General features: G+C 33.1%; 20 protein-coding genes, 1 long non-coding RNA gene and 2 other non-coding genes across 39 annotated transcripts; 13 read left to right on the top strand and 10 right to left on the bottom strand.

The window, feature by feature from the left end:
• Positions 1-22818: 22818 nt before the first annotated feature.
• Positions 22819-128240, top strand: LOC130451491 (neuronal growth regulator 1-like). Of its 2 annotated transcripts, none has more exons than XM_056790533.1 (7): positions 22819-23301; positions 48547-48628; positions 77890-78101; positions 81513-81677; positions 100464-100604; positions 114020-114233; positions 120868-128240. In XM_056790533.1, exons 2-7 carry the CDS (start codon positions 48556-48558, stop codon positions 120969-120971), a joined length of 909 nt encoding a protein of 302 aa, XP_056646511.1. In that variant the 5' UTR covers positions 22819-23301; positions 48547-48555; the 3' UTR covers positions 120972-128240. The 2 variants fall into 2 exon arrangements, with proteins under 2 accessions (XP_056646511.1, XP_056646510.1); XM_056790532.1 differs by having other exon boundaries at positions 22835-23301; positions 100509-100604.
• An 8912-nt stretch (positions 128241-137152) lies between these two features.
• On the top strand, positions 137153-145211 carry LOC130450782 (uncharacterized). The gene is made up of 4 exons (XM_056789408.1): positions 137153-137439; positions 137523-137815; positions 142378-142631; positions 144686-145211. Exons 1-4 carry the CDS (start codon positions 137189-137191, stop codon positions 145121-145123), a joined length of 1236 nt encoding a protein of 411 aa, XP_056645386.1. The 5' UTR covers positions 137153-137188; the 3' UTR covers positions 145124-145211.
• A 1954-nt stretch (positions 145212-147165) lies between these two features.
• LOC130450781 (adipokinetic hormone/corazonin-related peptide receptor variant I-like) lies at positions 147166-227180 on the top strand. Of its 2 annotated transcripts, none has more exons than XM_056789407.1 (8): positions 147166-147382; positions 180981-181274; positions 193859-194007; positions 195938-196037; positions 199594-199801; positions 201693-201819; positions 217391-217529; positions 222431-227180. In XM_056789407.1, the coding sequence occupies exons 2-8, from the start codon at positions 180981-180983 to the stop codon at positions 222590-222592; spliced, it is 1179 nt and encodes a 392-aa protein (XP_056645385.1). In that variant the 5' UTR covers positions 147166-147382; the 3' UTR covers positions 222593-227180. The 2 variants fall into 2 exon arrangements, with proteins under 2 accessions (XP_056645385.1, XP_056645384.1); XM_056789406.1 differs by lacking the exon at positions 147166-147382 and adding an exon at positions 164663-164724.
• Positions 161077-162117, bottom strand: LOC130450586 (craniofacial development protein 2-like). Its single transcript, XM_056789049.1, has one exon. It carries the CDS (start codon positions 162115-162117, stop codon positions 161077-161079), a length of 1041 nt encoding a protein of 346 aa, XP_056645027.1.
• Positions 227181-227287: 107 nt separating the features above from the next.
• On the bottom strand, positions 227288-233512 carry LOC130450780 (vacuolar protein sorting-associated protein 35). Its single transcript, XM_056789405.1, has 10 exons — positions 233424-233512; positions 233171-233372; positions 232853-233118; positions 232515-232796; positions 232247-232457; positions 232001-232191; positions 230518-230928; positions 230064-230461; positions 228959-229220; positions 227288-227791 (listed from the first exon to the last, which is right to left on the bottom strand). Exons 1-10 carry the CDS (start codon positions 233424-233426, stop codon positions 227570-227572), a joined length of 2448 nt encoding a protein of 815 aa, XP_056645383.1. The 5' UTR covers positions 233427-233512; the 3' UTR covers positions 227288-227569.
• A 5273-nt stretch (positions 233513-238785) lies between these two features.
• On the top strand, positions 238786-244942 carry LOC130450579 (dual specificity protein phosphatase CDC14C-like). The gene is made up of 5 exons (XM_056789038.1): positions 238786-239177; positions 241348-241656; positions 243257-243386; positions 243445-243623; positions 244426-244942. Exons 1-5 carry the CDS (start codon positions 238786-238788, stop codon positions 244940-244942), a joined length of 1527 nt encoding a protein of 508 aa, XP_056645016.1.
• Positions 244943-254611: 9669 nt separating this feature from the next.
• On the bottom strand, positions 254612-267821 carry LOC130451207 (uncharacterized). The gene is made up of 4 exons (XM_056790072.1): positions 267738-267821; positions 258241-258611; positions 256468-256688; positions 254612-254790 (listed from the first exon to the last, which is right to left on the bottom strand). Exons 1-3 carry the CDS (start codon positions 267749-267751, stop codon positions 256468-256470), a joined length of 606 nt encoding a protein of 201 aa, XP_056646050.1. The 5' UTR covers positions 267752-267821; the 3' UTR covers positions 254612-254790.
• LOC130451205 (glutamate decarboxylase) lies at positions 263071-318239 on the top strand. The gene is made up of 11 exons (XM_056790071.1): positions 263071-263096; positions 273356-273788; positions 285863-286099; positions 301322-301525; positions 301588-301706; positions 301768-302019; positions 302162-302229; positions 312123-312201; positions 312877-313026; positions 313587-313781; positions 313956-318239. Exons 2-11 carry the CDS (start codon positions 273731-273733, stop codon positions 314127-314129), a joined length of 1536 nt encoding a protein of 511 aa, XP_056646049.1. The 5' UTR covers positions 263071-263096; positions 273356-273730; the 3' UTR covers positions 314130-318239.
• On the bottom strand, positions 280774-280845 carry Trnah-gug (transfer RNA histidin (anticodon GUG)). Its single transcript has one exon. It is a non-coding gene; the product is annotated as a tRNA-His (tRNA).
• Positions 305875-306523, bottom strand: LOC130451208 (uncharacterized). The gene is made up of 2 exons (XM_056790073.1): positions 306364-306523; positions 305875-306275 (listed from the first exon to the last, which is right to left on the bottom strand). The coding sequence occupies exons 1-2, from the start codon at positions 306480-306482 to the stop codon at positions 305906-305908; spliced, it is 489 nt and encodes a 162-aa protein (XP_056646051.1). The 5' UTR covers positions 306483-306523; the 3' UTR covers positions 305875-305905.
• On the bottom strand, positions 313298-313389 carry Trnai-uau (transfer RNA isoleucine (anticodon UAU)). The gene is given in 2 exon segments: positions 313298-313333; positions 313352-313389. It is a non-coding gene; the product is annotated as a tRNA-Ile (tRNA).
• Positions 318240-320414: 2175 nt separating the features above from the next.
• LOC130450866 (fumarylacetoacetase-like) lies at positions 320415-326497 on the top strand. The gene is made up of 9 exons (XM_056789543.1): positions 320415-320527; positions 321759-321869; positions 321951-322072; positions 323474-323614; positions 323672-323769; positions 325396-325548; positions 325601-325807; positions 325938-326086; positions 326267-326497. Exons 1-9 carry the CDS (start codon positions 320444-320446, stop codon positions 326459-326461), a joined length of 1260 nt encoding a protein of 419 aa, XP_056645521.1. The 5' UTR covers positions 320415-320443; the 3' UTR covers positions 326462-326497.
• A 1962-nt stretch (positions 326498-328459) lies between these two features.
• LOC130450739 (fumarylacetoacetase-like) lies at positions 328460-331582 on the top strand. The gene is made up of 9 exons (XM_056789340.1): positions 328460-328688; positions 328861-328962; positions 329165-329286; positions 329648-329788; positions 329945-330042; positions 330096-330248; positions 330302-330508; positions 330912-331060; positions 331145-331582. The coding sequence occupies exons 1-9, from the start codon at positions 328527-328529 to the stop codon at positions 331340-331342; spliced, it is 1332 nt and encodes a 443-aa protein (XP_056645318.1). The 5' UTR covers positions 328460-328526; the 3' UTR covers positions 331343-331582.
• Positions 331583-331612: 30 nt separating this feature from the next.
• LOC130450738 (fumarylacetoacetase-like) lies at positions 331613-335919 on the top strand. Its single transcript, XM_056789339.1, has 9 exons — positions 331613-331816; positions 332841-332951; positions 333019-333140; positions 333202-333342; positions 333394-333491; positions 333546-333698; positions 333752-333958; positions 334089-334237; positions 335667-335919. The coding sequence occupies exons 1-9, from the start codon at positions 331733-331735 to the stop codon at positions 335859-335861; spliced, it is 1260 nt and encodes a 419-aa protein (XP_056645317.1). The 5' UTR covers positions 331613-331732; the 3' UTR covers positions 335862-335919.
• A 113-nt stretch (positions 335920-336032) lies between these two features.
• Positions 336033-340563, top strand: LOC130451106 (fas apoptotic inhibitory molecule 1). 4 transcript variants are annotated; one of them, XM_056789911.1, is made up of 4 exons: positions 336033-336164; positions 337549-337719; positions 337773-338001; positions 340020-340563. In XM_056789911.1, exons 2-4 carry the CDS (start codon positions 337564-337566, stop codon positions 340217-340219), a joined length of 585 nt encoding a protein of 194 aa, XP_056645889.1. In that variant the 5' UTR covers positions 336033-336164; positions 337549-337563; the 3' UTR covers positions 340220-340563. The 4 variants fall into 4 exon arrangements, with proteins under 4 accessions (XP_056645889.1, XP_056645891.1, XP_056645890.1 ...); XM_056789913.1 differs by having other exon boundaries at positions 337773-338083; XM_056789912.1 differs by lacking the exon at positions 336033-336164 and having other exon boundaries at positions 337398-337719.
• Positions 340564-341126: 563 nt separating this feature from the next.
• Positions 341127-363920, top strand: LOC130450677 (cuticlin-4). Its single transcript, XM_056789201.1, has 8 exons — positions 341127-341448; positions 343552-343614; positions 349213-349258; positions 355572-355783; positions 358912-359054; positions 359227-359617; positions 361544-361711; positions 361763-363920. Exons 2-8 carry the CDS (start codon positions 343552-343554, stop codon positions 361955-361957), a joined length of 1218 nt encoding a protein of 405 aa, XP_056645179.1. The 5' UTR covers positions 341127-341448; the 3' UTR covers positions 361958-363920.
• Positions 363915-375283, bottom strand: LOC130450678 (uncharacterized). 2 transcript variants are annotated; one of them, XR_008910606.1, is made up of 4 exons: positions 374560-375283; positions 372111-372224; positions 364887-365279; positions 363915-364590 (listed from the first exon to the last, which is right to left on the bottom strand). It is a non-coding gene; the product is annotated as an uncharacterized LOC130450678 (long non-coding RNA). The 2 variants fall into 2 exon arrangements; XR_008910607.1 differs by having other exon boundaries at positions 372182-372224; positions 374560-375280.
• A 3321-nt stretch (positions 375284-378604) lies between these two features.
• On the bottom strand, positions 378605-379723 carry LOC130450889 (60S ribosomal protein L23). The gene is made up of 3 exons (XM_056789592.1): positions 379656-379723; positions 379385-379468; positions 378605-378970 (listed from the first exon to the last, which is right to left on the bottom strand). The coding sequence occupies exons 1-3, from the start codon at positions 379666-379668 to the stop codon at positions 378645-378647; spliced, it is 423 nt and encodes a 140-aa protein (XP_056645570.1). The 5' UTR covers positions 379669-379723; the 3' UTR covers positions 378605-378644.
• A 346-nt stretch (positions 379724-380069) lies between these two features.
• LOC130450884 (metaxin-2-like) lies at positions 380070-381159 on the top strand. The gene is made up of 4 exons (XM_056789588.1): positions 380070-380199; positions 380253-380590; positions 380642-380883; positions 380945-381159. The coding sequence occupies exons 1-4, from the start codon at positions 380163-380165 to the stop codon at positions 381105-381107; spliced, it is 780 nt and encodes a 259-aa protein (XP_056645566.1). The 5' UTR covers positions 380070-380162; the 3' UTR covers positions 381108-381159.
• Positions 381160-383946: 2787 nt separating this feature from the next.
• LOC130450683 (endochitinase) lies at positions 383947-390317 on the bottom strand. The gene is made up of 11 exons (XM_056789209.1): positions 390234-390317; positions 389735-389787; positions 389050-389219; positions 388703-388868; positions 388426-388648; positions 387424-387547; positions 387169-387366; positions 387032-387113; positions 385775-385986; positions 385443-385649; positions 383947-384114 (listed from the first exon to the last, which is right to left on the bottom strand). The coding sequence occupies exons 2-11, from the start codon at positions 389784-389786 to the stop codon at positions 383992-383994; spliced, it is 1557 nt and encodes a 518-aa protein (XP_056645187.1). The 5' UTR covers position 389787; positions 390234-390317; the 3' UTR covers positions 383947-383991.
• Positions 390318-402079: 11762 nt separating this feature from the next.
• Positions 402080-473405, top strand: LOC130451816 (sodium channel protein 60E). Of its 3 annotated transcripts, none has more exons than XM_056791090.1 (31): positions 402080-402521; positions 441388-441596; positions 441795-442015; positions 446115-446298; positions 447766-447988; positions 450161-450295; positions 452473-452744; positions 454298-454467; positions 454545-454714; positions 456314-456452; positions 456511-456728; positions 456795-456965; positions 459272-459465; positions 459629-459734; positions 459894-460019; positions 460432-460591; positions 460852-460973; positions 461071-461233; positions 461295-461577; positions 461683-461998; positions 462221-462496; positions 463465-463569; positions 463700-463891; positions 463946-464234; positions 465049-465242; positions 466538-466757; positions 467091-467346; positions 467399-467758; positions 467820-468118; positions 469062-469356; positions 469809-473405. In XM_056791090.1, the coding sequence occupies exons 1-31, from the start codon at positions 402138-402140 to the stop codon at positions 470050-470052; spliced, it is 6696 nt and encodes a 2231-aa protein (XP_056647068.1). In that variant the 5' UTR covers positions 402080-402137; the 3' UTR covers positions 470053-473405. The 3 variants fall into 3 exon arrangements, with proteins under 3 accessions (XP_056647068.1, XP_056647070.1, XP_056647069.1); XM_056791092.1 differs by lacking the exon at positions 402080-402521 and adding an exon at positions 439586-440681; XM_056791091.1 differs by lacking the exon at positions 402080-402521 and adding an exon at positions 439969-440122.
• Positions 473406-473888: 483 nt separating this feature from the next.
• On the bottom strand, positions 473889-497179 carry LOC130451817 (phosphatidylinositol 4-phosphate 5-kinase type-1 alpha). Of its 9 annotated transcripts, none has more exons than XM_056791093.1 (17): positions 496878-497179; positions 493657-493697; positions 491866-492007; positions 489606-489817; positions 489348-489489; positions 485933-486108; positions 485654-485869; positions 485354-485604; positions 483982-484114; positions 483836-483923; positions 479456-479533; positions 479353-479394; positions 477778-478050; positions 476122-476323; positions 475689-475891; positions 474949-475049; positions 473889-474303 (listed from the first exon to the last, which is right to left on the bottom strand). In XM_056791093.1, the coding sequence occupies exons 1-17, from the start codon at positions 496984-496986 to the stop codon at positions 474259-474261; spliced, it is 2454 nt and encodes an 817-aa protein (XP_056647071.1). In that variant the 5' UTR covers positions 496987-497179; the 3' UTR covers positions 473889-474258. The 9 variants fall into 9 exon arrangements, with proteins under 9 accessions (XP_056647071.1, XP_056647073.1, XP_056647074.1 ...); XM_056791095.1 differs by having other exon boundaries at positions 475731-475891; positions 496878-497161; XM_056791096.1 differs by having other exon boundaries at positions 477850-478050; positions 496878-497161.
• A 50291-nt stretch (positions 497180-547470) lies between these two features.
• Positions 547471-556093, top strand: LOC130450887 (homeobox protein engrailed-1a-like). Its single transcript, XM_056789589.1, has 2 exons — positions 547471-548053; positions 555771-556093. The coding sequence occupies exons 1-2, from the start codon at positions 547471-547473 to the stop codon at positions 556091-556093; spliced, it is 906 nt and encodes a 301-aa protein (XP_056645567.1).
• Positions 556094-576716: the final 20623 nt, after the last annotated feature.

Here is a 576716-nt window from a genome sequence, read left to right as displayed (position 1 = left end):
TTAACACTTTTGTTATCTTTCATTTTATCAATATTGTTATTGTTCGGAACATCAACAACAGAAACCTATGTCGAAATTTGTTTGGAGGATTTTTGATGTAGTTTGAGGACCTCGGTGTGAAGCTAAGATGCAGGAAAATCGATTATATAGAAGCGAATCCAAAACTCTTTAATTAGATGTATTATCTAGTATTCGTCTTGATACTTAGCCATCGAATAACGATATTCAAAGTAGGAGAGAATTAAGAAAAAAATTGAACAAGGAGTTTGCTGGAAATTTTGTATTTCCAATGGAATCGTTGGAAGTGTTACAAAAATGTTTTTGGGACTCTACTTTATCCCGAAAGCAAATATTCCAAGGGCACGAAAAGTTCAGAGAAGGTCGTGAAGTCGTCAAAAACAGAGTATCACACCTTTCCATTTAAAATCTAAATGAAAAAAAGTTAACAAATGGTTAAATGATCAAATAAGTTTATGGTGTTTTTGAATATTCAGAGGATGAATTTCCAACTTATATAATATTGCTTTGCATAGCTTAATTATTAACGTAAAGAGAAAAGCGTATCAAATATAGAATACATCATTTATTTAAACTTGATTAATTAATAGCAAATTCGATCCCTTTAATACCATGTATTAAGGTTTCTATGGAATTCCACCCTTTGAAGTAGAAATTATTATTTCACATAAATCGATCACAGTTTTTGATAGGCATCGGAAATTATTATACTTTATTTGTCTATTGTTAATGGATTCTTTGTTTATTATAAATTGAGCCAGAATTTATGACTAATCATGAATAATTGAATCGCAAATAGAATAAGTTGTTGTTCAATAATTAGGGATGAAAAAAACTTCATACCATTCCACCATTTTGCAGCACTCTACCCTTCAACGTAGGTTTGTGGAGATTTAATCGCTTATAAAAGACTCTATGAAGTCAACGTCCTGAAATCATCCAATAATCCTATTTCAGTGAATAAGTACTCAAACGAGATGATCTCCTCCATCTTTTCGTTTCCCATAAATCATCAACTTTATCCCCTAAATATACGACGCTTCAAAAACCAGAGCACAAATATGTGGAAGATACATAAAGGCATGTAGCATTTATATAAAGTTAAACCATGAATTATTTCCCCTTTTACTCGATCTAATTCCTCCAGATTTATAGGAATCGAAAATCCTAGTCCCCGCGAGACGTTACTACGGATTTTTTCATCCCGAACACCGTCTGAGGTATTTCCAGCAAATGTAGATAGGTAATTTGCATACATTTCTTAAATAGAGCATTTTGGGTATCTGGTTGCTATAATATTTCAGCTCTCTCGCTTCCCTTTGGAGATAAATGACCTCTCGGGAAGGATAGGGAGATTATTTCCGAGCTTTTTGTCTTCCTGGTAGGTACCATTTCTGTAAAATATTTTTTAATGTCGAATACGTAGCTTTCACAACCGATAGGAGCCTAATTTCATCTTTCATCATGATTTTCCATATATTTTTAATTAATATGTCTATTTGTCTATGGAACTCATTGATTCAATAGCGAAGCTACCATATTAACCTTCCTTTAGCCCCACATTATTCATTTTTATGACATCTTGGAGTTATCTGTTTACAAATATTTTTCTAAATCCTTACTTTGTAATTCTAACCGTTTCCGCCAGAGATACTTTTATTACAAAACTCAACGTTTTACTAGCGATTAATATAATATTGTTACAGAGTAGTTTTCTCGATAAGAGGATTCACTGAACTGAGTTCTAGATATAGAGATAATTTTATTGTTGGCGCTGCAGTTAGTCTCAGTTCCAGGTGGTACATTGGAGGATGACGTTTAATGCCGTTCATCAAATAGCTGAAACGTTATAACTTTGTCAATTCATAATCGGCTTATAAACGTAGATTATAGTTATACTACAAGCGAAGATAATTTCAGTAAAATTAAATATAAAGATAAATCTGTTTTTTCAAAGTTTTATTTGTAACTTAAAAACTAGAGTGAAAGTTGCATACCACTTTTCAAAGAAAGCTAAAAATCATCAGTAGAAAAAGCCTTTTTTGTATTTTTTTTTTTTAGTTTTTGTTGCCATAATATGGAAAACGAATCATGTGACTAAGAGAAATATATTTTTGTCAGAAATCGATTTTATTCATCAATTTAGTCTTCTATAAGTGATACAATCCTTCTAACGCTTCTCTAGTTTTTTTATGTCTTGTTTGTAGAAAGATTTGTCTTCTGGGTCAAAATGAGCTTCAGTTTCAGTAATTGCTTCTTCATTTGCGCTCAATTTCTTACCAGCGAGAATTTTTTCGATAATAGTAGACACTGGGGAGCAAATCTGGACTATACGTTCAATTTAACCATCGTTGTCATCGACTTGTGAATCGGTGCATTGTCTTGTTGAAACAATGGTTTTTTCTTTGCTATGTGATGTAATTTTTCCTTCATTTACAAGGATTAAACCAAACCAACAACTGTGTGTAGTATTCAGTATTGATTGTCTCTTCCTTTTGGAGATATTCGATGAACAATATTCTTAAAATACTGAAACCATAACCTTCTCAGTTGACTGTTGTGCATTTGGACGCTTCGGACGTCGTTCATCGATTACAGTCCAGTAAAGTGATGATCGGTTTGATTCCAGAGTGAAGTGATGGATCCATTGTCACATATCGACGCAAAAAACTGATTTATTAAGTCTAAATATGGCCAAACACTGCTCTGAATCATCGAAACGTTGTTGGTTTTGATAGACTGTGAGTAGACAGGGCACCCATTTTGAAAAAAGCTTGGTCAAATGTTCATGAATAATTGTGAACACGCTTCTTTCTGATATCTTTAGGGCCTCAGCTATCTCACGCAATTTCAATTTATGATTAGATATAACCAATTTGTGCAGTTTTTTGATATTTTCTGGAGTATCCACCTATAGAACGTTCATCATCATCGGTGTCTATACTACCACGTTTAAATCCAAGCAAAGAAACAACAAATGGCTCTTTTCGATGGATCATAGTTTGGATAATACTTTTGAAAGCATTGCTGAGCTTGTACAGTAGCAATGACCAATTGACACACGAAATAGTTTTGAATTAAATGGCTGTCACTTCTTTCAGACTAATCGAAATGTCATGACATTTCACACATAGAATTTTGAAAGCTGATACTTGATCTGTGTGTTAGTTACATGACTCAATGTATTAGAATACAGTGAATATTTTTTATCATTAAAATCATACTAGACAAAAACTTCTTTAACTCCATAGGTATAACAATTTCCTGGAAAACTCCAAAGTTTTCCTCAGTGGTTTTCATTTATAATACAATTACACTGTTTGCTTGTAGTGCTGTTACGTTTTTTCTTCAAATCAAGCACTCGAAGAGGGTTTCAATATCCTGGTGGTAATATAAAGAGCTATCCTTAACTTAATAATAATGCATCATTCACCCAAAATCACGCCTCACCTCTGGAATGGGGTGCTTCCGTTTTATATTTCTAATTATATTATATCATATTATATTATATTACATATTCGTTTCTCCACTTTATCAAACAACTTATTTCCATCAGTGTTCACATATCTAAAACCATCTTCCTACCGAACAAACCTCAATAATATGTTCATTAATTAATTCTTCAAAAATACCTTTGAAGATTTGGCCTTATGTTTGATACGAACATACTATAGATTGTTTCGCATATTTGAGCTAACTTAATTTTAGAAAAATTTGCCCAAATATACCTGTTTTGACTCATTGTCACACCTTGAGTGTAGTCTGAGAAGTATTTGTTAAAAACATTGATTCCTGGATCTCTTCTGGACATTCCTCGACTTCAAAGTCGATTTAAAAAGTCAAAATCACTTTTTGAGCATCTGTTGATAGATGTTTTTATGGGTACAAAAACTGCGCAGAAGCCTGATCATAATTAAAAAAATTGTATCAAAAATAAAAAAATTAGAACGTATCTTTCATTTCTTAATTTTTTGTTTACCATTGGTCATGGGTCACATGTGAGCTAAAAATATTCGAAATTTTTGATATACATTTAGTACGGTTATCAAATCTTTGATATCTGATTTTTTAGTTGTTAAATTGTCCTTTTACTCCCGTTTATTCTAGTTTATGTGAATTTTTCGAATAATTTGGACAAAGCCAACAACAGAAAAGTAAAAAATGTTGTTGATGATAAACTACTACAAACAATCTTTATCAGCTTGTATCCCACGAACTTAGAAAGTTAAAAAAAAGATTGTCACTTATTTATCTCAATTTTCACTATCAGTATAAATTATTTATTTAGTTTAGGTCTATGATTTGATATTTTGTACGCCAATGCAATCAGATAGCTGAATATATAAAGCTTTTCCACATCAGCTCTGAAAGCTTTCTGACCGGAAGCACAACAACTGAAAGCGTAGTCTCTTCCTTTTTCTGACCCACGGAAAACAAAATATGAAATTTTAAATTACCAGAACGTTACTTCACACCGACAAACGGCTTTGCTTCAAGCGGTTTTTTCCAGTTTTTTTTTTTTTGAATACCTGAATTATTTTAAATATTGTTGTGTTTTATTATGAATGAAACAAGTTTAACAATAAAAGGATTTTCATCAAAACTTATCAGTATTATGAATAAGTATGATGTTATTATAATAATATATACAGGGTGTTACAGAAAAAGGTGATCCCGTCTATAGGATAGATAGGACAATGGAATAGAAAAATATTTGGGGTTTACTCTTTAAAAAAAAAATTTACGATTTTGCCACAACTACTGGAAACATTGCAATGAATTTTTATACAAATATGTTTTGGAAGCTGATACATCCAATGAATTTGTTTTTATGTCTGACTCTCATAGAGGGCGCTAGTAATTTCAACCCTCAAATTTGTTATTTACCATTCAGCTGCGTCACTACTTCTTTTGTGAAATCTAACAAAATAAACTGATATCGTGGGTGAAACCTTTGTTTCACCCACTGTCCTAAATTACGGGAATTACAGCTAAAAAAAAGATATAAAATGACATAACGACGTCTCCAAGTAACACAGAAAACTATTTAGTATAAAAATGTAGATTGTCGTGGTGGATGTTCGTGTTAAGCATTTTTTATATCTTAGTTTTCATATGAAATTTATGATTCGGAAATTAAATGTGCAAAAAATGGAAATTGATTGAAATAAGAATGTATATAAATGATAATTAGTGATTATGTAGTGACATTATCGAGAAAAAAAACACAAAACAAAGACGACGAGAATCCTTGATAAATTATTTAAAAAAAAATAAGGTATATGGTATATCAAACATATATCATATCAACATATCAAACAAAATTGTCGGCAAGAGCTTCTATACAAGTTTTTATAATCTGCAATTGATATTGGAAGAACTTCCTTCTAATAGACAATCAATTCAAAACTTTCATCTTCAATAGAATTCAAGTTCAGTATCTTTTAGATCTTACTATTTTTTGATATTCATCTTACGTAAAACCAAATTAAACAGCATCTAAAACGAACTAATACTAATAAAATTGATTACATGAAGCTTGCAATGAAACTAATAATTTCCATCAGTTATTTAAATTTTTTTAATTGAACTTTACAACATCATAATGAATTATTCATTGCAAATTTAATTAAATGTAAACCGAAGCTTCGTGTTGTATCGAAATATTTTTATCGGGTTTAATGAGATTAACTAGATTTATCGGATTATAGAAAATCATTTCATGGATTTCGAACGTATATATTTCCATGTGAACGTTCTACAAAGAATAATTTGTATCGGGATTACAATAAAAATAACTTTGCTTATTCAAAAATCAGGAACTTGTTTTATAACAAAAAAATCACATTTTTTTATTATTTTTATTCATAAATTCATCACATTACCTACCACTTTCTTTCATTGATTTTTGAATGGTATTTGACTTTCTATACCCCAAAGCAGTAAAGAAAACTTATAAATAGAAAGTGAAGATACCATAATCAGAAGTGAATTATGATCAAATTTGGATGGAAAGATATGAAGGAGGGATCTGCGAGGAGGCCACACCGTAACTAACAGTTGAACCTAGCTGAGTTTCATGATGATGACATTTCTTTTGGCAACAAAGACCGTAGAAATTTTTGATCATCTTATTAGAACAAAAATTATACAGAAAACATATTACGAGAGCTTGTGCTTGTGCTCTTCGTCTATATAACTTAAAATATTATGATTATGTACGGTCCAATGGATGATGTATCATAAAGTAACACCAAGATTCTGATATAGGCTATACACGTCATCTCAGTTCCTAGACTAAATAACTTGGTAGGTGATAACTTCCTAAAAAAGTGGTTAAATACTTTCTCATCCATTTCGCATCTCTAACACAGTGATAGTCATCCCTGAATGGGGTAGGAGCTCAATACTACCAAGTTCTTCGAATTTATTGTCTCAACCATTAACTAAACCCGAATATTTCTCTGTTAAAACCTCAAGCAAACGTATTATCTGCCCACTCCGTATTGGTAACTTGGTGACGGGCTCTGGTGATTGTCCTTTGTCCAATCACTGATTTCTCATGTTTGGGACATCTATTTGTCATATTATCTGCAGAGCAAGGATCTGTTTACAAAACATTGGTCTTATGCTGGAATTCGTATGGTACTACGTGGTTTTTTCACTGATTCCCTTATAACCTCAATATCCCAAGTAGGTGAACGACTTGAGCGCGTGCGATCTACAAACGCCAACTTGCTAGAATTGAAACATGTTTTTTCCTCATATTACGTTTTGACTTATTTTTGAGTAACTGCTTGTGTGCTCTCATCACTACTTTGTGAATTGACTGGATAAGCTTGGTCATCATGGTCCTCAACACGATGGTTTTGAGCTGCTGCGGTAACATCGGTATAATTATAAGCACCAGGAGGTCCTGTATAGTAAGCCCGGTCATTAATATCTTCAATACGATGTACTTGGGCTTCTATAATTACTTAGGCATCATTGGGAGCATCAGGAGCTTGTTGAACTTGAATTATTTGGTTCTCTGAAGATTGGGTATTCCTGTCTATCTCAACACGGTGCAAGGGACATATTCCTGAAACTCTAAATCCACTTGCAGCTTTTTCAAGGTTACTGCAAAGAGTTGGTGAACAAATGAGATGTCGTATTGTGTAAAAGGCTGTCCAAATAGTGACACTCACATTCTTGATTGTATGCTGTCTTTTTAGGGTCAAGGGATGGATTACCCTCTTGGTAATCTAAAATAAGCAAAAAGGGGCTTTCCTTCGAAGGTTTTGGAATAAAGTGATGTAGCAAATTCATAAATAGGCTTTCGTTTATCCATCCATAGTCTGAGACAGCACCAACTATATTAAGTTTATTACCTTTTAGTAATAGTAGATTCATAACTCTGTTTGAAGTATAAAAAATGGAGGAATGTATGGTCAGCTGTGCTAAAAGTTCAAACAAATGTTGTTGACCTTCCAGCACTCTGACCTTTTATTGCTACTAATCTCTGATTTCCTTGGATCGTTGGTATGCCTGTTTAATCGAAGTTAAATATATTATCAAGCTGTACATGATAATTGTTTTGTTCGGCTTTCAAATTCTCATAAAAACTTTCAACATAAGCGAAGTTGCTTGCCTCAGGTTTCACAGGTATGGTGAGATGTCTTTACATGAAATTGTAGTACGAGCCACAATTTTTTTCAACCTCTGATAGGGTATAAATGAAAGACAAGTTCATTTAAAATAATTATTTTATCACCAAAAGATTGGTTACTTTTCAACAGTTGTCGCCATGAATTTAAGTAGAGTACAGAACAGACATTGAAACTTCTGGAGATTCCGTAGACAAAGCAGTAATGGTGAATTTGCAGTTTTCTTCAATCATTTTGTCTACTCGTTGAAACAGGTTATCTGAAACGACAGATTTGTGTCCTTGGCACCTTTATCATGCACTACGGCCATCTTCAAACTTTCAATACCATTCCCGTACAACACCATCACTTATCAAGTTTTCCCTATACACACGATTCATTCTCCGATGGATTTCTGCAGAATTATGGCCTTTAAACTTGGCGGGAGCATCAATAATGGCGAACATGTTTACATGGCTGTAGTATAATGCCGACTGATGCCTAAATGTTAACAATGGCGGAGTGTGTAGTGCGAGAGCTTTCCAGTCGCATGCCCGCTTCCTTCTATCGGCGTATCGTCTGCACGGAGCGATCGGAGGTTGATAAAAAGAAACGGTTCTCGTATCAGTCTTTTCCGCCTAGCTGTTTCACTCGATGAAAATTGCGCAGAGCTTATTGATACCCATAACAGAGTTTACTACATTTTGTGAAATAATCGACTGTGAATATAGTTTGTAAGTAAAGATTTTCGTCCAGACGTTAGTAGTTTTATACTTTTTTCTATAGGGGCTCAAAAATGATTGTTTTATTATAAATATTATAAAGTTTCTGCTGCTTTACCAGGAGTGAGTTTTTGGTTTTAACATCGTTTATAGCTTTTATTGATGATAATAAAAGTAAGCTGAAGGATAACCCAACAAAAGCGAGTGGGGTTATGTCTAAGGTTTCAAATTGCCCGACATGAAGTGTTCAGTTTTACCCCACGGAATCGAAGACAATAGAATGGTAAAAAAAAGTTCGGTTGTATCTATTTTGTCAATTGCACCATTGACAATTAGCTGATAATACGTCTTCCGTATTGTTGACGTGATGGCGTGATCGTCAAAATGGCGGCATGTCAAATATAACTATCTATTTCTAGCATATTAGAACTGTCGAATTCGGTATTACCCCGCGTTCGATTTTCCTCCACTCCCCTAGTTGATTTTGAACTTTCTTTTCTTGTCTTTTCTTGTCGATATTCATTGCAAATTGAAACAGCCTGTACAATGGAATAACCACATTATTCTGCAACAAATAAATCAGACCAATCAATCAGCTTCAATACTGATAGAATGCTCTCGATTTACAAGATTTTGTGAGGCTTCATTTCAACATTGAGGTTTCTTATCGGATTATCCTCTCTGCAAGGATTATAATAGATGGCTGTAAAGATTACTTTTGAATATAAAAATGACGTGTGTTGATGGATGATAATACTTTCTATATACTTACCCATTATACAGAGAACGTTGATATTATATTATAGACGAATGGAAATTTGGATATATCCATCTAGAATATGGAATTAGGAAAATGTACAATATGGATGATTTCTATAGACTTACGTTGTTAAAAAAATTGTTTGATCATTTTTTTATCATTTAAAATACTCTTGTTGTACCAGATATTTTCGAGGTTAGTTTTTCCACCTAGGATTATTTGAATGTAATAATTCGGAAACTCACTAGTCAATTGAAAATTAACTTCCGTGACCATATGAAGCTGATGACGAAAAAAAGATGAAAATTTAGTGATAGAGGGTGCTACTAGTTAGTCTAGCTTGAAGCGCTGGTCTCGTAACTATTTAACTAGCTTTAGAAACTAAACAAAGGTCATGGGGATGATAAAATTGTGATTATTTTTCAGTATATTTTCCCTTCATCACTACAGACTTTCTAGAAAGTCTGATTGAAGATTCAATGCCACTTTAAAAATACTATGCATCTTTATGGTTCCAGAAGCACCTAGTCTAACATAGAAAAAAAAATTTCAATTTTTAACGTAATCTCCTTTAGAGTAACTTCGATTCCCTTTTTATAATAAGAATTAAGCTCCTCCAATTCTTCATCGATAGAAAATCTTTGACTTCCGAGCTATTTTCTTAAGTCTCAAATAATCCGAAGGGGCTAAATCTGGCGAATGGGGTGCTTGAGGTAGCAAATCAAGATTTTATTCATGCATTGTCTTGATGAAACAACACTTTTTTCTCAACCAAATTCGGCCATTTTTGCTTGATTTCTTTGCTCAAACATTGCAGTAAGCTCGCATGACACTAGCCGTTGATAGTTTTTCCTTTTCTCAAGATAGTCAATGAAAATTATCCCACGCGTATTCGAAAGAAACTGACGCGCCATGACCTAGTTTGCAGATGACAATTGTTTTGATTGTTTCGGGGGTACGATGTAACGCACGTCTTAAAATGCCTACTGGGTCTGCAAGCTCGTGCACCTTAAATCGACAATTATCCGATCTGTGGACTCCAACCTCGTTTTGTCTACCACAGCGATGCTGGTCTTCGCCTCGCCCCTCAACTAAAATTTTGTATCACATAACGATGACCAATTTTTTTCATGTTTACAAATCAGTTTTGATATATATCGTACATATCGTATATATTGTACACTTTCTAATACAGTGGTATTTTTAAGCAACTACCGCCATCGGTCCAAGTACTTTTAACCCTTAACTCGGATTTCAGATCAGGTCTATATGGTGGATTTTCAATCTCTGTTAGGCCTCGAAAAGTGAAGCAGTGTGGACTGGAAAATTGTCATGAAGTGAGCACACCTCGGCTGATTTCACCGCGTTTTTTTATCGATAATCTATTGACGCAACTGCTTCAGTCCGTCACGAATAATACACTGTGTTCATAATTGTATTTTAGTCCTTGAAGTCATTCAAAATGATACTTTCACAATCCTAAGATATTGTATTGTATACTAGTAGCGACATCTACGAATTTTCCAGCTCATCAAATACGATTTACCACTTTATATTATAAGATTGAAGGTTTGTGTGGAATTTTAATTTGTTTATTCGTTTTACGCCCACATTATTTTTTTATACAGAGTGGATCGAGTCCAAGATTGTCCAGTAGTTGAAATCAAATCAGCAGAAAATTCGATTTATCCCATGTAGTTGTTAATAAACAAGTCTCATTGTTATTAATTATTTAGATTCTGTCTTACGTCGATTATAGAAGTTTCCTTTCAAATGTCTTTCTTTGTAAACTTACCATCTGTCTATACAAGACATAGTATGAAATTTCTGAAACTTAGTCAACAAAACGTTCGTTTGACGGTTCAATTCAGAATGTTGGTGTCTTAGGAAACAGTGTGTTCACCCTGGTAAGAAAAACCTACAGTGTGTTATTCATCCTTCTCAATACGCGAATATTTCATTTTCTGTCTTATTTCAACTTTTAACAGGTTTCAATTAAGAAATAATAGAAAAATTTTGATTAGACGTTCATTTTAAACAAAATTATTAGATTTCTATTTTGATTTGTTTCGAAACGTCAAATTCGACGTCTTTAAAAAAAATTAATTATAAATCAGAAGAAACCTAAAATCAAAACAATTTGGAAATTAACATGATCAAAATAAATTTTATTGTTAATATCAAATTATGTTACGCTAAAGATCGAAATTAGATCATAATTTTGAGAGTATAATTGATTGAAGAAGCGTTAAATAATTGGAAAAACCTGAAATCAACAAAAGTTTGTGAAAAAATGTTTCAAAAGTGAGAAATATTGGAAGTTTTATTTCAATAAATATCTGAATCACGATTGATATTCATAAATTAAGTATATTTCGCTTTCGCATCAAAATGTAAAAACTGGAAAATGAAAAACCAATTTGGTTGAAAATTGAAAAAACGAGCTGAATCAGTATCTTTTCAATCGGTATTTCGGTGTCGAAACAGTTTTATTGATCTTATTTTTTAAGGAGCATTTGTAGTATATCCTTAGTATATATGCCTTTTCCTTTTAGACCAATTACTTCAGCCACAAGACATAAATCCAATTTCAGATCGAGGTCCTGGATCCCTTGCTGTTTTTAACCCATTCCAGTCACTCTTGTATATAACCGAGACATATATACATAAAAAAAATAGAATGGCAGATTCCGTGTGACTTGTTTCATCTATAGCAAGATCTATATTTAACTACGACCATTTATTTTGAAATATACAGACAAAGTTTTCAATATTAATACCTAACTTTCTCGGAAACAGCTTGTACGATTTCCATAAATTTTGTTTTGTCAATGATTTATAATATATTCAAATAATGGTGATATCTACTTCGTTGTCAAATCATATATTTTTTTTTTAATTAAAGTGATATTTCTCAGATATGTTCTATAATTTATTCCCATGATTTTCTCCTTGAAAATATCAAGAACAGGAGGTTATGGGTTCCAGGGAGACGGAGAATAGGAAGAAGTCCTTTGACGACGAGTGCAAAGCAAAATAAACAATAAGAGATGGCGATACCTCCAGAGAGGAGCACGGGCTAACAAGCAAGCTTTCACCCGGACCCAGACTAACGCAGCATTTGGAAAAGGAAAAGAAAAAAGATAAGATAGGATTCGAAGGCAAATCCAATGGTACAGAGCAGTTACGAAAACATGGAAGGTAGCAGAACGTTAGGTTGAGTATTTTGAAGATCTACTCCACCTTGAACATGTAAAAACAACATCCACGTAGCCGAGCCTACCAGGAAGGAAGTAGAGTCCATCAAAGGATCGAAGAAACACAAATCCCCAGGTGAAGATCTCACATCGGCAGAACTTCATAAGTACATAACTTAAGACAAGTATCCATGGAAGAGTGAGCAGAAAAGTGTGGAAAGAAAAGTGTCCTATATACAAGAAGAGGCTGAAACTAAGGTGCACCAACTACAGAGGCATTTTCCTACTGAACGTCACCTACAAAGTAATGGCCAGAATAGTGTTTATAGAGCTAGAGGTGTAAGCAGAGCGAATTGGAGACTACCAATGTGGTTTTAGAAGAGAAATAGCAACGATAGATCACATATTCACCATCCGTTATATGTACTATGCTACGAATACAAACATAGAAGTACATCAACTCTTTATAGGCTACCAGCAAGCTTACTACAGAATCAGACATTCAATGAAGAATCCATTCGAGCAGGGGTCAGTGCGAATGAAGCTAAAACAAAGTACATGCTCATGTCGTGCAGTCGAAACCACGCAGACACGACAGAGCTTACTAACTACATCTTCGAGCGTGTTGACAACTTCAGATACCTTGGCTATCTCATAAGTGAAAACAACGAGACTGTACTGGGGATACAGAGTGAAAGCTGGAAACAAAATGTATTACAGTCCCCAGAGGATGCTGAAATCCTGTCTACTCAGCTGGTGCGCAAAAAAGAGGTTCTACCGTACTAGTTGACATGTAGGCTTCTGAAACGTGGAAATGACTGTTACATACGGACTGAGACTCTACTCGAGAAAGAGGAGAGTACTTCGGCACATCTATCGCAATCAAAGACCAATAAGAATGGCGCATCTGTACTAAGGTAAGATTTAGGCCCTGTATGGAGAACCCAACCTGGTAGCAGAGATCAAGAGTGCGAGACTATAGGTTTGAGCTTGCATACCGGCAAAAGCCGTTGACTACCAGGTCGAACACGCTTAAGATGGCAGGGTCTGAAAGAACTAGGCGTCAGAAACTGGCAGAGAAAAGTCCAACATTGGAAAGAATGAAGGACAGTTGTCTAGGAGGTACTTCAAGGACGTTAGCGCCAATTACTGCTGCAGGTCGTAAAAGAGTTGATTTAGGTGCAAACTAATCTTTAGATAGAAGTTCATGAGTGAGGTCTTCTTTGATTTCTTCAATACAACGATTTTCATTGCTTAACACATCTCGATAGTATTTAAATTAAAACCAAAGCTGTCTGTAAGATCTTATTCATTTTGAATATCGAAACGTATCGAAAATGGAAACAATGAGAATTTTAAGTTTAAATCAATAATTATTATGAATACATTGAATCCACCATCTGCTTTAATAACCTCTTGTTTGAAATAAGTCAATTAACGAATAAATTTGTGTTCACAAACTACTCAACAAAAACAAAATTATTATGGATACATTAATAAAAAGGTGAAATATGAATGAACCTCATTACAGCAATAATTTTAATTGAATCAACAAGAGAATATGGCAGCTTAAGCATTTGAAGCCTCCTAGTTTATCTAGAGGGGGTTAAAAAAATTTAAATGACCCCATCTCTAGGTAATAGATCGTATGCAATATAAATGCCTTAGAATTTGTTTATGTGCAATGAAATCAACACCAGTGAATATATTATTAGCAGAATTAACGAACCTCATTTGTTTATACGGCGGAAATTATTGCCTCAAAAATATTTAATTAAACCCTTAAGGCAGACACGATGAACAATTTATGTAGGATATCCACAGAAAACCTCACAAATCCATATTGGAGGATTAAAAATACACCCCCACTTGCAGAAGCCTTCATTCAAACCAATGAATTCAATAATATATACAAAATCAACAGAACTTTATCGATATATAATATTCCTTATCAAGATATATTTAAAGTCCACAAAGTCATAATCCCTAATTATAAGGAATATAGTCGCATTAACTCAATCCTGTTGAAACCAAACTAGCAGATTTTACTGATAAAACCATAATATGTACTGATGGATCCAAGACAAGGGTTGGAGTTGGATGTGCAGTATATATTCAGAATTTATACGAATCAAATTACCCGATATTTCTAGCATACATACTGCGGAGCTGTATGTTATCTTACAGGGTTTTTTTCTTTCCTGGTGAAAAGTCAAATAAAAAAGATACAGGTGTGATTTTATCTGACTCTAGATCAACTCGATGCCATAAAAGAAACTCATCTTGAAAGAATGAAAAGTCTGATTTTATGTGACATCAAAACTATATTATTAAATTTGAGTGTGAAATTAATTTGGGTAAAGGACATCCCATGTAGGACCCCCAGACTTGAACGACGGGGCCTAGCTTGGGCCAACGCTGAGAAACCCGGCCTTGGCAATCCAATAATAGGCCAAACCTAGTTGAAATTTGGGTAACTTAGCCTCGTCCATTTTATAGTCCGCCATGTCTGGCTGAAATCTATGTAACCTTACCTTGGCCATCCCATATTCGCCTGATTGAACTCTGGGTAACCCGACCTCGGCCATCCTATAGTCAGCCAGGCTTGACGGAACTTTGAATAACTACATTAAGTTATTCAAAGAGTTATAAAAGTTATAAGAAGTTATATATATTATACACTCTTTTTAGTTGTCTGGACGTCTTAATATGCGTTTTCGCTGCCTCGGGTAAACCTTTTCCAACCTTCTTTGGCAAGAAAGAACTAATCCGAGTAGTCCTTCACCTTTTTCATAGCTATCCCCAATGTATCACTTGCTTATGAAGTGTTACCGTGTGAAGGGATGTCCTCATGTGAGTTGACTTCAAAAGATCTTGGATGAAAAATTTTTGTTTACTTTTATTTAATTTTTTTTCAGTGTGTAGTTTTTTGACCAACCCAAATTAACGTACTTAACCTATCGATCTAGTTGCCTTATGGTTAAGGTGTGTTGCCAACTCTTCGAATGGCTCGCCTGCCCTGTCGTCCATGATTTCCAATCCTTTTTGCGGTCCTGTTTTTTCGTCTATTTCATCGTTTCTTGTCTCTGCGTTATGTTCTTTTGGGGCTGTAATTTTTTCCTCTTCGATTTGCATGTGTGTCCCCATACAACCCAGGCATACATCATATGTTTTGTTTATATTCTTAACTTGCTTTTTCCACCGATTAATCCGCATAATTTTGCTTTGGTTTATCTCCTTTGTCCACAGTATTCGTAGAGATTGAGACCTTGATTCAACGTTATTTGTTGAGTTGGTGGCTTCTTCTTTTCTTGTAGAGCTTTTCCCGCAATTTACTTCTATTTCCCACGTTTTGCACCATCTTGTTTGCAGCGTTTTGTCGTGATGCTTTTCACCTTCACGCACCACATTGTTATTGGCAATTTTGAGAAACTTGACAATTATTATTAAAAAAAGGGTATCAAAGTTATTGAACATCACTGGGAAGAGTGTATGCAGCTAAAAGAAGATAACGTTTTGGGCCAAATACTTCTGGATTTATCCTTATACATACCCCGTATAGAAAGTATTAATTATACGCCCCAATAATGAAATTGATGAGTTTTAAATTGAAATTTCAGGCTTTTCATACACAATTTCATCCTCTTTTCACCCCTTAGCGGGTGAACTTACTCGGAAACCCGATATACATGTCATTCAGCTTAAATAAAAAATTTGGTATTTTAACTTTAACATTCACGGACTTCCATACAAATTCACATACCATATCCATATTAAATTTAAAAAATGCTTTCTTAGGGGAAGGTTATATTATAAAAGAAACCTATTGTTCAAATTTCATGATCGCAGCTTCAGTTGGGAAATGTTTTTCATATATTTAGATATAATTTCAACCACGAGTAAATAATACACAAGGGTGAGTTTGCTTCGTGAGTATTATAATTAGCTCTCGACATGAGAGATGTTTATTTTTGATATCAGAATGGTGTGTTGTAAAATTATATATACAGAGTCGTACACGATTTTATGATGTTCAATTATATGTAGGAACGTACAAAGAGAAGACGAGATGATATTCGCGGCATACTTTTCCTAGAGAAGGCTTTGAAGGGATACGTCACTTACTTTCAGCATAAAATTTTTGTTTGCTCTAATTTTAAATCAAAAACACTTAATGTTTTGGAAACTAGCACCTCAGCAGCTAGAGAACTGTTTTTACATCAAGGAGAAAAACAATTTTAAAATGTTTGTATGCACGCGTCTTGTGATACGGTTAGTATCATGTTGGTATCTAGATTGTTATCAGATCCTTCCTTTTTCCGAAAAAATAATGAACTTTGTTATTTGAAATAGATCACGTGACAGAATGTGTAGCTATGGCAACTTAGTGTATCGGCTTGTCTTTTATGCAATACCCTAACTTGATTTTTTATGTGACACCCCTGTGTAGCGGCGCAGTGTTGAGGTTGAAATCTGAAACGTATAATTTGTACAGAAAATGTGTAGACAGAATGCAGTTTAATTAGAAATCTTTGATTGTCTTTTAAGTATTTCCAATAAATTAGAATTTATGATAATTTTTTTCAGAATTTTTCTTTATGGTGAAGCGTTTTTTCAGCACGTACAACGGTCTAAAAATCTATATAGCTCCTAAACCATAAATTTTATCCAGTTAAACAAAGAGTAACTGTTTGTTAAAAAATCGCTAGAAAAATTCATTACTGCTATCTTTAGATCACTAGGATATTTTTAAAGTACTAAGTGTGATAGTTATGGTTCTTTCAATATCAATTGCAGATTATAAAAAACCCTTGCCGACATTTTTCTTTGATCTACCATAGGCGTAGAAACCTCATTTTATGATTTTTTAATTTATATAAATGCTTTTGAGAAAATGAATATCTTACAACCGAATATTCCATTAGAAAACGTGAGTAGACGAGTAGAATGTACCTGCTTGTGAGGGAGTTTGGTTTAAACAGGATACCAGACGTGTTCTGAGCCCTGTTTGTACCTCATCCTTCTTGTCACCCTCGAACTATTCGGTTATTGCCATCCATTTATCCAATTTTTTCAAATGTGTTCAAAACCACATGCTGACAAAACTTGACGTAATATTTCTAAACTGGTGTATTCTGGATAGTCTGCTACTTCTAATGTGGCAACCCTGTTCTTATATAAACCATAAATTGTCCTACGTATAAAATCTTTAGTAGCTTTGTCAACTGATTTTAATTATTCTTTGCGGGGGTCATCCCATGTGATGGGCTCAAAAAATCGATTTTTTTTCATAAATTGCTTTCTTAACTTGTCTACGGTAATGAAGTGATTTTTGAAAATTCCAATTCGTTTTAAAGATACAGCAGGTAGAAGAGAGAGAGATGTTCGGAGCACTGAGTTGGCAGTTGAGGTCCGGGCCTATTGTGTACCGTCGACTTTATACCTGGCCCTCCTTTTATACATATATACATTTATACAAGTTTAGACAAGTTTCTACAGGCTTTAGAAGAGTTTCAAGGGGAAGAGGAAGGAATACTGTATGGATCAAGCATCGCCGATTGAGGCTAAGTTAAGATTTTCATAGTTTTAGATGGACTTTAAACGCGTTTTTCTCAAAAATGTGTTTTTCAAACTTCCCTCCATCGAATCTCAAAAACGACTTGGTTGAATGACTTGAAATTTATAGGGCACATTCAACACATGTAAACACATAGAATGAACCATCATCAATCAAAAATTTTCAAAATTTAGATTTTTTTATAGTAAAAAACAAAAAAAAGTGCAAAATTCGCAACTATTATTTCAAATGAATGTCTACCAAAAGTCAAATTTTTTGTGTTTTCATTTGATAATAGTCCATTCCGTGCATTTAAGAACAAATTAGAACGCCGTTTTTTTTTTTCAGACAAGTCAGTCAGCCGGAATCATGGAGGAAGTACGAGCTCATTTCTTCGACGCGGGGGTGTTCAGAACGCTGTAACTCAAGTTCTACACAATATTTTTAGCTTAAAATTTATATTTATACGAAATATCGAAATATATGTTAATAAGTGACAATAAACTTAAAGCTTTATTTACTTGTCGTAGAAAAAAAATCCTAAAAAACAGGCCGTCACATGGGATAACCCCCTTACATGTTTTTCGGTTCTGTAAATGATCGACAGCAACCCCTTTCGTGACTAATCGATAAATGGAACATTTATTTACTCTAGTTAATTCAGCAATTCTTAATTATGATTGGATTATCAGATCGCTCAATATTTTCCTTTTTCAAACATTCGAATGTATTTAAAATAACTTGCTGTATTTGTATATCTAAATCTTCATTATTAAATTCATTGTCTTCACTCGCCTATGGTCTACAGAACGCCATGTTTCTATTTATTTAAAGAAATTTATGAATTAAATGAATCTCACCTAGCCGCGACCCTGCTTATCACAGGAATATTTTGAAGAAAACGTACATACGGCTTCGGCCACTAGAAATACATTTATGTGATGTTTTCATTGGTAAATAGAGTCCACGTGGACTGACGGTTTGTTAGATGTTTACCGAATTTTATACGAGAAGTAAACAATTGTTATTGGAAGAACTATAGTTTTTAAACGTTTGAATTGATCGCCATGTACTTTAGTGAGGATATTTAAGTGAAATCTCAATATTTGGATGGAACCTTGTATATTTCTGTCAAGTTATAACAGTCACGAAACGAAAACTTGAAGCAACTTCATCAAATATTCACCAATCTCTAATTTCACATACAAACATCTAATCTACAAACATCATCAATTTATAGACAGTCTTTACAACCGACAACGTCGCGGTTATAACCACTGCGCCGTATCTGCCAGTGGCGTGGATTGGCGCGGGTCTAAGCGGTTGATCGATATAGAACTTGAAGCATCGAGAATCGGGAGTGTTGGTTTATCGGTCTCGGTACGTTAGATGGAATTTATAGTTTTCCGCATATTACGTGCTTAAACATAAAAATTAACGTTACCGACAAGTTAATTTATCCAGGGTATTGAGTGGAGTACGGAAACTAGAAAAAAAGGATGTTGATAATTGTCACGGAAGAGATAAAATTCACAGACTATAAATGTTGGAGCGGATTGAACAATAAGGAATCACTTGAAGTAGTTTTGATTTGAATTGGAGCATAAAAATTTTATGATGACACACTATTATTTATCTAATGAATAAAACGTCCGATTCCATAATTGATAATAAGTTCCAATTACTCATGTTCCATCACTCATTTTGATTTTCGAATTTAATAAAAAAGTTCAATTCAGATTTAATCTTGGATACACTGTCGAGCAAAAAATTGAGGTCACTTCAAAAATTGCGAATAATTCAGAAATTGCGAATAATTTCATCGTCAATATTGATAAGGATTAGTAAGCGTTAAAGCAAAATTTTTCCGAGAATTGACAGCTGTCATTAGCTGCGAGACCACAAACAGCCCTAATTGTCAGGGAGTATCTGGATAGGAAGGAAATTAGGCGGTTTGACTGGCCAGCCCGCAGCCCAGACATGAATCCCATAGAACATGTCTGGGACGAGCTGGGACGACTGATCCGCAGACACACACCAGCACCAATAACTGCCCATGAGCTGAGAAGATTGCTGTTGCAGGAATAGGATGTTGAATTTCGCCCAAAATGTTAATTTGTGGCTTTTTCAGATTAAATCATTAAATCCAAGAAAAAAATGCATTTTTCTTCAGTATAGAGTATCACATTCAGCTTACAAAAGCATATGCAATGATATATAGTTTGCGAATACTATCAGAAAACGTGAAATGTCAAAGAACATGAAAATTTTAAGGTGACCTCAATTTTTTGCTCGCCAGTTTATATAACAGATGTTGGGTACCAACTTTCTTTATGCTCTTTCAAACGTCTGTATAAGTTATCATTCTTCTTTCGTCGATTTCTTACACCCTCTTCGATATTTTGCTAGTTTATTCATCTGATGTATTGTTTTCCTGGGTCTTCCTTACCTTTTTTCCTTTTATCTTTTTTCTTATCAGGCTTTGTAGTGGTCCTCTCTATATGTGTCTATACTGGTTTCGACACTTTCTAGGAATTTCTTTTCTTAATAAATTCCTTCCAAGCCTATAATCAGCCCATTTATTATAGTTTAATTTGATATTTTCCTTAATTGTTCCATCCATCTTGTAGTAATTGGACTTGATATCAGTTTTTATTTTTTTATAGAACATGCGGAATCCAAGATTCTACCAAGAGAGCTTATGTATATGTGGGAATCTCATAGTCTTACCACTAAACCGCCATCTTCTGTCATCTCCGTCCAACCAGAAACTATTGTGATATTACTTCTGGTTTGTGGATCCGTCCGAGTATGTTGTTGTACAGAGGACAAACCTCTATCCACATTCCCTCTCCAGAGCACCACCTGGGTGCGTATGAAATAGAAGACGAAGATTTCTGCACCTACAGTCATCCAATATACTAGAGTGGAGTGGGATTGATCCCAAATCCAAACATACATATTTTAACGTTTCCTTTATATTGTCCACATTATTCTACCTAAGTATTCTTTAGGTAGGTAGCAACCAGTTACCAGCATTCTACCTTGTGCAGCATCACCTGGACGATATTTTCAGGACTTATACTCCTCTACTTCCTTTTTTAAACCTCTCCAGTGGTTACCCATGAAGAAAATGTCTTCGGCATCATCTGTTCACAATACGGACATTTAGGTGTTTGTACTTTCTTCATTTTGTGGAGATACCGTCGTAGAGGTTCACATCTCCGAACTTCCTTTCGGTCAACTGTAGTGTTATATCTGAGCTGCTTCTGTATATCCTCTTATGCTCGTAAACCAGAAGGTCCAAGGGGATAAGATCCCCATAACTCTTATTCAGAGCAAAGTATATTTGATTTGCGTTTCTTCCTTTGTTCTCTATATCTATTTTCCATTTTCTGTGCAGCTGATTCCCAGGTATTCAAATGTTGTAACTTCATAAATTCTTTGTTCTTTGATCATTAAATTTTTCTTGTGTTCTTTTCACTATCATCATTTTGCGTTCCAAAATAATTACTTCATTTGCAGGTCTTCTATTATCTTCATCCTTACTTTTATCTCCTCTTCCATTCTGTTTAATCTATCTGCTACTATTCCTTTATATCCTTTATCTATTTTCACTACTCCAATGTTTTTATTATCAATTATATTCTTCAGTTTAAAGTTCTTCTGTTTTATTATTTTAATCGTCCTATTGATGATTAGCATAAACAGAAGAAGACTTAAAATGTCCACATCGCGAATGTAATTATTATAAATAACCAAGTTATCATCACTTAGACACTGAGGGTTAACTTTTTCTTCTTACCTTCAGTCTCTGAAGACTCATATCAAACAATGTAATGGTGAGTGTCGGTGTAGTGGTAGTGTAAACAGTCTGCACTCTCGTCGAAACGCGCTTCAGAAAGTGTAATTGTTAGTATTGATTTAGTGTAAACAGTGAATTCAGAATTAATATCCCCAACGGTTCCAGAAAATCCAACTTAAACAGACTCAATTATATTTTTTATATTGCGTGCATTTCAATAAACAGTCACTATGACTTTTTAGTAGACCATGACTTTCTTTGACGTCTATTCATCCATTATGTCGACTACTGTTCAGTTTCTGGGATATTATGGTGGTTCCACGCTCTATCTAGGGTTCCGAAACGTCTGTATAGCTTTGGTTTAAATCTGGCATTGCCTTGAATCATATTTTATGGTTATTATGAGAAAGAAGCCTAATATGCCTAATGGTATAAAAGGGATCTGGAAATTTTGGTAAATCGATTGATCAACCTATCAAATAATGACGAAGATAATAATACTACCAGGTTCAGTTCGAATTTCTAGTCTAGTATAATGATTGCATCGAGTCTACAAGATTTTTATTTTTCTTGAATTTTAAATATGTAACTTGACTGTATTTTGAGAAATATGATAAATAAAGATGGACCAGTAAACACTGATTATTATTTTTCCCATTATTAAACATAGGAATTGTCCTTTTCCATTCGAACTAACCTAATATTTAACTACACAAGCAAATATGTTTCTCCATCAATAGAAACTTTCCATATGCATCAAACTTCTTCTGGTAATTGAGATGTTTCTCCACATAACCATTTTTTTTAGTAGATTTCAACTTTTTTGCACAGAGAAAATTTTTCAACACTTTTCAATAAACGAAAAGTTTCCAGACAAGTTTAATTTTGGACAGCGTACCAATTTTTGTAATAGTAGTGATTTTAGTAGTAGTAAGAAAAATATGAGTGAGGAAAACTGCGAATTTTCTGATAATGTCGGTGGAAAACTAGTGAAACTAAGTTTCGTGAAACCCAGTTATTATATAGCAATTCCAATGGAATGGTCCATAGAATTTTCACTGATGTCGGCAACGTCGCTTTAGACTCGAATTTTCCGACGCAGCCGATCGTGGTGGATGCGACGGTGCTGCCGTCAGTGGTTCAGGTGTCGATAAAGAGGGCGGTCGTCGCGGCGTTCAACATCGTATTCAAGCTCTGGCGGAATTTTTTCCAACTTTTCTCCCCGCGTCTCGCATCTCATCTACATAATGTATCACGAGATCCTGCCATCCCAGCGTGCTGGAAAATTCATTTCGGCCAATTGTTTTTGCTCTCAAGAGTTGAATAAGTAAACGAGAAGGTACCAACTGAAGTAGAGTGATTGAACTTTTGAAGCGAAGTTTTTTGAAAAAATAATTAACTGAAAGAGTTCCATGTAAAGCGGTTTGGAAATCGGTTTTCAAGTGGAAAGTGAGGAAATTGTGGTTGATTTATTTTCTTGGATTAAGTCAGTAGCTCTGTTATATGTATAGTGAATTGAGAAAAAATAAAATTGTGTTTTATAGAAATACCAAGTGTGTTTCAAGAATGTGCAAATTCAAAATTTGAACAGAGTACTTGGATACAGTTTAATTCAAAGTAAGTTTCGAAGTTTCTTCTAGTGGAATACGAATTTAAAAAGTTTCTACTTTTGTACGTTTGAATAAGAAGTTTTTGCATCTTATTTGAATAATCGTTTTCTCTTAGTTAAACATTTTAGTTCACTTCATGATACGCAATCAACCATATTCTTGCTAGTTTTTTTATGTTTGAACCCCAAATTTCCACACCCATACGTCATAGGTTATCTAAAGATAATTTTTTTAAACCTTTTAGGAAAACTTTTACAGCTAGTTTAGATCTCATTTTGTCCTATTTATTTATACTTTTTGTACATTCAACTATTTTGATTTCCCAAATACCGTGAAAATTTCCATTCCTTTCATATTTATTGGGTTTTTTACTTAATATTTATCGTTGGAATTGCACTACATGGGTCCAAGCATATTCTGCATGCATTTCAGAACTTTCCAAATACAATTTTGACATTGAAATGTACATATATTCAAAATCTATAAAAAACGTGTGATTTTTAGAAGAAAAAATGACGCTTCTATGGGAAATCTCGTAGAGAATTTTGCTAATTTGAATTTTGATGCGCGAAATTTACATTAAATTGTGAAAATAGTGGAATATTCTCAGAAAATCCAATTTGTATTAGAAATTTCGAGAATATAGACGGAAATTTCCGAAATATAATGAAAATGAACAAAAAAAAGTGAGAATTTCAAAATTATCCACTAATAGTGAAACTTTCCATAACGTGATGGACAGAAAATAGAGAAAACAAAACCAAATTCGTAAATTCAATTGGGGAAACCAAATAAGAAGAAAATCCTCAAAATGCTGACAAGAGACTTGAAATATAGTAAAAATTTTCAGAAAATACTAGAATTTAGAGCAACCAATTTCTAGTAGACATTTTTGGAATTTACTAGAAATTTTTAATGACAATTTTTGATAAAAATTGTGAAATCAAACACATCCATGGAAAATCTAGTATACTATTGAAATTCCCACAACATAGTAGAAATTTACAAAATACAGTGAAATATCTTAGAATATTGAGAAAATATTTGAAATATAATGGAAATTGACAGAAAAATAGTGGAAACTAGAAGAAACGTCATAAAACCTCCAGCATATAGAAAAATTTCCAAAATCTAGTGGAAATTTTCGAATATTTAGAAAATCATGCCAATTTTTAAAACAGTGACAACGTTGAGAAACACATATTAAATATAGTGGAAATGGCCAAGAAAAGATGAAAATATTTAATATTCATAAAACTTTCAGTAAACTTTTGAAGATTTTCAAAAACATAGTGGAAAATTTGAAATACTGAGAGAATATTTGGAAATTCATGCAAATTTACAAAAGAACAGTAATTATTATAAGTAATACATCTAAGATATAGTGAAAACTTGCAGCATACAGTGAAAACTCATAGAAAAATTGAGTAAATATAAACCAAGTTCTAAACAACTGAGATATTTTCAAACTATAGTGAAATTTCTCAAATTGCGAAAATACTCGAAACATAGTGAAAACTGATAGTAAAATAGTGTAAAATGGAGGAAATCCATGAAACTTTTAATGAAGATTTCCAAAACCTAGTGAACATTTTCGAATACTGAGAATATATTTGGAAATTCATGGGCATTTTCAAAAGAAACAGTGACATCGTTGAGAAACATATCTAAAATATAGTGAAAATGATCAAAAAATGGTTAGAATAAGAATACTATATTAATATATACTTGAAATAGAGTGAAAACTGACAACGAAATAATGAAAATTATAAAAAACATCCAGTATATAGTGAAGAATACAAAAATCTTGTGAAAATTTCCAAATACCGAGAAAATATTGGGAAAATAATGACAATTTTTAAAAGAATAAAACTAAAATATAGTGAAAATGATCATAAAATGGTAAGAATATAAAATATTCTTGAAACTTGCAGTATGCCGTTAAAATTTTCAATAACAGTGAAAACTCATAGAAAAATTGAGGAAATAAACCAAGTTTCGAAAAAATTGAGTTGAGATTTTGAAACCACAGTAAAATTTCTCAAAATGTTCAGAAAATACTTGAAATATAGTGAAAATTGACAATTAGAATAAAGCAACCATTGAAAATACAACATTTTGTATTCACTCTAATAATGATTTTCTTTTGCTTTTTCACAGTATTTTCATGCGATTTCCACCATATTATGTTCAGCTTCGACATTTCCACAATATAATACCCCCAAGTTCTAAGTATTTAGATCATGTTTCGTGCAGTTTAACGTTTCATTTGTTGGCCATTCGTTAGTCTCTATTTTGAAAAACGCACTTTGAATTTTAAAATAAAATGCTCCAAATTGAAGGGCTTGATGAAATAAATGAATGTCACGTTTTTCTAGGGAAATGTAATTGAATATTTGTCATTGTATAGGGTTAGGAAAATTATCTTTTTTTCTTCAGGAATCAGGCTTTCGCCGACTGCCTCACAAAGAGCGACAAACCTTTTCCTAAACGTCATTCGATAGAATATAAATCTGAAGGAAAAAGTGTGAGGAGTCGTTCTCTGTTTTGTCAGGAACATACAGATGGGATTTCAAACTAGAACTTAAGGCATTATTCAAAATTACAATCGGTATGGATTATCTACACCAACCCCAATCCATTGAGTAACGATATTTTGTGAAAAAATAGAATATTACAATGTTTAAATCCTTTTCAAATAAGTTAGGCGATTCATGTTATTTATGAGGGGTGTAACAGCTTAGCTCATGGAGCTCTCACAAATTATTTTATGATGAAACATAAATTGAAGTGTCATAGCTAGAAATTATGAAACAAAAAAAAACTCGCTATATTTGTAGTATCCCCAAATTTTGCAAATCACTGGATATGTCGTAGAATATAGAGCTGTTGAGTACGTCCCCATTAATCTTTTCATACTATACTTATGGGGATTTTCTATACGTTTCTAGTCATTCTAATAGATTTTTTTCTTTACAAATGCAGTCGATTTGATGTTGGGATATCTGCGTTCTACACTAACTGTAGATTATCTTTGCTGTTAGCACGTTATTCATTTTGATCGAATTTTATTTTGAGTCCACGTTCTACTGACTCACTATTGCAATTTTAAACCTTGAAAAAGATTGAAATTGTTTTCATAGTCAGGATATCGTTCTACAGAGACCTGACTTGATCTAATGATTTTTCAAAAAATAATAATTGATATAGTATTTAATATGTTTCCACAGGTTTCTGGAGCTGAAAAGCTAAACTTTCGATGATAAAATATAAACAATCAAAATAAAGAATATGAGAAATTATGTTAAAATATTCGCAATTTTTTTATTACGAGAATTAAATGTAGCATAGTGGCAAATTTAGTGGATAACGCAATTTTGGTCAATCAGAAAAACATTTAATGACCAAAACTCGACGCGTTAGCTCATTTTTTAATACTCTTTCTTTGCTGATATCTCAAATAGTCAATCATCTATTTGAGCGGACAAATTTGTCTACTTTTTGCAAATTTTCATGTGTTTTAAAGGTTAAAGATCTCCTAAATAATTCCAAGTCTTAATCTCTACTTTTGAAGTTTCACCATACATAAGTTGCGTCCAATCTTCTCATTGAAGGTATGTTTTGTAGCTGTAGGTATTTGTCTTGTCCTTTATAAGATGTTTTTCTTATCTTAATAATTGTCAACAGCTTTCTTTTGCGACCAATGCGTCTTAGTACTTCGTGGTTGGTGATTCTGTAAATCCAGGATATCTTCAGGATGCTTCTATAGAGCCACATCTCAAGTGCCTCAAGATTTTTGATCATTTGAGCTTTTAAGGTCCTCACTGAACACACATAACATTCCATGAATCCTATTCTGACGTGGAGGCTTAGATTTCTGTTTGCAAACATTAAGGAGTACTTGCCAAATACCTTTTGAGCCTTTCAATTCTGATCTTGATTTCTTCGTCTGGATCTTTTTGAGCGTTTATAACTAAACTAAGCTACTCATATTTTTGCACCCAATCTATTTATTTTCCAATCAGTGTTAGAATAGAGTTAATATCAATGTTTTGGTCTTTACTTATAACCAAAAATCTAGTTTTTGAAGATGAAGATTGTAGTTGAGCTTAATTTCTTAAATTGTTTCTCAAGAGCCATTTTCATGCACTGAAGCAGCTATAGCACCAACCGGCAAATTCCGAACTTGTTACAACTTGTATTAGCACATGAGACGTACTAGATGTATAGATCATTGAGATGAAAGTATCTAGAATGATCGAATTAAGTCTGGTAGGTAGCAACGTTAAGTTTTATAATAAGACGATAATAGTATATAATTCAATGAGTAATGGCTATTAGCAATGAGGAGTGTGACTCATCCGAATGAGTGATAGCCATTACTCACGACTAAAATATTCACAACTACGGTTATAAAACATCACATATTATCAATTGTTATGATAATTGTAATGAAAAATAAAGACTTTGAACTGATAAAGCCTTAGACTAGCTATCAGCGACTTTTACATGTTTCTTTAGCTCAAAGACCTATCGTTAACAGGAGATCATCATTCTGTCCGATAGCATCCTGTCTAAGCTCCAATATCATAAAATCCAAACTCGTTTGTGATTAACTAGAAAAATTAATGGATCTAGGTAAGGAAAATGAAGTTATTCTGTAATGAAAAGTGGGGGCAGGCAAACCCTTCATGAGATCTGATCCCTTCTGTGGTATCAATTACAGAACAGTGGAAAAAGGATTAGAAAAGAAGGTGGATAGGAGGAAAATCAATTTTTGGGATAACCTACAGGAACTTAAACAGACAAAGACTCTCCTTGGGAAACTATAACCAGAGAAGATCTTCTGAATGTAACACCTGAAGGAAGACATTAGACCTAGTAGATAATGCGGAGTTCAGATTTTGTTGCGCAGAGGACTAAGCCTCTATCAAAATTCTCTCTCCAGATCACTACAACTGGGAGAGCTTGAAGCCATCCCACATTCTAGACATTTTAAGGATTGGTATTGATGGATCCTCCAGTGAATGTGGACAGAATACATTCTTTGGGTCATAGTTAAACGAAACACCAAATCTATATAAAGGGGGAATACATTAAGTTGAATATACTTTGAGCAGGTTGTGAAATTTTCACCACTAGCTGTCAATCCTTGTCATTTCACGTCAAGAGCTAGTTAGTTTCAAAACTTTTTTAATACGTATATATGATTTTTCTCATAATAATGAGCAATTAGTGATTCTTGGGAAAACTATTTCAACAGCTATGGAACTATTATGAAAAATAATCAATCGTTTATAGTAACTGAGGTACGTCAAATAGATCTATGTAGAAACATTTATTGCATAATCTTCAGAACGCTTTGTATATACGGAATTTCGATTTCGATTGTCTCTCTATATGTTATTCAATATGTCGCGTGTATTTCTTAAAACCCGTTATTATCCAATATTCAGTCCGGTTTTGAATTAATTATTTGTTAGGATGATTTATCGTGGGGTCTTTATTTCACACGCAAACCCTACCACAAAGGAAGTTTGGATCAGATGTTGGTCAATTATTTATGAATTACTATCGATGGTTTTTCCAAAAATACGTGATAAACTGAGAAAATTGTTGAAAATAACGTCAAAATTAGCATCATTGAGAAAACAACGTATATAATGATGTATAAGGACTAAAATCCCTTTCCAATAAGGTGCCACACGACCCCATTTCGAGAGGGTGCTTATAATTCAGAGGGGGTGCTGTGAATTGTCAATTTAAGAATAAAAATCGACTTATTTCAGGTTTTCTACATAGTACGTAATAACGCTGAAAGTGAATTTATTCCATAAATATGGAACGCATTGTATGTGTGAGAAAAATAATCAGACCGTCAATACTTTGAACGTTTTGCCTGTGATAACTTTTTTCTATGTTTCTACTCCATACTGTATATTTTACACTACATCTGTAAGGTTGTGTTCATGTTGTTTATTACAAGAGCATTGCAATTTAGAGCAAAGTTGTGCAATCTAGTTTTGTGTTAAACTAAGTGAATCCGAAGTGTGAGAAGCTTAAATAGTTGAAACTTTCCTGAGATTTATAAAACGACAAAAAATTTACCGTATAAAGCACAAAAATTAAGAAAGTTATAATACAAACATAGATGAATTAAAAAGACCAGAAATAAGATAGAAATAATCAAAAACAAAAATTAAATAAACTTTGATTTGATTCATACTCGAATTTTTGTTTGAAATGCACTGCTACCCACCTCTTATTCATACCCTTTAAATTTAATAATTTACTCCTATTCTAAGTGTGTTTCTTTCTCTTCTTGACAAATAGTTTCTCCAAAAAAATTTTCGATAATATCTTCATAGTCAATGACACTCAATTTCGAAAAATTCAAATACTGTTAACTATTCATTTATTCAGTGCTTTTTCTTAAACATATAGTTGACAAAAAAATACAATTTAAATTATACATACTTAAAAGGCACACCAGACCACAATTTTATTTTCAAATTTCTTTTTGGATTCATTTTTCACGTCATTGATATAATTTTCTATGTCATCATTGCCTTCAATTTCTGTTTTCTGTTCTCTGTGAAATGGCGTCTTCTGATGTTTAACTCCCTACCTCTTTAGCTCTCGTGTGAGGAACCAAGTTGATGTTCCTAATTTGTATTTTGCACATTCCACCAAAATCACTCAATAAGTGATGTTAATGACACAAAGATGGCGCTGGCATTGTCAAATTACGAAATACCAACTTTCAAAAGATTATGTGTGAAATTTCATGATATTTTGATTAGTCAGACAAAAGTTACAGCCATTTAAGTAGAATTACAATTTGAAAATTTAGTTTGCTGAATTTAATCGTGGTCTTACAGACACCAATGAACGTTCTAGTCGTCCATTGAGGTGATTACTCCAAAAAAGTCCACAAATTAATTATATCTAATCTAAATTGAAATTACGCAGTATGTAGATACAATTATACATTTGACCACGAGAAAGCCTCTTTCTATGTGGATACCGCGTTTATTCACAGTCAACAACGTGTTGATGATTTAGAACAGTGTTTTGCCATGTTTAGACTCAATAAATCTATATGTGATAATGGATCCATCACTTCACTCCGGAATCAAAAACATCATCATCTGGGTTGACTGCAGTCGGCAAACCAGGTCCAAAGGCACAACAGTCAGCTGAGAAGGTTATTGATTCAGTATTTTTGCCATATATCCCAAATGGAGAGACATTCACTAGCAAATACTACCTGAAGTTGTTGGGTCGTTCGAATACGACAATCAAGGAAAAAACGGCCTTAAAGATCTCAAAAAAATGCGCGCTGGTAAGAAATTCAGTTCAAATGAAGAAGCAATTACTAAAACTTGTGAATAAAATCGATTTTTAGCAAACAAAAATGTGTTTTTCCTAGTTATTGAGTGATATATTTGACTGGGCATTACAAGAAGCTTCAACACGAACTGTATATTCTATGTCGAATATCTAGCTTACTGAATCAAATTCTGACAAAACTTGGAATAACATATGGAAATTGAAAATGAACATTATATGTTTTCCATGGTAACTAGATTCTAAGTTATTTAGAATCAAATTGCGAGCGACAAACTTTTTTCGAAAACTTAAGGTTTGAGATATGGCAGCACTGAATCAGTGTAATTAATTTTTCACTAAATTGACTTTTCTCGCAACAATACGAAATAGTGAGATAGGGGAGGTGAACAAAGAGTTCATGGAAAAGTAAGACATTTTGAAAGATGTAAAAACAGTTGGCAATCAACTTTTCAACAAGTAACATAGGAGCAAACTGAAAGTATACACTCCATCGGCTTTTACCGAAGGAGAAGATAAAGGAATATTTAATTATCTCACTAATTAAGTACTCTCTAACTTTTTAATTTGATATTTGAAACAAATATGAATAAGGATTTGTTACTCATACTAAAATCTGCTAGCGAATATAAACTGGAGCTGCATTCGTACATTCCACTAGTTTTCCGTCAAATACAAAACAATTTTCTCGCTGCTGTACGGAAACGTTTGTCAAAAATTAAACTTCCCATTCTCGACTCCCAAAACAATACCAAACACCATTTTGTATTTCATGCAGACTTTCGCGGTTTCAATTTATTTGTGTTGCACGCTGCAATTACTCATATTTGTATTGTTTAATGTATTTAGGTTGTTTGGAATGTGCCCAGATTGACTGCTTTGTTTCTATACAGCACTGCAGAAGATTTAAGTCGGAAATTTCACTGCAAACACCTGAACTCACTTCGGAGCTACCCCAATGTTGATTTCAATAGAACCTCGCGAAAAATTATTAGAATAAAAATAAATCAGTATCGAAATAAGACAGCCAACTGAATGTCAACAACGTGTTTTGTTCATTTGAAAATGTTTAACTCTCCAAGATTTGTTGTTCATTGATATCAAAAGATCTCAGCCTAAGTATTATCAGTTCAGTAACCTTGAGAGTGGTAGAATAGAAAGAGAAAGAGAGAGAAATGAATAACAAAATTATAGGTAATAATTAGTATAGTACGTTCCAGTAAATACGCTCTCAAATTATTGCGAAATGCGGGAAAAAATGATATAGATTCAATTTCAATTGGCATATGATTGTGCATTATTTTTGCATTGTAAAATATTGAGCCCTTAACTAATTCTGAACGTGGAGTAGGTGAATAAAGGTTGTGCTCCGTGGTCCTAAGTGGATAGCCGTGCAACGATCTTTCTGAAATTGAAGAAGCTTGCTTACGAATTAGGCTGTTTTGTCTCTCTTTCATAGTTTGAAGATTCACTCAAATTCCCAAAAGGGAAGGGCATATCGAAGACACGACTCAATATGGGCTTAATAGACTGTTAAATAGATAGATAAGCTCAGTTCTTTGGAAACTGATCCCAGCACAAAACAGGAGGAACTCAATTTTTTAGTTAAGGTAGCAATATGTAACTCAAGGTGTTTTTTCAAAGACATCGCTCTATATTTGAATACGCATATTTATATCTACGTTGTTCGTTGTTGGAAGATGGAACAATTCATAGCGAAAACCAACAGAACAAAGAAAACCGGGGGGGAATCAGAATACAAGAAACTTATAAATATGAAGGTCTAATAGCATAGGTCAATAGGAAATGATTACGTGGTCAAAAAATTTGCTGTTCCAATTAGTATATTATAATTAGGAGTATCTATGATAGTTTAGTCATGTTTAGACGAGCAACATATTTAACTAATTGGAGAGCTAAAACATCCGAGGAAATCTGCGTAATTTAGAAAAAAATAGGGAATCGAAATAGTAGTTCTCATTTTCTAGCATATTTCGAATAATTTGATATTGGGTAAACGAATACAATTTGTAATTTGGGAAGTTGAACAGCTACGTCTCAAAAAATCTAAATTAATGAGGGACTACACATGAAAAAAGTCTGTGTAAAAAAATCTGACTCCTGACCAAAATCTCTTGCTTCAACGGGTCTGCTCAGATTTGATTGGAAGGCTAGAAAAAGAGCCCGGACTGATGATAAACGTTATTACTTGCGACGAAACGTGGATTTTTCAATACGATGTTGAAACAAAGCGTCAATGGATGCCTTGGAAGACGACTGAATGGCCCAGAATCAAAAATACAAAGTCCAAAACAAAATTCATAACTGAATGGATTCCAGAGGGGGACAGACTGTCAACCAGACTTACTATTTGTCAGTTTGGCAACACTGCGAGAACGAGTTCGTCGAAAACGGTCCGATTTTGCACCAGCGCAACGCACCTGCCCATAACTCGCCATCTGTGAAGCAGTATTTGGCCAGTAAACGCACTCCAGTACTTGAACACCCACCGTACTCACCAGATTTGGTAACGTGCGATTTTTTTGTGTCCGAAGATAAAATCTGCTTTGAAAGGGACTCGATCGGAGTCTATGCAAGCGGTAAAGCAAAAAACGGCAGATCTCCTAAAGGCACTCACCAATGAAGTCTTCCAGCACCCCTTCGATCAATGGAAAAAACGTATGGAAAGATGTGTGGTAATGGGAGGGGAGTATATTGAAGGGGAGCATTCGAATGTAGAATAATTTTTATAATAAAACCTTTTTTCGTAACCAGTCTCGTTATTTAATAGCCAGACCTCGTATGTCGTTAACTTCATACCTTGTTTTATTTATAATGAACGAAATTCCAAATATAGGTACAAACAAAACCCCTAATGTTTACTTATAGGCTGAGTATTAATGGTAAATTACGATTTGGCGTTCAGCCATTTAATTTTGCGCTTTCCTTTGCATTGTTAGGAATTATCCTAATGAGTGAATATATTTTCCAAACAATTCATTTTCGCTTTCTATTCGCCTTAATTTTCGTTCGAGAAATGTAAATATTCCAACTGAGTTAGAAATTAGTTATACTAAATCAATTTCCAAAAAAAAATATTCATTCAAGTGAGAAATATGTAGAAAAATTTTCAAAATCCCTCTTGGATCTCACTTCCCTTAAGAGTAGTAGTAGGTAGAACCAGAAGTCGGCCATTTTTGAAAATATTTTAGTTAAATAACCCAAACGTAGAACTTTTCATGATTTTACTATGAGTATTTTGCCGTATACAAATAGTTGTAACTCATAGTGGGACACCCTGTGTAAAAATTGTTTTTCCAGTACTTTTCCATAAGTTGTTGAAGATTCTCAAATGATCTTGATGATACTAGAACATGATTAAATCTAATAGTGCGCGCTAATTTTACTTTTTCTGATTGTCTAATAGTTAAGTTACAAAATTTCTTTATAATAACTTTGATTGTCTTATTAAAAGGATGAGTCAACACTACTTCCTCTGCTCATAATTCCTTGATTAACAACTCGTGAAAAACAGTGAAACATTGTTTTGTTTACTAAATCATGTTCATGCTTTGAATCAAGATGTGGGAATTTGCCCTGACTTCAACCGTTTCCTAAGTGTTGCTTCATTCTCTGGCTAAGGATCTTTTGGACAGTCCATTGTAGATTTTTTTTCCATTTCACCCAAAAATTTTTGTGTGAATTTCAATTTTTGGTCAGTTTTTATCTTATAGAAAAGACCCATCTACGACAAAATCCAAAAATAGTAAACCGTAAAAAAGAAACATTCAAGAGAGCCCACGCGTAATCTGGAAGTCTTTGCGGACTCTTGGATTTCAATCCATCTCGAATTAAAACTTGATTATTCCAAAATGTCACGATTTGGTTGTAATACTGACAGAAATATCAATGATATCATAGAATCAAATATAACATAAAAAATATATAGTGAAAAATTTGTATGGAAAGCATTTGACTTTTGCAATGATAGTATTAATTAGATGAAAATCGGACGGTGGATTGAGAAGAATTGGGCTGTGAACATGGAAATTAAAACATGGTACAGAGCTAGAAGAAACTACGATCAAAACTATGTAGAACAAGAAAGCTGTTACAAAGAAAATACTATAAAGAGATGAGAGTTGTTATGGACCCATGCGAAAGTGTTGTGGTTCAAGTGTCCTTTAAAAGGAAGCTAAGTTTACAGCATCAAGTTCCATAAAAATAATGGAAATGATAAATGTTGAAAGGTAAATACCACTGAAGGACTGCAACGGAAATTCTATCACATAGTCGTGATAGATATAGCTTGATGAGGCGAGGAAGCTGCTGGTGGACATTTTTTGTATCGAAACAAACAACGATGGTTGTAACAAATCTGAATAACGATTGGCTTGGGTATCACAAAGAAACAAAATTCTAATCACTCCAATAGATCGATCGCGATTAGTAACTGTAAGTAACTAAGTCAAAAGTGTTGTACAACTTTCTGAATCGATTATAACCATTTTTTAAACAATTATCAATGTCCTTGGGTTATTATTACTTATAATTGTATTATTTTACTGATAACATTTAAATTAGTAATAGAGCTTTCAACATTTGTAGAGGTTTGGAATTAGCGGCTTCACCCAATGAGTTGATGGCCAACTAACATCTTGATGACGTCGATATCTGTAGAAAATTTCAATTTTTCATTTTCGTTAGAGAAAAATAACAAAAAATCATATTTTTAATTATAGAGAAGATAAATCATAACCAAATTATTGTCTATTAATATCAGTTATAATACTACCAGGAGGTTTGGGTCTAAATTCCAACCTAAACTTCATTTTCGATGTGAATTTATTCGTTGCCTTATCGGATGTTACATTTAAAGATCAATATATAAATTCTGTTGAGTCAGAAAACTGGTGGATATTAATCAAACCGAAAATGATGTAGAACGGGACGTGTTCGGTTCGAAGGATATGTGATATGATAATGGAAGCGCAACTCTTGAAGGAGATCTTTTCAAACAAGATCAACCCTTAAAGTATTGTTAAGTACTCAAAAGAAAAAAATATAGCTACGATGGAAAATTAAGTTAAAGTTCGACTACAGAATGTCTCGAGCTAATCGTGAAAATAATTTTCAATATTTATCAATTATTCAAAAAAGATTTAGAATTGTTGATATAACTTTAGTCCAATTCAACAAATTTGTCCTCTTCTTTTCTAGGCTGCTATTTCCGTATTCTTCTTTTTTCTTGTTTTGCCTCTTCTTTTGTTTTGTTTCCCTTTCGCTCATCTCCTAACCATCTCAAGTGTTGTCTTCTCCTTCATTATCTTTCTCAGTATCTTCATTTGACGCGTTATTATTTTCAGCTTCTTGGTTAACACCCGGAATTCGCAGCTATAGATAAGCATTGGCAGTAGTACTGCATCGTTTATTTCTGTACGGTTTATTATTTTTTCTCCTCCTAAAAATTACTTTGTAGAGTGTGGTTGAGGAGTTCTTGGTCTCATATACATTCGCGTATGGCGTCACTGACAAGTCTTCACAAAAAGTTTCTACTTCGATCCATCTTATTTTAGTATAGCTCGAATGACCACTGAATCAAGTTGGTTGAGAAAAAGTCTCAAATTGAGTTTCGCGGTTTTAATTAAAAATTGTTTTGCTGTGGACAAAAATCTCAAGAAGATGATCCACGTGCGTGAAGTATTGGGACAGTTACTACTACAGAAAACATTGAATTAGTGGAGGAATTTGTTCTAAGCGACCGACGCCTGAAAAAAAAGGAATTGCATTACAGATCAGTATTTCCAAAACAAGGATTCTACATGAGCAGAATCAGCGTCGAGTAGAATATTCTGATCGATTCTTAGAGGTTTGCCGCGATTACCAAGAAAATTTTATCCAGTTAATTACAACGTGTGATGGTCTCTTACTATTTTCTGACCTTTCTTTGTGACCTTTGTTTGTATTTGTAGTCATCTGCATCACTATTTTATTTCGACAGCTGCTATACAGGACGTTCCGACACTTGATGACGTGAAAATAATGCAGCGACATGAAAAAAATTTCCTTTTTGAGTTATATAAAGTTTCGAAATAAGAACTTATATTTAAGTATATTTTCTAAATTATAAATTCGAACATTATGAATGATTAACAATTTGCAACTTTTACAGGAACAACCTCTACAATCTTAAAATAGCAAAATGAATTTTTCAATCGATTTTTGACCAAAGAGGTACTCCTTGTTCAACTAGATAAAATTTATGGTTCAGGAGATATTTAGATTTTTGGATCGTTGTACATGCCATGTTAACAATCCCCAACTTTTACAGGGACAACCTGTACAATTTAAAAATATTGAAAATGAATTTTTCAATGGATTTTCTTACAAAAAGGTACTCGCTGTTGAACTCGATAAAATTTATGGTTTAGAGATATTTAGATTTTTAGATCGTTGTACATGACAAGTTACTTTTACAAGGACAACCTGTACAATCTTAAAATAGCGACAATGAATTTTCAATCGATTTTTGAACAAAAAGTTACTCTTTGTTCAAGTCGAAAAAATGTATGGTTTAGGAGATATGTAGATTTTTAGATCGTTGAAAACTGTTCGTCATAAAGAGACATTCTGAAGAAAATTATCATAAATTGTGTTCTTACATAAGGAAGAAATTGAAATGTAGAATTTCTAGATATCTAATACAGTTTAAAAATAAAAGAATGGATAGTTTTGAAAAATAGAAAATTTCAATGCATCAATTGATTGCTGAGTAGTAATTTCTTCACCATCTCTATTTATAGACCGAAATGATGGATATTCTTTTTCTTACAACGGAACGAACATAGTGAATCGAGAAAACTTTTTCGATTGATCCATTTCGTGGTCACGTTCACCGTTATCTGCATAACCTAACTGTCAATATACACTTCAACAAATGGAAAATAAATGTAGAGCGAATTGCAGACACAATAGAATTTCGTTTAACTCCATTTTATGTCTTTGTATCCTGGGATGAAACTTTGCCGTTGCATCGGTCGGTTCGATCTAATACTACAAACAAATGAAAATCTTTGTTCGCACTGAAATCGTAGATTCTTTCATCGATTCCTGATGCGGTTGAATGCCGTGTTTCACATCTGTGGAAATAGAAAATTCACATGTACATTTGTTCATTTTTATATGAAGTTAAACTGCAACTGTTGAAAGATCACAGAGAGGATCGATACTTGCTGAAGATAAGCAATCAGAGGAAACAACTTTCAATTGATTAAAGATTGAAGTGATACAAATCCTGTTCACAATTTTGTACTTTATCAATAAAATAACAGAAATGATTAGATTGAAGTATTCTCCATGATGCTAGTTTTATCTCCAAGCAAGTTTTCCTTTGTGACTTTTACTAACTTACAGTACTGGTCAAACGTTTTTATTCGATCTATTATTCATCACAATCCAAGAGATTGAAAGGTATAATGATGGAGGGAAACACAACGATCAATTTTAATATATACAGGTTGTCCTTCAACAAGTTAAAACTATCTTTATATGGCAAAATACTTATAGTAAAATCATAAAAATTTCCAGGTTTTGGTTTTCGGATACGATCTTCTTAACTAAAATATTTTTAAGCTGTAACTTTGTTATGTTATATAGAACACCCTGTATATTAATACATTTTTGGAATTTACGTAAAATTTTAGTATACTTTTGTCTAAGAACTTTTTTCTAAAAATGCATACTTTTGCGTTATTAATTTTTTTGTAAAAAATTTGACCCTTGCATTCCCTTATAAATTATTTTTTACGAGGATACCCTTAAAGTTATGAAAATGGTTTCTAATCGATTTCTTTGAGCAAAGTGAGACGTATTTGAATCTATCTTGAAAAATTCTTCATTTTATACAGGGTGTGTATAAAAAGCGGTCAAAGTTTAACTTCATAAATATCAAATCTCTTTATTTTTTTAAATAGAACCACCCGGTTTTTTCGATTTGAATGCATTCAGGGTTGAAAAAAAAGGCAAATTCATGTATACTTTCCCGAACTTAAACCTTTCCAGATATTAAATGTTTTCTGTAAATTTTGAAAAATTGTACAGAAACAATTCCAAAATTCAACTATCGGATAAATAAATTATCTAGTAAACTGCTTAAAATGGAGAATATATTAATAATAAATACGATACAAAACATAAAGTAAATGATTGAAATTAGGAAAACAATAGACGCTGTCCACAATTTTTCATTCTGAAGCAGTTAAAATCCAGCTTTACTCCAAAAAAAATCTCATGCTCTACCCATTATTTCAGATGTTATATTCATTATATATTGTGTTTTAGAATCATTAAACTTTTTAATTGCATTTCTTTTGTAGTTGTAACGCTTAATGTGAACTAAAAATTTAATTTGAACAAACATAACTCTACGTTCCAGGTCAGAATTTATTTCGGGAATAATTACAACGTGTTAAATGTTGAACGCAATCATTTAAATTGGAATTTTTTTCGTTAAAACATCGTTCTATTAGATATCCATTCAATTTAAATGTAATTCTAATTTTTATAATAGAAGATTAATGTAAAAGTAAAAGTAACGTAAAAGTCGCAAACCTATATTTTAACGATAAACAGGATCAACCACAGAAAACTCTGAAAAACATTTTGATGAATTGAACTGAACACTTAATCTTATCCAATTACCTAAGATCTCTTAAGAGGACTCCAATCGAAAGTTCAGAGACCTAAAGCAAAATTTATCAATTGAAATGATGCAAGATCGACAATTTAGCCTCGTAGTGCAACTTCAAACACTTTAGACAATAACTACTGGGAAATTCAAAATCTGGGTCACATTTAATAGAAAAGTGAACCAACTCAAGTGAGATACATCAATTAATCTTAAGGACTATTGAAAATTCAGCTTCTCAAACGAAGAATAAGCTGAAGCAATATATAACTAACTAACTAACTAACAAAAACTTAGCAATCTAAGTTATATATCAATTGATCTGAGGCAATATCGATAAGTCAGCCTCTCAATGAATCTTCAACCACATAAGGCAAGATTTATGGATCTCCTGCTCAAAAATTGTCGACTTATCTTCTCAATTTACATTTAATCAAATTTTTTGTCACTTCAAGCAAGATATTTGAATTAATAGCTCCTCAAGGCAAATCACATCATAGATTCAACAACTTGAGGTTATATTTGTGGATTAACCTATAGGAAAATTGACAATTGTCACTCTGAACTATCATTAAATAAAAAAATCAGCTACCACAAGTTACATATATCTATTAACCTTCGGTAAGATGGCTAATCTAGTCTTTCAAATCTGATTCTATCGAAACTATCTGCAATGAAATTTATCAATTAACCAGAAACACGAATAATATTTCAGTTTTTTATGGGAACATGGATCCATAGTTCTGCATCTGCAAACAAAATGTCAATTAACCTTGGGCAAAATCAATATCCCGCTATCTTCAACTATATAACCTTTGGAGATAAGTTATCTAAGGCAAAAAATATCGATATATCTATGGCAAAAGTGCCTGTTAAGGCCAAATCACATTAGTGAAGATTTGTGTGGCTCAGATGCTTGATTGGAAAAGAAAATGTTTAAGTCAGCATTAACTAATGATTTGCCCTTAGACTTGGAAAGGAAATCACAGTGTCTAGGCTGCAAATTGAACAAACGTGATCTAGCGATATCAGCAAACACGTTTTTTTTGATCTACAGGTTGATATACAGATTCCAATAAATGTAAATCAAATTTTCAATTATATTTTACAGAATATTTCTTAATTGTGATGATAATTTTGTGTATATTAACATAAAAATGATGAAATAGTACATTTTATTATGTATATAAACCTGAAACTGCTGGATATTATCACAGTTCATGAAACTATTATAATAAAAGAAGTTATCATTCAGCTTTGGTCTGTTAAACTTCCATTAAAACTTTGGTCATTTGCTTACGAATTTGAAATAGAACTGCTCCATAAAAAATTCAATCATTCTCAGTGAAATTACTGTATTATTCACTATGATGAACTTAGATGTATTACTGATGTTATAAGAGCAATTCGGCTGGATTTAAGCCAATTTTAAGCAATCCCTTGTTATTTTTTGATGTCTAGCTATTCGTCTGAAATTTTTGATAAAACCCACCGACAGTACTAAATTATGAGTTCATAGTCCCAAAAAGTACAAAATCGTCTGAATTTGTTTCAAAACTAGCTCCATCAGTGGAAAATTAACGTCAATGCTAATAAATCAGTGGAAATAACATTCACAAAATGCCAAGTACTTAGGGTTACATTTAGATTGAAAACTTACATGAAAGACACATATCAAAAACAAGTGAGAGCTATGAAATTAAGAAATATGCAATGGCTACTTCCGGAAAGGTTAGCTGAGACTCGAAAATTAATTACTTCTCTACCATACCAATTGCGATCGACATCCAAGTAAATCAAATATATTGTGGTTAACCAGGCCCAAAATAACAGGTAAGTCGCGGTGGAGGTGCATCGCGGTGCCATCCAGGAGGTCTACAGCGATACTTCGGTGCCATCCAGGAGGTCTACAGCGATGCTTTCAAAAACCAAACTCATTTGGATACGAACAGAAAATTGGGTGGTGGATGCCGCGGTCGATGTCGACTGCACATAGCGAAGAGGTCACTCGCGCTGTCATGGCAGATCAGACTTGGAGAGTGATGTGTGTCAATCAAAACAAAGATACCCTGTATTTTGTGCAATGTTGTTGGAAACAAGTTCGGATAGTGATGAAACGTCAGCTTCAACTAACTATGGTGGATGATAAGAAATCTACAAGCGGTTTTCAGTCCACCCAATAAATAGAAGAAGTAACAGTCTAGTGGAATACCACCACCTTTTCAGTGAGCTAAGAAACGACCCCGATTTATTTCATTCCTACATGAGGATAACCCCAGAACGGACCAATCACAGCAAAGCAGGCAGTTGAACCGCGCGGTAAGCATCGATGTGAATCAAATGAGTTTTAGAAGTATCGCTGAATACCTCCTAGATGACACCACGATGCACCTCCACCGCGTCACTACTTTAGTGACTTATAGACAATTCACTTATTGCTTTGCTCATAGAGTAGATTGTAGAAATGCTGTATATTGAGGAAAAAAATGTTAAAGACCTTTCTATTGAGTGTATTATACTGAATACATGTCTGTTACCGAATCTATACACTGTGCTTTCGCTTATAAACATTCGCATTTTCCATGTTGATATTCTACATTGTTCGCCATTCAATTTGAGACAAGAAAGTCGGTTCTTAAACTTCTAACTCGAATTTGAAAAGAAAATTGAAAAGATAAGCGAAATGGAATAATACGCTTCCAGAAAACGTTCTAAGTTCTAAGACAAACTTCACAGAAGCTTAAATAACTGAAAGTTGGGATATTAAGGGAGTATGTAACTTTGTATCTGAAGTTAAGTGGTTAAATAAGCAAACGACAAACAAAGTGTTTTTTTCTTGATGTAACATTATTTTCTCCAATTCTTTTTCCTATTTCGTTAATTATTATGAAGTAACTTCTATTATTGTGTCAAATAGGATACAAATAAATCAGAGCTTAAATTTATCCAAGTAGCAGCATTTGATCAACTATTTTGTTGCCATCCCATATAGAAGCCCCCGGACTTGAACGACGAGGCTCAGCTTGGACCAACGCTGGGCCTTGGCTATGACAAATAATAGCCTAAGCCTGGTAGCAGTCTGGGTAACTTAGCCCCGGCCATTTTAGAGTCTGCCAGCTCTATATAACCTTACCTCGGCCATCTCATATTCACCAAAGCCTGGCTGAACTCTGAGTAACCCGATCTCGGCCACCCTATAGTCAGACAGTCAAATAGAAATATGTCATAAAACTATTTTATTAACAATATATTGAAAATCTGTTTTTACAAACAAACAGCCTGGCCCAGGTTTGCAGACCAGTCTTGGGTTTATCTAGGTAACCAGGTCTGATCCCGGCTTGTAAACCAAGCGAGGGACATTGTTATCATTCCAGAGTCCCACCAAATCTGGGCCATTAACAGCTTCTAAGCTAGGTCTTGTTGGCACGCTTTTTCGTAGATGTAAGTATTGCTTGATGTTAAAGCTCTTAGATAATGGAAATTCATAACTTATTCTTTTATTTTATCGTCTATCGCTAAGTTGCAGTGTACTGGGTCTTTACTTATTGTCATAGACTTTGTCTCGTCAATGGAAATCCTCATTTTGAACTATTCTGTCATTTGGTTGTATTTGAAAGGCATTCTTGTAGATTTACTTCGTCTGATGCTATGAGGACAGCTTCTTCCAAATCGTAAAGTGGACAAGCATCTCTGGATTTGTTAATTATAATTCAGTTTATTTTTTTTTTCTTCTAGAACTAGATGAAGTACTTCCGGGACGAACAATGCTTAGAAATAAGACCCAAGTTCATGAGTATTTGATACAGGGTCGCCAAGAGACTTTTGGTGGTCTGGGGCAGAGTTTAACTGACCCAATATCTCGTTTTTCCAAAGTCCGTCTAAAATTTAATATAAATTCTTGGCATGAGCTGAGCTTTTATCGAACATTTCTAGAAAAATGTTTAATAAAAATACAAAAATTTTGGTATATGAAAAAATATAGTTTATAAATATTATGAAATTTGAAATTTTTAATTGAACTATCAATTTTTAGTTCTATTTGACTATTTCTTATAGTACGAGGATGGTTCTGGTACCTGGCCCAACAAAGATAAGACAATAGTTTTGAAAAAAAAATTTCTCTCTTTTTAGCTCCATACACTTTTACCAGAGATATCCATTAACTGCAGACATGACCTCTTCATTGTTGAAAAATCTTTGACCACGGAGCCATTTTTTCAAGTCTGGAAACAGAAAATAATCTGAGAAGACTAAGTCTGACGAATAGGGTGCATAAGGTAGCAATTCAAACTTCAATTCATCAATTTTGGCCATTGCAATAACGGGTGTTTGAGCTGTTATATTATCTTGAAGAAACGACACTTTTTTCTTAGCCAAACGCGTCGGTTTTTGCTTGATTTCTTCGCTGAAACGTTGCAATAATACTCGCCGTTGATAGTTTTTTCTTTTTCAAGATAGTTAAAGGAAATTATTCCACGCGCGTCCCAAAAAACCGACACCATGACCTTGTCTGCAGATGGAATGATTTCTGCCTTCATTGGAGTCGGTTCTCCCTCTTTAGTCCATGTTTTTGATTGTCCTTTTGTTTCAGTTGTGCAGTGATGGAACCACGTTTCATCCATAGTTATGAAATGTCCAAATTTTCAATTGATATTCGATGTACCACACTTTTCAGAATGCCTACTATGTCTGCTAGTTCGCGCACTTTAAGTAGACGATCATCCACTACCGCTTTGTGGAATTTCTGGTAGTCATCACCTAATTTGGTCGACCACTGCGTTGCTGGTCTTCTCAATTCATACGGTCTCGTCTAAATTTTGCTACCCAATATTTTACTGTTGATATTGGAGAAGCTGACTCACCCAGAGTACAATCTAGTTTAATTTTTATATTTGGTGGCCTACGCTCCTCAAATAAAATTATTGTATCACATAACGATGACCAATTTTTTTCTATTCACTATTGATGGCTAACAAACATATATCAAATAACGTGGCGTCTTCAAACTTGAAACATATGGTGTATAGATTGTGTACTTTCTATTACAAGCAACTACCTCCATCTTTAGGTTAGGCCAGGTACTTCAGGAACAATCCTCGAACTTATCAACAAAATATTAGAGCTATTTTGATATTAATTAATAAAAAACACGAATCTGAGGGATAACTCATAATTTCAAACTTTTCTTTCACGTTTTTCATTGTCTAACTGAAAAAACACTATGCTTTGTTTGGGATTTATATAAATAAAAAAATGAGGCCTCTTGTGGACCAGGGGCAATCTGCCCCTTCTCTCGGTGGTTCATTCATTCATGAAAAATTTTTTCTTCCACGCTACTTTTTTCTAATCGTATAATCAAGAAACTAAAAGAATAAAAACTACTAGATAGATATATGAGTGATTTAATTACAAACAAAAAAAGAAATTTACAGCGTACATTCCTTGGTGTTAAGTAAATTACACCTTAGCTGAAAAAAGCGTTACCATTTTGTAAATTATTCAAAACTAAACGGCCAGACAGGTCGATATTTAAACTATGCTATGACACAAAAGTTTCTCTCTTCACGTGACAGTCAATTTTTCACATCACGCGATATCCTTCACAAAAAACTCAATTATCAAAACATGAGCAATTCGTTTTAAAACGTTTCTTTTTTTTCTGTTTTCGTTTTTATTCCATGCGCAAGTTTTTATATTTGCTCACTTGAGTATGTATGTAACAGTTCTTTTCGTGTTCACAAGTTCCAAATTCAATGTCCTAATAATTGTCTGGAGATAGTTTTCATACAACCACATAACGATGGGGGTTGTCCATAAAATAAAATTTCCAAAGAACTTCAGAAGCTGTTAGGTGGGAATTTGGCGTGTAACCTGGCACCCTTTCTCCCATTTCCAGCCCTTAAAACGTTTATTATTGTCTTGGTAACCAGGAAAGATGAAACTTTCAGATGATTCTAACACCAAAGACGTCCAACATTTTAGCTGGAGATCATTTTCCTAAGAAGTAATTGCGGCAGTAAGATCGAAGAGTGACGCTTCAAGACCTCACCGTCAGTATCAACATTTTGGGAGTTCGTTTAGGTTCTGCCAAAGTGGGTCCAGAAAATGCTGACGGATGATAACAAACAGCAACGTGTAGAAGCGTCCTTCAGTGATTACCACCCCTTACCTGAATCAAATAATAATTTTGAAGAGACCCATTCCACAACCGATAAAGATCTGATGATGATGCGTATCTGAATACAACATTTCGAGCAGACCAAGGAGTTTGAGAAAGATTATTAACACTAAACGTGTTTGCAGACCAAGATCTTCCAGCAACTCCTTCTGCTAGCGATTGAACTGCCTACCTAACAAATTGAAAGAATGGTTGGCACAAGGAACAAAATCTGCTGGATGAATGATTATTTTGATGCGATCTGAAAGCCTGAATATATAATTGACATATTGTTTGCATTATTATATGATTAACCAAGAAAATTCATTTGATTCAAAGAATTATTTTCTAGGGGTTCAGTTAGTTTAAAACGCTTTGTACACGTGTTATTTGATCTATTAAAAAATATTATCTCACTCATAGATTAAGGAGTAAATTGATGGACTGATTTATGATAAACTGAAAAAATTGTTAACTTTATTCAAGGAAAAAATCTTGGCTTAAGAAAATATTTTGTTTCAAGATTTTTTCTCTTGAGTGTACTTTTTTTAACGTGTATATATTTTTTGAACAAACTTATTTTTGTCTACTGTTTTTTCCCATTCCATTTATACTACCTTGGGCCTCAATGGTCTAGAAATTAATCCATCACTGCTATTACTTGACACACTTTTTGAGGCTGAGAATTACTACCATTGAATTTTAAGATATCTTCTCGTTTTGCATTCAAATCAGTCAATAAATAAATCTAATAGGTGTAATATATCCAGGTGAAATTTGAATTCCGATTTTTGAACGAGGAAAAAAGTATTAAATGCAAAACCGTTTTGATTTTCCATCGTCACGTTCACACTTAAATCACGGCTGTCGTCTCAATGGAAACTTAAATATTCATGAGCGGTATATACCCCTCAAGCTATTATGAAACCTTATTCACGACCGAGAGGTGAGAGGACGCTCTTAGTCTTACAAGATCTAATAACTCGGCCAAGGAAACAAAATTTATTCACCCTATAGCAACTGGAACACTGTTTTTTTTTCTTTCCACGATAGAAACCACGCGAAGATTTCTTAATTGATATGTGATGAATGTATTCAAAGTTATAGGTGAAAAAAATCAGTTTTTTGCTTATCCTTTGAACGGTAGATGATGATGAATAATAATTTTTTATCATTTTCATCATTTTAAAGCAAAAACCATAAAAGAAATGCAAATAAAACAAAAGGACAAAAACATTTAAATTCCAAATTATCTTGTGATTAGTTTGTTTATATTATGTATGAGCAATATTTTTTATGATCAAGATCTAGAATGAAAATGCAGTTAACATTAAATTTATCATAGTTTTTATCAAAAAAATTAGCATAACAAATTTTTTTTTGAACACAACTAGGTTATATTATTAACTTCTGGGGGTCAGTATTTTATAAGACATTTATGAATGTTTTCTTGTGCTAGAGCTTCCTCCACCTCAAATATCTTTCCCAAGATATCCTCAATAATTTTTATTACTAATGTTTGTCACCTCTTGTAATCGACTAGTTTGATGAGCATCTCTGTATATCCCATATCAAAATTAGCGATGTTTGTATCTAATTTACTAAACTTGTTTAACAAGTGGCATCAAAGATTTGAAAGCTTCGAAAAAAATGACTTCCTTGATGTTAAATACCAAAATAAATAGACGACCACAATTTAATTATAATGTGTATCGAATATTGATTTCAAACTATGATTTCTCGTTATAGTAATAGCTCGTACCAGCTGGTTACGTGTCTACTGATATAATTAACATCCCAAAATTATATTTGTGGTTAATATCACACGTTCTGCTAAGCAGACGTTGTTCTACCAATTGGAATTACCATCAGTGGAATATCGTTCTAACTAGTTATAATCAATTAGCAGCATTGTCAATTTGGATACCTCATTACATCGAAAACGTCACTTGAAAAGGATATAATTTAATTTTGTAAAATAGTAATTTCATAATTATGTTTACTTTGTTTTTCAAAAATTCAGATTCGAACTATAGCCCATCGTATTTCATATATATATATATATATATATATATATATATATATATATATATATATATATATATATATATATATATATATATATATATATATATATATATATCGGTTGGTTTTGATTCAAGCTCTTTATGAACTTGGTAGAACCATTTTTCAGATTGAAGCTCAAGAAATTATCGCAGTGTATTCTCAATAACTCTTTGCATTCAAATTTTTTCCCTTACAAGAATTTCGCGACGGACCTGCATTAATAGTAATCTACAATGTCCCGACCAAAAGCTGGATTACGTTTACATGTTGCCAAAGGGAAGATATTTAATATTTCACACTGACCACACACTGGTATAAGAAATTCCCAAGCGCACCCAGGGAATTTTCTAACTTCCTACAAAACCCAGAAGATATTCCAACGTTTTTAGCACTAGATTCCACTCATTTGCTTCCAAAAATATCCCAGATGGATGACCCCACTCAGTATAGACCTATCACTTGCCTACCCAACAGAATTTATGGGCACGTCAAGGAAAATAGAAAACTACATTGGTTAGAGGTTATTTTGTGGTAAATAACACAAAAAGGATGAATGCACATGCGCCAAATTAAAATATTCTTACGCAGGTCTGAGGATACATTGGACGTTTTCAGAGCACGTTCAGGACAAGAAATCTGTGCACCGCGAATCCACAATTTTAAACTGCGCATGAATCTGATGACAGAACGAGTTCAGGACTAGAAATCTGTGCACAGGAACGTACTATTTCAAACTTCACATGAATATGATGACAAAACGTGTTCAGGATTAGAAATCTGTTCACAGGAACGCACAATTTCAAACTGCGCATGAATCTAGTGACTGAATACGTTCAGGATTAGAAATCTGTGACTGCGAATGCACAATTTCAAACTGCGCATCTATCCGAGATCGATAAATAATACCGGGTCTAGGTTGAGTAGTGCATAAGTCATAATAATAATGATAATAACAATAAATATTATTATAAAATGATTTTGTTTTGTTACAGGCATTCGTCATGTTGACAGAGTATTGTAGAATCATATTGTTCATCTTAGTTAGTCCAATTCTAGCATCATCTATGGATACAAGTGAGTAATTAATATTTTTTATTAATATACCTTTTAAAATTTGAAGTTAACAACGTCGTTGAGTTGCTCATCATAATTAAATTGCTCGTATAAAATTCAACATGCTTACGTTTTTTTTTTTATCATCAAATTTCAGTACTTCAACTATAATTGGCCCTTTTGACGTGCTTTGAAGTAACAAATGAAAGATGAAGGGTTTCATGCATCAATTAGCATCTGAATAAAAGTGTATCTCTTATTAATTAGTGCACCATTCAAAATATTCATAGAAAATAAATATTTTTATTAGAAATTTCAGCTTCCCGGATTATCTTGATGAAATTAACGGATATTTGGAAAATTAAGTATTATATAGAAATCAAAAAACTAAAATTTGTACAAAATCTAATTAAAAGAAAAACGTATCCAGTAGATCTGTCTTTGAGGACAATTCTCTATCTCGTACGCGTGTTTTTAAGGGGTGTAAGCGGTTTAGTGAGTCCCAAGAGAGCACTGAAGATGACCAACGCCCAGATAGCTCCAGAAACAGTCACCAAAATGAACCAAATTGTGAGTGCAGATCGTCGCATGTGCATACGAATGATTGCAGAAGCTGTAAACGCCGATAAAGAGACGGTTAGAAAAAGTCTGTGCTAAAAAATCTGCCTCCTGACCAAAAGCTCTTGCGTCAACGGGTCTGCTCAGATTTCCTAGAAAAGATCCTGGACTAATGAGAAACGTTATAACTTTCCACGAAACGTGAATTTTTCAATACTATAATGAAACAAAGCGACAATCGATGCATTTGAAGAGGCCTGAATCGCCCAGAATAATAAAACAAGGATGTCCAAATCAAAATTCAAGGCAATGTTGATCGTTTTCTTTCGACATTATCGGTATCGCAATGACTGAATAGGTTCCAGAAGGTCAGACTGTCAATCAGACTCATCATTTGTCAGTTTTGGCAACACTGCTAGAACTAGCTCGTTTTTGCATCCCCAGTGCTCTAACACCCGCCGTACTCATCAAATTTAGAACCGTGTGACTTTTTTTTGTTTCCGAAGATGAAATCTGCTTTGAAAGAGATTTGAGTCGATGGAAGCGGTAAAGCTCCTAAAGGCACTAACCAAAGAAGACTTCCAGCAACTCTCCGATCAATGGAAAAAACGTATGGAAAGGTGTATGGCGAGGGGAGGGGTGTATATGAAGTACCTAGAAGGTTTTTTATTACAATAGAATATTTTCCTTATCTCTTTATACCCAATCTAATCTTAAAAAATTTGATTCATATCATTTTTCTATTGAACTTTTTTCGAAATTTTCTTTCCATCTGATTATTTACCTAATCATAAAATTCCAATATTTTTTGTTAAAGTAAATGAAGACAAACAACTTTCTATCGTATCTTAAAAATGTTATTTTCTACTATTTTTATTTTCACAAAGTTCCACTAATTTATTTCCGTTTTTAAATCCGAGTTTTCACGTTGTGGCGCTTTTACTTTGAAAAAGAATAGCTGGAACTTTTCACGATTCGAGTGTATTTATTTACACGTGATTTAAAGCCTACGAACGTCGCAGTTTTCGTTCCAATCAATTGGAATCTGGAGCACACGAAATATAAGAAATTGATAAATATATTATTATAATGTATCTAAATAGATCCTTAATGTATCATCTTTTAACCGAAAGCTGTTTCATTTTCAACGCATTTCCTACGTTTTGTTTGATGGGAGTTTTTAATTGGAAAAAGATATCACATTATGTTTATTAAGCAAGAATCAATCGTTTACTAGTATACAAAGTGTAACATAGCCCAGGAGCATCAAATATTGAGCTAGAAAGACATTTTAAGTGTTGTACGAGAGTTACCACTCAAAATTTGAGATGGACAAATAAAAACAAATATTTATAATTGGATATACACTTTTGCATGCGTTTGAACCAATTGTCGAAACACTTTTTCTATTTCGATTGAAGTATCTCCCAATCATGTGATTAGAGCGCTTCTTCAAGTGTAGAAAAGTGTTGACCTTGCAATTTACTGTGGAATCATTGGGTGCCAATCAAAGAGCACTTCTAGAAAACAAATGCTGGTGTACCATTTAGAATTGATCGTACTACGTTGCTCTAATGGAACAGTGGCAACATGTCCATAATTCCAAAAAACAGGCAACCATTTGCTTCAAATTGTTTCATGCGCGAACAACTTGGATGGATTTGGCTCATCTTGAAAGACCCGTACAGTTTTTCACTATCCATTACTTCTATCAATGAACAATGGTAGTAGTGTCTCTATCCAAACATGGAGCAATTCCTCACAGCTTGTGAAGATATTCTTCAATGTTCAAAAATCTTCACTATCTAAGCCTTCTATTAATGTACAATGTTTCTATTCAACCTTGAAGCAATCTCTTTCAGTTAACAACTTCTCCCACGTTGTCATATATGCAGACATCCTCCAATGTTTCAAACTCTCCACAATCTAATCTTTCCATTAATGTACAATGTTTCTGTTCAACCTTGAAGCAATCTCTTCCAGTCAAGAACTGGTCCCACGTTGTCATATGTGGAAGCATTCTTCAGTGTTTCAAACTCTCCACTATCCAGACCTTCCATTAGTAAACGATGTTTCTATTTAGATATGGAGTGATTTCTTTCAATTGAGAATTTGATTTACGCCATATGTAGAAATATTTAAGAATTTTAAGCTTTGTTGATATATTTTCAATGTCTTCTATTGATTGGAAAGTGAAACCCGGATGTAGTAGTTCCAGTTTTGGGGTAGATAACTCCACTAAATCTGTACTGTCTCAATTCATCATTCCCTTCCAAATATCAGTTTACGTATTTAAAAAATCGTTTACTCAAATTAGCTGTACCCCAGGTGATTTATCAACGTCAGGGAGACAGTTAATGAACATAAAAACAATACTTACGAAAGGAGTTCCCTGGTCTTTTTAAAATGGGGGACTTTCACGAAATGGTAGTTGAATTAGTTCCACTTCGGGACTAAAGTAACACTTTAAACTTTTGATAAATGTTCTCCTCCAACTTCTCTAAAATAACGATATTATAATGTAGTGCTTGTGATCCGGAGTAATTCACGTCTTGCGAACTAGGAGGGTTTCCACGACTTCCGATTAAAATTTGAAATTCGTGAAGTTTCTCAGATGTTATATACAGTGGTTATGTGCTTACCAAAAATATATTATTGAATTACATTTGTTGGAACAGTAAAATGCACAGCTGATACCTTTTTGTATTCAATGAGCAGTATCCTATGCATTTTGATATAATAGAAATCACAAATAATTCAAAAAATAAGTATTTGAGTATATATAGTAAAACAAGTATATGAACACGTCTCATTTGAAAGAAAATAGAGTGCTTGTCAAAAATAAATGAAATCAATGGCCAAATCGCATAAATTGGGCTTAGAATGGCTTCCACATCCACCATAGTCTCCAGATCTATCTCTAGCGACTTTTTCCTGCTCTCGTACCTCAATATGACTCTTGCTGGACATAAACTATGAAATATTATACCAATAAAAAGGTTATTGCCAAAATTAAAGTCTATTTTGAAACTAAAGACGAATCGTACTATAAAATGGTACCGAAGAATTGTATTACTGATGTAATGCTAGCAAACCTGTGTATTATACTGTAATCAATAATTATACTAATACTGAAGACTTTATTCACTACACTGACACTCACAATTACAATAATTGATAATTTTTTCCGATTCGAAGAACCATTATGTAAGTTTGGAAGTTTGGTTACTTTGATCACTCTATATATTGTTTCGTCTTGTTCTGTTTGATTTTATTTCGGAAAAAGCGTGATAATATATATATATATATATATATATATATATATATATATATATATATATATATATATATATATATATATATATAATAAGTGAATTACCGCCTTGCGGATAACTGGTAAATGGAACTCACGCTTCAAAACGAGTAATATAAAACTCATTGTCAGTGTACCTACACGTTCTAGCACATGAAAAATGTCCATAATGGGAAATTCGTGTAGCGGCCGTTAAAGAAAATGACCAATTCGCCCTATGGCGTTATGAAAATACCACAAAACCGACTGCTCATTTTCTTTTACTGCTACGACGTGATACAGAAATAACAGTCAACGTATATGCGTAGAAGTATAAGTCAAAGAATTTTTTAATTTTTAGTTAGACAAAGTTGTTTCTATGTCAGTTACATTAAAACAAGGAAAGACCTGGGACGACAATGAACCCTGGAAGATATTGAGAAATTGAGACGATAATGGACGTAGGGGGTAGTCAATTGAGGGGCAAAATCTCAAAAAGCTTGTCAAGATTGAAAAATCTCACTCTTTGAGGTTTTTATGGTCATTGACTACTAATTTCATGACAAACTGCCCTCTTTCATACCTCAACAACCACCTCCTTGCATCAAATAGCTCATTGTTCATAAAGCAATGTAGTTTTGTATTGATCTCATGGTTTCCGGGATTGCTGATAACGAATTTGATGCCAAATTTATAAAAACTCACCCTCTTAACCACCTACTCGCATTTCGACCCATACTTTATGAAGCAATCAAGTTACATATCACTCACAAGGTTTCTGTGATCTTCGATAACGAATTTGATGCCAAATTTATGAAAACTCACCCCCTTAAACACCCAATAACCACCCACTCGCATTTCGGCCTATACTCCATGAAGCGATGAAGCAACATATCACTCACAAGGTTTCCGTGATCGCTCATTAAGATTTTGATGTTAAATTCACCAGAACTCTTCCCTTCAGTAGAAATCAACGCTTTTTGAGTATAACAATGAACATACATTCATATACCTGCATGGGTAGTCTTCATATTTCAGGTAAAACCCAAATTACTTCTACTTATGACACAAAAGTTGTTGAAAGTACTGAAATGTTTAATTATATTCACCAACACAAAAATTCTTGAAGACTATTGTGGACTACAAACTGGCCAAGATCAATTTCTGGTCCAATTTTGTAGGTTCTGGGCATAAATTGGGTATTTGGTTCTAGAGTGCGTTCCTAGTCAAACGCAAAAGCTTTTGGACTATGCACCATCCACCATACAGCTCGGACTTCGTTCTCATCGATTATCCTCTGTTCTCCAACCAAACTTAGGTGGCAACCGCTGCAAAATCACATATTGGAGGAGACTTCTTCGACTTCGTATTGAAATCGTCTTCAGAATTAGACAATATTATAAGCTTTCCAATTTAATAACATAAACAATGTTTTCTTCCTTTGAAAAGTCTGGGTACATTAATTTTGGTACAACTCATGTATTCAAATTGTGATTTAACAAGATATAAGTCAAATTTGAAGTGTTGAGGAATTACATTTCTTCGAGAGCTTTTACAGTTGTTATTTGCACATTCTGTATAGTGATGGCAAAGAACAACTGGGTTGAAAAATGAAAACTAATTAAATTTTCTATATTCCTGGTGTATTTTTCATACAAATTAAACGTTTACAGCTTGAAGATTGTAGAAAACATCTCGAATTCTTCGTTCTCAGAAATTATCATGATTAGCACGTTTTTCCATCTACCAACAAGAAATTTCCGACATCTTCTCGTTTTGGGGAATTACCATATCCGGCGGTGTCTAAAAATTATAATAATTTAATTTGTTCCTTTTGTTTTAAAAGAACGCCACCAGGAATTCAATGAAGGCCGACGAAACAATAAAAACATTGTTCTCCTGTACGCAGTAGCTGAAATTTCGCATAGGTATGTGAAAACACACAGAATGCGATAATATCTCTTTTTCAAGGAAAGCATGAACTTGTCACGACATGAAACTGGTGGTTGAGTTATAGGCCAAGCAACAAGGATGTGTAATTTATTCCGAACAACGATTTAACCATCACGATCACTTCATACTTCGTTTCTGTAGTTTTTTCTTCATAGTTAAACAAAAAGCAAAAATTAACCCGTCAGTGACAAGTCTCACCAAGCCTTACACAAAGTTTCAACTATCTATCTATCTATATCTATTTGATCAGAATAGAGCTCGAATTACCTCTTAATCAAGATGTTTTGAATTATATTTCAAATTGACTATAAAATTCACTCCATCACCTATTTCTAGCAATTTGTACAATTTATTATGAGCTGAAACTCCAAATTACACAGAAAAACGTCTAGAAAGACAAAAATTTATTGTCCGAGGGCCCTCTGCAATCGTGGATCCACGGATCTGGTCTGCTTCACAAAATACTCCTCCAGCAACATAATGTACATAACCGTTATATACATTTTTGGTGAAAAATGATTCATAAACGTTGTTTCCATATAAAAAAAATATTCAAAAGCTTCAATCTCACGATACTAAGAAATAATGACCATTTATAAAAGTATAAGGTCCTAACGAGTGAGTCTCGAATGAAAAATGGAGTAACTTATTGAAGAGATGAAGTTTAGATGGAAATTTATAATTTCATTCAATGATTTTGACCATAAATGTTCTTAGTTTCTAGAAATTCAGGAAACCCGCTTTGGTACGGTAATAAAAATTTAATTAATCCATTACCATAAACCGCTAAAGCTTTATTAGTTTATATCCAAGACTCTAATAAAAAAAATATGGGATAAAACGGGGGTTGTAGTTGTTTTTACAGTAAGTAGATTTTCTTATAACGTTGCTATAGCAATAAAAGATATAGCTATATAGCTTTTATTCATGTCAATATAAAAGCTATAGTCTTTTTTGAAAGTACACGTTTTTTCAACCTCACTATTTCACAAAAACCGTTTTTTAATTTGCATTTTCTATTGATCTAAAATATAGAACTAATGCTGATCTAAATTGTTTTTTATTTCGACATTACTAGCCTCTTAGACGTGTTGTAAATAAAAACAACAGAAAAAGATGGTTTCCAACTACCCTCCGATTGGTTCAGTCCCAGCCACTGCTGGTCATGAAGTATATCGTTAACCAGTAGATCTTGAGGCTGCTAACATCATCAGCGATCATCGATACTACTTTCCTGAACATAGATCAACCTGAACTTATGGACTGAAGCTATAGATAATTATGGGGAATGGAGAGCAATTTCTCTTGACATATCAAAGACTTTTGACAGGATTTCGCATGCTAACTTTCTAATTTTCTCAAAGACCGATCCACTCAGGCTGCTATCGATGGATACAACTCAAAATGGATTGAGCTTCGCTGAAATTAGCGCACTGGTTCAAATAAATCGTTCCAATAATCTTCGTAGGCACCAACAGATCACCACAATCAATACCAATCTCAAAAATAATTGATTTGATACAGCAACAACCCAGGCTGTTGTTTTACTTGTTTTTACTAAGGGATTGTTTACTATCAAAGCAAATTCGCTTGTTGGGCGCAACATGTCTAGGTATAGTCACATGGTGGAACTAGCTAATGCATCTTCACAAGAACTTGGAGCCGTCTTTAAGACCAAAAAGCTATATACTCATATGCAACAGCTTCTAATCCTCTACAAGACTCAAATATTCGTCCAACTTGGAAAGTATTGCTGGCACATATTGAGCCCGGTTTCCAAGAATACCTTGAGTCAATACAAAACGAAACAATTCGAGCATAAAACGTAGAAGAAACGTCGTTGACCTGACTCTGTTTTACCGATACTCTCTTTCGAGCTGTCCAACATAAATCCCACCTGGACAGCCTAAAGCATAGAAGAAAGGTCTAGAGCCGTATTTGAAAGATCTACTCGACGGGCAGACGTGGCTAATGAACATCGAGCTAACCTGTAGATGCTCTGAACGTCAATTTACCTTGGAGAAGTGCTAACCTGTGGAATCAGCTACCAAGGTAAGTCTACAACCTACAGAAGTTCAAGATCAATATCCACAGACAACTCCTCAAGGTAGGCACTACTGGAACTACTTCTTGTGCTTGATTCTTACATAAAAAAAGAATAAGGCAGCGTCAACTATCCGTGCAATGGATTCCGTGTATTAGGATTGCTTTATTAACGAGGTTTCTAGCAAAATTTATATCTGTACATGAAACTTGGACCCATTACTACATACCTGAAACGGAAAAACAGTTAAGACAGTGGATTGCAAAGGCGAATCAACTTAAAAAATGCAAGGACAGTTTCATCAGGCAAGTAAAGTCATGGCGATGAATAGATACAAAATTGGGCTTATCAACTTTCTTCAAATAACTAAAATAGTAACAATCATTACTTGATAAGGTGAAAATGAGAAAAAGCAACGACATTTGTAGAAAAATAAAATGCTTTTCCATTAGTTCAATGCACCTTCTTGGAATTGGTTCGCAATATCTGCCCCCTATTGACTTTTTCCTGTTTCTTAACCTCAACGTTTTAGTAGCAGCAGATGGTAATTATGGAAAAAAATGTCTTGTTTCTTTGTTACGTTGAAAACTTTGCATACAACCCTCATAATATCCATGGCCGTGTCGTCTATGAATCTGTCTTATGTCCTAACGAAAATTCCGGATTCATTTAACTCAAAATCACCCTGTAAATGAAAGTAAAACTGAACAAATTCTCGGCAATCTGAAATTCGTATTCGTAGCCATCAATTTTTATATCCTCTGGCAGCAACAAAGTGGAACTAGTGGCAATAGCTCACAGCGTGGCGCTGCCGAGATGTCCCCAACTGGCGGAGAGATAACAGCGAGGGGTTTATAGTCGTTTTATGTCATGTTGGTGTAGCGATCGAGCCCCGGGTTCCATTTTCGAGACTATTAATACTAACATGATCATTAAGTTCATATATATATATATATATATATATATATATATATATATATATATATATATATATATATATATATATATATATATATATTATATAATATCACAAACTCCAAGCCCGTGCCCTGTGGTATGAATAGAGTTTCTTATAAAGTTATATAAAATCAATTTCCAGATTTTTTCAATTAGTTGAAGCTCAAATCTTGATGGTACACCAGTATTTGTTTGTTAAAAGTGTTGGAAACCAATCATAGAAGACGACTGATTCTCCACCACTACAATGCGAAATTTCACATGTTTTGGAGACACCTCAATCGAAATGGAAATTAGTTCAAATGCATGTTAAAGTTATTGATTTTAATGGAGAACATTTTGAAAAATAATAACGTGATCTCAAAACTTGAGTAGCATCTCGCCTACAATATTGGAAATGTCTTTCTAGCTCAATTTATGATGCACCTTGCATACTAGTAAACGATGATTGATTTGTCTAAAGAAAAATCATTCTTTATAAACATGTGTAATACATTATTCCAATTGAAAAATTCAAACATACAAACTATAGAAGGAAATGCGCTCAAAATAAATCGAATGAAGAATATTTTGAAGAATATAAAGTCGTATCAAATTATAAATATTTGCTTTCATTTCTTGTTAAATAGCAACCCTCGTATCAGAATCAAGACTAAATTACAACCAGAAATATTTTACTATTTAAAAAATATAAATTTCTTTAATTTCTTATTTCTTAGACCTTATGATATATTAATGCATCTAAACGTTTTTGATTTTAGGTCTGTTCAATTTTAAAATTAGTTTTTTTTTCAATAATTTTTGAAAGAAATATGAAAATTTAGACGTTCAGAAAATGATATGGACAGTGACATTTGCGAAAAGCCAAAACGTCTAAATTTTCATCTATCTTTCAAAAATTATTGAAAAAAAAATAAATTTTAAAACAAAATAGACCTAAAATCAAAAACATTTAGATGCATTTAATATATATATATATATATATATATATATATATATATATATATATATATATATATATATATATATGTATGTATATGTATAGGTAATTGAGTGAGAGACTAATAAAAATTTATCGAATTCCAATTTACATTATTGATACGATAGCCCCATAAAAAATTTACTACAATTCGAACTTTGGAAAGTTTCGAGCAAACGATGCTGTTTGTGATCATGTATACGAAAAAATAACGAAATAACTTTTTTAACGAGACACTCCTCTGGTACTTCGAGGAAAAAACTGAAAATTTTATGTAATTCAAAATTGATACTAATTATATTAGAATGTTTCTGATTCCACTTAAATCAGACAAAACCAGTTAAGCAATCTAATAAAAACCGAATCGAAACCGCATCTTCACCTGTATAAAACTTATACAGGGTATTTCTATATTAAACCGACAACGCTCTACCACAGAGATATCTCAATAAATGACTCATTTTGATATGGGAATACGAACCCTTACGGGGCCTAATTGCTGAGATATAGGGTGTTCAAAATTTTAAATCAAATTGATGTTAATCAAGAACGCCTTTAAATCTGTTCATTTTGCTGCAACGGCAAGAAATTACTTGAACAGACGTTTTAGAGAAAAATGGATTGGTCGAGGTGGATTCTCCAAGGTCACCTGACTTAAATCCTATTGAGTTTTTCATGAACACTTTCAAATTTTTGGTTATCCCATCAATATTTATTGTCAAAGACACGTTTTTCAATGACACAACGGTGTAATAAGTTTTTGAGATTATATAATATATATATATATATATATATATATATATATATATATATATATATATATATATTTCCATTTTAGCTCCATAAAAAGTTTTTTAACTGAAAATAATCAGGCAATTTTAAAACAACATTGAATAAAGAATATATTCCAGTGGGGTAGAAAATAAGGGAATAAAAGTGACAACTAATCATTGGTTAAATTTTTAAAGTTTTTCTTATGACTATTACTTTATTAAGGTCACCAAATTTGGAAAAAAAATTCTTGATTTATGGGAAATTTTTCATTTTGATTTCAAATTTTTAACACCCTTTATTTCAGCAACTAGAGTTCTTAATAGTGTATCAAAATGAATGATTTACTGAGATCTCTCTGTGGTAGAGCGTTGTTGGTCGAATATAGAAACACCCTGTATAAGTTTATGAATGGTAACCAATTTCTAATTTAAAAACTTCATCAAATACCCATTTCGTAATCAAGATCTTCATCAGTTAAGGAAAACAATTTCCAGAATCATTCCATCAACACTGTTCGCATGACTAATAAAAATCAACTGCCACACATCCAATTTAAACCGAAGAGGCTTTCTATCTTAATTGGACTAGATAGACACGAAGGACTAATTGCCATTTTAATCCAAAGGTTTCTTTGATATCAGTAGAAAGCATATTTATTTATAGAAGGGAGAAAAGCTACCAAAAAGCAATTTTGAATAGATGTTGTAATCAGTTCATATATTTAAAAAAATTTTCTATTAACATCGAAACAAATTTTACAACTGCCTGGCCTCTCCACTACGAGTTAAAACTATCTGTGTAAGTTAAAATACTTATAGTAAAATCATGAAAATTTCTACGTTTGGGTTTTCGGATCGTTTTAACTAAAATATTTGCAAACATATACGATTGTAACTTTGTTATTTTAAATAGAACACCCTGTATATTGATACATTTTTCAAATCTACGTAAAATTTTAGTATACTTTTGTATGAAAACTTTTTTCGAAAAATGCATACTTTTTGAGTTATTAATTTTTTTGTGAAAAATTTGACTGTTGCAAACCCTTATAAATTATTTTTTTATGAAAATACCCGTAAAGATATGAAAATGGTTTCTATTCGATCGCTTTTAGCAAAGTCAGACGTATTTGAATCTATTTAAAAAAAAATTTATTTCATACAGGGTGTGTATACAAAGTGTTCTAAATTTAACTTCATAAATATCAAATTCTTTTATTTTTTTAAATAGAATTATCCAGTTTTTTCCTTCTTTAATGCATCCAAAGGTAGAAAAATAGGGCAAATTTATGAATATTCTCCTATAACTAAACCTCACCGTTTTCCAGATATTAAATATTTTCTGAAAATTTATAGAGAAAATTAGAAATCAACATAGACAGAAAACATTTAATATCTGGATAACGGTAAGGTTGAGTTATAGGAAAATATACATAAATTGGCCTCACTTTTCACCCCTGAATGCATTGAAATAGAAAAAACTGGGTGGTTCTATTTAATTCTTTTTGTAAAATTTTTTTGGATTCTATCATGGTAGGGGTAAATTAAAATCAAAATCTGCTCTATTTCAAAAAACACGCTTTATTAAATATCGTCTTCAGAACACAGTAACAATGATCAAATTATAAAATAATAAATTAATGAACATCAAAATCGTTTTCAAAACGTAATAACAAATAAACAAACATTTAGTAACATTTTTGACTACTAGTTGACACCACTCATCAAAGTAATACAGATACTGAAGAGGGCTTCGCGTTCTTTATCCCATTCTTGATATTTATGGCCCAGCATCTGTGAATATTCTGAGAGCGCCAGTTCTGCTTTGTCCCATATATCCTTGGAGTACATTTCAAGATTAAACCTGGCAAACTTGAAGGCACCGAGCTTCTCTGTGAAGTTCTTAACTTCAGTCTCGAAGGCTGCTTCGTCGATATCTGAAGAAACGGAGGACTTCATGTCTCGGAAGGCCAATTCGAAGCTCTGCTTTTTGCTGAAGTACAATTCCTCGATCAAATGGAAGTGCTCATCATGTATCAATGCAAGGAACTTCAATTTGATATACTTCAAGGGAACTAGTCTTGAGGGTCCGTACAATCTCTCCAGCGAGGTCCAGGTTTCCCCATTACCGATGTTTTGCTCGATCAAGACTCCCTTCATACCTTCCCAAAGGAAAACAGATGCGCTGATATCTGAAAAATTAAGAAAAATGTTGGGGAATGACATTAAATTTCGAAATTGATATTAGAATGATATACCCCGGATCAAATTATCCACACAATTCACCAATAATCTCATCAAAACTCTAGCGTGGTCGCATTTGGCCAATTTAGCCTTAATAATTAATACGTTTATAGCTTCTTCATTTTCCAAAACTTCCAACTCCTTTTTCATTGCTTCCAATCTTGACAGATGAGTGGTATTCCCAGATGATTGAGCGTTGGAATCAGCATTTGATGCCATTATTTCAGCGCAGTATTCCGTTTCTTAGAAATGTTTGATGAAAATCTGCTCTAACGATAGATTCGATGCTGTCAATCAACCTTTCTCCACCCGACTGAAACTTTCAACAAACAAAAGTGTGATATGACAGAAGCAATCACATGAATCAGTACTTCATCCGTGATTCGGATCAAATAATAATGATAGTCGAGGAAACAAATTATATTTTGGATTTATTCACATTTATTTTTTAATTGTTTGTATTAATTAAAATTTACGTTTCAATTACTAGAGTTGATATGAAATATTATACATATTTTTCACAACACATATTGATTTGTAACAGCAAATAGAAATGGAAACCTCCATTTCTATGGTTAAAAATGACAACTTTGACATCCACGTTATTTATTTCTATTAATCTTAAGTTTGTTATGAATTAAATGCATAGAAAATACGTAATAAATTACTCATTTCAATTATTTTGAACTATTGATCATGAAAATTGATATTTTCCAAATCGTTGAATTATCTGAATATACCTTTTAATGTTTGTACTTAACATTCATTCTACTTATTCAATATTTAATTTCGTATTAGGACTTTCCATATACCTCGTATATATTACAAATAAAAAGATTTAATTTAATAAGTTTTGTCAATATTTCCTTCTATGCAAATAAAAAATTTTATACCTGGACTATATATCAATATGTCAAAACTCATCTGTCTTATTACTAATGATTATTCATCCAATTCTTCTTCTTTTTTATTAATTTTTTTAATAAAATTTTTTATTATATGTCACAATACACGAAAAATGGGTTTGAATGCAATATTATTGAAAATTATAACCCTCCATATTTCATTATTATATTTAGATATCGTAGATAAAATTTTTGAATCTTTCATCTTTGTGTTAGCTTCTACTTACGTATTTCGCATATAAATCACGAAGTTTCCCGATGTGTACCGAATACCAAATGCGTCTCGGTAAACTTGACGTTTGCTGCACCGTATATTCACGTATTTTATTTTCGTAATAAAAAATTTAATACTATACAAAGTGGATCAGAAATAATCAGTATTTGATAGGAAAATTAGAATTTTTCATATGAAGTTTATGTTTTGATGGAATGAATATATGAAATAATTCGAACTTTGAATTGAACTGAAGAATTTCGCGATAGATGGAAGTTCAATGTGGAATGCCTTCGTACACTATGTAGGTATTACTATTGATTCAATACAAATAATATTTTTAATAATATATAATTATTTAACATATGATATAAATTAAGTTAATTCAATTGAAATAATCGTTAAAATTGTAATTGAAGGAGGTGTATAGGCAATTTAAATTACACAACCCTCTAGCGGGGTTGATACTACCCTTAAAATCTTAAATAGAAAGAGATTGAGTGATATCTCATTTTAAAAGTCGTTCAAGTACCTGTTTAAAGTACCATATATTTGACCTTGATCAGCTTATTTCGACAGCTCGTCAGTACTGCTGAACATTATTTTGAAATAAAATGGCGGATTCGATGAGTGCATTCGTCAAAAATAAACATTCGTTTTCTACTAAAAAGTAATTTAAAAAAAAACAGATATACGTCCTAAGTTTTCGGAAAACGGAATTCACGATTTTTATACGTGTATTTACATTATTGTCAAATCTTCCGTTTTCAGACAATATAAAAAACTTTGTTGTTTCTAATACAATACAGTATTTCGAGAAACAGATATTTCAATATAAAAATTCGAATCGAAATCATTCAAAATACGTAGACGAGGTGTGTGATAAAAGTAATGACATTGCCGAGAAGTTCGGAACGTATCTACCAGTATATGCTAGTATATGCAATGATCTTTTTATCCTTCACACGTCCTTAATCTTAATCTTAGTTTGAAATCATCAAAAGTAGCATCATATTATTTTTAACAGTACTAACTATTATGTTAACTTGTTGCTTTTTTTGCATCTTATTATTATCTAACATCAATTTTCATGCCTTCTTCTTCTCAATGCTTGTCTGCATTCTTCATCAAACCATTCATTTTTGATTGTTTGTTACCCTCTGATTCTTTCATTGCTTTTTTCTATTTCCCCCCATTCCATTTCAACATCTTCCTATCGCTTATTTTCTAAACTGGTCATAACATTTTAAAAATGGTCAGCTACAACTTAGTTCTTTGAGCTGTGTTCTTTATATTCCTTGAGATCTTGTGTAATGAAAGAGCATAAACAAATGTAGAGATTGAGAGGAAGAATAAGAAATAGTTGTTATGTACTCGTAGTTGTTCAAATTTGGAAAATGTAAGTAATTAGTTTTAAGCAAAGAAACTGTCATTTTCACGATGCAATTCCTACACATTGTAATGGGTTTTCCAATAGGGACTTGACAAATTTGAATTTAGTTTGTGAACGCACCTTTTCACTTAACATCTAACTGTCACTGTCAGTTTATTCAGTAGACATCTTCATCATGAAGTACACGAACAAACAACGTCTGCAAATCTTAAAAACTTACTACAGAAATTCGTTACTAGTAACAAGTTTAGTGAAAAAGTTTGGGTCTTCATATTCGTTGTGTGATGTTGCGTGCCAGTGAGACTACGGGTTGGTTGAAGTGTCGAAAATATCGCCGCTGTTGAAACATCCGTAGCAAATGATCCAAATCAGTCAATTCCTCGGCGTTCTCAAGAGTTGGGCATCGCCCAGACCACTTTATGGCGAATTTTGCGTAAGGATCTGACTTTACAAGCATATAAGATCAGGCTCATTCAGGGCCGGATTAAGCTAGGGGGTAGGGCCCCATCATTTGGAAATCATTCTGTATTTTTTGATGTGTTGATACCACAAATCTAACGTATTGATATTATTTTGTGAGTTTTTCCGGGTTTTCGAATTCCTTAAGGGGGCCCCGTCATTATTTTAGCCCCGGGCCTTATAAATCTTAATCCGGCCCTGGGCTCATTCAAGAATTGAAGCCGATGGACCATTCGAAGCGACTTACGTTTTCCGATTGGGTTCTGGAAAAGATGCACCAAGATAATCAATTTCATCGCAAAATCATCTTCATTTCTGGCTCAATGGGTTTGTCAATGAACAAAATATGCGATATTGGGCGTGTTTGTTCAATGAAAAACCACTTCATCCACAAAAGATAACTGTTTGGTGCGATTTGCATATTTTTTCGCCGACGATAGTGGTCGCCACGTTACTGTGAATAGTGATCGTTATCGCGCCATGATTATCGATTATTTTTGGCCAGAATTGGAATATATGAAACTTGGACAGCATGTGGTTTCAGCAGGACGGCGCCACATGCCACACAGCACATGTTGCAATCGATTTATTGAAGTTTAATGAGCGTGTTATAGGGACTAGTCGATTGGAGAAGCTCAAAGTGAAATGAATGAATGAATAAAAGTGAAATGCAGACGTTTCGGCCTAAATGTGTGACCGAGTCATGGAAAATTGGGTCTAACGAATCAACCGCTGCAAACTTGAAATATCTTAAATGGTTTTCGTTTTATTTTGAAAAATGTTCTCAACTTCTTATTGGAAAACCCCTTATGTATAAAATAATTTTCTGACATCACATTTACACTGTTAAATCATTTTTCCATTATTTCAGAAATCTTTCCCGATAAAACTATTTTATTACTCAATACATCTTCATTTAGAGTTTCTATTTCACAAAAAAACCTTCTAGTATCCATTCCCCTTTAATGAAATTCCAAATTGCCTTCATATCCTTCCGTATTAGCTAATCTTGGAATAACGATTACATTCACTCTTTCAGAGATTGAGAGCGTTACTCAATTTGCAATTCAAATCTCATTTCCGACATTTAGTATGTATGGCAATTCATGAAAATATTATGAGAAGTTGCTTCTTCCAATATCAAATCGGCTAGGGGCTATCGAAAAATGAACTCGACTGAAAAATTTTCTGAATAACAAGGAAAACATCGGAAAATTTACGAGTATAATATAGAGTCAAGAGATATAAAAGACTAAGTTAGTCAGATATATTTTCTAAAATTCTTTTTCATACAGTAAACTGTTAGTTCGTAAGGTTTGTGGAAAGATAGTTTAGAAATATTCTTTAACATCATTTGAACTGATTAAATTGGATCATTTGGAGCTGTTCATATGGATCGAAGCAGTGCTGGGAGACTTCTTTGGTGAGCGCTTTTAGGAGATCTGCCACTTTTTGCTTTACCATCGACTCAAATCGGGTCCCTTTCAAAGCGGATCTTTTTCTAACCTTTCAAGGAAATCTGAGCAGACCTGTTGACGCAAGAGCTTTTGGTCAGGAGTTAGATTTTTTGACACAGATTTTTTCTAACCGCTTTTACAGCTTCTGCAATCATTCGGATGCTCATTCGACGACCTGCACTCACAATTTGGTTGCTTTTGGTGCTTTATCTGCTCTCACTAAAGAGCTTACACCACTCAAAAACTCGCTCACGAGATACAGAATTGTCTCCATGGTTATTTGTATGTTTGTTTCTTAGTTTTTACAAGCTTTAGTCTACAAATTGTGAAAATTTTTTGACAATAGAGTATTTCTCTCTCAACTTTCTCTAACTCAAAAGTACTGGAGTTGGAATTTGCAACACCCTCCATCTTTAAGTAGTCTCTGACTTTATTTAAGTCGCTGTTAACACAGAATATACAGTAACTATTCTTTCAAGGTCAGTTTAAGTGCTCGTATTTGGTAATAAAAGTCCTTCAGAAGCAGCTGTGTTTCATTGATATAGCGAATTTGAAAAGGATACTGAGGAACGTGCTGCAAGCTCCCTCTCTTTAGTTATTATTGGAAAATTGAGGGAGTGAGATGTATTGTTTAGAATATCCAAGCCTTGGAGCTGAAACCATAACTTTCTTTTGTTTTATCGCTGGAATCTATCTCTTGCTTTTATATCGACTAGCAGCTTTTAGTTCTCCGTTGTCATCATCTTCTTATAGTTTCCTCTAATGTTTTCTAATCAGGTTATCTCATTGAACCAAAACTCAAGGCACCGACACTCCACAATCACAAGGACTTACCGGGAAGAAGAATTTGAGGATCAGCTTTGAAAAAAATAATCCTAATGAAGCAAGAATACTGCATGTAAATATTGAGATAATAAATTGGCCAGAAAACATGTTTGAAAGTTATTCGCCTACTGTAATATCATTGGAAACTAATCCATAGATCTCATATGGGCCCAAATAATAAATCCTCAGAAAGAAAAAAACATTCAAAACGGCTAAAATTAAAATCTTGTGGGAGCTGATGCCTTTCAAAACTTCACGGAAGGAACATAGCAGAAAGCGATGCATTATGTATTGAAAGAAGAAAGTCCAGTGTGAAACCCATGATGCACTGGAAATGATTTTTTCAATTGTGGGTACGTCATATTCTACTTATATCATTTACTTGTTGAAACCACAACAAAGTAATTAATTGATTGATATATTTTTTACTGAATAAAGGAAGGTACTCCACCCTACGAAATAATAATTTCCATGTGCTACAAAATGAGGAGATTGATCTGATTATTCAGTTTGAGTAGTACCTCAGATGCTTTTTTAGTTTTCGTTTTCTCGCTTCCTCAAGAACTCACCTAGCTCCCTCACATTCTAAGGTTAGTCCCATTAGAATGACCAGCACGGCGAAAACCCATTGAGATTAAACTTGTTTCTTTTATTTTTCCATTATATTTATTTAAAATGAAGGTTCGAAGTTGACGTCAGTTCAACGAAACGATTTGATAAGACAGAAAATAAATTTTAACTTAATATATAGCTGTCTATCTATCTCAGTGTAGTTTAATTAAGTCCATCTATCTTTCGAAAAACACAAAAAGTTATTGGAAAACGTCTCGCAAGTTTTCCTTGCGTGTACAAGCAATTCAACTAATTATTTTTAACAGGCTTCAAAATATGTACTAGAGAATTTGTGGCAATACAACTTCAGAATTTTATTTGTTTTTTTTCATTCATTCCTGCTTCTTATTTATTTGCTGTCAAGAACATGAAGTATTTATACAGTGCATCCATAATGATTTATAAAGTCATTTTTTCATGTAAAAAGCAAGCACAAGATGGCAAAAACCTATTACACTGAAGTAGTGCCTACCATATGAAGATGCCTGTGTATATTGACCTAGATTCCAATGTAGACGTGCTGATTTAACCGGTTTCTACTTGACGTTTTAGGCGTCTGCAGTCCAAATTTATGAGCCTCATCTGCTTGTCGAGTGGGTCTTGCAGATACTGCTCCAGATGATATTATATTGGAGTGAGCATCTGCCGTGGTAGTATCGGTAAACCCAAGTCAGGTTTGTAACTTTTTTCTATGCTCTAAGCAGTATATGTTTCATGTCAATTCTAGATCGCGTATGAATCTCTTCAGTATTGAGTCGTGCATCCTCATGATGGGAAGCTGTTGTGAAATATATTACTTTTTGGTTTTTGTTAAGCTCCCTTAGCTAATTCAGTCACATAACTATTCCAAGAAAAATAGCTCCCAATCTCACACCCAACGAGCGAATTTGGTGAGCTGGCGAGCTGGTGAGCTTCAAATCCTGAGCTACAGTGCTAGTATACTTCTTAAAAACATCTGCCTGGATTTTTACTGCATTAAATTTAGATTGCCTCGATCCCACTTTAGAATGCTTCAAGATCGGTGTAGATGGTTGCGAATATACCGTTGATGTCCAGGGAAAGAGAGTAGGTGACAGGATGCATCCCTGGCGAATAGCAGCGTTGACCTAAAATATTTCTGAGATATTTCTATCGATAGCGACTTAGGTGGATTGATTTTTGAGAAAGCTACTAAGCCAGTCGATGAGTGAGGAGCATAAACTATACAATCTTGTTGGTATGCCAAACCCTGTCAAAAGCCTTCGGAATATCCAGTACGATTGCTCTAGATTCCTCATGTTTCTCTATAGCTTCAATCCAAACGTTGATGATATAGACCAGGAGATCCCTGGTTGATCTAATTTCACTAAAGCCTTATTAATATTCACTGATGCTAGCAGACTCGAGATATTTTAAGATTTGCTGGTTAACGACTTTCTTCGTGACCTTGGGAATGGCTGAGACCAAAGCAATCGGAAGGTAGTTGTTTAAAACCGTATTTTTTCCATACTTTGGTATGAGTTGAACCCTAGCAAGTTTGTAATCTGCAGGGACGATAGGAAAAGAGTTCGCATAGAGGAATTGTTAGTTCAGTTATCCATTTCTACAATACAATGTGGGGTATACCATCTGGGCCATTGGTTTTATTAATATTTGAGAACTTTTGTCTCATTTTAGTGTCGAACTTATATTTCTAGTATCGATTAACCAACTCCTGGATAGTAGTTTTCCCCGTGAATTAATAATTATCAATAGTTGAATTTGAAGCAAATATGCTTTCTCTTCTCCAGTGAAGGGAAGAATTTTTGACTTTCAAAAGCCTTGGTGGACCTCCTTTTTCACAGACCAAAAAGACCTTGATCCATTTGAGCAATTGTGAATCTCCTCATTGTATCGTTCCCTCAAAGCATCTATAATCTGCTTGCAAGTATTTCTCAAGAAAACAAAGTTAATACGATTTTCAGCACAAGGATTTGAGCGCCATTTTTGTTGTTTTGCAGTTTATATCAAACCATGGATTGTTATCTATAAAGCACTTGAAAGAGTTAGGAATAAAGGCCAAGATTATTATCAAAATCTAGTTTGGACACACAGGGTCATTGGAGATAGATCAAATATAATTCTAAAAAAAAAGGTAGATACTGAGTTTGGATTTCCAGTTCACACGTTCCTGAAATTAGTTTGTGATCTGTACAATCGCGTTACATAAATCAGGTTCTATTGATAGAAACAGGTCTAAGAGGCTAGAAAAGTTACCATCTCGATCGGGGACTTTGGATGGTTCATTGATAAGTTGGATCAGTCTGTGACTGTTTTGAAAAATTACAATTTTACTAGCCAATTAGACCACAAATATGGAGATGGAAAGGGATCTGAATAGCTACAACCAATTGAAAGGAGTTGAGACCAGGGAAATCGACAAAAGACTAGTGACAAGGAACAAAACGTTTGGAGTTCTTGGAGGACTATTAAGATCAAAAGATGTTTCAAGAGCCGCCAAGTTACACATTCATAAGACCACCATCGGTGATGTATGGTGTTGAGTGCTGGATCATGAACAGAAAAGAAGGAAACAAAGTAGACATATGGGAGAGAAATGTAATAAGGAGGAGAGGGCGTCCACGGAGAAAATAGATGGAAGCATGGGGAGAAGATTTAGAAAGAATAGATGGAGGAAAGCAGTAAAGCGACTCCAGACAAGCCTTGGGCTTGTTCAATATCCATAACAGAAATTCCAATTCAATATAGCTTAAGTGACTATCAATTATAGCTTAAGTAAGCTATAGTATCAACTAAATTAACAATATATATCATAAGAAATATCTTATTGACTCTACTATTGTATTGAACCTGTCACAGAAACGCCCTCTATACTTTATGTAATCCTGAAGTTTTCGATAGGAAAACTTCATAAAATGCGTTATTCTTTCATAATACAACGAGAAAAAAATATCCAGTTAACGTTAAATTCGAAAATACCACTACCGACGAAGTTATTCGAACTTCCAAACTTCAGTCATCAACTTTGTTCCTTGTACGTGTATTGGTTATTATTACATTCTTATCCAAGTGGGATCATGACGAGCATTTCTAGAGGATCAAAACTCCTCATCAAAGCGAACAGAGGTGTATGGAGGAATTTCTTTTATACAAATTCGTGATTGGAATGACCGTTAGTTTATTTTAGACTTGAATGTATGATGATGATTTTTTCGCAAGACTACTTGTATATGTATATATAGATTTGGGATCTCGTATACACTGCAACCCAAAGCATCTATTGCCTCCCCATTTACTGGAAGACTCCTTTTAAAAATAACATGAGATGGCTTCAATTGCCAGAGATCTTCATCTTCTATTTCATGAACTTCCAGGTGGAGTACTCTGGAGTTCCTTAGTGTTTCACAATTCGAGAGAATGTGGATGGAAGCTTCGTCGTCTGTGTGGTGTTTGTTGAAGCGACAATGCCCCGATAGAACTTCTATTAGTATTCGTAGATTGTTATTACTTATATTAATACACCCAGCAGATCTTCTCTGGTTATAGTTTCCCAGAAGAGTTTTTGTCTGTCTCATCCCTTGAAGGTTATCCCAATAATTGGTTCTGCTCATATCTACCTTCTTTTCCAATGCTTTTCCTACATTTCTGTAGCTGATACTACAGAAGGATTCAGATCCCATGAAGAGCTTTTCAACCCTCGGTTATCAGTTCGTTCAATTTTTCTAGTTAATTTAAAACGAGTTTGGATTTTATGACATTCGAGCTTAGAGTTCTAATTGCTGCTTGACTATCGGACAGGATAGAAGTTTTATAGTGCTTATTGTTCATAGTAACAGCGTCAATAATGTCTTCTTCCTATGCTCCATCTACATCCACAAAAATATCAATTTCTCCCAAATAATTAAATTAAAGCCTATGAAACTTTTGGAAATTGGTCCAGCAAAAAAAACCCAATCTGTGGTCTATTATTCGATATAAAGCGCCATGCTTTTACTTGGAGACAAATTCGAAATCCAAATTTTGCAGTTTTAGTTTTATTTAGAAGATAAAATAAAAATTAAAAACCTAAGAAGTCTTCTATCTTCTCGCAAGAAGATATCATAAAATTTTTAACACAAGCACCTGACTAATTGCAATTTATTTAACTTTTCTCATTTCATATAAACCTCATTCTAATATTCAATAATTTCAGGCTGTTTTGTCATAACGAGTAGCCTATTCTTGCGTGATGAAGACCAAACTGCTTTCCAATGTGATAAAAAAAGATGATATCGAAGAGAAAAGGCAGTAAGGCAGAATATTGGCCAAAACAAATTTTACGAATGCTTAGATTATCTGAAATTATCAAATCCCATATTTTACACAAGTCGCATTTCTCTAGAAGGTCCTCTTCTACTATTTCAGCTGCTGATGAAGAAAATACTCTTCAACTGAAACAACAAGGGGGTAATAGATTAGCAGTGGCAGCGAAGGGGTATGTTAAAGACATCATTGTAAAGAATATCAAGTTATGCATTAACCTCGCTGGCTCAATTGCAATACTACCTTCAACTTCTTCTTGAACTCCCGTGGTATATGTCGTCAATAAATCCACTTCTAACCTCACTTGGCTATAATGGCATCTTTGTCCATATAGAGTATTTCTCTAACCTATCTTAACCTCAAAACGAGTATTTTTGACGTTTATTAACAATGTGTACAGAATCCAATCAAGCGGGAATTTTGAATTTATCATAATTTTAAATGAAATTTTTGTCTTGGAGTAAGTAAACTCAATACATTGAGTACAATCTTGTAGATTTACTACGTTCTATGGGCTTTGGTACTAACCTCAAAATTGAACAGAAATGAGATTAGTTCATTATCAACTGGCGGTTAATAATAAAATAATTAGATGGTGAAAATGAACTGACATGCTGAGAACATGTATATGATTAATAGTGAAAAAACGTACATTTCATTCATTCATTCATGCTACAAAATTTTTGTTTGATATACGTTTTGTTCATATTTAATAGATTACATAGTGATTCATTCCATAATCAAATGAATATGGACCCGTCACATGTCAGTTATAACGAAAAACAATTCTAACTGAAAATTATAGAAAGTAGTTTTATCACGAATGGAATTAATTCAAATTTCACTAACACATTTATCATTCAATGGGAATTTGAGTGCCGAAGGCAGAAGAATCACGTGACTGATGTGGAATTTGCAAAAAATCGCGAATACGATATTTAGTATTTTATTTGAAACAGGGCTGGTTCCAAATCAATCATGAAAGTTAAGATTAAGGAAAAGGAAATTTTTTCAACCCCTTTGATGGCAAACACAGTTTTATGCTCAAACTAAAATTAGTAATTGAAATTAACGCGTATACCGAATATTCTTAATACAATTTTACGCTCATTTTTACAGTGAATATGGAAAAATTATCTCTCTAGAAAGAGTTAGTTTTAGAAATGTTGAGACAGAGCAGATTAGAATCACATCATGATTTAAGGGTGATTAGGTCACTAGATATGGTTCTATGAATTGAGGGCTGCTCCAAGAGAAACTAGTATCGTCTGCAAATTGACGTATTTCACTTCTGATTTCTAAATGGGTGTTTATTAACAAAATAGGGTCTCGTACTGAGCCTTGGGGCACTCCACATTCTATTGGCTTGCAAGAATACATCGTTGTATCCACCCTTATAAGCTGACTTCTATTGGTATAACTTGCGAGAGGTCTTTCTCTGAAGCCGTTGTACCGCAATTTATTAATTAAAATAAATTCCAAAATGACTTCCAAAAATTCTAACTTCTCAAATAAACAAGATATTGATATTCCGTCTTTTGCAAGTATTACTGCAACTAATTTGTTTTAGCACAATTCAACATGCGCACAATTGGTGCCCCTAAGCACTTCCAGTCTGTAATCAATTTCAAGCTAGGAAGTAAACAATTGGATGTAATTCTTTTAACTGAGGAAGAGCAAGCATATCCAGGTAGTTTCAGCCAGTAACCGTGGCTTCTATGAAGAAGAAAGAACCAAATTCCACACGTTTTGGTCGATCTGTTGGTAACAGTGCCTGCAGCAACTGTATCTTATAGGCATACAGATACAACTGTTTATGAAGAGCCTTGCGGATTGTGGTTGTAAGCATTTGGACTTGTGCTGGGTCGTCCGGCTCCACTTTTATGCAATACTGATCCGGTGCTCATGAAGCTTGTTTGCCACGCACGGATGGAGGGTCTGGATGTTGAGTCTCTTTGGAATTTAACCCTGAAGTTCCGTTGAACTTGTGTATCTGATTTCGTCTCTATGAACCATGACACGCATTGAGCGTTCTGTTGTGGTGTCCACATCTTCACTTATAACTATTCAGCCTATTGAAAAAAACTTTATTAGTTGCAGTAATACATGCAAAAGACAGAATATAAATATCTTATTTATGTTCGAAGTTATGAATTTTTAAAGGTGTAAAGATAATTTTGGAAAACCCTATATTATTACATATTATTAAGTTTTAGAGAAATCACAAAAAATTGTTGTAATGGAGAGACTTTAATGTATATCTATATTTTCAATACTTCTATTTCAACTTTGAAAAAAAAAATTTGTATAAAAATGTTCCTTTTTTTATTCAGTTATTAATATCAAATTCATACCTCAACGACCTTTTTATGAAATGGACTTGATTTTTAATTCAATGCTTAGGAATTCTTGCACTTAATTTAAAACTGATTCTTCCCAGAGACGACAGTGATTATAAAAACGTTCCAATGAAACTTTAAAGCAATTAAGAGTTTGAGAACGTACTTTAGGAGTTGAAAAACTAAGTCTACTAAAGTTTCAGTTTCTCGTGCTCGCTTATTAATTTTTTTGAAGTACTGTTGAGACGAAGTGCAGCTATCTCGACGTTTTTCTTCATTCCGTTAGAGTTAGGTCAACAAGGAAGGAATTGTTTTATACGATTTTAAGCGAAATTAGGTGACTCAAGCAACAGGGTTAACTAACTTCGAACTCTGAAGACCTAACAATTACAGGGTGAACCGAAACACGAAAACGATTGAAGTATCTTTCGAAAACCATCTCGTTTTATCTAAACTTCATTGTTTTGTTAGATTAACTAAATATAAAGAGGTTCATTATCAGAAACGTTGCTTGTAATCAGAATAATTGTTACTTTGATGAACCGCGACGAAACTTATTGATACCGATCATAAACTTTGGACTAAATTGAATAGTTTTGTGTAAAAAGTTATTATAAACACGGTCTAGTCGAGAGTTTAATTAAACTAGTGAATTCACTAGAAACTCCTGTCTCGACAACAATCGAAGTTGTTTGAGTAATATTACATCATCTCAAGATATTGATTCAATAAGAAATAAGTTTACAACAAACACAATTTGTCATTTATCCGTAAGGAAAGTTAGTTTTTAACAACATACAGTTTACAAAATGAGGTTATGATATCAGAAATTTAATACATTTCTATTAATAATTTTAAAAATTACTATGAACTATGAAAAGTATTGAAATTAGATTGGTTTTCTGGTAGAAATTAATAACTTCTAGGACCCTTGAAAACGAGAATAACGCAGAGTCTGGAGTATTGTTTATGGGGATGAATTAAGAGCAACTATTAAACACTGTGATTATTTTGTAATTTAATCTGATGCGAGCTCAAATAATTTGATCAAAAATAAAAAATGGACATCTATTCTAGACAGCAACAGAAATCACGATCAATATTAGTGTTTTTACATCACTCAAAAGCTGTCGATTTGTTAGTTTAAAAATTGGTTTTCAAAGAAACTCCTTCAAAACTCGATGGTAGGACCTCATGTGAATTTAAAGTTATACCGTCTCCTAGAGGTCGAATTCAAAAAGGCTGAAGATTCTCAATTTGCATTTTCAAATATTGGATCATTTTAATCTAGTATGAAAAACAGGCAGGAATTATTTAGGATTCTTGAGAACATGGTACAATTTGTTCAAAGACAGTCCTTCCAGACGAGGAATGTTCTTATCCATTACTCTGAGTTTTCTCCTAAATTCTGTTCAGTTAGTATATCTGCCTTTAAAAAAATTCATATCTTATTTGGAAAATACGAATCAGCAGCCATTTAAAACCGTGGAAAACTTTTCTGGACTAACATTCTTTCAGTTCTTATCAGTAGAACTAGAGGCAATTCTTGAAGAATTTTAGAAAGTGATTGGCCCTTAACTAACTCCATTTCTTTATGTAAACCTGCATAACTTAATAAGCAAAACAATTCTATTTATAAAATAGACAATGGTTTTTTCTGCAACCTCATAAAGTGCAAGATATTGATTTAGGATATGAAAAAATGCATGTTGATCTTTCACAAGGATTGTAAAAACTGTTTGATGTATTAGGTTTCCAAACTCTTGTAAAAATCCCCCTTGGCGTTCAAATTAACTAAAGCGATAAGTTTCCTCAATTACAATAAGACCTAGAACAATCTAGAACTGATGTCTAGAGCATTCAACATTTTGTTCACTGCAAATAGATGCAACACCACTACATTGAAATAAGCAAATAGGAACTTCAGAGATCAGTTTAAATCATATGAAACACCATTCTAGATATGATAGAATAGATGATCTTTGGATTGAAATCATTGGAAACAGTGATGCTCTGTGTTTCCTTCGGATACTAAATTACTATTGACTGGACTAACATTCTTTCAGTCCTTGTCAAAAGAACTAGATCTAATCCTTGAAGATTTTTCGAAATGATTGGCCCTTAACACCATTTCTATTTCTTTATGAAGGCCTGGTTTCTTTTCTGAATAACTTAATAAGCAAAGAAACTCTATTTATAAAATAGACAATGGTTTATTCTGCAACCTCTTAAATGTGCAAGATATTAATTTAGGGTATGAAAAAATGCATCGGAGTCAAAGTTGAGGACATGTTGATCTTTCGCAAGGATTATAGAAACTGTTTGATGTATAGAGTTTCCAAACTTTTGAAAAGATCTCCCTTGGCGTTCAAATTAACTTAGGAATAATCTGTGCAACTGATGATGATATTTGGATGGAAATTACTAGAAACAGTAATGCAACGGATGATACAACTTCTTCTAATAATTTCTCACGGCAATATGACAGCAGAGTGAGATTTTTCTGTCAATAAGGAGATTTTGGTTTGAATTGTAGAAGAAGAATCACTTTTAGGCCAAAAATTAGTGTGCGATTCTCTACAAAAAATTGGTGGACTCAAACATGTAGATATTTCCAAATTTATTATGCTCTCCAAAAGAATTACCCACTCAAGATACGAGGACGTACCCAAAAGTAACCGGAATAGTATTGCCATGGGAGGAGCTTTTGTAGTACTGATTTCTGCCACTAGGGCCTGCCTAGCGTAACTCGTCGCCAGTTCAGTGCCGGGCGGGCCGTTGTCCTACCACGTTCTGTTCGACATTAATGACCGTTTTTGCTAGAGCTGTTTCACTGCTGTTTCGTTTTTTTATGATGGTAAATTAACGTGAACAACGTGCCACTGTGAAATTTTGTTTTCTACTCGGCAAAAACGCTGCTGAAACTGTTTTAATGTTGAAAACTGCTTACAAAGATAATGCTATGGGGAAAACTCAAGTGTGTTAGTGATTTTCTTATTGATTTAAAAATGGTGACATGTCGAATTGATGACAAACCTCGCTCTGGACGTTCATCAACTGCCCGAATAAATGAAAATGTTGAAAGAATTCGAGAGCTTGTGCGTACAGACCATCAACAGACAATTGATCAATTGTCTGAAATCAGTGGAATATCTTGGAGCAGACAGGTGACTGGTTCTTCCACCATAATAACGCACCTGCACACACAGCCATCATTGTTAGCCAGTTTATGGTTAAAAATAACATGGTTCCGCTGTCCCATGCACCTTACTCTCCTGACCTGGCTCCATGCAACTTTTTCTTGTTTCCACGCATGAAAATGGGCATGGAGGGACGCCGATTTCAAGACATCAAGAAAAGAACGAGACAGAAGCTTGCAGCCATCTCTAAAAATGAGTTCAAGCAATGTTTCGAACAGTGGAACAAATGTATTACTCGTAATGGAGAGTATTTTGAAGGGGATAAGGTTGTTTTGTAAATATATAGCATTTAAAAAATAATTCCGGTTATTTTTGGGTACCTCTTCGTATGGAGTACCAAAAAAAGATGAAAAATTATAAAATTTCATGGAAACTGGAAAAAGAAAACTAAAGAAACAAAAAGAGAGCCTGAAAACAAAAAAGAGGAAAATCTTTGAGGACTTTCATAAACAGCTTGCAATAGTGACGCAAAAATTAGTTGAAATAAAAAAAAGAACTTGGTTGTTATATTATGCATTCATCAACATAAGTGTAGTAAAACAAACCTGGAAAAAACGGAAGAAAGATGAGAATTTGATTTTCAATTTTCACCAGACACTCTGTAGAGTCTCTCTACAGTAAACTTATTATTTGGAGCTCACATTTTAGACTATATCCCGCAAAACAGCTGACTTGATTGAAACTGCAATCTTCATACAGGGTATTATCACCCTGCGTTTTCTTAATTCAATCTTTCAGTCTATCAGTTCAATTCATCCTTCTAACCGAATACACCTGAAAAATTCTTTATTTTCCAGCTCGCAAAGATGTATATCAACAACAACAGCAACAAAAATATTCAGAATGGCGGCAGTTGTGGTATCCGAATTTCGAGGAGTTCTCCAGGGCGGAGGCTATGGCCGGAGCCGAAAATAATACAATCACTAACGTAACGGTCCAACTGGGAGCCACTGCTTACCTACATTGCCACGTCAGGACCACAGGAGATAGGACTCTGGCCGGAGCAGAGGTAATAACGTATTTTCTACTTCCTTAAAAACGTTTGCCCGTACGCCATTAAGAGATTTGAGTCGAAATGATATCTTGTTGTTCCATTAGCGTTAATTAAATGTTGTATGTTTGATAAAGTTTCCGTAGATTCTTAATTAACGTTAAAAATTAAAAAAATAATTAGTTTTTCTTTTAAAACCAACAATCAATTCGTTAAAAATATAAATATATCAGATAAACAAATTAAAAAAAATCCAATTCAATCACAATCATTTCAAAATAATTTTGTACTAGTTTTACTTCAACCACCCCTCGTAAACTCCTGTCGGTACGATCCAACACTATTTTTTAAGAGAACTCTGTCAAATTTATTTACGTAAATTTTCATTTGATGAACATTTAGCATTACTCTATGTTTATATATGTGGCTCATCAATCTAACTTTAAAAAACACATTTTTTCACCACAAATCGATTTTATTCATAAATTTAATCTCCTTCCAGAGCAATACCATCAGTCCAACCGTTTCCATCGACTTTTTAATCGGTGCATTGTCTTGGTAAAACAGTGGTTTTCTCTTCAAAATTCCTCGATTTTTGCATTCAAACGATCCAAAAACTCTATATAGTATCTCCCTTTTGGATATAATCGATGAACAAAATACCATGCGCATCCCAAAATACTGAAGACGCTTCGAACGGGGTTCACCAGCTGCAGTCCACTCAGATAATGATCGTTTTTATTGAGGAGTAAAGTGATTCATCTATTCTCGAATATCGGCGAAAAAAATCTGATTTATTACGTGTGAACATGACCAAATTCAGTAAACCCATAAAAAATGGTTGTTTTTGGTGGAGCAGAGTCCGGATAACACTTTTGAAGCCATAGCTTTTATCGAGAAGCAATGAGACTTTTGAAAGCTGGTACTTCATATGGATTTGACAATAGCAGCGTCATCTAGGTATCAATCACACGACTTATTGGTCAAAAAATTTCGCCCACTTGCCTGATACATAAGAATAAAGTGATAATAAACTACAGTCTCCAGTTGTAACATATTTTTGATTCAACGATGTAAATTCTTTTTGCTTTCATTATCATGGTGCACAATTTTGGCATTATATCTACCAATTTCGACCAATAATCGTCTTCTATTTTGTTCCATTCGTATATATTTCAAAGATGTATCCCCTTATCCCAAAACAACTTAATCAGGTTGATGTTTGTCGACTGTGACATCCAAATCATCACTTTCAGTACATTTTTCCTCACCAATTACTTTTTACACAGCTTCGAGAAATGCTTGGGATCGTTGTTGAGCTAGAAGATGTATTTTCTGCCGATCAGGAGCTGACTAAAATCGTACTACATTTCCGTTTAATATTTTTATAGCTTTCTTACTTAAATTTTGACAAAGTCTCCAACCACCCTCCCGACAAAATATTCCCTAGCTATCACCGAGCCTCCTTCATCTTTTTTCTTTAATCTGTGCCAAAAATTATTCTATTAGACCCAATAACCTCAAACTTTTAATCAATCCCATAAACCACTCTCCCATTCTTCATGCTTCAAATTTTTTATATTGTTTAGTCCACTGCAAAATTTTATTTTAGCAGTCTAGAAGAGCGAAAATACGAGCAGTCGTGCAACCACTCTGTAAAAAATCCATCGAGGAAGGAAAGGCTCAGAGGAAAAATAGTTGCGAACAACATCTAAGACTGCGACGACGTCGAACGGCATGGGCAAAGTTAAGAGCAAACATATTGGAAGCAGCAGAGGAAGGGTTTGGAAGAAGAACCATAAAAAACGGAAGAAGACCAAATACTAAACCTTTGTTTACTAAATCTGGTGAACGAGGGTGTAGAATCAAAAGAGATCATCTACGGTGTGAAAAATAAAATATGGAATAAGGGAAATAAGGGATGTAGTGGAGAGTGAAGAAAATGGAGAGACCACTTGGACAAAATGTCAGGTGACAGGCTGGCAAAAATTGCAAGAAAATTGGAAGAAAAACCGATTACATCCAGGACTATCAGGACGATCACATACAAGATGGTATGAAAGCTGGTCTTCTTCATCCCAGCTGCACCTAGACAACCATTGACGCAAACACAAGACTAAGTCTTAACGTACGATGAAGAAGAAGTTCTAAAAGAGGTTTCTCCACTGCCACCCTTCCAAAAAGGCCTTCTCTCAAACTCTCTTTCACTGTAGAAGTATTTAAAGGCAGATTACTAGATTGATTGATCTCTGAGATTTAGAAAAAACTGCGCCCTTGGAATAATGTGTGTTTAATTGTCTATATAAAAATGAAAAATAATTTTTGGTTTGATATGAAATAGCGTGTACTTATGTATATATAAAGGGCATAAAATGGAATTTCTGCATTCAATTACACTGACAAACAAGATCACTTCATTATGATACTTCCTCATCCTTTCGAAGAATATCATATTCGATTCGAGAGATTTTACTTGAAAAATGGATTTAATACAGAGGAAAGAAGTTGCAATTTTTTGTATTTATTGCTACCTATGAATCATTGAAGGAAAAAACATTCCGCCGTTCTTTCTGCGATGGGGTGAACCTACAGACAAAAAAAACTTCTTTTTTAAATCGAAAAAAAAACATAAATATTTATGAAGGACTAACAATATTTTTTACCGGCGAAAATACAAAATTTGATTCAGGGAAATCAAAAATATTTTCAAATACGTTAAGCAACAGAAATTCGGTTATATAGTATACAAGGATGCTCGCAGAAGTTCGATACCCTTCATTGTTGGAAAATCTTTGACCACCGATCCATTTTTTCAAATCTGGCAACAAAAAATAATCCGAGGGAGCTAAATCTAGCCATTGATGTTTGAGCTGGTGGATTGTATTGATGAAACAACATTTCTTAGCCAAATGTGACCGTTTTAGCTTGATTTTTTTTTGGAACAGTATCTTGTATGTGGACTGTATATATGTTCTGGAAATCGCTATCCCGACCTTCTGCTTTCTATCATTAACAAAGTTTTTCTATTAAAATTATTAAATTATTCGCTTTTCCTCTCATCCTAATTTATTCAGTCGCATTCTATGATTGACAGTGTCAAAAGCTTTTGCCACTAGTTGCGACAAAATCGTGAAAAATGCTTATATTTTTTTATCTTTAACGCCCTCTATCTTGAACTTCTTTTATTGAGCAAACCCCAAATATTTTCTAGTTTACTATCTATCCTGGAGACGGGATCGCCTTTTTTTGAAACACCCTGTATAATTCAAACATTTCAGAAATTCTCTTACAATTTAGAAAATCTTATACTGCCCCACCAAAATAAACAAAATTCATAAATTCTGCTGAGATGTTTGCTAGTTCTAGTTAATTAGAAAGTTTTTTCTGGTTCGAGGAAATTATTTATCTTTTATTTTTACTTTTCCACAGCAAGTCTCGTGGGTAAGAAGACGAGATTGGCACATTCTTTCTTCTGGAGTTTTCACATACACCAACGACGAACGTTTCCAAATTTTACACGCAGAAGGCTCCGACGATTGGACACTTCAAATCAAATACGTTCAAAAACGGGATAACGGCACTTATGAGTGTCAAGTAAGTAGATTTTCCATTCCTATATTACTTACACTATTTATACATAAAAATATCTCAAGATCTTCCTGATTTTTGTTATTTCTGCTACTTTTCGCTTTATAAATCTAATTTTCACTTGAAATACGCAGTGAGTGAAATTTCTTGCTTAAAAAGAGAGGATAGACCTACCACCATAGAATAAGCAAAAGGGGTAAAATAAAAGAGGAAGGTGGAGGAAGCGATTAATACCAACCTTATCGAGAAATTCAATAAAACTTCGGAATGTATGCTAAATCGTCCTCTATCTACCTTCACTCAAATGTTTAAATCAAAATTTGTGGCGATTTTATTCTTTATATACAGCTGCTAGGTTAGAGTTACAACAACACCTATAGGACTCAACCAGTACAATATAAACAAATTCAACTCAACTCCAACGACTGGGAATCCAGTTGAGAGCTGCAACCAACCCGAACTTCCATAGATAAGTCCCAGTCTTATCATCAACATTTATATCAATCTGAGTTGTTTTTCAATTTATAACCTCAACTTCCTCGGCAGGAAACTCTTCCTCAGGAGTGTTCACGAAATGTGTTACATTAATCACTTTTGACTTATCTATTCTAACGAGTTTTTGAAGAAATCAATTTGTTAACGTTTTGTTTCCACTTCATACGAGAAATTCAATAAAACCTCTGAATGTATGCTAAATCGTCCTCTACCTATTCACACTCAAGTTTTTGAATCTAAGTAGATTCTAGAGAATTTGTGACGATTTTTTTTTTAATTCGCTGTTCTACAGCTGCTAAGTTGAAGTTGCAACCACACCCAAAGGACTCAACCGGTACACTACAAACAAACATCTCAACTCCAACAATTGGGAATCCAATTGAAGACTGCAACCATCCCGGACTTCCATAGATAAGCCCCAGACTTATCTTTGATATTTATATGAATCTGAGTTGTTTTTTAATTTATAACCTCAACTTCCTCAGCAGGAAAGTCTTCCTCAGGAGTGTTCAAGTATTGTGGCACAGTAGTCACTTCCGTTTTATCTATTCTAACATCCGAGTTTTTGGAGAAATTAATTTGTTATCGATTCGTTTCCACTTCATACGAGAATTCAATAAAACTTTGGAATGTATACTAAATCGTCCTCTATCTACTTACACTCAAGTGTTTGAATCAAAATATTTTGAATATTCCTTTGTTCACGTATTGTGGCACTGTAGTTACTCTTCATTCGAGTTTTTGAAGAAATTGAGATACAAGATGGGCAAATGGGATTCACCTAAATGCACCTATTGCGATGACGTGAAAGATGATGTTCTTCGTACGTTTTTTTTTACTGTGAAAAACAAGAATTACGGTAAACGAATATCGCATACATTCAATATTACATGGACGTTTGGCTGTCAAAAAGATTTGTTTGCATAATTTGACAATCGTTAAAAAAGATCTTGTGTCGATTGTTGCAAAGAAATAGTGAAGAATTCAATCGCTGTGCTTCGAAAGACGTGACGAGCGACGAATTATGGATCTATGCATATGGATTCGAAACTAACCAACAATCGACTGTATGGGTCTTTCAAGACTAGTCAAATCAAACAAAAGTTGTTGCCGCTCGAAGAAACACTTCGAAGCAAATGTTTTATCGAAATAACTGAAGCTATTGCCACCGTTCCATTGGAGCAACGAAGAACGGTCAATTCTAAATGATATAGCAGTAATTGCATGTCAGAAGTGTTCGAAAAAATCAGGGAAACCAATCGCAGAAGACGAATCATTCCCCTATTTGCTTGGAATCAGGTTTAAATCAATTAAGAAGCCAAATTAGCTTTGAAGACCCACCTTAGATCTGGTCCAGAGAGAGAAAAAATTACTAAAAATGTGTAGACAAAAGTTTATCAGTCAGATGTCAGTTTACCATGACTTCAAAGAGCTTTCTTCAACCAATTAGCAGGCTTTTTTAATACGACACGAAAACCAGTTGATCTTGCAGTGGTTTTGCAATCAAAATGAAACTTTCGATAGGATTCTTAATCAATTGGTGCAGCAGTGAAACGTAATTTATCAATGTATTCATACTCGAATGAGGAAGACGTCATTGATTATTATCAATACCGCAAACAACGCAAGGTACACAGAGAATGTCTGATCCATCCATACCCAAATCAAAATGTGAACTCTATACTGTTCGTAGCAGGACAAGAACTGTCTCGGCCTGATAAAGCGTTTATAGCTTTCTATCAAATGTCGGAAGAATTCTAGAATGGTTAGCCCCCTCATAGAAATATTATAGCCACTTGTTGCCATGCTTTCTCTGTCGAATCTTTTCTTGAGTACTAAGTACTCAGTAGGTACTCGTGTTTCGTCACTTCTCCCAAAAATTTGAGGTTTACTGGGGAACAGAGCTGATCCCTCAATCCCACTCCTTTTTCCATTGGTTTGTGGCTTGTGGTTCGGATCTCTTGTTCTCCTGAAATATTTTAGCGAGCTTATCAGCTATTTCATTTCCTCTCGCTCCGGTGAGTCCCGGAATCCATTGTAGGGTAATTTTAATTCTCTTATCTACCTCGTTTAATTTTGGAGTTTGGATTTTATGATATTGTAGCTTAGAGCTCTAATTTCTGCTTGACTATAGGACAAGATGATGATCTCTAGTTTGCGATAGTTCCTCTCTAGATTGAACTGAACAAATTTCTCAATTGCATAGATTTCTGCTTGTAAAATGGTTGGTTAATGATGCCCAAATGTTCAGAGTGTTTGGTTCTGGACCTCTACACTCCTATTCTAGTTCCATCTGCTGTTATCGATCCATCCGTATACCAAACCAATTTGAAGTTCAGTTCTTGATCACTCATATTGAAGAGAACAAAATAGTAATCAAATGACGCAACTACGACCGCAGAATCATGGTCACGAACAACCGATTGCAGACTAGTTTCATTCGTTGCTGTCAGACGTTGCCAAACTATTGCAAGATCAGCTGGGTTGCAACCTTTGTTTAGAAAAAGTAGCATCGTATGCGATCGGCCTTACAATAGCGAACAAACCATGAAATTCGAATACTAGTAGTCTACTTCGCTGAAAAATAATCAAATTTCGTACATTTGATACAAATCCAATATATAATTCACAAAATGAAATGAAATTTCATAGTTTCTAAACTGGATGGAAACTTTATTCGTCCTGTAGATGTTTGCCTAACCCGAATTATTTGAAATCTTACGATAAATTTCTTATAATAGCCTGATCGAATTTTCTGCAGTAATTATCCTGATAAGAAGCTGCCAAAATGTCTACTGACGAAACTGCGGAAAATTTATTAAAAATCGATAAGAAAAAAATTATTTGGTTGAGTTTATAGTCCGAGTATTAATTTTGTTAGTCGATGAATGAGTGAAACAGGATTTTCAATTTATCGCCACGAAATATGTGACTATACAGGTAATCTCAATATTGACAAAGAGTCTATATTTCACGCTTACCGTGTTAACACATCCTTCATAATTCTTTGAAGTATATTCACAAAAAAATTACGACATATGAATAAAAAAAATCCTTTTCTATTCCAAAAAACGGTGTAAATGAATGTCAAATTTCATCCCCCGGAACTATCTGAGGAAGAAAATCGTCACTCCTGCACGAGGATTGTCCTAGAAGTTCCTGGCCCAACATAGAAAACCCACAATTTTTCAACGTAACTTCGTTTTAGCTCCATAAACTTTTCAATATCTTCGATACCTTTTTTAAAATAAGAATCGTCAAGCTCCTCAAAATAACCATAAGCTGCAAACATCACCTCTTCATTTTTGAATAAATCTTGTCCACTGAATCATTGATCCTGGCGATTAAGATGCATGAAGTGGCAATTTAAACTTTAATTCAATCATTTTGGCTATTGCAATAAAGGACGCCGTCTCCCTAAGGAGGTTGGCGATCCAAATGGAAAGTGTCGCACGACCGCAGCTCTGAAAATTTCTGTCCGGGCCATCTGCGCAAGTCTTCTGTCCACGGCCGACTGACCGTTTTCCTTCGATTTTCTCTTCTATTATCTCATATCGCTAGCCTCTCATTATATGTCCCAGGTACTGCAATTTTCTCTCCTTGATTGTTATGAGAAGTTCTTTATGTTCACCCATTTTCTGAAGGACCTCTATGTTTGTCTTATGTTCCGTCCAAGATACATTTCGAACCCATCAACTTTCTTCTCTGTGGCCCCATCCATATTCCAACCTTCCTGGTCCGGAGTTCCAGGCTGAGGTTGCGGTTTACCAGAAGTGTCCTCATGTTGTTCAGAGTTTTCCGCGCTTGCTCAATTCTTGATCTGATTTAGGGTCGCATTGTTGGTTGACGAGCGTGCCCGGGTATCTTAGAGATGACACTCGTTTAATGATCTCTCCATGAAGTCTTGGAATGGCGTTTCTTTATATTTTTGAGAATACTAATAGACGTATTCATTGTTTATAATGTTTCCATTGTTCTTCACGCCGTTGATAGTTTTTCCTTTTTCAACCCACGCCCCTCCCAAAAAAACCGACGCCATGACCTCGTCTGCAGTTGGAACGGTGTTTTCCTCCTTTGGAGTTGGCTCTCCCTTTCTAGTCCATTGTTTTGATTGTTTTTTTATTTGGTTTCTGGCGTGGTGGACTCACGTTTGATCTATGGTTATGAAATGGCCCAAAAATTTCTGCTTTATTTCCGTGAAACACTCGATGGAAACATCTCCACGACGCTGTTTTGGGTCCATTGAGAACAAACACCACACCCATCTTGCACACAGCTTTCTCATATTCAAATTTTTCAGTTATTATGTGATGTACTTGCACTTTTTGAAATATCTATTATGTCTGCTAGCTCGCACACTTCTAGTCGACGATCATACAGCTCCGATTTCTGGAATCATCACCTCATTTGGTCGATCACTACTATGCTGATCTTCGTAAGGCTCGTTTAAACTCTGCTACCAAATATTTCACTGTTAATAACGAAGGAGCAGTTTCATCCACAGTAGAATCAAGTTCAGGTTTCATTGGATCACATAACGATGACCACTATTGATGGCTGTCAAAAAAATACCAAACAACGTGGCGTCTTTAAACTTGAAACATATACTGTATAGACAGTGGTATTTTTGAAGTTACTACCCCCATTTCTAAGTCAAGCCAGCTACTTCTTGGACCATCTTCATAGCATCTCAAATTTTAGGTAAACATCGAGGATAAACCTCTCGAAATTTCAGTTTTCTATCGAAAAGTTCATGAATTTGTAATTTTGAGATCTTCCACAGCAACAGTACTAATTGTAAACTTACATTTTTGTTCAAACTTTTTATCAATTACGTCAATTTGCTCTCCAGTAATCAAAATGGACGTCCAGATCGTGCATTTGATCACGTCCTTCATTATCTGACCTGTCTTCTAGTCATTGAATCACTAATAGCAATTTATTCGAAAAACTATTAGATTTGATTATAAATTTCACTCTTCGAATTTAAAAAACGAATAACAGATTTGATTTACCTCGTTAATGTATTGCTACGGCTGTTTTCCATTTGGTCCAATTTTTTATCGAGAATTCTGGTTTACATTTCGTATACTGTAATATCTGGAAAAAGAATATTCAAGTTCTTGGTGGTGAAACTATCAGAATCTAACCGTTTTGTATTTGTTCGTTTCAAATTTGTTAACGGTATAATTTAGGCTCTTCAGTGGTAAACATAAATTCTATATGAAATAAGTATTAGAGGGCTTAGCTAGCTTTATTGTTCCGGAAACCCTTCGTTACATCAGAATATTTCTGTTTCTCTTTCACATTGTTTACAAAGAGGAAATTAATATTCAGTTCCCAAATCCCGGAGTTTCCCTTGCTATTTCAGTAGCAAGAAAATGTGTTGTTTGGACAGCTACACACAGTGCAAAAAAGTTCAAAATGAGGATGTTCAAATTATTCGCCAGCACATTCCAATAATTTTCCGATTAAGTTTGGAGATGAACAAATACAAACAAACATTTATAATTGTTTTTAAAGATATTCTCCATTAAGATCAATAACTTTAGCATGCGTTTGAACCAATTTCCATTTCGATTGAAATACCTTTAAAGTATGTGATCAACCGCTTCTTCAGGTGTAGAAAAACGTAATTTACTTTGATCCGCGTGAATAAAAAGAAATCATTGGGCACCAATAATTAAATGCTTTTTTTGTTTAAAAACTGATGAGCAGCTCGCATTATTCGGTTGGAGAATGATTCGTTTTCTGCAATTGGTTTCTGGTAAACCACTTTAAATCTTGGAACATTGTCCACAATGGATAAAACATTATAAATCTAATGATCAGAAATACCTTAGTGATCATTGAATTGTCAAAACCAAGTACAACCCGAAGAAGAAACATCTTGTCTAGCAAAAATGATTTTCTAACTTGTTTGGAAGAATAGCACTGAAGTAAAAATAAAGTTAAGAGTCAAAGTAAGAACAGATATTGGATGCAACTGTAACCTTCACTGTAAAACACTGCGAAAGCTCGGTGATTGTTTGGCGATGTTTTGGGGGTGGAACAACTAAAGACCTGGTGAAAACTCTCGAAGCTGTGACAAGAGTATTTGAAAAAATTATAAATAAAGAATGTACTACATAAAACATAGAACCTAATGGACGACAATTATTTGTCAAATTTATTACAAAAAATCGTTTGGGAATGTTTTGGAGATAGATCTACTGGAGACCTGGTAAAAACTGAAGGGATTTTGATAAAAGAAAGCTGTATACCTGATCTTCCAGCTTGTCAACGATCCCAATCATTTCTCGAAGCTGTGCAAAGAGTATTTGAAAGAATTGGAAATGAAGAATATACTACATAAAACAAAGAATCTAATAGACGACTATTATTTGTCAAAATTATTACAAAAAATCGTTTGGGAATGTTTTGGAGGTAGATCTACTGGAGACCTGGTGAAAACTGAAGGGATTTTGATAAAAGAAGGCTGTGTACTCGATCTTCCAGCTTGTCAACGATCCCAAGCATTTCTCGAAGCTGGTGTACCATTTAGAGTTGAAACTTCTACGTTGCTAATGGCACGACGTATCCAGTTATTGTTATTAAAAAAAACAGTCGACCATTTGCTTCGAAGTTGCTGGAAAACCAGCGAAACACGATGATTTGAGATGGTACTTCATCACCAAAAGTCCAAACGAGTTGATTGGCACATTTTTTGACCAAGATGAATTTATCTATAAACACTCAAATAGCACTCGTATGACAACACATTCTGAGTACGTTCACTATAAAAAATGTTAAACTCTATGATGGAAATGTCAGATTTGACATATTCACTTCAGTGTTGTCATATTTCAAAACTTAAGTAGTAACTCTCGTAGTATTCCTGAAATTTGATGAAATTATTGTCGATTTTACTAATAAATATTTTCTATAGGGTGAAAAATGTACTATCACGATATACAAGTCATATTTTTTATTGAAAAAGTTAAAAAAAAGAGTGGATCGAGTCATAAAAAAATTTTCTCTTTTGATTTATTTTTCGCAAGAAATAGTTCTTCATAAAGCGGTTTTCTATAATTAATGGTATAATTGATAAAATGTGTTATATCACTTTCAATTCGATTCAAAATTGGAAAACACAATGCCGAAATCTAAATAAATGTAAAATTAATCGAAATCATTATTTGGTTGGTTCAAGTAGCGAGTAACGAGGAAATGAGATCGGAGAAACCTCATTTCAAGACTAGATGAGGTGAATTAATATGCCCCAGGTTGTCTCATTTACACCAAATACGTCTCGGCGTCACTAAATTTAGCGAAGCAATACTCTAATATGCTAAACTGAAAATTTATCAGCTTTCTAATAATGTCAAGTTATATTTGGAAACATGACTGTTGGTGCTGTTCGTAAAATATCACTATTGTTAAGAAAAGAAATTATGTGATGTATTAGACTTATCAAATTATCTACTTAGGACGATATAGTTGATTTATTCTCTTTTATTCCTTCAATTTCAACAATCATGTATACCAAAAATCCTTGAGAAAAATTTTCTATCAAAAACCAAATTAGTTTTATTCTACTTCATATGCAAGGTACTTCTAAAGAAGGGAAATGCATTATTATCAAAAAATTGTTCACAATTTGTAGACAATACCTTGTAAATAACTTAATATATAAAAAATAAAATCTGATTATAAAGTAAACAAACGAAAAATAAAATAATTAAGAATTTGACGGAAAGATATTTCATAGATTTTATTGGCAACTGATTGTGCATCTTTTTCACATTGTACAGTATTGAGCCCTCAACTAATTCTGAATGTATAGTAGATTCCTAAGTGGATAGTATAACAACCTTTCTGAAATTGGAGAAGCTTGCTTACGAATCAGGCATTCGGATTAATAGATGAATAAGGAATAAAAAGTTAATGTTTTGAGAAAATATCGGCTACATCCCCTATACCCAATGTTCATCAATCTCTTTGAATGCAAAAAATTGACGCTCTGCATTCTCAATTTTTTCCCAAGGAGGAATTTCACTATGGATGTGAATAAATTATAATCTGACGGTGCAAAGTCCGGATTGAAATCTGGATATAAGAGAACTTGCTTTCGATCAAGTAAGCCTCGATATTTCACCAATAAAACCTCATTCACTCACATTAGTTGTCCACTATATATCTATAATAGCTCGACCAAATGATGTACACTAAACCTCCATAATTTTATTACACAGAAAAATACTATCAAAACTGTATCGTTCGCTTATTAACTGTGAATAACATATTTTTCTTGCTATCACGGCTGCTTCAGCATTTTCTTTTCAATTGTGACTGTTCTTGAATCTGAAGGTGAGGTTAATTGTAGGCCACGATAAATCAAAAACGTGTAATTTGAGTCAATTCAAAATCACATCCCGTTAGAAACGCGACGCTAATAAATAATAAACAAATTATAACATTCGATTAAGTCGATGTCATGTTCATAAAATCCAAGATTAGTCTTAACAAGTTGTTAGTTGTGTTGTCAGACATACTTTATAGTAACTTTCACACACAAAAGCTCCTATGATTAAAATATGGAAATTCAAATCAAAACAGTTGAAGGAAAAACTTTTACTGCATTACTTCTTGTACATTTAAACTCAATGGAATGGATTTCCAAAGGGTTTTCCATTTACTCATCAATACAAGTCAACACTATCTAATTAAAAAAAAAACGTTTTTCTATTGAACATCCCCCTTGTTCACCTATTGGATTTTACCACAATCAGAAGAAACCTCAACAACTGCATGCTGTTATAGGCAAAGAACAAGTTTAAGGCACAAAGAAAAAACCTAGCCAACTCAGAAACAAACAGTTTTTCCGAAATTTATTGGAAGGGGGACAAATGTTCATACAACCCCCTACAGGTCACAGTATACTCTCAAAATTCAAGTTTGAAGGTCTGCAAAGTAGGCCTCAGTGGTAGTCAATTCGAGTCTGACCAATGAGTGACTTTTTCAAATTTCAAAAAAAAAACAGAAGTCACAGAAGAATACGGTGGATAGGATAGAATGTCATGGTCACATTTGATCAAAATGGACGAGAAAGGAAGTGTGAACCGGTACATTTTGTCTTCAATTTGACTTGGTTAATGATTCGGTATATTACAGCCCAGTGACCATTCTGCCTTTCTCCTGGTAGTGGACGTAGATCACACTATTATGAATCTCAAAAAATGGTAGCCATCACTTCACAGTCTTTAGTACAAGTTTGCATCCACTGTTTCGACCGTTCCTTGGCTATTCTGAAACTCCACTAAACTCTTCTTCATATTATTGCTCCACTTGTTTTTCACAACGTCAAACGTGACACGAGAGTTTTCTCGTGCTCAAATTTTCATGCAGGATATGATCCACGTCATTTCTGACAGCAATCTAAACAAACAAAGAAGCCTAGCGCACTTTGATTTAAAGATTTCCTTCTCAAAAATAAAAAAGGATCACAAACGATTGTTTTTTTTTCAATTTTTTCAAAATACCTTTTAAAACAAAACGAGCTTGATCTGGTGGAAATTCTGACAGTGGATTATCTTAATATCAGCTCTCTAATTATCTTGAGCAGTGTATATTACATAAGTTGTTCGTATATTAGTTAAAATAAAAATAAGTAACTCCCTTTACTTGGAACGGAGATAATCCAAACACCAAAAGGTGCTTCAACATTCTGTATTAAGTCATTGCAAGTTCTCCACCTTTGGAGGCGAAAATTCAAATGATCATTGTGGCCTAATGGCCACGCGAAACTTCCAAAGACCCATGTAAATCTGAATAAGGGAATACCGCATTACCTCACAAAATACATCAAACAATTAGTTGCATGTAATTCCGTGGAAGTTCTAGGAAGTTACACCAGAAACTTGTAAAAGGTCACGTTAAGTTTAATTGTTTAGACTTTCTTTTCCCAGTGTTAGAATTAATGCAGGAATCAAATTTTCTAAAAAATGATTTAACATAGAAATACCATTCAGCTAAGGGTTCAACTCGAATAATGAGCAGTTTGATATCTTCAAAACGAGCCTCAAATTATTGTGTAGCTTATTCCCAAAGGGACTAGCTCTGGGGAAAGTAGCTTTATTGAAATAATCAAAAATTAAGCAGATGTTTCATCTTTTCCCTTCCCTTGACTTCAATTCCCTTTTGAGAACTAAGTCGAGACCTAGTTAAATTACAATGTCAGAAATACGAAATTGAAATATCATGTCATTACGTAGGAACAAGAAACACTCCCCTTACGGTGATAATTTTGGTTTGCAATCCCTCTGAACCGTCCTTTCATTTTCATTTATTGTAATAAGATATCGAATTATTCTTGAGGGGTCTATTCAGTCACCCACCGCACTGATTTTTACTATAAAAAATCATGAATCCGTAAAATCGGTGTACGAGGCGTGGTTATAAAGTAAGTACTCTTATGGGATAATACCACCTAATCAGACCGCTGCATTGGTCGTTTCAATTTCATCATCGTTATGGCCCTCGTCCGCCAAATTCGTCTTCAAGTACATAGTTGCTTGGTGCTAGATCGATACTGTGTGGGGGATGGTACAATTGTTCCAAATCAAAATAGGGGATGAGTTTTATGATAAATTTACTAAATATGGCGGAAATGATCATTTAACTAAATTAATGTTTTGTTTAAATTGCGCGGCTCAAATTTTACTAACAGGCTTCCAAATTGCGAGGCCACAAAATCTGGCACATGATTTTCTGGTATTATGCTGGATAGTTCGGAAGATTCTCTGCCTTGGTAATATCGGTAAAACAGAGTAAGTTCAATGACCTTTCTTCTAATATCTAAGCTGTCCAAGTTTCTGGTCAACTCTGTCTGTATTGAGTCTCGATCATCTTCAGGGTAGGACGAAGCTTCAAATGTTTGAACAGAACATCAAATATGGACGCATCTGGACATTAGAAGCTGTTGCATATGAGCATATAGTTTTGTGGTCTCAAAAAGGGGTGCAAATTTTAGTGGAGCTGCCTTAGCTAACTTGGTCACGTGACTATCCAGGGATATATCGCTTCCAACCTCTATATCCAGCATTTGCGATGATGCTGATATTTCATATCCAGAAAAGTCTAAATCTTGAGTCACGATGTCAATTTTCTTTGCTGCATTAAACTCGATCAAATCCAGCCCACTTCAGAATATATTCAAAATTCAAACTCAGTGACCATAAGACTTCTAAATATTCATTCTATCGTTCCCAAAAGGTTATTTTAAGCACCTGCGAAGTAAAAGAAAAAAAAAATAATAAAGACTCAAATCAAGAGAAGTCAACAAAATTTTTATGGTACCTTACAAATCGTACATAACCTCAAAAATCTAAGAATTATGACCCAATTTTCTCCACGCATGCGCAAATATATTTTCCAATTTATATCGAGAATTATTGGGTTGAAATCAGAATCTTTTCAAACATCCTTCGTAAATGTCCTTTCCGTTTCCATTATATCTAATGTTGATGAATAATGGAAATGTACCATTTCTAATTAAACTTTATCAAAATATTGAATCTCGTTAAAAAAAAATATTTGTGTTGGGAATACTGTCTACCTTTGAAGTAGACATACATTTAATTCCCTTTGAAATATATTCCATTATGAATGAAGCTCGTTTGGTAATAATCGAACCTTACCGCTCCTTGCCAAGCCTCGCTTATATCATAGTTCAAAAATTGAGTTTATTATCTCATAAAAATTAACTTTTTATGTACATCATTTGGCAAACAACATACGAAAACAACCATATTGATAAACAGATTTGAAATTCTTTTCATGAAAAGCTCATTTAACAAATTAGAATTTCTTGAACCTTTAGCAATATTCAAACTGAACACACTGTTTACACGAAAACTTACAATTACACTGTTTGACGCGCGTTTCGATAACTGAGCACACGGTTTACACCACCACTACACTGTTTGAGGTGCGTTTCGATAACTGAACACACGGTTTACACCACCACTACACCAACACTCACAATTACACTGTTTGAAGCGCGTTTCTGAGGACGATAACTTGGTTAGAGAGAGAGGGAGGGAGGGAAAGAAATAGGAGAGAGAGGACAGAAAGGACAGAGAGAGATCAATGTACACGACTGCTCTAATCTCCAGGTTTTTTTGGTGGATATTTTAGGAAATCGAGGAGACATTTCTTAGCTTAGCACAAGGAGTAGATCTCCATACTTTTTCAAAATTTTTTCTTCATATTCAACTATTTTTCTCTAGGATTGAAATTTTTAACGCTTCGGTTAACAAGTCTCCTTTCGTTATTAGTGATTAATAAACATAGGGAAAATTGAAACAACTACTTTCATAAACAGTGTTTGGAAACAATTAGGAAACTTTCCATTTGCAGCGCTTCAGTGTCGGCCATCTGCAATAGGCGTACCGTAATTCCATACTACATAAACAAAACTTTGTTAATTGATATTACTAAATAACCGAAATTTTCGGTAATTAACTAGTTTATGGGATCAAATTTATCGAATAAATTTCCTCAAATATTTCATTAACCTTTATGAAACATCAATCAAAACATCTTTCACTATACAAATGCTAGACTTAAGAAGGAGTGGGATTGATGGACCAGCTGTATATACTGGGTTCTCCAGTAAATGGGTGCACAGTAGATTATTTGGGTCGCAGTGTATATTATATCCCAATATGTACATACGTACATACATGTTACTTCCAATATCCACCTGAAGGTACCACATTAATTAAAAAATAAACATCAATAATTTCCACGTAACGTATACAGGGTGTTTCAAAAAATAAAATATAATAAAAATGGAAGGAAAAATAATTTACACCTGCCAAAGTACTGAGAATGGTGAATCCCTGTATAAGACGAAGTAGAATTAGAATTAATTAAATACAGTGGAACTGCACTGAAGATAAGAATTATTTGATAACTAATATATGGGAACAAGAAATAATGCCATAAACGACGAAAATGGCAATACCAAGAAAGGAAAGAAGATTGAAGAAACTACAGAGGAAATGTGGAAGCAAGGATGACAAAGGGATGTGAATAATTGGGAGGTCTGAATGTTATAATAAGATCCAGAAAGATGAAGCTACATCTGTGCAAATCAATGATAAAACCAGTGAGCTACGAAGGTGAAACGTGGATTCTTAATAAAGCAGAAGAAGTGAATTTAGAAATATATCAGAAAGGAAAATATCTAGAAATAACTAAATACCACAAGTCAATTTCTGATGTTCCATTTATAATCAAATTGAAAGGTATATTTGACCGATAATTTGGTATAAAGATCTAAACATTTCTTTTTGGAAAAAAGTTTTCAAAACTTCAAGCACAACTTTCTGGAACATGCTTTCTGGTGATGTGGCTTCCCCCCTAAGGTGTATTAAAATTAAGCAAAATAAACCCTGGTTTACGTATATTTGCAAAGAAGAAGCGATCTTTATCTCACCTAAGGAAATTCTCGGATAGTGCCTTCTTCAGAAATTACGTGAAACTATACAAAATAATTTATCTTGAGACAATAAAAGCTGCCAAAGATATTTATTGCAATAGAAAACTCGCAAATTCTCGAAATGTTCCACTACTATCGAATGGGAGTTACATATATAAAAAATTGAGTTCCTCCTGTTTTGCACTGAGATCAGTTTCTAAAAAACTGAACTTATCCACCTCCTTAACAGTTTATTATGCCCTTATTAAGTCGCATCTCCGATAGGCCCTTCTCTTTTGGGGTACGTGTGGTGCTACTCAATTTGAGCGAATCTTCAAGCTACAAATTAGTTAGATGTTTACTCGGACTAAGCAGCAGTGACTTCTTTAAAAGATTAAAAATTCTGACTCTTTCTTCCTCATTCATCTTTAAATGAATCTGTTTACCTAATTCGTAAGCACGCTTCTCCAATTTCAGAACGATCTTCACCCTTCTACTCACGTTCAGAATTAGTTAAGGGCTCAATATTTTACATTCCAAAAAACTGCCCAATCCCTTGCCAATTGAAATCGAGTCGATATCATCTTTTACCGCATTTCGTAATAATTTGGGGCATTAATTGTGGTTTTTGTATATTTATTTAGTTATTTTTATGTTTGTTTTTTCCAGTTTATACAAGCTTTTGTCTACAAATTACAAACATTTTTTGACAATAAAGTATCATTGTAGAGATTGAGAAATCTCTCTAGATGATTCATGACATACTTTACAGGGAAAGTGACAAATAGAGTGGATAGAGTACGCTATGTATAAATATATTTGATTCGTTCCGAGGTTTACGGCCCTTCTTTCCTGAATAACGTTATTAGAATCTTGATTTCGAATAGACCCTTTACCAGATTTAAGGAGCTGAACGTCCAACTAAATCCTTTAAAATAGATCCTTCGGTAAATACACCAGCCACGTACTTCGTTATAAGCATCCAGGGATTAGTGAATTTCAAAGCAGTAAGGAAATTTGATGAAACACATCAAGGCACACTAACGAACTTTGTGAAGTTAGTCAATATTATTAACTAGATGATATTCAACAACAACAAACTCACTTATATTCATTATATTGAAGAATGAAATACATTAAGTTGATTATAGTTTGAACGAAATTTGTACTAACATTAGGGTACCCTATATTTTTCACGAAAATCACATTTAGTGTACTTTTGAAGATTGCGTCACCCAGTTTGAGGGATTATGAGCCTCAGAAATTCGCTATTCTACTACAAAACAAAAGCTGATGGTTGAGAGTCGATTGAGACGACGTTGACAAGGGTTGATGGTTTTTAATATAGTGATGAAACGAGTCGTGTTACTTGTAGAAATTGCGCTATTCGCTTGATGAAATTACGAAAAGTTTGATATTTATTGGGACTGTTGGGATTTGGGATATGAGGTTACTTAATGAACTTACTGCTAATTCAGTTTGAAGTTCATAAAAGGAACCGTTACTTGGATATTATCAAATACCTAAAACTTTCTTGGCTCAAATTCCAAGAGAAAGTTTGTCTCATGAATAATGAAATAAAATGGTTTTCTCATCTTATTTATGGGTTATACAAAAAAACGAAACAATTTCATTTTTTTCTGTGGTTCATACTTTATACTAGTTACATTGTGGGCGGCCAAGGAGCCGTTAAGCACATAGGACCATCGTGCCTCAGGGAAAACAGGGAAAACAAGCACAAGATGGCAAATCCTATTACACTCGAGCAGTTCGAGTGGTACCTACCGAGTAGGGGTGCCGGAGTATATTGACCTTGAACTTCTGTATTTTCTAATGTTTGGTAAAAACGTACTTTGGGTGATGATTCCACAGGCTCGTACTTATCCAATGAAATGAAGTTCTGGGCGTTTACAGACAAACTTAGTGTTCATAAGCCCCGTCTGCCTGTCGAGTATGTCTTGCAGACACTGCTCTTGGTGGAATTATGTTGGATAGCTCAGAAGAGCTTCTGCCGTGGTGGTATCAGTGAAAAAGAATCAGATCAGCAACGTTGCCTCTATGCTGTAAGCTGTCCAAATTTCTGGTCAAACACATCTATGAATATCATTTTCTCCAGTTTTTACGCTAATGTTTGTTCCAATGCCTATGCTAATTTTTGTTGTCCATGCATATATTTTCACTTGAGATTGAAAGTGGAAATATTTAGAATTCTGGTGAAGTGTATAGAAAACGAAGACATTGTTGTAAAAACAGAACACGAAAACAACGAAAACTTATCAGAATTAATATTATTTTCACTTCTGAAATATTGAGATTGAAATTTTGGAACTAATTCAAACATCCAGTATAGTTTCTAGCTTTGTAAAAAGTTGATAACCGCCTCTAGTATTACGGTTACCGCTCGTGAACTCAACCTCTCATAAAGAGAATGGATATTGTCAGGAAAAGCCGATCACTTAAATCGATTGACTCTTAGTAACGTGATTGTTGGAACGTACAAAGATATTCGATTGATAGCCAATACTAACAGGTGTCTCCATTGGGAAACCAACAATTTGCCGCAAGTAATGACAGTAATTCTCCGGCAACAGCAATTTTTTCAAGTTGTCCAACCATTTTATTTCTTTGTTTGATAATAGTGGAAATTTTTATACACGAAATAAGCGATTTTATAGTAGTTTTTTCATAAGTTTCCAGAATAGATAAGCTAATATTGTATATAGATTTTATTACTTTAATTTTTTCTGCGCATTAGTTGACTCACCTTCCACAATAATAGAACGCGTATATTTATTAAATATACGTTTTTGTTTTTATTTAAAACTATTTGCAAAAAATGTTAAGTACAATATGTACAGGTACGATACTGGCCGTTGTTGGCGGCAGCTAACAACACGATTTTATTTACTTGATAGTAGAAACTGACTTTTCAGTTATTAATAAATAATTATTGCACTAGAACTTGATGATAAATTTACGATAAGAGTAAAATTAACATGAGAGTTGCACAAAAAAATGAAAATTATTTGATCGATATAAAAAGGAAATTGAAATTATAAATAAAAAAAATAAATACCTTGCCAAAAAAATTAAAGTTAATAATTAACAAATAAAAAATAGAGGTTGATAGTAGAGGGTTGAAAATTTAGGGTTGTATGTATTTTTTATGATACAGCATTAAAAAGTTTTATCTAAAAAATGAATATAAAAAATTATGGATTCTCGATACATACAAGAGGGATCCATTCATATTTTTAACAACCAAACCATATTTCATGTAAGCAGAGATCTTTTTCTTATTCCTCCAACGACTGTTTTTCTAGTGTACGTTCGTTCCCTTTATCCTCCTATAACTAATTATATACCTTGTCACCTGGAAGGCGTTCATATAATAATCGTTTTTTTTAAGTCTTGTAACTAACTGAGAAAAACATATTTTTTGCCAAAAATTCATTAATTTTTCTCCTTCAGGAGCAATACAATCATTCCAACGCTTCTCTAACTTCAAGATGCCGAGCTTGTAGCAGTTTTAGCAATTGCTTCGCTATTTGGACTCATTTTCTTATCCGTGAGCTCTTTTTTGAGATCAGTAGTCACTGGGGACTAGATCCGCACTATATGGTGGATTAGGAAGCAATTCGTAGTGTAATTCAGTCAATTTAACTATTGTTGCCTTCGACTTGTGCATTTTCTTGGTCTTGGTGAAACAGTGGTTTTTTCTTCGACATATAAGGTCTTTATCCAACAACTCTAGTATTCGCTTGTCTCTCCCTTCTGGGAGATAATCGATGAACAATATTCCTGAAATACTGAAGCAAAAGCCCTCCCAGTTCACTGTTGTGCCTTTGGAAGCTTCAGACGTGGGTCACCGGCTGCAGTTCACTCATATGATGATCGTTTCGATTCCGGAGTGAAGTGATGGATCCATTATATGTAGATGTAGAGGCAAAAAATCTGATTTATTAAGTCTAAACATGGCTAAATACTGTACTCAATCATCAACACGTTGTTGTGTTTGATCGACTGTCACCGAGTGAGCGACAACCACTCATGGTATAATTGTAAAGACACTGCTTTCTGATACCTTTAAAACCTCAGCTGTCTCACGTAATTTCAATTTACGATTAGATATTACCAATTTGTCGACTTTTTTTATGTTTTCACCATCACCATCATCAGTGTCTGAACGACCAGGTTTAAATTCAACAAACTAATAGCAAATGGTTGTTTTCTATGGAGCAGAGTCCGGAAAACACTTTTAAAACCATTGCTTCACTTAAATGGCTGTCATTTTCAAAGCTGGTACTAAATGTCAGTGATACGACTTATTCAATTATGTAGTTTTTTCAGCTTATCGTGACAGAACCACTGAAATAAATGGACTCACTTTAAGAGTCGGTATGTTAGGACAGTGCGCAGCGCACGACATATGCAGTCAGCGAAATGAGTCATGCGCAGCTCCTGACAGTATTGTGCCGTTCTATCTGTGTATGTGGCAAATGTTCTTGTCGACGATACTACTATCTTTGTAATTAAATCTATCGATTGCTCATATTCCTCAAAAGATAGTTTTGACTTTTTTATTATCGTCATTAACGCAATTATGAGTTCACCTGAATGGCCCCACGTTGTGTTTCTAGGGTTATTATTGGTGCTAATGATTTTTCTTTTTGCATGATTGTACCTATACGTTTCGTGGAATTTGGGAAAATGAATTGAATAAAAACATTTATAAACACACACAATTTAAAATAAACTAATTTCTGTAATAATAAATGGAAAAATTAAGCTTAAAATTAGACATATATTTACGATTGATTGATTTTTTTCAGGTATCAACTGGTCAAGGTCTCATATCCCATTTCGTCAACTTGCAGATAGTTGTTCCTGAAGCAACCATACAAGGTACCAGATCGGGTGAACACCATGTCGATGTTGGTAGTATTATTGACCTGGTGTGCATCATTGAAAGAGTGAGTATTTTTTTCTTCTGTCTTGAAAATAAAAAATTTCGTAACTGATTTGGAAACTTGTTGTCGTCGTAGTTTTACTAAATCAACTTCAACATCCTATTCTCAGAAGTTAACATAGTTTGTTGATGTTTAATTTCTTTTTCCTGTGTATCTACGCAGAAACCTCATCGGGAAATAGTTTAATCAAATACAGCATCTTCTTTTCTTCTCTAATTTCCTTTAGAAGAATTAGGCTTTAGTGGTTTACTCATTATGTGTTATTTTTTCCCATAATCAACCCAAGATATATATTCCGGAGTTGATGATTTGATATTTTCAACAGTATCATGTTTTCTGTCAAAAGTATCCTAAATATTTATCTGGGAAAATAAAAATTAACCTAGGGCAGACAAGCCCTTCATGGGACCCCTCTTATATGGTGGCATCTACAGAACGATGGAAAAAGCATTGGAGAAGAAGGTGAAACCGATTACTGGAAGAACCTACAGAGGTAGAGACTCTTCTAGGAAACTATAGCCAGAGAAGACAGGGAAGAACGATCCGAGAAGACTAACAGAAGCTCTATCGAGGCACTGTCGCTTCAACAAACACCTGAAGATGCTAGACTTAGTAAATAATGCGTTGTGCAGATTTTATCGCACAGAGAACGAAACCTCCACATTCCCTCGAAGCGTGAAACACCAAGGAAACTCCAGAGCATTATACCTGGAAGAGTATGAAATAGAATACGAAAATCTCTGGTTTTCAAAGTCATTCCACATGTGTAAAAGGAGTGGGATTTATGGATTAGCTGCAAACACTGGATTCTCCAGTATCGCATATCCTTTGGGTCACTGTGTATACGTAACCCCAAATCCATACATCATGGTGTGTAGAGTTGCCAAATGCAAAGTTTTTATTCTTTATTTTTGGTCTTTGATTTGGTCTTTAAGCTTTGTTATTCACCTATTTACGTAAAAGGATTAATCTCTGGAGAGCTTAGTGGCCATTCAGTAGATCCCATATCTATCTGAACTGTATTCTATCGAGATCATCTTCTAGTCTATGAAGGATTTAATGAAGGATAATTTATGAAGGATTATAAGTTTGTGAAGATGATATTTATAAACTGCTCAGTACATCTCTAGATATTTGCATTCCACAGATAATAGTACATCTATTTTCATATCTTCATTAAAAGCAGTAATGAGTAAGCTGGAATTTCTGAAACTACACCAACATTCACAATTACACGTTTCGATAACCAAGATATCGTCTTCAGAGACTGGAAGTAAACTAAAACCCAATAACTTGACTCAATTCACTCTTATACTGAATTTTCTCATAAATAAACCTTCTCGCACCAAGCAGGTTTTCCCACTGGAGTTAACTTTCTTAGGAGAAGGTTTATTGGTGGAAAAATTCAGTATGACAGTCAAGTGAGTCAAGTTATAATGTTTTAGTTTAGTTCAAGACTATTGACAGATCTGGTCAACGGCTTCTATATCGAGGTTTCTACTGCAATAGTACCGAGGTGGATCTACGATGTATCATCTGAGTGTTGATTTTACTAGCATAGCTCCAAAGCTGTTTACCATAGGTCTCACCAGCGAAGTCTACCACCAAGTGCCATTACCAAATTCTTTGCATTATTAACATGAAGAGCTTGAGCATTATTGATTGTTAATCAGTTCTATCGATGTTTGTAATTTCATATCAACTTCTTGGTGATATTTTCCAATGACCAAAATGGCAGTATCATCATTAAACATTGCAGTTGTACTGAGGAATCTAGAGCAATCGCACTAGACATATCGAAGGCCTCAGGCAGAGTTTGGTATACAAATGAATGAAGAGGGTTTGTCGTCCTAGCTCATCAAATGGCTAAGAAGTTTTCTCAAAGACTGATCCGTTCAAGTCACTATCGATCTTGTCACCTACTCTCTTTCTTTTGTACATCAACGATCTACTCGACAAAAATGCAAACCAGATCGATAGCTGCACACTAGTATCATCGTTCTAATCAGCAACGGTTCACCAGCATCAAAACACACCATTCTTAAGTAGGATGGAAGCAATCTGATTGAGTTTAATGCAGCAGAGATCCAGGATGCTGTTTTTACAAATAAAGTTTACTTTGAAGTTCGAAATTAGTTGTTGTATGGACATAAAATGTCATTATCATCGCTTATTGGCTGTTTAAACTTGGAGAAAAATGTCCTGGTATAGCCAGCTAAGGCAGTTTCATACAAATCTAGAGCCTAATTCAAGACCAAAAGGTATATACTCTGCAACAGCTTCTAATCCTCTACTAGGCCGAAATCCATTCATCTCAGAGTGTTGCTTGCACATTTGGAGCTCGGTATACCATGAGGATGATAGACGCAAGTCGACTTAGAGGTGATCCAAAGTTAACCAGTTAACTTGGACAGCTTAAATAATGAAGAAAGGTCGCGGATCTCACTATGTTTTATCGATACTCTTCCGAGCTGTCCAACATAATCTCGCCTACAGACGCCCAGAACATCAATATATTGTTACTCTTTTCTTTGGAGAAGTGCAAGCATGTGGAATCAGCTCCCAAGGCATGTCTTTTCCTTGCAGAATTTCAAGATTGATATCCACAGGCATCTCCCGTGCTCCGCCTCCTGGTGCGAGCTACCAGTATGTATTCCAAATGTTTCATATGAATGTGAATTGCAATTATTGAACTGAAACAAATTGAAATTGATGACCACGTTTGAGTAAATTTTGTCATTTCTACGTAATCGTAAAAAATCGTTAGACCGCAGTGAAGCATTATATAATGAAAAGCTGTTATGGTTATGAATAATTAACAAACCTCCAATCTTCGTTGACCCCAATTCTCTCTTATGAAGCTTTGAAATAAAAAAAAACTTCGAGGCTCGGCATACAAGAAAACTCAACTTTCGTAGAGACAAAAAGTAATATTTCAAAAATATTTCACCGTAATTAAAGATCTGACTGTAATTTCGAAATTAGTCCTCCAAGCAGTAATTAATTCCTAGTTTACAAATCAAAATTAAAATAAAACTTCGACAAGGCATCCGAAATTAGTATTTAATTCCGAGAAGCTTTCCTCCATCATGCAACTTACATAAAATGGTTTAAAAACTTTTCATTTTAAAATATCTTTGGTTATAAAAGGAAAGCAACATAACTTTCCATAATCGTCTAAATGTTTACTTGATTGTATATCATTATATCATTTCAATTTCAATTTTTACGTTGTTGAAGACAGAAATATCTCAACTAGACTTTGATAGCATTAATTAACATAAACCTAGTGATACACCTAAGGGTTACGAATGCCTCATCATTTTATTACTCTCTCATTCATAAAAATAGACTATACAAAGAAGTCCACTATAAAAAAAATGATATAGAAACGCTTAGTATACAGTTGAAATCATTTTTGATTCTCTTAAATTATTAATGAGAATTTTTTGTCTATTGGAATAAAATTCATCATTTAGTTGGTATACTGTACAAACACCTGGATACAACTCAATGTGTGCAAGTTCTCTCAATTTACAAATTGCAGCTGAATGCCTCAGCATAATGAGCATAATCTCTTAATAAGCTCCTCGTCGTCTAGACATTTCTCCTTGTAGTATGATGGATTTAAACGTTGAATTCGGTGCCAGACTCGGATGAAATTCCTGGCAGGTACATTATGACAACCACTTATTGATCAAAGTGGGATATTAGATAAGCTTCCCGAGACTACATTTATAGTCGTCAACGACGGTAAAAATTAGGTATGCAACTCCCAAATTTATATTACCCAAAAAGTTGTCTTTATAAACAAAAGTTTAGGTTCGACGCTTCCGACGAAATCTGTATGTTTGTAACTAAATTTTTTACCTTCAATTTACCCTAATTCGAGCGATCTTTTATCAAAAACTAACGACAAAATATGTGATTATCCTGATTAGATTGACCAGGATTCATAAATTGTGAGCGCACATTCCCAGACTTACAAAATCGAAATGCAACCATCAACACAACCATATAACATTTTGAAAACCTTTAATCTCAAACTCTCAACATACAGCTGTTATTTTTATCATCAAAAGTTTCAATTTTATGTTTTATACAAAATCTATTTCAGTTTTCATTCAAACAAAAGCCTCCTAGACACTTTTTTAACATCTCAGACACTTTTTTTATTGATTGAAAATATTTTAGACATTTTTCACAGACACGTTTATTTTAATACATCTCAAACACTCTTTTATTCAATAAAAGCTTCCTATATAATGTTTAATATTCTACCATATCCCACATACTTTTTTATTGAATTATAATTGTTGTTAATATTTTTTACACGGTTTTCCATATCAAATACTTTTTTATTCAAATAAAAGCTTCCTAGACACTTTTTCAACACTTTACAACATTCCAGATACTTTTTTCCATTTATTGAATATCTTTTAGACACTTTTCTACAGTTTAATCCATTCTAGACACTTTTATATGTATTTAACACCTTCTCAAATACCTATTTTCACTTCATCCTATCCCAAACGCCGAAAGAAAAGATTTGAATTTAATTGGCAGATGATTGTGTATTTTTTTGCATTGTAAAGTATTGAGCTTTCAATTTAATTCAATTCTAAACGTGCGATATGTGGATTGTTCTTCACGTTTCTAAGTGGATAAATGTGAAATAAAATTTCTAAACTAGGAGTAAATATTTAAAAGCTCTCTATTGTAGTTTGGAGGTTCTCTCTAATAGAGTTGCTCAACACGTACCCCAGATTGGAAGGGAAGGACCTACCGGAGATGCGACTCAATAAGGGCATAATAAACTGTTGAGGAGATGGATAAGTTCAGTTCTTTGGAAACTGATCTCAGCCTAAACAGGAGGTACTAAGAATTGTAGAGATTCGATGAAGTCATTGTTAGTTTTAGTCACTACAAACTACTGCAATGTATAGAAGACTGGACACGCATCATGATTAATGGTGATTAAGTCACTAGATATAGAGCTGCTCCAAGAGAAACTAGTGTCGTCTGCAAATAGATAGATTTGGTCAAAATATGGCCTAGTTCTCAGCTTTGGGGCACTCCACATTCTATTGGTTTGACAGAAGACATCGTTGAGTAAACCCTCATAAGTCGACTTCTGTTGATAAGGTACAACTCGAACTGTGCAAGAGATGTTACCCTGAAACACTATATTGTCATTTATAGAAACCGTAATTGTTTGGTGGAATGTTTAGTTATATTTAGGTTTGGAAACTTCTTGATTATATTGAAACATCAGAACGATCTTTAACATAAAATGAGCTTACGTTCAAGAAATGCAGCTCTTTTGATTTGACCATATTTTTCAGGATTTGCTTATTAAACACAACATGGTGGAAATAGAATCGCCGACAAACCCCAAAAGAAGTGAAGGGTTGAGGTCGAAAATAGTCTAAAAGGGAAGGGATCGAGTGGTACCAAACTCGTGATCTATTCTTCTTTTCTATTCAATATTCAAAATAAAACTAATGTAGCTATTTCCAAATGTTAGAATTTCTTTGATTATTTTGAGCAGTGTATTCCAAATTTTCTTAAGTTGATGATCAAATTTCACGATATTGAGCTAAATTTTCTTATAGGCGGATTGATTACGTTAATATTACAATACTTAGACAGCTACTTGGAATTAGACACTTTTACTCTAAAGGATTCTAATAAAATTCGTAAGGAAAATTTTGTTCAAACTGACAAGAAAATGAAACTTAAAACTGAAGGATTATCAAATTTGATAAATTAATAATTGAAAAACTGAGTAGACTCAGCTAATTTCAGATAATAGAACCATTCACTTAAAGAATTCCTCCAATTTGAAAAGCAGACATATCGTGAGTCCATGTAAAGCAAAAAAGAGCAATTGAATTCACAAAATGGAACATATAAAATAAAGCAGGAACAGAAACTCTATATCTGATGTCACCACTGTCTAAACTCTTCACGATAAAAGAAGTGAATACAATAATTAAAAGCAGCTATTATCCAAATAAAGCCCCAAATTGTTACCTCTTCACAGGAAAAATAGTCAAAGAACTTCCTAGAAAAGATGTAGTCTTACTAACTATTATTTTTAATGCAACCATACGTCTAGGATACTTCCCCTCCTCAGGAAAAGTTTCCCAAAATCACCCTTATCCCTGAACCTGGGAAACCTCCTAATGACTTCACCTCCTACAGACCTTCTTCCTATCCTCAGCAAATTATTGGAAAATTACTACTAACGAGAATCATGCCATTGCTACAAAATCATTAATTCGTATTTAGACAAGAAAATAGTATCATCGAACAAGTGTTTAGGATAGTGGACACAATAAATTGTGTATTTAAGAACAAAAGCTATTGTGTAGCAGCCAACATACTTCTATTCTATGGTGGAATGTGGATGAAAAACAAATAAACTGTTCCCAGTAAAATCGGTAGGTGCTTGGACCTATTCTATGATCTCCCGACCACAAAGCAATATTGGCAAACCACACAAACCCATACGTCTGATCAAAATAAACGACTGGACAAGAATCTGGAGAAGCATAATTATCTCCAAACCACCTACACAAAGTGTGGAGGATTTGCATCTACAGTAATGCTAAACCACAAACAGACATCGTTAAGTTCCTGGGTATCCATCTAGACAGAAGATTAACCTGGAACAATTAGTTTACAAAGTTACCTTCAAGCCAATATGAATCTATAGAATCCAGTTAAGGGGATAGCAGCCAAATCTCACTTCGAGATTATAGAGAGGTTTCCGTCTAAAGTATCACGGACAATCGATCAAGGCATCTTATGCCCAATAATGAAATCAGGAAAGATCTTCGAGTGAATTCGGTGAAAGAAGAAATGAGTGTCTTCAGTGAACGCTACTTAAAAATACTCAACAACTATCCGAACTAGCTAGCATTGAATCTACTTGACAACAATGAACAGAGATGGAAAATCCTAATAGACATACAAAATAATGATCATAAGTTATGGATGATGTCGAACTCTTTAAAATCTTTCTGCTTCTAAATACCAAATACCATTAATCTATCTCGTAGGACGTATGTATCCCCAAGAACATACCGGACAAATTTGAAATATTCGACGATCTGGAATCCGTAGCGTAACCGAGTTTCGTGCTTCCCGGATGATAACAACATCCTCAACTTATTGATATTTATGCACCCATCTAAATTACAAGGGATGAGTCAATCTTATGCTACGGAATTTTGGTGCACTATACACCACGACAATGAGGTATTTAGTCCGCAGTGAAGCGTCTTGAATCATAAATTAATTATTATGAGGTTCGAGGAACATTGAAACAGATATACGAGGTCTGGCTATTAAATAACGAACTGGTAACGAAAAAGGGTTTTATTATAAAAATTATTCTACATTTCACCTTTCCATACGTTTTTTTCATTGATGGAAGCAGTGCTGGTTTTGGTTAGCGCCTTTAGGAGCTCTGCCGTTTTTTGCTTTACCGCTTCCATAGACTCAAATCCCTATCAAAGCAGATTTAAGGAAATATAAGCAGACCCGTTGACGCAATAGCTTTTGGTCAGAAGTCAGATTTTTTGCCACAGACTTTTTCTATTCGTTTCTTTATCGGCGTTTGCAGCTTCTGCAATCATTCGGATGCTCAGTCGACGATCTGCACTCACAAACACGCGCACGAGATAGAGAATTGTCCCCATAGGCCTCTTGCAACAATTTAGAGCAATCAGTCGGAGTTTTTTTCAATTTAACGAGAAATTTGAGATTTATACGTTGCCCCACGAGAAAAAACTCGTTCGTTTCAAACCGCTACTGTACAAATACTATAATAGTGACTGAAAACCGTCTAGGGCGCCCTCTAGGCACGCAGTTTCGATATTTAAAAGTCAGACCTTGTATGTGACATAATTTTGGTTAAAGTAAAGATGTTTATAATGAAAAAAATATTTAGAAAAGAATATATCAGCTTTGTATTATCGTTAATTTAGATCCATTCCGAAATTATGGCATGGAAAAAAATTTCCATTCATTTAAACATGCAGTGCGAGAATTTTCTGCATCCAAGCTCTAACTATGGTTCTAACCAAGAACCTGCTATTGGTTGGGTTGAAACTATAGATTACGATTTAATGGGGAAAGTGATGAGATACCTTATACAGATGAAGAGTGCCTGAATAGAGATAGAAGATTCCACGTGCTTCTAGATCTGGATATCTCAATGATCTTACTCCACATGTTTAGATATGTGCAGATTAGATACGATATATCAATGTCAACTGACTTTATATTGAATCCAAATTTCTTGAAACGATTCATGTTGAGAAAATACAGCTCCATTGATTTAATCATGTTAATTCAATGCAGTAACCACGAAAAAGATGACACATCGAAAATAGTTCAAGGGTCGAAAAAGAGGCTTTTTGGAGTGCCCCAATTCTTAGTACTAGACCCTATTCTGTTTATAAACGCCTATCTAAACATCAGTGGTGAAATATGTCTTTTTGTAGACGATACTAGTTTCTCTTAGAGCAAACCTGATCGCACAGCACTTCATAGGACCATAGACCACCATTAAATCATAGTGCGATTCCAATCTTCTCTGTCTCAACGTTTCTTAAGCTCAAATTTTATCATATAAAATAGATAACTTAAAATGAGAATTCCAAAGAACTGAAATTATCCCTCTACTTAACAGTTTATTATGCCCTTATTGAATCGTATTTTCGATATGCCCTTCCATTCTTTGGTACGTGTGATACAACTCAATTTGAACGAATCTTCAAACTACAAAAGGAAGACCTATTAGATATTTACTTAGACTACTCTGAAATTGGAGAAGCGTGACCCAGCATGCTTCTTCAATTTCAGAAAGATCGTTGCACGGCTGTCCACTTAGGAACGAGCAGCATGACCTTTACTAACCTACTTCACGTTCAGAATTAGTTGAGGGCTCGATATTTTACAATGCACAATCACTTGCCAATTGAAATCAAATCGATTATTTTATATATTGTATATTGTATATTTTATTCTATTTGTATGTTCATTTAGTTATTTTAATGTTTGTTATTTAGTTTTTACAAGCTTTTGTCTACAAATTGTACAATTTTTTGAAAATAAATAATTTCTCTATCTGTATCCTATACGAAACATCGACAAAAGTAGAGGAATTAGTGTGTTCTAATTTATTTTTATTTCTCTAGCGCCTAGAAATATTTTTGAAAAAATTGAATCCCCTGTAAGTTAAAACTGATCTATTTCGGTATTTGTTCAAATTTAAACTAAAATGTAAATATTTTCAACTGTTTGGATCGCTCGATATATTTTGAAACTATAGATGTCTCACAAGAAGAAAACTTCTTTTCGATGTCAATTGTTTTAGATTTTTTTGTTCCAAATTTTGTTTTCATAGTTTATCAATCGAACAATCCACATCCCTACATCGTTGAAACAAAACTAGTATAGTGAGAAGACTATTCCCAACTTGTTTTATTATCAAAAAAAATATGCTAGAACAAATACGAAACAATAAATTTCAAAAGTTTTATAACGGAAACAAAAATTCAAAAATAAAAAATAGATTTGTTACATCTTCCGGCTGTAGCTGCGCTATTCCCCGGAAGATGAAAATAATTTCTTATTGTCTGGAGAATTAAGAGTATCGATTAGTGCCGAAATGAAAAATTGGGTCAGTACGATGGTCTGGCGGATAAATATTTTTCATGGCATTCGCTTGTGTTTACTTGATAGGCCCAAACAAATAACCCACGATGGAAATACTGTGATGAAATTGATAAACACTTTTGCACTCCACGTGGTTTCGTATTTATGTTACGAGAAAATTCGTTTTTGTTAACTGTTATCTTCATTAACAAATTACGAATAGCGAAAATCATCACAATAAAGAGATAAAAGTCCAGGTCCGCATCACAATATTTAATTTCCAGAATCATTTAAAAGTATAGAAAACAACAAAATTTATACCTTGAAATTCCTTGATCAAAACCTTTATTGGTATAGGTACTTTTAATTGGATTTTTGTTTTACAGTCAGTATTTAGTTTTGAGCTGTAAAAGTGTGTGATGTATTGAAAGTTAAATCATTCTCAAATGAAAGTTTCATGAACAGTGAAATATGTGGCAACAATGGCTTCAAGATCAACCATCAACAAGTCGATTTGCAGATTCTTTAAACGTCTTACTTGAGCTAAGCAAAGAAGGGCTAAACAGGAAGGGTAACATCTATCAATAGATGTTCAAAAATTGTCAGACTTTGTACTCGAGGAATGTCCAGAAGTGATTCTATTCAGGAAAGTGTTTCTGGTAAATACTTGTCAAACTACAAAATTGTAAGTAAGATGTGACTATGAGATTTTTTTGAAAATCAAACAAATAGCAAGATTCTGGTTTATGTTTGAACCACCCTTGTACAAAATAGTAAGAATACAGAGATAAAATAGGCGTTTCAGCCATTTTTGAGTGGAGATTTCTTTTGAAAAGCGCAAGCGACAAAAACGTTGAAATTTGGTGTATTAAAGCTTAATTTTTAGAGGCCACGCTCTCGAAAAATCGGCATAAGTTTGGTAACGCTCATAAATCTGACAACGCTGTAGAAAAAGATTAAAACGAAGCATGTTTTTTCTGCTACGTCGTATCTGCGCTGCTACGCGTAATTTCGACAACAATTTCCGAAGTTGCCGCTACCAAATCGTTCAACAGTGTGGAATACATACAACAAATAAATTTTTATAGCGGGCTCTGTTGACGATACGCCACGTTCTGTAACAACTAATATGGAAACAGGTTTATTTCTCCTGTGGGACCGCGTTTTTGCAAGAAGACTACGACCTCCGAACTGCAATTGAAGAAGATTGCTTGACATCCTTCGTCTCCTTTGAGAAACTTTGTCGTAAATACATTGATCAAGAAGGGCATCAATAGAATAACAGGATTGAGACATTCACGTCCTTTTGTCAGAACTCCATCGATATGTATGTATATCTAGCAATTCATCATTTTTTGGGATGAAATCCTCATTATTAAGAAAGATGAAAACAATGAAGCTTGTCGATGTATATCAGAAACAATGTTTGAATTATGAGACTATACTATAGGATTATTAGAGTTTTTCTCTATCTATCTCCTTCTTATTTTCTCTATTCCAGTCCGAAATTTAAACGGCTATCTCAGTCTAAGCCAACATACATAACAAGTTTTTGTTCAAAATCTTCTGCGTTAAGCTCATTTGTAGAACTGTTGATTAATACGATATCATTTACAGGAGGTATTGACACTCACAAAGGATAACGTAATTGATGTAAACAGACTAGTCGTGTACCACTACCGAGTGCTTTAACATTATAATTATGTCAAACAATTCAGTTTTGACAAGATAATCTTCCTATGTATATCAATTTCATGCTATTTGATATTCTAGTTAACAAGCATCTTGACAAATTTCCATATTTCCTCAAGTTGTTAATTTGGAAATATATCCCTATATATTTTAATTTTTTTTCATTTTAATAAAGACTAAAAGTAGTCGAAATGTCAAAATTTGTTAAGCAGAAGAGACCTGAAATCAAGACAATTTAAACATTGAATAAAAAACAACTTCTTTCCTAGTTAATGCCTCGGCGAATATTGAATTACATCTCCTCTGAAGAGCATGATGTCAATCGACCTTTTTGTCGATATTAACATCCCCAATGGCTCGCTATATTATTGGCAACTACGCTAGATTTCTACCTGATCAGTGGTTCGCAATAAGAAGTGAAGATGGCGCTAGTTAGCGTTCGCTGGGAAATATTTAACTACATGAACCAAATAGCGATGCTCTTTGACGTTGTCTTCAGTTCGGTTCTCAAGCCTGAACAAGGGTTGTTATACCACTCTGATGAGATGTAATAACGTCGAAACTAGTCAGTGGTTACAGACCCCTCCTTGCAACATAGTCAAAAACTGCTCTGAATCATCAACACTTTGTTGTTTTTGATCGACTGTGAGTACTTTCACTTAAGTGGCTGTCACTTTTATCTGACCAATCTAAGTCCATAGCAAAAATTAGAGCACTATACAGCATATCTGTAATTAATTAATTATCATTAGAATAGAAGTCGTTTAAAGAATAGAAGGTACTTTCCAGTAAATATGCCCTCAAATTATTACGAAATGCGAGAAAAGATTATATCGATTTGATTTTAATTGGCAAGTGATTGTGCATTTTTTTGCATTCTAAAGTATTGAGCCTTTAATTATAATGATGGCAATTTGTTTAAAATAATTCAGACGCTATAACCATGATTCTTGTAGCTAAAAAAAGGTAACAGAAAGATGAAAATTAATCATAAGGTCCTTTACAATAAATTCAGAAGTTATTTTTTATAAATATGTTATTAAGTAGTACTGTTATTATGATTGTATCAATTAATGAAAACAAATGTTTTGTTTGTAGCAAAAAAATCTTGCTACTAAAGCTGTTCCGGCGTTTCACATGAAATCATCTAGTTTTTATCGAAGTTGGCCTAATGATAAACCAAACCCAACCACATACAACGCGTCAGTTTCAACGTAAAATTAAACCAGAATCATTAATCTAAAGTAATACGAGGGCCCTTTTCGGATAAATAGCGGCCTGAACAAATGAACTCGACATTGGGACACCGACCGTCAAAAGTTTCTCGCATTACTGGTTGGATAAAATTCCGAAATGGAGTAATTCTAATGTAAATGATTAATTTTCAGTTGAAGTCGATTAGATTAATAGCTAAAAAAAACGAATATTTGCAACTACAATAATTGTGTACATTTAGAATGAATCAAAACTTACGTAAACTTCTTCCTGCTTCAAATCAACATTGACAAATTTCTGGTAATGAAATAGCAACCATATTCACCTGATATGACTACGTGTGATAAATGCAACAAGTAAAAAAATTAAGTGTCTATTAAACGCAACGTGATTTCTTCTAACGACGCCGTTAGGCCGAGTGCGACAACACGTCAAGTGCAATAAACACTTTTTGCACGAGTTGCATACAATATTTTTCCTACGTTCATAATAAAATGTTTTATTAGGCGCAGAAAAATAAAAAGCATAATTTAACCTTTTTTTCTATATCAGGCTAAAACCACCCTACGTACGCTTACTTACAATTTCGGTTCAAATGAAGTACTAATTTTTTGTTTATTTCATTCTTGATATGAAATAATGTCAGAAAGTCAAATATATAATTAGTATAATCGAATTTCATATGTTCAGTATTTATTTTTCCCAAGACGTCACGGTCTTACTGAAATGTTTAAACTACCTACAAAATGTTTGAATTTTCAATAATTCAAGAATTGAATTGAAGTACGATATTAGCACCATCTATTTCGTTCGTATTGAATAAATCAAATTATTTTCAGAGTCCAACTCCTCCGCAGTACGTATTTTGGTACCACAACGATCACATGATCAACTATGATACAGCTAGGGGCGGTATCTCTGTGGAAACAGTTCCGGGACCAAGAACGCAAAGCAGATTGACCATCAGAGATACGAACGACGCGGATTCCGGAAATTATACATGCTCTGCATCTAATACGGAGCCGGCGTCTATATACGTCTTTGTATCTGAAGGTAAAATGTCGTTTTTGACAAATTATTCAATTCATGTCAAAATAAATTTCTACTATATAGTCTAAAAATTGAAATAAACGTTCCGAGATAAAATTATACAGGGACTTGAACACATATTGGTATATTTCGAAAAAAAAGCATGGTTTTATTAGTAAATACGAGGGTATTTACCAGATTCAACCCTTAATGATTATGGAAATAATGCTTTGTCCAAAACTTTTGAGACACCCTCGTATAATTGAAAATTTGTATTGCCAATTTTGATATTATACAAATTTTCCTTTGATTTTTACCATCAAATTTTTGTACGAATCTGATCGTTGTTATTGTATGAATATTTTCATGGTAAATTATCGTTTAAAGAAATTCATCCCTCTGTATGAAAACATACTATTTTTCATGAAACGCGGATCTTTGTTGATCCATACCATCATACCTGCATTAATTATTTCTTCATTGTTTACGCGCATCATCGATCATGTTTTTGTTTTTCTAATCGGGCGAATTCCAATTACATTCCGGCCGAAACGCGAGCGTAAACTGTCAAAAATATATGAAGGTAAAAAAAAGATAAAAACAAACGGAATATAAAACGCGGCCACTCATAACCTAACAAAATTAGTCGTGACATGAACACGGGTGTAACGCTGTCATTCAAGCATTCAATATTAGCCGCGACGGATATGCATCATTTCTGACAACTGCGCAAATTACAATAAATGGATTTTGCTAAAAGCTATTCTTTATTTAGAGTTCGATATCCGGTTTCTTCATACAAGTCGGACGAACGGGATAGAAAGATATTCACTTGATAAGTAAATCGATGTTGGCTAAATCTAAACCGCAAATTATTGAATGCCCAATATTTACATTTATCAATTTTGTTATTTGTTACAAAAAAAAAACTGAATTACACTCGGGAGCAAAAATAACGACTCAAGTTGAACTTCCGTGATCAAAAGTCTCTAGAGAAAAATTTGTAGCTCCCATTATTTTTCTGATTATAACCATTAATCTTAACTTGTTAGTACAAGTTCATACAAGTCGGACGAACGGAACAGAAAGATATTCATTTGATAAGTAAATCGATGTTGGGTAAAACTAAACTACAAATTATTGAATGATTGCCCAATATTTACATTTATCAATTTTGTTATTTCATATAAAAAAAACTGAATTACACTTGGGAGCGAAAAATACGTCTCAAGTCGCACTCTCGCGTTCAAAAGTCTCTAGAGAAAAATCTGTAGCTCCCATTCTTTTTCTGATTAAAACCATTAATCTTAACTTGTTATTAAGGAATTTTTTCAGTAATAATAAATAAATTACAAGCTTAAATTCGTCAGAATAATAATTTATTTGAAATTAACTTATTAATATACAGTGTTTCTTTCCCTGGACCTAACAACATTTTCAATCGCTTTTTCATGGATCTAAAAAGTTTATTCACTGGATCTTGTTCGATGCTACCCAATTCTTTAGTTAGGACCGTTTTGAGGTCCAGTTTCGAAGGTAGATAAATGATACGATTTAGGCCAAATCATTGTGGAAATTTCGACATCCTGTAAATATTACCGTACAGAACCTGCAGCTGGAATGAAGTTATCGCCGATGGAACTAGGGTGATCCTCTTAAATTTCTTATATTTATCGATTCGTCATTAATCCCCTCAGTTCACTTACAGTTTCAATGAAAACCAACTCAGTTTTTGCTTCCATTCCATCTAGAAACCTCCTCCAAAAGCCACACCTTTGTAGAGTCGTCCTCTTCTATCGCCTCCACGCAGACACGGTCAATTTGAAACCTTATTGACTAAATGTTAGCTATCTTAAGTGTTCTTCTGATTGTTCAGCTCCTCCTCCCGTTTTTGCGAGCTCTTGGTGGACTTGAGCACATGTGGGTGCTCGATTTCTCAGTTATGTGCTCACAATGAATCGGTCATCTCTATCGGATGTGCACGTTCTATTTCCGGAACTGTGTAACGATGGTAAACTATGGAAACAGAAAACTAACCACTTCTTGGTCAATTTATTGTTTCCTTTCGATAGGATTGACGATTTGACTTGTTAAGCAAAGCAAGGGAAATTAAAATTTGCCTTATCATTGATCCAATTTGGCCAAAGTTGAATTGTTTAAAATGTATCAAATAGAAAAATCTAATCATACCAAAAAATGTTAATAAATCTCACACAAACACAGAAGTTCGAGAAATGTGGTCCAAATATAAATTACAAGCAAAATTGAACAAGAATGGCAAGCAGGGACTAAGAACGAATCTAATTTACTACGTTTATTTTCCAATGGAAGTGATGAAAGTATTCTGAGTATGAGTATGAGAAATATTAGAAATCAAAAATTTTCTTCTCATATTTTGTCAAAAAAAAAACCTCAATTTAAACATTTAATGATTGCCGGATATTATGTATTCTGTATTCTGTATTCGTTGGACTGGAATCCTGGCTTATAAGCCTCAAGAAAAAACACAAATCATACAACCAGCTTCAATTTCCAAGACATAAGAAGAAGACGACATAAACCTCACAACAGCAAGGATCAAACACAGAAAATATAGACTTTGAAGCAAATGGTCGCCTGTTTTTCTTGGAATAACTGGACATATCACCGTTCCATTAGGGCAACTAGAATGGTCAATCCTGAATGGCAAACCAGCATTTGTTTGGCAGAAGTGTTCGGAAAAACAATCGCAGAAGACAAATCATTTTCTACCACGACAATGCGAGCTCTCTCTCATCAGTTCAAAAGGAAACGTTTTTGAATAGTCAAAACATCGAATTGATGGGTCATTCGACGTTTCTCCTCATTACCTCAGATAAAAAATAAATTCCGAGGTCAACGTTTTTCTACACCTAAAGAAGCGGTTGATGTGTTCAAATCACATGATTTGAACACAATTTTTTCATATCTACAATTATATCTGCTGCTCATGTATCAATGAAAAAAACGAATATATCAAAAGAGAAAAATGTATTGAAGGTGAAGTAAAAGCTTTAGTTATTTTTGCTGACATGGAAGTGTATATAATTGTAGTAAATCTTCTTACGTAATATTTGAAATGCCCTGTATGTTTCAGTTTTCCACCTATCTTGTCGATATAACAAAAATTTAGTTTCATAAATTATTATTTCGTATTTGGTAAAATACGTTGATGGAACTCGCTGATTTTTACCTTGATATAAATGTAAACATCAATATAATCCAATTTATTTGTTATTTAGCGTACCGTATCCTTCTGTTAAAATTCTATTAAAATGCAAATTAATACAACACCCATACATACATTCCAACCATTGTTTTCCAACGCATGGAAGCTGTGTAGAAGAGATAAACTTTCTAGGAAATCAAAAGGCTTGTGCGCTTCCATCATTGTTCGATCCGAGCTTTGTGATTCTTTGAAGTGTACATCTCGATGTCCCTTCAATTCTCGCTTTGTCCCTTTTTCCAGACAATACACATCTTATTCTGTTCTAACGTTAAAGTTTGCTTTATTCTTGAGTAGTAGCAATGTGTGTTTATACAAGCTTCAAAAAGAAGGCTCGATGTTGGGTGTACACATTTGCTTCGTTCCCAGAGAGGAATAGAAAACAAAAGAATTGCTAGGAAAAGCAGGAACTTGTTAATGTCATTTCAACGTAGAAACTGAGACGAAATTTTTTGTCAACCGAAATTTCGAACGATAACAAAATATTGACATGGCAAGGAAGTTGAAAAACATTTAATTTGATTCTTTGTTTGTTTTTTTTTTGCTGGTGTTATTGACACGGTTCATTCACTACGAGGATGTCCCAGAAGTACTTGGCCTGACCTAGAGATGACGGTAGTTGCTTGTATTAAAAAGTACAGAATCTATACAGCATATGTTCGAAGTTTGAAGACGCCACGTTATTCAATATTTGTTTGACAGTCATCAATAGTGAAAACGGTCAATTTGGTCATCGTTATGTGATACAATACAAAGATGAACTAGATTTTACTCTGGGTTAGACTGTTAGTTCGTTTTCAACAGTAAACTATTGGGTAGCAAAGTTTAAACGAGACCGTACGAATTGAAAAGACCAGCAACGCAGTGATCGACCAAATTAGATGATGACTACCAGAAATGTTACAGAAAATCCACTGGATGATCCTCGATTGAAAGTGCGTGAGCTAAGCGTTTCAAAAAATCGCATATCAAGTGAACATTTGGACATGAGAAGGCTGTGCGCAAGAGGGATGCTGCGTTTGCTCATAATGTAACAAAAACAGAGTCTTAAAGATTTTTCCCTCGAGTGTTTGATAATATTTCACATGAACTGGAAAGAGATAATCAGCTCCAAAGACCGTTCCATCTGCATAAAAGGTCATGGCGTCGGTTTTTTGGGATGCGCGTATAATAATTTTCAATCGGCGAGTATTATGCGCTCTTATTGCAAAGTTTGAGTGAAGGAATTAACAATAAACAGCCATATTTGGTTAAGAAGCAAGACAATACACTAGGTAACATGTTATTGCAATGGCCAAAATTAATGCATCAAACTTTGAATTGCACCTGTTTCGCTAGATTTAGACCCTTTGGACCATTTTCTGTTCCCACACTTGAAAAAATTGCTGGGTGGTCAAAGATTTTCTAACAATGAAGCTTGACGATTCCTATTAGGTATCGAACTTCCGGGAAAAGTGTACGGAGTTAAAAAGAGATTATATTTTCAAAAATTTTTGCTTTTTTTTAGTTGAGCGAGGTACTTCTGAAACCATCCTTGTATTACAAAAGTTATGGTCTATTGGATTGTCAAATTTTGAGATTACGTACAGTGTATGAATTCTTTTATCTCCTTCTAACAGCATTTCAATCTAAAAAGACGTTTGAATTATTTATTTACGGTTTTTTGAGAATTAAAATATCTTTTATATCCAACATGAACATCATAATAGTGCTAAAAAGTGACTATATCTCAGAAGGGGCTCTAATGGAATATAATTAACGTTTTACAGCTACATCTAAATTTGTAATTGCTTTTAGAGAGAGCTCCATCCCGCTTCCATCACTACCCTGCCTGTTTCTAATAAAATATTATATTTATAGCCTCATTTTATTCCATAGCTTTGTAGGATTCGAATTATTATGATATTATACAGAGTATTCTATAAATTAATGATGATAATTCAAAGAGAGTGGATAGAAAACTGAGGTATTTTTCCACAAATCGGCGGAGGTGCTGATGTAGAAGAATTGGTGGATGCGTAGGGATCTCACCTTCACCATTTCCCCTTTTTTTATAACTAAATTCTCGTAACTAAATATAGATTATGCGAGAAAATTTTCAAAAATGATAGCCCTTTCTCTTTATATAATAATTTTGACCATGAAATTAGTCGAACTAATCCTAAACAACATAGAAAACTTGGTAATTATCTAAATTAGGTTACACCCCTCCGATTTCGTTAAAATTTTAGAATGTTATAAAGAAAATTACGCTGAACAAGAGTGTGGAAATCATCCCTTCAGGTACTTTTTTGCGTTTAAAGAATCAAATAATTGTAATGATTTTTCAGTTAACCTAACCTAACCAATGTCTGATTGTTGGCGAGGCTATTGAGAGGGGTGGAAAGGGTCGGGGGGTATTAAAACTTTAAACCCACTTCTTATATTGCCTTTTTTATCCCTTTTCATTCCTTCCAACGATTAATTTAAATATTACTATCACTAAAAAATTATTACAATTATTTAATTCTTTAATCGCAAAAAGTACCTGAAGGGATGATTTCCGTGCCCTATATATATATATATATATATATATATTCTTGTTCGGCATAATTTTCTTTATGACATACTAAAATTTTAACGAAATCGGAGGGGTATAAACTAATCTAGATAATTACCCAAAACTTAATTAGTTCTCCAGAATGTCTGAGAAAAGAGAAAATTATTAGCACTTGGCAATGCCGCTATATAGAATCGATATTTCTGTGGCCAAAATAATCATGATGAGAAGTGCAGGGACAAAAACTCTTCACAGCAAAAGACAAAACCACCGTCTTTAAGAAGAACCTTCAAACTGTCTTTACTCTAACTGACAATCCAAATTTCTTAAAGTACTTTGTTGAATTCATAACCCAACATATATAACCCGGAACCCCCATAAAATTACTCCCTTAAATCTTAATCATCTTACGCTACTTACCCTTCACATCGTGGTTGTTAAATCGACGTTCCGAGCTAAGAATCTCTATATAAACATTAAAGAATCTGTTTCAGACAGACTTCACCAGCTCTGCGGCCTATTTAGCGTTTGCTTGGAAGAAAAATGAAGGTCATAAAAAACTTTTTCGCTCACACACACGCAAATCAGCTTTCTTGTAGAGCTTTTCATGAGCTTCATTTTTTTCCCACCAAAATCAATATTTTCGGAGATTTTTAGTTACAACTTTTGAAGTGGGCGAACGAAACTTGGTGGATGAAAATATTTTCTCTAGCCAAGGAAAATTTTAGCAGAATCGGAAGTTTCATATCTTTGAAACTGTTTCCTAAATAAGTTGAATAATTTCAAATTTCTTTTGTTTAATAATAATGGGGTGCTAGAGGCTGAAAAACGCTACCAAGAGGCTATGAAAACGTGAAATCGATTTCTTTTTCCAGGAGACAACGTCGACGCTATTCTAATGAGAAAATCGTGCGCTATGTGCATAGCAAGTCAAATAGCTATCATCTTAATCAGCATGTTCACTTCGGCGATGCGATAGAAAACTTCATAATCACTGAAGATGAACCGAAGCTTATGTGATTGTGAATAATTTCCTTTCAAGTGATAAAAACTAAGCTAAATATATATTTAATAATACTGTTATGTATGATAAAAGACTTTTCATCGATAGGTATAAGAGGAAATTTCCATGGTAGTTAATGCATTCTTTTCAGTGACGGAATTCACTATTACCTTCTCTAGTACTGAACACACTATTCACACCAATAATTAAACTTTCTGAACACGCGTTTCGATAACCAACTTATCGTCTCCAGAGACTCAAGATAAACTAAGTTTCTGTAGACGATAACTTTGTTATCGAAACGCGCGTCAAACAGTGTAATTTTAAGTGCTGGTGTAGTGGTAGTATAAACAGTGTGTTCATTATGAATATCATCAACGGTTCCGAAAATTCCAGTTATTTCCATCCTATATTAAAGAGAAATATATGGAATTATTCACAATTCGGAATGGTATGAAATATAAACCGATGATTATATCACAACATGAAATATATTGAATGTTAATTTTGGCACAAAAATTCTCGTTTGATTGACGTCATGTTATTTTTTTTAGTGGCTTATGTTATTTTAAAAATTATTGGTTTTTGCTGAACTTGTGAAAATTGGACGTGGAATATTCAGTAATTCATAGTGATAATGGATACCAGATACGATGGATCTAATACAATATTTCTTAATGATGAAAAAATGTTTCATTATATAAATATTATAAAAGGTCCATTACCATAAATCAATCTTAGTTCAGTTGAATAACAACTAGATTATGATTATTTTTTTCTCAATTTAACGCGCTGGTCATTGGTATACGAAAACAATCAAAAGAAACATATAGTCCAGTCATTTTAGGCATTTTAAACCTCAAGAACAGAACAGAATAAGTACGCATGCGCCAAAGGTTAACGTCTGTCAGCTGTTTATTTTTAGTCTTTCGAATGCGTCTCTGTAGACAAACCAGTGTAGCCGTGTCCTTCGTTTTTATAGGAAGTGAATATTTGTCGAGTTCCCGTGTTTTTGAACTTCGTGCGATTGCTGAATCTACAGGAATTAACAAAAACTTTTTGCGTCAAATTTCAACACGCGAAAAGTATATGCGAGACTGGTGTCTAAAATCTTCACATTCGAAAAACAAGAAGCTCGCAAAAAGATTTGTATTGGCACTTTGAATGCCATTGAAAATAACTCGTATAGTGTGACGAATCTTGGTTCTTTTCATGGATGATCCTGAAACAAAAATTATTTTTTTAGATGTTCATGGAATTATATACCTTCACTAGCTTCCTGAAGGTGAAACTATCATTCAACATAATTATCTTTATGTTCTTATTGAATTCTGTGTGAGAATTGTCGATGGAGAAGTTAAATGTCAAACTCATTTCGCACTGTTCGTCAAGAGATTTCTAGTCAACTATAACCCCACCTCAATCCAAACTCTTTGTTAACATAAAGCATAAAATGCTCAGTTATTTCAGTTATTATCAAAAAATAAGTTCAAAACATGGTTAACTTTTGGTCTAGAACTCAGCGGGTTTAATAGCGAATTGCTAAAAGAGTATTACCTAAAACTGATTCATTCATCGATTTCTTTTAGTTTGCATTTCGGCAGTCACCCATAACTTAAAAGCACTCATCGGCACTACATAATTTTTGATCTGCCGTATCCGTGGACAAATTAGTGTAGCCGTAACCTCCGTTTTCATAGAGGCTGTTTTTTTGTTTAACTGTAAAACGTATTGTTGTGAACTTTCACATGAAATTTGGAAAAGCTCTAACCGAAACTTATAATTTATTAAAACAAGTGTACTATGAATATTTGATGCGTTCACGTGCTTTCGCGTTTTCAAAATGGCTGAGAAGATATTGAAGATAAGTCACGTTCTGGTCACTTTTCTACGTCAAAAAGTAATGAAAATATCGAAAAAGTCCTTAATCTTGTTCGGTCTGACTGTCTGCTGAGTATTCGTGCGGTTGCTGAGTTCACAGGTGAAACTGCTGAACAAAATTATCATCTTCATATTCTAACAGAACCCTGTGGAAGAACAAAAGAGAAATTAAGCGAATTGTGGAAAGAAACGACACGACTTCTCCTTCAAAACAATGTGCCAACTCATTCCGTACTGTCCACCAAGAAGTTCCTAGCAAAGTACGACATTCCAGTGGCAGACCATCCAACTTATGCGCTGGATCTTGTAACCTGCGACTTCTACCTTTTTCCTAAGGTCAAATCTAAAATAAAAAGATAAAGCATGAAATGCTCATTTTTTCAGTTATTATCAAAAAGGTTCAAAAATATGCTCTATTTTTGGTCTAAAACTCAGCAGGTTTAATCGCGAATTGCCAAAAGAGTATTATCTAAAATTGATTCATTTATCAATTACTTTTAGTTGCATTTTGTAAAAGGGCACCTTCAGGTTGAAAGCCCTATATAATTATTCAATTGTCGTATCTCTGTAGACAAATCAGTGTAGTCGTAATCTTCGTTATTATAGAGGCTGTTTTTTTGTTTGGCTGTGAAACAGATTGTTGTGAAACCAAACTGAACCTTATAATTCATTGAAACAAGTATATGGCAAATAAATATGAACTATGAACCTCGCCTGGAACTTGTTTGTCGCTTCCTCGTGTTTTTGGGTGTTAAAGCCATGTTAAACGTTTTTAACATGGCTAGGAATATGTGCGCAGCTCTGAAAGAAAGAAGATCGTGAAATATTAATATTGTTAGATCAACCAACTTTTTTGCTGGATCTTACACACGATAACATTTTTGGATAGAAAATGAAGAACTAATTTCAAACAATTCATTTCCTATTTAAAAAATTTTATGTTGAACTTGTGATTCGAACTGGTTTGAAGATCGCATATTCACGTTAAAGATTGTAAATTTATAATTCAAAATTCACATTTTTGGAGATTTTCAATAAAATGTTTCCATTTATCCGTTTCGACTTCAAATCATCGCTGTGTATATCCATTAGATACCTTGGAAGTTTCCTCGTAGTCGGTAACAACTTCTTATTACTAATTATATAAATACCAAAATCATCAATAGATCTACTGAAATATTTATTTCAGTCATCTGTAAATAATTATTCAATGTATTTTCATTAATTATGTAATTCTTAACGTAAATTATAAAGTGCATCAAATTATTATACTGAAAACTTTGGTCACTGAAACTCTGTCAACAGCTTTTCCACTACATTCGAATTTACACATCACCTTATATCAATACTACATCATGTTTCATTTCACTTCTTTTCCACTTAATACAGTGTATTTCACAATATATTTCACTCTATTTCGCATAAAGAAGAAAATAAACTGTAACTGTCCGGTTCATAAACTCTAAAGTGAATCTCTTACTAGAGCAAAGAATTTTTGTTATGTGCTCAGTTTTTTCAATCTCTAAGTTATATATTTTCGAAAAAAAACTGATGTTAACATATTCTTATCAGATTTCTAACCCCTAATACGCTATGAGGCCGAAGTAACTATTTAGTACCACTCCCTAGTTTCTTCATATACTTCAAGATGATCGTGGTAGATTCAATGTCTCATTTACAGTTCTAAAACGATAATTAAATCCCTACATCTCTTTGGACTTTCACTTTTCAATGCTACTACCTATCATTTTATTGTCCAAACTTCTTACAATTGAAGCTACTTCTCATTAATATCTAATTTCCTGGAATTATTACATTCATTCTGGATTTTTCATCTTACAGTTAGTTATAAAATCTTTCCACGTGAAAACTAAGTGATACATCTGCTTTTTTGCTTCTTCTACGATACGAGAAGAACTATCGCAAACATCCTGTCCGATAACCAAGCAGCTTATAGAGCTCCAAGCTCCAATATCATAAACTCTAAACTCATCTGGAATTGCCTAGAAAAACAAAACGAGCTAGACAAGGGACCATACTGGAGGAAAGAGAAATAAAATAGCTATATTGAGGGCAACAAGCCCTTCTATGGTATCAGCTACAGAATAATAGAAAGAAGGACTAGAACAACCTACAGGGACTGAGACACGTCTTCTTATTATGGAAAACTATAACCAGAAAGGAGCTCCATAGCACTACACAGCGATTAAAATGAAATAAGAAGATCTCTGGTAGCTACAGCCAACCTATTATCTAAGAGGAAAGGGATTAATAGATCAGCTGTAAACACTGGGTTCCCAGAAAAAGGGAATGCAATAGAGCCTTTGGATTACACTGTATATGATACACAAATATGTAAATACGTACATACAAGGCCAGTCGAGAGATATTGCAATGAGAGTAGAAATTGTTTTTAGAACCTAAATATACATCGACGTTTCTTGTTCTGATTTTGACCATTGATTTTCTTCCTGCTGTCACCTAGTTTATTATTAGGGTTGTAATGGATGTAGTTTAAAGTCCAGAGGGTGGAAAGTGGAAGTTTTGAAGCTCCACACCATAGAAGTATAGACTAAAAATTGATTTACTTCAATTTCTTAAACCTTTTCATATGTTTATATTTCTAATCGTTTTGATTTTAAGTTTCTTCTGATTCAAAATCAGTTTTATTTAATAATATTTGAGAGATTGATAAAAAATTAAAGATTTGACTTATTTCTTACTTTATCAAAATGCTCTAAATTAGAAGAGATCCAAAATCAAGAACATTTAAAAGCATAAAAATTAATTTCGAGTTTCACGTTTCATGGTTTCATTGAGTTAATTTTCTCTAGTTTTAAGATAGCAGGCTTTGAATAACTATGAATTTTACCGATATACAGGGAAATTAACAAGTGTGATTAAAGACTTAGTAAAACTTTGAGAATACCAAAACGATTAACCGTATAGTGCCATCTTTTATTCAAAAACAGAACTTATTGAACAGCCGGTTACTTTATATATCTCTATAAATATTTTCTCCAATTAAGAAAAATTATTGATCCCAAATTACTAATAAATGGAAAAAATTTTATTTACATTAGAATATTGGAAAAATTACGTGTAAATATTTTTTATTTTGTGGTTGTTTACAGAGATTCAGTTGCTTATAATGAACACATTGTCTTGCACTTCCCATTGTAAATAAAATTTCGAGACTAGAATATGATATAACTCAAAAATTTAGAAAGCTGTTAAGTTTTTTGCTAATATTTCACCTCAAAAACATGCTCATAATTTACTTTAAAACAATTTTAACCCTCACCTGTGTTTTTTTGTTGATTATTTGTCAGAATTTCTGAAACCGTTGGCGATATTCATACTGAACACACTGTTTAAACTACCACTACACTATAACTCATAATTACACTGTTTGACGCGCGAAATTTACCTTCAGTCTCTGAAGACGATAATTTGGTTATCGAAACGCGCGTCAGACAGTGTGATCGTGAGATTTGGTGTAGTGGTGATGTGAACAGTGTGTACAGTTTGATTATTTGTTATTAAGCTAATTGAATTTGAGTTGATGAAATGTTTATGAGGTAAAATTTCTCAAATTGTACAATATCATTCCACTTTCTATAGCATGGTAATTCAAATTAATATTTATATCAAAGCTACTGTGGAGAGACCAGCATGATTAACAAAATAATAAATAACATATTGAATTTTCATCATCAATTTGGAAATACGTAATAAATTCCATGGCACGTAAACCAAAATCATCATTATTTTACACCATTATTTCTAAAAAACCACCATAATCTTGAAAAAGGTGAAATGAAACCTAACCTAACTTAACCTAATCTAATCTAACCTAACCTAACCTAACCTAACCTAAACTAACCTAACCTAACCTAACCAACCTCCTTTTCTCTCCATCTCTTCTATTGTGTCAAATTTTGAACTGGTGGTTCTGCTTAGAATATTTCCGCGATTTGTCACAATCGACATGGAAGATAGTGATAAATCTACCAGTTCAAACTTTGACACAATAGAAGAGTTGGAGGCAAAAGGAGGTGGATTAAGTTAGGTTGGGTTAGGTTAGGTTCTAATCTTTGTTTTCAAACCTCATGTGCTATTGCTTTAAAAGAATGCCTATTCCGATATGATTGGAGAATTATTGGCATAATTACTATTGATGTCTACCTCCCACCTTTGAAGTAGGTTCAGAGCACCAAAAAACAACCCTAAATGCGCGAAAACCTTTTTGGAGTAAGTTTGTGGTGGAGCCTCACATTTTTTGCTTTGAATGACACAAAATTTGTTAAATTTTTTAGTTGTGATGATTACAAAATTGGATTCGGTGGTTAAACATGTTTGAATATCATTATTCTTGGTACTTATAAATCCGAAATGAGGTTATAAGAGTAGTTTCAAGCCTTTTCAATTTAAAAATGGAAGAATTATTGATGCAGTGGTCATTTTATGAGGCAGTAATCATTTTTTGGATACGAAAACGTGGAAAACTAATTTTGTATGAGACAGGAAAATTCATCATAACTATATATCAAAATTTTTAAATTACTAGTTGTTACAATGGCGATAGGTACTTTGTATAAATTTTATTGTAAATAGTTCTGGAAAATATGAAGATAAAAATAGTGTAATTAAAAATAAAACGGAAATCTACAGATGATCTTCAGAAAATATTCCGGAAAATAATTATTACGTGCTAGCTTATATTACCTTCCTTTCCTTGAACCTTTTCAGAAGTCGAATTTTAAAACTGTCTTTCTTTCTTATTGTGCGGACCTCGTAAAGAATTTTTCAAATTCTATATTTTCACTTACTATTGTAAAGTCCCCGGTATAACAGCAATTACAAAATCAATAAAAATGCATATAACTGCAATTTTCTTTATACAATTTTCGAATCAACTTTTCTAGTGGCTACTAGATGGCGGTAATAATGTTGAAATCAAAATTTATGTAGACCACTGCCAGCTTGTCGAGAAAAGACCAAATAAAGTGTTTGTAGGTAAGAAAGTTTCCTATTTTTTATTTGTATTTGAAGATATATCGACAGCGCTGCTTACGGAATATCCTATAACGACGTAGGGTGTTACCGTGGGACTCGAAAAGTCGAATGAAAAGTTAAATTAAAAATTTTGAGTTGATACTTCATTTATATATTGAATAAGTTAGCACTTGATAATATTAGTACATGAAATAAAAAAAATTATATTCAATTGAATGTACATCTTCATCTCTTTCTAATTTATGTAATAACACACTATTTGCCTCCGAGGGTGGTTATGTAAGATACAAATAAATAAATTTTGTTGTTGGTTATAATACTTGGTTTAAATTAAATAAATTTTTCGGAAAATTTTGTATTTCATATTTTTCCTCATTACCAAAAACTCCTGCCTATTGCCTACCACACGACTCCACGTCTATCCACTCCTTACATCCAGGGTTGCCAGCTCCAAGAATCCACGCTCTTATCAAATCCACGCTGCAGTGGAATCTGAACTGCATGTGAAAAAATACCCTGTTGACATAGGGGTTAGGAGGAGGGATACTCACTGCGCAGGTCACAACGGTTTTTAGCGCATCCATATTCGCTTCGTTGGCATTAGCGAAAAAACTACCCCCGTTTCTCTTGAACTGTCAAGCTTGAACGCTTTCTAGCTTCAGAAAGAAATTCGGAAAATCCGGGACAATTGGCAACCGTGCATACATCGTCAAACACTATTTTGAGATACTGCATAAATGGTGAGGCGTATAACGATTTGAATAACAAATAATTCGATAAAACAATCAACGTTGATGTTATTAACTTTGAAAATCATTGGAGTTATTCAAAATATGTTAGGTTGAGTTCAAAGAATAATGATAAATGATATTTTCATCACCATCTAGTAATCCTAATAAAAACCAACTTTATACCCAAAACAATTTTCAATACAACGGAAATATGTTGTGCCCTCTAGTATTGGATGTTTTATACCAACGTTATTAGTTGAAGTAATTTTACAGTTATCTATTTGTTCAAATTACAGTTTAAGTATATAAACTTCAAACCATATTTCATTCCTCATTAATATAATCTAGATTCATTTTATCCACGTATTATTTCATGCGAATATTAATTGAGAGAAATATCGCCCTTTTAATGTAGAAATTTCGCATAACTTCTACAGGAAACTGTAAACACATAGTTGAAGTATACACTTAAGGTATCGTTTTGAGATCACAGATGGTGCTCAATTATTGTAAAATTTCTTATTCATAGTTTATTCATAGTTTGAATAGAAAACTATGAGAAAAAGCTTTATAGTTGTAAATTTCGTTATAAAGTATTGCTTAAACCTTCACAACTTGTTTTTTAGTATTAAACCAAACTATTACAAGGACATTTTAATTTACTTACTAAAAAAAGTGTTGAAAATTGAATAAAAATGTAAGAAAAATAATGCAAAAGAAGTGAATCAACTTACTTTTGTTAGTTTTTGTTATATTCGATCTATACAAACTTTCTTTTATACTCTGTTTTTAAATTGGAAGGACTGATTTGAATTTAAGCTGGCAATTCTGTAGATTCTAATTGGTTAATCGTAGCCGGTTTCACACAGCACTTTTTACATATAATTATCGAGAATCGTATAAATTGTTTACAAATAGTTTTCATTTTGATCTTTTTTGTTAATCTTCTATTTAAAATATAAAAACAAGTCTTGTCAGGACTAATTTGAAAATAAGTTCATATAATAATCCAAATATTAGCATACATCATTCACTCCCAATCTCCGAAAAAGGACCATTGTAATTTTACAACTACTAAACTGTTATCAAACTTCTTGTAAAGTAGTCACCGAATTTGTAATAACTTGTAATTCATTATAGATGCAATTCTACAATGCATTGTATTTTTTTGTTTCATTTTAAAAAAATATGCATTACCGTGTGTCTATTAGTTATTATAATTATTATTTAGTTTGTGATTTATTATATCTAGACTATACAATTATAGTAGTTTATGTCATCGTTTCAAATCTTATTTTTTTAGTGATTTTTGGTGGTATGATTCAGGTTTCATAAAATGTTCTTCCTATTATAAAAATAGGAAGAAAACATTTGAAATGAAGGAACTCGATCTATAAATTTTGATGCCGCCTATGGCCACTAGATGACGACATGTATATCAATATATCAGAATTTAACGAGAAATATAATATTGAAAACTCATAACGAATTTTTAATTATTCCACTAGTACAATTGACTTTGTCTTCACTAATTTCCATTTTTCAATAATTACCTATCTACTGCTTGACAGCACCATCTATTCGAAGGAGAACCAAGCGTTCATGTATTTTAATTTAAAGTTGCCTTTTTAGTCTCTAGATGACGCCCCTAGTATAAATAAAATAGAATTTAACAAGGAATATAATATGGAAAGCTCACTAAAAGTGTGGATATATCAAAGTGGATTTTCAATTCACCAAAAAGATTAATTGGCTCATCATTTTTTCGTAGTTGTCAACGTAGTATTTGACAGCACCATATCTTTAAACGAAAACCAAGCGTTAATGTATCTTATATTAAAGTTGCACTTTTAGTTTCTAGATGACGCCACTAATATTATTAAACTAGAATTCAACAATATAATTTAGAAAGCATACTAAAAGTATAGATATACGGAAAAGGATTTCCAATTCATCAAAAAGACTAATTGGCTCATTTGCAACCCATTTTCGTTCTTTCGCAGTTGCTAATATAGTGTTTGACAGTACCATCTCTTTAAAGTAAAGCTAACTGCTTACAACAGACCACCTATATTTAGATGGATCACAACAATATTTGTTTCCATCAAATTGACGTCGACTGGAAATTTTAACTTGAATTAGGAATATGAAATATTTCATAAAATACCGGCAAAATTAAATCTTAGTAATGGCGCGTGATTTGAATTATTTGATGTAGACAAGAAAGCTTTTAAAAGTAATGTGATAATCCTTCAATTATAATAATAATATAAACATGACGTTTGTGTATTTATTAATAAGATAAAAATAAAGCTTGAATGTAAGTATATATATGTTATAAAACAAAATATTGCATACAAAAATAGCTACTTAATTAATTTCATCACTTGAACTTCATATTATATCCCTTACAGTTAACTTATTATTGTTTATAGACGGTAGTTATCTACTAAAATCTCATTGTTATACTCAACAAAATAATAATTAATCTCCAAGAGAAACTACGCAATGTCTACAAACATTAAATTATCCAATTTCGTTTCAAATTTGCCAAATTGATTATAGTTATGCTAGCAGATCCATCTATGGCTTTGAACTTGAATTATAAAAAGTATTCAAGGTTGTTTGTGCTGTTTACGAATCATCTAAAAACTATAAAAATGAGATTATTAATAACTAACAAATGTAGTGAGTTTTGAGATGTGAAATGTTTTATTCCAATTATTTTTTCCTAAAACCGCCATTTATTGAAGAGACGATCAAACATTCAAATATTCAAATTTTAGAATGAAGTTTCCTTTTCTCATTTCGCCATAGTATAGGATATTCAAAAAGTATGATGTTACAGTAGACTGCAATAAGTAATGTTTTATTAAAAAAAAAATTCGTGATTGATTTTGGAGAAGGTTGAAATTTTTTTCCATATAACAAAATTTATAGTTATTTTCTGTGTCTGAAAGACAAGGAATTTAATTTATTTTCGTTTAAAATTAAAGAACACACAGGATTTTTTTTTAGTTGGTATTGGATTAAGAATTGAGCACTTTGGGTTTTTCTACAACCATATCTTATAGACAAATAATTATTTAATAATATGATCATTATGATTAGTAGTTGTTTTTAGTTTGAAAATATGTAAAACAATAAATTTATGATTTAAGTTACGAAATACGTTCAACAGGGGCAAAAAGGTCCCCCTACATACATATTTTAAAGTTGATCTTGAGATAAAAAAAGTAGTTTAATCTTAGCTGTCCGTGAAATAATCCCCAGGAGTTACTTTGCAACCCTTTCCTTCCACTTGCCGTTGGAATTTATATCTTTCTGCTACGTTGAGTTTTAATAAAAATCGAATGAAATTCAAGCTTTAACTCGGACCCGAGCCTCGGGACATAAAAGCCGAAAGAAATTCAGACAGACTACGAGATTATCTTATTATCGCGCCAGTTGTCAGGATAGAACACAAAAAATGGGCAGACATCTGGATACTACATAAAAATGTACTGAATACGGTCGGGTATTGAACGAAACCAAAAAATTTATGACCTCAACTGTACTCATATATAATCTGTTGTGTTTATTAAAATATAAACGTCGACCCGAGCTTATAATTTGAATTTAATACCGAGAATTAACAGAGAATGGAACCGTGAGATTATGAATGTCCTCGTTGTTGTTTGTAGCAGCTGGAATAAAGCTGTCAATTGCATATTTTAGGGGATATTAGAAATTATTTATAAGGAGGGTAGACCAAAAGTTGGACCCATTTAAGTGGTTAACAACTTTGAAAAAAGAAATCATTAAATGTTCAAACAAATCACTTCGTATTCAAATGCAAATATACAATTCATTTATCACTGTAGTATGTTCTAGCTTTTGAGAAAGACATCACTACATTTTTCGATGTCAACCAGAACTACCTGGCCTGACCTAAAGATGACTGTAGTTTCTTGAAACATACCACGATCTATACAGCATATAATTCAAGTTTGAAGACTCCACGTTGTTTAGTATTTGTTTGGCAGCCATCATTAGTGAACGTGTTCAGTGAATTTGGTCATCTTTATGTGATACAAAGGCTTAGTCCAAGTAATACAACTAGATTCTACTCTTGGTGAGATTGCTTCTTCGTCATCAACAGTAGAAGATTTGGTAACAGAGTTTAAACGAGGTCGTAGGGCCTGCAGAGACCAGCATCGTAATGGTCGACCAAATGATGTGATAACTCCAGAAATGTTGAAGAAAATCTACTGGATGATCGTCGATTAAAAGTGCGTGAGCTAAGCGTTTCAAAAAATCGCATATCAAGTGAACATTTGGACATGAGAAGGCTGTGCGCAAGAGGGATGCTGCGTTTGCCCATAATGTAACAAAAACAGCGTCTTGAAGATTTTTCCCTCAAGTGTTTGATAATATTTCACATGAACTGGAAAGAGATAATCAGCTCCAAAGACCGTTCCATCTGCATAAAAGGTCATGGTGTCGGTTTTTTGGGATGCGCGTATAATAATTTTCTGAGCTAGCACACATAGTAGGCGTTTCAAAACAGAAAAAAAATCAAACCAATGGACTGAAAATGAAGAACTAGATCCAAAGAAGGCGGCTCCATCTGCAGGCAAAGCCATGGCGTTGGTTGTTTGGTATGCACGTGCTATAATTTTCATTGACTATCGTATCAAAGATAAAATTATCCACAACGAGTATTATGCGAACTTATTGCAACGTTTGAGCGAAGAAATCAAGCAGAAACGACCACATTTTGGTAAGTTGTTTCATTATGCACCAGATCACACATCTGTTATTGCAATGGCCATAATTAATGAATTGCTATTTAATGCACCCTATATACCAGATTTAGCCCCCTCGGATTATTTTTTGTTTCTAAGACTTGAACAAATAACTCGGTGTCAAAGATTTTCCAACAATAAAGGGTATCTAGCTTATTAAACATCCCTGGGAAAAATGTATGGAGCTAAAAGGAGATTACGTTGAAAAATTCCAAAATTTTTTTTTGGGATGAGTTGAAATTTGAGTTTTGGGTCTAAAAGAAACGTGTTTGGGAACAGGGCAAACAAAAATGATGAGGATAAGGTATCCCGACTATAAAAAAATAGAGGAGGCTCGATCATGGTTTGGGAATGTTTTGGAGGAAAAGTGGAAACCTGGTGAAAATTGTGTGGTTTTAAAAATAAGAAGACTATGAAAAATATTGTACGTCCAGCTCAGTATGACGGCATGACAACGATCCCAAGTATTCTCCGAAGCTGTGCAAAGAGTATTTCAAAGAATTGGAAAGTAATGATTTGGCCGTCGTAATCGCCCGACCTAAACCCGATTGAGTTGTTGTGGGACAAATTAGACTGAAAAACGAATGGAATCAGACAAAATTGTCGAAATTGTTACTGAGAATAACAAAATTCGGCAATGAAATAATAAAAGCAAAAAAGGGTTACATCGTTACATAAATAATTTAAATATATAACTGTAACTAAATTCCTATCCATATTTGTTTATTAAAATATTGTTACGAACTCGTTTTCGAAATGGACCGTGAAATCGGTCATGTCCGTTTACAATGAAATTATAAACTTTGGCAAAAGCACAGCACGTTTGATAGACTTTTTATGAACAATGGCGAGTTTTTTTATATTTTTCTCATAACTCATTTTTAGGAATGTCCATTTATTCATTGGTTCTGTTTGTTTATTTTATAAAATTTCTTAGAAATTCGTTTTGGGCATATAAACGAGTTTGTTCAGTTTAGTTAGTTTATAATAAATATTTGGTAGCTTATAACAAATAGTGATATTAAATGGAATGAAATAAAAAAACAACAAGTGAATTTAAATAAATTATATAAGTTAGTTAAATATTAGTTAATAATTAATTATTGTAAGTAAATTAAGTGTTTAAATAAATTGAGTGAAAAAATAATGTAAACAAATCGTCGTCATGATAAATTAATATATGGTAAAAAACCTCAAACGAATTACCCTTTCATTTCAACCAGCTTCACGGCCAATGTCAGTAACGAGTTTTTAACAATATACATTCATCTTATTGTTTTTATTTATTGTGTATCCTGTACTAACCAGGTACACTTCAATGGTTAGTTTCTTCACAATTGATTTTTTTTTCGAATTCCATATTTTGTAACAAATTAATTCTTCGCAATAAAATTAATTATCTTATCGGATGAAAGAATATTCCACGTCAAATATTTGCACTTTTTACATAGTCTTGATCTAGCATCTTACTATTCATAGACGTATCAAAAAAATAACAGGAAACGTTTACCAACACACAACTATTATTGTTAATGCTATAATTTGCTCTCTGTATTATTTGAACAAATTGCAAACTTTTCTTGTAAGTTTTTTACGAGATATTATGTAATATATAATAAGTAAATAATTAAACTACAAATGATTAGTAATTACGATTTGTCGATGACGATTATCAATGCCGTGGTAACTATAATATTACAAGGATGTAAAGGAAAATGGCGAAATAACGATGAAATCGACAATATTATACTAATATTTAGTACTAATCAAACTAAAAAGTCAAAAATAATCCTTGGCGTATGGATAAAATTACTGATGAGATAATAAGACAATAGACAATAAAGTTTTAACTAACTTCAGTCGATAACTAAAAAATATTAATTGTCTTAACGTCTTTTTTCGTTTATTCTTTTCTTTACTCATTTTTTCAATTAGATCTCAACGGTAATATAGACGGTAAATGGGTCTTTTACTTTGTCAATAATTTTTTACAAGAAAACAATTGAAATGATCAATTTCATTGTTTTTGCATCATCTTTATCAACATAAAGCTTCACGAATTTTTTGAAGTCAAAATATATAATTGAAAATAAAACTTATGGTGGTCGATAGGAAGACATCATATTCAAGACTAGCGATTGAATTAGAGTGGATTCTAAATTACACAAATTGATGTTTTCATACATTTTGAAAATTACATTCTATTTCTTACTCATTTCCATATCGAAGAGATCATCATGATTCTAGTTCAATGGCTAGTTTATAACATATTAAAGATGCTGTATTAATTTGAACAAGATTGGTCCAGTAGCTTCTGAAATTTCCAAAAATGGTGTTTCGGATAAAACGCGTTTGAGAGTTCGTGCATGTGATTTCGGAGCAGTCCGGCGCACGCTCCGAAATCGAAAAATCATCTGGCACACATGTTTTAAATGTGATTTATGAAGAAAAATCGATTGTTTCAAAATTATGAAACTCCCTTAACTGGTATAGCTTCCAGAGCGTAACCAATAGGTTCGATTCCTATTCTGGGTCGTGGCAATGTTTTTCCATTTCCCAATTTCCATCCGAATTAGTTTAAATATGTAATAGGAAGCACTCAACGCTTTCATAATAGTGACATTCCTTTCTTCATCAGTATTCAACGCTATTTTGAATCTGTACAGATGTGTTGATAGTTGCATCTCGATTTTGGAAGTCTGGGACTGTACGCTTACGTAGATTGTCTACTAGTTCTATCTTTCTTACTCTACTGCAAAGGATACAAATTTATCCTAGTGGAAAGCTAGCAAAAACAAAGTTTAATCAATATCTCGAGATGGGATCATTGGAAGGGTTTTTTTGTGTGTGAAAATGCCTCTCTAGAACAAAGTTAATAGATATAAGAGCGGCTACAGCTGCGGCTGTCTCTTGTTTATCAGCTCACAGTCAAACCGTAGATAATCTGGAACATAGACAAATGCCGAGGAAATCATAAGTAGAAGTAAGTTAGTTATTATGAAGAACACTGCTAGGGAATAGGCAAGTTTTTACTTCGTGAAAAGGGTCATCTGCTAGACTAATTACATATGGGTCTTGACGGTCACAGTTTGGACTAGGAGTGGCTCGAGAATTGATTGTAGTATCAGTTTTTATATTCGATTAGGTAAGTAGGGTTGAAGGATGGTTTCGTTCGGAAAATCCTCTATCTTGATAAGATTGACTGGTCTTCGTACTCTACCAAATTAAAGACTTCTCGTGGATCTCTAGGTGTTTTGTCCACTGAAGTATCTAGATGAGTTTGACTGGTCTTCGTACTATACCAAATTGAAAACTTCCTGTGGATCTCGAAATGATCTGCTCAGTGAAGTATCTAAATTGTTTGGCTTATGTACTCTCCCAAATTAACGAGTTACTTGCAGATTTCGAAGTTTTCTGCACAAAATATTGAGCGAAATTATTGTGGTAAAATTATTTAGACGATTTATAGAACGCTATCCATATAGGAAGATTACCTAAATGTGAGTGGTGGACTAAATAATAAGAAAATGGTTTCTGATTGTGTTTTATTAAATTATCTATGGAAGTATTGAGAGAAGTTCATAAAAACTGTCCACTAGTAGTTTATATTTAGTTTTATTGTGAACGGTGATGATGTATCCTTCGATTATCATTTTTAGAAAAGATTTAGTGAGTTTTTCCATGCTACGCCAATGTAGTATGAAAAAATATAGATATAAATAAATATCCTCACTATTGCAACATTTATTAACTGAAATTCAATGTTACATTTGAAATGGGTACTACTGTAGATAACTTACATTTTTGGATCAACCAAATGATGGTTGAAAAACATATTAACAAATATACTGTGGAAATATCTGGTTCGTCGTCTAAAGGAGACGGTTATTTGGGCGAAATTAATTTTGTTAGAGTTGTTTGTGAATTAGAATCAGGCGAAGGTAAAATTTATGACATTGTGGTAAAAGCAGCTAAGATTGACGACGATGACAGAACAAGTTTACCTGTTATTGAAACTTATCAAAGGTGAGTTCTTAATTTAAAATTTAGTTTTAAAAACATAGCTCTCGGTTTCTATTGGTCAAAATTTTATCTGATGATAATTTAAGGGAAACACTGATGTATACCGAGGTCTTTCCTATAATCGAAAATTTTCAAAATGAAAATTCGATAGAAAATCCTTTCAAAAACTACGCGGAATGCTATGGCGTTTGCTCAATAGATAGAAAGGAAGCTTTGCTATTGAGTAACTTAAAAAGTTTAGGTTACTCCATTCACGATCGAATGGTACCACAAAATTTGGACCATATAAAATTAGTCTTCAGAAATTACGCTCTGTGGCACGGATCAACCATAGCTCTGAGAATTAGAAAGCCGGAAGTGTTTGAAAGAATTACTAAAGGTAAGCACAATCAGTTAAGAATTCAGTACTCACAAATAATATTTTCGAAAATAGGCAACCGATGTTGCAAGACCTATCACTTTACATAAGCAAATTTTTAGGGAGAAAGTTCACAGCGGGGTGAACCATAAAAATGAGATGGGAATATTGTAGGAAAATATATACCCCTTGGTCTCCAGTTCATAGATAAGGGAGTTTGGTCGCGGTGGGTGGAAGTAGATAGTTGTGAGTGGCTAAAACGTGAAAACATATATTTCTGCCCTTTTCTAACGCATTAGAACTTCTGGAAAGATCTCAAAGTTTCTGAAATGGTCTAGAAAGCTCTAGAATGTGTTCAACTATGTTATAGAATGTTATAGAAAGTTCTAAAAATTTCTCGAACGATCTGGCAAGTTCTAAAATTAGTGCAATCTATTATAATCGATTTAGAATGTTCTAGAAATTTCTGAAAATATCTGGAAAGTTCTAAGATGAGTGCAAACTATAGAAGATTTAGAAATTTTCACTGTTAGTTCTACATAAAATTAGGATTGCCTCGTTGGTTGCCTAAAACTGATTTTCATATTTTCTGAAACATCAACTTTATAAACAAATACAGAATAATTAACAACAAATGTGAAGGAAAATTTTGAAAGGATCTTCTAGCTCTTTCTTTTAGTCTAAAATTTGCGTAGAAAAAATTAAAAACATAGCCAGAAAATGAATTATTTGTTTTAAACATATTGATGGCTCAAGCGAAACCAAAAGCATTTTTTTAACTAAAACAAATTGATGATTCTCATAGTACTGATACTAGTTTTAATTCATACCAATCATAAAAGCCTATATGATATTTTCATGATTCTAGATGTTTTCTAACACGTTTTTTTTTACGAAAAACATCCCTAAAGTTGAGATTAATTGTATTTTTCTAGTGATATTTATCCTTCGAAGCGATTTGATATCTTTAATCGTATTCAAGAATGGGCAATTAAAAAAATATCGATTATGATCAAAATTGTCAAAATATTTGAACGTGAAAGACATGTGTTTTATTATATTATCATATAATTTATATTTTTTTTTCTATTCCGCGAAATTTGAGCAATTAGAAAATTACTTGAAATTCACTTTCTCTATGGAGATATCATGAAAGAAGTGATTATGGCCTAACAAATCACATTTACGAAATTTCTAAACAGCAAAAGTGAATAGCATGAAATATGCAAAATACTGCATAAAGGTTGATTCATAAGCTTGACACATTGTTCGCCGTTGCCGCTGGCGATTACGTTCTCTCCCAATTAAATACATTGAAATGTGCAGGAGGTTCCTGAAATGTTAGCTGATGAAGTTAACGCTCTAAATAGTCTAATTGAATTAATATTTTGTCGTCGGTCGTTGGTGAAGGAAAAAGGAAATTGCTATATACAAATTTGCAAATAATATAGATGGAGAATATTAAATTGTTTACTTTAATACCCAGAGCCACACACAACTTATGGAACATAGAATATATTGAATGAAAATATAACGAAAATATTAAAAACCAATTGATCTTTCTTGGAAAGAATTCTGGTACATGTGAAGGAATAATTTACCTACCGTTTGGAAGTTAAAGATAAGATACTAGATTTGCTCAAACCATGGAATATGAGGATGATATACACTTGGAAATGGCTGTAGTACCACTGTATATATTTCTGTTTCAAGTTTTAAGACACCACGTTGCTTAGTATCTGTTTGGTGAACGTTTTCAGTGATTTTGTGAACATGGAAAATATTGGTCATCGTTTTGTGATATAAAATATGAAAAATGAACTAGATTTTACTCTGGGTGAGACTGTTCCTTCGTTATCAAGAGTAAAATAATGGTAGCAAAGTTTAGACGAGACCAGCATCGCAGTGATCAACCAAATGAGGTGAAGACTCCAGAAATGTTAAAGAAAAGAAAGAAAATCTGGAAGATCGTCGACTGGAAGTGCGCGAGCTAGCAGATAAAGTAGGTTCAAAAAGTGTGGTACATAGCATATTAACTGAAAATTTGGATATGAGAAAGCTGTGCGCAAAAAAGCGTCATGAAGATGTTTTCATCGAGTGTTTGGCAATGTTTCATAACAATTGATGAAACTTGAGTCCATCACTATACACCCGAAACAAGGCAAAGACCGTTCCATCTGACGTTGAACAATAAATATACTTTTTTTTTCAAAATTCTCATGTTTTCTTAGTTGAATCAGGTACTTCTGGGACCATCCTCATATATAAGGATATTTTTGGTCATGAGTCAAATCGAAAAGTTTCGAAGGTACAAAAAAAATGACTGAAACTGTCATTTATCACTTCTAGTTGCCATAGAAAATTTTTGTTAAATTTAAATTTAGTTGAATATCCGAAAAAGTCTATACAGTTCAGTCGGAGTGTTGTCAAAAACTGATATTGGGAATATATTTGGAGAAATTCCGTTTATAAAACAATAAGTTAATATTAGCAAGGAATAAACCTCTCAAAAAGTTAGCGGCCTCAAGCTTTTAATAATGCCCAGTGGAATAGAATGATGGAATATGCAAAAGACAAATTAAGAACATCAACTCCAAAGTTGGCTGACCGATTTCGGGTTTCCCACACGACCATCAGCCGAGGACTGAAGAGAAAGTTAAACATCGAAAAAAGAAGAAATTTCTAAAATATATTGAAGATCAGTTGCGCAGAATCCTAAACTGCTGCCGTGCATAAAGAAGACACCTCTTCACAAAGAACAGAGTTGTCATCATCGATGACTAAAAATATTTCACCTTATCACACCTTAATACAAAAGAGAGCAGTTCGACTTATAGGTGATCTCGAAATGACCAGAAACTTGGACAGCTTAGACCTAACTCTGTTTAACCGATACTACCACGACAAATGCTCATCCGAGCTGTCCAACATGATCCACAAGACCTACTCGACAGGCAGATGTGGTAAATAAATACCGTCCAGAACGAATTTATCTGGGATCATTGTTTTGGAGAAGTACAACCATGTGGAATCAGCTACCAAGGTCTTTCTTGAACACTACCATCTACAGAGGGTCAAGGTCAATGTGCACAGGCATCTCCATACAATAGGTACCTCTTTAACTACTCGCATGCAACCAAGGGCTGACCAGAAGCTTGAACAGCTTAGAGCATAGAAAAAGGTTCGAAGAACAGACTTGGGTTCACCGATACTACCACGATAGATGCTCTTCCGAGCTGTCCAACATAATCCCACCTACAGCAGTATCTGCAAGACCTTCTGGACAGGCAGACGTGGTAGATAAACTCCGTCCAGAACGAATTTATCTGATATCATTGTTTTGGAGAGTTGCAAGCATGTGGAATCAGCTACCAAGGTCTTTCTTGAAAACTACCATCTACAGAAGTTCAAGGTCAATGTCCACAGGTACCTCACGAACTACTCGCGTGCAACCCAGAGCTGACCAGAAACTTGAACGGCTTAGAGCATAGAAAAAGGTTCAAAGACCAGACTTGGGTTCACCGATACTACCACGGTAGATACTCTTCCGAGCTCTCCAGAATAATCCCACCTAGATCAGTATTTGCAAGACGTACTTGACAGGTAGAAGTGGCTTATAGACGTCAATCTACCAGGACTTCCTTCTTTGGAAAAGTGCGAGCTTGTGTTCAGTGTGTGCGAGTGCAATAGGGTTCACCCTCTTGTGCTTGCTTTTAACATAAAAGAATTATCGCATTTAAAAATTGATGAAAATTATGGATCACACGGATTAAATAGAAAATTGTCTGAATGACGTGAAATATAAATCCAAAAAGCAATTTGAAGAGCAAGTTTTGATCTGGTGTGCCATATCCGAAGCGGATATTTCACGTTTTTATGTCGGGCATGTGAGAGATGAAGCGTTGTATGCACATAGTTTTTCCATTGAGACGTCATCCAAAATTGGTTGATTTTATTAAAACGCATAATACAACCCAATAGCTTCTTGTCACTGCACCAGAAAAACCATGGTTTGGTTACAGGCTCACGAAAGATAATCCCCAAGCTCACCCTATTGAAGAGTTTTGGGCGTATTGAGTAGAAAAGTGTATGATAAGGGTTGGGAGCCGTGTAAATGCTTCAGCGTAGAATATTTTAAAAAATCTGCTAAATTAACAGTTACACCGTCCAGCATAAGATGCAAAAATTACGAGAAATTGGAAAAAAAATTGGTTTTCAAATACAATTTGAATAGTGTTTTTTTTGTTAATTATACAGAGTGAGTTTTATGTATAGAAAGCCTCAATTATCTCAGAAAGGGTCTTGTCATACGGCTAATATCACGGTGGTATCTACATGGTTGTCAGATCTTTACTTTTTCCGGAAAAATCATGAACTTTGTTATTTCAAATGGATCACCTTATTATTTTGTGTTTTACCCTTAAAGAAATACTGATTATTTCTAATGAAATATTCTCTATACCTAAATGCCGTAGTTTCAGAGTTATGCGTGAAAAAAGTAACAGAATTTCCTACTAAATTTCATTGATACGTTCTACGCTCAAACATGATAAATATGTTTATTTCAAATAATTTTTTTATAGATATGACTGATATTGTGGGAGATTTCATAATCCAAACGAATATGTTACCTGCTTTCAAAAAATTCGTTAAAAAATCTATCGATATTTTGATAAAACGTGGTGGCACAGACGCTGCCAAAAAAATTCAAAATATAGTAGAAAATATCTCAACGATACTAACAAAGATGACGATAATTGATGATAAAGATGCAACTAACGAAGCTGTTATTTTGCATGGGGATTGTTGGAATAACAACATGATGTTCAAATATAAGGTAAGTTGATGTTTTCAAAATATGTGACAAAGAAAATTTACTATCAATTCTGCTATTATCAATGTAATTAAGAAAACTTACTTATTGGAAAGAAGTCAATTGAAATAAGTCATATTAGATCAGTTAATGTTGACTTAATTTTGGATCCAGAATAGCGTGGGTTAAAACAGGCTGATCGAGCTATGCCTGATCTCGTTTTCCTATGTAATATCCGCTATATCGTTAGTAATTAATTTTTTGAGTTGGTAATTTCAGTACAAAAGTATAATAAGGGTTTTCATTTCATTTCATTTCACCAGACAAACAATTACCATACTAAAAGTAAGACTAAAATCGATCCCCTCCAAATATTAATTTTCAAATTGGGTCATGCAACGTACCAAACATTCCCATAGAAATTTATAATACGGAGAATTCTGCGCATGTCGATATTTAACTGTCATTTGTCAGCTCATTGTATACGTCGAAGTCGTGTCAAAAACTTCATTTCTATGTAATTGAATATTCGACTTTGTATGCATTTTATATGTTTGTAAAAATCAAAGATGGTTTTCCATGTTTAGATCCAGCAATTCCTAACTTTCCACGTACAAAGCGAGCACACCAGCCCAAAACTTTATCTTCAAATTTCTTTTTGGATTTATGTTTCATGTCTTTGAGACAATTTTCTATGTCATCCGTGTATAATCCATAATTTTCTCCAATTTTGAACGCGATATGGAAAAAGCAAGCACATGCATTACAGTCGAATAGTTCTAGTGGTGCCTGACGTGTGAAGATGCCAGTGGATATTGATCTTAAACTTCTATCGGGTGTTCGAAAAAGACTGCCTTGGTAACTGCTTCTTCAGGCTTGCACTTCTCCAAAGAAGGAAGTTCTGGTAGATTGACGTCCATAAACCACTTTTACCTGTCAAGTACGTCTTGGAAATACTGATCTAGGTGGGATTATTCTGGAGAGCTCGGAAGAGCATCTACCTTGGTAGTAAGGTCAAAAGAAAGTCAGGTCTTCGAACTTTTTTCTATGCTCTAAGCTGTTCAAGTTTCTGGTCAACTCTGGGTTGCCTATAAGTCGAACAGCTCTGTTCTGTATTGAATCGAGCATCTTCAGGGTACTCTTGGGATCCAAGTTCCAAGTGTGCGAGTAAAACTCCTAATATGGACAATTTAGGTCTTGTAGAAGATTAGAAGCTAAATAGCTTTTTGATCTTAAAGAGGGCTCGAAATTTTGTGAAGCTAATTCAGCAACAAACGAATTTTGATATTTTATGTCCAGACAGGACCAAATTCTGAGCTGCAGTACCAAACTTCTTTGCAGGTTGGCTTTTTGTTGCATTAAACTCAATCAGATTGCTCGTACCCCACTCCAGAATGTTTTAAAGATCGCTATTGGTGTTGGTGATCTGTTGCTGTCTACAGATTTGGGTAGTAGTCGAGTTTATCGGGGTGGTTGATTCAAACAACGTCACCAGTTTGCTATCGTCGACGAAGATATAGGTCGAGTTTGCAGATTTGTCTATCTGAAGAAAACGACTTGATAGGGGAAGCAAATCTACGTCAAATAATCGAGGAGGTCTAAGACATTCTCAACTAACCTTGATCGAGGATAATCTGTCTAAAAGAACAATATTAACTGCTTCAACAGTTTCATACAGAAGCGTTGTTTGATCACTTGATTAGCTTAGTAGACGAAAAATTGGTCATATATGATAACCCAAGATGCAAAAGACAGTGGATCTACCCAATGAATCATCATGAAGTACTGGAAAAACTGTTAATGCAGATTTTTATCGTAAACGACTGGATTGTATGAGAGAATTTTCATTCTGGTCAACTGAAAATGCATTATTATGCAACTAAATAAAGTAATACGAAATTAGGTTATATTATTAATGGATTGGAGTAGGGGATACTGCCTAACCCACCGTTCTTGCTGGATATTCCACCCTCACATGTTAATTTATTATTTCGGTAGAAATAAGAACTTGTAATAATGAATTTAATTGTTATAACTTCTAGATTAAATGATTTGTCATTAGTTTCAACTTTTTTCAGGGAAATGGGAAATTAAAACCAGTCGATATGAAATTTCTGGATTTCCAATGTTCCAGAGTAGCATCCCCCATACTAGATTTATCTTATTACCTTTATTCGGTAGCTGATAAGGTAGTTTTAAATAAATTCGATTATATTCTAGAAGAATACCACGAAACTTTGAATGGCTATTTACGACAGTTCGGTATAAATTGTGATGATATTTTAACGTTAAATCGACTGAAAAATTCATGGAAGAAGTATGGTAAGTTCGGTTTGTGCATGTCTTCTTTTCTTATACGAGTGGAGCTGTCACATGAGGACGAAGTTATCGATTTCGGTAAAGAAACTGCCAATCAAACAATGACTGATATAGACATCGACAATATCAAATATCAAGAAGAATATGATAGGAGGGTTTATGATGTTTTCAGCCATTTTGCAGAGAAATTTTTATAATTATTGGTCAGAGTACATTTTAAAAGAAATATAGTTATTGGAAATGTCGAAAATGAAAATAAAATTGATAAGTTATTTGTTACTTGAATCATTTTTCGGATGTTTTCGAATCCCAGGGTACTTTAGTCTTAAATAACATACAGGGTGTTCTAGCACTTGATGCAAATGATTCTAGAGTGAGTATATGACGTGAAAATAATGCTATGACATACATACGATATCTCGTTTTTGAGTTATAAGCCTTTGAAGTAGCGAAATCAAAAATTATATATTTTCTAAATTATACAATCGAACATTATGAAGTTTAAATGGATGATTTTTGTTTATCTTTTAAATCGCTGTACATTTCAAGGAATTCGTTCGCTATGAAGAGATATTCTGAAAAAAATTATCATAAATTATAATTATTTATTATTTTCTACCGAATTTTTTATATCAAAACATGGAAAACTCTGTAGAAAATGAGGTGAATCCAACTGGGAATATCCCTGAGGAATATAATAGACTGAAAATTTTTTAGACCACTTATTCGTCGCATAAAATATGAAAAGGAAATTCGTGTGAAATGAAAATACATACGTAGTCTAAACAAGGAAAACACATTTTTTCTTAAAAATGTAACTCCATTCATATCAACATAATGCATATGCTATGACCTCTAATTTCTATTTTGTATATTCAAAATAGACTTCAACTTCAGCAGTTATTATTATAGTAGACAAATTTCTTTTCCTGGAGCAAAATATTTTCTCTATCTTACAAAAAAGGTTTCTTTCCAGCAGATTGGAAGCTGTGTCAAGAAAAAGAGAATAGTATATATTTCACAATAGCTTTCAATCCTCTACAAGGTCCATATTTGAAGTATTGCACCCTAATGCTCTGAAACATCTCTAATTTCTATTTTGTATATTCAAAATAGACTTCAACTTCAGAAATTATTATTATAGTAGCCAAATTTCCTTTCCTGGAGCATAATTTTGAAATCTGACAACAGCCAGTAATCACTGGGGGTAAGATCTGGAGAATACGATGGATGTCCGAGAAATTTCAGCAAGGTTTTTATCAATTTGTTTCAAAGACTCGGAATTTGCTTCTATTGCATTCAACGTTTAATTGATTGCTTTAGCTTCATCAAAATGGTCCATGAAGAAATATCGTGTATGCCTATTTCAATTAATGATTGAGTTTTTGGTGGTTCTGGCCAAATGGTGTTCATTCAGCTGACAATCTCTTTGATTTAAAAGTGCAGTGATGAGTTTATAATCTTGTTCATTTCATTTAATCAGTTCGTTAAAATACAACTTCAAACTGTATGTTTTCACATCAAAACAAGTTTAAGCAATAGACTAAACTCGTTTTCATCGAACAACTAATTAGCATTTTGTTGAAATGATCTGACCAAAAGAACATTTTTTGAAGTTTGGTACTACCACCTAAACTGCCTGGAGTTGGTATATCAATTCCAGAAATAGAATTTAGTAAGATGTGGCAAAACTTGGACAATCAATAAAGCCACTAGCTCAAACTCTTTTCTCTATCTTATAAAAAAGGTTTCTTTCCAGCAGATTGGAAACTGTACCAAGAAAAAGAGAAGATTATATATTCCACAATAGCTTTTAATCCTCTACAAGGTTCATCTTTGAAGTTTTGCACCCTAATGATGTTACATTCAATACAGAAGAGAGTAATTCGATTTAGGGGCGATCCAAAGTTAACCAGAAACTTGGATAAATTAGAGTATAGAAAAAAGTCCGAAGACCTGACTTTGGTTTACCGATACTACCACGACAGATACTTTTTCGAGCTGTCCAACATAATTCCACCTACAGTTGTATCTGCAAGACCTTCTGGGCAGACAGACTTAATTCTTGAATATCAAACTTGCCTGCAGAACGTCTCTCTTCCAACTTGAACTACTAATGTAGATTCAAAAACGGAATTTAATTAAAAAAAATAATAATCATGATGTGGGTGTATGGTCGATAAATTACATCACTAATTATTAACAATTAATCAACAAATATATTCCAATATTATCACTGATATAATAGAAACCCTCTTTAAATATATATTATGACCTGGGGGTCATCAGATATTTCGCAGTGAAAACATCGTTTCCATGTTTACGTTGTCACTTTCGTGTCGCGAGAATTTTGTCCGTATTTTGGGTATTTAGTGCGTGTGAAATAAAAATTTTTGATAAAAATTTAGAAAATAATTCATCCATTAGTCATACAATGGATTTGATGAGTTTGTGAAGTAAGTTTTCCATCTATTATTATATTTAGAACATAAAACATAAGACAAATTATTAGTTCAGATAAATTTTTTTGTAGAGGTGCAAAAAGTTTTTTTTTCGAAATATTTACTTCGAAATCTATTATAATTCACTATTTATGATGTAATATATACAGTGTGACATATATATGATTGCGTGTGACCAAATATAGATCTAGTTCAACTGATAACACAAAAAAAAATATTGTTTTTCTTCTTATTACAAAACTGATAATTGACTTGTTTTCAAACACGTGTTATAGTCCAATGAAATAATAGATGATCAGAAATGCATGCTTTTATTCTCTAAAATATGAATTAATTTTAATATACATTTATTAATAAAAAATGTTGAGGTAAAAAATACTACAAAAATTCCTTTTTTAAAAATAAATATTCAGATTTCGTACACTGATTCATTCTCTTATTCCATGCATTCATGATAATTTTAGTCTTCTTCTTCTTCTGTTCTCCTGTGAGATCCACTCCATTATTTTCTTGGTAATCTCTCTTTCCTCATCCTCTGCACGTGACCGTACCAGCTTTTCCTTAATATATTCTATAATTGTTTCTTTCAGGTTATTTCCTCTTCTATTGTGTCGTTCCTTTTTGATCTAACTTTGACGTTCCATTTACTCTTTTTAGAGCGTCGTTGTTTCAAATTTAGTCGATAAAAGTCTAACAGTTAACTTAAGGAATGTGGCAAGACAAACAAATACGTCTTTTTCAAGCACTTGGAGTAGACTTAAAGAGCAACAGCTACATCCTTATCATTATAGATACTTTTACACGACAAGGTTTAATTACCTTAATGAACACTACTGGTGTGATGAGAATACAAATTAATAGGTTATCACATTGTATCTGGAAATTTAAATGGTGAAATGACATAATATAGAGCTCCACCGTATTTTGATAGAAGGTGTCGTAATTGGTAATTCCGAATCGATGGATTGGTAGAGGTGCAAAGATCCGATTCATTGACCTTCTCAGTTATACGATTTCAATCCCTTGGATTATATTTTGATGGTATCTTTAAGAAAACGTTTATTCACCTCAAGAATTGGAAGACATCATTTCAATGACCTCATAGTTGACTTCCATTATTACTCATACCAGGTTATTACTTTATAATTTTCAAATCGAAATATTCCGAAAACAGTATACAGTATCGAGTTTTATCAAATGATGTTCAAGTTCCCTGTGTTGAAACTTGTGAAGACTACAGACTGATAAGCTTGATGAACCACGCAATTAAAGCTTTTTTGAAAATTGTATACAAACGAATATTTAAAAAGTACGAAGAGGTTAGTGGGTTCCAAAACGGGCTAAGTACAAGGGAAGTATTATTATGTATGCAGTTACTAATTCAAAAATGCTATGATCAAAGAAAAGATGTCTTCGTTTGCTTCATAAATTACCAAAAATATTTATTTGGGACACATCGTGATATTCAGCTCCCAAGCTCATACTGACGGGAAAGATCGACCAGGGCGTAAACAACATCCCTGGTTACGGAATATAAGAGAATGGTATGGCATTAAGGGTGCGGCAAAAATTTTTTTTCGTGCAGAAATGGAGTGCTTTCAGATAATAGATTAGAAGTTTTGGATAAAAGAACACCTAGACGCAGCAAAATGTATGGTACTTGAACAAGTTCAAGTTCACTTCGAATTTTGCTTAATAAATCTAATATTGAAAAAGTTAAGTTCAATACTACTTGGTACGAGCCATGTAACTAGCGCCCTCTATGAGAGCTAGACATAAAAACAAATTTCATTGGATGTATTGGTTTCCAAAACATATTCGTATTAAATTTCCAATTTCCATAAGGTTGCCAGTAGTTGCGGTGAAATCATAAATCTTATGCAGTTGGCTTCAATTCTCTGGAAAAACTTTCATTCAACTTTTTTTGTAAAACGAAAATCGGTATATTTGTAAGTTTATGATGGATGAAACTCAAACTTTGTGGGAATATAGAGGACAATTGTGCCAGCTTTTGTAACTTTATTTCTACGAACAGAGTGCAAAAATAAAAAAAAACCTTCGGAATGCATTTTCTCAAAACGTTCTCGGGTAATAACCCGGAAAGTTTCCCCTAAAAACTTTTTTATGTGACCTGTAATTATTGTTAGTCGAACCCGGGGAAAATTCCCCAATCGCGGAAACTTTTCAGATGTACAAGAAAAAGCTAAACTTATTAAGGAAACCGTTAATTAGACTTAATTGTTTCCTTGAAGTGTTAAAGTGTGAAAAATGCAAGAGATACAGATTTGGTTCGAGGGTTAGAGTCAATTATTCACGTTTCCCTTTAAATATTTATATTGAACGTTGCCAAGTTCAAATAGATTTTTAGTTAAAATGAACGCGGTCGAATTGCGAATTCATTTTTCATCAATGAAACATCTTATCATTCACAATATTTAGTGTAGGTAAATTTTTCTTACTTGAAGGAATGTCGACCACAAAATATGATATACACGACTAAAATTTGTAATTTGTTCATTCCAACATTCAGATCAAAAAAACCGACTGATTTTCCCGAAGAAATTTTCATTAAATAAAATATTTCTTTTGGTTTCGATTTCTGACAGTGGCAGCTCAGTTTACGTATCGTCGTAGTAATTTTTTTATATAAAAAGCAAGCAAAAGAGGATGAAACCCTTCACACCCTAGTAATTCTAGTAATCCGTGTGAAAATGCCTGTGGATGTCAATCTTGAACTTTTGCAGGGAAAAGACGTATCTTGGTGGACGATTCCACAGGCTTGCACTTCTCCAAAGGAATGAGTTCGGATAAATTGAAGTTGTGGGCGTCTGCAGACGAACAGCTTAAAAGAGCATCTGCTATGGTAGTATCGGTAAAACAGAGTCAGGTCTAAGCTGTCCAAGTTTCTGGTCAACTCCGAATCAACTGCTCTCTTCTGTATTTAGTCGATCATCAGGGTGTGCTTAGGAGCCGAGCTCCAAATGTGTTTGTCTATTGCATTATTTAATGAACTCCCTGAGCTGTTGAAGCGTGCACTACCACAAATAGTCATCGACTGGAAAGGTCGTGTGTACCTGGTCAAATTCCCACACGTGGTTCACTAATAGACTGGTATAAAATCTACCGTTCGAAATCGGTGTGTGTGCTACGAGATTAATTGATTTTAAATTTGAAAATATAAATTTTGCCAGGCGTTATAATAATCCGCATTTCTATTAAATTCTTGATACGAATTTCCATTTTTTCTTGAATCGCACCTTTAATTGGAATTTTAATTATTCAAAGAAATTAATTAGCCTAAAAGCTGATTCGCAGCCAAAATTTTAATATCCACTTTTAAATATAATCTCCATCAAAACGATTTCTCGTGTACTTTAAAACTTTATTACAGCAAATCGATATGGAAAAGGATGGTAAATCTTAGGTTTAGCTAAGGGATGTTCGGTTTTAAAAAATTGTCACGGATTTTAAGCACGACGCAGTCTAACGGAAAATGGGAAAAAATTTAAAATCTGTTGAAAGCATCGTCAAATAATCACCAAAGAAAATTAGAAAATAAATTTATTTTCAGAGAGTTACTTATAATATACGCGGTAAATTAAAAAAAAATATACTTTGGTGACATAATACTTGAAAACAAAACTTGAATATAAGAAATTGATACTGAAGAAATTTTTTGATATATGTAATTGATTTATTTATTATAAATGCCTTATTGTCAAAAAATTTGTAGATAAACGCTTGTAAAAACTAAAAATAACTAAATAAAGAAACGAATAACATGAAATTTCAATATATAAAAAAAACTGCAATTATAGATAATATTAATAGATAATAATCGATTTGATTTCAATTAGCAAGTGATTATGCATTATTTTTGCATTGTAAAATATTCAGTCCTTAACTGATTCTGTGTGTGAGTTGGTAAAGATCGTACTCCGCGTTCCTAAGTGGATAGCCGTGCAACGATCTTTCTAAAATTGGAGAAGCGTCAGAATTTTTAATCTTTTAAATATGTCCCTGCAGTGATCACTCCTGTTTAGTCCAAGTGAATATCTTACAGCTCTCTTTTGTAGTTTGAAGACATTTATTTTACAGATTCAATGAGAATCGCACCATGATTTAATGGTGATTAGGTCACTAGATATGGTCCTATGAATTGAGATCAAGGCTGCTCCAAAAGAAACTGATGTCTACGTAGGCGTTTATAAACAGAATAGGGTCTAGTACTGAGCCTTGAGGTACTCGACATTCTATTGGCCTGCAAGAAGACATCGTTGTATCAACCCTTGCAAGTTCACTTCTGTTGGAAGGTATGATTTGAACCATGCTAGAGGTGTTTACCTTAAGTCGCAGTACTGCAATTTGTTGATTAAAATATTATGATTAACACAATTGATTTGTTGCTAATACCTGGTAATTTTGTTGCTTCAGCCGCTCCCAAAAACCGGAAATCATCTGGCAGACTAATAAGCCAAAATATTTAAAAATTATTTGTAAACTTAAAACTTTGAAAAACCTGTGATGCAGTGCTTTTATGAAGCCGAAGATGACGCAAATGATATAGACGAAATCCTAGAAGATGACTAGTCACAATCCGTACATGAGAATGCTTCTGAAAATTCAGGAAACGAAGAAGAGGACACATAAATTTATAAATAGTTAGAGGTGGTAGTAGTTATATTCCCACCACAACAATAGTAGCCTCTCAGACACCACCTTTCCACTGGTGTACTAAAAATCTCGGTTAAGACTTAATTTATACAAGATCTCGGTAATAGATAGAGATAGCGACACGAATTAACAACAGAAGTTGTTATTTTGTTTTCCAGAACTCACCCAAACATATCCAACTCACCATGGCGACTACCTCTGTATTAAGTTTCGATAACCAATTGACACGAACCAGGTCTTATATTTTGTTGCCATATTGTTGTTTTATAATAATATTATTCAAAAACCTCAAAAAAATTTGCAAAACCCACATTTTTAGATCTTGCACTTGGCTACCCCAAGTTAATATTACAATAGGGGATCACGCATTTCTTGGGGGCGGCTGGAACAACAAAATCAATAACAAGTAACAAATTAGCAACAAATTGTGAAACAGGTTCGAAACGTGCCCACCAGAATGACAAAAAGTAAAATCTATTATGAATTTAGCTTGAGCTGATAGTGATTTTCCATGAATGGAATAATCTGATGGAAGGTCTTTCCAAATACGACTCTAAGAAGTGAATATTGAGTAACATGTTGCCAAAGACTGTTCCACAGAAAATAGAATCCATTCTTGTGACTTCACAAATTACAATAAGAGTGCCAAGACATTTATCTTCGCGACAACAACGATCATATTTCTTCAATCTTTTTAGCTTTCGTTTTTGGGTCGGTTACTTATGAGTCAAGTCTTCTTATGAAGTGAGGTTAATATGAATCAAACCACTTTCATTATTATGTTGTTTTCTTACAATTTATTTTAAAACGAGCTAATGTTGGGTAAGTTGTGAAGACAGAAAACAGTCTGACAGGTTGGTCGAGTGGACCATTCTACGCTAATGGTTTTAAAAGATGATCATGCTGGGTTTTCTGGATCGTTCAAGTACTAGATCTTTGCAATCAGTCGTCTTTACAAAACTTATAATTAGACATATAAAAAGCAGCAGAATTTAGTATAACCCAGATGAAGTTTGAATTCTAGAGAAAGAGTTTTGAAATCACCACAGATTTTGATTGTACATTGGATCAAGCTACAATAAAAAACGATGCTTTTTGATAAAAAAACCGCCTATTTTGTAATATTAGTTTTTTACTTGTATCTGAAAAACGATACGTCCAGCAAAGAATGTCAAATACAGAGAACTAAATTTTGCGTCGATTGACATATAAATTCGATTAAGTGGTATACCCGAAATCGATTGTTGAAAATGAAAAAAATGCGGCTCTCCAAGACCACATATGTCGAAAAAAAAAACGAGTATTTCATTTACGTCATAAATCCTGGAAAGGGAAGTTAAAGTTTGTCAAGCTTCTTAAGAAGAAAACGACATTACAAGAGACTGTCAAGATTTTTCATCGTGAAGATGCTGAGGTCCTAATTTCAGAAGGTTAACGGTTCTTGGTAGCCCTCTATTCACCTCAGACGAGACCTTCTTTGACCAAATCCGCTACGAGACATTTCCAAAGCCAACTTCCAAGCTGGCTTCTCGAATACCAACAAGTGCAGCCGTCGCCCAACATATTCTACAGGTGTACCTTCAAATCCAGAGCTGGTATGATAGACCAGAGGATCCTCTGAGCTGGTGATAAAGGTACAAACCTTGGCATTTTTCTCATCAAACACTAAGGAGCCAGCTCCAGTTGACCAAACCAACACTGCAAATAGGCAAGGTCAGTTCAAAGGTCAATCCGCGGCGGGCGGGGCAACTGGGAAGAATATACTTCTTATCACGTGACGTTAAAACAGACTGTTGGAGGCAAAATTATACTGGGCGTATCGTAGCTTCTTGTTTACGTGGAATTTAAGGACGGCGAACTATTAAAAAAATATAGAAGAATAATTGAGAAATATGCTTATGACGTTTCTGCGAGATGGAAAAATATGTTTTACGGAGCGTATCGTAGCTTCTGGAGGCTTTTACAAAGAAAAAACTGATTGGTTTGTAAAATGATTAGTATACAGGTAGAGATAAGATAGTGACATATACGATGGTGCCAAAAAGTAAGCGTGAATGTTCAAGAATATGCCGCAACTTAGCGACCTTTGAGGATAAAGATGTGGCTGATATTGCCAAAGAAGCAAAAATTGGTAGAGATAGTCTTGTTGAAGATTATTCCAATGAAGAGGACTTTGATATACAACTGCGCCGTCCGAGATTCTCACATGAATGGTTGAATTTTGTACTACGCACCTATCGATTTATATCAACTTTATATTTAAATTTTCATCAATAAAAATCATGTTATTTCATGTTACTACATGGTAATAAAAACCTTTGAAGAACGTAATATTGATTTTTATTTGTACTAATCGTATTTCTATTGAGGTTATGTATATTCCTTTCATATTACAGAGTTTATATATTTTTTCACTCAAATGACATAAAATTTTTCAAAACTTTGAAAAAACGACTTCGAATTGATGACAAATTTCGAATTTAAAATAACTAAAAGTCGAGGTCACCACCTGGAAAGGTGCGAAGTCAGATTGCACGCATTTAAAACCAACCAATGATCTCGCTTCCTGGGTATCAATTCCTCTAGAAGAATTTTTTCGAATTAATTTTATTGGTCTAGTTTTCGCACTGAATATTGAAATATTTTGATGCCCCCTTTATAGAATAGTTCGCATAAAAAAATTATCATCACCTTTTTTTAATGTATGAATTTGATACAGTATAAAATCTAATACAAATTAGTTCAAAGAACGTTTATCAGTGAGACACCATCGACATTTTTTATGCTATTCCTATTATTAGTTAATATTCAACAATGTGTTATTTTTATTTCTAACTGTTTGTTATTTTTAAATATTCTTCCACCTGTGCGCAAAACTGTGTCAACACGATGACAAAACTGGTTCGTATTGTACCTGCGTAATATTTGTAAACAAGATATTTCCTTGAATTAGAATTTTTTTAAGTAATACTAATTTTTACTTGGTATTCAATATTCTATGTATATGGAGTTTTTGAGCTTTGACCATTTATTCATCGGATTCTTTGAGATTTTGGTCTATGGTCCTGTTTGCATTCAGCTGTCGAAATAGTTCCTATTATCCATTATAACATTTTCTCCTTAAAATCCTCACAGTATTCTAATATTTTTTGCTAGCTGATGGATTTTTATCCTTAATAGAAAAATTTTTCAAAATCTGACTTCTGCACGCTTTCAGGACGAAATTACTAACGCCATGAAGATACTGAATCGAACTTTTAATATATTTAATCATTTCGTCAAAATCGTCATCGTTAGAAACAGCAAAACCCAAATCCTAATTCAACAAGTCCATATCTTTCTGTCAAACAAACGTCTGGGAAGAAAGAAAAGAAATTCTCTTGGCTTGTGGTTTCAATTAATTATTTGAAACAGACATCTTCTTAAATTTTGATCAATGAATATGAACATGTTTCTCTGAAACTCACACCAGTTTTCGAATTCTGAATCGATTAATTTATATGTTAGTTCGTATGCTTTTATTTCAAAGATACTTCGTTGCAAACTCTATCTGAGAGCAAACTCTTGCTTACGTGAACTTCAATAAAACCTGGAAAAACACTTGACCTACCAATCTGATCTTGATACTAAGTTTTTAGTGCAGACATTCAAGCTCAAAATGGTGTCAAACCTCCGCATTCTTTAATGCAGCTCCGATTTTCATGAAAATTAGGCTCATCTTACCCTCCATATCCATATCTACATGGTCGTAAGGTGTGCAAATTGTTTTTAAGGGGTGACAACCATCCCTTATAGAAAAACACCAATTTATAGTTTTCCCTACTTTTTTTCAATTCAAATGTTTTTCGTTTATGCAGCATAAATATCTTAACATATTGTATAATAGAAAAATCATATATTTTGTAGTATCAACCCTTAAAAATCTTTAAAAAATACCCTTTTGATGAAAATAATATAGGAAAAAATCTTTTAACTATTTAAAACATTGCAATTTTATTTTTACTGCGAAAAATTTATAGTATTTTAATGAAATTTAATTGGTTATTGATTTTTATTATACAACCTTTCAGAACTCTCTTGGTACTCCCAAATGTACCTACAGACAACTTAGCTTCAACAGAAAAAATCCATGCGCCAAAATTTAAAACTTTTTTATATCCTATAATTCACAAAAAAAAATGTGAAATTCTTATTTTTTATGAAACTCCATTAATTTTGAAGCTATCACATCCTACAGAAAACCATTTTAAAGGTAATTTTCAGGGCTACAAGCCTATGTATGTATGTTAGAAGGGCTTGAGACCCTCCACATTTTATTAATAAAGGGTGAAGATAAGCGATCCTCGCACTATAGTGACAGATTAATTTGGTTTTATAACTCCGTGAATTTTTATGCCACAAAAAAATAGAAAAAAAGAAAAAGTAAAATAATCGTCATAAAAAATGCTTTGATTTGACTGTTTATTTGTTTTTATGTCTCTTATAGTTATGGAGAAAAAATGAGCAAAAAAAATTTTTTTTAAAAATAAAAAAAAGTATTATTTAATGCTCATTTTTTTCAAAATTATGCATTTCTAATCAGATAAACTCCCAGATGTCGTAAATAATATCCGAATTAAGTATTTGGTACAAGGAATAAGTTTAATTTTGATTTACAATGAAATGGCATTAGTTTTAGTGCAACTTTTTTTAGCTTCAACTATTTTACATCATATCTTACTGAAATTTCAGTCGAAACGTCTTTTATTAGTAATCATTTGAAAGGTCTTTTTAAGATCTTTAAAAAGTATTTAATGACTCTTTGTTGAAAAATGTACCTTTTTCCCGTTATTTGAGGTTAAATACTCAATTACGTAAAACAAAAGCTATTCGAGTATCTATAACTTGCTTTAGGTAAAACATTAAGATTTTAAAATATAACTTAATTCCTTCGTGTTTTTATAAGCTTGAATACCTGGTCTATTTAAGAACCTGTTTTCTTCCGTTGGAGTCTTCACAACTAAGTTGGAATTTTTGGAACCCCATACTGAGTACATTGTTCACATTACCACTACACCAACACTCACAATTACACTGTCCGATGCGCGTTTCGATAACGAAGATATCGTCTTCAGAGACCTTCAGTCTCTGAAGACGATAATTTGTTTATTGTGAAACAATGTCTTGATTTTCCAGGATGATGTGTTGATTTAACTTTTTCTAATGAGTTCGTCATCTTCAGTTAGACTATTAGAACATTGTTTTGTAATTTCAGTACTTTGTTCTTCAGTAAACTTCAGTCACAATAAGGACTTTCTCGATTTCTCTGAACAATTACGCAAGTCCTAATGTTTATTCATTAGTAGCTCATGTACAATAATATTTAGTACAAGAAAATTCTTTATTATTAGTAAAATCATATATAAAATATCACTTGTCATCATATTTTCTTTCAAGATACTACTATGCATATACTATCCCACTCTAGTGACTACCACAAAGACTCTCATAGAAATATAAAACTTATATGTGTCCCTTATGATGAGTCTGCAAAGAAAAAATATTTTTTGAGGTTAGTTTGTCAAGAAAATATAATCAAATTTCATATTAATCCGATAATGGCTCAGGGGTATCCATAGCTTCTTATTTTTTTTAGATTAGTGATATGGTTTCGTTCTATTGCTAAGTGGGAAACTATTGAATAAATTAGAGCCTAAGCCATATAAACATGTGAGCAAAAAAATCGACACAAGTCGCTCGCTCGAAAGTTCCTAGCAAATAATCTATAGCTTTCAATCTTTTAATGATTTTATTAGATATAGAAGTGGTATATGTTGTTATTGGCTGCCCAAACCATCCAGGAACCTCCTCCAAAAGCCAAGTTTTCTTTTCTGCAGCACTAGGTGAATATGTCTCCAGGTCTTCTGTAGACTCTTCCTCTTCTAGAGCTTCCATGCAGGTACACTCTGCTTTCGGTTGAGATAAGAGCTGAGCTCCATTGTTGGCCAGTCCAATTAACTTGTTTTTTGGCAAGTCGTGGGCTTAGAGTTAATTTGGGGTGAGTAGCTATCCTTTTTGACTCAAAGTTAGCTCCATTAAGTCTTCTTCTCATTGCCCAGCTACGTCTCGCGTTTTATAAGCCTTTATTGGACTTGAACACCAGTGAGGACCTAGCGTTTCATAAATTTCTCCAAAATTTGGTCATTCATGACAAACTGCTTCACGTAGATACCCTAAAACAGACTAGTAGAACTCATTATTGCCCATTTGACCCCGTGGAACGTCTTGGTAAACCACACCCAAAGTAATTGTATAAAACGATAAGCATCTTATTTGTAGCACCCTTCGCAGCTTCGACGTCTATTGAAAAACCCATGTCTTGACATAAGTAATGATACATTTGATGTGGAGATTTTGAGAGCCTCAACTACCTCTCGGATGTTCAAGCATCATCCTCAACTTTTTTAACTTAGTTAACTTTAACGAATTTAAGACAATATTCTTTGCGTACTTACTCAGGTTCTAGGAAGTTGAGAATTGATATGTGACCTAGTTTTACTAAATGTCAAAGTGACATAGATGATGACCCAAATTCAAGTAAACCTCAAGCAATGGATTAACGGAGCCTAATTGTTGGAAATGGTGTTAGGTACTAGGTGAGAGAAATCATAAAATGACTTAATGAACGTTCTCCAAATGATTATGTGATTTTGGAGGTTACTGAAAAGTAGAAATACGGATAATGTATTGTGCAAACGAAAAGGAAACTCGAGACGTACCAAGACTTACAGCATTAACCATGAACGTGAGTGAATCTTAGAAAATCCGGAAGCTAGTCAAAAAAGGACAGCGTGAATTTTGTGAAACTTGGCTTAAAAAGGACTTTCTTGCAGGGAATCCTAAATGATCTGGGTGCGTTTTTGTATATGATTCAGGTACATCAATAATTGTATATATAAAGATTACGCGCGCCAAAAATCTTGCGATACAGTATAAAATCCTGAATGGCTCTCAGATGGAGCATATTTTTATTTATGGGCCTATGTATATGGCCGCACAAATAGATTTCTAGGCTTTGCCAGACCGGATGAGGTTTAAAAGTTTACATAGTGCAAAAGTGTCGGGTGTGCAGTTTTTGGACACGGAATCATTGATCGGTACTTCATCGATGAGAATGATAGACAAGTCACACTCAATTAACAAAGATACATACAAATTCATCCCTGATCTACATCAATTCTGCCGTGCACGAAATTTTTACAGCAGAACGGGGCAACTTGCTATACTGATGCCGTCTATTTCTTCCGAAAAACTCTTCTTCTTCTTCTTACGTTAGGTCCTGTATTTTCATCAAGGGTTTGCCAGGACTAGTTGGGATGCTGGGGACCAGCTTTCATACCACCTTATAGGTGGTCGTCCAGGAGGTCGAGTTGTGTCTGGTTTCTTTTCCTTTGCAATCTTTGCTAACCGGTCATTTGGCATTCTGTCAACATGTTCTCTCCATTCTCTTCTGCGGCTCCTTGCCCATCTTACTACATCCTAAATATCGCACATGTCCCTTAATTCTTCATTTTTCTTCCGATCGAGTAACGTATGTCCTTTTATTAATCTCAGAGTTCGCATTTCTGTTGTTCTTAGGAGCCGTTTAGTGGTTGTGTTCTCCGCTCTAGTTTCTATTGCATATGTCATGACCGGCCTTACGCAAGTTTTATATATTTTAATTTCACATTTTGTGCTCATGTATTTATTTCGCCAAATTAAATATCTAAGGTATGCTGATATTAATGCTGCCTTCGTTGTTTGTGCTTTTACTTCTTTCTTTAGATTTCTATCGCTTGTTATGTTTATCCCACTTGTTCTACACTCTGATCGTAGATCGCTAGTTTACATCTTCTCGGTTCTTTAGATATTGTCAGAGATTTTGTTTTTTTTTTGTGGATATTTGCATGTTGTACGTGTTCGCTATTTGTTGGAATTTATATAGGAGCTTCTGTAGGTTATCTTCGTCTTCCGAGATGATTACTGCGTCATCAGCATAGCATATTATTTTTATCTCTTTGTCTCCCATTCGGTATCCTCTCCCGGCTTGCTTTACTTCGTTGATGATTTCGTCCATTATAATATTGAACAGGATTGGGCTTACGCTATCCCTCTATCTCATACCAGTTGCCACAGGTATTTTATTGTTTGCCGTTATCACAAAGCTATAATTATCGGTGTTAAGTTTTTCGGTAACTCTTATTATATTGTGGTGAACGTTCCTTTTTTTTAGTAGAGTTATAACATCATTAAGCGTATCTTATCAAACGCTTGGGTGAGATCAATGAAGCACATAAAGGCTGCCTTATTAAACTCTATGACTTTTTCAGTTATTTGGCGCATTATAAATATAATTTCTACAGCAGATCTATTGTTTCTGAAACCTTGCTATTCTTCACATATCCCGGTAGACATACTTTTTCTGCTAAGATTTTAGTGAATAGTTTCAGAACCGTACTCATCAGGCTAATGCCTCGATAGTTTTGGGGATCGGTTTTATCTTCCTTTTTGAAAATCGGTATCAGAATACTTTCTTTATTGAAGAGGGATTGTAGTTCATCATACAGTTTGTCGCCTCCATATTTGATCATTTCGTTAGTTATTTAGTCGATGACTGGGGCTTTTCTGTTCTTTATCTTGGCTATCATTTATTGTATTTTATGCAGGGAGAAAATCCTATTTTGTATTCCATTGATGATGATGAACTATAAAGTTTTTCAAAATGTCTTTCACATTCGTCTGTCGTGATTTTTGTATTTTGTATGTATTCGTTTATTGGTTTTCTCCTATGCCTCAGAAGATTCCACATTTTTTTCTGTCCCCCATATAAGTCATGTTCCATATCATTTGAAAACTTCTCCCAGTGATCTCTTTTAATCTTTCGAATATTTTCTATTTCTTACAGCTTTATAATCGTTATACGTTGTTGCATTGGATCTGTATTGCAGGTACAATTTTCTTTTCTCTTCGACTAGTATCTTGACTTCTTGTCTAAATCATGATTTTGTATTTATTCTTCCCCCTTTTTTTATAGTCCTTCTTCCACGGGCTTCTTCTGCTGCTTGTAATATATTAGTTCTAAGTTTTGTCCATGCTGTTTCGATGTCATCTGTCTCTTGTATATTATTAGCAGCAATTTTCTCTCTGAGCCTTTGTTGATAAAGGCAGTTTGTCGACTCGTCTGATAGGGATTCTATATTCAATTTGCTTACTTCTTTGATAGGTTGAATAGTTGTTCGCATTTTTGCCATTACAAGCTGGTGGTTTGTTCCTGCATTTGCAGAAGTTAGAGATCTAGTGTCCTGTATTCTTGTCGGATGGATATTTTTATTTGTAATTATATAATCTATAGTTGATTTATGTCCTCGTGTATTTTCGAATGTATATTTATGTTGTGGTTTATGTGGGTAGAAGGTGTTATTAATTCTAAGTTCATTGAGTATGCATAGCTGTATCATTTTTTCACCACTCTCATTGATTGTTTCTGCGTTAAATCGATTTTTGATACCGGGAATAAGTTCATCGCCAATTCTTGCATTAAAATCCCCTAAGATTATTATTTCATCATGATTGGGTATACCGTCTAAGACTGTTTGTAATGTCTGATAGAATATATCTATATCCGCCTGTGTTTTGCTGCTGTCGGGTGCGTAGATACTTATTATATGCGTTGGTCTTGATTTTTGTAGGTTGATCGTTACCTGAAGTATTCTGTCGTTAACGTATATTATATTGCTGATTTGGTTCTCGTAGCTTTCATGTAGCAGTAAGCCAACACCTGATGTTGCTCTTTCATTTTTATTCTTGCCGCTGTATATTAGAATGTAGTTTCCATATTTGCTGTTGCCTTTGCCCTTCTTTTTAGTCTCCGAAAGGGCGCATATATCTAATTTGTGTCCTTTTATTTCGAGTAAAATTTCTTGGTCTTTATTATTAAATGATGTTACATTCCAGCATCCAATTCTAAGTAAAGTCGTTTTCCTTTTGCGCTTAATCCTTTTTTTTCTTGCCAGGTTGTCATTATTTAATCCAGTCATATCCGAGGCTAAACCGTTGGATCTCTGCACACTTTGTTTTTTTTTACCCAAGCAGGTCGCTAGCCTCACTTGGAACCCTCCTCTTTTACCAGGGCTTGGGACCGGCTATGAAACCACTGAGCTACTCAGTCCACCCAGCGATATCACAGGCAGAGTCCTTATTCTTCACATTTTCCAGTCGCATTTGTGGAATGGTTAAAATTGGCTAAAACGGGCACCATAAACCATCGATGAATTAAAAAATGCCATTATAGTCATATTAGCAGACCTAAGACAACCCTTATTCTATATGATGACATGGAACATTGGTATAAAGTCTGTCGTGAGCGAATAGGAGCACATTTATAAAAGTAAAGAGTGTCAATAATGTTTTTCAACATCTCGCCTTTGTGATAAAAACATGTGATGAAAGAAACATAAGAAACGCCAGTACAACAGAATAGGACCGCCTCATGGACCATGTCATGGACGAGTTAGTAGCAGTATGTATTATTACAAGTTCAGTACTGTTTATTTCGGGCTATACTGTACAATATGTGCAATTGTTAAATGGATTACGAGGTATTTGTAATAATTATAGTTTTATAAGTATCTCGCATATTACTAGGTTATTTTGAATGTCATTATTTTGATCACACTAATAGAAAATTACTGCTGTTACTAATACAGATCGATGCAGATTGAAATTTAATACTATATAGATTCAATTTTATACCCAGTGTAACTTATGTAAATCAAAGAATTGACCTACTAATACAACGATCTTTTTTTATGAATTCTGTTGATTATCCTTAATTTTTCAATTCAATTCATTCCTTCATTATCCTTTCCCATATTTTCGTTTCAAGGGTTTGTTTTTTTTATCACAAATTAATTTCCATCTTAAAATGCAACTACAAGAAAAAATATTGATTATTAAATTTCTGATTATTTTTTCCCATTTTTTGATAAACAGAGTATTTTTTATCACAATCATCCATCCATCCAAAAAACTAAAAACGTCTTTTATTGTAGCATAAGGATTTAAAGCTACAAATTTTAGAATTAGGAATGAGAATGTTAATTTGTGAGATATAGAGTGAGCTGCATACTTTCTCAAGGGATTAGAAAACAAATACACATTCGCAATCCATTCCATTTCATTTCAAAATGGCAATTTTCTCAATTGCCTTGAGATGGCTTTAATTGTACCTCTGCATAAAGGAGGGTTATTGCCCAATTGAAATCTTTCCCATGTTATGTAAGATCATAGAAAGATTGGTCAAAAAAGGGCTTTTATCATTTCTGTTTAAATATCATCATCATTTTGGGGTTTTAAGTAAAAAATGCACAAATGATGCTGTATTCTCCCTCCTAAATAATGTCTACTCTAACCTAAAGGTTAGAGGCTTTCGATTGTGTTAATCATAATATTTTAATTAACAAATTTCGCTTGGTTTAAGTCGTACCTTTCCAACAGAAGTCAGCTTGTAAGGGTTGATAAAACGATGTCTTCTTACAAGCCAATAGAATGTGGAGTGCCTTAAGGCTCTGTACTAGACTCCTCTGTTTATGAACGCCTATCTAGACGTCAGTGGTAAAATATGTCTATTTGCAGACGACATTAGTTTCTCTTACAGCTTGTTGTGGACAATTCCTGGAAATAGGAGTTATATATCTGAAAAATTGAGTTCCTCCTGTTTTGAACTGAGATCAGTTTCCAAACAACTGAACCTTTCCACCTTCTTAACAGTTCATTATGTCCTTCTTGAGTCGCATCTTCGATATGCCCATTTCTTATGAGAAACTAAGCAGCAGGGACTTCTTTAAAAGATTAATAATTCTGACTCTTCTTTCCCCATTCATCTTTGAATGAATCCGTTTGTCTAATTCGTAAGCTCGCTTCTCCAATTTCAGAAAGATCGTTGCACAGCTTAGGAACGCGGAGCACGACCCACGTTTAGAATTAGTTAAAGGCTCAAAACTTTACAATGCAAAAAAATGCACAATCACTTGCCAATCGGAATTAAATCTATATCATTTTTCCCGCATTCCGCAATAATTTCAGCGCATATTTATTCTATTCTGTAAACGACTTTTCTAATAATAATATTCAATTCCGGCCAAGCTGGTTTTTGATTTTTACTATGGATTTAAATACTAATTATTTTTATAACTATAATTTTGTTATTTATTGTAGTTTTTGTATACAAATTGTAACAATGTTTTGACGATGAAACATTTATCTCCGTGATGAAAGTAAAACGAGATTTTTTCATGCTAATTTCGAAACTACAACTTTCGGATGAAGTAATTCAACTTTCAATCACCTGCAACTCCGGTATCGCGCAAGCACTGGTAAAGTTTTTAACTCCGGGACGTTAAATGATGCTTCATTCTGCCACCGACGCAACGTTCTGGAGTTTCTTCTTGCGTGCCACTACGTGTTGGAGTTGAATACGATCATTTCGGAAATTTGAAAACAAATTCGCGTGTGATAAATATCAAGAATTAACTTCATTTGGTTTCGAAGAAAATTTTTGATTTTGTTTGATTTATTTGGTGCAATTTGTGTTTTTTTTAACCAAAACTTATTTCAAATAAAATGTAGTGGTTTCCAAAAAAATGGTGAGTCTCTTAGTTTATTATATCCCATTACTTCTAAGGAAATTTACACACATATAAATTGAAAAAAAAATATTTTATTCGATTGCAATATTTCTTGTTTTGTTGGCCTAGTTAATTAAGAATACAAGAATAATAGTAGTGCGTGCCTTTCTTTTATTACATACTGCTGGGAAATTGGTGTCGAAGGTCAATCATATACATTGAGATACCGGAGAAAATTTGTTAACAGAAATAAGGAGGAAAGTTCTTCGAAATAAACATTGAAAATTTGATATTTATTCAAATAGAATAAGTAAACAAAGAAAAATGTTACAATGAAAACATTTCTTTTTCATTTACAACTCTCAACATCGAATTAACCTTAAATTATTTTTATATAATGATCAAATTAATCAAATATAAATAACAAAACTAACGAGGTACTATTAGGAGCATTCTATAGTACACATTTTTTATAAACTCAAAAATAAATAAATTATCACAAAAACCTAATAAATTTTCGTATTTTTTGATAAAATTAATAATCCGCCATTAATATTAAAACACCAATCAAATCAATTCACGGCACGATTTGAGAAACGTCTTACTATATGATTATTACTGAGGCAGCGTTGTCAGATCTATTAATTTTTCAATATATGATTGAATAACAAGGATAATGACGAAACCGATTCACTTTCCATGATCAAAATCATCAATGAGCATAGAACCTATTATTGTATTATAGTCAAAAGATGAGATCGAAAAGATCTTACAAACCAAACCACTTGGTATCAGTTAAAGCTTGCAACCTCCGTTCACTATTCTCCAACCGTGAATTATATCTTCGGTGTTTATAATTGTAGTTTAGTCCTAATTAGCATACTTTTTAGACATCCTTATGTCTTGTTCGTATACGAATTGTTTTCGCAAATTTAGATCAGTTTGGTTGATAACCTAGGTATCTGCTTTCGAGTACGTCTACAGTGAAAAGGACATTGACGAAAGTTTTATGAAATGATGAGTTGAAGTTTGAGTTTTTGGGTCTATGAAAAGAGTGTTTGTGCGTGGGCCAAAGAAAGAAAGGATGTTACATCCATGTGTAATCCCGATTGGAATGTTTTGGAGGAAAGGCAACTGGAAACCTGGTAAAGATTGAGGGATTTTGAGAGGGGCTGGCTTTATTGGAAGGGTGGTAGTGAAAAAACATCAAAATTGAGAGGTTGCAATGGGATGAAGAACATGAAAATTGTACGAAAGTTTTATGACGTGAAGAGTTAAAGTTTGAGGCTTTTGGGTCTAGGAAAAGAGTGTTAGTGCACAGGCCAAAGAAAGAACGGATGTTACATCCATGTGTAATCCCGATTGGAATGTTTTGGAGGAAAGGCAACTAGAAACCTGGTAAAGATTGAGGGGTTTTGAGAGAGGCTGGCTTTATTGGAAGGGTGGTAGTGAAAAAACATCAAAATTGAGAGGTTGCAATGGGATGAAAAACATGAAAATTGGACGAAAGTTTTATGACGTAAAGAGTTAAAGTTTGAGGTTTTTGGGTCTAGGAAAAGAGTGTTAGTGCACAGGCCAAAGAAAGAACAGATGTTACATCCATGTGTAATCCCGATTGGAATGTTTTGGAGGAAAGGCAACTGGAAACCTGGTAAAGATTGAAGGGTTTTTTAAAGTAAAAGACTATAAAAAATATACGGAAAATTTATCTGACATGACATGACAACGATCCTGAGCATTTGTCGAAGCTGTGCAGAAAGTATTTGTAAGAATAGGAAAGGAAGAATTTAGTAAAAGTAATTATTGAGCTGTTGTGGAACAAATTGGACAGGAAAGTCAGAAAGCACTGTCCTACTTCCATTTAACATCGTTGGAATGGTTTTATTTGTTATCTATCACTCGAACTATATAGTGGGCAAAATTTTTGACCGGTAATGTTTGTTGGGAGATGATACAATTCGTGCGAGGTTCATAGACCCAATCCCAATGAGGTTAAATGATTCAAGGCAAAGTGCTTGTTTGGCTCAATGATTTTCTTTTCACTTAATTCGCATGGTGCTAAATCTGGTGAGTTGTATGAATGTGAATGAAAAGGAAAAATCGAATAGGCAAACCTTTTCATTTTACTTAACTCTCCAATACCTCTTTGTAAAAGATCACTTCAGTCGACTTTGTTAGTTAAAATCGAACGAAATCGAAAAAATGATTTTTTTTCTGTGACTAAAAGGGGTGAAGTGATTTGAATTTTAATATAGACATAGATCTAGCTTCCTTCTCAAATAATAATTTTAGCCTTGGAATTTGTATCTTAATGAAATCTATTATATAACTTGAGAATAGTATATGAATGATCTTTTTTAATTTTTTTAGGATTGTTTTGTTCTCCACATTTTTTTGTCCCGGCAGCTTGTATCGAAATCCCCATAGTTTTGGAGTTATCCGCAGTTCAAAATATTTTTGAGTACTAGAACGCATATTACGTTGCAAATTTTGAGGTTAGGAAAAAATACTCATAGATAAATCTCTAGGGAATTTTGTGCTGTAAATTTTTTGTTCCAGCTTTTTTTCGAATTCCTCATAGTTTTTGAGTTATTCATGATTTAAAATATTTTTGAGCATCCAAACCATTTTTATAATGGGAATATTGAAGTTAGGAACAAATACCTAGGATACTTTTTTGTAGAAAATTATGTATTCCTTATTTTTACCCGGGCAGTTTATGTCGAAATCCTCATAGTTTCCGAGTTAACAAATTTTTTTTGAGTTTCAATTCCCAAAATTTCGAAAAACCGTGCACGTAATTTTGTTAAGAGTTGCTGCTAGATCTATTCAGACCTCCCAGAATCTAGAAAATCAAAACCGCCTAATTTAATTTACGGTTTTAGCTCAAAATTGCCTAATTTGCCTGTACTAATATATATGAACCATTTTGAAAGACAGCAAATCAAAAAGAGACTCATCATTTATATAAAAACTGTGAAAGATTCTAGTTATAAGTGGGAATTGACAGAGGCAGGAAAATCGGATGACCAAAAGAATAGTTAATGAGAAGCCAACCACCAGAAAATCAGCAGGTGGACTTGCAAAGAAATTCGAAAGAAAATCGACCCAAAAAATCCGATTAATTTTGATTGAATGGCGTCAAAAGTTCTTGGGAAATCTTCTAGCTTATTAACACGATAAATGGATTGTAAACAAACAGAATTCGTTAGTTTTTCTATTTATTGTAATTAAACAAAAATCAATTATCATAGCTTTGTTCTAATGACGTACAGTTGTTAAACTTGTGTTAACGTGTTAATTCATTTGAGTAAGGTATAAAAAAATTCCGCATTCAAATATGCAGATTTTTTCCACGGAAAATGGTTTTTCTTCTTCAAACTATATTTTTATTTTGTTATCAGGTAATTTACAACACTTATGGCTTCTATAAACAGTCCTTTTGTTGGGCTTATTGAGCATTTTATATTCAGCTTGAACATCTCTATAGAATCAAATAATTTATAGGAATATGATATCTTTTGTCAAACATTGTAATCCTATACCCTCATAGGACCCTTTTAGTCCTATCTTTATGACCGGCACGTTTTTTTGCAGTAAAATTTCCTATAACGATAGGGTTGTGACTACTCAACGTACCTAACCTCAATTTCCGCTTCATTGTATTTGGTAGGGCTGATATTGTGTTCAGTTCTACAAATTTTTGTATTTTCAAATCTCCTGATGAAATAATTCGTTATAGACCTTGTAACTATTTTTTATTCACAAGATCGTGAAATAAGGATCATATTAACTAAACGTGTTTAATGCAATTTTGAAAATTTCTCACATAATTACAAATTTTACGGCATTTTAGATATCATAAAATGACAAAAGTTTCATCCAAAAATTCGTTAAAAACAAACTGTTACGTAGTTGGTCTTCTGAAGAAGATAGATTGAGTCATGTGATAGAAGATCTCCAACGATTCTACTATACAGTTTCTCACGTACTAAAAAAACTAATATTCATTGCATCCAAACATCCTTAAAAAAACCTTCAATTTATTCTTAAAGTTAAAAAAGTAATTCAACAACAACAACGTCAGTTGTCCAATGTCGTTTTTGAGAAACGACATTTGCGTCAGTTGTCAGCAGACATTTACACAGAGTAAAAGAGAGAGATGCTTTATTGTCAAAAAATTGTTAAAGTAGACAAAAGCTCGTAAAAACTAAAAAACAAACATAAAAATAACAATTAAAATAAAATAGTTATTTATGCAACAAGTGAGTAAAGTAATTATTTTTTTCCACAAGTAGGACGGTTTGAGCAATTTCTACGAAGAAAGGTTACTTTACTCACAAGTTTCATACAAAATTGTTTCTACATCCGTAGTCTTAAAAAAATTCGACAAAAATTTAATCAATTTTTATTTTGTAATAGTAATACTGGAAGCACAACTGTGAGCATTATTAATTTTAAGTGAAGAAGAAATTACATTGAAATTGATAATTGAATTGGCAGCATTTAATAAATTCAAAGAAATAACATCGTCTATAGTTGTATTAGTACTTATTGGATTGTTGGTAAGATCGTGAACATTTACAATGTTGCTTGATAGTTGTTAAAATTGTCACTGTGGAATCTATTTTGTTTTTTATTGAGTCGTATACGTAACCCTCCGCAACTGTGCTGGATTTCCACCCACCGAAATCCACTAATAGAGACGTCAAAGAGCGTCGAAATGTGTGCCCAGTGAAGTTTTCTTTGGATTAGGTAAATTCAAATATTATCTACAACTTGAGTTTCGCATTTTCCATTTCTATACTGCAAAAAGAAACGATCTGTTTTGACATTTGTGGGTCATTGGTTTTTATATTTTTTACAAATGTTTGTTGTCAGATATTTCACCAATAACAACGAATCGACGTTGTACATGAGTTTTTATATCAGTTATTATGATAATTAAAACATTTCCGGTATTATTAATAACGTTAGACTTCATTTTATATAATTCCTTCCTCCGCAGAGCTCCTGCGATTCCGAATATTGAAGCAACCTAAATAGTCCAGTCAAATTAGACCAAAAAAATAAGAGCGAAGCTACATAAATTCCGATCAAGCTGGAAATTATTCTAAATACAATTTAAAATAAAATTTGAATGTTTTCCATCATTTCCGTATATGGAAAAAATTTTATTCAAGGTCAAAGTTCAAAAAAATTAGTTTTTCGCGGTTATCAGCAAAACTGCGAGTTTTATCATAAAAATTTTTGAGACAAAAATTGTAGATCATAAAATTATACATAAAATATGTATCAATACTTTTTTTTCTACGATCTATCTAAGATATTTCAGATTTACTGTCGTATTTAAGTCATCGAACTTTAGCAATATCTTCGTTAATATTAATAATTTATTTGATGAACTTATGACAGTCCCAGTCAGTCAACAGAAATTTCTTACAAATACTCACAAATCAATTCTCGGTTCATCTCGAGTTGTAAGAAAAGTTATTGATGAAACCATTAAATACAACTTTTACAACTTTTTGAATCATTATATCTCAGAAATAGTGACTTATAGGAAAAAAAGTATTAATACATTTTTTGTAGAAAATCGGATGGTCTACAATTTTTGTCTGAATTATTTTTGTGATAAAACTCACCGTTTTGATGAAAATTGTGAATAACTTATTTTTTTGACTTTTCACCTTGAATAAAATTTTTTCCATACGCGGAAATGATGGGGAACATGCAAATTCTATGTTCAATTATATTTTAAACAATTCTACTGATTTCAAGCTGGATGGGAATTCGAATGCCTAAATTGAACAAATAATATCTAAGCTTACATTAAAATTTTTTTCTGTCATATATATTTTGAAATAGAAACAAGCAAATGTTTTAGATTTATTGATTCTATAGCCGATTGATTTATTGTTCAAATTTGCAATGAGTTTCGAGTATTTACTATAACTACTACGTCGTTATTTACCATTAGGGTGCCTTTCAGTTTGAATAAATCGACTAAAATGTTAAAGACTTCCACATTTTGGATTTAGTTTCAAAGTAAGCTATTAATACTCTTTCTGTGAAGCTGTTTTTTAGTACGCCACTCCATAAAAGAATTATATTCCTTTAAATACTGATCCCTGGATTTCTCGGGGAGAAGATTCATAGTCGCTGCAGTGAAGTTATCGATTAAACAACATCTTCTGGTGTGCAGTTTACACTTTCACTTCACTATAACCCTCTACCACTAATAATAATACTACACTCATTGTATTTAGACACAAAACGGATTTTCTTGAACTAATATTAATACATAAAAGTGTGACAGTTCGAAATGATACGTTACGGCATTTTTTTAACGCAAAAGCGTGAAAAAATGAACCGCTACGGTATTTTTTTTTCACCCTTTTCGACCGATCCAGAAATTAATTCTTTATGAATTCAAATAAATAAAAAAAATAACGTAAATATCATATAAAAAAATAATTTAACTAAAAAAAGTACTGTTCTTAATAGGTGACATTTGGTAACGTACTGTAGATGATTCCAACTCCAGCGGATATAAAATAAGTTATGAAAATGATGACAAATATGTGTCAGGTTTGATTGAACATTTGGTTTTATCTTGAAAAAATCATGTTTATATAATATTATATGAAGAGTATTATTATAATATGTTGTAGTTTTATTTGATTCGGGTTTAATAAACCAAACGCAATGATAATAACATCATCAAGATATTTGATTAGATTATAATTTAATCACGCATGTGACTGAGTTCTCACAAGCACTCTCTCGAACTGATGATTCGCTTGCTTCACTCTAACATATCTCAATTTCATAATTACATTATTTGACTCAGAATATGACAAGATTTCAATGAGAATAAGCAGATGAGTAAGTTCGTTAATTGTCAGAAATCATCGGAGAAATATATTTTTTCGACGATCAATTGGCAGAAGAAGTGATTTTGAATGGCCATTAAAACGTACTGAGAACTACCCTTCTGATTTTTTGATTGCTTGTCGCTATAACATGTTGTTAGATTAACTACCTAAGTAATAACTTAAGACAGAGGGTCCCTTAAATAGGGACTGAATAAATCAACCGATTTGATATTACGTGGATCTCACGACTTTTTACGATAGAAAAACTGAGTTATGAGACTTTTTTTCTGTTTTGATGGCATCTCATTTCTTTTTTCCTTTCCAGTACCCTCTAGTTCTTATATACCAACAACAAATTTTCTTAAAGCCCATGGTAGTATTTCTCTTTTTCTTTTCCGGTACTACTTCTTGAGCTTCAGCTGAAGTTTCTCTCAAAGCCCACGCTTAGTCTATTGTATCCATAAATTGAGGATTCATGCGCTTTGATACATCCAATGTCGATATTTATTAGATGTAACTCGTTCAGACTTGTAACTCTCGAAAGTGCCGCGTAATCTTGTCCGGATGTGAATACTGCAGAACCTATATCCACCAGCACATTATTGAGGCTCTGATTTTTGTGTATATATCTAATAAAAACGGTTTAAAACTTTGATGCTCGGTCAGTTAATCAATCAGTAAGCAAGTTAAGAACTTTTAGTTATAATTCTTAATCTAATGCTAAAATAAAATTTGAAACATACCGTGTTTATACAATGCTTGCTTGGTTACTAGAAATATCTGCCTCTAGATTAAACCACGACGAAGCTTCCTTTTGCTCGACAGTGCCACCAGATATTTTGATAGGGAGACTATTCATTATTTCCTTCCTTACCAGTCCTGGACCACATTGACATGTGCCAGAAGTTGCTGGTAAAGAATCTTAAATTTAAAGAAAGAGTCTTAAATATATGGATATTATTATATAGTTGACATTGGTCGAAAAACGTACTTCTTACTACTATCTTACCACTACCTAACCTAACTTTATGTTTCTTTTTGTATGTATGTATGTTTTGAAATCATAAATTTCTTTTTTTATTTATTGCACCTGATTTTATTATTACAGAATTAAAATAATCATTGAAATGTGAAGATACACTGAAACAAATCATTGAAACCCACCGAATGCTTGCTTACTGTTAAAAAATATGATACAATCGAAGAAACCTTCGATCGTTCCGTGCAGACGCTACGCGGGCAGAACAAACCGCTGTAGGCGACTGCGAAGCTCGCACTACACATTCCGCCATTGTTAACATTCCGTCGTCAATCGGCGTTGTGCTACAGCCACGTAAACATGCCTGCTATTATTGATGCTTCCGCCAAATGTGAATTGCGCAGTGTGATTCTTTTTCTACGGGCTGAAGGCCAAACTTCTGCAAGAATCCATCGTGTGTATAGAGCAAACTTCATGAGTGATGGTGTCGAAAGTTTAAAGATAGCCGCAATGATGTGCATGAAGGGGGCCAAGGACGCAAATTTGTATATTCAGGCGACTTGGTTTAACGAGTTGTCAGAATGGTTAAAGAAAACCACAGATTCACTATTACTGCTTAGTAATTTCCAGAAGTTTCAATGTCTGTTTTGTACTCTTGAACGGTAAGGCTACATTGGCGGCAACTCTCTATGAAGAGGGTATTGAAAAGCTTGTCCACAGATATAACAAATGTCTCAATCTCTTCGGTATAGTGTATCAATCTTTTGGTAATAAAATTATTGTTGTATACGAGCTTGTTTTTTATTTATAGCATATCGGAGGTTGAAAAAAAATGGTCCTCGTAGTTCTATCACCTTCTACCAAACCTGTGCAAATATCATATATCATACACCGAAATTTCATAATCAGCTGGTTTCTAGAAGGTATTTTTTTGCTAATGCTTCAGCAGGAAATGAATCCCATGCTAAATCGTGATTTTCGTTTTGTTTTCTTAATTTCTGTCCTCTCAGAATTCGTGCTACTGTTCCATTCCATCTTCTACAAATAATATCACATTCTTGGCAAAAGAACGTCGACCAGTTTCTAATGAGTATACTGCAGATGTTGTCGAAGAGCTGCTTGTTCATACCAGAAAAACTGTCTTTGTTTATTATTGGTAACCGATTGTTTATGAAGATTGACATTCTATCGATTCTATTTGAGTAAAATAACTTCGTACGTCAAATGAATGGACTATAAAAAAGTTGTAGAAGTTAGGGAAGGCCACGTAGGGCATTTAATTCGTTCTTTTTATGTTTTTAATTCTGCTTTATCGTTGAAATAGGAGTCTTACCTCACAACTTTTTTCATTGTCTGTTATTTGAAATCTCCCTCTTCTCAGAAAAAGTTTTTTTTTATCTCGAGAACGGGTGATATCATCAAAAGTATCATTAGTATGTAGACATGAAGCTAGATTTTATAATCGAAAACATTAGAAAGTTTTCTATAAAAGTGGTGTAGATAAAATTCATATCAAGAATAATGCACGTACTGCCCTCTCTGTAATTCTAAATGTACATAAAATAATTAACATTCACAAAAACAATGATTCCAAACTTCCAATATCAGTGAAAATTCTATGGAGTCCCTCGATGAATAAAAACGAAAAACTTATTCAGAACATTGGCATGTCCAACCCTGTCAAAAGCCTTTGATATGTCCAGTGTGATTCCCCATATTGGTGATATGGGTATTCGATGGTCACTGATGATGTTAGCAGACTCAAGTTATCTCAAAATGTCCTGGTTAAGGACGCTAGAGGTTGGGAACCGTTTTTTTTTTTTTGGTATGTGGTGAATCCGAGCAAGTTTCCAATCTCCAGGAAAGAAAACTCTTTTATATGATAGATAGTTTTTAGTTCACACGTTGTTGTGATAAGTTTGTGATCTAATATTTCAAGTGGTGCATGTACATATCAAGTTTGTTGTTAGAAACAGCTCTAAGAGGTAAGAAAGTCATAATCTCGATCAAGGACGCTGATTTATTAGAAAGTACACTGAAAGTACACTATTTGAAACTGCAGTAGTACCAACCTTTGTTTGGAATCAGTTTTTGCTGTATTGACACGTTGCTTTACACCTCTTCTTCATTTTTTCAGCAGCAGAAAAAAACAAGAAATATTTGTTTATTATATTTCTCTTATTGTTTGATAATAAACTGTGAGTTTAAAATAATAATGCTTTTGATGCTTTAGAAAGTGAAAAGTCTCGAATTAAATGAATAAAAATCTTTAACTATTTTTTACCCCCAAATAACAAGGACTATTTTATAATAAAATGATATTTTGTGCATTTATAGAGAGGATATTCGATGTCATTTAATATAATATCATTTTACATAGCCATTGCTTATATTTTTGGGGTCGGATGTTATTACGGAACGTTGAATTCAAATTAGATTGATACGGGGGTATTTATGACAAACGGTTGCCATTTTGAATGTATTAATGGAAGTTTGCTTCAAAATAGATACGAACAATACGTTATAGTATACTACGGACGCATTGAAATTTTTAATAATTTCTAAATTGAATAATGGGAATATTTCGTTTCCGTTGTTAGAAATTCCAATTTTGATTGGCAGAATTTCTAAAATTAGAATTAAATATTTATTACCATGGGTTTGCCTGGATGCAAAATATCGATCCAAGTTAACAATACAAATCAATTGATTCCGTACTAAACACCCTCCTATCGTTTCAAAGTAGATATATAAGCCGCAATGTTCTTTTTTACTCATATTGCGTCATAAACTACCAACCAAGTCATTGCGTTTTATTAATGAAATAGATTTATTTATTCAACCAATAAATCACAATTTTAGATCCAAAAACGTGGGGTGCTTTTTATGGTTTCAATGTTTTCTTCTTGGAGACTTTTACTGTTTATTATCTAATTTATTAATTGATGTACACGACCCTATGTTTTTGATGGTAAAATTATTCAATTTTCTTCATCACTGAAGCTATATATTTTAGCTATCACGGAGATGATATTTTCAATTAAAATCATGTCAACCTAACCGTGTTTGAGGTTATTTTTCAAAATGTTGTTTCAAAGACAATTTAAAATGATTTAACAGAAATTTTTTATTATTTACATGAATAGGGTATTTGACAATTAAAAACTTTACACTAGATCTAATCAAGTTTCTTGGGGGATGCTAAGGTACTCTTCTGTCTAGATCGAATTCTCCTTATCAGCTCATCCCATAAATGTTCTATCGGATTTAGGTCAAGACTGTATACTGGCCACTCCAGTCGTCAAACCTCTCCCTTCACTCGCCCCTACGAATGAAAACAGAGTCGGTTCGTGCTCCTATGAAAATTGCATCCCAGATCATGCTTTAGCATCTCGCTTTTCGAAACAGTAATCTTCAAATCGCTCTCTTGGTCTTCGGTACACTTTCCTATTTTGGTTGATAGTACCAATCGCAGGTTATTTTCCTGAAGTCTTTGTCTTATTGTCCACTGACTAATAATCACTCCTCGCATCTCACGAAGATAATGGTGCACTTGAACTACATTAATGCAATTCTTAATAAATCGGTTGTAAGTCGCCTTCTGTCTGTTTTAAGTCGCCTATAACAGGATCCAGTCTCCTTTCAACGCTGGTACACCAAGTCCATTTTCAATGACATCGGCGGTTTTTTGTTGTAGTATGCATCACTACATAAGGCCACCACGATGAGCATTGCTAACATATTTTTACTCACATCGAAGCGTATTAAATTGTATTTAAAACAGCGCATTTCTTTTTTTGTCCGCATTTTCTTCAAATGAGAAAACAATTACTTTCCTGGCTATCCCTAATGGATCGCAATTGGAGCAAGAGGGCTGTAACAGATTAGTTTCGACGTTATTACGTCGCATTAGGTGGTGTAACAACCTCTAGTTCGAAGTAGAAACTCTAAACTGAAGGCAACATCAGAGAGTGCTGCTATTTGGTTCCTTAGAGTAGATGTAATTCAATATTCGTCGTGGTATTAGGCAGGAAGTAGTTGTTTTGTCCCTTGATATTGATATTGAATAGCGAAGAATAATTTCGAAATACTTGACTTGGGAATAATATAATACTAGAAAAGTAGATTATATATAAATATATATATATATATATATATATATATATATATATATATATATATATATATATATATATATATATATTGAAAAACAAAACATGGTTCCTGCAACAATTTATAGTACTGAGTCGAAGTTTTTTTCAATTTAACGAGAAATTTGAGATTGATACGTTGCTCGAGAGCTTACGAGGAAAAAACTAGTTCGTTTCAAACCGCTTCTGGACAAATACTATAATAGTGACGGAAATGTGTTGTGGGACGTCCATAGACAAGATATCTAGATACCCAACGCACTACTCGTTTTTTACCCCACTTGTCACGTTATTTAATAGCCAGACCTCATAGATTTAGCCCTAGCCACACTATATTGACATAATCCCCATGCCTAACCACCTAAATGACCTTCAAGCCCGCTATGTGATTTGTACCATTGAATTAAGTCATTCCGCTGCCAGAAAAACCCTTCTCATTATCTGGGTCAACAATATACGACCCCTAGGCTCAAAACCCAAAAGGAAACTTCCTTATCCGCCCCTTCGGCTGCTAACAACAGCGGATGATCCCTGAAATCTACCCTAACTTCCTTGATGATCCTCCTATATCATGAGATAAAACCCTACCCTCCACTTCCACCCCACACACTCTTCGTTTTCCGCGGTTTCTCTCCAACCTGGTGAACCGGTTCTTCAGCCGAATGGCCGACGATAGAGAATAACGCAGCCGCAGCTGTATCCACTCCTTCTTCATTCAAATTTAAAAAAACAAAACGAGAAGGACTGTTTTTGTTTGCAGGTTCTCTTTTCGATTTCTTCTAACCAAAAATCCTAAATCTTCGCTTTTCCTCTTCCAGAAAAATTCGCAAACACAACCCCACGCAATCACCATAACCCTGGCTCTGCAGAGGAGCAATTCCTATATCAGGACCTTATTATTTCCTTATCCTACCAAATTCTATCCAACGATTCTGTCTCTCTCCATCTTCCAAATATCTTCATACGTGATTTTTTCAATAAATTTTGAGAAATCATTTTGTCGAAAATTAGTTATTAGTCTTTGTAGAAAATAGATACTATGTATAACATAACTTAGTTGTAAATCATTCGAAAAAGCTTCCGAATATTTAGGGGATTCATAAGCGCCCCTTCTCCCTCTTTGTAAAAGCGAAACAAACATAAATTGTAACCGAAATTACCCGTTTTAAAAGGCGTAATTAATCTTGGCAAAACGCCGACTCGAAACTGTGTTAATTGTTTTTGACGCTACTTTATTCTAAATGAAAAAATTCTCAACAATTAAAACTGTAAAAAGTAAGTAAATTGGATAATAGGACAATACATATGCTGTAATTACTTTTATTAGAAGATTTAGAAAAATCTAAATGTCTGTAAAGGTTGTATCATCATAATTATCATCGTCATGTAGTTTCCACTGGAATAAAAAACACCTGTAGGTGTCGCTTTGCAGGTTTCGTCCAATTTACTTGACGATAGCTTCTCTGTTTTTGGCTATTCAAATAGCCCCTTTCCACGTTAACTCAACAGTTACGATAGTTCTTTTCCATATTCGTAATGATCTGCATCTTCTCTTTCTGCCTCCATTGCTGGTTTCCTCAGTGTATGAACTATCCATTTCCATATTCGTTTCGTTATCATCGTGTCTATTTCCTCTTCTTTCGTTATGTTCTAAAGTTGCTTATCAATCATCCTGGTTGGCCATTAAATTAGACAGACAACCCGTAGGCACCTGTTGATAAAAGTTTGGATTTTACGAAACATATTTCTAGTATTTCTGAGGATTTCAACCTTTCTATTTGTTGTTAAAGATTCAAGGACTTCAAGGTTTAAGTTGATTCCTCATTATCCAATCTACTACAAGGTTCAAAAGGGCTGGCGATAGATCATATCCCTGTCTCAGTCCTTTTTCTATTTTGATTTACTGTGATAATCGTCCTATATCTTTGCGTTGTTATAAAAAAATCGTATGATCGTGGTAATATTTTAAATTTTGGTTATTTAACTATCAATTTGGATATTAACTACTTCTTCTGTATCGTTTTTTTATGTATCGAGGATTCTCATCGCTTTGTATTATCCGATCCGTGAATGTTTTTTTTTTGGTATTTATTAGTAACATCAGTTTCAGATACATTTTTTATGATTACCACGAATAAGATTATGTCGGTGGAAATATCGAGAATAATTTTTCACCCAATCCCCTTTATGGTCTATCGACAGTGTCACTTTCTTTGTCGTTCTTTGTAATTTTTTTATCTCCGAAAATTTAACGCCAAAAATATCATTTGTGAGAAGATTGATGATCTTTATTATTTTATAGAAATTTCATAACAAATTATTTATGAATTTATACGTTTTGGTGTTGGTTTTCTATATGAGGTGTTTCAATATTGATGGTCGTATTTTGTGAATGTTGAAATTAACTTCGTCGAAACAAAGGAAAATAATGAATTTTGTCAATTTCTAGTTTTTTTGGTTCCAATACTGAAAAGATACAAACCTTGGGTGATAAAATGAACGCTTCCATAGTTATTTTATCTAAAAAGTGAAAAATTTCATATAAAAATAAAATATATGACGATAAAAATAATGTTACTGTCATAAAATGAATCGTTATAATAACTTACTAGTTTTATTTCCAAATGCAGTTGTAGTTTTAGACGAAAAATGTCGTACGCTTTTATAGTGGTGAAATTAATTTTCCAGTTAGACATTTTATTTTATTTTCCTCTTTCCAATTCCATAAAAGCTTGTTTAGTGTTTTCTTACTATACAGGGTGTGTCAAAAAACTTAATCCCGTCTTTTGGAAAGATAGAAAACTGAAAAATATTTGGGGTTTACTTGGTAAAAAAATTTACGATTTTGCCGCAACTACTGGCAACATTGGATTGAAATTTTATACGAATATGTAGAGGGCACTAGTACGGTTGGTACCAAGTAGTGTTGGACATAACTTTTGGAATATTAGATTTAGTAAGCAAAATTTTGCTAATTTTATACTTTCGCGGACCACTCGTTTTTTGGCTATAGAAATTCGAAAAATCATCCGATTTTGATGAATTTTTTTTTCAAATTTTCGTTTTTACGGTGGATTTACGAAAACAAATTATGGGAATAAAAAAAGAAAACTTATATTGGTTTCAGGGCTTTAAATATTCATGAAATTGCACTCTTTCACGTATAATTGTTCATAACTTTTTTCAAGTTATAAAATGAAGTTTTTATATTTTTTTTCATAATATACACAAAAAAATGAACAAATTGGAAAGAAAATTATACAAAGATGTTGATTTATCATGCTTTTACAACAATTTCTCTTAAATTCGACCTTTTTTCATATATAATTGTTTTAAGTTTTCTTTTATTATGATTTATATGAACTGGGGTAGGGGAGACGGTGTTTTAGAAGTAGACCAAATGTGAAGATTTGTTCTGAATTTTTAGCACACCACCTCACTCCTAACCTAACCTAAACTAACCTAACCTAACCTAGTCTATCCTAATCTAACCTAACCTAACCAATATAAGTTTCGATTTTTTTTATTACCATATTTTTTTCTCATAAATCCGCCGTAAAGACGAAAATTTGAGAGAAAAATTCATCGAAATCGGATGATTTTTCGATTTTCTAGAGCCAAAAAACGAGGGGATCGTGAAAGTATAAAATTACCAAAATTTCAAATGAACTCAAAGATCATTTAATTTTACACCAAAAAAGTTTTAAAAAGGTCAATTCGTGTAGCATTTTTCGGAATATTGAATAATACCGGCGCTACGAAAATTTTTTACTGAGCAAACCCCAAATATTATTCAGTTTTTCATCTATCCTAAAGACGGTATCACTTTTATATGAAACACCCTGTATATAACAAACGTAATTTATCTCGTCTTCACATGGTACTAGTTAATGCTATACATCTACCGTCTAATGACTAGTGCTACTACATAAGCTCGTCCAGCTTACATCATAGTTAAACGGAAGCATTATTCATCGCCATCTTTCGGTAATTAAGTGAATTAAAAAAAATCGAGCGCTAAGATTTGGTTACATGTTATTATGGTGTCCAGGTAGAGATAAAGGTAGAATTATTGAACAATATCCGTTATTCTGGTGATCCTAGTGACGATAGTGGTACTAAATTATGAAATTATTACTATCCTGCTAGGATAAATGTGGAAATTTATGGAATTAATGAAGAAATATTTATAGGTAGTAATGCAGATGCTTTATTGGTATTAGAAACTAATTTTCGTGAATTGATAAAAAATTGTTTTCTTTTCAGATGTACCAATCCAACGCGTCGAATCGACACTGCCAAAATATAATGGAAGCGCTTGATTTAGATCGTTCATCTGGACAATGGCCCATATCGAATACGACAAAAAACAAAACCATCCTCCCACTGTCTATGCAATTCAACGAAGGGCATAAAATATCTATTATAGGTTACAGTATCTTAATGGTGTTTTCGACGGTAGCCAATATCACTGTATTGGTTTTAATTTTGAAAAGACGCAAGAAAAATCCTTCAAGAATTAATACCATGCTGGTGCATCTGTCGATAGCGGATCTTCTGGTAAGTGAAAGGATTAGAGGATATCATGTAGAGGGAGTATCAGATTTTTAATTGAGGGAAATCGATCTCGGACCTTTTTTTTAAAATCTCTTTTTAGTCACCAAAGGTTTCTGTCGAACACTGATTACTGCAAAATTTTCCATGGAAGTTATAAATATCTTTAGGTTCAAAATTATGAAGTTCTGATGTGTGCTTTTAGCCTGGGGATGACTGCCGAAATGGAAACTAACAGAAATCGTTAAGTAAATCAATTTTAGGCAATTCACGATTAAACCCGCTGAGTTTTAGACCAAAAATAGAGTGTTTTTGGATATTTTTTGATAATAACTGGAAAACTAAGCATTTTATCTGTAACCTTAGAGTTTACTTTACTGACCTTAGGTAAGAGTTAGAAGTCGCAGGGTACAAGAACCGGCGAATAAGGTGAGTGGTCTAGCACTAGGATTTTGTACTCGTCCAGAAACTTCTTGAAGGACAATTCGGAATGAGTTGGCACATTATCTTGATAAAGAAGCCTCTTCCACATAGCTCTGTAAGAATGTGATGATAATAATGTTGGTTAGCAGTTTCACCTGTAGATTCAGCAATCGCACGAATACTTAGTCGACGGTCAGATCAAAAAAGAACTGCGGAAAAAAATAAAATGGGAAAAGAAACGGGAATACGGATGGAAATTACTCAAAAAAGAACGAGTAGGTAGAGCAGATTTGATAAAAAGGAGCATTCGAAAGAGTAGGTTTCAGGCTAAACAGCTGACCTCTAGCGAAGCAGCTCTCGTTACTTAATTAACACACCTCGTAGTTATTAGAAGGTTCAATTTAATCTTTCTTTCGGCTTGAGACTCTTCATAAGGAAGTGGTATTGGGCCTAAGTAAAAGTATAGAAATAACTGGCACTTAGATGGGGTAAACACTTAATATCAAACTGGACACCACCAGCTTTATAACGAGCTACGTTAAAAGTGAATAAAAAGGGTGGAAAAGCTGGAAACTCCTTATGAATTGGATTAATAAAAGCTAAAACCATCCCCGGAGAAGATTTTCAAAATTAATGTTTATCGCTGTTATCAGTAAAGAAAAGTTTCAGCAACAAATAAATTTATTGAAAATTTTCTTCAAGTGCGTGTCCAAAAGAGCACAACGAATAGACAGCAGTTATAAATTGAAAAACAACAACAACAACTTTAATATACAGTGCTTTTCAGATAAAAGTATCCACCTTTAATAACTTTTGTAATACTGGTATTTAGAAAAAATACAAAAAAAACACGTCAATTTATGTTGGAAGGGGCAAGCATTATGGCTTATTTAAAGTTACTGGATAAGCCACCCCGTCACCCCTAGCAACATCCCCTTTATTTTTTTAAATTACTTTTCATATTTTTTATGTAAAATTTGGATACTCCTCTTTGAGCTGATTTCAAAAATGTATAATACTTGTAGGTTAAAGTGGTTAGTTTATGAGATAAACAATTTTTCTTTTAAGAGCACAAATTTTACTTATTATTTACTTTCACCAGTACATGGGTTGTACAACAGTTCAAACTCTTTAATCTTTTTAACTGTGCTATTTATTATGAAGTTACAATAAGTGTTCAAAATGAGTACCATTCACTTCCATACAATAGTATAATCTATTTTGAAATGCCTCTCTGACATTGCTTAATACGGCTGGATTTAATTGTCGACATTCATTTTCTATCCTCTCTCGTAAATCATCCAGAGATTCTGGTTGGGTAGCATAAACTTTTGTTTTTAAATACCCCCATAAAAAGAAGTCTAGGGGTGTTAAATCCGGTGACCTAGGTGGCCACTCCATCATCTGCCCCCTTCTACCTCTCCAACGAGCGGGGAATGTTTCGTTTAAAAATTGTCGGACAGGCATAGCATAGTGTGGGGGAGCTCCGTTTTGTTGAAATACCAGGTCCGACAATGTGGTCAGCACAATATTGTTTAACAATTGTGGATTGTTATTGATAATTTGCGTCATTGATTCGCAAAACTCTAGACAACGATCAAAATCATCTTCAATCAACTCGTGCACCAACTTAACTTTGTATGGGTGGTACTTGAATTTATGTAGAACTCGGAAAACTGTAGAAGATGAAACACCGATCGCTCTACTTATTGTTGACAACGACTATTTACGAGTCCCTCTCGCTTATGCACTTTATTGCAAACAGACCCTATTGTGGTAAATATCTCCATCAGTTGAATTACATACTTATGAGTTGCATGTCTTCCGTCATGTAATTCGTTAAATATTCTAGCAGCAGCTCTTGCACAATTATTATTTTGGTAGTATAAACCTACAATTTCAATTCTTTCTTGCAAAGAGTAAACCATTTCAGAGAAACAAAATAAATAATGTATCAAATAACACTATCAATAGCGACTACAAATTCTAGTTGACAATGTCAAACTTTAATAAAAAGTAGAGTTTTTTGTTGTTTGGATTTTTTAAGTAGAATAAATAGCACAGTTAAAAAGATTAAAGAGTTTGAACTGGTGTACAACCCATTTTAGTACAGGCAAATAAGGTGAAAGTAAATAATAAGTAAAATTTGTGCTCTTAAAAGAAAAATTGTTTATCTCATAAACTAACCACTTTAACCTACAAGTATTATACATTTTTGAAATCAGCTCAAAGAGGAGTATCCAAATTTTACATAAAAAATATGAAAAGTAATTTAAAAAAATTAAAGGGATGCTGCTAGTGGTGAGGGGGTGGCTTTTCCAGTAAGTTTAAATAAGCCATAATGCTTGCCCCTTCCAACATAAATTGACGTGTTTTTGGATTTTTTCTAAATACCTTGCAGCCTCCAACTAGATTCCCAATTGTTGTAATGAATTGAATTTGTAGACTGGTTGAATCCTTTGTTGAACTTCTTAAAATGGGGAGAAAACGGGAACACAGATGGAAATTACAAAAAAAAAGAACGAGTAGGTAGAGGAGATTTGAAAAAAAGGAGCTTATGCTCTAGCATATAAAAAAATTGAATTTATATTTTTTTTAAATATAACCAAATAGAAATCTGTTCTATTATATTAGTTCTTTTTCCCAAATACACAGAAAATATTAAAATAAGAATATAATAATTGCTTGAAACAAAAGGCAATTCATAAGGATAACTAGAATTTTGTGAAATATAAAAAGCAAAGTTAAAAAGTTATTTGACTTACCAGCGAATATAAATAATGATATCACCATAAATTTAATTATGATTGTTGTAGAAATAGACAGATACAAAATGATTTATAAGACATTCCGAGGTTTTTATGAATTCTTCCATTGAATTGGCAGGTCCATAACAAATTAATTTCTTCAAAAACTCGAATGTTTAAAAAAATTGAATTGACTACTCTGCGACAAAATATGAATGCGGTATGTTACATGGTTTGTATTAAATACTTCAACTGAGAACGAATACCACTTCCTGAAGAAGAGTCTCTTGCTGAGGAAGTTGGGGTTATAAATTGAAAAACCACTCAGATTCATATAAATATTAAAGTAAAGACTGGGACTTATCTATGGAAGTTCGGGATGGTTGCAGCCCTCAACTGGATAGAGGACGTTTTAGCATACATTCCGAAGTTTTTTTGAATTTCCGTATAAAATGGAAACAAATCGATAACAAATTGATTTCTTCAAAAACTCGAATGTTCGAATAGATAAATCAAAAGTGACTAATGTGCCACAATTCGTGAACAAAGGAATATTCAATATGTTTTAAGAAAAACGTAACAAGCCGAATGACATCTTACATAGTATTTAAATGGCCTTCGCCCAGCTATTTTCTATCAAAAATTATCTTCAAGATAGTTATTTGAAGGCTCGGATACCTCAAAAATTAGGAAAGCCAAAGTCGATAGACAATAATTTTTGGTGATCATTTTCTGATCACATTTCGATGTAATTATCATCAAGATACTTATTTGCAATTCATAAATATGAAACAATATCTAAGGTGTTCTATTCAACTTTTATTTTAACCATTCAAGCGATGTATTAAATGTTGGATTTATTCATTTTTATCTGAAGGGTTTGTTTCCACGCCTGAAAAGGAGGATGCACACATCGTACAGGAAAGACACGTGTAATTTTATCTTTCTAACGCCTCTTCAGTATGTTTATAGAGGTCTTATTCTCTTATTGTGAAGGATTTTTGGGTAACAAAGTATTTGCTGTTTTATTTGTTCCGAAAGCGATAGTAACTTTCAAAAATACGTGAAATTAGCTCGTCCACAAGGGGTTATATTCAGGCGTTTCATTTTGTAGTCGAATGACCAAAATAATTGACGTCGGGTCGCAATCTGTGAGCCATACAACTCTATTATTTGTAATTTTAGAAACCTCTTCGTCGCTTTCAACAATATTTTAGAGACCAATAAATTCACCCCTTTTGTATATGTCTGAATATAATTATACGTGGTAAATAAGCTCGGCGTTGTGTTCTTTGTTCACATAAATGATTTTATGTTGAGTCCTCAAAATCTCAACTTTCTATTAACCAATTAGTGCGTTTGACGACTTTCTATAAAAAAATTTCTTAGTTTTCACATTCGTATTTTGCGCCGAATCGACGTATTCATGAATCAAATGTTTTACATTCCTGCATTGCATAGCAACAACTCAAGTAAACCGTCTTAGTAGTCCAGTAAACAACGTAAAAATATAGTATCACCTCAGAATTCCATCAAGACGCCTAGATTTTGGAAATAAGTTCTATCTACCCTTGTAAGGGTAGATAAGATAAGACAATTTTAGGATCAAAATAAAGATCGTCTGATATTCTAGAATAGTAATTATGTTTTTTAATCCCTAATGAATGTATTTCAACCCCCAAAAACCAAACTCTCCGATAATAAAATTAGGAAAAAAACAGTTATAGTACTTTATCTCAACTCTCTTATTTTTTGAGTTGGGTAGTTGATTGAATAACCAAATTATGACCTATTAGGCTAAAAAGATTTGGAATACATCGAACTTTTTATTTTTAAAAAGGAAAGGAAAGGGTTCCAAAACGGTACCAATCACACCCTACTGTGATTTTTGAGAGGTTATATCTCGGTTAATTCTGAAGTTAAGAATAAAATAAAAAAAAACTAATGAAAAAAACTTAATTTTTTGTTTTCTATGACTTTTAACGTATCTTTCGTATTTTTAAGTTAAATTTAATAGAAATTTTTTTAAAAAATTAAAAAATGCTTTCTTCATTGTAACCATTTTTTTTCAGAATCAAACTCTCCAAACCATTCAAAATTTTTGATCCCATTTTTTGTATTCGACGTGATTTAATAATTTATTTCAATTAAGGTGGCAATTGCAAGGGTAGAAATGACGTTTTATTCCATGAAATGAAGGGATTCTATCTTATTTTCGTCATAAATCCCTTATTTTATGTATTATAAGTCTTATTCTGATAATTTTTTAAAAATTTTTGGAAAAGATTCAATACGTTTTTTTCATAAAATTGACCGTTTTCTACTTATATAGTTTTCAATTTTTCAACATCTTCGGTTCACCAAATAAGTTCACATTTAATAAATAATATTTCGGTTTGTATTAGGTCTATAATAAAAAAACATTCTTTTTATTTTTTCAAAACTACATTCGATCTACTCACAATTTTTTCGATGAAACCCAAACTCAGTTCTTTGTGAAAAATCGATCAAAAATATTTTTTTGGTAACAAAAATTTCAATCACGAATAAGTTAAAAAGTAATGATTTTTCGAAAATGTGATAATTTGTGTTAAAATTGCTTTGTTCTATCGATTTCATGGTTGCTTTTAACAAAAATATCACCACCTCTTAGCGGTGGTGATATTCTCCTCTAGAGTGAAAGCACATAGGGTAAAAGTTGCTTTTTAAGGTATTTACTACCTTTTGTTAAAATTTCAAGCAAATCGATAAGTCTTTAAGGAAATTGAGGTGAAAATCGAGTTCACTGGACTATAGAGGCAACTAATCTGAGTCTGAGGCTTGTGTTCAATATACACTTTTTTATAGAAATATCTTGAAAATAAATCATACGCCACATATCTAGTAATTTGTGTTGAATATTTAGCAAAAACTAAAGCCTTTCTAAAAAAATTAAAGTTACGAGGGCACTTCTCATTGTTATTCTCTATTATTTTGTAAAATAATACGTATGATTGAATATCACGTTCACAGTGCTTTAACTGTCTTTATCTTCAAATTAGTAGAATTTAAAACCTAGGAAAGTCACAGGGAGCTACGTCGGGACTGTTCGGAGGTTGTCAAAGCTATACGATGCTTTTAAATATTGCTACTACAACATAATCATGGTAATCAACGAATCATTAGATATTAGTGATTGTCTAGCTTCTCGGAGGATATTTGTAGAACACAACACCTTCATATTTTCACGTTCCAATTTGGATCAAAAAGTTCTCGGAGATTAATTTTTGATCATAAACGATTCATAATCATTAATACTACCTAGAAGTTTAAACTTTAATGATTGTAAACCTTAATGATGGTAATGATTACACGCGGTCGATGCGTATTATCAAAAAAAAAGTCGAGTCGGTAATATGTAGATAGGTAAGCTCGATATTTTTGGGACAAACCTGGTAAAATTTCGATTTTGAAGAGTGAATTTGTTTCTGGGCCACTCTTTAGATCATATTACGATTTGGTTTTGATTAATAACACGTTTGAGTTGATAAGATAATTAATGGCGACTGGAAGAAAATTTTGAAAAAACAAACAAAATTTCTATATTTATCCACTTAATTCATGATTTAACTGATTTTTATTTTTCATTACTGTATTTTGGTGAAAAAATATGTTTCTTTTTCACAAAAAATGTGGAAAAGTCGATCATTTTCTAGAATGGCTCTTGTTGGCATTGATTTATTGGGGCATGTCACAAGTCTCGCCCTGTACAATTTCAAAAGTCAAAAAAGGTCAATCAATTAGGTTCTTTTTTTTCCTTATCGATCGAAATAACAAATAATCCTACATCATTAGTAGGATCATAATTGTCTATGAGGACCTGTGCAAAATTTTTCGGGAATCTTGTAATTTCCATATTTGGATTAGTTTTCATAGTATTAAAAAAATCAATATTACAATTCAATTCTCGTCAAACTTTAAGTGAAGTCCTAATTATTGTACAATTAATACTTATTTCAATTCCATAGATGTACAATTTGTTTATCAAATTTTGTTATGAAAATCCTTGCAGCAACTTTCACTGTATAATTTATACAAATCTAGAATTTATAAAAATGAAAAAAGGTTGAAATATTAGGTCTTTCTTGCATTCTACGAATGAAACTAAAAACTACCCCACAATTTTAGTCAGATCGGAATTATATAAACTTTTATGGGAACAAATCATGGAAAAGATTTATTTATATTTTGACTCTACAATACTGGAGACGATTTTATTGGTCCAATTACTGTTTTCATCCAATTCACGACAGACTTTTCATTATAATAATATGACTTTTCGTATGAAAAAAAAAAATATGAATCAACTATTCTATTTCGGTTGATATACAATCCCCGAAGAATTCAAAACAAAAATATATTTCTGAAAAGAGACAATCACGTTAAATATACCATACAAAGTTATCATAAGCGTGGCAATCTCGGCTGCACATGACAGTTTTGTGTCATTCAATATTATTTGTGTATATTTCGTGAAAACCTCTCGAAGAGAGAGTGGTGAATAAATGTATGAAAAATCGCTGGTGTGGCTTCTAAATTATACAAATTTTTTGTAGACATTTTTTCGTAGAAACTCCGGCGTGAAGGAGAACGATCAGCGAAAGTAATTTTGAAGGGGACGCGTAAAGACGAAACTTTGATATATCTCAACCAAATACTTCCGCGTACAAGAAGTGAACGTCTTGCGTTTATACTGAGTGTCCCATTAGTCTTCGTACATCCAGATCCAAAAGAAAAAATTTATTAACTACAAAAAATGTTCTTCACCAATTGTTAACAATCACTCCTCCCATGACCTAAAACTCACCGTCCCGCTGACAGTGTAAACTTCGCTTTAACTGTCACTTCATCGACGCGTGTTCACTCTATGTGAAAAGCAAGCGCAAGAGATAAACCCTAAGAGGATAAAGACGTGCTTTGGTAGCTTATAACAGGGTCTTGGACTTCTCCACAGAAAGTGTCCAAATAAATTGACATTCTGAGCACCTACAGGTGAACTTAGCGACACTTGCCTGAGGAGTAGGTCTTATAAAAACTGCTTCAGATAGGACTATGTTGACAAGCTGGGAAGACTAAGGTCAACGACCTTTTTTCTATATTCTAAGCTGACAAGGTTTCTGGTCAACTCTGAATCGCCTATAAGTCGAATTGCTCTCTTCTATATTGAGGAGAGTATCTTCAGAGTATGCCTGGGAGTCGGGCTTCAAATATTCACGAATTTGGGCCACGTGATTATAGTAAGAGATTTTTCTTTAAACTTCAATACCCAATAAGCGAATTTGCGACTGTCCAAGTTTCTGGTCAACTCTGGATCGTCTACAAGTCGAATTGCATTCTTCCGTATTGAGTAAAGCATCCTCAGAATATGCCTGGGAGCCGGGCTTCAAATTTTCACGAATCTGGGCCACGTGATTATGCTGACATTTTTCTCCCAGCTTCAACACCCAACAAGCAAATTTGGGACTGTCCAGAGTTTCTGGTCAACTCTGGATCGCCTATAAGTCGAATTGCTCTCTTCCGTATTGAGTAGAGCATCCTCAGAGTATGCTTGGGAGCCGAACTCCAAATTTTCAAGAATCTAGGCCACGTGATTATGCTAGGACATTTTTCTCTTAGCTTCAACACCCAACAAGCGGATTTGCGGTGATAGTGATTTGATCTTCGACTAAAAATCGATTAATGATGCGTTGCGCAATAGACACTTGTACATCCTTTTTTCTTGTGGCTATAAGTACACTGAAAAGCGAAGTTTGCGGTCATGGCTGTTCTCTACGCTTCGTAACAGATCAGTATCAAAAATTTCGGTTCATACCTCGTATAAAATTACTCTGAAAAGGATATGTTTATTTTTTAACAACTTTAGCATATGAAAATATGTTTATTAAATGTCCATATTTCATGCTCAAGATTTTCTATGTAAAATATTTAGTTCTATGGCCTATTTTCAATTTAGCCAAAAACTGTTAGATTTTAGCGAAGAAAATAAATTTCTAGTTTTTACCAAGACATAATTCTAATCTTGTGATAAATTCCATGCACTCCAACCATTTATTAATTGCTCCCGACATTAAAAAATCGTTTCTAATTTAAATCCAGCCCTTGGTAAGAGGAATTACACGTTGGATGGAAATAAGAAATTTGAGTTTTATGTTGAAAGAAAGCAGCTGAGATGTTCTCTAAATTTTTTATAGGAATATCGTTCGTATTCATTATTTAACTAGTGACCAACAGATAGAAATTTTCTTGATTATGTGCAAAACGTTACTTAGAATAATTTGAAGAAATTAATTACAATTCCTGTTCACCCTTTAATGGATGTGATCATTCATTATTTAAGACGACATCTTTACACTAAATTTCCTTTGGTGTGCACATTTCAACGAAAACCACGTCGCTGGTTTCTCGAAACATACAAACATAATTCAAGTTTCTGTAAATTCACTGGTAAAATATTAAATAGACTTCAAGCTACTTGTACGAGACACCCATTCCTGTTTATTCAAATTAATACAAATAATACGTTTTGAGCCTCAACAACATCATAGGCGACGAAGAGTATTTCGAAAGTGACAGGTTCTTTAGCACTTATCATTATTTTAATAGCTAGAAGTAGTTTCAAATATTACCACTCACGAATATCCAAATTCCAATAACCTTGAGGATTGGAATTCTTTCTCAAAAACTATAAATAAGATCATTAATTTGATCCTAGAATCAAGAAAAGTGTTTGAATCACTAAAATTGCGAGAAAAAAAACTGCAAAACCATATCTTAGTTTCAAATATTTGTTTTTGGAAAGCAAATGAGAGAGGAAAAGTGTCCGTATCTGGGAAAAGTGAACAATTGCATCAACCTGCTATATCATCGAAATCTTCCATCAAATGGTACTACTACTACGACGCAGGTGCGCCTAATTTCTCGATGACAGTCACAACAGTCTCCCACGCTTATTAAGACGTTATTTACTCTTTCAAATAAGAGGGCGCTTTGCAAGGACGGTCGGAACGTTTGATATCAGTAGTGGAAGGCTCTGGAGCGGCCCCTGCAACTGGAACCTCTGGTATTGGAGTCTAGCTCAGGCCGGAAGGTAGGTTCCAAATCATCTCCCTCTGGTTCGGGGGCAAAGTTAACCTTCTTCTTTGGAATTGAGGCTTTATCTCCACTTGTTGATCGTCGAAGTGAACGATTTTGCATCCAATTTTGTATACATGGGGTCTGAATCGTCAGCAATGGTTTTTAATCGATGTTTAAGGATCTGAACATTACGTTCAGGCACACCGTTCGTAGCTGGATAACCCAGCGCAATGAGTTTTTGAAAAATCACTTTAATTCTTCAGTTAGATTGAGCTTAGAGAGATAGAGAGATAGAAGGAGCAAAAGGCTATAGGCATATCGAGATAATGCAAGTCTTCTTCTTTTACTTATTTTAGGGTTTGTCCTGTAATCTCCAATTTCTTCAGTCTCGATATTGAGATGTCGATGTTCAGATTTAGCTCATTTCTTTGAAGGTCTGCCTGCCGATTTTCTGGTAGTTGGCTTCTCCTTAACTGCTTTTTTGGTCATCCGATTTTGCTCTTTTCAGTCAATCTGTGCCTTCCTTTCTCATCTTGTTCTTCGTACGTATCTGACTATATCTGTTATTACACTCGAGTAGTTCGAGATACCTGTGGATATTGATATTATAGTGTTCGGGAAAGACGTGCCTTGGTAACTCATTTTACAGGCTTGCAATTCTCCAAAGAGATGAGTCCTGATAAATTGACATTCTAGTCTTCATGAGATGCATTTGCCTGTGGAAAAGGTAAAAACTGCTTCAGGTAGGATTATGTTGACAAGCTCGGAAGACTCAAGTCAACGACCTTCCTTTTTTGGGTCTATTTACAACTGTAGATGAAACCTGGACCCACCACTACCAGGTTGAAACGAAAGTTTAGTTTTCTTTTTTCACTTATCTTAGGGCTTTCCCTCAAACCTCCAATTTCTTTAGTTTTGATCTTGAGATGTCGATGTCTAGATTCGCCCCATATCTTTGAAGGTCTGCCTGCTGATTTTCTAGTGATTGGCTTCTCCTTAAATGCTCGTTTGGTCAACCAATTTTTTCCCTTTCAGTGGACCTGTGCCAGTTATTTCATCTTGCTTGTATCTGCATCTTGCTTGAGGTGGACATAATATTGTCTTGCTTGAGGTGGACGCTCAAACTTCCAGCGATTCTGGTGCTCTTATCGACTTCTAAGCATGCTGGATCTTTACTACTAATTGTCTTAAATGTAGGAAGTGTCTTTCCACTTTTTTCTAGTTTAAGAAAGTGTTCAAAGATCAATTTTTCTTCGATTCAGCTCCAATATTATTTCATGGTTTTCTCTGTTCCATAAACCATCATTCCAACACCTTAATCGCAGCATATTGGTTCGTGCCGTAATATACGAGGCTTATAGATTGATTCTGTGAGTTTGAGTGTATTTTTACTATAGGTAAATTGCTTGCCTTAGCAATAATCTCTTTATCCGAGCTTGAGATCGGTAGAAACAGCAAGTAGACTATTCAATCCACCTAGTACCTAAGTCTTCTTGCTTTCTAGGTCGGTAGTAATACTAGGTCTTGTATAAGTATTGCAATGCTAGGTTTGGTCTTTGTCTTGTAGAAGTAAGACCAAAACCCCAAGAGAAATACCAGGCTCGCTCATTACTAGTGTTTGGTGGAGTTTTATCGAAAAACTAGGGAATCACAAACACACAAACACAAACTATTTAATGGATAATAAACATAATAAACCCGTGCAGCCGTGAAATTCATAATTAGAGAAGTGATATTCTATTCAATATAATCAGAAATTCTTTTTCTGATGAAATATTTTAGTAAATCGCTCTTAGTATTAAATTATTCCAATGAAAACGTTGAATTTTCCAACTATTGAAATCAAATTTGAATACGATGAGTATTTGTTGATCTTTTTATGTAAATATATTTTTCATTGGATTCTTGACGATTTTCTTTTCAAGGGACGCCTTGAAAACATGTAATCAAACATCCTACGAGTTCAAAAGCCGAAATTGATTGAATTTGAATACTAATATTCCATCTATTTTCGATCCCACTGCCAACATGAATCATTTCTATACGATTCCGACAACGTGACAACTTTTTAGTATTAGAAGGGATATACGAGAAATGGATAGTAATATTTGGTAACTCTTATTTTTAAACGGTATAATTTCCAACGGTTTGATTGAGAGAAAAAAGTTCCCTTATATAATAAAAATCAAAAATAAATATAGACCAAGAAATTTATGGGATAAAGTTGAAACCCTAAGGATCTTCGATAATATATTCAAAATAACTGTCAAATCTAATGATATAATTTCCATACTATTTTCTTTACAGGTTGCGTTCCTGATGATGCCTTTGGAAATAGCGTGGGCTTTTACAGTTCAATGGTTAGCTGGGGATGCATTGTGTAGGATATTGATGTTTTTCAGGATATTTGGACTGTATCTGTCCAGTTTTATACTCGTTTGCATCAGTATGGATAGGTATGTATCAAATATACCATCCTCAAAACATGTTTTATCTACTTCTTAGCGTATAAGGTTGCACTGGATGTTGTAGATTGTTTTGGTGATCGTTTGGACTTAACTCTGCACCTATACCTAGCGTAAACTCGTTCTTATATCCCACACAATGTTATTACTACTACTTCAAGGTACTTAAGCCTCTTAGCGCGAAATGGGCAGGACATTCCCATACTATTCATGCTCTGCTGTTTACATGGCTTCCTCGCAGAATCTGCAGTTGTCCTCTGTCATGATCATCCTCTAAAGGTGATATTTAATGGAGCAGTGATCTATCAGAAGATCGACTGCCAGTTTAATGCCGTTTCTAGTCATCAAGAGAAGTTATTGGCTCATATGGTTATGAATCTTTTGGATTGTCTTAGGCCTGGGGTGTTGCTCTATGTTTAGCTATTCATTCAGTTCTATATTGATGTAGCATCCGATGAGGCCACAATAGGGCTCTGCTCCAAGAGCACTATATGCTAGAATGGTCTATTACGAAGCTTAAAGAGCAGCCGGGACCACGTAACCTCGTTTCTTAGTATACTTATAGCCATGAGTGAGTAGGATGTACCAGTATCTGTTGAGGATTATTATTTTTTTGGTCAAAGATAATGTAAAATCCGCAGAAATTTATCGAAAAATACTGAAGCCATTCGGAGATGAAGGCCTCTTAAAGACTCAAGTGTATGTATAACTTAAGGCGACGCCCCAAAACAACTGTTAAAGATGAGAAAATCTGCGCTAAAGAAAAATTCATTTTAGAGGTTCGACGAAGCGATATAGCTGAAGAATTGAAGGTACAGAAAAACTATGAAAAAATTTAACTTTATAACTTAATAACAAAAATTTTTATAGCAAAATTCCGACTTATATTTGAATCACTTTCCTATATAAACACGCAAACTTTTAACGTGAATTTTGATTCAATTTTTTTCGTGTGCCTATTTTTTCAGTTCATTTAAAGTAAATTTTACCAAAATTTTGCATATATCGTGTTCTTTATTGTGCAAGAAATAGATCTGGCAACACAGCATCTTTAATTAGTAAATTCAGTTGAAACGCTGCTATGAGAGATTAAATAAAAGGAAAAGTGCAGGCGGTCGTTTATAGGAATATTTATGGGCAGAAGTTCATCATTTATCTTCAAAAATAACGTATAATGAGCTTATGAGGTAAAGAGAGCGACGAAACAGCGACAGCGTTCGAAAACAAAGAAATTGCTTATTCCTCAGTGATCGCTATAACTTAAGTTTCGCATTTCAAATTGCTTCACCACTCCACCACTAGATCTGGCTTCCAGTGAGTTTTTCCTGTTTCCTAACCTCAAAGTTCCACTTACAAGAGAGGTTTTAGAGAGAGAGATTATTATTTGGAAAGGGTATAGACTTAAAAGGAGACTATACTGAAAAATATCTAGGCTGGGAACTTTTAAGACAACCCTTGTATATCTCACAGTATATAGCGTCATGTATGTGATTACTAAAACTTTATTTATGTTTTCAAGTCGTCTTGATTTTAGGTCTCTGATTTTTGAAAGATATATAAAAATTTTGGCGTTTCGACTATTTATCAAAATATGATATAGATAATATTTTTATTTTAATATTCATGATTTGGGTGATTTATTCATTAATATAAATGCGCAAATTTACAGTGACAATATGATATTTTTATTAAAGTAATCGAAACGTCAAAATTTTTAATCATCTTTCAAAAATTATTTAAAAAAATTAATTTTATAACAGAAGAGACCTAAAATCAAGACGATTCGAAAACATAAATAAAGTTTTAGTAATCACATAGATATACTGTGATATATACAATGGTTTTCTTAAAAGTTTCCAGCCTAGATAAATATATAAAATATATAAGAAATGAGAAATTAAATAAACTTTATTTATTATAGATACTATGCGGTATTAAAACCATTGGATATGGGTGGTAGAAGAGAGAAATTCATGGTTGCTGCTGCTTGGATAGGAGCCTGTATTTGTAGCGCTCCCCAGGTAAGTTAACTTTTCTCTCGGAGTAATAAATAATTGAAATATTTCTTAAAAGTACTAAGTAGTAATTTAACGAAGAGTCAAACGGTGTATGTTAAAACGTTTTTGGGAACACAAACTTGTCTTTAAAGCTGGATCCACACTATAAAGTCGATTACGGTTCGTTCGCGGTCAGATCTTGGTCCGGTGAAATAGTATTAGATGAAAGACAATGTGTACATTCATTATATCTGTAAAAGTTCCAGTCGAATCCAATTCCAATCGCGATCAGAAATTTTGTCTGAGCGAGATCGAACTTGTCACATTGTGTTGATATTATTTTCTTCATCAAGATTAAAAGATATAACATCTAATTCTTCAATCGAAATGTTTAATGACATGATTTTAGATCCTTTTCTATTTTAAAATTAGGTTTTTTTAATAATTTTTGAGAGATTGATAAAAAATTATTAATAAAAGCTAATTTTAAAACAGAAGAGACCTAAAACCAAGAACATTTTTTCGTGAACGAAGTCAAATTGTCGAATGTGAATGTGATTGGAATTCACCAGACCGAGATCGGATCGCGAACGAACCGTAATCGACTTTGTAGTGTGGATCCAGCCTAAGAGTGATGTAAAACATTGTACGAAATTGACACGACGAGGAATTTCTATTTCCATGACAAAAAGTAGCTTTCTTGCTTGACTGATGGTGCGAAAGGAGAATCCAGTTAAATATTCAGTTGTATTTGCATGTTAAATTCTCGTTTTTGAGCGACTCGGGTCACTCGAACCGATAAGAAGTTTTCTTTCACTAAACAACTAAAGTCTAATTAACCTTCCTATATCCGAGCACGGTGTGCTATGCTTATTTTTCCAAAAAAACGTTTATATTTTTTTCATTTTACAGGAACTATAGGATGTAATAAAACAAAAAATATCAATTGTTAACTATTTATTACTTCAATGACTATTAGTATTTTCACAACAACCTAAAAAAGTTACATTTGTTTCTTATAGTCTAGGAAACAAACATAAAATATTTTTTAATTCTTAAAAATCACATATCTTGAAAACATTATAACATAAATTTAGTTACATATTGCAGTTTGCTCTAAACAAAAATATTTGGTACAATATTTTTATTTTTCTTTGATGCGCAATATCCACATCGGCCAATTTTATTGTTGTTAGATGCAGCTGTAGATTCAGGACCATCGAATTTGCGTATTTCACTGAGTCTTAACCTCAGTGTCCTTGGCAGTAAGCATTTTTCATTAGATATAAAATAAACGAATTTATTCATGCCATGTTCATCAAACTGTAAAATAACACCATAAACCAACTATTTGTGCCTCGAGAACATTATACGTTTCAGATATTTTGTTGACCGTGTCGCTTTATAGCCCACAATGATGTGTGGTTTGCCAATCTCTTCATCAATATTTTGACCATCGTACATGTTGGACAAAAATAAGAAATTCTTGCCTTTTTTAGGTATATATGATATAAGGCTGCGGTTGCCGCGATGTCCAAATACACCAGTTTTTTCAGCTCGACCTCGTAATTCAATCAACTGTTGGGAAGCTCTTTTTTCGCACAGTTGCATAGTTCTTAAATTAAGTCATCAATATTATAGGGACCTCCAGGTTGTTTTCCTACATACAGTTCCATGATTTGTGGATACGAGGATATATTTAAAAATTCTGAGCCTACTATAGAACCAAACAAAATGTCAATGTCAAAATATTTATTACAGCGAACCTGTAACGTCTCTAGACCTTTCAAAAAAAATGCTTTTATTACCTCCTCGTTGGAAAAAAATTTACGACCTTTTAAACTTTTTTTCAGTTGAGGAAAAAGATGATAGTCGGACGGAGCCAAATCTGGGGAATAAGGGGGGTGTTCTAATAATTCAAACCCTAAATTTTTTGCATTGCAACATGAGATTTTAGCAGGGGCGTTGTCCTGCAAAAACAGAGTGGTCAGTAATGTCGAATAGTAATCTCCAGTTATTGTTCTACCCTTATCCAAAAAATCAATCATGATTACTCCATGAAAATCCCAAAAAACTGAAGCAAGAACTTTTCTAGCAGATTTTTGGACACGAAACTTCTTAGGTCTTGGAAAACCAGAGTGTCGCCATTCCATCGAATGATGCCTTGTTTCTGTATCGTAGAAATGTATCCAAGTCTCATCCATAGTAACAATTCGGTTTATGAAGTCTACATCGTTTTCAAATCAAGCACAGATCGAACGCGATGCTTCTACCTTTGCACGCTTTTGGTCAACATTTAAACATTTGGGGATCCATTTTGCAGCAATTATCCAAATTGACGTGAACTATATTTAGTGCTTCAGATATCCATTTTAGCCCAATTCGAGGGTCTGATAAAATCATGTCATGAACTGCATCGATATTTTCGGAGACTGACACAGAAACTGGCCTTCCCGATCGTTCATCATCTTCAATGGAAAATTTACCTCTTTTGAAGCTTGCAGTCCAATTTTTCACGGTCGCCTACAAAGGACATTGATCATTAAGGGTATTAAGCATATCTTTGTAAATCTGCTTACCTTTAAGGTACGTCAAACTTCATACTGACACTTTTCATAAGTTATTGTTCGTTACCATGGTAACGCAATATTTTTTTATGCATGGAACTGGTCTAGGCTAACTAGATAGCAATACACCCTCGTAAAACATTTTAGCGTCTGTCAAAGTTGTTGTCATATTTGTTTGGCTTCGATATTGCCTAAAAGGGCAGCGATCTCTAAAAGCTTCTCTACGAGTATCCTTGTCATCAAACCGAAGGTAATAAATAGAATCGGTTCCAGCTCATAGGTAGTTGAAATATTTCCGAGGAAGACCGTCAGTTTTGAACAAATCTTTGGTACTTAGTCGACCATTTCTTCTTACTCCTGCAAAGATTAAGAAACCCAACAACGCTTCAATTTCTATTGGATCGGTCTCTACGCAGTCCCTTTCTCGTCAAAACTTATCTTTTAGGCGGTTTATTTCTTGATTTGTGCACGGAACAATCCGAATATAAATAGTTTCCAAGATTAGCTTCACCCTTAAGATCCAGGAGTTTTATTCCACTAGTCTCTGTCATAATCTTCTGAATCTGATTGAGAATCATTCTTTCTGTCCGTAGATTAATTTTCATCTTTAAAATCAGGTGTTTCTTCTTGGGGTGGACTACCATCTTCAACTTCGCTATAAAATTCATTATCGTAATTGGAATCTGAATTTTCCTCCTCGAACAACAATCGAATACGTTCATAATTCATTTTCAAAGCATTTATAACCTAAAAATTTCATCTCAAAGTCTCAAAGTTCTTAGAAAAAAAAATGTTTACAAAAAACTGTTTTTTTTGTCTCATAGACATGTGCGCGGGTGTAGGAAGGTTGATAATCGATTTATTTTGTGAACTATGGAATGAAAATAATTTAAAACAACATAACTTCGATGAATAAAAATTTTTAATCAAACTTTCGAGGGATTAAGTAAAAATATCAAAAACTGATTTAAACTAAGCACTGAATAAACTTCTAACTGTTGTTTTTGTTTCAGATGTTGGTATTTCATGTAGAAGTTCATCCTAACGTAACGTGGTATCAGCAGTGCGTCACGTACAACGCTTTCCCCACTTTCGCCCACGAGTTAGCTTACCTCATCATGGGGATGATGATGATGTACGCTTTACCCTTGGTTGTTATTATATATTCGTACGCCTCTATTCTACTCGAAATATTCAGGAGAACGAGGAATCCTACGAGTGGTATGTACTTAATTTGTTCCACGTTTGAGTGTTTTTAGGTAAAGTGAAGATTAGGCCAATCAACAGGGGTTTTGTTGTGACATGTATATCAATTTTGTCATCTAATCGAAGGTGCTTCATATTTTATTCATCGGTTTGGATAAGCCGCGGTGTTTATTGATTTTTTCTATCACTGACATTGTATTTGAAAGTTATTCAAGGATTTTTTTCTCTTCTTTATTTATTATCGCATCAACTTCAAAGGTTATTAGCGACACTATACAGTTGAGTGTCTTTTAGATATTTGATTTGTGATATAAAACTATAGCTCAACATCTATTTCACCCCAAGAATATATATATTATCTTAAGAAAAATAGGTATTTTACATTAGTATTTTGAGTTCTTAAAAATAAATTTGAAATTGACCGCGAAAAATACCAAGACTATCATGGCGTCTTTAATGACGTCACACCTCGCGAAACAGCCGTAACAGTCAATTGTTTTTTTTAATAAATAATGAATTCCTCGTATTATAAATTCTGGATAGTGTCCCAATGTGAAAGTATTACGATGAAAACGCCAAACAAATTATTCATATACGTTCCAAACAATAAACAAATATGAAGAAGGTTGTTAAAAATGTAAAGGTGATAAGATGCTCGGGAAGAGTACGATTTTCGTGGCTATTTGGCTTAATTAGGTCAAAATAAATCGAAAATAAAGAATGAAATTTTTTGATATCTCGCTTCGTTTTCGAGATATCGATACTTAAAGTTATAATCAAACGTTAGTTCAAAATTCGCTTTATATATAACAGATGGCGTTCAATACTTCGTTTCAAATGATTTTTTTATTTAATTTTTATATTATTCACCCTGATACTCATTTTTATAACAAAATGATAATTTGATATTTTTCATAAAGAATTGTAGGTTGTTTTTCATTATTTATAAAATAAAAAAAATATTCAATGAAGATTTAATTAGTAATTTTATGTAAAAATATCCTCTTTCGAGCAAAAAGTATGTTCTGAATGCTTTCAATTAACATTTTTATCAACCGACAATCCCTCGTATAGTTCTTTTGATCTTTATGGTGTCAAATCCTTACGCACATTTCAATCTGTAATAGAACTTGCATAATCCATCATGTTTGATGGTTTTTCATATACATAATATTAAAATAATCGATAAGAAGTGCCAGGCGCTAAACGAACAATTTATTTACAAACAACAAAAACCAATTTCAAACACAAAACCGGATGGAAAAAATCAATTTTAAATCCAATAATAATAATACTGAATACACTGTTTACACCACCAATACACTAACACTCACAATCACACTGTCTGAAACGCGTTTAGATAACTGAACACACTGTTTATACCACGACTACATTGTTTAACTTGCTTTTCAATAACTGAATACACGGTTTATACCACGACTACACTGTCTGAGGTGCGTTTCGATAATTGAACACACTGGTTACACTAAAACTCACGATTACACTGTCTAAGGTGCGATTCGATAACTGAACACACTGTTTATACCACGATTCCACTGTTTAAATTGCGTTTCTAAAATTGTTTACACTGTTTACACTACCCCTACACCAACAGTCACAATTACATTGTTTGACACGCGTTTCGATAACCAAATTATCGTTTTCAGATACTGAATTTCCTTTCTGAAGACGATAACTCAAATCCAAATAATATTTCCGAAGTCAAATGTCAAACTTGAATCAGTACTACCAATCCACCATCTAGGTTACGAAGTAATTTTCCTAATGTATATTTTAACGTTACGCGCTCGTGGAACTCGTTGCTGGAACGTAAAGCCTTATGTTACTTGTATTTCCATAAACTATTCTTATATCCATTTTACTATGGTAAGATTTTCCTTTTCAGCTGACAGCGTCACTAGATCAAGTCTGCCATTTTTGGGAAAAGCAAAAATTCGTACACTGAAGATGACTATTATTATAGTCTTTGTCTTTTTCATTTGTTGGACTCCTTACCAAGTTATGAGTATTTGGTAAGTAAACTTTCATTTTTCTATACCTAACAACCGACATAGAATTACAGGGTGATGCAAAATTAACTCACAAATTTTAATATCAAACTATCAGTGAAGAGAAAATACCAGTGCTCGCCAACGACGCCATTTTATAAAAAAGATAGTCTATTTGTAATAGAAATGGTGCAGTGAATAGTACAACCTCACATGTTTGTTATTTGAATCGAATGAATCACCTATTGTTGGACAAATTCTAATATCCGTGGTAACTTTAGCAGAATGAGTCACCTTATATTTTGTACTGAAAGGATCAAGAAGGCCGAAAATTTTATCCGCAGTTGACTCATCTTTAAATAATTATGTGCAGGTATAATCCCTGACAACTGTACTTGTTTAATAAAATCAATGTTCCGTATTCTCCATTATTCAAATTAGCGTATAATGGAAATACTCTCCAAGAGATTCGATATCGTAAGTTTTACTAATGGATTTTGTTTCAATAGAGTGAAAAATTTATATGAAAAAGAGTACGGTTTGACTCCATTTAGTTAATAGAAGAGAAATGACAATTGAAATATTACTATTATTATAAGAAAGAACATGGTTTTAGATACGATATTTGTCAAAAAAAAACCATAATATCAAGTGAAATGGAAATCAGCGAGTCATTCACATGGAAAAATAATACAAGTTGTGGCTATCAAATAACGAAACTGGTGCAGAAACCGTCAGGTCGATAAAGATTAAGAACTGTTTTGATGTTTTCTTCATATTTTGACGTGGACAGGTGATCCGAAAGAAAAAACATTCTATAAAAACGAAGCTAACGGCTATACTGCTTTGTTTACAGACACGGTAGGCATAGCATTCGGAACAGAAGATTTCAGGCTAAACAGTTGATCGTAGCTAACCTTTAGAGCATGTGTACTTTGTCAGTAGTATTGCTAATACAAAAAAATGTTATTATTAATATTATTATTAATGTTACCAAGGTTTCTCTCCATTAAATTGTAGGACGGTGTTGTGGTACTGAGCGTTCTCCATAATAATCCTACTTCTATTTTCAAGAGAATATCTGAAAACCATTTTTCACAATGCTCTGCATCCATTTCCTCGTATCAAACGCCAGTTTTTTTAGGACAAATGTTATTAAAAGTACTTCAACGAATCTTAAGTCACTTCCTCTTTCAATAGGACCAAGTCCTGTTCAATCCTGTACGTTTTGCCCTCTTCCTGGATCTTCCTGAGAAGCTGAACTCCAGCTCTCGTACCACATTCTGTACGCCCAATTCTTCTCTTATGTCATAACTCCTTATTCGGTCCCTGAGGATGACTCCCTTGATGGTTTGCAGTATTTTCATCTCTGCGGTTCTCATTATTCTTTTTGTTGTTGATGTATCGGCTCTGGTTTCTGAAGCATATCTGAAAATAGGTCTCACACACGTTTTATAGATTCTGGTCTTGCTCTGTATTGTTTCTCCAATAATTACTTCCTTCTGTGGTGTTTCGACGTCTCTCGGCTTGAGTTCATGTGGAACCCAATTTCCTTGCTTTTGAATATATTCAGCTGCTTTTAAACGTTTTGAAATGGCTGCTTGAGTAAGACCCAAAGATTCTACCAGCTCTTCTTGTGTTTAGCAACAATCTTCATCGAGTAATGCTTCCAGTTCTTCATCTTCAAACTTTTTTGGCTGCCCAGGACGTTCATCGTCTTTCAATCCAAAATCACCACTTTTGAATCGTGCAAACCACTTTTGGTACTTTCGCTCATCTAGAGCATGTTCACCATAAACTTCCAATTACGATGACTTTCGTAAGCATTTTTCTTTATATTAAAGAGAAGAACTCCCAGCAAAAACACTTTTTCAGGAACAAGTTTGACATATTTGAGTGAAAAAAAATTATTGTTGTTAACGCTTCAAATGAATGACATATAGAAAAGACGTACAATAACAGTAGCTTTCCAAGGCAGGTTCGGAATATTGGAACGATGTAATATTATACAAGTTACGCCATCTCTTATCAAACCGCACGAATTAATTAAGCTAGCTAGCTATATCAAAGTTATAAAAGATGGTGTGGGTAATTATGTTGAGCTCGAGGATCCAGATACCTAACTTTTCTTGTTTTTGACAAGATCATTGATGTCAGGTATCATATTCGTTGTAGTTATTTTAAGAATTGATTGTAAGTGCACGCGCAGGACACAAACAAATGCACAATACCTTCACAGTCACTATTTCGAAGTACAATTAAAATCCTTCTCCAACCGTATCGCTTCGATTACTCGACTCAACTGACTCACGTCGCGTCGACGAACTCGTTTTATATGGTTAAGGAAGGTTCTAGTCAAGACTCAAAGCGCGTGGAAGATTCTATCGTTCTCGACAAATATAATAGGATATTCCCGCTTGCTCCAAAGAGATGACGATAGTGTCTTTCTCTCTCGCTTGTCTAGGCACGCGCTGTCCTTCAAATTACTTATAAAAATCCGTAGATTTGAGAATACGAGTATTTAAAACACATTTAGACAAATCGAATGAAGTCTAAAAGCTCTAAAAAACATGACTAGTTTATCACTTGGAGAGTGAGTAAAAGAAAAAGATTTTTGTATATTTGTAGTAGATTGAACCCACTTATTTAGTTATTAACTAGCATTCAATCTTTTTGTCGCTATTTAAAAATTTGATTATAAAAAACAATGTGAACATCTAATTTGATTGTTTACAACAAGGAAACTTAACTTCTAGAGTATGAAGAACCATCTGGTTGTATTGCTGCAAGTTTGGGACCCTAATATGTTATTATTGACGTGCATCAAGTTTTAAAGTATATGATTACCTATAATTACAATTCGACTGACCCTCATATGTTTTTTTCTTTACTTAACGTCGTAATAGAAATCGTTGCTTCGCAGGACAATCTATTAAGTCATCTAATAAGCTGTCCACGTTCTTTTTATCGTTAGAACAATCTGATTGATGTACTTGTTTATCAATATCAATCTGAAGGTTGCTTGTTAATCCAAAAAAAAAATCCTACGGGAATTGTTAACAAACAAAATATAAACGATTGATTTTGATTTTATATGATTGCGACAAAATTGTTTTTGTGTTAACTTTGTAACGGGATGGGATTTTAATTTCAAATAAAAAATGTATAGTTCTCAAAAACATTGTGCCCTGTTGACAATAATCAATTGCTTTTTGAGCTAAATATCTCGAAATTACATTTTTGACATGTTCAAATCTTCAAACTTTTTACCAATAATGATTGTTGAGATAATACCCAATTAATCAATTATATGGTGTGTATTTTGTTAGTGTCCAATATTCACTTTGTTCCACACAAACTGAAAAATTTAATATACGACGTATTGTATTCAATGTTTCCAGCATATTCTTTGGATTCAAATTTTTCCCACACAAAAATTCCACTATAGAAGTGGATAAATAGTAATCTGACGGATGTAAGTGCTGACTAAATGGTGGATGCAGTAGGAACTCGAAACTGCCACGTTTATCGATTTAATTTTGTGTAACTTTTGCAGAATGTGTTTCATCATTGTCCTGTTGTGAAAAAAACCTGTTTTCGGGTAAACAAACCTAAATATTTCTTCGATGAAACCACATACTTTCGCATTAGCTGTCTACTATATAGCTCGACGTAAGCTTGTCCATCTGGAAAGACTTGCCGCTTGAATTGGCCTTTATTTGCAACGGGCTCTGGTGATTATCCTTTGTTTTACCACTGATTTTCCATAAATCTATTTTTCATCGCAATAGACGTCTCAACAAAATTTTTAGATTAACGGCAGCAACGTCAAGTTTATGAATAAAGTCAATAGAGGGCAAACGTCATTCGCGAATGGCAAAAAGTCAAAATGTAACTTTTCAAATAAGAGATTTTGATACAGTTTTGATTTCATCACTTTATACAACGATAAAAAATTTTTAATCGTTCAGATATTCAAAATAAATACAGTCGTATTTTTTCAATGAAAAACTTTCTAATTTTAATGCTGAAAGGAAAAATGGTTTAAGTGCTTTTAAGATTATCCCAGATGATAATGGATTGCATCAAGTTTTTTATTTCAACTTGAATTTGATTATAATTCTGATATAGTAGAGGTCTATTTTTTTTTTCAACCTCCGATAGGCTGTAGATAAAAAACAAGCTTATTTAAAATAATAATTTTATTACCAAAATATTGATACACTATAACGAAGAGATTGAGACATTTGTCAAATCTGTGGACAAGCTTTTCAGTACCTTCTTCAAAGAAAGCTGCCGCCAATATAGCCTTACCGTTCAAAAGTACAAAACAGACCTTGAATCTTCTGGAAATTCCGTAGACAAAGCAGTAATAATGAATCTGCGGTTTTCTTTAACCATTCTGTCAACTTGTTGAACCAAGTATTCTGAAACGACAGATCTTTCGATACCATCACTGATGAAGTTTTCCCCATACACACGACACATTCTCCGATAGATTTCTACAGTTTTCAGCCTGTAGAATACGAATCACACTTGGTGGGAGCATCAATATGGAGGATATGTTTACGTGGCTGTAGCACAACGCCGACTGGCGACTAAATGACGCGGAATGTATAGTGCGAGAGCTTCGCAGTCGCCACAGTGCTTTCTTCTGCTCGCTTAGCATCTGTATGGAGCGATCGGAGGTTGAAAAAAAACGGCCTTCGTATATTTAAAGTCAACGTAAATAGGTTATATAAAGCAAAACTGTTGAATCACCTAATGCGGTCTATGAGTCAATAGAAAAATAAGTCATGAATAAATTATTTTCCCTTAAATTCCATACACTTTTCAAAACGTCTGATTAAAGCTTCTCTTTAGTCAAAATATCATCGCCTGTTTAATTTCATCGTCGCTGTTGAATCTTTCACCCCTAAACTGGTCCTTCAAATTTGCTAACAAATAGTCACACGGTACCAGATCAGAGATATATGGTGGGTGTTCAATCTCTACGTAGTCACATTCATGTGAAAAACAAAATATTGAATCAATCTCATGCCTCGGGTTTTCGATTTTGATGGAACTGCCTTAGTAAGTCAATTGAAAGAATACAAAATGTAGCCACCATTTTTTTGGTTGCTTTTTTTAGAACGATCTTTTTTGAATGCTGCATCATCACATTTTCTGGGTCCTCGCTCCAAATACAGTTCACAACTTCACACTTGACCTTGCTTTTGCGCTGAGAATGCTCATGTAGGATCTTTAGAACACTTTTCATGGATATGCAGAGGTGTGCTGCCACTTCCTTTGTTCTTAGATCATTTCTTCCACTAATGTGATGTTTTCTAATATAGACCTTCCGCACGGACGTCATCTACTAATGATTCTCTTCCCCAATGATACAACTCAGACCAACAACTTGACCTGATTAAATATTTTGATAGAAACCAAGGCGATCGAATTATTAAATATTCTTTGAACGAGTCCACTCGTTCATTTCCAGGATTCTGATAAAGTTCAAACAATAAATCAAGAATAGATCCTCGAAAGGCGCTATTTTCAATTTTTATTTTGTAAAAATATTCGAACCAATGAACCTTTTCTCGCTTTTCCATTCTTTTTTTCCACTATAAATTAATCCGTTAATACGAAGAAATATGGCGGCTCACAAAAAATATCTCAGGATACAATGATGGCGAAGGACGTGTCTGGAATATTCATTCCATAACTTTTTTTCCGAGGAAAGTTTTAGCTGCTTCTTCACGATCCAAAGTGATATTTACCGATAAACTGGAGGTGTCTTATTTCAAACAAAAAATTAGTATAATATAGAAATCTGAGGTAATTTTTTATATACAGAGAGTATCTTATAAGTAGTATCGGTTTTTATTCGTCAAAATTCCTACGCCTCAATTTAAACATGTCGTCACTTGTTGAGTTTAGGCTCTAATTTTATAGAGAATACAATTCAATTCATTGAGCATCATTTTGAGGTCCGGTTTCGTGATTTGATTGGACGTTAATTTTAACATCTCTGTAAATATTGCCATATGAAATCTACAGTATATGGACGGGCATTGTCCTGTATTCCCTACAATTTCTTCTATAAATCGGTTCGCCGTTAATCCCCTCGCTCCATCGCCAGTTTCAATATAAACCAACTTGGTTGTTGCTTGTTTACAAATCAAGTGCTGGAGTTAATTTGGAGCAACTAGTTAGCCTTTTTGGCTCAAGGTTAGCTGCCTTAAGTCTTCTTTTAACTGTTCAGTCCTTCCTCGCGTTTCTGAGCTCTTGGATTTGAACACCAATGAGGACCTGAGTACTCTGCAACGTCATCTGTCATATTTCTCAGATGTGCACCTTGCTCTCTCGGAACCACGTCTTATTTTGAAGTTACCAGTCTCTTGGTAACTACAGTAAACTCTGGAAATAGTAGACTAACTCATGTTCAACGCAGTGGCTGAATGACTCTGCTCTTGTCGAAATGGTACGATCGCTTCGTCATTTGTGTCCATTTTCAGAATTCTTGTTTGTTGGTTAGCTGTTAATGGCGGTTCAGGTAAATAACCTTCATAAGGATTAGTTACCTCTAATTAGTGCTACAATCTCAATTATCCGACCTAAAACGGCCGCACCAAGGTTGAATAAGTGAAAAAAGCGGAATTGGATAAACTAAAGAATTTAAAAGAAAATTTAATTTAGAGACTATAGGTCATTATTTTCTTTTGTTTGCTCGCTGTTTGTCCTTTTCTGGCCGCAGTCTCCTCTGAAGTGGAAGCTCCGTAGATGTTTCCTCCAGCTGCTCTGCATACTTTAACGCCTATTTTAGAGCTTTGTGTCTTTTCTGTGTACTTTCTTCTAGTACCACATCGTTTTCTTCTACTCTTGCGTTTACCGTATTCAGTATTTCTTCATCTGTCACTTCATATTGTTATCTTGGAGCAACCACTAATTCACATCCTCTGCTGCGCCTGTACAGTCAGGTGTGATGGAAGGAGCTGCTTAGAGCACTATGGAGAATCATTTTATTGTACTGTACATGGCATTGCCGCAAGAGACTCAACTGTATTGAAGACAAGCATAGAAAGGGTGCTAACATAAATACTGCTGGACTGTGAGAGCTATATCTTATATCATTTTGAAGCTAATGTTATTAGCTTCAAGATTTCACTGAGAAAAATATAATTCCTTGTTTTCAGTGACTTATGATTGCGGTTGTGTTCCTTGAGTCGTTTTTTTTGTTCACGAGGTGTATTTCTTATTTCCAAACCTGAAGAAGTGGCTGATTCGAAAGAAATTTGGCCCTAATAATGAAATAATTTCATCACATATGATGAAGGATGGAAATCTAGGATAATGCGTATATATCTCAAACGAAACTACGTTGAAAAAAATATTTATCCAGCAATTTGAGCTTTTTTTACGAAAAAGTTACTTATTGGCCCCGTCTCGTATATTGTTGTTTCCAAAAACTTCAATAGAATTTCATTTTCTACGTTTTAATTTTTTGAAACAAAAATATGGAAAGTCGCGTTTGTTTATTTAATTAAAATACGTTTTCCCAGTCACAAGAACAACAATTTTCTTGTAAATACTGAACATATTTCGAAAAGTATTTTTTCCCGGGCAACTGTTCTCATTTTTTTACCGATTAAATTTTTTCAGTATCACTTTTTTATTGCTTTGGATCCGGATTCCCGTCGAAGCAACATATGCCAGTGAGGCTGACATGAATAATAATTTTCCAAACGATAACCTAGATCTACATTTTTCTTTCAAAAAAATGTGATTTTTGAATTGAAACATGTATAACATTCATTCCAAACGTTTTCAGCAACATGTACGAAATATAAAAAAAATCTTATTACCAATTCTGAGCAAAACACATCCCAAAATGGAAAGAGGATTTCCAAGAAACAATAAACGCAGAAAACGAAGGTGGACAATGGAAGGATTTTACAACTCCGAGATTGGAATAATATCAAAAATATGTTTCCACCACTGAGGGAGGAAATACTAGAAATAATTCAGGGGCTAAACAAGGAGGAATGAGGACGAAATAGAGCCGGAACTAATCAAATATGATGGAAATGCAGAAACTACAAAATTTTGACTAACTGAAAGATCTGAAAGATCATGGAGGATGAATACGATCTACCAATTTATTCAGTTTTCATAGATTTCCAAGAAGCGATGAACAAAAACTATTTGTACAGCATTATGAACGATCTTAGTATTCCAGAAAATGACACTCGAACAGACAAAAACGAAGATAAAGGCGAATCAAAGAATATTAAAATGTTTCCAGATCAACACTGAGCTAAAACATCCCTTATCCATTACGCTGTTCAATGTAGTACTAGAATGGATAGTACGTGGAATCGGTTTGCACAAAACAGGGACACTAACTCCAAGGATAACGCACCTACAGGTATAAGCAGAGGATGTAGTAATCCTTTCAACATTGGAAAGCGAGCTTAAGAAAACCTGCAGAATCTTCATAGAAATGACCGTGAATCTACGAGTCAACGAAGATAAATCGAAGTTAATGATAATGACAACACCACAAAGGAAAAGAGCAGTGAGAGAAAGCAATGAGTTTAGAATAAGTTCAAAGTTATGGATATCTTGGGGTGATTATTAAGGACGACGGTGATGAGGGAGAAAATCTGGAAGCGAAGATAACGAGGGAAAGTAAACAGTTGGGAGCGCTGAAGGAACAGTGAGCTGCGGAGGCGAAACGTGGGTTCTCAACAAAGCAGAGGAAGAGAAGGAAAAGAAAAATACTTGATGATGGACATAAAACTAAAAAGAAGAAAAAATAGGAAGACCAAGGAAAAGATGGTACACAGAGTAGTTGGAAGACCCAAAAGAGAGAGGAATTTAGGAAATTGAAAGAAAAAAGATAGGATAGAGTGGAAGGGAATCACTTCCATGTTATGGGTCTAAAAGACATGCGTGAAGCACCTATATATACACCTATATAATATATATATATATATATATATATATATATATATATATATATATATATATATATATTACCAATTCTACTATGAAAACTAAGTAATAATTTCGGAAAAATGCGAAATGTACGGTTTTTGGTGTGTTCGGCGGTCGTCGGTTGACGTTTTGCCAACACGAGATCCTCAGTAACTAGAAGTTCGCAACTTCTGAAGTTGGTAACCTCTCGTATTGGCAAAACGTCAACAGACAACCGCTGAACTTCACATATATTAGACGAAAACCTTTCTTGAGAAAGAAAAAACTCTTTGGATTAATTTTTGTTAGATAAAAGGACTTCAAACTGAACAAACTCTCTGACGCGAGTTTCAATAACCAAGTTATCGTCTTGGGGGACTATAGTCTTCAGTTTCTGAAGACGATAACTTGTTTCAACGGTTCCGAAGATTCCAACTGGGATTTGGTAACCGACCCAACAAAAAAAAATTTGGAAAGTTTGGGGGCAAAATCTGGTGAATGGCATGAGGTGGCAATTCAAACTTTAATTCATTAATTTTGGTCATTGCAATAACGGATGGATGAGCTGGTGCATTGTCTTGATAAAACAACACTCTTCTTAGCCAAATGCGGCCGATTTGCTTGATTTCCTGGCTCAAACATTGCATAATACTCGACGTTGATAATTTCTCCTTTTCCAAGATAGTTGATGAAAATTATCCCACGCCCATCCCAAAAAAACCGACACCATGACCTTGTCTGAAGATAAAACGGTCTTTGTCTTCTTTGGAAGCCATTCTCCCTTTTCAATTCGTTGTTTTGATTGTTTTGTTTCGGTTGTGTAAGTGCTGGATCCACGTTTCATCCATAAATATGAAATGGCGCATAAATTCAGGTTTATTTGTGGGTTTTCTTGAACATTTCTGGAGTCGTCATCTAATTTGGTCGACCACCACGATGCATTATTTTCTATGGTCGTTCAGTTAGCTTTTGAACGAATTCATGTTTTATAGAAAAACTGCGGAAAACCTGCAAAAACCTGAAAAAGTTTCCTTGATATGCCGTTGCTAGTTACTTAAGAAGAAAATCGAGGAAAAGGAGGATCACCACCAAATGTATCGTATAAAGATTGATAAATCAGGTAGTGGAATGCTGATAGATACATCAAGATATGTAATAATACAAGGGGTGTCACCTTTATAAACAGAATACTGTAAATAACAAAGTTTGAACTGATTTTAGTCATAACCAGAAATATTAGGAGATTTACAGATTTTTTTCTCCCAAGCAACGATCGTATAGAGAGTGGGAAAGTGAGCCATGAGCCATCTCTTAGGGAGGATATCACGTGGCTGGTAAAAAGTATTAACTCATCCTCTTTATTAATTTACAGGGTGATTTGTAAAATTTTAAGTATGCTAGATGAGTTAGACTTGGACTTTTTTTACTGTGAAGCGATTTGCATGAAAATTTGGAATTAGTCTCATCTTACCCTTAACTTGAAAAATGGAAATGATCTAAGCTCCTCTTATTATTTTTAAGGTTTATAAACAACCTGTTAATAGAAAAATTTACATTGAGTCATTTTATCGCTAGTGTTTAATATTAAGGGGGGGTAAAATTGTAAAGTGTTTTTTAACACAACCTGACAACCCTTGAAAACAACCCCTGAATTGAAAAAATCACTTTGGTGTGACATAAAAGGATTTAATTGTAGAGAAAATAATATTTTATGTTATCTATCTATCTAACAACCACTTGATAAAAAATTTCTTTTAGAAAAAAATACGATTAGTTTGTGGACCATAACTTCTTCAATTTTTATGCTATCACAACTTATAAAAAACTATTTTAAAGGTAATTAAAAGAACTACACTTTTTTTCATTACAATATATAGAGAAAAATCTTCCATTTTAAAACGGTGAAGGGTCAAAGGGTTCGAGAGAGAGAGAGGCTGTCATTGCGCTGCAGCGCACTTTTTAAACAATCAAATCTCCGTAAATTTTTGAGTGATAGAAAAAACAAGAACCAAATTTTTTGACGGAAAAAAGGACCTGAATTTTTCATCATTATACTTTTATACGTATCTTTCACCATTTTTGAGATATTATTGAAAAAAAGTTGTTTTTTTAAGAATTCCAAAATTTTTTTTCTTAAAATCGTGATTTTTTTGAAAAATATGTGTCCTGAAGTATCCTAACTGCTAGAATCCATCAAACTCTTTATATTAAAGTTAATTCTAGACGGAATACGATTGATTTTAATTTTGGTGGAAATGGCACTTTGATTTAAAAGATTTAAAAGCATTACAGCTCACTCATTTTACGTGCAAAAGATTTTTAATAGTGCTTATTTTGAAGCTTGTCTCAAGCACTACAAAACCCTATTTCATTAGAATGCATAAAATGGATCTCCTCGCCGCTAGATGGCGTTGAATACATTGATTAAATTTCAGACAAAATAAAAAACGAATTTGATCTTCAATATCTTGCTTAATATTGCACTTGTTCAATTTGTTATCTGCTATAATGTTTATAATAAAGTTTTCAATAAAATGCATATTTTTGGGGATATTTGCAAAAAATCGATGAGAAACATGAAAAAATTACGAGTTTTTAATCGATAATAACTTGAAAAGTATTGGGTTTTTTGAAAAGCTTCATAGAACATTTTTTTCTAAAAATTGGGCCTCCTATCGATATCCGAGGTCATTTTGAAAAAAAAAAAGATTACACCTCGTAAGGGGTGGCAACCACCCCCAGGGTGGGTGCGGAGTTCAGATCATTTTCATTTTTGAAGTTGAGGGTAAGACGAGACTGATTCCGAAATTTCATGCAAAAATAACGCATTAATGACTGCACTATTAGGGGAAGTTCTGACAACTGCTCGGTTTAAAATTCCAATGGCGGTTCGGGCTCGAATTGAAAAACTAGAAGACAAATCGTCTGTCTGCTTGTTTCGCTCAACATAAACGACCGTGATGCTTTGATTGTTTCAGAAATCGTGTTTTTGTTAAGGAATATGGGTCAGGCAATACAAACGGGAAATATTTAAATGAATGTTAATAATAAGATGTAGTGTAGATCCTCACAATTTACATAGTGTATTGTTTAAACCGAATTTCTGCGTATTCGAATTCTATAGAATCTATAATCTATCGTTAACCTACCGGGGTATTTCAAAATGAACTATTAAAAATTTGTATTTGACATATTTGTTTTGTGTTTCAAAAAAAGGTCCCGTCTTTAGGATAGTTAGGAAAATATTTGGAGTTCTTCGCCGTAAAAAACGTTCGAAACACCATCCGTGTTCAATATTATCTTCTTGGCTTGGGCCCTTGGAACTTTCTTCTATGGGTTCTTTTTCCTTCAATGTAAGCAAAATGCTTATTTTCCCTCGTATCCTCTGCTATTTCATTATTAGAGAGGTTGTCGCTCCATCTGTTGCAGAATATTCCAGGGGCCTAGGGGGCCCCTTGTATCTAACTATTTTGACCATCTTCTAATGTCCTCGCTTCTCTTCCTGTCACAAAGTATTTTTTCAGCGATCCTGCGCACTATTTTCATTTCGGTGGTTTCTAATATTCTCTTTGGGTGTGTCTGGTCTCGATTCCGATAGATTTGTGTCGGAAGATTGCAAGCTGAGGTTCGTGCTTCTTTTGCCGCTTGGTGGATATTTCTATGCCTAGATATTCAAATTTCATCTCTGGTATTATTTCATCATTAACCAATTTGCATCTTCTAGGTGTTTCCGAGGTGGTCATGCATTTTGTTTTTGGTGCAGATATTTTCATTTTCAAACTTTTTGCCATTGGGTTGAATTTGAATAGTAATCTCTGTAGATCATCTTCGTTTTTTGCAATCAGAATTTATGCAACATCGACATAGCATAGAATCTTGACGTCTTCATGCATAACTATGTTGAAGAATACGGGGCTAAGAGTATATCCTTGTCGAATACCATTTTTTACAGGAATTTCTTCGCTATTGATTTTGGCCGGTATTTTGTTTATCTGATAAATGTTTTCGATGGTTTTTATGATGTTATATGGGATTTGCCTGTTGTATAGAAGGTATATCAGTTGTATTCGGTCAAACGCCTTTTACAGGTTTATAAAACACATTACCTTGAAACAAAAACAATATTATCTTGAATACAACAATTTTTTCCTGTGCAAACTCTAAGTATATTTCAGTTTTCCATGTATCTTAGAAACGTGATGGTCTTTTTTTGATTCACCCTGTTTATTGGAATAATATCCAATATATCTCAGTTTAATTAAATGTCACGTGTTATTTTTTCCTTATATGTAATGTGGTTTTGGCCACAATAATTAGTTTTTATCCATGTTTGTCTTTTCGATTCTTAGTAGGAAAAGTGTAAGTTATATCAAGAGGAAAAACTTCCACAGGAAACTCCATTTAATTTCATGACAAAATATTAGCAGAATTTGATAAATTTGGAATTTGTTCATTTCTAATATTTTCCAATTATTGAATTTTTGTGTTGATCTTTCGTTATTATGGTTTCAGAAAATTTTTATTGGCTCTCATGGTGATTTTTTCCGTTGAATTTCTTACAAGTTTTCCGTTAAAGTTTCTAGTGGTTTTTCACAGTTGTTAGTATTTTCGTTGGAATTCTTGGGATTTTTCATTGAAAATCTTCAAACTTTTTCTAATAAGTCAATAAGTGGTTTTTATCTTTGGTTTCCTTGCTACCTTTTCCTTGGAAGCTTTTCAAGATTTTTGGTAAAATATTCGTCCAATCAAATTTTTTTCGTTCAGAATTTTGATACTTAACACACTGTTGGGACCACCACTACACCAATTACACTGTCTGACGCGCGTTTCGATAATCAAGTTATCATCTTCAGAAACTGAACGTAAACTGGCTCTGAAGACGATAACTTGGTTATCGAAACGCGTGTCAGATAGTGTAATTGTAAGTGTTGGTGTAGTGGTAGTTTATACAGTGTGTTCAGTATGAAAATAATTAACGATTCCAAAAATTCCAACTTTTTTGATGTTTATTTGCTACGAATTCAATGATGTTCTTTTTTTAATTTCTATTTGACATTTTGGCAACGTTTTTTCCTAAAGTTTTTGGTGTTTTTCCGTCGAAGTTTTTTGGTAATATTTCGTTGAGATTATTGGAAATTTCGTTGAAAGTTTTGATCACTCCGCGAAACAGTGTCATAAGTCAAAAAACAAACTATCGAATAATGAGCATTTGATATTCATTTTAACTTCGTTTTTCAGTTTTCTGATGATATATCAAAAACTGACAAAGTAACATTATTTTACTTAGAATTTTCAAATTTTCTACCACCAACGTATAACAATAGAGATTTCTTTTAATTTTTTGATTTATGACACTATTTGAGCGAAGGTACGATCTTAGCTGCGTGTTTTAGTCCAGGCGCTGTAACCAAAATTTTACTAAAACTTGACATGAAAACCCATAGTAAAAATTTTGTACATTCCTAAAAAAAATCAGACATTTTTCAAAAGACCGTAACGATTCTCCTAAAAATGCTAAAAATTTCTGACGTATTTCTAAAAATCTGATGTTTATTGGCACAGAGTACTTTAAGGAAGCGAGCGGCCGTGGAAAATTGGAAAAACCATCGGAAAAACTGTAAGAATTAATATTCCGTCAATAACGTGGAAAGAATTGAAAATTTCGAAAATTATCACAAAAAAGGTATCTACATGTTTTTTCGATTCGTTTTTGATATTTGTGAATCCGCTCCCCGATTCTGGAAACACCTTTGACAGTTCGAATTATTTTTTTCCTTCACTTTTTGGTCATTGTTTAAGAACGGTTTTTCTTCGGTGATTCCATCTCTGAACATTCTAAGTGATGTTTTTTCTACCACGCTTTCAAGTACTAGATTTAGAATCACTTCTAGTGCAGCCGTTGGACAAGATTCCATGACCCCAACTGCACAAATGAGAGCCAATCTATGTACCTTTCAGAGATTACTTCCTCGTGGTATTCAAGATAGTTGTAGTACCCCAAACCACTGCCCCATATGTGATGATTAATCTCACAATTGCCATGTACAACTACCATAGGATCTTTGAGCTACAACCCCAATTCCTCTCTGCAAATTTCTGCACACCATCAGAGCTGGCGATTAACTTCTTGATCTAATCGACAATCCGGTTTTCTTGTTGAATGTTTCGTTAAGTCTGCTCAATAGATTCATTAATCTATGTTCCAATTCAAAATCGTATCACCGTACAAATTTCCTTATATACATGCAATTTTGAGGTTATGTTTATTAGCGAACCAGCTTCATCTCCCGTTCATTTTGTGCACTCCTTTAGTCGAGCGTCACTGTCGTATAAGGTTCGTTCGTTTGTGAACGGTTTCCGGTACGGTCTTGTCGATGCTTGTTCCAAAAACGGTCCAGATTAGCAGATTGGAACAAATCTCTATTATTCTGAGTGGTTGATACTTGGATCTGATGATGCCATTCGCGTGCGGAAGCTGCATATACCAAAAATCCTTTCTATTCGTTTAAGGTGTCAGGTTAAAACACTTAGTTCCTAGACAACTGTCCACATATCTTGGTTTTTAAATAACCTCACGTTAAAATGGCCGAAGTTTCAGTGAAGAATATTAATAAAATTTCGATTGTTATAGGTATTGGTATGATAAAGAATCCGCTGATGCAGTGGACGAAAGAATCAAAAAAGGACTCTTCCTATTCGCCTGCACCAATTCCTGCATGAACCCAGTGGTCTACGGTTTGTTTAACATCAGACCTCGACGAAGAGTCAAGGTGAGATCTAGAACGTATACAAACGTGAACGGATTGTCGATGACTAGTCGCACCGACACTCGCTTATCAATCAAAAGTTGTTCCTGATAGCGTCGTGAAACTGTAGTTTAGGACTTATTTGTGTACAAAAACTGTGCTATCTTATATATATATATATATATATATATATATATATATACATATATATACATATATAGAGTCCAATGGTATTTTTAACCTCTGAAATAATTTCGAAAATATATTCTGCCGTTCTTCAAAGGAGAAAACAACTATTTTCCTGGCTAATACCTAATAATGTCAATCAATATTAACATCCCCAATGGCTCATAGTGTCAAGAAGGGATTTGTAATTACCGACTAGTTTCGACGGTATTACTTCTCATCAAAGTGGTTTAACAACTCTTGAGAAGGCTCGAACTAAAGAAAACATCAAAGAGTGTCGCTGTTTGGTTCATGTAGTTAACAAATGCTAACTGGCGCCATCCTCACTTTCAACTTCGAACCACTTGTCAGGAAGAAATCTTTGTCTTCAGTTCGGGTCTCAAGCCCTCTCAAGGGTTGTTTAACCACTCCGATGAGACGTAATAACGTCGAAACTAGTCAGTAGTTACAAACTTTCATTGCAATTGCGATGTTAATATCGACAAAGAGGTCAATTGACATAATGTAAGTTGTAATTCAATATTCGTCGAGGTATTAGCCAGGAAAGTAGTTGTTTTCTCCTTTGAAGAACGGAAGAATGCATTTTCGAGATTATTTCAAAGGTGAATAGTAGGAATCGTTTATTTTGATATATCCTGTCCTTAAATTCGACTGCCAACGCTCTAGAGGAAATTCCTAGGGTCGAATTATGGCATTGGGATAGGGAACCGTGAACGCATCCTTTCCAAGATACAGGGAGTTGAAGTTTTAAAAATGAAACGATTTTTTGTCCATAAATTTCAAATTTATGAATAGATCACAAGAGCAGGTCACAAAATGATGTTTTTTCTCGAAAAATTCTAGCACAAATTATCGTTTTATTTTTAAAACTTCAATACCCTGTATCTTGGAAAGGATGCGTTTGTGTACATAAATGGGCAATCGAATTTAGGGACCCTGTATATATATGCAAGGATCGCTTGATATGATTTTTATAATATTCTGTATTTGGTGATATTTGAGATACTTTAGGCATGTTTAAAATCCAATATGTCAAATTTTCATATCTCAATTCTGTCTGTAAAAAGAATCATCCTGTATAGTATAAATAGATTTCGAAATTTGCTTTTGCTTGAAATAATTTCATATAAATATCAATGGAATTACGAATAATTCATGGATTAATAGATTGGAGGGAGGAAATAATTTTGTTTTTTCATGATAGATGGCGTTGTACCTGACAGTGTGACCGCCATGTTTAATCCAAAATTGGCTGATTTATCATTTGATTTTCTCATAATAAGGCTCATATAATCGTAATTTATATTCTTAAATATTCAATCAAAATCTCTTAAGAGCTATGATCCTTTGATTCTTTCCACCCTGGCGGACTGGTGGATAAATGTGATCAGCTGACTTAAAACTGACTGACTGACTGAGCTTAAGACATTTTCGTGTGAAGGAGGTAAATACGTGTAAAAAGACGTTTTCCTGATTTGTTGTGCTAAGGGGGAAAATATGTAGGACAAGTTTTCATGGTGTTTTCCTATTTTTATGTTGAGGGGATAAATACGTGTAAAAAGACGTTTTCCTGCTGTTTTCCTGACATTTTCGTGTTAACGGAGGAAATATGTATGAAAAGACGTTTTCGTGCTGTTTTACTGATATTTTCATGTTAAGGGGGAAAATACGTGAAAAAAGACGTTTTCATCCTATTTTTTTATTATTTTCGTGTTAAAGGGGGGAATCCGTGTAAAGAGACGTTTTTCTGCTGTTTTATTATTATTTTCATGTTAAGGGAGGGAATCCGTGGAAAAAGGCGTTCTCATACTGTTTTTATCAATTTTTACAAGGTATAAAAAGCAAATATCATTTATTCCATCTATTAGGTTATTTTCTATATATAATGATGAGTATATTTCCATATTTCACATTTAGAACACACATCAGGAAAGCGTCTAGGAAATTTAAGCAAATAATTATTTAACTTGAAAATTGACATTGACAGTAATGACACATTTTTATTACACTAACCCCACGATTGGTAAATGGCAGAACTAAATTCGTGTTGCCGAAATTTACATACAAGTCGATCTTCTTATTGGGTATGTTCTGTGGTTGCTCACTTTCACACACATTACCACAACAGGTATATAGGTATTCATCATAACACATTACAAAGGTATTCACACATTTGGTGTATGTAGAAAACTGGATTAAAATTGGAAAATATTTTAGTTTTTCCGTGATTTACACAGTAATAATTATATTGAAAATTTGAAGCTTCTATATTTATTAGAAGTGCCTTATAGTTGTCGGTTAATCAGTCAGTGACAAAATTAAGAACTTTGATTAGTTATAATTCTGGTTCAAATTAATTTTCCTCGCTTCGTTTATCAAATCTGGACTGCGCGTGTGTGGAAAATGGCACAACTCTCTATCAATCCAATATTATTTTTGTCGAAAATGGATCCGAAAGGGGCACCGTCCATTAGTTCCGGTTTCATTCTCTTTCTGGTCTGGGGGATATTAACATTGGGGGGATGTAGTGCCCGGTGATATTCGTTTCAACCACATTTAGTTAAGATTTGTTTTTTAATCAAATTGTCAAAATTTCCCCACCATATACTTTGTTTTTTCTTGGTTTATTCTTAATCCATAGTTACGTAATGCCCTTTCCATTTCTCTCTTGGTTCTGGTTTTTAGAGTTAAATCGTCTTCATACGAAATTATTTGCTGTTTATGGTGCTAAATAAGTCTATATTGAAATCTCGTGAAATTTTGTCCAACAACAGATTAAAAAAGCAACAATCAAATGTCTTATGTCATTTTGACTAGCTTTACAGCCTTCTTAAAATCTATAAACATATAATAAATACTGGGAAATTTAACGCGAAAAAATTGTCATCTGTGAATTTTTTCGAAATTTCATGTAATTTTTTCAACACAATTATACAAACAAAAAAAATCGTTATACTCATTTTTTTGTGTAAGCTTCATTTTCTTCTTTTACATTTTTCATAAGATATCAATTTTTGTGTTTCTCGGGAAAATCGGCTGAAAATGTTTGTAACAAACTTTGATTAGAATGAATATTCTTTTTCAATTCCCTAGAGGGAAAGCGTTTTTCTAAAGAATATTTAATCAAGAATTTCGAATTTCCTGCTGATTTTTCCTTCTTTGTATGCTTAACATTGTTGCTTGAATTTGATCAATTTCATGTATATAATTTATTTATTTTTTTACGTTATTTTTTGTAAAGTTGTGTACATTCCATAATAAAAATTCATTAATGCTTGTTATTTTTTTGCTTATTCATAAACTTATCCCATGAAAGTACAGGGTGGACAACTAAGAATGGCCGTCGACTATATCTCAGAGTCACTTTTATTATAATTTTTCCCCTGTAGCTGTAATATAATCTGTTCCTAAGACATGTCTGATGGCCGTTCTTAGTTGTCCACCCGGTACACAGTCCATAGTTAAGTTAGTGCCTTTTTGATTAATGAGGTAACTTTTCCTTGTTAGATCAAAAACGTTTCAAACAACCCTCGTATGTAATTTCATAATCATATTATTAATCTCGGGACAGACTGTAAGAAAGTTTGACAAAAATTTTGAATAGGACATAAAGAAAAAATTTAAATCTTTAAATTATACATCGTGGTATATTGAATTTAAATTTTTTTTAATATAAATTTCGAAAAATAAATTGTATTGTTTCGTTTAATTTAATTTTAAAAGAATTTGAAATTAAGTCACAAATAATTTTATAAGGAAATTAATTGAAATTAAAATGTTAATTTGACAAGGTGTTTAGAGCAAAATTGCACATTTCCTAGTTCAGACTTGAGCCCGCGACCATTTAACTACAATGCGACGACCTAACAACGCTACCGCTATTTTTCTCGTGAAATATTAGGTAATTAATATAACCTAACCTAAGTTAACCTACTCGAAGCGAAAGTAAATCTAACCAGATCGAATTTAAGTTAAACCGAACCTAAACTAAGCTAAAGTAAAGTAAACCGAATCTAAGCTAAAGTAAAGTAAACCTAACTTAACATAAGCTAAAGTATAGTAAACCTAACCTAAGCTAAAGTAAAGTAAACCTAACTTAACATAAGCTAAAGTAAACCCAACCTGATCGAATTTAAATCAAACCTAATCTAAACTAAGTTGAAGTAAACCAAACTAAAGCTAAAGTAATTCTAACCTACTCGAAGCTAAAGTAAACAACCCGATCGAATTTAAATTAAACCTAACCTGATTAAGATAAACTGAACCTAACCTACTCGAAGCTAAAGTAAATTAACCTACTCGAAGCTAAAGTAAACCTAACCTGATCGAGTTTAAATAAAACCAAACATAAACTAAGCTAGAAAATGGTTCTTTTCCTTTTTCTGCTTAACATCAATATATTTCAATTCATATATTTCAATATATCAATTTGATTTAATGGTACAATCGTAATTAGTAATTTCTACACCATCTGGGACCTCGATAAATGGATTCTACGGTTTCTAAAAGTATAGCCAAGAAATATAATATGGAAGATTTGTGACACATTTTGGACAACCGTAAGAATTACGTGGTAATTTTGTTCGTAGTCATCCTATTCTCCAGATTTCATCACCAGCGACTTTAATCTATGAATGGATTGATAAAAGGGAGTTTCCTAATGAAAAAGCGTCTAATAAATGTGCTTATTAAGCTAATTTTAATTTTTTATAAGATGTTTTAATTTATTGTTAACTTAGTTACAGAGCGGGTCGATGGATGGAGCTAGCGTTCGCGGTAGAGCTGAATTCGTGTGTTTCGTTTCATGGAAGAAGCCGCATACTCGTCTGTCCATACACCATAGAGAAATTTGTCCGAGTTGCGGGGAATCCTTCGAGATTGTCGACGCGAACGGAAAATGACGAAAAGTTTGCTGCCATGAGTGAATTTTTTAATCCGATAAAGAAAAATAATGTCCGCCACCAAAAAACATTTATTGGACGGTTGTTTATTAGTCCACCTTGTACTATTTGAATCTGGAAAACTGCTAATCGTATCAGAATTGTAATTGATTAGATTTTAATATTTTTTATCGAACCTTTGTATAACAGAAAAATACAATTTTTGATTTCATTAAATATTCGATTGAATTTTTTTAATGAATTCATTGAATGTTGGTTCGATTTTAATGAATTCATCGAAAATTGGAATTGAATTATTATTCTATTAATTTATCTAATGTATCGATTTCGATGTATTTATCGGAGACTTATCGATTTTTTATGAATTCATCGAAAAAATTTTCGATTTAAATGCATTCATTGGAATTGAATCGATTTTATCAATGAATTCATCGAAATTTTTTTCTTAATAAAATCATCAAACATTGAATTGAATTTGTTACTGATTTCATTGAATATTCTTTTCATTTTTCTAGTGAGTTCATTGAAAATTGTATCGATTTCGATGAATTTATCGAAAAATCTGTCGATTTTTTCACGAATCCGTGGAAAACTTTTTCAATTTTAATGAAATTAAATCGATTTTTATGAGTTCATTAAAAATTGAATCGAATTTGTTAAGAAGTTCATAAAAATTGTATCGATTTTGATAAGTTCATCGAAAATTGAATCAAATTTGTCAATGAGTTCATTGAAGTGTATAAATTTTTTTAATGAATTCATTAAAAATTGAATCAATTTTTTCAATAAATCCACCGAAAGCTGAATCACAAAAATATTTTATATAAAAATTAGATTAGAGACCTAAAATCGAAACCATTACTTCATATATATACCTATCCTCCGATTTACACGGTACATGTTTTACACGTTTTCGCTTTTACACGGTTTTCCAAATAAGTTTTTTTTGTGTTTATCGCACTCTACTAAATGCTACTGTGATTGAACACGTGCACTATGTACACACCTCACGGGGACTCCCGAGCTTTTGTGCTGACTTGCTGCACACGCACACTGTGTCTATATCTCTTCGCATAAAATTAAAGTTTTATTTACGGAAAATTGTATTTGAGTGAAAGTTTCACAGTTTCAGAAAGATTTAATTTTCCATATTCGTAAATTACGAGTGCATAATTTAGATTATTATAAATTAACGGCTGTGATTAAAGTAAAATTCAGAGGGAAAAATGATGGTAATTTACCAAATAGGTTTTTTTAAAATAAAAAAATTAAAACATTTTAATTTGAATGAAAATTAATCATTAAACTTTTGTTAAACAGTCTAGTTATGGTGAATTGAAACAACTGGTTCTTTTATTAAAGGTATAATTTTGTTCTTATTTGGCGCTTAGTACTTGTAAATTAATATAAATTAAAAAAAATTATAGGCTTATAATGAAGAAGAAGTTAAAAGAAAAGTTATTTCTTTAGAAACTAAAATCGAAATTTTGGATCACTTACGAGAGGAAGATAAAGTAGTAGATGTTGCAAAATCATATAGCATGAACGAAGCTACACTAAGAGTTATTAGAACAAATGAAAACACAATTAGAAAGAGTGTGGCAGCTGGCAATACCACGAGTATGGGCACAATATCATAGACCAGAAATATCTAAATAGAAAAAATGGAGAAAGAGTTAATGCTTTGGATAGAAGATCAAACACAAAAAAGAGTACCTATTGATACAAGCGCAATAACAAATAAAGCATTATGAATTTACAAAAAAATGTAGAGCAATTACCATCTTTTTCAACTGAAAAGAAGCCAAATTTTTTGAAAGATTTAAAATAAGACATTCTTTACACAGCTTAAAATTAAAAGGTGAACTTGCTTCTAGCGACGTAGATGCAGCCCAAGAATATCCAGGCAAATTTTGCAGAAATTATTAACGACAATTCGTACACCCCTGATCAGGTTTTCAATGCTAATGAGTCAGGGTGTTATTCTGGAAAAAATGCCTGATAGGACTTATGTCTCAAAATTTTATAAATCGGCTAGTGGTCATAAAGCATCAAAAGATCGCATAACAATTATTTTCTGTAGCAATGCTTCAGGAGATTATATTATGAAACCATTAGTGATTAACAAATCAAAAATGCCCCGTGCCTTTAAAGGAGTAAACATCAATAATCTTCCCGTTTATTGGAGGGCTAATAAGAAAGCGTGGGTTACTGCTGCAATGTTTACTGAATGGTTTCATCCCAGATGCCAAAAAATATTTAAGTTCAAGGGATTGCCTTTTACAGTGCTTTTGTTAATTGGCAATGCGCCAGATCACCCACAAGATCTAGAATATGAGAACGTTGAAGTAAAATTTTTACAATACAACTTCATTATTACAACCATTGGACCAAGGCATAATTTCTACTTTTAAAGCTTTGTACATAAAACGAGCCTTTACATACATTTTGGAATAAATGGAGAACAATGAATCTGTAACAGTTATTAGTGCTTGGAAAAATTTTACAATATTAGACTGTGTGAAGCATATCGCCTTATCATACACTGCGATTAAGCAAACAACGCTCAATAGCTGTTGGAAAAATTTGTAGCCAAATGTAGTCAAAAATGAACATTCCATTTCAACGTTAAATGATGAATATTCGCAGATAGTACAGATTCATTGGTGAGAGAAGTTTTTGATGATTTTACTGATAAAAAACTAAGTGAGAATGATTTAGTTAACTTAGTTTGCGAAAGTGAGTCTGACAAATATGATGAAGAGGAATTAGTACCAGTAACATTCACTGCTAAAGTCATCCGCGAAGGACTCGCATTGGGAGAAAGCTGGATAATCATTTTATACAAAATGACACAAACGTTGAAAGGGCTTTACGATTCCAACGTGACATAAATCGCTGCTTGACTCAATAAGAAGAAATTTACAAATATCTTACAAAAAATTCGAAGCAATTGTTAATAACCGATTTTATTACCATCTCTCATAATGTAAATATTTCTGCTTCAAACATCGAATCTGCACAAATAACTTCGAGTGATGAAAGTGAATTCGAACCTTTGATTCCGAAAAAAAGAATGAGAGTAATTTCTGATAGTGATGAGGGATAATAAAACACCTTTGGTTTTATTTTTTGTTATTCTGTTTAATGTATTGTAATTAACTAAAGAAAACAGTGTTTTCGTAATATATTACATATTTTAACCTGTCAATGCATTTTATTTCTATTTCTGTGTACACCTAAAAATATTAAAAAAAAATCACAACTGTTAAATAGCAAAATTATGCATTTTCTGCAAGCTTTTCGATTTACGCGGTTTTGACTTGAAAATTTTCGATTTACACGTTTTTCTCAGGAACGTATCTACCGTGTAAATCGGGGGATAGGTGTATTTGTAACATTGAACTAGGATACAGCGAAAGTAATGATTAAATTCAAATGAAACTCAGAAAAATAGTATACATTGGCAACATCTAAAATGACTTATTTTAATCTACGACTTATATATTTAAGTTTGCCATGGGTGTGGTCAATTATTTTAACCTACAAAAAATATTTTTTCATTCGAATTTTTTTTAATAAAAAACCCAAGGTACTGATTTGACGTACCCGAATTTGATATACTTACCATGGGCGTAGTGAAAATTCTGTTTATCTAATACTTTTTTAGTAAATAAGAAATTGATAAATCGAATTAACATCAATTTGATGTGGAGTTCAGAAAAAGTTGAATATTGGCAACGTTCGAGTTTATTTGAGATTAAAAATTTGCCACTTTGTTTTAAAAATATAATATTTCGAAAATAAATTGATAAACTGTATTAGTTACTATTTTTTTTTCTCGAAATTTATTCTCCAAATAAAATTTAATAAATGAAAAAAGTTAAATATTGGCAACATCTAAATTAGGAACTCAATAAAATTGCCAGGGGCGGCGATGTGAAAAACTAAATTTTTGACAATTTATTTTTATATTTTATAAATGAAAAGTGATATTGTTTTGATTTTTTCCCAAGCAATAATTTTTTAAATAAAACGAAAGAACATATCGTATGATTTTTGAAAAATAATAAATTTTTTATTGTGTAATTTCGACTTTTTTTACTATTTCTTTAATTAGATTCAAATATTTTTGTATGAAAAAGCGCCTTTATCCTAGAACCAGCCCTGCATTGACGTGGTCATCAATTTTTAACAAAATATTTTAGAAAAATTGATTAAATCTATTATTAAAAAAAATTTTTTCATCTAAATTTATTTTTAAGACTCGGAAAACTATTAAATATTGGCAACATTCAAATCATTGGTCATGTAAACAAACTTACCATGGGCGTAGTCAGTTTTTTTTAAATTGAATAAAAAATATTTTTAAATTTAAATACAATCATTACATTTATTTATCGCTACTGTAAATACATTTTTTAATAAAGAATTATATTATTAACTGAATTTTTTATTTCAAATATTCAATATACGTACTAATTTAAGGAAAATCTCGGAAAAATACTGAATATTGGCAAAATCTAAAGACCTATCCTACCACAACCTCCGATTTTTTAATCCAAACCCATTTATCATGGGCGTAGTCATTTGTTTATAAATTTTCATTTAATTTTTCGTATAATCGAATTCGAAGCTAATATACGGGGGGGAAATTACAATTTCATATATGGAACAAATAAATAATAGTATATATGTATATAGATATTTTTATTAAATAATAGCATTGATAAAATTAATTTAATATGTATATATAACCAATATGTAAAAATATATTTAAATAACTTGGAATGATTGAAAAAAAAAACAATCAGATCAATTTCAGAAAGAAAAAATCGAAAAAATATGTATATAGAGAGATTGCAACTAAATAGCAAGAATATAGGGCGGTGTAAGCTACTCACACGGTAGAACCTGATACTATTCATTTACTGAGGAATTTCCTTGGAAACATCTAGATAAAAGTCCCTAGGGTATTTATTCTCCTTTCGATTTGGTCTTATCGTCGTCGAGTTCCGGATGCAATTGTAATCCTTTATATGCGTCTCTATCGCCGTCCGGTGACTCAATTCTCAATTTCAAATGCGCTAGGGTATTGTTGAAATGTTTCGTAATCTGATCGGCTTCGTCCGAAGTCTCCAAATTTGATAGTTCGATTTTAATTTTTTTAATAAGTTGATTTAGAACGTCAGTATCCACCTGAAACAAATTATTTTAGAAAAAATAACTACAACAGTATATTAATTAACAAGTGCAAAGTGAAGAACGATGGTAAAAAAGAGCAATTACAATATCATGAACATATTTGAGCGCCCTCGTATTACAGAAAATTTTTAGTCGATGGCAAACTGCGCAGTTGTTTATTTTGTGTTCTTTTAAGTCAATGAATGCAATAGATGCGTCATCTTGAGATATTCTGTATAATATCAGTAAATAATGGCTGTAGATGCGTTCTTTTGAACTTTTTTTTTTCTAATGTCATCAAATAATTGAAATGTGTGCGTTCTTTTGACAATTTTCGAATTTACACAAATGAATAATAAGAATAAGTGCGCTCTTTTGACTACAATCAGTATATAAGGGTGATAGGTGCGTTCTTTTGAATATTTTCAAATTTACACAATTAATAATTACAAGTGCATTTTTTTAAATTATTATCCATCTAGAGTTAAGGAATAATAACAATGGAGACGTTCTATTGAACACTTTCTTTCTAATGTCATCAAATAATTAAAATGGGTGCGTTCTTTTGACAATTTTCAAATTTACACAAGTAAATAATAAGATCAAGTGCGTTCTTTTGAGTACATTCCTTCTAATACCATCAAATGAAATCAATTAATGAGTTCTTTTGAATATATACAATTTGACGCAGGTTGGGGTGCGTTCTTTTTAATATGTTCAATTTGACGCAGTTTGAGGTTCGTTCTTTTGATTACATTCAAATTAGCGTAAGTTACAAATACCAATATGTGGGTTTTTATAAATATAATCAAATTGACGTACTCTCAGGCGATTTTTTTTAAATATGTTCAACTCGACGCAGTTTAATGTGCGTTCTTTTGAATATATACAATTTGACAGTTTGAGGTGCGTTCTTTTGAATATTTTCAATTGGACGCAGTTTAAGGTGCGTTCTTTTGAGGATATTTCATCTAAAATTCGAAAATTATTTCAATAGGTTCGTTTGGTTGAATCAGCATAAGTTATAATAAAATCCGGTGCGATCATTTGATATTTTAGTGTTAAACAACAAAATGCAACAGGTGCGTTCTTCCATGTCTTTCAAGTTCACATATTAACAAAAAAAACGGAAGATACGCATCCAGAATAAATTTTATAAAGAGAAATAATTTGGATACTCACTTGATCGTTGCCTTTTTCGAAAAAATAAATATAATGGTTCAAGAGTTCAACAAAAAGTTGCACTTGCACGCATACGTCCATACATTGTTTCGCCGTTCGGATTCCCTTCTTCAGACATTCCACCACTCTTTTGCCGTCGTGGGTCTCTTCCCCGTTATTCGCTAAACTTTTCCCGCTCCAGAAAAGATGCGAGCAAGTCGCCACTCCTCGACACTGGTCCGGCTTTTTTAGCAATTTACTGGCGGCTAACGCGCACTGGGACCTTTCGAAACAACAAGGTTTTAGTAAGCAAATAGGTAACAATCTAGAAGACCTTAGAAAGATAGCGGTAGGATGGCAGAGGAGATCAAACCATGAAATTTACACACTTTTCAATAAGTAACCAATCAGAGCCTTTATAAAGACAAGGTTACAATGGCTGGGTCACTTGAAACGGATGGACAAAGAGAAACTCTTGAAACGAATTATATTGAAGATACCAGAGTGCAAGAGGAAAATAGGGAGACCAACAAAACAGTGGAGGAAAGTAGTAGAAGACTTTGGATAGAAAAACATACAGAACTGGAGAGAAAACACAAGGGACCGAAAGAAGTGGACAGAAGTTACAAGGCTATGGACCTAAATGTTCTGTCATTTCATATCATAGAAAATATTTTTAGCTAACATAGAGAGAGATATAGATTCGTTGGATAATTTTTAGGTAGGATAAGGGAAATTTATTATAGGAGAAAGGTTTGTTAGAGTTGGCCCTGATATAGGAGTTGCTCATCTACAGGGCTGGGTATAAACAAGGATTGTAAGTTAAGTTATAATTTTATTTCTTAAAAAAAGTTTCCAGCTTTTCTGAAATTTTAGAAAAGAATTGAAAACTTCATTCTAATCACCACATTTTAAGAGTGATATCTCTGAAAGGGTTGTACTAAGGAAATTTTGTTATAGGAAATACCCATTTTAATTTCACTTCCTGAATTTTGTCTCATGTATGTTTCATTTGATGAGATTTCAAAATTTATTCAAAAAATAGAAAAACGAGTTAACCCTCGTATATACAAAAAAATTTGATACATTTTGGAGATGAATTATTAGAAAATTGATAAGAACTCACCTTAAAGGATCCGAACTTTCATCTGAGAAGCAGCTGATCTGCTCCAAGGTCCCAACAATCAAGGTAATAGCGGCCAATTGAGCCTTCGAATCTGAAATTTCATCTTCGTACAGGGAAAACGCCTGCGACATAAACTCGTAAGCGACAGTTTCGTGATTTTCGAATCCGATTTTATCAATGGCTAAAGCCCCTTGGAGGAACAAACGCAATGGCAACTCGGCCAATTCCGCCTTCACCAAAGCCGTTATAGTCTGATGACAAAATTGGAAAATCTTCGTACACTTCTTCTCCCATTTATCATCTTTCACTTCCTTATATTTGTAAGCTAATTGATAAGCTTGAAACACCAAAGGAGGAAGAGTGTACTTGATCCTTAAAGGACCACCAGTACCAAGAATCTGGAATGAAATATTCATCAAATTTCAGTAAGTAAGGGTGTTTGTGGGAAATTCACCTTTCTAGCCGAGGTTAATATGTGGAACTGATCATCTGGTAGATCTGCTTTCATCTGGTGTATAAATCTAGCCAAAAGGCACTGCTCTTCAGTAAGTTCTTCCATATCGAAATCACTGACTGGATGATCGTTTTTATCTGTTACTAACGTACTAAACAGAGTTAGAGCTTGCTCTGATTCCTCAGATGATGGTATTATCGTTTCGTTTTCCAAAGCATTGGTCAAAATATAGATACTCAACGATTTGCGACCAGAATAATCTAGATGTTCCATCAAACCGGCATAATGTTTCAATTTCAACACTACCAAAAGATTATTATAATGGTCTAAAGGTATTTTTAGAAGTTTTTGTAGTTCTTTGGCTACAGAAGAATGCGCTTCGATGTTCTCTATACCCAATCTTTGGAATATCTTGGAAAAAAAACTTTTACATGTTACAAAAAAAAACAAATATAAAAGTTATTTTTTACACCACTTGTAAAATACATTCTTATACTAGCAAGTCTTTAATTTTTTTTATGAAAAAATGATAGAAGAAAAGTTAATAGAGGCGGTGAGGGAAAACAGATACAAAAAATGGTAATTATATGAAGACGAAACTGAAGAATCAGATTTGAGGTGATCCATGTGACTCAATGTCTTGTCAGATCATCTCATATACTTCAGAAAACTGAAACTGGTTTTGATTCATTCCTAAATAATTAGCAAAATCAGTATCACTCATTTGTGTTGTAATTGCACATTGTCCACTGTTTTTTATCTTCAATAGAAAAAATTTAAATTTCTCATCGAGGAATAAAATCTTTCCTCTTCAGCATCATCCGATTCCGATTCGGAATTTATTTTCAATAACAACAATTGTTTTGTTCCATTATCAAAAATGTCGGAACATTTTATTATTGTGAATAGCCAAACCCACCGTGTCCCAATATGCGGATCACTACGAGGCACGTGTAGCATGTACGAATCGTGTCTCTCTCATGTGTCTCAATTGCCATAACATTGAAACTAAAAATTATTCGTAAAAATAATTTTTAAAATGAGTTATTTGAATGTGTATGTAAAAGAAAATGGCTTAGATTCAAATCCTTTAGCAACAGAATTTTTTAATGATTTCAAAATGAGCAAATCAGCATATCATCGCAGCTTTGCAAGATGTGTGGAGTATCTCCCATGACCAGTCTTCATTCTAAGTTTACTTAGGGGATCATGAAGCGACCAGGATACGTGCATTTTATCTTCCAACGAATTAATGGCTTTTTTTCTGTATATACGTTACAAAAAACTCCATCAAGTATTGAATTTTTTAGTAATCAATCACTATATATTCAAATGTCTTTTAACCCAAATGAATTTCAAACTCAAATTTATTAATCTAGTTTTGATGTCACATATTTCATTCTTCTGAGATGAGTTTATTTTAAAGCACACAATGCTGAACTAGAGTCAAAAAAAAATTTATTTGGATAATAACACTACTCACCTCGACACTAGATAACATAACTCGATCTATATACTCTATTTTATCAGGATAACACTTCAAAGCCAAATTAATTAGAGCCACTTGTAGAGCTATCATATCTTCTGGGGGCAGATGTTGTCTATTAGCAACGATAGTTGAAACCTGATCAGAAAACACTTCAAAAAGTTGAACTTCTTTGAGAATATTTGTACCTATAATTGGGGAAAAAAAGCAGTTTGGAACAATTTTTTGGATTTAATAATATACCTTCGCAAACTATAGAATCGGATCTCTGGCTGAAAGAAGCCAATCGCTCCATTAGACAAATCACGATGTTTTTAACATTCACCCCTACTTCAAGTTCAGCGCAAGATTTCAAAAATGGATTAAGCGTTCGAACGTGAAACTCATCAGGGAACACTTGAATTATGCATTCCATTAAATATTCTTGAGCAATTGCATCTCTACAACTAACCACCTGAACAAACGTAAAAATCATAAAAAAATTTCACTGTCTAATCACTTATCAACAAACCTGCTCTAAAATCCCCGGTAAAACCATTTTTTGATATTTATCTAAAGTCACAGATTCCAATTGACTCAATCTAACTAAATTCGTACCTACAAGAATCCTAAGTTCTTCTCTTTCCCTTTCTCTGTTCTGTCTATCTCTCGAATGACCCTGGTGTTGCATTCTCACCCACAACTTATTCATTTCTGCAAAGTTCATTAGGACGAAATCTATAGAATCCTTAACGGTTCCTTCAGGACAATCTGTATCGTTATCAGGCGTATCAGGTAACACATTCCTAGTACACTAAATAATGAAATAGATACTTAAATAGAAAATACAATATAATTAAATAGATTTACCTGCAATAGATAATTACGAAGAAATAATCCCCTTAAAGGATGTTGTACTCCTCTACACATTTCTACTAAATCTTTCAAAAGATCTCGCCTCAAGGAACTATTAGTTTTTATATAAACTAAACCAACTGTTATAAGTAAATAGAGACGAGGTACTATATTTCCAGCATATTGTACTAACTCGTACAGATCAGGCACTTTCGTACTTTTTTGAAATTCGTCGACGAGGAAGAGTTCCAAATGTCTGAGTTCGTCCGATATCGCCATGTCTGGAATTTTCACTTTCAATATGAATTTTTTTCTTATATAACTTTTACTTACAAAGTTCGTAATAGCTTTTTGGCGACAATAACGACGTTCGAAGTTCCGCTAACATAGCAGAACCATTTTTAAGGGCGTCCATCAGTTTGTTCTTATCTAATGATCTCTTCATTTGGAAAGCTTGTGCTTTCACTATACCCAAGGCATCATGTAAATATTTTTCCTGTTCTTCTACGGGAGATATTTGAGGCGGTGTTGTAGGCTACAATATAAAATTAGCAAAAAAAGAATTAATCAAACAATTTCTTCTTACCATTTTGTCTATAATAATTGTTGACTTGTGTCAATCAACAATTAATTGATTGACACCTACATTCACAGAACACAAATTAATAAATAGTTATATACTTATACTCCACCTAACCAATAACAGCAATTGTCAACTGTCAATAAGGTGAATAAATAAATAATTTTTTTTTAATTAAAGTTAACAATCAATGATAATAATTATGTATTACCATATTATTATTCCAATTCAATTAAAATTAGTATGATAACTTCTTGATATACTAATTTTATTCTCAAACTTACCTGCCCTCTTACAGTTATACAATGCATTTATCTGTCATAAGCATTGTATAAAGAATAGGATAGTAGAACAGTGACAATGCTAAAACCGTTTGAGGCAATTCTGCACGCCATCTAGTTACTTTTTTGCTCGTTCTTCATAAAAATGACCTGTAGCTTAGTGCCATCTGAAATAAACAGCACTATTTTCAATAACTAAATTTTTTTGGAAAGATCCCAATTAAATGTGAAGTTTTCTTTATCTTCGAAATTCAAACCGACAGTACTTGTTGCCGATTTTACTTTTTATTACGAAAGTGACACAAATTACCTATTCGATAGGAATCTTTACAATAGATAGATAGAGCGTATTTTGAAATACCATTTTTCTAATAATGTTATTCATCGCGAACCGAAAATAAACTTCAATGTATAAAAAAAAGATTTTTGTAATGAATTCGTGTAGCACTAGCAAATGAAACAAATAATTTTCCATTAATCTGTTAATCACTTAAATTTGGGATAGAAAGAAGTATCCTTGCACAAAGGTATATAAAATATGTATACTTTCCTTTGGTGGCTGAAATAATATGAATTTGCGATTACAGAACCTCGGTCATGTATGTATTTTTGAAACATTCAATTTTGAAGAGGCGAAAAAATGAATCCTGGCTATTTTGTATGTTTTTTTTTAACTTTCAGTTGATTTATGTGATTTATCCATTTTCCCCTGTCTTCCTGGGAAAAATATTTTTGATTTTGTTCCGCTTTCGTACTGTATTAATATATTTGATAAAATCAAAAACAATAACTTGTAAGAAGTTCTGACTATACTAATATTTAAACGTAACGAGATAAAATATACTAAATGTATCATAATACAATATCGTACTAATAATTCAAGTAATGAGATTGTAGAATTCTTCATTTGTGCAATATGTCCTTACTTGAAGAAATGCTGTTGTCGATATTCGGAACTTACTAAATCTATTTGTTGCTTATAATTCTAAAGATACCTAGATGATAATTTTTTAGCATGAAGGTTCTAACAGGTCAGAGGTGGGTTGGGCAATAAACATCTTATGGCTTTATGTAATGCTTGGACTATTATGAATAAATTGAAATAGATGAATGTAAATAAAAAAAAATGTTAGATTTTGGCATAAACGTCAGGAATCACAGATTCTTGCTCTGAGGTAATTGCATCCTTCATATTAGATAACTAAATAAAACACTCAACGTTTTAGTCAATGAATTTATTAGAAAATATGGAACAGAAATATTAAATAAAGTAACAATAATAACTGCACTTTTTATGAAATTGTTGATATAAAATTATAATAATTATAGACTGAGCGTTTTAAAAAATTATCAGAAACTACAAGTAGTACGGTCCTGTATATATTCCTTGTGAATTTTACAGCTACAACATTGTTAGTGGGAAATTCGAATGGCCAACAAATTGAGTAAATCTATTGTAATTTGAAAACTTTTTCAAATTCTCAAAATGTTTGTTTGATAGTATTGCTTCGGAACATTATTCACATTCTAATATTTTTGTTTTCTGGAAATTATTTTTTTTATAACCAGTACCCGACCCATTTGGACTATGTGTTATCAAGAAAATATATACAAAGTAGCTCTTAATTTTGACCACATAAAGAAATGGACAAAAACCACTAAACAACCTGAATCTCCGTTAAGAAGACTCTAAAACCCCAAAAATGTAGTACATGTAGAATCTACTCGCGATGACCTCTAGATATTCTTGGGTCAAGTTGGGTCACATTTACTATTGAAACACCTACTATAAATAAAAACGTTGATTATTATTGGTTATTTATTATTCTTTTTGTTGTTGAATATTGGAAATTAAACCACAATCCACACAAATATTTCAATATTCACCTTTTATCGAAAATATAATCTACTGTAAATGGACCTTGAAAAACGTATGACAATTTTTTACATCAGTCTTAAACCATCTTATTATATATAATAATATATAATATTATTGATGTTCTAGTTTTCGAAATTTTTCATTAATGTCAGCTAAGGATAAAAAAATTTATAAAACATTATTCTTCATAACGGTAGCTGGATCAACGCTACCGAAACGTTGACATGAAAATATTGTGTATTGATTTACCAAGAAAAAAACAGAAAGAATATACCATAAGAAACATGCAAAATATATTGGTTGTTCAGTTATGCCGAATTTTTGATAATTTATCATTTTTTTTAGTTTGTCTATTTTTTAAAGAACTTGAAAAAGTTTTACAATATTTGAAAATCTGAGTTCGCAATAATAAATTGAAAATGTATTGCCTATGACTACAACAGATTGCATTTGTTGCATACCACTCGGGAAGAATTTTTCCAACAATTTTCTTTTTCAAATTTAATATTATTTTATCATCTGAAATTTTCCCTATATTTTTGTCGAAGCTATTAAGTACTATCATGGTGAAATTTTTCAATAATGTTGTTGGAGTTTTCAATGCACACTTATCATTTAAATAATAATTCTTATAGAATATAAGAAGCTCTTGTCCACTGTTTATTTCATCAGAAGCTTCTAAACTGACATTACAGTCTTTGCAATTGAGGCGATCTAAACATTTTTCAATTAAATAACCCACTTCTAACATCGCAATATCATTTGAATGTACCTCGGAAGAAATTGAATTGGTGGATGAATCCGTTTGTTCGGATGATGATTCTTCTTTAACATTTAATGAAGCGAGTGCTTCATTGTGATCTGTTGGTAAAAGCAGTATATTATCATCATCATCCAGTTGACTGCCTGCATCAGCACTTCTAGGTGACCTCATTAAATTGGCGACAATATTTATTTCAAATGTAGCTCGAAATGCTTTCACTGTTGGCTTTCTGTTATACCCTCCTCTTTGACGATAAACAGAAAATTGATTTTGAAGTGGATCTTGAATTAGTCTGCCTGTGAATAAATAATTGAAACCTTCATTTTTTTGATCACTTGCAATTTGTTCTATAGTTTTAAATAGACTGTTTCTATTATCACTGTAGGAAGTTATGGATAGCAAAATCGTGAAATAAATAACTAACATCAATATTTGTTGGGATGATAAATTCATTCATAATGTGTGACTGGAAAAATGTACTTGAGGAGCTTGTTGCTACCTTCAACTTTCAGAAATTATATTTTACAATGAGACCATAAATGCTTATAAAACCATCTGTTTGTTTAATGGTATAATAAAAGCAGATAAAAGGTCTACTTATCTGAACCATCTCTTGTTAAATGTGTTTTTTGCAATATATATAATAAAATTGAAACTAAAATTCATTTTTATTGAAAGTATTTAACAATCATGAGATGGTATATGGCATTACTATATTCTTACCCTTAATAGATATGAGGACAAAAATGAACAATGGACAAAAATGGTGATTATGATTAAAGTTCTTTTGATAAGTTTATAAGATTGAATGGATTTGGAGTTTGTAGTAAATCATTGTACTCGTATAATATGCAATGGGACCATAATACAAATAAACTCATTATCAGAAAAAACTATTGGACGAATTATCTTTTATTTGATGATAATTAAATACCTACGTATGTTTAGTATTGAACATTTGTAAACAGTCATTTATTCACATTCACTATTTTTTATTCCTTTATGAAAAATAATTGTCTTAAGAATAACTCACCCGAGTGTATGATCCATTTTTGACATCTGGTAGGGTCATTCACAGGAAATCGGTACATTATAATTGTAGGATCTGATCTCTTACTTAGCCCACACTTGAAATAAACACAATTATTTCCAGCCATTTCTAAAAAATTGAAAAGAAGAAGTGATTATTTGTTATATAAATACATTTTAATAAGTAGTTCGCTAAATATACAGCTTTTTTTCGAAATTTATACATCTAGCGCCTCTTATAATCTGAATATATTAACTAAGAGAGTAGTGATGTATATTAATTGTAATAATACCCACTTACCTCAAAAATGAAATATATATCCAAGTTCAAATATTCTCAAATAAAAAAATAATCCAAGTGCACAACCAACGAAACTCAACAATAACACAACGAACACAATACAATATTGAACTCAAATTGCAACTTTGCTATAGGCACCCAAAATAAGAAACTTTACAACACAGCTTAAGGGCTGAATATATTTTAAATAATTTTGGCGCCATCTGTTATTGGGGTAATTCGGCAACCAAAGCTAAGAAAACACGTAATTCATGCTAGGACGTACAGTTAGAAAAGACGTGCTGTGGACGCCAACTCTCCACTGCTATCTATTGGTGGCGTCCACCTCGTCAAATGATATCCTCATAAGACTAACCTACTATCCTATTCTTTATACAATGGTTATAAGTCATTAGAATTTACAGGTTTCTGTTCTTTTTATATTGAAATATATTAATATTTTTATATTTTATTTAAGTAATAATAATTCATTATTATATAATTTTCTCAAAATTACATCTATTTTAATGTTTCTCCCATAGCAACGTCATGATTCGAAGGAAATGGATTAACTTGTTATACCTGCTCCATCTATTGATGAAACTATGGGGAGTAATAAATTTATATTGATAAGAAAAAACACTTTATCTTATTATTTGAATATTTGGATTTTTATTATTTAGTGGTTGAGTGAATAAATTTTTTCTTAAAAGAAAGATATTAATGGTGATGATGTAATCTTTGAATTTTATATAAAAAGGAAACTGTAAGAATTCATCAGGTCTCAATATACACTGTTACAAGATGGTACTAGCAGCTCAATAACACAATATTGTTGATAATAAATAAATAAATAAATAAAATAGCATTTTCATTCATTCAGCGTATGAAACTTCACCCTTGTCAATATAACAACGTCATGAATAACAATTTGAAACAACCTTTATAAATCGGTCGTTGTCAGAACATGTGTCAATTTTTAAAAAACTAAATTTAAAAGATGAGCCGCGCTGTTTCCCGAGCATTGAAATTTATTTTGGCAATAACGGTAAATTATTTCCTTCACTTTATTATTTACATAATATTTTGCAGAGACGTAGTCAAATCTTGCGTATTGTTCCCGTGATTTCTACAAAATGAACAAATTAGTCAGCACTCCCAGAGAAGTGAACGTCTACGTAGAGATAATCCACAAGCAGCTGTACTTCGCCGTCCTCAAAGGAAAAGACATAATCAGCTTGAAAAACAACTCCAACACCATTTATTTTTGTATAGACGATGAACTACATTACGATAATTTCTTCAATGATTTCGGACCGTTGAATTTGTCTTGTTTATATAAATATTGCTCCAAATTGAATAAATACCTGAAGGTTTCGAAGGGATTGAAGAGGGTGGTCCATTATACGTGCAATCAACCCAAAAAGAAAACCAACGCTGTATGTTTGATGGGATTATTTTGCATCATGTATCTCAAGTTCGAGCCGGAGACCATCTGGGGCGTTTTGGAAGATCTCGGACCTTACAAGTGAGATATCGATTTCGTATATACTGAAAAGTTTTTGCCCACTCCATAATACATTCATTAAATTTCATAATACACTTTAACGAATTTCTCTTTAAACAAACACACCACAACTTCGGAGGAACGCATGTTTATAATTTGTCGGTGAGTGCGACAAGTTAAAACTTTCAATCACCGGCTGATTTGGTTATTATTCTTTAATTCTGAATTATATCTTGTTTGTAGTTGTAGTAGATTGTAGTTTATTCTGTGATTACTACTTTATGAAGTTCGTATACAAATTGTTCTCGTTCTCGCAAATTTAGACTTGTAGGTAAAACCAAGAAACTAACGGTTGAAACTCGTGAATTAATCGCAAGTCTTCATAGTCTAGGTACAAAGGGAGAAAATATGCAACCACCAGGAGCTGTGGCGATAGAAAACGTTCAGAGTGACCTCGAAAAACCACCACAACTTAAGAACGTATTGTTTTGATCAGTAAACGTGATCGACGACTCACAGGCCCGTAGATAGCAGCTCAGATCATTGAATCTGAAGATCTGCATTCCACATTGAAAAAGGGATTGAGAGAAACTGGAAGTGTGCCAGTGAAGAAACCTCTTTTAAGACGCCAATATAAAGTTAAAGGTTGTAGTGTACTTAAGAACATGAAAATTGGATGCATGCGGAGTGGGGAGAGTTTTGTGGAGTGATGAGTCAAAATTTAAGGTTTTCAGATCTAAGAAAAGAATGTTTGTGTGCAGGTTAAAGGTAAAACGTAATACAAGTGAAATCCTGACTGTAAGACAAGGCGGAGGGTTGGTAATGGTTTGGGAATGTTTTGAAAAAAGGGCGATTGATTATCTGGTCAAAATTGAAGGAATTTTGGAGAAAGAATGCTTTAAAAATGTATTACTTTCTGGCTATCGCCTGATCGGCAAAAAAATTTTCTACCAGTATGACAACTTCGCAGGGAGGAATTGTGAAACCAATCATCACACAATGGTTTGTGGTACTAGAACTAGTCCAGATACCACGAGGAGGAATTTTTCGAAGGTTTGTTCAGTTCTACGGATTTTGTTTACATAAATTCCTGTACGATAATTACCTTTTAGATTTTTAACAATATTATTAACGTAATTTTGACTTCTATCAACCTAGTCCTTCGCGTAGGTTCATCTTATTTCACATTTACATTTTATTATCTTCGGGGTTAATATCCTCAATGCAGTGGTTTGAGGTACTACAACTATCTTGAATACCACGAGGAACGATTTCTCGAAGGTATAAAGACTGGCTTTCATTTGTACAGTTGGGGCCATGGGATATTGTCCAACAGCTGCTTTAGAAGTGATTCTAAATCTAGTACTGGAAAGCGTGCTAGTAAAAACATCAATTAGAATGTTCAGAGATGGAATAATCAAAGAAAAATCGTTCTTAAATAATAACCAAATCTGGGACATCTTCAGAATGATGCATCGAAAAATTTTAGCTTTGAGAAAAAAATTACCTCAATTCCAAGCTGTAGAAGATAGTGAGATCAAAAGACCATACAAGAAATAAACAGAAATGCCATTAAATTGTATATGGACGATCTAGAGCAGCAGACAGAACTGGATTTGAAGTGTACAGGACCAGAACCAAACACTTTTATATTGTGGTTAACTGAAAAAATATGTCCAGTTTAATCTATATAGGAACTAACGCAAACAGAAGATCATCATCTTGTCCGAAAGCCAAACAGCAATTAGAGCTTTAAGCTCTAATATTATAAAATCCAACGTCGTTTGGGATTGCCTAGAAAAATTAAACAGGCTAGGAAAGAAAAATAAAGTTACCCTACAATGGATAGCTGAAAAGTTGATAGCTGATAAGCTCGCTAAAGCTATAGTTGACAAGTCCTTCATGGGACCTGAACCCTTCTACAGAACAATAGAAAAAGCATTGGAAAATAAGGTATATGGGAGCCAAATCAATTATTGGGGCTAAGAGCTGAGATGAAATAGAAGATGAAGATCTCTGGTAGCTACAACCATCGCACATTCAGTACATTCTAAGTATCGCTGCAAGAAACGGGGATATTATAGATCCTTTGGGTTGCAAAATCTACGTACGTACATACATCACGCAAACTATAAACTATAGTGTGGGCAAAAACTAGTGACCAGTAGTAAATATCTCAATATGTTCACAGGCCTTACTTAGACGTTTCATTGGGTGATTGTGGTTTTAATTTGAAAATAATTGACTGTTTTAATGCTATTGGGAGAGCTATGACATTCAATTTTGTGGATTTTAAAGATTTCAACGTCGACGAGTACGATATATATAGCAAAATTGAATACGGCGATTTGAATTGGTTAATACCCAGGAAGTTCCTCGCTTTTATAGGACCAGCTGATAACCGTACAGCCCATCCGCCGGAATTTTACATCAAATATTTTTTGAAAAATGACGTGAAGACCATTATAAGGTTGAACGGAATCGTATATAACGCTTCTGCGTAAGTAACAATTTTGTTAAAACACACTGCCCAGCATAAAATTCACCACATAATCTAAAGAAATTTCAATTTTCTTTGGTTTTTCTTCAGTTTTACCATAGTTTTTTAACTGAACAAAAAAGAAACACTAATATTTTTTGTTTTTGTCGTTTTACTTGCCTATCGCAAATAGTTCATGTAGTATTCACAGCGACGGCTTTAGAAGATGGCTACTGTCAGCAGTTCATGCGAAGACCTGGTTCAGAACAGTCTGCAGTTTCCCTTCGAAATCATCTACAAGAACTGAAAAATATAAACATGAGTGGACATCTAGATCATGTTCTCGAACTAGACCTACTGGGCTGTTGCTTTCTTGTAAACACCGGATCGCTAGATTGAATTTTGCACTGGAGCACCTTGTTTGACAACGATAGATTGGGGTCACGCATTGTTTTACGAGTTCTACGAGAGCAAGGCGAGGGATACGTTCAAACTTGTACTACTGAGTGACTTTCATTTGTTGGAGAATAAGTTATAATATGAGGAGGTATATGTTTTGACGCTCGCACGGCTTTTATCGAGAATGGGACGTTGACTACGCACTTATACCTAACAGAGGTTCTAGAAGAGCATGATGTATCATTCATGGTTATTCTTGGAGACGACGCAACCTTTCTGAATGATAATGCACAACCCCACACTGCTCGGATAGTCACAAAATTTATTATTATTATAAAATTATAGAGAGTTTCGCGACATCATGGTGCAGGAATGGGGCAGTTTTCGATCCTATTCATCAATGTAATCTTCTTCCAAAGCAATACAATCATTCCAACGCCTCTCTAACTTCTCGATGTCGTGTTTCTAGCAATTACTTCTTCATTTGAGCAGAATTTCTTATCGGTGAGTGCTTTTTTTGAGATCCGTAATCACCATATCTGGACTATACGGTGGTTGTGAAAGCAATTTGAAGTGTAATTAGCTCAATTTAAAAATAGTTGCCATCTACTTGTGTGTTGGTGCATTGTCTTCGTGAAACAATGGTTGGTTTCTGCATTTAAATGCTCCAATAACTCTAGGAAGTATTCACTATTGATTGACATGATGGATCCATGATTCATACATTGTCACATATCGATGCAAAAAATTTAATTTATCACGTGTAAACATGGCCAAGTTTTCTCATGGTCAAATGTTCATGCATAATTGTAAAGAAACTGCATTTTGATATCTTTACGGCCTCAGTTATCTTCAGCAATTTCTATTACGATTAGATATTACCAGTTTGTGGACCTTCTTGGTCAATTTGAGAACCAGGACGTTCACCATAATAGGTGTTTGTACGACTACATTTAAATTCAGAAAATCAATAAAAAATGATTTTTTCAATGGAGCAAAGTCCGGATAACACTTCTGAAGCTATTGCTTCACTTAAATGGCTGTCACTTTCAAAGTTGGTATCAAACGTCGTATGGATTTGACAATGGCAACGCCATCTGCGTGTAAGGCACACGACTTATTGAGTAATGTATTATTGATTAATTAGAGAATTTCAACTGATAACATTTGACAGGAAACCGGATAAAACGTTTTTATTTAGTCGTCATAACTTCAATTTCAGTTTCACTAAAGTTGGAATAAAGCATTTCAATTTAATTTTCCCCGACGGATCCACTCCTCCTCGAGGGGTTCTATTGAAGTTTTTATCTATCGCAGAGGAGGCACCTGCTGCTATAGCTGTACATTGTAAGGTAAACTATTCAAACTCGCTGTTTTAACGCGAATTCAATTGATTTTACGTTTGCTTAGGCCGGTCTTGGTCGTACGGGCTCTTTGATAGGTGCTTACCTCGTGAAGCACTATTTGTTAACGGCCAGAGAAGCTATAGCTTGGCTTAGACTATGTAGACCAGGATCAGTTATAGGACGCCAACAAATATGGCTGGAGAAGATGGAAAGTTGGTTATGGGATGCCGGAAACCAATACAGGTGAAGTTTTTCCATAATTAATTAATTACAGTAATAGTTTTGTATGTTAAAAATTGCAATTTTCAAAATATACTGTTGAGCAAAAAAATCGACTCCTTGTAATCTCAAATCACTGACAAAACAACTGTATTATATTGTTTCTTGCTCATACAATCCAATAATATATTATGATCGTTAACTACCCTTTTTATGTTTATTTACAATAATACTAATTAGGGGTAACTAACCTAACCTAACCACTATTAGTTAGCCGTCAAACGTCAACCGATACACAACAAGAAATCTACCTAAAAATGGACACAACAAGTAATAAAGTTCCTAAAGTCAGCGATAGCCCAGTGGGCTGAACATAAGTCTGCTGTTTCAAAAACTCACCGTCGTTACCAAGATTGGAACCTTTCGTCGAAGACGCTTTTCTGGAAGGACATTGCTGAGAAATTTCAAGTCCCATAACAGAATAAGACTTAAGGCGGCTAATCTTGAGCCAAAAAGGTTAACTACTGGTTTCAAATTACCTCCAGCTTACCAAGCATCTCATATAAGATTTACTATGGAACACGATAAATGGACTAACAAAAAATGGGGCTTCGTTCTCATCTCAGATCTTCATGGTAGTCATAGAAGATGACCAGTCTACATAAGATCTGGAGTGTTGCATAAAAGCTGAGACTAATGGTGTCGAGATGCTAAAACCACAAATATAATGGAAGTTACAGATTTTTTTAGTAGAGATTTTTGAGCGTGCGACTCGAGTCGATTTTTTTGTGTATGTGTAGAAACGATAATTTTCCATTCGCTTTAGGATTGAACGTTACGGAGCGGTGGATGAGATTCCGACACACAAATACGGAATTTACAGTAAAAAGTGGCAGGTGGAACGAGAAAATATGTTGAGGGAAGCGCGAAAAAAAGTACAAGTCAACGACGTTCCTAAATCTGATATGACGGCGATATGCAAAAAAAAGATCGTTTCTGCGAGCATCGATTCTTTTACTAAAAAAGTTAATTCGCAAAGAAGTAATCGTAGAACGTTACCAGAAGACAAAACGAGATTATTACATCCTAAATCGACGGAGAGAGTGGAAAATAAAACGTACAGTCCAAAGCAGAGCTATCTATCGACGTTGCCAAGTGTAAGTTACGATAGATCGACCTCGAGATCTGCTTGTGAGCAGAAAAGAATCGATAGATTCACCCAAGGAGACGAATTGAATAGGATAAAGGCGACTTGGAATAAAAATAAGACACCGATTGGTAAAATAACTAGACCCCAATCGGAAAATGGGAAATATATACTATTTTCACGTAATTTTACGTAAAATTGATTGTTTTGTTCGGGAAAATCTATTTTATCGTAATTCATCAGAATCCTCGATGTATTCTTGATATTTACTAAATTTTCTGTATATCATTTGGCAATAAAATAATAAATAAAACTGGAAGTCTATCATTTATCACTTTCCTAGTTTTCTCGCTGTTTTTATAACTCTTGCAATAGCGCTCTTATATTCCGTTTGAATAGAGTATGCCTCCATTTTGATCTTTGCATAAGTTACAGCGTTGTCAAATGTCTGTCATGAAATTATAATGCAGTGGTGCCAAAATAATCAGATTTTCACAAAAACTATATTAAATAATTAATACGTCAGAAAAAGGGATGTTTTCAATAGAATAAAAGATGCCGATATCATATTTATAGTTTGAGATTGAAATGGTGTGGTCAGTTGATTCGGTGTTGAGGATTATTTTCTAAGGCAACTTTCTCGTGTTTTCAAGGTTTTGTCATAGATTATGGAGTTTTAGAGTCGGTTAGTGCAATAAACGTTACGTCTCTGTTAGAAGTTTAGTTTCAAGTATGGAAAATTTAAAAGAAAATGAACGACGTTAAATGATCGACTTTGTAAGAATGGAAATGCCAAAAAAGAAGAAAGAAGCTTTGGTTAAAGTGACTAACGGAAAACTGAGGGTCAGTTTACGAAAACAGAGTTCAAAAATCAAGAAAATATTCTAAGAAGCAACAAATGGAACACAAATCAAAATTCAAAAAGGTGAGGAATTGAATTCAGAAGTGTATTTAAAAAGAAACAAAAGTTTTACTTAAAAGTGATGGTACGTTTGGTCGATATCTTCTCTTGGTAGTTCTTCAGCATACATTAGTCCTTCTAGAAACGCTGTAACCTGGTACTGGATCTAGATTAATGCAGGTCATAAAGAAAAAGCATCCTGAAGGAAATTTTGTGTTTTGGCCAGACATATCAACTGCTTTTTATGCAAAAAACGTTGTGGAAGCTTCCACGGAGTGTTCCTAATGTGCCTCAACTGAAGCCAATTCAACCGTTTCGACGAAATTTGAACCGAAACGTATATTCTGGAGGTTTGGACGCAACTTCACATGAAGAATTGGAAAATATTGAATATTTCATAATTTAATGCGACATTTGTAAAGAAAAATTAGCATAATTTTTATAAAATTAATAGTTACTTTGTGAATGTTTAGTTGCCAATTGAAATCGAATCGATATAATCTTTTCCCGCATTCCACAATAATTTGAGAACATATTTACTGGAAAGTGCCTTCTACTTTGTTAACGATTTTTATTTCTAATAATAATATTTAATTCCGGACATGCTGCATACTGGTTTAATTTTGTTATAGACTCATACGAGGTCTGGTTATTAAATAACGAGACTGGTTGAGAAAACGGGTTTTATTATGAAAATTATTCTACATTCGAATGCTTTCTTCAATATACTTTTCTTCACTCGCCATACACCTTTTCATACGTTTTTTCCATTAATTTAAGTAATGTTGGAAGTCTTCTTTGTTAAGGGTCTTTAGGAGCTCTGGTTTACCGCTTCCATTGACACAAATCGGGTCACAAGATATTTTGGCTAGGAGTCAGGAAAGACTTTTGTCATTTGTAATCCCTGGTGTAAAATTTTTCTAACCGTTTCTTTATCGGCGTTTACAGCCTCGTCAATCATCCGGATGCTAATTCGACGATCTGCACGCAAAATTTGGTTGATTTTGGTCACTGGTTCCGGAGTTAGAACAGTCACAGGGCGACCTGGGTGCCGGTCATCTTCAGTGCTTTCTCTAAAGCGCTTACACCACTCAAAAACACGCGTACTAAATAGAGAATTGTCACCATAGGTCTCTTGCAACAAGTTGTAGATAATATTTTACAATTTTCAATATAATTATTTAATAGCCAGACCTCGTACACTAATTATGACCTATTACTATAACCTATAATTTTGTTACTCGTTGTGGTTTTGTTTGTATGTTTGTTTTTTAGTTTTTTCGAGCTTTCGAATTTTTTCACAATAAAGCATTTCTCTCTTTCTCTCGAATGCGAGCCGATTGGGTGAAGATTCAATTATATAAAATGTAGTACAATAGTAAAATAGTAAAATAAAGTACAAATAATTAAATTTAAACAAACAGTTTGTCCCCACACTCTTATACGTTAAAACGCCGACTACACTTTGTGAAAAACATACTATACTAGGGCGTTAACACAAATTTCCAAAAAAAGTACGACGTCAAAGACCTGCACATGTATGCAAGTTCACTTATTTTCTATATTTTCATGTTTATACGTAACGTCTAAAGTATATAGATTAGATAATAAATACGAAAGTCGTTACGTCACTTTTAGATATTTAAACAGCGTTGCCAAACCAAAAAAAAATAAAAGCAAAGAAAGAAGTAAATATATTTCACTAATAACCTTTTGTATCATCCATATTTTCTATTTAATTATTAGATAAGGAAGAAAAAAACGTCAATAGAGAAATTCATATATATATTTATATTACAATGAAAAAATCATTTATTTTTTACAACACGTAATATGCTCATTATAATATACAAACAAAAAAAAATTTCAAGCCAATTTTTGCTGACATTGCACAAAGCTTAGAAATTAACAATTAAACAGAACTAGGAACGATGTGATGAACAAAATTAGGATAAGCTTGAATAAAATCCTTACAACATGATGAATTATGCTTTTTGTAAATTTTTTTAAGCGTTCAGTTCATCTAATATAATTTAAAAAATGATAATAATAGTCAATTAATTTGAAATTAATTACTTCGACATTAAGATTATTCCAAGTTACGAAGGCTGCTACTTAAGTTTTGAGATAGATAAATAAAAACATATCATTGGATATGGCTTGAATGCGTTTGAACCAATTTCGATTGAGGTCCTCCAAAACATGTCATTTGAACGCATCCACAGGCTTCTGAAAGAAAACGTTGATTTCTCAATTCATTTTTGATCTGCAAGAATCAGAAGAAATCAATGAAATACAAACAAGGACCTTTCAACTCGATGCTTTGTTTGTCCAAAAACGTTTTCGTTTGAATTGATGTTTGATAGCTCACGTAGGGGTGAGTGTTTCGTCTTCTCCTATTGGTTTCTCTGATTTTTTCTAACACTTTTCGCAAATAGGTGCTGGTGTACCATCCACAATCTTTCTACGTTGGAACGGCAGCGACATCTCTAGTTATTCCGAAAATACAGGCGACTATTTGCTTCAAAGTGCTTCCAGCTTAACGAACTTTCGTTGGATTTGACTTCGTCTTGAAAGACCCATACAGTCGATTGTTACTTAGTTTCGGGTTCATATGCATAAATCCATGATTCGTTACGATCTTACAGACGTGGAACTAATACCCAAGTATAGCTAAATCTCAAAGTATGTCACATGACGATCTGGCAACATCAGTTTACGTACAGCATCGATGTTTTCTGGCACAACAGCCGATTTTACACGACCTTCACGAAATTCATCCTTTAGCGAAGTACCATCTCTATTAAATTCGAAAAACCAGCGAAGATGGTGTTTCATGGTGCTGTTGGTTTAATCCACATTGAAAGTCATCGCAATCACTCAAGATGAATGTGTCAACTTAAATAGCACTCGTAGGACAACACGTACATTCATGACATATGACAGATGACAATGTCAATGTCAGATTTGACATATCCATATTAATACTGGCAAATCTCAAAACTTAAGAAGCAACTGATGAAGCTTGGTCATTTTTGAGCATATAGGGTGACCTCAATTTATTAGTTTGACTAAATAGATACCACCAGTGGTTTTTTCCAGAAATTGAATCTTCTAGAATATTTTTTAAATATAAATTTAAGTAGAACATGAATATGAATTAGTGTAAAGAAAATACGTTGTGTGTTTTAATATATCGTACCCTTTTGTACTACATACAATTGTTTTCCTTTACCTTTTAGTTTATGATATAAAGGAGAGAGTAAAAATATACCTTTCAATTCGTTCAAATAGAATACAAGTCTTGTGACAGATTTTTGAAACTTTTAAACTGTGGAAATTTACTTGACATTCTTTGTCATGTTTATCAATATTAAGACAAGTCCAATGATCTTCCTATTTGACAATAATGGCAACTGTCTGAATGTCAGTTAACTTAGGAGTCATTAAATAGAAAACAGTGAACAGAAATGAGAAATGAGAAAATTTTCTCACATATTTTCTCGGGCTGAAAAATTCTGATTTGGCATTTATTCTTGAAACACCCTATAGTTCTTTGTGATAACTATAATTATTCACTAAATTATCTGAGAAAATCTACAAGTAATAAAAATGTAGTGAAGTTATGGAGACATAAATTATTACCCTAAAGTACAGGGTGTATACTAATGTCGTTCGTAGCAACTTTAGTAGCGTTTATCACGTTTATGAATATGGCGTAGAATTTGCTACGAATGTCAAACAGCAAACATCAATCGGAGACAGCAAACGGAAAGCAGAGTTTATGCACCGGTCTGTAATCTAAAAAAAATTAACTTTGATCCATCAATAATATATGCAATTATTGTTTGATATGAAAGTTGTGCATGAAAAATCGATTTAAAGATTCGATTTTACGATTGTAGATCGAATCGTCCTAGCCCTGCGCATAGACATAGTACTTAGAGGTTAATTCTTAAAATTTAACTTGGATTCTAAATAGTTATTGTCTTAACACAACAATCTTAATAATGTTGGAACAAATTATTAAGTTTTGAAAATAATAAACTATTCTACGACAATTTGTACAATTGCTGCCTTTGCTTAGACCCCTATGTATAAAAAACCCTTTTAGTTAACATTTTATTACCTAATTTGATATAATTAATTTTGTTAATTAATTTCTCATTATCCATTTAGACTAAAATATTCATTTTAGTCTAATATGTGAGTTGGAAACGTGCAGTTTTCGTATTGAAATTTTTTATACATCCGTTAATTTTCATTTTTCATAGTTTTTGGTGAAAAAATTGATCTGCAAGAGACCGATTCTTTTCCACCACAACACAAATATGGAATATTAAAACATCAAATACGTTCACCCCATGAAAATTATTTATTCAAGATCTCACATGGTGTTTAATTTTAGTATTTTTCACAATTATTAGGTCGTTTCTACAAGTACTATTCCAAAAATACCTTCCACATCTATAATAAAGCCCCAAAATAAATACAGTAGATATAAAAAAATAAAATATTGACCACAAGTAGGAAGAAGATATAGAGTAAGAACAATAAGCTATTTACAATATTACAACACTTTATACAGGTATACGAGGGTTGTCTGACAAGTTCCTGATTTCAACTTGGAAATATATTCATTAATATAGGTTAGGAAATATATTTACGCATGCGTTGAAAGATTCTAACCAAAATTTCAGTCATTTTGAACGAAGTTAAAGAAGCGTTGTACGAATACTGGACAAATGGTTTTGGAAAATTGTCGAATTAAGTTTAGAGAGATAAAAGAGTTTATCGAAATATCAAAAGAGCACATTTGTGGTATACTGACTGAAGAAATATACATTCGTAGTCATTTGGTGTGTTGGGTACTGCGTTTGCTCCCATTGGACCAAAAGCGCATTCGAATGAACATTTCTCAAGTCTTATGGAGGCGGTTTAAGCAAAATAAGTCGAATTTCTTGCATCAATTGATAACTGTATATAAAAAACCAGTCAAGACAATGGGTTGCAAAAGGTAAAGACGTTTCAACTGGAGGAAAAGTCTTCATCGAGTATAAAGAAGAAGATAAAATAATGACAGAAGGGTATTGATAAGGTAAAGAGAAGCGACCGCACTTCGATGAGAGCCATGACTGAAATTCATGAATTCATTGACGACCAGATCTGGTTACCGGTGACTTATTCCTCTTTACTAACCTTAAGGAGAGAAATTTTCATTTTTATTTATTTAGATTAGGACATTATTGCATATGTAAACGCTTATTTTGGAAAAAAATTAGTCTATACACTGAAAAAAAGACTACGTTTAAAATAAAAAAATATTGTGTCTTGTTACTTTGTTAAGTTGGACACTCTTCAGACAATCCTCGTATATAAATACTAGAACAAGTGATATTATATACACGATTGGAAGACTTAGTGACTTTGTCGTAATATACGATGGTGACTCTAAAAGTAATTACCGTAAAAACTACTTTTATTTATAGTAAAATAAACATCTGTCACAATCAATTTTATATTTGGTTAAGGCGAATATCCTGATTGGCAGAGTATATTGGGAAAAGATTATCATTGTTAATTTGTAAATTTTTGAATATGCATTATACGGAAAAATTACCAGCGACCTCATCTTCTTATAATGGGCCATATTTGCATAAACTTACCAGTTTTTCGAAAAAGTGTCCGGACATATTTGGTTCAAAATACATAAGAATATTATTTTTTTCTTTTTGGCCCTATGATTGCATACGGCAGCATTGACCCCTCCCGTCCCATCACGAGTTAAAACTGTCTGTATAAGGCTCTACCGGAAAACGACTATAACTTTGTTATTCACCCTGTTATTCACCCTGTATATCAATACATTTTTGAAATCTACGTAAAATTTTAGTATACTTTTGTTCAAAAACTTTTTTTGAAAATAGCATACTTTTTGAGTTATTAATTATTTTGTAAAAAAGTTGACTATTGCAGACCCTTATAAATTATTTTTTACGAGGTTACCCTTAAATATATGAGAATGTTTTCTGTTCGGTTTCTTTTAGTGAGGTCAGACGTATTTGAATCTATGCTAAGAAATGTTTCATTTTATACATATACCTCGTAAAAAAATAATTTATAAGGGTCTGCAACGGTCAATTTTTTTACAAGAAAATTTATAACTCAAAAAGTATGCATTTTTCGAAACAAACAAAAGTACACTGAAATTTTATATAGATTTCAAAAATGTATGAATATACAGAGTGTTCCATTTAAAATAACAAAATTAAAAAACAAGATTGTATTCGAAAACCCAAACGTAGAAATTTTCATGATTTTACTAGAAGTATTTTGTCATATATACAGATAGTTTTAACTTGTCGTGGGACGATACAATATAATATACAATATAAAAGAAATACTTTTCACTGAGATTACTTCTAGAGTCGTCCTGGTAGAGATACTATACTTTTTTCATACAACTAGTTTGTCGTAAAAAGCGAAAACTGGATATATATTACAGAAACACCTTGTATTCTGTATATTTTTTCGCACACAAGCGATTCATAGAAACGAAAAAGTAAAATTATGATATGTTTTTCTACAGATATTCTATGATAAATACTGCGGATTTTACAGATACAGTTTTTCCCAGAAATAGTTATATTTATAGTCCACGAAATGAAAACTTTTCTAAAAATAAAAATTTGAAATTCAATTTTCACCCTCATCAATATTCAATGAGATGAAATTTGTATATACAAAATGTGTGGTTATTAAATAACATGACTAGTGATATAAAATATTTATTGCCCTCCTCCATCCCTATATCGCTCCATTCGAATCTTCCATTGTTCGAAAATTTTTTTTCAGTCAGATCCTTCTGGACGTGCGCCGCTTTTTATTCCACAGCTTCAACAAACTCGAATCATATTAATTTTAATGCAGATTTGAACTTAGGAAAGAGGTGCAAGATCTAGTAAATCAGAGGGTTGATCTAGCAATACGAGCTTCTTGTTGTTAAAATGTAAATATTTTAGACACTAGCTTTGAACACAATTTTCGCATGGTGAAATTTTCCGCACATAAACTTTGTCAATTCCTATAGATTCAGCAATCACACAGATCTGATGTAAATCTTCTTGGTCATGTTAAAAACGCTTGAACCATGCAAAAAAACGTGGACGTGTCAAACATTCATTGTCATAAGCTAAATACAGTTTTTCCAAGTTCCATGTGAGGTTTTAGAACAATTTATTTCTACATCGATCATTTTCATGGCAAAACAAAAAAATCTTCGTCGTTCTATGCCGTTTGAGTTACCCATGATCTGGACCGATTTTGAACTGCTAAAAATGTAAAAAATAACCGCAGGAATTATTGAAAACTTCAGTAATATCAATGTAATTCATTCTTGATATTCTCCTTAAGCTGTGTCAGAGGTATCTAGAGAAAAAAAGGACTAGCTGTCAAACCTGGACTACGAAGGTTCCATGGAATCAACTCTTTTCGAAATAAGTATGTTTAGGGACATCTGTTCCCAACCACCATGGTGTTATTTGACGTATGCTTGGTAGCTCTGTCTTGTTCAAACCAAATCTTTGAATCCACTATTCTTGAAGGAGTTAAGACACCTTCCAACATCGCAGCATAGCATTCGATATTAACAGTGACGTTCCGCCCTTATACAGTGGTTTATGCTGCTCAAACTAGCGATTTTCACTAGTCCAGTAATGACAATTTTGACCCTTTACATACTTATTGATTTGGAAATACGCCTCATAATATCAATCATTAAATTTTTTATCATTTACTTATTTTTCGTGTGGCCCCACTGATTTCAAATATTATTATTCATGACGATTGATTGCAAAGAGCAAAACGTACCTAATTTTTTTTACCTATTCCCTGGACTATAAGTAGTAATTAGCGATTGTATCTCCTCAGTATGGAGGGTGGAGATTAGGAGATAGTGTATGAAAAAGTGGCCGTTGAAAGGGATGAGATTGTTATACATACTGTCGAAAAAAAGACAGAGGTTTCTTTAGTTTTTAATTTCCAACTGGACAACTTCTCATTGAGCACAGCTTTCCCATTGTACATAATTTTTTCATCTCCATATTAGCAACAATGAAGTCAATATATTTACAACAATATAATAACGAAAGTTTATAAAAAAAGCGTGTTAATACAGAGGTTGGCAAGGCTTTCGGAAAGTCGGCATAAGTCTTTATCATAATTACACGTCTTCCTCCAGTTTCCGAACTCGCCGCTACAAAATCGTTTAACAGTACCAAAAATTCTTCAAAACGGGCTCTGGACGACCGATATTTGTAAAAACTAACAAAAATATGGAACTGGCGTCAGTTGAGTATCCGAACCAATATGCAGTGCGACTGTGGGCAGGTGTTGATGCGAGAATTTACGTGGGTGAATGGATAACGATGCAACCCTTCATGCAGTACGGATAGACAGACGAGGATTCGTTGAGTAGCCCGAACTGTCGTGTGACCTGACACGCTGTGATTCCTTCCAGCCTCTCCGTTGAGAAACGTTGCGGTAAATGTGTTGAACAAGATGGGAATCAACTTCAACACTTACAGTAACTCTTTTTCGAGTATCTTTTGTAATTTTTATTGATAAATTCATTTCTTAAAGACGGTTCTCCTAGCCTCAACTCTCTGTACTCCCCAGACAACAACAAGAAATAATTTTGATATCCGGGGTTAAAGCCACAAAAAGAAAATAAAACATTCCTTCTATTAGTTTTTATTTTAAAGAAAAATAAACAAAAATGAATCTTTTTTTCGACTGATAGGTCAGTTTTGAATTGTTTAATGTTTAAATAAAAATTGAATAATGTTAGCTGTTGATAATTATTCCTGGCAAAACTAAATATTATATATATATATATATATATATATATATATATATATATATATATATAAACCAATTGTAACATATTACAATATATTACTTCAATTTTTTTCATCATTTTCGTTAAACAGTTTTTATTTTTATATGATATCAATTACAAAATAGAAACAACTATTTCTATACAGTAAAAAACCAACACTTTTATATATTTAAGTAAGAAAGCTGGCCATCAAAAGGATCCAGGATAGATTATTTTGATCCGGTTGGATATTCTCCACTATTTCCTGAAATAAATATTCATTTGAAACCTGTCACTCTATCTGCAATCTAAGAAAGAAAAATTCATCTTTCTATCATCGCTACTGCTTACAAGATGGCGCTGGTTGTTTTATTATTCAGATTAAAAGGTTGGTAATGGTGAGTTTACAGATGCATGGATTTAGTGGCGCCATGGTCTATTTGCACGCCAGTGAAGTTTGGTGCCATGAAATCTTGTCCAACAGCTGCACTAGAAGTGATTCTAAATCTAGTACTTGAAAGCGTGGTGGAAAAACATCACTTAGAATGTTCAGAGGCGGAATTATCAAAGAAAACTCCAATGGCCAATACTGAAACATGCCTCAGAACGTTGCATCGGACAAGTTGAGAAAAACTCCACGTCAATAATAAACTGTAAAAGCAAATGGGGTCAAAACACCATATCAGGAATGAACAAAAATGCCATTAAATGGTATAGGGATGGATCAAAACACCAGTGGGAACTGGTGGGAGAAAAAGAGAGAGTGAGAAAAAGATTTATTGTCAAAAAATTGTTGAAATTTGTAGACAAAAGATTGTAAGAACTAGAAATAGGGATAGGAGTGTACGTGCCCAGAACCAAACACTCTGGAAGTCGGAGCAGCTATTAGAACTCTAACCCTTCTTTGGTGTCAACTACAGAACAATATAAAAGCATAGAAAAAGAAGGTAGATAGGTGCAAAACCAATTATTGGGATAACCTTCAAGGGATGAGACAGACAAAGACTCTTCTGGGACACTATAACCAGAGTAGATTTGCTGAATGTATCAATCTAAGTAAGAATAATCTTCGAATACTAATAATAGTTCTATCGGGGCACTTTTGCCTCAATAAACACTTGAAGACGCTAGATTCAGCAGATAATGTAATGTGCAGGTTTTGATGCACAGAGGATGAAGCCTCTATCCACATTCAAAGGAATACTAAGGGAGCACTACACCTGGGAGGGTATGAAATAGAAGACAAAGATCTTTGGTAATTGAAGCCATCCCACATTTTAGACTGGAGTGGGATTTATGGATCAGCTGTTCTCCAGAAATTTCAAAAACTTATAATTTAGTCACTAAGTTTGTGAATGTGTTAGGGTTAAACCATGGATTGGGCGTCAACTTACTTTGGATGCTTCTGTAAAACTTGAGGGTATGAATCTTAATACCCTTAAAGAAATTTGAGGGTTGTTGATCATTGTTTTTAGCTTGATTGAGCTCTATAAACACAATCAAGAAAAATTAGAAGCTCAACTGAAATTAATATCAAACTCGAAATTAGGGAGCAGACGCAGACGACCTGCACGCACTTATTTACAATTGTAAACCCACCATAACTCTACTAGATGGCGATACTCTATTATAGATATAATGTACTTATCCCAAATTCTCAATAATTTGTGAAAAAGTTTTTGGATTTTTTGTTGGCCAAGAAAATGATTTTTACCATTTTTATATCAAATCCGCCGAAAAAAATTAGCAAAATAAAAAGAAGTATTGATTTGTTATTAATTAAGAATCTCCCGAATTAAATCCACGTGATTTCGAGTATTTTTAAACGTTCTGTTGTTTTTTATAACAAATGATGTCAATTCATTAATTTCTTTGCACAAGCCGCATTTTTTAAACAACTTTTTGAATATCCCCCGTACGATAAAGATAAATGAAACTATACTTAATATATGGGTAGGCGATCGCAATTGCAAGCAGCTCCTCCATCTCCTTTTCCGCACTGATTTTGGCACCAAGCATACCAGTCGATTCCATTATAACTGCTGGTCATGAAATTTGTTTGACCGAAGTTGTCAGTTTCCGAAGAAAAAAGGGTTTGGTAAATGCTGCATTTTTGACATCCGGCCAATCTGTAGCTGTATCTGATACAGAAATCACTGCAGACTGGAAAATAATTGATCGTTAGACAAAAGAAGGTTTTTTTTTCAGTTAGTTTTGATTCATCCTGTAGGTTCTAGGAGTTTTGTGAATCAAATTTTTCGCTTTTCAAAATCCTTAAAAATATTTATTATTTTTCATCTTGTGTTCCTTATACCTAAATGCCATAATTTCGGAGTTATAGCTCGCCGAAGATAAAATAATACATTTGGCTATAACTGCTAAAATAATAAATTTGATGTTTTAATAAATTATTATTGTTGAAGTTTATTGAAAATCATAAAAGATTGTTTATTTAAAAAAGAACGAATTGATATTTTAATGATATCAGGATATGGAACTCAACAAGAAACGTGTAATCTTTTTAATAATGTATATCCTAATCGAAATTCCATAACAAGATCTACTGTCAGTAAATTAGTGAAAAAGTTTAACTAAATTGATTTAGTAATAGATTTATCTAAATCAGAAAAACTGTATCAACTGAAAACAAATCTTTAGATGTTTGTGACCTGTTAGAAGACGATCCGTACCAATCCTCGATGGATGCGTGAATCCCATACCCAAAATCCCGAAAAACTGAATGTATGGGCTGGAATGATGGGCGACTGAATCATTGATCCCTTTTTCATTGAGGGTAACTTAAATGGTCCGGCGTATTCCTTTAGACTATTACCTGTGGGGTCACTTAAAGAACATCGTTTATAAAACAAAACCTGCCAATATTTAGGAATTAAAATATTGGATTACCACAGAGATAAGAAGAATTAATCAGTCAGGGATGTTGCAAAGTCTTAAAAATCTCCTGGCTCGTTGTATTAAAGTAAATGGGCAACATTTTGAGCATCTGATGTAATCGCCTTCACCGTATGTTTTCTAAAATTCGTAATTTTTCCAATTCACAAATGTTGATCGTCTTCTAACAAGACACAAACATCTAAAAATTTGTTTTCATTTGATGCAGTTTTTCTGCACCATGATTTAGATGAATATTTTACTGCACCAGTTTCGATAAATTTTTTACTAATTCACTAACAGTAGATCTTGTTATGGGATTTCGGTTAGGATATACATTATCAAAGAACATTCAAGTTTTGGTTATTGGATTTAGATATAGAGAATATTACATGAAAAATAATAAATTTTTCTTAAGGATTTCTAAAACTACACAATATATAGGGTGATCTATTATGTGAAACAACAAAATTCATAATTTTTCCGTAAAAAGGAAAAATCTAACAACAATGTAGATATCACGCAAAAAAATTTTGAAAATTCTTACAAGTCGTTTCTGAGATAACTGAGAGGTTCTATACATAAAACTCACTCTGTATATTATACTAAACACCTTGTATATACTAATAAATAAGTTTATTTGTGGAAAGTTGAAAATTTAGTTACAGTTAAAGCAATCATCTTAATTATATGATAGATCGACGACCTCTACATTCAGAATATTTTAGTCTACTACAATTTCTTTAACAACAAATTAGAAAATTAATCAATTCAGTAATCGGAAAATAATTAATATCTACAAAAGTGTAATAGAAAAACTCACTTTCCACGAAGTTCACGTTATTTTGATCCTTCTCCAAACCAACATTGAGGTTGTCGCACGAACACAAAGGATTTCCCAAATTGTTTTTACAAAGAACGGGACATGAACTGTTCCGCATAACGTGTCTTTTATCAGAATTCGAGTTGGTCATGTTGTCATCCAACTGGATGGGAAGATTATGAGGCATTATATCGATACAATCCGAGCCGCACGGAGAACCGCCTAGTCCCGTCAGGCACAATTCCACGCAAACTCTCCGTTTGTCAGACGTCGTCATGAATGGCTGGAAAGTGTTTCCATCTCCTTCGGCATCCAACGATCTGCTCCAAACTACGCCCACAACCAGCAAGAGAGGCAGGAAAATCGATGTCCTGCGGAGAAATGTTGGAAGCTAGTTACTTGTTCAGGACCGTACTGTTTTTTTTTGTTTCTGAATCTAGTGTTATAATAATTCGAACTAAAACTTGAATCTGAATTTTTCCAGTTTCTTTTCTATGGTAATTGATAGAAATACATTTAAATGGACTATAAAAGGGCAGTAGACATTTTTGTAACCAATTCTAATTACGAAAATTGTAGTATCCATGTCTATAATCTATTTTTTTTAATTCATACGCGTTTCACTCATTGTAATAGATAGGTAAAATATTTTTTCGTATTAAATAACATCACTAATCCTCCCCAGATAGTAGAGAGGGTTTTCAGGGGCTGCAAAATATTAGGGAGTGAGAAGATGACGTGAAAATGCGACATAAAAAAAGTTTTTTCATTAGAACTTATATTTAAGTATATAAACAATCCGTAACTTTTACTGGGACAGCCTGTACAATCTAAAGATACCAAAAATACTTTTTTCAATCGATTTTTTAACAAAAAGGGACTCTTTGTTTAAATCCATAAAATTTATGGTTTATGAGATATTTAGATTTCTAGATCGTTGTACATGACAAGTTAACAATCCGTAACTTTCACAGGGACAACTTGTAGAATCTAAAAACATCAAAAAGGTAATTTCGATAGATTTTTGAACACAAAGGTACTCTTTGTTCGATTCGATAAAATTTATGGTTTAGGAGATATTTAGATTTTTAGATCGTTGTACATGCCAAGTTAACAATCCCTAATGTTTACAGGGACTTTTACAGCCTGTACAATCTAAAGATACCAAAAATAATTTTTTCAATTGATTTTTCAACAAAATGGGACTCTTTGTTTAACTTGATAAAATTTATGGTTTAGGAGATATGTAGATTTTTAGATCGTTGTACATGCCAAGTTAACAATCCGTAACTTTCACAGGGACAACTTGTAGAATTTAAAAACATCAAAAAGGTAATTTCGATAGATTTTTGAACACAAAGGTACTCTTTGTTCGATTCGATAAAATTTATGGTTTAGGAGATATTTAGATTTGTAGATCGTTGTACATGACAAGTTAACAATCCCTAACTTTTACAGGGACTTTTACAGCCTGTACAATCTAAAGATACCAAAAATAATTTTTTCAATTGATTTTTCAACAAAAAGGGACTCTTTGTTTAACTCCATAAAATTTATGGTTTAGGAGATATGTAGATTTTTAGGTCGTTTTACATGACAAGAAAACCGTTCGCCATACAGAGACATTCTGAAAAAAATTGTCATAAACTAGCTGACCTGGTAAATTTCATACTAACCTAACCTAAACAGAAGGATTTTTTTTATTAAAACAAATAAAAGGAATGTTTGGTATGAAAGAAGTTTTATTAATTATTTTTTTCGATTAATTACACATGATATTGTTTAATTACAAAACAGAGTTTTCCTGAAACACTGGCTATTTATAAGGTTTCAAATTGCTCTTGACAGACACAAACAGTTGTGGTACAAACAATTTAAAGCTTTCTGATGAAGTATAATTGTTCTATATCCCATACGCGAAACAGTTGATTCTGTAAACTTCCAACGACTTGCCTTGCGATTTATTTATGGTTATCGCAATTACAGCCAACCGTACCGGAAATTTAAAATCGAATGGTAAGTCCGTTGCAATCAAGACATTCTCTCCTTTGTAGTTTTTCTTTATGAATGACGTTATTCATCACCTTTTTCACATCAAGTCTTGTTCCATTGCACAGTCGAAGTTGATTAAAGTGATGATGATAACTGATCCTATTATCAACTTCCTAGTGGCACAATCATTAAAGAAGTCTCAAAAAAGGGATGATTTAGGTGGTCTATAAATACAGGCAAAATATAAATCTTTGGTTTTGTTGTAAGTTATGGAAAACTCAAACATTTTCTACTAGTAAAACATCGTATCTTATTACAGCCAAAGAATCTTCGCATGTACACAAAATATCTGTTAATAACTATATTCTTCAATAAAAACTCCTATTCCTCCAAAAACAAATACAACTCGTCCGGTTTGTTACATATAGATTGAATATTAAGTAGAACCATTCTCCATTTACAGTCCTTAAAACTAAATGAGGATTCTAGTTTCCCTAGACATGTACTATTAACTAAACATTTTTCCGAGGTGATGTAAGTTCTGTAGGTAGAAAGATCATCATCCTCATCGGCTAGGCTCATACCGTAATAGTCTTGAAACTGATAGTAAATTGCCTTCAAAGCTGTGGGATCAACGAGTAGACCCTAGGATGTTAAAGCACCTTTAGACTTAAGGAAATCTTACCATTAAAGCTCACAGACGTTTATTTGTCCTGTAGATAAGTGAGGAATAACTTTCGACGATTCCCTTAGTAACGATTGTCTTCACTAGAGGAATTCATTGTACAAATCTTTTTTGAACTGAAATTATTTATCAGTTTGAATTTCATACTCTATACCCTGTTTATATTATTTCTGGACGCGAACCTGTACTTACAGGATGTATCATTTGATTCAGCTCCTCAGACTCTTGTGTATCTACTGGAGGTGGTGGTGGGGCTTCTCGGGACATTAAAGATTCAACAGACCATATAAATGATAATCCAGGTGACCACTTATCTCTGTTAAACAATTTGTTTGCTGGAATTTTTGATCGTAAACCAAGTTTAAATGATGTCGTTTTTGGTTCAGCGCCTCCATTGAATAAGGGAAAGCAACTAATAAACGGTGATGTAATATAGGTTGGGCGTTCATCTTTTTCACTAGACTAGATAAATGACTTAGATTATTTTTCAAATTTAACAAATCTTGTTTCGACTCATCAGTTGGAGAATTGTGGGTATGAATTATTTTTGTCTCTTCGGAATCGTTGAAAAGCATTGCAGATATATTGAAAAGATTGTGTTCTATATCCCGTACTGATTTAAGCAATAAATCTGACTTCAATACAGTAAACATGTTAGTACGCTGTCTGTCATCTGTCACTATGACAAAGGATCATCGAAGTAAAGAAAGTTATCGCGCACGTAATGGTAATCGTCACTAACAAAGATAGAAGGATGCACTCTTTGTCTGACATATTAGTTGGTTGTCAAATGTCAAGTATTATGGTTGCGTTGAGAAATTTAATTTGTAAAAAAGCTTGAGATTTATCAATCTACATATAGTTGATTGTCAAATGTCAAATATTGCATGGAGAAATTTATTTTGTGACAAAACTTGGAATTTATTAATCTACATATAATTGGTTGTCAAACGTCAAATATTATGGTTGCGTTCAGATAATCTGTGACAAATATTAATCATTTTCATACCTTTAAAACGTTGATTTTTCCATATTACAAGGTTCATATTCCAAAATTGTAGATACTATGAATTTCTATAGTGTTATTTAAAAAAAGTTGCTTCAAGTTTCACCCTGTATAACTCCTTTAAGAAACAAAATGAAAAGATGCAATTCGAATACTATGTAAGATACATGTTGTGTCTATTGAACGATGTAATCGATATCTTTTGAAATATTTTGAATTTTTCACACCAACATGTCAGGAATTTTCGGGTGCTTACCAAAAAATTAGGTATATTATAAAGGAATCTATTTTTTGTTGGAAATTTCGAAAATCACATCAGATTATAAATTGGAGGTATTGTTTCAAAATTAGCGATTTTCGGATCCCCTCCAAATTTTTCAACCCGCTACGGACTTTTTTTCCAAGAATTTCCCTCATGAAGAAATGTGCGATGTTTTCACTGTTTCTCGTACATAAAAAAGGACTATATAAACAAAAAATGTTGTAATAAATAAAATTGGACAAAGGAATATTTATATTACAAGGGTTGTACGGAAAGAAAGGTTCCCAATGAGATACAGCTTCGAGGGAAGGTGCTCGGCTAAATCTAACAAATCATTGGAAATAAAGTGCATTTAATTTTAGCGAAGGAAAATTTAGATCATTTTAAACAATTTGTAGACGTGGTGATATATTTTAACATTATTTAAACATAATAATTATCATAGCATACATTAGATAGACATGTTTTACAAATGACATTTAATAATGAAATCACTGCGTGCCGAGTGAATTGAGTCTTGTACGCAGGTCCATAGAACTACAATTTTTCACAAGGATAACTATAAAAATATCAAAAATGTCAATTACAAGATAAATACTACCATAAGTTGATCGAACACATTTTCAAGGTCGAATGTAGTTCAATATGCGTCGAGGTTTATAGCCATGTAGTAATTATTTTCAATTCTAAATATATATGATTCATGTTTATCACAACAACTATTTTCGATGATGCTTCATTTGACCGTTTCAACTAATTATAACCAATACCTAACACCTATTTCCAGGAAATGATTATCTTGTGTGCATTTCAACAATTAAGTTCAATTTTTTCGCTAATTCGACGACCGCGAAAGTTCATTAGGTAATGAAAGCTCGTGTTGTAAATAACGGAAAACGAATTGTGACCGGGTAAGTTTATGATTATACAATAATAAATTTTTGGTATCTCAATTTCCCTGATTTGAATTGGGGATGATCTGCGAGGTATATCCAGAAAGTAAGTTCCGTTTGGATATATAAAAAAACGTGTACAAAAATATTAAACTTATTTTCTACATAGCTACTGACATTTTGTATGACTTCTTCATAGAAGGTTGCCGCCTGTCTTTTCAACCATGTTCTTTCAGCTTGTCGTTGGCAACCAAGGAAAGATCTTAGGTATGAGAAGATTGAAAGTCACTAGGAGCGAGGTCCTGGATCAAACACGTCCCAGCCAAATATCCGTAATTTTTTTTCGTGTGACCTTTGGAATTATCGTGATAAAAATGACAGTAATCCTCGACACTACTGTATTTTTTGCCTCAATCAGCAAAATGCCTTGCCTGTCTCAAAAACGGTGCATTTTTTAAAGTATCAAGATTTACTTAGATCTTCTTAGATCTAGTTTCATCCCCCGTGACTATCCGAGGAAGAAAATTAACACCATCTTCATATGTTTGTATATATTCTGTATCTTCTGCACGTTTAATGTTAACGTCCAATTTTTCAATATATCTGCTAGTTTTTCCTTTAAATAACATTGAATATTTCCATTTTAAGATGATGGTTTTCAAGTATGTGGTATTTTCGAATGTCAAATTTTGAATTTCTTGACCAGAACTATAATTAACTATAATTAACGCAATGTATATTGAAACATTGAAGGTTGACTGTTAAATCGATTGGAAGAATGTTGCTAGGAGGTGACATGACTGTACAACGTCGTCAAGAGATACTAGAAATCACATATTCTATTGCTACATTTGATAAACTGCGCTGAAATGATGGAAATTGACAATATTGTTATATGAACTGTACCAGAATGGAACATATTGACGTATATTGTTTGTAAAACGTTCTAGTATAATACAAACTTCATCAGAATGATGTCAATTGACATATACAACTTTTAGGATGATCTAGATTTATATGGACTGTGCAAGAATGGTAAAAATTTATGTTTATACTATCTAAAACGATCTAGAATAATTTGACCCTCACCAGAATGAAACACATTGATATATATTATTTGTGAAACGATTTAGTATAATATAAACCGCATTAGAATGATGTTAATTGACATATACAACTTTTAGAATCATTCAGAATTATAGAAACTGTGCTATAATGATGAAGATTCATGTTTATAATGTCTAAAATGATCTAGAATAATTTGAATTGCACCAGAGTGGAATATGTTGACATATATTGTTTGTGAAACGATATAGTATAATATAAACTGAATTTGATTGATGTCAATTGACATATACAACTCCTAGAATTATAGAAACTGCGCTAGAATGGTAGAAATTTATGTTTATAATGCCTAAAACGATCTAGAACGATCTAAAATTATCTAAAACGATCTAGAATAATTTGAACTGCACCAGAATGAAACATATTGACATATATTGTTTGTGAAATTATTTAGTATAATATAAACTGCATTGGAATAGTGTCAATTGACATACAATTTTTAGAGTGATCTAGAATTATAGAAACTGTGCTAGAATGGTGGAAATTTATGTTTATAATGACTAAAACGATCTAGAATGATTTGGACTATACCATAATGAAACACATTGACATATATTATTTGTGAAACGATCTAGTATAATATAAACTGCGCTAGTTTATTAAAAATTGACCTGATCTAAATTTATAGAAACTGCGCTAAAATGATAATCAGTCACATATATAGTTCCCAAAACGATCTAGAATGATTAAAATCTAGCGAGAATTATAAAAATTGATATATATATATATATATATATATATATATATATAGTTGTTAAAACGATCTGGAATAAAGATAAGTTTATAGGATGAATGAAAATTTGATCTGAACATATTAAGTGAAGTAATAATGATTAAACAGTTGAATTTCATTTTTAAAATCTTTCTGATGGCACTACACATTAATCCGACCTATTTTTTTTCTATGCAAATAGTTTTGGAAACGATCCGCTAAGTGTTTAACCAACCGGAAAATGGCAACCTCTGGCGTTGACATTCGATGTTCAATTGTTTGTGCGGGAAAGCAAGAGGAAGGCTGTCGGTACGCCGACCGATGCTCCATGGGTGGATTTTCGAAAGGATCCCATCAATAAATAAAATTCCATAGATATCAAATCTGTAGTTTATACAAATTTGTTAATTTCCTTGGTAACTTATTATATACATCTTGGTACTTTGAAAAACTGTGGCTTTCAAAGAAAATGGACATTTTAGATTATAACCTCAATTTTTTCGATTTTTTTATACATATAATAGATCATTTTGACGAGAAGAGGTTACTACGAATCACGGTTGTATATGTCAAACTTCAGCAGTCAAAATTTGTTTAAAATGGTTTGTTAGCATTGAAGAGGCTCATGATATGGTCTAAGGTAATCAAAATTTCCATTTCCAGCGAAAGTTTAGTGTCAAAATTTCACGTTTCGATACCAGAATCTTTCAAACTTTCAAACTTCCAATCGTCCAATATGTGCCACATCTTCCGTTATTATTATAACGTTGAACTGAAGTTTTGGTTTCATTTATAATTATTGTTAAAAAAAAATTAGCTGGTAAATGTGGCCGTACAAGTACCGATGATGATTAACTTTCAAAACATCAATTTCACCAGAAGAGAAGTCCTAACAAAGTGTTTACAGCCTTTGAACTTCTTAACGAACTGATGATTCAAAGATCTCTTTAGAGTTAAGGCAAAGTCAATTTGATAAGAGTAGATGAATTAAATAATGAAGTTACAAAAATAGAAAGATATACAAATGTCGAATTCAATTAATTTAACTTCAATGCCACCATTATCTCCAGATCTTAACAAATGTTTTAAAGAATCAATTGCAGAAATAGAAGGAAATGAAAATATGATTTTAAGAACTTGCTTCGTATATTTTCAAAAATATCTACGTATAAAATTTGAAACTGTTATTTCTCCGTTACGTTCTTATTCGTTTTTAGTTTTATCTGTATTGGCACGATTGAATAATTTCATTCTATATTCTGATACCTCTTGACAAACGCCACTGTTTGCTGCAACTGACTGAAATTTATGTTGTAGGGGGGAGCATGATAAATCTGTTTGGATGATGACACTTATTAAATCGTTTACTTTACTAATGTCCCTGAATCCACTCTTGTCGTGTCGTTAAACCTGTGTTGTAGCAAACTTTTAGCATAAATTTTAAAGTATTTTCATTAATCAAGCATTTTTTAATTATTACAAAGAATTTTTTTGGAAGCTAGATTAGTAGAGAGATATACGTACGCAAAATTGTTTATACACGCGTCAGCGACAAGTCTCATTAAGCCTTAAGGCCGTTTGTCATGATGCAATACAACATGCAATGCAAGGCGCAATATTTCTTAATCAAAAGCAAGCGCAGATAACGTTCAGCTAAAGGTCGCTTGAGATGATGCAATAAAACGCGCAATGCAATGCAAGACTCAATATTTCTTGATCTAAATCAAGCGCAGATGCAGTTTAGCTAAAGACCGCTCGACATAATGCAATACAACATGCAATTTAATGCAAGAGGCAATATTTCTTGATCAAAAGCAAGCGCAGATAAAGTTCAGCTAAAGGTCGCTTGAGATGATGCAATAAAACGCGCAATGTAATGCAGCACGCAATATGAAGCATTCAATTCTAGTCTTTTTTTTTTCGAAAGCTCAGCAACCACGCAAGTTTCCATAGATAAATCTAATTTTCACTTTTATTCGAGATTTAGAAACTGGTAGGAATGTATCTGCAAAATTTTGAAAGTGGTCTATGAAACAGAAAAGTTTGGGAACCAATGGTCTAGTAGAATGTTATGAGGAGCTTTTCCAGGAGTAGTGATGAAACTATGGTAAGGAGAATCCGTGACAAGGTCACGAAAAACAATAAATAATTGATGGCTACAATATTTTTCGACTGTAGAGTTATCCTTTTGATTGACTTAAAGGAATTAAATACAACCGTGAAAGCAGAAATTGCATCAATAAGTTATAGAAAGAAAAATGCGACAAAATTAAACGAGGTGTGCACTGGCTTCATGACAATGCTCCTGTTCAAAATCCTCCGCTTCCCATGGCTACTGTAGTAGTTTCACATAGATAGAACACCCACCATATAGCCCTTATCTGGACCTGTCAGACTATTTTCTGTTCCAAAAGCTGAAGGCCGAGATAAGAGGTAAAATATTAGTTGCATAGAAGATTTAGTCAGACGTTATGAAAAGTGTATGAAAATTAAGGGAGAATATATTGAAAAATGATGACATTTTTTTTAAATTACTTTTTCTTCTGTTAGGTTAAGAACTCATGGACCACGTACTTTTTTTATCTTTTTCAACGATCCTAAATATTTGAAAAATATTTTTCACTGTCAGTAAATTCACACATTGCATTTATCTAGAATCTGTCAAAACTTCTTATTAAAATATTTTGTCGATGTTTTTTCGACCTAAAAAACCTTTAAATTATATTAATTTGAATATAAAAATGTTTATAATTTAATAAAAAATATTTACAATTATTTATTGATAATTTGTTTATTTTCAAAAAGTTTAATATTGTACTTACATCGCGTTTGGCATAATTTTCCACTCTTATTTTTTCAACGAACACAATCAATTCCACAGACCGGAAAACCGATTTAAACGTCTAGTGACACCCTATATATTATATTCTATTATCAGGTTATCTCCCAATTAGATGAAATTCCTTTTAGCAGCATATGGATACGTAGAGAATAAAAAGTGTATTTGATAGATTACCCAAATGATTTACATAATAATTACTAATAAAAAAACTATACAATAACCTCCAAAAATTGTTTTCAATACACTTTCAAACCAGCGCAGGGTTCAAAACAAAAAATTGTCATATCTTCAGAACTATTAAATGGATTGAAAAGGCTCGTAGGCTGACATGTAGATGGCGCTACTAACATTAAATCCATATGATTTTCAGTTAGTTCTAACCTTCAATTTGACATCTGTCATATTATTTGTTTGTGAGTTTGGCATTTGGCGTGAAGCAGCTTTTGTTAGTTTACAAAAATGGAATTTCGTATCTTATTGGAACATAAATTTTGGTCTATCTTCAAATGATTCTCTTTATCTTCTTTAAAATTAACTCACAATCGACTAAAAACAGTCGTGTTTGGAGCTCCCAAATTTTTGGGTCGAAAGGACGAAATCGTGGTAAAACGGTTCAATTTGAAGGAGAAGGAATCACTCTTCTCTAAAGTTTAGCATCTTCTCTAAACAAATCAATAAAAACTATGAAAGAATTATATGAATTGGAATTCGAATTGCTTCAGTATCGATCGTATTTTCCAGATCTGTTCCTCAGTGACTTATCCTGTCTCTAGACCACAAAAGAATAAACAAATAGTATAGGAAAATTTTATATTTCTTATGCTAGAAAATTAACTTTTCAGCCCACCTGTTATTAGAAGCAGAGATATTCGCTATTGGGAAATTGCGTTATGGCTTACGAGAATTTCATATTTAAATTAACATTATTTTTTCAATTATAACGCCTTGAACATTATGAACTGATTCGACCTATTCTTTCACAAAAGGGAAAGTGGAAACAAGAAGTCAGAAGCAGGAGAGGAGAAAGAAGAAATAGCAAGTGAAAAGATATAAAGGAAAACAGAAATTAGAAGGGAGAAGCGAGTAAAAAGAAGAAAGAAAGTAGCAAATGACAAGCAAAAATGAAGAACAGGAATTAGAAGAGACAAACGAAAAAGGAGAAGGAAAAAGTAGCTAATAAAAAGCAATAGGTAAGAAAAGGAATTAGAAGGGAGAAACGAGAAGGATAAAGTTACAAGTAAGAAGCAAAAAAGAAGAAGAGGAATTAGAAAGAAGAAGCGAGTAAAAAGAAGAAAAACGTAGCAAATGAGAAGCAGAAAAGAAGAACAGGAATTAGAAGGGACAAGCAAGAAAGAAGAAGGAAAAAGTTACAAGTAAGAAGCAAAAAGAAAGAACAGGAATTAGAAGGGAGAAACGAGAAATAAATGGGTAGCAAATGAGAAGATAAAACGGAGAACAGGAAGTAGAAGGATGAAGTAGCAAGAGAGAAGCAAAAAGGAAGGAGAGGAATTAGAAGAGATAAGCCTTAATTGTGACACAAGAACTGAGAATAGAGAAACAGATAAACAGGGGAAATAGTCGATAAGGGTGGAAGTAGAAGTGGGAGAGAAATCAAGAAACTAGAAACGAGATATTAAAAAGGAGAAAGGGTCGAGACAGCAGAATCAACAATCGAGTAACATGATATAAGAAACGAGAAGTGAGAAGCAAGAAGCGAAAAGTAAAAAATCAGAAGTTGTAAATGTAAAACACTGAGAAGCTCGAAAATGAAAATTTGATATCGGAAAATCGAACAAGAAAAGTATGTAGTCACTGGTATAAGAAAATTTGTCAAATAACAAGACAACTTTCTTCCCGAACAAAATAATTTTTTAATATTTAAGAAAATACGTGAAACGAAGACCATGTTGACCTAGATACTCAAGGGAGGATTTGTGTGGGGGGCTATAGCCACTCTGTTACCACCCCGCAAACTATAACTCCCTGGGTAACGGTAGCTCGAACGATCGGTATAACTACGGTTCTCGGTAACGGATGTGACGTCACTGACGGAAGTTGGAGGCGGCGAGTGGACACGGAGGCGGTGGAGAAGCCGCCATTGGTGTTTCCGTAATTGATTTAAAACGTTTACTGGAGATAAGTAGCGCGAGGAAGCTTTGTGGCAGATTTGTACTTTACGTCTAATGCTTTTGGTGATTATGATCCTGTATCACAGATAAAACAAATATTAACATACAAGGTGTTTTATAAATAGAAAGGAATGTCCGAAATATTTGAACTTATTTTTTTTTATCCAAAAATTCTCCACGGTAAGGTTTAGGTATAGGAAAGTATACATGTATTTGCCCTATTTTTTACCCCTAAATGCACTAAAATAGAAAACACCGGGTGGTTCTAGTGGAAAAAATAAAGAAATTTGATATTTCAAGCTGAAATTTGAACACTTTTTATACACACCCTGTATAAAATGAAAAATTTCTCAGCATAGATTCATATATGTCTAACCTTGGTTGAAAGCAACCAAACAAAAACCATTTTCATATCGTTAAGGGTATCCTCGTAAAAAAAATAATTTATAAGGGTGAAATTTTTTACAAAAAAATTAATAACTCAAAAAGTATGCATTTTTTGGAAAAAGTTTTTAGACAAAAGTATACTAAAATTTTACGTAGATATCAACAATGTATTAATATATGGGGTGTTCTTTTCAAACTAACAAAGTTACAGTCGACTTCCGATAGAAGTTAAAAAGATGGTATCCGAAAACTCAAACGTAGAAATTTTCATGATTTCACTATGAGTATTTTGTCATATACAGATAGTTTTAACTCATAGTGGGCCACCCTGTATATTAAAGATGCTGGATAACATACCGAAGGGTTCCTGCAAGCTGAAGTCGCTTCTATATTTCTTATTCTTCTAGAATGTGACTATATCCAATAATATTTGAATTTTCTTCCTAGATTGCTAATGCTAAAATTTTGGTTATTTTTTTTTAAAAATATTTCTTCTCGAATCTTCTGCATTTATCCCATATCAGACCAATCGGGTTTAGTTCGCAATAATACGGTGGAAATCTAACCACCACCATTTCACGATTTTCTGTAATTCCATCAGTTTCATATTGTTTAACCATTGGTCGAGGGGAATTTTTCCAAAAGTCTCGAGGGATAATTTGAATTATCAATTACTATTGTGAAGTTCTGATGGAGAAGATTTTTTCGAAACATTGTATGAAACCATCAGCATTCATGTCCTGATGGTATTAACCAGAACCAGTACCTTAAAAAGTCAATCACCTAACCAGATATGGCTCCTAACCTCAAACATTCACTTGTAGGAAAGATATTTCCATGAGACGACGACGTTAACGTCTATTTTCAGTATGCAACTATTATTTGTAAATATTAAAAAGATTGATGGCATCGAAATTATAACTGAGCTAGAATTTCTGAAACCGTTGGTGATATTCATACTAAACACCCTGTGCACCCCACCACTACACCAACACTCACAATAACTCTAACTGACGCGCGTTTAGATGAAGGTATTTCCAGTCTCTGAAGACGATAACGCGTGTTCGTACAGTGTAATTATTAGTGTTGGTGTAGTGGTGGTGTAAACAGTCTTCAGTCTCGTCGAAACGCTCGTCTGACGGTGTAATTGTGGTGTAGTGACGGTGTGAGCAGTGTGTTCAGTATAGAAATGATACACAACCTCAAATTGTTATTGTGAGAACCACGGTCTACGGTTTGCCTCAAATCTATGTAAAGAACTGCATCGTCTAGACTAGAGTTTGAATAGGGATAGTAGAGTTTATTTTTAACATTGTTCAACCTATCGGAATTTAGTATTTACATAATTTTGCCTTAACAAATATTATTGAAGACACTCAGTGGTTAATCGATGGTTCTCATATGCTTTTATTTCTCTAACCCTTCAATTTCTGCTTGAGTGTTTACCTCGGGGTTAATGAAACCATCGACAAAGCTCGATGGTTTCAGGTTAACGGCCTGTCGTTGAGAATGTTAGCTAGAAGAAATGATTTTTCAATTTACAATGTAGTTATGGAGTTTAATCACCATCTTAGCATTTTGAACTGATTTACCACTATTGTTTCTAAAGTTTTCCAGTTATTTGTGAAAAATTTATTGAAAATACATGAATGGTTCCATGAGCACTGAGTTAACAAAGAAAACACAAAAAATTTGGAAATTTTCCAGCTTTCCAATTTCCAATCTCCATTTAGCTCCATACAATTTTCCCAGCGATGTTCAATAACTTCGATACCCTTCATTGTTGGAAAATATTTGACAAGAGCCATTTTTAAAACAAAAAATTATCCGAGGGAGCTAAATCTGGTATATAGGATGCATTAGATAGCAATTCAAACTTTAATTCATTAATTTTGGTCACTGCAATAAAGGATTTGAGAGCTGTTGCAATGTCTTGATGAAACAACATTTTCGTCTCAACCAAATAATTGCAATAAGTTCGCATAATACAATGAAAAATATCCCACGCGCATTCCAAAAAACCCACGCTAAGAACTTGCCTGCAAATGGAACGTTCTTTGCGTACTTTGGAGCAGATTCTCCCTTTTCAATCTATTGATTTGATTGTTGTTTTGCTTCAGGTGTGAAGTGTTTGACCCACGTTTCATCCATGATTATGAAACGACGGCTTTATGTCTGTGAAACATTACCAAACCCTTGATTGTGAGCAAACGTGAAACCCATCTTGCACATAGCTTTCTCTACTATGTCTGCTAGCTCGCGCACTTTCAGTCGACGATCATTTGGTCGACCACTGCGTTGCTGGTCTTCGCAAATCGTATGGTCTCGTCTTAACTTTGCTACCCAATATTTTACTATTGATAACGAAGACTCAGTCTCACCCAAAGTAGAATCAAGTTCAACTTCTATATTGGTTGGGATAAGGCCTTTCAAATAAAAGTATTGATGACCAATTTTTTTCATATTCACAAATTAAATGAAGGCGTTCAGTTTTGATAGCTGTCAAACAAATAATAAGCAACATGGTGTCTTCAACCTTGAAACGTATGGTGTATAGATTGTGTACTTTCTCATATTTTTCAAGCAACTACTGCTATCTCTAGGTAATTCAAAAACTTTTGATATTTCGAAAAAACTCCATTGGAATAATTTATGCTTTGTTCTATCGATTTATATGGTTAGTTTCAAGAAAAATATCATCAAATCAATTCAATTTATGGTACCGTAATCTAGAAACTTCCTGTATTTTAAGATTATAATTTTTTCCTTGTTGGAGTCCTGAAAATACTTTTCATTGCATTGTGACACTTTTTCACCTTGGAACTTGCAGAAAAAGTATAAAACCATTCGATGTATTTCATATTTGACAGGCAAAAGGAATTGAAGAAATTGTGGGTGTAATTAAGTTCCTTCAAAACGTAATACAGCTCCAGGGGTAACTCAAATTTATACAAAATGAGTTATTAGAAAATTTTCGTCTAAGACAGATATAAAAGAATCCTAATTCAAAAATATAATTTTCTATCAAATTGTTCTCTTCAAAAAGACTTTTCCATGAACTAAATCCAAATTACTTTTCCAGATACATTCACCACCTTAAAAAATTTCCCCTCAACATTCACACACAAAAAAAGAAACTTTGAAACTATTAAATTCATCCAGCCCTCAATCCACGAAGTTTATTGCTAGTAACTTCGGCGGTATTCAGAGATTACCCGAAAAATTTGTAATATCAATTGAAAAATCGCCCTTCTACGAAGGGCTGTTACGTCGACAGGCTCAACCCTTGGCAGGGCTCCACCCTTGGACACGAGCCTCCCTCGTGTTGACGTCACGGTGCGCGCGCTGTACTCGAAACTGGGTCACCACTTTGTGGATTATTTGGAAGAAGTTACCACCGGGAGTCGGGAGTTAGACGTCACACACGGTTCTCCAGAAGGTGCTCTTTGGGTCGAAAATGGCGAACACATCAAATTACAAATTGAGCACCGCAGTCGCAAATCTCAAATATAACGGTAAGTCATTTTTTTCCAATAATTTATAAAAAAATTTCAGTCTCTATACAGGACATTTAGTATCATCTAAAACATTTAAGCATCAAATTTATGGAAGAATATGGAAGGGAATCGATTAGGTCCGCCATTTTATGTGATTGAAGTATGACAGCAGACTTACATAAAATGGAAACGTTGCCATGGTACCGGTATCGATTTTATCGAAATTCTTAGCGTCGTCTGCTGAGGGAATAGGAAATATACAGGATAATTCGTTAGAAATGACAGGGTTTATTGTCTCCCAAATAATAGAGATATAGTGTTTAGTAGCCAGTTAGATCACCATAGCTTGGATTTTTATGGCACAAAACTAAATTTTATGCGATATAATCAATATTTCGAAGCCTATAGAAATACTAGCTTTATTCATAGCATTTGGAACTAGGATAGTCCTAGAAATACCTGGCTATAAATGGCAGTAGTTGCTTAAAAAATGCCACTGTATTAGAAAGCACATAACCTATACAGCATATGTTACAAGTTTGAAGACGTCACGTTGTTTAGTATTTGGTTGACAACCGTCAATAGTGAACGTTTTCAGTGAATTTGGAAACATCGTTATGTGATACAAAACTTTATTTGAAAGGCATTAGTCCAACCATTATAAAAGCTGAACTTGATTCTACTCTGGGTTAGACTGGTCCTTCGTTATAAATAGTGAAATATTGAGTAGCAAAGTTTAGACGAGACTTTACGACCTGCGAAGACCAGCAGTCGACCAAAAGAGGTGACGACTCCAGAAATGTTGGAGAAAATCCACTGGATGATCGTCGACTAGAAGTGCGTAAGCTAGTAGACACAGTAGGCATTTCAAAAAGAGCAGTACATCGCAAATTATCTAAAAAATTGGACATGAGAAAGCTGTGCGCAAGATGGGTACTATGTTTGTTCCCAATGGAACAAAACAGCGTGTTGAAGATGTTTCCAGAGTGTTTGATAATGTTCCACTGAAATAGAGCCCACATTTTGCGCCGTTTTGTAGCCATGGATGGAACGTGGGTCCATCATTTCACACCTAAAACAAAAAAACAATCAAAATCGACTGAAGAGGGAGGACCGGGTTCAAAGAAGACAAAGGACGTTTCATCTGCAAGCAAGGTCATGGCCCCTCGGATTATTTTCTATTTCCAGACTTGGTGGATTTTCCAGCAGTCAATTGTTATTGGATAAACTCTTATCATGAAAAGGGTATCAAACTTATTGAACATCGCTGAGAAAGGTATAATACAGAGTTTTCCATAATTACATCAGATAAGAAGTTAAATTAACAAACTATATTTCCTTGTTCCATTTTTGTTTGGTTCGTTTTTCCACTTTCCAGTCACTGATTTTTTTAATTCGCTGTGTGCTCTTCAAAATTTCGAAATCCATTTCACAAATGGAGGCACCGGCGAAACAATGCCTTAGAAAGCGAGAGGGAAACTCATTAGAGATAATGTCAGACGATCTCTTCAAAATATTATTTCTGCATGACCTAATCTTTAGATTCTCATCAAAAACTCTTTTAATTAACGTATGAGATGAAAACGCAATTCTAGATATAACCCCGGTATTAATTCGAAAAAATAATGGCTCAGTTGTGCCGTTTAACATTTTAATGTTTTCTTCTCTTATTAAAATCTAATTTCAATTCTTGTTTTTTCCATTTTATCATTTTTTTTATATTTTTATATACATAGACATAAAAAATCGACTTTCAGTATATTATTGCAATCGAGATTTCAATGAGTATTGGCAAACTTTTATCATGATCATTCAGTGGTTAGGACTCCACATTGTGGACGTAGTAACCCAGATTCGACTCCTGATCACGATGTTGTACATTGATCAGTGTGAGCTAGGCAATGTTCACGAAAAATCAGTGACGCTAATAAGTCTGACTAAGCTGTCGAAAAAGATTAAAACGAAGCATTTTCATGCTTCAGATGTTCACTGAATTTATTGCCTGACCTCTGTATAAAACATTGTCATGGGGAGACTAATTTTTTTTTAAATTCTCGTATTTTATGGATAGTTTTCTTGGTCAGCTTAATAAATCTGATTTTGTTAACTGTTCTATTAAATGTTTACTTCTTTTCTATTTAAAATATTCGGATCATCGACTGTTGGCAGCTTTCGGTTCAGGTGCAGTAAACCAAACTTTAGCCTTTAATAGAGGTTTAAACACCCTCATTAATCATTCAAGCGCCCCATGTGAATGTCTAGATATATACACGGCTGTTGGATTACTGTGAAATACTGGTTTTATACCCATGGGATATTGATGGAAACGTAGTTAATTTGTCACTTTTTTTAAGTTTCATCTAATATTGACGGCAGTACTGCCTCAATTGATAAATAAAAGTCCTAAACTTTTGTATACAATCACAAGGAATCTTGGGTATGAAGTTTTATTATTTATTTTTTTCGATTAATTACACATGATGTTTCTTAATTACAAAATAGACTTTTTCTGTAATACTGGCTATTTATAAGGTTCTAATTTGATATTGACAGATACAAACAGTTGTGGTACAATCAATTTAAAGCTTTCTGATGAGGTATAATTGTCCATACGCGAAACAGTTGATTCTGTAAACTTCCAACGACTTGCCATGCGATTTATTTATGGTTATCGCAATTACAGCCAACCGTACCGGAAATTGTAAACGTTTAAAATCGAATGGTAAATCATCGGTATACGCGCAATCAATATATAATCTCCTTTGCATATTCCATCTAGGTCGTTGCCTCAATGATGTTAAGCATCACTTTTTCCATAGCCAGTCTAGTTCCATTGCACAGTCGAGGTTTATTAATGATAACTGATACTACTTTTAACTGCAAATTGTGAGGTAGTAATCCAGGCAATTCCAGTGAATTTAAAACTCCAGGGGATAGTTGACTACGTCATTTTGGTTCTTAAAGGTATCGACTGGTTTGAAGGATACCAACTACTCCGGAAAAAATTTTGAATGATCGCATTGAGATCCTCGGCATGGTTCGTTCACCCAGCAATTACGGTTATAGAACTGTTACGCAATATGTGGGAAAACACGCTGAATAAGCTCCTCTTTTGAGTCTGTGACGTGACAGAAAACTGTGGGTAATGTGAAGAGTCAAGTCGAAGTGTCCATTGCAACTTTACTATTTCGAATGTTTAACAACTGTTTCGCACATTTGCACCAATCTCGCATGTTAGCAGTGCAGTGTTACTACCACAAAAGATCAACAAAAACGCACATGACTTGAAATATCACTATCACACACAGATAGAAGGATACACTCTTTGTCTGAGGTATCGATTGACATATTAGTTGGTTGTCAAATGTCAAATATTATGGTTGCGTTCAGAAATTTCATTTGTGACAAAACTTCATATATGTAATACTTCTAAATGGGCAGTTTAAAGTGAAAGCTGTTCCGACTAAGGAAGACAGAATGATAACGATTTCTCTATCCTCCGATGTTTCAGCTCGGTTCTACGCAATCTCAAGCATGTGCAGTATAGATAAAGTGTCTCGAACGAGAGAGAAAATTAATATTGTCAATACCTTAACGTAGGGACGTTTTTTCCTTTACCAACTGTCCATATAAGAGTATTACATATATGCAAAATTTAGGATTTATCAATCTACATATAGTTGGTTGTCAAATGTCAAATATTATGGGTGCGTTCAGACATTTAATTTGTGAAAAAACATCAAGGATAAACAAAATTGTTTTTATTTAATTTCATATTCATTCACATTTTAAACCTTCTGAGAACTTCTACAAATAATTCAATGCCAAAATAATCCAAATCGGTCCAGCCAAGTTCAGTCGGTAGAGCATTGGACTTTTAATCCAAGGGTCCAGGGTTCAAGTCCCTGCTCGAGCGATCATTTTTGCATATGTACAAAATTTTTTAAAAGCGAAAACCAAATTTTTTATTTGTAAAATTTTTTACATTCTGTCGCGCGCGTTTTATAATAGTTTTAGCAAAGTTTTATTTAATTCCGTGCTTCCATAATATTCAATAGAATCTGCAATTATTATGAAAATATTAATGTGGAATCAAATGGTGTTAGATAGAAGTATCAAAATAAGTAAAAAGTAATCACTTGAAATGTCTTCAGATAGCCCATCAGACATTCCATTTGAAGTAAGAGGGTCTGCAAATGCTGCAGGGGGTAGTTTAATACCTTGGTCTACCAAAAATTTGAAAAACGGTGCGATTTGAAGAACTCTGAAGAACATCATCGAAAAGGCGTCGACTTCGTGGACTACATATTCAACGTTGAGATCTGAACTCACCATGCTCAAAAATGTCGATGTCAAGAAGTACACCATGCTTTTGGTTTGGCTGAAGAGACGATCACAGGATACCAGGCAGAAAAATCGAAGATTTTGACCAATAATAATGTAGAAAGTTTTATAAAAGAGGCTGAAGATGAATTATTATTAAATAACTCTGTTTCTTAGGTTGCAATGATAAAAGGGATTGTGGGAGCCTGCAGAAAGGCTGAACTTATGTTTCTACGAGAAGGACACGTATTTGATGAAAGCACTATTTTTAAAATTACAATTCCAGAAAGTAAAACACACTGTGATCACTGTTAAAAATATTGCTTGTTGATATCTTCAAAAAGTATAGAAATATTAGACCTCCTGCTGTGAAGCACGACAGATTTTTTGTGCTATATTCTAATGGAAAATGTGGCATACAACTCGTGGCAATGGCTGCTCAGAATAAAGCAACATATCGGATGGAAATGTGTAGCCAAAAGCTATATTAAGAGTTCATAATAAAATAAAATACAATTTCAGAAAATATTCTGGTCCAAGTCGTGGCATACATGTAGCTTCAAATGAAATTAACATTAGACAAGAAGTTTAAGAGAATATTCACCTAGAAAATGGACTTACTTTATCTTAAATAATATTGGTTTCAATGTTTATAAGTTTAAAAATATTATCGAATTAAAATAATGAGTTAATTGTCAGTTTGAATAATGAAACATTTGTCAGATTTTACAGTTATTAATAAATTATTCATTGAAACTTAAACAGTTACAGTTTTTACATAATTACTTTTTATAACTGAAATATTATTACAAGCAAATTAGGTGATTTTGAGCTAAGACCTTAAATTAAATTGGGAGGTTTTGGGATACTGAATAAGTCTTAACAAAATGATGAGCACAGTTTTTCGAAATTTTGAGACTTGAAACTCAAAAAAATTTTTAAACGCAAATAACTCGAAAACTATTAGGAATTAGCAAACTGTCGTAACAAAAAATTGAGAGTACAAGATATTCTACAAAAAAGTATCCCAAGTATTTGTTCCTAACCCCAAAATTTTCACCTTAAAATGGGTTTATACACAAAAATATTTTGAAAAGCGGGTAACTCGAAAACTACGAGGAATTTGAAAACAAGTATTGTAACAAAAAATATACACCACAAAATTCTCTATAGATTTGTTATCACGCATTTTTTCCTAACTTTAAAATTTTCACCTTAAAATGGATTTACACACTCAAAAATATTGTGAATCGCGAATAATTCGATAACTATGAGGAGTTCTAAAGCAACTGCTGTAACAAAAAATGTAGAGTACAAAATTATCTACAAAAAGGAATACCAGGTATTTGTTCCTAACCTCAAAATATTCACTTTAAACTGGGTTTATAGGAATTCGTGAACAAAAAATGTACAACGTAAAATTCTTTGCAGATTGGTCGTCAAGCATTTTTTCCTAACCTCAAAATTTTTAACGTAAAATGGCTTAATTGGCTTGAATTCTCGACCGGATGCTCGGACTTTCGGTGTTGAGGGAGACTCAGAAATAGTGGCTCAAACGAAAAAATGACTGGAGACCTTTTTTGTAAAAAATTTTGTGTTCTACATTTTTTGCTGCAGCAGTTTTCTTTAATTCCTCTTATTTTTCGAGTTATTCGCGTTTCAAAATTTTTTTCAGTCACAAGTTCCAAAATTTCGAAAACACGTGCCCGTAATTTTGTTAAGAGTTGCTAAGCTTATTCAGTAACCGTAAACCTCCGAGAATCCAGAAAATTAGAAGCGCCCAATTTAAATTCGGGCTTAATCCTATTTTATTTAATGTCAAAGAGTGACTTAAAGTGTCACATTTGATAGCGGAATTAGATAAAGAAACGAGTTGAACAAAATTTTCTTATAAAACAATCGTGAAACAAATTTTTTGCCCCTATTTTCTATTTTGAATTAAAAAGTTGTGAACATCATACTAGGAATATTTTGGTAACTATAATTGGGTGATGAAAAGTCGCGCTAGTTACATCTAGTAAAATCCGGACTACTTCGAAAATTAAAACGTAAAAAAATTCATTTCATAAATAAAACAGCATTTATTTCAATATAAATAGAAATTTAGTTAATTCAATCGCTTGAGATCGATATAATTCATTCAAAAACTTGTGATATTGTGTTGATAAAATTTTGAAAGTAGAAGTTATAATTTACACCATTTACTTAAGAGATTTGATGATTATTCCATTTCGTTGAGAAGATCATTAAAAAAGAAGTTAGGTTAGGTTAGACTATAGGTCGTCATTTCCATCATGAAACTTTGTGTATCGTGCTGAATGTGTTATATAGGGTGTTTCAAAAAATCAAATCAATTTCAAAAAATTTAGGGTTTGCTCAGTAAAAAAATTTCTTGACGCCAACCAGATTCAAGAAATGCAAAATAAATTTATTCCATACAATTTTCAATGTAGTTCACATTTTAGTTTGAAAATAGTATGAGTTTTCACTCAAAGTTGGAATTGATGAAAATTTTCTACATAGTGTGGGAAACTGCATATATAAATGTGTTAACTAAAGAGTTTTAATGAATAACTTTAATTAAAAAAAACTGAATGGAACTCATGAACATGAGCTAAATAAATTTGGATTAATTCAAAAATTAATAAAAAAAAGCCTTCTCGTGACAATGTTTTTACATTGCCGTGACCAGGATTCGAACCTGGGTTACCACGGCCACAACGTGGGGTCCTAACCACTAGACGATCACGGCTACGAAGACATGTAAAAACGTATTCCAAATTCAGTTTTTATAATATTTTCAAAGTGCTTGACAACGAAATACGAGGGTGGTTTAGGTATAAACCAAAATTTTCCAAAAAAAAATCTATTATTAAATTACTGAGTTGAAATTTTTTTATACCTCCGCATTACTTTCGAATCGCAATCCGTCACGTGTCTCTTTCAATTGACCAAATAAATAATAGTCGCATGGCAACAAATTGGTACAATTAGGAGGATGCTTCCCGATACAATTCGTTCAATTTTTTTCATCGCAATCCGAGTTCTATGCGGTCTGACGTTGTCTTCAAGGAATATCGTACTACAAATTGAAATATCGCGTCGTTTTTATCTGTAGACAGGTTTCAACGTGTTTTTTAGGAGGTTACTTACTGCACGTTCACAGTTTGTTGTTAAAGTTGAAAGTTGAAAAAATTAACCTTCAACTGTCGCGCCTTTGCTTTTCTCCCTTCGTTTTTCTCATTCCATAGATGCTACGGAATATAGTGTTTCTAATGAACCACCCTCGTATGATTTGATGAATGAATTTTTAGATCCAACATAGATTTTTCTATATTTGATAACAAAGGTTCGTTATCAATATCAGTTCAAACAACTGACAGCAGCTTTCACGCGAGTTTGAATTTCCAGACGTTTAAAACATTCAATTTCCATTTTTCTTCTTTGAAAATAACCCGCATTCTACGAAACCGTTTTTATGCACCAGAGTTTGATACGTAGGGAGAAAGATATGGAGTTCGACTTCAAATCCAGTAGCGTAGTCTAGGGTAATTTCAAGTAAATTAAAAACTGATAATAAATATGTGAATATTTTTATATAAAAAATGTGCTTTAAGAGCAGCGATTAACTACTTTCAAAAGATTCATAGAGAGAGGGAGATAAAGCATTCATATATCACTCCCTGCATTATCGACAGTCATGATTACATGTAAATTACATTTACAGATACCTAGAATCAACAAATTTGCTGACATGAAGTATTAATAAAAAGAAGAGTTTATGACATAAACAATAGTTTTTTGAATAAAGGGTATCCGGGCAAAAAATTCGTGAATAGATGACTTGTTTCTTGAAGGAGTTATACAGGGTGAAACTTGAAGCAAATTTTTTTTCAAATAACACTATAGAAATACATAGTATCTACAATTTTGGAATGTGAATCTTGTAATATGGAAAAATCGGAAGAAGAAAACACACATACAAAACTCTGATTCCTATCAAATTTTTCATATGAGGGTTCCAAAAAACAAACAAACAAAAGGAAAATTCGGAAAAATTCACTCCTATTTCAAAACTGATATGATTTTCGAAATTTCCAGGTGACAATATACACCGTTAATTAATTCAAAAAAAGAATACACCAAAAATTGTATATATCTTCAATATCGCAACTTTGAAGGCCTATAAGTCAGAAATGAGGTGTCATATGTATGTCAATTTTTATTTTCTCGTTATCTACTCACCCCTGTACAGTCTGTATATTATTTCATGTGTATTAATTCAGATTTATTTTAGAATTGTCTATGAACATGTCACGTGATAAAACGCATTTTATGTACGTCAATGTATGACAGAAGCGAAATATTTCAACACTAATCCCTTTTCCCTTGGTTTATTTAGTGTGGTATTACCCGCATTAGCCTTGTCTCGTTTCGAGAACGAAAATTGTCCCGCGAGAGATTTTGCCGAAAATGTGCTATTAATAATAATGCTATGTGAAGAGGGCTTTATTTTTATGAAGAATTATTTCACTCTCGATGATATGAGGAATATTTTCTCCAAGTTTATCCAAGCGTCAATTACTAATTGAAACAACTCACATTGTAAACTGAAATATATTCTCTGTTCTTATAATTTATCGATGGTCATTTGTTAAATGATTACTTCTTTATTAAGTATAAGGAATTTTGTTATTTCGAATTTATCGCCCTGTAGAAATGTCACTAATCAAGAAATTTTTCGAATCCCAATGCAATTATTCAAACATGAATGGAAATTCCGAAAAGGACAAGTTCACATTGTTGCGTATAGTTCCCATATAATCGTCTAAAAAGGGCCCGGGGGATTTTTAATTAAACCCAACCTACCCTCGATGGTTTTCATAGGGTACAGTGGCATACAGATAAAATTAAACAAGGAAATAGAATTATTTAAAATAACATATCTAAACATGTAATAACTAATTCGTTATTGGATAATTAGATAGGCAACTCAATATACAAATGCGATCAAATGATTCGTTTAGTTCGTAGATAAATAGCATGATGTTGTATGATAAGGCAACTTATTATACAAACATTATATGATTATAATACACAATTTTTTCACTGTATATAAAAACAATATGTTAGAATCTATTTCGCATGATTTAGATAGAAAAATAATACGATATGAGATAAATCTGATCTATTTTAAAGATTTTTTGATACCGCCACTGTTTTGCGTACAAGCTGTGCCTCGCTCGGTAGCAGATGTTGCCCGTTCGATTCCCGGGGAACATCTCATCCCGATTCCAATGTAGGGTTTGAAATTATTCGTCGATGTTTCCAGATTCGTAATTGAAATACTTCTTGGGTGTTTGCTTATTGTGAAGCCGGTGTATTTAGAGGAGAGCATATGGTTACCGGAATTTTTGATTAATTTTCTATGGAACGTAGTCAATCCGAATAAATAATCTATTTTATAAAAAAAAAATTTAGTTTAAAATATGGATAGTTGAAATAGATTCAAAATTTTCTTACAACCGTGTTAGTTTACGAGAAAAATATATATTTTCTGTGAATTATCTTAAAGGAAGAATCTCATTGAATTTTGATTTTGTCGAATTCCGAAAAAAACAGTGGCGGGGCTAAATTGTGAAAACCCCGTATATCGATTTTGTCTTCATTAAATTTTAGGTAATAAAAACTACAAAGTGTTTCAAGATTATAATAAAATAAAATATTACGAAGTAATAGTACCAAGAAACTTATTTTTCTTTGATGTCAAGATCCTCCTCACATATACCTGGTGTTAAGCAAAAGGTAACACATACATATACTTTTCTGAAAACCTGTAAGAGTTAGCAAATACAAAAGTTCTTTGTTTTCAAAGGAATTTTAAGATTATTGACTTTTGGATTATACGGGGTATCCCAATTCTTCATTATCGACAACTGAAATTTTAAATGGAACACCCCATATTTTATTACGTTTTTTGATTTAGTGGTAAAAATGAAGGTAATTTTGATGAGACCGACCTATTTGATTTCCGCACGGTTTACGAAATATTTGAATTTTTATTGAAAAATCATTATATTTGGAAAATTACGAAAAATTAAAATGAGGATAACTACCTAAATAAATTTTAAAACACAAAACTTAGTTTTATTGAAATTTCGTGATTTTCCAGTCTAGAATCATACTGGGTGTTTTTTACTGTATGAGCTTCGAATCTTTTTATACATACTTTTTATACTTATATACAATGGTTGTGGAATTGGGACACTCTGTATAATCCAAAAGTCAATAATTTCATAATTCCTTTGAAAAAAATGAACTTTTGTAATTAAAGTTTTTTGATAACTCTTACAGGTTTTGATAAAAGTATATAGGTCACTTCATGTTTGATAACCTGTACGTCTGATACGAGCTTATATGATTCTTAGGAATGCTTTTAGGAACATGAAGCTAATTAAGCCTCAATCACCACAGTTTTTGGCTGATGTTTTTCAGGTAGAACAATAAAAGTAAGATCTCTGGATTTTTTGCATTAAGTCTTAGAACATCCTGTATGTTATATTTTGATTATCATTTAACGATTTATTATTCCTTCAAATTGCACAACACTCTGTATGGAAAAATAAGAGATTTTCCAGTGACTGATGTATTTTTTTCGAATCGAGACAAAAAGACTCCTCAGGGATATCTTTTTATCCGCTTTGATGGATAGATAGATATATCACCCTGAAACGAGTAGGTCGTTTCAACATTTATTATATTTATCACTATATCGTGGTTGGTTGAGGCCATAAATAGACGAAAAATGTATTGAATTCTGATTTTGTTATCTAAATTTAGAAATTTATAAACATAACCTACCTTTTGCTTAAGATGCAGCCTAATAGATGCATAATCATTAGTCCTAATATTAGTTGCTCGTTTACTTATACAACAATGTCCTCGTCTGATGAAATTTGAGGTTAAGAAGCAGGAAAAGTCACTAATAGTACTGAATCTATTGGCAGAACAATCCTTGAGTTTTTTAAAAACAAATATTTAATGACAGCTCGATACTTTATTTTTACTATAAATACAAAAATATTCACAACGATTCACTGATAGCATTGTCATACAGAAATTAAACGTTCAAAATGGCTGATATTTTAATGATAATAACCTCTCAATGCATGCGCAAATATATTTCCAGACTTTTATGACCAAGTTTCGCAGGTTAACCAACATTTAAATAAAAATGTGATAGGTATAATTCTAAATATGGCGTTTTCTATTTCTTTTTTATTCAAATAAATGAAATATGTACTAATATGCATACTATACAGGGTGTCCCACGACGATTAAAACTATCTGTATATATGACAAAATACTTCTAGTAAAATCATGAGAACTTCTACGTTTGGGTTTTCGGATATGATCTTTTTAACTAAAGTATTTTCAAAGATGGCCGATTTCCGGTTCCATCGTAACTTTGTTATTTTGAACAAAACACCCTATATATTACTACATTTTTGAAATCGACGTGAAATTTTAGTATACTATTGTCCAAAAACTTTTCTCGAAAAATGCGTACTATTTGAGTTTTTTTTTGTAAAAAATTTGACGAATGCAGGCCCTTATAAATTATTTTTTTACGAGAATTTGCCTGTATATCAATATATATATCAATATATATTGAAACAGTAAATATAAATGTTTGATTATCTTCTTGTCAATCTCGACTGTGGAATTTGAAAGCGTAGATGATAATATCAATTTTTTCTCTTTTACAGATCTCATCCCTTACCCGAACGCAAACGATAAAGTCACCCAAGAATTCCTTCAAAAGGTCGCTGATATCCTCATGGATTACGTAAAGAAACAAAATGATCGAAACGAAAAGATCCTCGACTTTCATCATCCCGAAGAAATGATCAAATTACTCGACCTCAAAATACCCGAAAACGGTGTTACTTTGAATCAACTTGTTCACGATTGCGCCACCACATTGAAGTACCAAGTCAAAACTGGTAAGTGTCACATTCGATGTTCCATTACAATATTCTGACAAAAATTTCAAAAAATGTTAATAAGACACGGTATAATATTTGGAATCTGCTATTCTTATATCTAATGTAAGCCTTGTAAGTCCTAATTGCCTAGGTAATTTCTTGGTTGCCCTAGCATTATCCCATGTAGGCTCTCCAGAATTGGAGAATACTCTGAGCATCTTTGTTTTTGGAGTGGAGCTTTCCCCTTAACCCAATCTTAGAATTTTCTTACGTTTACTCCAACTGGTGGTCCGAATCAGCTAGTCCATGTTGTATCTTTCCACAACCACACCTTTGTTTTGTTTTTCCCTCTCTTACAACTAAAGTTGTTTCTTAATTCAAGAATGTGTTGTCAGCTACTTGGTCGAGTCGTCAATTATTTTATATCGCTTGGGTGTCTAGACCCAAATATCTAGAGTAGCTCTAGGTTAGAACCGTTGCACTGCCCATACTAATGTAGTTATTGTGTAGTGGATATCTTGGTCAGTATATCAAGGAGGTCTTTCATCCCCTTTGTGCTATATACTCATAGTCCAGCTCTCTCGTCTTTTTGAAACTATTCAATTAGTAAATATCACGATTTGAAGGTCCTCTCTGGTACATTTTTCTCTACTGGGAAGGTCCACATTCAGTTTTCTGTAGAGTAGGTTCGTTCATTGGATCTGGCCAGAGGTTATGATAAGGTTTTCCTCCACCACAGGATCCTTTGTATAGCGCTATTAGATATAGTCTACAAATCAATGTTTCAAGACCAATATAGAATTAAGACAGAGAGATCCGCGATCCACCAAATTCGATAGTTCTAGGAATTTAAAATCCACAAATCGTCAAATTTTTTTTATTTTTAACTATAATGTATAAAGACGTGGTTAATTATTATAAATGACAGACCCTTTATCATCATAATTCAATTTCTCCTTGACATAATATCAGAATTAATCTTAAATATCAGATATTATGTAACTGAATACCTGATTTTCGACACATAACTAGGAAAATAATAGAATCAAATATACTCCCTCAGGCTACAAAACAAACATTTCCTAAACACTCCTGCAAGAGATAGTAATTGAATCAGTGACAGATATCTGCGGGCGATCTATTAACAGCCCATTGAAGACCCTAGGGGGGACTATATTCTAACCACCGACTCGAGTAGCTTCCGGCAGAGGGTCGTAGACGTCAAAAAAATGATAGTGCTCGATAAGATGGAAGTGTTCAGTTTATAGATCGTATTTCATATTTCACAATAATTATTATTAAAAACCTAAATATCCAAATAAAAATAATTACAAAGAACCAATTTGGGGCCGTAGTCTCGAAAAAAGTGCGCATTCCTCCGCTTTTCAGTCGCTGGAATGTCAGAGGGTGGTTTTAATCCGGCGTGGGACAGTGACTGCCTCACGGATAGAAAAGAGGGTCGCTCCAAGTGCCCTTAATTACACTTCTCAAATCCTGGGGTGCAAACTTTGCTGTTTATATTGTTTACAGTACAACGAACACAATCAGCTTCGACATACGTCACTATTTCAATATAATACGATTCACCATGGTACCAGCTTAATAGAACTTAAATTTTGTTGATTTAGTTTATAGATCGAACTGTGTATTGTGACCTAGAAGTCTACAATCTCCAGTAATAATGTCTCGTCTTGTCAGAATCATTTCTGCTACAACCAACTGAATCTGCAGCAAGATCTCAAAGAAATACTTACTGAGAACATACTAGATGCGTACGAATCGAGTTGCTTTAAACAAAAAAACAAAAAAGCCAGCGGTGGAATGGTCATCTGTCCAAGTTAAGAACTTTAACAGAACAAACTGCCTGAGCTTCACCACAGAACTCAGCTTCAGAAAATACTGTGAGGACATTAACTCTACACCTGCAGCTTCAAGACTTCACAAAGTCTGGCACTGTGGAAACTTGATGACAGGTTCGCAGAGGGTGAGGAAAACAGAGCACAGCTCTTGCTAAAGATTCACTTTCGGGAGAGTGGTGTTCGGCATCAGGAAACAAAATAAAGAAACATAACAAAGCTACGAGCAGCAGAAACATTTTTCATCCGTTAAAGTCGCCAGGAGTGGACGAAATCTTCCCAGTCCTTCTTTAAAGAGAACAGATATAATGCCACATTTGATCCGTTTCAGTAGAAGCGGCTTAGAGCTTGGGTATGTACCAAAGCCTTGGATAAGAATCAAAGTAACCTTTACAACAAAATCAGGAAAGCAGACCAATCAGCTTGACATCGTCTTTATTTAAATCGATGAAGAAACTGCCAACAATTACATTAAAACAGAGATTGTGAAGTGGAAACTTTAACATCTTTGTCAATTTGCGAATAAAACTGCAAACAAAGAAAACTTGGTATGTGTCTTATTAGACATCTTTAATGGTAGTCTACACGAGGTTGTCAAAAGAGCATTAGACGCGAGAGGAGTAGGTAGAGCAAGACGCCATTTCAAATACTGTTAACAGGGGATGTTCATAAAGGGAAGTTGCATCACCACTTGCTGTCAATGATACACAGATGATCTAGTTATCTACTCAAGAGATTTTGAAAATACACTCTGTGACATACTTGAAAAAGGACTCAAGTATACAAGAAGATGAAGCGTCAACCCAAATGAGATCTACCTAATTTCCTTCACTACATAGAAAAACTCAGCCTTAAGCCTATCAAAATAGACGCGGAAATTATTGAATGGAAAAAGGGGGAACATATCATGGTACATACTTCTCTGGTATAAACATCATAAAAATATGGTGTCCAATAGTCAAGCAACCATTAAAGCTTCAAATTCCAATCCAAACTTATTTGGGAATTACTGGACAAGCTTAATGAGCTAGACAAGAAGAATGAAGTTACCCTGCAATAGATTCCGAGATTCACCGGAATGGACGAAAATGAAATAGTTGATAAGCTCGCTAAATCGGGGACAGAGAAGCCCTTAATGGAACCCTGGTATCAGCTACAAAACAATGAAAAAAACACTGGAAATAAGGTAGATAGGAGCAACCTACAAAGGTAGAGACTCTTCTGGGAAACTATAACCAGAGAAAATTTGTTAAATGTGTCAATCTAAACTAGGACAATCTATTAATACCAACAAGAGTCCTATAGGGGCAGTGTCACTTCAATAGGCACCCGAAGAGAAATGAAGCCTCTATCCACACTCTCTTGAAGTGTGAAACACCACGTAACTTTAGAGCACTACAACTTGGAGGGTATGAAATAGCAGAAGAAGATCCCTGGCGACTAAATTCATCCCACATTCTAGACTGGAGCAGGATTGATGGATCAGCTGTAAACAGTGGGTTACCCAAAAATGTTGGGAATACTAGGAACCGCCAAAGCGAAGTATTAGTTGATTTATTGAATTTATCTCAATTTACAAACTCTCTCTGTATATTTATAGCGATATAACGTATGTGGAATCTAAGCTCGTGACGCTCAGATCTGTCGTGTTATTTTCCGAGCCGCTGGACATGCGATTCCTTCTGCATTCAGACAAAGATTAGTGTAGGAGAGCGCGATTCCTGCCACTCGACTCTGCAGGACTCCCCTTTTACTTTTACTTAACATTGTAGAAGCTTTTTCTATCTCTTCTAAGCCGGGGATTAACTAAATGATGCCATATGTTGCATTCAGGAAGAATTAGAGCTTACGACGTTCGACAGCTACGTTTCTATTTTTGTAAAATGAATTCTCGCAATTTGATCGATCATACGACGAATTAGAATATTTCCAATATCGAATTTATTATTTTTAGAAAAATACCAATCAGAATCTATTCATCAAGTTTTTCATTGTGTCACGTATCATATTTCGTGAAAGGAGTTTGTTCGGCTAGTGGGGATTCAAATTGAATGCAATCAGGATCGTTTTGTGGCAAGAAGGGCGATAACAAACCAACAATAGTCCTAAGTAAAGATTGACGCGTGCCACTGATCACCCTCGAGTATACGAGGGTTGTTACTTACAAGGGCTATCCATAAATTATAATTTCAAATTTACATCGAATTAATAATAATACAAAAAGAGAATTTTATAATGAAATGATGAAAGTCGATAATAATTAATTAAAAAACCTTCGTAAATTGAATTCATAAAATATATGTCTGAAAGGAAAATAAAGAATTTATTACTATTAGCAGATATTTTAGGAAAATTTCGAAATTGAGCAGAAATTGGAAATAAAAGTAGGTGTAGAAAAAAACATATCTAATATATTACATTTGTATTATGGAAAATGAACTGGAATTCATATAGGTGGATTTACTGATCTCTAGAAGACCTCCGAAATGTCGCAAAACGTTTTTTCATCAATCTGAATGGTTTTTGTCCATTCAAATGACCTTAGAGCTACTACATGATTCCTCACAATCTCACTGAACACATTCTACTCCATCAACTCTAATTATAATGCCAGATACCTAGTTTTAGTGTCTTAATAGTGAAATTATTGTTGAAAGTTGATTCGTCTATGAAAAACTATGAATTTGAAGAAGTTTTCTTGCTCTGCGACTCGATCAAGGGCTTAGAATTGACTCATACTTGTCAATTTTGTTTGTTCATATTTTTCTCAACTACTAATCTTGGTGGAATTTATTGCAGACGTATCTGAGGAAAGATAGATACTTTTTGCGCTGTTTCATAACTATGAATGAAATGTAAGAACATCGATGACTGTTTCATCAAGAATATGTTATTGGAATTGTTAAAATTACTAAAATAAAGTACCAATCGCTACTTCACACAATCTATTTATCAGATTTACCTTCTTCAGAATATTTACTATGCCAAGATTTAAATCCAGGCAAGTACTGGAAGAAAGACGGTCTTAGAGAAGTTAAACTGAATGGTTATTACTGGAAAAAGTTTATGGAAGATTATGTTAATTTTTTTTCTTCTATTTTTTTTTCGCGACATATACGTCTCTTCTACTAACATTTCCATTGTACTATACTCTATCATAGAAAAAAGTCTCTTCCCTGCAGATTGAAAACTTGGTTTCAACACTTACCAACAGATAAAGAGAAAAAGACGGTTTCCAAAAATTACCGTCCGATTGCTTTAGTTCCATCCAGTTCCAAGAAGATACTCCTAAACCAGTAACTCTTGAGAAATCTTGAGTTTGCTAGCATCAGATCAACCAAGTGTCTCCTGGGCTATGTAAACAATGGATTAACTGAAGTTATAAAGAAATATGGAAAATCCTGAGCAATCGCACTATATATATAGAAGATTTTGACAGAGTTTAGCATACCAATCTTCTAAATAATTTAAGATCGTACGGTTTGTCGTCGTAATTCATCGACTGACTTAGTAGCAGCTCCACGAAAACTTGAAGTAATCAATACCAAAAATATACTCCATAACAGCTTCTAAACCTCGACAGATTCGACCATATGTGGAGTAATGCTCGTACATTTGGAGCTCGGGTCTAAAGCATACCCTGAAGATGCTCGACTCAATACAGAAGAGAGTAGTTTGACTTATAGACGATTTAGAGTTGACCAGAAACTTGGACAGTTTAGACCTGACTCTGTTTTATCGATACCACCATCGCAGATGCTGTCCAGAATAATCTCGCCTCCTAAAACAGATCTATTCGACCGGTGGACGTGACTCATTAACATCGAGTTCGCCTGCAGACGCTTAAGACGTTAATTTATGGGGATTCCTTTCTCTGCTACCAAGACACGTGAAGTAATTTATTAGAATGACAATATGCGTTAGGTGCATTTTGGATTATCGTATCATTCTATCTTTTATTGAATTTATTATTTAAAAGCTAAAAAATTCGAATAAATGTTGATGAAATCTATTTTCTTGTCTACCCCCTTTGATATTTCTAATTAACGCGGTGTCGTTCTGTCACGTCAGATATTATCTCTGTAATTCTTGTTTCTCTATGAAATGACTGTTTGCTCTTGTAACCCGGCGGTTGGTAATACGAAGATAATATGTTATCTACCCTTGAGCAGATTGTGGCTGGCATAATAATAGATAGAGGGGTGCATCTTTTTACCGCAGCCCACATAAATTTTCCAGATTATTTCAGCGGCTCAGATAAGCCCGCCGGATGTGGCTGAGACTCCACTTAATTGAAAAATTCAATTATTACGATGAATATCACTATAAATTTAAACTAATATTTTTTAACATCGCAGTCTCATTGATCTACACTCTATATTAGAGGACTTTTTTTAAGATTTTGGTAATAAAGTATTTCAAATTAGCTCTTTTTTGGATTTCACGATTTTTCACGAAATTCCTTTAATTTATTTGACATTTGACGAATATTCAAACTCATTTCTTATTACTTTGAATATATTACTATGTTTTTAAAATTGTTGAATATAAAAAATTTTAAAATACTATCTATTCTTGAGATTATTTTAAATCTGTATAATATTACACATTACAAAGGTTGTCTGAAAAGTTTCCACTCGAAGATGTCAGCGATTACCAATATATAATGGGACATATTACATCACTTAATAAGACTTGTGACTGACACACAGATGGCGCTGCAATTGTCAAATTGATATGACGTTTATGAAGTACCAGCTTTCAACAAACTAAATTTCGATCAATTAAAAAAAAGTGCAGCTACTTCTGTTATTTTGGAAACAGTGAATTCAAAACAATCTCGTTTGTTAATTTATTACTGCTTCTTGATAAAAAGAAAATACTGTACAAGTTCAGAAATAGTTTCTAAAGTTCAATCTGGACGTGGTCGTACAGAACCGATGATGGTAAACGTTCTGGTCGATCAATTGAAGAGGTTACTTCAGAAAACATCAAAAAAGTCCACAAATTGGTAATATCTAATAGTAATTGAAATTACTGGAGATAACTGAGGCCTAAAGATATCAGATGGCATGAACATTTGACCATGAGAAAGGTTCTTTCGAAGTGGGTGTCGTGTTTACTCATAGTCGATCAAAAACAACAAAGTGTTGCTGATTCAGTGTTTGGCCATGTAATAAATCAGATTTTTTGCATTGATATGTGACAATAGATTAAACATGGATCCATCTCTTCACTCCGAGATCAAAACGATCATCATCTGGGTTGACTTCATCCGGTGAACCACGTCCTAAGCGTCCAAAGACACAATAGTCAGCTTGAAAGGTTATGGCTGCAATAATTTGGGATGCGCATTGAATATTGTTTATTGACTATTTTCAAAAGGGAGAAAAAATCGATAGGGAATACTGCAAAGAGTTGTTGAGTCGTTTGAATGTAGAAATTAAGGAATGTCGAAGAAAAAACTACTATTTCGCCAAGACAATGCACCTTTTCACAAGTCGATGGCGAAGATTCTAATTGCTTCCTAATCTACCGTATAGTCCAGATCTGGCCCCCAGTGATTACTGGCTATTCGCTGATCTCAAAAAATACTCACTGGTAAGAAATTCAGCTCAAACGAAGAAGCAGTTGCTTAATTTTGAGGAAAAAAAAACAAATCCTTCTACAAGCACGATACAAAAATTTCATCCATTTTGAATGTTTATTTTCTGTTTGATAATCGGGATTTTTCTGGAACTATAAAAAATTGAGTATCGAGTTGTAACCCAATATAAAATGTAAAGTCATATAGACCTATAAGTCTGTTTTCTATAATGAAGAACTTGACCAGAGAAATTTACTACCAAAGATCGCTACTTGTAGATTCAATACCTTGATGAACAAACACGATTCTTCAAATTAAGCTCCGGAGTTCCAAAGACAGTAGATGCTCCATGGTTAGTGCCAAATTTTAATATAGCCCATGATTTTTAAGTAAAATCGATCAAAAAACTTATCAGTGAATAATCTACCGAATGATCTAATGCCTATTTAAAAATGGCCGCCGTGGACAAATGCTTTTGGCGTGAACTTCTGTGTGCAGATTCATACACTTTGTGGAGTTATTTGTTAAGTTTTAAACCTCATTATTTCCAGTTTCACTGCGAAAAACCTTCGTAATGACCTGCTACTGAAAGTTCCAAATTTCCTCCTGAAAACCTTGCTCTGTTGGTTTCTTCTTTGGACTTTTCGGTGTTGTGCTTATAGTATAGGTGAATGGTACAACTCATAAGCACATATCAGTCAGATAATCTGCAGAATACCTCTTTAGCCTGCAAAATTACGTAAATTAGAGGATAGTACAACCAGCCTCGATTTGAAATTGGTCGTGGTTAACTTGAAGGCTCTAGACCCATTGTAATACCCTTTATTTTCAACGATTTGGAAACTTAGTTAACTAGCTAGCCTAACCTAACCACCAAAGATAGAATATCTTTCCTCTTTTTGTTAGCATATTTTTACCAGCACAAAATAAATTTTTCTATTTTCCTATTTATAATTCAGCAACAAACATTTGACGTCGTTTCTCCGCCTTGGAAAAGCAGCGACATAGTAACTGATCGATCATTTCTTCTTCTATGTTAAACTCTTTGCAATAGTCACTAACAATTTATGAAGTGCCAACAATATAATGTCCAAGGATCGTTCTAATTATGTTCTGGATTAATTGTTGTCAATCTCATTATCTTTTGTTTTATCATCTTCATTTACCTTCGATCAAATCGGATGGATATCGTGCTATTACCTGACCATATATCCCGATGTTTGATGATGCTGATTCCTGTGTCAATTTCATCGGTAGTAGCGCTGTTAGTGTCTTTTTGACATTCATTTTCACTTTCTATTTTATCATTTTTGAAGCAATTGCTTTCATGACTTCCTGGTTATTTATGTAGATTGTTGTGTTTCTGTTCGATTCCTATATTTTAATGTTATATTTATCGTTATAAATCTCGTAGATTTTGATTTGGAATTGACTTATTTTCGTTTGTACTCTGTATATTTCCTGAAAAATAGAAGCATCTTTGTGATGTTTATATCCCTTAAAACGAATTAAGTGTAATCTGAGGTCACGTGCGTCGGCAAAAAGGGTGTGCATGGACCTGCAATAATGTCTTTGTTTCAAGTCCACTGACATTCAATTATTCTGGGCAATAGCCCGAAATAATGATAGATTGATAGCTTGGTCGTTTCAGAACGTCAAACGATCTTCAAAGTTGATATTTTCCTGTCCGGGAACGTTTTTTATTGTTTTTATTTGATGTACGAAAAGATTTCTATGATATCTAAAATCACTGGTACGCAAAAATAGGAAAGTCCTTTGGAAACGAAAATGTTGATACTCAGATGTTTCTAGTTTGAAAAACGAACCAAAATTCAATTAAAACGGTGATTATTTTCTTGTTGTTAAAGCAAAAGCTGAAGGAAATTGCTGAAATAGGTTTACGTTGGTTCATTAAAACAAAATTACCCCAAATTTAAAGTATGCTCTTCAAAACTTGCTGAAGTTCATCCATCTCATGCTACGTATCTTGCAGAGGTTTCATCACTGACAGCTTCTCTCAATCTCCTTCTCACTGTAGAAGTACTCAACAAAGGCAGATCCCTAGCTGAGCTTGATCGGAGCTGCTATCTTTTGACCAGTGAGTCCATCTTCAACGATTGTTTTCTAGTCCCAAAGCTCATGGTCAATAGTGTATAGTAGAACTAACATCGACCAGTGCAGATTTTCGATTCGCTTTCTTGAAAATCGGTTAAAAAAACTATTCTAAGTCATACATTTCAACGACCAAAAGAAAATAGATCACGTTTTGATTTTTATTATTAAGAATTTATAATTAGACGAAGAATCTAGAATCATTTTCTAATTATAAAAGATTTTCCATTTTTTTGGAGTTAAGGAAATTTGAAATCTTCTCGACATATGTCCCTTTCGAAGTACTGCCAATTTTTCGGCCAAAGAAACAACCATTCTTTTGGTAAGGTCATGAATATGATGGCAATATCCATAATAACTAAGACCAGTTCTAGTACTATAGATTATATCGTGGCATCGTATGATTTTGAATCTACATACTGTCCTGTTTTCAATTCAGGTCTCTCTGATCATGAAGCAGCGTTAAAAAATTTTCGGTTAAGTCCAATACTAAATATGCTTCTCGCAAATTATGCTTTTTATTTTTTTTTTTTTTTAATTTTTAAAGCTTCAAGCACCGTTGTCAAAAAACTGAAAACACTAACTGATCTGGCATCCAATTCTTTTTTTCTCAGGCGTATTAAAAATTAGCAAAATAAACCTTAGTCCACTAAAGGTTTACGTATTTCTGCAAAGAACATGCGATCTTTATTCTCGAATAGTGTCTTCTTCAAAAACTACAAAGACAATAGAAGCTGCCAAAGATATTTATCGCAATAGAAGACTCACTAGCTCTCGTCATGTTTCTAAAGAGTTGTGAATGATCTAAGAAATAAGTCTTTTTTATTGAGCATAATCTCTACTTCACTTGATAACTTTAATGATCACTTTGTGAATGTAGCCAAAAATTTATCAAATTCTATTAATTTCAATTAATTTATTAAAAAATTGCAGTGCTACGATTTCAAAGAAACACCCCTAGCATGGTTCAAGTTATACCTTACCAACAGAAGTCAGCTTGTAAGGATTCATACAACAATGTCTTCTTGCAGGCCAACACAATGTGGAGTGCCCCAAGGCTCAGTACTAAACCCTATTTAGTTTCTTCTGTTTATAAACGACATCGCATCAGTGATAAAATATACTAGTTTCTTTTGGATCAACCCTGATCTCACGGCACTTCATAGTAGTAAAATTCTTTTTGGGCTTTTTGGGGATAATTCCTTGAAATAGGAGTTACATATCTCAAAAATTAAGTTCCTCCTGTTTTGAACTGAGATCAGTTTCCAAAGAACTGAACTTATCCACCTCCTTAACAGTTTATTACGCCTCTAGTGACTCACATCTCCGATATGCCCTTGCCTTCTATGGTGTGATGTGACTCAATTTGAGCGAATCTTCAAATTACAAAAGAGAGCTGTTAGTTATTTATTCGGATCATGAAGCAAGGCTCATTGCAGAACTTCTTTAAATGATTAAGCATTCTGACTCTTCCTTCCTTATTCATCTTTGAATCCGTTTGCCTAATTAGGAACGCGCAGCATGACCTTTACCTACCTACTCCACGTTCAGAATTAGTTGAGGACTCAATATTTTACAATGCAAAAAAATGCACAATCACTTGCCAGTTGAAATCAAATCGATTATTATCTATCACCATTACCTATAATTTTGTTATTTATTGTGATTTTCTTCTGTATATAGAAATTTTATTCTATTTGTATGTTATTTTAATGTTTGTTTTTTAGTTTTTACAAGCTTTAGTCTACAAATTGTAACAATTTTTTGACAATAGAGCATTTCTCACTCATAAATGATAAATGTATCATGGAAATGTTATGAGAGATACGAAAAATGGATTTAAAACGGAGCTTAATACAGTAAAACAATAAAGAGAGCGACATATCGAAATCAGTATCAATATGTTTTGTATAAAACAACATATTTTCACTTATCTCGATGTTATTAACAATATTATCGATTCCACTTAACAGCAGTGCTTAAAAAACATGTGTGCCTCTCGACAACCATTTTGTTATTTGAACACACAATTTACGTAACTTGATAACTGACAATGGATATTAGATAATACTTCAAATTGTACACAAAAACAGTTTATATGAAAAATAATTATATAAATCAATAAAAAGGAAAATTTTTTAAAATCAGAACTGATTTAAATCACTCCAGTTCACGATTTAACCGAAAAGACAATACGAGACGAGAAGTTTTACAAATTCTTTTTGAAAAACAAGTTTTGAAAATACCTTAAACAGGACTACGTATCCCAAATGTAGTTTATAAAGCCCGAGGATATTTTATTCCTCCCGCTTCCAACTTCAGGAGTCGTTTCTACAATCAATCTCTACGGAGTTTTTCAAATATACTCCATGTATTATAGACAGATGGAAGTTTTAAAAAGGAGATAAGGGCATTAATTGTAGATGAATGTAGTTGTGGAAGGTTTCAAAAAAGACGTATATTTATGTGGAAGTTGTGGGAAATTATTGGAAAAAGAGAAATGCTTTATTGTGAAAAAATTGTTACAATTTATGGATAAAAGCTTGTAAAAACTGAAAAACAAACATACAAATAAAATAAAATTTCAATATATAGAAAAAAACCACAATTATAGGTAATAGTAATAGGTAATAATCGATTTGATTTCAATTGGCAAATGATTGTGCACTTTTTTTAAAATTGCAAAGTATTGAGCCTTAAACTAATTTTGAACGTGGAGTAGGTTAGTAAAGGCTCCGCGTTCTTAAGTGGCTAGCCGTGCAACGATCTTTTTGAAATTAGAGAAGCGTGCTTACGAATTAGGCAAACTGATTCAAATTTACCTCTCATTTGTAAACATAGTAAACTCAAAACACAAAACAAACTAATAATTAGATCCATTTTAACATAAGCAGCCCTAGTCTACTACACAAGTACCAAACAAAATTTCCACACCCTGCAGGTGGTACAAAACAAGTGCCTCCGTATGGCCATTAAATATTCATGCTACTCAAAACTTCCTAGAACCTCGTCAACCACTGTCAAAGACTTCGTTACCAACATTTCAACAAACTTTTACAATTTCTGTCTGCCAAAAGATCTTCGAGAAAAACTCAAAGCCGCTAATCGCGCCTGCATGGTTCACTAATCACATGGTTTGGCTGAAAAATACCAAATTTTATTAATACCGAAATCATTCAACGTCAGCCACGTTGCCTTCTCGAAAACTAAAACCCTGATCGATTTTTGAAACCATGTTTTTCAGATGCTCTTCAGGAATATTTGAGCCGAAAGATTCTGGAAGTCACAACTATATACCAGGGACAGAGTTATTGTAACTACGTCAAACTTGTGGATAATGCCACGATGCAAGGAACCACAACATTTCTTCCAGACGTACACACGACATCTAGGGATCGCCAGAACAACGGCCAACATACTTATTGTTATTCTTTTAGATGTATTGTAAATAGGGAATTATAACAGAAAATAAAGACATTCTTAATAATATCTAATAATGAACAAGGAAGGAAAAGTCAGAATTTTTCAAAGAAGTCCTTGCAGTGATTACAGCTGTTTAGTCCAAGTGAATATCTAACAGCTCTATTTTGTAATTTGAAGATTCGCTCAAATTGATTACGTACCCCAGAAGGGAAGGGCATATTGGAGATGCGAATCAATGAAGACATAATAAACTGTTAAATAGATAGATAATTTCAGTTCTTTGGAAACAGATCACAGCTCAAAAGAGGAGGAACTTAATTTTTTTAATAAGGCAGCAATATGTAACTCCTTTATCCACAATAATCCCAAGCGTGGATCCAGGGAGGGGTCATGGGGGTCATGAACCCCCCCCCCAAACCCTGCATAAATAACTTAGTTTTTTCTTTCAAAGTCGATGAGGAATTGAGGTTTAAAGTGAAAATTGCGTAAAGTTCGTTATTATGCTGTCAAAAACAACGTAATTTTGTGGGTAAAAGGCTTAAAAATCACTATGTCTTTGGGGTAGGTCTCGTCCTAATACCAATGAACCCCTCAAGACCCTGGATCTGCCCTTGAATAAGCTCTAAGAATTTTACTATTAAGAAGTGCTGTGAGATCAAGTTTGCTCAAAGAGAAATTAGTATCGTCTACAAATAGACTTTACCACTGATGTCTAGATAGGCAATGTCGCTTATAAACAAAATAGGGCCTAGTACTGAGCATTGGGGCAGTCCACATTCTATGGGCTTGCAAGAAGACATCGTTTTATCAACCCTTAAAAGGTGATTTTTGCTGGTAAGGTATGACTTGAGGAGTGATGGCTGTTTAGACTAGAGTAGACATTATTTAGGGGGGAGAATATAGCATTATTTTTGCATTTGTTACTCAAAAACTCAAAATTGGTGATGATATTTAAACAGAAATGATAAGAGCTTTTTTTTGACCAATCTTTCTATGACCTTAGATAACGTGAGAAGTAGTCCAATTGGGCGTTAATTCGATGTATGATTTTTATCTTCACCTTCAAACAGAGGTCTTTAGGCAATTGAGAAAAGTGCTATTTTGAAATGAAACGTTAATTAAAGTGGTAAGGTGATTTAATGTGCAATCGGGTAGACATTTTCAAAGTAAGTCCATCAGTACCAGATGAGGACTTATTTTTGTTACCTTTAATTGTACTGCGAAGCTCTGCTAAAACTACGGGTATAAAGAAGAAACCGTGTAAGTTAGCATTAGTATCAGGGAGATATTAAAGCGGGTCAAGGATAAAGGAGTTATGAAATTTGATAAATTTTGGCTACATCATTAAAATCATTAGATGTAGTCGATGAAAAAGCCTTATTTCTTACCTATTTTGACAACTTTGGTTGAAGTTTTGAAAACGGCATAATTTGCGAAAAGCATTTTTAGTATGTACTTCGAAGCACACGCTGGAAAATTTGGAAACGTAAATCTGCGAAAATATCCAGATAGTCTTGAAATCAATAGATCAAAAAGGACAAAGGACGAGTTGTTGCGATGTATTCTGCTGGGTACTTGGACGCCATGGAAGGAAACTCCATGCAGATAGGTTTCCATTTTCAACCAATTACATTCCCAAATAGTTAGAAATTACCTAAATTAAAGTCTTAACGAGATGTGATAAAAAATCAGTAATTTGCAGTAATTATTTCCACTTGTATGTATAATGAAGAGGTTGAGGTTGTTGAAAAAAGGTGCCAGGTTTATGTACAAAATCCTATGAAACATTCAATGATTAGAAGATGAGTAAGACAATTCAATGAAGGATCTTGTCGAATGAATGATGAAGAACGTTGTGGACACTCGTCTTTGTGTACAGGAGTTTGTAATTAGTGCTCATTATATGGAATTTGTAATGAATAACACAATGAATTAGTTAGTAGAATAACACAAAAAACAATGGACAATGAAGACGATGATGATTTTCTTTCTTGGATAATCATAAAGGTTAAGCAACTAGGATTACTGACAAAAAACTTCTACAGGGATTCGGCCATACTTCACTTTTGGCGACTTTGATGTCTTCTTACACCTAAAATATTTCCTAGGTAATTAACATTTCAACGTTGATGACGAGCTGAATAATCGAAAACAGTATTAATTTTTTATGAATCGAGTGTCCGCAAAATTTATATAGAAAATTAGTACTTTGTTTGATAATAGAGGTTTGGATTGGTCAACTATAAAGATATGATTTTATAGGTCATCCGCATTTCTTCAATCAGCTATCCACTGGTCTGGATATAGTTTCCATGGCCGGAGAATGGTTAACAGCTACAGCAAACACCAATATGTTCACCTACGAAATTGCTCCAGTTTTCATTTTGATGGAAAACGTTGTGATGACCCACATGAGGGAGATTATTGGAAAAAACTGGAGAAAAGGCGATTCCATATTAGCACCAGGTGATTTTTTGATCCACAAAGATCATCTAACCAACCTTTTTTATAATTTTTTCGTTTTAAAGGTGGTTCCATCTCCAACCTTTACGCCTTCTTAGCCGCCAGACATAAAATGTTTCCCAATTACAAAGAAAAAGGAATCGCTACTATTCAAGGCCAATTGGTTATGTATACCTCAGATCAGGTGATGTTTAACAGCACTTTGGTACCTTAGCGATGAACAATAATATTTTTTTGTATTCCAGAGTCACTACTCGGTTAAATCATGCGCATCTGTTTGTGGTCTGGGTACTGATAACTGCGTGATGGTACCTTCAGACGAATACGGTCGTATGATACCCCAGGAATTGGAAAAACTTATTATCGATAGAAGAGCTAAAGGGCACATCCCGTTCTTCGTGGCTTGTACCGCTGGTACTACCGTGTTAGGTGCTTTCGATCCCATCAATGACATCGCTGATATTTGTAAAAAGTACGGAATGTGGCTACATGTCGATGTAAGTATCTATTTATTTCACTTTTTAAATAAAGATATGTCTCTAATTTATAATACAGCAATGGGTTTCTAATCAGTTCTTCTTCTCAAAATTTGATTTCCATTCAAGTACTCGGATGATTGATGATTATTTTTTTTTACAGGCAGCTTGGGGTGGAGGACTTCTCCTTTCGAAAAAATATCGACATCCCCGTCTCTCCGGTATCGAGCGGTGAGTACAAGCTTTCTAAGTTAAATATCTATTGAAACTTCCTCTAATCCGGGGAGAGAGGGCAATAATAATTTCATTTTACTTTAAAGTACACCGCAATTAGGGCTCGACGGCGCCCTTATTAATTACCCTATCATTAATCACGGCACGACCTTCCGGGAAGCTAAGTGCAAATGGGACTTCACTGAAGGGGCGATTTTTTAAAATTTTCTCTTGTTTTTGGTGTGAATTGAATGATTTTAATGATAATAAAATATTTCTATCTTAACTCTAGCGTGTCTCCATCGATGTTCGTCAAGCTCCTTAAAATATCCATTACCATCACAGAGCCATTTTTTCAAGTCTGGGAACAGAAAATAATCCGAGGAAACTAAATCTGAAGAATAGGGTGCATAAAGTAGCAATTTAAACTTTAATTTATTATTTTTGGCCATTGCAATAACGGATGTGTGAGAAAATATATTGATGATTGATGAAACAACACTTTCTTCTTAACCAAATGCGGTGGTTTTTGCTTGATTTCTTTCCTCTAACACTGCATCATACTCGTCGTTGATAGTTTTTTCTTTTTCATTATAGTCAATGAAAATTATCCCACTCGTATTCCAAATAACCAGCGCCATAACCTTGTCTGCAGATGGAACGGTCTTTGCCTTCTTTGGAGCCGGTTCTCCGTTTTCAGTCCATTGTTTTGATTATTTTTCATTTCGAGCGTGAAATGATGGACTCACGTTTGATGCATTTCGCTTTATTTCTGCGAAACATTGCCAAACACTCCAAGGAAACATCATCTCAACGCTGCTTTTGTTGCATTGTGACACCATCTTGCGCACAGCTTTCTCATGTCGAAATTTTGAGTTAATATGCGATGTACTGCAATTTTTGAAATGCCTACTGTGTCTGATAGCTCAGGCACTTTCAGTAGACGATCATCCAGTGGATTTTCTCTAACATTTCTGGAGTTGTCACCTCATTTGGTCGACCACTGTGTTGCTGATCTTCCTATTTCGTACGGTCTCGTCTAAACTTTGCTAACCAAATATTTTCTGTTGCTAACGAAGGAACAGTCTCACCCAGAGTAGAACTCAGTTCAGCTTCTATATTAGTTGGGATAATGCCTTTCAAATAAACGATGACCAATTTTTGCACTGTTGACAAACTCACTATTGATGATTGTCAAACAAATACTCTTAGTACAAAATAATAATTTTTGGTAGCCTTTCAGGAACACTTGTCACTAAATCAATTAACGCGCTTTCGGCTAGTTTTCCTCCTTCTTTGAGCTCATCAATATGTTGGATTTCTGGTTTCTGAAGGTCATGCACTTCCCTTGTCATAATTTCTCGCAGGTCAGCTACAAATTTGTGTCAATTTAAAAATGGTAAACATTCTTTTTGATAAATAAAGCGATTATATTAAAGTTACCTGTCTTTGGAACAGTAAAGTCGAACAAGTAAAACGAAACTGGTCCTTGAGTGAAAATATGGAACCTGATGAGGAAAATACAGTCCAGCATTGAAGCAGATATGTTTTATGACCCCAAATTGAACAACTAATACTCAATTTAGAAATGACTGAATTAGAACTAAAGGCTTGGACAGCTTTCTTTTCTGTAATCTAGAATCTTCTCTGAAAATTATTATGGAACGTGTAGAAGACCTTCTGCTACATATAAAAAGTATAGGGTGCAATAAAAACATAAATTCCAATTTCTCCATAATTACCTGCATAGGTTTCCGGAAAATTTTAGATTTGAACAAAGAGCAGTGAGAGCTTATTCATCAGGGCTTACGCGTCACGGAAGAGCTTTACCAGAATGTATGGTATACAAATATGGTGTCTGTTTATTTTTGGTCTCTAATACTCCATTTTCGATGTCTTTAGATATATATTTCTTATTTGTTGGCAACTAACAGATAGACAGGATAAAAATTTAGAGGTTGCGGACATGGACTAAGTGAGGAGATCGTGCAGGATATCCAGATCATTTCGATTATAAAAGATTATGATTGTGCAAGTTAAGCAGTTTTTATCTATGAATATGAAGATGTTATAAAAGTCGATGTAGAAGTCAAAGTAAATCACTTTTAAATAAATTTGTGCTTTCAAAAATAGACTATTAGAAACCAAAAACGAGATTATGCTAAAAAGGAAATGTATTTAGCATAATTTTATGATCTCCTATCATCATATTTTGGTCAAAATAACCTACCCTTTCAATTGAAAATTGTCCTGTATATTTGAACCTACTTAAAGTACTTAAAACACGAAATATATTAAAGGCACTCATAATTATTAACTCAAAATCCGCTGACATACGATAATGGATGGAGTTTAAGTCAATAGAGAGTGTTTTACCCCCGAGTGCTTTCGACACTTTGATAGAGAGACGAGTATTTTTCGAGCCCCCGTAAGTAGTTTCTCGATGCAAATTGATGCACACTTTAGGGCTTAACCGGGATTTAAACGTGGGGAACCTTGATCCGATTATTGATTTTCCCCTACGGGGAACGGCGCGTGTGTTTAATGCCCTTACGCAACAAAAGAACAACAATGTATAGAGAAGAAAAAATAGAGAAGCCAAAGGATGATTTGGGGATTATTATCTGTGTGTTTATTTTTATTTACTTTGTTTTTGGGTATCGCCAATTGGCGTTTTATCTGTCCGGCATCAAATAATTTGAAAACGTGGAAAAAATTTCATTCTTCAGCTTCACAAATCACCCTGTAAATTAATAATGTTATGAAAAGTAATTAACTTTACAGTAGCCACATGATATCCTTCCTAGGGGAGTTAATATATAGTAAAAGAATGTAAAGCTCCTCATGATTCACCCTGTATAAAGTTTTGGTCCATAGTAATATGGTGTATGGTTACGTTAAAAGATAACGCTTACGTCTTATGTCGACTCAGTGATTAATGTAAATCGGGAATACAGGGTGGAAAATGAACAATATCTTCTGGGTTTATAATTACACTAAATACAATTTTACATAATTATATATACCCTCCTGTATACAATTATATAACTATATAACCATATACTTCATTATCTTACACGACTTGATAACTATTAATATATATTTTCTTTCATTGTCTCTATTTGGCACTCCTGAATGTACAATAACTCTCTTTTAGATGTTTAACGATATTATGAACGTAATTTCGATTTTATATTAACCTAGTCCTACGCGTAGGCTCAGCTTAGTTCATATTGACATTTTATGATCTTCGGGGTTAATAACCACACCGCGCAGTGGTTTGGGGTACTAGAACTAATCTGAATACCACGAGGAACGATTTCTCAAAGGTATAAAGACTGGCTTTCATTTGTGCAGTTGATATCATGGAATCTTGTCCAACAGCTGCACTAGAAGTGATTCTAGATCTAGTACTGGAAAGCATGGTAGTAAAAACGTCACTCAGAATGTTCAGAGATGGAATCATCAAAGAAAACCCGTTCCCAAACAATGACCAACCCTTGCAAGGAAGTTGTAACGAACAAGTTTAGCTTTGAAAAGAAGTTCGCCTTTTTTTATTTACATTTAATTCCTGAAACAATTTCTATCAAAAGTCATATCAATTTTCCGACTTTCATTAGGAAATTCTAACCAGGATAATCTCGTCGCAATAAAACAGCAAAATTAGATTCCTAATATTTTATTAATCAATAACTTAAAATCTACCATTAACACCTAATCCAACACTAGCTTGTGGTTTACCAGTACCGCCAGGTCCTCCGAAATGACGGTTATAACCAGCGGAAGCCCCCGCGTTCCAATTTTTTCCACCAGCGAAATTGTATCTACCCCCAGCTGAAACGTCAGTCCCATATCCTGGAGCTCTATTTGCTCCTACAAACGCCGATGAACCTGATGGTGTGTGGCTGTAGCTAACACTGCCACCAAATGAGTCGGGTTTGATACCGTGTGATCCCCAAGATTTACTAGCTCCTACGGTTGTGTCTACTCTATGTGGACCGTTACCGTACGTGCTGGAATGACCTAGGTTGACACCGCTTTGACTGGCGCCGACTTTCACTTCTCTGGAAAAAAAATATTTTCTCGAAATTCAGATGAACAACTTATCGATTGACATAAAGTAGGAGTTTAAATCTTTCAAATGAAACTTACCTTCTTTCTCTATGTAAAGGAACGACCAGGTACTCTTGACCTTCTTCATCTTCGACTATGTCCAAAGGGATAGCAGCGGAAATCGCTAAACAGAGCGCTAGTACAATGAAACTTTTCATTTTTGGTTTTCTTATGTGATAGTCTTGAAGTAACTGTTGAATATTGTTAGCAGTCGTCGGTATTTATATCATTCAGATAATGTATTGGGATTTACAATGTTCTGTAGAGAAAAGAAAGTACCGATACCGTTTGTTTATTTCTCGGAATAGTGGTTTTTGTTTATGTCAAACGCGAGCGTATTTATTTATGACTACTTTATTTATCCAGATCATTAAGAAATTAAATATCATTCAGTTTATTTGATAATTTGATGTGAATCACATTCTCCTTTAACTGAAATGTGAATTAAATATACATTCTACTGACATTTTTTAATAATTTTTTATCATTTTAAAGACATCGAAAGTTCAATCTAAGAAAAAATTAACTAAAAACAATTATTTGTTTAATATCTATCGCGGAACACCTGTCTATCCCATTTTGAAGGGGTTGAAATATCGATAGAAAACGAGTTAAAAATTTTTTGGGGATCTTCTTTTTCACACTACAAAGGTCATCATGAATTAAGTAACAAAAAATGAATTGTTGAAAGAAATTACAAAAAAGATTCAAAAGAGATTGTTCAAAATGATGCATTTACCGCAACGTCTCTCAACGGAAACGCAGGTCAGGCGAATCCTGTCAAGCTAAAAATTTGCTGGACAAAAAAAGCAGCATAAAAATCAAATTATTGAAAGAAATTCCTGTCTGTCCGCTTCAAATTCTTCTTCAATTGCATTTGGAAGTCTGAAAGGATGCGTGGTCCTCTTGCAATAATGGAGTTCTTGAAGAGGCCCTACAGGAAGAAATCACAGGATGTCAGGTGACTTGACCGTGCGAGCTACTCAACCAACCCACTTCTCCCTATCTATTCTCCAAAATGAACATACTTCCGCAGACAAAACGTGTAGTTCTGCTAAGCTCCATCTTCCATGAAATGACATGGATCGTCGTCCATTGGTCCACGTACATCTTCGAGAATTTCCAGATAACTTTGGCGCTCGTCACGTGATCCAGGAAACCTCCTGCATGGATACACATACCTCAGACAAGTCAATTTCTTCTTAAATGAAGACGTGATGATTCTGGTCGTTCTAGTACATGCCGATTAGCCCCGACTACAAAACGGAATGCTAGAACTGCGGATCATCTTACTGGATCTGGGATACCACTCGCCAAATTCCAATCTGCGATCGAAATCATCTTGAAGTGTGTGGAGGATACGCGGACGGTAAACTTATTAGCGCATGCATATCAGCATTCGGATAGTCGCACTGCAGATAAATTCAGCTGCTCAAATAACGCCGGCGCCACTATTTCCATATTTTCGTTAGTTGCTACTGATACCGGTAGTCCAGAGCACGGCGCGCCCGTTCTTAAGAATGAATTGTACGTCTTCAACACTGTTGAACGATTTGGTAGCGGTGAGTTCTAAAATGGTTGAAGTTTCGTACGCAGATACGACTTAACAAAAAACACTCTTCTGACAGCGTTGCAAGACTTATGACCATTGCCGGACTTATGCGGATTTTTCGATGTGTGTTGACTGACTTATGCCAAACTCTGTATAATGTATTTATAGACGAACTAAACAAAATTAGATTATTTCCCGGCAATCCAAAACAAATATGATTTTGATGAATTATAATTTGATTTGTTTTATCCCCATTTTTCACCCTGTATAATGTCCATGATTATGGTAGTGACTGAACAAAATATACTCGAATATTTGGATTTTCCATCTATTGGCATTGGAAAGAAATAAATATTTCCCATTTTTTTAGAATAATTATATTTTTTTTGGATGTGTCCTTTCCTGAAATTTTTTTTTTGATTTAATTTTTCGTATAATTAAATTTTTATTATACGCGAAAAATTCCTACACAAGGTGTCCCATACGACGAGTTAAGACTATTTGTATATCGCAAATTACTTTTAAAATATTTTCAAAGATGGCCTGTAACTTTGTTATTTCAAATAGAACACCCTGTATATTAATACATTTTTGAAATCTAGGTAAAATTTTAGTATACTTTTGGCAAAAAACTTTTTTCGGCAAATGCATAATTTTTGAGTTATTGATTTTTTTCTAAAAAAAATTTGACCATTGCAGACCCTTATAAATAATTTTTTCACGAGGATTCCCTTAAAGATATGAAAATGGCTTAATATATGGATAACGCTAAGGTTTAGGTATAGGAAATTATACATGAATGCTTTAAAAACCGGGTGGTTCTAGTTAAAAAAAATAGAGAAATTTGATATTTATGAAGCTAAACTTTGGACACTTTTTATACACACCCTGTATGAAATGAAAAAATTTTCAACATAGATGCAAATACGTCTGACCTTGCTAAAAGCAACCGAACAGAAACTATTTTCGTATTTTTAAGGGTAATCTCATAAAAAAATAATTTATAAGGGTCTGCAAAGGTCAATTTTGTTTTAAGAAAAAATCAATAACTCAAAAAGTATGTATTTTTCGAAAAAACTTTTTGGACAATATATACTAAAATTTCACGTAGATTTCAAAAATGTAGTAATATATCGGGTGTTCTATTTGAAATAAGAAAGTTACAGTCGGTAGAAAATATTTTAGTCAAAAACATCGTATCCGAAAACCCAAACGTAGAAATTTTCATGATCCTACTATAAATATTTTGCCAGATATAGATAGTTTCAACTCGTCGTAGAACACCTTGTATATATACAGCTAGTACTTTCTTTATTTTCACATTTCCTTTCCATAAACGTGTACAATGTAGATTTTATAATAAAAATCTTCACAACAACTTTCACCCTGTGTAATTCCCTTAAATATAGAATTTGCAAAAATCCAAATATGGTCAATCAATAGTAGAATATTTTATTATAGGAAAAAGTAGAGGAGAACCCCATATCTCCCATTGTCTAAGAAATATTTAATTTTTTATGAGAAACTGTAAAAATATTTTCCAATTTCTTTCAAAATCGGGAAAATTTTAACTTTGAAGTCTTATAATTCGGTTTGGATGGTGTCTGAACAATTCTATAACATCTTTTCAGATATTCAAAACATTCTTTTTCCAAGACATAGACGTACGTATCCCATAGACGTACACATTTCAAAGTACGTGCCACAAAAAGGGTTCCTCCAAGCAATATGTACTAAATTTTCTAAAACACCAAAAATTCAGACAATATTTTACATAACCTCATAAAATTTTTGTTAATTCCAAAACTTTCATACATACACATTTCAACTATAAGTCATACGATAGTGAAAACATGGATCTAAATCACTGTTATAATTAGTTCTGTTTACATTCGTTATTTGTGTATACTATACAGGGTCAAAGTTATAAATATATTTTTCAACATTTCAAGAGATCTGACTATGAGGGTTAGAAAGAAGAAATTAAGCACAAATTATACATCATATTTTATTCTTATCATAACAAATTATAATATCATTAATGAAACCTAGATTCTCCATTCAAAAACACTTGCCCTTCGGGCTTACCAGTACCACCAGGTCCTGGTGCATAATTGACCAGTCAGATCGACGTTGTAATTTTTCCCTTCAGCTATACTGTATTTCAATCCAGCAGACACGTCAGTACCATAACTTGGAATTTTACTCGCAACAAAAACTGTGGATCCTGAAGGTTTATGTGTGTAAAGCGTCTCTAAACGAATCAGATTTAAGTCCGTGTGAATTTCAAGTTTTCGACGCGTCGATTTGGTGATGATCGTTGTCTCAAATCGTTTCTTTTTGTCCCAACGAGTAACCAGCTTGATTTGCGCCCCATGTTAAGTCTCTGAAATAAAAATAATTCACGAAAACCCTCTAATTGAATTGAGTGCAATCGCTAAGTATTCTTGATCAATTTTATCTTGAAATATATTAATCGGTGGAGAAAAAGCCACGGAAATTAATTGAACAGTTTATAGATGTTATCAAAGTGTGAAATTAAATTGATATTTCACTTTATTTTGATATAAAGAAATAGGATTATTCGTTACTGGGAATTACTTATTACTAAACATTGAAAAAGAGATAAGGTTTGTTTATATTCATAAAATTATGTTTATATAGAAAAGATAAAACTGAGATCTTAACAAACCGGTAAATTTGAAAAAACGCTTATAAATAAATTGTTATTGATTTATGAAAGATGTTTTAAAAAGAACCACCCACCCTCTATAGAAAATATATGCAGTCACGTCAAACTTATTTTTAAAGACACAATCCCTTATAAGCCAATATTTCAACCACCTCTTTAAATATATCAAATACGAGAGTTGTTTGGAAAGTTTAGGATCTACTTCTAACATTACAGAAACATTTAAAGATTTGTTTTCAGTTAATATAGTTTTTCTGATTTAGATAAATATTCTACTGCACCAACTTTGTTAAACTTTTTTACGAACTTAATTACACTAGATCTTGTTATGGGATTTCGGTTAGGATATACATTATTAAAGAATATTCAAATTGAGCGAGTGTATTCTATCTAAATGTAGAATATTCGTTGTAACTTTACATACTGTAAATGTAGCTTTAACTATAAATTATGGCATTTAGGTATATAGAATAACTGACAACAATGGAAATACTACCATAATACCGGTCGTATCATAAGACTTTTAAGCATAAAAATTCATAAAAATCGCTTAAGCCGTTTCCGAGATAATTGAGGCGTTCCATACATAAAACTCACTCTGTATATATCAATACGCATGCGTGGAGAAATTCTCACTGAAGTTTTGACCATTATATCGGTCAAATCGGTTATATCGGTCGGAAAAATGATAGTGAGCGTGGTCACCAAGGTGAAACAGTAACTTTACACATAATTGCTTATTGAGGTGAAGAGATGAATTAGAAAAAAGGGACCGATCGAAAAAAAATAAAGTGCTAAATTCAGAATTGTATTGACTTTTTCCTGATTCCTTAAAGTTTCGTCAGACGATGACATTAGTGTATACTTAAGCGTTTATTTTGATTGGAAAGACAGTAACTGTTATTTGGAAGGCTCAGAAAGGTTATAGCCCCGATGGAATACATAAAATAATTTAAAAGGAGTCTTCATCGAAAACTTTCCAGACAAACCTTGTACTTCAACTTTTTCAACAGCTCGCGATAAATCTAGTGATAATTGAGTTCAAATAGACAATTAAATGTTGAATAAATCCCCACGCCAAAATCTAAATTCACAACTTGGTTTTTTTCGATTCCGCTCAACTAGATACATCTTTCTCATTGGAAATCCTGAATCATGTCATATGTCTCCACAATATCTCTCACAACATATCGTGTATTATACTGAACACACTACCACTACACCAACACTCACAATTACACCGTCTGACGCGCGTTTCGACGAGACTGAAGACTGTTTACACCATTACTATAGTGTAGTGACGGGATAGTCAAATGACATTTGCTTGTACATAGAAGCAGTATTTACCTTTCACTTAGGAAGCAGTAAATTCAGAATGTCAGAGGCCTGTCATTGTAGTAACATAACAAGAATTATTGAATATCTGGAAAACACTATTTTATGACATTGGTGCTTATCTAAACTCTATTTGATAAAGTGATAGAGAATGTAGTGTATCGATATCTATTAATTCAATTTATTGGGAGTTGCTGAAACAATTTGTCTTATTTCCAGAGCTGATTCCGTCACTTGGAATCCCCATAAACTAATGGGGGCTTTGCTGCAGTGCTCGACTATTCATTTCAAAGAAGATGTAAGTTTCCCACACATATTTTTCAATATTTTTTTTAGTGAGAAACTTTCGGCACCTTGTTTCATTATAAATAGGATCGAAGCTAGCGCAAGGAGCTGGATTGGGCATTTGTGGACCACTAAATAACACTCACTATTTATGAGGTAGAGCAGCTAACAATAAAAGAATGTGTCTAAGAGTATTTGGATACAATCTAAAAAGCACAATCACATTCTCTCGTAATTAGCCAAGCGACCTTGAAGGAAAGCTATTGAGTGCACGTCCAAACTAGTGTGGGAGTGCAAACAAACTCTAAAAGCATTAACTAACAAAAACAAAGAACCCCTAACGAGAAACAGACAGCATTGCCAGAAAAAAGGCAACGACTCCAAACCTACAACCAGAACCCAACTGTGGTAGGTAAAGATTCACAACCATACAAGCTAAGAAGTCTCGTGATGACATGACATTAAACTAGTTGGTGGTCTTCTAGCACAAAACCTCTAAAGTGCAATGAGATGTAGAGTCTTCTAGATATAGGTGCAGAGTGACTGGGATAGTTAAACGACTCCCCGACCAATCTACCAATCATTATAAATAATAGAATGATCAACTTTTTGTTTGGTGAAATTGTTTTAATAGATTAGGAATGACAAAAGTAGCTGTATCGAAATTGATATTAATGATTCTTTTAAGGGTCTCTTGATGAGCTGCAATCAAATGGCTGCTGATTATTTATTCATGCAGGACAAATTGTACGATATCAGATATGATACAGGAGACAAAGTAATCCAATGTGGACGCCATAACGATATTTTCAAGCTTTGGTTGCAATGGAGAGCGAAGGTAAATTTCTTTAATGCTCTATTTTCTAAATAATTTTCAATTTAATTCATTCTGTATTATATTACTACTCTATGCGTTACTTTGTTCAGTTTTGTTTATGTATTTGAGTATTGATTCAAAAAAAATTGTGATATGTGACCAGTAATACATGAAATTACTTATAATCAAACGTTTTTTAGTTGAACTGTTATAGATACAATTTTGTATATTCATAATATCGGATTATGAAGTATTGAATTGAAAAAATATAGAAAGTGAATTGAAAAAATTCTTCCCCAGGTGAGGCTCGAACTCACAACCCCGGCATTGCTCACAACTACTGTCTTATAAGTACCGTGCGCTAACCAATTGCGCCACTGGGGATATGACACGTTGATTTCCGGGACATATTCCCAATAAAACAAACCTAATTAAAAATTTCATAGATAAATGAAATTATTTTTAAATGTATTAAATATGATATGATAGATTGATTTCCGAGACATATCTTCAGAAAAATGTTGATATTTATACTTTAATATGTAATAAATTAATTTATTATCGTTTTTCTCATTCTTTAGGGCGACGAAGGTTTTGAACAACTGATAGACAGATTGATGGAGCTAACCGAATATATGGTCAAACGCATCAAAGAACAACCCGATAAGTACTATCTGATCATGGAACCGGAATTGGTAAACGTTTGTTTCTGGTACATACCAAAACGATTAAGAAATGAACCTCACGGCCCTGCAAGAGAAAAGAAATTGGGAGAGGTAAATTAAAAAAGATTTTGTTTGAAAAACGTTGTTTTCATAAAAGTCGAAAGTTAATTGTAAATTAGGTATGCAACACTTTTAACGTCTGCGTCAGTTCGAGAGACATATTTTTTTAAATTGATTTGACATATGACATATGACGTATGACAAGAAACGAAATTTTTATTATAGATGTGTCCACGTCTAAAAGCCAAAATGATGGAAGAAGGAACTTTGATGACCGGATATCAACCTGACGACAGAAGACCGAATTTTTATAGAAACATTATTTCTTCGGCAGCCGTTACGGAAAAGGATATCGACTTTTTATTGGCCGAAATGGATAGACTGGGTCACGATATGTAAAAGTCTCCAATTAAAAACAAATATTTCTAGTTTTTATTCCCTGTAGGCACGTTATTGTTGAGTTTATGGAACCTCTTCAACCAAACCAATCCAATTTAACCAAATTTCGTGTATACTGAATTTTCTCCTTATTCCCATAGGAATTGAAGGTTTTCTTATAAAATTATGTTACAGATAGTCACTTTTTTTGCGTATAGTTATTTAAATATGGCGCCAAGTCAATTATAAATTAGATTTTCGATAATTGTATTTGTAGGTGAGTCAATTGATAGCATTTTATAGAATTTGGTGAAAATTTGGTCTAAATGTGATGTGTTTAAAAAAAATCAAAATTCACTCTCATCCTAACTGTAAAATTTTTAAATGTGTAATATATTCAAAGAAAAAAATTATAGAAATGTACGTATGTTAGAAAATCTACTACCAAACAATTTTTAATCGAGTTAATAAAGCAATGCGAATCCTGTCGACTGCGCCAATTACATAAAATCGTTACCTAAGGTTGTTTGGTAGTGAAATAGGACTTACCCATATTAGGCTGTACTTCTAAATGGTGAAAATGTGTAGCTGACGCAATAATTCAAATGTATAGAAAATTTCGTTATCATCATAAATTTTATTCGTGCTTAAAATTGGCGGGTATATAGATACCTTCCAAAAAAAAGGTGATCCTAAATATTTATTAAATGTATATTTATATACAAATTGTTAACATTTTACAGGGTGTACCATAAATTAAAGGAATATCAGATAATTGAGATACAACTCTTTGAGACAGCATCTTCAAAACACAATAATTTTCTGAAATTCTAATAGGTTTGTGACGTTTCACCATCCTGTATTTCGAAGTAATAATTTCTGTCACACCCTGTATGTATAAAACATATTTCTATTTATAAAATGTTAATTTGTTGATACAGGTTTTGAGGTATTATATTGTTTAATGATATATTTTTTTATACAGAATGGATAAAAAATTATAATTATTCGTTTTGAATATTTGATATCAGGTCTACAAATATATCAGTTTATCCCAGCATCCAGATGTCGTCAGATCAATTTCAACTTTACAATGTTTGGTTGATTTTTATCTATAAATTCTTGAAATAAAGTCAAAATGTATTCCCATCTTGACCCTTCATTATTAAGCCAATTAATTTTTACAACTACGATCTTAATAGCTCGATCAACCATGTAAAGTTTCCGCTACCTCATGTTTTGAAATTTCTACTAAGTCTATCAACAATCTTCTTCTACTGTGTCCAGAAACGATGTCATCATCATGGAACTATTCTGAAATGGGTAAATCATCATCCTAAGAAACGAAATTTTGAAAAATCCACTGCTGGTCGTCTTTGCTACATGTACTAATTATTTTGTTCCATTTTGGAAACGTTGCACAGATATTTATCTCCTCTTATAGGCTCTGAAGTTAAGACAAATTCGTCACTTGTTCGTAGCAATTACTAAATTGTAGTTTTGTGGACGATGTTTTGAAACTAATTAGATTCGTTGTAGTCCACAGAATTGGTGTTTCGCCTTAAATATGTTTGATTTATACATCGTTCCGGTTTTTAAAGACCTCTAACCATCAATTACTGCCAGAAAATGATACGGAGCTAATTTGGAATTTTCGAAATTTGGTTCGCTTTTAGAAATATTATTATACTGTGTACCTGCTCAATCCGTATCGAGAATCCTGGTTTGTGGGTTAGAAAACAAAGTCAAATGTTTGTGAAAAAACGCGTCAAATTCTATTCCATCCTGATAAAATGTCTGGTTTATACAGGGTATTGAATTATAGAGTCCTAATTGTAGAGGCAAACATCGAAAAAATAATATAAATCGGTTCTCATTCAACTAGGTTCGAAAAATGTCATTAACATAGACAAAGATTGAAAAAGGTCGAGACCTCATTGGAATTCTCACCCCACTTAACCATACTTCACTTTTCGAACACCCCCCATAAATTTAATCTCGAAAAACTGACTATTTTCAAGCAATCATTGTAGTTCCACTTTTCGAATACACCCCAAAAAAAAACTAGATATTCTCAAGCACTTATTTCAACTAAACTTTTCGAAAAAAAAATAATAAAAAACTGGCCATTTTCAAAAATTATCTTTGTTATACTATTTGAGCGCACTCAATAGACTGGCCATTTTCAAGCGAACATTTCAGTTATACTTTTTGAATGCACCCTATAAATTCGTTCTCGAAAAACTGGCTATTTTCAAGCGGTTTTATCAGCTACATTCTCAGAACACACCCTATAAATTAGATATCGAAAAACTGGGCTATTTTTAAGCGGTTATCTTTTTTATAATTTTTGAACGCACCCCGTAAGTATGATCAAGAAAAACTGAATCTTGTCAAGGGGCTAACATGCTCTGTAAGTTAAATGTTCATTGCAGGGTTAAAAATAACAAAAAAAAATACCGAAAAATGCATGAATCACAATAATATTGTAACAGTGATTAACCTTGAATAACAAAACGATTCTATGTTAATTTCGACGAATGTATGCAGATGACTTGACATTGAATTGTACGAATAATATAACTTGATGGAATATTTTGTATAAATATAGTTTCTACATATATGTAATACTTCTTAAAGGACGGTTTCTGTAAGTGAAAGCTGTTCTAACTAAGGAAGACAGAATGATAACGCTTTCTCTATCCTTCGAGGTTCCAGATCGGTTCTGTGCTTTCTCAAGCATGCGCAGTATAGATAAAGTGTCTTGAACGAGAGAGAAAATGAATCTTGTCAACACCGTAACGTAGAGACGTTTTTTCCCATACCAACTGCCCAAATATGGAAGATTACATATATGAGTTTCTACAGAATTTTGATTTTAAATTAATTGAATAGAAATATATATATACAATTCAATTAGAAAGTATTTATATACATATATGTTTAAATGATTTGATGCTTCTAATATACAGGGTAATTCGTTAATCGTCCTAAATAATGTCCCAAAAAATCTTTAATTTGTAAAATATTGGAATGCGATGTTTCGATATCTCACATTCGAAATCAATTTTTAGGTTTTTGAAAATTAATTTACATCATTTTTGAGATATTACAAAAGTATGAAGGTGAAAAATTACTAATATATCGATTAATTTAGGAAAAACTAGCAATGAAATTGAATTTTCCTTAGAGTGTTCTTGTTTTGAATTGGGAGATTGAAAAAAAATTAGATGTGGGACAATCTGTATATTAGAAAGTGGATTGATCTATTTCTTGTTATTATTTATTTAGAGCGAGTATAAACCTGTTACTACTGCCAACATTTTTAATGTTTAAAAATTGTTTAAATATTATGTAATGTTGATAAATAATTTCTGTTATATATTCATTATTTATATTTTCGAAATTTTTATAAAGGAAATCCCGTAAATAAGTACAATGAATTTTAGTAGATATTATAAAAAAAATAATATCTCCATAGGGGAATTTTCTTTTGTTTCCTCAGTTACTTAAATACAGAAGGGTCAAAAATACAAGGTGTCTAGAGACTATTGGAATCACGAATTTGATGAGAATTATGGACGAGCTCAAAGGTTTGGTCAAAAAATTGGTAATCATGCGCCTCGCTATTTCCAAAAAAAATCTCAATCGTGGGAAAAGCTCACCAAACAGTTAGTAACTGCTTTTTGGTGATTTAAATAGAAAATTCAAAAAGAAAATGATTCACTGATGATTTAGAACCATTTTCTGAGTAACTTATTCACGAGAAACCCTGTATCCTTTTATTGATAACAACAAAATTATAATCCAGCAAATTGAAATCATGAATTACAACTTAGATGTATCTAATGTGGGAAAAAATCTAATAATCACGGTTTTCCCGACGCCACTGAGTAACTGCTTCGTCAAACATCACCAAGAAAACAGCAGAGATCTACTCAAGTCCTGCCCACTTCGCTAAAAGGCTTAAGTACCTCGAAGGAGTACTAACACCTTGGGAAGTGGGACTCCAAAAAGATAGTTTGCTTTGAGAGGTGTTTGCGTATTTTGGTAAAACTTCAATATCCACGGTTTTCCCGACACCATTGACTAGCTGCTTCATCAAATATCACTTTGGAAACACCAGAATATCTACTTAAGTCCTGCCCATTTCGCTAAATGGCTTAAGTACCTCGAAAGAGTACTAACACCTTGGAAAGTGGGACTCCAAAAAGATAGTTCGCTTTGAGAGGATTTTGCGTATTTTGTACAAAATATCTTCTAGATATAAATGCAGAGTGACTTTAAAATCAAAAAGACTCCTCAAACAATATACAAATAATAATCAGTGGCAACTAAATCTGGAGAATATAGTGGACATAGAAACGATTATATTATTAAACCGTGGTTGTTGGTTTTCTCCTTTTATTGGTTCACCTCAAATTGTTGAATTTAGTTAATTTGTAGGATAATTGATAGATTAATAAATATATATGGCTTCCAATCACAAACCATCGAATTGTAATAAATGTGTATATGAAATTATAAAGAGAATATTAACAAATATTATTCAAACAGTTGATTTGTGTTTTATATACAATTCCCCTAAGCAAATTATTCCTTTTACATCCACAAAAACATTGTTCAAAGGTCGAACTGATTGTATTTTCTTCTTTTTCTATACTATTAAATTTTGTCTCTCCAACGATGATTGAAAGACTGAGCGCGGAATCAAAACCAACACATCAACTATGATCTCTTCCAAAAACAAATTACAATGAGCTTCTCTTCATTGTTCAAAACTTAACGTCAAAAGTAGGACTTTTCTTCATTTTCCTCGTAAACTACGAGTTTTATCCCGAAATGTATGTAGACAAAATTGTACAAAATGCCAGTTTCTATACAAGTTGTCTCTACACTTTAATGAGATATTGCGAATATAAACATAGGAGACGTTTCTTGTGAAAAATTTCGTTGAAAAAACATTTTCAGTATTGATAATCAAAGTCTCCATTTTCTTCACATTTTCCTTTCGTGTTTTACTCTATACCAATTCCGATTACTATCAAAGGACACAACATTGAGCTGATATCACATTTCAAATATTGGAGCAGCTAGCTGAACAATGAATAACGAAGATTGAAATTTCATGTATGACATTCAACAAATGGAAACCAGCTCTCACTAATAGAAATCTCTTGGTTCAGACCTAACCTAACCTAACCTAACCTTTTATTTTGGTGTGGGTGGGAAAATCTTCGAAAGACCCCTGGGAAGGTATCACAGGTGAGCTGGATTCGTCCGCTATCCGGACGCCTACCAGCTAAAAACCCACCCTTTTCTTCACCGACGCGTGCGGTACCGCTCTTAGCGAGCATCGCTTCACACAACCTAACGTAACCTAATCACGTAATTTCAGCACTGATATTTTGTGCCTATATTTAGAGACAGATATAATACGGGTGAAATTAAATTGGGCGCTTCTGAGGTTTTCTGTTACTGAATAAGACTAGCAACTCCTACAACATTACGGGCACGGGTTTTCAAAATTTTGGAACTCAAAAGAATTTTGTAACACGAATAACTCTAAAACTAAAAGGAATTCGAAAAAAACTGTTTGGACAAAAAATATATATCCGTAAATTTGTTAAGAGCTGCTAGATTTATTCAGTATCCCAAAACCTCCCAGAATCTAGAGAATCAAAACCACCCAATTTAATTCCAGATTCTAGCTCAAAATCACCTAATTTCCCTATACTAATATAGGTACAAAATATCAGCAGCTTTAAATACGTGATTAGGTTAGGCTATAAAAATTTTTTTTCATCCCTTTTCCTTGCGAGATGTCAAAAATCCTTTTAGATACAATCATCTAATGTGTTATAGAGTATTTGGTGGAATTTTGAACCTAATCGTTCGGTTCCCGTTTTGGAACTTCAGTCTAAAATAGGAGCTTTCGAAACGTGGTGCTATCTTAGAATCCTCAAAATTCCGTGGACTACTATTTCCTGTAATGAAGAGGTACCCAGACTACTAGATAAGGATCGAGAAAAATAAGAAATGTCAGTTATTTCGGGAATATAACGCGGGGTAAAAAATATCACATCCCTTTCTTGACCATTCAGGAATAGGTTGATGGCAGATAATGGATAGGTCGCAAAGTCAATTCTGAATCTAATGATAGTAAAAACAAAATAACAAAAACCTTTTAAGCAACGTCCCTGATAGAATCTAATTTTGTTTTCAATTTAGCAATTGATATTCATGAATCGTTACATATTTATTTTCATTGTTATATATATATATATGCAAAACTTACGTACAATCGAATTCATAAGTTTCCTGGGAAAGTCGAAATGAAGTCTTTTTTGAAATACTCAAAATCTTGTGATTTCCCTATAGAAAACCTCCCGTATGGAGTGTTCTCAACACCGGAAAAGGTCAGTGACATATTATTTATCAGTCTCATTTTGCAAAAAAAACTCACAATAACTATTTTTGTAAGGTTTTTTTCTGTATTTTTACGTACAAACCTATTTAGGTTTATCTATCATGAAAAGATTTTCATTGCCAAAAGCGTGTTTCAGCCTTCCAAAATTTTTTTCTACCACTATATATTCAATAGAATAGACCATGATAGTTTAAAAAATTGCCAAATTTCTGGAATAATATACAAAAACGTGTTTTATTGAAAAAAAAATAAAGTACAACCATTCTATTTATAGTTTGAGTTATAGTTTTGTTTTAAAACAAGTTTTTTATACAACTTGTATTTTTGTCACTAGTAATAATCGTATATTCCATAGAGTGAAGAAACTGTCATTATTCTTCTTTCATCACCTCGTTCCCCTCCACGTAATTTATTCAAGTATTGAATACATCGATTGCGACGTCATGACCAGCTGAGTAAACAGCAGAAACTTCGTTCTGTTTATCTTAACCTTCTTCTTCTTTCTGACTAATCGCTCTATCGATTATTTCTTCATCATAATCATAATCTACCCGTTTCCTTGTTCCTCTCCAGTTACCCAGATATCTGCATTTTCTTTTGTAAAGATTTGGCTTTCAATTTCAATAATAAGTTTTTTCGTCAATTGTCTCACGCCAAATTTCTGTTTCCCTTTGGAAATCTTCTTCTTGTACTAGTCTAACAACATCATAACCAAAAAATCAGCTTTTTCTGGTAGGTTCGCAAATTAAAAAACTACATCCTTAAGGATTGTACCCTACAACGACTTGTTTTCCCTGGACAGCATTTTGACCACTTGAATCACATGTTGGTTAATGTATTGTAAGAGATACCAAAACTTTTTAATTCATCTTCATCCGGTTTTTCACTGATAAATATTCTATGAAACCATTTCTTGAAAGCATTCTGGATCCTCCAATCATCGGTTTGGTTTTTATACACAAACTCTCCAGATTTTTCGCCTTGCCAATCACTAATAGGCTCAATTTGTGTGTGCTACTCCCATCTGAACATGTCATAAATGTTGTTCTAGCTAGTTTTCGATCCAGGACATTCGCTTCAGCACGATGAACATATGATATTTTTAGTAAAACAAACTTCTGTCGTCTGCGTTATAAACTTGATCGTTAATCAGGATTAGCAAACTTTCATTGTTTTATAGTAATTTTTTCACTCATTTGAACAATAAAAAACATTTTTAGACTAATCCTAGAATAGGCGTCGCCATTGCGGATTCCATTCTTGACTTAAGTGAAGTGTCTCATCTATTCACTGGACCAGAATTAAAAAGTAATCAACACGTTTTCAAAGCAGTAAGTTTTTGATGTAGAGAAAATATATTTAATTCAAATTACAATTTATTTTTAGTATAATAAGTAAGAATTTTTTTGTAGCCAACTTTGAACCTTTTAATGGGATTATCCCCTAAAGCTTGGAAAGAAGCTAGAGAAACTATACAAAGCATTTTATCTGAGAATAATAAAATTTTACAAAATGATCATAAACTAAGAGAAAGGTAAATAAATCTGAATACGCACTCTCGACACGACAATTTTGATTTGAATCTACTATAGGTACTATAATCTTTGAACTTTTCCATTTGATAAATGATATACACGAGGGTTGTTTGAAAAATTTCCAATATATCAAAAACATAACAAAAAATTTTGAGATTTGAAAACAAAAAAACGTCAGATATTGTAAATACGGTGAATACTCAACAAATTCGGAAATTCAAGGCATAGCAATCACCAAAGTGTAAAAAATTGCTCCATCCTAGTGGAAAAACAATTTTTTTTCCTTAAAATGTAGTAGTTTCCAACTTTGCCTAATGAAGCAATTTTCCATAATAACCTTCTGTTGTTGTTCCACATTTTTAAACATAATCTACAGTTTTGACAATTATTTCGTTTCAGGTTTCATCTAAAGTTACGAATTGACGCAAAAACTGCCTCATTTTGCTTAAACCGCGTCAATAATGCCTGCAAAATGTTCATTAGTATCTACTTCTGGTCCAAAGTGAGCAATCGCTGCAGCCAACGTGCCCAATTTTTTTGATCCGGCGTTTGAATTCAGCTGCCCAAAATTGTACCCTCGTAAATGATGCTGCACAGTATCTAAATCCTCTGCCATGTTCGTAGACACAAAACAACTCACTTAAGCGATTTTCAAACAGAAGCTAAGCCTCTAAAATAGCTGAAATTTCGAGAAAAATATAGAAATGTCGTTTGCAACAATAATTGCTTAATGAGTTATTTGATAAATTTGAAATACGTTTATTAGAAATATCTATGGCAAGATTATCGAAAAGTTAATGTAAATTATTCTGAGAAATATCACTAAAAATCCTCATAAAGGGATAAAAAGGGATATAAAGGGAAAAACAGGATGATCACTGATGATTTCCTCAGCATGCTCTTCCTTCTGTTATTCTGTTCCCAGGTTCGGTGAACTCTCGTCAAACAATTGAAATTGACCAGGAAACGGGTACGAGAATTCTGTTCGCAGCGCCAGAAATATCATTTGCAGCACTTGTCACTTTTTAAAAAATAATATTAATTTCAAAAATACACTTATTACAAACTTTATGGAATTTGAATAGTACTTACTATTCAAAAGTCGTGAAAAAACATGTTAATTTATAATATCTCGTCTTCTTATTAAGCATGTCGGCCGGAAATCGTCTTCTGTTTCTTTATGCTTACATTTCTATATCCCAATTTATATAACATCTTCAAGTTGAAATCATAAACTTTCACACAACCCCAGTAAATCATACGTATATGTATGTATATTTAATTAACTGATATAATGAATAATTATAAGGAATAATTAAAAATCTCTTAAGATGAAAATGTTTAATACAAACAATATGAACGTTTATCAATTCCAAAAACTTCTAAAATCTATTTTTTAGAGCACTTATATCTCAGGCTTGTGCAACGATGCATCTTCCTGTGAATATTGGAGACTACACTGACTTTTTCTCCTCAGTTTACCACGCTACCAATGCGGGGCTTATGTTTGCTGACCCTAATAACCCCTTGACACCGAACTGGTGAGATTCTTTCAAATTGTAAAAAAACCAATTCGAAATTTATTTCATAAATTTTAGGAAACATCTTCCAGTTGCCTATCATGGTAGGGCAAGCACCGTAGTCATATCCGGTACGCCCATTCATAGACCTCATGGTCAAATGATACCACCAGACGGTAAGATAACAGAGATTATTCATTTATCTGAATTTTTTAATATCTTGTTGGGTGAGTATCTAAAAGTTGTTCAGTTGGAAGAAACTTATAAAAAGTAAAGGATTTGATATGTCTCAGCCTCTGTCTTTTTTTTTGGACCAACAGTATATATAACTGCTGCGGAATGATCGAAGGAACATGGGGCTTAAGACTCAAAATGATGAACTGAATGTACAAATCCATTATGTGACCTATCATAAGCTAAGCAGCTTCCATATGGTGGCCAAAAACAAAAACCAAAACTGGGGAAATAACCCTAGATAAGTTGCAAAGGGTGGACTGCCTTGCGATAACAGACACGACAAGGCAGCACTATAAATCATTTTAGACTTACCCCCTTTGAAGACCTTCATAGAAATTGAGCAATAAAAGCATGCAGGACAGAACATGAAGCCCGGTGAGCTGATAGGGCATCTTAGCATTCTAAAGAGATGTAAGGTGCCCATAGATATGGTCACGGAAACACCCACGAGGCTCACGCAGCCCTGTGAAAACTTGCCTCTTATAAAATTGAGTCAAAGCTAATATGGAACAGTGTCGAATCTTTAAACTCAATTGGAGCAAACATAAAGTTACTCTTATATCGGTACCATGCCACATCGCAGTAACATCAATGAACAAACCGATCATCTGGGGAAAAAGGTAGGACAATTCATTTCATTGGACCATAACCTTACATAGGTTACCCAAAAAGCCTTGGTCATAAAAAAGTGGGTAGTCTAAGAAGATGAGCTAAGTGGAGTAGATGGTATGCTTTCTGGACACTGTCCGGTGAACTAACACTTGAAAAACATCGTAGAAACTCTCGACAGCTCTTGTCGCTAATGTAAAAAACCGAATGAAGCGGCCGAACATCGTGTGAGTGCGAGGCAGAAGAGGTAATCCGCATAGTTCCCAAGCAGGTAGCTCACTATACAAAGTTGTTGTATTCTGATTGATAAACAGTCTGGGGTACACAATAGATCAATAGGTCAAAGTATTGGCGAGATAAATTCACGTCCCACGTCCTAGCTCTCATCTAATCTAATCTAACTTAAAGCACCACTTTAATTTGCACTTTTTGATACATTGAGACGTTTCTCGTAACCTCTATTCCCCATTATAACAATATTAAATTGAAATCTCCGTATTGGAAAGTTTGGATACGAGCTATAACGCCCTTGTGTGAGAGAGAGAACTCTTTTCTGTTCTCTCCTTCCACCCGTGCTTGTGCGTTGTCACCTGTCATGTGATCTCACACCAAACCTGCATTTGCTTGTTTTGTATTTGATTGTATTAATATTAATATCTCAGCTCGAGGCCAACCAATTGCGTGAACGACCGCTCGTGTCCAGACTTTCTAATACAAGTTATATTTAATTATCCAATTTTGCCAAATTGACATCTGATTATACTGGTTCATCCATCTAGAGCGCTGATTCAACCTTGGGTCATCTATAAAATAGGTGGTTTATGTCTACTCTCGTCGCTTACCTTTCCCGTAGATATTTCTTCTGACTTTCATATATATATATATATATATATATATATATATATATATATATATATATATATATATATATATATATATATATATATATATTTTAGCAACTGATCCTGTATTTGGTCCAAGTCAACTGATGGATTTCGAATTGGAAATGGCGTTTTTCGTTGGTGGTTCCAATAAACTAGGAGAACCCATCAAAATCGAAAAGGCTGAAGATCATATCTTCGGTTTCGTTCTAATGAACGACTGGAGCGGTATTTATTCGATTCCTAACCACATTCTGTATAATATTAAGAATTTTTTCAGCAAGAGATATACAGAAATGGGAATATAGACCATTGGGACCTTTCTTGGCTAAAAATTTAGGTACCACGATATCTCCTTGGGTTGTTACGACGTTTGCTTTGGAACCTTTCAAAACCGATAATTTTCCACAAGATCCACAACCTTTACCATACCTGAGGCACTCTGATAAGTGTAATTACGACATAAATCTACAAGTTGACATAACACGTGAGTGTTTTAATGTTATTAAAGTGAAATTATTGTAATTGGAACGTCTCATAATGAGACTAAAGATGAGAGAGAAAAATTAAAAAATTAGAAAAGCAATTCAATGTTAATTTTAATTATTTATTTACAGCTAAAGATGGTAATGTTTCTACCACGATTTGTCGTTCGAATTTTAAATATTTATATTGGACTCCCAAACAGCAGATCGCTCATCACACCATAACTGGTTGTAAAATGAATCCTGGGGATTTGTTGGGAAGTGGCACTATAAGCGGAAAGGTATTACTGTTATTATGGAATCAAATTATTATTTATTATTATAACAAAAATTTACTATTCAATCAATAGAGGAAATAAAAAAAAATTTTCTCGGTGTAAATCTCGCGGATTAAAATGAAATTATTTTTGCAGACACGCCTTTGTAAATTGATTTCAGTTAAAGAAATGTTTGTTTTGTAGACACCTGATTCCTTCGGATCTTTGGTGGAATTATCATGGAAAGGAACGAAGCCTCTTTCTCTACGAGACGGATCTCAAAGGACGTTTCTTCAAGATGGCGACACTGTCACAATGACAGCCGTTTGTAAAGGAGATACCTACAATATCGGTTTTGGTTCTTGCGTAGGGACTTTACTTCCGCCCAAAAAATTGTAATAATTTCATAATAAATTGATTCTAGAGAAAACTGCATTTTTTTACGTTAAAATAATGAAAGAGCCTTGGTTAAACGTTAACTAATAGGCAGTTTCATAACCTCAATGTTGGGTTTCAATATTTCACTGTAGTAATGTCAACTAACATAGAAGCTGTTCAGATTAAAGAAGATAGAATGATAACGATTTCTCTATCCTCCGAGGCCCCAGCTCGATTCTGTGGATTCTCAAACATGCGCAGTATAGATAAAGCGTCTCGAAAGAGAGGGAAAATGAATATGGTCGTAAAGACATTTGTTTACCATACAAACTGTCCAAATATGAGTATTACAAATATGGCGGGAACTGTTCCAACTAAGGAGGACATAATGATAACGCTTTCTCTATCCTCCGAGGTTCCAGATAGGTTCTGCCCATTCTCAAACATGCGCAGTATAGATAAAGTGTCTCGAAAGAGAGAGAAAATGAATATTGTCGTAAAGACGTTTTTTCCTATACAAACTGTCCCAATATGAGTATTACAAATATGGCGGGAACTGTTCCAACTAAGGAGAACATAATGATAACGCTTTCTCTATCCTCTGAGGTTCCAGATAGGTTCTGCCCATTCTCAAACATGCGCAGTATAGATAAAACATCTCGAAAGAGAGAGAAAATGAATATTGTCGTAAAGACGTTTTTTCCCATACCAACTGTCCAAATATGAGTATTACAAATATGGTGAGAGCTGTTCCGACTAATGAAGATAGAATGATAACGCTTTCTCTACCCTGCGAGGTTCCAGATAGGTTCTGCGTATTCTATTAATATCTCATAGAATTCTCAAGCATGCGTAGAATGAACGAGGTATCGGGAAAGAGAAAGAAAATATTGTCGAAACCTTAATAGTGGGACATTTTACTTCGTAAAAAGAGTTTGATATGCCTTTAATACGATCGGTATAATAACGGAAAGTCCGAAAGTAAAATGAAAAAAAATGTAAATGCAAAAGGGAAATCGCATTAGCAGCAATCGCACTATGTTGAGACATGTCTCAAATCGAAATACCAAAAAAGTTAAACTTTGTGATAAAATTTACCTCAATACTAAAGTATAGCAATAAGTAGGTTCAAAAATAAGAATGTATGAACATGCTATCAAATAGTATAAGTAACGCAGCAGATATAACTGGAATAGGAGTGTAGAGGCCCATAAACAAACACTCGGAAAGCCTGGGCAGCGCACCAAGCATTTTTCCAGCAATAGGAGATCATGCTGCCTGATATCCACGCAGCCATTAAAGTTTAAAGCTCCTATATAATAAAATATAAACTCGTCTTGGATTGCCTTGTAAAACGAGCTAGGCAAGGCCCTTTATGTGACCTGAACCCTTGAACCCTGTGGTATCATCTACAGAATAATAGAAAAAGCATCGGAAAAGAAGGTAGATAGGGGATAAAACCAGTTACTTGGACAATCATAGGGGTTGAGGTAAGCAATGACATTTCTGGGAAAGTGTAACTAGAGAAAATCTGTTTAATATCAACAGGAGTCCTATCGGGGTACAGTCGCCTCAACGAACACCTGGAGAAGCTATAGCAGAGCAGTTCACTTGGGAGTGTATGAAATGGAAGATTCCCAGTATAACAACAAGAATGTGGGATACAGTAGACCATTTGGGTCACGGTGTACTTGGTACCCTAATATACACATACGTACTCAAAATTGAAGACCAAAGTTATGGTTATTGATTGGGCTGTTAACTCAGAATGGATCTCCTGAGACTTTTGGATCTTCTTGAAACTGTTAAAATGATCCACCGAATTTTTTGATCATATCTCATAGACAGATACTTTTACATCAAAACGCAGCCGTATTCGGAATATCTTCTTCTCATGGTACTATCATTTTTTACTATTTTATTCTTGTAATTAATGAGAAAATGTAAAATTTTTGATATAATCCTATCGATTGTATAACTTTTATTTTCAAAGGTCAAATGTTAACAGCCTCATTTTGAATTCAGAATATAGATAACTTATCAGAGACAACATTTGCTTAAATTAAAGCCTTGACAATCCTTATGTATGAAGCATTTTACATTAGAATTATTCAATTTACATAAATCCAAATACAAAGGAAATTATTTTTTAAGCAAAGTCACTATGAGAAGCTTCCTTAAATACTGTAAATTTTCTGATTTTCCCATAGAGAATCTCCCTTATGGTATTTTTACTGCACCCGGTAAGGTGAGTGGAATATTTCTCAATAATTATACCATCATTAAACTCCCAATTGAACTCAAATCATATAGATGGGGATGAGATTATTGGTCAAAAAACAAAAAACTGTGGTGGAAGACTTGATTGTAAAATCCCCACGTCTTTTTCTGTGATTATTTCATTTTTTATTATTTTTTAGCTCAAACCTAGAATAGGGGTCGCCATAGCGGATTCTATATTAGATTTAAATGAAGTTTTTGACGGTCCCGAATTAAAAAAACATCAACATGTTTTTAAAGAAGTAAGTTTCAGTTGCTTAAATTTGTTTTCACGATCATTTCATCTGCGCCGATTATTTTTCTTTAAAAATTAATTTTTCATAAATAAAATTATAACTGGCACAGTCGATAGGGTCTCCAAATGAAAATTGTAGATTTTTTCATAAGTTATACTGCAATAAATTGATTTTATTTTCAATTTTTGGTTTTAAATACATTTTTTAGTCGACATTAAATCGTTTCATGGGGTTAACTCCCAAAGCTTGGAAAGAAGCTAGGAACACTATACAAAATATCCTTTCAGAGGACAATCCAGTTCTCCAAAACGATGATATTCTTAGAAAAAAGTGAGTATTGATAAAAAAATGAATATCTTTATTCGTCAAGTCATATTTTCTTCCATGATTGTGTTAGTGTTAATTTAAAAGATATTTCAAAAAAATTGGGTATCTTAAGTATGCTGAAAGGAAAGAAGCAGTAGAATTATTGAACATGCCAATTATTAAGCTCACATTGTAGCATTGAACAATTCAATATCTTGTTTGCGTCTTTCTTCCTTATTGAACCTTGCTAAGCAGCTTGTTGACATATTCCTGTATAATATTCTACTTTTTAGGTCTTGAGTATCCACATTTTGTATTTCTTGTAAGAATTTTTCATAATTTATGAAATTATGTGTTTTTCGACAACCAATTTTTTTTATTTTAGAGCTTTTACGAGGCAATCCGAAGCTAAGATGCACCTACCAGCCCAAATCGGGGATTTCACTGACTTTTCCTCGTCCATACATCACGCGAAAAACGCTGGAAATATTTTTAGAGGGAAAGAAAACGCAATAGCGACAAATTGGTAAGTAATTCTAGGCTCCGATTGAGAGAATTTATTGCGATGGGTGGAGGTCCGAATTCAGACTCAAAATAGCTATCGCCTATCTCATTTATTTTCAACGACAAATTGAACCTATATGGCTTAATATAAATTGAAATTTCTTTCACGAAATGCTAGGAAGCATCTTCCAGTGGCTTATCATTGTCGAGCAAGTACCGTGGTCATATCTGGTACTCCAATTCATAGACCATATGGACAAGCAGTGCTAGAAGATGGTACTAACTTTGTATATGATAAACATGTTTAAATACTTATTATTTTATCTTAGGTGGACATCCAGTATTTGGTCCAAGTAAACTAATGGATTACGAACTAGAGATGGCGTTTTTCGTTGGTGGAACCAATAATTTAGGGGAACCCATCAAAGTAGAAAATGCTCAAGATCATATTTTCGGTTTCGTTATAATGAACGACTGGAGTGGTAATTGTTAATATTTTTTTTCTATTATTTCAATAAAAATTCGTTATTTCCAGCTAGAGATATATTATCATGGGAATACGTACCACTAGGACCATTCGTTTCTAAAAATTTTAGTACCACAATCTCTCCATGGGTAGTTACAACATTTGCTCTGGAACCTTTCAAAACTGATAATTACCCACAGGAGCCAGAACCTTTACCATACCTAAGACATAGTGACAATTTTAATTACGATATTCATCTTCAAGTTGATGTAACACGTGAGTAAATGAATACGTCATAAATTTACTTTTCGTCATCAAAATATTGTACAAAATTTCCAGGAAGTTCGTATTACTATATTCAAAGAAGTTTAAGTTTTAGGAACTATAAAAATCAGATTTTTACGTTTAAACAAAGAACTATTGAGGAATAGATCTTCAAAACACTTGCTTCATACTACCTATTATGTTTTTTATCGTCAATCCAATTCCAAGATAATTTTCTTTGTCCAATATATGTCAAAATTACGCTTAAAATAACGCCATCTAGTTAATAATTGTATCATTAAATGTGTAGTTATTATCTGTTTCAATTTTCGTAGTAATAGTGTCCTGAACTTGTATGACCTTGAAGACATAAAGATCTTCATGTCTACCAATAATATTTTAATTTTTATTATAGCGAAAGGAGATACTATGTCCAGAACTGTATGTCGTTCAAATTTCAAAAATTTGTACTGGACGCCCAAACAACAGCTCGCTCATCATACCATAACTGGTTGTAAAATGAATCCTGGTGATCTACTAGGCAGCGGCACCATTAGCGGAGAAGTATGTATAGGTTAGGTTAGATTAGATTAAGTTAGGTTAGTTTGTATCACACATTGATAAATTTAAATCAACATTTTGTTACAGTCACCCGAATCTTTCGGTTCCACATTAGAATTAGCTTGGAAGGGAACGAAACCTCGAAATCTATTAGACGGATCTCAAAATAAATTCCTACAAGATGGCGATACTGTCACAATGACAGCCGTTTGTAAAGGAGATACCTACAATATCGGTTTCGGTACATGCGTTGGTACTTTACTGCCACCCAAAAACAATTATTAATATGTTAATAAATTATTTTTTCATCACTTTGGAAATTTAAATCTTTTCCTATCAAATAACATCGTAAAAAATTGTAATATACGAAACATAAAGTTTAAAAACATTTTAAAAACAAAAAACGCTCAAATTGTATTTATAACTATCAAGCTCCCCCTGTAAAGATCAAATGTATTTAACCTTTCGTTGCATATTACGTAAATTTATAGATAGCGTATCAAATACAAACAACAATTGCTTAAATTAAATTATAAAATTTTTTTATTTTCATTCTACTGCATAACTTTCATTTTACACCATAATCATTGGGTAAATACCAGTAGAGAAGTTTTGACCTTGAATGTCCTTACATTAGTAAACAGAATTGACTAATTTTTTTTTCCGACGATAACTATGAAGTGTTTTTTAAAATATTCGAAGTTTTGTGATTTTCCCATAGAAAATCTACCGTACGGAGTTTTTACGTCTCCAGGAAAGGTAAGTAATTCAAAACAATTGTCCTAACCTTCTATTTCTTGTCGATTTCATTCTATTTGATCAACTTTCCTCGGTTCAAACTTAAAAATTAAATAAAAAAAAATAAAAGGTGATTCTTTAATCTGGTACGTCTAGCGTCGATAGGTAGGCAATATGATTTACACCAAAACGAGGTTAACTTATAATCATACTAATTAATTCATATTATTATTTCTTTGTAATAGATTTATTATTTCGCCACAATAATTTCATGTGATTTTTTTAATAATAGTTGATAATAAGAGAAAATTATTCAAATTATATATTAATTTAAGGTACATAGGCAACATATTATACATTAAAACGTTGCTACTGGAATAATAATAAGTGGATATTATTATTTCTTTCCCTTCTGTATATATTATTAAATTTTACAAAATGATTGTTTATAAAAGAAAAAAGGATTTGAATTTTAAATCGGGCAAGAAACTTGTTGCGAACTATCTCCATTACAGGAAACGGTGATACTAATATTAATATTTTGTATATACGAAGTGTGGCTATTAAGTAACGAAGGGGTTATTCTTTTTTTTGTTTAGAGTTAGAAATAGTTAAACTTATATTCTATTGGAACAATGAATATTTGTCGCGTGCACATGTTTTTTAGTTAACCGTTTACAAGATGGCCGAGAAGATGTTGAACACGTTTTACTTTCAGAATCGCCCTTCCACGGATGAAAATATGAAAAATATCGGTGATTTTGATCGATCTGACAATAGGCTAAGTAAGGAACTGACAGAAAAAGACTGCATTGTTTCGAACAATACGATGTAGAAATAGAGGAGGAAACTAAATATTTCATATCTCTAGTCTCATTATTTGCTAGCCACACCTGGTATATTTGAATATTTTCTAAAATATCATACAATTAACTGCTGCTTTTCCTATTCTGTTCCATATGAAAAATAAAGTTTTAAAACTGAATACAGTGTTTTTATTTTTCAGAAGACAACTAATTAATTATTTTCAATTAACTATTTTCAGCCTATTCCTAGGATAGGAGTTGCCATAGCCGATTATATACTAGATTTAAACGAAGTCTCCCATCTATTCAATGGACCAGAACTGAAAAATTATCAACATGTGTTTAAAGAAGTAAGTTTTAACTATTCAATAACAATTTTTTGTTTAATGGATTAGTTCTGATGATTTTTCTTTTCAGCAAACTCTGAACCGTTTAATGGGGTTAACACCGAAGGCTTGGAAAGAAGCCAGAGAAACTATACAAAGCATTTTATCTGCAGCTAATCCAATTTTGAAAAATGACGAAACTTTATGTAGTAAGTGAGTGTATGATAGAAACTTAATTGTAAAGTATCTTTACATTTGATTAATTTATTTTTAGAGCTTTCACGTCTCAATCTGAAGCGACGATGCATTTGCCTGCACATATCGGCGATTATACTGATTTCTACTCATCCATACACCATGCTACGAACGTTGGAATTATGTTTAGGAGCAAAGAAAATGCTTTGATGCCGAATTGGTGAGTGATTTCGTTGTTTTGAGTTTTTAGATATATTTTACGATCTTTCAGGAAACATCTTCCAGTGGCTTACCATGGCAGAGCAAGTTCCATTGTAATTTCTGGTACCCCTATTCGAAGACCAAATGGACAAACATTAGTAGCTGATGGTAAATGTCAAGATGAATAATTTGATTTATAATATTTCATATTATGAATTTTAGGAACTGATCCTGTATTTGGTCCAAGTAAACTAATGGATTTCGAATTGGAAATGGCGTTTTTCGTTGGAGGTGCCAATAAACTTGGAGAACCCATCAAAATCGAGAAGGCTGAAGATCATATCTTCGGTTTCGTTCTAATGAATGACTGGAGCGGTATTTATTCGATTCCTAACAATATTCTGTATAATATTAAGAATTTTTTTTAGCAAGAGATATACAGAAGTGGGAATACGTTCCTTTAGGCCCTTTCTTGGCTAAAAATTTAGGTACCACGATATCTCCTTGGGTTGTTACGACGTTTGCTTTGGAACCTTTCAAAACCGATAATTTCCCACAAGATCCACAACCTTTACCATACCTGAGGCACTCTGATAAGTGTAATTACGACATAAATCTACAAGTTGACATAACACGTGAGTGTTTTATTGTTATTAAAGTGAAATTATTGTAATTGGAACGTCTCATAATAAGACTAAAGATTAGAGAGAAAAATTAAAAAATTAGAAAAGCAATTCAATGTTAATTTTAATTATTTATTTTCAGCTAAAGATGGTAATGTTTCTACCACGATTTGTCGTTCGAATTTTAAATATTTATATTGGACTCCCAAACAACAGCTTGCTCATCATACCATAACTGGTTGTAAAATGAATCCTGGGGATTTGTTGGGAAGTGGCACTATAAGTGGAGAAGTATGTTTTTATGTCTATTTATGAAATATTTCAATACTAATTCTCATTAAAATGAAATTACCACAAAAATTTATAAATAACATTCACGAAGCTAGCCGCGTATTTTAGAAAAATAACCTACTTTCAAAGTCTACCACTGTCTAATAGATGTCGCTACAATAAGAGCATATTTTGAAGACGATAATAAAGCTGAAATATATACAAATATTGTGTATTAATCAGCTCGGGTCAAATTAAAATGATATCGTTTGGTGAGATTATATAACCATCCATAAAGAGAATCGTCTGATTATAGAGAACCCAGCATACTATTCGAAGCAATACTGGTTGCCGATATTACTCCGTGGTGATTTGCATTTATTCATTGCAGTCAACTGTTTTAAAGACCGCTTGGCATGATGAAAGACAACATGCAAGGAATTGCATGCAATTCCTTGCAAGATCAAAATATCACATAGAGAAATATTGCCCGTCGTTTGACATTAAGGCCGCTTGACATAATGCAATACAACGTGCATAAAGTCTCTGTAAACAGTAAAAGTAAGCAAATTCCTAACCTCAAATTTTTACTAATATTTTTTACATAGTTCAACAATGAAAATAAGGTAAGTTTTATGAAAGTCAGTTTATCTGCATGCTTTTGATCAAAAAATATTGCATTCTAATTCCAAAAGTAAATTATATCTGCCTCTGTTTTGCTTTTGGAGTCTAATGGACAGTTTAGCTAGAAAATTAGACGAGATAACATAAAAAAATTAGTTGATAATAGTTGAATAAACATTTTAAACACTCCCGAGGAAAATAAAACGTAATATAAGCAGTATAGAAACTCATTTCTTTATAAAATTGAAACTTAGACTCAATAAAAATAGCACCCAATCGATAATATTGCAAGTGCGACATCTTGCATGAAACAATGTTTGTTTCATGCAAGATGTCGCAATTGCAATATTATCGATTAGGTGCTAATTTTATCAGCAATTCCAAGGATAAATCTAATTTCTTTTTGGCTCAAAAGCCAACTTCTCCTTTAGGCTCCAAAAGCAAGACAGCAGCATATATAATTATTGACAGTGGTGCACTTAGCACTTCACTTCATTTTGTTACTCACACAAAATATTGAACAAAAATTGAGGTTAGAATTTTTTTAGCTCTGTGCAATATTCATCTATGCAATATTTTGACCTGAAATTGCATGTAATTTGCTGCACGTTGTCTTGCACCATGTCAAGCGACCTTTACAAATGCACAATTTCATTTTATTATAGCAAGGTCAGAGTTTGAATTTTTGAAATTATTTGAATCTTGTTTTAAATATCTTAAAATTATATAAAAATTATATAGTTTCGTCGTAGATTTATAAAAAACTGAAATTATGAAAAAATAGAAAAGAACGATCAAAACTTAAAAATTTCATTATTCTTGACAGACTTCAGATTCTTTCGGGTCTATGCTGGAATTGGCATGGAAGGGAACGAAACCACTCACTCTGTTAGATGGTTCTCAAAGAAAATTCCTCCAGGACGGGGATACAATTACCATGAAAGCCGTTTGTGAAGGAGATGAATATAATATTGGATTTGGTACTTGTGTAGGAACTTTATTGCCATCTATAAAATTGTAAAAGAAACTTACGAATAAACTGATTTTATACCAATTTTTGTTTGATTAAAAATTTCACGTACATGGGTCAGTATTTTCCATAAGCACCCCGTATAAAATTTTTTGTCTTTCATTATTGATATAGTTCGAACTATACAATACAAACATAGATACAGAAATAAAATCGATTCGGCAATTTTCCTAGAAATTAAACTAGAATGTGAATTGAAAAGAGGAAAGATTTTTGTGGAAACCATTTTAGTGATAAAAAAGTGCTATTATAGATCTAAATAGATCATACAAAATGTTATAAATATATAAAAAGGTAAGTAGATATAATTATTTGTCGATATCATTATAAACTATTTACTTCTAAATACTTTTTGTGAAAGAAATTCACCGATTAAATTAATTACTTGAATAATATCAAGAATTCATACATTTTTTTGGTTTGAAATATTATTTGGACGAAAAATGGTTGCTCCGTAACAATAAACTTAAATTATTGGATAGCAGATGGCAACAATATCAAAAATTTCTTTACGAAATAGAATTTTACTTAATTAGGTATTTTAATGAAATGATATTGAAATCGAATAATGTATTAAGGAATCAAAGTTCATTTTTAAATATTTTTGGAAGTTTCATTGGAATGTTAAATAATTTGAACGAAAAATGGTTGCCTCATTAGACCTGATTAGTACATGGCGTGAAATATCAACAATGTCTTTTTGAAATTAATTAATCTATATAATCGTATAAGTTAATAAAACTACATTAAAATCGATTAATCTATTTTGGAATTCGAGCTCATGATCAAAATGTGTTAAAATGCGAAATAAACGGAATCAGGGTTCTATCTTTGAGCTTGAGCTATTAAATTACAGATGGCGCACAATATCAAAAATTTCTTTCTGAAATAAAACTAAAACTAAATCATGTATTAAACTAGAATATTATATGAATAAATTAATGTTACACGATTCCCTATAGCGTCTATATCATTTTAAAAATTGAAACATCTTGTTGAAATATTTTGGATGAAAAATGGCTCTCTATGACTTGACTTATTGAATGTAGATGGAGCACTACCTCTAACATTTTCTTTTCAAAAAAAAAAAATAATTCGTATAATTCAATAATTCTACAAAATTATTCATATTAAAATCGAACAACTTATTATAGCATTCAAGATAATTTGCTAACTTTTTTATAAACTTGAAATAATTTGGACGGAAAATGGTTAAATTGGATTTGAGTAAATAAATAATAAAGAAAACAATATCCAAAGCGATCTATTAGAAACAAATCAATTGATTATAATCATATCAAAATTGATAAGATTTATTTAGTACTGTAGCTCATTTTTAAAATTTACTGAAGAAGTTTCATTTTGATGAAAAATCATTTGGACGAAAAATGGTCGTCGCGTGACATTAGTCTTCAATGGTTGAACGCATGATGTAAAGACTACAAAGTGTGCTATCGCGCACCATCTGGGAAGCAGCCAATGAGAATTCGTTTCAATAAAAAATCATTTAGAAAAAGTGGACATCGCGTGATATTGGTTTACAATACCTACAAAATTGCAGGGCATTAATTTTTTTATTAAGAAACTATTAATGCTACACCACTCCAGAGATTCTAGTTCTTATACTTATACAGAGGGTATTCAAAAAATCGTTATTTATTGATATACACTTTTCTAGATGTTATGAATCCAAATGGAGGCCAAAAATGCTTCACTAGAAAAATCAGAATCACAAGAGAGGAATAATTTGGTAGCTTATTGGAGTGTTCCATTATTAGATGGTGTTCATACGGTCGAATTCGAACATGGAACAAAAAGCGGGAAAAGAGTCTTAAGAGTTGATGGAGTCGTAAGGTCCTCGTGAAATAAGTTAGTGTATATATCAAATTTCGTTTGTTTTAGGAAATTTTCAGGAGAGATTGGATGTTTAAGCTAGTAGGAGACGAAGAATTTTATTTAGGGAAACAAGAAGCGAAATGTCTTTTGAAAGTCGACCCGATACCAAATTTTGCATTTTCTTATAGTCTTTTAGTAGACGGAAAACCTCTAGAAAAGTTCACAGAAAAACAATCTCAAGCTATAAGAAGTTGGGCTGTTATAACCGAAGGAAAGCGATACAGGATCGTCTTCGGTATTATCGAATTTCTTATACAGGATGTCCCTAATATAAAAAAAAACGAAGAATACAAAATTTTTTCTGCGTTTTATAGTTTGTAAGATTCACAATAATATAATGCATGAAAATACAATTTATTAATCAATATCAATACCAATATATTAGGTTTCCCAGTACCTCCAGGGCCTCCAAAATGCCTTCCATATTGCCCGGTGACGTCATCGCTCCACTTTTTCCCCCAGTGACTTTTTTTCCCTCCTGCGACAACATCGGTTCCCCATCCGGGGGTTCTATTGGTACCTACGAAACCAATGAGACCAGTTGGATTGTGGATATAATCCAAACGTCCTCCGAAAGAATCAGGTTTAAGTCCGTGGGATTCCCATGCTTTAGACCATATGATCCATCTAATTGATCTATTCCTCATGTTAAGTCTCTGAAAAAAAATATCGTTTCAAGAAAAATAAGATCCAAAAGAACTATTTCACATATTTAATCTTTAATGGATTTTAATTATATTATCAAAAATATTTTCAAAAAAGTTACCTTCTTTCTCTTTTTATTGGAATATACTTATAGCTGACCATTTATATTTTCTAAAGATTCGATTGGAAAAGCAAAGGCGACCGTTACCAAATAGGTCAAAGTTAAAACAAACTTCCATTTTCTTAATTAAAACGTTTTTATTTCCAATTTGATGCATCCACATTTCTCGGTTGCCATTTATACTCGATTCATCTTATAAACAATGGAACTTCACATTTCGTTCACTGTTTAGGTTCTCGAAGTAGATAACAGTCTCTTATCTCTACAGCTTTTATGTTGAAGAACAGAATTAGTAATTCACCGTGTTGTTAAAGATAGAATTTCGAAATTACCAAGAACAGTAAATCAGTGTTTATTTATTTCAGAAATTCTATAATTTGGATGATAAATTCCAAAATCTTGAGCATGGGAATAAATTTCTAGATTTATCGATTTAAGAAAAATTATTTCATTAGTAAACGAGGATTTCACTTTCGTAGGCTCACTAGTTTTTGAGATACAGTGCCTCAAACTTTCAATTATCAAAAATAACGAATATGTCATTAAGCAATAATTTAGCATTTATTTTATGAAACTTTTCAGTCTACCAATTTGAATAGAGCTTTTTCATAAACCAGTTGAATTTTCACGTTTATATCATCACTAAGTTTTGAGATACACCGTCTCAAAGTTTCATTTATTGAAAATTACGAATATATCATTAAGCATTAATTTAACAATTATTCAATGAAAATTTCAATTTACAAATCTACTTTTCAGCTTTATCAAATTAAAAAGAGTTTTTCTATGAATCATTTGAAGTTTCACGTTTATATCATTGCTAGTTTTTGAGATACACCGTCTCAAAGTTTCATTTTTAGAAAATTACGAATATATCATCTAGCAATGATTTAGCATTTATTTAATGAAACTTTTTATTTACAAATCAACTTTCCAGCGTTATCAATTTGAAAAGTGCTTTTCTATGAGTCAATTGAAGTTTCGCGTTTATTTCATCACTAGTTTTCGAGATACACTGTTTTAAAGTTTCATTTTTTGAAAATTACGAATATGTCATTAAGCAATAATTTAGCATTTATTTAATGAAACTTTCAATTTACAAATCTAATTTTCAGCTTTATCAATTTGAAAAGAGTTTTTCGATGATTTAGTTATAGTTTCACGTTTCTATCATTACTAATTTTTGAGATACACTGTCTCGAAGTTTCATCTATCGAAAATTACGAATAAGTCATAATGCCATACTTCATGAAACATTAAATATACAAGTCGTTTTTTCAATTTTATTCATTTGTGAAAAGCTGTTCTTTAAGCTGGAGGCTCTAACATTCGTAGTATTACTTTTTTTTGAGATACAGTACCTCAAACACTCATTTATTGAAAATTACGAATTTGTTATTTTATTATTATAGGTAAATATAGATAAATAGATATAGATAAATATAGATAAATTTAGGTTTCGTAAATTGATTTTAGTTGCATTTTAGAAAAGCAAACGCTGAATATATACGTCAATGGCGAATTGGTCGAAGCAGAATGCAATTTCACCTGTAACGGCACGGAGATGAGCTTCCTAATGGGCACTACTCTTGCTGTAATACGAGCCGAAACAACTCAAAAAAAACAAGGTGTCGTTCATCAACTGTTCGTCGATGGTAAATGCGTAGAAGAAGATATAATTTTTTAAAATACTAAATTTTGTGAAAAATTAATAAAAACAAAAAAAAATTAGATAACTATAATAAGTAGCGTCATCTAGCACTTTTATATTCAAGTATATTTATGCAGTTAGTTATATTACTATTTTATAGATGGAAGAAGTTTCAATTTGTCTGTATAGATACAGACAGTGTGGACACATCAGAGCGGCCGCCATGTTTAAACTAAACTACGACATAAATTATTTGAAAGAAAAAAATGCAGAATCAGTCGAGTTTGGGCTAAACATCGCGGTCACTCCCATGTGTACACACTTTCTCTATCAATCCACTGCATTTGTTTGAATGTGCTAATAAACTTATTAAGAAAAAAGACTTTCGACTATTTGTTAATAGAGCAGTCACATACTAAAATACCATGAATAGAGCAAGCAAGAAAACTAAACAAAATCGGAGCTTCACATCTTCATTGGAATATTTAGAAACAGAATGTCTGTACTGCAGTTATTCGCATTTACAATCGTCAGAAGGCTGAATTCAGTATAGGGCTTTGTGCAAGAAAGGAAAACATCTTAAAAATTAATTATAGTAGCACCAAATTTAAAAAACTTTATATCACTGAACAGAGGAATAAAATCCATTTCCAATAAGGTGCTACACAACCCCCTATTTCATTTAAGATTTTCGAGGGGGTGCTTATAATTTAGAGGGAGTGCTGGTATTTTCGTACTGTAAATTATAAAATCTATAGTCTATAATAACGCTAAAATTGAATTGTTAAACAGAATTTTTTGTTATTTTCACTTTTCTGTATTAAAAATCGAATCGATGACGTTTATTTTGGATATATATTTCATAGAAAATTAAAATTTGTGTGATCCGTCCCTGTTTATTCCGAAAACCGACCACCGCCCGAACGCGACCGATCCTCAAGTTCAGTGACAACACTGACAGCACCAAAGCAACCTAACCGCCCACTGCCCACTTGATCAAACAACTTTTCCTTTCTATATCGCGCGGAGAATACCAACAACCAGTTGACGTCGAGTTGTTCAGGTGGCTGTGGAGTAGATTTCGGTTGTTACAGCTGTCAAAATATCCAAAAAAAAATGTTTAGTGGCCTCAACGTGTAGTGCCGAATAGAATTTTCATTTAAAATAGAGAGTGAAAATTTTTGAACTAACGTTCTGGAAGTGTGGAATAAATCGTTTATAAGTTCTTTCTTCTATAAATTAAGGCCCACAATTTGACATTAAAGGTAAGATAATTCGAAGAATTTTATAAAAAAACCTTGTAGGCGGTTGAAAACGTTTATTTAATCATTTACGACTGCAAATTTATAGACGTTGACCTTGCAGACTGAATCTTTTTTTTGTTTTCAAGATTGTTAGTGGGAATTTTATATACGTAATAACTGGTAGACGATGATTAATTTTACTTAAAAAAAGATATTCGCCAAAAATTGCCTAAGTGGGTTTGTACTTTAATTCAGCGTTGATGTCTTTAGAAACAAAATTTCCAATAATTGATATTCCACCAAAAATAAACTAATTTACAGGCTAAAAGTCAAAATCAAAATGAAGTCTCTTAACATTGACCTACGTCCATCATTTTCAACAATTAAAAACTGTTTAGCTCTTGATAAGAATCATCATAAGATGATCCACGCGCGTGAGGTCCCGTAATGGGACTACTCCAATAAGCATTAGTGGATTGGCACCTTAAAACAAAAGAAATTGCATAACAGATCAACATTACCAAAACAAGTTTCCTACATGAGCAATCCCAGCACAAAAGCAACACCGAGTAGAATGTTATGAGCGATTTTTAGAGCAAGAAAGCGTAATCCAATCAATTATAATGCGATGAAACACAACATCCAAAAGATATTCCATTGAGTGGCAATGGAAAGGAGAGCACGTGCCAAAAAAAGCAAAGAAAACCCATCAAAAAAGTAATTGCGAGGATATCCTTTTGACTGACTTTTAGGAATCAAACACAACCTTAGTTACTGAAGCATTGCGACAAAAAATTATCGAATAAATAGCAAAATCAGCTGGTGCGTGTGATTGCTTCATAATAATGCTTCAGTCCACACAATTTCGCTTTCCAAATCTACTGTACACCAATATGGATAAACAGAGATTGAACACCAACACATATGGCCTTGATTTAACTCCGTCTGACTATTTTTTTGTTCGCAAAGCTAAAAACATAGTTAAGAGGTGAAATATTTAAATGCGACGATAAAATAAAACACGCGGTGACTCTAAAGATGAATCATCATATTTTTATAGTGGTATGGAAGCTTTAATGAGACGTTCTGAAAATTGTGTGGAAATAAACGTTGAATATATTGAAAAATATATATGTGTTAATGTTCCAATGAATCAGGGGTCTCAGGTGATATCTATAAACAAATTTCATGTTCTAATGTTTTCTCAATTCTACCATCTACACCTTGTCTTCCACTTCGAGAGTCCTCTTGAAATCTAGTATCTGTGTTGGTTCTAAGAAATTAAATCCTAGCTTCTACAAAGGATTTTCGGCGTTGGCTTCTAATGGAAATGCAATCTATAAGTCATTCGGAGTTTCTTCTTTTCCCCAACAGAATCTGCAATCCTCAATTAATGCTAGATCCATACTGGATACACTGTTCATTCTACCACTATACCAACACTCAAAATTTTAATGCTGGATGCTAATTTCGATAACCAAGTTATTGTCTTCAGAGACTGAATACTGAACCCAGTTTCATCATGTGTTTCCTGATACGACAAGTGCAGCATAATTTGCCTAAGGCCCAGATATTGCTTAGATTTCACAGCATCAAAATTCCGAAAGAGCTGTCCAGTCTTTGAAGCATCTTCTAGATTAATTTTCCTTCAAGTACATTTTTCTTTATCACTCAAAGTCTGCGGTCCAATAAATAGGTAGTATGTGTCATTTTTTTCAAGCATAATGGTGCATCTAATATGGCACAGATTATCATCAAATCTTTCAAATAGCTGAATTTTTTAATGGAAGTGTGTGGTGCTTTTCCATCTACACCGTTTGACGTTAGTTAATTCTTTGGTACACACAAGAACTTTTTTAAGTATCTATGTTGACTGGACTATCTTCTAAAATGAACAAAATGTGTCGTTAATGGCGACAAGGAAATATTAAAATAAATGACATAAGCATTCATTATAACGTAGGTAATTAGAAATATAATTTTTATACAAATACATGAATTATGTAATGATTGCGTAACTGTTATTACTATCGATATTGGAAGAAAGTGACCTAACCTATAATTTGGTCGAAAACAACCCACCATAGAGGGCGTTATGTTTATAAATAATTTTTGTATTTTCAGATGGATACACACTCTATTGGAATTTTGAAGCTGTTTCTCTTCAAAATGGTCGTATTAGTCCTGGTAAGTTATCTAGATTTAAGATTTTTTGTATTGAATTTTTTAATATTTCCAATATATTTTATTTATACAGTCGTGCCTCTCTTCTGTAGACTCGTCCTCTTCTATATTCACCATACAGGCACACTCAGTCCAATTAACATTCGAGACGGACTGCTCGGTGGGCTGTGATTAATTTGGGGTCTTTCTGGTTCAAGGTTAGCTACCTTAAGTCTTCTTCTAGCTCTCCAGCCACTCACAGCCACGCCTCGCGTTTCTCTGAGCTCTTGTTGGACTTGAACAACGATGAAGCCAGATTTCTCAACAACATCTTGGATTGTCACTTTTTCTTCCGAAATCGCGTCTCTTAGTAACAACGGTAAGCTCTGGAACCAACAGACTGACTCATGGTTAGCGCATTGACCACTTCTCGCTGACTCTGACCTTGTCTCTGACCGCTTGAGCAGCTTGTTGTGTTCATTTTCACGTTTGTGTTCATTTTTCTTGTTTGTTGTTAATGATGTTGTTGACGTTTGATAGCTAACTGATAGTGGTAGATAACCTTTTATAAGGGTCAGCTAACCCTTATTACCTAGTACTATTGTAATAAACCGATCATAACATATTGTTGGACTGTGAGATCAAGCTGAAGATATTAGTTCGTCGATTTTTTTGCTCACGAGTGTATTTAGTTTCTTAATCACAATCAAATCTTTCTACTAAACCTCATTTCATAGATAAATTATAGAGGATAGCAAAAATTCCAATAGATTGTATTGGGAGGTGAACTTTCGATCTCTGAAGACGATAATTTTGTTATCGAAACGCGCGTTAGATGGATAGAAAATTTACGATCTGGAGTGTCTCAGTTCCCGGGCCGTTATTCAACATTTATATTAAATATTAGTGATGCTTCTAGAGTTGCCAGAATGTGACAATGATATAGAATGTACTATTCTATATGCAGAACTCTTTGGGTATTTTTTTGAACACTATCTCTAAGATAAAAAAAAATTTACCGTTTTGCCATTTTCTCATATTGGATTTCTCTGATCTCGCTGATCTCCAGATTTCTGGAGATCAGCGAAACGTTCTAAGATAGAGAATATCCCAAATAAAAAAAGAGATTATGGAAGCGACCCAAACTATCTCTTGTGTTCACTATGGGGTGGGGTGCTCAGTGTTTATAACCATCCTTCCTTACAGGAAGTTTTTGAAAGTGGAATGGTTCTATCTACCAAAAATTCTCATTTTCTGCTTAATATGTCAACATGTGTAAGTCTCTGGAGTACCGTAGTCACTTCGAGAGAATTTAGATCATCTACGTACCAGAATCTTTGGTTATAGTAACCCAGGAGTATCTTAGCCTCTGTAGGCTATTCCATTAACTGATTTTTGATATTTCTATTGCTAGTGGGTTCCATTATGAGGTCCCATCCATCGACACACTACCTCATTGTATAATCAAGTTCTTTTTGAACTATACAGTAGATGTTTGAATGAATATATCTTCGATTTACCCTGAGGCCGAACATATTATAACAAAAGATATTAGAGATGAAAATTTGGTTATGTTGAGTCACGGCTACCGGGGGAAGGCATATAATGGAAACCAGGAAAAAAAAGACAGGGAAAACCTAGGAGAAGTTGAATGAAACGGAAATATTGACAAAACACATTTTTAAAAATAGTAGTTTCCCTTGGAAATTATAGTGGTACCCGCTATTGATACTAAGTGTTGAACGTCGAATAGATAATTTTATGAACGTTCTACAGAGCCCTATAAAGGCACTGTAAAGAAGGCCGTTGACCGCTAATTTCTTATTCTTCTACGTCGATCAACACAAACATGTTCCTTCGATGAAATCGTTTTAAGCGATTGTTTCCTAAATGGTAAGTTAATATGCTGCTAGAATTATATACGCATTTGAAAATATTCTCATTAAATAATAATTTGAAAATATATCCTTAAGGAATCCAGGACGTGTTGACATAAATAATTCCACCATATTCTACTCAATTTTAAGGTTTTGTTCACTGTTCTATTCAGTTTTATAACCTCAAACTTCGTTTAGTGGGTAGATATCTCTACAGGGTGACAATTTTAAAAAACCTAATCAGATGTACCTGTAGCTCTTAATGATGATTCTGTAGATCGTTTTTACCATAAATAATTAAAGTAATTAAGTAAGTAATTTATGACCAATCTATTTCGTATTAATGAGGAAACGACAGGACCGGACTTGCTGCTTTCTTTCGGTAATTAAATTTCGACCAATACTACAGAAAAATTACAATTCGGAAAGAAATTGAGGTAGAAATGATAGTTGGCCTCCTAATTTGGTTGAAAATTGGTTTTAATAGGTTCACTTAAGTGAAAAATTAGTTTTTCTGCGTTTAAATTAATAAAAATTGGATTTTCAATTTTGTTAAAGGTTTTATTAAAAATTGGCTTTTTCGAGTTCGATTATGTCAAATATAAATGTAATTTGATCAAAAAATGTTTTTTTGTACAGTTGTATCAAAGAAAATCATATTTTAATACTCCCAAAAATTATTTTTTTTTATTTATATTTAGCAAAAACATCGGATTTCATGTATAATTTGGAGTTTAGTTTGTCAAAATAGCTTCTTTGGGTTTAATTATTACAAAAAGTGACTTTTTTGAGTTTAAATCTGTCAAAAATTGACTTTTCTAATATTAATTGGTTTTCAATTTGGTCAAAAAAAGATTTTCTGAATTGCTTACTGCCAAATAATGGATTTCATTACTACCGCTTTTCTGATTTTGATTTGTTCAAAAAATGGTATTCAAATTTATTTAGCCACAAAATAGGAGGAAAATTTAGTTGGTCGAGAAAAGAAAAAATTTTTCAAAATTTGTTTTTTTCGAATTATATACTGAAAAAATTGACTGATAAAAAATTGGTATTCCAAGTTTCATTTTGCCGAAAAATTTGTATTCCAAATTTTATTAAGCCAAAAAATGATTGTTCCCGATCCAGTTCTGTCAAAATTTTATACTTCTAAAAACTTGTTTAAATTATTGAAAATCAAGTTCTATGCGGAATTCCAAGTCTTATTCCATGTTTTATTCAATCAAAAAATGGTTTCTCAATATCAATTTTGTCAAAAGAAGCTTCACAGAATTTCATATTACCAAAAATTAGCTCTTTTGATATATATTTTGTCAAAAGATAGTTTTCCAAATTTAATTGATCCAATATTAAGTTTTATTTGCTAAAAATCGGCCCTCTCAATTAAATACTATCAAAAAACAGCTTTTTCGATTAAGATTTTGTTAAAATAGACTATTCCATTTTGTATTTGATCGATTATTTCGTTACATTTTTTTATCAACCAATTTAACTATATACAGAGTGAACTAAATGTATTTATACGGTTTCTAGTGGACAAACGGTGATATTTTTAGAAATTTTTATCATTTCGAACCATCAAAACAAATCAAAAATACGATTATAATGACGTATTCAAATATTAAATGTCACTTTGGTCAAATATAAGGTGATTTATATAAAAAATTGTACTTTTCATTTGTTTAACTACATCTGAGATACCCTGTATAGCTGGAAATTATTTAAGATGATAATAATAATTAATATTCATAAAACTGTGAGGAAAAAAATTTAAAAAAACATCATCACAAAAGGTTGTATGAATAAAAGTAACTCTCTGTTTGTGCTCAATACATTTTTATTTATTACGTTAAGATTTATATTTACTTGTAAAGGCGGCAACGTCGCCTGGTTGCGAGCTGGTCGCTAGGCCGGCAAGGTGTAAAAAAGAATAAGCAGAGTTGAATAAACATCAGAAGTCACATGTTTGTATTCATTATCCGCACAATTAATGTTGATTTAAGTTATTTAATAATGCAAGTATAAACTCTCAATACTCTCCCTGTATGATTTTTCGGTCTTAAGACTGAAATTTTTTGTTTTTTATAACAAGATGTCCCCATATTATGTCTCACTAGTATTTGATCAATTCTCAGGGCTTTTAATTGATTTATAACGGATCAAATTTTAAAAAAAGGGAGGTTATAATATCTTTTAATCTCATAACTTTTTACGGGGGATGAACCATTAATTAGATGTTTTGACTGTTCAAAAATGTTTTAGTTTCAGCTGATGTTTGAGATCTCGCATTGTAGTGACTTCTGCGATTGGTTTTCTTGATTTTTTCTCTGACAACAATTCAAAACTGATTCTAATGTCCAATTATTCCAAAAAAAAACAGGCGACGGAGTGCTTCATGCTTGAACAACTTTTGTTGGATTTGACTCATCTTGAGAGACCCGTATAGTTGATTTGGGGTTCATATGCATCCATGATTTGTCGCCCATCACGATCTTATAGTCTTTTGAATCTCCGCAATTGAAATTTTTCAGCATTTCTTTGCACCAATCGACACCAGCATTTTTTTTAGAGATTGTCAAATTATGCGGTATCTGACGGGAACAAATCTTCTTGATAGCTAAATTTTCATGCAATATTGAATTTATGAGAGTGGAATACCTCAACCTCAATGTTTCAAATATTTGTAAACAACTCAAATAGTACTCGTAGGACAACACGTACATTCATGACATGTGACAGATTACAATGTCAGACTTGACATATTCACATCAGTGTTAACATATCTCCAAACTTAAGTAGCAACCCTCGTATGTGCTATGATCTTTTTTTTGGAAATTTCAAAGAATAATAGAAAAGTAACCTTGACGAGACAAAAACACAATAATGAGTAAGATTTTTAATTTTAGATGAAGAGATGTGCAGTCGACTAAAAAATGTTTATGGTCGAGCAGCAATCAAACGTGATTTATAAATTAACAGTAGTATCAATAATTAAAAAGTGGTTTACCTTCAGCGGTAATTAGAATCACTAAAATCATTTCATTTCTATTGAAATCGAATGCTGGGGCATATTTTATTTTGTACTCAACGATACTACGAATATATATAGGGTGTTTTATAAAGTTTTAGCCAAACTAATCACAGGAATAGTTTGTGCTAATATTTTTTCATACATCAATGAACCAAATGTACTTCAGACATGTTTTCGATTCGAATCTATACTTCAGTTTGAAAAATTTTCGTTGGTTTACATGTGGATAGATTATAACTGATCTAATAGTATAAAATAAAGCACAGTAATTAAATTCTACTGTCATTTCAATTTTATCATTGTGGTGACAATAAAAGTCATGGTGATATTCGTTTCAGCAGCTACCAATGATTAGAAAAGAGTAAAAAGTCTGGTATCCAAAATCTATTTATTATTTCAACTCAATTTTCATCTATCACCAAGGAACCAGTCACGATTCACAGCTATAAATTTACCGTTCACTCCCAATCATTGAATGCTGTATTAATAATAAATGTAAGGGTACAAAAGTATAACTAAATCTACTGTAGTTGATGGTAAAAGAAGAAGAAAAGACAAATTGAAAAGCAACTGCTTTGTTTTTTTCTTTGGTTAGTTTGGATCAAATTTAATTCATAACGGAAAATAACGCGTGTTTTAATTAAAGCCATTTTGAAATATGATAAAATTCCATTTTTTTCGTGTATTTTCATTAATTGTTTGATTTTTTTTCAGTGTCTAACTTCCACAGCCAGTGCAGCGAATCTCCCTCCATCGACAAGTAAGTTTTTCATTTGAATTTTCCCTAAACAAAAAGTATCCCTATCTTTAATTTCTAAAAATTTGAGAACAACTACGTTTGGCTACTACTTTTATTGTAGTACATAGTTTAGTTATTATTTTGGATCTTCAATTTTTCCTAATCTGGGTTAACATAGTTTGGCAATATTGCAATCTTCGTATTATTTTGTATGACATCAATAAATTAGTTTTATCGACAATTTCCGTATATAATAACGATACGTAAGTTAGGCACATGAACCACGAATAATTATGGTAGAAAATGGTAGATGTACTGGAAAACTGTGGAAAGAATGTGAGGAAATATGAGATGCCGATGGTTTAATTTTTCTCAAAATTACATTTATCAATTCATTTAGAAAAATGTTCCATTTTTCGAAACATTTCAGGAAGTTTTTTTCTGCGAGTTCCTTCAAAACGCGCGCCGCTTTTTCATATCCATTTTAATGCAGATTTGACCTTAGGAAAGTCGTAGTCACACGGTGCAAGATCCGGCGAATAAGGTGGCTGGTCTAGCACTGGGATGTTGTACTCGTCTAGAACTTTCTTGACACACAATGCGGAATTTTGCACATGCATAATTTGCCCTACACATCCTTTGTCAATTCCTATAGATTTGGGAATGGTACAAATACTTAGATGGCCAGAAGATCGAACAAGATCACCGACTTTTTCGTTGTTTTCATTCGTTTTTGACATGAAACTTGAATCATCTTCTCGGCTAACTTGAAAACGCTTAAACCATTCAATAACACGTGGATTTGACCAAAATTCAATAAATTATAAATTTCAGTTGCAGTTTTTTCAAGTTTTATGTGAAATTTCACAACAATCCGTTGATCTATTTTATCTCAAAGCAATAAAAAACCAGCCCCTATACAAACGAAGGCCACGGCTACACTGGTTTGTCTACAGACACAGTAGGCATCCCATTCGAAAAACAATTTGCTGCTTCGATCCATTCTATTAGATCGAATGACCCCTTAGTCAAGTTGTTTTAAAAAATTGAGTTTATGGTGAATTATGTCCATCATTTTCAATAATTAAAAGTTGTTCCACTGGGGACGAGAATCATTAGAATATGATCCACGTGCGGAAGGTCCTGCGACAGAAACTTCTCCAGAAAATATTAAATGAGCATTCTCAGCTAGTAGTTCTCAGTAGAATGTTGTGAGCGATTCTTAGAACTCTGCCGTGATGACCAATCAATTGTGAGTGATGGCAACTATCTTTGGTGACTACGCTACACTCCACACGGCTTCGATTTCCAAAGCTACTGTCCACAAATATGGCTTCACAGAGATTGAACACCCACCATATATCCCTGATTTATCACCGTGCGACTTGTCTTTGTTCGCAAAGCTGAAGAGCGAGTTAAGATGTAAAAGATTTAACGGCAACGATGAAACTAAACGGGCAGTCTAAGAACATGAATCTAAAGATTTAGTATATTTTTATACAAGGATGATCCCAGAAGTATCTGACCCGACAAAGAAAACACAAAATTTTGGAAAACTTAATCTCTTTTTAGCTCCATAGACTTTTCCCTCTTCATTATTGTAGAATCTTTGACCGGTGGTCAGCCATTTTTCCAAGTGTGGGAACAGAAAATAATCCGAGGGGGCTAAATCTGGCGAATTTGGTGCATGAGGTCGCAATTCAAACTTTAATTCATTAATTCTTCTTAGCCTTGAAATATTTGGTATATAGATTATGTACTTTCTAATACGCCATTTCTTGTTCAGGCTAGGAACTTCTGGGACCATCGTTGTAGTGGCATAGAAGCTTTAGTCAGACGTCACATTTTTTTATTCACTCATGATCGCACTGCGTAATTTTCGGTATTTGTGATGGCACAAAACTAAAGAACTGTGAACTGTTCATACTTCTAATCAATTTTATTGTGAAAAAATAGTTTATTTACTAGAGTAAACGTATTGTTTTTATTTGTTTATAGATGCGCGATTATGGATAACAACAAATCGTCGAATTATAACAGCTGCTCAGACGTGATTTAACACAAAAATAAAAGTGAAAACACATTCATAGTTGATAACTGTGTTGTTATTTCATATCTCTATCGATATTTTCATCTTGACCTGAATTTCACTTTCGATTTAAGCAATACTGACTTATTTGGCGCGAATAGGTGGCAAATAAATGAGAATTTCAGGTCGACGTTAAAATTATTTACTGTTTTTTACATCAGAGCTGTGACCTAACAAAGCAAATTACTTTTTATGCAAAATTTGAAACTTGAAAATTCGCGATCTGACTGCAATTGAACAAATAAAATATTGACAACTTAGCAACAACGCTAACGGCTCAAATTTCGAACAGCTTTGTTCGCAGTTGGGCACATTCTGATTTGATTATATTTTGAATATGCTCTGGACGTGTCAAAGCTAACTAGGCGAATAAAATTAAATAATTAATTTACCGAAGGCTTATTCTTGATATTTCTGAGTATAAAGTCAACTACCACGTTTTTTAAATACAATTACGTAGAAAACCACATAGGTTAGATGTTATTTTGTGGTAAATATCACAAAAAGGACATGAAAGCACACGGGCCGCATTGAAAATCCTTCTCAAGTCCGAGGATACATCCACGAACACAAAATTTCAAATCCCGAACTTGCTTTATTCACACCGCGAACGTATTATTTCAAACTTCGCATTAATCTGATGACAGAACGAGCTCAAGATTAGAAATCTGTGCAACACAAACGCATTATTTCAAACTGCGCATGAATCTAATGACAAAACGTGTTCAGGGTTAGAAATCTGTGCACAGGAACGCACAATGTCAAACTGCGCATGAATCTGATGACAGAACACGTTTAGGATTAGAAATCTGTGCACAGGAACGCACAATGTCAAACTACGCATGAATCTAATGACCCAAATTACAATACAAAATAAATTATTCTCGTATTTTTTTTCCAGTAAAAAATATCAGTGAGCCCTTTAAAAGTTTTTGAGTAAGTATTTTAGATTATAAATTATGATTTTGAAAGCGTTATTATGGAAAGAACAAATGCTAAATCTCAGCCAGTCAAACATGACGGACACTCTCGTGTGTCTGCACTGTCTCTATGAAGTCATTGCAATGTAAACAACCTAACCTCGCCATCTATTACCTTGATAACACTAATTAGCAGATATTTCCAATTAATTCCAAATATTGACATCAGCATATTATGATTTAACTCAGTATTATTAATAAATCCAATGTCGTGAAATAATGAATACAATAAATATGACACAATGCAATGGACGTTGCCTCGCTGTTTATAAATGCATGTCCTCGTGTCGCACTGGCATTGTATGAATTTAGTAATGAACTTAACATATTGTGTGATACCCTGTATAAAAGATTGTATATACATTTATTACTTTTATGCAAACAAAGATCCCTCATGGATTTAAAACGAGAATGTAAAGTTGACGATTATGGTTTGAAAGATAAATTATAATTTGAAACTCTCAATGAATATAAAACAAGATTTGTTTTTTTAAATTGAATGATGTATTGTACTTATTACAAAAATCTCTCTTATTATATCATCATAGAGTTGTCTATGATATCTCATACAGTGTTGCCAACTCTACATATTTTTACGTAATTCTACGTATTTTAGGCAGTTTCTAACATAACCTACAAATGCAAATCTTAGAACCTACGTATTTTCTTTTAATTTGTAGAAATTTGCAAAATAACATTACTCATCAGACTCGTGAGCAAAAAATCGATTCAAATCGCATACTAGTGGTCAAAACTCTCTAGCAAAAAATATGTAGCTTCCATTCTTTTTCCGAGTACAATATCTCAAAACAATTAGTCTTAATTTTGTAATGAGTAGCCTTCGTTGATAATTAGTTGTTTTTTTTTTTGGTAAAAAAATATCAAACGAGAAGAAATCTCAAATAATGAAAAACAGTTAAGAAGGTTGAATTCGTCAAAATACAAATAATAATGGCTTCTAAACGGCTTTTGAGGTCCGATTTCGTAGCTGATGTACAATTTCTAACCTTGTTTCTTAATTTCATATCAGAAATGCTGGATAAGAATTAAATCCGGGCTTCCATAACGGCAATTTCAACATCTTGTAAATTCTACCGTACGGGATCTGTAGTATGTGGGCGGGCATTTTCCTGCTTTGAAATGAACTGTAGGAAACGACGTAAATTTCTTCTATATATCGGAATTAATCCTTCACGTTCCATTGCAATACCAGCCCAAACCATCCAGAAACACTCGTCCAAAAACCAGGTTTCTTCTTCTAGGTCTTCTGTAGATTCGTTCACTTAAATCTCTACCATTCAAGCTTTCCTCTGAGAAGATACCGGAGCCCCATTAATCGTGGTGAATCGTAGACGGACTGCTCGGTGGGCTGGGGTTAATTTGGAGCCTCTTTCCCTCAAGTTTAGGTGTCTCAAATCTTCCTTTTGCTGTCCAGCCACTCCTTGCGTTTCTCTGAGCTCTCGTTAGATTTAAGCATCAGTGATGTGCTGACAATTAATTGGTCATCTCTTTTGGATGTGCGCCGTTTTCTTCTGAAACCGCGTCTTCGATTCAAGTTACTAGTTTCTTGGTAACGATGGTAAACTCTGGAACCAACAGATTAAATCATGTTAGCGCTGACCACTTTTCGTTGACTTTGACCTTTTCGCAATAGGGTGACAGTTTGAGCGGCTTTATCACTTGTTTTGTTCATTTTCAGGTAAAATTCTTGTTTTTTGTTTACGGAGATCTGTGTCAGTTGATGTTCGTTGTCTAACTGATTGTGATGGGGTTGCAGGGTATTTTCTGTTACTTTATTTAAATATAGTGGACAGTTTATACAAAACTTATTCACATTGTTATGTTACACGTTTTTCACGATCAATTTGATGAAGACTTGTAGACATAGATCACTTTTACGAAAAGTGGTTAAAAAATAAACAGCGAGCGTACACGGAAACACACTCAATATTTTGTAAGTTTTATCTACCTTAACTTCCCCATTTCACGTATATCTACTAAATTCTTATATGCAATTCGTACTAATTATACAGGGTGTCTCACGACGAGTTAAACTTATCTGTATATGGCAAAATACTAGTAGTAAAATCATGAAAATTTCTACATTTGGGTTTTCAGATACGATATAATATATTTTCAAATGTGGCCGACTGTAACTTTGTTATTTTAAATAAAACACCCTGTATATTAATACATTTTTGCAATCTACTTAAAATTTTAGTATACTTTTGCTTAAGACCTTTTTTCGAAAAATGCATACTTTTTGAGTTATTAATTTTATTGTAAAAAATTTGACCGTTGTAGACCCTTATAAATTAGTTTTTTAAGAGGTTACCCTTAAAAATATGAGAACTTATTTAACTGTCAATAGTCAATTGTTAGATACTTTCGAAAATCGTTTGGTTAGGTTATAGTATACATGAATTTGCCTTATTTTTCACCCATGAATGCATTAAAGTGGGAAAAACCGGGTGGTTCTATTTGAAAAAAATAAAGAAATTTGATATTTATGAAGTTAAGTTTTGAACACTTTTTATACACACCCTGTATAAAATGAAAAATTTTTCAACATAAATTCAAATACGTCTGACCTTGATTAAAGCAACCGAATAGAAACCTTTTTTTATCTTTAAGGGTATCCTCGTAAATAAATAATTTATAAAGGCCTGCAACAGTCAAAGTTTTTTCAAAAAAATTAATAACTCGAAAAGTATGCATTTTTCGAAAAAAGTTTTCAGACAAAAGTATACTAAAATTTTACGTAGATTTCAAAAATGTATTAAAATATAGGGTGCTTCATTTAAAATAAGAATTTTACAGTCGATCTTTGAAAATATTTTAGTCAAAAATATCGTATATGAGAACCCGAACGTAGAAATTTTCATGATATTATTTTTGCCATATACAGATAGTTTTAACTCGTCGTGAGACACCCTGTATACTGGCTTACGTCTATTTCATAATCTGGACTGGCAATACTGGTGTCAACTGTCACTGAATATATTTTCAGAATTTGTTTCGTTTTATTGGAAACAGACCAAATGCAAAGCGATACGAAACTATCGATAGTCGGTACTATCAATTTTTATCGATAGTCCACTTATAAACCATCGATAGTCCACTTATAAACCATCGATAGTTTAATAATTATTTCAGAGGGTAGGAGTATATTCTTTCTACAATGAATTTGTCATTTTATTGACAATTACGAATATATTGAATCACACAAAACTGAGAATATGACTTGATACATGATTTGTTTCAGCTTCACTTGAAGTAGCATCGGATATTCGAGTTCAATGTAATAACGATGAAATTGTAGTGAGTATAACTACTAAATCAGGAAGATTCAATGGAATGGTTTATCCAAGAGGCCTTTCGAAAAACAGCACTTGTATGGGAGAATGGATTCACAAGAAATCACCTATTGAATATACTCTACCTCTTAGAGGCTGCAATACCATGAGTACTGACCTGGTAAGTTTGTACAAAAATACTTTGTCCATGTATTTATCAGATAGAGAATCATTTTTATTCTAATATTAAGGAATGAAAAAAAAATTATTGTCATCCCACATAAAACACCTTCGAAGTCAAACAACATATTCGCCATGTCTTTATATGGAACCTTGTAACATGACGTAATTGAAATTTTCTATGATTTCTTGTTATTTAAAAATTTATTTTGTTCGGCCCTGAACATCTCGTTCATGTAATATTTTTTTTACTACAAAGAGAACTTTTTAAATCATTTCTACTGTTGGCGGCCATTGAATAATTTCTTAGTGATGATCCACGCAACGTGTTTCAAGGTGAGGCTGTTGGCCGATGAGTAACTCGTCCTTAGAATTTTTTTCTATATTTCCAATTTAATTTTTTCACGTCTGTATTTTACAAATCAAATGAGTTTTTAATTAAATAGTCGCTTCTGGGTTAGATAACTGTATTTTAAGTAACGGTTTTTCAAAAAAAAAACCCCATCTATCACTCAAGGAGATTTTTAGATATATACAATACGGTTCATTTGTATGTAATAAATTCAATTATTAAGTATTATGAAAAAAAAACCTGAAACTTTGTGGATTTTTATTCTTAAATTTCAATTTACAGTACGAAAATACCAGCAGCCTTTCGAAAATTTTAAATATAAAGGGGGTAGTGTAATGATTGCACCAAATTTGAAAAACTTGATTTTGCTGAAAAGAGGACGAGAACCCCTTTCCACGCTACCCGGTTTCTATTTAAAATTTTCGATTATTTTTGGCATGTAAAGAAGCTTTAATATTTAATTGTTCAGATAATACTTATTTAAATATTATTAAATGATATAGGAGGTATACTCGAAAATATTTTGTTTCTATTTTCGCAATTTATATACAAGGGTTCCTACAAATATATCTAACTATTAAAAAAAACAAATATTTCATTATTCCAAAGTAACTATACAAGGTATGTTCGAGAAATTTTTTTTTCAAATTTTGCATTGTATACATGGTTGCAACTAATATAAATGAAAATTAGAAAATATTTCATTTTTCTTAATAAAACTTTTCTTAACATTATCAGGTATTCATAATTATATTGTATTATATACGAGGTATGTTCAAATTTTGCATAGTGTATACGAGGGTTGCTTTATATTGAAGTAGAAAAGATTGATAATTTGATGACTAAAGGGAATTTATTTTTGGCATACGAGGGTTCATCATTATCATCATCAACACTTTGGATTATGGCCATCGCTTTTGGCACTTTAAATCCTTCTTTTTTTGAGATGGATTATTCGTTTTCTATTTTTGTTTTCATTATAATTTATCGTTTGTTTTGGTTGTTGTTGATATTATTTTCCATTCCTTTCGGTTCCGGCATTTTGCCCTCCAGTTTTCTATATTAAGTGCTCTTATGTCCTCTATTTCGTTTCTTCAAGTCTTTCTCTTCTCCTTGGCCCCAATGGGGTCCATTGCTTGATTCTTTTGATTATATCATTTGATTTTTTTCTCATTATGTGCCCGGCCCAGTTGAGTCTTTGTGCTTTTATGTAACTCCAGCTCTTTCTCTATTTCTTCGTTTTTCTTTGCTCTTATTTCTCCCTCCTGTGCGTACGAGGGTTACTACATTAATTTCTGACAAAGTATTAATGTTGTATTGTTCATATGAAAACTATTTATTTTTTGGAAGATAATTTTGAATCATTTCCACTCTATTTATTTTATTTATCGAAGAAAAATAGTAAACCAAAACATATTCACGCATAGTGCACGTGATTAGGGTTGAAAACTCCAAAGGCGAGCATGTAACAGGATCGCACTTGGCACAAGAAATAATTTGCAGTTTCGTACTGCAGATTAATAATATAAATTATAAACGATTATTATCACAAAAATATACAATATAAACGTGAAGTTTCGAAGTGAACAGCTAAAAATGGAACACATTCATTTAGAAATTAAAAAATATGTGTATCGAAACATTAAATTTTATTTTTCACCCCTTTTTTATTTTCAATTTGTAAAATTCTACATTGAGCATTAGAGGTGGAACCAATGTTTTGGGATGGGTTTCCATAACGCTGTTGGGTACATACCAAGGAGCATTTACAATAATTAGTGTGATTTTTCTATATTAGCAGCTTGTTGTCAATTATTAGTTGGGATTTTCGACCTATTAACCAATATAGTTTGCTGACGTTTAGACCCAATTGGTTAGTATGTGTGTGCTCCAGGTTAGTCGTCGGTTCAGATGATTTCCAAGGTATTTTGCACTCTCTTTTTGTTGCCTGTTCCTCTCCGTTGGGTGTAGGTAACATGAACAGATTTATTTTAATTTACTTTTCTTCTCCAAGTTTTTAGCCACAAGAAAATGGGGTCTAAGTTTGTCTGCAATATATGGGAGGCCATATCTGGGTCCTGGTGAGATGCTAGAGCGGCAGTGTCATCTGCATATGTTGCGGTAGTTGTGTGTTTGGGAATACCAGCTGTGTACATAAGATAGAGGAATGGGGCTAAGTGCACTTCCCTGTGGAACTGATTTTCTATACCGGTCCATAGTGCCAGACATTGTTGAATGCCTCATTTCCTTATTCCTTCCACTGTTGTCAATATTTATAATAAGGGACTCACCTTGTTAATCAATGACAATATCTATATACCAGATTTTGGTTTCAACTTTGTCCTAGACATGTTGAAAACACGTTTTCCACTTATCTAGTGTAATCATATGAATATCTTCGTGAAAAATTCAAATGTTTTATTTTCTGTTGTAATTGTACATATTGTACAACATCTTTCCAGATCAACTCAATGGGATTCAGTCCACAATGGTAGGGCCATTTTATCAATAATGTTAGGGGTGTGATAACTTGTGGAAGCTCTGTCTTAGTTGTAGTTTCATCAAAATTGATTTTTTTAGAAGTAAACCATTCTTGAGAACCTGCTCCCGTTGTTGCCATTATTGGAATTTTGGAAAACCAATTTTCGAAAGAGGCTCCGTCCATTGAATCGTGATAGTCTTTGTTGTTTCGATTCGATTCACTGCAGATGTGACAAATTATTAGTCTGAATGAAATTACGGGGTTGTATGGATGATGTGATATTTATTATTTTCAGGACGATGGAGGCATAGAATACTACAACACGATTGTAGTACAGCCTCATTTGAAACTGGTGACGAATCAAGGTAGAGGTTTCCATATAAGGTGTCGCTATAATACTCGGAACAATACAGTCACCAATGATTCGCTCAAAGTCGAGTAAGTAGAAAATTAGTTATCAATTTTATGTCAAAATCGAATTACGTAACGAAAATTTTTTACCGAGCAAACCCCAATATTTTTCAGTTTCCTACCTATCTTAAACTTTTTTTTGTAAAACCTTGTGTAATATAGAGTAGAATATAACAAATCGTAACGTTTTATATTTCAGTTTACAGGGCGCTGATCGTTTAACGGCTCTGGCTCCTATGCCTGGCTGTAGCATGCGCATCTTTTCGGGAGACCCAACCAAAAAAGAAGTGGCGGAAAACGTTAAAATCGGGGATCCCCTGACGCTCGTCGTAACTTTGGATGAACAAGACACTTATGGTATCCACGTAACCGATTGTTTAGTCAGAGACGGTCTCGGTTGGGGGGAACAAAAATTGATAAACGACGATGGGTGTCCCACCGATCCGGAAATTATGGGAATGTTCCGGTATTCTGAAGACAAGACTAAAGCCTATGTGGAATTCCAAGCACACAAATTTCCTTATACGGCTTCCGTTTATTATCAGTGTAATGTCAAATTGTGCTTGAAGGCAGATAAAAGTTGTGACGTCGTAAGTATTCAAATTTGATTAATCGGTTGATAATTTTTGAAAATGAAAATATTGAAGAACCTGTGATAAATAGCGTATTTGAAATTGTTAGAATTATCGAGAAAATCGACCATTTTGGATAATTAAATTTTCAGAAATAATGTAAAATTGAATTTTGGAGACAAATTTTGGGAAATAAAAAATTTCTAAAAACCACTAAAATATGTTTTAAAAATTTGGTGGATTCCAAAAAATTTTTCAATTTCTGTTGGTTAAAAATTGAACAAATTAGAAACTGCTCCACAAAAAAATTGAAAATATGATAGAATTTAGAAAAAAACAAAGTTTTATTAGATTCTGAAAATTCTCATAAATCTGAGAATTTTGGAAAACAAAACGAGCCTAATAGAATAATCCAAAAATTACAAAAAATTGTAGAAAAATTTAAAAAACGTAAAATTTACTCAAAAAATTAGCAAGATTTTCAAGGATTTGAAAAATTGAGAAACCCCCCTGAAAAACTTTACTTACTAGACTTTTTTGTGAAATATCGAAAAAAAAAAATTGAAAATTTGGAAATTTCTATGAATGAACATTTTTTTTAATTTGTATGAGTTTCGCAAAAATTATGAAATTATTGGAATAAAAAAAAGTATTTCTAAAAATACTCAATTCAATAATGTATGGATAATTCAAAATTTCAAAAAATTTGTAAAATATGAAAACTATATCATTTCGAAAATCCATTGCAATTTCAAAATTAAACCACAAAAAATTTTGAAAAATCTGAAATGTTTGAAAACTTGTAGAATTTAAAACCAAATTTTAAAGAGTTTTTATAAGGTTAGGTTAAGTTAGGTCTGAAATAAAGGTAAACAAAAATACTTTTCTTCAATCAAGTATTTTAATTGTACTTAAATCTATATCTTTTACATTTGAAAATGAAACGAATGGGGCATTTTTGGTTCAGACTTACGACATTCTCGTCACCATGTATATATTCTAGGATTACGTCCTCCCAATCTTCTGAAGGTACATGCCAATAGCGGAAGAATGCTCTCAGAGATCTCCAACTGGCCTCAATTCTTTGGGTATGAACCTCGCTATCAGAAACAAATATTTCTTTGTGATTTACCCACTGAGGCATGGATAGGCTAGCCAGACATCTGTATGAATTAAGCTTCCTGGACCAACGTGCTTGTTTTGATAAAAATGATGCATTTGCATACTTTTTTCACAAAAACTCTTCTGCGCATGCGTCAATCATCATGACTTTTGACACACAGATATTTCTTGAGGAGATCTATGGATCAAGGTTATCCATGGTGCGATATCTGTTAGCCTTCCTGAAATAATAGCCACTTCCGGTATCTCCGGAAGTAAATGTTTCCGCATAAAATCGATTTCTCTTAATATCAATCAATTTCATGATGATCGTCGTGGGGTGGCTTATCAAACTCTTACCAAAATTTTTTAAATTCTATTAATTTTTTATTTGAAAAACTAATGCACGCACGTCTGATAACTTAGGGGAATGTTCCTCTTAAGAAGGTGATTTTATGGTAAAAATATCAAATTTTCCAAGGGTCACATGACCCATGCTTAACCTGCCATATTCTTAAAAAATTGATTATCTAGATTCGATGATTTTTCGATATTTTCTAGGAAAATTTGTAAAATTGTTTAATTTGCAGATGGAAATACATTTAAAACTTTAAAAGGTTAGGTTAGATTAGTTTCTTCAAAAATGAAAAATTGGTACTGGCGCTAGATTCGATGTAGTTGTAGTTTCTGGAAACGTCTCTATGTTGAAAAGTTTTTTAGCAAAAAATAATTTAAAATGAAAACATGAGATAACTATTTAAAAAAAATCTGAAGCTTTCCGTTTCAGTCTAACTTTTCCCTTAGGTTATAGTATGGCTCTTAATGATGAAATAAATTTTCCAGGAGCCCACTTGTTGGAATTCCAATGGTAACAGAATCCGGCGACAGGCGCGCTCGCAAACCACAGAAGGAGAAGGTACACCAGCCACCATAAACGTATACAGTGGTTTATATGTGAATGAAGCCAACGATTCCGCAAAAACTGAAGAAGATTCCGTATTTAGCGAAAAAGTAAGTAAGTACCAATCAAGGTCTTCGTTTATCTAATTTAACAAATTTAAGACTTCAGACAGTATCTGCATATCTCAGAAGAGTTTCGCCATCGGAATATGCATAGCGGGTCTCATTTTGATGCTGTGCGTTGTTGCCGCCATCTTATGTCTCCTGGCCAAGAGAAGGAAGAAGACGACTTCGCATTCGAGCGGTTCAATTTACAGCGGACCTTACACTAATACCGCTTACAGCCATACTAGTTAAAATTTTAACGATTTAAATCATTTTTTTCCCTTCTTTCGATTCTTAATTTTTTCACTCGTTTGTACTGCCATGGTTTTCGATCCAAGTTTTTTTTGAGGTAGCTCAAAGTGCCATAAACTTGGTAGAAACTAAACTTTTTTCGAAAAAAATTAACGCTCTTATTACCAGAACCTATAATTTGGTATTTATCCTATTGATTGCGCCAATTTTCTGGAAATATATATCAAAATACAAAATTTATGGGACTTTTTGAGGTTCAGCTGCAACATTTGTGATATTAAAAATCGAGTGAACATTTTTTTCGTTAATATACAGGGGTAAGGTGGTGGGTTATTTGTACTTCTAAAAATTGAAAAGGAACTATCAAAAAACGATTTTTCATCTATTGTAAATCGTTAAAACATATTTTTTATGTTTCTTTTCGTTAAACGGAACAAACCACTAGTGACTTACTGCGCCAATTTAATATTCAATACTCAAATTCGTTAATTCATAAGAATCCTATTGAATGCGCCAGTTTTACGAATTTCATTCGCGCACTTTTGGTTTGTTCCTCGTTTGAGTACGAAATTTTCCTGGGACTCAGAAGCCGTGAAAATTTCGTACTGGCTTCACTTTTTTTCCTTTATCGAATTTTTTTTCATGATTTTGAATCACAATCTCATTGTTATAATGTACATAATTTACAAATGAGAATCTGGTTCCTAATCGTTTAGTTAAAAACATTTTAATAAATGACACTTCAATTATTTTTTTTTTCACTACCTACCCTACCCCCAAAATATATGTAATTTCAACTTTGGTATCTTGTAATTTGTATCATACCGACATTATTGACAAGTTGGAATTTTTGGAACCGTTGGTGACAATCATACTGTATACAACAGCCACTACACCAACACAATGTCTGACGCACGTTTCGATAACAAAGTTATCGTCTTCAAAATGAAGGACAGGGTAACCATGAAAAAACGTTATTCCATCCACTTATAGACGAGGGTAGACAATCCCTCAATGGAGCCCGAACCCTTCTGTGGTATCAGATACAGAACATGAGGGTAGATAGTAGCAAAACCAATCATTAGGACAACCAACAGGGGCTGAGACAGGTAAAGACTCTTCTAGGAGACTATAAGCAGAGTAAATCTTCTCAATGTATGAACCTAATCTTCGAATACTTACAGGAGTCCAATCGAGGCACTATCGCCTCAACAAACAACACCTGAAGAACTAGACCTAGCAGGTAATGCAGATTTTGTTGCACAGAAGACGAAACCTCTATCCACATTCTTTTAAAATGTGAAGAAGTACATCTTGGAGCGCTTGAAATGGAAGAGGAAGATATCTGGTAGCTACAGCCATCCTATTATCTAAGAGGAAAGAGATTAATAGATCAGCTGTAAACACTGGTGGTATACGATAGATCCTCTGGTTCACATTATATATGTTAGCCCAATATCCACATACATACATCCACTTATAAAACCCCAATATGGTAGAAAACTGAAAAGAAATTGTCCAGCGGACATACAAAACGGGTAAAGACTTGTCGCTGGAGAAGACCTCATCACGTCATATACTCTGAAGCAATCCCATTATGTAAAAGAACTGTATGTTTTGATTATAAAGTGGTATAAGAAAAAGGAGGAAACTGAAGAAAAAATGATTGGATGTAGTTTTGAAGGATATTGGAGGTAGAACCGAATTGGAGCGCAAAAGTACAGAGTCGCAACCCGCGGAGAAGAAAGGTCGATGTCGTTTCACTCTCATTTGCATGTAAATAGACAATTCTAACCTATCATTTATAAAGGATTGTACTAATTGATGATCTTCTGTATATTGGACTGCTGGAATAAGCTGTTGCAGAGCCCCACGGAGTTGTTTTAAGAAACCCTTTAATTCAACTCAGTGATGACTAATTTAAAAAAAAATTTGGGTAACCAATGAAACTTTCAAATTTATTTTGACACAATAAGAATATATTTGGATGAATTTCAGTAGTTAAAACTTTTTATTTAGTTTTGATTTATTACAAATATAAATTTAACTCAGTTGAATATGAATTTGAAATGTTTGAGTTTCTTTTTGAAATATAATGTACCTCGGATCATTGGATGCATAGACTGCACTCATTAAAATAGTTTTAGGTTAGAATAGACTTCTTTGCGTTTAATTGACAGCACAAGCACAGAACTAGAACGTGAATATGAAATAGTAATGAAGATGGGTTGAATTAAAATAGTGACAAATAATGGAAACTAGATCCTTATTCAAACAAGTACAATTCCAAAAGTACTTTAAACAATAAAACATGTCAAAATGAAATGACATACATAAAAAATTTAAATAATAGTGAAGCTATTTTATATATCAAATAATAATTTCAATCTTTTCCATCGACTTATACAACATATCAGTTAACATCGAATTATTAGCAATTTATATGTTCTTTATTTGCATATCCGAAATTCTTTTGTCTATGGGGGAAAATTCGATCCTGCGTCTGGTGTTCTAATTCGGGATTCCAGTGGAGACCCAATAGGGTCAATTGATTTGTTCCAACCAAATTTAAATCAACTTCGCCAACAGTTGAAGATAACGATATCCGCTTTTCGTTTTTGCGGTCATTGAATCTGAAAAACCACCAATTGTTAACTTATTATATTTATGTGTCTTAACGCCTTTTTATTGTGCATTATAAAAACGTAGCTGTCAAAAATTAGTGTCACTATCAGTAAAATGAGCTTGAAGTTGTCATTACGCTGTTTTTTCTAGTTTAGTTTTTAATTACTTGACAAAATAAATTCAAATCACAAGCAAATCGGAATACAAGAAGTCAAGATGACAGCCGTTGAAAAATGTCATTAGCAGGACTGCCACCATTCATAATGAAAAATAATTGTAGAGTCGGGATTCTTCAACAACTTACTTGTTCAATTGGTCAATATAATCCAATGCAGTATCTGATCTACAATCATTTTCCAAAAATTCCATTTTCTCATCAAGAATAACCGTTATAAGAAAATTCAACAGTTTTAAAAAATTTGTTGGTTAGGTTCTGATTCTACAATTTCGTCATACCATTCCGCATCATGATTTCATCAGCTTTTTGATATCAATATTTGACAAAAATATTAATATTTTGTTGTAATCAAAAAGTACTACAGATGTAACAGAAGGTTTCAATTTACCAAATGATAATAAAAAATAAATAAGAGAGGTTATAATAACAGCAATTAGAAGAAGTACGGATTGAGTCACAAGCTTTATCATGGGAGAAATTTTTTAATCAAAGATTTCTGGAAATGGAACTATTATAATTCTGTAATAGATAAATTAAAAGAGTTGCATGGTTCTTTGGTAACTTGTCCAAAAGATGATGATTTTGCTGAACCTACAAAAAGTTTACAAGTAGATTTAATACCACAATAGCTTTACACATTTTTATGGATTATGTGAAGTGAAAAAACAAAAACCTCCTGGAGGTATCTTAGCAGATGAAATGGGTCTTGAAAAAACATTTAAAATGCTGACTTTGATGTTGAAATGCTATGAAATGACAGTGGAAATCGAGCATAAAAAACAATATAATGGAGGTTCATTAGTCGTTTGTCCATTTAATCTTCCGAACTAATAGTCAGGAGAGTTAGAGCAAAGGACGGACCTAACCTAAAAATATTAACGAAATAAGATTTGATTACAACTTCATACGGTATAATAAATAGAAGTGCTGGTTTTAAAGTGAAATGAGGAAGATGAAAGGACCTAACCTAGAAATATTAACATGAAATGACAGAGGAAATCGAGTAAAAGAGAAAAACTAGATATAAAATAAATCAAAATTATTAATATCGATAATAAATAGAAAAAGTTATGAACAAAAATACAGACCCGGACTGAATCTAAATAGAATATTGGGTACTGAACTGAGTAGATGATAGAACTAGCGAAACTTGTTAAGTGAAGAAATGAATGATAAAAAAGAAGATTCAAGATAAAAGAAAGCCCTAAGAGCATGGAAGAAGAAATAGACAGAAGAATTGAAACAATAAAATCAAAAGCTTGATCAAATGATAATTGAACGAAAATAAAGACTGAAAAATGTAGAAAGATAAATAAAGCACAATAATATGAAAATTCAAGGAATCGAAGATAGAGAAAATGAAAGCCAACAAGAAATAAATGATAAGGTCTAGATAATAATGAAGAAAAAGATTTAGTAGAATGCAACAGAGCATTTAAAACGAATAAAAAGAGACCAATTATAGTTATATAAAAAAAAAAAAGAAAAAAAATTTGAAATTATGGAACAAGATAACAATTCATGGATACTAAATAGAATGTATACCTTTGTATATGTATAAGAGCGTTTTCATAGTGGGATTGTGGCAAAATTAATCCCAAAAGTGTACTAATTCTAATATGTTATACAAATAGAAATCTTTAGGAGTTATTTTAAGTTAATGCTTTCTTATAGAGATGGCGATGATTTGTAGAAATAGTAGTTTAATGTTCTATGTACATAGTTTTGTTTTTGTAATTGATTATTATTGAGAAAGGTAAGGCTAAGTGAATATATGGTTTTACCGGGTTTTTAGCACATGGTTGGTTTTATAAGATATAAGTGATAGATGATGTATATATATGAAGATGTAAATAAAATGTATGTAAAGACCTAGATTGATTTTAATCAACACTGCTGTGTAACAAATAACAACAGGTTATGGGCCCAGGTCACAACTCAATATTGAAAAAGGTCGTTATTATAAAAAAGGAAAAAAAATGGAGGTGAACAGTAACAGTATTATTGGCATTAAAAACCATTTTAATGTAGAATTATTAAATGGATTAAATTATCACACATGGAAGTATCGTATGAGTATTTTGTTTGAAGAAAAAGATGTGTTGGAATGTATCGAAAAGGAATTTAATGATTCTGATTATAAAAGTGACAAACTTCGGGCTGAAGCAAAGAAGAAGGACAATAAATGTAAGTCTATGATAGTGCAGTGTTTGGACGACTCGCAAATAGATTTAATTAGAGGAAAAGATACAGCTTTTAGTATATGGACAGTTTTAGACGAAAGATATGAAAAGAAAGGCATTCCGGGCCAGTTAATTCTAAGAAGAAAACTAATGTCTATGAAACTTCAAGATAGTAGCAAATTAGAAAAGTTTTTGTCTGATTTTGATGAAACCATAAGACAATTAAATACTACAGGCGCAGACATGAAAGAGCAAGATATTGTTTATAGTTTATTACTTGCTATGCCGAAAGAGTTTGAAACCGTAATAACCATATTAGAGAACATACCACCAGAAGATCTAACAATAAGTTTAGCAAAAACTAAATTAAGAGCTGAAGTTGAAAGAAAAAGTGCATTGTATGAAGCCAATAGCGAAAGCAGAAATTATCAGCAAGATAGTGTAAACTCATCAGCTTTTTCAACTTATAGTCCAGGTGTATGTTATACTTGTGGAAAAAGAGGTCATTATAAGAAAAATTGTCGAAATCAGAGAGGAGGAAACAGAGGTTCAAGCAGAGACAGTTTTACTAGAGGTCAAAGTAGTTTTCGGGGTTATGGGAATTTTAGAGGAAATTTTCAAGGAAATGGTTATAGAGGAGGATTTGGTTACAGAGGAAGAGGATATAAAGAAACAAGCTATAGAAGAAATTATGACCATGAGTATCAGGACAATAACAATAAGGGAGCAAACTATATGGAAAATGAAGGAGGAACTGAACTTGATGAGGTACAAGATGGACAAGGTATTTGTTTTTTGTCAAATTTAAACTCTAATTTAGAAGATTGTTACCAAACTGTAAGTAAACAAAATTTAGTATTTTATATCGATTCAGGGTGTACTGATCATTTAGTAAATGATAAAATGTATTTTCATGATTTTATGAAGTTGAAAAAACCCATTAAAATAGCGGTTGCAAAAAACAACAATTACATGGAAGCCATTGGAGTAGGAAATATTGAAGTTTTTAGTGAGGTCAATGGAAAAGAAATCAAATGTAAAATTAAAAATGTTCTATATGTCCCAAATTTAAGGCGAAATCTATTGTCTGTAAAAAGGTTAGAATGTTTAGTTAGAATGTTTCCGAGAATATGTGAGAATGGTTCAGGCTAAGTTTAATTTAAAATTAGCTACATTGAGAACAAAATGGTAAGGCAGAACGCTTTAATAGAAGCTTGGTGGACAAAGCAAAGACCATGATGCAAAACGCTAATATTCCTAAAGAATTTTGGAGTGAAGCAGTTCGAGTAGCAGCATACGTTCTAAATAGAAGCCCAAGTAGTGCTTTACAAGTTACTCCGGCTGAAATATGGAATGGGAAGAAACCGGACATTAGTAATTTAAGAGTTTTTGGATCTACAGCATATTGCTACATTCCAAAACAATTTAGAAAAAAATTTGATTCTAAAGCGAAGAAGTGTATGATGATTGGATACACAATGACAGGATACAGATTATGGGATATCATGGAACAGAAAGTAGTCATTGCAAGAGATGTAATGTTTAATGAGAGCGAATTTTATTTTAAAAATGAAGGAATGGAGTTGAAGGAAAATGGAAAACTTGATAGCAAAAATGCAATAATAGAAGAAAGTGACGATGAACAAGAAGAAGTAAAACAAATACAAGAAGAGATGCAGGTATTACAAGAAGATGATTTACAAGACAGAGGACAAGAAATACAAGAAAAACGAACCAGGCGAAAACCTAACAGATATAATGAGTTTGAAATGTATATGGCCTTTGATGCAATGTCATATGTTGAGAATGTACCCGAAACAGTGGAAGACTTGACTGATAGAAGAGACAATGACTTATGGATGGAAGCGATGAAAAGAGAAATAAGTTCAATAGAGAAAAATAAAACTTGGATAGAAGCACCAATGCCCAAGAATGCAGAAATACTAAGTACAAAGTGGGTATTTGCTAAGAGGCCTTTAGAAGAACAAATAAGTGACAAATATAAAGCTCGCTTAGTAGTCAGGGGTTTTGCGCAGAAGGAATCTTTTGATTATGATGAAATTTACTCACCCGTGGCAAAAATGACTTCAATAAGGACATTATTGTCAGTGGGTCTACAATTTAAATTTTATTATCAACAGTTGGATGTGAAAACCGCATTCTTAAACGGCGAATTGAAAGAGAATGTATATATCTATCCACCAGGAGTAAAATGTAAACCAGACAAAATATTAAAACTAAATAAATCCCTTTATGGCTTAAAACAAGCATCTAAATGCTGGAACAACATGATAAATAGTTTTTTAATAAACTTAGAATTTTGTAGATCTGAAACTGATTACTGCTTGTACTATAAAAAGACTGGAGAATATGTAATTTACTTATTACTTTATGTGGATGATATTATATTGTGTGGAACAAATTTAACAATAATTAATAAATGCAAAAATGAATTAATGAATAATTTCGAAATTAAGAACAAAGGTGAGTTAAAAAATTTTTTAGGTTTAGAAATTTGTTATGACAGAGATAATGGAATTTTGGAAATAAATCAAGAAAGATATTTACAGGGAATTTTGAAAATTCTAAACTATGTTCAACTCCAATAGACCCAAAATTTAGAATAGATCTAAACAAAAATGATACAAATGGAAACTAGCCAGTAAGAGAATTGATTGGGTGTTTGATGTTTTTAATGTTAGGGTCAAGACCAGACATCAGTTTCAGAGTAAACTACTTTAGTAGATTTCAAGAAAGAAATTCAGAAGAAATTTGGATTGGACTAAAAAGGCTGTTAAGGTATTTAAAAGGAACATTAAAGGCAAGATTAAAGTATGAAAGGAGAATGAATGAATTACCATTGAGCTGTTATGTAGATTCGGATTGGGCAGGAGACGTGAATAACAGAAGATCAGTGTCGGGGTACGTTATTAAAGTTTTTGGTAATACAGTATTGTGGGTAACCAGAAAGTAAAACTGTGTTGCATTGTCCAGTACTGAAGCGGAGTTGATAGCTTTATGTGCTGCTGTCCAGGATTCTTTGTGGTTAAAAAGATTGTTGCTAGATATGAATCTTGATGTGAATTTTTTTAAAGTATTTGAAGATAATCAGGGTTGTATTGCACTTGTTAAAAATCCTGAGAATAATAAACGTGTCAAACACATAGACATAAAATATAACTTTATTCATGAGAATGTAAAAAATGATTGTATTGTCCTTGAATATATAAATATAAAATGTCAGTTAGCAGACTTATTAACAAAAGGATTGCAAAAACCACAATTTTACTCAAACCGTAAACAATTATTTATTTTATTTGTTAATTTCATGTCATATAGGTGATATTTTGAATATGATTATATATAAATTTATAGACTCATATAAGATGCGCATTAAGAGAGGGTGTTATAATAGAAATCTTTAGGAGTTATTTTAAGTTAATGCTTTCTTATAGAGATGGCGCTTGATTTGTAGAAATAGTAGTTTAATGTTCTACGTACATAGTTTTGTTTTTGTAGTTGATTATTATTGAGAAAAGTAAGGTTAAGTGAATATATGGTTTTACCGGGTTTTTAGCACATGGTTGGTTTTATAAGATATAAGTGATAGATGATGTATATATATGAAGATGTAAATAAAATGTATATAAAGACTTAGATTGATTTTAATCAACACTGCTGTGTAACAAATAACAACATAATATATACCCAATTTTCCAATACTTATATTAATTCAGAATCAATACTCTTAATATTTCTATCAAGAGGTAATTTAACTTTTGTATGTTGAAGTTAATGAATTTTTCTTTTTTAAATACATTACAAAATTTAAGTAATTTTTAAGTAATTAATTCCCAGACCATTAATACATAAGTATTTAATATATTAGAAGTAGTACACTTCGGTATTTAGTTTTGCCACAATCCCACAAGCATTTATAATATAATACTGATGAATTTTATCTTTATATTTCGATTCTGTAGTTTCCGTTAGCATTTAAATGTTAGGATAAAGCTGATTTGCCTGAAATAAGTTCGAGTTAGCGTGTGTTAGCAGCGACAAACAGAATAGGATATGTTTTAATGTAAAAAATAATATGAGGGAGTTAAATTACTCTTCTGTCCAGTTAGCATTCTGAGGCAGAGTCTTACTGTGGATCTAAAAGAGAATCTAACCTAAAAATATTAACCGAATAAGATTTGATTATAACTTTATATGGTATAGTAAATAGGGAAAATAAGAAGTGCTGTTTGTAAAGTAAATTGAAGAAGAATAGTTTTAGATGGAGCACATCAAATTAGAAATTACAGATCTGCCACATTTACAGATTGATTAGAATAACCAGATGTATGTTAATGGGAAAAATTTTTGAAAATGTTTGGAATGATGATATTTTCAAGATTTTTACCATGGCGAAAAATATACAAGAAAATATTAATATTTTGGTATAAACAATTTTTAAATCAACAGATACAACTTTCTGTTTGCTACACAGTAGTTCCTTTCCAATTAGTTCAGTTTTTTCTTTTTAACATAAGAGATGATGTAATCTGCAATAAAAAAGAATCAATTTTTCAAATATTTTCTTAAATTGGAAAAATATAAACCATATATAGGTGTTCAGTCTCTCCTGTAATTTCATCCTCAAACATGTCAAACTCCTTTTCCTGTTAACATCCATGTGGTCGATCTGTGAACATTAGCAAATGTAACAGATCTGTAATTCCTTTCATCTTCCTCATTTCACTTTAAAACCAGCACTTCTATTTATTGTACCATATGAAGTTGTAATCAAATCTTATTTCGTTAATATTTTTAGGTTAGGTCCGTCCTTTGCTCTAACTCTCCTGACTATTAGTTCGGAAGACTAAATGGACAAACGACTAATGTACCTCCATTATATTGTTTTTTTATGCTCGATTTCCACTGTCATTTCATTGCATTTCAAGATCAAAGATAGCATTGTAAATGTTTTTTCAAGATCCATTTCATCTGCTGAGATACCTCAAGGAGGTTTTTGTTTTTTCACTCCACTTAAGCCATAAAAGTGTTTAAAGTTTTTGTGGTGTTAAATCTACTTGAAAACTTTTTGGAAGTTCAGTCAAATCATCATCTTTTGGACAAGTTGCCAAAGAACCATGGAACTTTTCAAATCTATTATCAATACTATTTCAGCATTATAAATTGTCGTTGTTTATATTTCTTCTAATTTCTTTTCAGTTTTTTGTTGTTTGGAACCTAATCTTTGGATATTCTCTTGTCGATATTGTCCAAAAAAAACCTAAAATGGTTATTTACTTTTGAATACTGCAAAATAAAATTTGAATAATTAATTGTAATTATAAATATGACAGTCAGAATATATCAGAAATATTAAGAGTCTAATTATTTATCAATTTCACGGATATGTTGATTTATGGACGTTGATGTTTTGAACAAAAATAATAAGATGAAAAAGGATATTGATTAAATAATTATGAACAAAAATACCTCATTAGTACAATTTGCACCAATCAACTGTTCACTTTTCTCGGAACTAAAAGTTTATAACTAAAATTATTATATGAATATTTATAAGTCTTAATATGAAATAATAAATAAAATGATAATAGAAGATGCTTTACAACTTATTAATTTTAATTTTATTACTACAATTAGTATTGTTAATAGAAAAAGAAGACTCACTGTGTTATTATGTATGGAAACTTTAAAAATATTCATGTTAACCACATTTACCCTAATTATTAACAATAAGTACGAGGATGATTCCAAAAGTACCTAGCCCAACAAAAAAAATTTTGGAATTATTCAACATAATCACCATTTTTATAATAAGAATCGTCAAGCTCCTAAAAAAATCTTTGACCACCGAGCCATTTTCCCAAGGAGGCTAAATCTGGCTAATAGGATACATGAGATAGCAACTGAAACTTTAATTCGTTAATTTTGACCATTTCAATTACGGATGTGAGCTGAAGCATTGTCCTGATAAAACAACACTTTCTTCTTATCCAAATGCGGAGGTTTTTACTTGATTTCTTCTCTCAAACGTTGCAATAAGTTCGCAGAAAACTAGCTTAGTTGATAGTTTCTCCCTTGTCAAGATAGTAAATGAAAATTATCCCACACGCATTCCAAAAACCGACCGCAATTTTTGAAATGCCTACTAGCTAGCACACTTTCAGTCGATGATCATCGAGTACCTCTTTGTTGATTTTCTTCATCATTTCTTTGGTTTACCACTGCGTTGCTGATCTTCCTATTTCATACGGTCTCGTCTAAACTTTGCTACCCAATATTTTACTGTTGATAATGAACAAACAGTCTCACCGAGAGTAGAATCTAGTTCATCTTTTATATTGGTTGGCAAACGCACCTCAAATAAAAGTATTGTATCACATAACGACCAATATTTTACTGTTGATAATGAACGAAATGTCTCAACTAGAGTAGAATCTAGTTCATCTTTTATATTGGTTGGCCTACGCACCTCAAATAAAAGTATTGTATCACATAACGATGACCATATCCACTGAATACGTTCACTATTGATGGCTGCCAACAAATACTAAACATGGCGTCTTCAAATTTGAAACTTCTGGTACCATCCTCGTACATGCTATGCATTAATTTCGTTTTTAGTACTAATATGCAATGAAGTTTGTATTAATTTAATTAAATCTCCTTTTTTCGATTTTATTTACTTGAACACCTGACGGGCTTCCAAGATAAACGTGAAGAAGTAAGAGGAACTTGATTATTGTGTGGCTTTACACAATCAGAAAGAAACTTTGTTTCTAAATCAGATTCTAGTAAAATAATTTCCCTATTTAGATAAATTCTGAGTTATATTAAGAAGGTCCATATGATCGTTTTTAAATATCATTATATTATATAATTAAACAAAAAATTTGATGTTGACAAAGATTAAAAGAGCCCAGTGTATTAAAATAATCAATTTTGAAAGAAGAATTAATAAAAGAAACTGCAAATATTTCCAAAATCGAGTAATTTATATTTAACTTTTAAGGATTGACCAAAAAACGAAAATACCTCATCTGAAATAAAATATCAAACAAAATGAACTAAAATAACCTCAAAAAGAATAAAAAATGATCTATAATCTGTTGAAGCTAATAACTGTTCGTACTTAACAATAACTTCAAGCAAATTTTGTATTTAATACTGATTTTCAGTATGACGCGAATGAAAAATTGTTTTAAATAAATCGGGAGAGTAGTTTATAATTCTAAATGAGATATCATTATCTAAGGTTAAGATTTAATATTACATTGAACGCCACCAGCTTATTAACAAAGTTAACAGCAAAGAAAAAGGGTGAAAAAGCTGTTATTGAATAAATATATGAAAATCAAATAAAACTATCCTAGGTTATGATTCTCCAAATTCACATTTAATCTATCTAACAGAACAACGAATAAAAAGCAGTTAGAAATTAAAAACAATTTAGACTTATATATTTTCAAAATATAACTATACAAAGATCTGTTCTATTACCAAAATAAAAAAAAATATGAATTTTTATTGAAATATAAATTAAAATCTTGTAAGCACTATATATAAAAAGTAAAGTAAAAAAAGATGTAAAAACTTACCAGTAAATATTTGAAATGGTGGAATCGACGAAATCGATACGAGCTTTTATAGAATTTTTCCAATGGAGTAGGAGGTAAACATCAGATTATTTTTTTCCAAAATTTGTGCATTATAATGAAAGTGACTAATGAGCCACAATTCGTGAATAAGAGAATTCCTCACCGCCTCCATATCAACAAACTTCTCCATAATTTAACTTATACACACTTAGGAAGCAGTCAATTTGCAACTAATATTCAAAAAAATGTGTTTTTAATAACACATTAGGCAAACTAAGAAAACATCTGATCTACGTCAAACTGGCAGCCGTGGGTTAAACAATTGATATTCTCGTATGTACAATTCTTGGTTTTCCGGTAATAAAAGTTGTTTCGTATTGTTTTATTATTTTATGGTGTTAGAAGGACTTCATAAATACATTTTTATTAATAAAATACATGTTCTTATTCAAACACCTTAACTTACATTATATTCATTATAGGAAGTAACATTTGACATGTCAAATAAAAAGAACACAGAATACAAACTTATAATTTGATTGTCTCAACAAGAAATTTATTCTATTGAAGAGAAAAAACAGTGGACAATTTACAATTAAAACAAAAATGAGTGATATTGATTTTAATAATTAGTCACCCACATGTGTGGTACAGCAAACTGAGTTTGAACTATAGCGGGGCACGACTGTGAGTTCACGCTTGCCGCGTCAGGTCGCGTTGCGTCAATGTACCTATATAGATTGTCATCTCACACGTGCCATACCTTTCCCAATTTGCGTCTTTACGAAGTGTATCACCAAACACAAACTATTTCAATTTATGTAATAAATAAAGCTCTTACTTATTAGTCTTCTTTATTACAAAATTCGCATCCACCGTATACAGGTTATTGACGATTCAGTAAAAATTAAATGTTTTATCTCTATAAATATTTGTTATATTAAGTTTATGATAGAGATCTGTTTAAAGTAATATTGTATTTAGGTCCTATAATTTCACGTACAATTCCAAGTGCTAGATTTAATGATGATCTTTCTGCGTTGTGTTTTATAATCAATTTGCAATTGCAGTTGCTACATTTTGGTTTAGGTTTAGCATCAAAGAAGTAGCTACGTGTTACAAGAACTTAATCTCTGCGATTTTTCACGGTTTCACGGAGTTTTTAACTTCACAAAGTCTTTTCTAAATTGCATTGTTTCCATTTAACATTCAATTAAATGTACTCGCTAGATAAAATTTTTCTTAAATTCAAAATTTCATAACTTGGCTTAAGATCAAATACTAAGATTGAAATTTTTGCTATATGTTGCTACCATTCAGGTACATCACATATATAATTGGATTTTTATATCCTGCCCAAACTTTGAAAAAATGAAAATTGATTTTCAAAAATTTAAGGAGACCTCATATTTTGACATATGTAAGTATTTTACTATATCGTATAGTATAAAAATCATTAGCTATGATATTTGATTCCTTTATTGTAAAACTAGGCTTTAAACGGGGCACGTCGTTCAAATTTTTCTTCAAAATAAAATGAAAATTTCTAGGTACTAATGCTTGTTTTAGAAAAACATTTGTTAAGGACCTTATTTATAAAGGGGAATTTATAGAAAATAACGGTATAAGTCTCATGGTGTACAAAGATACTCAATTTACTGCTGATGTCTACAAAGCCCAAAAATACCATGCGCGGCTTAATCAGAATGCCCGCCTCTCCAAGAAGGAGCTAGATAAAATTGTTTTGAAGAGTTATAACATTGTCAAAATAAAAAATTGTCAAGTTACCCTCATTGGATCACTTCGGGTGGATCGACTCTCGTTGACGATTATTCTATTTTTCAATTTTCTGACAAAAAAAATATAGAAATTTGTTGTAAAACAGATGTTCATTGGTAAATTTATAATAATTATTAAAACATCTAGAATCTACTATACATCTGGACAAAGGTCTATCATCACAGAAAAGTTATAGATATAAATTAATTCAAAAAAAGTTTTCATAGACTCGGTTGTAATTTTAAATTTTCCATGAAAACTTACAAGTAAATAATGTTTTAAAACTTGTAAATAAATAATATTCTCGATTCGGATACACAATCAATTAATTCAATCAGAAGAATAAAGTAATCCATCGGATTAAGAAATAGTGGCATTATGTACATAGTATTAGGTACATTTATTTTTTATTGAACATTATACAGAAATTAAATTATAAAAAATCATAATATTCTTCGTCATCTAAGAAACTGTCATCTCCTCTTGACGTTATAATTAACGGGTCGACGGTCCGATCCATCAAGTAGTCAAGATCACATATTTTCTCCTCTTCTTTAATGACATGCTGGACTGCTTTTCATCAGTTCTCTGGTGTCACCTCCTTAATGGCTTGATCAAACAGTAGCTTAACGTCTTTCATTTTGAATGTCGTGTTGTGTCTTGCTACAAATCCTTTCACTTGTGCCCATATAAGTTTTATAGGATTTAGTTCGCAATGATATGGCGGTGTTTGTGTTAATTTGCTACAGCTAATAGTCCTTTTTTTTATTAAATTATCCTCAAATTCAATACTTTTGGTGGTTTACCAGTCAATAATTTCTTGTTTTCTCCAAGATGAAGTTGGAGTCTTTTCTATGCGTCGAGAATAACTTGCATTATCCATAACTACTACTGAATCAGCCATGAAAACTTGGGGAGCACTGCTTATATTTTTGTCTTTCCACATTTTTGGTACAGTATAACTTTCATTAATCCACGTCTCATCAAGATAAAAGATTTTCTTCTGCTCTGTTCTGTATTGCTTTATACTTCTAAGTATTTCTGTCACCAGCAAACAATTTCATTGAGTTTCAGTAAAAGTGCTTCACTGTTATCCATATTTCTCAAAGTGGTCATCCTGGCCAAGCTCCATTAAATTCTTACCTAGGGTGAGTATTTCTTTTTTAAAACAAAGAGTGAACTTTTCTTCGAATTACACTTTTGGTGTCTTCATCAAGGATTTTTACTGGTCTGTCTGGACTTTTCTTGGGAGGTTCCACTTGGCCTGCTATCTTTCTCCCTCGCAATAACGGAATTTTATGCAATCGTTTACATTTAAAATAATAAGTTTTTCATTCACTGATAGTGGAGAATTATTGGAACATCTTTTCGTTGGTGTAAGTGTCACCATTTTATTATTAATCTCATAATACTGCGAACACTATTTACGGCTTAACAGCAAATACTGATGTGTTAAACTAAACAAATATACTTATAAAGGTCTAAAAATTTTGTGTAAGGCACCATTGCCCTCACAGCGCATGGTTAAGCTGAATCTGAAATAGGGTTGGAATTAGGCAGAGGCACTAATAGAAGGTTAAACGGTACCAGTTAAACGCAAAACGTAACTGTATAATCTACTACCCAAGTAACCCCTACACAATACAAGACGTATACCTATGGCAGACACCGAAATTGAGCCGAACTGGACGGAATTCTGTTGTAGAGAAATAAATTCCATTTTTAACTTTTGTTTCGTTTCAATTTCACTTGTCATGGCTTGAAACTAAATATTTAAATTTATAACACAATTTACACTTGTGCAAACTAATTATGAACTGTACAAATCATTATAAATTCCACAATATGTACAAGAATATAATGTTGGATACCCCCGCTTTATAAGGAGGATTACTGTATATGGAGGAATTAGAATGATTGAAGAATATACAATCCGAAATAATGGAGAAATCAATGAAAAAACTAATATGAGAAGATGGTTAAGAAATGACTAATTTGGAAGTGAATTGGAAAGATGGTAACTTAATTCTGGATCATAGTTTCTGAAAAGCACTAATTAAGTAAAGTTTTTCTTAAGCTCATTTCATTAAAACAATACCAAGAATGTTGTTTTAAAACATATAATAAAACCTTACCTTTGATTTTTTTCAAACTTGAACCATTCAATTCCTTTTATTGCAGTTCAACAATGCCAATTCGTATGCCAATAAAAATTTCCTAAGCATTCATCCAATTTTCCACACTTTCACAAAATAAAACAAGAAAACTAACTAAAGTTTCAGTTTATATTCCATTTAATTTACATTTTAAGCAATGCTGCTGGCATTTGACGCTATCCTAGGCCATAGATCGGCACATTCTTTAGCCACTGGACCTGTAATCGCAGATCCTTTCATTTCTCCTTTGTTATTTACTATAACTCCTGCATTGTCTTCGAAATAAATGAAGACTCCGTCCTTCCTTCTAAATGGCTTCCTCTGCCTGATAACCACCGCAGGCATTACTTTCTTTCTTAGTTCAGGTTTACCTTTCTTTACGGTTGCTACAATCATATCACCGGAACCTGCAGCTGGTAAACGGTTTAGACGTCCACCGATACCTTGTACAGCAATTACATATAAGTTTTTAGCTCCTGAAAAAGAAGGTGAATGTAAAATATTCACTAATTCTACACTACACTAATTCACTAATTGTTTAAAACAAAAATATTAATGCTCTGAAATCAGTTGAATAAACAACTTCTGATGTATAATAAAAGGAAATCTGATCTAACTCACGAAAAACATAAGGCACATGTCTTATTATGCATAGAATTCATATAAAACTAACAATGCAGTATTTATGAAATATCTCTGAAATTTCTTCAATTTATACACACAAACAACTTCTGCGGTATAATGAAAAGAAATTTGATCCAGCACGCTATAAAAATAATGCAAACTTCATGTAAAACTAACAATTCTTTTGCCCTGTCTTGTTGATTAAAACTTTTCTATACCAGTATTTCAAACCAACGTAAATTAAATATTACTTAAACAAAATTTACCTGTATTGTCTGCACAATTGATTACTGCTCCAACAGGAAGAGCAAGGGAAATCCGGAATTTAGCTCCCGCTGAACCACCACGTCCTGAAAAACATTAACGAACTTAACCAATTTCGGAGGAAGAAATATAAAAATATATATTTATGCCAAAAAATTTTTAAATCAATAGCACGTAAATACTTCATTTTAGTTTTTAATATAAAAATATAGTATTTATATGTTAGGATGGCAAATAATTTTAAAGATGACAATAGAAACTATAAAAACATACCTCTCTTAGACATTGTGTATTTGTGAAAGAATGTGTTTTGACAGATCGCGTAGTATCGAAAATATAATCTTCTATAATGTTATTGCCTCTATACGGTGAGCTAAACAGCTAAAAGTCTTTAAAAAAAGAAGAATTGTTAATTTATTGGAGTGATAATATATTTTTGTTAAATATGTGACGTTTAATATTTGATGTATTGTTTAGTTATAATAATGTACCTTCTAAAATAATAAAACAATAAAGAAAATTAGAACAAAAAAAGAATTCTATTATTTTTATAATTAGATAGATAATTGATTTTGAATGAATTGAATATTTTTCAATACCATTTTTCAATACCATTACATAAATAATCAGCATTTTATTACAATTTTTCTTTAAATTTTAAAAGCTGGATAACTAAAAATTGAGCTAATAAATACAAAGAAAGAAGAAGATATCAGCTTATTTTTATGATTGACAGATTTAATTAAATTTAGTTATCTAAATTTTTACAAAAAACTAACAATGACTTTAATAGATAGAATTTCGCTGGAACTTGGAGGTATGTATACATATATACTTGTGAGAAATTCATTATATCTTGTAACTATTAAGCTCAAGAACCTTGGCCTAAAGATGTTAAACTATTCCAACCCTACGAAGTCGAACAAATTTTATTACCTGATAATGCGAATTGTTTAGCGATACAGGCATATCTAAAAATGTGCCAATTGGATTATAATGTTGAACCTAGACCAAACGCCGAAGCGATGTCTCCTACATTAAAAGTGCCTTTTATAAAAGCAGGAAGATTCGTTATATCCGAAGTGGAAGGCATTGTTCAATTTATCAACGGGAAAGGTATAACCCTAACGGACACTTTAGATAGTGAAGAAAAGTCCAATATGAGGGCTTACATGTCTCTTATACACAACGTCCTTGAAATGGCAGAGGTAAATGTTCATAATTATTAATAAAGCGATTTCTCCTAATCTATATTGTAGTTGTATATATGTTGGGTAGATAACGAAACTTATAACGAGGTAACTAGTGTTAGAAACGGTTCTGTATATCCATGGCCGTTAAATCACATTCAAAATAGAAAAAAAAGATCACAGGTTGTAAAGAAACTTAATACTCTTGGTTGGTATAATAAAAAATTGGAAGAAGTATATTCTGAGGTTGAAACTTGTTGTGAATCTTTACAGACTCGTTTAGACGGAAAACCCTTCTTCTTTCAACATGGGTAACATTTGATTTTAATCAAAAATCATTATCAAAGTATTTGTTATTATTTTTTTTTCTAGACCTACTGAATTAGATGCTTTAGTATTCGGACATCTATTCACCATTCTCACAACTCCTCTACCAAGGAGTGATTTAGCTAATATCATCAGAAATTATCCTTCTCTTATTGATTTAGTTAAACGTATTGAAAAGGATTATTTTAAAAAAGAAATAAAGTCTTAAAATGTAATATCATCATTCAGGATTATTTATTAAATATTTTTTGTCGTTTAAAGGAGTGAATATTATTTATAATCCCAATTAATATTCTGCATCCTAGTATTTCATATAAATCCATAGCCCTAACCTAACCTAACCCTAATGTTTGTTTAAATCGGCCCATTTTTTTATATGAAAAGCAACCACAACAGGGTCAATCCTATTAAACTCTAGTAGGTCCTGTCATATGGAGATGCATGTAGATATCCATCTTGAACTTCTATAGGAAGAATACATCCCTTGGTAGCTAATTCCACAGGTTGCACTTCTCCAAAGAGAGGAGTCTCGATAAGATAACGTCCAGGGCGTCTGTAGACGAAATCGATGCTTATAAGCCACGTCTACTGTCGAGTAGGCCTTGTAGATAAGTAGAATTGTGTTAGACAGCTTGGAAGAGCATCTGCCGTGGTGGTGTCCGTGATCGGCGATTTTTCTTCTATGCTCTAGACTTTCAAAGTTTCTGGGCAACTCTGGATCGCCTATAAATCGAATTGCTCCTTTATGTGATTAAGTCGAGCTTCCTCAGAGTATGCTTGCGAGTCGAGCTCCAAATGTGCATCCTACAAAGATTGACGAATCTATAGAGGGTTAGGAGCTGTTGCAAAGTACAGCATATTGGACAAGCGAATTTGCGGTGATGGAGATGTTTTAACCGCTGACACTACTGCTCTCAAAGAGCCTTGGCCTCGTCCACCACATTCCTCCAGTCATCACGGTCTAACACTCGGCGTCTTCACCCTCTCACACTTAACTCCTGATGATCCTCTTCGACATCATCCAGCCTTTGTTTGCGCGGTAGCCCAGGTAGTCGCATTCCTGGGGCTTTTGCTGGTACGCTTTGCGCACTCCCCCGTTCCCTAAGGCAAACGCTCCCAAGTGGACGATCCATCTGAGTCTGGCCTTCTTGACTTCTGTTACCAGGCTGGAGTCCTCATAGAACCGGTGGAGTTCTGCTCGCACGGTTCATATATTCGACGTAAGATCTTTCGCTCCTAGGTCTCGCTAGTGTACATGACAACCAGGCGTAAAATGGTGCGATAGATCCGCTATTTCGTTACCCAATTCAGTAAACGTGACTCTAGTATTCGTTAGAGACTGATGTATGCTCTATTTAGTATTTAAACGATACATTTTCTGACTTATAGCGGTCTACTTCGAAAACCCTCGGAGGAGTTCTTCTCTTCCTTGAAGTAACTATGTTTTTTGTTTTGGACTCATTAATGGTGAACCATTCCTCCTCCAGCTGCTCAAAACTTCCCTTCAGTTCATGCTCTCTTCGACTGAGTAGAACAATATCATCAGCGTTTACCAGGAACTACACTATTCTGTTAAGCTGAGTTACTCCTCTATTAACTTCGATATTTCACATATAGACGGGAATCTTGAGCTGGAATGTCAACTTTCTTTGTCAAAGCAACAGCTTCAGAATATTTTAAAGATCGGTATTGATGCTGGTGATCTGTTGCTGATTGGTACAACGAGACCAGTGTGCAGCTATGGATCTGGTTTGCATTTTTGTCGAGTAGATCGTTGATGTACAAGAGAAAGAAGTTCAAAGTTGACCACAAACCTCTGTGAGGTGTATCCATCGATAGCGATCTGAATGGATCGGTTTTTGAGAAAGCTACTAAGCTAGTCGATGAGTTAGGACGACAAATCGTACAATCTTAACTTCTTTAGGAGAAACAAATTTGAAAAAAGTCGGTGTTTTTTGTTGAAAATAAACGGCTACATTTTCCAAAATTTCATTGTTATAATATTATGCATCGAAAAGCGTAGACGAAACGTGGGTCTAATTAAAAATAACACCGGTCAGACGGCGTTCTTCCCGATTGATGCAATCATGGAGACAGTTTCTGATTTTGTCATAGAATCAATATTAAAGATACAGAAAGCGGCATATAAGTGGATAAGTACTAATGGTAGAAAGAGAAAAAGCATCGGTCTACCACCCTCAATGGCGGGCTCGGAAGAGATGGATGGAGACGCCCGACAGAGACGTACAGAATGGCATACCGATGTTCCTTCTTTCTCTATCAACAAATCAAGTTCCGTTGAACAAACTAATATACCTGGCACTCTATGGAAATTGTCCATCAAGTTATGAAGCATTCGATGATGAATTCTCAGGATTTTCAATTCGATTCTTTACTCGAATTCTTTAACTGTACGTTTTTCGTACATTTTACTTTTCTAGAATCCCCAGAAAAAGAATCACATGGTGTGAAGTCGTGTGAACGAGGAGGGCAAGGATTCCCTCTGTTTCGAGATTTTACACGATTTGGGAAGATCTCATTAAAAATATTCAAGCTCACACTGTGTGGCTTGTGGTTCCATATTTTGTGCCTTATCACTCATCCAGAGGTTGTTAACAAGATCCTCATTTTCTTCAACCATGCCCAAATAAAAAAAATGTTTTATAGAATTGTCGCAAAATCGTTTTCGTTGAATGCTTGAACCACTTGACTTTTGGGAGGGTGATGATTTTGAAACTCACTTCAAGGTCTTTCGGAAATTTCAAAAGCGGCCCTTCTTCGTAGCGCTGAACTTCCTACAGCAATCCTCATACTTTCAACTTTCCCAGAAGTTCGAACGGATCTCGTACTGCCACCTCTTTTGTTGATTGTTTCACCGACATTTCTAAGCTGGCTGATTCTGAGTTGTTTTATTTTAAATCATTATGAGATCAGTTGATAAATCCAATTCCGAATGGAAATTTACTTGTTTTGGGCGCCAACAAGTAACTTTATGACGCTGAAATGATAACGTGAAGTTTAGGTAGTTTGGAGAAAAAAAAAAACGATAAGAAAATGAATATTTATATTTAAAATAAATTCTTGAAATTACACTAGGATTTGCATTCTTCTCTATCAGAATTCGAGGGCCAATCACAAACGTTGAGACCAGTATGAAACACAGTGCCGGGTTCGCAATTGAAAACTGTCGCTTTACCATGATCACAACGAATATACTGTAAGAAATAGAAAAAAATGTTTAAAAAAACAACAAAAAATATTACCAATCAGCATTTTATTTTAAAGGGTGTTTAGGTTTTCATATGTCAAAATTTAAACGTGTCGTACATTCTATAATCGAATTATCGAGAATTCCTTCTTCTCCTCATTCATTTTTAAGATCTCATGATCTGTTAGATTTGCATCCATCTCTTAGGTAGTCGTTCACTTTTCCCTATTGGTTTTCCTTCAAGTACGATGCGTGGCAGTCTACTCTCTTCCATTCTTCTTACGTGGGTGTACCAGTATCTTTCACTTTGTCTCCCCCATCTTACGATGTCTTTCACTCCATATTGTTCCCTAAAACTATGTCAGTGTTCCTGATTCGATCTACTCTTGTTTTTCCCACTATAATCCTTTCATTTCGGCTACCCGAAGAATGCTTTCCGTTTTGTTGGTTTCTCTTCCGTATGTCATGATTGGCCTGATACAAGTCTTGTAGATCCTAACCTTGTTATCCTTTCGCATGTATTCGTTGTTCGCCCATATTATCAGCCTTAAGCAGCCCGATATGGTAGTCCCTTTGTTGATCTGGCTTCTTAGGTCCTTCACTGGGTCGTGATAACTTGACAAGTCCATACCCAGGTATTTAAATTGTGAAACTTGTTCGATGATTTTGTCCTGAACTACCAGCTTACATCGTACAGGCTCTTTAGCAAAGGTTATGCTTTTCGTTTTTCCTGTGGATATAGTTATGTTCATCGCTTGGTTGACCTACCAGAATTTGTGTAGTTGTGTCTGTAGGTCGTCCTGCGTTTTCGCGAAATTAGCTGCATCGTCGGCTGCTGATTGTTTTATTCTGTCCCATTCGGTATCCCATATTTAGTGATGATACTTCCTTCATTAAGAGATTGAACAGAAATAGGCTGAGGCTGTCGTCCTGTCTGATGCCTCCTGGTGCTGGTATCTCTTCCGTATAAGTATCTCCTGCCTTTCCTATGGTCGTGTTGCTCGTATTGAGACTGCGGACTGCTCTTACTATGGTGTCTGGCGTTTCTTTCGATATCAGTATATTTATGATGTCGGAGAGGATCGAGAATTCCGTGTTGTATAAATAGTCGTTTGTTCATATCAAAACTAAGGTGTAAGATACTAGTGTTTAGACAACTAAAAAAAGTCCTTGGAGGTCTAAAATTTAACATCGAAGACGAGGTAGAGCAGATTCCCAAGGAATTCTTCGATACCGGTAGCTTCCGGAGAGGTGGCAAAAATATGTATTTAGTGAGGCAAATTACCGAAGGAAATTGTAGATTTTATACAGGATTTTTCGTTATATTATACTCACTTTATCACAGTCTTTGTGCGCCATGAAATCTGCTTGACAATCGGCCAAATTATCGGTGTCATCTGGATAACTGAACGTGGAAGATGGTGAGCTATTCCTTGGTGTCGTGGTGGTGGCTTTTGGAGTAGTCGAAGTTGCTGCAGTCGTATACGGCTTCGATGTAGTCATAACCGACGAAGTCGTACTCTTAGGTCTGTCCCATTCCGGCTAAATTGACAAGTTATGTAATCAGTTCAATATACAAATGCGTACACTAATTTGCTAATTGCGCGGTTATCATTATTTGACCTGCCGCCTTTGCTAAGTTCAAATATGTGTAAATAGGTTCTTACCCTGGGGGTGGTCGATACGTGTGGTTCGGGTACATCGTATGATTTCATATTCGCGTGTAAAATATGTATCAGAGCATTTTCTGGTCCGCAAAGTCCGTGGAAATCGTCCATATCTATAGCCCAGGTCATTGCTCCTGCGTACCCTTTCGATTTAATCCAATCCATTTTTATTTGGATGGATACCGGATCTTCATAACCCACCCATTGCGTTCCTGAAATATAAACTACTGTTATCTCACGTTCCCCCTCCCAAATAGAATTTTGTATATACTTGAAAACCAATACTAATAAATCACCCTAATGAATAAAGAAAAATGTGTTTTTCCTACTTTAGAGTCAAAATGTTCGTAATTTCATAGTCGTTGTTAATTCTTTTACCACTTGACTAGATCAGGGCTATATGGTGGGTGTTTTGTGAAGCCACATTCGTGTACAATAGCCTTGGAAAGCGATGCAGTGTAGACTGGAGCATTATCATTATCACTTCGGCTGAATTTTTTCGATAATTTTTTGAACTAATTGCATTAGTAAGTCAGAATGATATGCTGACGTTTACGGTTGTATTTGATTTCTTGAAGTCAATCAATTACATTCACAGTCCCACAATATTGTAGTCTGGGCTTTTTTTGGAACGGATTCTCCTTTCCGATGCCCTTCCATGGAATCTCTTTTGGATATCGGATTATAGTAACAAACCATAGTTTCATCACCCATTAAAATTGGTTGGATCACATTTTCTTGGTTCTCACGGCAAAGCTCGAAAAATCCCCCAGCATTCTACTCGACGCATTCCAATTTTTGTCATATTTAGATTATTTAGATCCTCATGTAGGATCCTTAGAAAATTTATTATGGAAATGCCGGTACGTGCTGCAATTTCTGCCGTTCACAACAATTTCTTCCACTAATTTATTGGACCTTTCGCACGTGTTCATCTTTTAATGATTCTCGTCCCTAGTGAAACGACTTGACACGAGTTTGTGATTTGTGTGTTGGGGTTAATCCTTTAGTCATTTTGAGACATTTCTTACAACAGCTTGACCGAATAATCGTTCGAGCTCTACTATACTAAAATTGAAGTGAAGTGAAGTGGCAAGTTGAAACTTTGAGTCGAGATTTTTTCATTCACTATTTTTGCATTCACTATATGAGGCAAAGAACTCTTGGATCGTACCACATATTATATATTAAATGTGCAATTTGATGGTATTCTTGTACGAAAAATGATGAACAAGTTCAAATTCCACGATTGGTTACCTTTATAAGCGTAAGGTACTTTTCCTAGCTCGTCCCACTTCTTGGTCCACCCTTTATTCTCATCTACTAACTCTGTGCAAATCTAAAAAAATACGAAAAATGAAAAAATTCTCTAGTGAATGAAAATGGTTATTTACTTCGTAATAAGCTAAAAATCCAGTGGAGTTTGTGTATGGTCCTGGAGCACCGCCACCAGCTTCTTTGTTTATGTATGTACCCAAATCATAGTTCGTATTTCCGGCACTTAGAGTAAAGCTTCTACCATAAAACGGTATCCCCACGACGAGCTTTTTCGGCGAACAACCAGAATCCACCCATAATTGTAAACCATCATTCTACAATAAATAATTAAAAATTATACGCGATTATATTTGTAAATTTCAATAACTTACGACGTTCAATTTTTCGTAAGCCCATTGGTCGTGTAGTCTTTTATATAGAGGACTATGTGTGTCGGCGAATCCTGCCCAATTTCCTCTTAAATCATAAGACATCACGTGAATGGCATCTACCAGCCTGAAATATGAAGCAAGTTACTAAAATCGAAAGTTACAAGCAGACAAAAATAATACCAAAAGTAATTGAGTAATTGAAAAAGTGTTTGGAAAATGATGTTGAAGATATGGTAGAACGAGGAAAGGAATAAACTACCGGACGGAAAGATAACAGCTCAGATCAATGAATCTAGGTCTTTGAGTACTTCTATAGTAAAAGGAAATTAAGAGGTTGCATTGGGCTAAAGAACATAAAAAATGGACTCACGAAGAATGGAAGAGAGTTTTATGGAGTGATGAGTCAAAGTTTGAGGTTTTTGGATCCAAGATTGTTTGTGCGCGAGTCAAAGGAAAAACGGATGTTCGATCCATAAGTAATACTGACTGTAAAACACGGCAGAGACTTGATGATGGTTTGGAGGAAAAGCAAGTGGAAACCTGGTAAAATTGAAGGAATTTTAAATCAAGAAGCTATAAAAAAATCTATACGTTCTGGCTAACGGATGTTCGATCCATAAGTAATACTGACTGTAAAACACGGCAGAGACTCGATGATGGTTTGGAGGAAAAGCAAGTGAAAACCTGGTAAAATTGAAGGAATTTTAAATCAAGAAGCTATAAAAAAATCTATACGTTCTGGCTAGCGCCTGATCGACAGAAAATTTATCTTCCAGCATGACAACGTTTCAAAGGATTCCTCGAAGCAAAGAGTATTTTAAAAAATTGGAAAGTAAATTGAAAGTAATGATTTGGCTATCGCAGTCGCCAGATCTCAACCAGATTGAGTTGTGAGACGAATGTGTTACAAAAAATGCCAAAATTGTGCATTGAAATCATAAAATGTGCGTATTATACAGTTTATGGAAGGGGCAAAAAATTTTGACGATGATTTTAACTTACTCGCAAAGTTCAGGTACATAGTAACCTTCTTGAAGTCTGAATTTGGCTATGGGAACCGCCATCGTGATCTCCCAACCTTTTCCTGCTTTAGTGAATGCCGTTCTAAGTTCTTCAACGAAATAGAAGAATTTTTCTTTATCGGAATAACTTCCACCGCGATCAGCAGCGCCGGGGTATTCCCAATCCAAGTCGAATCCATCCAAGTTGTACTCGTTCATAAAAGCTAAAAGATGATAAGTTTCCTTAATGCTTTCAATGAACAAAAATAGTAACTTACCAACAACGCTGCCGATGAAAGTATCTCTTCTGGATTTCTGAGCGACCATGGCGGAATATTTAGAGCCTCCCTCTGCCCATCCTCCAACGGCAACTTCGAGCTTCACGTCTGGATGCGTCTTTTTAATATCGCTAAAGTTTCTAAAACCATTTTGTTCGATGTCCAACTGAAATTTATAAAAAAAGTTTCAAAAAAGTTACTCACTTAAAGTGAGGGAAACAAGCCTATAGCAAAAACTGTCATCCAAAATTAACTCAATCATTCAAAATAATCCCTTACCTAATAAAAAAACTGAAACCCAACGAGCGTGTTCGTTTCTTTTTCGTGGTAATGTGGATGTATCTTACCTCAGAATCTATTACGAGTACACTCCATGATGTTTCATCGATACCAATAAACGAATAAATGATGTGGGTACAAAGATCGACTGGAACGTCTTCCAAACCATACCTACCAATCCCTGGTCTATAGACTGCCCAGTTGCTGAAGTAACAAACGACCCTGGCGGGAGTAGCTTCTGTAAAGATATACGAAAAGTATTTTTTTGCCAAACATTGAGTAAAGAAAGATCTAGACGTGACCCTCCTTAAATCTCATTTTTGTAATAATTATATAGGGTGAAAGTAGAATGCACCGGAAAATTCAAAATTGGAAAGCAATTAGCATATTATTTCCTTTTCGTGACGATTTGCGTTAATTTAAGATCAAAATACAGCAGGGCCTCTTTAATCCGAACCCCCCACCGCTCGCTTTTTCACTTGTTGTCATACGCATGCGTTATTTGTGTTTTTATATCATGGCTTCGACGTCAAAGATTAACCTAACTTCAAAACTTGTGACAATCCAATTATTTGTGAATTTGAGTAAAATTTTATGACGCTCAAAGTTTTCACGTGGAAATATACTGGGTATGTCGATTTTCCGAGGTCTACTCCCTATAATGACTGGACTAACATGAAATCAAGACAAATCATCACGGAAAACAGTAAAAGTTGAAGATATTATAGATTATTTTATAGAAATAAATCTTACCTAAACCTTGCAATGTGACGAAAAGTCCAATTAATATCACAATGAAAAACATCCTGAAAATAAGTCGAATAAAATAATAAACATCAAGCCAAAAAAACATTCTTTATATAAACACTATATATTTGAATATAAGTCATGATATTTAAATACAATTGAAAATTTATTTGTGATAAAAAGTTTTTTGAGAATCAAAAACATCATCTTGTTTACATTATTAATCTGATAACAGTTTTAATCATTTTTAAATACATTTTATAATATTTTCGAGAAAACTAATTTGTCATTTATAACGAATTTCCGGCTTATACAGGGTGATTCTATCAAAATAGACGACGTAGTCTATTCCCGAAACATTTAATGAAGTTTCAAGTAATAAATTATGGAAATTACGATGTTGCCGAACGTATTATTTCTCCAAATATAAGGAAAATTCTATAGGAGCTCAAAATATTTTTTGAATAAAACAAGGAACGTCACAATTCAAATATTATCGACTTACCTTTCGAATCGTGATTGCCTTAACTCAAAATCGAAAGAAAAAGGTTGTTAACTTTTCGATATCGACTCGAAGACGCGCAGTGTTATTTATTCAAAGCGACTCTTCTTTTTATACCGTCCAAAGACGGTGGACACTTTTTTTGTGTCAACGACACCAACAGGAACATTGTGTAAATAATAATACATCTATACACACTGAGAAAAATGGATAATGTAATTTGTGTTGTATGCGAATGAATATGAAAAAAATTGATGACTTTTGAACAATAACAATGAAGATTACGTTGTAGTCAAACGTAATTTGTATACTTTCTAAGGAAATTTGATGGTATATAATATGGTGATGTATGGAGATTAAGATAATGTCGGATAAAACGAAATTTGTTGACTTATATGGATAACAGTGATGCTAATTATAATTTAGATCTTTATATCTACTGAAATTTGTTAAACGTAGTGTTTTTCTTTTCATTTTTTGATATATGAACAGTTGCAAAAAAAAATTGCAGTGTTGCTAAACGTAGCTTTTCTTTAGATTGGGACAAAATAGATTATTTGAAATTTTTCTCTAGGACGAGGAAAATTTATTGACCTGCTACGGTAACTTACGGGAATACCGGTGTTGCTAAACTAAATTTTTCTCCAGATCTATAGAAATTATTGTACAGTTCGATATACAGATATTGCGATGTTGTTATGCGTGGTTTTTCTTCATTTGTTGATGTATTAAACCGCGAAAACCTAGAGACGGCGGTAGTTGCTTAAAAAATATCACTGTAGTAGAAAGCATCTGCTTGAAGTTTGAAGATGCCACGTTGTTTAGTATTTGATTGGTGAACGTCTTCAGTGAATTTGTAAACATAAAAACAATTGGTCATCGTTATGTGATATAATACTTTTATTTGAGGTGCGTAGGCCAACCATTATAAAAGATGAGCTCTGGGTGAGACTTTTCCTTCGTTATCAAGAGTAAAATAATGGGTAGCAAAGTTTAGACGAGACCGTATGACATGCGAAGACCAGCATCGCAGGGGTCGACCAAATGAGGTGACGACTCTAAAAATGTTGATGAAAATCCACAAAGAAGAACTGGATGATCTTCTTCTGAAAGTGCACGAGCTAGCAGACAAAGTAGGCATTTCAAAAATTGCTGTACATCGCAAATTAACTGAAAGTTTGAAAATAAAAAGCTGTGCGCAAGATGGATTCCGCGTCTTGAAAATGTTTCCATCGAGTGTTTGGCAATGCTTCACAGAAACAAAGCAAAATTTTTGTGCAGTTTCATAACCATAGATGAAACGTGGGTCCATCATTTTACACCTGAAACAAAACAACAATCAAAACAATGGATTGAAAAGGTAGAAAAGGCTCCAATGAAGGCAGAGACCGTTCCATCTTCAGATAAGGTCATGGCGTCGGTTTTTTGGAATGCGCGTGGGATAATTTCCATTGACAATCTTGAAAAAGGAAACACTATCAACGGCGAGTATTATGCCAACTTACTGTAACGTTTGAGTGAGGAAATCAAGCAAAAACCACCGCATTTGGTTAAGAAGAAAGTGGTGTTTCATCAAGACAAAACACCAGCTCACACATCGGTTATTGCAATGGCCAAAATTAATGAATTAAAGTTTAAATTGCTACCTCATGCAGATAATTCGCCAGATTTACCCCTCTCGGATTATTTGGAGGAACTCTAATCATAAAAAGGGTATCGAACTTATTGAACATCGCTGGGAAAGTTATATGGAGCTCTTTGTTAGGCCAGGTACTTTTGTGTTGCCAAGAGTAGTTTTTGGGAAATTGTGGATTTCTTTTTTAAGCGTATAGAGATTACGGTGTTGTTTTCATCAAATACATGTTATAACAAGATCTTGGTTTGGTATTTATCTGTATAGATCTATCCAGCAAAATATCAGATATTTTCAGCAATGGAAATTCGACGAATCAGAACCGAAATGTCTTCAATCGTTTATCATTTTCTTCATTAACCAAAAAATATTTGTGAATAACATTTCAACCCGTAGAACTTCCAGTTTATCAACGTTCTAGTGCGTCACCATGATTTTTATCAGTGTAGATTCATAAGCTGAGAGGACAGGCTCAACATCGTCGCTGCACTCAATCGGAATGTTAATCCCGACTGGTTTAGGATTTAAAGTTTTCGAAGTGAGTTTTTATTAGAAAAATTTTATGTTCGAGCTAATGAACTTTCTGGATTCTTTCTGAATTTTACGGCTTCGTGGTAACTGAAGTTTTGAGGAGTGAAAAGCTAATAACTTGGTAATTAAAAAAAAAACGGGATGTTAAGAAATTGGGATGTATTGAAATAGGAAAAATATCGAGACTGATGGTTTTACAAAAATATGCAGAATTCAAATACTAAACTTTTATTTTATCATAGATTTGATCAATTTCTGTGTAAGGTTTTGTGTATTAATAATTTGGATACTATTGGAAATCGCATAGATTAATTCTATGACCTTTATAAAGACTATCGAGAGATTTGGATACAGCAAATCATCTATGGAACGCGCAGCACGAACTTTATCTAATTAATAATGTAATAAACACGTTAAGAATTAAATGTTCAATACTGTACAATGCAAAAAAGTGCACAATCATTTACCAATTGAATCTTTTTCCTCAATTTGAAGGTATTTTTACTGGAAAGTGCTTTCTGAACTGTAAATATTTAATTATGAGCATTCTACACACATGTTTAATGTTAAAGTATTGATTTTAAGTACAAATTATTATATATTTTCGTTTTAAAAGATAATAATGTAATATTTCGTGTGTGTACTTTATATGTAGATTTCATTTGATTTCTATCTTTATTTAGTTATTTTTATGTTTGTTTTTTAGTTTTTTACAAGCCTTTGACTACAAATTTTAAACAATTTTTTAACAATAATGCATTTCTCTCTATACTTTAACATTTTCAATTGGTAAGTCGACGTTACCTACAGGTCATTTTTCAAAGCGAATTTATCACAATACAATGAAAACAATGACTTTTGTCATAATAAAATAATTTTGTGTGTAATGAAAATTACACAAATTACGCAACTTTTGAGGTCATATGCTGATTTTATCTATTAACTATGATCGAAAATCAAAACTGAAAATTAATTTCATCAGTATTGAATCAACGTATTATCCTTGCCGTCCTTAATTGTTTCGATTTCCGAATGGCTATTGCGAAGGATCTTCCTTTAACAGAACCTTCTTGCAATATTAATATATCACACACACACACAAGATATACAGGGTGAATGAAAACTTATGATTAATTAATTTCACGTTTTATAATTTGCTATTTTTCAAAATTTCGCTGTTTGTTATTAGAGGTTTGTTATTCACGTGAATCAAGTAGTAAGAAAGCGTTTTTTTATCAAAATGAGAAAATTTTTAAAGGTGAAAGTTGAAAAACTATTGAATTCGATTAATTAATTTTAATCGAGAGTTTCCTATCCTCTTGAACCTATTTCATACAGATCATAATTTGTACATGCACCAAACTAATTTCAGCAAAGAGTGAACTGAAAATCCAAACTCAGGATCCACCTAGACCTCATAAAATTTGACTTTATACATCGACCTAATGGAAGCATCTAAAGGATTTTCTTTTTGTTTGTGCAAACGAGATTTCAGAAGTGACAAGTATGTAAGCCTATATTACTTACTTCTTCAAGTCCTTTGCAGACGACAATCCATGGTTTGATGAACATTGTACTAGAGCAGTCAACAACAAAATGGCGCTCAAATCCTAGTGCCGAAAATCGTATAAACTTTGCCCAAATGGATCAAGGTCTTTCTGGTCTGTGGCAAATTCAACTCCACAACCCCTCAGTTGCCTGGAGTTGGTTTATCGATGCTAGAAACTTCTCAAAGGCTTGGACATCAATAAAACCACTGGCCCAGATGGAATACCACCAATCGTATTGAAAAAATATGCAGCTGAACTAACAATCAAACTCATATCCAAGAGGTCTTGTACCCTACAGATTAGAAACTTACTCGAGTTGAATCCAATAATCCGAATAACTACCGTTCGATTGCGTTAGTCCCAGGCATTGCTAAGGTCATGCAGAAAGTCTCGAACCAGTAAATATTGAGTCCATTAATACGGTTTTCGTGAACATAGATCAATCGAGGATCGCTTGGCTCACTAATGTATGGATTTAAGCTATAGAGAAATATGAGGAATCGCACTGAACATATTGGAGGCTATTGACAAGGTTTGGCATATCAACCTTCTAGGTAAATTAAGAGGGGTTTGTCGTACTAACTCAACGAATGACTTTTCTCAAAGAGTAATCCATCCAGATGGCTTTCCATGAACACCTCAGAGATGTTTGTGGTAAACGCTGGTGTTCCCCAGGGATGCATCTCTCTCCTGTACATCAACGATCTACTCGACAAAACTACAAACACGATCTGATTGACTTTAATGATTTTGTCTGAAGTGCATGCTTGTGGAATGAGCTACCAGAAGTTAAAGATCAATATCTACAGGCATCTCCACACGACAGGCACTTCTTGAGTGTTATAGGGTTCACCCTTTTGTAAATCTTGCCTGATGGTGCTTTAGGGGATTCCACGTTTCTGAAATTATGACGTAATGTGTGATTTTGAATTTTCGACGGAATTTTGAAAATAAAACACAACCAGACGTATATTTTGATTTTTTGATATATTATTGAAAAATACCGTAAAATAGTGACGTTTTCCACAAAAAAAATCATAGATCTTCCTAAGAAGAACGCAACAAAAGGATTTGAATAATTTATTCAACATGTCAATCAGTCAACAATAACAACACCAAGGTCTTTGATCTCTTAAAAGGATTTAAAAAAAACATACAAACAAATCATATCCCAGTAATAAAACAGTTATTGTAAAAATAATAACGCAGAGGTTAATTCAACGGTGTACATATACAGGGTGATACATTAGAAAAATCAATTAAATCTCATCCCACTTTGAAAATAAATTTCTCTTGACATTTTTCTCGTTAATATTCTGTTGAGGTGTGTCTTTTCGAAGTAATGGCCATTATATTCAAATACTTGAACGAAATATTCTCGAAAGAACCGGAAAATTTAATAGCAGGTGTCATAGTTGAGTCACGTCTTTTGTTGCTCTAAAAGGCAGTCGACCGATAAGTCGCAATGTCATTCTGTTAGTGTAAATACGTCCATACCAGTTTCTGTTAATATATCAGGACTGTATCGAGGAATTATTTGGTTGATATTATTATTTACACACCTAATCCTGAGCATTTCTACCATTACCATTCCATGTTCTTCTTGGTGATTTAATTTGATTTTTTGCTGTGCCGATGTGTCCGATTTATGGCACTTTACTGACCAAAATATTCCGGGTCAAACTTGCCTCCAGTTCGGATCTTAGCTGCGCTTCTTCAAGTTCAGTATCTATTTGTTTTCGTATTTTTCCTGTATGTAATGTATCCTTTATCTTCCATCTCCATGCTATCAATATTATTTCTTTGGTTTTGTATTGTGGTAAAGGTCATTAAAAATCATTACTAATGATTCACCCTATATGAATACAACTATTAATAATTGTTGCGTTCGGCTTTGTGAATCTAATGATTCGTACTTTTTGGTATCGTTCGGCAATTCACTTTATTTCGTTCTATCTGCTTGGTACGCGTTCGGTTATATCAATTTTTGAACACTCTCAGTTATGGCTTTTGACGTTTGAATGCTTATCGATTTTTATCGAGAATTATTTGTACTTTTGTGTTGTTTGTATAAAAACTGTCACGAATTAATATCCTAATTCGGTACGAACTAGTTTCCCATTGCTATACAGCAAACGAGCATTTAAAAAGTTAAGTTTTGTACTTTCATAAGGCTCACACTAGATAATGAACTTCTCTGGAACAAACAAACACGAAAAAGAGTCACAAAAGCTTGTTGGTTTGAAGAAACTTTGTAGGGAGGAATTTGGGATCCTACTGTAGATGTACATGGTAATTGTGAGACCAAGCGTGATCTATGGGGCAGTTGTTTGGGGTACTAGAACTAGTCTTAATACCACGAGAAACTATATTTCAAAGGTACAAAGACTGGGCTGTTCATGTGCAGCTGGGGCCATGAAATCATGCTCAGAAGCTGCACTATGAAATCTTCGACCTCTCCACATTATACTAGAAAGTAGTAAAAATGGTTAGAATCACCAGAATAATGACCAATCCTTGGATATGCCTCACGATGATTCATTGAAAAAAATTAGCTCTAACACTAAGCTGGAGTAATAGGTGGGGTCATAACACCATGCAAGAAATGAGCAGAACTGCCATTAAATTGTAGATGTATAGATCTAAAACAGCAGTACCGGATTGAAAGGAAATGATAGCTGATCTAACGCGGGGGCCTGTACCGTTCCATAGTATCAGCTACAGAACAAGAAGGTAGATATGGGTAAAACAAATTATTGGAACAACCTACAGGAGCTGAGACAGGCAAAGACTATAAAGTATAAAAAGAAGATTTCTTGGGGCATGATTAGTCGACCAATAAGAGGTTATGGAAGGCATTTGAACCAAACCCATTAGCATAATACACACCCAAGAAATTATTCCATTTCTTCACGACTGATTTCCTTTCAACAATGAATACGAGCTCTTGATTTTGCCGCTTGAAGAAGCTTCTGTAGATCAGCGTATAAATTAGTTTGTTCCACAAAGAAATCAAATAGTTCGTTAGTACACATTATTTAAGGAAATTGATTCAAGTTTTCTCCTGTAACAGGCGACCAAATAATATTTCTCCTTCGTCTGCGTTTTCTTCAATGTAGTTAAGATTTTTTCGTATAACTTCTTCTATTATATCATCTACATTGTCAGTGTCATCTGGCTAATTGAGAATTAGAAGCGGAACTGGATACTTCTGGAAAAACTACACGCTTTGCTGAAGTACTTGGAACACTCACTGTTTGAATTGCAACTTTAGGTGAAACGGAAAGTCTAATTTTCTTCCTTAGGCTTTCGGGGTCCTCTTCTGAACTAGATAATTCACTGTCTGATGGTTCATATTCACACACTTCGGGCGAAAAACCGTCTTCACTAGCTGGCAAAACATTTTCCCATAATTTTCTCAACTCTACCTCCTATCTTCTCATTCTGAACACGATACAGAATTCAAATCACGTCAATATAGAGAGTCAGTACAGATCCTAATTGCAATCGCTGGCAAGAAACGTAAATGACGTGAACTCCACCAAGTCAGAACAAATACTAAGCGGCAAAGGCACCAAACAATACAAAAATCGTCAATAATGCGCGTCGGTTGGCTTTCCCCCCCGCGACTTATAAAGCATATTAGTCACTTGAGACCGTAAGGGATCCCATGCAATCCGACGACGAAAAGGCCGTTATTTTGAAAAATATTGAATATTTCACTGTATTTCATATTTTTATTATTATTTGACTAAAAATAAAGTTATACAAGTGTTAACCCATTCAATACGGAGAGCGTGCCGGTGCGCTCTTCGATTCCTTACCCACTGATGGTGCGCGTACCGGCGCGCTCGTTTCCCTTCACTTTACAACTCGACACCAAACTATCCGTTACAACCAAAGGACTCAGCTTTGTACTCCCGTCCTTCTCGAAGAAACAGTGTACAATACGTCGTTTACCGTTTTAAAATCGGACAAGTGGAAGTATGCCTTTTTTTCGTAGATTTTACTTTTGTTATAGCTATTAATTTCTAAATTCCACATGTATATAAATAAAATCATGTTGAAAAACAGATATGACAACTAAATAACTAAATCATTAACATAAGTTGACATTTTTTCTAATTAAAAATATTTAATTTCAACATTTCGTTCAGTCTATTTTATGAAACTCTTTTGATAAATGACTTTTAATTGAATTTATATAAATTTTTTGATGTTAATTTTGGTAAATAAGCAAGTATTTGAAAAATTGTATATATAATAAACGTTTTATAAAATAATGTGAAAGGTTGTTTATTTATTTTATTTCCTACAACAATTTTATTTGATTGACAATAAAAAAAAGTGAAATATGTATATGATTTTAAGTAATCGTTAACGTAATTAATATACACAATTACATTTTTTGAAAATGTCGTTTTTGTTAGTTTAATTTCTCGGACGTAAGTCACGAAGCTAGGCTACCCGCTACACAGGTGAACTGAACCCTTTACCACTAACGGAGAGCGTGCCGAGACGCACCCGCTTAATTATCCCAAATAGGACCTTGGGATTTTTTAAATCCTTTTTTTAATTCAAATTAATGTTTGATCAAATAATTTGTATCAAAAAACCTTTCCGTCAGAGCCAAAGGTTTATCTCAAATAGCTACGTACTAAGTGATAATCCGTCAAAATGGCTGCCGTATTGAATGGGTTAATAGAGTTTGGGTCGCATTGTATATAACGCTCCAATATTTACATGCATATATACATAAGGCTCCATACTTCACTTTTACTGCTCTGACCAGCTGACTGTGTACAACCTATGATCACGTGATACAAATCGCTCTATGCTCGCTCTGTTCTTCGAACAACTTTACCGAACGCAACTATGTACATACACGCATACCGAACAATGTCATTATATTTTTATTGATATAACAACAAGCAGTTCTCTATATTTATAATCTGTTATACCATCAGCTGTTTCCTCCGGTTGGTAGATGGCGCGGTATACATAATTTTATAAACAATATTGATTTCCAGGTAAAAACGTTCTACTTTATGAATATTTTAACACTATATAATGAAACAAAATAATCCCTGCAACGTTAAAGTTATGAACAAAGTCGTTCTCCATTTTCATTAGAGATTAAATGATTTATGAAAGTTCCTTATATAGATCGCGACATCTCTCAGGAAGTATTATACTTATTTTACTTTTGGAATAAATCGGATTCTTATGAAACTATTTGTAAATTGATATAATGCAGATGAAGAGCAACTTGAATTGTACATTGACTACTCCTTGAATATAAAATACGTCGAGACAGAATACTTGGAAAATTGGAAATTAATTGCGAGATTGCCAGATTGCACCGGAAATATGAAATTATAAGAAAAATAAACCATCATTTAAAAAATCAATCGATTGAAGTAATTATCGTGTATAAAAGTATTTGTGGACGCATCTACAATTATAAATCGACTGCCTCTGGTTGATATTTGCTCCTCGGGTGTACGAAAATAACATCACAAGAAAAGACATTTTCGTATACCTGCATTTGAATAAAATAAACGTTTCATGAATATATTCATATCGATCCATAGTCTGCGGGGTTCGGTGCGTCATTACACGTCACTAATACCACGCGACGACAAAAACAACGACTAATTTCCTCAACTTATCATACAGTATGTCCCAATAAACTTTTTAATCGTAAACAACTAAATTTTCGCACTTTGCCAGGAACATAACCGTGTATCCGCAAATAGATTGAATTATTAAACACCACTCTAGCAGCAAGCGGTTAAGTAATGGCCTAACGACATTAATTTATATAAGGTTCCGCATTAGAACGAAAATATACAAAAGGTAGTGCAAAACTCAGAAAGGTAACGTTAAACGCTGTACACTCTGTATTTCACGCACTGGAGTCAATAACCACAACAACAACAACAACTACATTTTAACCTCTAGATTAGGTTGGTATGGACAACCTCGATGTAGATTGGTTGTGGTTCACACGTTGCCATTTCCGACTAAAACAGGAGTTTATTCACTGTTCCGTACCATAGTTTATGACGTCAACTTGGAACACCTGCAGATTATATGCTCAACCGTCTCTTCTTTTTTTTAAACCCTTTACAACAGTTGCTTCCTATTTTTGATGTTTTGTGTCGACGGTACCATATCCAGTGGTCAATCCAATGCTTTTTTGGATTGAGTGTTTTATTGACCTCATCTTGTTATTTCCTCTCCAATGATTCTTGATCAAATAGTTGTGGATATTGTGTAATTTTACCATATATCCTGAGATTTGACTCCGAATCATGTGTCAATGGCATCTAGTTTATCTACTGTAGAGTTTCCTTCCAATTCATAACCAGGTACCCAGTAGAAGTTTACTTTAGTGTTAGGAATCCAGTGCGTGGCAACAGCTCATTTCCACTTTTGATTTAGTTGTTTTTGATGTTGGTATCACCACTTTACACCTAGTTTTAAGTCTATACGACTTCCGGATGTTCGATTCCTATGAAGACATACCGGTTCCTTCTCCATTTTTTGTTACCAAGTCATCTGTGTAGATTGAGATCTTTTTATGCTTTATGATGGATGTTTCATCTTATTTTTCTCTTATAGAAATCTTCATTTTTATCCTTTTTCTATTATATTTAATATCTTTCTAGTTTCGAGAAGAAGTGATCAAAAAAAGTCTATTTAGACCTCCGATTATTGATATGAAACTATCGATTATCGATACTATCAATATGTATTAGAAGTATTTAATTGTAGTAGCTGCATAATTTCTGGTTTTTTACAGCCAAAAATTTAAAAAAAGATCTAATTTTTTAGAATTACTAACACAACTGTTTGACTTCCTTCAGCTCCTTGATTTGTTTTATAGTTTTTACTAAGCGATTTGGAGTTTTGGAACCCAATTCTCTTGAAGTTTGGATGTAATATGATATCGATTCTCATATGAAAAAAGTCGAGATATCGTGAATCCAATCAACATTTTCCCAAGGTCTGTGCACATACTACCAACATTTAAATAATTGGTTACAGCAATAATCAACGTCATATTTGTTTCCTGAAATTTTTTTTGCATCATCATGAAATATTATCAAGCATTTTTCTGCAATCAGTTGAGGAGGTGCGTTTTTAAGTTCAAGCAGTGTAGCGTTGGGTGCGTTAGCTGTTAGAAATACTCTTTTGATAATTTGCAGCTAATCCATCTAGTAGCAACTTCCTGAATTAATTTATATAGTTTTATTTTCATCTAACCTATTAGTTTTCTGTTTTATCAATTTTCGTTAAGCAATTTTGCAATTGCAACATAGAAAGGTCTTGGCACCTGATGACTTGTCTATTATCCTAGAACTAAGAATGACGAAAATGCCAGGTTAGGTTAAAAATCACTATCACTGGTCGATAGTAAATGACAGCATAACAAAACATCAATAGTTCAAAATATCGATAGTACAATGGATAGTTTCGTACCACTACCTTCATAGAGTTGTTTTGACAATTGACAGCATAAAACAAAACATCGATAGTTCAAAATATCCATAGTATAATGGATAGTTCAAAATATCGATAGTACAATCGATAGTTTCGTACCACTTACCTTCATAGAGTTGTTTTGATAAATGACAGCATAATAAAACATCGACAGTTCAAAATATCGATAGTTTCGTACCACTACCTTCATGGAGTTGATTTGACAATTGACAGCATGAAACAAAATATCGAAAGTTCAAAATATCGATAGTATAATCGTTAGTTTCGTACCCCTACTTTCAAATTGACATTTGTATCAACTTAAAAATTAAATTTTCAAAAAGTGAAAATATTAAATGTAGATGAAAATGAATAGAATTCACTTTGATTGAATTTTATTTATTGGTTAGGTCGTTAAAAAAATGTTTTAATGAGTAATTTGGTTCAAATTTGAGTTGCATTCATATAAAATATTTCTTTTTGGCGTCAGGTGCATTATCAATCAACTTTTATCCGCATTAGGTATCCCTTTAACTCTCAGACACGCATCAATCTCCACATAGAAAACCCCGTTGGGTGTTAAAGAGAATTCCTTCCTAGAGGTCCGTTTTGCGCCTGTCCTGACGCCGTTCGGCGCCGCCGAATCCAGTCTACCGCGAGCTCTCCGCCATGTCGTTTCGTATGTCGAGCTTTCCTTTCGAATAGATGTCGGATCCTAGCCAGGAAGCCTCGGCGTCCACCGGACATGACAACCGCGTCGACGATGATCTACCGCGACGACCCGTGTCGTATCCCTGCGGACCGGAGAGTAACGTCGAGCTCGATGACGTTATTAAACCGCAGAAGAGGCTTTCCGACCCGTTACGGCCGCCTCCGTATAGGAGTAAGACCCAGGTGCGACCGTTCACCAAGGAATCGCTGGAGAAGCTACAGAAAAAAACTGTGCAGTTGGTGCGGGAGTACGGTTTCCAGCCAAGGAGGAAGTTGAGTGTAGAAGATGGGTCGAGATTGCCGGCAAAATTTGAACCTTTCCCCCCCAAGTTGTATGGCAGGCCATTGGAGGAGATCGACAATTTCATCTATGACGAGGTGGGTTCGTGTGCGCGCGCTTTTCTTTAAACTTTTGAGTTTTTGAATGAAATAAGCATTATTCTAATAAATTTTTGTACATTTGTGCTACAATTACTTCTATACTCATAATTTCATCATAAAAAGTGCTTTTTCTATTTTTGTAAATAGAAAAAAATCACACGATGATAAATCTGGCTAATATAGAGGGTAGTAATCTATAATCTTTGTTTGTTGTAGTTTCTCTGTTTTTCTGAGAATACGATCATTTTTCAAGCTTTGTTTCGACTTGATGCTCATTATAAAGTTGTCCCGGTGGATATAAACGAATAAAAAATCTATAAACATTGCTTATATTTCTAATTTATGGATCATAGGGTTCCGTGGCTTTCACACAGGGAAAAACTGTGAAAAAAATCGGTAAGACAGATATTAATACCTTTCTCAACATAAAAAGGTACCACCCTCCATTTTTCAATCATTTATCTTTAAGGTGGTGTACGTTTCAATTCACTGAAGCAAATATCAAATGGAAAGAAGTTGATTGATACTAAATTATTTTTTTTGTTGTTTTATTTGTGAGTAAATCTGTAATGTTTTGGATAAAACACGAAAATAATTAACTTTTTGACACAGTTTTTGGTGAAGTTTTTTATTTGACGGGCATGTTAATAAATAAGATAATCGTTACTATCTGCTTTCAAATTGACCCCGTAGAACTTTAATTAGAGCGACCTATAAACCACGATCTTTTTGATCATTTGTGTCCTCCAATTATCCTGTCATTTTAAGCGGGTTGTAATCAATTGATAGATGATATCATTAATGGTTACCTCCAGCGATACTTCAATTTTAGGCTTTTCTTTTTTTTCTATTTGGAAAGGGATGAGGGATTATTGGATTGGGGCTTTTGTATGTAGGGCAAGCAACAAAGAGTATGCGATAACTGATTTTTGACGTAATTAATTCGGAAATTACATATATTTCATTTTGCGACAAGGGATGCTATTCCCGTTAGTTTATGGTATCGCACAACCGAAAGTACACACAACGAAGTTATCCTGATGTTAAATACATGTTTGAAATAAGCAATGGCTTTTTTATAACAAGACTTAATTATTTTCATCATTTTAATCCCGTCACTAGAAAAATATGAAATTAAAAAAGAAAAAAAATTTTGTTACGAAGAAATAGAAAATGTAAGTCCGATTCTGCTTATCCAATTTTTATAAATTTTATCTTGTTCGAAAGAGCTTTTGTCCAGCAATACAAAATATATATATTCCAAGTAATTTAATTTGTAACGTGAATGCTAGAGGGCGTTGTTTCATATTTTTACATAAGGTAATTTCTATTCACAAATATAAATACGAGGATGGCTCCAGAAGTACCTGGTCTGACCTAGATCTATACAGCATATGTTTCAAGTTTGTAGACGGCACGTTGCTTAGTATTTGTTTGACAGCCATCAATAGTGAGTTTGTAAACATGGAAAAAATTGGTCATCGTTTATCTGAAAGGCATTAGACCAACCAATAGAAAATCTGAACTGAATTCTACTATGGAGGAGACTGATCATTCGTTATCAGTAGTGAAATATTAGGTAGCAACGTTTAGACGAGACCGTACGAAATAGGAAGATCAGTAACGCAGTGGTCGACCAGAAATATTGAAGAAAGTCGACAAAGCGGTACTGGATGATCGTTGACAATGGACTGAAAAGGGAGAATTAGCTCTAAGGAAAATAAAGACTGTTCCATCTGTAGGCGAGGTCATGGCTTCAGTTTATTGGGATGCGCGGGGGATAATTCCTATGGAATATATTGAAAAAAGAAAAACTATCAACGGTGAATATTATGCAACGTTTGAGCAAAAAAATCAAGCCAAAACGATGTTGTTTCATCAAGCCAAAATTAATGAATTAAAGCTTGAATGGCTACTTTATGCACCAAATTCGCCAGATTTAGCCCTCTCGGATTATTTTCTGTTTCCAGACTTGGTGGTCAAAAATTCCCCAACAATGGATAGGCAGTAGATGGTTATTTTGAGGAGCTTGACGTTTATTATTATAAAAATGGTGATTACATTGAAAAATTCCAAAATTTTTGTGTTATCTTTGTTGTGCCGGGTACTTCTCGGACCATTTTCGTATCAGCATAAGAGTTTAAGTAGATCTTTCAAAAATAAACTAAATTAAAATTGAAATAGTGAAAATCCCATGTCGATGTGTCAATATGATAACCTAACCTAACTTCAGTAATTTAAACTGTTCTTATAATAATCTTATTATTTCCGTTAGATGGGGTTATATAAATTTGTGGCTAATGTCACAAACAAAGAGAAGATATTATTAATAAACTATGGAACAAAGAATATATCACGACGAATAGCTAAGGGAATGTCTTCTTAAAGAAGTGGCAATTCATTTCTCAGAAAGTTTTAATAACTTTTAAATTAAATTCGTTAAAAGAAAGTACAATAACTAAAATATATGAAATAGCGCCATCTAGCATCGGCGTTACTAATGAAATTGTTTAGAATCGGATAAGAAATAAGAGAACGGGGTAAATGCATGTGAGAGGGTTATCAAAAAAAATTTTTGGAAGGATACGAGTGGAATAAGATAAATTGAGAAGGAGAACGAATGTAGAGATTGATGGCCAGGCAGGGATCGGCTATATAGTTATGGCAAAAAGACGGTTTAGGCATATACCCAGAATGGAAGAAAACATGTATGAAAAAAGGGCTTTAATAAATGGAGGAGACGCAAAAAGAAGAAAAGTAGATATGTCCACATACAAAATGGATATGGATATGGATAGCGAACTGGAGCTGTGAAAGGAGGAAATGAATAGAGAGACTTCTAGCTATGAGCCTATAAGACCTGCTGTACTGTTTTATTTATATATATATATATACATATATATATATATATATATATATATATATATATATATATATATATATATATATATATATATATATTGTGGGATAAAACATCTTTTAAACAACCTAAAGTATACAAAAATCGACTAATCAGAACTGCCACTGTATTAGTTATATTTACAGCTGTTCCAGTTGCCCATCCGGTATGAAACCTCATTCATATGTAAATAAAATTAATTTTGAAATTATTGATACAACAAAATGATCAAAATTTTTTAATTCCACTAAAAAAACGGAGTAAATTAATATTTAAACGCGTTCTTACGGAAGGAAATATCGTTCTTTACAAGTTCTATTTTACTTGCATAAAAGCATCGTGTCTGTGTGTCTGTGTATGTGTGTGTCAGTACGTGTGAGTGTGTGTGTAGATCGAACAAAGAAGTATGACTATCGTAACGCATTGTTCCTATTGTCATTCGTCTCGTTCCTATTGAAAACCTTTTGAGAATAGAAAACGCGCACTTAAATGGAACTGAGCTTTGCACTGCATCGATCTTTGGTTTGTTTGTCTTAGCTCCGTTCAAGAATTTCAATACCACGTGTTTCAATAGATATTTCGACGAAAAAGCTCTTTTAACTGCTCGATTATTAAATGGGCGAATGTAAAAACTCAAACTAATGATGAATTTTCGTAGATTTGGGGAAAAACTTAATCTCCGTATGCATCGTTTATCAAAATTCGAAAAACTGTTCTTGGCAACGTATGAGGATGGTCCCAGAAGTACCCGGCCCAACAAACACAAAAATTGTGCAAATTTTTCAACGTTTTAACCCCATAAACTTTCCCTCAGCGATGTTCAATACATTCGATACCCTTTTTATAATAAGAATCCTCAAGATCCTCAAAATAACTATCAAATGCCGATATCACCTCTTCATTGTTGGAAAACCTTTGACCACCAAGTCTGGGAACAGAAAATATTCCGAGGTGACTAAATCTGGAAAATAAGGTACATAAAGTAGCAATTTAAACTTTAATTAATTAATTTCGGTTATTGCAATAACAGATGTGGAAGATGTTGATGAAATAACACTTTCTTCTTAGCCCAATGTGACCGGTTTTGCTTGATTCCTTCGCTCTAACATTGCATCATACTCGTAGTTGATAGTTTTTTTCTTTTTCAAGATATTCAATGGGAATTATAACGCGCGTATCCCAATAAACTGAAGCCATAACCTTGTCTGCAGTCTTTGCCAGTCTACCGCCATCTCTAGATCACGCCAGGTACTTCTGGCATCATCCTCGTGTTATTTTATCCATTCGATAAATATGTGATTGACAATGATGTTATATGCTTTTGTATGGAATTTCCTTTAATTCTATGAAATTTGAGAAAAATTACATCCAACACCATGGAAAATAGCGCAACCTCTAGGTTTCTGTATTGAGGTTCTTCTATATCTATTTGGAATAATAGACCAAATAGATATAGAATATCTCTATATATTTTCGAAGTGGATAAAAATGATTTTTCTCGAAACGGGATAAAAATCCCTTTGCAGACGAACATGTCATAAAATACTGAAATAGAATTTTCCCAGGTCGGTCGAGGTAAAAACCAACGGGGCCATATTGATTACTTAGAGCAAGTTTAGGCCTATATATGTAAATTTTCCACTCGAGTTTTCCGTGCTTTTAGGCAATTCATCAAAACATCCACCCTCTGAACCGTCCTTTTTCTTTCCAACGAAATATTTTTCTCTTAATAAGTTCTATCAAGATTTTTTCAAATCACACTGTGTTACTGACAACTCAATTTAACTTGAACATCCTCACAACCGATAATGATGATACTGTATCAAAATTTTCAATATCTCTAAGTTTGGGAGAAACTGCTGTACGGAAGATCACAATTTTTTCAAATGTGAGTAAATAATAAATCTGGTAACACTACAATTCGAATCTAATGAATAGACAACAAAGTACAGATTTGTTGTGAGACCTAACAACGTTTTGATTTTTCCTCACCTCCAAAAACATCTCTCTATTATTTCAGCTCAATTTTCCAATTATTTTGGCATGAGGTGATTTTTAACCTTGCGTATGTTTTTTCTTAATAATTAAACAAGTTTGAAGCCTCGTATTTTCTATTATGTCAGACTTATAAACGAGGATGGTCCCAGAAGTAACTGGTCTGTCCTACAGATGACGGTAGTTCATATCAAAAATTAAACCAGTATGCAACATGCACGGAATTGAAAATTATTAGAATAGAAGTTGTTTACAGAGGAACTTTATGTGGCAAAATATGATATCGATTTGATTTCAATTGGCAAATGATTGTGCACATTTTGGCATTGTACAGTATTGAGCCTTCAACTATTGCTGAACGTTGAATCTGTTCCCAGACTTGGATAAATGTCGCTGGTCAAAGATTTTCCGACAATGAAGAGGGAAAAGTGTATGGAGATTAAAAGAGATCAAGTTTTCCAAAATTTTAGTGTTTTCTTTGTTGAGCCAGCTACTTCTGGGACCATCCGAATATATATTACCTTCATAAACACTTCTCTATCATTTCAGCTCAATGCCTTAATTATTTTGGCGTGTGTGAACTCTTAAATACGTTTGTATGAAAAGAACCTGCAAATTTAAATATTGAATAAATTGGAATTACCCCGTATATTTAATTCACATAAAACACAATTTCATTGTACGTTGATGAATTCGACTCAATTTTCATAAAAATATAAAAGAAATATTTTCTCCATATATTTTTTTTTCGAGTGGTTCATCATTGCAGATAGAAAAGTGGTTCGCTTCATGAAAGCTGGAAAAAATTTCGCGATTCACTCGCTATCTCGTTTCAGATCTTTCGAGAAGAGACTGTCGAGGGCTCTTTTTCCGAGTTTTAATTATTTTGTACAAATGGGGGCAGTTCTATGGAAGAAGGCCAAACAAAGCATTCTCCTTATTAAAATAGCCTAGCACCTTGCACCTTGTGTAAGTAGATTGCAAACGATAATTGTCCTTATAAAAGAAACTCCTTCGAATTTACTTGCCATTGTTATTATTATTTGAATTACATCATAGTTTCAAACGAATATTAGTCCAGAAAATAGATTGCCACGTTGCCGAATGGACTTTTATTCCTTCGCATCAGAGACATATTGAACCTCTATACTATAACTACAGAAAAGTTGTAGTATTGTCAGACTTTTCGTCACTCGCCATAATCTGATGATTTTTATAAGTATAGGTGTAGTATTGATATAAACAGTGTGCTCAGTTATCGAAACGTACCTTAAACAGTGTAGTCGTGCTGTAAACAGTGTGTTCAGTTATCGAAACGCATCTCAAACAGTGTAGACGTGGTGTAAACAGTGTGTTCAGTTATCGAAACGCATCTCAAACAGTGTAGTCGTGGTGTAAACAGTGTGTTCAGTTATCGAAACGCACCTCTAACAGTGTAATCGTAAGTGTTGGTGTAAACAGTGTGTTCAGTTATCGAAACGCATCTCAAACAGTGTAGTCGTGATATAAACAGTGTGTTCAGTTATCGAAACGTATCTCAAACAGTGTAGTCGTGGTGTAAACAGTGTGTTCAGTTAACGAAACGTGCGTTAAACAGTGTAATCGTTAGTGTTGATGTAGTGGTAGTATGAACAGTGTTCACTATGAATATCACTAAAGGTTCTAGAAATTCCAGCTTAGTTCATAGATTTAAAACACTTTGTAGATAAAACCTACTTGCGGAAAATTGATGATTTTCTAGGCAGAAACGGTCAATTTTTTTCTCAAATATTCGATGATTTACAAAAATTGTGCCGATTGCATATTTGAAATCTAGGCATTTTATTACAATGTTGCGAAAAGAGTAGATATAGGGGAATTTGCTTATTCATTATATAGTTTGACATATGAACATTACGTTATATTTAACCAAATCTGGGGAAATTTTATAATTAGAAAATCGATTTTTTCGCTATAAAAAAATGTGCGACGTTGCCTGAAGTAGGAAATTTAATGATTTATAGATAAATAGAGCGATTTTAGTATTACCAATTGTATTTTTTCACATAAACATGTAGAAAATTCCGATGTTGCCAAACGTAGTAGAGATATTTGATGTTTTACCATGAAAGAAGCTATATTACTATCAAATATGTTTTTTTTGTTTTGAAGCATTTCTTTTAAATTTGGATATGTACATAGAATGGATGTGGAGTTTCCAAGGCCTTATTGACACGGTTTAAACAAAATAGTCGATCCATAACTATAGATGAAACCTGGAACCATCATTACACTTCTGAAATAATGAAAACAGTTAAGACAGTGGATTGCAACCAATGAATTTGCTACGAAACGATAAAAAGTAATGATGATCGGTTTTTTTTTGGAATTTTGTTTTGTATTAAAGTGTTTGTCCATCAGAACCACGTAACTTTTCAAACTCTAAGGATAGAATTCACCAAATTTGGACTGTGAACAGTTTACCTTCTGTTTCCGAAGTCGATAACTTCTTCTTCCAAATACTCTTCGCTCAGCTTCGAGGAATGCTTGGAATCGGTCCGATCATGTGCTGGCTAGAGCGGACTTTATTTCTTGTAGCCTTATTTTTTCAAAATTTCTCTACTTTTCCTCAGATCTCCAGTCGTCCTTACTCCAAAACATCTACAAACCATCACCAAGCCTTTGCCGTGTTTTATAATCAGGATGACATATAGATCTATGATTCGTTCCTTCCCTGACCTGCGCACAAACACTCATCACTCCATAAAACTTTATCATGCGTTCTGTTTTTATACCCTTTAGCCCACTACTAAGGATCTACCCTTCCAAAAAGGCTATATCTCTTAGGTTCATTGCTCTGAGCTGCTATCTTTGGACCAGTGAGTCGTCGATCACGTTTACTTTTGCCTAGACTATGAAGACTTGCGATTAATGAACGACTTTCAATTCATAGTTCCTTTGTTTGACCCATTTTAAAAATTACAACAAACAATTAGTATACGAACCTCACAAAAAGATGTTTTGGACCAAAAAGTATGAATCTCATAGGAACTAAACTACAAGCACTCACCGACAAAATATAAATGGTAGTAAATAAATAACGAACATTGTTGTTTTTGTTTGTAAGACGCCATTTTGACCTTCGTTTGATAATATGAAAGAGAATATTACGTGGGTAAAAATTTTGACTATGTCAATAATAAATTTTGAGTTCTACAACTACCAAACTGAGCTGAAAATCATCTGAGCATATTATTCAAATCGTGATCTCGTAGAAACCAAACACCTTATACAACTCTTGTGGTGGTTTTATTGAAATAAATTTAATGGAGAATAGGTAACGATAATATAAACCCAGCGTGTGGAAAAGTAGGTCAAGGGGTGATATGCAACAACTTATAATGTCACAGTTCGACTTTGCTCCATTAATCGCACTATATTTTCATAAAAGCATATTTTAGTTGAAGGTTAAACAATTGGTTGCTCGGAAACGTTAGAAAATATCACTACGTGTGTTTGTATGTGAATCTGCAATACTTAAACACCACAAATCTATTTTAATCTTGAAACATAAACTTCCAATATATTCTTTATTCTTGATTCAATCATAGAATCTCATTTAAACCCTAATAATTAACCAAAATAATCACTAGAATTCAATATATAACACTAACTAACTTTGTTCCGATTTAGAATCAAAGAATGAATAAACTTTGGATTTTATTGAGCTCAATTTTTCATTTTGATGATTCTTTATTGACCAGGTGTCTTAGTAGGTACATAGGCTGGACTCTTCATTGAAGCACCTTCTGATAGACCGATCAGTGAACATGCCACATATAAATGATTCAGGCCATAAACGCTTAAAAATTGGCCTTGCGATTTGTTAATGGTCATGGCGACTACAATCGGTAGATCAAAATCGTTCCTCATCTTCGAATTTTGCTTTGAGTGTCTTCTCCACATCTTTTGGGGTCATATCTACTTGCCAATATCCTAACTAAGATAGAAAACAACTTGCTGTCAGCTAAAGTGTCCAGTTTATCTTCAATTCGGGGTAGAGGATAGTTGTCTTTCTTCTTGACGATAGTCCACACAGAATATAGTACTTCCATCTTCTTTTTTGACGAGCACTACTGGAGACACCCATGATTTAGTAGATGGTTCTATTACTTTCTCCTCTTCCGTCTCTCGAATTATTCTTTCAACTTTCTCTTTCTTTACTCTTGATAGTCTGCGAGCTGATTGTCTAATTGGCTTGGCACCACCAGTATCATCGCGTAAATCACATTATCAATTTACTCACCACCAAGTGTTGGATACTTCAAGTTGGACCATGTTTCGAAGCTTGATTAATTACAGAGCTAACCTTTTGTTTTACCTTGATATCGGATTTAATCCTCGTTCTTCGACGATGTCTACCCCAAATTAGGTCATTTAGAAACAACCAAGTATCTTCGTTCGGCTGTTTCGCCACAATGCAATTAATGTACCACTAACGCATTAATCAGTGCTGCAATCGCAAATCAGTACAAATTATCTAGTTGTTAATCTCTGAGATTTGCTCGACAATTTTTCACCGTGCGTGGGCTGTCTCGCTTTCTTCTTGCTCAATCTCTTATTCTTCTTTATTCCTTCATTCCAATGTTTCGAATGTTAGTTGCGTTACGGATTTGTCGGATAGATTTCATCGTCTTCGCATTTGATCGCAAAACTTTTAATAGGTGCTACACGTAGGTCTTTTAAGCCCATAGCTCGGAAGTGATCGCCTTCGATTCTTTCCTATTTTTTGCTTTCGTTTTCCAGAATTCTTCTCACTCTCTTGGGTGTTCCATTACCTCAGCGTAATATACTTTCTTTGGTCTTCCTGTTTCACCTTGTTCTATGTCAATAATTCCTTCCATAAATGAATTCCGTATTTCTTTATTTGCTATTCTCATCATCCATCATTCTTTTCACCCTCTAGTTTCCTCCTGAGTATGCTCCTTTACCATGTATCTATCGGTGCTCTTCTGGTGATCCTTGCTTCTATATTTCATCCCCTGTCATCCTTGATAACCACCCACCCCAAGATATACATAACTATAGTTCTTAGCTCATTGAATTTTCTTCGTTGAGTTGCATTGAAAAACTTCGGGACTTGTAGATTCAGTCTCTATGCTGTTTCTATGGAGACTCTACAAATTTCTTTCCTCTTTTTTCCCTTATTTTGCAGACTGTATCTAGTAGCGCTTTACCTCTGCATCAATATTTTTTCCCTTTCTTGTGTATTGCTCTGAAATTGTATCTTGCTCCAATGTATCCCCAAAAAACTGAAATACAAAGTACAGAAATGAGATTTCTAAGGAAAATTGATGATAAATGAACATGAAATAAAATAAGGGACAACACTATAAGAGAAAATTTGAATTTAAAACCAATTCAATTGATGTGGTTTGGCCATGTTATGAGAAAAGGAGAAGAACGATTAATAAGGAAGATATATAAAGCACAAACTTACAAAAAATAAAGGAAGACCAAGAAGGAGCTGGACAGAAGAACTCCAACATGCCTTACACCTGAAAAGGTAGAAAGGCATCAAGATACATTAAGAAAGTAAATAAAGAGGATTCTCGTCTTTAGTGCAGTTCCGCAGTTCCATCTTATTTCATTGATTCTATCTCGTCTTCTTCCCGGGGTTTAACATTTTTTAAACCCTTTATTATTTCTAGTATTTCCTTCCTCAATGGTGGGGCAATATATTTTCGTTATTATTCCAATCTAGGGTTGTAAGTTTCTCTTCTATCGTTTTCTGCAGCTCTACATTTCGTTGAATTGATTTTACTATCTAAGAATCATTTTTGTTTCATCCATTGTTATTATTTTATGCTTGCCCTTCATTCTATCTAATTTCTTTTTAGACATTATTCATTTCTTTATATACAAGTGCTCTCAATTCGTTTTCGTTTCTTTGTCCCACACCCTTCTTCTTTGCTCCTCATTGTTTTTTGTCTTCATCTGTACCAGTCTGTAACATTTTTTGTCGGTTTTTTTCAATTTCTTCTTCATTTAGCTTCGAACTATTCATCCGTTTTCCCTATTTTATTTTCTTGCTGCTTTCTCTACAGTTTTCTCTGAATGTTTACATTATTGGGCTCTCTCTATTTCTTCTTCTGATTTTTTCTTTGTTGATTTAATTCTGAAAAGAATAGAATTTGAAATTTTTCTATTCTTAAATGAGATCCTTTGGATCCCCTCTATCTAGATTATTTTTCAAAGTAGGTCCTTCGATTCCTAAAACTAACCTCTTTTTGTAAGTAAAGATGTCAATGCACCCAATTCATTATTGGGTTTATAATTAATATTTTTCATTCTACTTCATAATCACATAACATTGAAATTGCAAAAAATTATCTTAGATAACGTAAACGCGCACTTAGAAACTTCTTAATGGTGCAAAATGGGGTTGTAAGCTCATATGAAATAGTTGGTGAAAGGGAATTCAATTTAACATACTTAAAACATATTATTAGTGATAAGAATGAATTTAAAATTGAAATATAAATTGATAACATTGAACTCGAAACTGTGACTTAAATTTTTCACGAAAATAGAGTTAATTAAAGACAGAAGTTGATTAAATTTTACGATACTGTTGAGGAACTTGTCTACAAAAGTGGAAAATACTTTTTTCCTCGTATACAGAAAAATACCGGGATTAGTTCATGAAACGAGCAATCAGGCTGCATTGCGGGAATTTCAAAGAACGTTGCGTGATGATTACAGTCACTGATTACGGTCTGCGTCACACACTTTCCTTTATATACCTAAACTTTCCATAGCCTCATTTCCAATTGTCGAAAATAGAAAAAAATTCTGTCTGTAATAAACTTTTTTGGTATTTTTTGTAGTTTTTTTTAGTGAATCATTGAATTTTTGTTTATAAAAGATTTTTCTACGTCCATATAATAATCACAACTTTATTAAATTATATTTACTGGTAGGTAATTATCTAGATTAGGTTACACCCCTCCGATTTCGTGATTTCGTTAAAATTTTAATATGTTATAGATAAAATTATGTTGAAAAATTTGATATATATATATATATATATATATATATATATATATATATGTAGGGAAATAATCCCTTCACATAGTTTTTCAATTTTGAGGTTCCAGAAAAAGAAAAAATAATTTATACATTATAGTTTAGCTTCGCATGTCTTCATTACATGATATGATTACATGATTTTATGATACATGATGACATGTATTATAAAATTTGCAGAGAATTTCGTCTAGTTTGCTTACATACGACTATAGTTAGTAAATCTATCAATATTTGTTTTCTTTTATTCGTGTTTGACAAAGAGAAAGATAAAATTCTATGAATTTGTGTGTATTGTTGTTTATTGATTGATATTCTATCAATATTCTCAATTAAAATTAGTGGTTAGGTTAGGTTAGATTGTTTAGGTTAGGTTAGGTTAGAATAGGTTAGATTACGTTAGGTTAGGAGAAAAAAAAGTCACTGTAGGAACTTCGTAAAATTTATCATTAGCACAAATATGGTGAAATATATCTGGGGTTATTTAAAGATAATTCAATAATACGATTTTTTTCATTCCTCTTATCAAATTTTTCAGCATAATTTTCTGTATAACATAGTAAAATTTTAACGAAATCGGAGGGGTGTAACCTAATCTAGATAATTACCAAACAAAGTATATAACAATAAATAAAACGTTTTATTTTTCATGAACATAGAAAAAATATTGTATACCACTCGTGCAAAAAGTGTTTATTGCATTCGACGCGTTGCCAAACTCAGTTTAACGGCCTCGTTAGACAAATTCACGTCGCGTGCGATAAATACTTTTTGCATAAATAACTATTATTGAGGTATATCATATCATGTTTAATCGTTTAATAGTAGAGAAAAGTTCGAAAGTGATGAGCCTACAGGAGTCCATAATTTCAAAATCTTCTAACCCTCCCTAATTTTTAACTTTTTCAATCCCGAAACATCCAAAAACTAATTCTTTAACACTCTTTTGAACACTGGTAAGTAATTTTGTAAAGTCTTCACTAGCATAAAGGTCTAACTTGATATATTGAAGCAACATTTTCAGGTGCAGCAATAGGTTCAAATTTAATGTTTTGTTTCCCAAAAGAAAAGTCAGTCTTATTGGCCATGATCTTTTATGGTGGTTACGCCATGGCGCATTCGCCAAATATTGAAGAGAGTGAAATTTTTCAGAAGTCCAGCAATCAATGGAGTTCAATCAAATTTTAAAAAATAGACGATTTTTAAAAATATTATATTAATATGCATATTATGAAATACGTGGAAATTATTTTTATAATTTTAACACCACCACTAAAAGGTTTTTTGGCTCTGGAAAATCGAAAAACCATCCGATTTCGATGAATTTTTTTTTAAATTTTCATTTTTACGGCGGATTTACGAAAAAAAAAATGGAAACTCACCCCCCTTAACATAACCTAATCTAACCTATATAAGTTTTCATTTTTGTTATTCCCATATTTTTTCTCATAAATCCGCCGTGAAAACGAAGATTTAAAAAAAATCGGGATCGTATGTTTTTTCGATTTTCTAGATACAAAAAAACGAGAAGACCGCGAAAGTATAAAATTACCGAATATATGAAATTGAGAAAGCATTTTTTTTTCAAATTCACCCATTTAAATGGCAGTTTATGTACGATAATGGAATTCAATTAATATATTAAATATATTAAAAAAAAATATCATTCACTTAAATTATTTCATTATTTAGCATATACATGATACATTTTAATTCCAACGTAACGTCACATTGTGTGAGAGAGATTGCGCGTACCTGCACAAAGACATACTGATGTATTTGTATCGTGAAATGAAGCATGCGCAGAATATTTGATTATATATAAAATGCTACTTTAATTCTATATTTTCAAATACGCCCTCTAGTAGTGTCGAATTCAACCAAGCAATTTTTCATATTGAAACGAATTCAGAACTGCAGTTAACTATACTGGAATTTCCAGAACCGTTAATGAACACACTGTTTACACTACAACTACACCAACACTCACAATTACACTGTCTGACGCGCGTTTCGACGAGACTGAAGACTGTTTACACTACAACTACACCAACACTCACAATTAGACTGTTTGACGCGCATTTCGAGAACCAAGTTATCGTCTTCAGAGATCGGAGGGAATTAGTAGAAAATAGAGTGTTCAATATAAAAACTACATAATAATTTTGTTCCTACTGTACGTATGAATGGACTATCGTTTCGTTTTCGATTCTCTTTGCTATCAAGAAATAAAACCGTTATATGAAAAAGTGGGTGCCAGATTGAAAGAAAGCAACGTATCAAACTTTAATGTACTTTTTGACAGCTAAACGCTGGCTTTTGTTTTCTCAGCTATCATTTATTTTTGAACCCTTAACTGGAAGTTTTTACTATACGATTTATCATCTTGTTTCCGATCCAGTCGAGTGATTTTATAAGACAAGGGGAAACTAAAAATCAGATGATATTCAAAAAAATGTATCTGGATCATTACACACTTTACGATGTTTTTTTTAAAATTCTTTAAACTCTCTATTTCATATTCTAAAGTACCTTAGCTCACTAAATGGCACTATAGCTCGATGTGAGCCTTGGATTTCTCGATAATTCGCCTCTAAACTGGTCTTTAGGTATCAGCTTATCCTCCAGTTGACAGTGAGATTTTTGCTGAATTTACTTTTTCGTCCGCAAATCTACAGCTACCAGGCTGGGAGCTAATCATACTCAAAGGACTCAACCGATGCATCGCAAACAAACAAATTCAACTGGGAATTGAGAATTCAGTTGAAACATGCATATAAAATAATAAAATAAAGAAGGGAACTAGAGCGCAGATGAAAATTACTGAAGAAGGAACGAGTAGGTAGAACAGATTTGAATAAAAAGGAGCTTATAGCATATAAAACCCAACAGAAATCTTTTCTATTCGTTGTTTTCCCCAAACAAATAGCAAATACGAATTTACACGGAAATTATTTTGAAAAAATTGTTTAAAACAAAAGGAAATTAATAAAGAATTTAGTGATTACTATATATAAAGCAACGTTGAAACGATATAAGTAAAAATTATCAGCGAATATAAACTTAATATCACTACAAATATCTTTGAATTTGATTTGATTTAAATACTTTTAGAGTGCAGATAGATAGAGGACGATTTAGTAACGAAACTGGAGTTTTATAGATTATTGATCAATTTAGTGATTATTCCCATTTCACACATTGGTTCTTTCAGTTTACTGCGATGTACGCTGTCAAAAGCTTATTTGAAATCTATTTAGAGCAATATCATGTTCGAAGCTTCTATGATTCTATGTTTTAATATAGTTCTAACCAGTTCGAGGTCTTGTACTTTTCATTCATCATCAGTACTAACAATAACAATAAAGCTCGTTATGAGTTTTCGCATTTTCTCAATAATTTGTCGTTTCTTCATCACCTTTAGTTCCTTATGCACCCTGTATGTCTTAAGCTAACATTTGGGGGAAAATTATATTTACTTATTTTGAATATTAGTTAACGATTTGCTAGCCTTTAATTTCCGTTCTATAAAAGCGGATCAATGGCTTTTTTTATTGATTTTCCACGAAACTCACAATCACATGTTTGTATCCGGAAAATCGATATTATTTCCGTGACTAAATTCATTGAAAACGCGTATCGATGTTGTGAAGGGTAAAGGTATGTAAACTAGGTAGCTGTTATAATAAGTGCCAATGGCGTCGTGCAGGGATGAATCAATTTCTTTGTTTCAACTTATCATTTTGACAATACCAATTGATGATGTATTTGTAGAATGAAACGTGAAATCTTAATAATTCGATAATCGATAACTCGTTTTATTTTCGGAAAATATTAACGAAATTTTATTAAGAATCTTCTCTCGATCTGCAGGATCCAGTAGTCGGAATAAAAAAGATTTAATTTTCTAAAGTGTAAGATGATTTCCCAGTGGAACTTCTGAGACTTCTCGCTTCCCAAATACTCATATATTTATGGACCTTAGGTCCGTAGTTGCCCTAACTTCCTACTTTTATCGATCCGTGTAATGACAATGATTGAACATGATGTTTATAGAAATACGAAAAAAAAAAATTAAAATTATAGTGATAAACAACAATTAACTGGTTTTTACAAGACTCAACCAGGTTATAATGTCATTTAGAAAGTATAAATATGATGCTGACGTATTTTATTAAACAGGTTCCTTCGAAAAAAAAGTGATCCCGTCTCTAGGATAGATAGAAAACTGAAAAATATCAGAAATAAATTTGTAACGCCATCCGTATACAAGATAAAGAAGAAACAGATAAACAAACTAATCGACGAATTTAATAAATTAGTTAAGTGTTAGTGATAAGTGAATTATTATATGTTAGTTAAGTGTAAAGTGTTTTTCCACTATTTTATGATTTGATATGATCCGATAAAAAATTATACTTACGTAAAAATTAGGTGTTTAGTCGCCTTACACCAAAACATCTCTACACTACCACCCTTCTAGCAAGGCCAGTTTCTCTCAATCTCATGTTTACTGGAGAAGTACTCAAAGGCAGATCTTTAGATTAATTGATCTGACCTGCTATTTTTTGGAGAGTGAGTCGTTGATCACGTTTGTGGTTTTTCAGAGCCATCCGCCAAAACTTTTGGTGGATTTTGAAATTTAATGAATCCATTATGGGGTGAGCAAAGTGTACATTATATACTGTGTTTTTTACGCATATAGATCAGTTTGAATGTAGTTTCGAATCAGAATAAACTTGAGAAATGAATTCCAAATAGTTAATAGAAAAGTTACAATCTAAAATTGAATCTTCCAAAATTAGATCCATGATTAAAACTAATACAAAAAAAAATCAATTCGAAAAAAGCATCAGATGAGATTTTCAATAAAAAAACCTCTTAAATATTGATTCGCTTTGAAAATTGAATAAAATTTCTGATTACGTGTTTCAAGACTGTCGGGTCATCATTATTGGATTGGAATACCTAATCATAGATGCCGCCAGCTCCGTATTCATGAGAAATTTGATCAAATAGTCAAGTCGCGAACCCATCAAATGTAAATCGTCGAAAGACGTCTTTTCACATCAGCACTAACTCCGCGTCAAATAAAATGGGACGTGGTATACATGGAAACGTGGAAAAATCCATTAAACACGTTCAGTCAACAACGTTTCGGCTATTTCAGCGGAAGTAACCAAATATTAATAATTCCGCTATGTTTGTCATCGTGTTATACCACCATAGGACACGTGGCGTGACTTGTGACTTCGATATCATTATGAACTTTTGATTCTTATATATACAGTGTTAAAAAATATGATAACTCGTTCCACTGAGGTAAATTCCCATGGACCTTCAGTTTAAGCATTATCAAATTTTCTTCATTATAACAAAATTTTATTAAAAATCGAAATGATGTAATTGGTTCTATTGTTTAATTTTTTTCAATCCTTTTGTGTTTCTTGGTCTTAATAATTCCTTTGGTATTGGATTTGGGCGGGTTTCTATAGTTTTGTGATGTTCGATGATCCTCTCTTTGATAACTTCTTCTACAGTGGGCACTACCAGGTTCACGTGAATGGTATGATTCGATACATAACATGGAACAACCCCACTGCTCAATTCCATTGCTTGATGACAGTTTTGAATATAAATATATAGGGTCAACTATTTAAATTTATGCGGATCATTTCATCTGATGGTGTAGCCAGCGAAGTTGATTCCTTGACACCATTGCTTCAAGGGTGTCTTCGACATAGCCCTTTTAGTTGAAGAGTATTCCCACCACCAGCAGCCAAAATAGTAGCAGGGGTTCTTCTAAAAGTGTGGCCTGTGTTTTTATTGTTGCATCAGTTTTCAAATGTGTCATTGATTTGAAGCTACAAACCTTTTGATATTTCCAAAAATAGTTTTCCAATCAGCTAGTGCTGCTCATACAGCGTTGCCGGACTTATGTCGACTTTTTTGTGTAACAAACCGCCTGTTATTGGTGAAATAATGACTTGTATCTCATATTTTGAATGTTTTTTCTATTATTTCACAGCTTGAACGTACCGTCTCGTTTAATATCCACACCTTGTATAATTCAATGAATAATTGTGTCAAGTGACTTTCCGTACTACTGAATATAGCTGGGAAATTCGCATGTTTGAAAAAATGCTTCTACAAGGACTTTAAATGACTAGTAACGTTTATTTTCTACAGCGCGCACGAGAGGAAGTCATTAGCTGATAATCCCCCGCCGTTTTTTTCCGGAAGTAGCTATCTTATCTTTATGAAGGCTAGGTGGTGACTAGAGTCGTTAAATGAGCATGATACGCTCTAAAAAAGGCACTCGACTTCGACAAGAGGTAAAGCACTAAAATTATATATGATTCTGCTCTCAGAACATAACTTTTTGTTTCAGTAATTGGAATTAGATTTAATTCTCTATTCAAAACCCTAAGAACTGAGGTAGCTCTATTAATTTTATTTTATTCATTCTATAAAATAGTTATTTCAACTAAATTATAAAGCTCTAATAAAATATTCTTCAAATTATTCTATAAATGTTTGAAGTAGACATCTATTTAATACTATCTCCTCCATTTTCTATTTTTAAATTCAAATAAAATAAAATATGTACGAAATATCATCAAACTTCCTTGTTTATTTAAAACCGTGAATCCCAAAGTGGTAATTCGTCCCAAAGTTTCCATAGATAGATCTAATGTTCACTTTTTTCCGAAATTTGGAAATTAGTAGAATGTATCTGCAAAATTTTGAAAGTGGTGTATGAAAGAAACAAGTTTGGGAACCAACTGTTTACTAAAGCCACAAAAGCCCTGATCATGTGCAGAAACTTCGCAGGAATGAGTTGGGGTTGTAACCCAAAGACACGGCAATTGGAAGACCAATCAACACATTTGGGGTAGTAGTCAACAAAGACTAGCTTGCTTATATACAGCCAGGTCCATGAAATCTTGTCCAACAGCTGCACTAGAAGTCATTATAATCTAATACTGGAAAGCGTGGAAGAGAAAATATCACTTAGAATGTTTCACCAAAGAAAAACTGCATTTTTCAAACAGAAATTTATGCAATTGGAAAATGTGTTCGGTTCAATCTCAAATAGATCATCATCCTGTCCGATAGCAAAGCAGCCATAGGCAAGGCCTTTCATGAGACCTAAACCCTTTTACAGAATAATAGAAAGCATTGGAAAATAAGGTAGATAGGGGATAAAACTTGTTACTGGGGCATCATAGGGGTTGAAATAAGCAATGACATTCCTGGGAAAGTATAACCAGAGAAGATCTGCTGAATGTATCAATCTAAGTAAGAACAATCTTCGGATACTAATAGAAGTTTTATCGGGGCACACTTTAAGACGCTAGACTCAGCAGACAAAGCAGCGTGCAGATTTTGTTGCTCAGAAACACCACGACTACTACACATCAGCTGATGCTATACATGATGTGCAGACTCTTCGTGGTCAAAGCGCACGATCTAGTGATCCACGTTAGATATCATGTCCTCGAATCGATCGTCATGAACCAGTAAGGTATCAGTTCTGTGTCACTTAGCACCATTATTTTGTAATCACATCAGAAGATGACGCCAGCATATCAGAGTTCACACCAAATAGTGCTGTTATCGTTCAAATTTGACAATTAGATAGTTTAAGTTCATATTCATCTCATCTCTTGAGAGATCAGTTTTCCAATTAACGAGGTCGTTCACCTTCAAATCTTGGATCAGTTTTTGTATGGATATGGGCACGAGTGCAAAAGGCCGATACAATAAACCTTTCTTTATCGGCCAATTTGACGGATGTAACTTCATCAACATCCCTGCTATCCGTTATTAAAGTTGGAAAGCTCAAGAAAAATCTGTCAAATACTTTAGATTTCTAATAAATTTTTCAGTTTGTTATTATTACCCTTGAAATTAAATAAATGCTGTTTGTGTGACTGAAATATTTTATAACAATTTACCGTCACGTTTGTTGTGGTTCATTTAGGTTAGATCAGCATCTCATTTTCATAAAGAGTAAAAAATGCATTTTGTAGGATTAATAAACAGTTTCACCTTGAAAAAAGTTTATCATTTTCATTATATGCGAGTGATACACTTCCTAAAACGAATAAACTCTCTCCAACATTGAAAAATGTTCGTTAAATATACGAGTATTAAATGGAAATGATTAACCAACCATTTGTTTGTTCATATGTTGTTGATGAATAAAAATTAGCAAAAACTTACGTAGCTATGAGATATATGTCATTTCCATTAATTTATTGTTAATTAACATTATGTGCATTAAATATTATTACCTATACCATGTAATTAAATGAACAATGGCAAGAGGTAAAGTAATTGATTATAGAATCGGGTCAATTATTATAAAAGTATCGGATTCATATTTCGAAATTGATTTCGATGATATATATCGAATACCAATTAATAAAAAATTTATTCTAAAGCATTAAAAAAACCATATTGTTAATTTCTGTGATTCATTAATGACTGTTTTTGAACTTTATTTCCACTATTTAGGTTGTCTATGAATTCTTAATTTTGAAACATCGTTTCACTTATTATTATTCATTTTATACATTTATTTCACTCATAAATTATCGTTTTATGAATTTTTATCATTTATTTCACTCATTCCACTTATATCTCAACTTTTTATGAGTTTGTGTCACTCATTTCACACATTTATCATACTTTTTTGAATTTCTATTTCCATTTTATGACTATCAACTATTTCACTTGTACGTCACTTTTTATGAATTTTTGACACTCAAATATTTCATATATAATAGTTTTCCAGGTATTTCACTAAAACGTCAGGCTTTTATAAACTTCTATCACTGATTTCACTTTTTGAAATTCATATCACTTTTCTCACTCATGTATCACAATTTTATAAGTTTATATACGTATTTCGCTTACAGATCAGTTTTTAATAATTAATGCCGCTTATTTCACTACATACCATTTTTTTATGGATTCGCATCACTTATTCCACATATATTTCATTTTTTATGAGTTTATATCACTCATTTCACTTATGGATAAAATTTTATCCCTTATTGCACTCGTACATCACTCTTTTATTAATATATATCGCTTATTTCTCTAAGACTTCATGCTTTTATGTATTTATACCACTTATTTCAATTATATTCTATAATTTCATGACTTTCTATCAGCCATTCCAAATATGAATTAGTTTTTAATAAAATTCTGCACTTATTGCATTCGAATATCACTCTTTCATTAATTCATATCGCTTATTTCATTGTGACTTCACCTTTTGATGAATTTATATCACTTATTTCACTCATATTCTATCATTTATGAATTAATATCACTCACTTCACTTATGGATATCTCTTTCATGAAATTTTATCTCTCATTGCACTCACACATCACTCTTTTATTAATTCATATCGCTTATTTCATTGGTACATTACCCTTTGATGGATTTATATCACTTATTTCACATATACTTCATCATTTTATGAATTTCTATCACTTATTACATATATGAATTAGTTTTAAAGGAAATTCTGCCCTTATTGCACTCGAACATCACTCTTTCATCAATTTATATCGCTTATTTCAATGCTTGTTATATTTATATCACTTATTTCACTAACATTCTATCATTTTATAAATTTATATCACTCATTTCACTTATGGATAACATCATAAAATTTTGTCCCTTAGTGCATCACTTATTGCATGGTTTTATGTATTTATATCACTTATTTCACTCATATTCCATCATTATGAATTTCTATCACTTATGGTTCAGTCTTGCAATGAAATTGTGTCCCTTATTGAACCTGTACATTATTCTTCCATTAATTTATATCCATGATATCCATTTCATTGAGATATCATGGTTTTAAGTATTTATATCACTTATATTCCATCATTTTATGAGTTTCTATCACTCCTCATACTTATGAATTAGTCTTTCATATAATTTTGCCACTTATTGCGCTCATACATAACCTTTTTATGAGTTTCTATCACTAAATCCACTTGTACATAATGTTTTTATGAATTTATGTCACTTATTTCGATGATGTCTCACTATTATATGAGTTCCTATCACTAAATCAACTTGTACGTGATGTTTTTATAAATTTATGCGACTTATTTCACTGATATTTCACTATTATATGAGTTTCTATCACTAAATCCAATTGTACGTGATGTTTTTATGAATTTGTGTCATTTATATCTCACTATTATATGAGTTCCTATCACTGAATCCAGTTGTACGTAATGTTTCTATGAATTTATGTCCCTTATTTCACTTATACTTTATTCTTCTATAATATTTTGACACTTGTTTCACTTAATATCGTATTTTCATCAATCAACATCATATTCTACTACTTATTCCACTCATATACTATTTCATGATTTTCTATCTCTCATGAATTTCGTCTAAAATTATCATTCATTTATTCCACTTCTTTGCCTTGAATTCAAATAGACAGGGGGTGATTTAGTGATTTAACGTATTCGATATTTTTAACACATATATTCAAAATGTGATGACAGTGATACATAAAGTTTGCGGTGCCCCAAAAATTAAATAATAAAATCTAAAATATTATGTGAATACTGAAAAAATCCCACATTAAAAATCAAACGGTGCAAAATATGGAGATCTATCTGGCCATTTGATACTTTTATTATATAGTGTATTTTTTATATGAAATGTGTTATTAAAATGTGTCTATTTTTGTTAGGTTCCAGTAAGTAAAATCTTTGGTATTGGTGAGTAGATCCAAACGACATAGAGAACGTCAAAGAGAGTTTGCCTTTAAAAATTTGAATAGCTATCGAAAAGAAAATATCGAATTTTTGGCTTAGTATAACTCAAAATCAAACTTTTACCCCCTGTTTAATAAATATTCCGTTGATAGGAAAAAATTCGTTATAAAAATGAGATTTTAACAAAAATAATGGACGCAAACTCTCTTTACACTTTATTATTAAAAGCATCCGAGTAGGAACTTTTTTTCTACAAACTAAAACGTAGTCGTATTTATCTTTTGACTTCCTCTTGTAGATACAAAACCTGTATCGTGGCACATTGACACCAAAATACCGTTTCTTCACATTATATTGCCTGAGTAGATGCAAACAAAAGGTAAAGTTATTACTTACTTTCTTACTTTTCATTCTCCCCCCTTAACACCCTATTATACAGAGTGCTTCAAACTTGATCTGAAATTTTTTTATTCAGTTAATAAACATTCGTTCATGTTATAAACGAAAAGAAAAAAAAATGACGGAGGAATAGTTTTTAAAAGGAGATGAAAAATGTAATGGAGATAATACGAGAGATGTGATTGGAAACAACAACGGAAAATTCACACAATAAAAACAGGAAGACGTGAAATTTGAGGGAAAATATTCCATTTAGAAATGTTTCAGATTATTTTGAAGACACCCTGTATTTGGTAGAAAACAATGCATGTTTCATAGAGAAATATATTTCTACACAATTGACTTTATATATACTCAAACTAAAACTAAAAATCTATCATTATTTATATATTTATTATCATTATTATTTTCATTCTAATGTTGACAGTATCCTAGTTATGGAAAAAAAGAAAAATCGTTAAGCATGATAACCTTAGTCCATGAAATTCCAAAGACTGCTTTTCCTTTTATTCTAAATAGCAAAAAAAAGTATTAGGGCAAACGTCAATAATTAAATTTAAAAAAAAATGATTTCCATTCTTGTATTTCTATTTTTTCTACATTTCAATTATTAAAAATTGTACATAGTCGTGCAAGATCGTTTTGACAACAGTCCTTTTAAATGTTTTGCGTCTTTCTCGGCCAAAATATGCAGGGTCTAAAAATAATGAAAAAAAATTCCTCATATGACCACTCGTTTCAGAGTTATAGGCCTTCAAAGTTACGAAATCAGAACTTACCTAAGTATATTTTCTACACTACTATCCGAGGGCCAGGGGCGGATCATGCCCAATGGTTAACAGTCGGTTACAAGAACAATCTGTGCAATCTAAATAGAGCGAAAATTAATTTTTCAATCGATTTTTTAACAAAAGTTACTCTTTGTTTAACTCGATAAAATTTATGATTTAGGAGATATGTAGAGTTTAAGATTGCTGTAAATTTCAAGGAAACTGTTTGCCATAAAGAGACATTCCAAAAAAAATTATCATAAATTGTTATTATTTATTGGAAATACGTTTTATCCATTGGGCATAAGCCGCCCCTGGTCTTCAAATAGTAGTCTAGAATTATGTATCCCATCTAACATACTAGGTGGACATACGTAATTAAATATAGTTTCGCAATTTTAAATGCCTATAACTCAGAAACGAGTCATCGTATGAGAACTTTTTTTTCATGTTACAGCTTTATTTTCACGTCATCTACAACAACGTTTTGCATCTAGTCTCGGAATACCCTGTATACGTACCAGATGAGCAACTGAGAACGGCGTTCTCCATATCTCAGGAACGGATTGTATTAGTGATTCAGGGAGAAAAAAATTATAACAAAAGTGACCACGACAAGCACCTAGGAATTAATTTCAAAATTCTAGGTCAACCAATAGAAGGCGTATTTGAAAATATGAAATTAAAAAGGAAAATTTTTCCAAAATTTATTGAATTAAGTGACATTTTATACAGTGCTTTTCAGATAAAAGTATCCACCTTTAATAACTTTTGTAATATTGGTATTTAGAAAAAATCCAAAAACACGTCAATTTATGTTGAAAGGGGCAAGCATTATGGCTTATTTAAACTTACTGGAAAAGCCACCCCCTCACCCCTAGCAGCATCCTTTATTTTTTTAAATTACTTTTCATATTTTTTATGTAAAATTTGGATACTCCTCTTTGAGCTGATTTCAAAAATGTATAATACTTGTAGGTTAAAGTGGTTAGTTTATGAGATAAACAATTTTTCTTTTAAGAGCACAAATTTTACTTATTATTTACTTTCACCTTATTTGCCTGTACTAAAATGGGTTGTACAACAGTTCAAACTCTTTAATCTTTTTAACTGTGCTATTTATTATGAAGTTACAATAAGTGTTCAAAATGAGTACCATTCACTTCCATACAATGGTATAATCTATTTTGAAATGCCTCTCTGACATTGCTTAATACGGCTGGATTTAATTGTCGACATTCATTTTCTATCCTCTCTCGTAAATCATCCAGAGATTCTGGTTGGGTAGCATAAACTTTTGTTTTTAAATACCCCCATAAAAAGAAGTCTAGGGGTGTTAAATCCGGTGACCTAGGTGGCCACTCCATCATCTGCCCCCTTCTACCTATCCAACGAGCGGGAATGTTTCGTTTAAAAATTGTCGGACAGGCATAGCATAGTGTGGGGGAGCTCCGTCTTGTTGAAATACCAGTAAATCTTCGGAAAGGTTATCATCATTTTCTATTATTGTTGTAATACGTGGGTCAACCCCTTCCCTGAGTAACTCAAGATATGATTCACCATTTAAATTTCCGTTGATGAAGAAAGGTCCGACAATGTGGTCACCTAGAATACCACACCAAACGTTTAACTTTTGGGGATGTTGTGTATGGAATTCACGCATAATATGTGGATCACTTTCAGCCCAATATCTACAATTATGCCTACTTACTAAGCCATTTAATGACCATGAGCATTCATCAGAAAAGCAAATATTGTTTAACAATTGTGGATTGTTATTGATAATTTGCGTCATTGATTCGCAAAACTCTAGACAACGATCAAAATCATCTTCAATCAACTCGTGCACCAACTTAACTTTGTATGGGTGGTACTTGAATTTATGTAGAACTCGGAAAACTGTAGAAGATGAAACACCGATCGCTCTACTTATTGTTGACAACGATTATTTACGAGTCCCTCTCGCTTATGCACTTTATTGCAAACAGACCCTGTTGTGGTAAATTTCTCCATCAGTTGAATTACATACTTATGAGTTGCATGTCTTCCGTCATGTAATTCGTTAAATATTCTAGCAGCAGCTCTTGCACAATTATTATTTTGGTAGTATAAACCTACAATTTCAATTCTTTCTTGCAAAGAGTAAACCATTTCAGAGAAACAAAATAAATAATGTATCAAATTACACTATCAATAGTGACTACAAATTCTAGTTGACAATGTCAAACTTTAATAAAAAGTAGAGTTTTTTGTTGTTTGGATTTTTTAAGTAGAATAAATAGCACAGTTAAATAGATTAAAGAGTTTGAACTGTTGTACAACCCATTTTAGTACAGGCAAATAAGGTGAAAGTAAATAATAAGTAAAATTTGTGCTCTTAAAAGAAAAATTGTTTATCTCATAAACTAACCACTTTAACCTACAAGTATTATACATTTTTGAAATCAGCTCAAAGAGGAGTATCCAAATTTTACATAAAAAATATGAAAAGTAATTTAAAAAAATAAAGGGGATGCTGCTAGGGGTGAGGGGGTGGCTTTTCCAGTAAGTTTAAATAAGCCATAATGCTTGCCCCTTCCAACATAAATTGACGTGTTTTTGGATTTTTTCTAAATACCAGTATTACAAAAGTTATTAAAGGTGGATACTTTTATCTGAAAAGCACTGTATACTATAATCGTTTTGGTTATCAAATTTTGCGCAATTTTCATCTTACAAGTTTCAGTCTATTTCTTCAAATAAGTGATAGGGGAGAGTTGGAACTTTAATAACAAAGTTTAATAACAAAAATGCCTGTAAGTCCTGTTCTGCTTATCCGATTTTTATAAACTTGATGTTTTTTAAAAGAGATTTTGTCCACCAATATGAAATATATTAATTAAAACCCAAACATTAAATAATAATTAATGTAAACAAAAAAGATAGTTAATCGAGAAAGATATTTAGACTTTTTAAGAAACGAAATGCCACTTTTTTTAGAAGACATTCTTCGTGACTTGGATTAAACACACCCTGATAGGTGGATAGGAGGCGGACGCTTATTTATTTGGCCACCCATATCTCCAGACTTAACTTGCTTAGATTTTTATTTGGGGGGCCAAATAAAAGATGATATGATTGATATAATACGACCCACTATACGAAGTATTTCTATGGCATAAATTGAAGCTTCTGTCCTAACCACACGTCAACTACTGATTTCATAATGATAAGGTTTTGAACAGTTTCAGTTACTGCAGATAAGACAATTTGAGAACTTTCCATCCAGAATAACGTTTTGGACGTAATAGACGTTTAAAGAAAAATTCTCCCCGTTCAAATTTCGATATCTCTATTTTTAATTCTCAAACACTATATCTAAAATATATGAAACAACGTCCTTTAGTGTTGCTAGATTGCTTGTAATTTATATATTTTGTATTGTTGGGCAAGAGCTCTTTCAAATTGAACCTAATTTATAAAAATTGGTTATGCAGAACTGGACTCAAAATGGAAATGCACAAATGGTAAAAATACAACTTTTAACTCGGCCGTTTTGAGTTTATTTGTGCCTTTCTGACAATATCTTGTCAAAAAATCAAGATATACAACTTTAACATACTATAGAAAATTTTAAGTTTATTAATTTTTTTTGATCCCGTGGTCCAGATATCAATTTATTCAAACTATAGCTTTAGTTTTCATGATTAATTGTTCAGATGTCGTCCTCAGTTACTCAATTTCTTGTCATATAAGTTAAATAAGCTTTTATTCAGAGTAAATCATTGAATAAATAATTGAAATGATCAGATAAGTTGACGCAATATCGTAAACATTCTCGCTAACGAACTCAACAGGTTGGACTTTAATTGTTTTGTTTCCTCCCTGTATACAACAAAAAACGGAGTCGGTGAGGACCGCATCTGAACAATTATGTTCCCGACAAGTCAAGTTAAGGGCTGAGGGTTTGAGAGAAAATTAACTACAAACTACAAACTGAATATCCAACATCATGTTTTTTGCACAGAATCACTTCTCAATGGAAAATCAGCGACAATAATTAAAAGTTTTTTTCTTTAAAATATTATTTCATATTTACACAAAATGAATCGAATTTTGAGAAAGTAACTTCTAAACGTATACTATTAATTTAGATACTGGGTGGACAAACACATTTCCTTAGACTACCCCGTATATCTATATAGTCCGATCAAATTTGACTCGGACGTTAAACTAAATAAAACCAGTAACATTTTTTTTAAATTACGGCTACTGAATAGTCAAAAATGTTGGTAAGGTGTTTTGGGGAGTAATCTTAACCTAAACGCAAGTATTTGAATAGCACATAATACAGGTAAAAGTTAAAAGTGACACCTCGAAAAATTAGATTGGTATCCATGCGGGAGGTCTCGTGGATCACGTGACGGGCTAACATTCGTAATTTCATGGAAGATGGAGCTTAGCAGCACTACACGTTTGTGTGCTGGAGTAACTTAATGTTCATTTTGGAGAATGGAAAGGCAGACGAGGATTCGTTGAGTGACCTGCACGTTCATATGATCTGACACCCTGTGATTTCTTCTACGTTTCGGCAACAGAACCACGTACCCTTATCGACCACCGTTTTGCAGGAGGAATTTGAAACTCTTCGTGGATAGCTAGACACACTTCGCCTTTTTATAAAAATGCCTTCAATTCAACATACCCAAACCATCATCGAACCTCCTCAGTTTTCAGCCGTCAAACTTTGGCTCATCACTTCATAAAACTTCCTCCTAGTCTTCATGTGTCCAATTTTCATGCTCTTTAGCCCATGAAGAGGTTTCTATGCTGCCACCTTTGCCAAAAGGCCAATTTCTTTCAATCTCCTGTAGAAGTACTCAAAGGCAGATCACTAGATTCATTGATCCGAGCTGCTATCTTTACACCAGTGAGTTGTCGATCACGTTTACAGTTTTTCGAGGCTGGTGGCAATAGTACCATTCTTTTTACCTAGACCATGAAGACTTGCTATTAATGCACGAGTCTCAACCGATTGATTATTGGTTTTACCAATTTTAAAACGTACAAAATACACACACGCTCTTGCATCTCTTGGGGACTAAACTACAATCATAAACATCGAAGACTTGCGGTCGTATAAAGTGAAAAAATGAATAGTTTATTGGGTGGGCAAAAACTATTAACCGGTAGTTTAGGTTGTGAGGTCGAGAAAAACTTACATCATGCGAATCGCTCTCTATTAACGGCAATAACAACAAAAAACTTAAAAAACGTTATATCAGCATCCGAGAGGTAGCAAAGGCTCTCAACATCTCTCTCTTGGCATATTTTGGTTATTGTTTTGGGTACGAAGCATGCAAATGTTAGAATCGTACTAAAACTCCCAAATCTTTTGCTGAAACAAGATCGAGTAGAGATCGATTAACAACTTAGCTGGTCGTGAAGGTTACGTTCATCGATTACAGAAAGCAATTCACCATAAATTCATTATAGGAGGTCAATCGGTCAATAAGGAATAGCACTAGGTCATTTTGGGGCATCTATGTGAAGCAATTAATCGTAAACGAATGGATTTGAAAGCAGACAATTCATAGATATTTCACTACGATATGAAAGCAGACAATTCATAGATATTTCACTACGATAATGCGCTGACCCATTCCAACTTGTTTAAGACTGATATTTTGGTAAAACTTGAAACCAGGGAGTGATTCGTCAATTTGGGTTCTCTGTGATGTTTTTCTTGTTGGGAAACTCAAAAAACTTCAGGGAATGCGCCATTGAAGTCATATGTGCATGGCAAATTAGATTAAACTTCACCATGCTTGTATTGGAGGAAGCTTTTATATTTTTGGTCAGTATAGGTCAAATTTGAACACAAGTCTGATCCGCGTTTCGATAACCAATTTATGATCTTCAGTGACTGAAGGTAAATGTAAAACGACTAAAGGTAAAGTTGACCTCTGGTCTGCGAAAGTGGTTTTATTGGCCCGTGATCATCTTGTTTTTATACAAACGATTGGGAGGTGTTTACTTTTAAATACCTTTGAATCAATAGTTGATCAATGAGTTAACTGGTAGATTTGGTATCGGATGTTCTTGGAACTCACTCATTCGCTACGATAATTTTCTGTTTTGTTCAATTGGCACTACAGCTTGATGTAAACCTCAGCCTTCTCTTTAGACAATTCGGGTATGTTCTTCACCATCCTCTCACATTCATCGTTTGTAAGTCTTCGTGAACTTGATCTGATAAAAGATCTTTCCCTTTTTCTACTGTTGTATACTTTGGCTTTCATGATTCTTTTAGGTTTCTGCTTAACCTCCATTAGTTGAACGTGACCAAACCATCTCAAACTCGAGGATTTAATGATTCGTAAGATGTTTTCATTGCCTGGTTTTTCTCTATTACTTCGGATTGTACACTCTTCTGATAATTCTTCTCTCAAATATTCTCAATCTTTCTTGGTTTTTTGTGTAGTAGAAATCAACAGAAATCAGCTTAGAGGGGTTGATACAACGATGTCTTCTTGCAAGCTACTAGAATGTGGAGTCCTCTAAGGGTTGCAGACGATACTAGTTTCTCTTGGAGCAGCCCTGATCTCTCGGCACTTCATAGGACCATGTCCAGTGACCTAATCATCATTAAATCATGGTGCGATTCTAATTGAATCTGTAAAATTCTTACGGCTTGTTGTGGATAATTCCTTGACATGGGAGTTACATATCTAAAAAATTAAATTCTTTCTGTTTTGCGCTGAGTTTCCAGAGAACTGAACTTATCCATCTCCTTAACAGTTTATTATGCCCTTCTTGAGTCGCAACTTCCCTTTTTGGGTACGTGTGGTGCGACTCAATTTGAGCGAATCTTCAAACTACAAAAGAGAGACTAAACAGTAGGGTTCACTGCAGGGACACGCTTCTCCAATTTCAGAAAGGTCTTTACACGGTTATCCACTTGGGAACGCGGAACACGACCTTCGATCTGCCTACTCCACGTTCAGAATATATCAAAGGCTCAATACTTTACAATGCAAAAAAAGTGCACAATCATTTGCCAATTGAAATCAAATCTATAATATATTTTTTCGAATTTCTTGATAATTTGAGGGCATATTTACTGGAAAGTACCTACTCTGTAAACTCATTCACTGTCATCAGTCTATTAGAGTCCTCTAGCTTTTGAACTTAGTATTCTTTCGTGTATAGCAATGTAGAGATATTTAAATCTATTCGCACCATCTATTGTTGGATCTTTCACTCTCCTACAATCTCGTACTGTTTGGGGCATCTGCTTCTGGATATAACATGTTCCATTAGGGATCTTTTATACAACCCCTTGCTGATATTGGTAATAGCGACGTTTTAACTTTTTTATACAGAAAAATGAGGTCATCCTGCACTGGAATACATGACATTGAGATATTTTGCACGTAACCAAGATTGGAATATCGTGTCGTTTTGATCTGTAGACAGGTTTTTACGTGTTTTTTCTTAGGAGGTTACTTTAATACTGAGTGTTAACAGTTCACTGTAGTTTCGATAAATTTCCGCGGGTTTAAGGTTATCTTTCACCAATCCAGTACATCCAGTGTACTAAATTTTTGTGTTTATTCCGGTTTATATTTCTGTACCACCCTCGTAAATATGTTGGTAAATATTTTGGCTTTTTCATTCGACCCTCCGGGTATATCATACCGTCGGTTTAGCTTACAGTGACAGCTTAATGACTAAATTTCCATTTAACGATCGTTTTAATTGACAAACTCGAGCACAAAAGCACGCAATTCGAATTCACGACCTCTTGACACATGTCATTGAAAACTGGTTCGAGTTATCGCGTAGATACATCGAGGAAACGATAATTATGGAAATCGAAATAATTCAGAAAATAATGTTGCTGAAAATGTGGTTCAATTTATGAGCAAAAACATTAATAACGGGATACAGAACAATCAGATATTAGAGCAAAATCGATTTCAAACACATACAATGTGTTATACCCAAAATGAAGACAAGAATTTTTTAATGTCTTAGTTAGTTAGGATAGTTATGCTTATGCTTCTGGACAAACTTATGTAGTAACTATTAGCGGTTTATAAATAGAAGAATTAGTTGGAATAATTCATAAGACGATCTGATATTCTACTTTTCTATTATTTAAGAGATAGATACTACTTGTGGTCTATTATTATCTTTTTTGAGTTTACGATGCCCTATAAACAGAATCAAAACATTTATTAAATGCAAGACACTGTATATTATTATTGAAAAATGTCGAGAAAATTGTGATACAAACATTTTCCATTCACAAATTAACAATCTGCCAGATGAAAGCTCTTTTAATCCCAAGGGAAAACAAATAAAGAGTAAACAGTGATTTATGAGTCTCTGAATAATGCAGGAGATATTTTCCGCATGCAGAATTACATTTCAAGCTGATAGATTTCACCTGTTTTCGTTGTTTGTTTCCTATACAATTTCCAGATATTTTGAAACAAATAATACCTGCTATACAGGGTGCCTCCGATTGTATCTATACAGGGTGCTCCAAGACGAGTTAAAACTATCTGTATATAGCAAAATATTTATAGTAAAATCATGAAAGTTTCTACGTTTGAGTTTTTGGATACTTTTTAACTAAAATATTTTCAAAGATGGACTGTAACTTTGTTATTTTAAATGGGACACTCTGTATATTAATACATTTTTGAAATCTACGTAAAATTTTAGTATACTTCTGTCTGAAAATTCCTTCCGAAAAATGCATATTTTTTTTTTAAATTTTACCGTTGCAGACCCTTATAAATTATTTTTTTACAAAGATATCCTTAAAGAAATGAATATGATATCTATTCGGTAGCTTTTAGCAAGATCAGACGTATTTGAATCTATGTTGTTGTTGTTGTTTTTATTTTATACAGGGTATGTATAAAAAGTGTTCAAAGTTTTACATAAATATCAAATTTATTTTTTTAAATAGAACCACCCGGTTTTTTTAATTTTAATGCATTCAGGGGTAAAAAATAAGGCAAATTCATGTATATATGTATAAACTATAAGTATAATGCTTCCCCTTACTCACTGTGCAAGGTAGAAAAAGAGGGATTATCTGAGAACTAAGAAAGTATTTGCAGGAGCCACCAACGGTCTAGTTCTTGGACCAGAGCTCTGCAACATTTTCTATGACATTATTTTCAGACTAGAGCATCATTGGGAGGTACGAAGAAAAAATTTAAGATAAGCTAACCAACGCCATGCATATTCTGAGAGGATAGCTCGTTAAACCAAGGACTATCACTAGTGGGAGAAAAGACCAGGAAACAGAAAGCAAAGTTTGACAATGAAAATCGAAGAGCTTTCCATCGAATCCATGAAATATTTAGAAGTCACATTAGATTCGAAAATGGGTTTTGGAGAACATATGAGAAAATAAGCAGTCAAAGCATGAACAATCGCTAAGCTAGGGGTCCGATTTCCATTAAAAGGAGACTGTTGATGTCAGTCACAAATTCAATACTTCTAAACGTCACGGAGATGTGGTCCACCGTAAAAGAGTTCCGGTTCTACCGGAAGTCGACTGTAACTTTGTTATTTTAAATGGGACACCCTGTATATGAAATGAAAAGATTTGTGAGCTCCACAATATTTAAGATTTCGTATTCATAAAACCTGTTAGACTGGTCAGGGTGTCAGGACGGTCAAAATACCACCAGCCGGAAGGGAGTTTTACAAACAATCGACGTGGTCTCAATCTAAAGCCATCGAGTTTTCAAATGCCTCCAACCGCTTGCAAGTCTGCCTGGAAAACCATTTGAAATGACTAAGTTTCTAATTTTTCGAGAAAAAAGAAAGATCTGACAACAATGTAAATACCACCATAATACAGGACGTATCGCTAGACCCTCCTTTATATAGTGATTGATAGTGATAGTTATTATGGAATAAAAAAATTTATCGTTGATTAAGCTTCTTCTTATTGCGAGTGAAAAGGCCCCATTCGATTAATTTTCCACAGGCCTCGAAAGTTTTTGTGTGCAAAGATTCATTCGATAATTTTTGTGCAGAACTTTCAACAATTTTATGTCGAGCTTTTTAATAGAGGATCGTAGTTATTCTATAAAAACATTACTTATAGTTCCAGTAGCGGTTCAAGAAAATTTTATATATATGTGGTTGTGTACGAAATCTAAAATCCTTTCTCCTTAAGCCGAACCTCTTTGAAATTCCGCGTTAGCATTACACAGAACGGCGTGATTTAATTTTGTTTTGTTAATTCATTGTTCTTTGATCTCTTCAGCTGTTGCGTCACGTGATTAGGTCATCGACCTAACTGTCCCGCTTCTTCGTCCGTAAAATTGTTCCTGCGTAATCAGCTATGGCGTCCTGGTTCTCTTTTTTCATCATCATAATCCCTTCGAGTGATTTTTCAGTTTGCATTGTAAGCTCCAATTCTTTTATATGAAGAATGTATCTTCTGCGTTATCCGTGGATTCTCTACTAGCATGACAAGTGAGATTCTCTACTCTTCCTTATTTGAACAGTTAAGATCGTGTTGGGTCAAATAATCGTTCACCTCCCCATGATTTCTCTCTATCTAGCATTCGATACATAGAACGAGACACGGAGTCCATCTACCTCGTTGATCCGTATCATACCTCTGCTGCCATTGGTCCATGGTCACGACTCTTTTTTTGTTCGCTTTGTCGATGATTTCATTGAACTTTTCCTCGTCGTGTATCTCTTGCGTTCAAGTGCTAGGACATCTACTAACCCTAAGAGGGTTTCAGCGTTGCAATCTGGCTACTGACATCAACAGTCTCCTTTTAATGGCAATCGGACCCCTAGCTTAGCGATTGTTCATGCTTTGACTGCTTATTTTCTCATATGTTCTCCAAAACTCATTTTCGAATCTAATGTGACTTCTAAATATTTCATGGATTCGATGGAAAGCTCTTCGATTTTCATTGTCAAACTTTGCTTTCTGTTTCCTGGTCTTTTCTCCCACTGGTGATAGTCCTTGGTTTAACGAGCTATCCTCTCAGAATATGCATGGCGTTGGTTAGCTTATCTTAAATTTTTTCTTCGTACCTTCCAATGATGCTCTAGTCTGACAATAATGTCATAGAATATGTTCCAGAGTTCTGGTCCAAGTGGTGGCTCCTGCAAATACTTTCTTAGTTCTCAGATAATCCCTTGTTTTCTAAAGCAGCTGTCTGCTGCTTAGGTAATTCTCTACCTTGCACAGTGAGTAAGGGGAAGCATAATACTTATAGTTTCAGAAACTTTTATATTATAAATATATAAATATAGTAAAACTGTGGAAACTTGTGGTTTTATTTGTTAGTAAACATTTTGGAAGCAAATTTCAACGTATTAGAGTTGATTTTACTACACCATTAGTTTTTTAATAGTAAAAACTGTTTACCTACTAAAATATTCTAGAATAACCGTTATATAACCTCAAACAAACATATATCGCTATGTTTTTAAGGAATTATCCAATTCTAATTTGTCTACAACCGGTTTTGTGGGAATAGAACTCGTGTAAATGTAAACCCATTTACACAAATTCTATTTCTGATCCGTAGAAATTGATGTTAAATCGGAAAGTCAACTCATGAAATTTATTCCTAAGTACCCTACAGAGACTTTCTAGCTTGCAGTATTGTGACATGTTTATCAAACTTTTATTTTTCATCAACGTCGCATCATAATTTACAAGCAATTTAATAAATGGAATGAGCAATAATTTGATCTGATACGATCTCCAAAAGCTGATTCCGTTAGTTTTTATTGTTGTGCTTTGGTGGAAAAGAACCGGTCTCTCATTGATTACCAAGATCGATACTTTTCCATCAAAACAAAATATAATAATGATAAAGTTTCGAGAAGTAAGTTTATCGAGATCGTTGCTAGACTTATGCTTTGTAATATATTCAAAATTATCTATTACATTTTCAAAATAATCGATAATCATTATCTCGCAGTCTCCATGGTAATCCTAAGAAGTTTCTTGGCTATTTTCATTTCAATCTGATGTTTTTGTGAATCTAACTGTATGATTTCTAACCACGTTATTATTTTTCAAACCTCCAGTATGTTATTAGTAATACCGATCAAATAAAACGTTTATTTCAATATTTCATGGACGCATTTCTGCCTTTTAAGATGAATTGGCTTAATCGGAATATTCTGGGGAAATTATAGTCATAAACTTGTCGAATATGAATTATAAAACCCGGAGGATTACAGAGAAGTCGTTTCGTTAATCCAGGGCTACTGAAATTATGTAAAATATTGAATCATTTTTATTTGAAAAAAAAAGGTAAAAATATTGAAAATTTGTCAAGCGTTCAAAATTGTTAGGCTGGTGATCAGATACGTCGCACTTGAACCTTTTCAAAAGTTTTTTTTATCTTATTGGCAGTACAAGACCTAGTGTATTATCATAGATGTTGGATAGATATGAAGGTGACTCAAATATAAAGCGGAATTTTGGTATAAAAAATCTCATTATCAAATTGTAGAGCCGAACTTTTGCCACATCTTTCGGATGCCTTCTTTGGCTTATCACGTAACCATTCGCGCACGAAGACGCATTGCTTTAGAATCCCAGTCTACCAACAACCTCTTCCAATAGACCAAATAAATATTAATCACATAGCGATAAATCGGAACTATAAGTGGGTGTACTGGTGTTTTCCAACTCAATTCATCATTCAACATCGTACTGCGGATTGGGATATCACGTCTTTTTGATCTGTAGGCAGATTTAGCCATGTTCTTTAGGGGGTTACTATGATACGGAGCCTTTAAAATTTGTTGTTTAGTGAGAAAATCAACTGTAAACACTGTGTGAATTTCTGCTCAAAATTCAGAAGTCTTGGCATCCATCTGTCTGAAATTTTGCAGTATTTACCTAATACTTCTAATTTTGATGTCCAGTTCTTCACTCATACCTTGTACAGTACTGCATCGAACTTCCTAAATGAGTTTTTCTACAGCGCTGACACTTGTTCTGCACACGTGGCAAGCTTTTCACTTTCAGCATTCATCTCCGAATTTATTGAGTAATTTCCATTGTTTTGGATAAAAAAAAAGAATAATGATGCGTTGCGCGGCGTCCTTTTCACGAAAAAGGGAGGTTATGTGATTTACGATTCGTGATAGACTAGTCTAACATCTAGTGTTGGTTTACGGCAGTAAATTTTCGCACGTTCAATTGAAATTTCCTTCATGGTGATGTATACAAATAAAAATCATGGTGTGATGCACGTTAAACTGATTTTCCCATATATATTAATTCAAAAATGAATTAATCTCGGGCAAAATTTTATGTGATCCTTACTAACTTCCAATCAAATATTGGATAAAAAATAGATATAATTTGAAAATTATCTTGATACTACATTCGTTTTTATTACAGAAAATTTACAGGGTCTGGAAAACCAAATTTCACGTTCCAAAATTTGGGTATTGAGTTACGAGATACCCCATAGATTTAACTTTATTAATTTGATTAATAACCGCATTCATAGTCCGTTGTTCTGCCACTGGTAAGCTTCAACAACAACAATCAACAAGTTAATTTCTAAATAACCTTCAAGTTTAAAACTCTGTATATGAATCGTTTGTAACAATGTGAGTGACTTAATTTGATTATAATCATGGATAATTTGATTTTAATCGAGGATCCTGGATTAATTAATGAAGTGAGTCTGTGATAATTTTATTAGTTTTTTTTTGAGATCATTATTTAGTCTTTAATACTCCACATGCTACGAATATATCGATAATATGGTTATTTTTTCACCTCACGACCAATATGTTCCAGTAATTGTAACTTTTTGGGTTTTTGTAGATCCAAAATTTTTTCATCACCTAGTTTTTATATTCTTGAATGATCCCCCTATAAAAAACGTAGCATAGAACGGTAAATCAAAATACTAAATTGAACTTTTATTGTGTCTTATTCTTAAAATATTTTTTTACATAAAAAGTGTTTTTGTTAAGTCCTGATCATATCGTACCACTTTCTATTGTTCAATCCCTATAGAAACTATGCAAAAATATACAAAGTAACGTCTTATTACATAACGAGTCCTATCACCCAACTGTGGTCATTGGTACTGGACAAAATCCTGGTCTAGTGCCATCTACAAACAGTAAAATTGAAGCCAGGAAATCTGAAGAGCGAAGAAAGCTAGAAATCAGTGACAAATCGATGGACCAAATGCATAGATTGTTAGGCAAAGATACCTCATTCGAATGGTAAGTAACGACAACCAATCATGGGTCAATAAAAACCTTCCGCAAGCTCAAAATGTATCTCTATGGTAGAAGCTATTTCAAGGAGCTGGACTAGGTGTTTCTGAACCATACCTCTAAGAACATCACGCACCATTTTTCAGGTAGAAATGTAAGCAATACATAAAAGTTTATTCTCTTAGATAGCCAAGGCCTTGAAGGATCTGAAAGCTATTTAGTGCCCTATAACAGTAGTTAACAAAAACAAAGTAACCATAATGTGATTACCAAGCCACTAGGGTATAACAGGAAATGAGGACGGAAACAACATTGCAGGTCTTCAACGACTCCATACCTAATGAACGAATTGCTGAAATCTTACTGTAAAAACACTCCAAATCTAATACAAGCCAACAGATTCATTGCCACATCAGCTAAGAGCTTCTCTTGATGACCAGATACGACATTGAACTGGTGGTTGATTTTCTGACAGGTTTTGCGAGCAAGCCATGGAAACAGCAGACACTGCGAATTTCTTGGGGAGGAGATAAGGTATTTTGGAAGCAGAATTATAAGATGAATATCTTCTAGGTGCCCCCTAATGTATATTTTCTTTATTCTTCTATAAGAGACGAAATTTAGGGAATGATACGTTTTTAAATTACTCTAAAGAGCATGGTGGAAAGAAGAATGTTTACTGTAAATGTTATTATTATGATTTTTTTTTCAGACGTTCTGCGTGGTGTCGAAAAGGTTTAGAAAAAACTACATCCACCGATTCACAGCTACCAGTTCTTTCTTCTATTTTAGTCCGTTCAATCCGGTCAGAAAAACATGTATATATTTGTGCACCAATCAATACTTCGATTATTTGGTTATGGCAACCATTTTGCTCAACTGCGTCTTCCTCGCCATGGCCGAAACGATTGAAGAAGCCGAGTAAGTCTCTAATAACTATAACATCGTAAGAACCTTTATAAGATCGAAGACTTTAGTTGAATCAATAAATTATTAGAGACTTTTCTATATTTGTCATTTGAAACGACCCCTTATATAATGAAGATAAATTTTGAATTTTTCTTAAAACCAAACGTGTTAATTGAGTGATTGATTAAAAGCATTTTTTTCTCTTTTCAGGTATATTTTTTTAGCGATTTATACCCTCGAAATGATAATAAAAACGGTTGCGAAAGGTTTTATATTGAACAAATATACATATCTAAGGAATCCTTGGAATTGGTTGGATTTCGTTGTCATCACCAGCGGTTACGCTACCATCGGTATGGAGGTGGGCAATCTGGCTGGTCTGAGAACATTCCGAGTGTTGAGGGCATTGAAAACTATATCGATATTACCAGGTTAGATTTCAAATATCAAATTATTTATACAGTTTTTCTCTATTTTTTGTTAGTAAGATCATTAAAAATGTTAACAATTGGAACCAAAGATCTTAATGAAAGTTTCCAGGAATAATAAACGCTTAGTCAAAAAGTATCTAAAAAACAATATCAAAAAAGTACGTAAGATGTCAAATTTTAATCATTAAAAGTGTCTGAAAATTATAAAATGTTTTATTACTAAAAAATTGCCTTCAGTTAGAAAAAAAAATTCAATGTGGTGCTTAGGAAAACAACAGTTAGTTACAGATTATTTTCACCTATAAAATGGTTAAAAGACATTATTTCAAGCAAAGAAAATTTCAATAATGTACTACATTTAAAGTAAAGAAGATATACCAGGATAGTCCCAGAAGTACCTGGCTTGACCTAGAGATGGCGGTATTTGCTTAGAAAATACCACAATATAGCATATCACTTCACACCCGAAACGAAAGAACAATCATAATAATGCAAGACCTGCAGGCGTTGGTTTTTTGGAGTTTGCGTGGGATAATTTTCGTCGATTATCTTGATAAAGAAAAAACTATCAACGGCCAATATTATGCAACATTTCAGCCAAGAAATGAAGCAAAAATTTGGTCCATAAGAAAATGGTGTTTCATCAAGATTATACACCAGCTCATGCACCCTATTCGTTAGATTTGGCCTCCTCGGATTATTTTCTGTTTCCAGACTTGAAAAAATGTCTCGGTGGTCAAAGATTTTCCAACAATGAATATATGTCAATAGTTAATGGCTAGCTTGACATTTATTATTATAAAAAGGGTAACAAACTTGATTGATAATCGCTGAAAAAAGTGTATTTTCTCAAAATTTTTTGTGTTTCCTTTATTAGACCACGTACTTCTTGGACTATCCTCGTATTTCTATAACACTCAGAAATAATCATTTTTTTCTCAATTATTTGCTGATATTACTTATTAACCCATAAATGCCCAGAACTATGAAAATAATTACAGGATGACTCAAGAAACGTTTGAAACAATTTTGAATTGTAGTTTATGATGTTGGGTATTGGGCAGTTATGGAAATGGAGAAATAATAATGTTATTTTTATGTAAAACAACGTTAGAGTGGTTTTCTTCTCACACATGGAGCATCTTCTTCCAATGCTACAGTAAACAAAAGCTCTTTCAAGTTCAGAAATTTTTGGTTAGTTCAATTCAAAAAAATTCAGCAAATTCAAGCACTTACGCCCTTTCTTTGTTTTTTCGTCGTTCGTTCATGCACAGCCCTTATTTTCAGCATCTGCTCAGGAGGGTTATGTATATACCTACTAGAAGAATTTGAGAATCATCTATATCCAAATTTTCGACTTTCTTAAACAGTTGAGCAGTTAACAGGTCAGCCAAAAAAAACACACAGTACATTCTACTTAACACGGAAGCTACTAAGCAATAAAAGTTTGAAGACATTATTTCTTCTTATATTTACGTTTTTTTAGATGGACGCATTTAGATTTTCTTTACTCAATATTTATAAACTTGTTTTCTTCGTGTAAACAATAAAATAAAAAATTTTCAGCCTCTTGAAATACGCCGCCGTATGCTTCAGCCTGTTGATAAATCCACCAATAGTTTTGTTCAAAGTTTTTTTTTGTGATTCAATCTTGTTACACTAAAATTTAAAACCGTAATCAAAATTAATATCTGCAGCTGTTCCTTCGGCTAAATTTCCAAATATTTTCCATGTTCGGGTCACCATTCACAATTTATTTCTTAGAGTTTTTAGAATACTTGACTGAGAACACGCACAGGGTAGTTTTTTCTTCTTGTCTAGTGTTCGTGTCAGATATGAACTGCACACTGTATTAAATTATTTAATAACCGTCAATGCGCCATAAATACGGCACGAATTCAAACGGTAAGACTGCATTGTTTCAAAATTAATTTAATACATAGTCGGCCACTGGGAATATAAAGTTTAATCTTCTGAAAATTACTTAGTAAAGTTTAATTGCTTTTCGTTAGGGATAAATGTCGTGCAAACTACAAGAAACGACTTCTGTGTAGTTAAATAAGATAGTTAAACATTTTTCTCCGGATTAACTCCCTTATTTTTTCAAAATACGTATTACCTTTTTCTTTTAATGAAACTTTCTAATAGCCTCTTCTTAAGACACTGAGTTTGAGCTTTTTTGGTGGGCCACCTAGTAGTGTTTGATTCCTGGTTTTTTGTACAAACTCCATAAAACAAAAAAATTTCTTCCCTGTGGCTCAACTCATACAAAAAAAAGGAAAACGGTTTGCAACAGCTACACAGCTACTGTCGGATTGTTTTAGACCGAAATCATGGAGAAAGTCGTTACCTCAAGTCCTAGAATCATCAGCGTCCATCAATACGGCGTCTACGTCGGTGCAACCAAGGATCTCTTGATCTATATCATCAACGTATAAGGAATCTTGAGCAAATGCTCTGGATAGATCTCTTGGAAGGATCCAATATGCTAATCTTCTAAATAAATTGAGATCATACTGTTTGTCGCCCTTATTTATAGATTGATTTAGTACCTATTTCAAAGATCGGTCTTCATTTCAAAAGGGATCCAAGTTAACGATTGTTTTCCCCAGAGACTCATCAACGATTCACTTGACAAAGCTACCAACTCGATTTACAGCTTCGTCCACACCAATATCATCGTTTACTGCCAGATTTGATTTAACATAAAATATCACCATCATCGTAAATTCCTGGCCTAGTCATATTGAACACTGTCTGACGCGCGTTTCGATAACCAAGTTATCGTCTTCAGAGACTGAAGGTTAACTCGAAGGTAAAGTTGAGTTCAGTCTCTGAAGACTTGGATATCGAAACGCGCGTCAGACAATGTGTTGGTGTAGTGGTTGTTGTATACAGTATGATTATGACCAACGGTTCCAGAAATTCTTAACTGGCTGAAATAGCTAAGGCAGCTTCACAAAAACTTGGAGCTGTCTTGAAGACCAAAACGCTGCATACTTCACAACATTTAATTAATTATAAGGCCCAGACTCGTTCATCTTTGGAGTATTCCTTACATATCTGGAGCTTCAAGCTTAACCTTAGGATTCTCGACTCAATAGAGAGCAATTCGACTTATAGATGAAGAGTTGGTATTTTCGAAGTTCAGTTATTTAATAATGATACGAGGGCGGCTCAGATATAAACCAAACAAACGCTCAGACACATTTATTTATAATAATATTTAGAAAAATGTACAATTTGTCTCCTCTTCGGAACCTTGATCTCTGTATCAACTTCCTCCGAGGTCTTCTTTCAACGGTTATGGTCCAAACATATAGTAATCGCATAGTGATAAATCCGGACCATAGGAGGGATGTTCTAGTATCTCCTGCCCCAGTTCTGATATTGTCTCGAGCGTGTATGACTGCGGTGTGGGGGCGCGTATTAACCTGCAGAGGAATCGCATTTCACGCTGGAATGCTCCTACGTATCGAACGATAAGCAGGTTTTACATGTGTTTTCAGAGGGTTAGAGTAGTGCTTGCTTTCAAGGGTGTAATAGAGCACCCACACTTTGTCTATAGTGAAGATTTGGAATCGTTCTCCCCTAAGCCTAGTATCGAAGCGACGATAAACCTTTAACTGCATTAATGTTTGTTCCAAGATCAACAATTATGGAACCTATAGCGCCGTTTCTCGGGTCTACAATGCCAATACTAATGCCGAGTTAAGCCGAAATCATCTTACGCCTCTTCAGAAAGGCGAATGTTGTCTGGTGTGATGCTGGCTGGAGTTCGACGATCTTGCAGCTCATGTCATCTTTAAGCTCTTTGGCACAGCAGATCTACTAAGGAACTCAATACCGAATTGATTTCGTGGAATCATTTCGAATAATTTCCATGTTTTTAAGCCCTTCCCGCACCAAAGAACGAATGATAATACGATGTGCAACGGCAGTCGGAACTTGACGTTAACTCATGGTCGTTGCACGTATCTTCAAAACGTATAATATTGCTTAAATCGGTCACCTCATATTTCACAACGAATTTTATGAATAAACTATTGATCAATAATTGTTTTTTCTTTGTCATGTCAAATTTTAATTTTCCTTCCAGGCTTGAAAACCATCATCAACGCCCTCTTACATTCCTTCAAACAGTTAGCCGAGGTTATGACCCTCACAATCTTCTGTCTGATGGTTTTCGCGCTGTTCGCCTTGCAAGTATACAAAGGGGAACTGAGAAACAAATGCGTGCTCAAAATGGACGATCACAACGCTTCCTACGAGGTCTGGTATAAGTAAGTCATTAACTTTTATCATTTTTCGTGATACATAACGATTAAAAACAATACGATCGATTTTGATTATTATATTTTGAAGTAATTGCTACATATTTTTTGATTTTATTATTTTGGTGCACAATTTTGGTCTTATCTCTAACAAGTTCGACCAATAATCGTCTTCTATTTGGTTCCATTCGTTTTTCAGGATATTTCAAAGATGTGCCTTTGTGCTTTCTGACTTCACTATCCAATTTGTCCCACAATAATTCAATTGGGTTGAGGTTGGGGGACTGTGACGGCCAAATCATTCTCCATTTCCATTGCTTTCAAATATTATTTACACAACTTCGAGGAATGGGATCGTTGTCCCGCTGGAAGATAATTTTTTACCGATAAGGCGCTGGATAGATTCATATTTTTTGTAGCCTTCTTTCTTCAAAAGCCTTTCAGTTTTTACTAAGTCTTCAATCGCCCCTCCCCCAAAAATCTCAAATTTTGACTCATCACTCCATAAAACTCTCTTCCACTCTTCATGCGTCTTAATTTTATTTTGACGACTTAAAAGATGTTTCTTCACCGCCATCCTTCCAAAAAAACAAAAAGATTTATTGATCTAAGCTGCTATCTTTGGACCGGCGAGTCATCGATCACGTTTACTTATCTTCAGCGGTTGGGGTTTTTCGAGATCGTCCTCTATCTATCGCTAAAGCTTCTGGTGGATGTATTTTTTCACGTTTTTTCACGTTGTAGTCGATTACTTTTACCTAGACTACGAAAACTTGCAATTATAGCAGGAGTTTGAACCGATTTTTCCTTGGTTTCACCCATTTCAAAACTTACAAGTCGGGACTTACGAGAAAAAAAAAACACTTCGTATACGAACTAGACATCAAGATGTCTTGGTCCAACAAGGATAAATCACAGGGTCAGGAGGACTAAACTACAATCATAAACACCAAAGAAATAATTCATAGCTAATGAATAATAAATTAATTAACCGGTGATTGCAAGTTTTAACTTATCCAACTAAACATGCGCTTATATAAAGTTAACAAATAAAGGACACTATTATTTTTGGTTTGGTATCTTCTTTTGATGACATGAAAGAGAAATTTAATTAATGGATTACAGGGTAGGCAAAAACTTTTGATCGGTATATATTTTATTTTTTTTTTGTTTTATTTAAAAATTCTTGTCTACAAAATGTTAACAATATTTTGACATAAAATCATTTCTCTCTCTTTCCGATATACGCAGTGATAGATTTTTTTATTTTAAACTTTCTGCGTGGAATTTTTGTAGTTTATTGCCTTACGGTTCGAACACGATTGAACTTGTTTTGCTTATTCTATAAAGTATCGTCAAACCAAAAGTGTAAACATGAAGAATTTGCTAGTCAGTTTTGTAAGATGTGATGTTAATAAAACAATTTTCTGTTCCGTATATTTGCCGTAGAAAAATTTTGTGAATGTTATGTTGTAGCTGGACTTCGGACCCTTCGAATTGGTTACGACGTAACTCAACAGGAGAGCCGTATCTGTGCGGGAACGTCACCGGCTCCCGACATTGTCCACCGACTCACACCTGCCTCTGCACCGGCGGAAATCCCAACCACGGTTACACCAGCTTCGACAATTTCCTGTGGTCGATGCTAACAACGTTCCAGCTCATCACTCTCGATTATTGGGAAAACGTATATAACATGGTTAGTATTATCGTTTATTTCGACGCCGTTCATGATTAATACAATATTTTGAACTACAGTTCTTGACTTCTAAAAAAAATAAAGATAAATACGAAATAAATATTTACAGCCCTCTAAACGTTAACATTTTTTAATAACTTTCTAGTTATCTTTAATATAAAATATCTTCAGCTAATAAACAATAGATGGCGATACATTCCAATATATTATGGCGGATGAAGGATCTGATTTGACAGTAACATTTTTTTTTATTTTTTATAGAAAATTTATAACCTCAACTTTATACATAAGTTTTATTTTTATAAGATAGTTGCTTGGAAAGTTTCGAAAATGTCAGCACTTATTAGCGTAAGTTGAAAGATTTCCTTTACAATTTCATCCATTTTGGACGCTTAGTTTCTGTTTGAAAATCTTATAAGTGAGTCATAGTGAAGATTTGTTCCATATAAGGATTTTTTTAAAGCGTTTGCTCGCTTTAGACCGAAAGTGTATTGGAATAAACATTTCCCAGGCCTTATTGTCGCTATTTAAAGAAAATAAAGATTTTCTGGAAGATGGTGTTGTGGTTGTTTAATATGACTACTGGCAGTTTTCGGTCTCGTAAAAAATGGATTACGTAGAAAACTTTTCAGAAAACTCTCGTATAATTTTGATAATTTTTCGTTGAGAATTTCAGCTTTCCTAGCACTTTAAAATATGCCTTTTTAAGTACTGTTCATTATGCAAAAAAGCACAAAGAGCGCGAACCCTTCACCAGATCGTAACCTCGATTCATTCAACATACAAAAGCGTGTTTATCACTAAGCGGTTTTTAATTAGATGCATCATTAAACCCTGTGTAAAAAGTGGCGAAATTGTAGGGAGTTCCACCAAATATCCAGGATATATTCAATTGATGATATTAAGTGGCTCGAAAAATACCCAGAATTGAAAAACAGGAACGAATCACATGCATTTAATCAATTAATTATAATAAGTGAATGGTACAGGACGTGATGGCAAACAAGCTCAAAATTGTCCACCTTCGAGCGAATTTTTGAGCAAAATTAAAGACACATCACTCAATAAGTTGTGTCACTAACTAAGAAAAACAAAACTTTTTGTCAAAAATCGATTTTATTCATCAATGGAATCCCCTTCAATCATTCCAACGTAACTTCTCGATGCCGCGTTTGGAGGAGGATTTATCTTTTCACACCAACGAGCATTTTTTTTAAATCATTAGTCACTGGGTCAGATCTGGACTATACTTTAAGTTTGACCATCGTTGCCATCGACTTGTGAATCGGTGAATTGTCTTGTTGAAACTTCGACATATAAGGCCGTTTTTCCTTGATTTTTGCATTCAAACGACCTAACAACTCAATGTAATATTCCCTATTGATTGTCTCTCCATTTTGGAGTTAGTTGATGAACAATATCTCATGAGCATCTCGAAAAACTGAAGCCATAACCTTCCCAGCTGATTGTTGTGCCTTTGGAAGCTTCAGACGTGATTCACCGGCTGCAGTCTACTCAGATGATGATCGTTTTGATTGAGGAGTGAAGTGATGGATCCATGTTTCATCTATTGTCACATATAGAGGCAAAAAATCGACTGTGAGTAAACACACTGCCTTCTGATGTTTCTTGATAACCAATTTGTGGACTTTTTTTTGTTTTCGCCATTACCATCATCGGTGTCTGAACGACCACGTTTAATTTCAGCAAACCCTTAGCAAATGGTTCTTTCCGATGGAGCAGAGTGCGAATAACACTTTTAAAACCATTGCTTAGCTTGTACACTCTTTTTTTCCATCAAGAAGGAATGATAAATTAACACACGAAATTGATTCAAAAATAACAAAAGTAGCTTCACCTAAATGGCTTCCACTTTTTTTTGACTTATCAAAACATCATGATATTTCACACATAGTTTTTTTAATGTTGGTACTTCGTAAACGTCATAAGGATTTGACAATGACAGCTCCGTCTTTGTGCCAGCCACACGATTTATTGAGTGAAAATTCAAACATAGTTTGTTGAAAGTTGGTACCTCGTAAACGTCATATGGATTTGACAATGACAGCTCCTTCTGTGTGTCAGTCACACGATTAATTCAACGATGTAATATGTGAAGCTTTTAATCGACTTAAATATTCCTACTACAAACTGTTGATTAATTTTTTTCAGGTGCTGTCAGCGTGTGGTCCAATCAGCGTTTCGTTTTTCACGGTAGTAGTTTTTTTCGGATCGTTCTATCTTATTAATCTAATGTTGGCTGTGGTAGCTCTTAGTTACGAAGAAGAAGCAGAAATTACTCAAGAGGTAGCTATAGTACTATATATATATATATATATATATATATATATATATATATATATATATACCGATATTTTTCATTTTATTATTATTATTATTATTACAATAAGGTACGGGTAAGGACCTTAAGATCCATAAGCCCTGAAATATACTATATATATTACAAAAATTAAAGTAATTGAAGTACCTGGTTAGAAATTTAAAAATTACAAGGGAAAAGAAAGATTTAACTAGAAAATAGAAAAGCGTCCAGTCTATTCTTAAAAATATTGACAGACAGTGTCGTTGCAATATCCTCAAGTAGAGGATTCCATGTTGAAAAAACACGATTACACAAAAAATGTTGCCTTGTCCGACAAGTGCATCTTTCTTTTTTCAATTTCCATCTGTGTCCTCGAAGCCGATTATCAGTGTCCACATTAAATATGTTTTTTAAGTTACCATAATTGAAATTTAAAATGCGCTAGGTGATTATCATATCGCCAGGAAGATGACGTTGTTCAAAGATCGGTAAATCCATTATATTTAGTCTTTCTGTATAACTAGGTCTTGTACGCCCGAGAGATAATCTGGTTGATCGACGCTGAACCTTTTCGAGAAGATCTTTTTCCCGCACTAGTTCCAGACACCACATAGATCCACAATGCTCCATAATTGGGCGAATATAAGTTTTATATCCGTAGTAATTGTAACACCGAGATCGTTATAGGAATTCACTTCATTTAAGGCTTGACCGTTTAAGAAGTATGTATGTCTCGGATTGTTTTTGCCTAAGTAAAGAGCTACACACTTATCTGCACTGAGAGGCAACATCCAGTCTGAGCACCGCTTAGAGATCGAATCCAAGTCCTCTGGAAGATTTATATGAAGAGATGAATCAGCGAATATTTCCGAATCGTCGGCATAGAAAACTTTGTTGCATTGAGAATATGAAATTGGAGGTCACTTGCGTATATTATAAATAAGAGAGGACCCAGTACCGACTTTCTATTTGTTAAGATTGAGTCCATCCACTCCAGTAGATCACCTCGTATGCCAATATGTTCCAATTTATACAGTAATTTCGGTTTTGGCACTCGATCGAACGCTTTTGCAAAATCTAGGTAAATGATGTCCGTCAGGATTTTCTTGTCTAAAGATTTTGTCCATTCATAAACACACCAAAGTAGATTCGTCATTGTTGAACATCCTTTTACAAATCCCTGTTGTTGTTCAGGTATTATTTTGTCGATCAAAACAAATTTACTGACATATTCTGAAACTATAGATTCCATAACCTTACAGATGATTGGTGTGAGGCTAATGGGGCGATAGTTCTTGGAGTCAAGTTTATTGCCTTTCTTGAAAATTGGTGTTACTGAGGCTGTTTTCCAGATAGGAAGTAGTATGTGTGTATTAAATGACAAGGATATTATTATAGACAGAGGATGAGTGAGAGCATTACAACATCTTTTTAGAAATAGAGGAGAGTTTAAATCAAGACCGGGAGAAGAGTTGTTTTTTAATTTTTGAAGGTGACATTTGACAGTTTCAGGAGTAAAATGAAGTTGCTCTAAGGATGAAATTATTCTTGTGGGCAGAATCTCGGGTAAATTATTTTTGATATTTTCAGTAAAGAAAACCTTAGACAAAATGTCTGTCAAAACTTCGGCACTATCAGTGTCATTTTGACAAACCATGCCGTCATCTTTAACAATGATGATCGAATGTATTTATAGACTTTTTTAAATCTTTGGCAAAATTTTTGTGAATTTCAAAATCAGCTTGACTGACCGTGCGCTTGTACTTCCGCCACAATTTGCTTTTATATCTAATCAAGGAGATTATTTCACCATTGATCCATGGTTTTACTTTATTTATGTACACCACACCACTTTCTTGGTAGAATACTTGTTTTTAAGGTCCGCAACAGTAGTTGTAAATGTATCCTATACTATAGTGGGATCCAGTGAGACATCTAAATTTTGTCCCCAATCAATACTAGCTAGGTGGCGGTTCAGGTTTTCAAAATCGGTTATTTCAAAATAGGACTCTCCAATATCTCATACTAAATTTCACGGCTTTATTTTATTCGTAGAAGGAAACATTTTTTCCACTATTCTATTACAAACAACAAAATCTGACAACATTGTTATCTACTAATATTGATCGAAAGTAAAACTTAATTAATTTTTCGTGAATAGGAGAGAAAGAAGGAACTGGTGGACCACCGAGAGGATTCCACGTTTAGTTTCGATCCTTCGACGTTAAACGTAAAAAAATTGTCGAAACAGAAAATAAAAAAAATCGACGCCAGAAAAGGAGTGCTGTTATCGTCTTACACGAGAAAGAAGACGCGACGCAGAAAAAGAAACAGAAGTTGTACGAAAACAGGCGCAACTGAAAACAACGGCAATAAACAAGAGACCAAAGACTCCAATATATTTCAGATGTCTCCAAAGAAAAATAGTCGGAGGTAACGCAACTGTTTTTTATTTATTATTAGCTGGAACAAAGGAAATATGAGTGCGGTAATTTTTTTTAATAACATAATGTATTTTCAAAATTTCTGTTACGTTTTATCGTAGAAGAATCGATTTTCTTCGAACTTGACATTCCGAAAATTTGCGGTAACTTTAATGTTTGTATTGAAGGGATTATGTAACTATCAATTGCTAGAGGAGACTGTTGTACTTTGAAACATTTTTTTAGTATCTTCACACAGAAACAATCTTAATAATTATTGCAAGAATTTGAATAAGTCATTTCAATTTGTGTCCATTTATCAAATTCGAAAATTAAATTTTTAAAAAAGTTATGTGAAAACTCAAAAACAACAAAAAGTTTTTTTTATAAAAATTCTGCATTTGAATCTTCATCTGCACTATCTACATCATCTGTTGACGTATGGGGCAGAGGTCTCCACTACCTTATATTTTTTATTGTTTTGGTTCCATTTTTTTGAACGGCAAGACTTTTGGATTTTTTTTCCAAATTTTTGTTACCGATTGTGATTTTTGCTTTTGTTTCTTCTGATTTCATCCTTCCCAGGGATGTCGGCTGTTATAATTGTTTTTCCAGTCTTTCTTTGTATTTATCCTGGCTACTGCTTTTGGAAACGGCTGGCGAAATAAATCCTTTTTGGAGGGTTTCTGCATTAACATTTGAAGGTCTCAATGGTGAGGTTTTTACACCTAATGGTCCAGCTCTTGGTTCATCTGTTGTTGAGGTTAAACACTGAGTCTGTTTATCAAAATCATGATTCTTTACATAGGAATCCATAACATCTTGATCTGAAAAACCTCTTAATATATTGTTAGGCAGGAAACGTCGAGGAAAAGCAGTTCCCAGAACTTCTGCTACTGAGTATATATCAAGACTCTACACCTCTGTAAAATGGTTTAAGAAGGCTATATAATAAAATGGTCAATTTCTTTAGAGGCCTGTCTACTGATCTTCTGGTAGTTGGCGTCTCTTTGAATGCTTTTTTCATAGGCCGATCCTTCTCTATTCTTTCGACGTGTACCTTCCCCTCTCATTTTCTCTGAACCCATCCGACCACATCTGCTATCTGGTAGCGGGCCTTTCTAATTTTGGAACTGCATTTTCTGACCTAGAGGATTACTCTGAAACAACATTTTTAAAAGATTGTCTTTGTCTTCTGTTATATGGACAACATCATCTGCGTAGCATACAATTCTGAACTCGCTGCCTCACGTCGTGTATCCTCTTCCTGCAATTTTGACCCAGTTTATTTTTCGGGTAAGGAGAAGGTTACAGACAGTTACATTGTCTAATTCCTGTTGTTATTGGAACGTCATCTTAGAGTTTGTTGTCGTGCTGTATTCTAAATGGATAAGTGAGTTCTTTAATGATTAGTATCACTTTTTTTTGGTTTGTTTTACCCTATCGAAAGCCTGAGTTAGATCAACAAAGCATAAGAAAGCTTTTTCTATAAAGTTGTTATCTATTTATTTCTATATTTCGCGAAATTGTGAAAGTACCGCGTTAAAAAAAATCGTGTTGCAGATCTGTCACGCCGAGTCGCAGTCCTAGTCCAAGACATAGTAGCACACATAGTCAACAAAGTCAAGAATCGCCTCGACCTCAAGCTTTGCCCCTTCCCCATCCTCTTCCGAAACACGTGCAACTCAACGATCCTAAAAGAACAGATACTTTACATCCTCATAATACATTGGGTAAGTGGTGGAATCAATCATAATATTTCCGTTCATCCTGTATATAGATTCTACAAAATTTTTTCCATTCACGACAGGTCCAAATCCGAATAGATTAGGTCTGCAAAGTAGACAAGCCAGTAGTAACAGTGGCGAAGGAAACAACAGAGAGTCTTCCCTTGATGATTCAGGTGTAGTCGACGACCACGAACCGGAAGGGGATGCTACGTCGGAGGAAGTTACCTCTCACCTTACTCCAAGCAGTAGGGTGAGTTTTTGAATAAATAATTCAATACAAAAGTTTCAATTCACCCTAGTCAACGATTGGTCTAATCCGCCTCTGTGCCCTTTAACACATTGACGGTTTTGAAAAATTCACGAGTCTCATTTTACCCAGATATGTTTTGATCACGAAACTTTTCACGGCGTAGATACTCATTTAAAATCCGACTTGGAGTTTCTCAAGACTTGAATTTTATTCAAAGCCGTGCGTAAAATTTTCATACATCATTTTCTAGGTAAAAAGAATGTCGTGTGAATTTTTTTTCGGTCAAATTTATTTTTGTCGTGAGATGTGTAATGAAAATTATTTTATAACAGTCATACTTTTGCTACAAAGTGAGTTTTTTAAAAAAAATTTTTTGTTTATATTCAGCAACGAAATACACAATAATAATATATAGTGCGATCTATAAAAAACATGATTTTAAGTTCATTTCACTATCAGTTATCCAATATTATCTCAATGTTTCATTTTTCTTTATTCCGCTTATAAATGAATGAATTAAGGAATATGCACAATTCGATTTTCCAAACTACACTGCCGATCATAAAATTAGGGCCATCCCATTTAATTTTTGAAATATAGTACGCGAACATAAAGGTAGGGTGGATGGCGAGCCTGATTCTGGTTACAGGGCCTGCAATCAAATGTCAATGTCAAATGCCACACTACACCAACTCTCACAATTACACTGTCACTATCACAATCAATGTACGTTTTAAGTTTCTTTTATATCTAGAACTATCAATTCATGTATATATTTTCTTGCTCTATACCTTATAAAACTTATTAGTGCAGTCTTGAATCTTTTTAGTGTATTTGTTTTTTTCATATCATCTGATATAAAGTCCATAAGTGCAAATAATAAATTCTTTGTCCCATATTCTCGTTTTCAATTTCAAATTGTACCAGTTTGTTGTTTTGTAATATTGTTATACTTATTTTGACCTGTTGTTTTCGATTTTCCTGATAAAAGGTTTTTAGTATAACGTCGAAAGTTTTTGCCAAATGAAAAAATATCCTTATTACTGGTTCATCTTTATCTATTGCATATTGCATCTTGAGTTGACTTACGATTTCTAAAACCAAATTGTGAGGTTGAAAATAAATTAGGTTTTCTCATGAATTTGTTGACTCTAGCTTCCACAATATTTTCTAATACTTTAGCTAGGCTTGTTATCAGGAAAATTGAGCGATAATTTGCCACATCATAGTTGACTTATCATCACAGGCCGAAAGTTTTTTCTATATTTTCGGTTCTACGCAGTGACTTTCCAAAATGATCGTGTAGTGTTCACATACAATTTCCTCTGGATCTTCTCCATTTTCAGGACATGTATGAAATTTGTTATCCTTATTTTCCGTACAAAATTTCACATTTAATCCTTATATAAAGTTTAGTGGTAATAAAATAGATTTCATCCACCTAAACATTCGGTATATAAAGTAATATATCGACGACGCAGTCACAATAATTTATGTCTTCTGGTTGCATACCTCGAGTTTGAAATGTCAATACTTTATGTTACCTCGAAACAGTTATAGGATATCGTAAATATAACAAACATTTTATTGCCCTTACAGAGAATTGAGGTGACACCTGTCACAGTGGCAGTAACTCCCAAGCAAATAAAAGTTATCAAATGCAACGGCGTGGGTAGCTGTAAGAAGAAGGAGATGTACACGCTTCAACCTGATTATCTCTCGCATATCGTTGTTATTAGTGAGTATTAGAAAGTATTATTTTTATCACCAGATGTCACTACTTTTTTTATACGCAGATCAAGAAATTCCTGATAGAAATTGCAACGGTTGCGAGCAATGTTGTATAGATTACGACGGTTGGTTGCAGTTCCAGCAAGGGCTTTATCAGATCGTAAAAGATCCACTGTTCGAACTGGCTATCACGGTATGTATAGTCCTGAATACCATGTTTCTCGCGATGGAACACCATGGAATGAGCGAGTCTATACTTAGAGCTCTAGATATAGGAAATAAGGTAACGGAAATAATATATATAATATATAATCGTACAAAATCAATTTTTCTTTTTTTTCTTTCCCAGGTTTTTACTTCCATATTCACCTTCGAATGCTGTCTGAAAATAATGGCTCTGAGTAAAGACTTTTTTCATTGTGGATGGAATATTTTTGATCTTATTATTGTTTCTGCTAGTTTATTAGACCTGATATTCGAACTGGTTGATGGACTGTCGGTATTAAGAGGTCTACGTTTGGTAAGTACTATAACAATTTCAATTTTATAAATCTTGATTACTAAAAGTTAGGTTATGTCGTAGATTTTATATTAGTCGAAATTGAAGAGCCAAAATTTTCAAAAACAGTTATTAATAAACTTGTCATATCTTTACTATCTAATTAAAATTACGAAATAAATAAAAATCGAAAGATAATTTGCTATACCATATATGGGCAGTCTCCGACTTATTTTTTGACCAAAGGACATCCTTCAATTAATTATTTTAGTATTATTATCGCATTAGATGGGTTAAAAATAATTCAGATTTATTTATATATTTAAAATAAGGCCGAAACTCATTTATGGAAATCCGAAATGGTTACAACCCTCAACTGGATTCCCAATTTATGTAGTGAATTGAATTTGTAGTATGGTTGCTGAAACCTTTGTTGAAATTCCTAAAATGGGGAAAGGAATTACTAAAAAAGAACGAGTAGGTAGAGCAGATTTGAAAAAAAAAGAGCCCATGCTCTAGCATATATAAAAAACTGAATTTATACTTTTTTACCAAAGAGGAATCTGTTTTTTTCTATTTTTTATGCTCCCCAAATAAATAGCAAATACGAATTTACACGGAAATTATTTTAAATTTGCTTAAATTTGCTTAAAACAAAATAAAATCCATAAAGATAACTGAAATTTTTTTGAACACAATAAAAAAAACAAGGAAAAACTTACCAGCGAATGTAAAGAATAAAATCACCACAAATTTATTAAAATTTACTTTGATTCAAAGTGTAGGTAGATAGAGGACGATTTAGCATACATTCCGAGGTTTTATTTAATTTCTTGAATGGAATGGGAGGGCGAGTTTCTTCAAAAACTCGAAAGTTAGAATAAATAAATCCGTAGTGACTACTGTGCCACAATACGTAAACAAAGGAATATTCAAGATGTTGGAAGAAAAAAGTAAAAAGCCGAATTTCAATTAAAATGTATCGCCCACGCCTATGGAATCTCAAAGATTAAATATGAAAAAATAGAAATAAAATTACCTATACTAGTGTAAAAAAAATTGAACTTTCATTCAACACAGATTTTAAAAAATATTACGTAATGTCCTCATATAATTTTTGATGATTTTTCATTTCGATTTTTTGTCTATAATACAAAGTTAGCAGTGAATTTGTTTGTGACAAGTTTTCCGTATTATAAAAAAATGATTAATTATTCTAGGACAATGTAAATGGTACCTTTTAGTTCACCTGTATCTCTTAAATCTAGCTTAACAATTCATTTTACTAACAACTAAATTTTCAAATCGTTTTATAGCGAAAAGAAAACCGAAAATCTATTTTTACCTAACAAATTTAAGCGAAAATCAATTTCCAGAAACTTATTCTACTCTGGGAAAATTGTGGAAAACGATACAATGGATTTACCGGAATTATTTTCCGGGAAAGTGGTTTCCGCAGTTAAGCGCAGCTGAAAATGGTCCCAATATATTGTTATTGGGGTCAATTAACCACCCCATTGAGAGAACTTATTTTCTCTTTTTATAACCGGGTGATTCTTTAAGATTTCATATATACCATTTCAGGTATATGATTTTCAGGTGTTATATATAATAATCTAAAATATTTTAAGCTTCCTATCACATTTATATACAATATAATTCTTATTTATTTACTCTCTTTCTATTCGTAGGGTAAATTAATAGACACTGTCTATTACGTTCTTAATTTATTTAAACACTTTGTATTTCGGTCTGTTCACTATGATTATTTATTATTAACTGACCTAAATTCCGCTACAAAAGTTCTTTATATATATTTCAAAATTTTAATAGTTCTAGAAAATAAAGAAACGAAACAAATAAATAAATAGACCTTTTTAGATAATTATTCAAAAGAGACAATGTAAATAAACGATCTGCTATAACAAAAAGTTATATAAAAAAAACAAACATCCGCCGAAATTTATAACTCTACCAGGCAGGACCGGCTCCAGGGCGGAGACGCGTTCCTAAAAATATTTTTCTAATTCATGAAAATACGGGATTTCAATAAACTGAATATGATAATATACAGTGTTCTACATAAAATGAGTAAGCTCAAGTTAACTCTCATCAAAAGCAAAGGCAGGAAAAAATTATAAATATTCAAGATTAATTTATTATTAGAAACTAATACGACAAATTTTCAATTTGTATTCTATATACCAGAAAAATCACCCTGTATCTCAAATTCATATTCGATGCATTACGATTTCAGTTGATTAATTCAATTTTCCAAAATAGTTGTTTTTGAAGTTTTTCGATGTTTTATATTTCATTTTTTCCAGTTGAGAGTATTGAAATTGGCTCAATCTTGGATAACAATGAAAGTACTTCTCAGCATTATTATAAGTACCATTGGGGCCCTAGGTAACCTAACGCTGGTACTAGCCATAGTAATCTATATATTCGCTGTAATCGGTATGCAACTGTTCGCCAAAGACTATACAGAGGAAAAGTTTTTTCCCGATCCAGTACCAAGGTAATTTATATATAAAAGTGAACAAATAAAACACTGATATAATCTCAATTTTCATTATATTCTATTTTTTGCTATAACTATTGACCGTTTTTGGCATTCTTACACCTCGTTTGTATAATATCTCTTATTTCAGTTTTTTTAAACAATTACGTTAATTTTTCAGATGGAATTTTACAGATTTTTTTCATTCCTTCATGATGATTTTTCGTATTTTATGTGGGGAATGGATTGAGCCACTTTGGGATTGTATGAGAGCCGAAAAAGCAGAGGTATTTATCTATTAATTCCGCCGAAAATATAATTGAATTCACTAAAAGATCTATAAACATTTTCCAATTCACATATATATTCTGGAGTTGCCTCCAGAAACACTATATTTGGTTATATCCAATTCGGGGTGATTAGTAATAGTTTTAAATGTTGTACAGGGTTCGGGAACTTGTTTGGCTGTTTTCCTACCGACTTTGGTTATGGGCAATTTCATGGTACTGAATTTGTTTTTGGCCTTGTTACTCAACAGCTTCAACTCCGAAGAGTTAAAAACAAGAAAGCAGGTAAAATTCCTTTTTTTTGGAATGTTTTATTTGATTTTTTGACCTTACTCTTTCTTAGATCAGAAGCTAAATTTGATTTATTTCTAAGATTATTTGATATTTGGTGGAAAAGAATCGGTTTCTATGCTTTCATTTCTACCAAAAAAACTGTTGAAGATGAAAATTGATGAATAATCTTTTTGATTCACAAACATAGGAAAAAGCTATAAATGGTAAAATTTATAGTTATTTTAAAAATTTTTATGCAACTACGAATAATTTAATTGATTTCTGCTAAATATTTTTGAAATGTAAAAACTAAGGAAAATTATTATTTGTGACCAATTTATCAATATAAACGCAAATTGTCTTTTGAGAAAAGTCGAAACGTCAAAATTTAGCCTATTTTTGAAATTAATTTATATTGTGATAGGAAGTCGGTGATGAATCCAAATTGGCTCAAAGTTTTCAACGTATCAGAGATCTTGTAAGAAGACGACGATTGGAAAAAGAAAATGAAAACAACTCAAGATTGGAGCAAATCGTTAGAGAAGTTATGCAGAGACATGCCGAAGAAGAGGCTTTACGGGCAGGTAATTCCATTTAAAAAATGTTTAATTTTTGATTGAACCACTTTGTCTAATGTTTTTTTCCCGAATTCCCGGAATTTAATTGTTTTCCCCGCATAATATTATGGGTTTTAAAATCTTCATTCATTAATTATAACTCGTGAAAAGCAGTTTGTAAGAAACATTACACACCTACCAACTTAAACAAAATATGCGTTTCAACACGGTTTTTATAATTTAATGAACCCTTCTTGACATGTTCTATTAAAATTAATGGTTTTTAGCGGAGAAGACGTTGAAATCCTCCCCTCAAACAATCGTCGGATTCCCAAGGGATAAACGCAGCTATCAAGAAGCTATGAACCGTCCCATCTCCATAATCAGCTACGATCCACCGGAATATCAAGTGAGTAATTATCAAAAATAAACTTTAAATTTGTTATATCCAAAACTCTTTAATCATCTATTGCATATCACAAATTTAACAAGAGCAAAATTTTTAGGAGAGAATTCCTGAGGGCGAGAGGAGTAAAATATCTTCCAAATTATATAGGGGTGTAGCGAATACGTCAAATGAAGGAGGAATGTCCTTGAAAGGTGATAGAAGAGAAACAAAACTTTTGCAGAATATGTCTTCGGGATTAGGTACAACTAACAGTAGCAAAGGTACCTATTTTATAAATAATATTAACTAATTTTTTTTCTCTAAATATGTTTTTTATTTTAGAAGAAACCAGCGAAATCAATCCGAGCGTCAACAACCAATGCGCGACAGCGGATTCGGAAAACGAAAATACGCGCACGCCCAAACAAAAAAACGCTGATAACCCCTTCGATGGTGGAGATAAACCATGGCAGACTTTGGTGTCTTATGTAGACGAACTAACAGTTGGCGGTAGAAGAAATTCCAAAGGACAGTATATCGACAGTATGGGAAATTTTCCTGGATTTGGAAAGAAAAAACCGCCCAGAGTTGCTCCCGATTGTTTTCCGAGTAATATATATGAAAAGTAAGTTAAATATGAGGAAAAATCGTATGAAAAAAGAATCTTGATCTTCTGGAATATTCTGTTGTTTATGTATGAATGAACTTATTCAAAATTTGATTTTTTTAGGTGCGTATGTCTGAACAAATGCGCGAATACTAAAGTAGGAGTAAAGTGGACGAAACTAAGGCAATACGTGATGAGTATAGTAGATACTTCGACGTTCGAATGGTTCATATTAGTTTTAATATTCGCTTCGAGCGTAACGTTATGTTTTGAAGATATCCACTTGGATAAAAGTCCTGATTTGAAATTGGTTTTATACTGGACTAATCTCGCTTTCTCTATCATCTTCATAATTGAAATGTTCCTTAAGTGGATCGCTTTGGGTTTCCATAAATATTTTACCAGTTTTTGGACTTTATTGGATTTTTTGATAGTTTTTGTAAGTATAACTTTGGTACGTTCAAAATGAAACATGATGATTTCATACTTCAGTTATGTAATGTGATCGCAATTTACTAAACTGATTGCTCATTTTGGTGGAAAAGAAGCGTTCTAATTGACCGCTTCTTTTATACTAGAACAGAACCGTGACAAGCAGCCACCAATCAAAAAGGATGAAGGCACAACTGATCACCATTCAATGCGCTCCTATTATTTTCAGGTATCTTTATTCAGCTTGTTAATAGAAGAAAATGAAAATCTAAAAGTACTACGATCTCTTCGAACCCTAAGAGCGTTAAGACCTTTGCGAGCAATAAGTCGATGGCAAGGCATGAGGATAGTCGTCAACGCACTTATGTACGCCATTCCGAGCATATTTAATGTATTATTAGTGTGCTTAGTATTTTGGTTGATATTTTCCATAATGGGCGTACAATTTTTCAGCGGGAAATTTTATAAATGCGTGGATGATGAAGGAGAACGTATAGACGCTTCAGTGAGTATAAAATTTATTTTAAATTAGCAGCATTTTTTCATGGAAACTATTATTATTTTCCTTTTTGCTCAATGACCTTTGCTATCTTTTATTTAGCTCTTTCTGGTTCTTATCAGCAAAAAAACTGAACCACGTGCAATTGAAGGTCAGCGTCATTTGTGAAAGTTTCACCGTCAAAGATTTCTGCAAACTTCGAAATGAATGGTGTAATCAGATTATCAAACTATCCGATCTGACAATTTTAGTTAGGTTAAGTTAGATTGCTTCATCCAGTTTAATTAATTGTTGACAGTAGTCTTTGGAAGCAGTTCAAAAATTTGTAATCCCACCAAACTGATAGCATCATCTTATTTTATTGTTTTTTGTCAATTTTCGATGTGATTTGTGCTGGTTCATGATCGTTTTCGAACTATGTTACTGTAAAAGTGATTATTCTTTTCAAGAAAGGGTCGATTTCATTTCGTTTAAAGGGCATATAGCAAATGTTGATTCTTTCAATTCGTGAGGTACCCAAATATCAATCTTCTTAACTAACCCAAGACATTTTAATTGTTTTTCAATTGTTGCAGTCTCTACGTAACCCATATGACGATCTTCTTCAGTTATGACTTTGATTTAGTCATTATCAACTTCAGAATCAATCGACCAAAACGTTGCTCATGTTTGATGGAAAAATCTCCAGAACGGAATTTTTCTGACACGTGTGCTCGTTAAGCAATCAGCACCATAAAAATATTTCTTTGTTCTTCTTCTTATATTGCTTATAAAGTTACGTCAACTTGACAAATATCACGTGACAAAGGACAGTACGGCAATAACATAAGTTATTCAAAAACATAAAGCAACACTCTCTATCAGTAAAAAGCGAAAGTAATTAGTTGACAAACGATAATAAAGACGGATGCGCAACTAAATTTTCAAAAGTTTTAGGGAAACTATTCATTTTGATATTAAATATTTTTTTCCAGATTGTTGACACAAAATGGGACTGTTTGAAACAAAACTTCACATGGATGAATTCCAAAATATCATTCGATCACGTGGGCATCGCTTATTTAGCTTTATTTCAAGTAGTAAGTATTTAGATTTTGTTATAGGTCGATCACACCATCGAGATTAATCGCGAACAACAACGAGAATTAATTAATCGATTACAGGTGAGATTTATCTATATTATTGATTGATTCATTTATATTTTTATAGGCAACTTTCGAAGGCTGGATGGAAGTTATGGCGGACGCTGTAGATGCTAGAGGTGTGGATTTACAACCGCAACGAGAAGCCAACCTCTATTCTTACATATATTTCGTCATTTTCATAGTTTGTGGTTCTTTTTTCACGCTAAACTTATTCATAGGAGTAATAATAGATAATTTCAATATGCTTAAGAAAAAGGTAATACAAATTTTCAAAGCTTCTGTAAGTTTTAAATCGTTATTTTGTTTCCAGTATGAGGGAGGCGTTTTGGAAATGTTCCTCACGGAAAGTCAGAAGCATTATTATACCGCTATGAAGAAATTGGGTAGGAAGAAGCCGCAAAAAGTTATAAAGCGACCGATGAACCAGTGCCTGGCAATGTTCTACGACCTGTCGAATTCTCGCCGGTTCGAGATAGCCATATTTGTTTTAATTTTTTTGAATATGCTCAGCATGGGTATCGAACATTATGGGCAGCCGCATTCCGTGTTCTTCGTTCTAGAAGTCAGTAATGCGTTTTTTACCACGGTTTTCGGATTAGGTAAGAGACATTTTTTTATACCAATAATGCACTTTTATTAAAATATTCTTTCGAAAATGTCTTAAAAAAGTCGTTAATCTGACAGTTCCTTAACGTTACCGGGAACCATTTCGAAAACAACACCTCCAGGTTTCTTAATTTGGTTAACTGTCATTTCGAAGGTAACTCTAAAAGGTTTCTTAATTCAACAGTCATGTTGAAGGTAACTCTAAAATGTTTCTTAATCATGTGAGCACCAATTTTCAAGGTAACTCCGAAAAGTTCCGTTATCGGTTTCACAGCAATTTGAAGGGTAACTCCACAAAGTTTCTTAATCTAATTGACACAAATTTAAAAGGTAACTCCACAGAGTTTCTTAATTCAATCAACAATAATTTTGAAGGTAACTCTTCAAAGTTTCTCAATCTAATTGACAGAAATTTAAAAGGTAACTGCACAAAGTTTCTTAATTCAATCAACAATAATTTCGAAGGTAACTCTACAAACTTTCTTAATCTAATTTACACAAATTTAATAGGTAACTCTACAAAGTTTCTTAATTCAATTACAACAATTTTAAAGGTAGCTTTGCGGGGTTCCTTAATTTAACTAACATCAATTTCGAAGATAACTCTGCAGCTTAGCAAGAATCATTTCGAAGGTAACTCTTTAAAGTTTCTTTATCTTTTTCGGAACTATTCCGGTGGTATTTCTACAATGTTTTTAATTTTTTCCCAAAGTTCCTTGATATGAAATTGGAAAGGAAATTTTTAGCGGGGCTTTCGAGATATTCGAGTGAAGCAATAAGTAGTAATTTTGATTTTTCTATTTTCAGAAGCAATAGTGAAAATAATAGGATTAAGGTACCACTACTTCACTGTTCCATGGAACGTTTTCGATTTTCTATTAGTTCTGGCTTCCATTCTTGGCATTCTCATGGAAGATATCATGATAGACTTCCCTGTCTCTCCAACGCTTCTTAGGGTAGTTAGAGTTTTTAGGATAGGAAGAATTTTACGATTGATCAAAGTAAGTATATTGTTACATATTTTAAAATTTTTTCAAATAAGTTGATTGTTCAGTATTTCCTTCCTGAAGGTTTCCAAAGATTGAACCAATGGTGGCTTTAATTTGTCATGATATAATTATCAAATTAAAACCTAATAACGAACAAGGAAATAATGAACAAGCAAATAATTTATTATTTATAATACACACTTATTCAAAACCCCGCTTACTGGTCTACTGTGGCCTTTTGTAAGTATAACGGTTTAGGTGTATCATCCTGGAGTTGTGGTCAGTATTTTTTTAAGTATTATCTGTAACTTGTTTTCCCCCTATCGGTTGTTTTTAATGTTGTCTTGGTGTTGCATTCTGTTATTTCTCCTCGGCTGTATAAAGTCGGGATTAAATAAAAATTGTTAGGTAGAATTAGTTTTGTAAGTTGGTATATTCTATTCCCAAAATTTAATTGGGCAGATTATACCTAAGTGATACACTAGTCAACAGGTATTTTATATTGAAAAATACAATAGTAGATTATATTTTTAAATAGTATATATCATAAAAATGTACCTCCAATTCAAGCCCTCTACAATGTCCACAAATAGCAAATAAAAAATCCAAATTCAGTCAGTCGGTTAGATTCTTCCTTTCTCTATCGAATGACGCATATTTAAAATCTGCAACAGTTTTGGAATTATCAAAAAATATGAGTATGTCGAAAGATTTTTTCATATTCTTCAGCTTTGGCACATAGTATATTTTGAAATGTATTATAACCAATTTTTTAAATTGCATAGGAGTATCTCCAAATTTGACTTCTTGTAAATCTGTTTGGTTCCGGAATTATTTCAGATTATGTAAACAATTTCGCGATTTGAACAAATTAGTTTTAGTTAAAGTTACCACAAAATAAATTTCATAAAAAAAAATGTGTAAATAAATATAGATATAAATAATGTTGACTAGTGTTATCATTATCAATATTAGCAGATCTGCAATTCGAAAAATCTATTCTGATTTAAATTACCTTCAGAATTTCTAAAAAATAATAAGTGACTGTTCAACTCAATCTTTACATATAAAATGCACGACTTTCGTCAGTTTAAACAAAAAATTATATGTCTAAAGAACGAAGCTGAAAATCTTGTATATTCCACATTTTAATTATATCCAAAAATACTATAATTTTCGATGCCCCTCACTTTTTCTTTCGTAGGTACGTAGACATAGAAATTTCGAAGAACCTTTTTTGTTTTAACTGTTAATACATATTGAATTATACATTCTTCCTAACAAAATAAATATTTATTCTCTTCCAGGCTGCCAAAGGTATAAGAAAACTCCTTTTCGCTCTAATAGTATCGCTTCCAGCATTATTTAACATCGGTGCTCTTCTTGCTCTCATCACTTTTATCTACGCTATTATCGGCATGTTTCTTTTCGGCCACGTCCGCCAACAAGGCGCCCTAGACGATATGGTGAATTTCGAGACGTTCGGTAGATCTATGCATCTGCTTTTCCGCTTGATTACCTCAGCAGGTAAAATATTTTCATTGATTAACTAATGTAAAAAGTATAAATAGAAAATAATTCAAATAACTTTATAAAATCTTAAATAAATTTTAGATAATCTAACCTTTAAGATGGAACGTTTATGATATTCATACTAAACACACTATTTATTACACCACCACTCACAATTACACTGTCTGACGCGCATTTCGATAACCAAGTTATCGTCTTCAGAGCTGGAAGGTAAACAGTGTGTTCAGTAATCTGAAGTTGGTATTCATACAACGAGAGCTAAGAAGCTAAATATTTTTATTTCTATTTTTTTATAAAAAAATTGTTGTTTATCTAAATTTATTCTAGGTTGGAACGACGTTTTGGAATCGTTGATGATAGAATATCCAGACTGTGATCCGCATTATAAAAACCAGAGTAACGGTGATTGCGGTTATCCCCTGTTAGCAATAATATATTTCACCAGTTTCATTATTATAAATTATATGATAGTTATCAATATGTACATCGCCATAATACTCGAAAACTTCAACCAGGCTCATCAAGAGGAAGAAATCGGTATAGTAGAAGATGATTTAGAAATGTTCTACATCAGATGGAGCAAGTAAGTGTCGATATAATCGTCATTTTATTATCTAAAATCCTATATCTTCCAGATACGACCCTCACGCTACTCAATTCATCAGATTTACTCAACTGTCTGACTTCATAGCGTCTCTGGATCCTCCTTTAGGGATATCCAAACCGAATACTGTGGCCTTGGTAAGTTTCAACTTACCGATAGCGAAAGGCAATAAGATACATTGCTTAGACATACTACACGCGTTGGTGAAGCACGTTTTAGGACACGTGGAAGAGACCGAAAACTTCCGACAGTTACAAGAGCAGATGAGCATCAAATTCAAGAAGCAGTTTCCCACTAGGAAGGAACTGGAAATCGTTTCCTCGACCAGAATATGGAAGAGGCAGGACAAAGCTGCCAGACTAATCCAGAAGACTTACAAGGATTATCAGAAGTGAGTTTTACATCTTTTATTTATCTGTTACCTAATTTTTTTCATTTTCTCTCCGTCGTAGACGCAAGAAGGAAAGAGACCGCGAACAAGAAGACGAAACGACTCAAACTTCATCGCCCGGTACTGGTTGGCAGGGAAGATTATCCGCTTTTTTACACGTACATCGAGGCAGTCGCGCCTCTTCTCGCAAATCCTCAAGGGCGTCTGACGCTAGCGATCTCAGCGAACTCGGCGGCCCTTGGCTGAACTTACCGTTGCTGCTGCTCTCCAGCGCCACCAACATGTCCCCCGAGGAGTTGGATTTGACGCGCGACGCCGTCGATGTCAGCATCAAAGTCAGCGAGGCTACCCCGGAATCTGGTAAGTTACTAGCGGCCTACATGATGTTTTACTGCTCAAACGCTTCACCACAATAAACTTCTAACAAATGATACTTTCAATTTTTGATCAAAAATCAACTTCTAGACTCAATTTGACTTGTTTCTTCTACCGTATCGTGCAATTAAACAATTCACGATTGGCTCAACTGTATCAAAAATATTTGTTGATGTACTCTAGATGCCATAGTATCGAAAAACTCACTCTATATATACACGCAATATAGACACATTCCAATATGTTATTGCATTTTTGTATCACGTACGACACTGTACAGCACCGATTTACCATCACTATCGAAGATTTCTTACCTACTACTACAAGTAAGTTGGAATTTGTGGAACCGTTGGTGATATTCATACCGAACACACTGTTTACACTACACCAGCACTCACTATTACACTGTTTTACGCCGTTTCGATAAACAAATTATCGTCTTTAGAGACCGAAGGAAAACTTGAGGCTTTAAAGACTCAAGTTTACCTTCAATCCCTGAAGACGAGTTAGTATTTCTACAAAATTTAAAAAAAATTCATTTATCCATTCTTGATCTACCTATTTTCTTTCTTCTTCACTTTTATATATTTTTGTTTTTACTGTCTGCATTCTTCTATTCCTCATCATTTTTGTTATTATAATAAACATAAAAAGTAAAAGTAAAAAAATTCTTCTTATCTACTTTTTTTCTCTTTTTATTTTCGTATTTTTATCTTCTTCTTTCCTTCCTTCTTTTATGCATAATAAGATACAAATAGTATATCCTTCTTTACATCTTTTTATTTATCTGCTTAATATCCTTATCTTTCCTAACATTTATCTTCATGTTTTTCTTTTTATCTTCTTCTCTTTCATCTATAGTGGGTCACATTTCTCTTTGTTCCAATCCGATGACAGATATAACTACTAGAATTTATTTTGCTTCTAGGTACCACTCCCGTCACCCCCGTCCCTTCATCCCAGCCCCGACGTAGAAGTATTTACAGTTTTCCTTTCTTTTTACGTCATCAAGACGCCGTAGAAAAACCCGACGATAAGTCGTCTTCCCCTCTTCTCGGTCACAAAGAATTAAAATCTTCTCAGACTCTCCATCCAAGCGTAGCAGAAGAAAAACCGAAAAAAGGCAGCATTATTAGAAGAAAAAGGGCAGGGTCTGTGAAATCTCGTCCTACGTCGATGACGGGTAGCGGGTGTCAACGAACTCAATCTGAAAAGTGTACCAGGTAAGTCTCCCTATAATTTTTTTGTAATGTTTCCGTTTTTAATAAACATTATTGATCAAATTTGGAAGTACAAGTCGTCGAAAACCCTAACGAAATAACAGAGCATTCCTTCGCGTCAGGAAAATGTTTTTCGACCTCATCAAAAAATCGATTATTTTGAAGCAAAAAAACGAAATCAAGCACTGACCTGATATCCTATTCAGATGATACACAAAATCTTAAAAAATAGTATTGAATTGGAACGAAAAGGATAAAACTAACAAATTATTCGCTATTACGTCACTCACTTGAACACAACACTGCATGACAGCACAATAGAATAAGTGAATGTCCGATAAAGGTATATCACGTTTCTAAATTAATTGCAACTATATCGTTGAACAAACAAAAACGAAGAATTTCCTGCCTACTAATTTCATGACCGAATTATAATTGAATAATCGATTTTCCAGTTTCAGTAGTGACGTAAGCATTCTGGTGACGGAAGCGTCGCCCGAGAGCCACTCGACGAGGCCACCTTTAAATCGGCAAAATAGCGAATCCACCGTAATTCAAGTATTGGTACATAGAGAAAGCGAAGAATACAATAACGAAGAAGAATCGGGAACTAGTTGTCCGATAATAACTGAACCTGCGCACGAACAAGAATCGACTGACGTAGTTGTAGACTTAAATGACCTTGAATCGTGCAGCTGATCTTTACCCAATCGATAATTCGATTTTTCAAACGAAATATCCGGAGGCATTTGATTAATAGTGGGTTAGATTTTTTCGTCTTCTCTAAAACTCGTGATTGATATAATTATTGTGGAAAAATAGCTGAATAACTAGGAAAGTAGATTGAACTAAAAGTATACGAAAAGCCTTCAATTTTTAATTTTAGTAATCGATACAAATATAACTATGAATCCATGGGCAGTAAATAACAACTAACCATACTTTGTATACTTATAATCTTCCTTATTTGAAGTCTTCCCATCACTTCTAGATATTTTGAAAATATGTTATGCCCCTTGTATAGAGTTTTAATCAAAATATTCTTCCAGGAAATCATATTTTGTCAAATTTTTCATTATCTATTCTGTTTTATGATATATAATGGTGAAAATACAAATGGCCCATGTAAATAAAAGCACTAATTGCGAATTTACTTATTTCAATTTAAATTTTTTACTTACTTCTTTGCTTCCATTCTATAGACGTGTACAGTATATTTTTTGAATAATGCACGTGACGAAATTAGTCAAATGAAATTTGAGTTGTGCCTTTCTAGGCCTTATCATTATATAATGATAATTAATATTTTAATAAATTATAAACATAACCTAAAATATTTATCAAATGCCAAGGATATATTTGTTGCAATAAAAATTTGTAAAATACCAAATATTTAGAAAAGAGCATATTCGTATTACATTATATTTATTTCCAAAAATGACAATCAGTAGAAAAATATAAACAAAACGAAAGCTACTTTTATGAGACGAAATTTATCTATATATCTTTTACTTTGGGTCCAATTTTCAACTATATATAAGCTTCGATTCCAATAGATATCAGTTAGTTGAAAACTAGTATTATAAAAACACACTATAACGTAATTAAAGTCAATTGAAATAAACTCGCTTGTAAATGCTTCAAATAATAGCCGTAAACTTTCCACACACTTGCGCATGAGACATCCATCTAAGCAACCACCCCCAGAAATAGAACCCCCACCTAACATTTCGACAGGTCCTCATCTTCTTTAACGTCGCAGTTTCGCGCTTAGACTCTGGACGTCTTAATATGTGAGTATTTTCGCTATCCAACCTCCTTCGGCAACCGAACGGTCGGTCCTCCGTCTTCTTTTCATCTGTCCCCAATTCATAACTCAGTACTTGCTTATGAAGTACGGAGTTACCGTGTCTTCTTGTGGATAATACTTTCATATATCAAAATTTAGATATTTATACGTTATAGCGAGATTTTTGTCGTTTGACACGCGTCAAACGTCACATGTCACTTTATAATGTCAAGTAGTTTTAAATTAAAAACGTCATACGATATGCTCTATGATTAGTGGGAAGATAATGTGGCGCAAGACAGACACGCATATATATATATATATATATATATATATATATATATATATATATATATATATATATATATAAGCAATAATAAACTGGGAGTAACGTTGTTAGATCATTACAATCAGGTTATGTTGTCAGCGTATTGTATTAATAGTAAACGCTGTTTCCTTCTTCCTAATTCTTATTGTTTAATTAAAACAATAACTTAGTCTCGAATAAATAATAATGACACAATACGGGAAAATGCATCTAAATTGTAAAATCCGGCAACATTGCCGTGATAAAAACTTTTGAATCAATCAATAGAAGATTTTCGAAAGTAAAAAATATTGAATCTGACGACGATATCAGAAGTGCATCCCCATTTTGTGTCGATTATTTTTCTATATATATATAAATAAATAAGAAATATAGGTGTTTGTTTTATTTTCGATATTTAACTAATGTGCGTGCGCCGAATACAGTCTGCATTTTATATTTTAAAATTTCGTTAATACTAATTAATAAAAGTGAGATTCGGCGAACGCGACGCACTGATTTGAGTTGATTTGTATAAAGCAGTAGGTTAAATTCTAAAAAAATTTAAAAAAAACGCCGAATGGTGCAGTCAGAGATTTATATATAAATAATGTAAAGAAAAATTTTAAATCGTTATTAGATGATAGTTCATATTTTATAAGTTGTTTCGTTTTCGATTTAGTACATTTAAATGGAACGTCTAAAATTTTGTAAGGAATTTAGTTAAAAGACTTAATTATAAGTAAATTGATTAAATTGTGTCTTTTTCGTGTCATTAAGTGAATAATTAAAAGTAAAAAAATAGGAACAAAGTCCATGTATAAGGAAATCTGGACACGAGCGGTCATTAACGTGATTGGTTAGCCTCAAGCTAAGAAATTAATGGCGAGTCCAATAAGAGAAGCGCGCGAAACAGTGATGTATTCAAATGACCTATAGGGACATATTTTAAAACTATAGTTCTATGGAAGTAAAAACATTAATAGATTTAAATAATAAAATTACAAGAGACGATTCAAATGACAATGTTTAAGTAAAACACAAGTTTGGTTTGTTTTTGTTTACATTCGCGAGACCACATGACAGGTGACAAACGCACAAGCGCGTGCGCCATTAATTAAAGAAATAGACCCAAAAATCTCACTCTTACACATCAGCGTTTTAGCTCGTATCCAGACTTTCGAATACATAGAAACAATCGTCGACGCCATCTAGTTCAAATTAGTAAAACTATTATTTTAAGTACAGTAACAAAGTCAAAATAAGGATTATCATACAAAATAAAAATGCAGTAATGTTTTTTGGGTAATTGTTCGATATAGGTTCCAACCCTCCGATGACCTTGACCTTAGAATAACCTAACCTAGTTTCTATCCTTCAAATAAAGTTATTTTTGCTTTTCCGGCGTGGGTCAAATCTTGCGTTGATACTTACCACCTCCCCCCTTGACCAACATATTTCAAGGTCAAGGTCACCAATATCATCTATATCGAAGAATTTCCGTTGTTTATTTATTACAAGGAAATGTTTCAAATAAAATATAATTCAATTAAAATAGGGGGTTTATAGATTTCGTTTGCTGTTTGTTATTGTTTAAAATTTTGATTATACACCGAGAGGATATTTGTCTTTGAACTAATTACATTGAAAATATTTTATACTTAAATGTACTGATATTCGAGTTGTTGAAAATATATCATATAGATACAGGTTATTATAAGGTCAATTATTATTAAAAGCATATTGTTGATTTATATGGACTATAAAAAGATGTACCCATACAATCATAAAAGTATTAGAATAGATTAAAAACTTAAATAAAAAAATAGTATTTCAATTAATATCGTCTTTTTATCGTTATTAAATTATAGATATATATATAGTATGCTTCGTTTTTTTTACAAATTTTCGTTTTTATCTTTATATTATATGAAAATGACAAATAAAATTATAGTTAAGTTATGAAAATTTATTTTTCTAACACCTACACCTAAATTATGTAGCTCATCTGGAGTTTACGATTTTTGTTATACGAATATGTTTTTTTATTTATACACTGTCTTTACCGTTCTTAATTCATTTAAACGCTATACACTACACTTAACTAATCTATTCAAATTCTTCAATTACTTTCTAGTACAGTCACTATGACCATTCATTATAAACTGAACTAAACTACGTTACACAAACTCCTTACATATATATCCCTAACCAAAAGAATTCAAAAAATTCTAGAAAATAAAGAAAAAAACAAATAAATAAATACACCTTCCTAGAAAAATGTAAATAAACTGCCTGCTATAATAAAAAGTTATATAAAAAACAAACATGGCAGTTTGAAAAAATCCAATATAATTTACCCCATCATCGCTATTTTCTTGTCCAGTTGCAACCCCTCCCTATTAGCAATTCGATTTAATGGAGAAATAAAACAAACAATAACTTGTTAATCATATATCTATATATTCATATTTATATAATTAAAAGCTGATAAAATATGATACGGTTACAAACGGAAAGCCGTAACCTCATCACAGATCATCTGCAGCAGAAACTTTTACACAAAACAAAACGTGCCACCAAATTTTTGTACATTGATTTTCAAAAGCTTTACGAAAACACCGGCGCATCGATCTGTCATTTTTTTTTATTTATCCAGGAAAAATCCGAGCTATTCAGTCGAGATTTTTATTATAAAAAAAGTAGACGAACGCTCGCGTCATCTGCCGGACGATTTTATTTTTCCCCCATTTTTCCGAACGAGGCTTCAACAAATTAACGATACATCGACTTTTTTCAAAGTGCTTTGTTACTTCCTCGCTCTCGTTGGATCCGTCGTCAAACTGGAAGAATTCTGAAAAACAAAATAATACTTTATTTCATAATATTTTAAAATGACCCACTTTTTCATTCTCTTTTACATCGTTCACTCTCCTCCATGCGCTCATTTCTTCAATCTAATTCTATCATACTTAGATTTACCTTCTCATTCTCATTCATTTGATTTCTATTTCCTCAATCATTCTCTTTAACGCGCCATTTTCATTCACTCTCATCAATGCAACATCAAACCCATTTTTCCAATCCTATTTATTTCGACTTTCATTGTTTCTCCCTCCATTTATTCTGTTCTCTTACTAACATCAACGCACCATTAAACTCATTTTTCTAATTTATGTGTTCTTTACTTTTCACTTCATTATCTCTTCAAACATACTCTTTTCTTCATTCACTCACATGATCAAAGAGATCAACCTCAAATTCATATTTGTTTAATTTGTCTCCCTTTGTCTGGTTTCGATTATTCTTCTTCCCTCTCTCTCTTCAATATTTTCCCACTCTAGCATGCATTCTTTATTCACCCGTCGAGTTTCTTCCACTTCCCTACCACTCTCTTCAGTTCTTACAAACATTTCCTCGTACTTTTTTATTATTATTTTTTACCACTTCGCATCACTACTATTTTTTTTCTTTAATTATTTTTATAATATTTACTTACCATTTCAGTGGTAAGACAGTTGATAGCGTGTTCTACGGTCTTTTTGTGGTGTGATTTCATAGACGAATGAGTTCCTTGCTTCAATGGAGTCGTGGGACATCCTGTTTTGATTAAATTTAATTTGATATAATGTCAATCTGATAGATTTATATAAAAAAGCTAAATTACTATTGAAAAAAAAGTTATTCAAGCGCTACAATGTTTTCAAATTTATTGCGAAACGAAGGCGACTAGTTTTTGGGTGCACTATCATCAATAGAGTGAATAATTACATGAATAGGGGAATATCCTAGTGACTGCGCCAATTGTTTTTTTTTTGTTTTTTGAAATAAAAATATAATTGGCAAGGTGAGTATGGTTTTTATCGAAATCTATTGAAAAATTAGCCTCACTTATAGTTTCAATTGGATTTTATCGGATTCCAACTATACATTTGAGATATGGATGAATTTAATCGGAAAATCGAAATGAACGATTCAAAAAAATATACGCGAAAACTATATACATTTTTCATGTTTTTTTAATATAAAACAAATTTCTCCGACTATGCCGAAGATTTTTGATATTAAAATGGTCCGCATACAATTATTTGAAAAAAAATCGCCGAAACGGGGGGCTATTCAGAAGTAGAATATTTCGAAAAATGAAAATTCTCCGAGTTTTATTGACAAAAATAATAGAAAAATAAAAATAAATAAAACTCGAAGCCCTGATAGCAGCGATGGTATCTCATCACTCACCCATATCTCCACTACTTGATGATTCGGTAAAAGAGGGTGTACCTTCAGTCCAGGTCGGTGTGGAGCCTTCAACGGAGGTCGGAGGCGTCCATGCCAACCCCCTGGAATGACTCGAGTGTCCACCCGCACCCGAACTGCCCGATTCTACGCTAAGCGATGACGATTTATTTTCTGGCCGAGATTCTAACTTTATGTCACTAAAGCTACAATAAAAAGACACATACACAAAGTGACAACGTAAACGCAACACGTGATCTACGAAACGAAACTTTAAATATTGCACTTCGTACTATTTACACCGACGGACATTGTTTTAACCTGTGTGAATAAAAATTTAATGCATAGATCACGCGTATTCGATTCGAGAGCGTACAATGAAACAGATTTATAAGCGAAGCAAATGATTCAAATGAAAAATTGCTGGAAGTCTCACCTTACAGGATCGTCCTTGTAATTTCTAACGGCGATATGATGTAAGGATGCGTACGATTGGGTCGAATGAGAAGAATGCGAACCCGAATGTACTTGGGAAGGTAGTGACGAGGCCGCTCCCATGGCCAGTCTGACGTGAGACGGGTCGTCGTCAAGGCCTTCGTAAGTCGGCGGCGGCGTACTGCAGCAGCTCGGCGCTATACCTTTAAAAAATTGGAAAAAGTTGATTTGTAGATCGGAAGATATCGCAGTTAGTCATTTCGCGTGTTAAATGACAGTTGCACAAAATTCAATTATACAGAGTATCCGTTTTTATAACACCGCGTAACTCGAGGTATTTCAAGTAGAAAGATATAATTTTTGATTGAATTAACTATCATCATACACGAAATAAATACTGTAAATGTTTTTGTAAAAAACAAATCAACACTACCAAATTCTAAAACGGAAAAAATCGAAGGCTTAGAGTGTCTAGTGTTACTAGATCGGGTTTCTAAGCTAACGAACACGGCACAACTCAACACAACAAGCATAATGTCAAAATCGAAAAAAATAAAAACGTACGAAAAACAAATTTACGAAATCGAACAGTGCCATCTTCCTTGTGCCGTGCTTGAACCTATAGCAAATAAAAAAAAATGAAAATAAACAACGACATGCAAACGCACAAAAAATAATATTCTAAACCCTAATCACGTTCTATCAGGATTCCTTTTTTTTAGTGTATACTATTTGATATTTCATACATATCTTCCCGGTTTATAATCATAATTAAAACATGTTAATTTGGCGTTTTTGAAATCGTACAATCCATTTATCGATGTCTCAGATGTAGGGAATTAGTACTACCGGTTTTAGCGGATTGATGGACTTCCGGTTGAGTATTACAACTCGATTTATAAATTAAACGAAATGGCAGTTATCGGCCAATTAATATAATCTAACCTAACTAGAAAATACATCAACAAAAGATAGTTTTCAATTCGAAATAGTCCCCCCTCGGTAAAACCGGAAATACTATATAGCTGACGTATTTTCGAAAAATTGACACCTTTACCACCACTTAAAAAAAAGGAAAATCATAATATTTCTTTTTATCAGCGTTAATTTCTATTTTTGTTAGTTGTGTTTTGGTGGAATAGTAGCGATTTCTACGCTTTCCAAAATTCTAAAAAAATGACATGTATGTTTTCAAGATAGTTAAGATTTAAAAAAATACAAATTTTTTAATGAAAATAAACACTTAGTAGATTTACAATGCTATATTTTTTTTATTTTTAAGAAATTTATTTTACTCAATCTATTCCACCAAAAAACTGAACACAATCATGTCCAACTGTTCCGCATCTTGAAGAAGATGTTAGATTTCCACCAAAAGTTAACAACGAAAGATAACATAGAAATACGAAAAAAATAGACGCTCAAAAATCTACCGTAGAGATAAAAAAAGGGAGCAGAAAAATCGAGTAACATAACATAACATAACATAAAATACAAGTAACTTTTCATTTGTCAATGGTATAGTACCGGGTCGAAATGAAATATCGTGAAAAGATAAAAATTAATGGGAACTAGTGCATTAAATTGATCAAAGTATAGGTTAAAAACGGCACAAATCACTAATCTACTTCATACTTTAACAACTAAATACACTAACTATACTCAATCTTGAGATCACGTAATTCTGGCGCATGCCAATCAGAAGCGTCCTCTACCGTCAACATCGCACCTTTATTCTGTCGTTCGCGCTTCACTTTCGGAGTACCACGAGGCGGTACTGGTGGCGGTACTTTGCCTTTACATTCGCCGTTCGATCGCCCAACCAAAACGGCGGGATAGGCCGATGGAGGTGGGGAAGAAACGGGCGAAAGCGGAGTACAGGAAGCCGGTAATTGCGCAGCTTTCGTCGATTCTACTTCGGATTGGACGACTATGCAGATTGTCCAAGTAATAAAACAATTAGGCGAAGGTAAATTCTTATGTGTACAGAAGTTGATATAAGAGGAATCGTAACCGAAGGGGCAAACAAACACTTTTTTAATTCCTTTTTTTTTAGTTATATTAACTTCTGTAACTATATTTATATTTCGATCACAAAATCAATATAAAAGAAAGGAAATTTTCCGTGAAACCACTTCGCTCCTGATGACGAAAAAGTTTTAAAGAAACTTTAGTCGATTCTGTTCTTTTTGTGGAAATAGTCCCTCAACGTAAGACTGGTTTTCATAGTTACATATTGGAGGAAAAGTGAAGGTATCCTTTCACCAAAACTTGAAATGAAAGTTAAGAGAGATACAATTTAATTTTTAAAATTTTTTTCCATTTTTAATTATGTGATTAGATCGAATGATAGTTCATTTTAGTCATAATTCAACTGTCTACAAATTATTGGTAGGTACAAATAATTTCAATTACTAATAGAATAAACCGAAAAAAATTAGAAGACTTGATCAGATACTATCTGACTTTTGGTGGAAAAATATTGGTCTTTCAAACAAAATATATAGAGTTATTGTTCCACTAAAACTCAATTATAAATGCCTATAAATTATTTGTTCCTATCATTCATAGTTTTTGTATATTTTATCTTGATTCAATAAATAGTGGAGAAAATTTTAAAAAATTGATCAAATAAAATTTCTATAATTATTTCTGTCTTTTGGTGGAAAACTGCTCGTATATATTTTGTTTAAAAAACCACTTTTTTCCACCAAAAGTCAGAGAAAATTATAGAAATTTTATTTGATCAATTTTTTAAAAATTTTCTCCACTATTTATTGAATCAAGATAAAATATACAAAAACTATAAATGATAGGAACAAATATTTTGTAGACAGTTAAATTACGACTACTTAGAAGGTGGAAAATTCTTAGAAATCAAATTATATCTCTATTAATTTTCATTTCAACTTTTGGTGGAAGGATAGCAGAATTTCCAAAAATATATAAACGGCTACTTTTCTACCAAAACACAGAAAAATATTAACAACGATATTTCGCGAAAAATTAATTTTTCACCTATAAGAATTATCTCATTTTCACAACCGAAATCGAATGATTTTTTTCAATCTTTATTTTGGAGCCAAATGTAGGACAAACATTAAGTATTATCATAAACATGTTTATAATAAATATACAGGGTGAACGAGACAACCAACTTTGGATTACCCTGTATATATATATACTACAAGTATAAACATAAACAGCACGGTTAACCACAAACCCCACTTACCGGTTTTGTTTCCAACAGTGTTACTCACTTTCACCTGAATAGCTGCATATAACAATAAATAGAAAATTTGAGGGACGGAATAAATACAACACCCTGTACTTACTTTCTCTTTCATTAGTTTCCTCGTGCCTGCCCAACGGTCTCGACAACGACTTCCTTTTAGACGGAGAATGTTTCAGAGCTGAAACAATTTTAAAATTAAATTTTTCGTCCAATAGAAACGAATCATTGTTTTTTCCTTAAAATTCAATATCCTCCAAAATTCAATTATACAGTGTGAATTATAAATAAAAACATATCAATTAAAATGAGTTTAGATTATTATACGTTTACAATGTTATCGGATCTTCCCGGTATTATAAAATCATCTCTGTATACTTTTTTATCCTTATGATATGATCTCGAAGGAATGTTGATAAAACAACGCTACAATTTCCCAGTGGTCAGTCTAGGAAGCAACGACTGTTTCAAATATGAATCTAGGAAGATAGAAGTTCGTAAAAGTGAATATGGACGACAAGAACTTTCAAAAAGTGAGTCTAGGAAGCAACGGATGTTTAAAATGTGAATCTAGGAAGAAAGAAGTTCGTAAACGTGAATATGGACGACAAAAGCGTTCAAAAAGTGAGTCTAGGAAGCATTGATACCTTCAAATGTGAATCTAGGAAGCAATAAGTTCGTAAAAGTGAATATGGACGGCAAAAACTTTCAAAAAGTGAGTCTAGGAAGCAACGACTGTTCCAAATGTGAATCTAGGAAGCAAGAAGTACGTAAAAGTGGAATATTTTTCAATAGTAGATCTAGAAAGCATTGATATTTGGATCAAAGAAGCATAAACTTCTCTAAAACTGAAAGTAGAAATAAAATATTTCTCAGTAGTGGATCTAGGAAACAACGAGTGCTTCAAATGTGAATCTAGGAAGCAAAAATTTTGCAAAAATGAAAATAGAAAAAAGAATTTTCCAGTAGTGAATCTAGCAAGCAACGTTGTCTCAAAACTGAATATGGGAAGCAAGAATTTTTTATAAAAGTAAAAATTTTTCAATCGTGAGTCTAGGAAGCAAGGATTATCCGAAACTAATGGGGAAAAAATTATGTAAGCGAGAGTTGGTTTCGTGAAACGCTATTTTATCGGAGTTCCCCACAATAAAAAGTATACAGGGTATTTCGTTTTTAAATAGAAGAAGCTCGTAATGTTTCTGGAAGATCTGACAACTCAATTAGATGGTCGCTAAAATAATTCTACAAAAGCCATTTCCAAAATGAGTCGATGTCAAATAATTCAATGAGATTTTCAGAGTTAGAGCAATATTTACATAAAAGAAGCTCCATCATGCAAAACATGCTCGCTTCAAAAATAGCGTTTCGATAATTTTTTTTTCAGATCTGTTAAAAAACTTCTGCTATTTCGAATGGGAAAAAGTCATCAAAAACCGTATACGAGGTGCGACAATTAAATTCTTCTTTCCTTGAAGGAGACTTCTACATTAAGAATGAAGGAACAATATTGGGATCATCTAAATCAGAATTTTTCACCGGGTCGATTAAGTTATCAGAATTTAATCGCTGCACCTCGTATATATTATACGAATATGAGAAATTGATCATTCCATTTTTGCTATATGAAAAAATCGGCAAATTCACAGGCGCATGCTCATTCAAAAATTTGTCATGACGTAAAAGCTTGAACAAAACGAGATAAATCTGCACTAAATTACTAAAGGTTGAATTACCTATGTAGCTGGTTACCAGATTACGAAACTTGCGATGATTGCCTTTTATTTCGGGTAAGTCCACTACGAGAAGCATTGAAAAATACGATCCGTTACTATTTTAACTTAAATATTTTTTGTTTATTCACGATACCCGGTACATAGTGTCGCCTGTAATGTCTCTCGTTGTGAAAAAATGATAGTAATGCCAAACGATCAACTGTTATTTGATTCGAGACTTAGGGAATCAGTAGAATCGTCTTTTGGAAAAATTATTGATAGAAACCTAAAAAATGGTAATCTTTGGGCGGAATGAGTCATAATAGTGTGAAATGACAAAAATTTATGAATTGGTGATCGTTAGACGAAATGGTGATAAAAATTCATGAAATGGTAATCTTTAATACTATCAAGAGACAACATGTCAATCTATAAATGACGGAAATTCATTAAATGGATATCTTTAGTCAGAATAATGTAAAAAATTTGAAAAATCGTAATCTCGAGATGAAATTAAGTGAAACAATTTATGATTAATTAACAAACTGAGTGATACAAATCATGAAATTAATCCAGGGGTGGAATAAATGACAATAATGGTAATCTTCAGATAAAATAAATTATAGGAATGTATAAGATGGTAATCAGCACTAGAAATAAAGCCCATAAATTAAAAAATGATAATGTAAAAGAACCATTTTTGGACGAATAGAGTGATAAAGGTTTATTAAAAAAATGGTAATATTTAGTGGAAACCACGAGAAATGATGAAAACGTGAAATAAATCACAATAATTTACTAAACAGACAGTATAAATTATAGATATATATGAAATGGTAATCCATAGTAGAAATAAATTTCATTAATTGAAAAATGGTAACGTATATTGAAATAATTAATGACATGTTAAATTTTTGTCGGAGTTAATGTCAAAAATTTGTAAATTCGTAATAAACCAGTGAAATTTAAGAAACGGTGTTTTTTAGACGAATTGAGTGATTAAAAGATGGTAATCTTTAGTAAAAATCATGATAAAAACACTATACATAGATTAAATAAATAACAATGATTTAGAATCTTTGATGAGTATAATTGAGGAGAATTCGTAAAATTATAATCTACAAGTAAAATAATATTTATGGAATATAAATGTCTGGACAAAATTATGAATACGTGAAATAATTGATATAAATTCATAAAATGGTAATCTTTACTCGCAATGAGTAATCTAAAGTCCAAAAATGGTAATCTTCTTATGAAATGGGTAACAAAAAGTGAAACAACTGTTTTAATAACAAAAATTGATAAAACTTATGATCTATAAGTGATAGAAAATTGTAATCTATCAGTGAAATATGTAAAATAAAATATATTTATATATATAAACAATATTTAAAGAAAAGACTAGCTAAAATGGCGAAACTATAATAGAATCAAAGAGAAATTCATGAAATGTTAAATTGTGAGTGAAATAATTGATAAAATCCCTGGTATGGTAATCTCAAGTAAAATAAGTGACAGATATTTATAAAATGGTTATCTATGAGTGAAATAATTAATAGATATCCCAAAAGTGGTAATCTTCAATCATAATTCGTTATTAGTTAATGTTTAAATGAAATAAGTGAAATAAATCCTTAATTTTTTCAGGAATTAAGTGACAAATACATAAAAATGTTGAACTATAAGTGGAATAACTGACAAAAATATCAAAAATGATAATTTAATCAGTATAAGTGATAATGAAATCACTCAATTTTTTAATGAAATCAGTTACAAATTTGTAAAATAGTAATCTATAAGTAAAATAAGTGGCAGGAATTTTTAAAATGGTAATCTATAAGCGAAATAATTGATATAAATACATAAGATGCCAGTCTTCAATTAAAATAAGTAACAAAAGATCATTATTATTGAATTTATGCTTGAGATAAGTGATAAATTTTATAAAATGGTAAACTATAATTAAAATAAGTAACAGAAATTCCTAAAAGTGAAATAAATGGCTGATATCTATAAAATGGTGAGCTTCAACCATAATAAGTGACAAAAATTCGTTATTAGTTAATGTTTGGATGAAATAAGTGATATAAATCCCTAAAATGGTAATCAATAAGTAAAATAAGTGACGGAAATTCCTAATATGGTAATCTCTTAGTTAAATAAGTGACAGAAATCCCTAGAATGGTAATCAATAAGTGAAATAAGTGACGGAAATTCCTAATACCGTAATCTCTTAGTTAAATAAGTGACAGAAGTTCCTAAAATGGTAATAAATAAGTAAAATAAGTGACAGATATTTGTAGATAAATTATTTTTAATCAGAATAAGTAACAGAAATATTTTTTAGTCAATTTTTGAATGTAATAAGCGACAAATTCGTGAAATGGCAATCTGTAATCCCCAAAAAAAGATGGTTTATACCAATCGATCCTTACCTTATTTAACTATAATTTGTTTTTTTTTTTCAGTACTGAGTAATACAAGATATTCCGTTAATATTTTTTAGTTCTATAAAAATCACACAGAACTCCACATACATATTCCGATTTAGCTCCATAACAAACCCGAAGGTTATCTTAACAACCATAACCGATAAAAATTTTCAAAATAGTTCGAAACGAAAATACATTAAAGGGTAATTCAAAAAGCACACTCATAGATTCATAGCTCTACAGGGTGTATTGTAAATATCGTATCGACAGTAAAAACAATATTTTTAGACACCCAACCAATAGTTTGAGTGATTTATTGAAATAATTTCGACTTACGTGACGGAATTTTTTTGAATACAGTTTGCGACATGAACTTTTGGAATCGTTGGGCGTAAAAACTCGGTCTATGTACAGATACTGTATCCTAAAGAAAACAGAAGATTTCAAATGGATCGTACTAAAACGGGTCGTGATATACTTACACCGTCGTGAATCATCGACTTCCAAGTGTGTTCCAATTTTTTCTTTAACCTATAACTTTGTAAAATATCTATGATCCCTATAAATAATAGAAGACGTTCCCCCTTTTCGTTCCTAGCTGGGATACCTCCAGGTCTAAAATTATGATAAAAAAATAGAAAGAAATATAGTGATTCATATATGATGGTCTTTAAACCACCCTGTATATTGACATATAAAAGTAAACGTTGGGAAGTTTAATTGGAAGAGGGTTTCTGTATAAAAAATCGAATTTTTTCTATTTCATCTCATGGAAAAATTGGGAAAATTGTTGGGAAAAGTTATGGGTTCTAGATTAATAAAAAAAGAAAATAATTATTTTGGTAAAATTAAATCAAAAGCCATAACCGTTTATTGTTATCCGTGCTTCATAATTTTTACGGATTTTTAAAAAATTATTTAAAAAAAAATTTTTTTTAAATAGACATATTTGATAATAATCAAATACAATTTTTCGATTTCCCTCGTATTTTACTAGAAACTCAACTTTAGTGACCAATTTTTAGAATCCTCCACCATATAAAACATAGTATGTTTAAACCCAACAAAAAACAAAAAAAATTAATATTAAATATACCGTATTTTGAAATGATGTTTTACCTGCAAGAAAAACCCAAATTATATTCTCCAAAAAGAAAGTGGACATCGCTGGACCACCCAAAATACCTAGATGCTATCATGGACCAAGGACAGACATTAAAGAACCACCTACTGATCAAAAATAAGACAAGTAGACGACTTATAGAACTCATTGGAAGATGATCCAAGCTGGAGCTGAAAACCATCAGAGCCATCTTTATCCACAACATACTGAATGCTCCAAGTCCAGTAAAATATGAGTCAGTGCCAAACATTGAATACAGCTTGGTATATCAGAACCCAACAACCTAACCAAAAAAAGATAATAGAAGATACTCCAGTCTCCATGAACTACTGCAGGCATCAAAGGCCTTGACATAGCTAGAACAGAACTAGCAGTGGCAAATAAGAATAAAGAAAAAAAAAGGATTCATTAGAGATTTAACCAACATGAGGATTGGGAAAATCACGAGTAGGAACAGCTTCAACAAGTGGATGCAAACCTCAAGAATTTGTTCAAAAAACAGACACCTAATGTAAAGGTCAGAACTGATGGAAAATGAATGAAGTACATGTCACTATTTGAAGCAAAAAAAGAAAATAATTTCAATAAATTCACGGAAGTAGGAAGGATGGAAGGGGCGGATTTGGACCAGGTATAAACTTCGTTAAAATCCTTGAAAATTGACGTTAATTAAATCTAATCGAATTTTTGCTACCCCAAAACTGATTTAAATATAAGTGAATGTTACTTACGGCGTATCATCATCTTCGTCTATGGGTTCAGATTCAGCCTGGATGCTCTCCATGGCCGTGGAATGCGCGACAAGTCTTTGCCTATTTATCGACCTACTGCGATTCAAAGCACCGCCACCCGCTGCTGCAGCGGCGGTACTCATTCTGTCTTCTTTTTCTCTCTCTCTTTCTTCGAGTATCATATTCGAACTCGTATCACCTGCCTGACCTTCGGACACCAACTTATCCAAGTGACTCTGAGATTTCCTTTCCTAAAAAAATTTCAATCAAACCCGAATCAATCGGCGCGGTTTTACCGACCATTTTTTCCTTTTGCGCCTGATCCAAATTATGTATAGCCAACAATAAACTGTAATCCATAATTTTGAAACTTTCCAATACTCTACAGTCCCTCTGGATCGTCTTGGTTAGGGCGTTATACGTATCAGCTTCCATGAAAATACCTTCCGGATGGTGTTCCATAAAATCCAAATCTTTGTAGGTGGGCGCCCGTTTCGCCCTTTCCGCTTTCGAGGCCTACGAAAAATCCGCCATTCACATAGTCGGATATAATAAACAACTACAGATCTGTTAACTCACCTTCCTTTTATAAGTACTACCTTTCAGATCATACTTTTGGTGCATGGTGATGTTGCTAGGTAGTAAATTATTCATAACGACCAGTCTTACGTTTTTACTATTACATTGATAACAATAAAGCCCGAAGAATTTCGGTAACAGTGTCCTAGGATTCTGATTTAGATTCATGTAATAACCTGTAATAAATAACACGAATATACAAGTTCTGTTCCATCAAAATTTTCCCAACTCAATACCCAAAACATCTTGTAAAAGACAACTAAGTTCAATGGTCTGGGTATCGGCTTTTATAAAGTAAACTCAACTTCATAAACAATATTGGAGATTGCTAAAATGCCAATTATGACAGTTTAGCTCATTTTCGACGAATTATTTAATGCTTATATTAAGTTCATGATAAAGTGTGTTCCAATGTTTTTAATCCATAACTTACAAAAAAAACAAGACTGCCAGGTGGCTACGCTACAACCTTTATAGGAATGACATAAAAAGACCTCACAGCGCTGTGATAAGACACCATAGAAACACATTAATCTCAATCTGCTCAGACAACAGACAGCTTGTGCTGTAGTGAGTAGCAAAACGGATTCGTTCGCAAGATTTCGGATCGGCAAATCCACCATTTGGTCCAGAACCTATTCCTGGTGTTGCTATTACGTCTCTCCACGATCTGCTTGCAAAACAGGCTCCGCGGAGATGGATAGAAAATACCTGACATGAACTTCTCCGCTGAAACAGGCGACAAATACGATTCTTCTAATTGTAAACGTTCTTCATGCTATAGGGATAATGCACAATTCGAAATGCTGCTGGTGCATGAAAGAGGAAGAAACCACAGACATACGAGAGCGGTTCAACTACTTGGATAAGCCTCACAACATGCCTAATGACAAGGTTCAAATCAAAGCGCTCGATCAGTTTTTCAAAAGACATTAAGGCACGACAAGTCTATTTAGCCGCCCACTGTTGGATGAACTATGTATGATGAACTATGGAGTATGTATTTTCCAACATGATGCTGCTTGTCATACGGCCAAAAAGTGAAATATTGGATGTCAAAATATTCTAAAGTGGACATCTAGTAGATCAGATCAAATCCATTAGGAACCCTTCCAGAATTACGAACTCACCTCTAAGCAATATGCAACAGTTTTCTACTATGTTAGTTGATAGTTCGCCGACCATAGAGTTAATATTAAAGATAAAGAAAGCGACATATAAGTCGTAGACTTTTTTCTGATTCGATCGCTATGACGTCGAAGTTTCGAGAAGTGGAAACCGCAAAGGAGGAGAACAAGTTTTGATTTTATTGGGGAGAAAGGGAGATCTTTTTTCTTCTGTTTTAACTGTCACTCAATTTGTAATATTAATTTGATGACGCCTACACGAAGCAGATGTCAGTGATTTGATTTTATTTGATTTTGCTTCAACTCATAAATTATATCTTCCCAAAAATTTGAGATTTTGCATTAAAATTGTATATATTTCATCAAAAATACATTATGATTAATAGCTTCCGTTGAAAAAAGTTTAGTATACGTTGTACTCGAAAATTTGTTAACTGTCTTTTTTTATTTAAGATCGGGGCAATTATACTATAGGAAATTTGTTTTTGAAATAAAATTTAATTCCGAAAACTCAGTTTTATTTACGATTCAAATTTAAATAGAAATAAAAGTGTTTTGAACATACCTATCGTGAAGGTATTATAAATATTTGCGTACCCAAAATTAATTATCTCCCGTGTCACTGTAATTTAGGTTTTATTTGTTTATTTTGAGTCAATTTATAGAAAATAGATTTGGTTTTTTAGTGAAATGATTGAAAAAGTTTTTCTCAATTCATTTGAAAGGAATGAATGAAAGGATGTGTTGATAAGGTTTTTTATTGATAATTTATCTTTTGACCTTGTACTAAAATATAAGTTGTTCCAAAAAAACAGCAGCTCGCGATAGTATATAAATTTCCGCAATTTAATTGAATATAAAAAAAATGGTTATATTTAGTTAATGGAAAAAATATTATGAATTTTGATGAATGATTCCAATTTTATTCATTATACCACATTTTAATGGTAAATTGCGTACATAATTAATTCTTTAATTAGTTTTCAGAGTCCAAATAACTAACCACGAATATAATACATGTTTATACTGTTTATTTTATAATATAATGAATAGCAAAAATTACGAATATAAAAACAAATAAGTTGAAAATGAATCAGAAAAATGAGAAAATCAAAAATAAATATAGGATAAAATAAGAAAAATAAAGTGGTAAAAACAAAAAAAAAGAAAATTATAAGAAAATGATGAAAAAACCAACAGAGAAATGAAAGTGTATTAAAGTAGAATAAGATAAACAGGAAGATGAAAATAAGGAAACAAACAAAAAAAGAAAAAATGAGTTGAAAGAAAAAAAACTAAAGTAAAGGATAAAAAAGTAGAAGAAAATGACATAAGGGAAAGAAATGAAAAGAAATATATACGAAAAACGAGGAATAATAAAAATCGAGGAAATTGAGATAAGATAAAAACAAATAAAAAAGCTGAAGCAAAGATAACACACAAAATAATGAAAAGAAAAAATGAGGATTTAAAAAAGAGAACGGAGAAATAATAAAGATTTTCTATTACAGACACCAAAATGGAAAAGGAAAAAACAAAATTAGAAGAAAATATGAAATTGAAGCGAAAGGAAAACATTAATATGAAAAAGAATAAACGGAAAAATTAGAGGAAAAAATATAAGAGCAAAAAACAATAGAAAAGTGAAATTACATCAGAAAAGAAAAACCAGGAGAGAGTATGTAAAAAGGGGAATAATAGGAATGATACAATAAGAAAAACCAAAAAGACCAATTAGAAAAAAAGAAACAAAAGAAAACAATCAAAAAAGGAAAATGAAAGCAAAGAAGGGCAAGTAAGAAAAAAAAATGTGAGAGTAAGAAAGAAAAAAGTGCTAAAATGAACATGTAGTTAAAAAAAGGAAAATACTGATAAAATAAGTAGGAGTTAGAGAAAAAAAGCGGAAAAGAAAAAACAGGAATCAAGAAAAATAGAAAGAGAATTGAAAGTCATCATAAGGAAGAAAAAAAACAAGAAGAGAACAAAGGAAAATTCAAAATAGAGAAAAAGGAGGATAAAAAAATAAAAAATGAAGGAGACAAGAAAAAGAATAAAAAAAATAATGTTACATTAATAAAAAAGGAAATAAAGAATAGAAAAAAACCATATAAACAGAAACAGAAAATAAGCCAGGAATAAATAAACTAAATGAATATTATATCGAAAAAGGATAAAAACATGAAGAAATGGAGGAAAAAAAGAGGGAATACAGTAAACCTAGAAAATGGTCAATAATAAACTCAAGTAAGTAAGTAAGGAAACGGAATCGAATCAAAAATATTACTCACCAGCTAACAGTTTCTGTAAAAATTCCCCCTCTTTATGTTGTACAGTCTTAATGATGAATTCGTCGTCGGCGGTGACGTAAAATATGGAACCGCTGGCACCGGGATTGGACAATTCCCTTAATCTTGTATTGCACATCGACATCTGCAAACAAGATGTCAAAGAAGACGGCTCATGTAAACAAATTTATAAATTAATGGAATTAGCCGCCTCTTTGGGTTCAAGTTTTACTGATACCAATGAAAATTTGTATTACTCACCAAAAAGTCGTCCGGTTGGATACCGAACAAGTCTCTAAAATACCTGAAAGCTATCGGAGCGTAATTTTTGAATTTGAATTCCGAATAATGGTGAGCGGGCGTGTGATTGGAGCCTTCGCTAGGGAAATTTGTCGTTTCCACGGTCATGAAATCCTGCATCAACAAATCTCTTTCCGGTTTAGAAGCCAGTCCGCCGACGGCGTGTTGGATACCTGAGAAAAATTTATGTTGCAACCGATTCATTCCAAATCAAACAAAAATCAAATCAAAAAAGGATACGCATATGAGAAAAAAAAATAAGAGAAATGTTATTAGAAGAATATATAAAATAGAGAAATAATTTCAGATTAAAAAAATTAGTAGAATTAAACAGAAGATGAGGGTATAAAAGGGAAAATAAGAGTAGTGAAAAAGAAAATAGAAGGAAAAAGATAAAATTAGAGAAAAAATAACTGAATTAACATGAAAAACGATAATGACAATAATAGAAAACTGCGATAAAAACAAGAAAGGAAAATGGGAGGAATGGTGATGAAAAAGAAAACGAGAAAGAAGTAGAAATCAAGAACAAAAACAGAAAAACGTTGAAAACATAAGCAAAAATGGAATAAAACAGAAAGAACGATGAAAAAGGAGGACGGAGCAAAAACAAAGGAAATAGACATAAAAAAATAAAGTATTATGAAATCTACACAGATGTAGTAAATAATGAGAGAGAAGGGAACGGGAAGAAATGAAAGTGAAACAGCGAACTCTATTATCACAAATGCTACAAAAAGCAACGAGAATATTTGTAACATTTGTCGATTATAATAAGACCTTTGACTCTTTGAATATATCTCCAAGTAATATGAAAAAAATCGTCTAAAACTGAGATAAAAACAAAAAAGTAAAAATTATAGTGAAAATGAAAAGAAGAAAACATAGATGGAAGTTAAAGAAAACAACAAAGGAATTTGAAAATGAAATAAAAAAGGAATGATGATGCAGCAAGAGGACAGAGCACAAATGAGGGAAATAGACGTGAAAAAATAAATAGAAACAACTAAGTATTATCAAATCTAAACGGAATAGAGTACAAGGAAAAAAAGGAGAACAAAGTAAAAACAAAAATAAAGAGAGGGATAGGAAGAAAAAGTGGAAGTGGAAAAACGAAATGTTTTATCACCAATGCAATAGAAAAATATAGTTATATGAATATTTCTAACATTGTTAATTATAATAAGACATTTGACTCTGTAAATATACCCCCAAAATAATATTAAAAAAGTCGTCTGAATTTCCAATAAAAAATAATGAACATGAAACAAGATGACAAAAATAGAAAACTGCGATGGAAACAAAAAAGGGAAAATGGGAAAATGATGTTTAAAAGGAAAAGAGGTGTCTAAAAAAGAAGAAAAAATAAATGGAAGTTAAAGCAAACAAAGGAATTCGAAAATGAAATAAAAAAGGAATGATGATGCAGAAAGAGGACAGATAAAGAAAGTCAACCTAAAAACATAAATGAAAACAACGAAGTACTATCAAATCTACAATGGTATAGGGAAAAATGAAAGAGAAGGGAATGGGAAGAAATGAAAGTGAAAAATCGAACTCTTTTATCACAAATGCTACAAAAAACAGAGTATTTCTAGCATTTGTCGATTATAATAAGGCTTTTGACTCTGTAAATTTTTCCCCCAAAATAACTTTTCCTATACAAAATAATAAAGATGAAAAAAGATGACAAAAATAGAAAACTACGATAAAATCAAAAAAAGGAAAATGGGAAAATGATGTGGAAAGAAAATGAGGTGTCTAAAAAAGATACTTATATGAATATTTTTAACATTTGTCAATTATAATAAGACCTTTGACTCTGTAAGTAAGTATACCCCTAAAATAACATTAAAAAAAGTCGTCTAATTTCCTATAATTTTTTTTTCTAATTGAACCATTCACCACCAACAGTCGAAACAAATACAAAAAGAAATAATGTTTATATTTAGAATGTATTATTGATAAAACAAATTATCTATAGTAGTGACGTAGTTACTTAACATTTATCAAATAGGAGGTTTCGATATGCTAATAGTTTATACTAGTTTATACGTACAGATATTGTTCAAATTATTTTTTCACTAAAATCATTTTTTTGTGTTATATGAAGATAAATAATTTACGTGGGTACCTAAAAAACCGATTATACGATTCCTCCCTGTTAATCTCTGGAATTTTATCAATGATAACACATGTAAAATACGTTAAATTAACTTACCCAATTGGATCGAGCCCATAATTTGTGTTGATTGAATTTTTTTATACGTAATTTCTCCCCCCACTCCGACCCTCCGATGACCAATCTTCCGCTCCCTTTCATTTTTTGGTTTGTTATCGTTCGAAAGTGTTTTTTGATTAAGCTAGAAACAAAAGAAATAAAAAACATGTTGGTAGGTTGATTTTTATGGAAAATATCTCAACTGGCACTACAGACAACAAAGATGAAATATACGATCAGATTTTGAGTATACAGGATGTCCCGCATTTGTACCTTCAACTTAAATATACCAAATTTGGTACAGTGTAGACTGTTAAGGGCATTAAGTAACAGTAAGTAGAAGGCGATCGAAATGTTCTAGGGGTTAATTAGGGGTGACAGAACCTTAAAATTTTAGCGTTCTTATCTATCAGTTGATTTTAAAAAAGTATTTTTATACCATAGATAGTTTTATTCTAATGCTTTTTTACCCTTCTTTATTTTTTCATTTTCCATTGACTTAAGGTGATCTACCCTCGATCGCCATCTACTTAATGCCCTTAACAGTCTTATACTAAATTTTTTTTCAAAATTTTGGGCTCCACTTTGACCTATAATTCCTCAGGGAAGCAGCCTGGTAGTATAGAAATAAATTACCTCCAAATGTCCGTTTTTATATGGGAAACCCTGTATATTTTATGTTATCCATTTTTTTTTTCAAATAAACGTGATCAATACCAAAATTGATATTGACACTTTTCCACTTTTCATGAATCAATCATGAGGAAAATACTTGAATATTTCGAGAAATTTACTTATTCCCAAAATTGACGATATTTAGGAAATATTTAAGCAGAAATTAAAACAATTCTCAAAAAAGCAAAAATTATCATATTTTCTAATATCAAGAAACACGTTTATATTCAAAATTTACAAAGATTTTCAATACCGAATAATAAAAATTATTTGAATTTGAAAATTAGGAAAAATTGTCATATTTTAAAATTCCAAAAAGTCCAACCATTTCCGAAACGGATAAAATTTACATTTTTCCAAAAGCAAATTTCAAACAATTTAAAAACATTAACAAATTCTGTTATTTCCGAAATTCGCTTTATTCTGCAAATCAAATTTCCATATTCATAGTATTACACAAACAATTCACATATACCGTAAAATCCCGAAAATTGCCCCTCCCTCGAATATAATACAAAGGGGAAACATCATATATAGTTGAGTGTTAATTTCTTTTTTCGTTTGAAGATGGCGCCATCATGCAAACATTACGATAAGTGCAAATTGTTTTCAATTATATTTCAAATTAATGAAATTAATGAAAAATAAATTAATGAAAAAAAAATGTACTTATAACTTATTTTATACATTTTATTTATATTATTTATCTTTTATACTCATTTTTTGGCACTGAAACATGTTTTAGGGATTATTTTATTAAAAAATCCCGACTATAACCCCCTATCTACAATACATCTGTTTTAATTTGTAAAAAAGAGGGGGGTTACTTTCAGGATTTTACAGTACCTACTACAATGATACGAGGTTACTTTATTTGCTTAATAACGCAATATCGTTCTAAATATACAGTGTGTCTCGATATTATTTATATAATTCAAAATCGTAAAATTTCCAAATTTTTAGTCAGTCTCCCGTATATTAAATTGTGAAATAAATTACAGTAACGTTCGAAGTATTTAATTTAGTACACGTCAACGAGGTCAATAGCAATGAAGAGAAAGTTTTGGTCGTCCCTTACTGGACGTAAGTGAAAACAGAAAAATAAATTGTACTTACATCTTGTATACTTTTGAACGCCACTGATGTATCATCTTTATCTAAAAAAAAACAAGAAGAAAAAATAATTTAAACGCCATTAATCAGAGAGGTTTATCAAGAAATGAGTCTGCTTAATTTATTTCAATTATAACGATGTAAGTACGAATTGTCAGATGTTCCATTTTCGAGACATCCGCACGCCTCGGCGCCGTATCGATGTTTTTATTGTCCAACTCTTTTAATTTATTCAACTACATACTCTGATAATCGATATTAGAATTTCTCTAAAAATACGTTATTCAATTGTTAGAGGCATGAATTAATGAAATATCAAGAGGGTCGTGAGTATGATTTTATGATATAATTTCAAAATAAAACATCGGGATAAAGTCATGGAATGAAATTAAAAGATAATTATCTACAAAAATGAGATATAATATAAACAGCAAAATGAAAATACGAGAAAATATCATCGTTGAGAGAATAACTGCCTAAATTTTACAAGAGAGGATAAAACTGGTTAGCTTGACATATGACAGATTGCAATTTCGATTTATACGATACATGATAAGCAAATTCAATAGATACGCACACGCAATGACAAAAACAAAAATGAGAGAAAGAGCGAGAAAAACTGAAATTGATATAAAAATAAAATAATATAAAGTAACCATAAAAGAACAAAAAAGATAAAGAAAGAGGTGAAAATAATATAAAATGAAGGAGAAAGAAACAGAAAACCAAGTTTATAAAAAAAATAAAGGCCGAGAAAAGTGAAAAAAGCAAAAAGGAAGTGGAAATAAAAGAAATCACATTAATAAAAACGATAAAGAAATTTTGAAAAACCGAGAGAACGAAATTTAAACAAAAAGGACAAAATTATTAAATGAAAAATAAGATAAGAATGGAGGGAGAGAGACCAAAAACATAAAAATAGAAGTAGATGAAAAACGATAAAGTGTAGGAGAAAAAACAAAAAATAAATAAGAAACAAAAGGAAAGAAACGAAATAGTGAAAGTGAAAGAAGAATTAATTTGTGAAAGAGAAAAAACATTAGAAATTTTTTGTGCAACAATTAATATGGTAAAAAAAGAACCATATGTTTGTTTCCAAATTATTTTTAAAATATTATTTGGTCGATTAGTTTACAATTTCCATTTTAAACAGATAATAATATAAAATTCGTAACCTCCAAATAGTAACAAAACATATTGTTTTGACAGTTGATAGGTGCGTCAAACTTATAAAAACAAAATTTCCTATAAAGCTGAGTATTCAAACTATAATAATTTTTATATGCTTCTAAATGTTTTTGATTTTAGGTCTCTTTTGATTTAAAATTAGTTTCTTTTATAATTTTTGAAAATCTGTTGAAAATTTGACATTTCGACTTTATATTTATATTTTGATAAAAACTAAAAAAAGTCAAAACGTCAATTTTTTATCTATCTTTCAAAAATTATTTAAAAGAACTAATTTTAAAACAGAAGACACCTAAAATGAAGACAATTTAGAAATAATAAATATATCTAAGGTCTAAGAATCAAGGAATTAAAAAATATAATTTTTATATAGACATAAGAACTGGCTCATTTTTATCCCTTAACAATATTTGCTAATTTGTTTTCAAATTCAATTTACTGTGAAATGTGACCAAAATATCACACTTACTATTGAATTTGATTGTTATTTACTTACATGTCATTGTAAACTGTCAAAAATTTAACACATTAGACAACAATACATCTATGACTAGATGTCCCAAAAAATATATCATCAGTCAAAAATGTTTGCGTCACTATCAGATAAAGATTTATTGCTTGATAAGTCGATAAATATTTGTTTAGTTCATATACAGCGCTGCTAATACAACTCAGCTTTATCAAATATTATTTTCAAAATGATGTAATAATTTAATGGAAATTTGTTATATTCTTCGAAATTTTTTGGGATTTTTACTTATTCCCAAAAAATTCTACTACAAAATTTAGTTTTTGTAAATTTTCATTTAGACTTCTGTAAATAAGAAATTGACATTTTTATATTGTACCACATCTAGACAAAATGTCTTCGAAATATACAAAATTTTAACATTAAAATCAATTATAAAACAGGATATGCATGGGAAAAAAATTCATTTGAAGAATATTGTGTTGCTTATTTTGGAAGCCACTAAGAAATTAAAAGAATGTCTTATCGAGGAAAACACATTTCAAAGTTATTAAATTAGTTCAAAATGAATTTAAAAGAAGCTGAATTTTATTTCTTAACACTTTTGTTATGATTGCCAAGAAAAGGGATCATATCATATCATATTTTGATACAATAGAAACAATATAAAATTTTAAAAAGAAAATTTTTCTGTTTGATCTCAAAGTAAACAAATAAGGGCTCTATCAAGTTACTATAACTATTAGTTATAATTTTAGAAACCTACATGTTTATACAATATATATAATAAAATACCTCCCAAATCGAACTGAATAGTACCAGATTTTTCATTTCATACCATAAACATGTTCCTTTGGTTTTCCTATGGCTACTGCAAGTTCTCATTTTATTAATACTTGTGCTCCTCATTTATTTGAGAATCTCAAAATAAACTCGAAGTTTATATTAAGGCACATGTAATTGTTGCCTTTTTCCTTAATTCCTTTAAAGAACTTCTTCAACTTTTCACTTTTATAATATTCTTTCATCATTTATCTGTTTTATTATCAAATATAAATCAATATAACATATGTTGTATTTCTTCTATTAATCTTATTCATCTCTAAATCACTTTCTGTTTCCTTTGAACTTTCAACACTTTTATCCTCAAATTCTAGATACACTTTTAAATAGAAATATTAAATCATCAAATAGATCATCAGTTTTCTTATTATTTAAATAGAAATATCATATTCCAACACAATTAGCCATAATTATACCAATAAAAGGTCTTTTATTACAAACAAACATTACAATTTCACATGACTCAAACAAAATAAATGGAGCTACTTATAAAACTACATATATTATATCAAAAGAATATTGAACAATACTTGCGTATTGTTTGGCAATGAAACAAATAAAACTCTGATTAAATCCATACTAACTTTAAAAGTGTGTCAAGAATGTAGACAAACCTTGTAAAAATAATGATTAAAATTTTCGACATGAGAATTAATAATTTTCTGTTACTTTGTTTAAAGCAAATATATTTCCAAATTAGTTAATACATGAAATTAGTACATACCATCATTATCTTCGGTTTCTGATGATTCACGATATCCCGGAATTTCCTTGGAACTGTTCATATTCGACAATTGATTTGCATCAATTTCGATCGTGTCTCCAGAAGCCATTTCGCTATTAATGGGACTATGTCCGATTTAGAAATCGAAAAATTGTTTCATTGAAAATACTTTACTGATGTATCATTTAAGAATAACTATTGTACGGGGAGTACATGGAAAACTGTAAATTCCATTTACAATCCACACCTTTCCTCTGACTGACCTTTGACATGTCAATATTGACTTTAAGTCGAACTGTCACAATTCGCCTGACGTATTTTCGTCTTCTTTTTTAATTACTATCGGTACGTTTACCAATATAGTGCTCACAGCTATATAGTAGTAATCCAAATAATCAACCTTCCATTAAAAAATTTTAGACTATTCAAATATCGGACAATTTGTATTGTTTGGGTATTTCAAGGAAATAAGCTATATTATATACCATTTCAATTGAATGAAAAAATACCATAAAGCGTCCTCTATTGTTCTACATACACATCTGTTTAAAAAAAAGTAAAGGTTTCTCTCCACAAAGTAATTCTAATTGACAAAAACAGGAATTCATCGTTTAAAATTTGTAAATTTAGTTTTAATTGGCACTGTCAGATAATTTATCGTGAACGAAATACTGAAAATAGAAAAAAGAGAATGTCATGCCCTCTATGTTTTGATGTTCTCAACTTTATTCAAAGCAGATTTCTATTCACGACATTCAGTTGAATGTGAGGAATCTCTTAGTGTATTGTGGCGACCTCTATATTTTAATAATCGCAACCTTATTTTAATGATAAACAAATTTCTTTCTATTAGGTATGGATCTCCTGAGAACATACAATTAAAATAGTTTAGATGTCGACACAATTTCTTTAAGATTATTCTAAAACTCATTTAGTCAACCAATAAAATTTTATAATAAAAATAAATTGAAATCCAAACTTCCATGAACTAATTATAAATATTTCCTCATAACAGAGGATTGCGCTGTTGCGATTCAGAAGATTAGCAATATCGCGTTACCTGCATAGAAAATAATTCATCTACGATTAGATCAGTGCTTATTAAACAGCTCGTTTAATATATTGTTTTCATATCATTTGAGTCTATTGAATTAGTCTTTCATAAATAGAACACATTCTTGAACAAAGAGAATATTTGCTCTCATACAACTAACACCTTTTGAAAAGGAAGATCCTTCGTGAAAGCTGTGGGACATCATTTATCTGCCATGTTTACAATCGTTGTAATCAATTAGGGAGCAAAAGAAAATTGATGGCGTCTGTGTAACAAAACGAGCTGAGAAAAGTCTTTTGAGAATGTACATCTGCTACAAACTCAAATACAAAATGACGATCGTGTTTTTATACTTGCATGAAACGGATCGTCGTCTCTTGACTTCTTTTATTTATTTTTTTCTGCTTCCTTTTTACTTTACAAAGAAATTACAGGACCGTAGTTATATATTTGCAATAGGTGGATTTTTATACTTACACTAAAAAATAAATACAGTTTAAATTGTGATCCGAACTAGCATTTTTGGGAAATTGAATTTATTTAAAGTGAAGAAATACATCAAGAAAAGTTATACAAATCCATCTCGAAGCTTGAGACTTTGAATTATTCATTCCTACATGAAAACTTTATTGAATTATCAAACAAATGTTTGTTATTGAATCAATGTAAGTAACGAGGGCTATTTTCGACTGAAAGTCGTGTTCCGGTTAGGTGACAAAATAATGATAGTACACCGGATATAATCAAAGAAAGTAATAGATGGTTTCCCTGTTTGTTTGAAGAGCTTTTAATTAAGTTTCTTCGGTACTATAATTATGGGGGCTTCTTTTCTCTTCATGACTAATTAGCTTGTCCAAGACATTACACAAATGTAGTATGACGTAATCGTAAATATCGACAAAAATCATTTTTTTTTTAATTCCAATTCTCACAGTGCCTAATTTGTTCGATATTGATCATGATGTGAGTTTTATTTCTTTTTCACATTCATCATCTGTAATTTTGCCATCGGTTTTAATTTAGGTAATCACGATGCGTGTGAAAGAAAGTTTCGAAAACTTGTTCGATTTCGTAATAATCACGACCAAAAGTATTTGTTTACCGATCAAAATATACGGTGTGGAACAGCCAAATGGAATAAATTCGTTAATAAATAAATGACGGTGTGTCGAGTAAAACGCTTGGACACATCTATTTATATTTTTAAAAATGTTTAAAAAAAAACAATATACAGGGTGTGTCATGTGTCATGTTTCATGTAGCAAATGCAACTTCTTGTATATTATTAGTTTTTTGGATTCTTCAGAAAATTCATGTATCCTCAACTGTTTCGGAAATATTTAGTGTCCTATTATTTTTTTTTGGCCCACGGTCAAATTGAATCCATTAAGTTAAACATGCAAAACGTGTGATCTGTATCATACTTGACCCTCAAGTCACTAAATAGTCACATTGAGAAGATCCATACAAGTGTAGCTGATGATCGTTCTAATGCATTTATGCGAATTATCTTTTCAAAATTTAGAATATTAAGTTTTTTTCAAATATTCTCCATTAAGATCAATACACTTTTGCGTGCCAAACAAGAACTATAAGGCAGATGACCCATTTATTCGATATTCGACTGTTCAAAAACGTTTTGGTATGAACTGAAATTCCATGGTGGAGAATGATTCAGCTCCCTAATTTTTTCGATCACTTCTGGCAATCAAACGCTTGTATACCATTCAGAATTGATCATACTACGTTTCTCTAATGGAACTGCAGCGACATGTCCAGTTATACCGAAAAAACAGGCGATTATTTGCTTCGAAGTGTTTTGCACGACCTGTAACGAAGGGCGACCACGATTGAACTCGGGAAACTGTTGTCGAAAGTCATGAATCATCACATGAAAATGATGACAATGTCAGATTAGACATATCCATATCAGTGTTGCCATATCTCGAAACTTACGTATCAGCCCTCGTATTAGCGCTACCCTCTTTTATTGCTTTTATTGTGATTCAAACTAAAACTTCCGTAGTTGCAATTTTCAGATAATTTCGAATACGATCCTGTGAAGGTAGAAAAAAATAATGATCTCTCTGTGGGATTCGAACAATTCGAAATGACAGAGGGCAAAACCCAAAAATTCTCTAAATTACCAGCAATATGGCGTCCGGTAGGCGGTGAGCGCTTGATTGGTCCATGGAAAAAATAACAGCTGCACTTCGGGGTATTAATGAGACCCATCAAGGCACACTGAGACCAATATTTGGTTTAATGTACAAAATATGATCGAGCTTTCGCCCCTCGCTAGGGCTGAATACCCTCGAAGGCCCATTTTTCCTGCGGGGCTCAACACCTGTCTACTAGGTAGGTTTTTTTTGTTTGGAACATTAAAGCCGCCGTGGTTTTTAACTTACAAATAATTAAGTCCATATACAGGGGTGGTAACAAATTTATTTCGAACGCAAAAAGCCCTAACTCAATTTCTCGTTTTTTTTTATATGACAGAGAAAAAGTACTGCTGTGCAAATTCTTAGTCATAGGATAATCGAAGGTAATGGAATTATCGATGATATGCCTAAGTTTAGAGCCACTCAACCGCTGACAGGACAAGAATCTGTGAATCCCTCGCAGATTAAATATTATCTTAAACTTTGGGAAATTGCATGCTTAGGATATGGCTGGAGACAGGTCTAAATCCTCATAGATATCAGCTTATGGAATATCTTTGGTGTTCATGAGTCCAATTGTGCCCAGAACTTGACAGTTATCTTGTTATTAAAGCCTATTCTGCAGCTGATGTAGGTTCTGGATTTGTTACAATTGAACCAGCAATATTATTTTTAAAATAATGTTCTATATTGTTTTCTTCAGCAAGTTAGTAGAAGGAGAACTCCTTGAAACTTTTGTATCGAGAGCAACTTTCGTAAATTCGTTCCTCATTATTCACTGATTGAGCAACGTTTTTCATGCTTTCAGCATCCCAGTTTTGTCTGGTTGTTTCTCTAACTGAAAGTCGAACAATAATGTAGTGAAGATCTAGGTTACCACCCGTATATGCACCACAGTCTTTCAAAGATAAAACCAAAAATTTTAATATTCTAACTTAACCTTAAAGTTATGTTTGCCATAAATTGTATTAAACTAAAAATATATCCGGTTAATGAAATCCCAATATAAAATATTGAGGGCAACGATTTTTATAGAATTTCTAAAGAATTAGGTATTTTTAGAGTAGAATGGTTCACAACGGGATTCAACGATTGATTATGATTTATGCATAATAAACAAAATTACGGAGATCGGTAGGTACTTCGAGCAATTATTTTTGGGACGTCCTGTAAATTGATATAAATTCGCAATATCATTCGAAACCGTCGAAGATGCGACTTGGAAAGATATCAATGTAACAGTTGCACATAACGACCTTCTTAAAACCACTATACAGTATCAACATATGGTGATAATGTCCCATGCGACATAAAACAGAAAAGAAAAAGCAGATTCATCTAATAAGAATTACGCCAATAAAAATTTTAGTTTTCGTAGCAAATGTGAGGAAAATATTTACTTTGGTTGGTTATGAAACAATACAGCATGTCCGTATTCGCTTCAATAAATTTCAAATTACTACAGATTCCGCAGTTTGATCAGTTGATCATTTTAAATTTTCTGTTTTTTTTTTGAAAATTTTAGTTGCTCCATTTTCCAAATTGTTGCCAATCCTGAGAATAAGGTTGATGTACATTATCAAATTTTTACTTTATCATTTTGATACCCTTAGGCGCATTTAAAACAACGCCCCAAATTAGTATTTTGTTAATACAAATATAATAAAATCTAAATTTGAAGTATACACAAGAAAACTACAATGAATAACGAAATTACCTTCGAAAATTTTTATATGTATTACACACAAATTATTTGTAGAGTGGAAGACACTTTCTAGACAATATGCCTTCACATTATTGTGGAAAAAGTTGTTATAGATTTCATTTCCATTGGCAAATGATTGTGCATTATTTTTGCATTGTAAAGTATGAGTCCTTAACTAATTCTGAACATTGATTAGGTAGATTAAGGTGGTGCTCCACGTTCCTAAGCGGATGTCTGTGGAATTTCCTGGAGAATTTCCTAAGATGCGATATAGATCGCACATTCTTTGCACATATACGTAAACCTTTACTGGACCCTTTACTGGATCTAGAAAGTCCACACACCAGAAAGAATGTTTCAATCAGATGTTAGATAACGTTGCTTGAAGTTTTGAACATTTTTTTCCATATTTTGCGAAAAGCATTTTTAGTATTGGACTTTAGCGAAAAATTTGTTAATACTGCTTCATAATTGGAGAGACCTAAATTGAAAACAGTACAGTCAAGGAATTATGAATCATACGATACGCGACATAGTCTATACAGGGTGTCCCACGACGAGTTAGAACTATCTGAATATATGACAAAATCATGGAAATTTTTACGTTTGGGTATTCGGATACGATATTTTTAACTAAAATATTTTCAAAAATGACTGTAACTTTGTTATTTTAATGTTATTTATTGATACATTTTTGAAATTTACGTAAAATTTTAGTATACTTTTGTTTAAAAAGCACCACTTTTTTCGAAAAATGCATATTTTTTAAGTTATTAATTTTTTTGTAAAAACTTTGGACTGTTGCAGACCCTTTATTCAATCATTTTTTTACGAAAATACCCTTAAAGATATAAAAATGGTTTCTATTCGGTTGCTTTAAGGAAGGTCAGACGTATTTGATTCTATGTTCAAAAATTTTTCATTTTATACGGGATATGTATAAAAAGTGTTAAAAGTTTAACTTCATGAATATCAAATTTCTTTATTTTTTTTTAATTGACTTTATCCTGCGCATTTACGTCGAACTTTGTTAACGCTGCGAAACCAATAATCAGCATTGATTTCTTGGCACACTTCGGACTCTCCTTAGACGCTCAGGACGAACAGCTCATCAACAAAACTCATATATCGGGGACGAGGGTTTAGCAGTAACGTACCAAGCTCTGGTGACGCGCCGTATCGTAAAAAGCTCGCGAATTTTACAGAGAGAACTAAGTACATCAAAACAAGACTGGTACAGTCGGCGACGTGCAAACCTCGCCGGCTCGCTCTGGATAAGCTCGCAGCTGCGATCTGAGCACTTAGCAGCCGAGTCGTACCCCTACAAATGGCGACTGCGGGGACCATCGCTAACTCAACGCTCGCAGTATATCAGACAAATATCCCGTCCGATATATTCACGATTTCTCGCAGACTCTGCACGGCAAGAAAATATATTAGAAAAACGACTTGGCTAAAGCTTACAATCAAATCGCGGTATACAACTACGGTCTCGAGACCACGAAGAGATCAGATCATGAACTCCGAGATCTTAATGAAGCTGAGCCGTTTCCAGAGACTTAGCTCGCGCTAAGTTTAAATTATCGAACTTTGTTTACTGTGTGTGTAATTTTTCACGTTATTAAGTATGTCTTTCTTTCGTCCAATGAGGATTCTCATTAGACCAATAACGGCAATTTTGACGATTAACTTTACCGTGAATGGTTCTAATCAGAAAACAAAACATCTTGTAATTGAATATATTGTTAACATTGCCATTGTTCAAAAAAGTTCGTTCTCTTATCGAAATATTCTTTCATGGGCTCCTGAGCAGTATCATTTTATAGGGATGCATTTTGTTTCCCTCTAATATTCGAAAAATTGATTTTTGACTAACGTTGAACTGCTGGGTTGATTTTAGTCAAGAATATTGAAGATTCTTTTTGACTTACCAATCAAATCCAAAGTATTTATCGTTAGTTTTCCCCGGTTACCGCTTTTTGTTTAGTTGGATGTAAATTCAAACAATAATTTAAAAAATTTTGGCTGATGTCGGTACCTCTTTATATGAAAAATATGACGTTTTTTCCGGTAGACATCCTGTCAATTTACAGTGACATTCTTGTACTCTATTTTTCTTTTAGTTTCAAAATAAAAACATAAAATTTGGCTTTTAGTTGTTTCCCACATCATTTTTTCGACATTTCAAGTGATTTTTTTTTCTAAAGACAATCGTATTTTTATTACTACCAATTCGATTGTGAAGACTTTATCGTTTCTGTTCTCAGGTGTAACGTTACAATTAAATCAACTACTTCTTCTTCTTTCTCTCATAACGCTTATAAACCAGTTTAAAAAGCCGAAATTAGTGGAAAGAATTCGCGTTGTTGAATGTCTCATTTCGCAGAAGGCGATCACACGGGATCACCTTCGACAAATAACTATAATAAGAATCGATGGCAGTGTCTGAATGCTTCTTGTGGTCCAGCCCCTCGCGACTTGAAAGCAAATGTTGCCACTTTTTCATCCTATAATAATCACTCACTCCATTATCAAACGTTTTTTCCCAGTGTACATATGTCGATGTCGTGACGAACCGGTTCGATTCGCGACTCGATCACTTATCAGACAATTATTGGTAAAGTACAGAAATGTATAGTATATACAGGATGTTTCATCAATTGGATAATTTAGATAGGGTAACGAGAAACGGTCAATGTCATGTTAATTTGCGAATGCTTAGTTTGTTTTTACAGAAAAAATTTACGTTCCAATTTATTCTCTCATTCGTCAGTTTGATCTAGCTACCCTCCGACAACCTTTTATTTCATTATTTTATATAATGGCATGGTAGAAAAAAAAATTCCCCTGAATGCCACTCAAATAAGACGTTCGAAATATTTTTATTAGTATAGTCTGTTGTATGGTTCTTGAGCTACAACGTCTGAAGGGACAGAGGGTGAAATTCGCCATTGCGACGTTGTCATATCATAATAAAATTAAGAGAAAAGTAATAGTGCAAAAACTTCAAGACTGTATTCAGTGGGGTAGCAGGGAAAAAACTCTTCATAACCATCAGAAGAGGTTACATCCAACAAATATAGGGTTTGAGATGGAGAGACATAAATGACGTTGATTTAACTGGGATACCACCCTGTAACAAAAAATCTAGTGGCTTAAAAAGGTCCTTTAACCATCAAGATCTGGTAAAAATTTTACAATGAATTTCTTGAGCTTTTACGAAACGATATAAGAACATAAAATTCTGATAAATTGATTTTTCTTCTTGGTTGGTTCAATGCGTCATTTCGCGAATTATTGGGCGGCAAAAATTTTCCTTTCTGGCTATATACTTAGTAACCAGATTTAGCTACTATTTATGGAAATCAAATATGAGTTTTAACAACTTTCCTGATATTTATAGCAGATGAAAGCCATTGCGAAAGATAGAGAAATACTCCTGTATATATTGCTAGTAAAGAACAGTAATTTGTGGCCACCATACCATGTGACCTTGCATTTAAAAATACTTAATACTGGTAGACATATCTCCCTCAGTAAAACGATAACCCGTCCACACCCGACTGACCGATACCTTACCCAGAAAATTCCAAGTTACCTTCTTGGCATACAATAAAATTAATCCTCCTCGATATACCTCACTTGGGAAAAACCTTCTACCTACTTATACGAGGAGAAATTGATTCTTGACACAGCTAATTTCCAGACATTTCCAGAGACATAGTTTAATATTTCGATGTATTTATTTTTGTGTATGAAAATTGTAAAGAAGTCTTTGCCAGCTAAAGTATGAGCGTTTAATTATTGGGAACGTGGCAAGGAAACACCAAACACCTAACTTTGATATATTTTCCGAGCTTTCGAATACTCATGTATTCATCGTCTGGGACTGAAATTATGGTGAAATACTTACAATATAACAAACATGTATAAATTTATGAAAATAATAAAATTTACTTACAATAATTAATTAAGATTTGCGGCGGTTTTGAATTGTATTATTTCTTGTAAAAACTTGAAATTCATGGTATTCAAAATTCAATAATCAAAATGAGGTATGATAGTTTATATTGATTAATTGAAATATTGATTCTGATTACTATAGGAATTTCCATTAATTCTTAATTGGTTAGATTATGAATGACGTTGAATTTTTATAGACTAGATCGTTATGAATATAGCTGAATATTCTATGATTCGAATATAAATGACAATAAATTTTATAGGTTAGGTCGTTTTAAGGGAAGTTGAGCTTTATAGGTTAGGTGAGGTTAGTTGGTTGTTAATGGCGTTGAATTTTTTATAGAATTTGTTTGTTCGAAATCTAAAATATATGCATATGTATATATATATATATATATATATATATATATATATATATATATATATATATATATATATGTATATATATATATATATATGTATATATATATATATATGTATATATATATATATATATATATATATATATATATATATTTTTTTTGTTGATATGTTATAGAAAGTTAAAATTCCAATTTAGTTTATGTACGAATTTGAAGAAACTTGTAGATGGAGTTTCAACAAGAGCTTTCTTGATTTCACCTGTATAGTTGTAACGTTGGAACAATCCAATAAAAAACCGTTTTCGAAAACAACAATCTATAAATATAATCACATCCCTATCAATGCACGTTGTTTGTGGATGTGGACGTTGCTGTCATGTGGCATATAAATAATGCAAACCGTTGACAAATTGCCCTTCTGCTCAACATGCTCTTATTGTTAAATTCGCAAAAATTGCTTGGCTGATTTACATACAATTAACGTGAGGCAGAGGCGAACTTTCGAAATTTGAAAACCATAATAAGATTCAGAATATCATTTAGGAAAGTCGAGGCTATTATAGTTTAACAGTTAATGAAAAAACTTCATTCAAATCATTCGAAGACAAAAATTTATGTAGAAGTATTAGTGACACAGTGGACTTAGCTTGGTGTTGGGAAATTTGAGATTTATGGAGCTATTAATGAAAAGAAATGTGGCGAGCTTCAAACAGCACGTGAAGCTCCACTAAAACCACTATTTCAAATAGCAAATCAATCGAAAGAAAGACCTCGAAGGGAAGTACCTAACTACTTGCGCTCTTCTTTAGAAAATAATTTCCGACAATAGAGAGGCCCAGACTCATAATAGTTACACATCGGCGGTTCAAATGGTTTTGTTTAATTTGGTTTATAGACTTTCGAATCTAAGTACTTGTTCTGGTAAGTTCTTACCATGAGGACATGAATGCTGATGTTTTTAAAGAATGGTTCGAAAAAATAATATCTAGATCTCCTTCAGAACGGAAATTATCACTCTTTTCACAGAATTGTATGGATTCAAAAACTAACAAGTTCTTTGAGAAAAGAACTGTATTTATTGTGTTCCCTTCTTGAAGAGAAATTCGAAAAATTGTACTAAAACCTGGAATTAAGCTTTGAAGGTACCACAATCGTAATAGATTTTGACATCGATTATACTAAAATCGATTAATTGAAAAAGACCGAGAATATCTCAATCGAAATAAAATTTTGGGGAAGAGTACGATTTCCGTAGCGATTTAACAGCGGATTTGGCTTAAATAGGCCTAAATTAATCTAAAATGAGGAATGAAAGTTTTTGATATCTCGCTTCGTTTTCTAGATATCGATACTTAAAGTTGTAATCAAACGATAGTTTAAAATTCGCTTTATTGAACAGATCGCGTTCAATACTTCGTTTCAAATGAATAGCGAGGAGGTGAAACTCCCCCATAAGAATAAATAATAATAATAAAATAAAACTAAAATAATCCTCACACAAAAAAAAATTTTTTTAGACAATTTTGGCTGTAAAAAATTCACGATTTTTGAACTTTTTACACTCAAAATGTACCACGAGAAGGTTAGGTTAGATTAAGTTAAGTTAGGTTAGTTTGATATTGAATAAAAATAAATTTTTCCAACTTCAAGTATCGATATCTTGAAAATGAAGCGAGATATCGAAAAATTTTATTCTTCATTTTCGATTTATTTTGAGTCGATTTACAAAATGTCATGGTCAAGGAACTCGTATTAGTGTCAAATTTTGGCATAGGGGATTTTTAAATAGAAAAAAAAATCATTATAAGAAGAAAATAATTGTACAGAATGTCTCATAATCTAATGACATCAATAATATAAATATAAATATTTTCAAGTAATATCACATGATTTGAATAACAATAAAAAGATTTTTTAAATTCTTTCTTTAGTTTTTTGATGGCGAAAACTTTTTTTTTTCGTATCAATCCCGCATATCATACACATCAATAACTCATCTCACACTAAGCATATTTCTCGAAAAGCAATTTAGCATTTTATTAAAACCTCCAAACGACCGACCAAAGCTCTTTCCGAGGTTTTTTTTCCACCATAGCAAAGTCATATGCCACACATGGTGTTATTGCGGCAGACTGTGTGATAATGGGCGTGGCACTAACGCTCCGGCCAATGGAAGGCGGATAACCCGACTCCCTTCTCGCCCGCCAGGTACGACGCTATTATTCAAACATCTGTTAATCACCCGGTCCAGTTTATCGTAGCAGGCTATTATGGAATATCAACCGTATAAAAAAGTCGTTTGGTATAATATTTCTCGAGTTTACCTAATGAACTGCAAAATTTATTCCCCATAATAACCAATAATAAAAAACCATTTCATTTTTGAAAAATAATCACAGCATACAAATTAAATCACTCGTGATATTTTATTTTGATTTAAAACAAGGAGAAACTTGAATTTTATAAAATTTTTTTCAGAAATTTCAAAAATATCAATTTTTAGCATAAATCCAATATGCAGAAAAATTAGTATTATTTATCAAAATAAGCTTTATTATTAAGATTATGTATCCACGGGCGTTCTAGTATATTCTATATACTATATCCCGCCTACCACCCATATTTGTAATAAAAATAAAAAGTCACTAATATTTCATAAAGTTACGTGCCAAAATTTCATTATTTAATAAAAAAAATCTTATATTTGTTAATTTCTTTAGAAGTTATATACCAAACGGTATTCTAGTACAAGGACCACCATCGTTAAGGTAATTCTTCATTTTCAAGTTTCATATATAGTATATGTACACTAATTTAGAGTGCCTACGTATTCTTATTTTGATGAGGTTATTATACATGCGGCCGAAGAAAATTAAATTTATTATTGAGACATTAGCAGCGGATATCTGAAATCTTCAACATAAATTCGCATTTGGTACATTACATTTCGAATTGGTTGCAATCGATTCTTTCGATCGTATGGAATAATTGATGTTTATTGTTTACATAAACTGACGTAGATAATTTTAAACGCGGAAAACTGTGTTTGTCAATATATTTACCAGGGACATCCGTAAATATTTATGATAAAGTAATTCTGGGTCATATGGTGGTTTGGATTAAATAGCGATCGGATCTAATTTGGCTAAAAATTTTGGCAATTAAAACAATTTCTTCCACTGTTTTTTAAAGTACCTAGTCACATGATACCCGTCCACTTAGAGTCACGAATCACCGTAAACAGTCAGAACCATTTCTACCATTTTTTTCTGGACTAGAACCTTCCGCACGGGGATCATCTTTTGATGATTCTCGTCCCAGGGAAACAATTTAGACCAATTTTTTATTGTTCAAAATTATTGACACTAGTCATCGTAAACAACCTCCATTCTGTTTTTGATTTGTGTGTTTAGTCAAAAATTTTATAAGAGCAGGAAACTCAATCTAAGACATTTGTCAAAAGAGCTTGTCACTTAAGCGTGCATAAAGATACGTAGGTACTATATTTTTCATAAAAATTAACACAAAAAATTGATACGATGGCTTTGTAGAGAAAGTTTTACTTTACTGTCAATAAAACTTCTCTAAAGCCATGTTGAAATGGAGATAAATTTCGGACAAATGAAACTTCATTAACACAATGAGTGATAATGTTAAAAACAAAATTTGGCAATTCCTTTTCTCGTATTGTCATTTTTATTGCATCAAAGCTATAATTGAAGGAAAAAATCGATTTACATTTGATTTAACAACCAATCGACTGTCATTAAGATCATTAAGATTCATTTAAGCACTTTGGAGGGTTGGCAGGCATACAGAAAATCAAAGTTTTAGTTTTGATTAGTGGCATAGAAAAAAAAGTCAACCAAAACGTGCAATATCTTGATTTCACAACTTAGTTTTCCTGAAAACTTACTTTCGCCGCTTCTATGATTACTTTGCGCGTATAGTTCTTCCAATATGCAGAAGACAATTATGCGAGGAATAATCAATATTGTGGACTGTCAGTCTACGTGGACTCATCATCTCCCCCGTTTACCAATGAAAACATCGAATCGTACCCATAAATGCATTTCTATTGGTCCAAGCTGTATGTACACAATTTTTTCGAACTATTCCTGCCAGAAAGTGTGCGATAAGCATTGGAGTGACTTGGTGAGATTTATTTAATTAATAAATTTCTTTAAATAAATAGAAATACAGCGTTTTTTAAACCACGGGCGGATAAAGACAAAGAAATTGAATTTAATAATAAAGATTTAGATATACAAACACAAAAAGTTATTTTAAATATATCCGAATGTTTAAAAAAGGAAAATATTCAGCAATCTGATAATGCAATCATCATTTCCATTTATCGAGTAGTTAAAGAAGGTGTTGCTGTGGATTATTCACAGAACCGAAAAACATCTAAAGAAAAACTACAGTTGAAAAAACTACTCAAAATTTTATAAGTAGGACAATTTTGGTACCTACGGATGGCAATAACCAAATCCAAAGTATAGTTCGATAGCGACAAGATTATTTGCGTCAGATAAAATACTAACGAAGTTCTAATAGACGAATTGGGTACATAAAGGGATCAGTTCACGTCTGGTACCCTGTTTAAATCAAACTTCCTTACATCACTTAAAACTGATAATATATTTTATATTTGCAAATACGCGTAACTTGATTAAGCATATTTTCATACAATAAAACACTTTACTTTCGAAAAGAAACGGTATCGAATATATGAGGAAATCAACCTGAATACACCCTCAACAGATTCATTCGAAAAGCAACGAGGGTAGAAAGAGAAAGGAGAACAAAGCTCAGAGCCCATCAAAAGTAACATCTAAAACGAATTAGACACCTCGAGTCAAAATATATTCACAAGGTAACAATAGAATGAGTTTGCCTTGTATCGTTAGGCGACAAAGTGCCGCTTCTGGTTGAAAAGTCAAAGTCCGGGTGGCAACGCTTTATCAAACAAAAAAGACGTACAATACCCTAAAAATCAAACGCCGATACCGACTCCCATTATCTATATATATCGCTTGTAGTCGCTTTTGTACATGGATATAAGGAGATTAGTTCGTTTTGACATATTGTGGTAAACAAGGTTAAGTAATTGTTAGACCGTGTATATATATATCACTCCTTTTCAGGTATATATCGAAAGGAAGCACCTAAAGAGATCGTTTCAATGGGCGGCGAAAATATACAAAAAGAAATTTCGAAGCTTTTAGTTGAGGTCTCATGGGGATTTTCACTTGTATGAGAGTTACTTCGATTACATTCATTGTTGTTGTCATTTTTCAATCCGAGAATATTTTTTTGTTACCGATAAAATAGAAATTTTCTTAACTGCATCAATACTCAATTTTATTTTTTATAAACGCAAAGCTATATCGCGTGTAGGATCATTTAAGAGGCCGTGAAACATGCTTAGATCTTCCCCAACGTTTTGTTATTAACGTCAGATAAAATACTTGCAGATTGGACGACGCGGTATAATTAAATAGCCACAAGAATACCCAGATTTTACATTATCGCATTGCAAACCTGGAAGACAAGACGATGAGATGGAAGACATCTTTAACATCTGTTAGGTTAACTCAATCGTCGATAACAAGTTTTTGTTCTCAAGAAAATTGTTTTCCATTCCCCAATAATCGCATAAACGTAGTGTGGTTTGTGAGGGCTATTAACCCTGAATTTCAACGCGAGGCTAAGATTTATAGAAACCAAAATTATGTTCATAATATTGTTAAACATCTAAAAGTTAGTTATGGTATATTTAAAAATTTATTAAACGAACAAGGTCTATAGTTAAACTAAGCTCGAATTTTTTACTGCTAGTCTCAGATATTCAAAATTCTTATGTTGACACTAACACAATCACTGCTGGTCTTGAGCTAACTGATGAGCTAGTCCTCTGGAACTTGCAATTATAGGGAACCTATTGGCGGGTTTTGGTTTTTTGGCTTTAATGGGAAATAAATTATTCGCGGGAATTCGCGGGAAGGGTGATAAATTTGTGTAGATCGGCTTCTCGGGGGGTTTTAGAAGAAATGCTATTGCTGGCCATAGTATTGGAGAGAAGTTGATGAAGAAAGTGATTACAAATTGCCAGTAATATCTGGTTATCGTCTCTAGTGTTTGGACGTTTCTCTATTCCGATAGCTTCTCGGATAATCCTGGACTTCAAAGAAGGTTTTGGTTTGGTTTGGTATCGAAATTAGTAACAGACTACCAGTGTGCCTTGGCTCTGAAATACGTCGATTTGTCTAGCCAATCTCCAGTTCAGATTGCTCCCGTTCCTATATTGGTCAGACAGTGTTATCAATGGTAAGCATATAATTTTTATTTTCTATTTTTTTTGCTCCAGCTTTTCAATTCCAATTCCAAGGAGTAGGCAGATTGAGACCACGGAATTGGATCACTTCTTATCAATGAGCCAATAACCACCCTATCTCCGCCCTCCTCTTGATAATGGCTCCAGAACGGGAGCCAAAAAGACGAGAATTTTCAAAATTCCAACGCGGCTCAACCCTTGAAACTAGTTCAGTCTTTATTTATATTAAATCGGTATATCCTTCAACATAACCATACACCACAGGTTGATGAGCTCTTGGACTCATATAGTAAATGACGTTAGTGACAAGTCTCGACAAGCTTTATACAAAGTTTTAACTTGCTGCTTTGATCCAGTTCTCTCAGATTGAGTTTCACGCTGTTTTTACTAATTTTTTTACTAAAGAAGGGTAAACACCAACACAAATAAAAAAAATGGAGGCTGTTTATAGTGACTTATGTTACTAATTTTCCATGGATTTTACATGGAGAGGCCCAACAAAATTTTGGGACTGCGAGGGTATCCTTCTGATTGACTTTAAGAAATCAAATTCAACTTTGAACGGGGCATATTACTCTTACTTTCTGAGACAGTTGTGTCAAAAAATTATCGAAAAAAAAAAAGGCAAAATCAGCGCTTATTTCGAAACAAAGTCCACGTTGCTTCGCTTGATAAAAAAAGTTTATTTGGTTAAAGTTTGGTAGGATGAGGAGAATTTTTTTGAGGAAGGTGGTTTGTTTGAGTAGGCCCTGATATAGGAATAGCTCTTCTGCAGGGCTGAGGTTGTGGTGGTTTCTTTGGGTTGTGTTTGCCTTTTTCTAACGGGTGATTTTTGCCGAATGAAAACGTGAAGCTTGTAAGCAAAAACGGCCCTTCTCGGTTTGTTTTTTTTTTATTTGTTTATTCCCTATCGTCGGCCATTTGGCTGGGGAACCCGTCTACCAGGATGCAGGGAAACAGAGAAAAGTAATCAGTGTTTTCAGGTTTTTATGACCTTTCTTTCTAGGCTAAGAACTCATTCACTACGTTCCTACCAGCTAAGGAGTTTATCAAAAATTACGTTTTTTTTTTGGTATTACATTCTTGCATTATAAAGTTATTTCAAGTTCCAGTTACTAGTTGAACAATTTTATTCCAAGCTTTCGTTCAACACCATATTATACATGGTTATTTCCATATCTAAGTTTTCCGTTCAATCAAATTCGTCCTCTTCATGGTAGAAAATTAATTAAATTGTTGAAATTTGAAAGGGGGCATCCATTAATTACGTGAGTTCAGAATGGGGGCAAAGGGGTTGTATGGAATTACACCAAATCTCATATAAACCAAGGGGAAGGGGATTATCGAAAATCTCATATCAACTTCAAAGAATAAAGAGTATTGCAGATATTGAAGAAAAATTATTTCAAAAATTCATTTTGCCAGCTAAAATAAATCTCATGGCTATTAAAATCATTCAGTTTGAGAGTAATATAGAAAATTATACTGATAATCTATTGATAATAGATGTTCTAAGACACTTGGCACTTATCTAGTTTCGTATGTAAAGCTGCAGAAACACGGATCAGCTCTTCAAACGTTTCGACGAGAAACTGCCGTCAGGATTCAACCAATACGTGTAGTCAAGCGTTATGCTGAAGAACTGCTGTGCGTTGTGGATGAAATTGATAAACGAAGAAAACGTTGACATTCCCCGTGATTGTCTTCCAGCACTACCAGAAATCCCACATGATATGCGTCCACTTATTTCAATCAAGTACCTACTCTAGTTTCCATGGATTGAGTAATACTAAAGTTGCAGTTTTTTGCACCAAATAACACACAGGAACGCGCAGCACGATTTTTATTTACCTACCTTACGTTCGGAGTTAGTTAAGGGCCCAATATTGTACAATGTGAAAAAAATGCACAATCATGCCTTTTAATACTAATATTTAATTGTGGAATGATTTAATGTTAATATTGATTTTTAATACACATTTAAGGATTCTCATATATATCACAAATAAAAATTTGTAATATAAAAAGAGTAATATAGTTTTTATTGTATTATTGCATCTAAGTGTTCTTGATTTTAGGTCTGTTCTGTTTTAAAATTAGTTTTTTTAAATAATTTTTGAGAGATTGATAAAATTTGACGTTGCGACTTTTCTTTAAGTCTTTATTTAAATATATTTTGAACTAAATTTAAAACAGAACAGACCTAAAATCAAGAACATTCAGGTACTTTAATATATCAAAAGGTCTAAGAAATTAAAGAAAGTTTTTATTGTATATATTGATTTTTATTTATATTCCTATTAATATTTAGTTTCTCGGTTGTTTACAAGCTCTTGTATACAAATTTTTGACAATGAATCATTTTTCTTTTCCTCTATTGAAATCTATAGAGTTTTGTTTTTATCTCTTTTTACGTTGAATTTTATTTTTTTAAATGATTTATTGTATCGTAGTATTGTTTATTGTGACATATTCTTTTTAGTTCAAAGAAAATCAACTAATCTAATTATCTATTTATACAAAATATTATCATTTTCACGTGGAGTGTTAATTTTAATTAATTAGTGTGACTAAATAGAGCTTTTTCATTGAAAATTGAATATTCAATGTTAAGTGTTTAAGTACTTTATAATTCAAATTATAATTATAACTAGATTCCTAATACAAAACCAAACAAACAAAGAAGAAAAGTAAATAAAATAATGTAAAAAAGTGCGACAAATTTCTAATATCCAGATGGATAGACGAATGATTTTTTCGAATTATTTTCATCATTAGTTGCTTGTTTCGGTCTCACAAAAAACCGATTAAATTTTGAAGCCAAATACCGTTTTATATCAATAATGTTCATTTCTTTTAGTTGTATCTGATTGTTCATTTGATTCGATAGAAAAAGATATTGTCTCGAATTGAAATTCAAACACGTACAGTGCGTTGTATCTAAAATGAAATCTAGAATTCCCCAGATTTGTATTCAGACACAGCTTAGTTCATATGAAAAACAGAAATTGTTACCAAATATTATAATAGAAACAAATATTGTAAAAAGGAGATACACTCAAAATATTTATGGTGAAAATGGATTGATTTTCCTATTTTCTTCAATTGAGCGTAATTTTTGCTAAACGCGTTGCATCAGATAGTGTCATAAGTCAAAAATCCAAACTATCCAGTAATAATAATTTAAAATTAGCTCCAACTATATTTTTCACTCTTCGGATGATAACTCAAAACCTGACGAAATCACTGCAATAGCAGCTATGTGATATAATTTGAGATAAAATTTTCAAATTTTCTAGTACCAATAAAAGAGATTTTGTAATTTTTCGAGTTACTATGACACTATTTGAGCGGACGTGTGGTATGCTTTTTAAATATTCTACCTCGAGTCCTTCTCATACACTTATTTATGCAATATCGCCCAAAGGGTAAGCTTGGGGAACATTTGGGGGGATTATCCTCTTTCGATACAAATGTTAGGTATGTCGTGAGCCTCTAACCTAACCATGGTTATTTTGGCGTAGCGACAAGAGGATCCGTCCAAAATATGTGCAAAAATTTCTATCCAAATTGCTTTTGGATTTATATTTCACGTCATTGAGATAATTTTCTATGTCATCCGTATGAAATCCATCAATGCCTTTAATTTTTAAATGTGATAAGGTGAAACAAATAATAAAACTCTGTTCTGTTTGATGTGACTAATACACAGCAGCATATCAGGAGATTGCGGAATTGATCTTCAATATATTTTGGACATTTCTCCTTTTTTTGATATTCAATTTCATTCCTCTTTAGTTCTCGACTGATGGTCGTGTGGTAAACCCGAAATCCGCTAGCCAACTTTCGAATTGATCTTCCTCGTATATCTTTTGCACATTTTATTAATCTGAATTTTCGTCATAGATTTAGATCGTTCACTTTTTGGTAGGTTTAAACATGTCTTCGGGACGCAGTTAATATACGATCCTCACAATATTCTGTATGGTACAACTACAAACTCGAAATCTATAGACCAATCTTTGAAATGAGGAAAAGAAAATTATTAGAAAGAGTTGTTGCAGTTCTCTAGCTTTAATTGGTGATTTAGCTTGATGAGTGCTGCTAGAATGTAGTTTCCGTAAAGTGGGACCTTAAAATGAATTAAATGGCCTGAATCTGAAGTGCAGAATGTGAAAATACCAAATAGAATAAATTACTTGATAGCCGCTTTGATAAAGTTCGCAGTAATTTGAAAAATATGACTTTTAAATTATATTTTACTGTTACATGTGAGAACTTTTATATTATTTCCAAATTGAGGGTAATTTGGATTAATATCTGATTAAAATACATATCATAATTATATTTTAGTCACGTATTCTATTATTTAGTACTTACTTTCGAAATTTGATTATGAACTACAATTTTCATAGTTAGTTTTAGCGAATTGCAATTGTAAAGCGGGTCGTATACAGGGGAAAATATAAGTATTAATGATAATAGTTTAGAAATAAATTTACTCGCCTTTCTAATGAAAGCGGTGTAGCTATAAACACAAAAAAGTCCCTGTATAGTCGTATACAACCGCGACGAAACCTCAGACTATCGTTGTTCATAATAGAGGTCGAAAACGAGATAATTTACGACATGGGGTGCTTCTCCACCTCCCGACCCAACAAAAACTTAATAGCTTATTTATTCAAAACGCGAACGTTTCAAGATGGCCGCTTATAGAGAAAGAGAGAGACCAGGTAACCGGTTAATAGCCGAAGGATCTAGCCTCTACCATATCGTCTTCGATATAACTGGTTCGTCTTCTTTATTAGGCCAGTTGTGATATCATATACTCAACCAAAATAATTTCATCATTCAATTGTGGTCCCCAACCAAAATAATTATCTTATGTTCATGTAATGGAAGTGGTGCTGTACTAGCTGCGAATGAACTGTGTTACGAGAAGTGTCTGTGGTAAATACGTTGACAATCGCTTTTTTAAAGTTTCATTCATAAAATTCTAGGCCTTTCCAGCTCAAACTTGGACGCATTCGCCGTATTCGATATAATTACGAAAGCTTTCATGGATGGTCATCGGATATAACTATCTGTAAACTGAAACCTGACTCTCTTCATAGAGTAAGATGAGTTGATGCATTGGCATCCAAGGAGTTATGACGCACTTATGAAATATTCAATATTTTGTATCATGTAGTCAATTATCAGATATCAGGTGCTATAGACAAGCCAACGAAGTACTAAAGATACACCAGGAAAGATAACTGGACACTAGAACAGTTGACAACGAATATATGAGTATTCGCGAAGCAGTTGGTATTCCAGAGGGTACAATTCGCCTTGTGACCTTCTTCTACATAAGGATTTCAGAATGAGCTGAATGAGAAAGTGGTTTTGCACCAACACGGTCCTTTGTACGTTTGGTGGCCTTTGAATTAGTGAAAAAAAAATTAATTTACCAGATAAATTTTATAAAATATCTCGTAAGTTCAGTTATCTATGGCTAGATTCTTTTTTAAGAACGATCAGAGAACTTGCCATAAGAAAATCTAGAGGAGTTTCTGCTGCACGTTTATTAGGTATAACAAAACAGAATGCTTCTCCTTAATTCTCACTTTTGGAACGTACATTGATTGAAAACGACTTAATGAATAAGTCTGGACACATTTTTAGTATCGACGAAACGGGCTGACATGTTCCTGGATCTACAGTCCACATGTCAGAAAAATCTGTATATGTCAAGAATAAAATCTTCTTCAAATGGCTCAAAGAACAATTTGCGCCCGGAAAACCCGCAAGAAAAGTCCTATTACTTTTGGATAGGCATTCATTCCATTGCAGTAACGTGGAAATTTTTGCAGCTATTAGATAGATGTTCTTCAAGACATTCAAATCATTCTATTATGAAGCCTGTAATTCATTTTTGAGGGCCAATTCCCAGGTTACTGGCTACTGCGTGGGAGAAATCTGCTACTATAAAAAACGCAGGGTCATCTACAAAAGCAACGGATGTAGTTCGATCCCTCAGTAATTCCTGACTATTCTTATCTAGCAGAAGAAGAACCCCAACCGCTTTTGGTACGTGAACAAACCTCTACAAAGACTGCAGTTGACTCCAATACCAGAGAACGCTCAATAACTCCACGGCCAAGTTGTTCATATGGACCCATTGCGCATTTACAAGATCCTACCCCAGAAAAAATGTTGGATAAAATATTTCCAGTGCCGGTGACGTGTGCTGTTTAGTCAACAACAAAACACAGTGAGCAGCTTGCTGAAGAAGAAAAGTTTAGTGAAAAGAGAAAATATATCTAACGAAAAATCAATTTTCAAGTAAAAAGGAAATACTGTTCTGGAATCGTCAGCCGAAGAAGATGAAGAATCTGCTATTATCTACGATAATTGTTCAAGTTGTGAATCAAATATTTGTTAAGTAGATACTTATATAGTGAAAACGACGAAATAAAAAATGGAGAAGACTGAAGTTTAACATTAATGGTATCTATAAGTACCGTGCCGTCTTATCAGGAGGTATGACGCGATTTGCAAAAAAAAGAAAAATTGATTTTAAACCTTAACTGACACCTCCATCTCATTAACGGTGATGAATCAGTAGAGCTCGTCAATATTGCATTAAAATGTGAGTTTTCTTCAGTTATTTCTAATCACCTGTATATTTTATACGAAATTAATGTAACTGTCCTCGATTCACCCTATATCTTATGTACAAAGTTTCGGTAAAGGAAGAAAAACAAAGAAAATAATCAATCAGTTTGAAAATGAAGGGAAGTTGTTAACTTAGAGAAGATTGAAGTTTTTCTCAGCCCGTTTTATTACGAAATCTACTTAAGTACGTTTTGTGTTGACACTTGGCTTGTTACAAACCGAGATCTTCAAAATCCTTTTGAGGGAATCTTTATCGAAAGATATATCTATTTATTACCAATGTTCTTTTTGATTTGCTACTGGCCTAAGTAGACATCAAATCAACTCATTTCCCATTGTGAACGCGACTTGTTGAAGGTCGAATGTGTTAATTATACCATTTTTTTTGTTCTTTCTGTTCTGTCATAATTCAACCAATGAGATCTTTATCTCCTTTCAGTGCTCTTCTTCGCGGCACATACATAATTCAATTCGTTTTTTTCGTCAAAAAACTCGTTGTTTTCCACGAGTTTTTCGAACAATTTAATAGAATACTGTTCGTACGGTACTGAAAAAATAGTCTTCGAGGTATGGATCTATAAAAGGAGTTGGACACTAGCTGAAACATTCTTTAGGTCGCGACATGATATTAAATTAGTTTATAAGAAGAGAAACTCATATTTGGTTGAATACAGTTTAAAATTAATGCATTTATAAACAGAAATTAACCAAAAACGCTCGGAAAACTTTCGTGCCTTACGATAAAGTCTGACAATGGATTCTGGATTAGCAAAGAAAGCCTCCTATTTTCTCCAGCAAAATGAAAGTGGCGAAACATCTTTAAGGGTTAACATCGATTCGCTTTCTCAAAAAAGAAACTTCGATTACAATTCATTGTACAGTTTTTGCATTTCAATAATCAAAGGGAAACAACAGAAGCATTCCTTTCTCATTTTTTTTATTTATAATCAATTCGTTGAAAACATGTTATATCATTGTACAAGAATCGAAAACCATTTTCTAACCATAAGTTTAAAGGCATTGAAAATTCGTTTCGATTCTTGTAAAGCAGCCAAGGTAATATAGAATCGTGGAAATCGTTAGTCCTTGATGAGGATGGTGCTAGAAGTGTCTGGCCTGACTTATAGATGGCGGTAGTTTCAATGTTTCAAGTTTGAAGACGCCACGTTGCTTAGTAGCAGCCATTGTAGTGGTCGACCAAATGAGGTGACGACACCAGAGATGCTGAAGAAAATCCACTGAATGATCGTCGACTGGAAGTGCGCAAGTTTTGGGCCGTTTCATGTAACGTAGGTCCATTACTTCGCACTCGGTAGAGAAGATCAATCAAAACAATGGACTGAATAGGTAGAATCGGCTCCAAATAAGGCAAGACCGTTCCATCTGCAGGCGAGATCATGACGTCGGTTTTTCAAGGTGCGCGTGGAATAATTTTCATTGATTTCGTTGGAAAAAGAAAATAATATCGACAGCGAGTATTCTGCGATGTTTGAGTGAACAAATCAAGCAAAAACCACCGCATTTGGTTAAGAAGAAAGTGGTGTTTCATCAAGACAATGCACCAGCTCACACATCCCTTATTGCGATGGCCAAAATTAATGAATTGCTACCTCATGCACTCTATTGACCAGATTTATCTCCCTCGGATTATTTTCTGTCCACAGACTTGACAAAATGGCTGGGTGATCAAAAAATTTTTCAACAATGAAGAGGTGATGTTGGCAGTTAATGGCTATTTTGAGAACATTCTTACGATTCTTAAAAATAAATATATTTTTTTCCAAAATATTTGTGTTTTTTTTGTTGGGTCAGGTACTTCAGGGATCACCCTTGTTTATGAGTTATTACTTTCTTGACTAAAGTCGCCGTTCATGTAATTGTATGATCTGAAAATGTGAGTATCGTAAAACGGGACTACTTGGGCCCCTTTTCGATACATTTTTTCAAAACGTGGTTTGCAGAATATCCTGAAAAAAATTAGTTGTACCGACATGACTAAAAGGCATCGTATGACACAATCAGTACTATACCCATGCTACCCCGGATTTTGATAAAATTAGACCTGGTACAGACACTGCATTATTTTTTGTAAATAAAAACACAAAACGGAGTATTTTTAAAATTTATAGAAGGTGAAAAAATTTATAATCATTTTACCCAAACAGTAAAAAAAGCTTTAGCTTAGTTAGAACTAAACCTGATATATTTGTTTCCTTATGTCTTGTGCGTTTTTCGACATGCAACAAGATTTTTGAGCTCTTGCTTTTCTTAAGAGTACATAGACTTAAGTCTGAAGTAGATGCAACCTCTGACATTGACACAGGTTTGTCGATGTCACCAGAGTCTTCATTGAAACGAGTTGGTGAATCTCTGGGTTCGGGAACTCTCTTTCTCCTTTGACTCTCGGAGTCTATCACTCGGTATTCTCTAAGAAGACCATCGGCAATTTTCTTAAGAATCGGAATGATATAAACCAGTTAAACCAGTTGCTTTGAATCTTGATTGAAGATTGGTTCACTTGATCAATTTCTGCACAGTAAAGATCTGTATTAACAGTTTTGGTAGTTCACCAAATACACAGAAGCGATATTTTGGAATGTGAAATCACTCTCCGATGATCAAGCAATTAAAAATTGGTTCTGTATAGTCCCGTTGAAGGTTTTTTTTCTCCAGACAAACTCCAATCTTCTGCAAGTGCTCTTGGACGGTTGATCAAAGTTTTGGTTTTTTTGATCGTTAGAAATCAAAACTATCGGATCTAAATTTATAAAACCATGTCTTTAATTGCGAAATTATAAAAAAAACAATTCCGAATATGATTATTTAGTACTTCGCTGGTTATTTCTATCATAGTAAATATGAATTAATAAAGAAGGGCCTAAGCCATCCCTAAACAATATCTATCTCCTCGTATCCTTGGATTTAGGTAACACAAAAGAAAAAGCAAATATACTGTAATTATAGGAATTAAAGCTGACCCTAGACCTTGTAATTTTTTGTTTACGACTAAAATTGATTTTTTTTCAACAAATATGGCTTCCGAGATCACCTATTATAACGTTCTGGCTTTTTTACCTCAAGTTTAGGAGAATAATGAAAATCATTACTTGCTTTATTAGTTTGTGAGATATAGGGTGATAAATGATTAAGAAGTTAAGTCGGGTTTGGTTTTATTTCTAATAGATTTAGTAATAACTTCTATAATCTATATTAAAGGTTTAATTCTGTGCTAACTTTATTTTTTTTTTTTTTTTCGAAAATAACATCACAAATTGACAACTACACCTTTTTCGAAAGCCTAGTAACGTTCGGTTAATTATTTATGTTTCTCTGACACAAATTATACAATCAGATATGGTAAATGGTACTGCAAAGTACCGAAAAGTCATTCTTAATAAATAGAAAAGAAAAAAGACATTTATTTCGGCGCTGACAATGTCGATTTGTGCGCGATAGCGAATACCACACAACTTGAAACCCCGGGACGTCGTCCGTCACTAAATTACGACCTACCTTTTGTCTGTTTTGACATTAAACGATGCTATATACCGGTACAGGTGAAGAGCTAGTCAAAACACTCTTTATTTTCGTACCGCCTTTTTGTGCGTATTTTTATGTGCGACAGTGAAAAATTAACTGGAACGAAGCGAATTAGACAGAAGATATTTTCTATTTTGGAAATTTTCTGAACCGTTTTAGTTACAATTTTATTTAACTTAAAGTTAAATAAAAGATTTCGCGACTTTTCGTTACCTGGAAAATACTTTTATTTCCTTAAATATTTCCTGTTTATATCCTATATTTGGTTTTCTTGGTTTACCTACTTCTTTCTAGCCTTTTTTTGCTAATTTATTTTCAATATTTGTTCATACCAATTTAACTGTTTCCTTTTACATCCTTTTCTTCAGTTTGCTTCGTTGTTTGTTTATACATTTGCTTGTGAGTGAATGTTCAATCTTGCAACACAATTTCTGTTTAAATTTTGAAATACGTAAGCAACTCAAATCTTTTATAAACCTAAAACTAGAGTTGCTTCTTAAGTTATTAAGTTAATATTTATTATTGGATATGGTTTTATTGATTGTCACAATATTCTCCATTAAGATCAATGAACTTTTTCATGAGTTTGAACTAATTGTTTTGTGTGTTTTTCTATTCCGATTGAAGTACCTCCAAAACATGTGATTTGAACGCATCAATCGCTCCTTCAGGTCTAGCAAAATGTTAAACTCGTAATTTATTTTTGACCTACGGAAATAGGAAGAAATTATTAGATGCTGAACAAAGACTGTACGCCGAATTACCCATCAATTCGATGTTTTGTCTGTTCAAAAACTGTTGTGTGAGAGCTCGCGTGGTGGAGAACGTTTCGTTTACTGCGATTTGTTCGAACACTTCTGGCAAACAAATCCATCCACAATTGATCTTTCCACGTTGGAACGGCAGCGACATGTCCAGTTATTTCGAAAAAACGGGCGACTATTTTGTTTTGTTGGTTTTGGCTCGTCTTGAAAGAAATATACGGTTGATTGTTGGTTAGTTTTGGTTTCATACGAATAGTCACGATCTTACAGACGTAGAACTAAATCCCAAGTATGCCTCAATCTCATGGTAAGTATGTCACAATACCAGTTTACAAATACCAACGATGTTTTCTTTATGAAATTCATTGTTTAGTATATGTAACGAAATATTTATCTTTTGTAAAGTCCCTTGTAACCCATTAAGCGGGATAATCCTCGAGGTTATCATCCGAGGCAACAACATCGAAAGGTTTTTTTGAAATGTTGACTCGTACAAATGGCTACCTTTCGTATAATCTATCTGACGATTATCGTCGAAACGTTGTCGAGCATTAATAAGTTGAGAATGAGTTGAAAAGACTTTTCGGAGTGGTTGGGAACGAAAGCATCTGTGGTGGAGTGGATTCGTAACTAATAAGCTTATGATCAGAGGCGTGCTAAAATTTGTAACTCGAAACATACACTTATTACTAAAAAACTTGACTGGAATGTTAATAGTATAATAGTATAAAAAGTGAATTTCAACGGAAGTTCTTAGTTGCCTACCCGGTACCAAATTGAGCTGGTTCGCAAATAAAAATCCAGAGGATTGTGATCAGATGAGTACGAATCCACTGGTTTGTACATACGTTATCTAATATTCTTCGTAGGAGATTCTTTTGTAGAATAATTGATCGTTTTCAATTAATCACCTCGTATATTACTTCTTTTATCAAAAAATACAAAATCGAATCCAGTTTTTCCTCGATTTCATGATCGCTAGAATGACATATAAATGTCGTAATTCTTTATAAAAACCGATTGGTTTCTCAAAATCGATTAAAGTACCATAAGTTATTTCCGACATTGTTTATGAGTCGATTGAATGGCCGTTTAAGAACTAGTCACGTACGTATAAATACGTATATTAATTCTAAACTTGAGAAAAAAATAAACAGGCATTTGATACCTTAGTATTATGTTTTTTTAATGAACGGAACTCCTACATATATTCTTCAAAATACGTTATTAATGTAACACTGATCGTTTTTCTCAGTATTTATTAATAAATTTTTCAAATAATAACAATAAAATTGAAGGTTTCTCTCATCAATTCTCGGAGTACTTATGGACTAAGGCCGTATCTAGAAAAAATTCAGTACTAGATAACAAAAATTCAAGAGAAAGACCTGAATGTGCATAAAATGTTGTAGAAACGTTGATGCCGATTAGTAACCCAAAAGATGTAGTCCAGTGTTGAAAGATGTGAAAATCTAACCGTTCTAGCTTTCATAAATACTATAGGATAATACATAACTCCATTTGCTCAATTCAAAGGAGTGTATAAACGTGACAATTTTCTCCTAGGTATGCCACCTGGTACCAAACTTGGCTGGGTCACCGAAGTAGCTTTTTAGTTGTGGCTGAAACATTTCAATCACTACCGGACCGCAGAAAAAGTAGCTCTAATTTTGGATAAGCTTGCGTCTTACACTAGATACTCGGTGATAGACTTGATTAAACTTGTACTTTTTCCTATACAGACATCACGTGCCCTGCAGCCACTCGATGTATCGCTTAAAACCTATTATCACCAACAAGCTACAGAAAAATTTACATCCGAATCAAGGAATCCAACAAGATTCCAACAGCTACAACTGCAATCAGTAGCTGTTTCAGTGTAATCTGGAAGTTGACGATAGTCTGACAAAACCTAGTTTCAAACGTGTGCAGATGAAGAAAGAAATAAGAGAGAGAGTGTCAAATGCCCCAAGCTCAATCCACGAGCTCCCAACAGGTGCAGCCATAAGTGCAGTCAAAAATAAAGTCCCAGCTACAAATACCAAACCACTTGATAATATGATGCTATCCACAAGTTCGCAACGATCTGAAGAAGCCCAGCCTCCCACCTGAGCAGAAATAATTGAAGAAATTCTTCCACTACCATTTAAGTTACCAACCTAGTGGTTTTGGTGGAATATTGTGTATTAAAGAGGCTCTATAAACAGTCATCCCGCCATTTCGTACTCTTTCCATGGCATTTCAAATCGTCTCCTAGTACGTCACCTCGACTAGTAGCCGCATTCTGTTTATATTGAAGATTAAAAATCAATCAAAATTACCACATTAAATTTTATAGCCATCTCTCCTTTGATCATATTAAGTATTAAAGCAATTTCTCAAATTTGCACGTTATTTTGATCTTTCACGGGAAAACCCGTGGAAGACTATACGGAAAAGATGTCAGAACTTTATAATAAGTCCAGGTAATAATTTTATCACCACACGTTAAATAAATTAGTCGAGTATGCACCTGTCTTTTATGAACCTGACGCAAGTCACAGATCTTGATTGATTATCAACAAGGTGTTTAGGAAATATCAATCTCCGTATCAAAACCTTAATTTATCTTTGTTATTGTCGAGTGGGGGGTCTTTTGATGTTTGAAAAGTCGAATTTGATGGGGTTACAATAGATGTATGACTTCTGGAGGTTTTTTTTTATCCTCATCGATTTCGATCAAATATCGAAGCACTTCTTCGATACCTTTTTCCGTTTAAACTTTCTAATGAAAGAAGGTTGCTTTCTAAATTTTATATTTTCAAATACGCCCTGTAGCGGTAATTTTCATTCTTTATATAGTGTGGCCCAAGAATTTGTATAGAAATGGACAATTTTTTATTATCAATTTTAGGAGAAAAGATTGTATTTTATAAAAATCTCTCCATAGCTTATAATCCACAATTTCAAAATTTTTACTATTAAAGCGCAATAAAACTATACAAGTCATGTTATAAATTTGCATCCCTTATAATATAGTGTGTCCCAAAAATATGTTAATGAACGGACACCTTTTTTTATTATGAATTCTAGAAACAAAGTTTATATTTATATTTTTTGACATACCTTGTATATGAATTAAAATAATAATATCCAATCATTGTTTTGTGCGTTTTAGGACATGCAGAAATTTATGACAAAAACTTTTTCTTCTAAAAATTCACAATAAAAAAGTTGTCCGTTCATCAACATATTTTTGGGACACACTATATTATAAAGAATACAAATTTATAGCATGAAAAGGATATTTTCCATTTAATTGAAAACTTTTTGATCTAAATGGATGTAATTTGATTGTAAAAATTGTTAAATTTAGGGCCAGAAATTGAATAAATGAAGAATGATAATTGATGATGGGGATATTATTTTATAAGTTATAATACAAATTACATGAACCCTCCAACACAAATATACGCAGTATAAGACATTAAAGTTGAAATTTCAAAATGTTTTCCGTTTCCAGAAATTATTTTACAGGGCTTCATAAAAAAGCCTATAATTGGAAGACTATGAAATATGTCGAAGTATTATTAATGTCATTCCATAGATAAAATCTAGTTCTTCATAAATGACTATATTCGATTCTTTCAATTTGGTATTTGTGGAAATAATGTAGGATTAAATTTTTGGAGGGTTTCTTAACAAGTATCCTTCCAAAAAATTATAGGATCTACTACTAATGATAAGAATTAATAATGTACATGGTCCTTCATGACGAGCTGAATTGATATGTATATGGGAAAGTACTGCGACTAGTGTTTGCATGGGTTTTCCGAAATGCTAAAATAATTTGAGTTTTCTGAAACTTCCGGTTATACCATACTTCGTTATTTTAAAGGGAATGCTATGGTTTTTATCAAATTTTTGGAATCTACGCGATATTTCAATATATAAGGCATCGTATGCCTAAAGTCCACCAATTTTTAATTATTTCATATTTTCGAAATTTTTGGACACGTGCAGCCCTCCACTAGAAAAATTATATTTCTAAGTTTAAGTGAGTCAGGTTTAATATTTTTGGGATTTGGACAAATAACACATACAACTTTCAAAATCTGTGAAAACCTCGACAAAAATTTATATAGGGTGTTCAGAAAATGGTGCCGAATTTCGTTATCTAAAAACTTCGAAAACTTAATTGTTTCAAATAGCAACCCCCATTTTTGTCTTTACCATTGGATTCTACGCTTTAAATTAAGGGGACTTCGTTGATACATTGATATATCTCAAATTAACGTTTTTGTAAAAAACTTGAAAAAATTAAAATCTATAGTTCAGGCATGCCTTATATAAAGTTATATTGAAATTTCGCGTAGATTTCCAAAATGTAATAAAAACCATTCCCCAAGCATTCCCTTCAAAATAACGAAGTTTGGGTCCGATATTATTTTCGGAAAACCCCTGCAAGCAAATTTTCAGAATACTATTCGCATTATGTACGAATTATGATATATACCGAGGTCGTTTTGAATTTTCTCAAGTCCAAAGGTATTTGAAAAAATGTAGAATTATTTCTAACGACATTCAATACATGAAATGTAGTTCTAGATAACTGACCATATTTGATTGTTTTAATTCTATATTTGTAGGAATTATACAGGGTGGAATTAGAGCAAGAAATTTTCATAACAAATATAAATGGCGATAAAAATTTGATGTATGGAAATTGGTAGATTAAAAATATACCTAAGTATTAATAACAGTAGTTTCTTATGAACTTATCGTGAAAAGAACAATAAAAATGTTTACAAAGGCCTTCATATCCAAAAAGCACGCCATATATATTTTATATAGTTATCAATTTGGTAATTCCCTAATTACAATACGCTTTCGTGTATTCGAGTTGATTAGATATTCCTCAAAACCATTGTTTCGTTTGTATGTTGCGGTAACTCAGCCCCCGAACAACCTAATTTACGACGGAGGGTGTTCTCTACCCGAACCCGACTTAATGGCTTATTTATTCAAATCGTCCTAAGCACGTTTCAAAATGGCTGAATAGAAAACGCAGGTAGTTTCTATAGACTAGTCAAACCGTACAATATTAAAGCATATCATTAAAAAATATGTCAACAAACGTTAAATAACGTTTGTCCCTCGTATACTAGATTTTCTTCAAGAATCGACTGAAAAACAAAGTAAATGCAATTTTTTATTATTAAAATGTATGGAAAAAAGATAGTATGGCACTGATCATGAGATATTTATACAAGGTTGATCATATTTTTTTGCATTATCTACGTTCTCGAAATACTTCGAACTTCACGTCAAATATTGAAGTTGTACTTAAAACTCTAGCTCTTAGGTAAAGATCTTCAACTTCTGCAGGTTGCAATGTTCTTGGTAGCGGATTTTACAAACTTGCACTACTCCAAAGGAAATATTTCGAATAAATTGACGTTCTGAGAGTTTGCGTGCAAATGAGCCACGTCTACCTATCGAGTAGGTCTTACAAAAACTCCTGGGATTATGTTGAACAGAGCATTTGCCGTGGTAGTATCGGTAAATCAGTATCAGATCAGCTTTTTTCTATGCTCTAAGCTGTCTAAGTTTCTGGTCAAATTTGCATCCTGAGGATATGCTTGGAAGCCGAGCTCCAAATCTACGAACAATATTCCAAAGATGGACGAATTTAGATCTTGTAGAAGCTGTTGAGCTTTTCGTTCTTAAAGAGGGATCAAAGTTTTTGTGAAGCTGTTTTAGTTACGTGACTATGCACATATTGCTACTAACTTCGACACCTGATAAGCATAAACTCCATTTCCTCCATATCTACTCTGCTAGATAAGTTTCCGAAATATTTAAGATGTATGATCAAAGAATAGGGAAAGCGTATGCATTTGGACTCATGGAAAATCACCACCAGGGTTTTTGGATGACAATTATTATCTTTGATACGTCTATACTTCAGAGTATAGATTTAAAACGTATTTGTAAAAAATTTATTTAGAGGTTATTTTCTTTTGAAATCAGAAGAAAAACAAAGTGACAACTATTTTTTTATTATCGTCGTATGAAAATGAGATCGTTCTGTATAATAAATGAGAAGACATGCTGTCTCGAAACGAAGCAGGTAAAAATAACTTTATAGCTGATGCGATCTTAATAATAGACCTATTAAATGTTAAGAGGAAACTTGGGTCAACCTTGAGAATATTTATAAAAAAGTCGACATTCGTTATAATAATTGGATTTTAATGATATTCTTTTTGTTTGGAATTCGACTCGATAATATCGAAATTGAATTTCAGGAACCGCTAATGATATTCATACTACACGTATGCGCGTTTACCTTCAGCATCTTAAGATCATAACTTGGTCGTCGAAACGAATTTATTCATAATAATTTATAAATAAGGTGCGCATCCACCAAAAACTGCCGCTTTTGAAATTTAATTCCTGTTACTTATCATAAAAAAAAATAATCGCCGAGAATTTTTTTTCTCGAATTCCGGCTCTGTTAAAAGCGGTTGCGCCGAATCGATTGGTCGAAACTCGATACAGCATAATTAGATGTAAAAGGGAGCGAGATGAGGTGATTAGTAAGAGATAGTGCGCGTCTTCGGCCTTAATTCGGCGGCCGGACCGGCCGCGTTATAAAGCGAACCGAGAGTAAAACAAAATGCAGACCACCCAAGTTGAATATGTGATTGTAAAACAGGAGAATTCCTATTGGTTCGTAGGTAGTTAACTGAGAACGTAACGTTCGGATCTCGATTAGCGTTTGTTACACGCCGTATTTGATAGCCTGCTAGAATGTGCAGGGGCGTATCGCGAACAATTACGAAAAGGGTAAAATTGAAATTTGATCATCGTTTTCGGGGTAATTTTGTGAGTCAATTGAATCGACAACTTGTTTCCCACAAGAAATTTTGTAATAATACTAAATCAAATTGTATAATTTGATACATCATATACAGGGTAATCCAGTGAATGTAGAAAATCAGATATTCCACAAATTCATACACAAAACATCGGGGTATAGGGGAAACCAAAATATGACGATCAATGTGCCAAAATGCATCCATGAGGTGTTATAGTGCCTCAAAGTCAGACTAAAAGTACGAGACTTTTAGGAGCATCAAGTGATGATAAGTATAAGTGAGGAGAAGACAATCGAGAAGTTTCTAATCTGTCAGTTGATATAAAATTTTTTTAACCGTGGATAGTTTAATTCTGAAGCTTTTCCCTATTGTAATTTTTCGTAAAAATTAGTCATTCTAGAGGAAAATCTAATAACCAAAGAACTGATTTCAATAATTTTATTCGAGGATGGTCCCAGAAGTACCTGGCCTTACCCGAAGAAGGCGGTAGTTGCTTGAAAAATCCCACACAGTCTATACAACATATGTTTCAAGTTTGAAGACACCACGTTGTTTAGTATTTGTTTGGTGGCCATCAATAGTGAAGAGAAATTATTGAATTTTTTTTAATTGTATACCAACTAATCATAAATATATGTGAGATATATACAATATAAGCTTTAGTGTATGGAAAAACATGGAAACTTGGTCATAATTATGTAATGCGTTAGCTCAAGCAATATAAAACGAAGCCGTAAGACCTGCGGAGACTTTGACCGTAGTGGTCGATCAAATGAGGTGACGATTCCAGAAATGTTAAAGAAAATCTACAAAGTGGTACTAGCTGAACGTCGAGGTAGCAGACACAATAGACATTTCGAAAAACAAATGAAGAAAAGGGGGAACCTGCTCCAAAAAAGGTAAGGACCGTACAATCTGCAGGCAAGGTAATGGCGTCGGTTTTTTGGATGTGCATGGGATAATTTTAATTTGGGAGAAGAGATCAAGCAAAAAGGCCACATTTGCTAATAAGAAAGTGTTTTTTCATTCAGAGAACGCACCAGCTCACACATCGTAACCTCGTAAGATTTTGTTATGGATTTAGTGCATTGAGTACCTCAAACTTGACAAGCTATAATTCAATTGTCACTGCCCAGAGTGGTAGCAGCACCTAGGGAAGTGGGTCACACAACCCTCCAAAAAATAGTCTTTTTGGGAGGAGTCTATGTTTTGGAAGCAAAACAATAAGATGTGGAATCTTGTACAAAATATCTTCTAGGTATAGGTGCAGAGTGGCTGTAGAGACAAAACAATCTACAATTCTCATCATTTTTATATTATCACGTATAACTTTTCAGGGATGCAACATGGTATAGAGGTAAATTGCCCCTAATTGACAAATTGCGCCTTTGTTCTCTGTGGATTCTTATGCGGCTCATCCTACATATAAAAAACTGTATATGCAAAAATCGTCTTCAATATCTGTTCTCAATTTAGGTTATGAAAGACAAAATTCTCATGTCGATTTGTTTTTCGCTTTCATTTGTTTTCGGAGCAACAGGAATGCCAAAATGGTGTCCTATTTTTAACATTCAATACCTTTCTGTGCAATATGATATTATAATAAAGATATAAAAACACAGATGGCGTTTGTATTAACTTAGATAACGAAATATTCCAAGTTACCTGCATTCCAAATAGGATTCAGGTTATGTAAGTACCTTATTTCTTAATCTTATTTTAATTTTATTATTCTTTCTCAACGGACTCTGTTTCTCTTGACTTTTTATCTCTTTCCATATCCTTTTCCTTACCTCTCTATCCCCGTTTCTTTTGCGATCTATAGATCTATCCCTATCTCTATCTCGTGATTTCGCACTTTCTTTAGATCTGTGACGGGATTTTCGTCTTGATCTAGATCAGTATCTTCTAGATCTCACACTACATGATCTTGATCTCCTAGATCTAGACCTTGTGCGTCTTCTCCCCTTGATCTGTAAAAAAATAATGGTGAATTACTTCAATTTCCCTATTATAAAATGAAATAAATATAACTTCAAGCTCATGAATATGTCTGTGATTTACCTCGATCTTTTAGATCTTGAGGATGATCTACGTCTTCTTTCTTCTACTCCTTTCTCTGGATCTAAATCTTCTTGAGCTCCTTTTATCTTTAGTTAACATACCAATTATTGGTTCAATTGAGGCATTAATCATATTCTGTGCTTCTTTTAATCTACTCATAGCTTCTTTAATTTCTTTCCAGGCTGCTTCATTACTCTTTGCTTGTGGTTTTTTTATTTGTTGAGTGGCATGTTCAACTTTAATTACTTGACTTTTTAATTCTGTACCATTAAGTTTGAGAGCATTAAATACAAAAGGTTGTTCAGAAAACTCAACAAGCACTATCATCAAATTCATTTTAACTTTTATATAATCTTAAGTACTTCACCTCACCTGCACGTCTAAAGAAATTGATAATATCATCATGACTCATGGAAGAATTATAATTCAACGTAAAAACTGTTCTTTATTCCACTTTTGTATTGAATTTTGTTCCCCTACGCCACTGGTATTTTTCGTTTTCGTATTCCTTTGGAATTCTTAGGGTTTTTCATGTTCTCATGGAATTTTATTATTTACCTATTCTTTACCTACCAAACTAGAATTTTTTTTGTTTTTTTTCGCATTCGTATTGAATGTTATTAGGTACATTTCAGCTACGCCCTTGAAATCATAATTTTTTTCCACTTTCGTATTTAATTTGATTATTTATCCTTCAACTACGCCACAGGATTTGTTCGTTATCTCCTCATATAATATATAATCGAGATTGCCGCGCCAGCTGATGGCCACCTCAGGTTTTTATTAGTTTATCGAAAAACGTCAGTCGTCGGTATGCGGTGACCTGCTCTCCAAAAACGACGATAGGGCCTCGAGAAGAGGCCGAACGAGCCGATCATAACCGCCATTTTTTCAAGCGTTTTATTTCTGGGAAAGTTAAGATAGCGGGACGTTGATTTTAAATTATAACCTCAGATATTTCGAATTTATGGCTAGGTAGACATTTTCCTAAACGAAATGATCGTAAAAAAAGTTGATAAGGTTAAGCGGCGTGTCAGATACAGGGTGTATCTGAAATCACTTATTTACCTTATAGTAATTATATTCAGATATATACGTGGTGTTTACGGCTATAAATTAGTAACGCAATCTCTATTTTAAACACGGGTGTTGTTGAAAAATGTCTTCACTTTCTTTTATGATTATGTTTAAGTCACATTTTGATTAAATATTGTACGATAATCTATGAGTATTAATTCATAAATCTCTAATATAATTTTTGGACTTTAATGTTTCAACAAGGTATGAAGAAAATTGTGCTATACTGGTTTTTTTAACCACTTGGTTGAGGGTAAGTTTTCTAGAAGTCTCGAGTGATAATTTTCATCGAGCGTTTCACGGAAATGAAGCCAATTTTTTGCGCCGTTTCATAACCATGGATGAAATGAAGATCCATCAATTTACACCCGAAAAACAATAAAAACAATGGACTGAAAAGGGAGAACCTGCTCCAAAGAAGACAAAGATTGTTTTATCTAACTGTCCACGACGAGTAGGTATTATTGCAACGTTTGAGCGAAGAAATCAATCAAAAACCACCCCAATTGGTTAAGAAGAAAGTGGTGTTTTATTAGCTCACACAACCTCTATTGCAATGGCCAAAATTGATTAATTAAAGTTTGAGTCGCTACCTCATCAACTCTATTCACCATATTTAGCCCCCTTGGATTATTTTCTGTTCCCAGACTTGAAAAATATTGCTCGGTGGTCAAAGATTTTCCAAAAATAGCGAGGCGATGTTGGCAGTTAATAGCTATTTTTTGGAGCTTGTTTTTTTCTAAAATTTCGTGTTTTCTTTATTGGGTCGGGTACTACCTCATTAATCCATGTTTCTCATTTCTTTTATAGTCCGCAGCCCTAATGTCTTTTCCATACTCCGAGATCGTTCCTTTAAATTAAAATAAACTTTCTGGAATGCGATTTCCTCCAGCGAAAACCTATTTCTTTTCAAAGTTTCCAAATTGTGCTTCGACTCAGTTCAGGATAATCATTATTATCTCGAACTTTATCTACTGTCTTAAATTCTTTCCTTTGAAGCCTTTCTTTCAAATTTTGGTTTTCCTGTAGATTTATATGCCGTTTAAAACTCTACGCTTTGCTTTCCTCTAATAATTTTGTAAATCGTAGATGTTCCAAGGGTTTTGGTCACTCCAAACCTTTTTCTATGATTCTGTAGACCTTAGATTCGTAATTAGTAAATTGATTTCTTCATTTTTACAGTTTTATCGTCTTTTTTATTCGTTGTTAAGATATTTGGACGGTTCTTAAGGGTTTTATTTAGCACTATTTACATCTAACTACATCCCATCAACTAAATCGGGTTAATTTAAATGAATTCTTTTTCAATGTTGGATATTTCATTAAATAGTCCCCACTGTTCGTTTACCTACATGTTTTTTTGTTTATATAATACTTCGAAAATAAGAACCCTTTTTGTACGTTTCTACCTCCAGTGTTATTGTGGGAACAGCTCATGTCTAAAATGAGCTTCATGTTAATTGAATGATCAGTACGAGTCGAAGAAGCGGATCTATTTACATAGTAATTTATTTCTGCTGTATATAAAAGAAGCTTCTGTCGAGAAAGAGAGAGATTATATATATTAAGTGGAATTTGTCCTCTGTGTATTGAACGAGTTTCAAACTGGAAGCTCGTAAATGTAACGACGAGAAGATGGCTCCTACGCCTCCTTGAGAACTTGATTAATATTCTTACTTACAGATTTGTGACGTATTACACATATTTCAAGATGTAAAGCTCAGAATCGTTAAAACTGGAAACACTGAATTATTTTTTTATTGAGAAACAGATTTACGTCTTCTTAGTCATATGATGTGAACGGCCATCTACGCTTAAAACTAAGTACCTTAATTTTTTAATCATGACATCTGCACATTCTAATAGTACTCTGATGACGCAAAAATATTGGATTAAATTCCATTCAAATTCTTTAGACAAACTGGAAATTTGTTTGTTGCGAATGACGGTGATTTCAGTATGATCCAAGATCCAACTCTTCACGATGTAAGTACTTGAAAATTGAGCTTAAGTTAGAGGAAGCGCGATGTGGCTTTACAAAAGCCTTAACCTAAAAATCTATTATGTCACCTCGCCCTGTTCAGCATTCAGGTCACTCTACAACCTTACTCGGTTCTTTCTCGTTCTACTTTAAGTCAAAATATCACAGCATCAGAAGTATCATCGGGAAAATTTCTAATACACTTAGTGATTGGTCTAACTCTGTGCTATTTGGATGACTACAACATGTATATTTTTCGATCGCCCTATATAGTTTTAATCCTAGAAAAGATAGTCCCTTGTTTTGGACTAATTAATGTCTCACAAATTTGTTAACGTTGATTCTTTTTATAAAGCGTTATATATATATATAACATAATTGATTTGAAAAGTGCAAATATCACATAGATCTTTAGTAGATTTTTAGCTTGTATAATGGAAGTGGCTGTTAACGATATTCTAAATAATGTTTAATAAGATATAACAAATATTTTTGCAGAGCTATGAGGTTTGCTAATTTCAAATCCTTCTGACCGCGCCACTTGGAAATCGCGACACGAGAAGAAATGTATTGTAACGTATTATACGTAAAAATTAATTGATATACAGCAGCATTAACAAATTTAATATCTTATCTTATTCCACAGCGATATTTATTGAGGTCTAAATTACCTATCCTATGCCTCAAACGTTTTCATATTCATCTAATCAACCGCAGACTGAAACTAGTGTGGAAAATAACTCGTTGAATTGGTAAATGGTAACGCAGAACGAGTTGGAGGTTCAACATTTACATGCTTATCTCTCTCCACGCAAAGCGTGGTGTGAAGGAGGTGGCAGATAAGGCACGAATCGGCCATTACTCCGAGAAACGTGATGGTTATTTCTTGTGCCACAACGCGGCGCTCTCGATGATAATTTCCCATGCAATATGATTATGGATTTGTGTAAATATTTAGTTGGTAAAGCTGCGATATAAATTTTTCAAGAAAATACTTCGTATATAGAATAGTTAAAATCAAATTTAAGCAAAAAAGCTTATGAATCCTAGTTACTGCGCCACTGAACAAAGATAATCCGAAGTTTAGTAATTTTTTCCGTTTTTAATAAAAAATAAGTTTTTTAAAACGTCATTAATCATTCACTTTCATACCATAGAATACAGACCGTGTATGATAAATTACTATTTAAATTTTGAAATATGGTGACACTGATGTGGATATGTAACGTTTTTAATGGTGGACGTATTCAGAACGTGTTATGTGTTGAGTTGTTTATAGAAACTTGAAACGTTGATCTTAGTTAAAAAATGGATCGTGTTTTTGACTTTGGACGTAGATTAAAGCAACAGCAGTGTGCCAATCGACTTTTGGTGATGAAGCACCTTGTCAAACCATTAGTATACATTAAATATTTCATGAATATTCCTTGGCTGTCAAAAAGTTTTGTTCCCGTTGGATACCGCGTAATTCAACAATCGTTCCAAAAACCTCGTGTGGATTGTTGCAAAGAAAAGCTGGGAAAAAAAATCAAACGCGATGCTTTATGGATCTATGAATATGAATACTAAACTTAACAACAATTGATTGTGTGTATTTTTCAAGAGAAGCCAAATCCAACAAAAGTTGTTCGCAAAAGAAGCACTTCAAAGCAAAGGATTTGTTTTTTCGGATTAACTGAACAAGTCACCCCCGTTTCATTAGAGCAATGTAGAATGGTCAAATCAGAATTTGATGGTTTGATTGTTCGAAAATAATCAAGGAAACTAATCGTACAATACGAATCATTCTCCACCACGACAATTTGAGCTGGTACACATCAGTTCAAACAAAAACGTTTTTGAACAGTTTGAACATCAATTCGATGGGTAATCCGCCGTACAGTCCTTGTTTGTAACCCAATGATTTCTCCTTATTCCCGCAGATCAAAAGTCGAAATTAGTTCAAACTCGTTCAAAAATTGATCTTAATGGGGAATGTTTGGATTTGTTTTTATATGTGTAAGTATCTCAAAACTTAGGTACCAGCCCTCGTATAACATCAAACACTTTTGTCTGTGACTCGTATATCTAATTTCACTTTGAAGTATTGTGCTTGGTATAAGCCTTGTGGAATCAAACTAGTTTTTTAAAAAAATAGAGAAAAAAATACGAAATTGAATCATTTTTCGTCAAATTAATGTAACGACGACAAAATAAAAAAGAAAATTCATTGAGTGTTGCTTGTTTTGAAATGTACAACGTCCTACAAAGCGTAATACTATATAATCACGTTCGTAAACGCTGAAAATAACACCATACATCAAGTTTAGGCAGGTCATTACGAAAGCCGTAATTGCAGGCAGCCAACAATAGCTCTTATAAATAGCAAAACATCAAATTTTTGATAATAATGCCATTCCACATCGCCTATACCACATATTTATGCCGGTGGTAATGAGATGCCGCTCTTTTTACCAGATTTTTTTCTCTCCGCAGGATTCTCCGTGATCGAAGTTTTATTGACATCGTTGCCGGAGTGATTAGAAACAACGAAGTTCTCGGGAATTATCCATCATCAAATACAGATACAAAAAAAAATAATGAGAAGTACGTTAAGACAAATAGATAAGCGAATTACGGGGTGTTTAAATACCTAGGTGACGTTATATACCAGGCATATCCGCAAAATAATTTTGATTCTATAAAATACAGAATATATTTTTATTGTACAAAAATCTACAATTGTTATATTAGTTGTCTACAACTTTCGTAAGTATGGCACAAGTTTTTGTACACCTTCTTCATGGAAGATTACCGCCTATGTTTTCAACATGTTATTTCAGCTCCTCACCATCTCCTAAGGTAAGAAGGGAGAGATCAAATTATAATTTTGTTTGTCACATTCGCAGTGTCGGGCTGGGCATTATCATGAAAAAATAATAGCTGTTGACAATGATCCTCGGCACTTGTATGTCTCATCGGTCTGGCAATGAATAAATCTTCAAAATAATTTTTCTCTCCCAAAAACTTTGCACAAGAGTTTTCGAAATGTCAAGATTTGCTTAGGCTTAACTTTCGTTGCTATTTACTTTCTATAGTATTGAAAGATACCAAAGCTTCATCCCCTATGGAAAGGAAATCGACATCGTCTTCATTGTAGGTTGTCAGAAGCTAAAGTGCGTCGTCCATTATTTTTTGTACTGTTCAGTAAGAATTTTGGATACACAAATGTTTCAATTCATGAATTAGTGTTCATGAGATTTGTATAAATTCTATAGCAAGAGCACTAATTGTAAACTTATAGCTTTGCTTATATGCGTGAACTTCACCAGTAACCAAAGACTAGTGTCAACATCGTTCTTTATCATGCACTTGGTCACATACTTCATTGAACTCGTTACTAATCATGAATCACTCGCAGATTTGGCGATAAATTTTCTTGTTTGAACTTGATTGCACCGCTATTGTTGATAAAAATAGAAACAAACATTGTGGATATACCTCGTATTTCGAGATACAAGAAAACTACAATCTTCATCAATCCACTTTTGTAACTAAACATGGAAGATTGAAGTCAGTCATCTCAAAACATTGATGAATTGCTTCATATAGGTACATCATCCTCAAACGTCTACCTGATTGTTATTTTAGTTTCAATAATAACACATGGTCAAATCAGGAGAATGAGTGGATGTCTATCTGCGAATATTGACTGTGGGTAAACATTTTTTTGATGTACAATGTTCATCATTATTTATCATTTCTAATATTTCCTGAACAGTTCGACTCGATAGGATTAAATAGAAAATTTTATCTGTTAAATTTGATTTCTAATTAAATAATATTGGTTAGTTTTTCAATATTTCGCTTGAAAGTTGATTTTGTAAGAGAAGTTTTAGTCTAGTTGCCATTACAATTTTAAAATACAAGTTTTCTGAATTTTTTTCAATTATATGATCTAGTTGAATGACAGCTCATTATCAGCTGATTATCTTGTAAAATTCCTAAATAAATATTATTAAATTGTAAATTTTATTAAACTAAACCTCAATTTCGTATGTACATATGGCAATGCCGCGATCGTTAGAGAGAGAAGTTGAATAAGCGGCAGTTTGTTTTATACAGAAAAGAGATTGTTAACCAGCACTCGTGAGCAGGCTTGCTATGAAGACCACACACGTTGAATGTGCAGTTCAGGACTCGAAATATTCAAATACCTTTCAGAGGAAAAAATTATTTTCTCGGTACTTGTAGAAGAAATAGGTTTTCGCTGGAAAAAGCATTCCAAAAAGTCTATTTCAATTTAAATGAACAATCTTATATTATGGAGAATAAATCACAACAGGAAAGGGGCGCAATCAGATAATTGTACGCATCGGCGGCTTAAATGGTTTTGTTTAAAGTGGTTTATAGAGTTTTGAATCTACTCGGTGACTACCATGAGAACAAATGATAGATCTTCTTTTTCACAGCTTCATTATAGTACCTAATGGATAATGCGAATTATCATTCTACCACAACCAATTAGTTAAAAAAGATTCACAGAAATGACCAAATTTGAAGATTATTAAGTTTCATCCACGATCTGTGAGAAAAAAAGTATATGATTTGTGTTCCCTTTGAGGCATGACGATGATTAGATCGAACTAAACCCGATTGAAAGTTTCAGACAAAAATATTTTAAAACTAGTGATGCTAAGCAGTTCAGTCTTAACAGAAAAAGAAAACTGATCAGCTCAAAAATCTAAAAAATGAATAAATGTCCCCTAGCCGTACTACTTCAATCGATCATAGATCTAAACTTTCGTATAAAATAAAATTAAAACAAACACATTCTTTTTTTTATTAAAAAAAACATGATCGGTATGAATGAAGTTTTATTATTTATTTTTTTCGATAAATCACACATGATATTGTTTAATTACAAAAGAGATTTTTCCTGAAATATTGGCTATTTATAAGGTTTCCATTTGATATTGATAGACTCACACAGTTATGATATTTAATTCCGAGCATTTTCATATTTATTTATCTTTGGACTTCCACAAATAATTCAAGACTAAAATTGTATTTTGTATTATATTATCTATTTCTTTAGTTTTAATATGGTTTACTTTATTTATCTGTGGGCTCTGATGTTTATGATAGATCTGTCATGGATGTCACAAATGTCACTGTCACAAGTGTCAATTTTGATTGATTAGTATAATATAATAGAGGTTAATTAATGTCATAAATTTCCTATGAACATCATCATTGCATAATATTCTATTTAAGTATTTTTTACAACCTTGAAGAAAAGTTTAATTTTCAAGAAAATTTAGAGTTTTTTACAATTTTTAATCAGTGTTTCAGAAATAACTGCGAATCTCAACTCGAGTAGTTTGTAGGATAACGAATTAAAAATAATAATCGATTACTATAGATAACTCGAACTGTATTTATTACTATTATATAATGAATTTTCGATATGCACAGGGAACCGCGCTCAGGAGTATTGAATATCCAATTACTTCGCTTATTTATAAACTTAAATCTTTACTAAAGTGATTCGTTGCGATTTTAAGACAAACATTTTGTTGGACCAAGTGAAATGATTAAACCACAATGAATCGTCTATATAAGTATTAATTAATAACGTTTTAGAATTGATTCGGTTGAATAATTTGAGTGAAGCCGGTCCTTATTAATGCGCCGTTCCACACACTTCATTAAAGCTTGATGGGAAAACGTGTAGATGGCGCGGAGTGTATCTCTTTCTCTATCGTAACGTTAAATGATGGTGATATGACTGGTTTCGATTTAATTAAGGCTATTATCGTTCAAAGTCGGTGATATTCTTGCGAAGAGAAATATTTGCATTTGAAAAAGCTTTTATATTTTACGTTGTAACAAGCATTTTAATGGTATGAATCCATACGAGGGCGAAAAGATATATACTTATATTTAGAACTAGCGTATGTAAAATAAAGTTTACTGAAAAATATCTGTGTAAGCACAGAGTAAAACACAAATAATAGGATATGTGTACATCTTATACTTGATGGTTAGAGAAGAGGAAAGCGTCGAAAAAGCCTTAAGAAAGATAAATAAGGAAATAAGAAACCAGTAGACTAAGAATTGACCAAAATACATGGTATGTAGAAAACGATAGGTATATGGGAAATGACAATGAATAAAAATTAGGCAATATACTTCACCATTAACTCCCTACCTTGGAGTAATGGAAAGAAATAAATTTTTCATTCAAATACCTGTTACTTTTACAATACTAGAACAAAAATAAACTTACTTTACCTATTACCTACGGTTTTTGAAGAACCTTGGCCTCCCATACAACTGTCCTCCATTCTTCTCAATGTTGTGCCAGATTCGGACACCCAGTTCATTTAAGTCCTTTTCTAAGTCGTCCTGCCATCTTATACGTGATCATCCTGGTAGTCTGCGGCTTTCTGGCTTTTGCCGATATATAAAGTTGACTCCTCGACCCTCGACGTAGCCAAACCATCTTAGTCTCGCACTCTTGATCTCTACTACCAATCTATAGTAAATCTCGCGTTAGTACAGATCCGCCATTCTCCTTGGTCTTGGATTGGGTCTCCCACAAGATGAGTCTCAGTTCGTCTCTAATAGTCATTGTCCAAGTCTCAGAAGCATACAAGACAACTGGTCTTTACAGCTTCGTTCGCACTGAGCCCCGTTCGATTGGATTCTTCATTGAACGTCCGGAAATCCTCTCTAAGCTCTATTTCCCTTCTACTTGGCAGGTCAACATCGTCTGCGTAGGCCACCTTCTGTCTTATTCGGTTGAGTAGGGTTCCTTCTAGGATGGTCTGCAGCATCCTAAATATCCTGTCCAAGATCAGGTTGAACAGAATACAACAAAGAGCATCTTCGTTGAAACTAGATGAAAGGAAAAGACATGGTTCAGATATATACTAAGAAAAGGGCGACTTGTACCTATTAGACGGATCATAAAGTGGTGGGCAAATGAAAATAAACCGAGCGGAAGACTGAAATCTACATGGAAAGAACAAATATACGAATACCAGTGAGTGCTGGGAGCAGATAATTGAAAGGAAATAGTAAGAGTTGAGGAAGTTGGTATACAAACTCTAATACCCAAGAAACATGAAGTCCATTCTACTTCTAGTAGGTACACTATGAAATTTTGAATAGGTATCCCAAGTATAATCGACGACTTGTACCGCAAAGTCGTTTTTAAAGCTGAACAAGTACAGCTCGCTCATCTGGATCTGTTATCTTTTGACCTTCAATCTCTCCGCGTTACTATGAAAATCATCAATATTATTACCCATTTTAGGGAAAATATTTCTACCAATATCACATTACTAGTTAATTTTTTTCTTATTTGTACAATGTGACTTTCCTTTTAGTATAACTGGGCATTTTCGTTGTTTTTCAAACGCTTTAGACATTTCATGTTGTTGAATAGTTAAATTCATAGATTTTTTTCTATCACGACAATTTTTTGACCCGATCGTGTTGTATAGATATACATAATTCATCGCCTGGTCTTGCCCTGGTAATTACTGTCCATTTATACCCCGTAGTGCTCGGATTTGAATCTAACCTTAAAGTTATGTTTTTGTATGAGTTGTGAGTGAATATAACAATCCATATACACCTATTAGAATATTAAAGGCAACAGATTTTGAGGAATGTTCAAATAAACACTTGGTACTAGATATATTTAGTGAAAATTGACATTAACCCTCGTATTATTTATAGTAGTAACATTAATATGTTCGTTGTGGAACTGCTGTTTGAAGATCATCAGATAAAGAACAATAGCTTGGTATGAGGCATTACTAGCTGCCTAAATTCGATGAAAAAGTACTTATTTTTTGCATATTTCATTTGAAAAACTTCCACCATTTCGATGGAAAATTCAATTACGTTATCATCGTTTTCAACAATTTTTTTATATTCTACTTGAAACATTTTCTTGTCAGTAAATGAAAAATCCCAGTTTTTCACTCAACTTCCGAGCGCGCTTCCCACCCTAGTCGATTGATCGGGAAGGTATAGAGACGGGGGCGCTGTTGCCGCGGAGGGATAGACGTAATCTTACACCTTTTTTCTGCCGCCGCCGCCGCTACCGAGAGACGACGAAGGGGAGAAGAGCGAGAAATTCAATTTTCTACATCACTTGTGAATAAAATCGAAACGAAACTTCGGGGAGAAGACCGACATCGATTGCCTTGAAAGTGTTCGAGAGAAAAGAGTGTGAAAATTGCTAAATGAGAGGAGAAAATCAGGGTCGAACTAGTAGGATGAATAGTTAATTTGTGGTCAAAAATTATTTTTTTCTGAACAAAAATCAATGAGATTTCAAGAATATAATGATTGTAAGATACACTGTAATCCAAAATAGCTAAAAGTGGAAAATTTGACAAATTATTTTGGAAAAATACCACGTTTAATAACGTAGCATATTCCTGTTCTATATGAATATCGCTATAATTTAGTCTTGTACTTATTTACAAAATATCGAAATAACATGAGGAGCCTAACGTAGTAGAAGTTTTAATTTTGAAATTATTTCATAACAAAAAACTTCTAATGGAAGGGTTCAATTGGCAACATGGCACTAAAGTAAGTACTTACATATAGATAGTAGTTTTACCTACCAAACGTATTTCTCGCCAAATATAGCAAACTTGATGATGAAGATCATTGAAAGACGGGCATAAACTATATCGTTCGATAATAATCGATGAAAAATGTGAAGTACGGATCTGACTAGTGTATAGATTAAAGGGTGCTATCCACAACGTCATGAATCGTGAGAAGAGAATGTTTGTTTCCACTTTCAATTAGATGTCGAAAATGGAAGTTATTTACATACTCTCTAATCGAGATTTTCATCATCGTCTTTTGGTTTCCGGAATTGTAAATACATTTTTGACATGCCCCCGTATAAATCCATAACTACACGAAATTTAGATTTCTATTTTAAATTATTCAATAGAAAAAATATCTATTTTGATAAGTGATTATATATGTCGTATTTGTGGAAAATATACAGGGTGAAATTTTGCAATTTTTTAATGCATGTTTCATTAAAAAATTCTAGTAACTACGCCTATGTATTGGGAATGTCAAATTAGACGTAAAACGGAAGAAAATTATTCAACCCATGTTTAAAAAGTACATCAACTTTCTAGTGGTAATAGAATAAGAATTATAAGACATCAAAGTTGGAAGTTTTTATGAAAAGTGCATTTAGGCACAAAAAATGATTTTCTTTTTTTGTGATTTTAATTTTTGATTTCAGGAATAAAAAGAATGTTATGTACACAAAATACAAATTACGACAACTGAAAAATTTAAGAAAATAGGAAAAAATCATACTTGTCTAAAATTTATTCCTAAAATTCACGATTCCAGAAGCTATGTAATTATTTTTTTCACTATTTGTACAAAAATAAGTATAACCAATTGATAATGAAATCATATATAGAGGGTGACTCATAAATAATGCCGGTTTCCAAAATATTCGAAACGTAGTCCATTCTGTCATCAATTTTACGTCAATATCAAGGTCCGTTAGTAAAACCGTTCTTTGGGCTTATAGTCTATTCTTATGAATAAGAAAGTAATAAAGTGATAAAGCACTCGTAATAAAATATTTTCTCAAGTTTTACCTTAAGTATTCCCATATTAAATAACATTTGTAAGTATAAATATAATGAATGAGTATATCGGGTGTTTACTTATATTTTCACTTAATTAACATGGTCATAACTTCCATTTTTCCACTGGTTATATAGATAGATATGGGGGCTTATTTTTAAACAGCATTACGTTCATAAATAATAATTTGTCTAATTTCCACATCATCTCTTCTTCTTTAACCGTTAATTAACTACCTTTTCCTAGTTTTCAGGGTGGTGATCTAACCACCGTCTTCTTCGAATCAGTTCAGGGCAATTCTTATCATCTCGAACCGTGATAAAAACTATCATAAATCCTTTTCTAAAGAAGAACGAATGTATTTATCTGCTTTTCTTCGAAGCCTTCTTCCAATGTTTCTCTAATGGAAATTTTGGTTTCACGTTCTAAATTCAACTGTTTGGAATCCACAACTTACTACTTACTATAAGAAAAAGCTGCAATCGGTGAAGTTTGTTGGGAAGAGATTCTTTGAATAAAATGAGATCAGTATTTTCTCTTAATTGTCATATTTGTTTAAAATATATACTTAGCTAGAGTAAATTTTTCGTTCGACATGTTCCAATGAAAAACAGTGTAGCTATGGGATCAAAATGATAAAATAGGTGAAAATCCAAAGATAAATGTTTATACTTTCATTACAAAAATTAACAAATATTTGATTGATGATAAAAGATGCATTTAGAGACATTAAAGTTGAGCTTGAAGTCTGGAATTATCAAACTAGTAAATTTTAATTGAATTCTTGCAAAAAAAATATTTTCTAAATCCAATAGGTGGGTACATAGAATAGAATTTTCAAATGCTAAAATTAGCGACGGCTATTAAAATCATACATTATTTGCCCCGTTTGTGGTTAAGGGATGAAAGAGATCCTAAGGCCCTTCTTCTCCGCTTGTCAACTCAAATTTATGACGTTCCACTCCAGTCCAAATATTGACAGACTAAGTCTTTGAAATCCGATTTGAGCACAACGGGGACACGATTATTCCACGGGGGCACCCGGCGTGTCGTCTTGTTCCTAACTGTCGAAATACAATACCCTCGACAACTATTTACCTTTACCTGAATCGATAGAAAATATTTCGTTTAAAATGTAAAAAGGACCGTATACAATTTTGACTTTCACTCATACTAATTTTCATAAAATCTTTAATCTTAGTAATACCTATATATTCCTTCATCTGATTTCCTTCAATCTCTAATAAAATTTGACTTTTTGACTTTTGGTAATGAAGCACCACCACACCACAAACAACGTTTCGCTAGTTTTCCAAATCCACTCGAGGTGGAACTTCGCTACAAGATGAAATTTTATATTATAATTTATACCTAGTTTACCTCAATTTTTTTATATTCGCGATTATAAAAAACATTATTGCTAAAAAATAAATTTGAGATGCTTTTTTTTTCAACGTCCTTTATCTAAATAATAAAATGGCAACCGATTTTTAGAAAAAAAAATCGGATCTTAATAATATTGTGAATGTTATAATAAAACGATATTAATTTTACACTATTTACTGATCATATTGAATTATCACATTAACCCCGCCTATATTCTGCAAAAACTAACAGGTGTACATCTCAATCTGGTCACTTACCTCCCCACCAATACCGTCATACCAATCATCCACCAACTAATGTTACTCCGCCCAACCACCATCGGCGAGTACGTCGATTTGAGTGAGACGTATCGCAAACGGAATAAAGATGGGAAATATTATTTTGAACAGTTACTTTTATTAATATACTACATAAATGCATAGAAATTTACGAGAGTAAGAAAATAGAATTGTTCAAAAATATGTCGAATAAATGAAATTCAATAATACTCAAGTGAAGATTACGAATTTTACGATGTCTAGTAATTTTGATAAAAAATGAAATAGTGAAAGAATATTGAACAAATATGTTATAACACAGACACGAAATGATTATGTACGTTGGATACGATACCAATCAAATAAACAGAACAGTTTATTATTTACTTTATAATAGAAGAGAGATATTGTTCCATCTCTATTAATTAATTTAGAGTAAAGTCGTCAAACAATAAATCGAAATATCAAAGAAAATCATTATATAAATCAAAGTTATTTATGTTAATATAAAATTTTGAAATAATATACTGCAAAAAAATGAATTTTGTGCATTTATATGCATTACTACAGTAAGTGAGAGAGATAGATATAATATAGTACGTGGCGCATGTCTTGGTAGGCGGGGTTAAGCAGCGCCTCCCTGATAAAGATGACTATTTTGAAATCTCACTCAGTTTGACAGCGAAACTAGCGAGTTACACTGCGTTTTGTTGTGAGTGTTGGCGTGTTTGAGTGTCACACTTTTTGACATCTTGATGAATTTTAATTTCACGTCGATGGCACTGGAAGACCGATCAAGTCCGAACGCGGCATCCAGTCCGAATCACATTGAACAATCCGACAGCCCTGAATCCACCAGGACCTCCTTTACATGCACGACAATAAATAATCACGAGGGAAGTACGAAAAGTTGTTCGGATTTGGAGAGATCTTTTTTCAGAATAACTTCGTTCGCTCTATCCAGTCCGAAAAGTGATTTCAGATCACCGTCACCTTCTTCTTCTTCTTCATCTTCTTCTTCTTCTTCCGAACGAAACGAACCGGCAATACAGACATTAAAATATTCTATAAATAATATATTGAAGCCGGAATTTGGGAAATCGGCCGTTCTGAAAACTCGATCTGTTTTATTTAAACCGTACGAAAAATCAGAAGACAGACCCGCGAGTTCGCTGGGTAGTTTGTGCCAGACTGTATCGCAAATAGGAAGTTTCATTAAAGAAAACTCCAGGCCGAAAAGTCCAGTTAAAACTTTGCCGAATCTCGAAGATGTGAAGAAAGATCAGGAAGATGGTGGCGTGCCGACGCTTTGGCCCGCTTGGGTTTACTGCACACGGTATTCTGACAGACCCAGCTCTGGTAAGTCGGTCTTTTAATTTTCTCAAACCCCTCATAGATACATGTAGATTTAAAACGTTTTACGTTGAAAAGATTTTGCTCGATATGAATATTCTTCCATCCGGTATCATTTCTACATATTATAAATTACAGGAATAGAAAATAATCAAACTGTTGAGGTTTCTATCGAAGGTGTGGAAGAGAAATTCAAATCTTCAAAAGCTCCGGAATTATTGAAAATTAGGTATATAACAAAACTACGGGGTTTATTTTTCATTTTCGCGCTACCTTTGATATCAAAAGTGAAAACTTCAATTCTGATGTTTTTTTACCCACTTTTTTAGGGTTGCTGGAGAGTATTTACATTTTCAATAATATAGTATGGACATTATACTTTCGATTTTTGATAATTTTGACATTTTACTTGTATAAATATAGTAGTAATATAACAATTTTTTTACTAATTCGTATTATTTTTACGAATTATCGATTACAGAAACCAAAAATGGTCAAACTTTAATTTTTTATTATAATATGAACATCGATTTTTGATAATTTCATTATTTTATTGTCATACACTCAAATTTCAACCCTTTATAATTTTCACAAATCATAAGTAGTAAAAATTGAAAATATTCACTAAATTAGGTTATTTTTTTTTTCAAACGTAAATGACGTAATATAAAAATTTACATTTTCGGTAACTTCGAAATTATTATTAAATTATATTTAAAAATTTCATCTTTTTTAGTTAAAACATAGAAAATATGAATTAGTTGTAGGTAAATGCAACTATGAAGAAATATTAAAAATGTAAATCAAAAAATCATGTGTCAACTAGTTTTTTTATGAATCGTATTCAATCTCCAATCACAATTCACAATTCTAGGTTATTATTAAACTTTGTTCTAATCCATTAAAAGATCTAATACAATTTAATTATTGCGCTACCCTTTAGCTGTTATTACGTTTCACTTAAAGCGGACCACACACGTCGACCATCGATTATATTATGAACATAAAATAAGTCGATTCATTTTATAATTGTTTGTTCCTATCGACCCCACTTCCTAATTCCATTTTGAGTATGTGTCATTAAAACACTAATCGACGCTTGCGCAGGTTATTATTTATCAATTTTGAAAAAAGGCGTTTAAATCCTTTGAATAATTTCTTACTTTATTATTTTCCTCAAATTTTTACGCATAATTTGGAATTAATATTTTCGATTTACCCTATGAGTTTCCGGTAGGAAGTCACGCTACCGAAAACTAAAAAAAAACAAAAAACAACGTGTGAAATAAGAATTTTAATGGTTTTCTCCGACTGGAAAGCTAATTTCTTCCAGAGAATAAAAGGGACGCGGTAATAAAACAATGAAAACACACCTTCTTCTCAAATGAAATTCGTTCAAGTCCATTAGCAGGATGGAATGATTCATGCCTTTTTCGCACGAACGAAAATTTTATACCTAAAAGATTATTTTGGAGGGGAGACGTTTTTTTACGGCCGAATTTAAGAGCTCCTCCTTCACCCGCACTTCTATATATACCCAAGTTAATATTTCGTCTCCAAAAATAAAAGTTTTCTAGGTTAGATAGCTGTATGACATACGTGTCATACGTCAGTTATCGATATTTGACTTTTAGTGTTGTTCAACACCCTCTAGATGAAGGTGATAGAAATGAACAAAATAAAAATTCAATTAATGAATATGAGTGACGTTAACTACATAATTTTGATAACACTATACCAATTGAATAATTATATGTATATGTTAAGTTCGCGTGTTACATATTAATTTCCAAATGATATTAAAACACAGAGTCGGACTCTCACTAAGCGGTTGTTCTTCTATCGAAATATGTAAAAAACTAGAAAATTTGTATTATACTATCACCCTGTATGAGCTATTTTCACCTAGGTATTTTCTTTCAATATTTTTCAATTATTAATATAGAGTTTGTCCGGGATTGATGGCCATTGTTCAAAACACACAAAACAAGGTATAAACTTTAAAAAATGACTGCCATGATTCTTCCTTAACTTCCAGGAATGACGGCCATGCCTTTTATGTCAAGTTTTCTACACTTTTGACAGAAGTGGCCGTAAGATTTGTCTTCTCTTGATTGTCTTGAAAACCTTTTTATTTTTCTTTGAAGCCTTGTTGTCTTGAGCCTTTACGATAATTCAGATGTTCTAAAGAAGTTGAATGGGCGCTACTTGCTTAGATCGTTTCCTAACTACATTTATTTTGTCTCGAGCGGATTGCGGACAATATGTTCGAGGGACTCATTTTGTTATGGTTTTAGATGTTTGGTTGGTTAAAAATCTCTGTTGGCTTTTGAGGTGATGAGTTTACTTTTTTGCCGGAGAGGTTTTCTCAACATAAAAAGCATAATTTGATTAAATGTTGCGATGGAAAGGCCAGACGAACCATTTTGTACAGTAGTCGCCTTTTCAAAACTTACACTCAAAAGCTCACCAAACTGGTATCTGGTTATACGCCGCCCAACATGATTTCTAAGCCATTAGCGATTCTCGAAGATGCTGAAGATAATGTGTGGTATGGCTGGACAAGTATAATATGATAATGTCAACGAAATGTCCATGCAGCATAGATCCTGGTGGCAGATCATTCTCCCACTCTTTTTTCCATCAAATTACCTTCAGCATTGCAGCAAATTAGTAAACTTTTTTTGATGGATGTTACCGTCGATACAGCTTTGGACCACTTTCTGGCAGGTACGTCGCCTGGTATACTGTAGAGTTGGAGACCCGTTTAATCGATATTGAAATACGTTTGCAGGTTAATCAAATAAAGAATTCGGTGCTATAGTTGTTTCAAGTAAATCTAGCTGTTGCTTTCTGATTTACGGATACTAATTTTTGAGCTCAATTCTTGATAAGCGATCGTCCTGATGTCGTCTGGTTAATAGAATATCTCGATTTGTATTGACAGCTGCTAGCGCCTATGCATCCCTTTTTATAATTTCCGGTTCTAATTCTACGTTCTAAGGTCTGGCAGTCCCAAAAATCATATTCATTTAGAAGGAAACTTAATTTAAGGTTATGTAGTACCTCGTAGTATCACAATATCTAATTCCGTTCAGTAAATTTAGAAAATATCTATCCTGGACTCTTCAGAATATCCTGTATAATATTATATAAAATATGAATATTAGTACCTTGTGCTGACGGGGCTCACGAAAGTAGAAATCGATCTTTTAATTTATGTTATATCAACTTGACGTTCCTCAAGGAAAATATGTTTTTAGAAATATATAGGCTGTTATATAGTTATTTTGTAGGTTATATTGTTTAATCGTTTAAAAAAAAGGATTAATTGTTGGGAAAAGCGAATATATCGTAGTAAATAACGGGAAAATAGGAATAAGAAATTTTGCATAAAAAATAATGAACGGAACTATTCAGAAGTTTACTATTCAGAATACCAGAATTGATCATTGTAAAAATGTTGGAATTTAACAAGTATTTTTAGAAAATTGTCCAGTACTGACCTGTCTTCGAATTTATCTAAATGTGTATCTTGAAACTTCATTTAATATCATGGTAATTTTTGATCGAACAACTTGTGATCGTCGAAAGCGAATAAATTTCTAAAGTTGTTATAATAACGAGCTTTTGATATGTTTGTCTTTCTAATAATAACGGACTTTATGATTATTATATTATTTTTTATAGTAAAAACGTCGTTTATCGAGAATATTAAGTTTAATTGCCATTTAAGTCGATTTATATTGGATTTTATACAAATATTGTCTTTTTTTTTTATTTAAATCATAATAATCATAATCATCATAAATCGGTTTAAAAATATGAAAATTCTGTATTTTTATCACTATTATATTAGGTACCGAGTGTTAATTTTGTGAAATGGACAAACGTTTATTCTGACAAGGCACAACAATGCCGAAACAGGTTTATGAATAGTTCATTTCTCTTTTTGTTCGAAAGACGATGAAGTTATCGTTTTGAAGTTAAATGTGATGTTTTTTAGCATTCTCATTGTGATATATATATTTTTTTCAACCTATACAACGGAAAATAGCCGGAAATGCCAAGAAAATTGGATTTATCATTAAAAATAGCATACAAATTTGATGATATAAAAATATCCAGAAAATTAGGATTATTATGAAAATATGGGAGAAAAACAATGGAAAAATCTGGAAAATTTCGATAGAAAAGGTGCTAAGCGATAAAGCTGCTTCTGTTGAAAAAATCTAGTTCTACAATTTGATTCAAAATTTTCTGTTTCTCTACTTAAAAGCAGCGGAAAACCCTGATTATATCATTGAAATTAGCGGCAAAAATATTAAGGTATAATCAAATATAGTGAGATAATTTCATTATGGTATCAATAATATGGTAAATATGGAGAAAAATTAACTTTTATTATTGAAAAAGTGAAGAAAATTGAATATACTATTAGAAAAACTGTGACTCTGAAGACAATATTTTGCTTTCAAAAGCTCGGGAAAAACTAGGTCTATCATTACCTAAAGTTTACAGAAAAAATTATGTTCATCATACAGAATGCGTTCAAAAATTAGAAACATACCGGACACAATTTTGCTATTGAAAAATGCAGATAAAATTAAGTTTACGAGGTCTCTCTATTAAATAACGAGAGTGGTTACGAAACGGGTTTTATTATAAAAATTATTCTACATTCGTATGCTCCCCTTCAATATACTCCCCTCCCTTCGACACATACCTTTCCAAACGTTTTTTCCATTGATCAAAGCTCTTCTTTGATGAGTGCCTTTAGGAGCTCTGGTGTACCATTTCCATCGACTCAAATTGAGTCCCTTTCAAAGCAGATTTTATCTTCGGACATAAAAAAAATCGCATGGTGCCAAATCTGGTGAGTACAGCGGTTGTTCGAGCTTACTGACGAAATACTACTTTACAGTTAGCGCGTTATGGGCAGGTACGTTATCCTGGTGCAAAATCAGGCTGTTTTTACGAACTCGTTCTAGCAGTGTTGTCAAAACTGACAAATAGTCAGTCTGGGTGACAGTCTGGCCTTATGTCATCACGAAACCGTTAATGTCGAAAAAAAAAATGATCAAAATTGCCTCGAATTTTGATTCACCTCGTATTATGAAAAATAGCGAGTAAAATTTACCTTTTTGGGCGAATTTACCTTTTTGGGCGAATTTACCTTTTTGGAAACCAGCAAAAAAGTTTTGTTGGCCATTAAAAGAAATAAAAAAAGTTCATGATGCGAGAAAACTTTAGTTTCTATTTAAAGTAGTGAATCATATATTTCTACGACTAACTACTGTGGATATATAAATATATATACTATATATAGGGTGTTTCTAAATTTATGCGATGAAATTCTTGAGGTTATTGCTCGAATGGGTCTTTCCAATAACAAAATTTCCTCCGTTCTTCCCTTTCCTCGATATCATCCTTAAAATGTGGTGACGAAAATTGGTTTTTTTTTATTTTACAAAATTTAACTAACGCTAGAAACTTTTTTATGAAATCAAATTATAATTTGAAATCCTTGTTTTATTTAAAGAAAATTTGTATTCATAATTTTTTTGACAAAACTAATAGCTGCAGTGGAAAAAATAGAAACTCAATTTTACTCACCATCTATTGAGGGTGATATCTCGGGAAGGGTGGAAATTTTGTTATAGGAAAGACCCATTTTAATTTCATACGAGCAACCACTTCCTGAATTTTGTAGCACGAATTTAGAAACATCCTGTATATACAGAAAAAAGTATTAAGGTTATAGAAAAACTTTACAATTTTAATCATTTTTTAGCGATCCATGCTTAGGTACTACTGTCTTTTCTAAATCGCAGGGTATATTAGAAAGACACTTTTTGAAAATGTTTCATATTCATCTCTATCAAACCGATAGCGTCCATACCATCAACCACTTTCTCTAATCTTCCACCCCCCATAAATCCTCGTCAAACTTATCTGATCCCATTTGGGAATACAGGAGCTGGACGCTAATTAGTCTTTCTACAAACAATAAGAATTAATTCCTATCATCGACGTGAAATATTAACGCCATTGTTAGAGCGATGACGTGTCGGAGTAAAATTTTTTTCCAAATCGATCAGAGATAACAAACAATGAACCATTAAGATTTAAAATGTATAAGACAATGGGCATTAGACACCCATTTGACTTTAAAATTGAGAAAATACCTCGAATCGTATAAACAGACATTTTTTTATAGAGACGTAATTTTGATACATCAAATGTTATGAAAAAATGTAAATACGGATAAAAATTCATTGGAATCGATTTTTATTCATTATTGTTTTATGCGTGTGCCATCAGTTGTAATTTATGTTTTCGTAACGAATTATCTGAAACTATTTTCGAATTTTTCGAAAAATAATGGACTGCCTAATGGATATTTATGTTTCAGATCGTCTAACAAATTTTCGGCGTTTCGAAAATCAGCTAAAAATAAAATATTTAAAAAGCACTCGAAATCGGTGTTGACACGAAAGACGGGGATTCTTTTTCGGCTCGTTTATCATCGAAATTTCAATTTTTGATGACACGTTAATAATGTATAAGCACTTATATCTCTTACCAGTCCAAATTACGGTTTTCGTTAGATAGATTTGTAATTTTCTCGGAGAAAATTTATCAAATGTTTATGACAGGGTTGATTTTTATAAAAACGACGTTATTTACCTCGATAAATATAAATCAGGCATACAATTCAACTTTATATTTGAAAAAATATCTCCATAACGATGTTTGAAATCTGAATCTAGCTGTTCAGCTTTATTTAGCAATATATAACCATTTTCTAGCAGCATATTTATTAATATATAGCAATAGCCTCTATTATAGATACATATTAAACAATATATAGCAAATCTAACGTTTTAGGGACGTATCTAGCTCTAAATAGCGATAATTACCGATTCAAAGCTTTAATTATAGTTATATCTAGCTATAAACAAACATATATTATAACATTCTAAAAGAATCTAGAAAATGGAGTCGTATCTAGCGATAATTAATAATAGATGGCAATTTGTAGTTGTTATATCTAGCTATAACTATTGTTATACAACAACATTTTAAAATACTCAATATAGCAACGCAGAAACACATCTGACTCTTACAGGGATAATTAGCGATATATAGCAATATGTATAGTATATACTTCCAAATAATATTGAAATTTGGAGTAGTATTTGGTGATTAACAGCGATAATTAGCGATTTAGAGCAATATGTATTATGATATCTAGCAAAAAACATCATTATATACCTATACTTCAAAATAATCTTGAAATTTGGAGCGGTATTTGGTAATTTACAGCGATTATGAGCGATTTATAGCACTATATATAATGACATCTAGCAAAAATATCATTATATAGCTATACTTAGAAATTATCTTGAAATTTGGTGATTTACAGTGATAATTAGCGATTTATAGCAATATGTATATAGTGATATCTATAACTATAGCTATAACTAGTATATTCCAATAGAATTTAGTAAAATAGAATCGTTTGTGACTATTTGCACCAATATTTGAAATATATGGTAGTTCTATCTTTTGAACTTTCAACTGCTTCTAATTTTTCGGTTTCCACTTTAAACACCTCGTATATATAGTTCTTAACATTCAAAATTTCACTTGATTTTAAAAATATTATAAAACTACTAAAATTTTGAATTGGTAATAATTTCGATTTCGTTTGTTACAGGTCCTAGATCGAGAAGAATGAAGAAAAGCACGAAAACTACCGAGGACAAACGACCGCGAACTGCGTTTTCCAGTGCTCAACTACAAAGATTGAAGCACGAATTCAACGAAAACAGATACCTAACCGAACGAAGAAGACAACAACTGAGTGCCGAGTTGGGTTTGAACGAGGCCCAAATAAAAATTTGGTTCCAAAATAAAAGGGCGAAAATCAAAAAATCGTCCGGACAAAAAAACGCACTCGCCCTTCAGCTGATGGCTCAGGGATTGTACAATCATTCGACCGTGCCCTGCGACGAAGATGACATGCCCTTATCGTCGTAATTTTCGATTTCCATTGTTATTTCAATTTGTATTAAGTGAAATCAGTAAATTTTGAACATGCCTATTCGTACACGAATCGGATGTAATGTACAAACGGCCTTAGACGTAAAATTTTACCATAAATCTTTGTAGATTCATGGAGTTTAGAATCTCAGTACTTTCTTACTGAAAAAATTGATTTCACTTATTACAAAACTGTGTACATTTGTTTCTAACGATCTCAATATTTCAAGTATTTATTTTGTACATTTTGTAAATATTTTGGTACACACGTAGAGCTTCTTAGCCTTCGAATTGACTGATACGTTAAATGTAGTTGAAGTTTGCTTCGATTTTTTTTATTCCGATCGAAATAATACATTTCTGATACTGATACTGATTAATTCAAAGGGCTTGGTCCTATTAAGACTTCTCGTTTTCGAAGCGTTTCGTTTGATTAAACTGATCGGCAACTCTGTTCGGATATGAGTTGTTGTTCGAACCGCCTTCCTCATTTAGTTTTAGGAGGTTTTAGATAATGTCTCAGAAATGTATTTTTTTCTTTTTCATTATTACGATTGTATAAAAATGTCAAAGTGAACGATTTTTAATTGTGCAATGTTGAGTAGATATATGTCATATCATAAGGAAAATTATGAGTATTAAATTAATAAATATATGAAATGTTTTTGTTTGTTTTATTATATCCACACCTCTTTTTTTTATTTTTCAGTTTTATCTGCATCTATTTAACAATATTTTATTCGATAACGAAGAGTGAAGTTGTTATCGAAAGCTTTTTTGAACTTCCAAATCCAACCATAGATACTCATGGTGGACTTGCTTTGTATTGCATCAATATTATATGTTATCATGTATCAGGTGAGCTCAAAGACCTCCACCGCACTATTAATATCATTCAAAACATACAAATAAACTGAAAATTATACGATGATCGAAATTTCGTTCTTCCCAACTCATCTGAACTCCAATTTATCACTCAGTCTCAGACATACATCTATTGAAAGTACAAACAGAACTTCCTAGATCGCAGTTCACACGATGGAATCTAATTGGCAAAAGGTATAAGGGTCAAAAACATCGATGCTCCATTCGAATTTTGAGATTATTCGTAAATTCATTAAAACATAGTCTAAAAATAGTACTACTAGCAGTTTCTTTGAAAAAATCTACGAAAATCTATTGTTGCAATCTTCCTCTCTTAGTCCTCTTACGTTTTCGGTTTTCTGATGGTATTCGTCTCATTATTTTCTTTGGTAATCTTGCTTCTAACATTCTTTGAACATGCCCATACCATACTATTTGTGCTCTTTCTATACATGTTATGACTGTCTTTACTACATCCATTTTTTCTTAATTCTCTCACTAGTCACTCTTTTTAATCTTGATGTCCTACATGCCCTTTCCGTTGCCTCCATTTCTGTGGTTTTTTTTCCTTTTCATTTGTTTTTTTAATCGCCACGTCTCTGATCCATATTTCAATTTTTCTTTATTTGTCTATCTCTACACTCCATAGAATTTCACTATTTTGGCGTTATCCGTTTCTTCTTTATAAAAATTCTGATGTCACATGTTTTTATTGTTTCATTGTTTTCAAGAACAAGATCCTTGGGATCTTCACCAATGAAGAGATATGTTTTTTATAATATTGATTTGAGGACCTCATTTTTCGTACTTTATTCGAATCCTCTTTCTTGTTTGCTCACGTCACCAGATCATCGGCAAATTATCGATTTTAAATGGTGCTGTCATATCCGTGTATAGATTCTGAATAGCGTTTACAAGGTTGCAAGGATTTAAAGCTGTTTCTTGGAGTACTTTCTCTACTTTTGTGATGGATTGTAAGTCTATCAACCCTATTTCTTTCTAGGTTTTTTCTCTATAACTCGTTTTAGGCAGAACTCATTATCTGTATGAATTAGTTCCAGATGAGCCTCTATAGTTGTTACAGTTCAATCTGTTGCCTTTCTGTATCGATGTTATAAAAACCATTTTCTACTCTTCTGGTAGATTTTCTCCGTTGGTGCATTTTCTAAATAGATGAACCAGTTAAGAATACAGTTTTTCAGTTCCATTTTAAGTAGTTCTACGTTTATCACCCCTGTTCTGTCAATTTTAAATGTTTTATTGTATTTTTTACCACATTTTGATCTATATGTATCTCTTCACCTACGATTTGTATTTCGGAGCCCATTTTTATGTTGTAATCTTCTCTATTTTCAGTAAAAAGGTTCATTTGTCGAAATTATTTGTCATGTAAGTACTAAGTAAGTACTTTGATTTCTTCGATACATTTTCTTCAATATATGACTTAACTTCCTGACATTTTTGATCCCATTGTTCTCTGATTCTTCGTCTTTTTTGTTTCCTTTACTTTCTCAAGTCTTCCTCGTCTTTAGTGTTCAGCCATGCGTGATAGAATCCCTCTTTTTTCGTTAACCAACTCAACCTGAAAAGGTAAAGTATGAATATAGAAGATTTTAATGCTATTGCTATACTTTTGGGCATCTAACAAGGTATCAATGAATGCTGTTGTTTCTGGTGTGTTTGGAATAGTCCCGATTGAGGAAACCATTAGGTCAGAAATGTTTTTCCACCCAGAAAAAGTTAGGATTAATGAAAAAAATTTTAAAATCTCTTAACCGTATTCATTGATCCGACCTCGTATTACGTATTTTCAAGTTATAAATAAAAAATTCGTATTTTTATTTGGAAATGTTGATAAATAGATTTAGAAACGGATTATTAACCATAAAATGTATCTAAAATTCAATTTTATTAATTATAAAGGGTAGTCGTTGAAAAATAACAAAGTAATTTGATTGTATGCAAAAATTAATCTTAAATGTGTTTAGCAAAATCAGTTTCCTGTCGTTATCGATTAATTTTTAGGAGTTTAACTTAGAAATCACGTTCTAAGTTTAATGATGCCAAAAACAATCGTTGCTTTCGAATTAAGTCAATTTAGTCGTAAAATTTTGAAAAAATTTGATGGAATTTAATGATGCGTTCAATTATTTGGTGGAATAGATATGTGCCGTAAAATATTTATTGAAATGGAATTATATATATTGCATATTTCTCTCTTGAGAAAAATTAGTCTATTATATTTACAAAAACGATAACAGTAATTAATACGACGATTGAGCCTTTTATTTTGATAATTACTCCCTCTTTTGGTTTTACTGAGTAATGGTGAGAGAATTTCTCAGAAAAGTGGCTCAAAAACCATGAATACGGTATAAAAATTCTATTTTTTTTAATTAATGGCTCTTCAATGTTTAAAACCATGAGAAATTTTGGAAAATGAAGGGAAAAAAATCAACAAAACATTTTTTCGATATTTGCCGAATGCTATTTGATTCTAAGAACCGTCGAAAAGTTTTTTTTTAAATGTGATGGGAAAATTCGAAATTTCATTGGAGAAATGTCAACGACTCAACTTTATTCTCAATATTATTTTAAAAAATATGAGGATAACATTGAATAGTGTCATAATTCTATAAATTAACTATTACCAAATATTTTACAAAAGAAATATGACAAACCCCAAGCCCTTTAAGCATAATTCACTCCTTCCCCACACGGTGACACTAGCGAAGGACAACATTTGTCCCTAATTAGAGCGATTGTGGCATTTTAAGCTAGACCCATTAGGACACTATTAACTCCGTTTGAAATATAGGTTCAAGGGAATAAGGACTCGTTATGTTGCTATTTAAGGGCATTATCATCGATGATATAGGGCTTGTTATACCGAGATAATGACCCTAATAGGTGGGCTTCGGAAGGAGTTAGTTCGGTACGGAGCATGTGTGAAATTTCGTTGCGGATGACACTCAATTTATTATTCTAAACGGAGCAATAATGTTTATACAGGGTATTTCATCATTAAATATACGCGTGAAGAAGTTTTCTAGAATAAAATCACCATAATGAAGTAAGGCGTCAATAGTAGAAAAACAAAAATCTTATAGTGGCTATAGATCTGTTTAGTCTTTACTGGACCTATGGACTGGACCATATATATATATATATATATATATATATATATATATATATATATATATATTATATATATATATATATATACATATATATCATATTTAAAATAGATTCAATTAAAATACCTCGTATAATAGCTTTCAATATCAATATAATTTTATAAAATCGGTTGTTTATACTGATATTTTCGAAAACTCACACTCCTATCAATTTCAACATTATTTTATGTATTATATACGAAAATTTCGTACTTCTCTCGTATATTGAGCTAGGTTATGAAGGAGAAACTTTCTAATACCCCTTGTATAAGCGTAATAAAAAATAAGACTATTCTTCTAACCCTACGAAAACATTCCAAAAATGGAGAGAAATTTTTTAATTAAAATTAGGTCCCAAATTTAACAGTATAAATTAATTGTAATTACCTCGAGCTCACTTTAAAAAAATCGCCGGTACTCCCTCTCGATTGCCCATAAATCCCCGGTAAATACAATCTCGCATTTTCGTGTAGCTGTGTAGAAAGAGCTGCAGAGCAGGAGCTATTGCGAATAAGCTGCGCCATGGGCCAGTTCAAAGAGATTATTAGAAAGAAAATGTGTCAAATAAATTAATTCATTGAAATACATCAATAATTATTATTTGACAAGGAGGTATGCGATAATAGATTAATTTTCTAACTGTATAACGTTTTTTTTCAACGGTATCCGCGATACGATGGTTGCTAGTTAAGTTTTGAGTTCAACGACAAAAAACAAATATTCATAATTGGATATGGCTTCATTGTTTTTCAAAATTATTCTCCATTAAGATCAATCCATTGTTGGATGCACTTAAACTAATTGTCGAAGAATTTTTTCCGTTCCGATAGAGGTATGTACCTCTTCATGTGTAAAAAAACGTTAATCTCGGCGGAGGACCCATCAATTCGATGTTTTGACTGTTCAAAAAAGTTTTTGTCTTTCGCGATTGGTTTTCCTGATTTTTTCGAACACTTCTGGCAAATAAATGCTAGTGGACCATATAGAATTGTCTGTTTCATGTTGCTTTTGCTTCGAAAAGTTTCTTCATGCGCGAACAAACTTTTGTTGGATTTGGCTCCTCTTTATATACCCATACAGTCGATTTTTGTTTAGTTTCGGGTCCATATGCTTAGATCCATGATTCGTCGCCTGTTACTATCTTATAGACGTCTTTTGAAGCACCGCGATGGAATTTCTACAACATTTATTTGCACCAATCGGTATATCACATGCAATACTTTCAATACCTATCTCAGTTTACGCACAGCATCGATGTTTTCTGGCTCAACAGCCGATTTTGGAAGACATTCAAGTGCGACCACGATTGGTGATTCGACTTGGTGCTTCATCACCAAAAATCCAGGCTTTCGGCACATTGCTGTTGATTTAATCCACATCGAAAGTCATAGAAAATCATCGCACGAAAATTGTCACGATTGAATTCTATTTTTTGACCAGTATGTGTAAACAACTGTCAGATTTGGGGCCGAAATCGGTTTCCCAGGGTTCGACATAAACGAAACAGTTTGGAACAGTTATATCGATGAAAATCTATTTAGGTTAAATTTTTTTCATCTTCAATTACTGGCCTATAACACAGCCTGTAATGCATTTAATGTTTTATTCAAATGACGTCGGTGGGACCGTAAATCAAGAGCTTGGGACCACCCGTGCGACCGTGCCGGTCTCGGACACCCGACACTAGTGCCAAAAATGTTAACAAGACACATGACAACTGCCGGCCGAGGTGTCGGTAGGCCGCCACCGAGCCGGGGGCCCCGGGGGCGGACACAAAACCCCATTCCCATCGACAAACGGCCTTAATCAACATTTTTTCGCGGCCGGGGATCCTCTCACTATACGAGCAAGTATTCCAAATCGTAAATCAGATAGAAACACGTTCAAGTTTCCCTATTTTTTATGTTACAATGAAAAAATTTTGGACAATGTTATTTCTATAGTTATAAACTCGAAGTAGGTGCATAGAAGCAATAATTTCAATGTTAATAGCATTGGATGAGTCAATAGAAGCTAAATAAGGTAAAATGGTGGTCGTTTGATAAGATATCTAGAGATTCTGACTAATAGTCGTCTTGTACAGATGGATGGTTGCTGAGTACCTGACGATAACCAATCTGCTTACAGTCTAGGTCTAAATCATTTCTATTATTTGTGAGTTTTGAGTGCAGGAGACGATCCAAATTAAATTAAAATTCTAAATGTGTAAAATTATTAATTTTTAGGACAGATATTCCAAATTTTTGTCCTCAATGAATCATTTCAAATGGAAGAGCAAGTTCAATACAAATTCTAGGTTCATATATAAAATTGGACAGAAAATGTCTGAGGAACAGAGAAACAATCATAATTTCTGCATATGTATAAGTTACAGGGAATAGATTAATTAGATTTTTTTATTATTCAATTAAACGATCAACGAACGACCTCTTAACAAATTGATTTTTCAATTAATTCAATCACAGTCTACAATGACTAGAAAATTTTCAATTGATCATTAAATGTGGTTTTAGAGAGCCCTAGCTTTCAACGAAGAAAATTGATGAATTAAGCTCTATTAAAAACGACCTAAATCTCATTTGATTTATTTCGTAGGATGATTGAAAATATGTCGTTGAGAATTAATCAACAGAATTATCAACATTGTCACCTTCATATTTTATCCTTAATATAATTTTTTAGAGAAATTTTGTTTTCAGAAGATGGCAAACGAAATCTTCTATGGTTATTCTGATTAAATTTTTCATCTAATTATTGTTGCTCCGTTTTCAGAATTCATTTCTTTGCAAGTAATATACAGTGAAACACAAAATAGAAATATATTTTTCGGATGTTGAAATCGGAATTGTTTTCTTCGTGTAACAACTTTTTTTTTACTTTTTGACGGTCTGATTCACCCCTCAATGTACACAAACCCTTCGATTCTCGCTTTCAATTTCAATCATTTAATAAAAACGCCGATTCGGCAGGGGTGAGTATGAGACACAGTGGAATTTCGCGAGATTTTCCAATTTAAAACTTTCCGGAATGCGTGACAAATCAACGACTCGCTCGATGACGTCAACTTTATTTCGCGAAACTTATTTAAATTCCAAAGTTTCAATTTGACGACTCGTAATACAGTCGAGCGAATTGACGTGTCGAATCAAAGAGGGGACGGGTTTGATACGACTTATAATTTTAACGTCATGTTATAGGTGTGGAAATTCAACAACGTAACGATAAAAACAAAAACGTTTTGAAAATCTATAACACCTGACAACATCATTTTCGAGCGTTTAAAATATACGAGTTTATAACAACTAAATTGTTACATATACACTCCGGCAACACTGTTTTCTCCTAATATTCAATATATAACATGCGATTTTATAGCTAGGTAGTAAAACCTCGTACAAATTATAATAGTTAATCACCCTGTAGTCAGGAATACGAAAAATTCACGTTTCAATATGTTTGTGTACGACGCGAACGCGACGCTCTGTATACCGATCTGATGTGGCGTTAAATCGTATTAAAGTGGAATTTTTTAGTGTTACATAAATCATCTGGAGCGTATTTGGTCGCCGTATCTTTTCCGCACTTGCAGTCAATAATTTTTCCGCTAAATAAACTATGAAACAAATCGTCACCCTCTGACGAATTTATCTGAATTACAATTTACGATCCACTCTGTAGGTGATAATAAATATGATCGTAACTCAATGCCCCACAACACTTAAACTATAGATTATATAAAATCGTACAATACGAAAAAGTTCGTTTTTTTTAATTCCAATCGAATTGCAAAGCGAAAATTTCAATATTTGGTCTAATCGTATATAAATCGTGGATACTACACTGAGAAAACAAAATCTCCGATTATCCTGGATTGTTTTATAGATGTAATTCTTTTAATAAAAAAGTTACATAAATTGTTAATACCTACACCGAAAAAACAAAATCTATTTGAATTTTAATTCGAGTGAAGCATTAACGTTACTTAAATTTCAAATTTGAGAAATACTGTGAAAAATCCGATCAAGTGCTAAATAATTTCACATAACGATTTGAGCGTAACGCCCGACTGAAAATGTGACGTGTCACATGACTCGTAACGTTGACTAATTAACGAGGCGATATTCCGTTAAAATACGAAATTTGCGTACAGATTTATGGACAAAATGGCGGTAGAACACGCGAGCGAGATTGCAAATAGCGAAACTAACGACTGAGAAATTTTATGACGCTCGACAACCGATCGGTTTCAGATTAAATCGACCGTATTAACGCTACTAATAAATTCAACGAAATTTGAATTTCTACATGGACCTCAGACCTCAAAAAATACCACTCGCAAATATGAAATCATTTAAGACGGATTCAGGATTGAATACGAATGAATGAATAGAAGCCTTCATGTCCTTTCGAGCGTCAGAGTATTGGGATTTCAGTTTGCATTCTTCTCTTATCCATTTTTTCAAATATTTCCGATACTTTGTTACTTCATTCATCTGCTGCATTATTTCCCTTGTCTTTCCCCTTCCTGTGCTACTTATTGTAGCCAAGTTTTCCTGGGTCTTCCTTTGTGTTATTCTTCTTTTTATGCGTTCGTACCAGTTCAAAAACATATTTTTATTGCATGTAGAGCAAATTTTGTAAAATTATTCCCAATATTTGAAATTGAATTACGCCCTCACAAATCTATAACAAATTTCCTCAGTTTTCTCATAGTCTCGTGATTTTATTTCAAAGCAGTACAAGAAGTTCCCTGATTATGATCAAGAAACATACAGACTGAGTTTTATGTATGGAACGCCCCAATTACCTCGCAAACGGCTTGTACGATTTTTATAAAATTTTGTATACGATTCCAACAAATCTAAATACACCGGACTATTCGAGTTACCCTCAATAAAAAAGGGACCAATGATTTTGTAACCTATTCTTTCGGTTTTTCGGGATATTGGGTGTAGGATTAACACATCCAACGAGGATTGTTACGTGAACAGGATCTACAATTTACGTTACCATAAATACAAAAAGTACCTTCGTCGTAAAACTCAAAAAATTTGGATAGTTTTGTAACATTTTTTCATCATTAGGTCTGCAAACTCTTCACGTCTATTAAAATCGTCATATGATAACTCTTGAGTTAACGTTACTTTGTATGGGTGAAATTTATTATAACGTGAAATTTTCATTACGAAATATAAAGTTTCTTGGATCGTCTTCTAACAGGTCACAAACATCTAAAGATTTATTTTCAGTTGATGCAGTTTTTCTGATCTAGATAAATCTTTTACTGAACCAATTTCGTTAAACTTTTGTACTAATTTGATGACAGTAGATCTTCGGTTAGTATATACATTATTAAATATATTACATGTTTGTTGTTGACATAAAATTTGTTATTTTAGCAGTTATAGCCAGCTATAAATGTATTATTTTAATTAGTTTTATCGTTAATAGCTGTACGATTTCGATATTCTAGTTTTTTCTCGAATAAAAACAAGTAGGCGCCTATGTCGTTGAAAACCCCCAGTCATACCCGCACGGTATGGTTCGTTTCTACCGAAAATAGCCCGCTTACAAAATAAAACGACCCAGTCAATATAAATCATAACACAATAAATCAACATCCAACTATTTCAACTCAAAGTAGTGGTAATTAAATTTATTAGAGATATCGTATGCGTCACATCATTAGGAGCTAAGCAGGCCATGCATCTCGAGTGCTAATGAACACGGCACCGTTCTTTGATACGACGCCTTTTAGCGCCTCGCTCTTCCACTCTTTGTCATCGTAGCGGATTTGTTTGAATTCGGTAGCCGAAAACCGAAAAACAAAGCACCCAAATACCTAAGTGTTAATTGGTTGACAAAGTTTCGTCTAGTTGGCTTTCGAAAGTTTAAAATTATTCAAACAGATGAAGATCGGGTGGGTTATACGCTTTATACAGTACGAGTGCGTGTATAAACTAACATTTATTACCTAAAGAAATAAAAACATATTTCAGTTATATATGATTTTTGTCAAACACTTATGTCCTATGAAGCTGTTCTTAGTTGTCCACCCGGTACACGTTAATATCGCAGATAGAGGTAATTGGTCTAGATCTAGGATAAAACGTCTCCTAGTTGCGCAAGACTTGTGATCCTGCAGGAAGAGCAAGAATAATCCACCATCCTTTTATATTCACGGTTTACACGTTATATCGGGTGTTGAACTAAGATTCAAATAGTAGTAATAAAAAATCAGATTGCATACGCCCGACAGGAACACACTGTATAATTACATTATTAATGTTGATCGTAAATCATTTTATATAATCATTCGTTACGGCACTGTGAGTAACTCTATGCAAAATACGTACTCAAATGATTAAAAATACGTTCCTCAATTTTTTTTTCACCGGGGTGCCGGTCAGCGCCGCCCCAGACGTAGCGGCGGTTTTGAGTGAATGTGTCTGAATGCACGTGTATTTGCTGGTATGTAGAGAAGCTGGGTACGCAGTAATCGGGACCACACACGTCGACGAATCTCGAACTGTTCCGTTATTGAGGTGGCAACTACCGTTATAAAATAACTATATAAACATTAATTGATTGGGATTTCACATTTTCAATTCCTCTAGATTTATAACCAAATCTATAAATCCGATAATCATTTCAAATGTAATTTTTAGCCAAAATTACCTTCAGGATCAGAATCTTCCTGTATGATAACTCAAAATCTTATCTAGATATGCGACATTCACTAGTTGTGTTTCACACTGTATAAAACAGTATAAAATAATTGAATCGGGCTCGAAATAGATGGAATTTAATAAACAATTGGTCGAACAAATAACACCAACAATTATTGATATTGATTTATGGGAAACGAGTCGCTGTTATCTAATAAGCTCCAATGAGGGAACAGTCGATGTATCCCGACCAATCCCCGGTCCTAATTGATTTAAAGACCAGATTGTTTTTTGTGGTATATATCTCTTATAATTTGAAGTTATGTGCGAGGTCAAAAGAAAAATTACGAGACTCACACACGCATCGATCAGATTCATTAATTAATTACTGATAATTAACAATACTGCGAATAATGATATTAAGCTACAGCTGAACATGGACATGTAAAATGTGAACTTTTATCAAATAGCCATTGTTATGACCACATACAAATCTGGATTATTTCAAACTCTCTCAAAATAACAAAACTCTCCAGAAAAATACAAGTTGGCAAGTAAGTACTTTCGCTTTTTACTTATAGAGAGCGTTGCTTTATTTTTTTGAATAACTTATGTTATTGCCGTACTGTCGTTTGTCACGTGATATTTGTCAAATTGACGTAACTTTAGAAGCAACTGCGTGATTTTTATCAAAGCTATTAGTGTGGGTTAATTTTAAAGAAAGAGGAAGAACAAACAAATATTTTATGGTGATGATTGTTTAAGAAAAAGCACGTGTCAGAATTGGTTTAAAAAATTCCGTTCTGGAGATTTTTCCCTCAAACATGAACGTTCTGGTCGATTGATTCTAAAGTTGATGTTGACCAAATAAAAAAAAATAATTAAAATGTTTTGGGCTAGTTAAGAAGCTTGATATTTGAGTACCTCACGAATCTAAAGAATTTAACACAAAGAATCAACATTTGCGATATGGATCTTAAACGAAACGAAGCCCATCCTTTCTTGAAAAGAATCATCACTGGTCCTGTACAGTAACATAGTTCGAAAACGGTCATGGAGCAAACAAAAAAACAACAAAGAAAGATCATGCATACAGCCCTGATGTGGGCTAGTCTAGTGTCCATTTATTTCGCAGTTTGCAGAATTCTTTGAATGATCAAATTTTTACACGACGATGACTATCAATAGCACCTGCTTCAGTTTTTTGCTGATAAGAAATTTCATAAACGCGGAATCATGAAGCTGAAAGAAATGGCAAAAGGTCATTGAGCAAAATTGAAAATATATAATTGATTGAAAACTATTCTTTATGAAAATAAAAGTGTTTGTCGCAAACCCAATAATATTTGAATCTATCGTCAAAGAAAAATTGGTCAATAATTATCTAGAATTCAAGTTACTTTTAACGGAATTTGAATTCTCATTTTTTCCATTCTTTGAGTTTTAGAAGAGGTATCGATTCAGTTGCAACAGTAAGCGACTTAACGAAAGCTTTCGATTGTGTTCTACAAACTATTGATACTTTTTTTATGATACAAACTTATCAGTTGTTATACAAATGGGTCACTACACACACATCGATCATCCTCACTCAAAATTATCGAGCCTAATCTTGTGATTCGGTAATTAAAATCTTAAATTATTGTAAACTGTCAACGCGCTTTTCTACAACAATATCACATATGATATTATACAAAATCTTTGCTTTACAGAAAACAGACACTAGATTCATTTACAATGCGCTCAAATCCACAAATTTTCTCTTCCGTGCTTGTACATTTTAGAAATCTCAATAGTAACACACAGAATCCGATTTTTTTTATCGAAACATGAAGATCAATTTTCTTCCTGTAGCACTCCTCTTAAATAGTTCAGAATGTTGGATGGCTCCAGCTACCATGAAGTGTAGTGCTTTAGCATTTTCAAGAGAATGTGGATAGAGGCTTTGTCATCTGTGTAATAGAATCTGCACGCTACATTCTCTGCTAAGTTTGTCGTCGTCAGGTGCCAATTGAAGCGGTACCCCTGTAGATTGTCCCAGTAACTGGTTTCGCCCCTAACTACCTCTTATACTTTCTTTACTGTTCTGTAGCTGATACCACAAGAGGGTTCAGGTCCTATGAAGGGTTTATCTGCCTCTAGTCCAGCGAATCTTTCAGCTATTTCGTTTCCCTACACTCCAATGTGTCCAGGAATCCATTGCATTTATTTTTCTTGCTTAGCTCGTTTAATTTTTCTGGTCATTCCCAAACCAGTCGTTGCATGGCTAACGGACAGGATGATGATCTCTTGTATGCGATAGTTTCGATTGCTTACATTTCTGTTTGAAAATTGCTAGGTGTGTTGCACAGGTTTGCAGATTCTTTTGTTCTAAGCCCTTAAACTTTCATTCTAGTTTTGATTGCTGTTTTAGAGTCATCATTGTATCATTCAATGGCATTCTGTTCATTACATAAATTAAATATTTCTAGAATATTAACGTGATTGATAGAACGAAATTTTCATTCAAAAACTTTAATTTTGCAATTTTGCTTTTATACAATTGATAAATTTTTAACGGAACTGCAATTCTAATGTTAATGAATGAGAATAGTCAATATTTCGAGATTATTTATTGATTATATATCATAATTACGGTATAATATTCACATGTATTTGCTGCATTTGCTAAACTGACTAACTTTTGTCTCATGAGTATCCCGGAAAAAAACGATCGCCATTATTCTTTAGGTTTTTGCTTTCTTTGGAGCAGGTTCACCATTAGCAATTCACAGTATTGTCTATGCTCGAATACTGGACTGCTCTTGATGCGCTTTCTTCTATAAAAGACTTATATATTACGAGAGTGCTATGAAGTGTTTTGCCGCATTCGAAAAAATAACGAAGTCCTGGTCTGGGCTCCCGCACTATATGTCTCGATAATTATTGCTCACCTTGTATGCATATTTTTAAGATTTTATGACATGTAGGTGTTATATTATTTGTAAGTTGAAGCGTGGGTTGAGAAAGAGAAAAACGTTGATGGATTTCGATAGAAGACTTTCTTATACGAATAAAGCTCGTAATTCAAAACGGGCGATGTATAAAACGCGATAGTTTTGTCTTTCACTGTATATTCAATAATTGTGAGAATTGCGCGTTAATAGCACAGTTTAGTATATATTTGAGATAATTAATTTCTGAACTGTAAATTCTAAGTGTTAAAATAGTATGTGATATACAGGGCTGTTACTAGTTTTTCTATTCAGATTCTTCCATTTTGAATTATATAAATTTGAAAACTACATGGATGAAAAACTTCGCCAAAGAGCCAAAAGTCGCTAAATTTGATAACTTAAAATTGATTTTTATATAATATACTAGCTAATAGAAATTAATCAATATGATCATCTGTGAAACTTAACAATAAAGTTTTTAATGGCTCTTCAGGAAGTACTTAATGGAATTGAAACTTTACCACTGGAACATCACATTCTAATAGTTTCATCTTTCCATTTGAGAGCATCGGGGATGATTATGATATTAAATTGAAGGATCATATGGAAACCTAGTACCATTAAATATCAACCAATCCAATCCTTACGCGTGAAATTTCGACGGGGCGTGTTCTGCATTTCTGCATGAGTTCTGACGTTTCTATCGCTCTTCTAGCTGCCTGCAGCCTAGCTTGTCTTTTTGGACAAGCTCGTACCTGAAGAGGAGTTTCAGCTACTCTCAAAACACTTTGTTGCACTGCTTGCTGTTGTCTTCTCATCTCTGCAAGAACCAAAGAAAAACAGAGCAAGAATTAAAACCAAAGATTGAGATCTAAAATAATGTAACCACAGAAATGACACCTAACCTCAAAAATTCCAACCAAATGGCACTATAGTCAATTGGATTGGATATTGACGTGACCGTTGGTAATACAGTGGGACGGGGCTGGAACTCCATTACTGGAATGTTAAATAGCGTTGAGGAAGCTATATTTTGAGATTTTTGATAAAAAATTGTATCATAGATCGAAACAAGTACCACCGCTGGTAAATATCGCGAAGGTCGTCCAAAATCTACTGTTGGACTAGAAAACATCGATACTGATATTGCAAGATCGTCATATGACATATCTTGAGATTGAGGCATACTTAGGCACTAGTTTCTTACGCATACATAAAATATTTGTTCACGTACACCAGATTTTGTTTGCCAGAAGTGTACGGGAAAGCAATCGCAGAAGACGATACATTCTTCGCTACGACAATTCGAGCTCTCACACACCAGTTCAAAGAAAAACGTTTGTGAATTGACTTATTTTTCCTTTTAAAAAGCTTAAACTTCTCGAAAACAGTCTCTAAAGTTTTACATTATCACCATAAATAGATTGCAAAACTTCTTGCATCGTTCGAGACCCATTTATCACGAAAGAGGCATTTACTTGGTTAAATACATATATAGTTGTATTATTACTATAAAAATTACATTATTTTATATTTTTTTATCGAAAAAATAGAGTTTTCTGAATCGATTCGTTGCTAATTCCCTTTCGGCGGTTCCTCTGATTCATTAAGGAATAGCAAACATCTTTTGTATCATGTCCATTAATATCAATCTTTCGCATCCTGTTTCATTTATTTATATGGATGAAAAGAGACCCCCGCTGTTTTATCAATAGTAGTGGTTGGATTTGTAATTCTAAAATTCGATGACACATCCCGAGATTGTGCGACTGGAACCGGGGAATTGTGCAATTCAAGATGACCAGTCAATTAAATGGAATGGTGGCTGACTGGAAGTATATTTATTAGAGACAATGAACCCCAATTCGCTATAAATAATGGATTGTTGTCGTTATTGAAATACTGAATGCGTAGGTTGGGGTGCAAAGAGAAGAGGGAAGATTAGTTGAGTGTTATTTGCTTTTATTTATGAAGATAGCTAGATTAAACGAGAAATTATTATTGAATTTACTTTGTTATGTATTTATATCTGTAAATTATTTCTTTATTTAACAACTATAGATAGTTACTATCTAAAATTGAGCTGGAAAAGTGTATAAATAGATTTATTTAGATAGACTTAATCTTCTTGGTCGGTTTTTAGTACTAATTACATCCTAGTCACGTTTTGTATCGAAAATTTAGTAGCTTGTTCTTCTACAACTGATTTTAGATATATTTCTAAAACTTCTATATTCCTAGACGTTGCAATCACTTTTTCTTAATTTACAATATTCTAAAAACATCTTTTAAAATCCTTTTTGTAGAAACCTTGTTTATAAGTGAACCTAGATATGCTTTTATATGGAAATTTCAACAGCTAGAAGCTTCTAGAACTGATCTTTGATTTCCTTTTTGCGTGACATTATCCTAGGCACATTTTATTTGAAAACCCCCAATAATTGACGATATTTTTTGTTTATTATAAAATCATAATTAAACTTCTAGAAGCAATAGAGAAATTGTATAGCTTAGTAATTACACGTGAAATAAATAATTGTAAGTGATCTTAATAGTCTGTGTTCATAAAGATGTCAATAAAAGGAATATGAACCGTAATTAATAAAGTCCAGATGTTTATCTTGACAAATACCATAAAAACAAAGTATTTATTAAATACCCAATCAATACTTGCAACAGTAATAATTATTGGTAGCCTCAAGCTATGTTCTTGTATTGAATCTATTGCAATTAACGTAAGAATAAGAGTGATACACTGAAAAAAATAACCCAGTTAATGACATATCTTGGGAATACCTGAAATACTTATAGAGTAGAGTAGAAGCCTTTAATAATGATAAAAAATTAACCAAAAATAATAGTTAGATGAAACCCATTGGTAAAGAAGGAGAATTTAATCAAAATAAAACAAAAAAAGCCAAATAGTAAAGTTGTAGGTAATAAAAAGATCTAAGTACAAAATCTGTATTCACACTTTTTTCACATAACCTCAAAATTTATGTGGAAAATTGAAAAAATGAAGATTTCCGATTTTTATTTGTATCTTTTTCAAAAAACATTTTTTTCTCACTAAATTTTGTGGAAACGTACCTTTTTATGGCCCAAATACACTATGATTCATTTCATTTGAAATTTTTATTTTTCAAACTAATTTTGACTTGATATCGAAAAAGAACCATAATTTTCAATCGAAGATTCTCCCGTCAAAATATCATCTTTTTTTTAAAAAAAAGGCGAGATTTTTATTCGTTATAATCTCTACTTTCTAATGATGTAAAAAATATTACCGTCAGTATGATAAATTTTCTCAAAAAAGGAAAAAAAAACGAAAAAAAGTCGCATGGGAAAATTATTGTCTTATATTTCTACAATTTTTAATTTTTTTGTTAAAATTTTACACTCTGATGGTAATATCTTTTACATCATTAGAAAGTAGAGATTTCAATGAACAAAAATCTCACTCCTTTTTTGATAAAAACTGATATTTTGATTGTGAGAATCTTCGATTGAAAATTATGGTCAAAAAAATAAATATATCAAATCAAATTAATTACAGTGTATATAGAATATAAAGAGTTTTCATCAGATTTCGCGTGGAAGTTGTTTTTCACATAATTTCGAGATAAACCGTTTTTTACCTTTAACAACTCACCTCCTTCCCCTTCCCGATCTCAGATCGCCCGTAAATAATTTTTATTTAATTTTTATCATATTCTCCTTCTCTTCCATTGGGTTCATCCTATTATTTCTTTGTTTCAGAATTATAGACACCGGTCTATTATATACGATTCATATAATAATTTTTGTGAAAACGGAAGCACTATTTTGAAATTTTTTTTCCGAAGTATATTTCAATCTAAATCACTTCGATGATGAAGCATAAATACTTGTAAGATTTTTTCAATTACGGTAATTATTTTCGTTAAAGAATATCGAAAAAGTTGATGGGTGTTCCGAATCCGGTCCTGACCAAATACATCACATTCTATGAATATTTAATCTGTGTCGGTGGAACCAGCCCAAAAACACTCGTAAGCAACAATCCACGCCCATTATCAAAGTTATTAAATCATAGAGTATATTTGAGGGCTTGTTATCGTGATTAGCGAACTCCCGGCAGCCATTATCGCCACTCTTGGGGGTTATGGGGGGGAAACTGTGACCCTTCCTCCTCCCAATCTGTTATTGTTATCGTTAGGGTCAGATAGGGAGTGGATAGATTTACTGCGACGTTATATCTCTCATTATACACGTAAGCAACGTTAGTTGTGATAATATTTATTAGTTTTAGATAGTTAATCAAATTTTGGATTTTTTAATTGGTGAATTTTAACTGAAAGAAAAACTAATATGACTATAAAACAGATGTTGTGCTTAGGTGTGAATATTTTATCATTTTTCAGGTTGTTTTCTTCCAAATTTTTTGTCATTACAACCTACAAGGGCTAATATTTTTCATTATCTGTTTCTTTTCAATGCAACACCTTCCTCAGTCAAAATGTCAATGTTACTAATACCACCTTTCTTGTAATGTATCCGACAAATCTTGATGAAGTAAGTATTAAGTAAGTATTAAATCACCTTACGTTGCTCTATACGTCGTGTTTCGAGTAGACGCGATTCAAAAAGGGTTCGTGTAAGTCCATACATAATTGATAACATGATAGCGAATAATTGTGGAAACGGAAATTAGGAAAATCGGGCAGTTTCTTAAAGCCAGCCAAGCTGTCTAAGAAAATATAATTTAATTCATGCATTGTAATAGATTTTCTAACAGTTCTGTATTTAATTTATGATTGTGTGCCAATGACCAGCGCTGTCGAGGCACGTTAAAGTGAAATAAAAAAAAATTGTGGAAAGAAACATCTTTCACGAAAAGCAGACATATAAGGAATTAGACTCAATTTCAAGTTTCATATATTTTTTTCGGAATATCTTTTTGATTTTATTGTGACACCAAGTATCATACCTGGTATAAAAGCTGTCAAAAATTATTTTTTAAACTATTGGTTTACCTGATTAAAAGCAATAACAATAAGTCACCCCAGGTTACCTCTCAATGAGCTAAATAAGAAAGAAATTAGTCTATATTATTCAAAAATGGATATTCACTATATTTTTATTGCTTTCACAGGTGAAATTGCATCGCACGGTAAACAAATGGACTATAATAAATGTATAAATATTACGATTTTATCGAAGTTTTCTCTTATTAACAACACCCTATATTCCGAGAATTTTTTATATATATATATATATCTATATATATATATATATATATATATATATATATATATATATATCTATATATATATATATATATATATATATATATATATATACAAAAGAATTCGCTTTGTCCCTTGAACATTTTTTTTTATTTCAATCTGCAAGTTTATTGTACTAGTCTTGAATCAGAGTCGACGAAATTCGGTCGTGTTCGAAATAACTGAAATTCTGTACGGATTTCTGAACTTTGTTTGACAATACATTTTTTTACGGTCGGCCATCTCCCGGAGGTATCACAAAACTAAACAGAGTTTCTTTCACTTGAAGAGCTGGTCCACTTTTTGTTTAAGTCGCTTAATATGTTTGTATTGTTTCTACAAATTAGGCCAGTACCTTTTCTGAAAATAAATTTCACAGAAAGATAAAAAATATTAACATTTCCTTCAGGAAAAACTTCATTTATTGAGTCTAATTTATATTGAAAAATGTCCATTTACAATCTATAAAAAGAAAGCATTCTATATGGTCAGGTTAGGTTTTGAATCTAATTTCCATCTTTCCTGATCAATGTTTCATTTACGAATGTTGCTATCTAAGTTTTTAGATATGGTCTCACTGATGTGAATATGTCAAATCTAAGATTGCCATAATTTTTAATGGTTTGCTATTAGAGTCATCTTGGTCAAAAGTTCAATTCAATCTTATAATGAGAAGAAAAACCATTTGAATGATCAAAAGAATAACGCAATGGATCCCATTGAAAAACTTGGAGAAACGAGGAGGACATAAGAGCACTCAATATAGAGAACTAGAGAGCAAAATACCGGAACCGAAGAGAATGGAAAATATTAATAATAGCAGCCAAAACAAAACGATAAACTATGAAGAAAATAAAAATTATAAAACGAGAAGTAATCCAGGATTTAAAGCGCCAAAAGCGATAGCCAAAATCCACATGGGATTGAGAGGCATGATGATGATGATGATGATGACATATATTTGACATTCATCTTGATCAAAAATTCAATTCAATAGCGGTCGCACTTCGCTATAGGATAAATTTCGTGCAGGTGGTACAAGATTGTCATGTGATATTGAGGCATACTGTCAAAAATATTTGGATACCGCATAATTTGACAATCGCTCAATCGAGGTACTTCGAAAGCCGTCTATAAGATCGTGACAAGCGACGATCTATTCATATGAATACTAAACTAAACAACAATCGACTGTAGGGGTGTTTCAAGACGAAGCCAAATCAACAAAAGTTGTTCGCGCACGAAGTACTTTGAAGAAAATGGTCGTCTGTTTTATCGGAATAACTGGACACGGTTTCATTAAAGCAACGTAGTACGATCAATTCTGAATGGTACACCAGCATTTGTTTGCAAGAAGGAAAACCAATCGTAGAAGATGAATCAATCTCCACCACGACAATGCGAGTTTTTACACATCAGTTCAAACAAAAACGTTATTGAACAGTCAAAACATCGAATTGATGGGTCATCCACTGTACAGTCTTTGTTTGGTACCCAAGGATTTCTCCTTATTTCCACAGATCAAAAATAAATTGCGAGGACAACGTTTTTCTATACCTGAAGAAGCGATTGATGCGTTCAAATCACAAATTTTAGAGCTCCTTTAATCGGAATAGACAATTAGTTTAAACGCATCCAGAAGTATGTTTTTATTTGTCTGTCTTAAAATTAAAGTAACAACCCTCGTATATTTTCAGATGGAAATTAGG

The sequence above is a fragment of the Diorhabda sublineata genome, chromosome X (genome assembly GCF_026230105.1).
Source record: "Diorhabda sublineata isolate icDioSubl1.1 chromosome X, icDioSubl1.1, whole genome shotgun sequence".
Classification (NCBI taxonomy): domain Eukaryota; kingdom Metazoa; phylum Arthropoda; class Insecta; order Coleoptera; family Chrysomelidae; genus Diorhabda; species Diorhabda sublineata.
Note: the sequence above shows the minus strand (reverse complement) of the source record. Positions and strands in the feature narration are given on the sequence as shown.

Excerpts from the sequence above, each read along its gene's own strand:
- LOC130451491 (XM_056790533.1), top strand. The coding sequence starts at position 48,556 with ATGTTGACAGAGTATTGTAGAATCATATTGTTCATCTTAGTTAGTCCA. Across the intron at positions 78,102-81,512 it reads GGACTCTGGCCGGAGCAGAG|CAAGTCTCGTGGGTAAGAAG; the intron begins GTAATAACGTAT and ends ACTTTTCCACAG. Across the intron at positions 81,678-100,463 it reads ACGGCACTTATGAGTGTCAA|GTATCAACTGGTCAAGGTCT; the intron begins GTAAGTAGATTT and ends GATTTTTTTCAG.
- LOC130450782 (XM_056789408.1), top strand. The coding sequence starts at position 137,189 with ATGGGTACTACTGTAGATAACTTACATTTTTGGATCAACCAAATGATG. Across the intron at positions 137,440-137,522 it reads GTTATTGAAACTTATCAAAG|GGAAACACTGATGTATACCG; the intron begins GTGAGTTCTTAA and ends TGATAATTTAAG. Across the intron at positions 137,816-142,377 it reads GTTTGAAAGAATTACTAAAG|ATATGACTGATATTGTGGGA; the intron begins GTAAGCACAATC and ends ATTTTTTTATAG.
- LOC130450586 (XM_056789049.1), bottom strand. The coding sequence starts at position 162,117 with ATGACTGGATTAAATAATGACAACCTGGCAAGAAAAAAAAGGATTAAG.
- LOC130450781 (XM_056789406.1), top strand. Across the intron at positions 181,275-193,858 it reads TGTCGATAGCGGATCTTCTG|GTTGCGTTCCTGATGATGCC; the intron begins GTAAGTGAAAGG and ends TTTTCTTTACAG. Across the intron at positions 196,038-199,593 it reads GTATTTGTAGCGCTCCCCAG|ATGTTGGTATTTCATGTAGA; the intron begins GTAAGTTAACTT and ends TTTTTGTTTCAG.
- LOC130450780 (XM_056789405.1), bottom strand. Across the intron at positions 232,797-232,852 it reads TTCGTAATTATCTATTGCAG|TGTACTAGGAATGTGTTACC; the intron begins GTAAATCTATTT and ends TTCATTATTTAG. Across the intron at positions 232,192-232,246 it reads CGATTCTATAGTTTGCGAAG|GTACAAATATTCTCAAAGAA; the intron begins GTATATTATTAA and ends CCCCAATTATAG.
- LOC130450579 (XM_056789038.1), top strand. The coding sequence starts at position 238,786 with ATGAACAAATTAGTCAGCACTCCCAGAGAAGTGAACGTCTACGTAGAG. Across the intron at positions 239,178-241,347 it reads GAAGATCTCGGACCTTACAA|GCCTTACTTAGACGTTTCAT; the intron begins GTGAGATATCGA and ends ATATGTTCACAG. Across the intron at positions 243,387-243,444 it reads CTATAGCTGTACATTGTAAG|GCCGGTCTTGGTCGTACGGG; the intron begins GTAAACTATTCA and ends ACGTTTGCTTAG.
- LOC130451207 (XM_056790072.1), bottom strand. Across the intron at positions 256,689-258,240 it reads TAACGTGAACTTCGTGGAAA|TCTGCAGTGATTTCTGTATC; the intron begins GTGAGTTTTTCT and ends ATTATTTTCCAG.
- LOC130451205 (XM_056790071.1), top strand. The coding sequence starts at position 273,731 with ATGGCGAACACATCAAATTACAAATTGAGCACCGCAGTCGCAAATCTC. Across the intron at positions 286,100-301,321 it reads GAAGTACCAAGTCAAAACTG|GTCATCCGCATTTCTTCAAT; the intron begins GTAAGTGTCACA and ends ATGATTTTATAG. Across the intron at positions 301,707-301,767 it reads TTATGTATACCTCAGATCAG|AGTCACTACTCGGTTAAATC; the intron begins GTGATGTTTAAC and ends TTTGTATTCCAG.
- LOC130451208 (XM_056790073.1), bottom strand. The coding sequence starts at position 306,482 with ATGAAAAGTTTCATTGTACTAGCGCTCTGTTTAGCGATTTCCGCTGCT. Across the intron at positions 306,276-306,363 it reads CCTTTACATAGAGAAAGAAG|AGAAGTGAAAGTCGGCGCCA; the intron begins GTAAGTTTCATT and ends TTTTTTTTCCAG.
- LOC130450866 (XM_056789543.1), top strand. The coding sequence starts at position 320,444 with ATGAAGTCTTTTTTGAAATACTCAAAATCTTGTGATTTCCCTATAGAA. Across the intron at positions 320,528-321,758 it reads TGTTCTCAACACCGGAAAAG|ACTAATCCTAGAATAGGCGT; the intron begins GTCAGTGACATA and ends AAACATTTTTAG. Across the intron at positions 325,808-325,937 it reads TCTACAAGTTGACATAACAC|CTAAAGATGGTAATGTTTCT; the intron begins GTGAGTGTTTTA and ends ATTTATTTACAG.
- LOC130450739 (XM_056789340.1), top strand. The coding sequence starts at position 328,527 with ATGAAGCATTTTACATTAGAATTATTCAATTTACATAAATCCAAATAC. Across the intron at positions 328,689-328,860 it reads TTTTTACTGCACCCGGTAAG|CTCAAACCTAGAATAGGGGT; the intron begins GTGAGTGGAATA and ends ATTATTTTTTAG. Across the intron at positions 328,963-329,164 it reads ATCAACATGTTTTTAAAGAA|TCGACATTAAATCGTTTCAT; the intron begins GTAAGTTTCAGT and ends TACATTTTTTAG.
- LOC130450738 (XM_056789339.1), top strand. The coding sequence starts at position 331,733 with ATGAAGTGTTTTTTAAAATATTCGAAGTTTTGTGATTTTCCCATAGAA. Across the intron at positions 331,817-332,840 it reads TTTTTACGTCTCCAGGAAAG|CCTATTCCTAGGATAGGAGT; the intron begins GTAAGTAATTCA and ends AACTATTTTCAG. Across the intron at positions 333,959-334,088 it reads TCTACAAGTTGACATAACAC|CTAAAGATGGTAATGTTTCT; the intron begins GTGAGTGTTTTA and ends ATTTATTTTCAG.
- LOC130451106 (XM_056789911.1), top strand. The coding sequence starts at position 337,564 with ATGGAGGCCAAAAATGCTTCACTAGAAAAATCAGAATCACAAGAGAGG. Across the intron at positions 337,720-337,772 it reads TCTTAAGAGTTGATGGAGTC|GAAATTTTCAGGAGAGATTG; the intron begins GTAAGGTCCTCG and ends CGTTTGTTTTAG. Across the intron at positions 338,002-340,019 it reads GCGATACAGGATCGTCTTCG|AAAAGCAAACGCTGAATATA; the intron begins GTATTATCGAAT and ends GTTGCATTTTAG.
- LOC130450677 (XM_056789201.1), top strand. The coding sequence starts at position 343,552 with ATGGATACACACTCTATTGGAATTTTGAAGCTGTTTCTCTTCAAAATG. Across the intron at positions 355,784-358,911 it reads ATACCATGAGTACTGACCTG|GACGATGGAGGCATAGAATA; the intron begins GTAAGTTTGTAC and ends TATTATTTTCAG. Across the intron at positions 359,055-359,226 it reads AATGATTCGCTCAAAGTCGA|TTTACAGGGCGCTGATCGTT; the intron begins GTAAGTAGAAAA and ends TTTATATTTCAG.
- LOC130450889 (XM_056789592.1), bottom strand. Across the intron at positions 378,971-379,384 it reads CAATTGTGCAGACAATACAG|GAGCTAAAAACTTATATGTA; the intron begins GTAAATTTTGTT and ends CTTCTTTTTCAG.
- LOC130450884 (XM_056789588.1), top strand. The coding sequence starts at position 380,163 with ATGACTTTAATAGATAGAATTTCGCTGGAACTTGGAG. Across the intron at positions 380,200-380,252 it reads AATTTCGCTGGAACTTGGAG|CTCAAGAACCTTGGCCTAAA; the intron begins GTATGTATACAT and ends GTAACTATTAAG. Across the intron at positions 380,591-380,641 it reads ACGTCCTTGAAATGGCAGAG|TTGTATATATGTTGGGTAGA; the intron begins GTAAATGTTCAT and ends TCTATATTGTAG.
- LOC130450683 (XM_056789209.1), bottom strand. The coding sequence starts at position 389,786 with ATGTTTTTCATTGTGATATTAATTGGACTTTTCGTCACATTGCAAGGT. Across the intron at positions 388,869-389,049 it reads TACTCGTAATAGATTCTGAG|TTGGACATCGAACAAAATGG; the intron begins GTAAGATACATC and ends TATAAATTTCAG. Across the intron at positions 385,650-385,774 it reads ACGTATCGACCACCCCCAGG|CCGGAATGGGACAGACCTAA; the intron begins GTAAGAACCTAT and ends TTGTCAATTTAG.
- LOC130451816 (XM_056791090.1), top strand. The coding sequence starts at position 402,138 with ATGTCGGATCCTAGCCAGGAAGCCTCGGCGTCCACCGGACATGACAAC. Across the intron at positions 459,735-459,893 it reads TGAGAGCCGAAAAAGCAGAG|GGTTCGGGAACTTGTTTGGC; the intron begins GTATTTATCTAT and ends AATGTTGTACAG. Across the intron at positions 467,347-467,398 it reads TTCTACATCAGATGGAGCAA|ATACGACCCTCACGCTACTC; the intron begins GTAAGTGTCGAT and ends TATATCTTCCAG.
- LOC130451817 (XM_056791093.1), bottom strand. The coding sequence starts at position 496,986 with ATGGCTTCTGGAGACACGATCGAAATTGATGCAAATCAATTGTCGAAT. Across the intron at positions 485,605-485,653 it reads AGGCGCAAAAGGAAAAAATG|GAAAGGAAATCTCAGAGTCA; the intron begins GTCGGTAAAACC and ends AAATTTTTTTAG. Across the intron at positions 475,892-476,121 it reads TACAAGGACGATCCTGTAAG|CTTTAGTGACATAAAGTTAG; the intron begins GTGAGACTTCCA and ends TTTTTATTGTAG.
- LOC130450887 (XM_056789589.1), top strand. The coding sequence starts at position 547,471 with ATGGCACTGGAAGACCGATCAAGTCCGAACGCGGCATCCAGTCCGAAT. Across the intron at positions 548,054-555,770 it reads TTCTGACAGACCCAGCTCTG|GTCCTAGATCGAGAAGAATG; the intron begins GTAAGTCGGTCT and ends CGTTTGTTACAG.